At 35.7% G+C, this 576716-nt stretch overlaps 1 protein-coding gene across 1 annotated transcript; it reads left to right on the top strand.

The window, feature by feature from the left end:
- Positions 1 to 216382: 216382 nt before the first annotated feature.
- Positions 216383 to 565124, top strand: CDH8 (cadherin 8; the record flags this gene model as incomplete). The annotated part of the gene is made up of 12 exons (XM_081274667.1): positions 216383 to 216842; positions 231723 to 232173; positions 338800 to 339094; positions 382891 to 383010; positions 410139 to 410306; positions 413458 to 413645; positions 417408 to 417661; positions 444185 to 444321; positions 494315 to 494436; positions 508118 to 508235; positions 563141 to 563392; positions 564631 to 565124. Exons 2-12 carry the CDS (start codon positions 231922 to 231924, stop codon positions 565122 to 565124), a joined length of 2400 nt encoding a protein of 799 aa, XP_081130793.1. The 5' UTR covers positions 216383 to 216842; positions 231723 to 231921.
- Between the last annotated feature and the right edge of the window lie 11592 nt (positions 565125 to 576716).

Genomic DNA, 576716 nt, shown 5'->3' with positions numbered 1-576716 from the left:
GTAATGGCCAAAGAAGAGTTGAGATTTATAGAGATAAACAGTATTGGCAATGTAGAAGGGGAAGAAATAAGAAAAGAGGTGCGTATTTAGGAATTCATTATAAGTATCCCAGCAGATATAGTAAGGCCTGGAATTACTGGCAAGTGGATGGAGAGGAAAAAGTGGTATTGGAGGTACTTCAGATAGAATGCTTTTGATTTCATGTGAAGATCACCACTGCTTTAAACCCGGGGGAGCAAGCTGTAAGACTTTACTAAATTTGTTTTCTTTTCTTCTTTGGGGGATGGATTTACTAAATTTGAATCAATTATCCTAGACCAATTAATTCTCAAAATAATGAAGATACATCTGGAAAATCTGTGTTCAGTAGGATGTCCTTTTTAAAAAATAACATAATACATGTGGAAAGTAAAATATTTCTTGTATTAGGCCATGAAAACAACAGACTGCCACCATATTCAAGGTACAATATGGTGCATGACATTACCCTCATCCCAAACTCTTTTATTTGCTTCATGCCCTAAAAAAGGTCACTATTTCGTCCATGGCTGATGCTGGATTTATACAATGGTCATTGAAGTTGGTTTCTCATAATATGCCAGGATAAGATGACCAGTTCTGTGTGCAATTCTAAAAAAGCACATATTTTATGAATTGAACTTAGAAGCCAAATCAAAAATTTAACTTTTGGTCTTGAAAACTCTTAAAAGAAAAAAAATGCCCAATACCCCTCTTTATAACCAGAATTTCTCATTTTAGGGTGACTTTCTATGTGCTATATTTGTTTTTAATTCTTTAATTTAAAAAATTCTTGGTGAAATTGGTATGATGGTAGATGCAATAAATACAGGAAAACAATGATTGCAAATATACTAAATGTCCAAATATCCATGTTTATGTTATGTTTGATAGCAATTGCAGAATTCTCTTAGCACATAATGATGTCCAATAGTGAATATCCTATATGGGGTAATGTTCTGGGCATGAGCTCACATAAAGGAAAAGAGTTGACTTAAAAAGCAATAGCCAAGCCGACTGCACCCTTCTGTGCTTGAAAGCAAAATTCTTGCCCTGCCAATAGAGCTGACTGGTCTCTGATAATTTATTTTGCCTCTTGGGTGCCCAGGACACATAATATTTCCAATAACAGTTTGCAAATTTTGAGTAATTGACTAGAAGTTAACAAGCACCGTATTACTATTTATGCAACGTTATTAGATTCTTTGGGTTCCTATCATTAAATGAAACTATAACTATATTTCTTAGATACAGTTCACCTTCCATGTCTATTCATGGAAGAAAATCAAATAAAAAGGGTAACCATAAGAATTTTAGGGGAAAATCCATTCCACAAAATATAAATAGCTCTCTTTGAGGTTATTAGTTGTGTATTTTATCCAACCCTGAAGGTCCAAAGATTAGCTCAACTTTTGTAAACAAACAAACAAACAAAAAGTCTCCCTTTAAGAGGGAAACCAGACCCACAAGTACATGCACTGACCATCTGAAAATTATGTGCATTGGAAAGATGAGGATTAATTCCATGACATTGTATTTGTAATTCTTAAAGGAACCAATCCGTTCCTTCTAAGAATCCAATCCCTCCATCATTTCAACACAGTGCTTCCCAATATGCTTGCCACAGAGTATGCACCTATTGTTTATAAAATCCTTAACTATTCATTAATCCATTCAGTGAACAAATGGAGGAATTAGATGGCCTTGAATATTAAGTTGAATTCTTTTGATCATAGAATGCTAAGAACTTAACCAAATAAATGCTGCAGGAAAATATAAATACCTGAAAAGACACAGGCTATGACAAGTCTCTTTGGTTCACTTTCACTATCTCATGCAGTGTGTGATAGGTGATGGTGCCCCAAATGATTGCTGAAATGAATCATGTAGAGATGAATCAAATAGTATAGTTAGTACATTGTAGGAACAATCTGAGCTTCTGATAGCAGTCTTGCTGATGTGTATTACTGATGTTGCTGGGTGTATAAAATTTAGATAGCAATAAAAATAGTTTTAAGAGGCCCTAAAGAGAAGTGTGCTTTGGTTTAAAGCCCTCTGGGTTTCTAAGTGAATAGATTTGTTTGGGTAATTGTGAGTGAGGATTTTCTTGTAAACACGAGGGACTGTTCAGTTTAATTGTGTTGCATCTGGTGCTGACTCTGTTTTTTTACAAAATATTTTCCTCTTTTGTATTGTGTGCCTTGGGTAAGACCAAAGGATTCATTGCTTCTCATCTTTTGCTATGTAGTCTGTATTCTCTTTAATTCTATCATTATGTATTTATTTTCAACTATAATGACTGTTGCTCAGGTTTATTAGACTCTGGTTTTATTTAAGCCTCACATTAAACTTATGCAGGAAGAATCATTATAATTTCTATAACACAGAAGTGGAAACTGAGACTCAGAACAGGTAAGATACTTGCTAGGATTACACAATAAGGGATGAGATTAATTTTAAAACTCCAAAGGGCATATTTTTACCCATTAAAACCAAATATTCTCAACCTTTTTCATGCCTATACTTGATAATTATATTTGTTTCATCTACTGGTCATATGTAAGAGTATTTTTTATATTATTTAGTAAATTGATCTTGCTTTAAGTTCAATTAATTTTGAATACTATGTTACTACCATAAAAATAAAAATAAACATTGTAAGTCAGAAATTAAGACACTATAAGCATTAAAACCCTGAAGGAAAACAATATGATTATATTCTGATGGGATATTGTTGCCTGAAGGAAGTCTCTTCACCTGACACTTGTTATCAAGATACGGTTGTAAATAAAGGGGGGTTAGAAAATATTAGGTGTTAGAGACATGTTACCATCATCGGAAAGAGTATTATATCATTGAAATATGAGAAGTTTAACATTCTTAATGTTGTATCTGTGAACCAAAATACTTTTCCATTTAAATCATGACTTAACACAATATAAAACTTTTAGAAAAACTCATCAGGGGAGCCAGTGATGGGTTGGTTCAAATGATTCCATCTCTACTGAGAAAACTAGTTCCTTATTCTGCCATCCCAGATGATGATAGATTAATTTCTGACTCTGTGGTACACATGCATATTTTTATACACCCAGCTAGCTTCTAGTCACAGCATGTACATAAACCAAGGGCTAATTAAATATACAAGTTGACGTAGGAACACTGACAGAGTTCAACCAATTCATGAAGAAGTTGCATGTACCATGAATTTTTTTCAACACACAATTCTTATGTTCCATGAATTATATCTTCCTATATAAAACCTTGTTTTGTTTCTATAATGTCTTTGATCCCCTAGAGTATTGCTTTAAAGTCTACAGTTCAACTTGAAAAATAGTCTGATAAATATGGAAATATTTCCTTAAGTAATGACCTGCAGTGTAACATTTTATAAAAAATCCAAAGCTCATTCATTTACTGTGAACATTAAGTTTATACCAGCAAGTCAGTAGGTCCTTATACAAATTAATAAGCCTCTACCCTCTCTGTATGTCCCTCAAACTCAAACACATACACACACACACACACACACACACACACACACGGAATAGTAAGGGGTTACCTTCTCTAATATACACATGCTTATATTGTTCAAAACATTGTCAATTTAAGTTTGCTTGACTTTCCTTCTATCTCTTACGTGTAATGTGCTAATACATTTCCATGAGCAAATTCTCACTGTGTGCTAAGAACTGTATTTTGGTTCACACCACTAATGATGCCTAGAGCAAAAATGCACATTCTGTGATGAATTCAAATCCTGCAGAAAAAATTTCCCTGACTCTACAAATCTTTAAATACTCAAATCCTGATAGAGTCTTTGGGTCAACCACTCTGAATTATTTTTCTATAACAAATGATAAGAATCCTCTCTTGTCTATTCAGGAGTCTTCTCTGAATCTGAAAATAATCTTGCTTAAAACACCTTATGATATTTGGAAATAATTCAAATGTCAGCTCTTTAATAGGAATTTTAGCACCCCTTCATTTCCCAATCTCATAAAAGCATTATCCTCCACTACTCAGAGTTCAAGTCACATAAGCCTTTCTGATTTTGTTTTTGTTTTTCATTTTTTATCTTTCAATGGAACATTTCTTTCTTCTATCTGGAATCTGTGCTATTTCCCTTTCCCAATTTTTGTACGGAGGCCATCTCAGCTATTACTAACTTAGGAAAGCAATTTGTGATGGCATGAAGTAGATCAATCTCTGTGCTTATGTATTTTTATATGATCTTAACATTTCTTTCCTTGGAGACATTAAAACTATAATCACCTTATAAGGTGAGTATATCAATTATAATTTAATTGATGCATTTCTCTTCTAATAGACTGTAAACACACAAAAGCAGGATATATATATATATATATATATATATATATATATATATATATATATATATATATATACTTTTTGTTCTACTACTGTATCCCTAGACCCAGGTACACAATCTGGTGTATGGTGCATCAGATAGCTAGCATATAAAAGTGGATGTTCATATGAATGTAAAAGAGAATGGATAGATTGATGGACAATTATTCAGATCTTTATATTTAGAGAGGAATGTTTTCCAGGTAACCACAATGATTTTTATAACTAGTCCATTAGACTTTAAATAAAGATCAAAGAAAATTGACATATTGGGTAACTATGAGGTGAAATGCAGGCAGCTATGTGGAAGCTGCATTTTCTATCTATCTATCTATCTATCTATCTATCTATCTATCTATCTATCTATCTAATTCATTTCCCTTCCAGGGTAACACCTGTGAACTATCCAGGCTAATTAGCATCACCTGGTGGTGATTGCTTAAGGAGAGCCTATGAATTAAGTTCTTGATTGGATGACTGTTCAAGACCTTTTTTTTCAAACATTTTCTTTTTCCTTTGTAAATAATCTGTGATTTTTTAAATTTCCTTTACGTGTTCTCATTCTCTTATTTATGGAATTTGACAATCTGCTTTATGTTTATTTCTTTGTATCAGCACTAAGTAAGTTCTCCATCATAATCATTTGGCAAAGCACAGTATTCGCCATGGAACTGCAAGAAAGGTTTCAAGGTGAAGGAAGGCAGTGGTGGGGTGTTTAGGCCTGGGTGCATGTCATTTCTGTGCCCTTCACCCTCTCTTCTGACCCTGCACTGCTCCTTCCTGCTTAACCAATTTGCAACTTGCTTCTCTCACATACCCATGTCTTTTGGACATGAGGTGAGGAGGTGGAGGAGGGGGAATGGGAATGTAATAGTAGGTTTGGGATTGCAGGGGAATTGCAGAGCAAGAAAATAGATGATAGCAGCAGGAGGCAGTGGGAAGGCCTGCTGAGAGCAGAGACAGGCAGCATTTATATCCCAACCTTATGTCTCCCAGACCAGTTTTGGCTCTGTGTTTTTCCTTACCATGCTGGTATTCCCTCTGTCTGGAACGTCCTTGTCACTTGGAATGTTCATATTGTCCTCTAGGACTCACTTTAAAAATCACCCCGCATTCCCATGTGAATCAGTCCTACCTCTATGTACCATCTTATTTTTACATCAATTTAAAAAATGTGCTTTCTTCCGGCCTCATTCCAAGTATATTGGGAATGCTAAAGAAGAAAAGGTTTAGGTTTATTTATACACAGATTCTAGGAAGATGACTGGCTATGGTAGTTGCTGCGTAAATATTTGTGGAATGAATGAATATCATTTACATCATTTTTTTTTAAATTAGCCTTTTACAAACAGGGAGAGTAGAAAGTACATCGGTTTTGGAGTCAAACTCAATTCTTCCCTCATTACTAGTTTTTATGAAAATTCTATAAATATGTGAGTCTTAGTTTCCTCATCTAGAGAAATCAAATAGTTACATATATATGTATATATGTACATACATGTGCATACAACTGCAAATATGTATATATAATAGCACACACATATATATTAACACAGAGAATACACAGGGTATATTTAGGATACATCACCTCTTATTTCTGTTCTTTCTTCCATAAATATATAAACCTGGAATTATATATTTTGTTATAGTGATGACTCAGATGACATACATCTGTTTAATGCTTGTATGGGTTTTTTGTTTTGTTTTGGTGTTTTTTTTTTTTTTTGCATGTAATAATCTCTACCAAATAGTTGCATGAATTACTACTGAAAGAAAAGCAATCTGTGCACCTAGGCATTCCAATGGGTAGTCTGCGTTGAGGGTGTGGATGTCCTTCCATACACCCTCCTGTTTATAGAGGGTATCAGAAGTCTCCACAACACTTGAATAAGTTTTGCATGAGGTTCTTCACCCACTCATCAATGTGTTCTGTATTCTTCACCAAGTACATTCTGGTTTTTCCACTGATCAAGTCCTACTAACAGTCCTCTGCTTCCTCAATGACCTTGATGCTCAAAGATGGGAATGAGAAAACTGGTCATTGTGCCAGTATGAAGACGAAGCTCTCGCTATATAGTCTCTTACTTCACCCTCTTTATTTTATGCCTTTGATTATTACCTACTTCCTGAGACTCACTTTCCTTGTCACTTGCAATGGAGCAATGATAATTGCTTGACTACTTAATGAAGAAAATGGATACTCACAACATAAGCACTCACTAGCATTAGTGAGTGCTCAGTAATTGTGAAATTTTTTTTTCTGACTTAGCATCTGATAACTCCTTCTCTGAGACTCGACACTATAATTTGATCATAACTGTGCCTTCTTATTCTTTAATCCTTTAAAATTCATTTCCCCCTATACCTGTAAAGAGCCTGGTTGATTTTTTAAGCATTAGACAGATATGCTTATTAAGGGTAAAAAGAACCCAAGAATGATAATAGTTAAGCAATGTATTCACATATTTCATAAAGGGCCCAAAATGATTTGTTCCCTGAAGGCTACCAGTGGAAGAGCTATAAGGGAATGCTCATTTTATTTTTCTACAAAAGAGTCATTACAAACCAAGAGAACAAAAGAAAACAGCATCACTCCTCAAAGATGGCAAGGATGATTTTTCCTATGCTCAAACAAGTGTCACTTGTTGAATAATGGTAGTGAAATTGAATACTTCAGTCTCAAATGGGAATGTCCTCTCCAGGTATTGTGAAACAGAGGAATTACAATTTATTCATGTCATATTCCAGGCATTCAATTGTTTAAGATATATAAACTCACTTAGTCCTTCAAAAATCCTAAAGGACAGATATGATTTTCCAGTGTTGCTTGGCTACTAAACAGACTTAAATAAGTGAAATATATGCCCAATTATGGAACAAGGGACACAACATCACCAGAATGCAAACTCATTTTTGATATTATTTTATAATATGCAGAAAAATAAAATATTCAAATATCAGGCTCCAAAAGAGCTCCAAGTATATACATCTACATAAGATAGAGGTGATTTTTATGTTTTAAAGAGTACATTTTTATTAACTGGGGAAACAGCTTAATGCACTCTCAGGTAAATGAGTCCCAGACAATTGTCCCTTTTGACAATTTCTTACATCACACTCTCTTTCTCCTTCCCTCCCTCCTTCACTCTCTTTTTCTCTTTTCCCCCACCACCTGAGGAACATTATGCAAAGATGAAAACCCTTTCATATCACATTTTCCAAATCGAAACTCTTCCCAAATAGATATAATTTATTCCATTTCTATATTCCCATCACACACTTTACTCTATAAAATTATTAATTAGCATATGGATAGTAATAAATGCTAACATTCCATCTCATTAGATTTTGAACTCTATGAGGGTACATTTCGGGTTGAACTATATAAATCTTATTTTCTAGGTCAAAATTATGAAATATTGACAATTTTAATATTTTATCTCCTTTTTTTTTGGTATTAAGATTTGGACCCATGGTCACTCAACCCACTGAGCCACATCCCCAGCCTGTTTATTTTTTATTTTTTATTTTGATATAAGTTCTCACTAAGTTGCTGAAGCTGACTTTGAATTTGTAATCTTTCTGCCTTAGCCTCCATGAGCTGCTGGGATTACAGACATGCACCACTGCACTCAGCAGGACCTCACAGGCTTCTTAACACATGCCTTTTTGATTAAATTACAACCTGAATGAGTCATGTAACTCTACCTTCTAGTGCCATAATAAAAACTGTGCTTGTTATGCAAGGGATGTGGCCATGACCCTCACCCATCTATTGAAACTCTCTAAACTTGGATCTTAGAAGGCTGTTTCAGGGGTTAAAGGTTTTGAGTGAATGGATAATCTCCATAAAAATATATATCCTACTCTTCTTCCCCAACACTGCAGCTCACACAAAGTGTGACCTACTCAGCAGATCTCACCAAACTGAGATCCTTCGCTTTTCTCATTTCTTCTGAAAAATGTATGTGCTGAATAGAGACAATTCTGGGGAAGGGAGAAGGAAGGGAGAGGTAGAAGCTGAGAGTGAGAGAGAGGTATTTTGACTGGTTTTTAAGGATGAGGGATCCAGCATTCATGAACCAGCCAATTGCATCTAGATTCCTCATCCAAACCCAGTGTTCAGTTCCAAGTACAAGATAGTAACCAGCAATGTAAAATCATATGTGACAAAAGAACTATCAAAATATATGGATACTAAAAAAATGTGTAGTTTGAACAGCTTTAGCTGTAATTATGCAGGTATACAAATCAGCAAATGCAGCTGTTTGGGGGACTGCATTTCATTGATTTCAGATTAGCCAAGATTTGAAAAGGTATTCATTGACTGTGACATTGCGCCTGTCTTTTTTATCCCTGATAGACTGTTCCGTGAGACACTGTTATGATTCAAATGTCATTCACACTGGAGTAGCAGGAACAAAGCGGGATTTCCAGAAGAAGAAGATCTAATTAAGAGAATAATATTTGCTTATTGTCAGCGCCTAATTAGTTTCCCCTGTATTCATGTTTATAAAGGTAGCTCTGTTATAATTACAGTTCAACAAGAAGAAGTTATGTAATATGTCCCATTGCAGAAAATATAGCAAAGATACTTGAAGATCTTCTCCTTTCTTTATACACACCAACACACACACAATAGAGATATCAAATAGTTACATTTTATTCTCTTCTCTTCACAATGTGAGAAACACACTAATAAGTTCAGAGAAGGGAGAAAAAAAAAGTACTATTATTTTACCACTCAATGAATCTGACTTCTATGGCATATAAGCCTATGAATACAGAGATTATTAGAAGTTCACTGTATGTTTTATTGCATTTTAAAAATAATAATTCTCTATCTTGCTCATCTTCTCTTGCACACATGCTCACAGCAAAGGAATGATAGAAATAGAGTAAGATAAAATTGACATAGACATGGATTGCAAATGTATGCCAAAAGATTCAAATTATAATGACATTCTGTGCCAATGGGGCAGGTTAGCTGGGATCAAAGACAATCAAATGATTTTCTGTGCTTGTATCTCAAAAGAGAATTTTGATCATGCCAATTCACTAGCATCTCTTTAAGAAATTATGTTAATTTAAATCAGGACCAGATAGGACCCTTTATATTGCATATCTCCAAATTCCCAATCCTTCAATCCCACATTTTTTTAATATCCTAATTTAAAACATTTTAGTACAGTAGCAGAACATGGTAATACTAGGTGCTCTTTCAAAGAAGTCTTAACATTTCAGTGTCTTAACCAAATAGAATTTTACTTTTTATTCATGTGTTTGTAAAATGAGGGCGTTCCTGGTTAGCTCATGACTTGTCTCCATATTGTAATTTAAGGCCCAGGCCAATCTCAAACCCCATGTTTTCAGAGTTTGCTTCTAAACAAAATAGAGACAATGGACAAGAAAATACATTTCTTAAAATTCTGGCCCGGAAGAGATACACATCTTTTAAATATGCTTTCCATTGATAAGAACTAAATCATAAGACCCATGTCTGGGAATCATAGTTTGTTGCTCTGCAACCTTCTCCCAGTGGCAATTCCAAAATAAGAAAGAGAAAACCGCAGCAACTCCAACCACCCTTTCCTCATCGTTCCTGCGGAGCATACTGGTGCATTACTTTATTTCACTTCATTTGGCGAATTCTCGCTCAACCTTCAAATTATGTTCAAGCATTACTTCTCTCTACAGTCATCTGTGATCTTCCACAACAAGACAAGAATTTGCCTCTTCCTTACAGCTATAACATCTCTAAATCATTCTAACAGAGCAGCAAAATATTTACATCTTGTTTCTCAAGGTCATGTCTAGTTTTATTCCTACTGCTTTTTCAATTCATCCCTCACCATGAGATGCTGCATCTGCCTCCACTGCTTTAATTATTATTTAAGACATGTTGACTTCCACATGGGGCCTCTAACATGATGCTTTCTTTAGATCTTTAGGCTCATACAGCAACATCCTGTTATTGCATTTTAACCACCCCCAGAACTTAGGACAAACAAAAAGTAACCATTTTCATGTCCTCAGGACTTTGTGGGTTGGAATCTCAGCAACTGTCAGGAAAGGGATCTCATCTGTGGGCCAGGATGAAGTGGCCCTCAACAAGGTTAAGTAGGGTTTTTTAATTAACTGGGCTCATCTGTTTGTGTTCTCAATCCTGGATATCAGTTGGATTACTGTACTTTTCTTTTTACTGTTTTTACTGAGCTTGTTTGTACTTTTATCCAGCACATTCACAGAGAGACATCTGAAATGATGTTTCTGAGTGTGCGTGTTTCTGTTTGTCTCTCTCTCTGACTCTCTGTGGGACATGACTACAACCATCTTGGTTGTAACTACCATCTTACCTGCACTTAACCCTAGCATACATTCCACACCCTTAAGATAAGCAAAATCATCAAGAAGGAGCAAAGTTTGGTGCCAAAAATTAACAAATGGACTATCTCTTAACTAATGTTAATAGATTTTAAGAAATCTCAGGTACATTCTCCTTTACCAGAGGCCATCTTTGTCTAGATTAGCATATAAACTTCTTCCTCCTGCCTTGGGACACGGAGATCATCCTGTTTTGCAGCCAACAAAGATATGATTCTGTAAATGAATCCTTAATAAATTATATTTTGTGCAATCCTGGATTTTTCTTCTTCATTCTTTGGTTGCTCCCTACATCCCACCTTTGGCAGCAAGTCCTCATACACCTGGTTTTCCTTCCTCTCTAATGCAGCAAGAGATTCTCAGGATACATGAATTTCCTACTAGGCTGCTTGGGTTCCTCATGGTGATTTTCTAAATGTCCCAAAATATCACTTCTGCTACATTCTATGGGAAAAAAAAACCAATAAGCCAGCACAAATTCAAAGGAAAGGAAATCAGATTCCTCCTTTCACTGGGAGGATTCCTGAAGAATTTAGAGCCATATTTTGTCAGTATAGTCCTCTGGTGGTAAATTATTTATTTTTAAGGCAAAGTAGAATTACACCTTCCAAATACTTCACAAATTTCATCATCTTATGACATTGGTCAAAGTCCGAGGTATTATGGTGGGAATCAAGTTCAGGTATAGAAAAATGTTTCCATACATGATTCATCAAGATAATTCCTCTTAGTATGGAGGTCTGTGAGCTAAAGAACGTTTAATATCCCCGATATGATGAACAAAAAATGATTATTCAGTAGAAATGATTTTCCACTCTCTCCTGTGTGCTCTTGATTTATAAGCAAGAAATATCTCAAATTTACATTTTCAGCTTACTTCCTAACCTCAGAAAGTTTGAGGATCCAAAAATCTGTATACATAAATATATATATATATATAAAATATATGTTAATACTGTTTCTTGTTCCTTTCTTCAAAAATGACAATACTTCCACTAAGTTTATTCTCTTCTTTCTCTTAACTGTGTTAACATTACTGTGGCTTGCTTTCTCAGATAACAGGTCCATTCACACTCTCATGGTCTCTATTTTGATGTTCTCTATTTTGAGCCTATGTAAAACAGTTGTGGGGCAGTGAGATTAAGATTCTTAGAAAGCATCTAAATGAATAATCTCCATAAAATGCTTACATAGAAAAATTTTTGAAGACTGTAGAGTTTCTGAGATATACTACCTTGCTTGAAGTCTTAACAAAGTTTAAACCCTACACTTGATGTCATTTTGCTTGAAAACCATGTTTTGCTTAACAACTATTTTGATAGAAATTAGGGATAAAAAGCTGTTTTATTTTAGAATCAAATGAGTTCTTTCTCATTTGTGTTTCTACTAAATTATTCTCAAAAACTTAATAGTTCCTTCTAATTCAATGTTTTGGTTGTTCATATATATATATATATATATATATATATATATATATATATATATAATTTATTGGAGTAAGTTTGAAGAAGATAATTGCCATTTTGTAATACTTTGCCTACAAATCTCCCAGTCAGATCCAGGAGACAGTCAATTTTCCACATTCTTCTCATGCAATAGTATAATCAAACATTTTGCCACTACCTGACAACGGTCTCTATCTCCAATGTCCATTAACACTTTTTCATTGTTCCTCAGTCTCTCCTTGCTAGTCTTGTTAAGGAATTTCTGGCTTCCATACACCAAATTCAATGTCATTATGCTTGACATTTTTATTGTGTTGGCATAGCATTTCCAGATAACAAATATTGTAATAGCCAACTATTGCTATGTTTCAAATACCCTCCAATTAATGTCTAGTGCAACAACTCATTTTCTATGTTTGTGAACAGGTTTTGATCAGGAGTGTGATTGTGCACAATAGGAATGGCTGTTTTTTTCTTTGTTGTTACTTAGACTTTTATCTGGGTTGGCCCATTTAGCTGGGGTAGGGAGAGACTATTGTATCTCCACCAATAATACATTGCCTGTTATATAGCAGGTAGTACCTGAATGTTTAATGAATTTTGAAGCCATCAATTACCTTTGAATTCCCATTTTCACACAGAGTAATACAGTTAATCTCAGTATGGTAGATGTATATTTGTCCAGATCTAAATATACATAAAATTTATTAAAGATATATTAAGACAGACTAGCCAAAGAAAAACCTGAGTCATGATAGACAGTGAGAAGATAAAGCCTTTATCCAGAAAACAGTACTTGGAATATAATCTGAAAGGCCTTTCAAAGCCACAGGGAAGGGAATCACAATATCAAAAGAGGGGATGAAAATGATATTTTAAAAAATTCAAAGATACAAAAAAAGAAACACCACTGAAGCATATAATTTAGTACTAAGGCCATGAACAGGTAGATACATCTGTTTTTGCTTGGCAAGAGGAAATTCATAGATTTGAAATCATTAAGGAGTTTTAGACTGTGGTAAGCAACCTAGCATTTCTAATGCTAACATCTCTGAAAATAAGTATCCAGGAAGTCATTTGCTTCTCCATGGTGAGTTCACTAGAACTCCACTGGGCTTTAGGCTGGCCATGGGATGTGGTTGAAAATGTGCAAGACATAAATCTGTAAACTTTTTTTGTTTTTAAGTTTGGAGGTTGGTAGGTTGCAGAGAATTGAAAAGAAGCCAAAGAAGGCTGTCAGGAAGGAAAAATAACTGATAATAGCATGAGAAGCCTACACCTTTGCTGTTACTTTTTCTAAGCCTATTGAAAGATATTTACAAGTAATAAATTGAAGAAAAGGATATCTGGTAATTACAGAAATGGGCATATTTCTATTGGACATGGAGAACTTTCCCTCATCAACTTAAATAAAAAGTGATCTGAAAGTCATACTGCAAATAGTCCCACAGTTTCTGATTCTGTGTTTCTTGAACATGAACATAACTGTTAATACATTCAATTAAGTAAGCCTGAGTCCTTATGTATAAATACTTCACTAATTCACCTACAGCTTGTCTGCTCATTGAAGCACTGTTAATGGGCTCTTAGTTCTAAATACACATTTATTATTCCATTATCCTATGCTGATGTTCACACTCGTGTGCACACCTACACACACACACACACACACACACACACACAAATTCTTGCTTCATTGGGGGATTCTCTGTGGTAAAAATGAAAAGAAAAAGAGATTTCTTAGAAACTGCAGGATAACAGAGCTTTCCTAAATCAGAATATGTCTATCTTTCCTCCAAAATGCCTAGCAATCAATAGGAAGAGTAACATAAAATAACCCATCACCCACAGTTTCCATATAACTGTGGGGCAGAGAATTCTATAACCTTTAAGTAACTGGAAGCAGAGAAATGTGTCTAGAAACTTGGAGACCCTCCTTCAGAGTTCAAGCTATAACAGTACACACATGGAAGAAGGCAGCTGATACTCATCACTCTAGTACACAGATGAAAATCATCTTAACAGAAAAGCTTCCATACTAATTTGGGTAAGAACGTGGGCATATTTCAGATCTACCAGATCATGGCACTTAATATTGGGAAATGAAGAGAAAGTGGTTAGAAAATGCATGATGTCAGAAAAAAACAGGATGACAGAGCTTTTAAATAAGGAGTGGACTTGGAAGGCACAGCATATTCACAGACTTTGTGGTGGGAAGAGTGAGAGAGACTGAGCCCTGTCATTTCATATGGGGTCTGCACCTCACTGTGCCAGCAGAAAGAGGTGCTCTTAAGCTAAGAAACCTAATGAGCCACGCAAATTCCTTACCCGGTCAATACACAATCATTTGATGTTACCTATCCCAGATAAATAAAAAATTTAAAATGTAGAAAAAGATACCTAATCAGAATTATCATTTAAGAAGAATATTAAGTATGAAAAAATATTTTAGTTGAAATTTTTCTCTTCCAAAAGACACAACCTCAAAGCTGGAGTGACCTATATAAAAATATCTCAAATGGAACAAAATACTTCCAATAAAACTTTTAAAAACACTTTTATTCATGCACTATTAGTTATTCATAATAGTAGGGTTCATTTTGACAACACAGATATATGGAACATAATTTTTTCCATTTGAGTCCCCAGTTGTTCTTCTTTCCCTCCCCCTACCTACCCCTCCTACCTCCTTGTATTCCCCTTCCTCAGCTCTACTGATCGTCCTTCTATTTATTTATGGTTTTAATTGGTGCTTTATAGATACCAATAGGTGGATGGAATTTAGATATTCAGACATGTACATAGTGTAATTTTGTCAAATTCTTCACACATTCCCTCTCTTTTCCTGTCTCTTCTCCTTCCTAAGACCTCATTCTGTTCTTCTCCTCTATTGATTTTACCCTTATTTTCCTGTACACCCACTTCCTCTTATTTTGCTCAAGCTTCCACATATGCAAAAAAAACAATCCATCCTCAACCTTCTGATTCTGGCTTATTTCAGTTAGCATCATATTCTTTAGATCCATTTATTCATCAGCAAATGCCATAAGCTCATCTTCTTTATAGTTGAGTTAAACTCCATTTTGTATATATCCTACATTTTCTTAATCCAGTCATCTGTTGAAGGGCACCTGGGTTGGTTGCATAACTTGGTAATTTTGATTGCACTGCTATAAACATGGATGATATATCACTATCATTATAATATGCTGATTTTCTTTCTTTTGGATAAGTACTAAGTAATGGGATATCCGGGTCATGTGATGGTTCCATTCCTAGTTTTATAAGGCATTTTCATAATGAAAAGTGGCTGTATTAATTTGCAGTCCCACCAACAATGCCCTTTTTCCTCACATCCTTGGTAGACATTATTATTTACATTATTGATGATTACTGTTCTAACTGGAGTGAGATGAAATTTCAATGTGGTTTTGATTTTCATTTCCTTGACTGACAGTGAGGTTAAACATGTTTTCATATATTTGTTAGCTATTCGTATTTATTCTTTAGAGAAATGTCTATTTGGTTCTTTCAGCATTTGGTGACTGGGTTATTTGTTTTGGGTGTTACATTTTTTAGTTCTTTTTATATTCTGGCTAGAAATCATCTGTCAGAGGAGGAACTGACAAAGATGTTCTCCCATTCCATAGGTTCTCTCTTCACGCTGTTGATCATTTCCTTTGTTGTGCAGAAACTTTTTAATTTGATGTCCCACTTATTGATTCTCAATTTTATTTCTTAAGCATTAGGGATCCTTAAAGCAGATAGTGCCTATGCTATTATGTTGAATTTTTGATCCTGGCGGTTGCAAAACTTCTGATCTAATTCCTTAGTCTTTGATTGACTTTGAGTTGGATTTTGTGCAGGACAAGAGATAAGGATCTAGGTCCATTCTTCTACTTGTGGATATTCATGTTTTTCCTATACCATTTTTCAAAAGATTATCTTGTTTCCAACATATATTTTTGGGACCTTTGTAAAGTATCACATGGCTGTAATTATGTGGGTTTATCTCTATGTCTTCTGTTCTACTTCATCGTCCACATGTCTGTTTTGATGCCAGGGCCATGCTGCTTTTGTTACCATAGCTCTGTAGCATGACTTCAGATCACTGCTGTGATGCCTCCAGCATGGCTTTTCTTGCTCCCGATTGCTTTTGCTATTTGGGGTATTTTATTCTCCCAACTGAATTTTTGGACTTATTTTCCCCCCTAGTTGTAAGAAAAATGTCACACTTTCTCCCCTTCTAATAACTGAATTTTCTTTTTTGCTCTTCCTTTTTTTTGTCTTTGTTTAATTTGTTAGATTTGGTTATTTTTTACTATTGCTCCTTTCCAGCCATCACCCACTGTCTTTCTCCTGCTTCCCTTCTGTTCACGTTTTTAATTGTTTCAAACTTTCCTTTGCCTTTCTGCCGCATTTTTGCTTCACTTAAGGAATTGGGCTTTCACTTTCTGGTAGAAATCTTTGGTTTATGTAATTTCTATCCCATTCATGTTGTTGAAGTTATTAATACTGTGGGTGACGTCATTGATGCCTGCTGTTTAATGTCTGATCTAGTTCATGGCTATTTATTAATGGTGCTGATGGTAAAGGCTGACCCCGCCATCCTTCTTTAGATGGCAATTAGTGCTAAATATGTTGGAGTAGGCCCTAGACATTTATTTTAAAGCTTTAAAACAAATTCCTTTCACCCCATTCTCTAAGCGACATTGAGAAGTCATTGGGATACTACATGCTGTAAGGGTAGAGGTCCTGCTGAACTCCACTCACAACTTGGCAAGTGACTGTGAACTTCACTTCACTCACAAACTCGCCCCACTAGAATCCAATAATACTTTAACACATAGAATAGGGGAGACAGAATCCTCAAACCAACAACCTGGCCCCAAGGAGGAACAGCTGGAGGGCGACCTCAGGTCCCATTCCTGGACATGTAGTCACACAGCAAAGAGAGAGAGAGAAGCCCATATAATAATTCTTTAAAATAGAAAAGAAAAGCCTGGAGACAGAGAACTGTCAACGCAGATAAGAAATGGCCAAAAAGGAGAAAGATTCACAGTAAAATTTAGACAAACATAAGAAAGAAATCAAAAACAATGAAAAAAAATCTAAAAATTTGAAATAAACTTTGCAAACATATGCATCATTGGATGAAATCAACTGAAAAAATCATAAAGGGAATGGAAGGGAGGAAGGAAATTGTCAAACAACAGGGAGCCACTATTGGGCATAGAAGATAACCAAAGATTATTATTCATCATTGAAGAGAAAAACTATGGATAACTGATTCTTAAAACTATAACCCAAGAATATTTGAGGGCTACGTAAACATCTAAAACATTCATCTTTAAAAGTATGCTATGTACATGAAAAAAAAAAATGATCTGGAATTGCCGACTTTTAGTATCTGGCAAAAATATCAAACTTGAGGAATTCTGAAAAACTGAAGTAATAGGACTTGGAATTGTAAAACTTGTACCCTCAAAAAGGCAAAAAAAAAATGGAATATCCACATGCTCTCCATTTATACCCTTACATTAAATCCTTAGTTGCAAACTTCTCAGAATAATTAGAATTTAAAAAGAAAACACAGTATAACAATTACATGGAAAAAAAACAATAAAATAAAATCACAGGATGGAAAGATCTGTTACACATCACCTTAACGTGAACATGCAATATCTCTGTGTCATATGCAGTTAAAGCTCTTGGCAAACTTTTGAGCTCTGCTATTAAAACATTCTTTATCAATGAGAAAAACCCAGCTTAGAAATTTCAAGAAATAAAAAGAAATCAAAAGTCTCAGATGAGATGTGGGAAATAAACTTAAGCCTGTCTACTTCCGAAAGTAGCCTGCGTAGGTTAGACCAATCTAAAGACTTTGTCAAGTCCTCTAGTAGGTGAGCTGTCGGTTAGGGATCCTCAAGTGATCTCTCAGGGGTCATAACTCACAAACTTGAAAATCTTGGAGAACATTTTTCCCAATTAGCCTAAGTAGCACAAACTTCTATACAGGCTAGAGCTTGCAGGAATATATTGCTCAACTCATAATTACCCCTCGTGGATTTGCCTTGTTTCCTTTCTTAGACTCTGAGCTCCAATAGCACAGTGGTTGTGGTTTTATCTACATATTGTCATCACTGAGTAGAGTTCCATTCCTCATATATTTGCTATATCACAGGTGGTTATCAATTGTACTATACTAATAGTTCCCCACCCCAAAGATACTAAGTATAATCACTCAATATTCCACAGCCTTTCTTTTTGCACTTTATTTTCTCTAGACTACTTCAAAATTAGTTTTCAGGGTTCTGGTTCAAAACACAACTGACTTATGGAGCCCACTTAGATTCCGACAACTTTTATTGTAACTGAGGAATTTTTCCCCTATATTAGCAACAGACTAATTACAATTTAAGAGTTTCTTTTTTATCCTTAACAAAATGTGTCTGGGTGTCTAGCAATAATACGCACATGTGAAATCTTGAGATCCTTTTGTTTAACCCAGACTTAAAACTGTAAATCTTAATGATCAATCTATGAAAGTACTTAGCTTCTGATTGTAGTAGCCAGGGAAGAAATTCAGGGGAGAAAAAGATGGCACACTTGAAACCTAGGTTTTGCAAATGATTTTCATAATCACAATACCTCAATGAATAGGTATCATGAGTCTAATTTTCTAGATGAATAAATAGTGATTGTAAACATTTTAGTAATTCACTCTTGATTGTATGAGAGTAACTGAAAAAATTTAAGTTCAAATTTTAGCCAGGAACATGCCTATAATCCCAGCAAGTTGGGAGACTGAGACAGGAGGATTGCAAATTCAAGGCCAGCCTCAGCAAATTACTGAGGCCCCAACTAACTTATTGAGACTCTGTCTCAAAAAATAAAAAAAGGGCTGGGAGTGTGTTGCTCAGTGGTTAAGCATCCCTGAGCTCAATCCCAGGTACCACAAATAAATAAATAACTACTGGCATATTCACTGATCTTTTTTCCTGTGTAATTAAATTTCTGAATGTGTTGAGGAAGTCATGATTGTGATTTGGGATTGTACTCTAGTTCTGGCAAGATGGTCTTATCTTACATGTGCACTTACACAATCACAAACGCACCTCAAGGTACTTGAGTTCCTGAGATGTTTGTGTACAGAAATGTTGCTATTTGTTGTATAAATGAATTGCCTCTATCTACTGTTCTCGGACTTGAAGATAGTGTATTGTATTAGAGGATAGTTTAGGTATCTTTGTTCTACTTAAACTATAGAAAGTTCTAGGCCACAATCTGCAGCAAATGTCTTCCTCATCCTCAGCTCAGAGGACAACTATGTTCCTTTGTTAATCACTCTCCTCCAAATTGTTGTAATCACACATTTGCAACTGCATCTCTAAATGTCTGGGTCACAGTGAGAAGCAGCTGATACAGATAAATTACCAAGATAACCTTTTGCAGAGATTGTTAATATGATTGATAGAAGTCATTACATAAGTTAGAGATCATTATTTTTTATTGTTAAAATGGGATTTTCCCAGCAAGCCACATCAAGCAGGCTCTGACTAAGATGAAAAGAAGTCTCCTTAGAGATAGTTATTAGTCTCATGTCTGGACATTGGACAGCTTCAGGATCTAATCCTAATGCACTAAAATCACGGGCAAGAGCCAAGCGATAGATAGTGCTGTATAACTTTGGTTTTTAGACTTGAACATGCCTTAGAATGTTACAGGAAGGCTTCTTAAACCAGATTGCTGGTCCTTACCTCTCAATTGACAGGTGGCTTAAGAATTTGCATTTCTAGGAAATTCCCAGATAATGATGATGTTGCTGGTGCTGGGTCTGTGCTCTAAGAAGCACTTCTTTAAAACCACTTTTGGTTTAGAGTACAAGCTCTACAGCCATAGCACTGTGGCTGAAAACCCTCCCTTCCACTGAGGGCTTCAGGAAAGATTATGAAACACTTTGAGACATCATTTCTTCATTTACTAAATAGAAAAAAAATAGGAATAATGATGGCAGCACAATGGCAAGGCCATATTAAGAATTTAATAAATAATAACTATGGCTTTTACCTCCTCTGGGAACCCTCACTGTCTCATGTCTTTCCCTCTCAGGAATGCATTAAGATCACCCCAAAAATATATAAGCTCTATCCTAGTGACCTTGGCCACAAAATATACTTGCAGGAAATACCTACCAATGAAATCACCAAACACTAAGACTCATAGTTTTAGTCAGCTTTTTTGCTGCTGTGATCAAAAGACCTGCCAAGAACAATTTTAACAGAGGAAAGGTCTATTTGGGGGCTCATGGTTTCAGAGGTCTCAGTCCATAGATGGCTGGCTCCATTCCTTGGGCTCAAGTTGAGGCTGAATATCATGACAGAAGTGTGTGATGGGGAAAGTAGCTCAGGACACGACCAGAAAGCAGAAAGAGGCTCCATTCACCATATACAAAATGCCCCTAAAGTCATACCCCCAATATTCCCTAGTCTATCCACACCCTACCTGCCTTCAGTTACCACTCAGTTAATTCCCATCAAAGGATTCATTTACTAATTGGGGTAAGGCTGTAATAAACCAATCATTTCACTGTTGACTCTTTGCATTGTCTCACACAATGAGCTTTTGGGGGACACCTCACATCCAAACTGTAACACTCATATATGCTTTATTTGCTAGTCTAATTTCAGCAATGGGGAAATGAAACCCAGAAAATTGAGTCTCCCTCATACCGTGAGTTAGTGGATGCACAGACATGTCCCTTATGCAAAGGCTAGTTGCTGGCTTTAGTCATTCAGTAGGACATGAATGGATATAATAGATTAGTTATGGGTCAAGAAAAATGATGTTGTCTTTCTGGATAATTAAATTTCTGAAGCATTCTCCCACCCCACCCCATTAACCTGGCTATAGTGGAGATGAGCATTTAAACTCGCATATCTTTGTGGCCACACAAATTAGCTCTGGTGCAATATACACTTCATCCCTAGGGAAGAGTAAGTACTAAAACACCATAAATGCAAGGATGGATGAAGGGTTTAAAACATTCCTAGCATCTTCAAAATTATTATTATTATTTTAGGCTTTTTAAATGACTTTATGTAAACCCTGATGCTTGCTTTTGAGGTCTCTTTTTGTCCAGTGTGTGAGGTCTTCTTTCCCTGTGAAAGATATCTATTCTTCCAAGTGCCTTTGTAAAATGCCATATAAGAAATTCAAGAAGACAGGCATGAATTCCAGTAGTTCCGGAGGCTAAAGCAAGAGGATCATAAATTAAAGGCCAGCCTCAGCAACTTAGCAATACCCTAGGCAACTTAGTGAGACAGTGTATCAAAAGAAAAAAGAAAAAAAAAAGACAGGGTAGGAGGCTCAGTGGTCAAATAACTCTAGGTTCAATTGTCAGTATAGAAAGCAAGAAAGAAAGGAAAAATTTAAGAAATAGATATTGGGAAATGCCTTACTCCTGGTAGGATTTAAAGGTGGTTCTCAAGGTAGTGGTGAAGGGGCATCATTTTGAGGACTTTATCTAGAGGAATGAAGGGTAACAAATGGGACAGAAAGAGACAGATACATAAAGAGACAGATGAGAGGTTTGACATGGTGAATGATCTGATCGCATTTCAAATTTAATAATTTTTAAAATGAAGAAAAAAATGCCCAAGGCTAGCAGGAGAAACCAGGAGCCTAGAGGCAAGGCCCTCGCGACTGGGCAGCTGTAAACTGCAGGCCCACCGGCGACAGTTCACCCACTGCCCGCGTAACTGGGCGGTAGGAGAACGCCCTCCCTTTGGTGACGGATCACCTGCCCGCGGCCTGTGATACTGGGCGGCTGGAGTCTACCCGCCTGCCACGACTGGGAGCTGAAACCACACAGAGACAGTCCAGTCACACCCCCCCATTAGGGCACCCCGGCAAGGAGACTGGGGCCCGTCATAGCAGAGTAGTGTCGTCACTGGAGCTCGAACGTCGGAATTCCTTCCCAGCGGAATCCACGTTAGCAGTCATACTTCAACAACACAAAGGAGAGACATCAGAGTAATACAGAAACAAAACAAATCTATAGAGGAGAGCAGAAACACGACAATCAAAAAGAGCTGGAAAGTAACGTGGACAACATGAGAAAACAAGGGAAAAAAGGATTACAAACAATGCAAGACTACTCAATTCTACAGGAGGACATAGAAACTTCAGAAACAGGTATAGGGAAAGAACTCAAGGCATACCTAACTCGAATGGAAAGGAATATTAGAGAAGACATGAGACAGCAAGTCCAAGAAATAAAAATATATTTTGAAAATGAATTAAACAAACAAATTCAAATGGCAAAGAACGAGCTCTACCAGGAGATAGAGATATTAAAAAAAAATCAAACAATAATCCTAGAATTACAGGAAACTATAAACCAAATTAAAAACTCAAACGAGAATATTACAAATAGACTTGATCAAGTAGAAGTCAGAACATCAGATAATGAAGACAAGGTTTATCAACTTGAAAAGAATATAGTCAACACAGAAAAGATGCTTAAATCCCACGAGCAATCTATTCAAGAGATATGGGATGTCATAAAAAAAACAAATCTGAGAGTCATAGGGATAGAAGAAGGCACAGAGATTCAAACCAAAGGAATGGACAGCATATTAAATGAAATAATTCTAGAAAACTTCCCAGAGATGAAAGATGGAATGGATTGCCAAATCCTGGAAGCCTACAGGACCCCAAACATTCAAAACCATAATAGACCAACCCCAAGACATATAATTATGAAGATAGCCAACGTACAGAACAAGGAGAGAATATTAAAAGCTACGAGAGAAAAGAGGCAGATTACTTTCAGGGGTAAACCAATTAGGTTAACGACAGATTTCTCATCACAAACTTTGAAAGCGAGAAGATCCTGGAATAACATATTTCAAACGCTGAAAAATAATGGATTCCAACCAAGAATACTATATCCAGCAAAATTGAGCTTCAAATTTGACAATGAAATTAAAATCTTTCACGATAAACAAAAGCTAAAAGAATTTGCAGCAAGAAAACCAGCTCTGCAAAGCATTTTGAACAAAACACTACAAGAAGAGGATGTGAAAAATAGTGCCCAAAACTAATAGCAGGAAGTATCTCAGTAAAGGGGGAGGAAAATAACCAAAAAGCAAAACTAACCAAACTAAAATAAATAAATAAAGAAGCATGACTGGAAATACAAATCATATCTCAATTGTAACCTTAAATGTTAATGGCCTAAACTCACCAATCAAGAGACATAGGCTAGTAAACTGGATCAAAAAAACAAATCCAACAATATGCTGCCTTCAAGAGACTCATATGATAGGAAAAGACATACACAGGCTGAAGGTAAAAGGTTGGGAAAAATCATACCACTCACATGGCCCTCGGAAGCAAGCAGGAGTGGCCATACTCATATCGAATAAAATCAACTTCAAACCTAAGTTAATCAAGAAGGACAAAGAAGGTCACTATATACTGTTAAAAGGAACCATCCACCAACAAGACATAACAATCATCAATTTGTATGCACCCAACAATGGAGCTGCAACGTTCATAAAACAAACTCTCCTCAAGTTCAAGAGTCAAATAGACCACAACACAATAATTATGGGTGACTTCAACACACCGCTCTCGCCATTAGACAGATCCTCTAGACAAAAACTGAATAAAGAAACTATAAAACTCAACAGCACAATCAATAATCTAGACTTAACCGACATATATAGAATATATCAACCATCATCAAGTGGATACACGTTCTTCTCAGCAGCACATGGATCCTACTCAAAGATAGACCATATATTATGCCATAAGACAACTCTTAGTAAATATAAAGGCGTGGAGATAATACCATGCACCATATCTGACCATAATGGAATGAAATTGGAAATCAATGATAAAAGAAGGAAGGAAAAATCCTACATCACATGGAAAATGAACAATATGTTATTGAATGATCAATGGGTTATAGAAGACATAAAGGAGGAGATGAAAAAATTCTTAGAGTCAAATGATAACACAGACACAACATACCGGAATTTATGGGACACAATGAAAGCAGTTTTAAGAGGGAAATTTATTTCTTGGAGTTCTTACCTCAAAAAAAGAAAAAAACCAACAAATAAATGAACTCACACAACACCTCAAAAATCTAGAAAAGGAAGAGCAAAACAACAGCAAATGTAGTAGAAGACAAGAAATAATTAAAATTAGAGCAGAAATCAATGAAATTGAAACAAAAGAAACCATTGAAAAAATAGATAAAACTAAAAGTTGGTTCTTTGAAAAAATAAATAAGATAGACAAGCCCTTAGCCACGCTAACGAAAAGAAGAAGAGAGAGAACTCAAATTACTAACATACGGGATGAAAAAGGCAATATCACAACAGACACTACAGAAATACAGAAGATAATTAGAAAGTATTTTGAAACCCTATATTCTAATAAAATAGAAGATAACGAAAATATCGATAAATTTCTTAAGGCATATGAATTGCCCAGATTGAGACAGGAAGACACACACAATTTAAACAGACCAATAACAAAAGAAGAAATAGAAGAAGCCATCAAAAGACTACCAACTAAGAAAAGCCCTGGACCAGATGGGTATACAGCGGAGTTCTACAAAACCTTCAAAGAAGAATTAATACCAATACTTTTCAAGCTATTTCAAGAAATAGAAAAAGAAGGAGCTCTTCCAAATTCATTCTATGAGGCCAACATCACTTTGATCCCAAAACCAGACAAAGATACTTCAAAGAAAGAAAACTACAGACCAATATCTCTAATGAACTTGGATGCAAAAATTCTCAATAAAATTCTGGCGAATCGAATACAAAAACATATCAGAAAACTTGTGCACCATGATCAAGTAGGATTCATTCCTGGGATGCAAGGATGGTTCAATATACGGAAATCAATAAATGCTATCCACCACATCAATAGACTTAAAGACAAGAACCACATGATCATCTCGATGGATGCAGAAAAAGCATTTGACAAAGTACAGCATCCCTTTATGTTCAAAACACTAGAAAAACTAGGGATAACAGGAACTTACCTCAACATTGTAAAAGCTATCTATGCTAAGCCTCAGGCTAGCATCATTCTGAATGGAGAAAAATTGAAGGCATTCCCTCTAAAATCTGGAACAAGACAGGGATGCCCTCTATCACCACTTCTATTCAATTTAGTTCTCGAAGTACTAGCCAGAGCAATTAGACAGACAAAAGAAATTAAAGGCATAAAAATAGGAAAAGAAGAATTAAACTATCGCTATTTGCGGATGACATGATAATATACTTAACAGACCCAAAAGAGTCTACAAAGAAGCTACTAGAGTTAATAAATGAATTCAGCAAAGTGGCAGGTTATAAAATCAACACGCATAAATCAAAGGCATTCCTATATATCAGCAACAAAACTTCTGAAATGGAAATAAGGAAAACCACTCCATTCACAATATCCTCAAAGAAAATAAGATACTTGGGTATCAACCTAACAAAAGAGGTGAAAGATTTATACAATGAAAACTACAGAACCCTAAAGAGAGAGATAGAAGAAGATCTCAGAAGATGGAAAAATGTACCCTGTTCATGGATAGGCAGAACTAACATCATCAAAATGGCGATATTACCCAAAGTTCTCTATAGGTTTAATGCGATGCCAATCAAAATACCAACGGCATTTCTTGTAGAAATAGACAAAGCAATCATGAAATTCATATGGAAAAACAAAAGACCCAGAATAGCAAAAGCAATTCTAAGCAGGAAGTGTGAATCTGGAGGTATAGCGATACCAGAGGTCAAACTGTACTACAAAGCAATAGTAACAAAAACAGCATGGTACTGGTACCAAAACAGGCAGGTGGACCAATGGTACAGAATAGAAGACACAGAGACTAATCCACAAAGTTACAACTATCTTATATTTGATAAAGGGGCTAAAAGCATGCAATGGAGGAAGGATAGCATCTTCAACAAATGGTGCTGGGAAAATTGGAAATCCATATGCAACAAAATGAAATTGAATCCCTTTCTCTCGCCATCCACAAAAATTAACTCAAAATGGATCAGGGAGCTAGATATCAAATCAGAGACACTGCATCTGATAGAAGAAAAAGTTGGCTACGATCTACAAATTGTGGGGTCGGGCTCCAAATTCCTTAATAGGACACCCATAGCCCAAGAGTTAACAACCAGAATAAACAAATGGGACTTACTTAAACTAAAAAGTTTTTTCTCAGCAAGAGAAACAATAAAAGAGATAAATAGAGAGCCTACATCCTGGGAACAAATCTTTACCCCCCACACCTCCGATAGAGCCCTAATATCCAGAATGTACAAAGAACTCAAAAAATTAAATAATAAGATATCAATTAACCCAATTAACAAATGGGCCAAGGACCTCAACAGACACTTCTCAGAGGAGGACATACAATCAATCAACAAGTTCATGAAAAAATGCTCACCATCTCTAGCAATCAGAGAAATGCAAATCAAAACCACCCTAAGATACCATCTCACTCCAGTAAGATTGGCAGCCATTATGAAGTCAAACAACAACAAGTGTTGGCGGGGATGTGGGGAAAAAGGTACACTTGTACACTGCTGGTGGGGCTGCAAAATGGTGAGGCCAATTTGGAAAGCAGTATGGAGATTCCTGGGAAAGCTGGGAATGGAACCACCATTTGACCCAGCTATTGCACTTCTTGGACTATTCCCTGAGGACCTTAAAAGAGCGCACTATAGGGATACGGCTGCATCAATGATTATAGCGGCACAATTCACAATAGCTAGACTGTGGAACCAACCTAGATGCCCTTCAATAGATGAATGGATAAAGAAAATGTGGCATTTATACACAATGGAATATTATGCAGCACTAAGAAATGACAAAATCATAGAATTTGCAGGGAAATGGATGGCATTAGAGCAGATTATGCTAAGTGAAGCTAGCCAAGCCCTAAAAAACAAATGCCAAATGTCAGCTTTGATATAAAGAGAACAACTAAGAACAGAACAGGAAGGAAGAGCATGTGGAAGAGACTACAGTAAACAAAGACGAATGGGGGGAGAGAAACGGAGAGAGAAGGGAAAGCATATGGAAATGGTAGGAGACCTTCAAGGATACATAAAATTATAAGAGGCTATGAGGGGCAAGGGGGAGGGAAAAAAAAGGGAGAGAATTGAACAACAGCAGGGGAGATAGAGAGGGAAGATGGGAGGGGAGGGGAGGGGAGGGGGGATAGTAGGGGTTAGGAAAGGTAGCAGAATACAACAGACACTAATATGGCATTATGTAAAAATGTGAATATGTAAAAGATGTGATTCTGCAATCTATATTTGGGGTGAAAATGGGAGTTCAAAACACAATTTGAGTCTAATGTATGAAAGATGATATATCATGAGCTATGTAATGCTTTAAATAATCAATAAAAAAAAAAAAGAAAAAAATGCTTGAAATTGAAAAGTATAACATTGTCTTTTCTGAATTTATAATGAACAAAATACTGACTAGTGTATTTGTTACATCCTTAAACAAGTTAATCACAAATTTTTTCAATGTTTCTCTTGCTTGGCCTGACATGGATTCTGAAATCAGTGTCCCATTACAGTAAAAGTTATTTCAAAAAATACTATTTATTTGCCAGTTAGTTCATTTTAGAAGATATAATTGTATGATTTTCCTGCTTTTACAGTTTCTTCATTGTTAGTGCAACATTTTTTGTCAATTAATCAAACTGCAACATTATCAAAATTTTCACATACAGAATGGGAAATTTCTACACATCTCAGTAACTATTTTGGACACTTGCATTTAAGCACATTAAGATGCTTATTAGTGGAGAGTTGTGGAATGAGCCTCAATTAGTGAATTAGACGGTATTCATTACACTTCTCCAAATGCTCATTAACAGATTGTTTGATACTTTTTTCTGCCCATGCTAGGGGCGAAGAAAAAAAAAAACATACTGGGGAGCTAGCCTGCCTTTGCAGCAATATGGAAATGAAGTCACATGATGGTCTTTTTGCTTACAGCTGCCTGCAGTAAGATTGCTTATAGTTTTCATCAGTAAAACTTTGGAACTAGGTATTGGAAGTATGTACTAATTCTTCCCTGCCACTGGGGCCCATTTGGATTTTTTTTTTTTAAGTAAAGGCCTTCTTTTTAAAAAGAAAAGAAAGACAAAATCTAAAAGAAATCAAGTCCATTTCTGTGAAAAACAGAACTCATTTAATGCTCATTTTGCCTTAAGGCCACCCAGGTAGCCTTGACAAATCTTTACTTGAGCATGCACAGTTATCTAGTATACTTCCATAGAAACTTCCCTAGCTTTCTCCTTCACTCAGGGTCAGAATTCTGATAGGTCTCTGAGCCTTTCCCTACTCTCTCCTCATCTTGTCTGCTACAGGTATTTCCTCCAGTAAAATCTTTGCATATGTAATTTCATCTTGGTGACTGCTTCTTGGCAAATCCAGAATACAAAGAAGCTTGTAACCAAAGAACCCTCCACAGTCTCTGGAATTAAAAATATGCATTACCTCTGAAGATGAAAGTGAAAGGCGGAGCTGAAACAGGTAGAAGTCTTTCAAGTCAATGATGGAACCATTAGATCTTGAGGGTCCCGCTGCTTGCTCATACAGCCAGGCCATCACATCTCCCAAGTCACAGCAGAAACTTGAAAGATACCAGGGCATCAGAACATAGCTAAGGATAGGAGTCTACTAAATGGTAAAGTAAAGAGATCCAATAAAAGACTATCTGATAATTGTAAGATTCACAACTCTCTTCTAGTCCCCATTAGAACGTCCTTCTCTGGACTGAATAACTCATAGAGAGAAGTAGTCTTAGATACTGAGAGTTACAATTTCTGCCTTTAAAAGTCCAATTGAATTTTTAAACACTGTAATATGAGACCTACCAGCTATAAAATTTTATGTTCCTACCAACTTCCCTGGTGCCTCTAATAAGAACTGAATTGTAAATTGCTCTAAGATGTGTAAAGAAGCCCTTCAAGTCACCCATTGTAAACCATCAACTACAACAAGATACAAAACAGATGAGATTTCTGGCATTTTTTAAAAAATAAAATTATACAAAAGGATTTTATATTCTATAAAATAATATAATAAATACTTGATAGGACTCTATGGAGACTTTGTGAATTGAGTTGAACATGTAAAATAGAATTTTCCAGGGTCTGGATTATGCACATTCTCTAATTTGGCAATGATAAGGATGAAGGTGGTGATAAGAATCAGGCAACCTGCATCTTACCTTCCAGGGATCCTTGGATGGTGAACTTCTACTTACAGGGAAGAAGGTCAGAGAATATCCAAGGAAAAGGTGGGACAGGTCTGTCAGCTATTCCTGACACCTTGGTACTCCCATTTCTTTCTTTCCAAGAGCAAACAACAAACTCACTGACTGATTTAATCATATTGACTAAACATGTATATTTTTACTAAATGTAAATATTGGAAAGTTATGGCTTACTTAATTTTTACTAGTTTTAAAATTGCAAATCACCTCTAATATTTGACATTAAATACATGCTTGATCATATTTTCTATTACATATTGCATATATAGTAACTTGTTTATGAATATCATTTAATATCATAGAATGAAGAACAAAAGGGATTGTGGGAAATAAATTATGTGACAATAAAAAATAAAGTAAAATGAATAATACTATAGAAAACATACATAATTATAATTATCCAATATGATTATTATCATTAAACCTTTTAAAACTATTTTTAACCAAAATAAAAAATCAGTTGACCTCTAGAGATCCATGTAGAGATAGTGATTTTAACCTTATGATTTATATGAACTTCCATATTTACCGTTTTAAACACAATGTACATAAAATTTGATGCCCTGCTTCTATCATTCAATAAATAATATTAAAGGTACCTTATTAGAAATAATTTTAAACCACTATACCTTCCATTAACATACAAGTATCAGCTACTATTCAACAAAAACATGTGGTGGGGTTTCTGGTCAATAATCACCCACATTTTCTTTGGTGTCTCAGGACCCTCACCGGAGGACTCAACTAAGCTGACTTTGCGGGAGGTGGGGAAGCACCTTTATGGTTCCTAAGGTATACTCAGTTGTTAAACACTTGAACCTGAGATAAACCCATCTGACCAAATTGCTTTTCCCTGAAACTTGAAGTAAGAGACACATAAAGAAGTCAACAGCTTTAGAACGTGCATGTGAAGAATCATGTTGACATAGGCAGAGTGGGCATGGCGGTCTATTGCTAGCTGAATTTATGGAAATATAAACAAACAAGCAACACCAGCAAAAGTATTGGTAGCAGCAGTAATGGCAACAATAACAATCATGGTGGCAGAGAACAATAGACCTGACCAAATGCTATCTTCCAAACAGGAGTGTCCAAACTTCAGCAAAATTCCAATTTCAGGTTTCTTAGACACCCTGGATTCCAGACCTCCATTCTGCAGCACTCTTCCAGTGGTACATCTCCAAGGCCATACACAGCAGCCCGGTCAGTAAGAAAAAACTCCTATATGAAAACCTTACATCCCTTGAATATGATTATGGGCCAGGAAACAAGAAATTCCTGAATGGAATACTAGTGATCCAACTTAATCAAGTTGTTTATCCTGCTTGATCATTTGTAAAATGATAGTGAAAACCAGCTCACATACTTGTGGTCTGATATTTCATGTGGTAAAAGATGAAATTATCTCAGTACTAAAGTAACACTGATTGGCTTCCCCTCTCTGTACCACAGAAGTCCTGTAGGAAAACCTTTCTAATTCTAGTATCAGCAATCCCTTACCTTTCTGAAAGTGTTCTAAAAACTAAAGTTGAGGGGCTGGGTCTGTGGCTCAGCAGTAGAGCGCTTGCCTAGCATGTGTGAGTCCCTGGGTTCAATCCTCAGCACCACATAAAAATAAATAAGATAAAGATACTGTGCCTAACTACAACTAAAAAATAAATATTAAAAAAAGTAAAGTTGAAATTTTGGTTTCTATTCTCTCTCTCTCTCTCTCTCTCTCTCTCTCTCTCTGAAAGAAAGAAAGAAAGAAAGAAAGAAAGAAAGAAAGAAAGAAAGAAAGAAAGAAAGAAATGTTGGAATCACCTGTCCTAAGTAAAACCTGGAACTAGGAAGACATCAATTCACCAAATTTCTACTGTTAACTTTTTCACCTCTGTAACCAAAGTACCCAGTTAGAATAAAAGAGAGGAGGAAAAATTTATTTGGAACTCGTGATTTCAGAGCTATTAGTCCATAGATGACCAGCTCCATTTTTCTGGGATCAAGATGAAACAGATCATCATGGCAGAGGAAAGATACTCAGCTCACAGGGGATCAGGAAGTCTACAGACAGAGGGGAAGGACCCACTTCCAGGGCATACCCCCCAGTGACTCACCTTCTCTGGCTTTGCCCCACCTGACTACAGTTACCACTGATTTAGTCCAGTCAAACTAGGATGGATTGATTAGGTTACAGCTCTCACAATCACTTCTTTTCAGTCAGAATGTTTCTGTATTAACAAGAGCACAACATAACCATAACACCTACTCCAGTAGTGTACCTACTAATGTATGGAACATGTCAGGAATTGTACAGTTGGGATATTTCTCCCTTTTTCTTTCCCAAGATGCAAAGTTTTTAGAACATTCAACACCAGTCTCACCATGTCCTTCATAAGAACAAGAGAAAAAAATGTTATTAATGTTATCACTCTGTTATTAATGATTGTTGCTTCTTCCAAAGAGCTTGTGATTTTCATCAAACTACTCCTTGAATGCAGTCATAATTTCAATATAGTTTTTCCCATTTTCTCTGACTTAGGTATCAAAATTATATGCTTGTTCTTTCACATAGATGATGATGATTTAATGATATATTTTGTTTTCTATATACTAAGACCAGTTATAGGATCCTTACTTATCTCTAACACATATAACCATTATACAAGAATAAAATAAAAATCAATCCCCATTACAAAGATCAAAAGATTAAGACATAGATTGATTAGGGAAGGTTTTGAAGCTTTTTTATACTTTTTTCACAATATTTTTATTTTGTTTATTCATTTTTATGTGGTGCTGAGGATCAAACCCAGTGCCTCACATGTGTAAGGCAAGCATTCTGCCCCTGAGCCACAACCTCAACCCAATCAGATAATTTTTAATGGAACTAAAATTTGAAAATTCAGTGCAGTTCCTTAAATTCAATAAATACTTATGTAAAATCTTCTGTATTATAGACATTCTAGAGAATTAAAGAAACATTAGAATGTTTTCCTGGTATTCACATTTTTATCATTTTTATCGTTCTTATCATTCAATTTGTCCCCAGCAAATTGAACACTGAGCAGTGCAAGGCATGTAAGAGGAATTCACTGAATGAAAGGAGGGGTTTTTCTTATTGCAGTGGTATCTGGAGAGTGCTTTAAAGATGGAAAAGACTTTCACTGGACCATATTTGATGTCAGGATTAGAACGCAACATGAGCAAAGAGCCATCGTTTTGAAACTTTTGATGTCTAAAAAATAAAATTGAAGACAAAAAAGGAAAAAGCAAATGAAGCAGCACCACATAAATTTAGAGTCTGATCAAGAAGATATAGCACCTAAAAAATATGCATGCACCCAACACAGAGCCTACAAAGACATTCAGCAAATACAACAAAGGAACAGAACTCTGACAGAGGAGAAATGGACAAATCCGTAATCATAATGGGGCATCTCTATACACCTAGGAATTATACAACTGTATATTGAAAAGAAATATTAATAAGCTTGTTTGTGAGTGGTTGTATTGTACAGGACATAAAGGGCTAAAACAAAAATAAACATAAACAAAGTTCAATGCTAACTTCTTAGACTTACTTCTCATAGAAGCAAGAGGGATGATCTGATCAGATCTTTTTTCAAAAGATTCCAGAGACAACAATGGGGGGAAAGAAACTTTCAGGTATTGTAAAACTAGGGGAATATGAGAAAGAAAGCAAATAAGTGAATCCAGATAAAAGATGATGGGAAACTTAAACAGATAAATAGAGACGGAGGAAAGGAAAAATGTATGATATATGAGTTTTCCCATCTACTAAGAGAGAGGGAAGAAAAAAGTTAAATATGACTCTGAAATTTCTAGACTTGATGGCATAGAACTGTGTTTTACAAAATTCATTAATGCTAAGAATCTCCTAGGTTAACTACCAAAATCTCGGTTTCCTGGGCTTCTAAACATAGATCTTAGGGATCTGAATGTCTGAGAAATTTCAAGTAATTTATTAAGTAAGCATTCCAGTTGATTCTTCTCAATAGATACCTTTGAGAAAAAAAATGCATAAAGAGTGGTGATATCATAACCAATGACAAATCAGTAAGATGAACACTCTTGATACCATTTTAGACAGATTCAGATAAGATGACTTCAAGACATCCATGGAGAAATATTTGAGGTATAGATGAGAAGGCATGTTTGGGATCTGAGACAGTGTTTAGAGGGAGAAATACATACATATATAAGGAAGTTATCTGCACAAAGCTAAATGTTATGTTGCATAACTAGAGGTTTTTAAGGGAAAGAATGTACGGTTTCTACAATTAAATCTCAGAATAAAAAGCAGAAATCAGGAAGAAAGAATTAAAATAACATTGTACATGTAGAAGAAGCTCAACCAGGAAGTATTATAGAAGAGAGAGAGAGAGAGAGAAAGAGAGAGAGAGAGATATTTCAACTAAATACAACACAATGTTAACAATACAAATGATATATTAAAAAATAACAAGTGAGTACTGGATGATTGAGATGACTGAAATATATAGTCAGGATGCCTTTGGGATCTTGGAGAGGGCAGATGGTGGTATAACTTAAATCATTCTGAGTTCAGGGGACTATGGTTCTATACGCAAAGAGAAAAAAATGAGACAAATTTAGAACAAAGTTTCTCTGTGAAGAGAGAGTTTGGGAGGCATCATGAGGGGAATATATGTTCCAGTGACATTGTTTTATTAAAATTTTCATTTATTGTTCAATGAAGGAGATGCTGCAATACTAGAACCGTGCTCCCTTCTGAACTGATTAACTTATGCCCTGTTATGGTTTGGATGTGAGATATCCCCCAAAAGCTCACTTTTGAGACAATGCAAGAAGGTTCACAGGAGAAATGAGTGGGTTGTGAAAGTCTTATCCCAATCAGTGAATTAATCCCCTGATAGGTATTAACTGACTGGTAACTGAAGCCTGGTAGGGTATGACTGGAGGAAGTAGGTATTAGGAGTGTGGGTAAGCACCAATAAAACAAATAACCCAATCAATCAATGGGCCAAGGACCTGAACAGAAGAGGACATACAATCAATCAACATATATATGAAAAAAAAATGTTCATCATCACTGGCAGTTAGAGAAAAGCAAATCAAAACTACTCTAAGATTCCATCTCACTCCAGTCAGAATGGCAGGTATTATGCATACAAACAACAATAAGTGTTGGCAAGGATGTGGGGGAAAAGGTACATTCATACTTTGCTGGTGGGGCTGCAAATTGGTGCAGCCAATATGGAAAGCAGTATAGAGACTCCTTGTAAAATTGGGAATGGAATCACCATTTGACCCAGCTGTCCCTCTCCTTGGTCTATATCCAAAGGACCTTAAAACAGCATACTACATGGACACAACCACATCAATGTTTATAGCAGCACAATTCACAATAGCTAATCAGTGGAAGCAAACTTGATGTCCTTCAATCCATGAATGGATAAAAAAATGTGGCATTTATACACAATGGAATATTACTCACCAATAAAAGAGAATGAAATCATGGCATTTGCAGGTAAGTGGATGGAGTTAGAGAAAATAATTCTAAGTGAAGTTAGCCAATCCCCCCAAAACAAATGCTGAATGTTTTCTCTGATATAAGGAAGTTGACACATAGTGGGGTAGGGAGGGGTAGTGTGGGAGGAATAGACAAACTCTAGATAGGGCAGAGGGGTGGGTGGGTAAGGGAGGGGTTATGGGGTTTAAAGGATGGTAGAATGTGATGGCCATTATTATCCAAATTACAAGTATAAAGACATGAATTGGTGTGAATATACTTTGTATACAACCAGATATATGAAAATGGTGCTCTATATGTGGAATAAGAATTGTAATGCATTCCATTGGCATATATAAATTTTTACAAAAAGTTCAGCTGAAGTTTGAACAATGCAAGATGAATACAGGATTAATGCCAGGGGTAAAGTGGAAAATACCCTATGGGTAGAATTTTATTTTTGTTTTTTTCTCTCCTAGACGTATGAGAGATACTAACAGAATCATCTCTTTATTCCAACCCTTGAACATAGAAAAAAAGAAGCCATACTGGTGCATGGGTTAAGCGTTAGATGGTAATTTTCTTCCCATATTTTATTCCACTTCTATATAATTTTTGCAGATTTTTAATACTCAAAAAAATACCTCCAGATGCATCCCATAACTTCCGTCTTCTCAAAGTACAATTCTAAGGCAGGAAACTTATCTGTTTTGGTGCTGATCCCACTCTTTGTAATCAACATTATATATGACACCAAAAATGGGGTTCAGTGGCTAGAGAACATAAGAATAAATACATAACATAAACAGATGTACCACAAAAACCTCAAATATACTTTGTTTCGGATGTCCACATTTTTAACACAAACCATCATGCCTTCCTTATATTCTCTACTTCATGGAGAATACCCCTATATATCAAGAATTCAGCTTCTGATGACCCCTTTTATTTAAATGGTTTGTTCACAGATTTGAAGATAAAACACAGTTAAGTCTACTTTTAAATATTTCCATAGATTTTTTTTCTAAATTTTAGGAGAAAAAACAGGATTCCATATAAAATTGCTCTCTGCCTACTCTTTGTCCACCTACTAGCATAAGATGGTCTTTCATACATCACATACTGATAATATTAAAATAAACATATACCATTAAAATCCATATTTGAGAAAAACATTATTACCATAGAGATTTATCACATTTACCAATATTAGCCAATATTTTTATACATATTCTTATATCATTTCCACAATTCTGCTAAATATTCCTAATTTTATAAACAAGGCAAATAGGAGAAGAGAATATAAATAATTTGTCAAGCCAACTCTGGAGCTCAACATCTGGTCAAATTTATCTCAATAATGGTCTGACCCATATTTTTCTACTAAAAATAATAATAATTAATCATTTTTTTTAAATCAAAACTCATGTCAACTGAGAACATCTCCAGTAAATAGTCCCTATGTTTCCAAGGAAAACTTTAATTCTCTTTTTCCCATGTTCCATTTCTGTCTGTACTACTTAAGTTATATTTTCACTTCCTGTGTGCTTGTTGGTCAACAAGCTTTATCCAACCTAGGCTTCATAGTTGACTGGATGCAAAGAATCTGTAAACATAAATATATAAAATAAAACAATTACCTGAATCTCCAATAGGATTATACTCTTCACTAACTTAATCACAACCATGAGCATTTAGAGTGTCCACTTTCAATGAACTAATTGTCTGTACACATTTTCCCAAATGCTTGTTTCCTTCCCCATCACTTAACTTTATACTTGTCATGTCAAAGATGTTCTATTAATCATTCAACATTCAAAAACACTCTGCAATAAACTTGTGTTGATTGGAACTGATTTCCAGAGATTTGCAATCTTTAAGAATGTCTTGAAGAACTCTCCTGTCTTCTCATCATTTCACCTGTGAATAAACTAGATATTTGAAGGGAGGATTTCATTAAGGAAAGTCACATGGGTCTGAAAATTCTGTTTCAAACTACTACTAATTAAACTGCTTTAATCCTACTGAAACTCTCAGCTGTGCAGTGCAGCTATAGCATATGAAATTAATAAGCCTGCTATTTAAATGCCATGTTACTTTATTATTATTTATTTATATCTAATTTATTAACTGAATGCATCTCTATGGCCTCAGAGCATGACTATCTTTAAGTTTAATTAAGAAACCCATTCTGAGTATTATCACTCTCAATCAAACACCAAAGACAAGAACATAAACATCAAAGATACATACACACACAAACATGGACCCCCTCAAATGATCCAGCCCACCCACCAGTTAGCAAACTCACAGGAACTAGGAAAGGCACATGACAGAAACCATCTAATTAGAAGACTGAAATTTTAATCTTTTAATTTATTTCAAATTATAAAGCAGAACCATATGGAAGAAAAACTTCACTGTATAATGTGATGCATGCCTGTTCACACAGTTTTCTTCTGCTGGCCATATTGGTATCTCCACAGCAACAAAAGCATCATTCTGATGCCCCCTGAGATTTATTTCCTTATATAGTAATCAGTGCTGGTGTTAAGCCAACTGCCCTCCTTCAAGTGTTGAAAAGAGAAAAGTAATGCTGAGATTGAAAAAGACAAGCTCCTCTTTCATATATGTATGAAATAAAGTTTAAATTAATACTTGTAAAGGGTCACCATTGAAGAAAGTAAAAATACAGGCTGTTTTCTTAAAAACCTGTCTAATTTGAACTTTTTGAAAACAGCAATAATCATCCCAAGTCTTCATCATCATCATCACCATTTTCACCATGGACTCCATTGATTTATATCACATATTAGAACTGAAAGAACTTGACTGTCTGTTATGTCACTAGGTAATAATAGAAATTTTATATATTTCAATGCATTTTTAAAAGTGAAACGCAGGAAAATATGGGTAAGTTTGAGATTACAGACAGATTTAATGCATAACATAATGTTAAGAACACTTCTATTTTTTAAAAATTGTCTTTAACTTCTGTTTCACAGTCCTTTTAATGTCATAATTCTGCACTGGCAGTATGCAGAGTTTTATTTAAATAGCTTTAATAAAGTAGACCTGAGATGAGAGGACAGTGCTGATATGATAGTTGGTGATTGTTTTATGACATCATCAGTCCATGTTTGGTACTTTTAAACAGTTTCTATATTTATTTACTGCTAAATTTCTGACCCACTGTAATTTTCCGCTGCTTTCTCTTTCTCTCTCTCTATCTCTCTCTTTTTTTTTTAATACTGGTGTTTGAACTCAGGGGCACTCAACCACTGAGCCACATCCCCAGCCCTATTTTGTATGGTCTCACGCAGTGGCTTACTGCCTTTCTTTTGTTGAGGCTGGCTTTGAACTGGCAATCTACTGCCTTACTTTTGCTGAGGCTGGCTTTGAACTCACAATCTTCCTGCCTCAGCTTCCTGAGCGGATGGGATTATAGGCGTGCACCAATGTGACCAGCTGCTTTCATTTTTGAAGAAGTGGAGGAGAGATGGAATATATGTTGAAACATGTCGTTTTACATTCTATTCACTGTCCATCTCTGGTTCTCTTTTCATAAGGAATGATAACAACAAAGTACCAATAGACTAAAAAAAAATCTGTTTCATGTGTTTTCCATCATGAGGCCATTTGAAGTGTGAGATTTTTTTTTTTTTTTGAAAGATCAACACTTTAGAAAACCTTCAGATGACAAACTGTGCCTACTTCCAGATCAAGTGGAAGTAAAACACCATTACATAGCTCATCACACCCAGGATGAAGTGTTGACTGCGAAACATGATGATTTATGTGTATTCAACATTTGTTTTTGGAGCCAAACTGGCTTATTTCTTAATTTGTTGCCACTTAAAAGATCTCTACTTAATTCTCTATGATTATCAACTCTTAATTCCATCTCATAATGCAGTTTTACACAAAGCATTTGCTGCATCTTGTTTTTCTGCAAAAATTTCCATCAGTGTCCTTAATTACCTACTGACATGGCTCTGTTGAGGATGTGGACTCTCACACGTTCCTATGTACAGCATGGCTCATAAAGCCTAATGAGAATAAGTTCATTAAATTAATCCCAATAATTAACAAACTCACTGCCTGCTTCTCAGATGTCTAATTTGTGATACAAAGTGGACAAATTTTTTCAACTGTGGTAACAGAATTGAATGCAAAAAACAAAAGGCATTTTGAGAAATGAAAACTTGTCTTTCTAGAAGTTCTTCATCTAATATACAATTTATTAATAATATATCTTAAGAAAGAGGAAACATGAACAGTGAAAAAGCATGCAATGATATAAAATGTAGACAAAATAAGAGAGGGTTCCTGATGGTTATTTCCTCCATATGAACAATAGCAACAACAACAACAAAAAAGAAAAACTAATGAAAAGAAAAGAAATGATCTTGCTTTCATGTATTATTAATTTTATTTTTATGTAGGAATTAACCCTGTTAATTCTAAATGACTACCTTCACTAGCTCTGGTTCAAATATTTTTCCTAAGATGGTCCATTAACTCAAGGTCCTTATGTTATTAGCAAAAGTTATGCTAAATAGGCATTTACTATTCCATATACTCATTAGCTGAGTGTAAAATTTACCCCCACATCACTATAAAATCTTGTGATGTGTTATGTCTGAAATCTAAAGCACAGGTTAAAATGAAGAATAAAATGTATTTCTTTGCATTCCTATCACTTGAAACTAATTTTCATTCCTGTGACATAGAAAAGATTTGACATATAGTTGTGCCCAGCCAAATTGTTCTTGGTCGAATAAATTAGAAGGTAAATAAGAAAAAAACTTGGAGTAGAACTAGCATTTGATCCAGCTATTCCACTCCTCAGTCTATCCCCAAAGGACTTAAAATAGCATACTATGGTGATGCAGCCACAGCAATGTTTATAGCTCAATTCACAGTAGCTGAAACCAAACTAGATGCCCTTCAATAGATGAATAGATAAAGAAATTGTGATATATACACACAATGTAATATTACTTAGCATTAAAAGAATAAAATTATGACATTTGCAGGAAAATGGATGGAGTTGGAGAATATCATGCTAAGCAAAGTAAGCCAATCCCCAAAAAAATGAGACCAAATTTTTTCTCTGATAAGTGGACGCTGATCCACTTATCAGAGGAGAAAGGAGAGGAGCATGGGAAGAATGGAGAAACTTTGGATTGGGCAAAGGGGGAGAGTGGAGAGATGGGTGCATGGAGATACAAAAGATGGTGGAATGAAATGGACATTCTTTCCGTAGGTAACATGTATGATTGCATGAATGGGTGACTCTACACTGTGTATAACCAGAGAAATGAAAAGTTGTGCTCCATTTGTGTGCAATGAATTGAAATGCATTCTTCTCTCATGTATAACTAATTAGAACAAATTTAAAAAATACTGTTTGTAAAGTTAAACTGATGCTGCTACTGTATTCACTTTTTAATGGGTGATTTTTTTATGTTCTATATATTGCTTAAATAGTGTACCATTTGCTTGGTGATATGTTATCTAAATGCCTTTTAAACTGAAAGGAAAAATGTGGGAATTATTTCTATTTGATTTCCTCTCCAAAGTTCTCTAACTCACTACTCTTGTGGATCATAATTGTAATTATGTTTGTTGGCAATTTTCTCCAGAGTCTCTTTCTTGCCATTTTGTTATTGTTGTTGTTATTTCCCCTTTTTACCCAGCAGGGATGTATACCAGAGTTGCTTACATCAGGGAATACTCAATAGGACTTTGACTCAAGGAAGAGCTCTCTAATACAAATAAGGAATAACATCAGATGATGGAGCAAAATTAAGATGTTGATGAAAATGTCATATTTATTTTAACCCCCATGTAAAGATATAATTATTATCTTTGTATATTTGCATTTTGAAGTCTGATTTTGCATGACTAATGGATTTGAAATTTCCCCTGAGAACTTTATTGGTATCTTTGCTGGCTAACTTTATATAAAACTTAATATAGGATGGTATTTAAAAAGATACGGTTTATTATAAAAGAGATCTGTGTTTGAATCCTGGCTCGGAGGTGCAAGCCATACTCAACTCTCAGCATCTCAGATTTTTCAAAACTAAAATGAAGAGTACAATGGGCTGGTTTGGAAGTTATATCAACAATATTTACATGAAAACTTTCCAATAAATTGCAACCATTTTTAATGTGAAAGTGATTGCTTAATGAATCGTGGTCTGTCTTAAATGAATGAAGATGACATACAAGAGTGCAGAGGGACTTAATCCCATGATTTACCCATATTTAAAGGTCGAGAGGCAAGGGATATGTAGGAAAACACACACACACACACACACTCACACACACACATACACAAGTAATGATGCCTAACTCTTGGAGATCCTAAATGATTTCCTCAATGCCCCAGCAATTTATTAGACACGGTGTAGACAAAATGTAGAAACTTGTTGAACCATAAGATTTAAGAAGGCTGATGTAAAATATATATGTATATAAATTTATGGACTACACATAAAACCCAAGAATATAGTGTAGTTGTATTAGGCATGGTCTTTGAGATCCCTTTACCTGATTATTCTTCTAGATCCTCCTTTAACAGTCCATAAGCTTGAGCAAGTTATCTGACATCTCAAATCTCCAGATGTCACTTCTAGGACACTGTAGTAGAATATACCTATTTTCACTGAAATATTTGAAAGCAGCCAAACTGTCCTTAAAGAGAAGGAAAACACTTATTTGGTAAACCAGATTTATAGCTTATTTCTATTTGAAAATGAAATCACAACTAATCCTCAAAGTTCTGAAACCAAAGTGAGCAAAGTATTTCCAAGTACCTTATCTGATTTTATCATCAAAACATTCCTTAAACTAGTATAGCAGTTCTCAACTGAGGAAAAACTTTGTCCTGCCAAGGACATTTGAACAATGTCACATTAAGTGTGCTACTGATATCTAGTGAGTAGAAGCCAGAGATGCCTCTAAATACGCTACAATAAACAGGACTCACTCAAAAAATTTATCCTGTGTATCTTAATATTGCTAAGATTGAAAACCCCTGATCAACAAGAACAAGAATTTTCTGAAAAATGAATTATTTTCAACAAAATTATGTTGTCATGTCTCTTATTTTCATCTTATGTCTTTGCTCTAGTGTTAACCTTCTAGTGAAATAGAAGCAGTACTCATTTAAATATTTTTTCCATATTTTAATTGGTGCATTATAGTTGTACATAAAGGCACATATTCATAAATGCACACAATATAACAATATAATTTGGGCCACCTGTCCAAAATGATTTCTTCTTTATGTGGGAATATTCTGCTGATAGACTAGTATATATCTGTGCTTTCTAAATTTATGTGTCAGAACGACCGAATCAGGGGTTCTAAAGTTAAGCAGCATTTCTAGGTATGTCTATGAGAGTGTTGCTGAATAAGATTAGCCTTTGAATCAGTGTGCTTAGAAAGTGCATTGCTATCCCTGATGAGGATGGGTACCATCCAACCCATTTTCATGGCCTGAGAGGAAATAAAGGCAGTGGAAGGAGGAACACACCTCTTTTACTTACTATGCCCTCTGAATGGGTTCCCCTGTCCTTACACTGGGATTTACACCATCAGGTCTCTTGGTTCTCAGGACTTTAGACTCAGCCTCAAGCTGTGCTGCCTGCTTTCCTGGTGTTTCAGTTTATAGAGAGCAGATTGTTCCGATTTGCTCTTATTCTGTGAGCCAATTTAATACACACACACACACACACACACACACACGGATTTGTTTCTCTGAAGAACGCTGACAAATACAATATCCATAAATAAATAAAATAGTAGCACTCATCTACATTGTAATTTCCATCATTATAGAATGTTCTTAATAAAGACCCTGTTTTTATATCTTTCAGAATGTTAATTAATATGTTAATTAAAACAAAATGTGTGATGTACCTACTAAGTTCCTTCTTCATAAATTTCTGTCCCAGCACCTATGTTGAAGTAATTCACAGACAAATAATGGGGTACAAAGAAGATATGAATTTCAAAGCCTGTAATATTGAAAAGTCTGTTATGTGAATATCCTGGGCAGGCCAGGGTCCTACCACCTGGGACACTGCTTTATAAAGGGCAATTCTCTCCCTTAGAATATCTGAGAGGTATTTATGTTTGTTTGTTTGTTTTCTATCTATTTGACTGTACCATTTGCTACCTTGACCCAAGGTATCTTTCTCAGCTCTCTGTGTCCATCAGAAAGTATCTTCTAACTTTGACTAAAGCTGGGGTTCATACTTCACTCCTACATTGCAATGACTTACAGCAAGTCAGGATGTGACTTGGAATCTGCTGGGCTCAAGGCTGCCACTCCTAAAGCCGGATTGTGACCGCCTTTTAATATGCGCTACTTCATGCCATGCTTCTCCCCTCTCTGCAGACTGAATCTGTAAGCCAAATGGTGACACACAGGATTATCATAAGATTGACATACTTTCTCTCTCTCCCTGAAGTTTATTCAGTGGAGAAATGTTGAAATGTTATAGAAACATGGCATACAATGTTTGTGATTTGTGAGCATAATTGTATCCAATGAGTGAATGAGAGTATGAAAACTGCCACTCATTTTTAAGTCCATTTTTTTTTGAGGCTATAAAGAAAAGCATGATAAACTCTTTCCTGGAAGGCCTAGAAAGGCAACAAGTACTTGGAAGCTGGGATGAGAAGGCAATAAATCCATCTCCAGGTAAGATGAGAGGAAGAGCCTTCTGGGTAGAGGCAGTAGCATGTATTCAAATGCACATTGTTGAACAAGAATAAAAAGCAAAAACACATTGGCAAGAGATTCAGTACTGTTAGAGGACAAAAGCAAATCAATCAGTAAAAAAAAACAATATCAGAAATAGAGGGAGGAGAACATATTTTGAATAATTTCAGAAATCTGATTTTATTCTGCTGGGATAATCATGGCAGAAAGTTTAGAGCAGAGTTTATTGCATAATATTGCATTGGAAAAAAAATGATATTTCCATGAAAGATGGACCAAAGGACGATTAAGCTTAAAGCCAGAGCAGTGGAGAGGAAGGGAATTAAAACAAACAAAACCCCAATAAAGTTTTAACCCAGGATTCTTAGCAGGAAAAAAGAGAAATGTAAAGTAAATATGAGACAAGTTTAAATTGTTGGATATTTTATTTTCTTAGTGGACATGAGGAATTGAATTTGAACAGGACTGAAATTTTTTTTTTTAGTAATATTCATTGATACTAGTGTCAAGTCTCTAATACTGTGACACTTCCTCCATACCCTATCTTTGTTTTAAAACTATTAACAGACCTTTCTCACAAATATAGTTGTGTCTCATCAGGCCTTTTCTTGACAGGTGATCAATGATACCAGGAGTGACCACAGAAAGGAAAAACTAGGATGATATATCTGTATTTTGGAAAAAGAAACATAACATTGATTAAATTCTTGCCATTGAACATAATATTCACAAAGACTCTCTGGCTCATTTGGAGAGGATAGAATTAATTGATGTAGGAGAGGGTAGCTATCGGCAGAATTCCATGGACAGAGAGAAAGACAAAATGCAGATTATTGTTTTTTTTTTTTTTAAAGTAACTAGTGAATGAGATGTTAACCTCCAACTGGGGAAGTAATTGTATTATAATGGTGATGGAAAAAACTATCAACCAAAGAAATGAACCTGAACTGAAATGTTTCTAAATGGCAATAACTTTGGTTACCTTTTCGGTTCCTATGTGCTTCATTTTATAAGCCACTATTCTGTGCCCTGTGATCTTAGCAGAGAGTAGAAATTCTGCAAGATTTGGTCTTACTACCTCATAATGCTTTGTCCACAAACAACATCCTTAAAGATGCTCAAGTAAGGGTTCCCCCACAGCAAAATTCCATGGTGGTTTCTAGTCTAACCCCCTTGGCAACCACTGATTTATATATCACAATAGTTCTGCTTTCCCAAGAATGTCACATAAATGGATTCATAAAAAACACTACCTCTTGAGTCTAGTTTCTTACACTCATCTAATGACTTTGAGATTCATACAAGTTTTGTGTGTATTCATAGATTGTTCCTTATTATTGCTAAGTAACATTCTATTTTATGGATGAAGAGTTTGTTTATCTACCAATTGTAAACCATTTGATTATTTCTATATTGGGGCAATGATGAATAGAGCTGCTATTGTACAATTTTCTGTATGAACTGGTTTTCATTTCTCTATGGTAAATGCTTAGAAGCATGACTGCTAAATCTTATGGTAAAGGTGAATAGAAATTTATGGGAAAGGGAAAACCTATTTCCAACAGGAGCTATTCTTTGCCTTCATAAGAGCTGTTAAGGGTACAAATAGACAAGAGTGGTGGGAACATGAGGTTAAGAGAATAATTCTATACAATGGGCTCACTGTGCTAATCACCCCCACAACACACATGCTTTATTTGACAGAAAGCAATCTGCCTGCAGCCCCATCAGGATTAGGCAGGGGTGAAGGTTAGGGAAGTCAGTATAGGTGATGAATGATGGGATTCCAGAGAGGGTGAAGACTGGTTATAAAACAGAATGCAATCTGCTCCTGGATGCTCTGAGTTGCTAACAATCAATCCCTTGTGTCCCCAATCCCAGGTACATACACAGAGAAGAAAGAGAAGGGAATAATTAAAAGAGGGGTCCTGGGGTCTATAAAAGAGCAAGACAGACTCCTTCCCATGGGCTCTCAGCTCTAAGGCTCCACGTCTCTTTAGAGAAGTCTGTTGCTATCACTTTCTTAAATAAAACTTGGTTTCTACACTTCGTTGGCAGATCTTGGGTGTTTACTCTTCAACACTGAAGAACAAGGACACATCCCTAATCTCCAAGACAGGTATTAGAACCACGTGTGAGAATTCCAGTTCTCTCCATCCTGATCAGTACTTGGCCTATTCCGATTTTAGTTGGTTTTCTTGTTTGTTTATTTTTCGTCATTGAGACAGAGGTGAGGTGGTACCCATCGTGTTTTTAATTTATCTGAGGACTCACCTATCACCTCTGGAAAGGTAATAACTTTAGAGAGGAATCCCTTTGGGTTCATAATTAGAGGTTAACTTTTGGGTCATTGGTCTCTCAGAATTTGTGATTTCTATTCTTTTTTTTTAATACATCATAATTTTTTAATTGGATTTTCACAACATTACAGAGCTCTTGACAAATCATATTTCATACATTAGAATCAAGTGGGTTATGAACTCCCATTTTTACCCCAAATACAGATTGCAGAATCACATTGGTTACACATCACATTTTTACATACTGCCATATTAGTGACTGTTGTATTCTGCTACCTTTCCTATCCTCTACTATCCCCCCTCCCCTCCCCTCCCATCTTCTCTCTCTACCCCATCTACTGTAATTCATTTCCCTCCATGTTTGTTATCCCATTCCCCTCATAAACTCTTATATGTATCTTTAAAATAGAAAAATCTAAAGAGAATTCCCTATTCTAAGGAATCAGAAAAAAATATGTTATTTTAAATTATGAGCATGTATCAGTGGCAGGGACTGAATACTTGAGATAGTCCCTGAGTCTTGTTTATAAGGTCTACTAGCCCTTCAGATGACCCTAGAAGGAGAGACAAAAATGATTAGGGCTCAAATTCCTGTCAATCTGATACATTTCTTATACAATTGGGATAGATTAAAATATATACCCACCATCCTTGACAAACATAAACAGACTACTGACCAACGTGTTCAAAGAGAATGTTATTCTTTTGCCTCTATTCATCTGGAACTGATGGTTTGGGAAATTCACCCTATTCTTGGGATGTTACCATTTGTTGTGGAAAATTATTACACTGTACTTTAAATACAGTAGGCAAGTTCTTCACATAGTTTTTTTTGTCTTGTTTGTTTTTACGTGCTCTTAAATTTAATGGTTTAGTTCAATTAATAAAACATTTATCAACTCTGCTGTATAACAAGGGTTTTGTGAAGCCCTAGAAGATAGACAAGAATATGATATTTCCATGGTTTTATAATACTTATACAGAAATATATATATATATATATATATATATATATATATATATATATATATATCCACACACTGTATTGCTTTACTATCTTTTGCAATAAAAAGTGATGATCTTCTCAAATGAATTTAGTCATGAATAAAATCCATGGCTCATACTCAAAGAGACATTTCAGATTATAGCTTGCTCAAAGCGTGAGTAATTTGGAAAAGTGATCATGGCTCTTTGTGTCACAATTTCTTGATGCTCCTTTGCTCCATAGTGCCTCCTTCTCAAGCACATTTCTTTCTTTGGGAAAGGAATTATAGTCAATGGAGCTTTAGTATCACATGATAGTTAAAATGGCACCTGAATTAAAAAGAGGCACTGAGAAGACACAAAGGAACCTAAATAAAGTCAGATAGCTCTCACTGAACCTACAGGAATAAGAATAAAGAAGGCATGCTTAGCCAGGTGCAGTGGCGCACGACTGTGATCCCACTGCTTGAGAGGCTAAGGCAGGAGGATCCCAGGTACAAGACCAATGAGGGCAACTTAGTGAGACTCCATCTCAAAATGAAAAGTAAAGACTCCATCTCAACCCTCAGTGGTATTGTGTCCAACTCCAACTACAAAATATATATTTATGTTTTTAAAAAAAGGAAAAGTTAATGTCAGACTCAGTGGTAAACACCTGTAATTCAGCAGGGCCTCAGTTTGGGAGGCTGAGGCAGGATGATCACAAGCTCAAAACCAGCTTCAGCATCCTAGCAAGGCCCCAAGGAATGCAGCTAGACCCTATTTCTAAATAAAATATAAAAAACAGCTGGGGATGTGGCTCAGTAGTTAAGTGCCTCTGGGTTCAACCCCCTGTACCAAAATAAATACATAAAATGAAAATATAAAAGGGCTGAAGATATAGCTTAGTGGTAGCATGTATGAGAAATCCCTAATATTACTTTAAAAAAAAAAAAAAAGAATGGGGCTGGGGATGTGGCTCAAGCGGTAGCGAGCTCGCCTGGCATGCGAGCGGCCCGGGTTCGATCCTCAGCACCACATACCAACAAAGATGTTGTGTCCGCCGAGAACTAAAAAATAAATATTAAAAATTCTCTCTCTCTCTCTCTCTCTCTCTCTCCCCTTCTCTCTCCTCTCTCACTCTCTTTAAAAAAAAATAAAAATATAAAAATATAAAAAAAGAAGGTATGCTTCCCCAGTAAAAGAAGTTTGTCACATACCACTAAAAACAAAATGAGGTACAGATTTACTTTAAAGATTTCAGTGAATTATGGTCATGACCTTGAATAATACTACACAAAAATTTCAAGAAATGTTCCCACCTACATATAGTTATATCTCCAGAGAAAAGAGCCTGATCATTAATTTTTCAGTAAGGAGTCCAAATAGGTGTGACTTCAAAGAATTGCAATTTTATTATTTTCTACCTTTTCATAATAGGACTAAATGTATCCTGAAAGACGTAGGCTTCATAGATTCTATTCCAGCACACTAAGCTCTCAGATATAACTGCTTAAGGATAAATACCAGTACTCGCTTTCATGTTTTGGACAGTTATATTTTGCCTTGCTAATCTGACTTTAAAAATAATAATAATAAATCAGAGAATTTTATTTAGGAACATGGATTTATTGAGTCACCATGGAAGTATAAATCAGTATTGTGAGGAACAATAGTGAATTGTTTGACTGTCAAAGGGGAAATGATTCTTCAGTGTTAAGAGGGGAATTAGATGAACGCAGTGTGTGTTATGCACAGGCACATGGGAAACTGTTTATCAGACTAATGGTGTCATATTGTGAGGATGCTTATTTAACATAGTTAATAGCTGAATTTAAAATGAAATATACAAGACTTTCAGAGGCTCTGAGCTTTTCATATGACATGAATGGCATAAATGAAAAAAAATCTACTTAACTCCTTCATACAAATGTCTATGGAACATAAGAAACACACACACACACACATATTCTAAACAGAAAAGAAAGAACACAGGAACAACCCTTACGGTACTTTAATAAACAGTACTTTAAAATCTATAAAACATAAAGAGGAAAGTAGAAGACAAATTATATTTTCCACCCTGAAACATAAGCATAAAGGTGATTAATCATTATTTATCAGTTATTATCTATCAACACATTTTGGGATAAATAGGTTTATGGATTAAAAACAAACCTGTTGTTTCCCAAAAGAATATCACAAAGGTTGGTTTTTCCTTGGGATTATTTTATACCTTCAAAGCTTTTTTTTTTTAGAGTATTTAACTCACATACATCCAAAGCCAAGCATTGTTTCTGTTGCTCGCAAATATTTAAGCACCTGCCACATGCTGTGCTGATTATTGAAGATTAATGGAAACAAAAGATTTGCCCTCCTAGGACTTACCACAAATTTATCTTTGCAAAGATTAAAGAACACTTGGGGTTTTTTTTTCTAGCAAAAGGATGTGAAGGATTCTGAATGACCTATCTTTATCTTTAATATTTTTTTTTCATTCAACACCTGAAGTGAGTTAAAAAAATGATCTCTCCTCATTAGTCACTATTAATTACCTGATGAAAATTAATGAGTTTTGACATACTATTCTAGGGGAACATATAAAAATATCTCCCAAGAGCACCTCATAAAACTTAAACCTCTTGTGAAGAGACAGCTCCTCTGTATTCTCATGTGGTGCTGAAAAATTCCAAGTCTTCTCTAATCTAAACTTCTGCCTACACAATTATAAGAATTTTTGTTGTTGTTGTTGCTTGAATGTTTCAGTGTGTTTATTGACATCATGTGCTTTGTTAGATTCCAAGACAATGAAACAAGTTCACCCTAAGTATTAGAATGTTGTGATGTCTTTAAAATATTGATATCATGGTCAATAGTGGTAGACTCATCTTTTGTCTCTTTTCCTGTTTATATATGTATACACAGAAGAGGAATAGAGTCTGCTTTATTTTTGCCAGGTGTGTGCATTACTTAATTTTCATCTACTTCAACCCATGATTTCAGTAAGTTCCATTAATTATGCAATGCCATTTAAATAGTTAACCAGAGAGGGTAGAGCAGGGCTTGGACTCCATCTCTGACGAGTCAGACTGCACTGCTCCCTTGTTCTAAGACATGCTGAATAAAGCAATTGGAAGAGCATATTGCTCTTCTTTTTTTTTTCCCTTCTAACCTTAGACTTGACTGTTATTTAACACTATGCCAAATTTTAATATGTATATAAAAATTGTGTCAGTCATGTATCTACAGATGGATGAATCTTCAAAAACTTAGCACACTTGTGTAGTTGACAACCAGATCAAGGGACAAAACATTAATAGCTCTCCACAAGACTTCTTCATGTTCTTTTCCATTATTTTCCATATTGTTAGCACAGGCATTATCTGATTTCTAACAGCATAAGTTAATTTTTCCAGCCTTTGTACTTCATATAGTCAAAATCATATTGTACTTGACTTCTTTTTCTGAGCATTAGGTTTCCAAGAATTATCTATATGGTGTAACCACAGTATACATACTTATTACTATGTCACATTCAAATGGAGAAGTACATATGTTTAACATGCACATAAGTATATTCAGTCTATGGGTGATGGGCCTTTTGGTAATATTCAACTTTTACATTCTATGAAGTATTGATATGAACATTCCAATATATATTTTTAATAAACAAATTTACACATTTTCATTGAACATATACCAGGGAGTAAAATTTCTATGACTGAGCATATGTTGAGTTTTAGTCAATATGGTAAAAGACTTCCTTTGAAATTGTTTTTTGTTGTATAAAAACTGGACATGTCTTCTTGCCCATCTTTCCTGTCTTGAGTGTAATGCCTTTTTCTAACATCCTGCTTCTTAACTGTGTGCAATTAATTACCTGCCTGGCCACATTCGTAATTCTAGACTATCAACAGTTTTTGGTCTCCTTTTCCCACTGAATGTTTTGCTAATATCACTTTGATTTCATGTATACAAAAATATATATACACTCTTTCCAAATAATGGTATGTGTATGTGCTTTAGTCAGTTTTTTCACTGTTGTGACTAAAAACCCTGATAAGAACAATTAGATAGGACAAGTTTATTTGGGTACTCGTGATTTCAGAGGTCTCAGTCCACAGATACCCAGCTCCATTCCTCAGGGATGGAGGCAGAACATCATGGTAGAAGTGTGTGGTAGAGGAGAATGGCTCAAGACATCACCACCAGGAACAGAGAGGGAAACCCCACTGTATGTTGAATGTATACTTGTTTTGTTTTAAAATAATATCCATTTATTTCCCAGAATCCTTTGCACTGTTTTTCTTTGCTGGTAGGCAGGAACTAAGATGCAGAGGAAGTACAGCTTGCTGGGAAAACCACAAAATTGCGTGCTGGGTTGTGTCCCTACAGACTAGGAAAAACTCTGTAAATATCAGCTACTTGAGTCTCCCTGCAATTGAACTTGGAAAAAAAAAATACGCTTGAAAACCTACATTGAGGGGCAGCTGGCTAGAAGTCACTTTTCATCACGTTCCAAGAAAGGCTATATCCCGTCCGTCAGGTAAGAGCATGGCCAAGTAAATTTTAAACCATCAAACTGAAAATATAACAAGACTGATTCACATCCTTTTTTATTCTATTGCCTCCCACTGTATTTTGAAAAGCAAAAACGAATACAATTACATAATAACAGCAATTACAAATTACATAAAACTGTGCAACTTGACTTAGCTTTATCCTAGAAAGACACAAGACACTATATGTTCGCTATATATTTTTTGAGGAAGATGGGAATTAGTGAAATTCATTCTGTTCCCTCAGATAACTTAAAATTTAGCTTTGATAAGTGAAAATTCTGGTGTCTATGTAGTAAGGATTGTTTGAATTAAAGAAGGGGTTTAGACAGAGGTCAGAAAATAGGTAAAAAATGAGACACTGTTTCCACATAATTTCCAAACCCCTATATATGAAAGGGCTAAAAATGTTTGTATTTACTTAATGTGGCCATTTAAGTCAGATGGCAATATATTTATACCAGGGTTCTGATGTCAATTACCTGGGTTCATTTCCATTAATCCTTTAACCTCTCTGATCTTGGGTTCCTCATCTATAAATTTTAATAGATTGCCTTAGGTATTAAATAGGATAATATATGGGAGAAGTTTAGCATAATTCCTAGCACATAACTACCAACAGCAGCTATAATGATAACAGTTACCATCAAAATATGGAGATGTTCAAATGAGGGACTTAAAAAAAAAACAGCTGTGCTCAGCACCAAGTAAGTGCTATGTGAGTGTGCTGTATAGTTTGTATTATTCATGTTGATTTTTTTTCCATTATTATTGTTATAATTTTTGAAGTACAGCAGCCATAGCTGGTAAGAGGAGACTGACTTAGGACATGGAGACACTCTTCTCTCCACAGGAATGAAGTCAGAGAAATAGCATTCACAACCTGAAATCTTACAGGATCTTTTCTCTCCAGAACCATGATTTTGGCAATTATACTATAGAAATGATTTTATTGTAGTTATATAAATGTTTCTACCACTGTGGTCTGGTGTACTGCATTAGAAAAAGAACTCTCTAGTCAAATTATCATAGTCATGCTAAACATTTTTTGTGTAGGTTCTACAAACCCAAAACAATGCAAAGTGTTTTATATTAAAAAGGTCAGCTCTCATCATAGGCTTCAATATTGGTACTTATTGCTCAGATGAAAATATTGAATATAGTAGACTTTAAAACTTGTCAAATTGTTTGAGATTTATCTACATGATTGCAGGTTCTGATGGCTTCTCCATAGCATATATTCCATTGGAAATATAACAATTATGTTATAGCAAGTCATGCTGGCGCACACCTGTAATCCCAGCATTTTAGGATGCTGAGATAGGAAGATTGCAAGTTCAAAGCCAGCTTTAGCAAGTTAGTGAGACCATGTTTCAAAATAAAATAAAATATGTTTTAAAAAGGCTGGGGATATGGCTTAGGGGTTTAAGTACACCTGGGTTCAATAGCTGGTAACAAACCAATAAATAAATAAATAAATAAACAAGAAGAGAATTATGTTATATATTTGCCAGTTGACATTGAGTTGTTTCCAGTTTGGGCCAATTATGAATAATAGTATTCTAAAAAATTCAAATATGGGTTTTTGTATGAACATGAATTCTCATTTTTCTTCAGTATACATTTTACAGAAATAAAAGAAGCCAAAGTCAAAAGACTCCATATGATTTAACTTTAATGACATTTGGAAAAGTAAAACTAGCGAAGGAAAACAGATCAGTGGTTACCAGGGCATGGCAGAGGCACTGACTACGAAGGGACAACCCAAAGAGACTGGGGTGATGGAGCTGTTAGGAATCTTGATTGGATTTTGGTGGTCAAACCACACCATGTATGCACTTATTAAAACCCATAGAACTGAACACTATTTTTTTTTCAATTTTACTGTATCAAAATTTTAAAATCAATGAATAAAAATACAAACCTTTCCCAAGGACACACCAGTAGGAAATGGCAAGGTCAGCAAGCAAACTCAGAAAGATCTGTCTCTGTAGTCCTCATTCATTCCCTTGGAAATGTAGTGTTGTCAAATTTTATTGCCTTATCAAGAATTACTGTCAAATGTATATCATCAATAAAAGTTTCTTCTATTTGTATTATAATGTACAAAAGAAAAACTTTATCTTATACATCTTCAGATAGAACTTGTATCCATAAAGACACCGTATCTCTATTTCCATTGTATGAATCCCACTTAAGGGGCATCTGGAGGGCTGCTTCTTTTGAACAGGGAATTGAATAAATTGATGCTTTAGGTTTGTTAAATTGTTTTTAGAATCCAAACTTTTTTAACATTTAAAAATATTAATCAAATCTATTCTCGTATTCCCATCTGTTCTTCAAGTCAGAGTCTCTTTAAGATAGCAATTATGGTTCTAATCCTATAATCTTTTTTCTCTCCAAGAATACAGGTTGATGCATGTAACATCTCTTCTTCTAGTCAATTAATCAATAAACATGCATAGGCAGTATAGTAGTAGTGATGGGGAGTCCCGCTAATACTAAAAAAGTTAATGGTCCTTTTCATCAAACGCTGGTTAATCAGGAAATTATTCCTCCCCATAATTGATACCTATTATCATAATTCCTCAGAGACTTACTGAAATTAGCAGGTTGAAATTCCTCTTTTATGTTGAACAGCAATTTAGAAACCTAAATGATAAAGTAAGAACATGGGATCAGAATGTAGCAATGTTTTCTATCATAAATTGTTTAGCAAATGAACATGCAGATTATTCCAAGCTTACATTGCTTACTTGGATATTTAGAACCACTTAAAAATTCAGTACTTACAAATTATCTATAAATACATTAAACTTTCAAAGAACCTGCAATATTAATTGTTGACTGAGGATTTCATTGGGCAAACAAATTATTCAGACAGAATAATGTGTGTCCTTGTTTGTTGCATTTCCCCAGGAGGCAAAACAATAAATTACAAAACTTAAAGTCACCAAATTTATTTATCTCTGCAATAAGATCCCCCACCTTTATTTTTTCTGTCCAACACTGAAGCCAAATGAACTATGCAAAAATAAAATGCTTTTGAAATACATTGTTTTAAACAAGAGACAAGTCTATCCTAAGTAGAAATTGAACATTATGGCACAAGGATATTATAGGGATCTTTTTTCAATAATTTATGTTTGGAAGCCAAAGTATTTGATCATATATATAACAGAATGGAAAAATAAATGTTGTGATATTTTGAAGGTGTATTGTGGAAAATATCACAGGTTTATTACAATCAAATCTATACTTCATCCTTTCTAGAGAGATTAGTTGAGCACACAACTGTATACAGGGTACATTCAAGAGCATCAAGCTTCACTGAAACAAACAGGAAGTAAGATGTCAGAAAAGACAGAGAACTTCAGCAGGTTGTCTCCGAATGTCTGTGACTCTGCTTACTAATGTCCAATCCAAGACTAGAACCCATAATGTTAGCACTTTTTCCGCAATTTCCACTGTACGTTGGGGCCTTAAAGTGGTCAAACTACTTCATTCAATAAATGAAAGATTTTACTACACTTAATATATTTTCCCATATTCATTAACCACTGCATTTTTCAAAGGGTTTGAACAAACAATAAGTGTTGGCCAGTCTTGACCAGTCTAAAGGGACTTTATTGAAAGAATGAGACATTGAGATTAGAAAGAAATAATACTTACACATAATGTGGGTAAGGTTACTAGCATGCAGTTTAGCAGTTTAGATAGCGTTGTGTTAAGCAAAGTGATGAGTGCTTTGAATCAATTAGTCCTGTATTCCAATCCAAACTAATGTATTTTATCTTGGGGAAAGTTACTTAACACATATGCACTGCTATTCCTTCATCTGTAAAGTGGGATTAAACTAATATAAGGAGTTCATTAAATGTTAGTTGTTTTTATATATTATCCATGATAATGACTACCTTATATGCAATTTACACATCCATCTGTGAGGTAGATTCTATTATTATCCCTTTCCTCATTGTTATTGTTGTTAAATCTGGGACTCACTAGCATGCTCAAGATTATGTTGCTGTAAAGAAGTGGAAATAAGATTGGAATCTATGCACCCTGAGGCTGCAGCCTATGCTATCAGGTCTGATATGCAGTACCCTGCAGGGCAGGTACTGAAATGAGATAATAGAAAATAACACCTAGTAACTCCTGGCATGGAGTAGACATCCTGTCAATTGCATAATATAATTAACAATGAGGGTAATAATCTGCATGCATGATGTACAAGGAAGTATAAAATTGGTTTGAGGAAGAATCGTTATGCTATAAATCTGACCTTCAATGCTTGGGGCTGCATGGATCCCCTCCATCTTTTTTTTAAATCTATGTTAGTAGTGATTTTGTCCTCCCCCACAGGGGACATTTGGCAATGGCCAGAGATATTCTGATTGTCATGACTAGAGAGATGCTATTAACCTCTAATGTTCAGAGGCCAGGAATACTGCAAATTATTCAACAATGCACATCAGAGTCATTACCCCTTGTGGCAAAAGTTGTACAGCCCAAAATATCAGTAGTGTTGCTCTTGAGAAACTCTAATCTGTATCATGCCACAGTTTTAATCCATCGTACTGAGTTAAAAGTAGGTCCAGTTTAAAGAAAATCCTACCAATACTTACAGGTATCACAATTATCTCAAAATTTTATTGACACTAATTCTATCAGGGATTCTCATTTTCAAGAGATGAGTTCACCCCAGAAATGTAAATTTTCAACAATTCTTACCCACAGCTAATTCTGATGCGGTGGTGATGAGATCATCTTATATACATGTTCTCGCTAGAAAATCTCCAGCTATAACTCTGCTTTAGTTGATACTGTGGGTTGGGGAGCAAGGAGGTTCAAGAAGCCAGCTTAATAATAGCTAGTGCCTTAAACACTTACCACGCTTATGTTTTGCGACTCTTCTTGTTCTTCTCAGCCAGCTTCCGCATTAGACTAGCACCCTGTGGTCGAGGAGCAGAGATATATTATAGTCAAGGAAGTGTGAGATATGGTCTGACAAGGAGGTGCTAATAACTCTGCTGAAACAGAATTATTCCCTTCTCCCTGTGCCCAAAGGGGAGGGGAGGGAGTGGAAACAGGTGTTAAAAGAATTCAGTGTGAAGACAAAGTCTGTAGTAAAGCCAAGACAATATGTGCTTGGGAAAGAAGGGACAGCAACTGGCACAGTGAAAGGAATATGGAGTTACAATTTTATAGAGTCTAAGAGTAAGAAATTTCAAGTGGCAAGTTTGGAGAAGGATCACAGCTCCGTGAATATGAGTAATTTCAGCATGTGACTTACACTCTAGGGTGGTAGTCTTCTACTTGGTTGTAAGTTAGAATTGCCTGGTAGTTTTATAATAGGAATATCTGAGCCCTGCAATAGCTAATTAGACCAAAGTGCTGGGATGGGTGCAGAGTATCTGTGTTTTTGAAACGTGCTGGTGGTAATTCTAATGTATAGTCAGGATTGAGAAACACTACCTTAAATATTAATTCTCTTCTTATAGGCTCATAACCAAACAATCAGACAGTATGGATAAGAGCTTCAGCAAGAGATCTGAGCCTTAGTAAGCTTGCCCAAAATGTTAATTATTGTTGTTACTACTATGATTACCATTATGATCACAGACCTTGTTATTGCTATCTTAGTTCTGTCTCTTGTCTTATGACCTTGAGTACCTTCCTCATGTCCATTTCCTCATCTGTAAAATGGAAATAGTAAGATTATGACTCAAAGTTTCTGTAATAGACAATAGGTGATATTTATTTATTTACTAATTTTTTTACTACAAAGGAGCTCAGAATAATTTCTTTGCTTTTCCCTAGAAATTTCTGCATTTGTTTTCATTAAAAGGGAATTTGAAAGTATCCCTAAGGAGGATGACATTCTAATGTGCCAACAACCAAATAATCTTTTTAAAGCATTATAAAATATTTTATAAAATAAACTTATTATTAATATTGGTATTATTTTCTCTACAAAGAATTGTATTTGTTTTTATCCCATTTAATCTTCCAATCAACCTTAGATTGTTTCCATTTTATAGGTGTAGATAATTCCTATCAGAGGCAGAACAGAGATTTGTTGATTCATTTCTCATTGCCACTATCATTGTATTGCAGATATTGATGACGTTATAGATAGTTTTGAATGGGAGTCGGGCACTAAGTGTTTTCTCTCTTTGGATAGCTTCATCAGGAGGGCATATGATCCCCCATTGCTGGGATGAAGGTGTGGAGAATGTTGAGCGAAGCATCCCTTCTCTGGTTTTGTGTATGGTTATCATAAAATGGCTAGAAACAATGCACGGAGTGAACAAAAATCTGAAATTGGAACCAAAATACTTAAAGAAATCCCCAAAGGTCATGTGCAGGTGCACTGCACTTGTCAATCTTATTTTGCTGACTGGGTTAGAGAGAAAAAAAAAATTAATTGATGGAGTACCCCACCCCTACTCCACCAATGATAGAATTTAACTCTGTTTCTTCTTCTCAAACAGGGCATCTCTGGTTTTCACATGCCATCCTCATTATCATGACTCTTGGTTAATAGATTACATCAGGAATCTCTGGTTCAATGAAATTTGGGATCTTGCCATCTTCTTCAAGAGCAGCCATTGATCTGGCAATTTTGTAGCCTAGTATGGCTGTTCTTCACTATACCTTGAGTAAGTCTCTGTTCTTCTATGCTCAACCTTGCCCTTAACTTTAAAATGTTGTTTATGACAGCAGGACCATATGCTATGAATTGTAAGCACTTCTAATATGAACTCAACCTTCACTTGATTAAGGTGGGAGAGGATATGCTTATAGCTCTTTCAAAAGAAATCCAAGTCTCAAAGTCAAGTATTCAAATGATGGTCACCCAGATCCTCCAAGATTGAGAGAATTGGAAAATAGATATTACACTTTGACACTTTCATATTTCTGAAGCCTAGAATATTACAATCCATATATGTAATACATCTTTCATCAAAAAGTTCCTTGATCCTTGAAATTACTCTAGGAGAAAGGACAGGACCATAATCTTCATTGTGCAGATAAAGGAAATTGAGGTTCTAAGAGGGTAAGTGATTGGTTGAGGTTATTGAACTTAATTAGAAGCAAAGGGTCCATGAAAATATAACAGTGTTTACTCCATGCACCAAAACCTCATTTTTTAAAAAACAAAAGTGATGTAGCAATGATTTTTTAGTCGCATGTCAAATATTATAATGTTACTCTGATTAAATGGGATGTACTGGTAACCTGCCCACCCCATTTATGGGGAAAATTCAGGAGGTTGCTTTGTTGTATGCACATCAATTTCCATCTGCTTTTTCTTCATAGAGAAGGCTGGCATAGTAGCCCAAATAAATAATAGCTTGGAACCCAGAGGTGAAGAAAAGATATTAAGCTATGATTCCTGCTGTTTTGAAGTTTTCCTGTCTGGTTTCATGTTTTACCTGCCCTCCATTGGCACTCAGACTCGGCATCTTTAATCCTTCATCTTTTGTAAATGTTAGAATGTAACAGCAATTTTAAACTGTCATAAGAAGCTTTTTAAAATTGTCTACCCAAACTGACTCTTGCAACCCTCACACTCGACTGGAGGAACAGTGATGCCCTGATGGTGCCGATTTGCAAGGATGATAAATGGGCCCATTTGCTAAACCAATTGACTCACAAAATTAAAGTGGGGAGTGGGAGAAAAATACCAAGTAAATTCAGGAGGCAATTGCATCTTACTCTTTGAACTTGGCAGACATTTTCAAGAGATTTCCACACTGTATGATAAAGATCATTTACTTTGTGTGTGTTTTATAGTCCTCGTCCTAGAATCTCCATGAGTTTTCTAAGTACTTTGAATGTGTTATCTCTTTTTACTAAATGGCAATGATCTGAGGCTTTTTTGTGTTTGCAATGGTTAATCAGGATTGTCAATTTGATTGGACTGAAAAACGCCTATGGAACTACTGGATTTGTCCAGAAAAGCATTTCCAGAGATAGTTAGCATATGGGACAGCAAACTGGTGAGGGAGACCTGTGCTGAACTTGGGCAGCACTGGCCATATCCCTCCCAACAAGGTTTGATTTTAGATTTTGTTGATCGTATAGTTCATCAAATGATGAGGACAATGATAATTATGAAGACTATTCTCAAAATGATGGTGTGTCTATTACCATTACATTACACTAAGCCCCAACATATTAAAGACATATTTTATTTGAGTATTCAAAACTTATTATGAAAATAAGAAAAGTGTCTGTTTGTGTCTTTTCTAAACAAGCAAATGTCCAATTTTTTTCCTAGAGAATTATATTTCAATAATAGTTGTCTTTCCTTTACTCTATTGATCTTCTTTCTCTCGTTTATTCATTTATTTTTGTATGAGACTTTCTATATATACATAAAGGTGAAATTTCCTCTGGTATATTCCTATGTGCATATTATGTGATTTTGGTAAACTCATTCCATATTTCCTCTTTCCTATCTCTCCTTCTTTCTCATCCTTCATCCCCTTCTACTCCACTAATCTTTCCTACGTATTTTTGATAGCTGACCCTTTCACACATTGCCTTCTTTTTCTTATTTTGCTCTTTCTTCCACATGAGAGAAAATATTTGACCCTTGATTTTTAGAGTCTGTCTTATTTGCTTAGCATGATGTTCTCCAGTTCCATCCATCTACCAGCAAATGTCATTCTTCTTTATAGCTGAGTAGAATTTTGTTATGTGTGTATACCAGTTTTTTGATTCATTCATCTATGGATGGGTATTTGGGATGATTCCATAATTTGGTTTTTGTTAATGGTACTGCTATAGTCAATGAAATGGTTTTACCATTTGAGCGTGCAGATTTTAGTTCTTTTGGGTAAATAAAAAGGAATGCTATAGCCGGGTCATGTGGTGGTTCCATTCCTAATGTTTTGAGGAATCTCCATACTGCTTTCCAGAATGGATGTACTAATTCGCAGTTCCACCAGTAATGTATGCATGTACCTTTTCCGCTATATCCTCATCACATTTATTATTATTTGTGTTATTGGGTCATTTCCATTCTGAATGAAGTGAGAGGACATCTTAGTGTACTTTAGATTTGCATTGCAATGCCCTAATTGCTAAAAATGTTTAAACTTTTTTTAAAAAAATATTTTCTAGGCATTTGTTCTTCTTTTGAGAAGTGTCTGATTAGTTCTTTTGGTCATTTTTCGATATGGTTATTGGTTTTATTTGCTTCATTTTTGGTGTTGAGTTTTTTTGAATTGTTTATATATTTTGGATATTAATTCTCTATTAGAGGAGCAGCTAGAAAAGGTATTTTTCCCATTTTGTAGGCTCCCTCTTTACATGATTAATCATTTTCTTTGATGTGTAGAGTGTTTTAATTTGATGGCATCCCACTTATAGATTCTTGGTTTATTTCCTGAGTTTTAGGGATCCTGTTGAAGAAGTTGTTGCTTTCTGACAGTTGCAAAATATCTTCTCTAATTCCTAAGTCTGAACCACTTTGATTTGACTTTTGTACTGAGCAAGAGGTAGAGACCTAGCTTCATTTTCTATATATGGATACCTAGTTTTCCAGCACCATTTGATAAAATACTACCTTTTTGCCAACATATATTTTTGGCACCTTTGTCAAGTATCAGATGGCTGTACTATGGGTTGTCTCTCTTTTATTCCATTTGTCTTCATGTCAATTTTTATGCCAATGTCTTGCTGTTTTCGTTACTACTGCCATGCAGAATAATTTGAGATTGTATATTGTGATGCCTCCTGGATTACTATTTTTGTTCAGAAGTGCTTTGGCTATTCTGGGTCTTTTATTCTTCCAAGTGAATTTTAGAACTTTTTTTTCTGGTTCTGTAAAGAATTTCATTGGTATGTTGATGGGGATTATATTAAATTTATATGTTGCTTTTGGTTATATGACCATTTTGCAATATTAATGCTGCCCATCCAAGAACACGGTAAGTCTGTCCAGTTTCTAAGCTCTTTTTCAAGTTCTTTCTTCAATGCTTTATAATTTTCACTACAAAGACTGTTCACCTCCTTGGTTAGATTAATTCCCAATTTTTTGATGTTATTATGAGAGGGACTCCAGCTTCTTAGAATGAGCAACTACCAATTCCTCTGGCTCTCTAGCACACAGTTGCCCACTGTGGGACATTCAAATTTCTGATGATCTCGGAAGACAATCTAATTAATACCCATTTATAATCATAAATATAATATGTTGTTAGTTTTGTTCCTCTGGAGAACTTTAATAGAGTATTATTGTCCCAATTTTCTACTGAAGGTGACAATGGCAATAGTTGTTAAATCACTGTTTGTAGTTTCTTCCCAGCTTTATCCTTTCTAACACAGACTGATCCTCAGTGAAAATCAGCATCTTCTATGGTTCATGCTGTTAATATTTTCCACATAGTTCATTTTTTCGTCTAATTTAAACATTTTCTTTCTTCCACCCTTCCTGAGATATGCATTGGAGGTGTGATACCAGATTTCAAAGAACAGGAAGTAATTGAAGATTAGCCCTTACAGCCTCTCTTTTGTCTCTTTACTATAAAATATCCACTGAATGTTCTTTGTATGACAGTTACTATACTGAGTCATGGTAAAAACTCTCTAGATATAATTTTAATTCCCCTATAAGTGTGTATATATATATATATATATATATATATATATATATATATATGAAAATTTAAGACATTTTTAAAGAAATTATTTGTTTAACCCCTGAACTTTATGGATGAAAGTTCTGTGGATAGGCTCATTTGTCACACCAGATCATTAAGATTCATGCATGTTTCCATCCCTGTGGAGAGTTAGAATTATATTTTGCAATGTTGGAGAGTGAGGAAGATTGAGATGATCATTGCTAAATATATTGTATTATAACATTCTGTTTCTTAAAAGGTAATGTAAAAGGTAATGCAAAAACGTAAGAAGGACATTTCAAATCAATCAAACAGCAAAGAGGTGGGAAAAAAGATGCAGAAATATCCATCCATAGACACAGAAGGCCTTAGAGAAGTGGAATACCTTCTGATCAAAGTATTGAAGTTCAGGTGATGTGTTTCTCAAAGTGTGTCTGCTGACCCAGTAGTGTCAGCATTAACTCAGAATTCAGTGGGAAAAAAAAAAAAAACAAGTCTGACATTCTACCCCAAATCTATTGATTCAGAAAGTTCTGGAAGTAGAGATCTGTGATTTTCACTTTAACCTCCTGTGATAATCAATGTTATGCATTGACTTGACCAGATCAGGGATACCTGGATTTTTGGCTGAACATTATTTCTGATTGTATCTGTTAGGGAATGTCTAGGTGCAATTATAATTATGACCAGTGAATTCTGAAATCAATCACTCTCCCCAATGCAGGTGTTCATTATACAATGCATTGAATTGCCGAAGAGAAAATAGATAGATTGATACATAGATAGATAGATAGATAGATAGATAGATAGATAGATAGATAAAGGGAAGAGCAATGCACCCCTTTTCCTGACTGAATTTCTTCTACCTTTTAGAGGAGTATGCATATGCATTGGGTCTCCTAGTCCTTTGGCCTTTGGACTCAAACTGAATTCCACCACTGGCCTTTCTGAAACTGCAGCTTTCAGAAGGCAGAATGTGGGATTTCTCAGTCTCCATAATCATTTGAGTCAACTCCTTATACTCTCTTTCTGAGGAGAGCTCAGACTTAGCACATTCTCTACAGTTGATGTTGAAATGACTATAAATTGTGTGATTTCTCAGTTTCCTCATCTAAAAAATAATACCATCTGGTTTGACTCTTGTCAGAATTAAAGCCAATACCTAAATCAGAATTCCCTTGCTCAGTTCTCTCTAAATGAGGATTCTATAGGGGCTATGTTAATTAATTTATTTCTATATATCATAATATATAATATTATGTATGGAACATAATATTATATAACAAAATTATAATTGTTTAATTTGTTGTCTGTGTGTTATAATTATTTATTTATTGTTTTTCATTATTTCTGTTTGTTGGATGATTTTCATGATGCAGTTTTTTTCTTTTTTTTTATTGGATGTTCACAACATTACAAAGCTCTTGACATATCATATTTCATACATTAGAATCAAATGGGTTATGAACTCCCATTTTTACCCCAAAAACAGATTGCAGAATCACGTCGGTTACACATCCACATTTTTACATACTGCCATATTAGTGACTGTTGTATTCTGCTACCTTTCCTATCCTCTACTATTCCCCCTCCCCTCCCCTCCCATCTTCTCTCTCTACCCCATCTACTGTAATTCATTTCTCTCCTTGTTTATTTTCCCATTCCCCTCACAACCTCTTATATGTAATTTTGTATAACAATGAGGGTCTCCCTCCATTTCCATGCAATTTCCCTTTTTTCTCCCTTTCCTTCCCACCTCATGTCTCTGTTTAATGTTAATCTTTTCTTCCTGCTCTTCCTCCCTGCTCTGTTCTTAGTTGCTCCCATTATATCAAAGAAGACATTTGGTATTTGTTTTTTAGGGATTGGCTAGCTTCACTAAGCATAATCTGCTCTAGTGCCATCCATTTCCCTGCAAATTCCAAGATGTTGTCATTTTTTAGTGCTGCATAATACTCCATGGTGTATAAATGCCACATTTTTTTATCCATTCATCTATTGAAGGGCATCTGGGTTGGTTCCACAGTTTAGCAATTGTGAATTGTGCTGCTATGAACATCGATGTGGCAGTATCCCTGTAGTGCGCTCTTTTAAGGTATTCAGGGAATAGTCCAAGAAGGGCAATAGCTGGGTCAAATGGTGGTTCCATTCCCAGCTTTCCCAGGAATCTCCATACTGCTTTCCAAATTGGCCGCACCCATTTGCAGTCCCACCAGCAATGTACAAGAGTACCCTTTTCCCCACATCCTCGCCAGCACTCGTTGTTGTTTGACTTCATAATGGCTGCCAATCTTACTGGGGTGAGATGGTATCTTAGGGTGGTTTTGATTTTCATTTCCTTGACTCCTAGAGAGGGTGAGCATTTTTTCATGTACTTGTTGATTGATTGTATGTCCTCCTCTGTGAAGTGTCTGTTCAGGTCCTTGGCCCATTTGTTGATTGGGTTATTTGTTTTCTTATTGTCTAATTATTTGAGTTCTTTGTATACTCTGGATATTAGGGCTCTATCTGAAGTGTGAGTAAAAATTTGTTCCCATGATGTAGGCTCCCTATTTACCTCTCTTATTGTTTCTCTTGCTGAGAAAAAACTTTTCAGTTTAAGAAAATCCCATTTGTTGATTCTTGTTATTAACTCTTGTGCTATGGGTGTCCTATTAAGGAATTTGGAGCCCGACCCCACAATATGTAGATCGGAGCCAACTTTTTCTTCTATCAGAAGCAGAGTCTCTGATTTGATATCTAGCTCCTTGATCCACTTTGAGTTGACTTTTGTGCATGGCGAGAGGAGGGGATTCAGTTTCATTTTGTTGCATATGGATTTCCAGTTTTCCCAACACCATTTGTTGAAGATGCTATCCTTCCTCCATTGCATGCTTTTAGCTCCTTTATCAAATATAAGATAGTTGTAACTTTGTGGATTAGTCTCTGTGTCCTCTATTCTGTACCATTGGTCCACCGCCTGTTTTGGTACCAGTACCATGCTGTTTTTGTTACTATTGCTCTGTAATATAGTTTGAAATCTGGTATTGCTATACCACCTGATTCACACTTCCTGCTTAGAATTGTTTTTGCTATTCTGGGTCTTTTATTTTTCCATATGAATTTCATGATTTCTTTATCTATTTCTACAAGAAATGCAATTGGGATTTTGATTGGCATTGCATTAAACCTATAGAGAACTTTTGGTAATATCGCCATTTTGATAATGTTAGTTCTGCCTATCCATGAACAGGGTATATTTTTCAATCTTCTAAGATCCTCTTCTATTTCTCTCTTTAGGGTTCTGTAGTTTTCATTGTGTAAGTCTTTCACCTCTTTTGTTAGGTTGGTTCCCAAGTATGTTATTTTTTTTGAGGATATTGTGAATGGAGTGTTTTTCCTCATTTCCGTTTCAGAAGTTTTGTCGCTGATATACAGAAATGCCTTTGATTTATGTGTGTTGATTTTATATCCTGCCACAATGCTGAATTCATTTATTAGTTCTAGTAGTTTTTTTGTAGACCCTTTTGGGTCTTCTAGGTATAGAATCATGTCATTGGCAAATAGTGATAATTTAAGTTCTTCTTTTCCTATTTTTATGCCTTTAATTTCTTTCATCTGTCTAATTGCTCTGGCCAGTGTTTCAAGAACTATATTGAATAGAAAGTGGTGATAGGGGGCATCCCTGTCTTGTTCCAGATTTTAGAGGGAATGCCTTCAATTTATCTCCATTCAGAATGATGCTAGCCTGAGGCTTAGCATAGATAGCTTTTACAATGTCAAGGTAAGTTCCTGTTATCCCAAGTTTTTCTAATGTTTTGAACATAAAGGGATGCTGTACTTTGTCAAATGCTTTTTCTGCATCTATCGAGATGATCATATGGTTCTTATCTTTAAGTCTATTGATGTGGTGAATAACATTTATTGATTTCCATATATTGAACCATCCTTGCATCCCGGGGATGAATCCTACTTGATCATGGTGCACAATTTTTTTGATGTGCCTTTGTATCCGATTCGCCAGAATTTTATTGAGGATTTTTGCGTCTAGGTTCATCAGAGATATTGGTCTGTAGTTTTCTTTCTTTGAGGTGTCTTGGTCTTGTTTCAGAATCAGGGTGATGTTGGCCTCATAGAATGAATTTGGTAGAGCTCCCTCTTTTTCTATTTCCTGAAATAACTTGAAAAGTATTGGTATTAGTTCTTCTTTAAAGGTTTTGTAAAACTCCGCTGTGTACCTATCCGGTCCTGGGCTTTTCTTGGTTAGTAGTCTTTCGATTGCTTCTTCTATTTCAATCAAAAGAAGACCATTGATATTGGTCTGTTTAAATTGTGTGTATCCTCCTGACTCAGTCTGGGCAAATCATATGACCTAAGAAATTTATCAATGTCTTCACTATCTTCTATTTTATTGGAATATAGGTTTTCAAAATAATTTCTAATTGTCTTCTGTATTTCTGTAGCATCTGTTGTGATATTGCCTTTTTCATCTCGTATGTTAGTAATTTGGGTTCTCTCTCTTCTTCTCTTTGTTAGCATGGCTAAGGGTCTGTCGATCTTATTTATTTTTTCAAAGAACCAACTTTTTGTTTTGTTAATTTTTTCAATAGTTTCTTTTGTTTCAATTTCGTTGATTTCTGCTCTGATTTTAATTATTTCTTGCCTTCTGCTACATTTGCTGTTGTTTTGCTCTTCCTTTTCTAGGGATTTGAGATGAAGTGTGAGCTCATTTATTTGTTGGTTTTTCCTTTTTTTGAGGAATGACCTCCAGGCGATGAGTTTCCCTCTTAAAACTGCTTTCATTGTGTCCCATGGATTCCGATATGTTGTGTCTGTATTTTCATTTATCTCTAAGAATTTTTTAATTTCCTCCTTTATGTCTTCTGTAACCCATTGATCATTCAGTAACATATTGTTCATTTTCCATGTGATGTAGGATTTTTTCTTCCTTCTTTTATCATTGATTTCCAGTTTCATTGCATTATGATCTGATAAAATGTATGGTATTGTCTCCACCCCTTTATATTTACTGAGGGTTGCCCTATGGCATATTATATGGTCTATTTTTGAGAAGGGTCCATGTGCTGCTGAGAAAAAAGTATATCCACTTGATGATGGTTGATATATTCTATATATATCAGTTAAGTCTAGGTGATTGATTGTGATATTGAGTTTTATAGTTTCTTTATTCAGCTTTTGTTTGGAGGATCTGTCCAATGGTGAGAGAGGTGTGTTGAAGTCACCCATAATTATTGTGTTGTGGTCTATTTGATTCTTGAACTTGAGGAGAGTTTGTTTTATGAACGTCGCAGAGCCGTTATTTGGTGCATAAATATTGATAATTGTTATGTCTTGTTGGTGAATGGTTCCCTTTAACAGTATATAATGTCCTTCCTTATCCCTTCTGATTAACTTAGTCTTGAAGTCAATTTTATTCCATATGAGAATGGCCACCCCTGCTTGCTTATGAGGACCGTGTACGTGGTATATTTTTTCCCAACCTTTCACCTTGAGCCTGTGTATGTCTTTTCCAATCAGATGTGTCTCCTCGAGGCAGCATATTGTTGGATTTTTTTTTTAAATCAATGTTACCTGCCTATGTTCCTTTATTGGAGAGTTTAAGCCATTAACGTTTAGAGTTACTATTGATATATGGTTTGTACTTCCTGCCATGTTTGATTATTTATCTCTTTTTTTTTCTAATTTAGTTTGTTTCTCCATGATTAGCTTTCCCCCCATCCTCTGTCTTTACTGAGGCACTTCCCACTGATGGTTTTGGTTATTGTTTTTCATTTCTTCCTTGTGTATTGTTTTGCTCAAAACGCTTTGTAATGCTGGTTTTTTGGCTACAAATTCTTTTAGTTTTTGTTTATCATGAAAGATTTTTATTTCGTTGTCATACCTGAAGCTTAATTTTGCTGGATACAGAATTCTTGGTTGGCATCCATTGTCTTTCAGTGTTTGAAATACGTTGTTCCAGGATCTTCTCACTTTCAGCGTCTGTGATTAAAAATCCGTTGTTAACCTTATTGGTTTACCCCTAAATGTGATCTGCCTCCTTTCTCTTGTAGCTTTTAATATTTTCTCTTTGTTCTGTATATTGGATATCTTCATAACAATGTGTCTTGGCGTTGGTCTACTGTGATTTTGTGTGCTCGGTGTCCTGTATGCATTTACAATTTGTATATCTGTTTCCTTTTTTATTTCTGCAAAGTTTTCTGTAATTATTTAATTCAGCAGGTTACTCATTCCCTTGGTATGAATCTCTGTACCTTCCTCTATCCCAATGACTCGTAAGTTTGGTTTTTTATGTTATCCCAAATCTCTTGGATGTTTTTCTCGTGATTTTTTACCAGTCTATCTGAGTTCGCTAGACTCTTTTCAAGATGATATATTTTGTCTTCATTATCTGACGTTCTGGCTTCTACTTGTTCCACTCTGTCAGTGTTACTCTTGATTGAATTTTTAATTTGGTTTATCGTTTCCTTCATTTCTAGAATTATTGTTTGATTTTTTTATAATCTCTATCTCCTGATAAAGATGCTTAACTTCTTCTTTTATCTGTTTATGTAATTCTTTTTCAATGTGATCTTTAAGGTTCCTTTCCATCTGTCTAAGGTATTCCTTGAATTCTTTATATGGCCATTTTTCTGATGACTCTAGGTCCTCCTGAATATTTAGGCTGTCCTTCATTGTTTGTACTCCTTTTCTTCCTTGCTTTTTAATGCTCATGTTACTTCTTGTTCTGTTTGCTGAGTTACTGTTTACTCTTGTAAATTGATTTGATGCTTGGGAGGAGAGATATTAGAAGGGAAGGGAAGAAGTCACTAAAGAGAATGAGTGTAGGCAGGTAGAATTCTAGGATGGGGAATAAGAAAATTGAAAAGAAATGAAAAGACAAAAGAAAAAAGTGAAAAGAAAGAAAGAAAAAAACAACAAACCAAAAATTTAAAACCAAAAGAATTTATAATGATAGTAAAAAAATGGAAATTAAAGTTTAAAAAATAGTAGTAATAATAATAAAATAAAAAGAATTAAAAAAAAATTGAAACCATTAATAAAAAAGTTAAAGAACAACAACAACATCAACAACAAAAAATGAAAATAAAATAAAATAAATACTAATAATAATCATAAAAAATTAATAATAATAAATGCAGTAATAGAGCTTGATTAACTTCTCTTCCAGTAGGTGGAGCTATGCCCATTGGGCCAAGCTTCTCTTCTTGATAGGTGGGATCCAATCACTGTGCATCAGCTCTTCTTCCCAGACTGTGCGTGTCTCCAATCCTGAGTGCCTAGGGCCTTCTCTTGTGTTTCTTCAAGCCAGGCCCCGCTCACCTGTGACACTCACCACAATACTGGCTACACACCAGGTCTGCTGCTCCTGGGAGCCTTGTTTTCATGGATGCCTGGGCACACCCTTTCTGTTTGCCTCCCTCAGACCCTAAGTTTATAGATCTTGGGGCTGAGGACCCCCAGCGAATTTGTTTGCCCTCAGGTAGCAACTCCCCTGGTAGCTGGTGCAAGGGACCTCTGTTGTCAGCACTGGTGGGAGCGGTAGCCGGGAGTTCTGCTCCGCTAGTTCTGCTCCGCTAGTCCCGCGTCACTCCAGATTCCCTCGGTCTGGCTATCGTGCTCAGTTGGCCTATACCTCTGTGAGTTCAGGTGGGCCGACTAGTTATTTCAGCAGGATCATTAGTGCTGAGTCCCGAGAAGCAGGAGAACTGGAGCTAGAATGCAGCCGATCTGGGCTCTGTGTGTTCTGAGAAGGCCAGACTATTCGCCCCGGATCTACTTCAGCTCAACATTGCCTAGTGGTCCTGAGCAAACAGCATTTTGATAGTTTACTTCTCCCTATGCCCGCACAGCTGAAGGGGTTAGAGACTTGATCTCTCCAGGTCCGTCACCATTTTGGATCACTTAGATTTTAAATTGTCACTCATCAGCTGTTCCATTTTACTCAGCGGGTCAGCGGCTTACTCGCGCGGTGAAGAGTCTGCTCTAAGGTGCTCCTCAGGAAGTGGCGGTGGCGGCCGCGGCCCAGGTGTGGCCGTCGGAAGCCCGGGAGGGGGTGCATGCTGGGGGAGGGGAGGCAGCCCCGTGGGGCCCACGCGGGGTGTCTGAGCACGCGAGAGAGCGGGCGGGGCGGGGGAAAGAAATTGAGATCTAGATTTAGGGAGTGAGCGTGGGAGGAGAGATGGCGGGGGAGAAGCAAAGCGGGAAGGCGGAGTGGAGAAGGAAAAGGGGCAGAGAGAGCCGGGCAGCTCGGGGGCTGCAGCCTTACTGCTCGTGCTGGAATCATGACGGACTCACTCCACCTTGGCTGGAGTCGTGACGGATTCACTCCACCTAGGCCCCTTTCTTGACATGGTGCTTAGTCTTTGTTGACAGATCTCCTTTAATGATCTTTACTTTTTCTTTTAAGATGCGGCAACACACACTGCGGGCGTGGCGGCACGGAGCACGGAGCGGCTCACTCACTTCCCGCCGCCATCTTCATGATGCAGTTTAAGAGTGCAAAAAGTCTATTGGTTTATTCTTTTGAAGGTAATTCCAGAGCACTTTTGAATGATATCAAAATCAAAGTCAGCACCACATTTTTATACTTTTCTTCTTCCTCATTATTAGTTCTGAAATGTTTTAATTTTCTTCAAATAGGAAAACATCCACAGAATTCTAACATCCCAAGTACTTGAGAAATTCAAGGGATATATTAATTGCTAATAACACAGTGATTCCCAGGCTTGATTTGACATTATTTGATCATTGGTATCAGAAGTTGCCAATGCCCAAATCTCACACAGAGGGAATCTAACATATTCTGCATGGTGTAAGACCCTAACCCTGCTTCATTTAACTTTCCTCAGATAATTCCAAACTATACTAGTGTTGTGTGTCATGGATCTAAACACTGAATCCAGTAGCTTATAAATAGAGTTCATCAGTGAAATAGTGTCTTGAGATAAATACCTCAAAGCGAGAGTATAGATTTTGCTTAAGAATAGGTGACATTGGCCAAGTGGAAAATAAAGAAAAGACCATTCACTCATTAAATATATTTTGAATTTAAAACAATGGCCACCTCTTGTTATAATTCATACCTTTTTATTTGAAACATTTAGGAGTATATGAATTTGTTGGGAAGAACCCAACTACTCTGCATAATTACAAAGCTCTAATTAAAAAAAAGTCTCCAAAAGAAGTTGTTATATGATAAGTATAAGAAGCTTAATCGGGTTTTCTTTATTTAGTTGTCAGTGAGAGTTCCTAGATAGGGTGACCTTGAATCAGGACAGGTGAGGTCCTTTATATGCATTATGGAAAAAGAGTTTCAGTTCATTCCATTCAGAAACCCAGACTTATGTATTTAGGAAAGCAGATACACATTCAAGGGAGAATGTTGGGGCTGGAGGTGTAGCTCAGAGGCAGAACCCTAGTTTAATATTCATGAGGCCCTGAATTTGATCTCGCCACTGCAGAAAAAGAAGGGAGGAGGAGACAGTAGGTTATCTCAAGAAATAGGTGTCTTTTGGGGTAAAGTAAGAAATACACACATGCAAAGGAGAATCCCCGTCATCTCCAGAGGGAGAGAAAGTAGACCCTTGATATGGGTTATTAGTATTTATAAAGAAACAGTAGGTAGGGGCTAGACTAGTGGAGGAGTCAGGGTGGAGTTACATAAATTGCACAAGTTTTTCTAGCCCTTGTGCAGTATCCTTATATAAGTTTTTGTAGATGAATTATTGGGTTTTCCCACAATGTCAGAATTTATCGAATCACAATAAATTCACAGGCCACCTCACTTTCAGTTCCTTGAATAGTTGTGGGTCACCTGATAGTCATAAGACAGGCAATCACAGATTCTTTTATTCCAATCTTAACAACTAACATCTGTAGCTGTTAAGTCACACAACACCCTTTACACAATTATATGTATAGAATACGAAAGACTAAGGGTTAAGGTAGGCACAGGGGTTCAGAAGGCTAACTGAGAGCAAAGGCAGAGAGCAGATAAGAAAGCATGTGTTCTAGGTCACGGTCTGGATCCAAGGCAGTTTCAGTTTCAGAGCATCAGCTTGGAGTGTTAGCTTTGAGTGGGGCACGTGTGGTCCTCAAGGACAGGATAAACCACACTACATTGAAGCCTGAGAATAGAGATTTGGAGGTTTATTGCTGTGGCATTTTTCCTGGGCAAGGCTTGTAAAGAGTGACCAGTTAACAGTGTGCCAGGGTGATCACTCTTGGGTTTTCCTTCTTTTACAGGTTTTGAACAAGAGGTTTGCTGCATTTGATGGTCTTATGTGTTTGTTAAGTCCATGGGCCTGGGTTTTTTGATATTAATTTAATACAGCATACATCTGTGTGCTTCTGATTTAATTTGATATGTTCACATATGTGGTCACTTTTATTAGCACCATTATTTTATTTATCAGTTTGTGCCTTATGGTTTTGCTGGGTAGATGGTGGTTGTTTACTTGTACATATTTAAAAAATAATCATTTTACTTCAGGACTTATGCTCTAAATGGAGTAACTCATGTGTTATGGTTTAGATAGGAGGTGTCCTCCAGAATTTCTTGTGCAAGAAAATTTAGAGGTGAAATGATTAGGTTATAAGAGTCTTAATCCATGCATTAATCCATTGAATGGATTGTCTGGGTGGTAACTGTAGGTAGGTTAGAAGTTACTAGAGGATGTAAGTCACTGGGGCAGGGGCATGCCTTTTGGGCATATACTTTGTCTAAGCTGAGCACAGTGCTCTCTCTGCTTCTCATTTGCTATGTCCTGAGCTACTTTCCACCATTATGTTCTGCCTCACCTCATGCCCAGAGCAATGAAGTCAGCTAAATGTGGACTGAGAGCTCTGAAACCCTAAACCCCAAGTAAACTTTTCCTAATCTACAATTGTTCTTTTAAAATCTTTGGATCACAGCAGGGAAAAAAGAGCTGTGTAAAACATAATGGCAACTACCACTTCATAAAATGGAATAACACAGGGTTAGGAACAGCCTGAAAACTACTGTTCTATTCATCATGGAGTAACTCAGAACAGGGCATAAAGAGAAATGAAATTATGGCATTTGCAGGTAAATGGATAGAACTGGAGACTATCATGCTAAGTGAAATAAGCCAATAATGATGGCTGCCAATCTAACTGCCAGGGTTTTCAAAAGGGGAGTACCAGGGCTGTTGTGCAAGTATCACTATCAAAAGAGCTAATTATGTTTAACTTATATTCTAGTTTCCAAGTCTAGAGTTTCTTTACTCTTGTCAAAAGTAAGCTGAAGGATGGAAAACTTGGTTTAGTGAAGAATGTTCTTCTTGCTTCCCTGTGATTAGGGAGGGGAAGAAGGAGAAGAGGAAGAAAGAAAACAACAACAACAACAACAAATGACAGTTTTAAAGTTAATTGCCAGTGGTGAAGAAGCAGCAAATTTTATATTCAAATTATGAAACAGACCCTGTTAAAATATTAGCAGTGCTCTGTGCAGACAAATGTCTGATTTTAGTTAATCATTTAGTGAATAACTTGCTGTTAGCCATATACAGGACTTTAGCCCTCTATCCTTTTTTTTCTTTTTCTTCTTTTTTATTTTATTTTTCTTTTTTAAAAAATTTTATTTCTTTATTTCCTTCAAATCTTAAGATTCTAGACAATGTGTAGCTGGAACATATTTTAGTACATGCAGTGACCTATTTTGCAAAATTATTAATACTTCACTAAAGATTAATAGAAAGACATTTGTTATATCAGATGTTCATACGTTCTGCTTTACTATTACTTTCTTAGAAGTTCGGATAACACTCAAGACACCAGGCATGTTCAATTACTTCCTGTATCATGAAAAAAAAAAAACCATAAATTTTTAAAAGACCAGAAAAGTAAGTTCTGAAAATATGACTATAGGGAGCATTTCTGAGCAATGCTTTCAGCTATTTTGGGGAGACACATAATTTGGAAAATTAGTAGAGGGGAGGGGAGAGTAGATTTAGATAAAAAGAGGATGTTGTTATTTTAAGAGGTGATAGAAAAATATTATTTTTTCATTAATTTGTTCAAACACCTTTTTTTTGCCACACACTAAAATAAGTGATCTTTAAAAGTTTGCCAAAGCCAGGATTTTGAAGTCAGCCACAGGACACATTCTTTTCATAATATTTCCTGAGTACCCATTACATATTGGACTTGAGAATGTAGAAAGTATCAAATCCACACATCATGTGTTAGAAACTTCTATAAGGTAGGTCCTGAATGACCTGCAATTAAAAGGACCATAGAACAATAGAACACACCGTTTTGAAATTTGACATTTTTCTAAACAATTAAGGAAGGACTCGAAGTGTCAAAATAACTACAGAAAAGTATTGATTAGTTCTGCCACAAAGTATTCCTAGGAAAGATATCTTAAGTAATTCAGTTATTGCAGGAATAGTTCATTTACTTTGCACCCATTCCAGTATCTTTAAATTGTTTTGTCTATAAAGCATATATTTTTATCTCAGCATTTAGAAGATTAAGTGATGAAAAGTAAGATGAGACTATATCTAGACTGATTTTGCTTGTTGGAAGAATTTTAACACTAAATGTTCAATCTTAATTCACTGAACAAATATTTAATTATAATAATAGTTAACATTTAATATGTAGCTACTAAGTGTCATCCAATTTACATGCTATATTAGCTTTCTATTTCTGTGTAAAATATCACCATATATTTAGCGGCTTAAAAGACACCCATGAATCAATCAGTTCAGAGTTCTACAGGTTACAAGTCCAGACAAGCCTAGCTGGATTCTCAGCTCTAAATTCTCACAAGTCAAGGTGGCAGATAGACATGAGTGAATGGAATGTGAGATTTGGGTCATGGTTCTGTGTATTGGACATGCTGTGCCAAACCCAACATGTTTTCTTTTGAAAGGCAATTTGCCTGGGGCAACTCTGGCCCTGATTGACTTAAAATAACAGAACATTCGTCAGCAAACAGCCTGTTATTTTCAGGAGAAATTCAGACCCAAAAGGCTGTAAAGAGGGTAATTTTGTGATCTTTACATAGATCAAATTCCAGGACTCAGGGAGGTAAGATAATTAGAATCAAATTCCCCCACTCAAAAACTATAAGAAGTAAAAACTAAAGAACTATAAGTTTGTGGTCAGCATGAGCCATGGTAAGCCAGAACAGACTTGGATCTTTAGATGTCATTATAATAGTAACATCTCCCCTCCACGGAGTTAATCCATGGGTAGTGGGACTTGAAAGCTTTTCTCTGCTCACAGGGAAATTCTGAATTTCTTCCCATAGAACCTCCTTCATTTGAAGGTCAACTGTAGGGCTTCAAGTCTTTCTCATGCTTTAAGTCTCTCTAACCTCTGCCTCCAGAAAAACTCATACCTTTAAAGAGCTTATATGAATCAATTAGTCAACCCCAAGCCTCTTAATTTTTCTACTTTAAAATCAACCTAATTACACATGCAAAATCTATTTGCCATGAAAGGTAACATAATCAAAGGAATAATACCAGAGGACCAAGGCCATAAGAGCCATATGTTCTACTGATTTTTATACACATTTTAACTTTGATTTTCATTAGCACTCTACTACATTAGGGATTACTATTTCTGATTTTAGAAAATCTGGTATCCAAGGTCAAACACATATTAAGTACTGTAATGACAGCATGAATTCGAGTCTTTCCAGTTTTGAGTTGTGGCTTTCCCCACAATTCTACCGTTACACAAGTTTTCTGAGCATCTGTTCTATGCTATAATCCAGAGATAAAGAGATGAGTATCATTTCTCATATCTTAGGAGCAAAAATGTTGGTAGCTCCTTTCCATCCATTCCATTCTAATCACCTAACTTTGTGACACTTTATATGGGCTTTATTAAGGGCTATCCATGTGTTAAGGTTGTCCCCAAGGTTAAACCACTTGCACCTGGAAAAGTTCAAATTCCATCCAGCCACTTGGACTACAGATTTCGCACTTTACACCATGACATATATTGTCCCTGAATAATTCATATTTAAATTCCATATTCAAGTGTCAGATCAGAGAAGGTAAATAGATGTTCCACATCCCATGCTATGTTATGTTTTATGCTATAAAAATCCACTCTTATGTTACCTTTCAGTGCTAAACTTCTTTCTTCTCAATGTTGACAGAGGATTTCTTGAAATATCTGGAGTTCTGGCAGTGTTGAGCTTATGGATTTTTGATAGCAACAGTTTACTTTAACTGAGAAGGAATCCCTCCCTCTACCTTCCCTTACCTAGAAATCTTCTCTAAGTTGCCATACCCTCACCACTTCTTATTGTCTTCATATATTAAAACAGACAGTTACTGACCATTAAATACTCCATAAACAATATCATTTTTTTAGCACTAATCAGAAGTGGGACATTGGAAGATAAACTAGGAATTGAGGACAGCATTAAGTCCTCTTGCTTTGGCTTTGTATCTTGCCTGAACATCCTAGGCATTTACATTGATTGGCAACCATCGTTTCACCTAGATTCTACTCTCTAGTTGAATTGAGGAATCAGTTCCAACTAAAAGAATATAGGTATCAGCTCTAAAATTGGAGGATTTAAATAGGACAACAGAAAATTTTTTTTTACTATCATATCTAACCACTAGGAGGAGGAAACGTGCTTTCCAAATGTCATTATGTCTTATCCTAATTTTAAACATAACTTCACATTTTTAATGTTAAATTTGAATCCATGAGTGCTTACCTCATCTGATTCTATGGTGATATTTATCATTTGTCTCTGTAATGATTTGTGGATGTGTGTGAATTAGTCAAATCTCCCAAGTTTTGCCTTTATTTCTAACACTTACATTTTATAATCTTTGCTTTGCTTTCTAGAAAGCATTTTGCTCATGAAATTTGAGCCATATTCAGGGAAAACAGAACTAGTAACCCAGTGGAAAATCAGTAGGCATTATGCCTGAGGAGCCCACGCATTTGTGTTAGATAAATGTCTCCCTACCTGGTTTTTGTTCAGTTCGTCCGCCCATATAAAACCTCACAGCAGCCACATCTGTATTCAGCCACAACTCTTTGTGAAAGGGACAGCTTGAGAACCTATTAAAAATACATTGTTACTATGAGTATTTTGTTCCTCTTTGCTATATAATAAGCTGAAAACTACAGTAGGTGAGCATTCTATGGGGAAGACTGCTGTTCCTTTTATTGACTTTATGGCCACACAAACTAATAGAAATGCATTTTATATCACACAGGTGAACTCAATCACACCAAACCCAACAGGATGGAATATTTTCCCTACATTTAAGTTGTAAATGGTAGATTGGTTTACAATAAATATCTACGACAATAAAATGTCACTTCTTTATAAAGCTTTTTTTTAATAAAAAATACCCCTGTTATAAATAATATTTTAAATTTCTGACTATGAAGCTTATGTTCATTATAGGAATTTTCAAAGTTCATAAGATGTATGTGAAAAAAAATAATACCCACAATTTTACAATCAAAGGTGAGTGTCAGTATGTGAAAAATGTAATATTTTTTCATGGCAAATTTGGAGAAGCAAAGATGTTTTGCTTATCATTATTTTTCTATAAAAATCCATTATTCATAAACATGAAATTTAATGGAATACTATAATTGTATTTAGTATTTATATTTTGAGACATTTAAAGTTTTTTTTCCTCTTCATCTTAAAGACTCTGTTCTCTCTGTGTCTGTCTCTGTATCTCTTCTTTCTTTTCCTTTCCATTTCCATCTTTCACTTGCTCCTTTAAGAAAATATTTACTGTGGTTTACATTAGTATCCCAGAAAACTCTTAGTGCAATAATTTATTTATTACTTTTCTTTATATGAAATCCTGCATAGTTACTAATCACAGATTGTAATTGTTACTGATGTGAACAATGTTCCAAAATGGAAAATTTGGGTCTAGAAAGATTTACAACTATGCTGTTTCATTACAAGTTAAGTAATACCTCTAGCAAGCAATGTAAAATTCAGTTTCCTACTATGACATCATGAGAATCTTCCTAGTCCAGCCCAGATATTTCTAATAGTCCAGTAAGAAAGAAGTGGCAGAATTATACCTGTACTTTTCCAGGATGAATTTTCCTTGGATTTTAGCCCCCTGGGTCCTGAATATGAAAGCCACATAGAAACCTGATTCAGTTCCAGGATTGAATCCAGTTGTTTTGGTACACTCCCTGCTTATCTTTGCTACTTGTTTAAACTCCTAGCTAGAATATGCTGCACTGTGACATGGCTGAATGATGCAGGGAATGGTGCCTTATAATAATTATGAGAAGGATGTGCAAGTTGAATCATATGTCAAATAATTATCCCAAAGACAAGTAGTAACTTGAGAATGACTTCAAAACAAAAATTCTTTCTGAATTAGATTTCTATGCATACTTTCATATATTTAATACTCTTATTTGGGACTTTAACGCTTATTTATATATTCACATACATGAAATTTTTGCATGATATTACAGTCTATATCAAAAAATTCTGAAAATATATTAAAATAGGTTTTGCTAAATTGACAACTATAATATCTATATCTATAATCTGAAACATTTTTAGAGTAAAAAGAGCCATGCTTGTTAATAACACCAGGAATACAGACATAAAACAGAACTACCCTAGGAGATCTTAGTAGATGCTCCTAATTTCTTTCCTAAAAATCCATAGCATGGTCTTGCTTTCCATAGTTTCTATTTTTCAATGTGAGAAAACAAGCATTTGAAGTCATAAAGTCACTTAATTATTTATTTCAAAAACACAGGTAGCAATTTTTTTTCCTGAAAAGGATTATTTTTAAGAAGATGATTTTCAATGATTTTACATTGATCACACCAGCAATTATATTTATTATTACCTATGTTAGTTCATTGTATTTATCACTGTGACCCAATTACTTGACAAAAACAGCTGAGAGAAATAATATTTATTTTGTCTCAGATTTTTGGTCCACGGTCAGCCTGTTCTGTGGCTGTAGGCCTCAGGTGAGACAGAATATCATGGTAGAAGGGTATGGTAAAGGAAAGCCCTTCAGCTAATGGCAGCCAGGAAGCAAAGAGAGAGAGAGAGCTGGAGGGTGGGGGAGGTGAGCAGGAGAGAAGATAAATCCTCTTAGGACATGCCCCCAGTGACCCATGTCCTCTGCTAGGTTTTATTTCTGGAATGTCCCCCACAGTTTCAAGTGTTGAAGACTTTGTCCCCAATGCTTCAATGTGCAAAGGTGGGCTTTGGGAAGTGTTAGATTATGAAGGTTCTGGGCTGGGGATACAGCTCAGTTGGTGGAGTGCTTGCTTCACGTGTATAAGGCCATGAGTTCAATCCCCAGCACCACAGATTATGAAGGTTCTAATTTCATTGGTGAATATAACCAATTCAAAAATTTGAATAGACTACTGGGAGGTGGTGAAACTACTTCGGGACCTAGTAGGTCAGTGGGGGTCATGCTCTTGAGGACTGTACCTTGTCCCTGGTCCTTTCATTGTTCTCTTTCTTTCCTGGATGACAGGAGCTGGGCAGCTTTCTCTGCTACGCCCTTCCACAATGATGTTCTAACTCATGCAGGCCCAGACCCCTGATTCTGGTTCACCTTGGACACAAACCTCTGAAACTATGGAACAAAATAAACCTTTACTCCTCCAAGTAGTTATTTTTGGCTCTATTGGTCACAGTAATGAAAAGCTGATTAACACACTATCTAATAGGTCACAATGAGTTGAAGAGGGGGAAGAGAGTTCAGGATAAAAAACAATAAAGTAAATAATATATTTTAATATTTGTGTCATTTAAAAATATGAAATGAATGTCCATAGAAAGAAGTTGAACATAGAACATTGTATAGCAGGGTTGGAGAACAAGATGTTGCTAGAAACATTAGCATAAAATTGATAACCCAAGGGCTTACATCTAAAGCCCTTAAAATTCCAGCCCTGTCTATCTTTCCAAATTTGCCTCTCATTTCCACAAGCATAAGCCTTAAACTCTGGCCACAACTATGTATAAATTTGCCTGCTTTTCTTCCTTCCCCTTTTTATTTTTTACTTGGCAAATTCAAGTTTTGGATGAAGATCACTTTCTCAGTGTAATTTTACCCAGTGTGTTCTATTTCCTTTTACAGCACTTCTAGACACACAAGCAAGGTAATATAAAGTATCCAAAATCCATTGTTCAGACCCAGCTGTAATTTCTAGGAGACATAGGTAGTGTCTTAGGCATGTAATAAATTCACGTAAAACTATTTAGCTTGCTGATAGAAGTTGGTTATTACATTGTGTTCCTATCATGAAGTGGATCAATGAATAGAATGGCGATAACTGGGTAACAAAAATTGAAAAAATAAATAAATTTCTCTCTTCTGTACAAACTGAAATATTAGGCACTATATTCTATTAGAAATGCTTAAAATTCCTGACATCTGGCTTAAGTTCATGTCTTCCATTTACTTAAAGTAATCTTTTATGTCTTGTCTGCTTTTAGCTATGAACATACTCTGATAAGGACATAGTATCAGATACAAAATTCCTAACATTTTAGACTCCATGTAAATGTCTTGATTTCTAAGATGAAAATTTGCCTGAAGTGGTGTTTACAGCCTCCATTTTCATGTTGCATAGTTAAGAAGATGCGACCCTGGAAAGGTGAACTTTTATAGTTCATCTCTTGCTTTTATAGTTCATTTTTTGCTTTCTACATACCCCTCCATTCTCACTGTGTCAATTTTTTATTCTGATAAAGATGAATTAAAAATATGTAACAACTATTATGTATCTTATTATTATTTTGAACCATGTATTTCAAAACCTGACATTTTTACCATTTTTATAATAATATTTAAGGGGGCAACTAAATGCCCATTGTTACAACCTCATTCTGGAAGGTCACGTTTTATATATAAGTTCCCTACCACCTGTTCTTGGAGTCTTGAACTTGATTCATGAATCAACTAATTGAATTACATATTTTTAAATTATCATCATCATCATCATCATTATTATTTTGGAACTGAGGTTTCCACCCAGGGGTGCTTTACCACTGAGCTATATTCTAGCCCTTTTTATTTATTTATTTATTTATTTATTTATTTATTTATTTATTTTTATTTTGAGACATGGTCTCACTTAGTTTCTAAGGCAAGCTTTGAACTTTTGATCTTCCTGCCTCAGTGCCCTCAGCTACTGGAATTACAGGTGTGAGCAACTGTGCCTAAGTACAAATGCTTTATTAAAATGTCACCATGATTGGTAATTTTTCTAATTGCTGTTGAATTGTCAGTTTTTGTTTTCTGTAAAGAGTATATTGATCAGGTTTTCCAATAGATTAAAGAGCTTAGACATATATTCTCATTGCCATTATATATAAATAAAACATTGATTTTGAAGAGAAACTGGGACCCATAATTTTTACACAAAAATAATCAAAAAATATCACTTCTTCATTTTCTGGCTTATAAACCTACAGATGAAAATTTTGAAAGGGGATTCTTTTCATCTACCTTAAATTGACATTTTCATTAAGAGATATGCACTGGGCTGTCTTGTTTCAATAATGTTGCCAGATGTCCTGTGTGGTCTTTCAATCTGTATAAATAAGCTTTCCTGTAGCCAAAGAACCATACCCTATGTAGATGCTAAGAGGCCAGTAACTTCTTTTCCAATTCCTTTCCATTTAATTTTCCTGAATAAGTGAAATAAAATAATGATAGTATTAAAATTTTTGTTTCTGATTACCCTAACTCTGTGCTATTTTCTTAAAAGTCTGATCTAAATTGCTAAGCCAATTATGCACAAAACTCTGCTATCTGTAAACACAGACTTAGCAAATATAATATGCACTTTCTCAATGTCTTTTTGTTTCTGCAAACCTCTCATCTAACTTTTCTTTCATCTCTAATATACTGTACATTGTCTCTGAATTCATTGAAACCATGTTTTCTTTATGTTTTGTGGAGAAAACAAAACGGATGTGGCTGAATTGTATTTCTTTTAGCCATTTTTTTTTTGTTTGTTTGTTCTCTTTGTTTTGTTTTGCAGTGCTGAGGCTTGAACCTGGGGACTCATACATGCTAGGCAAACACTTTACCACCTATGATGATTGTATTCTTTCTTCAGTTATTGAGTTCCACGTTCATTTTATGCTAGTTTCCTCCTTCTACCCAGGCCCTTGTTTTTATTCCTTAGTGATTTAGAAAAATTATAGAAATAAAGACATTTGACCTAATTTTAATCATTTAAACCCCTCTCCCCCATTCTGTTGGGATGTGATGAAAAAATACTTATATAACCAACCCAGGCTTTGTGCACAAAATTCAGCATGCCTTATTTGTTTTGTGGTTTTGTTTGTTGTTTATCTGTTAATCATCATCATTATTATTATTATATCTGTGAATGGCTGAACCAAAGTCATAAGTACCTGTCTAGCTTGCAAATACGATAAAATCATGCTCATGATATTCCATCAAAGCAATATCTTTGTTTCCCTTAGCCTTGACTGTTTTTTTAAACCACTTTCTGTGAATTCCATCATAAGCCAACTATAACCAATATGGAAAGTCATCTTTGCTATTCAATTATTTTTATAAAATTTGAATTTTTAAAAGCAGTTACATAATTTTCAAATTGTCTCACCTAAAACAAGAAGTCACCACTCAGCCTCAATGCCCATCATATCACTCTGAGAAATCATGTTGCAGGATTTCTTACCACCAATGGCTGCCTGATTTAACTGGCAACACACACCTCAGCATTTCCTGGCTCAGTTTCTTCAGGCAGCCACTGTCCAAATGAATGAATGACATGTTTCCACAAGCCACCCAGAACACATGGTGCAATGTTCCAAATTATTATGGTTATCAGAGAGTCCAAATATCCACAAAGACCAAAGGAAATTTAAATATGAAGCGTTAATTTTAAGTATTACCCCCACTCTAGTCCTCATTTTCCCATGGCTGTTTGCAGGAATCCTTTCATTCTTTAACCTGTGCATGACTCTCCTTTGAAGAGAGTCACTTCTGAGTTAGTCTTTTTGGGAGTCATTTAATCTTAATGCAACTGAACGTTTTACAGTCAGAACAATAAACCACATGCATTAGAACTCATAACTAGGTGAGATAGGGCTGGGAATGTGGCTCAGGCGGTAGCGCGCTCGCCTGTAATGCGTGCAGCCCGGGTTCGATCCTCAGCACCACATACCAACAAAGATGTGTCCGCCGAGAACTAAAAAATAAAAATATTAAAAATTCTCTCTCTCTCTCCTCTCTCTTTAAAAAAAAAATAGGTGAGATAGCATACTGAATCTTTCATTGTGTAAATAATTTTTTTAGATGCTTGCACTGTTTGTCTGTGTTCAGCTGTGATTGTTTGCATTTTCCTTCTGTTTGTTTGGAAATTTCTTAAAATGCTATAATTTTATGGAAGTATTCTTGTGCTGATAGTGATTTTTTGATGCACAGATTTCCAATAAACTAAACATCAAATTCATGTCTCAGGGCTCTATATACTGTGACATGCATTCTTAAAATCTGATTTTCCGGGGTTGGGGTTGTAGTTCAGTAGTAGAGTGCTTGTCTAGCATTTGTAAGGCACTGGGTTCAGTCCTCAGCACTATATTAAAAAAATAAATAAAGTTAAAAAAATTTTAAATATCTGATTTTCCTTAGGCTTTGTTTTGCATACTAAGTCATATATTCTATATTTATAGCTTTTTAATCTACCCTGTATATTTAACTTGGTATATATATTTTATATGTCCTCAAATCACTTGTATAAAAAGGTGGATAATTAATAAGTGAATATGAAGGAAAATATGAAACATATCTTTATTAGAAAAATGTTGTGAACCTTAAATATGTAGATTGTCTCAATTAGAGGACCCTTAAATTATATATTTCCAATTCCAACCTAATATAACTATTAAATAAATCAGAATCCTAAAGCTCAAATAAGAGAAATATTTTCTCCATGTTTCCTAACTTATAAAGTAAAACCCATTAATCTTTGCCACTGATTTATTATTAATTTTCATACCAGCCATTAAAATGACTATAGAAATCTCTGCAGGCAAATAAACATGGAGTATAAATTACTGAAATGTATATGGTCATCAATAGGAGATTCAATAATCATACACATCAATCAAATAAAATGCTATGTAGATAAAAACAGTGCTATTGATATCTCCTTTCTTATAATTCAACTTTAATCTCTATCATATAATCTACATATGGAGTATAAAACAGTGTATTAACGTGACTACCACTTGTGAGAATAATATATATTTTGCACCTAAATCACACATAAATCCAGATATAAATTGTGAGTTTTGTTGTTGTTTGTTTGTTTTTTTAACATTAGCACTGGCTACTCTTTCGTGGTGCCATTAAAAACAAAATAACTTAAAATATGTGATTTGATAGGATTTTACTTTGTAACAATATCAGTCATAACATTGCTAACAAAATCCCTTCTATTCAATTTATAGAGGAAAAAGCAACATGGCTTTTTATGACCCTGATTTTTAAAACATGTTAAATTTTTTTGGAACTCTTTTGGCTTTTATACTAATTTATATATAAACAATTTAAATTTGAATCCTACCGAGGTTTTTATGGACATCTTCATCTCATTTGTCATTAGGAAGCCAAGCTACACTGAGAGATCTCTCCTTTGTATAATAAGGAATCTTATATTGAGTTGCTTTATTATTGGTTTTTATAGTTTTCTACCTTTCTAGAACATCCCAATGATTCTGTCTTAGTTATCTATCAAGCATCAGTATTTGGATATAATATTATTTCAATATTTCCGCATTGAATTGATGTGGAACAAGTGAAAAATAGCATGCATATTGTGTACATTCTATCAAGCTATCTCTCAGTTGCAGGTAGGAGTTTATAATGAACTCATTTTGAGAGCAAGAATTGGGTTTTGAATTTTAAAAAAAAGTAATGTGTCATGTTTTGGTGGAGATGATTTATATGGCAGTTGTGCATATCTCCATACCTTTGTAGTGCTTCAAAAAAGAAGAAGAAAAAAGCAGGTGATCTGAATTAGTTAAGTTTTATTTCATAAGCCAGGCATTGGGTATACCCTGGATATTAGCATTTGCCAAATAGCCATCAGTTAAAATAAATGAGCCCATAGAATGACTGGCTTTGTGTACATCAGGAGAAAACTCAATTCCCCCTCAACTGTGGCATCTTGCACTGTCACTGACAATTGAAAATCATGGAAAGGACCAATTCTGCTTCCTCAGTTAGCATGTGCATGCACACATCCATCTTATTCTTACATTCAGTTGTGTTTTGATACCTGAACTGAGATCATCGAAATAGAAAATGAAAGAGAAATTTTTATCAGTTATAACACTGAAACCAAATTTCTTGTTTTTCATGGGTCTCACATCAAGTGATCGCTAAATATAAGCAATGAATTCTACTATCTTGTTATTTTATGATGATCTTTTTGCATAATTTCCATATCCATGCAAGTTTCCTCCATATTTTATGCCAATTTTTTTTATCTTTCAGATATCACTGACCTCTTCAGAAAACATTGACAATGATATACAATGTTTATTGAAATATCAGGTGATGAATTCACTATTTCTTCTTTTTTTATATGCTTGTGTTAGATATTTATTAATCTTTGCACTAAATATATCTCAGTGTAATATCTTCACTTTTTAATAGAGTTTTACAGATTAAAAAGTGTTTTCTTATACAGTAACAACTTTACTCCTCAAAAATTCTGTAAACTTAATAAATTACTATTGAATTTAAAAGGTTATAAGATGAAGGGCATTCAGTTTATTCACTGGCAAAACTGGGGCCGGACTCTGTGTTTTCTAGTAATTAATAACAATCAATGTTTATGGAGTATTTATACGGCATGAAGCCCTTGGCAAGGTTAATTCATTTAGTTCAAAACTGCCCTAAGAAGAAGGCTTTATTAATGCTCAAATTTTACAGTAACTGAGGCTGAGGAGGGTTAAGTACTTCACCTGCGGTCACAAATATAATAATAGAAGGCATTAGTGTTCAAACCCAGGCAACCCACTTTCCAAGCCCAGCTCTCATAAGGGTTCATCTATAAGTTTAATCTTATGCAGATTCACAATGACTATTAAGTTAAGAAAATGAAGTGGGTCACTATTCTGCTTATAACTTAAAAGCTAATCCAGTTACTTAAGTAAAGTATAAATAAGAAAAGTGAAAAAACGTCACAGGTGCACACCATGGGGAATTTTCACCTGTGTAGGTTTCTTCCCAGCCCCTAATCAGCACATTACCAGCGCTCTTCTTGCTCTTCAATTCCACCTCAACGTCATTTCACCACTCTTCAAAGATAACTATCTTTCTTCTTGTTGTTCATCTTCTTTTTCAGTAGTGGAGATTGAACCCAGAGGGGTTTTACCACAGAGTCATATCCTCAGCCCTATTTATTTATTTAATCTCGAAACAGGACCTCACTAAGTTGCTGAGGCTGGCCTCAAACTTGCAATCCTACTGCCTCAGCCTCCAGACTCTCTGGGTTTACAAACTTGTGCCACCAAGCCCAGCAGGATAATTATCTTTCTGACTCCTTACACCATGGATTATTTTGGCTTGACTTTGAACTTTTTAATCTAAGAATGTGTATAGTTTATAGTTTATAATCACTTTTCCTTCTTTTTGCTGAGATTCATCCATATTTTTCCAAACAAGAATCTTGCTTATTGCCTTTTTTTGTATAGTATTCTTCTATGTAAATATCCCTCAATTTGTATATCCATCCTATTGCTGGTGGGCTTTCTTAGAGGTTTCAAATATGGGGGTATCAAGTACTGTCATATCAACTTCAGTCAATATTATAGAAGAGTTTTCTATAGAGGTTGCACCAACTTGCATTTCTACCTGCGTCATGCAAGAATTCTGCTTTTGCACATCTTCACCAACATTTGGTAGCTTCCTGTTTATTTATTTTTTAAATAACTTATCCCTTCTTGTTGACAGGTACTGCTATGTCATTGATATTAATGAGTCCTTTTCAATATTTTTTTGTTTATTCAGATAGTCTTTTTAGGAAACTGTCTACTGATGTCATATTAACTTTTTAATATAATTTTATCTTCTTTTTTATTGGTTGTTCAAAACATTACAAAGCTCTTGACATATCATGTTTCATACATTAGATTCAAGTTGGTTATGAACTCCCAATTTTACCCCATATACAGATTGCAGAATCACATTGGTTACACATCCACAGTTTTACATAATGCCCTATTAGTAACTGTTGTATTCTGCTACCTTTCCTATCCTCTACTATCCCCCTTTTATTGAAATGTAGGTCTGTACTATAAATGCAAGTGGTGTGTGTGTGTGTGTGTGTGTGTGTGTGTGTGTGTGTGTGTTTGCTATCCTCATCTTTGGGTTCAGCTTGTTAATATTTTGTTAAAATTACTTCTGTTCCCATATGCTTTTGATTTCTATTTGTTATAATGTTTTTCCTTTGATAACAAATATACATTGACTTCATATGTATATCAAAAGTCTTACTTGAATTATTTCCTTTAGAAAATTTTGTGTAAGTTTGCTGTTAATTTTTTCCAAATATTGAGTAAATCAGTAAAGTCATTGGACTGAAGTTTTAATTGTTGGAAGATATTTATTTAACTACCATAGGATTATACTTTTAAATTACTACTATATAATATATAATTTATAAATTTAATAGATATCTATTTCTTCTCTTCATAGTTTTGCTCAATTATGTTTTTCAGAAAATGTATCAATTGTATCTAAATTAGTATGATATTGTAAAATTTCTTAAATGTTAAGAGTGTAATATACTTTTTTTGTCAATATCTGTAGAGTTTTTAGTGTTTTCTTTTTCTTTCCTTTTTTTTTTTTTTTGCCTGCAATTGCCTTTTTTGGTGTTCTTTATTATACAAATATTTCTCATTCCACAGACTTCTGTAATCCTTCTTCTTCTTCTTGTAAGTTAAATTCTATGTTTTTCTTAGTTTAAATGGAGGCTTATATCACGGAAAGTTAGCCCTTCTAATTTTTACGTATATAAACTTAGGCTACTTATCTTAAAAGTTCTTTTCATTTGTATCACATCACTTTTGATGTGCCCCCTTACATTATTGTTATATTTCAGCGTATTTTCCAATTTCTACTTTGAATTCTCCCTGGACCCATTAGTGTCTCATGTGCTCTTTGTTCTTTATTCTCTCCTTTCTTGCTCTCTGTTCAATAAATCAATTTTTTTAAATTATACACTGTATTCAGCTTTTGCACTATCATGATCAGAAGACCTGACAAGAACAATTAGAGGAAGGAAAGTTTATTTGAGGGTTCATGGCTTCAGAGGTCTTAGTCCATAGATGGCTAACTCCACTGCTCTGGCTCAAGGTGAGACAGAAGAACAAGGTGGAAGGATATGGTGGAGGATAGCGGCTCAGGGTATCACACCAGGAAAGAGAGAGAGAGAGAGAGAGAGAGAGAGAGAGGGAGGGAGGGAGGGAGGGAGGGAGGGGGAGGGGGAGAGAGGAAGGGAGAGAGGGAGGGAGGGAGGGAAGGGGGGAGGGAGGAGATACACCTCTGCTCAGCAAGGATAAAATATAGACCCCTCAAAAGTGTGTCCCTGGGACCTACCTCCTCTACCTACCACTGAGTAGGTTAAAAGTTTTATGACCCAATTATTTTATCTCTTAACCTCACACATGAGCTTTTGAGAGAATGCTAAATATCCAAACCAAAACACCATGTCTCTCTTTTTAATTTTGTAGTTATATAATTTTTTAAAAAATGTACTGGTTTTATCATATGTACCTGGACTTATTGAGAGTTAATATAAATGCTTTTATCATTTCCAATGTAATGATAGGTTCTTCCTATTTTTTTTCTGTATAAGTCACTTCTTAGCTTTGTTATTGTTATCATGCAATTAATTTCTAAACTTCCCAAATTATCACTTTATAGTTCATATTCATATATATAGTTTTCTATATTTTTACCTTTTCTGTTTTTATTCTCTCTTTCCTGCATTTCCCCCTTCTAACTGAAAAACTGTTCTTTGTAATTCATTGGGTGTTCACTTTCTGAGAAAAGAAAAAATTATATGTTTGTGAATGTTGGGAAATGTTTATATTTTTCCTTTATGTCTGAAAGACATTTCCTCTCAGTATACTATTCCCGTTTGTCGGTAATTTTCCTTCTTCACTTAAAATGTGGCATGCCTTTGTACTGTGGCTTTCATCTTTGGTAGTTAAGGTCAGATGCTAGTTTTACTGTAGCTGTATAGATCTCTCTTGTCCCCTACCTTGATTGCCTTGAAGACTTCCTTTCTGTCTTTGGTGCTCAGCAATTTACCTACAATGTGACAAGGAGTGGTTCTCCTCCTGGTTATTCCACTTAGATTCCTCAAATTTCTTACCTCTGTAAGGTGATGCTATTAATCAGTTGTTGATAGTATCTTGCACCTTATTTCTCTGAAAAAAGTTATGTCCTTTTTTTTTTTCATTCTCCCCAGAAGAACCTCAAATGACAAATATATTAATCTTCTTACCATGTGCCCTGCCTTAATGGATTCCTAGATGATTGTTGTCCCAGCTGTTTTCCATTTTTAAATTTTCTTTGTGACCTTTGTCTATATAAATTCTACAGGTTTTCTTCTAGTTCACTTTCCCTCATTTCATTTGAGTACATTCATTGAGCTGTTGAATTTATGTTTTGTCTGTGGTAGTGATGGCAATTCTTAATTTCAGTGATTGTTTTTGGTCTAGAATTTTAAGTTGAGTCTTCATTATTTAAAGACTCCAATTTTTCTGTAAAATTTTTCCAACTTTTCTTCTCTTTATTAACTAATATTAATTAATCTGATTGCATGATTCATGTGACAAATTGATAACCTGGATCGCATAAGGATCCTTCTGGTACCCCCCTCCCACCCCTTTATGGTGGTCCTGTTTTTGTTAAGCCTCATACATTTTGATTGAGTACGAGATATTGCAGAGGCTTTGAATGATGCTGTCTTTCTCCAAGAGGATTCGATTAGCCTCTGACTATCCTCTGGCAAGTAGGGGCAAATCAATACTGTCTAATGAGGGACTGAGCTGACTTGAGGCACAATTTCAGACTTAAAAAGAAAACATGTTTGTTAACCACCAAGCTGTTCCAACTCTTAGGGTATTTATCTAGACTCCTTCACTGACAGATACTAAACTTCAATGATTGCCTTTCCAGTACCCCGAGATCACCACAAGCGCCACTATAATTTCAGCTACTATTGGCTTGGTTTCTTATCCTCTTGCCCCCTGCAGATAATGAAAAAGCAAATATGTCCAGGTAACACCTGGGTAAGAGTGATAGCTTAAATGCAAATATGATCTTTGTCAATCTTCCTTTGCTCCTAGATCTTTCCCTCCCCAATCCAATGTCTTTTGCTTTTGGTTTAAATCTGGACTATTTTTCTCTGATATAAATGTTGATCCACTACTAGATGTTTTTCCATAGCCAAAAAAAAAGTCTATGGTAAAGTTTTTGTGGCAAATACCATGCAATTAATGCATTTCAGTCCTTAAAATAAATGAGATCAATTCAAATGCAACAAAGACTTGCATTACCTACCTGTTTGTGTTTAGGATTTTTCATACAAAAGTAAATTTTATGAAAATGTGCTTTCTATGCAAGAGCCTATATCTGTGATTTTTTTTTCTTAATGGCCTATCAAGTTCTTAAAAATTTAAGGGCTAAATTGGGCACTTTGGAATGCAACTGCTAACTTTAGTTATGTTCTAAAACACTGCCACTCCGTGGTAACTCTGAGACACAGCAGCTTTTTCCGTATTTCTAGAGATGCCCCAGACAATTGCTGACATATTCAGAAAATTGAAATATGTCTGCTCAGGGTGGGAGTCCAGCCAGTTAATACTCAGGTCTCCACACCTTTCTTCTTACCCAGTTGTCCGGATTCTGACGTCTATTTCTGGAGTTTTCCTCCTTGAGAGAACTTGTACCAATAGGAATGTGCTAAGATTCCCAAGCTACATGAACTTTTGGGCACTGGCCTTTGTGAGTGGTGAGATCCTATGCTCATTATTCATTCACTGTGACTTTGTACCACTTTAACCATCATCTAAAAACACAAGGAATTTTAGCAGGTCTATACAGTTTGAAAATGCATTAAACTACATATATTTTATGTCTAATAGAATTATTTAAAATATCCTTAAAGGGAAGGGAAGGCATGATAGCTAATGCCTGTCATCCCAGCCACTCTGGAAGCTGAGGCAAAATGATCCCAAGTTCAAGACCATCCTCAGCCATTTAGTGAGGCCCTAAGCAATTTAATGAGACCCTGTATCAAAACATAAATTTAAATTAGGGCTGAAACTCCACAGTACAGTAACCCTGGGGTCAATCCCCAGTACAAAAAAAAAAAAAATCTTTAAAGTATTATCTAAATATTTAAGTAACCAATGCCACATTCTCAACTTTAAACTTCTCTTCTGATCTTCTTCCATGCATATCCACATGTCCCCTCTCCTTTACTCTGATTTTTTTCCCTAAAGCATTGAGCATTTTCTAAAATGTTGTATAATTGACATATTGCGTATTTTCCTCCATTCCTTTTGTGGAATACAGATTTGCAAAGACAAGGATCTAAACTAGGCTCACTAGTTTACAAAAGGTGCCTTGAATAGTGCCTGGCATATAGCAGAGCTCAAAAGTATTTTCTGAATGCATGAACAGGAACTAACTTAGCATTGTTATTGGCGCACAGCAATAGCTCACATAAAAAGAATATCACTGCTCTTTCCCATCTGGTGAGATGGAATGTGAGAAAGCTGAAGAGCCAGGCACTCAGTTTAAGAATCCTGAAGCCAAGAGGGTTGATGTCAGTGTCAAGGTGAAAAGCAGGTAAAGCTGTGAGGCTACAAAGCCCAAGAACTGAAAGCCACTGGCCTAACCCTGTCCTCTTCAGAGGAGCTAGGAGACACTCACTCCTGATCTGTTAAGTAGTGCAGAAAGTCCAATAGAGGAGAAAGCACTTAGCTGCTAATACAAGATTGAAAATAAAAGAGAGAAGGTCTTTGCTCCTGTCACAAAACCAACTGGTGGCAATAAGAATGGAGGTACCTGGGCAGATAAGCTTCTCAAAAAGATATGATCTAACTGATAGTGTGTCCTGAAAGCTGTTGAGCCCTAGCAAAAACCCTCAGTCAGCAAGTGAGAAAACTAGCACTAGTGCCACTCCCAGACCATCCAGGTCTTCCTCACTGGGCACCACAGAGGAAAGAGAGTTTCCTTAAAGCCACTGAGTAGTAGCTTGCTACTCATCTCTGGACCACCTTTCTTCAATGGGGTTCCTTGGTGTAGAACACACCAGAACTTTACCATCAGCACTTCCACAAGAACTAATATCAATGTGCAAATCCCCCAAATATCCTGCTGATACTTACTGCTGGTGAGTGGGTGCACAGTCTTGGATGCGCAGACACTAGGAAGGTGAGATCTCAGACAATGTGGAGAAAGAGAATGCACACCAGACTGTGAAGCAACCCAGGATTGATCAGAAAGCTCCAGGCTTGACCAAAAATCAAAGCTATTTCTCAGCAGCACAGTGATGTGTGATCCATTTTTGCTTTAACAAAATTGAATTCATCCTCAAAAATTTATTATCTAAATTTCCTACCAAGAACCTAATTAAATAACTGATACATTTAGATAAAATAAAGGACACCATCATCTTATTAGCATCAGAGTTTATTCTTAGCTTTTCAATATGACCAGTGGAAGAGAGGAGTGCTGGTGAGTGGGCGCACAGTCTTTGATGTTGGTAGAAAGGTACAGTGAAAATTACTTAACTGGACACTACTCTTCACCACTGAACTATCCACTTTAAAAGGCTGAAGTTAGGGTATGTCAATTATATCTCAACAATGTGTTTTTTTGGGGGGGTTGTTGTTGTTGTTGTTGTTGTTGTTGTTAGAAAACACACATTAGATGATTAGTTCTCTAGGGGAAGAAAGAAGCTAAATTTCTATCCTGACATGAGCTCACTTTTGTTCCTCAATAGACCATTTTCCTCTTGTTCTTAGTCTTCCCATATACAAATTGAAATGTGTTGTTTAGCTGAGTTCTTTTTATTTCCTTTTTCTTTTTTTTTTCTTGTTTGTACTGAAGACAGAACCTAGGGGTTAGGGTACTTTATTACCCACTGAGCCACATCCCCAGCCCTTTTTATGTTTTATTTGGAGACAGGGTCTCACTAAGTTGCTTAGGGCCTGGCTAAATTGCTGATGCTGGCTTCCAACTTGCAATCCTTCCATGTCAGGCTCACAAATTGCTGGGATTACAGGCATGCATCACCATACTTGACTTCAGCCAGAGGGATTTGAAGTCCATTCCAACTCTAACATTTACCACTTAAAAAAAAATGACTTCTATAAAGGTGGAGAAAGAGAAGGTAAATAGCATTATTGCACCACACTGTTTGACAGTGTACTGAGTTTGAATGCTGAGCCTTTATCACACATATAAATGTACATTCAGGCCTATAAACCATGTGGATCCACATGTGTGTACAAGTGTCTAAATATCTAACTGTTTTAAAGAGGAGAGAGAAAATGAATATGGGTTCCTTGCTTTCCATTTTCCACAAATTGTTTTCTAGCCCCCCAAAGTAGATCACAGATCAGAAAGGTACTCAATTCCTCTGCCTGCAAGCCAGAGTATACCTTAGGGGCCATCTGGAGTCTTAATGCTTAGCAAAATTAGCTTGTTTTAATTTGAGTGAGTTAGGAAACTCTGTTGTCACAATGAGAGACTGTTCCTATTACCTAATTAACAGGGCTTATTAGGAGAGCAGGGACTACTGAAGTCCATTGAACACCCAGCCATATGTGCATATGAAGCATAGATCAAACAGGTCTCTTTGTAATTATGTTAATAGTTACTCTTTTTGCTTTCATTTTCATCTAAGCCCTAATGTAAAGCATTTTCCCTGGACTTTGAACAAATATCACATATTAGACGCTGTAAATGGACATGAGGAACCAGGGACACTGTCAGCAGGACACATGTTTGCTGCCCAGTGACTCACCCTTTTTGTGACTTGCCCAAGTGCCTTTCTGTGTGGCTTGTCTGAGGCACCGTGGGTCGTCTTCTTGACGGCTATGGCATTTTCTCTGCCATATGGCTGTGCTGCACCCAACTCCTCATGGCAATGTGCTCCTTTGATACACTTTCAGTGCAAAACCTTTGCTAAATAGGAAAGTACAGCATGTATAATTTCCTCATTAAATCAATAGACAAGGTCACTCAGTGTTAAATAGAATAAGAAACCCATTCCCACATGCTACATACCGGCATGAAATATCATGCACTGACATTTCAAAATCATCCAAAAGGCACTTCTTTAACCATTCTGATTGAAGGAGTAAATAGATAAATTTTGAGTTCTCTTCTGAAATTTATTAAGGCATCTCTTACCCACCTACTCCCACAGTTGGAGGACTAAGTGGGTCTTGAGAAGGCAAAGGCTCTTGATTTTACAGACAAAAAGATAATCCCATCATAACTCCAAGCTCCTAAACACCCATATTGTAATTACTTAGTGCAAACAATCACATTTTTACTTTTTGCTAGACAGTATACAAAATGATATGGATGTACGCGAAAGCATGGGTAGGAAGTGGAACTCTCATTTTTTTTTCACATTTTCAAAGAGAAAATGGAGTCTTAGAACAGAGCATCACATAAGTCATACTTACTTACTTCAGTGTCTTTTGAAGCTGGTCAGCATCCTGCAATCCAAGGTTCAGCAGTGTAGCTGGTACACAGTGGAGATTCTATGAATGTTTTTTATCAATGATTGTCTGTGTAACACTTTGACATAGATTAGTAATTTATTCTGAGTATTGATTTAAATAAATGCCTGATGATGTCTAAGAAGGGAAATAGCTGAAGAGAAGATGTGTTCACAATGTGGATCATAATTAGAAAACAAATCTTACTGCCCAACAAATACATGTAGTCAGGAGGCTGAAAGGAAGAATGTAAGGTAAAATTTTCATAGTCCCCTGGGGACATGGATGGAAACAAATGAAGGGAGAGAGACACACACACATAGAGAGAGACAGAGAGAGACATCAAGAGACTAATTGATTGATTCTTATCTCTTTAATTAAGGTGTGAATTCTTTATCTCCAGAAAGATCCAAAAATTGAAGAGAGAGGGAGGAGAAAAGGAGAAAAGTTCTAATTTTACTTGCACTATAAATACATGTTCAAATCCTCAGAAAACAGAATCCAAAAGGAGGTTCAAAAAATTAAAGTTGGTATGTTCAATTTTAAAATCATAGTGTTAAATACCAAATCTATATGTATGAGTCTATCTTGATCTGGGAAATCCACTCATATCTTCCTCCATCTCAATTCCCCACTGGGGTTAAAAAAAAATCCCATAACTATTCGAATATGAGGCTGCTTAGGTTTGGGTAAATGTAAGCAGAACCTCTTATGAGACAGTTAATTCACTGTTAGTCCCAGTCTTCACTTGATTCAAGTGTTGCAGGTAACCAAAGTTTTCTATTCCCATTTGTCGTCAGCACATGTTCGATATAGGAGGGACTTCGTATAAGAAAATATTTTGTACTACATTTATAATTTAAGTCATTTAATACCATGTTTTAGTTCAATAGCATCACTTATTATTCTACTTGTGTAGAAAAAAGTCTACATTTTTGCAAATGAAATAGCCTGACTTATCTATTAATACTTTTGTCTATTTTGTTCTTAATGTGTTTAGGAAGATTCTGATAATGAGAGATGAGGCCTGTTGATTATTAAATTAAGACAGATCCTAGAGGACAGATGTTACTGCCTCTCGCAACCCCCAGTGCCTTGTGTGCTCTTCATTAATCCAGGGGTCACTGCTCCCTTGTAGTTATTAGAGAATTGTATATTTATTAGAACATGAATGTAAAGAATCTTGAAGAAGAATCTCTGTTTATTTGTAACTAATTGCATAGGAAAAGTCTTGATTACCAGCAGAAATACTCAAAGCTATCATGCCTTTCTGCCACCCTGGTGATTCTGGATACTTCCTCTACAATTTCATATTACTCCTCTACGGTATTTTTCATACTTTGCTGCAGTTATTTCCTTAGGAATGTGCATCTTGAGGACTTCCTGGATTTGAAATTTGATATCAGATTCATCTCTGAATTCCCAGTTCCTTACACTGATGAACTTTGATAAATGATGAATTGTTAGATAAATGATATCGAATTAACTCACCTTGACATTTACTTAAGATAAATAGAAAAATCACCTAAATTTGCTGTGGAAAAAGAAATAATTCATAATGAAATATAAATAGAAATACCAAAGTAACCCTTGTTGACCCATAACCCATAACTGAGCAAAACTCCCAGCCTCTGATTGGCCAGAAATATGTTATGTGTCCCACAAAAATGTTACAAAGTAAAAATAGGATGACTTGTCATATACATTTGATGTGAGTCATACTCTCCATAATAGAGAAAGGAAAGACAATGTTATTTCATTTATTTCAGATTATTGATGCTTATCTTTGGAATAGATCAGTTCAGATATTTTAAATCTGAAAGGTTCAAAAATATATACTGTAAAATCACTTACCACATATGCTTCTTGCTATTCAATACATGTTTCATAGAAATAAATGTTTCCCGTATATTTTTTATAGGTAAAGAGGTAGTCGGTGGAAACAAAAGCAAATACATGTGTATGTATATTTATACAATTTATTCATTTTCTAATGTTTCTATAACAAATAACCCCCCAAAGTAAATAGCACATGTGAAGTATATTAGAGTTCTTTAAGTCAAAATCTGACATGAAGGCTGGGGTTGTGGCTCACAAGTAGAGCGCTCGCCTACCAAATGTGAGGCATTGAGTTTGATCCTCAGCATCACATAAAACTAAAATAAAGGTATTGTATCCACCTATAACTAAAAAATAAGTATTAAAAAAATCTGACATGGGTCTCATTGGGCTAAAATAAAGGAAAGAGCATGGCTGTGTTCCTTTCTGGAATGTCAGAGACAGAGTCCATTTCCTTGCTGTTTTCATCTTTTGGAGAATGCACATGACCCTGGGTTTGTGTCCTCCTTCCATCTTCAAAGCCATCAATGAGGATGAGTTTTTCTCCAGCTGCTATGTCTCTGAATCTGTGACTATATATATCTAGGAGATGTCCCCCTTTTTAGTATTTATATAATTTTATTTGAAACATTGAGATAATACAAGATAATATTCCCATCTCAAACTCCTTAACCTTTATCACATCTGAAAAGTTCTCTTTACTCTGTAAAATATTCACAAGTTTCAAGAAAGAATAGGACGTTGGTACTTTGGGAACCAGTTGTTTTGCTCAATGCAGTGTTTCACAAACATGCACACTCACACACATACACACACAAATATGCACATGCAAACACACACACAGGTGTCACCCAGTATCCCAAGAGGATTCATTCTAGAAACCTCTGCTGATAAAATCTGAATGTTCCTATCCCTTATATAAAATGGAGTAACATTTGCATATAACCTTTGAACATCCTCCTATATGCTTCAAATCATCTCTCAATGACTTACAATACCTAATACATTATAAATGCTAGGTAAATAGTTGTTTAACTATACTGTTTAGGAATAATGACAAGACAAAAAATCCCCTACATCTTCAGTACAGACACATTTTTTTTTCCATGAGTATTTTCAGTCCATAGTTGCTTGATTTGCAGGTGTGGAATACATGGATATGGAAGGCTGACTGTTTTTTTCTTGGATGCCCAAAAGTTTTCAGACATTTTCATACATGATTATACACAGAAGTTAAAAATCATACTCAAAGCTGTATTCTTTATTTGAAATTGCATTTCAGAAACATGCTGTATGTTGAACAGATACCACAAATCAAAAAAGACACATATCAGCTCTGGAAACAAAAAAAAAATGGAATTCAGCTCAAATATTAACTGCTTCTTAGGACACTGAGATAAAAGTGGAATAACGGAATTTTGTTTAAAACCCAGCAACTCAATAAATAACTACAGTAACTCTCCATCATAGATACAGAGCTCATATTGCTTTCTTTTAACAGTGTTTGTTTTTAAACGGCATGAGGTCTGAATAGACCCAATCTTCGAATCCAAAACACATATTTCTTTAAACATTGCTTCAGGTTGATCGTATTTTGTTACCAGCAGGAAAAAAGCTTCCATTTCCATGTGCAACAAAATTGTGCCACAGGGGATGGCAGAATACAATTAAGGAAGCTGGTGTCAGTGGTAACCCAAAGATGAATGTCTGAATGGCACAATAGCTGGACAGGGATAAACATAGTATGCAGGAAGTCGCAGGACCAAGGCTTAGCTGATAGCACTGTTCACAATTCTGTGTCCACACATTTTCATAAACTTACCACGGCAGGGGATGCAAGAAGGTTTTTTTTTTTTTGGAATGAGAAGATAACATCTTTCTGTCCTCAAAACAATCAGCCCTGTTTGCAAATATTCTTAGAGTTTGGTTCAACTAAGTAGAAAACAGCCCAAATTAAAGAGATTGTCTGTGGGTTGTGCGCACTTGCTGTTTTCAGCATTTGAAAGCCGTTTTCAACTAAAAGTCTGACTACTTAGAATGCAAGCCCTATGCAACTAAAGAACTCCAAAAGAGGTAATGAACCATAAATTATTGCCGTTAGATATTTAATACTCAATCAGTATGTGCTCTCTCAAGCATATCCCACTGGCATTGCATTCATTCTGACAGTGTGGTACTGCTTCAATTACTTTGCTCATTTACAATAAAAGATTAATGAAAAGAGGTATATTTTAGTTCACAGAGATTAATTGCATCCCTTACTTTCCCTACACTAGAAATATTCAACCCATAATCCTGATAGCTTTTGCATCAACAAGTACATAGAAAATTAATAGACTTTCGTCTGCTGGAACTCTCAGAGGATTTTCAGATAGAAATATCCAGAGAAAACAAGATTGAAAGTTGGCTTTGGGCTGGAAATGAATTAATTTACCTGCTTCTTTAAATTTACTCTTATGACATTTTGAATTAGCCAGTATAAAGATGTGTGTACTATAAGTTTTTTTTTTAATCTGCACATTTCTATTGAGTATTTACAAAGCAAATTCCCTTTAGAGATCTAGTTGTACTAGATAGACCTAGGTATGTCTATGCTTGGTAGCTGTTTGAGGAGATGTTGACTGCTAACATTTCACAGTTTTTTCTTCAGAGAATATGGATGCCAAGTGCACTAGCACATTTATTTTGAACTTTTTTTTTTGGCATAAATTTATTTACTTCTGGGAAATCTAGGCTTAAAATTTCAAAGTGCCTTCCTGGTAAATAATTCTTCAGTTTCCACAATCCTTGTGAGTGTGGTACTTTGTTCTCCAGTTCATTGAAGGAAACACAAGCAAACATCTCTCACTGGTATAGAGTTAGAATGAATAGGAGATTTAAATACATTGAGACTTGTCTGTTTCATATATAGCTTTTGTCAGACCTTAGTTTACAGAATTCTTAGAGCAATTTGGTTATATGATTTCCACATGTTTTGAAAGAGAAAGTGTGGCTCAGTAAAGTGCCCTGGCTTGTCCCTGACCACACAATTTGTAGGTATCTAAACCTGGAGTTAAACCATTGTGTTTTCATCCAAAAGTCCTTTATATGTTGTACAAACTAGATTTAAGAAAGGAAATCTCTTTGGATAGGCATAGATTCTTCTCGAAGTTTCCCTTTGTCATTCAAATGGTGATCACAATTTGACTTGATGATAATAGAGTCGATTAATAATGAATGAAAATTAGGGAAGCAGAACTGTTCTATGTGCAGATGGAAATAAAAATATGAGTAAATTGGGGCCCAATGGAGCAAACTGTATCCTTAAGTCCTATTGGAATCCGTTCCTTGGGCATTTCCAAATGGACCCTGCCTGAGAAGCTTTCCTGAGTCCAATTAGACAGTTTAATAGCTCCTCTCTTCCTCTTTTCAATAAAGCCTATTATTCTATTTCTAAATCAGAGCTATTTTCAAATATGTCCATAGCAAAAATGGCTAGTATGTACTTTCTATACATTGTTATCCTATGGCTATAAGACAGATGAGTTTCCCTCCTTAGGTACTTAGGTAACAACAGAGTGAAGGAAGCAGCCTAATTTCCATTTTCTGTTTCTTATGTATTATCTACGAACCTAGTACCCAACAATATCAGCCCCCAGATACAAAAAATTGTTTAGTAGGCATAGCAATTTCTTGGTGTTCTCCAAAGAAGGAACCCAGTGGATTAGAGACAAAGCCACAAATTGTGAAAATATATATCCATCATAAAAATCAAAGATGAGTAGAGATGAATCAACTCAGACCTAAATCCAAGGGTTTTTTAATCATAAAGAGAATATTGCCTTCCTAGCACCAACCAACCCATTTTTGTGATTTATTTTATGAAGTTGATTGTATTGGGGGACATGGATTGTATTGAGCCAAAAAGAATAGAGCTCCTCATTGTATTTTGATGAAGTAGCATATTTTGCAGCAATTTCAAACTGGATTTGTTTTGTGATTACCTAGTGAGCTCATTGGAAAAGATATATTTTATTTTAAGAAACCAATCTCGAAACAGTGACCACAGACCAGATGTTTTTATGTTTGTTTTTATACTTATGCCCAGTGATTTTGTTTCTTCCTTTACAAATTTTGTTTATACTTGAATTTCACATAGAAGCCATGTGGCATTTCTTCCATGTTTTGTACCTACACACATAATCTGTCTTAATAGAGACCTTATAAAACTTCTGTCTTTCAGAAAATTTTTAGCCATTTTAGCCCTCGTAGACTTTTATGTCTTCATTTATGAAACAATGGAATTTGGACAAAAAAGGAGCCAACAAACATTATATATCTACTAGGAGGTATTCCCAAGGGTATGGGCCTTGGTAATTCATAAAATATAGAATGTATCTTCAATAAAGCCACCATGAAATGGGAGATGGAAAGCAAATGTAAAGGAGGATCACACTACAGTGGAGAGATCCATAAGATCCTACTGAAATAGGATAGACAATGTAGCCAACATTAAGCATGGAGTAGATGTGACAATAGAGAAATGTGTCCCCAAAAGACATAATCCTTGATCTGTGTCCTAAACATGAGTAGTAGCTGAGGGTAGATGTGAGGAAATGGATAGTTTAGAAAATAAAGGAAGCAATGATGGACAAAAATCAGAAACACAAAAGTTGCCTTTAAAAAAAAATGGCCAGGTATGATGGCATAGGCCTGTAATCCCAGTGGCTTGGAAGGCTGAGACAGGAGGATTTCCAGTTCAATGTTAGCCTCAGTAAAAGTGAGGCACTAAGCAACTCAGTGAGACCCTGTCTCTAAATAAAATACAAAATAGTGCTGGGGATGTGGATTAGTGGCCAAGTAAGTGCTCCTGAGTTCCACCCTACTACCCGCCCCCCTCCCTAAAAAAAAACTATTGGGACTTCCTGGTCAGCAGGAGGATCCATAGGAGAAGTTAGAGATTCCAGCATGAGCTGGGAAGTCTCAATATGTGTCATCTGTAAACTTGGAACCCAGGAAAGTCCTTCTGTGTACGAAGGCCTTAGACCCAGAGCAGCCAATGGTATAAATCCCAGCCCAAGAGCAAGAAAAAGCTGAGTCCTACCTACACACAGACAGCAGGAAAGAGAAAGTGAGTGGAGGGTTTCTCTTTCCTCTGCCTTTTCATTCTATTCCAACCTCCCATGCATTAGAAAGGGCCCACTCACACTGGGGAGGGCAATCTACAGAGTCTGCAGATTCGAATGTTAACCTTACCCAGAAACACCTTCACAGACACATCCAGAAATAAATTTTAATCTGTGCATCCCATAGTGCAATCAGATTAACATATAAATTTGATGATTACCCCCATGTCTTCAATTTACCTTCCATCTATGGTGACTATAAACTTCCTGAAATCTGCATTAGATAATTTTGTAACCTAATACAAATTAGGTAAAATTTTGAATAATCTGTTTTGTCTTCTGAAAAACATAATGTAGCTATTCTTCAGACTCAGGTTGGCCCAATATCCAGCAAACATGAAAGGCTTCCCAACCCTGGTAGGAATATATACCTGGGATTCATATGTCATCATGGATGCCTTATGTTTGCTGTCTTGGTCATATTCTTGATATTCAAACTCGCTTTTATGGCTTAAAATCCAGCATGTCTTTCCGTTTAGTGGACATCATTGTTGTATTTCTGTGATCCTTCCAGGCCTAGCAATGCTTTTTATTTACCCGATCTGATACCTAAAAGGTTCTGCTAAACACAGACTTACACACTGTAGACCTATTCTTCTTTTTCCCTTTATTTTGCAAGAAGAGTAATCTACCATGAATATGGGCTCTCCAGCCTCAATTCAGGAAGCCCATTATGAATGTTTATTAAAAGGAAACCCAGGACTCTCTGCTTGTTGTAACTACATTAGGAAAATTAATTTTTAAGTCAATAGAATTCCAATAGTAACCTAAATGGTATATCCCTTAAATTAATATTAATATCAAGAATTAGAATTTTTATTAGAGGAAATCTATGAAAAAGCTTGTTTATCTTTCATTTCTACTGACTCTGTGACCTTAGGAAATTCACATATGCTTCTAAGTTAAGCATAACTAAGTTTATTTTACAGAGATATAATGAAAATTTTGAGTGAAGTTCAATGCAATAACATTTAAAAAAAAAAACAACTTGTACTATGTGCCTCACATGTACTAGGAGTTTGAGAATTTCCAGCTATTATTTGTTATGTTTTCACTTATCACTTGAATACTCTCTCTATAAAAGGGATAATCTTACCTGTTCACATCTTCAAGTGGGAAAATAAAAAGGAGGCATAGAATTGAGGATTAGAATCAAAGAAATACTATTTTTAAAAAAGTTTTAATGGTTCTGTGTCTCATAAAAGAAGAACAGTTCATGCAGACTTCAATTGGCTAAGCTCTTTTAAATACTCTACTGAACTTTGCTAACATCAATGGGAAGAAAGAAAACTCAAAAGTTTGATAACTTGAAAAGATTAATGCCTGTCCACCCCAATGTTACTCCCATGACAATTTCAAATACCCCTCTTGGTGCTCATTAAGCTTAGCTCTGACATTTGTCCTCCAATTCTCCTCTGATTGTCCATACATATTATAAGAGTGAATCCAAGTCTGAGTTATGGTCAATAACAGTATTTTAATGTCACCCAATATTTTAGTATGCTGTGGTCTCTAGAAGAAAATGAACCTTCATTATAATATAAATGCTTTTTATATACAGCCTCAACCAGATTCTTGACTACTATTTCAATACATTTATTTCAAGCATAATCAAATTCTGAGAAAATTGGTTGGTATAGTGAACAATGGCTGAGTTATCCATCCTGTTGAATTTTAATTCATTGTCCTAAGTAAACCTGAAATTGGCAATATGATTAGAGTGCAAAGTCGACCACTGAAATGAACATGTATAACTTGGAATTATTTCTATCATAGTGTCTCCCTAAGAACATTGACAGAGCAGTTACCAAGAGATTTTCATTTTTGAAACTCAGCACTTTTAATATGACTATTACATGTAGTTAGTCTGTGTTCCTATGTCAGGAGATTGATCTGTTTATTCATTTTTGCCACACAAGGAAATCAATAAATATTGAAAAATAATTATTATTGTATTACTAATATCAGTAGGACCATAAATTTTTGTGCCTAACTATTCACAATATGCCTGCGCATACATTTTACTAATACAAAAATCAGTAAGGTGAGCTAAGCAAGCTCGCTTATCTCCATTTCACAGACCAGGAAACAGAGGTGATGACTTACTTAGCTTCTCTAAACAAATTATTAAACTGAGTGAAGCAGGAATTCAGAAGGGTGGCAAATCCTAGCATTCGTGTAGGGAACACCTGGGTCAAATTATTCTGATTGGACTGACACACTACTTGCAAATAATTACACTTGACTTAGAGTCATGACTATAAATAAAATAAAGTCAACATATCAATGACTGAGATTTTAATTTAAATTGCACAGTACTCTATCTCCAGAAAATTAAAGTCAGAGTAATAAAAGTGAATTGGTAATATTTCTAGGGGAAAAAAAAACATGTACAGGTTGAATATCCCTTATCTAAAATACTGAGTACTAGAAGTGTTTTGGATTTCAGATTTAAAAAAAAAAATTAGAATATTTGCATATGTATAATGAGATATTTTGGGAATGGAACCCAAATCTAGAAATGAAATGCATTTATGTTTCATATATCCCTAATACACTTATTCCAATGGTAATTTTATACAAAAATTTGAATAATTTTGTGCATAAAATAATGTGGTTTTTTTGCCCTGAATCATCAGAAAGCCCTCTCTCAGTTATCCCTATAAACAATTTGTGGTAGTAATCATTATTTTTCCTGACTAAATTTATATGCTATTGCTAAGTGATCATTTTCTTATTCTTATTCTCACATGAATACTTGACACTAAAAAATAATGACTATAGTTTAGATAGGTAATGTCCCCTAAAGGCTCATGTGCTAAAAGCTGGTCTCTAGTCTAATGCTCCTGGGAGGTGACAGAATCTTTAAGAGAGGGAGCCTATCGGGTTGTCTTTGGATCACTGGGAGAACTACCTTAAAATTGACCCTGGAGGCTGGGGTTGTAGCTCAGTGGTAGAGCACTTTCCTAGCACATGTGAAGCACTGGGTTTGATCCTCAGCACCACATAAAAATAAATAAATAAAATAAAAGTTTAAAAAAAAACTGATCCTGGAAGATTAGCTCCTTTCTCTTTCTCTCTTTTACTTTATAGCTTTGAGCCAAGTGTGTGTTTTTTTGTTCTGATTCACACCTCCAGCACGATGTGCTCATCACAAGCCCAAAGCAAAGGGAGTCAATTAATCATGAAATAAAACCTCTAAAACTGTGAGCCAAAACATACCTTTTCTCTTCATAAATTGATTATCATTAGTATTTATTATAGTAACAGAAGACTGACTAACACATATACAGCTAATATTGTGAACAAAAAGAATGTGTTCAAAGTAATCAAGTAGCATCACCAGATCATTGTGTTTGTGGCTGAACAAGAATAACAGAACAATACCAAGCATTTGTTCTCCACCTGTGATGCCTTGTTTTGTGCACTGCCTTCTTCTTTCTCAAGTAAGAAGAAATATCAGAAAGAGTTGAGAGACCAGGAAGCAGGTCCTATAGGGATGAGGAGGCTTTATCCTGCTGGATGCATTTTTCAAATGTTACTTCTCCATGCATCTGCTTCAGGAGTGGATGTCATCATGGCAGTCTCCATTTGATTTCATAAACTGATATGATTTTTTGTTTGGATAAAAATGCAAGATGCTCAAGTCCTTCAATAAGCCCATCACACATTCCTAGGGGGTGTCTGTACACACTTTTCCTGCAGTGTTGTAAATGTCCTCTTCATCATCACTGTTCTTACTATCGCATTGATTCAGAACCACCTCAGTTCTTTCACCTTCAGTCAATGAGTGAACAACGGAGCCTTGTTATTGATGTTAAAATTTTTACTCCTTGAATGGATTTCTCTGCTGCTTCATGATCAGCATAGGCTTTATCACCACCAATATTTAAAACTTTAATGCTGTATCTTTTCTTATATTTCTGCAGCAAGCCTGTTGAATATTCACAGTTTCCTTCAATTTTCAGCTCATCATGATAGATCTTTGCTTATTTCATGCTCAGCATACCATTAACCGGCATGTGTTCCTGCAGTGCTGACAGATCCAGTCTTTCAATACATGACTGATATCTTCATTTATGTAATGTATTTTTACTTTTTTTGTGAACTTCTGTTAATCATTTTCAGCACAGAACTTCACTAGTTTATCTTTCTGTCTCTTCGGATCATATGTGGTGGCCTTTCCAATACCATACTCTTCTCTAAGGTGTTTCACACTTATACCATTGTCTTGATTCTCCAGTAGCTTGGCTTTCTATGCTACAGATAAATAAATGTTTCCTTGTTTTCCGATAGCTATGTCCCATAGCGTTATCTGCAGACCTTTTTGACATTTTCACCAATATCTTTATACTACCGACCAGAGTATAAACAAGCAGAGGAAAAACTATAGGTAAAGAATGCATGAAAGTCTTGACCCCATTTAGGAAAATATGGGGAACTGGTGGTTGGAGCATCTTAATTGAATGCGTGGCATTAATTATCATTTGGGGGTACGCTTGCATGAAGGAATCTAGATATGCCTAGAAAAAATGAAGCTAAAGGGGGCTGGGAGGTTTTTTTTTTTTATTTTTGTTTTTTCCATTAGGGATACCAAATATATTGTGTTCTATATTCCTGCATATTTGGCGGGGGTACTAGGTATTAAACTCAGGGGCACTCAACCACTGAGCCCCATCCCCAGTCCTATTTTGTACTTTATTTAGAGACAGAGTCTCGCTGAGTTTTTCAGCACCTCGCTGTTGCTGAGGCTGGCTTTGAACCCCCGATCCCCCTGCCTCAGCCTCCCGAGTTGCTGAGATTATAGGTGTGCGCCACCGCCTGGCTATTCTTGCATTTTGACTCAAACATTTCGAGGAGGTGAGATATGGAATTTTCCATTTGCAACATCATGATGGTACTCAAAAACCTATGGAGTTTGGAACATTTTAGATTTTGGATTTTCGGATTAAGGATTTTCAAGCTGTAATGACTAATTATAGCTATCACAGTAACAAGAATAATATAGATTAGAAAACACAAAGTGGCCTATTACATACGTTTCAAGTCTTCTGCTATAGACTTAGACACTGTTTCAGGTAAAGAGAAGCCATATTCATATTTGATGAATACTTCTCAATTTTTCATAAACCGCTGGCCCTATAACAATAGAATGGCAGGCCTGTCAATTCCTTGGTATTGATGAGCTGGGCTAAATGATTCAGTTGAAAACACTGAGAAAAATGAACCTAATTCCTCTCCGGGAGGGTGAGAGTTGTGGGAAAGTCAGAGCAACCTTGTGTATCTCTGGGTTCTGAGGAAAAGGAGAAATTGTGACATGAGATCAGAAGATTGAATCAAATTATTTTGAAAATTGTTTTCAGAGATATTTAAAGGTTGTACATTCTCGTGGTCTTTGCTGTTTCATTTAATTTAGAACAATGGAGGAAAAGATATTAAGAATTCTGCATTGATATTTGCTGAAAAAAAAAGAATTCTGAAACTATAGGAAATTATAAAGCAGAAGAGTCACCTCTCCCTCATTCCTATTATAATACACTGCCTCTCAGGTTACCTCTGTGTGGAAATTGGAACCTGAAGCTGAAATGACTTTGCTGGGAAGTTCAGCCACTTGCAAACTTACTGACTTTGGGTAACTTTGTGTAAACTCACTCTGTCACAATTTTTCTCTGGGGATGATGATAGTACCTATGTTAGAGTACTGGTATAAAGGCCAAATAAGTGCATTTCTGAAGGTGCTTTAGAATAGTCTCAAACATTTTGTAAGAATAATGACAGTGATAAGTATGTTAACAATAATGACAATAATACTAAACATGGTAGATGAGAGTATCACTTCCAACTAATTGTTCAGTTCTGGTTTCCATAATTGAATGAAGAACCCTCTCTTGTTGCAATGGGTTTTCAGTATCTGCTGTGTGAAGATGGTGCTACTCTGCCCATCTGAACATTCCTTGGCCAATAAAAGGTGGCGTGATAAACACCATACTTGAACTGTATTTTTTTTTAAAAATATATTTTTAGATGTTGATGAACCTTTATTTTATTCATTTATTTATATGCGGTGCTGAGAATTGAACCCAGTGCCTCACACAAGCTAGGCCAGCACTCGACCACTGAGCCACAACTCTAGCCCCTTGAACTGTATTTTAAAAGCTGGTGAATATGTATTACAGACCTTTTGTACTTTCCCTCTGCCATGATAATGACATTTCTAAAACAGAGACTGCTTCTTGGGCTTGTATTCTCTGAAAGCAAATAGCATGGATATAAAATAAATATATAATTTTTTCAATAAGCCACTAGGATTTTGACGTCTTCCTTACTCCAATAAATTTGACTAATATAATGGCTAAGCAGATAAACAAATGAATGAATAAATAAAATCAATTTGCATTTAGGTAATTTTAGAAAAGTAAATCACCCTTGATTATTTACAAATTTAATTTCTCTAATACTTATAAATTTCACAGATGTGTACAGCTTTAATTTATCTAATAATCTCAAATTTCATAGCTGTGTCATTTTCTAACACAACTTCTTTTCACTTAGCTTATGAGCACAATTTCTCTATATTGTTAGATTGCTTTGAAAATCTTAGAACCTATAGATAAATTGAAATAGCCACTAGGAGTCCATAAATAACAATAATAATTAAAATTTTTTTCTTGTAAGCCTCCTGGACACTAATAATGAAACTGTAAAACATACACTTGATGTCTTGATAACCATGTAATTGTGTTTCTGAGGGATTAGTAATTATCAGTTCAACACGATTTAACTATAGTAAAATCAAATGCATTAAATAAAGTATGTCTATTAAGGAAGTTTCCAGTGATTATCCAGTAGATGTTGTAAAATAATTCTCTTAGCAACATCATCCACACCAAAACTCACTGAAGTATATTATATCAAGTAGCCATATATTTATGATATCATTGAACATGAGTGTCAAAAAAGTAATTTGATCCTTTAAACAATAAAATGTTCAGAAATTCATCAGGCTTCTTATTTTCATCTTACTTATGTGAAATTGGAACACGCCATCATCATAGAATGTATCTGCATTCTACACGTCACACACTGACAGTAAATGAAGCATCCTGGACAATTACTGTAACAGAGCTAATGTTTTGAAGTCCTTGATCAATATCATGCCAATAAGAATAACAACAAAAAAATTCAGTAAATTTCTTAGTACATGAATTTTAAAATATCTTTAGTTGAAAAGAGTTCTTTACTTCAGAACTTTAAGATGCTTTGAGAAGTCAATGTGTTCCATGAATTGGTAAGAAGATGTGTTCAATAGTAAAGATTTTTTAGTGTTTTTTTTCTTTTTATCACCAAAGCATCCTTTATTGCAAGGAGCATTTTGTAATCCTGTACTTTTTAATTAATACAGATAAGAAATTGTCTATTATCCATTTAACGTGTCAAATAATCTTTTTATTTTTATTCTCATCAAACAGACTTCATATCACTGAGTCCTAGGTCCCAATCTATAAAAGTGATAATAATATATAACTACTTCAAAAACTAATTATGAAGACTAACTGTGGCTATTTGAACACAATTCTTACCATAGAAATTGAAAGGTGTTATAGTTTGGATATGAGGTGTCTCCAAGAACTCCTGTTAATGCAGCAATATTCAGAGGCAAAATGATTAGATTATGAAAGTTGCAACTTGATTGGTCCATCCTAGTTTGAATGGACTGACTTGAGTAGAAGCTATAGGCAAGTGGGGCATAGCTGAAGGATGGTGGATCACTGGGGGCGTACCCTGGAAGGGTACATTTTCCTTGCATCCCCTTCAGCTTCTCTTTCTCTGCTCCCTGACCCTGCCATGAGCTGAGCAGCTTTCCTTTGCTGTGCCCTTCTCTGCAGGCATGCTGCCTAATCCTGAGCCCAGAGCAATGGAGTTGGCCCTCTACAAATAGACTGAGACCTCTGAAACCATGAGCCCAAAATAAACTTTTCCTCCTCTAAATTATTTTTGTGAAATATTTTGGTCACAGCAACACAAAAACTATTTGAAACAGAAGATAATAATAAATATCTTAGACTAATTCCACTTATGACTCAGAAGTTCCTTGAACAACAAAATTGACGCAGGATCACCATAATTTAACCATTTCAGAATGTCTGTGTTCATTGCTAAGATATGCCTCTTATTATTTAAAGAACACTGGCCAAATTTATACACAATGGAGTATTACTCTGCACTAAAGGATGGATGACAAAACCGTGGAATTTGCAGGGAAATGGATGGCATTAGAGCAGATTATTCTAAGTGAAGCTAGCCAATCCCTAAAAAACAAATGCCAAATGACTTCTTTGATATAAGGAGAGCAACTAAGAACAGAGTAGGGAGGAAGAGCATGAGAAGAAGATTAACATTAAACAGGGACGTGAGGGGGGAGGGAAAGGGAGAGAGAAGGGTAATTGCATGGAAATGGAAGGAGACCCTCAGGGTTATACAAAATTACATACAAGAGGAAGTGAGGGGAAAGGGTAAAAAAAAAACAAGGGAGAGAAATTAATTACAGTAGATGGGGTAGAAAGAGAAGATAGAAGGGGAGGGGAGGGGAGGGGGGATAGTAGAGGATAGGAAAGGCAGCAGAATACAACATACACTAGTATGGCAATATGTAAAACAGTGGATGTGTAACCGATGTGATTCTGCAATCTGTATATGGGGTAAAAATGGGAGTTCATAACCCACTTGAATCAAATGTATGAAATATGATATGTCAAGAACTATGTAATGTTTTGAACAACCGATAATAAAAATTACAAAAAAAGAACACTGGCCAAGTTGTTTAGCCACTTAATGTGTTCTTTTTCTAAACTATAAAGTGTAGATCGTACTAATATCCACATCTGTACCTAAACACTGCTTGTATTTAGAAGAATTTCCAGAACAGACAAAGGACCCAATGAAAGTTATCTTTTATTTCTATTAACTACATAACCATGTTTAGAAATGCATTTCCCTCAAATAATTATTACATTATTTTTTCACAGCACTGCTAATTTAACACGTACTGATCACAATAATTATATGATGTGTATGTTATAGGATCATATATCATACAAAATATTGGCCGAAAAATGTATCCCTATAGTATGATAGGCACTGGACACATATTAAATTATTGGATTTTCTAAAACAGTTCTGAGAGTCAGCATTATCATATCCACTGACGGCATCAATTGAGGCTCAGGAAAATTAGAAATCTTTTTTTTTTTTTTTTTTTTTTGGAGGAGGATATACTGGGGATTGAGCTCAGGGGCATTCAACCATTGAGCCACATCCCCAGCCCTATTTTGTATTTTATTTAGAGACAGGGTCTCATTGAGTTGCTTAGCACCTTGCTTTGGCTGTGGCTTCCTTTGAACTTGTGATCCTCCTGACTCAGACTCCCAAGCCACTGGAATTACAAACAAGAACCACTATGCCCAGCTAAAATAGAAATTTTCACCAAAACTCATGTAATTATTGTGGTACTACCCAGATTTGGAATTTTTATGTCAGACTATCCATAGTTTCTCCAATACTCTTATAAATATGAGATTCACTCATAATGGCAACTTGACAGACCTGTCTTTTCAAATTAGCGAGTGTAGTAATTTAGTGTAGAACCACTTTCTTATAAAATAGAAGGTGTCATGCCATGATCAGAGAGTGTACAAATCCATCACAATGTCACTGTCACATGTTTTTTTTAGGTTAACCACTCTGTTACAGTAAGCTCCAATTCTAAGAACATCTCTTTCCATCACTGAAGGTGGTTAAAGAAATAATAAGTTGTGATAACCTAAAAATAGATTATAAATAAAAAAGCAAACTGATAAAAAGAGGGGGACCATGAATCGTGTTTCTCTTTTAATAGAATTCACTGGTTTTTCTAAGAAATATTCCAATTAATAGATTTCACAAAAGTAATGCTTTTTCCTCATACAGGAAATGTTTGTATGTGTGTTTTTAATCACAATATATATAGTTCAGGGAAATATTTCTAGCTCTCTTCTGAGACAGAGAAGGAAAGAAGGAAATGTGATGGGGATAGACTAAAAGAGGGTAAAAAAGAGTTAAAAAGAAACATAATTTCTGATACAAAAGAATCAAAATTTTTTTTGAAACTTCTCAAATTCCTAGACCTCAGGAGATGCAAATATTTTTTTTTCTCTCTTTGATGTCTCTTGAAAATTTGCTTATGGGGCTGGGGTTGTGGCTCAGTGGTAGAGTGTTTGCCTAGCGCATGAGAGGTCCTGGGTTCAATCCTCAGCACCACATATAAATAAATAAAATAAAGATTAAAAAAAAAGAAAATTTGCTTAAGATTTCTACATGTTTTGCATCTTGAAAATTACAAGCCCCTTGTTTCTCATGTAATGTACTATCATTGGGCTTGTGTTTCCTTAGTCAATCTGAGTGCTTAACCTTGAATATTTTATATAAAACACAGCTTTATAGAACAAGATGAAGATTCAGAGAAATTCTAGTCTTCTTGGAACTGTTAAAGAACCTCCTACAAGTACCACTAATCTTTTTGTGAATAATTCCAAGTCATAAGGTTACTGACCTCATTTTCCTGTTATAATATTTTAGGAAGTTATCAAACATACGTGAAAGTAGAGAGAATAGTGTAATTTGCTTCCAGTCCTCATCACTTAGATTTATCAATTATCAGCATAATGCAGTAACTTTTCATCTATATTTTTAACCCCAGACCTTGCAAATTGTCTTTACCCACTATATAAATGTATAATTTAAATACCCTAAAATTAATTGTGAATGCAATTTATTAAAATTTAGCACATTTATATAGCTCAGTGATTCTAATGATGCAGTTTTAGAATATTTCTGCTACCTATAAGTTTTTTGTGCCCTTTGAAGTCTTTCCATTCTCTGCCCCAGGCTTAGACAAATACCTCTGTGCTTTCTGGACATTTCTCATAATTAAGTCATGAAATATGTAATCTTTTGTGCCTGGCATTTTCACTTAGCATATTTAAATTTATCCATGTGGTAGCAGGTTAGCATTCATTTCTATAGCTAGATAATACTGCACTGCAGGAATAAACCACATTTTGTCCATCTGGTCCTCAGCTGATGGATGTTTGAATCGTCTCTTCTTTGCGTATTACATGACTCTTGCTGCTATGCATGCTTGAACACAGACTTCATGTGAACATATCTTTCATATCTTTTTTTTTCTCTTAGTTGTATCTGGACAGTTTCATTGTAAAATCAAATGATAAATCCATGTTTAACTGTCGAGAACACTGTGAGCTATGTTTCAAAGTTACCTTCATCATTTAACATCTCCAACAACAACAAATGAAAGTTTGTTTCTTCCCCTCCACATCAACAGAAGTGGTTGTTTGTTTGTATGTAAAGGATTGTTGTTATTTATTATTTAGAAGTTCTGAAGAATTCACCAGTGAAGCTATCTGACCTGGGGCTTTTCTCTGTGGGAAGATATTTAATTACCAATTCAGTTTCTTTACTAGTTATAGATCTACTTAGAAGTTGGAGAGCAGACATTTTTAATGGGGGAATGAGGAGAAGAGGAGCTTTCAAAATAGATGAAAAAGAATGCTCATGTGTATAGAGAAAATAGCTTGACTTGGATTTAGAACTCTAAGTGTATTGTTGGCCCAAAAAAGGGAGACAAGTCAAGAGCTATGAAAGTCAGACTAAAGTAAACTCATTTTTTTTGCATCCGAACTAAATTAAATGCATCAAAAATGTATATAATTATCTTCAAAAAGTAAAATATGTTACTTAGTTGTAAAAAATTTATAAGCAAATAATGGTATCTGGAAGATTCAAGCAAGTAATAAGATTATAAATTAATAACTAACCATGTTTTTGATTATTTTTTAATAATGAGAATATCTAAATATGAAAATCCAAATGGTAGAATGGTAGAGCAGTGGGGATAAATAGACTGTCCAAGTCTTTATCTTTCCACATGACCCCCTGGTTAATAATGGTATACAGACCAAAATACCTTAAGAATCCAGACAGAGGATGCAATACCCCCAGCAAGCACAAAAACCCAAGAGCAAAGTGTAACAGGTAAGAATTCCTTTGTGGGAATCAGGTCCTTCCAAGCCAGCACAGCTCACTGCTGAGAAGAATGTTTTTAATCTCTGATTTCTCCCTTTCTCCCTTTGTGGGGGTTGGGGGTGGCAGGTACAGTCTGTGTCCACCATCTGTTGGTCCTCTATTTTACTGCCAGAGAGACCAGTTTCTGTGCTCCCTCACCTGAAGTGCTGAAGGAATTGGAGACTAGGAGAAACACCTCAAAACTGTAATGCTTGGTGCAATTGATTGGTGCCATTTATATAGATTAAAAGGCAAAAGTCTTAAAAATAACGATTGCTACAATAGCCTGTTGATCTGTGTGCAATATGAAAAGATGTAGCTTTGGGCATTAAAATATTAAAATGTAGAAGGAAAGTGAAAGTGGATAGCTTTTGTATGCCATGGGAGGTTATCAAATCAAAATAGATAGTTATAAAAATTAGTTGTCTTATGTAAACCTCATTGGAACCACAAAGGAAACAACTAAAAAGATACCCAAAGGACAACAAATAATAATGAGATGAAAGTCAACATACATGGGAAGAAAGCAAGAGAATAAAATAGGGGAACAGGGTTAAAATGAGAGGTAGAAAAGAAGTAACCAAGTGGGAATAATGTCTTTCTCTTTAATGATTACTTTAAACATAAAATAGATAATAAAGATATAATGTGGCCAAACAGGTAAAAAGACAGGTTCCAACTAGTGGTGGTCTAGAAGAGAATTACTTTAGAATTAAGGACCATTACATAAGCTGAAAGTGAAGGGAAAAATATATTTTGTGCAAACGTTAACCAAAAGGGATCAGGGTCAGCTATACATATATTTTAAGTCAACAAAAGGAGATTATGTAATAATAAACATGTCAATCCACAAGGAAAATGTAGCAATTATAAATAATAAAATAAGCTATAAAAGTCATCCATCTGCATCTGGTGGGGGGAGTGGTTTCAGGACCCCCATAGTCACCCAAATTCAAGGATGCGAAATTCTCTTATATAAAACATTATAGTATTTGCATATAACCTACATACATACTCCCGTATATTTTGTATTATCTCCAGATTACTTATAATATTAAGTACAATAGAAATGTCATGTAAGTAAATAATTGTTATACTAAATTATTTAGGGCATAATGGCAAGTTTTAAAACAAGTCTCTAAGTGTTCAGTATAGCCACAATGCTGTTTTTTTATTTTTTATTTTTCAAATATTTTTTATTCAACATTAGTTGAATCTGCAGATTCAGAACCTGTGGATATGAAGGACCAACTATATGCATTCACCATCAGCACACATGAATATATAAAGCAAACATTGATAGAAGATGCAAGAAACTGAGGGAAGAACAATAGCAGTACAAGACATCAATACCCCATCTTCAGTAATGAGTAAGGGATAGAACAACCAGACAGAAAATCAATAAGATAATGGCAAACTTGAATGGTATTATAGACCAAGTGGGCTTAACAGACATATATCAGCCGTCTCACTAAACAGCAGCAGAAAATGCCTCTTCTCAAGTGCACACCAATGTTCTTCAGGCTATAGCACATTAGGCCACAAGATACATCTTAATCTTAAGAAGACTGAAATCATATCGTAATTGTTTTCACAATGAAATGAAACTGTCAACTAAGAGCAGAAGAAAAAGTGAAAAATTCACAAATATGAGAAAAATAGAAATAGAAAAGAAGTTAATAAATATCTTTAGATAAATGACAATGAAAATAGAACACACCAAAGCTTACAATATTCAAGAAAAATGGTACTAATAGGAAAGTTATAGCAATAATTCAAAAGGAACAATCTCAAAGAAGCAACCTAACTTTACACATCAAGAATTAGAATATAAGGCTTGGGTTGTGGCTCAGTGGGTTGGTGCTCAGTTCGATCCCCAGCACCATATAAAAAATAAAGGTATTGTGTCCACCTACCACTAAAAAAATATATTTCAAAAAAATTAGAAAACAATAACAAACTAAATCCAAAGTTATCGGAAGGAAAGAAATAATAAAGACTAGAAAAGTAAGTGAAATTAATGATAAAACAAAAAAAGTCAATGAAATTAAAAGTAAGATTTTAAATTCTACTTTAAATTAACCAAACTGGCAAAGCTTTAACTGGATTAATAAAAAGAGAGAAAACTCAAATAAATAAAACCAGAAGTCAATGAGTAGGAATTACACTGGTGCTACTGAATAGAAAGAATTCTAAGAAGTTAGTGTGAACAAGTACATCCTATGAATTGGACTACCTAAAAGAAATGTATAAATCCCTGAAAACATACTACCTACCAAGATTGAATCATGAAGAACTAGAAAATCTGTAAATCTATAATTGGTAAGGAGATTAAATCCGGAATCAAAAATCTCACAACAAAGGAAGCCTAGGATCAGATGGATCTACCAAATAATGAGCCGGAGATATTAAGGAGTAGGGAATAATCGTGAAATCATTTAATGAGGCTTACATTACCCTGATGCCAAAAGTAGACAAAGTCACAGCCGAAGGCAGGGGGTGAGGCTGACATCCTGAATGAACACAGGACACAGAGGTATAAAAGTCACATGATCACTTTATAAGAGACAGAAAAATGTATTTGACAACACCATTTGTTGAAGATGCTATCCTTCCTCCATTGCATGCTTTTAGCCCCTTTATCAAATATAAGATAGTTGTAACTTTGTGGATTAGTCTCTGTGTCCTCTATTCTACACCATTGGTCCACCCGCCTGTTTTGGTACCTGTACCATGCTGTTTTTGTCACTATTGCTCTGTAATATAGTTTGTAATCTGGTATCGCTATACCGCCTGATTCACACTTCCTGCTTCGAATTGCTTTTGCTATTCTGGGTCTTTTATTTTTCCATATGAATTTCATGATTGCTTTATCTATTTCTACAAGAAATGCCGTTGGGATTTTGATTGGCATTGCATTAAACCTATAGAGAACTTTTGGTAATATCGCCATTTTGATAATGTTAGTTCTGCCTATCCATGAACAGGGTATATTTTTCCATCTTCTAAGATCTTCTTCTACTTCTCTCTTTAGGGTTATGTAGTTTTCATTGTATAAATCTTTCACCTCTTTTGTTAGGTTGATTCCCACGTATTTTATTTTTTTTCAGGATATTGTGAATGGTGTTGGGAAAACTGGAAATCCATATGCAACAAAATGAAACTGAATCCCTTTCTCTCGCCATGCACAAAAGTTAACTCAAAATGGATCAAGGAGCTTGATATCAAATCAGAGACACGGCGTCTGATAGAAGAAAAAGTTGGCTCCGATCTACATATTGTGGGGTCGGGCTCCAAATTCCTTAATAGGACACCCATAGCACAAGAGTTAATAACAAGAATCAACAAATGGGACTTACTTAAACTAAAAAGTTTTTTCTCAGCAAGAGAAACAATAAGAGAGGTAAACAGGGAGCCTACATCCTGGGAACAAATTTTTACTCCTCACACTTCAGATAGAGCCCTAATATCCAGAGTATACAAAGAACTCAAAAAAATTAGACAATAAGATAACAAATAACCCAATCAACAAATGGGCCAAGGACCTGAACAGACACTTCTCAGAGGAGGATATATAATCAATCAACAAGTACATGAAAAAATGCTCACCATCTCTAGCAGTCAGAGTAATGCAAATCAAAACCACCCTAAGATACCATCTCACTCCAGTAAGATTGGCAGCCACTATGAAGTCAAACAACTACAAGTGCTGGCGAGGATGTGGAGAAAAGGGTACACTTGTACATTGCTGGTGGGACTGCAAATTGGTGCAACCAATTTGGAAAGCAGTTTGGAGATTTCTTGGAAAGCTGGGAATGGAACCACCATTTGACCCTGCAATTGCCCTTCTCGGACTATTCCCTGAAGACCTGAAAAGAGCATGCTACAGGGATACTGCCACATCAATGTTCATAGCAGCACAATTCACAATAGCTAGACTGTGGAACCAACCCAGATGCCCTTCAATAGATGAATGGATAAAAAAAAATGTGGCATCTATACACAATGGAGTACTATGCAGCAATAAAAAAATGACAAAATCATAGAATTTGCAGGGAAATGGATGGCACTAGAGCAGATTATGCTTAGTGAAGCTAGCCAATCCCTAAAAAACAAATACCAAATGTCTTCTTTGATATAATGAGAGCAACTATGAACAGAGCAGGGAGGAAGAGCAGGAAGAAAAGATTAACATTAAACAGAGACATGAGATGGGAGGGAAAGGGAGAGAAAAGGGAAATTGCATGGAAATGAAGGGAGACCCTCATTGCTATACAAAATTACATATAAGAGGTTGTGAGGGGAATGGGAAAATAAACAAGGAGAGAAATGAATTACAGTAGATGGGGTAGAGAGAGAAGATGGGAGGGGAGGGGAGGGGGGATAGTAGGGGATAGGAAAGGTAGCAGAATACAACAATTACTAATAGGGCATTATGTAAAATTGTGGATGTGTAACCGACATGATTCTGCAATCTGCATTTGGGGTAAAATTGGGGGTTCATAACCCACTCAATCTAATGTATGAAATATGATATGTCAAGAGCTTTGTAATGTTGTGAACAACCAATAAAAAAAAGAAGAATTTTGACTGCAAATAAAAAAAATGTATTTGACAAAACTCAAAATGTTTTCATTGTAAAAGCCCTCAACAAACAAAATATAGAAGGAATTTGTTTTGATATAATAAAGATCACATGGGAAGAGGGCACAGTTAACCCACAATCTTTTCCCTCTAAGATCAGGAACATGGCAAGGATGCTCATTATTGCCACTTCTACTCAACAGAGCACTGGATGGAAATCCTATCCAGAAACAAGTGGCATGGAATGGAAAGAAATGGTATCCGTGTCAGAAATGAAGAAGTAAAATCACCTGTTTGCAGATGGCACAATCTTACATAGAGAAAATGTAAAAGAACAACACCAAAACCATAAAACTCAAAAAACTAATTTAGCAAAGTCTCAGTGTATATATTCAACATAAAAATCAGTTGTACCTTTATGCACTAACAATATAGTATCCAAAATATTAGATAAATGAAGAAAATAATCCACTTATAATACCATCTCAGCAAATAAAATGAGATGGAAAACATGTGACTGAATGGATACTATAAAACGTGCATGAAATAATCTAAGGCAAACACAAATAAATAAAAACATATTCCATGTTTATAGGCTGAAAGACTTATTATTGTTAAAATGTCCACAAATCCAAGGTTATCTACAAATTCAATGTAATCTCCAGAACACTGGTCTATAAAAAGATGTTCATAACCTAATCATTGGAAACCGTATGTATGTTTTGTTGCAAAAGAGACTTTATAGATATGATTAAATTAAGGATACTGAGATGGGAAATTTATTATAGATTATCCAATTGAGAATTAGACATAATTAAAAGATTTGTTAAAATCTGTCTGCAAACTTGTCCTAATACTAATGAGAGGACAACTTGACTGTAGAGAGAAGCAATTGTTCTGGCTTTGAAGATGGAGAAAGTGGTTTGGCAGCTAGGAATGGAAGCAATTCCATTGGCTCCCAATAGGAAGGAAGCACATTTTTCTCTAAAGGTTTCCAGGAAAAAAAAAATATATGGCCTTGTAGACACCTTCATTTCAAATACAGTAACTGTGTTAAACTGCTGAATTCCCCAAACCTCAGATTTGAAGTCATGAAGTGTGTGATAATTCGTTGCAGTGGAAACAGAAAAATTAATAGAGCAACTATTTTAAAAGTATGTAAAAATCAGTGGAGATGCTTCTAGGCTTATTGTTGAAAGTGGCATGAAATAAAAGGAAAAATTGTGTTTATTCAAGATATTAAATGTTATGAGCACAATTTGCATGACTGAGTCATACAAAGTAATGTCTTAGTCTGCCAGTCTCTGCCCAGAAGATCCAGAAATAAAATTATGAGCACAAACATTTCTATGTATATATTCATTCTCTGCTCTTTGGAAAACATTTTAAATCATTAATTTCAAAGATGCCTCTTTTCAATATTTTGTTTTTCAACAAAGAGCCAGTATATTCTCTAGTCCTAGACTGGGTCCCAGAATAAATTGTGTGACCTGACTCCGGAAATGTCTTTCAAAGGGTTGCTCACGCTGATGTGTTTTTACTTTTAAGATAAAGTTTCGTTAGCCAAATTGTGAGCTATTGCCAAATCTTTTAAGTTATTTTTGTGCCAAAGTCAGCACTGATTTCCGTGGCTCCCTACCATTTCCTTCATCTGGTATCTCTTTTTTTTTTCCTTGTTTCATCTTGATCCTACTATGTTTTTTCCCCCGTGATTATTTATCTCTGTAACCTAATGATATATAACCCAAAATAAAGTTTTTATTTCATAATATATTTTTTGTTTTTAGGATGAGAGTTGGGATATACCCCTCCAGTAGCTCAACCAACTTATTGCTTATAATTCACATGTTGAATGAGAATCTGAAAACCATCCAAATACTTTTTGAACCCCTGTCCAATAGCAAATGCAGGGCATGGTTGAGGCCACCACATCCCTACACCTACCTGGCCATGTTGATATTATTATCAAATCGCTGCTATCACAGATTACCACATATTATTCTGCAAACAACAAAAATGTATTCCATTGCAGGTCTGGAGGCCAAAAGTCCTAAAGTGAAATACCAGCAGGGCATGTTCCCTCTAGTAACTTTGAGCTTTAGCTTTTGGTGTTTGCCAACTATTCTTGACATTCTGTGGCATGCTGTTCCTCAGCTTAGTCTCTGTGATCACATGGCCTTCTTCCCAGCACTTCCTTAGTGTCTTTAATTCTATTTCTTCTTACAAGGGCATCAGTCTTTGGATTTATCACCCACCGTCAATCCACTGTGACTTTATCTTAAATTAATTGCATCTGCAAAGACCCTGTTTCCAAATAAGATCTCATTTGCAGGTACCCAGGATCAGGTTTTCAATACATCATTTGGAGGGACATGGTTCAAACTACAACATCCCTGTAAAGAGCTTCAGAAAGCTCAATAAAGTATTCTCAAAAACAGCTTGCAATCAATAATGAATGTAATGTAGAGGAAAATGAACTAGGAAGGCAATAATTAAGAGCTGTTTAAAGCATGCGTTCTAGAGCAAGACTGTGTTGGTATGAAGGCTGGCAGGACTTAATAGCTGTGTGACTTTGTTCACATTGCTTGGCTTTTCTGTTTTGTGGGTGTCTTGTATGCAAAATGGGAATCACGTAGAACCAACCTCAGAAGGCTATAGGAATTGAATTAGATAATGCATATGAAATGACCAAGAAATCTTAGATAATAAAGTATCCATTTTTCTTAAAACATTTAATTTTTTAGTATTATAAATAGTGTGCATTGAGTTTGCATTTGTATAAAATATCAGGTTAGTAAAAGCAGTTTTGCCTTTACTCCTAAGAACATATTTAGTACACACCACCTACAAGCTTAAGGACTACAAACTATGAATTTTAGTGATTTTTGTTAAAGTAATAATTACTCCCTAATGTCAAGCACAAGAAAAGGTTTAATGAATTTCTATTTGGTTTAATTTTTTCACTATGCTATTTTTTTTTCTCTCTCCCTCCACCCCTTAATATAAATTCATATACTAAACATTTTGCATATTGGCACGGCTACATTTTGGAAAGCAGTTTGGAGATTCCTGGGAAAGCTGGGAATGGAACCACCATTTGACATTTTTTTTTTTAAAAGAGAGAGTGAGAGAGGGGGAGAGAGAGAGAGAGAGAGAGAGAGAGAGAGAGAGAGAGACAGACAGATTTATTTTTTAGTTCTCGGCGGACACAACATCTTTGTTGGTATGTGGTGCTGAGGATCGAACCCGGGCCGCACGCATGCCAGGCGAGCGCGCTACCGCTTGAGCCACATCCCCAGCCCATCTACATTATTTTTTATTATCCTGAGATATGTAGTACATATAACATTCTACATTGCACTTCTCAGTTTTCACCAAACTGTGGAAATATAATGATTAGGTTTTTATAATATTATATTAAGTGTACTTATTAAACTTATTTGACCTTTATGATATTTAGCATTTTATTTTGTTCCAAATTCTTATTTGAACGTGAAAATGTCTGACATTGTAAGGAGAAGGAAAACAGTATGTTTTTTAAATTAAGTTAAAAGTCTGATGTAAAATTAAGTGCATACTCAGGGGGGAAAGTATTACTTCAGTAAAGTACAAGAAACAGAAGCAGTGGCCAATTCCAGAAGCTCTGCACAGCAGATAAAGTTCACCTTTCATATGTAATAAGCAGTTAGGCTAAAGTCAAACTCATAAGAATTTCTTTACATAGGTTTTTACAACTGTGGATCCACATTTTTTTTTCTATGTGGAAGTGGTTATGGTAAAAAAAAGAACAATATCCATTTTATTTGCTGTTACATTTAATCAACTTGCCTCCGGCTTCCGTATTATTTCATTAGGTTCTGATTGCATAGAAGAGAAGCTGGATAATTTTGGGGTAGCACAACAGGCAAGAAACAGAAAAGTCTGCAAATTACCTGTTTTATCCTCGTTATAAATCACTTAATTTTTTTTTCAAAAGTAAGGGGAAAGCATTAACATTTATTAATTATTACTAAATCACTTGTGATGACAAAATGAAAATGATGAATAGACAGGATCCTGCTTCCCTCATCTCTCTTGCGTTAGATAATATTCTCCCCCCCCCCCCGCTCCCCTCCAGAGAGCCAGATTTGGACCTTAAAGGACAGCAATATGGGAAAGTGCTATGTTATATTTAGATGCAAATTATTAATCATGCAGGAGAAAAATCCAAACTGTTGTATTATGACAGACACATGTCATGAGATACATGACGAATTCCGTAGTTTCTTGAGCTGTCAATGCGACCTGACTTGCTAAAATTTTACATTTTCCTCCCTGAACAGAAACTCATTGTTCAGACTATTCTAAAAGAACGCTGTAGCAACTCTCATTCTTGTATATATTTAGGTAATACTTTATGTACCATTTTTCTAGCATAATAGCAACTGGTAAGAAAGAAATACCTTCATCTACTGTCTTGAACCTCTTTTGAGATAGTCTCTGTTTTAAAGATTCAGTGGCATTTTTTTTCCCCAGGGGTGGGGGTAGGGAGTTATTTTTATGTTTCTCCCTAACAGAAGCATAATATTTGAAAGCAGCTGAAAATTTTTGTCACCTGTTCCAGGTATTTAAATTTATGTTTCTCATTTTTCCCCATGCATAATATATATTTATCTACCTTGGGTGAAAACAACATCAGAAGAAGGAGTAAAAAAAACCCACAAACCAAATTAAACCAGCAAGATTAAGCCAAAATTTAGTTGCAGCCAGCTTGATCAGTGATGTTTTATTCATCAATCACCTGCTCTTACATTGAATTGTTTACGCACAGATTTCTAGCATAAATAGCAAATGTGCCTCTTCATCTTACTTGGGTAATACCACAGGATAATGTGGTACCCATTAGTATATTAGATCCCTTTGGTGTTTAGGGGCTTTGTAAAACGACTCCTTATTAGTTATATTACAGGTTTTTTCTCATCAAATGAAATTAAAACAATTTTCGAGTGTTTTAAGACATAATGAGGCAATCTTTGAGTACCTTAGATACTTTATATAAGTGAAGCATAACTGGAAAAAGTATTAATGCATTTGTGACAGAGCACATCATGGATGAAATTTATATATTTATCCAAAGCTTATGGGTTATACCGCTGGAAATATTCGTCAGATTTTTCTTTCATTTTCTGTTATGAAAGTGATGAGAATTTACAAGGTATACTCGTTTAAAATATGTGAGATGTGTAATTCTCAAAAAGGTGGTTCAATAAGATCTCCATGCAGAGGGACTATTTAAACAGAAATCTACAGAGGAAGAAGTCCAGATGGCAAAAATCACAGGGGAACATTCCAAAGAGAGCCACTATCAAGTGCAAAGGTCCTAAGGCAGAAAAAAAACTCGATAGATTCCTGGAAGAGCTAGAATGCAGAAATGTCACATAACATCCTCAATTTTACCTAATTCTAAATGCACACTTCTTTTGTTTTTTTCTCCTTTTTTCAGTGAAGAAGACTTATCTTTTTCCAGACTAGGAGAATTGAGAGATAATCTGGCAAATCAACTTTCTGCCCACTTAATTTTATATATAAGGGTAAAGGAAATGAGAGGGAGGGATAGACTAAGGAATGTTTATTTCTTTTTTATTTCTCCTAAGTAGTTATACATGATTGTAGAATATATTGTGACCTATTAGACATATGTGGAGCATAAATTCTCATTCTTCTTATATATGTACATAGGATAGTAATGTCTGATTCATTTTACTGTCTTTTCTCTTTTCATCCCCCACCTTCCCTTCATTCCCTGTGGTCTAATCCAAGTACTTCTGTTCTTCTCTAAGTACTCCCCCTTATTGTGAATTAGCATCTGCACATTAGAGAAAACATTCAGCCTTTGGGGGATTGGCTCATTTCAATTAGCATGATATTCTCCAGTTCTATCCATTTACTGGCAAATGCCATAATTTCTTTCTTCTTTATGGCTGAGTAATATTCCATCGTGTGTATATACCGCATTTTATTTATCCATTCATCAGTTTAAGGGTACCTAGGTTGATTACATAATTTAGCTGTTGAGAATTGAGCTGCCATAAACATTGATGTGGCTATGTCACTGTAATATGCTGATTTTACGTCCTTTTGGTATAAACCAAGGAGTGAGATAACTGGGTCAAATGGTGGTTACATTCCAAGTTTTTTGAGGAATATTCATAATGCATTCCATAGTGGTTGCACCAATTTGCAGTCTCACCAGCAATGTATGAATGTGCCTTTCCCTCCACCTCATTGCCAATATTTATTGTTGCTTGTATTCTTTTTTTATTTATTTATTTTTTTATTGTTGGTCGTTCAAAACATTACATAGTTCTTAATATATCATATTTCACATTTTGATTCAAGTGGGTTATGAACTCCCATTTTTACCCCGTATACAGATTGCTGTATCACATCAGTTACACTTCAATTGATTTACATATTGCCATTCTACTGTCTGATGTATTCTTCTGTCTATCCTATTCTCTACTATCCCCCCTCCCCTCCCCTCCCCTCCCCTCCTCTCTTCTCTCTCTACCCCCTCTACTGTAAATCATTTCTTCCACTTGTATTATTCTTCTCTTACCCCTCATTTCCTCTTATATGTAATTTTGTATAACCCTGAGGATCACCTTCCATTTCCATGCAATTTCCCTTCTCTCTCCCTTTCCCTCCCACCTCTCATCCCTGTTTAATGTTGATCTTCTTCTCAAGCTCTTCATCCCTACCCTGTCCTTGGTTACTCCCCTTATATCAAAGAAGTCATTTGGCATTTGTTTTTTAAGGATTGGCTAGCTTCACTTAGCATAATCTGCTCTAATGCCATCCATTTCCCTCCAAATTCTATGATTTTGTCATTTTTTAATACAGAGTAATACTCCATTGTGTATAAATGCCACATTTTTTTATCCATTCATCTATTGAAGGGCATCTAGGTTGGTTCCACAATCTTGCTATCATGAATTGTGCTGCTATGAACATTGATGTAGCAGTGTCCCTGTAGCATGCTCTTATTAGGTCTTTAGGGAATAGACCGAGAAGGGGAATAACTGGGTCAAATGGTGGTTCCATTCCCAGCTTTCCAAGAAATCTCCATACTGCTTTCCAAATTGGCTGCACCAATTTGCAGTCCCACCAACAATGAACAAGGGTACCCTTTTCCCCACATCCTCGCCAGCACTAGTTGTTTGACTTCATAATGGCTGCCAATCTTACTGGAGTGAGATGGTATCTTAGGGTGGTTTTGATTTGCATTTCTCTGACTGCTAGCGATGGTGAGCATTTTTTCATGTACTTATTGATTGATCGTATGTCCTCCTCTGAGAAGTGTCTGTTCAGGTCCTTGGCCCATTTGTTGATTGGGTTATTTGTTATCTTATTGTCTAATTTTTTGAGTTCTTTGTATACTCTGGATGTTAGGGCTCTATCTGAAGTGTGTGGAGTAAAGATTTGTTCCCAGGATGTAGGCTCCCTGTTTACCTCTCTTATTGTTTCTCTTGCTGAGAAAAAACTTTTTAGTTTGAGTAAGTCCCAGTTGTTGATTCTAGTTGTTAACTCTTGCGCTATGGGTGTTCTATTGAGGAATTTGGAGCCCTACCCCACAGTATGTAGATCATAGCCAACTTTTTCTTCTATCAGACGCGGTGTCTCTGATTTAATATCAAGCTCCTTGATCCATTTTGAGTTAACTTTTGTGCATGGCGAGAGAAAGGGATTCAGTTTCATTTTGATGCAAATGGATTTCCAATTTTCCCAGCACCATTTGTTGAAGATGCTATCCTTCCTCCATTGCATGCTTTTAGCCCCTTTATCAAATATAAGATAGTTGTAGTTTTGTGGATTGGTTACTGTGTCCTCTATTCTGTACCATTGGTCCACCCGCCTGTTTTGGTACCAGTACCATGCTGTTTTTGTTACTATTGCTCTGTAGTATAGTTTGAAGTCTGGTATCGCTATACCGCCTGATTCACACTTCCTGCTTAGCATTGTTTTTGCTTGTATTCTTGATAATTGCTATTCTGACTAGAATGAGGTGAAACCTGGTGTTGTTTTAATTTGCATTTCTCTAATTGCTAGAGATTTGGAACATTGTTTTCAGATATTTGTTGAAAAATCCTATTTCTTCTTCCGTGAAAAGTCTGTTCAGTTCCTTAATCCATTTATTGATTGGTTTTTTTGGTGTGTGTGTGTGTGTGTGTGTGTGTGTGTGTGAAGTTTTTCGAGTTCTTTATATATTGGAGATTAATGCTCTGTCTGAGGTGCAGGTGGCAAAGATTTTCTCCCATTCTGTAAGCTCTCTTTTCATGTTCCTGGTGGTTTCCTTTGCTGTGAAGAAGCTTTTTAGTTTGATTCCACCCCATTTATTGATTCTTGATTTTACTTCTTGCTTTTTAGAAGCCCTGTTAAGGAAAACCATTCCTAAGCCCACATGATGTAGCTTTCTGGGGCCTACTGTTTCTTCTATTAGGCACAGGGTCTCTGTTCTAATCTACTTTGAGGTCAGTTTTATGCAGGGTGTTAGATGGGGGGTTAATTTCATTTGCTACATATGGATTTTCAGTTTTCCAAGCACCATTTGTTGAAGAGGATATCTTTCTCCAATGTGTGCTGTAAAACATATGAATAGTAACATAATGAGTGAACTCTATTGTTATAAAAAGGTGATATTTTAGCAAATAAATGATGGACATATTGGTTGACATACAGTATCAATACATTGGAATAGCAGTGGATACATAAATATATCAGGTATACATAATACAGTAGAATCTTTATATTAAAATTATGACTTAAATATAAAAGGCTTAATAGGGAAAATACAATAATCAGAAGAGGGATTTTATAAACATCATTGAGTTCCCTTTATGCCTGGTATTTCTTATTCTAGATACTTCAAACTACCTTTATAAAATGTATGAATGTGTATTAATAAGCTGTCAAACTATACTTTTTTGTTTAAAAAGAGTAAGCTAACTTAGAACTGCATTATACTTTGTACAATAATAAGTCTGTAGGTAAATTCTAGCATTTAAAAAACAGTGAAAGAGCAAATGCTTTTTCAATGCAACTACAGGAATGTACAGTGTGACAGGAGAGAACAAGAAGTCTCAGATAAAAAGATGTACAACTTATTTACAGACAGATTCCATTGTTGGCTATCTTATAGATTTTCTTTCTGCTCATAGTATATATTTTTTTTCTGTAGTTAAAAAAAAACTACACTCATCAAGTAATGTAAAGTTATAAAAAGTGTATTCATGGGGTATTTTACTACTTTTCCCCACTCCTGGCCAATAGAATTAGGCGAATCTCTATTTTTTTTTCCATTTTAACATCCCCAGATTCTATATGAAGTTGGACACTCAAAGAAATCTCCACGAAGAATGATAACATACTTTTTTTTTAAACAGCCTATGGTTCTTCATTCTTACAATATGATCTTCAAAGTGTGGTGTAGTACAAACCCTTGGGTTAGGTGTTAGGGGAGGTGCTTCTCATCCCACCTCTGCCACTGGAAAGCTTATGACAGTGGACAGCTCACTTCATCCCACTAATCCTTATTTATAAACCAGGATAACTTCAAATATCCCTTCTCATCACGAATTATAAATTTCATTGAGAGACAAGCAAGTTGCTCATAAAAATGAATCTTCACCATAATTATAGCCAACACACAATGAAAACCTTCTCGGTAAACAAAAGTCTCTGCAAAGTCTTCAAGTCTTGATTTGTTTTTTCCCTTTTGAAATGTGGAGTGAGTTATGATGGCCACTTGGCATACTTGAAAACCCTTCAAATTGTCAATTTCTTGCTCTTTCTAAAGCTCTGGAGGTCTGTTTTCTCTGAAATGTTTGTTTCTCTCAATTTGTAGCTCTCTGTAGGTTCCCGCACTCAAAGCATAAAATGAAAAAATACAAAGAAAAGTGAATAATCTTACCCAAAATTTATTACAAATAGCAATTTACAAGACTCATTATCACAGTATGAAACATAAAAAAAGAAGGATCATAATCAAAGAATGTGATAAAAATGTAGAAAATGTGTGGGTGCATATCTAACTATCTCAACATCTGAATGCATGGTGCTGTGCTGTTCATGCATGAATCAATAAATACATTTCTGCACTCATTTAATAGTGTGTCATTGGAATTAAACCATACTTATAAATACTAATTAGAATTAAATCATTATAAAATGTAATGTGCCCAGCATCTTCTACTAGCCTGCTATAAATGAAGAAGCTCAAATTCATTGGAATTCATCAGTTTTTGTTTTATACATTTATCGTGGTTTTATAATAACAAAATTTATGGGAGGGGGACATCCCCAGGCTTCCAAAGACTATAAAATCTTATTAAAGTTGTTTTCCTGCAAGTCAAAGGAAAAGAAAAAGAAATCCCCTTGTTGCACTGCTGAGTTGGTCAAATTGAGCCAATTGTAATTTTTCAGGTTGTTGAACTCACCAGGGAGGACATGAGCAGAGAGAGAGGAAGTACAGAGGACACTCTATGCACCAGTTTCAGCAGAGCCCAAGTGATTTCTCAGCCTGCACTTCTGAACCCCTACATCCTGGATATGAGAGCTCTTTAACACTCTTTAGTTAGAACCTAGGGTGACTTACTCAGGCCATTGGCTTTCTTGATAATACAATTTGCAGCCTAAACCCTCTCTGACTCTTAGCTACTGTCTCCTCCAGAACATACCTGACCTCAGCTTCTCCAAAGAAGATGGGAAGCTTTGGAATTCAAAAATGTCATGGAAGATATCAATGGGTCCCAAGGTAGATGTGATCACATAGGTACACTAGAGAGAGCTGGGTACAACCAGGGAAAAAAGACTAAGAAATATTTGTTGAAGGCTGGGGTTGGGGAGCATAGAGCATCGCTGAGGAATGTTCACCATCTATACTAGGGTTTCTCAACCTTGGCATTATTGGGCTCTTAATTCTTTGATGTGGTGGTTCTTCTGAATCTTGTAGACTATTTAGCAGCATGTGTGGCTTGTATCTATAGACGCCAGTAAAACTTTTCCCAAGTTGTGAAAATCCAAAATGTCCCTTAATTTTGCAACTGTTGTGTGGTGTGGAGTAGGGGAAGGCAGCAACATCCCCCATGGTTCAGAAGCAGTGGTAGGTGTAGTCTTGCCTGCATGGTTTGGATTCCAACGCACTAGGCATCATAATGTCAATGGGTAATAAACTTAAAATGTTGAAAACACTGTGAACATATGCCAAACCTTTCAATAAAAATGCTCTACTATGGACTGAATTTTGTCTCCCCCCCAAAAAAAAAATTCATACATGGAAGCCTAAACCTCCAATATGAAACCAATGAGAGATGGGGATGTTGGGGAATATTAGGTTTAGATAAGACTGTGAAACTAGCATTCCCTTAGTGGGATGAGTGCCATTCTGAGAAGGGACACCAGAGGGATGACTGCTTCTCTCTCTTCCCATCAAGTGAGGACACAGTGAAGAGGCCATCTGGAAGAGAGGACGGGGGTCCTTTTCCAAATCTGCGGACACCAGCGCCCTGATCTCAGACTCCAGACTTCAGAATGGTGAGAAAGTAAATTCCTCTTCTTAAGCTACCCAGTTCATATTATTTTGTTATAATATTCTATTAGGGTTGGGCTAAATTGTCACACACACACACACACACACACACACACACACAGAAGCTCATGTATTGAAAACATGATATCAAATGTCACAACATACACAATTGAAATTATTACGTTATGAGAGCTCTAACCCAATCAGTAGATTAAGCCATTTGATGAATTAATGATTTGAATGGATTACTGGGAGGTAAATGTAGGCTGCATTGTAGCTGGAGGAAATAAATAAGTTGGGGTGTGCCCTTGGGAATTAAATTTTGTGTGTCTATCTCTATCTCTATCTCTATCTCTATCTCTATCTCTCTTTCTCTCCTTCCCAACTGCCATGAGCTGAGCATCTTTCCTCTGTCCCAACCTTCCACCATAATGTTCTGTCTCATCTTGGGCCCAGAGCAATGGAGCCAATGTTCATGGACTAAATCTCTAAAACCATGGACCCAATATAAACTTTCACCTGTCTAAGTTGTTCTCTTTGGGTATTTTGGTCACAGGAATCAAAGGCCCAGAGAGTTTTCCTTCACTCCTTGTAAGATTTGTATGACATTCCCATGTTCTTTAATACCTCCCTTTGTTCATTGAATGAAAATGCATTAGACATCCGCTACTTACTATTTATTGTCCCAGAGACATGGTAATAAATAAAACTGACAAGGTTCCTGCCCTGAAAGAACTTTCGTGCTTCAAGAGGAAACAGATCATAAAGTGCATATCCATAAATGAATGAGATATTTGTGGTTGAGGTGAAGGAAATTAAATAGAATGATGTGATGGAAACACTACTTTGGAATTAAGGAAATAATTTAACTTGAGTGGTCATGGAAAATGACAATTGAGAAGACACAAAAGAAAGTAAAGGGCTGTCACAACAGGCTGAGGAAGCATCAAGGGCAGGACCCTGATAGAGGGAGGCCAGTGGGTATTTTGCTGTAAACTAGAGGGAAAAAAAAAAAAACAGATCTGAGAAGAACTAAGAGAGGTGAACCAGGTGACAAGGTGACATGGAGCCTGTTATCAATCATGGTAAGGTTTGGATTTTATTTCAGTGGTCCATCATGCCTCTCAGTTATACTATCTCTAATACTCAAGGACGTTGGACTCTCTCTCCCTTATTACCATGTAGCTTTTGTCCTTGATCAATAATTCAATGCCTTTTTTTATTTGAAAAAAAAAGTATAAAAATCTATAAAGCGGATAAAAACTTATGGCTCAAATAATGTCACAAAATTAAATGTGTTGATGTTAATAGTAAGCATTACTTAAGGGTAGTGTTGTCAGAACATTATATGAATTGTATCTCTTAATCTTCACAACAGGTTTTATTTCTCCTATGAGGATCAAGAAGATTCTTGAACACAGCCTTGAAGGCAGAAAGAGAGATAGGGAAGGCAAAGGGAGAGTACTGGGGATTGAAATGGAGAAAAGCATGTTAACTGAATTTATTCATATGTAAAAATGAACTGCATCGTAAGTATAATAACTATTTTATGCATTAAAAATAAAATGAAAGAAAAGAAAAACTCATAATAAAGGGGACAAGGGACCTGAGGAAACGGAAATAGTGTGTGCAAAAAAGAGCTATTCAAAAATCCCAGAGTGGAGGTAATAACAGTAACTACCTGTTATTAGAGTGCAGGGTGCAAGGAACAGGAGGAGAAGAAACCTGGGGACATAGATTCAACATTTATTTAGTGGAGGTGATCTTGAATCTCAGATTCCTCATCACTAAAAAGAGACAACACCATTTTCATAGAACTATCATGATGGCAACAGGAATTAATTTATCAAAGAGGTCTGTACAAAGTAAGCATTAAAAATACTATAAGGTACTATGTGCGGTGGCACACTTCTGTGATCCCAGCTGCTTGGGAGGAAGATCCCAAGTTCAAAGCCAGCCTCAGCGACTCAGTGAGGCACTTAGTGACTCAGCAAGACCCTGTCTCTAAGTAAAATGTAAAAAGTGCTGGGGATGTGGCTCAGTGGTTGTGCACACTGAGTTCATTCCTTAGTACCAAACCAACAAACAACAAACAAACAAAAACAACAAAAACCACTGTATATAATGTATACAGCCAAATATCAAAAGAATGCTCATTAGTGCACCAAGCTCCCTTTTAGCATATTTCTAGTAATAAAGGCACCACCGTTCTCAGAAAGTATCCCATTCTACATTTTGATGAATTACTTAAATAGGAAGACAGATCTGATTGTTTGGATTAGCAAAGTTGGAGGGGATAGTTAATATACCAAGTGAGAGAAATAAGCTCTTGACAGGCCAAAGTAATTAATCTTAATGTATACTCCTAAACTTACATTCAGGAACAAAAAATTAAGTGTATCTGTTTGAGATGAGCCAGATGTGGGTGAACAGCCAGCCATTCACATGAAATATCAAAGGGCATTTCTGGGTAAATGCAAGCTCAATATCAGATCAGAATTGGACAGAGTGCCAAAAATGCAGATGCCGTGGTATTTCAATAGCATTCAATGAGGTATGTGTCCAATATAAGAAAGTAATTACTTCATTTCAATACAAACAAAGAAATTTGCAGTAACAGAAAATGGGTGATATTTATAGATTTTTTTTTTCCAAAGGATTGCATCTTTGAAATCAAGGACTGAAGTGGTCAATCTTTTAATACTGGAAACCCGTCTCTACTTAGTGTCTATTTAGTATGGAAGGTGCGAAAGAAAAATTCTCTGAAAGATGTGAAGAGCAATATTCTGAAAGGAAATGGGGCTCAGGACATTGACCTCCGTCCCCTCTTTTGATTCCTATAATTCCACTTGTGCTAAGGAGGCCAGTAGACCAGTTGGCAGATCTTTTCAAGGAAGTTGACCCTGAGTAGTTTGCTTTTGACATATGGCCAATGGAAAGTCAGACTGCAATTCATCTGGGGAGTCTGGTTGAAATGTGTAATGATGGGCATGACATGTACTCAGCAAGAGTGGCACTAACCCATCCAAGGGAATTGGAATGCTTATGAAGAGGATGCTCCAAAAAGAGGGTGCGGAGAAAAGCGCAGCCTTCATTTGAAATATACCCTTGGTGAATTTCAAGAGACTGGAACATGTTTTAAGGAAATCTGGGCTGGCTTTCAAAAACAGGATCCATTTATAGTCTATGGGGGAAAGTCACAGGAGGCAAAGGAATGCTGGCTGAGATTCACTCTGAATTCCTTGATTTTCCAAATCTGAAGCTCAAAGTCAAATGCAAGCCCTGCCAACTACTTGAACCATGACAGGAGTTAAAAGGTTTTTATAAGTCCTTGAAAAATTATACTGCTGGTGGTAAGTACTGCTTGACGACTTTAATTCTGCAACATCAATAATGGTGTCTGGGGTTGGATAATCCGTAGGGTACTCCCCAATTTTACTCCCTCAATTTCTGCATGAATTCCTTGTTTTGGAAAGGTATGATTCATTCAGGAATAACTGTTAAGTGTTTTATGTACTCTGGTTTTCTTGAAGCCATGACGATTATCACTTGCTTTGCATTTTTAGAGCTGGATTTGGCCCTCGGCAGCCATGAAATCTTGTAAGAGCGTTATCAAACCTCTTTTCAGAAACAGACACAGAGACTTAGACAGGAAGATGGTGAGCACAGAATAAGGACAGAGACACCATTAGCTGTATTATTTCTGAGTTCAACTGATGGATAATAGATGACAATAAATCAACAAATAGAATCATCCATCCAAGTGATTTTTATCTAGCAGGACTTTTTTTTTTTCCTATAGATGTCTTTCTTCTGTCACCCATTCTCTGTTGTTGTTTTTTATTTCTAGCAAATATGTCTCTTGCTCACAATTTCAGAAAGCCTGCTTCAAGCTAAGCCAGTCTTGCCAAAATATTACTTTTTTTAGCCTTTTCCACATGCTAATGCTCCTTGTCCGTGCTCATCTTTAACCTATTTCATAACACTCCTTATAATAAACTGGGTAAGCTGGCTATGCTCCTAACGACTCCCAAATTTCATTTACACAGCACAATAGAATCTATTTCTCACTCACTCTAAATGTTTCATGCATGCCAGCATGGGGCTCTGCTCAACATTGTCACCCAGGGACCCGGGCTGTCAGAGGCTATGCCATGTTATAAGCTGCACCATCTGTGAATCTACCCCTCTGCAGGAACTAAAGTAGGAGAAGAGAAAGTATAGAGACTTGTGCAAAGATTGATCAAAACCTCTCTTGAAAACTGATATAAAGTGGTCGAATGGAAGATGGTCAAAGCAGAAGAGAAAGACAAGAGTTTTCTAAAGGAGGGGAAAGAGGCAAAAGCCCAGGTGAGAAAGAGAAAGTTATCACCAGGATACATAAGATACCCAGGCCCTTGCTGCACATAGGAGGCAGGGGTTTAAACCTCACATGAGCATAACATGACCAACACTCTACTTTAGAAAGAACTCACTGGAAGAAACATAGGGATCACAATGGAGAACTGAAGGACAATGACAAGGCCTAAAATGAGATGAAAAGAATCATCCCCTGATTCGAGTTTCAAATCAGGAAGGTGGCAGTACACTGGGGAATTTATAATGAAAGAAGATAGTGAAATCTGGTCACCGGAAGTGGAGAAAGAGAACACAAAAAGAGTTTCTATAGATCAACCAGAAGGTAAAAACTTCAATGCGCAGAGCAAGAGAATATCCATGATATCCTTTGAACATGTGGCATGGGGATTTCAATAAAAAAAAATCAATGGTTTAAATGTGATTCTTCCATTTTGTGCACGGAGTGTCCTATATCTCAGGAAAACGATCAATCCCATGCAAATGGTCACACTAAGGAGTGGGTTTCACCATGGACAAGTCACTGAGATCAGGTTGCATATGGAACACAGTCTGAGAAAGAGATTTTCATGCAGGAAATGTATTGATGAATTGTTTTGGGAAAGAACAACAGTGATACAGTGAAAGCAGCAAAATCAAGCGGGGGGGTGGGTTGAACTCTAATATAGAGTCACAAGAGAGACTGCAGCTGGTATAAACAGGGTTAGGGAATTGGGATGGCCCTTCAGAGTGGTCCCAAATTGAGGCATGGAGGCTGGGTATCAGGACTTGAGCACAGAGCACTATCTGGATTCCAGTTTATCCCCAGACCTGGTGCATCCACTTGTGTGTAGTCAAGGTGAATTCCTGGTAAGGACTCAGCTCTGAGGCAGCAGTGGTAAAGAGGGCCTTGACTGTCAATCAGGAACTGAAACATGTACTGCAGCTTCTACTAGAGAAAATAATTCTACAAATAATCTCTGGGAAACTCCCTGTGCTCTGCATGAGTTCTTGTTGCAACTTGGCACTTGGTGAGGGCTTATAAACCTTTCAGTGGGTAAGCTTCCTCTCCTGTAGCCTTTCTTGTTTACTTTGGAGCCTGAAACTCAGTTGCTGATGTGCACTATAATAAACACATTCCCAGCTCCTCGGAGGAGAAGCTTGTATTAAATATTAGATGGATGTGCTGTTCACTTCTTTACTTACTCTTGGTAGCTAAAGCCATCCTTTTATTCCCCTGCCCTTTTCCCTTGGCCTCTCCCACTAGGGAAACTTTGGCCAGCATCAAAGAATAACCTAACTGTGGAGAGCTAACTTGGCCACAATGATTTCTCATTCCTGTGATCTATGTGATCTTTTCCTGTCGCTGTCACTTAATTCTGGCCCCTGAACGTGTCTCAAAGGTGCCAAGAAAAAACCACCTCTCTGCACTTCAAGGAGAATGTCTTATCTTCTCAGATTATCATTTAACAGACAAGATGATCTGTTTTAGACCCCTTCGAGTTACCCAGAGGACTTTCAAATATAGGAGCAGGCACCGGGCTGTCTTCCTAAGCTGCTGGTACCCACATACACCAATGATCAGATGGAGAATGTAAATAATTACTGCGAATTAAAGATATTTAAGAAGTGAGTAGAAGTGAATTATTGATACTGGCATAGGCCCGAAAAGAATTATTTCTTTTTATTTAAAAATAAAATTTGGGGGCCTGGGGTTGTAGCTCAGCTGTAGAGTGCTCGCCTAGCACGGGCGAGGCCCTGGGTTCGATCCTCAGCACCACATAAAAATAAGTAAATAAAATAAAGGCATTGTGTCCATCTACATCTAAAAAATAAATATTTAAAATAAAATAAGATAAAACAAATTTTTTGGTACTGGAGATTGAGCCTAGTGGTCTTTGCCACTGAATGGCATCTCCAACACTTTATAATTTTTATTTTGAATCAGGGTCTCCCTAAGTTGCTTAGGGCTTCTCTAAATTGCAGAAGATACCATCACACTTGTGATCCTCCTGACCCAGCCTCCCAAGTCACTGGTATTATAGACATGCACTACGATACCCTAGTAGGTTTATAAATAATTTAAAAATAAGACTTTAAATTGATTAAAAGCTTCAAATTAGCTGGGTGCTGTGGTACATGCCTGTAATCACAGAGGCTTGGGAGGCTGAGGCAGGAGGATCACACATTCAAGGCCAGCTTCAGCAAAAGTGAGGCACTAAGCAACTCAGTGAGACCCTGTTTCTAAATGAAAGACAAAATAGGGCTGGGGATGTGGCTCAGAGGTCAAGTGCCCCTGAGTTCAATCTCTAGTAACAACAACAACAAAAAAAACATAGCAAACAAACAAAAAGCTTCATCTTTGGAGTCAAACAGTTGTGGCTTCCAGTGTGACCTAATTCAGTCTCTACTTGCATTATTTTTAGTAGGTTGAAAACAATGAGCCTCAAATATACTCTCTATGAAAGGGGCATTTATAAATGTAGTCGTGTTGTTGGCGTTCTGCCGGTCCCCTCTCCTAAGACATCACTGCCCTTCCCTGGTGCAGGGCTTGATGTGTCCTGGCCCTCATCTGCACATTTCACCAAGGGACTTACAGTGGCTGATGAGGGCCACCTGAGGCGCCTGGGAGGTTATTCCTTCTCAACTCAGAACTTCCATTGACTCTAAGATGACCGTATGCTTCAATTTTGACCAAAGAATCATAAAAAAACAAAGAGACAAGGTTTCCACCCTCTGTCACTATGTTCCTGTGACCTTCATGTAACCTGCAGTAATCAGCGAGTCACATTGAATATGAAACAACATGAAGTTTTTATTGACTACCTAAAGCAAAATAAAACACAAAGGATTCTTAATGAAATGTGCAATTGCACATGTAAAGCATTTCTGGAGTCCAGTTCCACTGGACTTCCTGATATGTTAGTTAACACATTTCATTTTATTTAGTGATTTGATTCAAGATCTTTCTTACTTGCAGCTGAAAGCAGGCTTACAGGTACACTCAGTGGTTTTTTTTTTTTGTGTGTGTGTGTGTGTGTGTATGTATGGGTGTGTGTGTGTGTGTGTGTGTGTGTGTGAGAGAGAGAGAGAGAGAGAGAGAGAGAGAGAGACAGACTTGGGGATAGAGAAGAACAATGAGGGACAGGAAGGGGAGAGGAGAAGTGGAGGTAGAAGCAGAGGTGGGGAGAGGGTGGAAAAAGAGACTATGCGTCCTGGCACCTACCTTAATTCCCCAATTACAGTCTCTGAAATAGCCATACATTATTTCCCCAGTACCCTGCTTAGCTTTCTCTTTTACTTGAACTACACTAAATTAAGTTCCACTGAAGGGGACCAGAAAGACTAATATTGATTAATTCATCTTTTAGAGTTCTTTGAACGGTTGCAGTACAATGAACACTCAATGGCTATTAGCTATTTATAGCATTCTTAATTATCACGATAATCATTGTTTTCTTTCATCCTATCATTTCTTGTGAAATCAAAGTAGTGGTTCTTAAATTTAGCTTCACATGAGTGTCACCTATAAAGCTTTTAAAAACTCACACAGCTCAAATTTTCCACTTATACCATAATGAAGTAACTGATTCAGGTCTTTAATGTCAACAACTAGGAAACTAGACAAAAACATACAAGCCAAGTTATGTCAAATATTGTACAAAAGGCAGCACTGAACTATGATACCTGAAAGACGGGATTTAAGTGAACCGTACAATATTTCCAGCTTTCTGCCTAGAAAGTTTTTCCAGACCTGATACGGGAGGAAGAACCCTAACAGGGCTAGGCTGTATTGTCAAAATTAAGCAGTGGATATCAGAGCTAAAGGAGGTTAAGGTAGAGTCTAAGTAGATGATACTGGAAAAGATGATGATACAAGAAAAAAACAATACAAAGGTACACATGTCTGGGGAATAAGTCCATGAATCCAGGAAAAGGTACCCTACCAAGAAGCTTCAAAATCAACATTTTTTCAGAGTTCATGTAAGACCTAAGTTGTGTCCCAGCTGAGCAGAGACTGATTGCTGAACCCGTAGAGTGTCCTGGAGGCACCTACCAAGTCAAACCTTGGAAGCTGGTCAGGATTGTTTCTAGACTAATAAATACTATAGACCAATACTAACTGCATTTGAAAGTAAGCAAGTCTGAGAAGTCTAAAACTGATGCACAAGCAACTTAAATGTCAAACAAAACAAAATTTGCCATTTTTCAAAGAAGGCATCAAAATCCAGACACTCGTATGTGTGATATTCACAATGTGCAATGCTCACTAAAAATGCATTAGGCAGATATGGGTAGCAGTTATAAACTGACTGTTTATGGCCATTCCCCAAAATGTATATGTTGAAATCTAGCCCTGATATGATAGATTGATATCAATAATCTTCATGATGAAGATTAGTGCCCTCATAAGACACCAAAGAGCTAGCCTGCTCTTTCTGCTGTGTGTGGGTACAAGAAGTCAGCTGTCTGCCACCTGGAAGGGGCCCTCACCAGAGTCAGATAAGCTGGCATCTTTATCTCAAACTCCGTCCTCCACAACTGTGAGAGAGAAATGTTTGTTGTTTAAGTCACCCAGTCTATGGTCGCTTGCTTTAGCAGCCCCAAAGAAGACAGTATCCAATGCAATATTAAGCTTATAAATCTAATATTCCCACAATCCCAACAAAATAAACCATAAAGAACAAAGATAACTATAAGTAAAACCAGAAATTCAAGTTGTCCACAGAACATGAGGACAAGTGGGATGCGAGATTTTTTTCTACGCTAAAGCCACATTCTTTTTTAAAAAATTTTTTTGGGTACTGGGGACTTAACTCATGGGCACTTGACCACTAAGCCACATCCCCAGCCTTGTTTTGTATTTTATTTAGAGACAAGGTCTCACTGAATTGCTTAGTACCTTGCCAGTGCTGAGGCTGGCTTTGAACTCGAGATCCTCCTGGCCTCAGCCTCGCCAGCTGGCTAAAACCACTTTCTGTGTAAAAATGATGGAAAAGTCTATAGATAGATCAGAGCACTAAAAATGGGAAAAATACTAAAACATATGTGGGCAAAAGTTAAAGAGAAGAAAAGGAGATGTTTCCTTTAAAAACTACATGGGATGCAGGGAAGGGGGAGGAAGAGAAAGCTCAGCATCTTGCAAGAAAAAAAATAGGGGAAAAGATACCAAAGAACACAGGATGCCTTTCCCAGTTTTCCCCTCAGCTCCCTCCAAGAGAAAAAAAATGAAAACATACTTTGCTCCTCTCACAGATGCTGCAAAGTGGTTTCTTGTGAACTAGAAATCTTATAAATCATTCCAAGTCATTAGTCTGACCATTGAAATGCAAAAGTGAATAGTCTTTATCTCTAAAAAAGAATATATACATATTATATACATAATTTTACAGAATGTATAAATATATATACTAAAACCTATAATAAATCATTCAAAACTGAATTAAATATACTCAACCCAGCATTTGAAGATACAAGAAAACAATTTAGATTTGAAATTTAAGATATAACAATAGGAATGTACAAAAAATAGATGAAGTAAAGTATGAATTGATTGATGTCTAGAAAGAAATAGAAGAAAAAGACAAAGTCATATTAGAAATTAAGAATTGTGTAGTGCTTAATGTAAAAGATATTTGAACAAAAACACAAAAAGGCATTGAAGTAAACAGGAAAAATCAATGCAATAAAAATAATTTAAATAAATAAAAATGGTGTAAGAAAATGATTGAAATGGAAGACAAAACAGTCAGTAGTTTCCATAGAGTGGATCAAAATTTAATAAAACTGGAAATTATTGAGGCCAAAAAAAACTACAAAATCAAAAAAAGCTTTAGATATTTCATAAGATCTTACTCACTGCATAACATATTGTCTCCAACATTTTATAGTTACTCTTTGAATCCAGTGTACCATGGACCAAATTCAGCCTTAAAGTTTTGGTCAAGTAGTAGATTAAGAGAAAGACTCACATCTATTTACTTTCTTAGACAATTCTGTTGTCCAAATTCAGATGATTCCAGTTGGTTCCCTTATACTCATAATGTGCATAGCAAAAAGCAGCCCAGTCTTGGTTTGTCCAACCTTTCATCGAGAGCCAAACTCTAATTCTAAAAATGCAAAATGAATGAAATCTCAAGAGTATGTAATTTGCAAAGGAAAGGTCTTCAGTTCCACTATGTTTGGGAAAAAATAGATTTCTTTAGGAATGTGAGATGATACTTTAAAGGATACTTCCATTGACAGATTACTACCCAGTTAGATGCTTTCAACTTCTTTTTGTCTAGGCACCTTGCCAGAACAGTACACAGCAGATTGAATACCCAGATGCCATGTGACATCAAAGGAATGGAAAGGACATTGCTCTGTCTAGTTTCCATTATTCAGAAAGATATGTTTAACCTCTAGCAACATGATACATCTGATAGCTAGTAACTCTAAATATTTAGCATATAGTTTAGAGTTACTAGCTATCAGATGTATCATATTTATCATATAGTTAGACCTGGTGGTACACACCTGTAATCCCAGCAACTTGTGAGGCTGAGGCAGGAGGACTGCAGGTTCAAAGCCACGTCAGCAACTTTGCAAGGCTTTTAGCAACTTATTGAGATCCTTTATAAAAATGGCTAGGGATGAGGTTCAGTGGTTAAGAGCCCATGGGGTTCAATCCCTGGTACTGCCCCCAACCCACCCCTAACCCCACACCCCAAAACGTTTATTACTTGTACAAATGAGAAAGAGTATCTATAGCTTTAGCTCTTTCTGCAAGATTGCTACATTAAAAAAAAATATTTAAAAAACAAGATCTCAATGGCACCTAACACTAAGCCTTTATTATTTCACATGTTTCTGCATAGGCTGAGCCAACTCTGACGTTTCCAGCAGGTCTCATCTGTACCTCTTCGGGTTGTTGGTGGTGGGGTGTTCTGATGCTGGTCATGCCTGCATGGATGGCTTTTCTTTGAGCAGCAGAACAAACTGGGCTTGGTTCATCACTGTTTGCTGTGTTTAAATGTAATTCATGCACTCATTCTGGAACTCATGCTGAGGGGAAGCAGCTACATAGAGGAAGTGTTTCTCTTAATAGGAGCAGAAGGGCAAGAAAATGAACAGAATCCCATGGTGTTTCTTGGATCCTGAATCCAGAATGGGCACAGTGCCACTTCCTTCTACATTTCATGGTCAACAGAAAGTAACATGGACCATTCAATATCAATAGGTGGTAAAACAAATTCCTCCTATTGTGCTGGATGATATTGAAAAATCCATGAAAATAGATAAAATATATAATTTAAACACAGGGAAGAAATAAAGAGTTGATTCAGCCTATACAATGTGTTTGTACTCAAAGTAATAACATTATCTAGAATTATTAAAATGTATATAATATGTAGCATTTAAAATATATTATGTGAAAATACATTAAATATACAAAATTTTATATGAAAATAAAATTACATACATATACAAAAATTTAGAGATTAGTTCTTTTAGGTTGGTTAGGAACTGGGGACCTTTATAAAAGATAAGGATAGAGTCTGAGCTCTTTTTTCCCTAAGACAACATTTAACTGCCTTTTGAATTAATGTTTATTTAATGATAAAATACTTTTTCTTTTTCTTTATTGTCTGTCCTCTTTTACTCACAATTACAAACTGATCTTATTCATCAATTTAGCAGGCAGGAAGCAGAGACTATTGTGACTTTTCAGTTGAGGGTAAGTCTTTGCCACATTCAAGTTAGCGTCAAAATTATTATTAATAAAAAATGCTGCATATCAATTTGTGCCTTGTGAGATGCCATGGGGAAGGCATGGACATAAATTGGAAATGGAATGAAGCAGATTATTTATACTTTAAAAAACTAACAATTTCCAGTGTAGCAAACAGTGCATGCTGTTTTGTGAAATGAAAAATTCTGACATCTTTACCTTTCATCATTTCGTTAAAAAATGACACAGGATGAATGTTGGAATGTTTAAAACCAGTATAAATATCTTGTTTCATTCCATTTCCAATTTACACGAATAGCTCTCCCTCGGTATCTCTCAGAATGCAAATTCTAGTGTATCAACCCATGGAGAAAATTTTATTAATAGTACTGTTAACCTAAAAGAGAAAAAAAATCAGTAACTGTTCAGGTTTGTGCTTTGGGGAATAAACAGGATCCTGAAGGGTTTAATTTTAATTGTTTTTATATCAAAATATTTGTTTACAAATGGAGTTATTGTTCAAAATATGATCATGCATTGCTGTTGTTGAAAGGCTCTTTATTCCTAAAAGTGTAAAAATCTTTTTATGTAGAAAGCTTGAAATATGGAATTTGGGAAAACTACTAACACATGTTTTAGTCACATGATTAACATTCAAGTCTTCAGAAGAGTAAGCTAGTGGCGACAGGCCACTGTAATGATTAGAGCTTGGCTTCTGTTCTTGGTCTTCAGAAACCAGCCACAGCAGGCCAGCGTTGCTCGTACTTAAAACTCTCCCATCTCCCCTTTTGCTTCATGTTTTCTACCTTCCTATTTTGCTTTTAAGTGTTTATGTGATTGCAATGACTCAACCCAAGTAACCCAAAATAATCTATTTTTTAAAGTCAGCCAATAATTAAACTTAATTATATCTACAATGAGTAATTTTAATTTTATGCCTAAATCCCTTCACAGTAGTAGCTGGTTTACTATATATAATAATGCATTTTTTAGGGGGAACAAACTGATTTCACCACATTGATGCACAGGGTACTTTTGGAAATAAATTGAGAAAATACATATAAAACCCTTAGTATAGTAGCAGATGTAAGGAAGACCTCCCAAAGTGACAGCTGATAACATTCTGATTAATCCATGAAATGTCTGGTTGGGGACATGTTTGCCTCATTTTATAAAGACTAAAATTAGGAAAATTCAATATTTGAAAGCAAGTGTGAGGCTCAAAACCATTGATTTTGATTACAATTGTCAATGCAAATCAAAAATGTGTATACAATTCCTATCTTAGACATATAAGTTCAGATGTTACACTTCTAAAGAAAGATTCCTTAATAATTAAGGAAAGCTGCAAACTTAGGCTCCACCTCCTGTTAACCACGTTATCCTGGGTGATTTCAGCTATGAAACAGTATAGTAATATCTACCACCATTTAAATAGAAGGACAGGAAAAGTACTATGAATATTTCTAAATAATAAATTATAAGTAAATATAAGTTTCCATCTCCTTTCAAGTACAGGCTTTGGAATCAAGATAAAGACAGTATGATTTTTTTTCAATTATGAGCCTTCAGTTGCTTTATCTAAAAAATGATGATGTTATTCTGACTTGACAGTGATATTGGTAAAGTAAATTTAAATGGCCATGATTAGGGCTCACAAACTTTCAAAACAATGAGGAATTTTGAAGCATTTTAAAATCGTATGATGGACACATTGCTATATCTCAGATCACTTGTTAGAAATATTACTGACTAACCCTTGCAATAAGAATGATTGTAAAATATGATTCTGTCTGCAAAATGTGCAGCTACATGGATGCCCAGTGTCATTGCCACTGGGGATTCACCTCCAGTGGTTTTTTGAGAACACAATTACCCTTAAGCTTTTTGCTGGAAACATCTGAAAAGGCTGTGCTTTGCTCCATGTTTATTAATATGTTATCTATATTTTAAAATGAATGTTGCATATCCGTGTACTCTGTGCTCACTAACAATGTGGTAGACAAGGTCATAGGAGATTAGCTGGATTTAAAATAATTTGATATTTGACAATGATCATAAAATGTGTACTGTATCAAAACTTTGCTTGTTAAGTAGAGATAGTTTTTATTCTGTAAAGTTTCATTGAAAAGTAATTATAATGCTGAACCCTAAAACTAGTACACTGAAAGTTGTAAAAACCAACTTGGTTATGTGGTTAAATCTGTTGAAAAACTTTACAAAGCTGGATATGTTTTATTCTAATATATCAGTGGATTTAACAGTGGGGTTCTGTGTTTGCTATTTGTGTATGAGTAATGATTTATATATTAATTATTATTAAAGGTAAAACATATGTTTCTATGTATAGAGAACCTTATACACACTTATGCACAAAATCAGTGATAATATATATGTGTGTATTTATATATACATGACAGTATATATGAGTCATAATATATAATCTATATAATATAATATATATAATTATTATACAATATATATATATTATTTATGTTATAATTAATAAATACATCATATAAATATATGTGTATGTATACATATATAAATATATATACATATATAAATAGTACAATATTTGCTTTCATATGGAATTACATGTCTCTTCTAACTTAATGATCTTGCCCAAACTATGAGATGAATGCCATACTCATTTGTACAATTATACTGATTTTTTTTTTTGTACTAGAGTTAAGGGGCAAAGCATTCAAGACTTCTGTAGTTCCCATGTATATTGATCTTATTTTAGTATCTTCTACAAAGAAAAACACAGTTGTGTTGTTTTGTTTCGTTTATGATGCCAGAGAGGAAAACAGGGCCTTGCAAGAGCTGGATCAGCTTTGTACCACTGAACTACACCCTCGGTGCCCAAGAGAAATATTTCTAATGTGAATTAGATTATCTAATGCTGTTCATGTCAAATTTTTATTTCTGGTAAAAATCCTGTTTGGGTAATATCAATTCAATTCACTTCTAGATGACAAGGAGTCTTCTCCAAAGCATTTGATTAAAAAAAAAAACAAAAAACCTTACTGGTCATTCTCCTTTCACTAGGAGAGAGATATTGTCAAGGAAATTGTCTTTTTTTAAAAAATTTGTTCTAATTAGTTATGCATGATAGCCGAATACGTTTAGATTCATTGTACACAAATGGAGCACAACTTTTCATTTCTCTGGTTGTACACAATGTAGAGTCACACCACATGTGCAGTCATACATGTACCTAAGGTAATGAAGGTAATTGTCTTTTATTGTATGTGGAGATACCTGTGGATGATGATTAGAATGATATGCTTCATCAAGATTACCAGTCACTAAACTGGCTTCTTCCTGGGCCTTCCAACCAAGGATATACCCTTTTTAGTCTAATGACCTGCAGTGGAGGAACTGTTCCTGGAGGAGTTTGCATATGAAGGTGACATCCAAGAGATGTGGTTTGGAAGTAAACTTTATTGTGATTTCCTACCAACACCTTCTGAAATTCCTTATCACATTGCATATGTAATTAATAAATGAGAACAATATAAAGAAAAATAATCTTAGAGAAATTTACTCAGGCATTCAAAAGGTATTCTTCTACAATAGCTAAACTGTGGAACCAACCTAAATGCTGCTCAGTAGATGAACAGATAAAGAAACTGTGGTATATATACACAATGGAATATTACTCAGCATTAAAAGAAAATAAAATTATGGCATTTTCAGGTAAATGGATGGACTTGGAGAATATCATGCTAAGTAAAATAAGCTAATGCCCCCCCAAAAAGAAAGAATGTTCTCTCTGATAAGTGGATACTGATCCATACTAGGGAGGGGGCATGGGAAAAATGGAGGAACTGTGATTGGGTTAAGGGTGGGGAGGGGAGGGAGGGTGCAGGGGGACAGGAAAGATGGTGTAATGAGATGAATATCATTACCCTAGGTACAGGTATGATGGAACCTATGGTGTGACACTACATCGTGTACAACCATAGAAATGTACGTTGTGCTGCAATTGTGTACAATGAATCAAAATGCATTCTGCTGCTATATATACTTAATAAGAATAAATAGATAGATAAATAGATAGATAGATAGATAGATAGATAGATAGATAGATAGATAAAGAAAAAAGGCATTGTGTTAGACTGGTGCTGAGACCAGGGGAGGAATAAAATGTGGTTCTTTCCCTTAAGGAACTTGCAGTCTTAGAATTAGCATGTCAACAAGTTATTATACTATTCACCAATGCCCACCAGAGTAAATTATCAAGTTTTACATAATAACAAAAGAGGCATCTTTATTAAGTATATTATCTGCACCACACTCTTTGAATTTAATATTTATAAACAATCTCATAGGCTACTCATGACAATATAGCATAGTTGGTGTACTTCCTTTTCCTGGGGATTACTGGGATTAATGAGGTAGACTATCTTGCCTGAAATCACTTGTGGAAGAAGTGGAACCATCAGAAACTGAGCCTGGCTAATTATAGTCAAGGTGTGTCATCATTTTGCACATGACTCAGAGGAAGATGGGAATATCTCTTGTGTTGTGGGGAACAGTGTCAGGTGCCATGTCAGAGGTGACATTCAAGGACTCACAGAAGAGTCAGATATTAAAATAAGCAGTGTTTTTTTTTTTCCTGAATACATATATGCTTCCTAGGCAGACAAGGCAAACAAGGGAAACCTCAGTAAGAAGTTAAAGCATATGCTCAGCTGGAGAAATCTCAGAAATCATAGCCTGAAGTGATGCAGAGAAGCTTATATGACTGGAAATAGATTGCAAAAGGAGCAAGTAGCCTTCTATGACTCTGAAAAGAGAATGACACACCTAAGCCCTTTAGATTATAAATTGTCATTGGATACTATTGGAAGAGGCTCAAGCAATAGAATAGCCAGCCCAATTTAGATTCAGAAAGATCACTCTTCACTCAGAGTGATGGAGAGATCAGAGGGACAGAACCTGAAAAGGCCCATCCCAAGAAACAGGGTATTGAAAACAGGAAAGAATGATGAACTAAGGCAGAGAGGATGGAATGGAAGGCCCAGATAAGATTAAAGAACACCTGATTGGGTGTGGGCTGATGAAGGATAGGAGGAGACCTCATCCATGCTTCTAATCGGGGTGATTGGGAGCATAGGAGGTGCCTGTGTTGGTACAGCTTATTAGAAAAGCAGGACAAAGAAAAACAGTAAGTTCATTTTTATAATGTCTGACAATTATTTCAAATTATGGTACTGCTTCACTAAAATGAAAATTAGGGTGTTTAATCAATTTCACTTTCAAATTAACAATGAATTTCTTTGTCCACATTATTGTTGATGCATTGTGAATTTTTGAAATATACCTGTTAAGGGAAAGTTGATGTCTAAGTCCTGCCTTCTACTCTATAGGTTGGGGAGTCACATGCAAAGCCACACAGTTGTCTGTTGGAATGGATGCTCAGAGGAAAAAAAAGACAAACAACAGGCACATTTTGGCCTTCTCTTAGCACCTAACTGGACCTTCTAGGTAAAGGGCTTACTTTTCTCCTGTGATCTCCTTTATTGAGGGAACTCATTTCTTGTAAGTGGTGTTCTTCTGTTAACTCCTGTATTTCTATGCGGGGCTTCTGTGCGTGTTTAGTTTCCTGATGGCATTCTCCCTGCTATGAAAGGCTTCATACACAACAATTTACTATAGCTTTATTAGGCAGTACTTTCTACACTGACAGGCATTATGTTTCTTGGTAGACATGCCAGTTATCTGAAATGAATTTTTATGTTTAACCAAAAGAAACTTGGTTGAGAGTCTTTGAAAGAAAACAAGAGATTCATCTGAGTTTGATGAGGAAAGCCAAGGATTATGAGTTATGGAGAATCAACTCTATGCTAGGTACTATTTCCATAACAGCAGTTATCTTCCTCACAACCTGAGGTTGCTATTACCAACCATATTTTGCCAAGAATGTGCCATGTTTGAGGAGGTTAAACACCTGCTCAACATGACAGGACTAGCTGGTTCAGTTTTGTCAGGAGATAAGATCCTGTTGCCTGCAATTGCTTGACTCTGGGAAGACAATGAAATCTCACTGAAAGTCTCTACTTTGTGCTTTTAGTTATTTCATAACTTCATACATGTGTTAGATCTCAATGAAATAGAGAACTGCCCTGATGAAACGGTCACTTTGGGACAAACATTCCGTGTCCTGAACTGTTTGACTATCTGAATTGAACATTTACCTTTCTGTAAAAAATAGGATGGATATATTCGCCCTATTCTCATGACTCCTCAGTGAAAGTCCAAATATTTCCAGAACATATTTAAAGAAGTCTATGTATACAATCTCTCTCTCTCTCTGTATGCCTAAGGAAGAATGATCCCTCCATCAATAATCAACCGTCTTTTTGATTGTAAAGAATTCATATATTAATGTACACATGGGAGCAAGAAAGTCCAAGTAAGCATGGTCATTAATGTAATCCACATTTTAAAAATGCTGAGTCAGAGATTTTTAAAAAGTGTCAAAAATGTTAGGCTGGATTTTACAAAGTTTTAGATGTTTTGAGTAAGGGAAGGAAAAAGTTTCAGTGTGGAGAAAATATTATGAGAAAGGAAAAACAAAGTCTCAGTGTCTTTATAAAAATCAGATATCACTGTATATTATTTAATCTTATCTTAAATATTTTATGGCAAATTAATATTACTTTCACCAACACCTAATGAAAATGGACCCACATATTTAGTAGATTTTATTAATTGTGAAAAATAATCCTATGTTTCACAAGAAGTAACTGAGTTCTTAGACCTAAAGGCAAAAACTTGAATTTTAATTTAAGTCTCCCATTTCTTATAATTTCCTTAATTGTGTCCCTTATTTTCACATGAAACATGTTTATGATGGGCTTAGGTTAGCCACATACTATTGATGATATGTATTTTATTTTTTTTTTTGAGAGAGAGAGAATTTTTAATATTTATTTTTTAGTTTTCGGCAGACACAACATCTTTATTTGTATGTGGTGCTGAGGATCGAACCCAGGCCGCATGCATGCCAGGCGAGAGCATTACCGCTTGAGCCAATCCCCAGCCCTGATGATATGCATTTTAATGATCCCTATCATAGTTTTAATTTCATTGCACTTTAATAACACTCTGTGTACCCTTGCTTGCTGTAAGCACTTCTCCCTTTTGTCTACTGCCTTTATAAAGCAATGCAGGCAAATTCAATAAGAAAATTCCAGTACATACACAAACTGGCATGCTATGGCTATAGATGGTGCCTACAGGTAGCAAAACCATGTGAGGAAGTGAAACACCAGTTAATCAGCTGATAAGCAACAGCCAAAATGGCACCAGAAAGGAAGTTCCGAGTTCTTACACACTACAATAACCATGTTCCAAAACCAAAACCTATTAACATTAAAGATTAGGCTATACATGTTTAGGCAGATGAAGCAATCAGGAGAAGAAACAAGAATTAGTGATGACAAGCTTTCCAGGAGAAGATGCAAGTAGGGTCCAGGGAACTTTCCAGAACAAAGAGATTCAACAAAAGAATTACAGAGTTTTAGAAGCTTCCAGGAGGAGCAATTTCATTGTGAGGGAAATTATTAAGAGAGATGCAGGAGAAAATTTTGATATATATTTCAAGAACTTTTGATATGCAGCTGGATAAAATTTCATTTGAGAGAAATAAAGTTATCAATGAGGATAGTAAAATGGAAGTGGGGCAAGATAGAAAGAAAGCTTGGGTCCAGACAAGAAGAATTTCTGCTCCTTTAGACTGTCTTGTTTCCCTTTTTTTATTTAATTCTTTATAATCCATAAGTTTCTTAAAGTGGAAACTTTGAATTACTTTTCACTATATGAATACTCTGGTATCTCTGGAATCAAAAAGCAATATGAGTTGATTCTATGGTAAAACCAGGAAGAAAAAGTACCATTTTTTCAAGCAGATTTCAGATAGTAGCCTCATATATTTTCATAACACCTGTAGGTTTTCACTCTTGAATTTCACTCTCTCTCCCACACCACATCCTGTCATTTCTGGCTAACGTTTATACTTTGTTTATTTGTTTTGTTTTTGCAGAGCTGACTGAACTCAGGGCCTCACTCATGACAGGCAAGTACTCTACTACTGAGCTATACCACCAGCCCTGGTGGTGGTATTAGGGATTAAATCCAGGGGTGCTTTATTACTAAGTTATATCCTCAGTCTTTTTAATTTTGAGGTTGGGGAAAGGGTCTCACTAAATTGCCCAGGCTAGCTACCACAGCTTAGCAAGACCTAAACTTGTTTCAAAATAAAATAAGAAGGCCCAAGGAGGTAGCTCAGTGGTAAATAATGCCTGGGCTCAATCTCCAGCACCAAAATTTTGACGATTGACTTAGTCTTCATTGAAGTTCCCTTTTCTCCTCTCCCAAAGTACTTATGTGGTATTGAAATAGCAAGTCTCATGTTACCTTCATAGACAAGAATGATATAGCCTGTTCCAAACATTAAAACCATGAAAACATCAAAGTATTATGGCCACAGAGGGAATAAAAAAATAGAGACACAAAATTGAAAATTATTTATGTGTTCAATTTTGAAACATCAGAATGTGGACACAGTGGGAAATGTAATGAAAAGATATATAAACTGTTTTGAGTCTTGATAGATTACATTTTTCAATAGACCAGCAATTGGACATGTTTAGATTATTGTCTATAAACTCTCTGTTGTATTTTTTCCACATTGGTAGTTTGATGTCTCTTTGCTTGAATTTTCTTTTTAATTTTTAGATGGTGTACCTAATGGAAAAAGCACTGGAAAGAAAAAATCAATAAAATTTAGTTTTAGAATTGAACTATCCAAACTAATTCTAGGATTTTAGAAAAAACACCCAACCTCTAAGGATGAGCTTTCTCACCTGTAATAAAATGAATGAAACAAAAAAATCGTGTATAATTTTACAGTGGGAACATATCTTCTCTACATATATTTTGTTAAACATCAGAACTCCCATAGGTAGAACTAGCTGATATACTGAGGAATCTCAACCTCTCCAAAACAAAAATTATTCTGCATTTGTTATGGAATTTTCCATGTTGGCTTTCTGATTCAATGCAGGAAATGGCTACTGAATATCCTCACCTGATTTCAGGAGTCCTCTGTACTTGCCTTTCTTTCTAGTGTGCAATCATGATGCCCTCTTTTTTTTTCTTTCTCCCTGCCTCAACCCAGAAGCTTAGGCCTCTGTTCAATTATCTTGAGTCAACATTGCCAATGTGCATCTCTTACCTGTACTCATTTCTATCCATTGGCATTATTTCCTCTTCACTCTGCCATTCAAGGACAGCAACACTCTCTCCTGCCAGGAAATTAGCCTTTTTAAAAAAATTGCATTTAATTGACCCCTAATAATTGCATCTATTTATGGATTAGAATGTGATAATTAAATACATGTATACAATGAATAACGATCAAATCAGGGTGATTAACATTTCCATCTTCTTAAATATTTCTCTGTGTTGGAAATTTTCAAACTCCTGTCTTCTAGTCCTTTATAAAATATATAATAAGTCATTGTGAGTTGTTATAACCTCCTGCATATAGAACTCGTTACTCCTAACTATCTGTATTTTTGTACTTGTTTTCCAGCCTCCATCTGCCCCCATTCCATCCTACCCTTCTTAGCCTCTAATAACCACTGTTCTATTATCTGTTTCTGTGAGTTTCTTTTTAACCTTCCACCTTTAAGTGAGAACATATAGCATTTTTTTCTTTCTGTGCCCACTATATTTCACTTAACTTAATGTCCTCTGGGTCGGGTATGGACCTCCTGATTGAGTGCTCCTGTACTTTGAAAAGGTGAAAAACTACAAGGTTGAATAAAACTTTAATAATAATGCAAATGCTTTCTGGAGGTAAATGTGAGTGATAAGACCGGGAGTTGAGGAATTCCATCACAACCAGAAGTCTAGCAGTTATTTAGTCTGTTTAATCAGGTATTGCTGAGTAGTAAGTACATGAGAGGAAATCATCTGGCTATTTACAGTCTAAAATGGTGTCCCCACAGGTCATTATTAATTGTTCATGACTTGCTAAAGCTTGTTTTCACTGATAAGCTGAATGGTATTTGATCAACACTTCCCACTTAAAATGGTTAAGAAAGTCACTTTTATAGAACATTTTGAAATGGCAAGATTGACTCTATGAACAGCAGATGCAAGAAATTTTTTTAGAACTTTATGACTCCTTAAAATGTTCTAATAGGCTATGATCTTCAAAAGTGGAGTTCAAGTTCTCTAAAACACATAATATCATAAAAGACAACCATCCCATTTGCTGTTTTGGAAAATTAACACGTCTGAGACTCTAACTCCTTTGCTCTATGATTTCTTGGAACCTAATAAACTAGGAAAGCTTGCAAATATGTGTTTATTGGTAGGGTAAGGCTGGCCCCTTTTCATCCTGCTTTGAAATGGTCAGCAATATACAGTATCTACTATAGCACAGTGGTCCTGAGATGTCCCAAAGACCACCTGGGCCTCTTGGTACTCCTTCTGTTTATATTAATCATAGGTGACAGGACCAAGGAGACTACTGTGTAGACAAATATAAGAAAAAAATTATTTTTCTTAGTAAGCTTTTTTTTCCTGATGAAGTGAGATTTATTCCAGGAATAAAAGATAATCCTTGGGAAACATATTTCATACTTTTAAATAAAAGCATTACTGATGAAGTAAATTGAAGAAGTTCTAAATACATGAAGTGACATACTATGTTCTTCAGCAGAAAGAAACAACGTAGTAAAACTGTTGATTCTCTCCAAATAGAGAGGCAGATTTTATAAAATTCACATAAAAATTTCAGTTTTTTTATAGAAACAGAAAGATTATATTATAAAATTTATATGGAAAGGTAAAGGACCCTGAATACCTATAACAATTTTGAAAAGGAAGACTAAAATGACAGGAAATCAGTCTGTTCAATTTCAAGAATTATTACGTATACATATTAGTGAACACTAGGGAATTGATGGAGCAAAAGACACAAAAATCAGTGTAATAGAAGAGAGGACCCAGAAATAGATACTCTGCCTTAGTAATTTCAATTAAAAAAGAGAGCTCCTGGGTCAATCAAAACAGTGGTTACTTGAGGAGAAAATTTAGAAATTTAGAATTCTGAGATGACACTTATTGGGTAATAGACTCCGTTGCACTGTGAGATCGCATAAACTCTAACTCTAGATTATCTTGGGCAAGTCACTTACTCTTCCAACCCTTCATCAGTTCAATAGAGATAACAGAAACAACTATAGGACAGTGAAGCAAATAACAATAAAATAGCACTTTGAATCAAAGAGGTTCAGTGATATTACCATTGCTATATTTTAATTTTTCATCTATCATTTATTTAGAGAAGTCCTATAGATGTAAATATTAACGTGTCACTTATTAAAGCTTCACAAATGTATGTAAAAATATAGCAGAGTTGTTTTGTCAATCAAAGTCATGGAAACTTGGCAAAATAAGTCCAAGTTCAAATTTCACTCATTCACATAGAAAATGTTCAAAGGACTTGCTAAATGCCAACTTTTCTGGATTTCAAGTTGTTAATCTGTGAAAGGAAAGTAATGATGTGCTCTCAGAGATGGTTTATTGGGATGTGCACAGAAAATGTACATTCAATGATTTGCAAGGTTTGGAATGCTATCTAAACATGTATGATTATTATTTATAGTTTTTGGCTCTCTGTGATAATGGGATCAAATTGAAAGAAGTTCTGTTTGACAAGAAATTCTTCCACATTTATTTGTGAAATAAAGCTTCTCAGCAAATGCTTCATCTATGACAGATAATATGCATCAGCAGAAGTCAGAACATAAATTAGGTATATTCATTAATAAATGTTTTGCTAATTGACCTAAGAAAACCTGTAGAATTTAAATGACTGAGATAAGGAATCAAAATGAATTGACACAATTTAAAGTATATAATTGTTTTAAATGTGTGATATAACTGGGAGATATTCTGTTAAATGTTGTTAGGTAGTCAGATAAATGCAATAGGTTGTAAAATAGTTAATTAACTTAAACATAGACATTTAACTCTCCTACCATGGATCCCAAGAATGTGATGTAATTGAAATCAAAGTTTGCATTCGTTACAGTTCATTGCTGTGAGCTTTCTTGCATTCTCTCTGAAGCAAAATGAAATGAATAAGGTTACATATTCAAGGATTCTTTTAGTCCTTAAAACTCATCAATATGTAAACCCCTGGGGAGTGAGCTTTCTCAGTTTGTATACCAGACCTTCACTCATATGAGGGTCACAGTTCAGTGAGTTATGTATAAGATCCCTGCCATCACTCTCTATCTCCCTACTGAAAAGAAGACAAACAACAAAATTCTTAGGATACAAAAGGGGTGGGGAGACAAGAGCAAACACAGGGAAAAAAGCTAAATACACACACACAAACACACACATACACGCATATGCATGCATACACTTAGATATACAAATTTGTGTGTGTGTATATATATATACAGATATATATGAAGATGTTAGGACAAGGTAATAAAAAGAAAATCTCCCAAATATTTTATTGTGTAGATAAAGTGCATTGTCTTGGAAAATATACTATCCTGGGCTAAAAATGACTTGAGGAAAGAAAGTTGAAAAAGATATTGTACATAAAATTCTAAACCTCAAGAACCTTCTAGTCTCTTCACCCTGACTCACTCATGTCTTCAGCATTTATGATGTTAGCTCATCCAAGTCCACATCTTGGATCCTGCCTCTGCTCCTCCAGCTAGCCCACTTCATCTGAATGCTCCTCACATCTGTTGCCATTGCTAGTCTTGCTTCTGTTCCAGGGTTCAAAGCCTATAAAGAGGGTCACAACCTGAATGACTAACTCTTCCATGTAATATGGAAATAAATTTTTGTTGCTCAGTAATATATTTGCAATAAATGAATGGCTGAATGCATTATCTAATACATGATAGCTAATTATCTGACTGGATAAATGGATAGATGGATGGATAAATGGATGGATGGACAGATAAGCAGATGGCTATGTTGTTTCTGGTCAACTAAGTAGTTATGTTTTCATAAAATAAAAAGCATTAAAATAACCAAGAAGTAAATATTCATCACCTTAATTTTATTAAATTCTTCCTCATTATCCCCTTTATTTTTCCTCTATCAGTATATCTTCTTTCTCTTTAAAACATATAAAAAAAGGAATTTGGGAGAAAACAATTTTTTTTTAATTCAAGAAATATTGAGCAGCCTACAGTAGGGCCCCTACACAAAGAAAGAAGAGATCAATTGATGCTATTATCGGTGCACTTAAACATAGCCTCTAAAAATGAGACACTGATGAAAAGGAGTTTAAAAGCTGTTCCCTTAACACCATTCTAAAATAGTTGATGTTATTTCATTTTTTTCTTCTCTGAGCTTCCAAAATACTCATGCTGAGATACTGAGATTGTATTCAGTTTGTGAAATTAGTGACATAAAGCTTCTCCAGCCACCCCTATTATCTAGCACAAAGACGCAAAACCAGAATTGAAATCCTATTATATATATTGCATTAAATTGGTTCCCAGCAGGGCATCTTAATTAAGATGTGCTTATTACCTGGGTCCAGATTAAGTGGCATGGACTGTATCATAGTCTTTATAATCAGACAGAAAGCAGGGTTAGCCCAGGCCCTGATTAGCTAATGAAGGCTAATGGCCCGTCGCCTTCATGGTACAATGGTGGTGGGGGACTTTTTAATACCATACCAGACGCTGTTTTAATTTAACGCTAAGAATGCACATAACCCTATTGCCCTTTCTTAAGTAAATACTTGTAGGACTTTAAACATTACTCTCCTAAAGAGAAATTTGCATCCGGCCCTCACTTTACGCTATGTGCCATTAATGTGGTTCTTCCTTTGGACCTAGCAAAATTGGAATAGTTTCCCAGTGTGACTCTTATCTTTTCTAATGTAGCCTTTTTCAAAAAGCCATAATAGCATACTCCTCCACCCACATATATTCTTCTCTGCCAAGTCTTCACCTCCCCTCCAAACCTATCCAGAAGTCCCATAGCTATTTATAATGTCATAGCATGAGTCAGAGTTTAATCCCCATGGTCCAAGATGGCTGAGAGATTGAACACCAGAGTTCCAAGAGTATTTTTTAATGTCCCATTTGATAACAGAGGGAGAGAAAAAATATTTCTATTTGAGCTAATCATACAACCATGTGGTTTTGTGATGTTTCCTCCTTTACAATCCCTTTCATTTTGTGAGAAAATACTGTCTTCCTTATCTGATATTTACCTGCATGTAAAGCAGGGTAGGAGCTATCTGATTTGTATAGAGAAAGAAGGAAAAGCAGACAAGTCGCAAAATGGTTTCTCATCCAGGTATATACCCTCTGGTTTGTCTTCATTGGCCTATGAATACAATTTTATAGAATATCTTAGTTTCTTTTTTCACTCTTGTGTGCTTAGAAAACTTCCATCTGAATTAAATATTCAGCTGGATAGCAAAGATCCTATGAAACAGTTCATCAAACACCTTGAAAATAAGCATTGCTGAAAGAGCCAGCATAGTTACATAAATATTTGATGAAGGGGACTCAGTTATTGGTGCTGCAATAATTATACAAATTATAATGGTAATCCTCACTATCAATAATACCTTTAGAGGAAATGGCATTATATACTTCACTCACAGAGAATAATAACAATATTAATGCAGTACTGACACTTGGCAAGCCAGTATCTCCCAAGCTGGGCTCACTTGGCAATCAGGACAGCAAGAAACCTTAGCAAACATATTTTTTTGGCTGTCGCTCACTTACTGGATTGTCAGAGGATATTTGGCATTTAATGCTATTCGAAGTGTTGTTCCCGTTTGATTGTTGTATACTATATAAGCCTTGGAGCATGACGTGAAGTAATTTAACAACTGGAATAACAGGCATTTGGGACAAAACTAATTTCATAGGAAGGCTGATCACAGACACTCAAGTTGTTCATAAAAATGTTACCTTTTCATATGATACAAAGTTGAAGATCAAGTAATGGGTGGGGGAAAGAAGCTTTGGGGAAATATCCCTCAGTTCTGATGACACTCAATTTTTCAGGATGATGCTAAAATGATGGTATTTAGTTCTAAATACCAAGATGTTGTGTGATCTGTATTTCTGCATCTCTCCCTACTTTCCAAGAAGTGGACAATCAAGTTAGTATAGCTGTCTGTGTTTGAATGAGTTCTGTTTCACACTGTATGTCACAGGACAGCCCTCCTCTCTGCCAGGTCTCCAAAGAATGAGACTGAAATTTTCTCAGCAGTGCATCAGATATGAATCAAAGACACTGATCAGCCCAGATGAACAAGGCAGAGCATGAGTCACAAGCCACTCCTCAATATGGGAATCTGTTTTCCTTTCCTAGAAAATGTATGCAAATATATTCTCAAGAATCCATCTCTCTGCTGTTCCTGTTCCCAAACTCACCTCCCTGTGGTGCCTGGTGAGGATGAGGAGGTTTTATCTTGGGTCCTCCATATTCTCCCACTCTGCAGCTGCTCCTCAGCACCAACCCTCTTTCCTCCTGTGATGCTTGTCACTGTCAGCATGGGCAGAACTGTGACAATGACAGAATCCTGAGTCTTCTGCCCGGAGTCGAGCAGAGGATTGAGTGTTGGAAAGGCCACACTTCTCTTTAGTATATAATTTTTTTTCTTCAAAACATACTAATATTTTAGAATTCAGTGAATCTTGAGGGTGTAGGACCAACAAGATGTAACTTCCAAAAAGGCTCTCTAGACACCTGCTGTTCAGCAAACCCATTCAGAACAACATAGTTCATGTCAGTACCGTCTTTGACCTGGGTTATTGTAGAAGTCTTTCTCTTGATCTTCCTGATTTTCCTACAGCATCCTTATTTTCAGTGATCCATTGAGCAGCCAAACATGATCTTTAAAAAGTATCAAATATGTTCCACTCACCATAGAATAACTTAAATGCACATGAACTTGTGGCTCATACTCTTTTTAAATTTTAAAAATTAAAAGCTATGATACATAATGTAGATCGTAAAAACTATGATATATATGATATATAATGTATCTTTTTGGATGCATTATGTACATATACATGCATTATTTTGCAATGAACACCTGAAGAGACAAGGTCCAGGGATTTGGTCTTATTTATTCATTAGAATAAACCCCAGTAAATAGATAGTTCCTGCAATGATGTAAAACTCAATACATATTTGTTGAATTAGTGAATTGTGGGGTGTTTAATATCCCTGTATTCTCTGACTTAAGAGAATTGAACATAGTATCTTCAGGATTTGGTCTTACTCCATGTGTCTCTTCCCATAAGTACTTCTCTCCAATGTGAGTTGATTTAATTCCAAAACCAAAGCAAAAGCATAAACAAACAAGAAACACCAAAAGTGTCCCTCTGCAGGATAATTACCAATGCATGATCCTTACATATAAGCAGTATGGATATAGATACTCTACGTGTCCATCTTCCCAAAGAGCAGCTGAATCACACACAAACCCACACAATTGCAAGTGAAAACACACACCTGAAAAAGACTAATTTTATTTTTTTTTAACATTCATTATTTTTTTATTTTCTTTCCCTTTGTATTGCACTACTTTTTTAATTTTATTTATTTTTTTTATTGGTTGTTCAAAACATTACAAAGCTCATGACATATCATCTTCCATACATTTGATTCAAGTGGGTTATGAATTCCCCTTTTTTACCCCAAATACAAGTTGCAGAATCACATCAGTTACACATCCACATTTTTGCATAATACCATATTAATGACTGTTGTATTCTGCTACCTTTCCTATCCCCTACTATCCCCCCTCCCCTTCCCTCTCATTTTCCCTCTCTATCCCATCTGCTGTTGTTTAATTCTCTCCCTTGTTTTTTATCCCCTTTCCCCTCACAAACTCTTATACGTAATTTTGTGTAACCCTGAGGGTCTCCTTCCATTTCCATGCAATTTCCCTTCTCTCTCCCTTTCCATCCCACCTCTCATCCCTGTTTAATGTTGATCTTCTTCTCAAGCTCTTCATCCCTACCCTGTCCTTGGTTACTCCCCTTATATCAAAGAAGTCATTTGGCATTTGTTTTTTAAGGATTGGCTAGCTTCACTTAGCATAATCTGCTCTAATGCCATCCATTTCCCTCCAAATTCTATGATTTTGTCATTTTTTAATGCAGAGTAATACTCCATTGTGTATAAATGCCACATTTTATTTATCCATTCATCTATTGAAGGGCATCTAGGTTGGTTCCACAGTCTTGCTATTGTGAATTGTGCTGCTATGAACATCGATGTAGCAGTGTCCCTGTAGCATGCTCTTTTTAGGTCTTTAGGGAATAGACCAAGAAGGGGAATAGCTGGGTCAAATGGTGGTTCCATTCCCAGCTTTCCAAGAAATCTCCATACTGCTTTCCAAATTGGTTGCACCAATTTGCAGTCCCACCAACAATGAAAAAGTGTACCCTTTTCCCCACATCCTCGCCAGCACTTGTTGTTGTTTGACTTCCTAATGGCTGCCAATCTTACAGGAGTGAGATGGTATCTTAGGGTGGTTTTGATTTGCATTTCTCTGACTGCATCATTCTAAATGGAGAAAAACTGAAGGCATTTCCACTAAAATATAGAACAAGACAGGGATGCCCTCTCTCACCACTTCTATTTAATTTAGTCCTTGAAATACTAGCCAGAGCAATTAGACAGACAAAAGAAATTAAAGGAATAAAAATAGGAAAAGAAGAACTTAAAATATCACTATTTGCAGATGATATGATCCTATACCTAGAAGACCCAAAAGGGTCTACAAAGAAACTACTAGAACTAATAAATGAATTCAGCAAAGTGGCAGGATATAAAATCAACACGCATAAATCAAAGGCATTCCTGTATATCAGCAACACAACTTCTGAAATGGAAATGAGGAAAACCACCCCATTCACAATATCCTCAAAAAAAAAAATAAAATACTTGGGAATCAACCTAACAAAAGAGGTGAAAGATTTATACAATGAAAACTACAGAACCCTAAAGAGAGAGATAGAAGAACATCTTAGAAGATGGAAAAATGTACCCTGTTCATGGATAGGCAGAACCAACATCATCAAAATGGCAATATTACCCAAAGTTATCTACAGGTTCAATGCAATGCCAATCAAAATCCCAATGGCATTTCTTATAGAAATAGATAAAGCTATCATGAAATTCATATGGAAAAACAAAAGACCCAGAATAGCAAAAGCAATTCTAAGCAGGAAGTGTGAATCAGGCGGTATAGCGATACCAGATTTCAAACTATATTACAGAGCAACAGCAACAAAAACAGCATGGTACTGGTACCAAAACAGGCAGGTGGACCAATGGTACAGAATAGAGGACACAGAGACCAATCCACAAAATTACAACTTTCTTATATTTGATAAAGGCGCTAAAAGCATGCAATGGAGAAAGGATAGCATCTTCAACAAATGGTGCTGGGAAAACTGGAAATCCATATGCAATAAAATGAAGCTGAACCCCTTTCTCTCGCCATGCACAAAAGTCAATTCAAAATGGATCAAGGAGCTAGATATCAAATCAGAGACTCTGCACCTGATAGAAGAAAAGGTTGGCTCCGATCTACATATTGTGGGGTCGGGCTGCAAATTCCTTAGTAGGACGCCCATAGCCCAAGAGTTATATACAAGAATAAACAAATGGGACTTACTTAAACTAAAAAGTTTTTTTCTCAGCAAGAGAAACAATAAGAGAGTTAAACAGGGAACCTAAATCCTGGGAACAAATTTTTACTCCTCACACTTCAGATAGAGCCCTAATACCCAGAATATACAAAGAACTCAAAAAATTAAATAATAAGATAACAAACAACCCTATCAACAAATGGGCCAAGGACCTGAGCAGACACTTCTCAGAGGAGGACATACAATCAATCAACAAGTACATGAAAAAATGCTCACCATCTCTAGCAGTCAGAGAAAAAGACTAATTTTAAACAACAAACTAAACCTATAGATGGAGAAAAAAAAATTGACTGCCACACCATTTGCAAAACCATCACTCTCTGATGTAGTTACTATTTAATGTTAACTTTATCATGCATACCTTGGGTATGCAGAGAACAAACACACATCCAGGGCAGAATCATGTGCAAGTCCTTTCCCCCCGCAACTAAAAACCTACAGGTGTGTAACTGTCACTAGTAAGTGAGTTCTTTCATATTTAACACAGAGCCACCTTCTTTCTCAAATTCAGAGGAGGGGACGCTCCTCTCAATGCCAAGTAGAATATTAATGTCCTACTGTTCAAACCTGTCATATCACTGGAAAGAAATGATTCTTTGGGCACCAATCTGGATAGGCTTACCAAATTTAAGTGAGGACATTTGAAGTATTCTTTTTATAAATTAGATCATATACGTACCAAGACTTGCCCATGACTTGACCAGAATATTAAAATATAAGTTATGTAAATGATATTTTTGTGTAATTCATAATGTTGGTGTTAAGAAGTCTCTTTTCTCTCTGTATTCAGGTCATTTTAGTCAATATATCTTTACCTGATGCATCAAGAGAAAATGTCTGATCTCTGGATCATGAACTTCATTTCCTGTATCTAGTTTATTTTTTAATAGCACCTTTCTGTGGATCATTAATTCCACTTTTGACACCTTAAAATAAGATAGAAAAAATCAAGAACATAGTTGTTCCTGCCTAGTTATCAAGTCTTTCCAGTGATTGATGGAAGGACAGAGCTGTTCATATGTGCCTGACAGAAATCAGGTCTGTGCTCCACGAATCAGAAGATTGAAAGTCAGGAAGGGTTCTGTGATTCATAGGACAGGGTGGTAGGTTCTTGGATGAGTATTAAAAAAGTGGGAAATGTGGAATCAAGCAGAACAGGGAGAGACTATAAGACATCACAAACAAACCATCGCCAAGACTGTTAAACATTTTAAGTCATTGTGAATAAAACTCACTGCTAATATTATAGAACTTCTGTCAATCAAAATGTTGTTCATTGTTAATTCGTAGCTTAGGGGAGAAAAACAGAATTTGATTAAATAGGAGGAGCCATGTCTGGATAGCACTGAGCATTTTGTTATATTGCTGATGTTTCCTAATAGCTCTAAAACAAAAATGCATGGCAATCTTGTTTGACAGATGTGCTAACAGAGATGGATGTGACATTACATTTGAGGTTTTGTCATAGTTGCTGTTTTGGATGAATATAAATGTAGTCTGATGTGACTGATACCCTAAACCTTTACTATTCAGTGATTTCATAGATTTCATGGTAAGATAGATCTAATTTTATGTAAGACTTTCAGGCTGTCTGCCTTGTTATTTTTATTAAGAATACATTGTACAGAGTTGCTCCTGGTAATATACTCTTCTTGACAGTAGGGCAAGATTACATAACAGTAAGACACAGCTGAAAGAGGTCTGAAAATTTTTGAGAATCTAGAGCTGCCTTGCTGAGCACTGCAGAACTGGTCCCCTGGAAGGAGGTTCTGTGATGATTTTTTGGGAGGATGCTTTTAGGAATCACACCTATAAGAAGGTGACAAAGGTAAAACTGGGGACAAAGAAAGATATCCATTGAGGTTGCTCCTAAGGACTCAAAAAACCCTAAAGGCATCCCTGAAGCTGTATTAGTGCTTTAGAGTTGAACAACTTTAAGTCAAAGCAGCTGGGCCTTTGCACCTACACATTGGCCAAGCATCACCTGGAGCTGATGGACACAGTAATGAGCTATTGGCCACCCATATTGCCAGGAGATGGGGAATGGAGGCTTCAGTCCAGACAAAGAATCTGGAAGAGCACCAAATATTTACCATACTTTACCTGTATTTAGAAAATTAGAGGTAAAGGAGTGAATGAATTCACAAAGCATGTCAAATTATGAGTTTCACATGTGAAGATATATACTTTTGTGAAGTGACTTGTTACATATACACTCATCATTCTGACTATAATAAAAGTTTTCAATATTTTCTGATACATAAACATTACACAGGTTTATGAAATACCATGGGATAGTTCAAGACCCATGTACATTGTGTGATGTTCAAATCAGGAGAAGCCTATATATCTCCTCAAACACTTTTTATTTATTTTTGGTGAAGAAAACCACTCTAAATCCTTTCTTCTAACATTTTTTGAAATGTTCAATGCATAACCATTACTTCTAGTTACCATACCTTGCAATAAGGCATCAGAATTGTTCCTTCTCACTACAACTTAGTTCCTATTAACCAACGTTTCCCCATTTCAAATTTCTGATGAATCAGACAAACCTCCAGCATAGAAAATAAATAGCCAAGATTTGGAATAAGAAAGACAGAGCTGATAGATTCTTTTGTAGGATGAAGGGAGATGATTTACAGAGGGTGATGTCTTGACTGCAAGAGTTCATGATATTAATTTCCCATAACACTAAATAGAGACAATAGAGGAACTGATTTGATAGGAAAAATGGGAGGTTACAAAACAGATATATCACTCTTGAAAGAATGTATGCTTCACACATGTACTTTGGATAATGATGTCCATCACATTCCACTGCCCTTCTAATCCCCTGCCCCCTCCCTTTCCCTCCCATTCCTCTTCTCTATCTAGAATTCATCTAATCTTCCATGCTCCCCCTCCCTACCCAACTATGAGTCAGCCTCCATATATCAGAGAAAACATTCATTAGGCATTTGTTTTGTGGGCATTGTCTAACTTTACTTAGCATTATCTTCTCCAACGCCATCCATTTACCTGCAAATGCCATGATTTTATTTTGCTTTACTGCTGAGTAAAACTCCATCGTGTATATATGCCACATTTTTTTTTATCCATTCATCCACTGAAGGGCTCTAGGTTGGCTCCAGAGTTTACTTATTGTGAATTGTGCTGCTATAAACATTGATGTGGCTGTATCCCTGTAGTATGCTATTTTAAAATCCTTTGGGTATAGTCTGAGGAGAGGGATAGCTGGGTCAAATGGTGGTTCAATTCCCAGATTTCCAAGGAATTTCCATACTGCTTTCCATATTGGCTGTACCAATTTGCAGTCCCACCAGCAATATATGAAGACTCAAACTGGGTGTCAACATACTTTATATATAAACAGAGATATGAAAAATTGTGGCATATATGTATAATAAGAATTGTAATGCAAAAAAATACACGTATAAAGGCATGAATTGGCGTAAACATACTCTATATACAAAAATATGAAAAATTGTATTCTATATGTGTAATAAGAATTGTAATGCATTCTGATGTTGTGTATTTAAAAAATAAAATAAAATAAATAAAACTGAAAAAAAAAGAGTTCATCCAAATCTTGGCGGGGGGGGGAGAAGGAATGCTGGTTTTATTTTCAGTGATACCAAAAAATTGGTTTTCTCTTACCTCCTTAGAGAGTGGCTAAGAAATAAGCATCCCCATCTTGAAACTTCAAATATTTACAGAGGTAAGAATGGGTAAGGTTGAACTTTGATCAATGAAGCACAGATCCTTCTATAGCTTCAAAGAGATAGTTGAAGTGTAAAAGTAGCACTTTGACATTTTGGACCAGACAATTCTTTATTGTGAAAACTGTTCTATGCAAAGTAGGATTTTGGCAACATCCCTGGCCTCTACCTCAGAGATGCCACTAGCAACCAGCCCAAAACCACGGAAACCAAAAATGTCTCTAGGAATTGCAAAGTGATCAGTGAAGAACACATATCTCCAGTCAAACGCCATTATCTAAATTCTCCAATTTCCTTTCACTATAGTTAACATTACCAACTACTCTGCTTAGACCAAAATGGAGGTGTTTCTGTGACTGTAAGAATTTCATTGCTAAATTCAGAAAAAGTCTCAGGCAGACAGCTCAAGTTAGTCATATTAATCAGGCTGTGCTGTGTGTTATTAGTTCATCTTAAATAAAATGCAACAAAATTGCCTAGCAATAGCTTTCTCTAGTACCTAAAATGAGCTTCTAATTTCTTCAAGACAGTGTTGCGATGATAAGCTGGGGGAAAAAAAAGTGAATTTAGTGTAATTTTAGCAAATTTGGTTAAAAGGTATTTTTCACTAAGACTTGACCATATGTGAAATAGATTACATTATTTTTCACTTGCAATGAAACCATGAAATTCATCTAAGCAAAATGGAATTATATTTTAAGTCTTTAAGAGAGAATGATTTTCACAAATAAGTTTAACTTTCAAAATCCAAACACTTAAATAAAATTAAAAGCCCAGTGATTTATAATTGCATTTTCGGCCAAGATTTTTTTTTTAATTGCATATTTATCCAATCCACTCATTTGTTTCAGCAAATTAAAAAGGTTGAAGAGAAAATGATTTACTCAAGGGCACAAAGCTAGTATTATGCTCTCAATATGTAGGCATTCTAAATATAGCAATGCAAACTAATTGAAAATTTACTGGTGAAAGCAAAACTAGGTTAAACAGTGTTCCTCTTGCTGAAAACTCATTGCTTAATCACTAAACAAATACTTATTGAGTCCTTACTTTAAGTGCTGAAGGGAGGGAGTTCAATATTACTTTCCCTACAAAATGCTAGACTTGATGGGCACCAGGAAATCACTGATCTCTATCCACTGGGATATGAGCAAATATTGGTAATATTAAGTGTAACAGTAACTTTTTTTTTGGTACTAGGAATTGAACCCAGGGGTCCTTAAACACTGAGTCACATCCCCAAGTATTTAAAATATTTTTTTTTTTAAATTTTGAGACAGGGTCTCGCTAAGTCACGTAGGATGCCTTGCTAATTTGCTAAGGTTGGCTTTGATCTTGTGATCCTCCTGCCTCAGTTTCCCAAGCCCCTGGGATTACAGATGTGTGGCACAGCTCCTGGCTATAACAGTAACTCTTATTGATCATTATGTGCAAGGTCTTATGTTCAACAATTTGTATTATTTTTTCTTTACCATTTTCATTAATTTTATAGAGTATTTATGAACAATATGTATATTTCCTATATTAAATTATATAAATGTGTATACATATATGTTACACACACACACACACACACACACACACACACACACTTCTATAGTTTAAACACACACATCAAGCACCTAAGATTTGGTATGTGACTTATTTAGCTAGTTGAATGTGTCAGTGTTTACAATGTGAGAAGCCAGAGTTTGAGTCTAACTCTGGAAATTCTGCTTTGTACTCTGCTCGCTAGCAAAATCATTTACCTCTATGATTCCTATTTCTTTGCTAATCACAATCTGTTCATATTCCTTGAATAACATGATAGCAGTGTATAGTATGTGTATAATAATTTCTTTAAATTTTCTAAAATGGTCTTAACATCTTTATTTTGCTTTTTTCCTCAGGCTGCATTTTTTTATTTATTTTTGAGTCCAAAAGATGCATGCATCCTAAGAAGCATTGTTTATACTATTCTCCCAGGAATGAAAGAAATCCCTTGCCCAGGGTCACTGAGCTGGTAACTAGGAAACCTGGTTGGGATGCTGACATCTGACTTCCAAATCCGACTTCCTCAGAAGATTGTGAGGAATGTAGGCAAAAAACAGCTCATATTGGCATGCTGGTTTTGTGGGGATTTTTTGTTTGGTATTGCTTCATTAACATCTTCTTCCTTCCACTATCAATGGAAATGGGAATGGTATTGAGTAGTAAGCAACAGACAATCTTCCATGGGTACCAACATTCCTCCACCCCCTTGTTCCTTACTCATCAAAGAAAGGCATGTCCAAGATGGAAGAATCTGAAAACTTGCCCAGGGATCTTCTCCTTTCTTCCCTTGTATTCTCATTATGAAATCTCAAGACCCTATGTTTAGAAAATCTATTTGTTTCATCATTCTTATGGTACCCTCATGTACAGATTGAAAAGTATAAATATATCTTTGAAAAATGAGAAAGATTCTCTTCCAAATTCTCAATTAGTTCGTCACAAAAGAGGGAGGGGAATGGTTTCTCCTTTGAGCCTCACCAGTTCATGTTTCACATCACATCTCTTTGGAAGAGGTTGCTGGATGGACAGGTGAAGAAGACACTGTGTATCTTGTTTGTCCACATCTCCACATAGCACCTGACTCCCATTTAAAGCAGAAATCTTATCGTGGAATATTTACTGGTTTTGGAATTTTTTTTTAATGTGTTTCATGGTACATTTTTTAAAGTGAACCACAAGAAACAAAGTTCTAAAATGTGTAGTTAGAAAGGAAGAGCATGTACCTTTTAGATAAGGATCTCTGATAAAGGCAGGAGTTTGACTCATTTTTTTTCTGGTGTCCTGGGTCCCAGCATAGTCATGGACACATTCTGAGTGCTCTGCTAATGTCACCTGTATGAAAATGAAGTGATCTTCCTGTATTGTAGCAGAATCAGTTGGATTTTACATATTTTCTAATTTAAACTACTGCTCTTGCCCCTCAGTGGAGCTCAGACACTGATTAGAGAAACTTGGCCTGTATCTATTGCATGTCTATTCTCTATCACAAGAAGTGATGGAGCTGTGTAGGCAGGGGCTTGAATTCCAGTTCCAATTCTGACACTTACTAGTTAAATGAAGTTGTTAACCCTCTTTGCCCCTCTGTGCTCTAGATACCATGCTTGTAAAATCCACCTGTGAATTTTCTTTTCATATCTATCGTTCAAATAGTATCTGGTTACCACCTGATAGACACCCTCATTTGGTAATAAGATGAAAAGCCAGTGGGAAATTTTCCAATTTCAGAGCTTTCGAGAAAAAAAAATTCTCAGCTCCTTATTTTGAGCAGGTTGTAGATGCAAAAAATGCATTCATCTCCACACTTTCCCCAAATTCTCAGCACCATTCTGCAGATGGCACCATATGTTCTATTTTATAAACTCTTTTATTCAGTTAAGGTGTTATGGCTTCAATGCAAACATAGTAATTGCTATTTGAGGTCTTAAGAGATAAATATGGATGTGGGTTTTCGTATTTTTAAAAAATCAGAAAAAGGAGAATTGACATCTATATTTAAAAATAGAGAAAGGAAAAGGATGGAAAGAAAACAATCACTCATTATGCATGTCTCTCAGTGGATTTTTTTTTCTCCTCTTGAAGCATCCCGGTCTCTTTGTCAACCTCCGTTGAAGTGTCTGTCCCCGTCAATTGTCTGTCACTGCTTAATGTCATTCTTAAAAAGACGAGCAAACTTTCTGAGTGACATTGTTACTTCCATCAATTTGCATTTCTGCCACAGTGGAAATTATTTTTGAAAACTTCTGCATCCTTCCTGGCTCTTTGAGGCCTTAATTGCCTAGAATGTCACTTGATCTATAAACTTTCTGCACGTGGCTTCATTGGAAAGAAGCCTGAGTGAGCAGGAGGAGCATTTCTTTCATAAGACACATTTATATAAGCTCTACAATTGGGCCTTGAATTCATTATTATGGAGTATTGAGACAAGTTATTGACATGGTCTGTTGAATTATTTTTCAATTATCCAGATTTGGGGGGAAGACATGGCACAGAATCCTATGATAGTTATTGAGAAGATTTTGAAGCCCAGTTGGTTTACAATCATGGATTTTTTTTCTTCTACCAATGCTGAAACCCCAGATATTTCACATCAACGCTGTTCATCTTGAGTTCCACTTTGCAACACTGGAGATTGAAACGTCTAACTCCTAGAACTACTGTGATGATTAAGTATAACTGTATTTCAGGCTTCAAACTTTGCAGGCCCTCAATCAATGCCTGCTTTCCTTCTTTTGATGCCTGTCTCTGGGAAGACTTTAAAATGATCCTCTTCTACTGAGCCCAAAAATGTGAAACCTGAGTACAAGTCACAACTGTGGTGATGAAGAGCCTTGGCTATTGCTCTCAATTTCTGATCTAAAATAGTCTGCTCATTGTCTCAACATAATCTGCGTCCCTGTCGTACTACATGCACCATTCTTCATTCTGTCTGTGTTAGTCTTTTCTTTCACTCTTCTCCACCTTCCTTCCCTACTGTCCTTCCTTGCATATGTGTGGCTCAGAAAATCAGTGTAGGAGACTGACATAAAACAAAATGTGGATTGATAATTAATGTGGAAGACAAAAAAAAAACTGAGATGCAGAAAGGTTAAGAGACTTATCCAAATCCACCCAGATAGAAAACATCAGAGCTGAACATGCCAGTACTGTCTGGGCTTTCTCTGCACCAGGCTGCTCTGTAGCAGCATTTCATAGCCATCCTATTAATTTCTCTGATCGAATGAAACTAAACCTGCACTTTTGTTTCCCTCTTAGGCAAGGGCTGATTCCAAGCCTAATAGCAGCTATTAACATTCTCATACAAGGTCCTTTTAAAATGTAGGAATAGCTTTGAGATTAATTTCTTTTAAAGCAAACTTGAACCAGCTTTTCTATTGATGCTATGAAGAGGAAAATAGTCTTGCCCAAGGTCGATAAAGAATTGAAAAGTGAGGTTAATAATAAAAGTAGAATTAGAAGCAGTTTCAGTGGTGATATGTCATGTGCAAGCCTATAAAATAAATAGCAATTATCACATTAGAAAAATGAGTCTCTTAGAATGCGAGCTGTTTCTGACAACTCCATCTCATGTTCCCCTCTCCTCTGGCTTGCTCACTTTGCGTCTCTTGTTGAATAAATCAATGTATGATACTCCCCACCTTTGTGCTTAAGATGAAAGCTATTTCGTTCCATGAAAACTCAATAGCCAGAGATAAAGCCATGCCATTATAAAAGCACCCCCTACATGCTGGCTCAATGCGTTCACAAATATTTTCTGAATTATATTTTGTGCATGAAACAAAGATGATTTGTTTGAGTATATGATAATCCTAACAAAATAATAAATTCTCAATAAGTGATGTTAGAAATTACATATCAATTTCTACATAGTGTGTGCTTGTTTATGTTATCTCTCTGGATCATTTCAACTATCCTATAAATTAATTACCACTATTGCCAGTTTATAGAATAGAAATTGAAGTTTGACAGAGTCCATGAAGTGTCCAGTTTCAGGGTGTTGTAGAGTAGCAGAGAAGGAATTTTAACTTGATTTTGCAGGTATGACTGGTCTTAATCCTAATCACCTCCCTATATTTGCCATACAACATATCCACATATAAATGATTTGATGGCCTCTACCAATGGAAAAAAGTCACAATTAGTCTTTCCAAAGCCTTTCTGAAGTCACTATTTCAGAATTTTTTTTTCATTGTCAGATGAGAATGTATTTCAATATAGCAATCGTCTCCATTTCTAAGTCATTTCAGTCAAGCACAGAGGTCTGATATTTCTTGAGCTCATTCTAATGGACTTCTTTATTTGTTCCTGGAGATCACATTCTGTGATAGCTTCATTTCTGAGGCAGAATTATCATCCTCCAAGTATCACAATTCTCCATCCATGCACTTTTTCCACTGGGGGCCTTAGTGTCATAATAGCCACCAACAGTCAAACCCCTGCAAGCATTGTTGTGAATAATGTGATTTTACCCATGTCTCAAGGACAATGTAATGTCACCTCATCAACCAACATGAAATGGTTGGCCAATGCTTAGAAACTTGTTTGCCTCAAATGCATTTGGATAAACTTCCTTCTTTCTATACAGCAACTTGTTTTGGAAATTCGGTAGATAAGAAATGATGAAAAGAAGGTCTAGCTGCTGGCACTATGCTGAGGTTCAGGTTCATTCCCACCTGTCATTACCATAAGCTCACACCAACCTGAGGATATCTGCAGGTCAGTGGAGCCTAACTGTTATGATGAGATCTGTTTCTGGAAAATCACTCATCTTAGCAAGAGCTGCAACCAACAGGGCAGCCACTTTCAAAGTGAAGTTCTCAGACCACAGCAGCATTCCTGGCTCACAATTCCATGCAAGGCTTCCTGAACCAGGGAGTTGAGTCTGAAGACTGGTCATTAGACTCCCAGTGGGCCTAATAATTACTAAGATCTACAAACTGGATTTTAGTGCAATGCTTGTCAAGAATAGCTGCATTTAAAGTCACTAGAGGAAGTTTGGAAGTAATAACAGTTAAAGGAATATATCAGGAGATAGATCCCAAGCAGTGTCTTATTTGTTTCTTTGTTGTTCATTAGATGAGTTTGATGAGCAGAGTCAAGAGTTAAAGGTTAAGGTTGATGGCTCTGGGATTCTATGGACTTGTATTCAAGTTCATATCATGTCTTCTTTCTGAGACTTTAACCTGGAATTTCTCTCAGCCAACACTCTCTTTTTTTAAATGAGATTTCAACATCTACTATATTTTTCCCAGGTTATTGATCAGACTTGGGTGACTTTTTTGCATGCCTGCTAGGTCGGTATTAACCCAAGTTTGCAGATGAGGAAACTGAGGCACAGATACGTTAAATAACTTTCTCAAAGTGGTTCAGGGAGTAAGCAATGGACATAAGATTGAACAATGGCTCCTCAACCTCAGATTTTGGGCTCTGAGCTATCACTTGGCAATAACCCAGACACTCAGCAGACATCCAACATGCACTGGTGTTTTACTTCCCTCCTGACACTTCATCTTTCTTCCTACTTTCTTTCACGTTCTGTGGCAGAATAATATGGAACGCAATTGTTTTCTTGATAAACCTGCTTTATAGAAGCTTATCAATTCTTTCTTTCTCCAGAAGAAAAGAAGAAAGGTGAAAGAGAGAGAGAGAGAGAGAGAGAGAGAGAGAGGAAAGAAGGAAGGAAGAGAAGTTTTTAATGAGGGAAGGAAGGAAACTCAAAAGAAAATGTGATTTCATGAAAAACTTCAGAGTTTCTGAAGTTCAAATGTAGGAGAAATGAAAAGCTCTGATAGTATTCTATTCGTTGTATACAACCCTTTAATCTTCTCCTGGTTCTTTGACCTTCCTCACCAAGCTCTCTTTGTGATTTGTTTTGGAAGTCTTTATGTGATACAATCACCACAATTTCCATCTAGGAAAGAGCTTTCCTGTAAGCAGCAAAATATCACCCCATTTGAAAATGATGTTTTCTTTTGGCAAAATTTTTGACTGAGCAATTGGTAGCAGTGACATCGGCATAGAGAGCAGTGTAGTATTTCTATCTTTGCCCTGTGGTGCATGTATTTTCCAATAGGCCATGGATGGCTATTGGTACTCTGTCACCAAAGAGTTTGAACTGGGCTCAAAAGAATTAGCCTTGGTCCAATCTTAAAGTGAAGTATAAAAACAAGAAGAAAACATACCCTTTCCCAAGAAAGATGAAATGCTTTGAGTGCGTATAACGTACCAGACACTCTTCTATGCACCTGCCACATTTAATCTAATTTGATCCTCTTGAAGCACTACAAGGAATAGCTATTATTATCCCTATTCTAAAGAAAGTCAAATAATTTCCCCAAGGCCACTTAGTAAATGACAGAGGTAGAAGTTAACCCTGAGAACTTTGCCTTCATACACTAGACTTTTGTTTTCTACATTATATAGAATGAATATTATTTTCTGCAGAATATTTTCTTGAATATTATTTTCTGCAGAACTCGATGTTGCTTCTACTCTTTTCCCTCATTTAATTAATGACTTTTTAAAAAATGCTGATCCTATGCTGTGGACTGCTGAAGGTGCTGGGACACTCTTCAGGGGAAATTATGATTGATTATGCATATCTTTGAGGAACTCATAGTTTTTAATATACCTACAATTTCCTTCCCACCACATTACAATAAGACTGATAAGTATTTGATGCTGAATACATGTTAGTTCAATGAATAAATATGTTAAGTAAATACATGAAATAAACAAGTCGACCTGGGAGCATTGGATAGATAAACCTATGCTGTTGACATATACACCAATAAGTGTCCTCATCATAGACTTTGTACCTCCATATCTGTTCCTTTCCTCTTCCTTAATAAAAGAAATCCTAGTTTTATATTTTATATAAACTAGTGGATACCAGCCATTGAAATTGTATTTCCTGCTCTTCAATGCAGTGATTCCATATGGGTTAGGTGTTTCTGCAAAATTCATGTCCGAGGTACTCCTCAAGATAATTGCATTAAGAGGTGGGTTCCTAGAGAGACAATTAGGCTTGAAGGCTCCACCTTTGTGTATGGGGCTAATGTCCTTACATATAATGTCCATACACTAAAAGAAATATCCTAGTCCCTCTTTTCTTTTTATCACTGTTCATGTCTTTTGCTATCTGTGGACACATTCTTCCCATCCACCCTTCACTTCCTTACTAGTCAGGACACAGCAACCAAGCACCCCTTCACCAGACATCGATGTGCCAATGAATGACTTCACCCTTGACATGCCAGCCTCTGGAGTGTAAGAAATAAATTCCTTTTGGTTATAAACTATCCAGCCAAAGATATTCTCTTACAGGAACAGGAACAAGAGTAAGACAAGAGGTTTGGCCCTGTAACCGTTTGCAGTTAAATTAATTGGGAATGTGGTTTTATGGTAGCACACACTTGTAATCCCAGTTACTCAGAAAGTTGAGATAGGAGGATTACAAGTTCAAGGCCAGCCTTAGCAACTGAGACACTGTCTCAAAATAAAATTTTTAAAAGGAATATGGATTTAGCTCAGTAATAGAGCACTTTAGCATGTGTGAGACTCTGGGTTTAATCTGTAGCACTGCCAAAGAAAAATAATAAAGATATGTTGTTTTATGTACAGTCTCAAAGAATTGTCCTTGTAGAAAGGAAGGCCATTATTTGTACTGATTTGTGGGTTGTACAGAAGGTAGCTGGAGCACAAGGGGTCATATTAGCCTATAAGGTGACACATGAAGATTTGTAGATAGCAACCTGGAAGGACAGATTCTGAAGGTTGAGAAGCTTTGTAACTTTATATAAAAAAAACAACTTTCTATCTTCTTCAAAACAGATTATTTGTTTATTTTATTTATTTTATTGAAAAATCAATAGTAGTTGTCTGTCACAAACCATTAATTCTAAACTTAATAATTCAGTGTTTAGATACACATGTGTATAAAGGTCTATAGGAAAAAATACCAGGGACCATGAAACTTAAAAGATGGCTAGAGGAGAAAAGATTCCTAAGAGGCAGGGTCAGAAACTTGAAGAATCAGTAAATTTTCAGTTTCAAAAGTGTGAAAATTCACTCAGGAATCAAATCTTATTTTAGTGGCTACATTAGTCTCTAAGCCATTCTCACTGATGACTTTAGATACTTAATAATAGTCATTTAAATTTTATTTGATAAATGTTTCTTGGATACCAAATGTGCAGATACAAATTCTGTGCTCAGTAACAACTCAATGTCCTTCAATAAAGTAGGAAATAACAAATGCATACTTGAATTTGAATACTAGATTGCAAATTTTATGAGAAAAGGACTATGTGCTACATTTCCATAACTCTATAAAATACTAATTGTAAGAGGAAGACTAAGTATATTTCCACGGAGAAATCGACTAGACATTGTCTTTACCTAGTAATTCAAGTAAACATCAACTAGCAATGGGAACACCAAAACTGAGCACTATGTGATAAGAATCAATGAGAATACAGCTCCAATTTTATGGTTCTCTTGCTATGTATGCATAGTCTGAATCAAATCATAGGAAATTATCTGGTAGATCCAAGCCAAGGGACATTCTCCAAAGTAACTGGCATGTAATCTTTAAAACCACTTAGGCTGTGTAATGGCACAGTAAGACCGAAGAACAGTTTTAGGTTAAAGGAAAGTAAGGAGTCATGAAAAGTAAACTCGGGGCTGATTGGCTCCCTTTGCTATAAAGGGCACCTTTGAAACTATTAGCAAATTTTTCATTTGAAAAATCAATAGTAGTTGTCTGTCTTTATCACTAGGCTCTGTATTCAGGGTTTCAACCAACTTCAATAAAAATATTCTGGATTAGTTTCTGCATATCAGAGAAAACATTCTTTGACTTTTGGAGACTGGATTTTTTACATTTTTTATTGTAGTTGGACACAATACCTTTCTCTTATTTATTTATTTTGATGTGGTGCTGAGGATCGAACCCAGCGCCACCCGCATGCTAGGTGAGCACTCTACCACTGAGCCACAACCCCAGCCTGGGTTTGGCTTATTTTACATAGCATAATAATTTCCAGTTCCATCCATTTACTGGTAAATACCTTAAAGTCATTCTTCTTTATAGTGGAGTAATACTCCACTATTGTATATATGGCACATTTTCTTTATCCATTCATCTGTTGAAGGGCATCATAGCTTGTCTATTGTGAATTGTGCTGCTACAAAACATTGATGTGGCTGAGTCATTATAGTATGTACATCTATGAGTATACCACGAATATACCACAGTGACTCTCACCATCATGTGCATCCATAATACACTAATAAAAAAAAAAAACTATAAGTAAGTAGCAGAAAGTTCAGGAGAGTAGAGGGAAGGGACCAAGGTGACAAAAAAGAAGGGAATGGGAAGAAGAAGTACTGGGGACTAAATTAGAACAAATTATAGTCCATGCTTTTATAATTATGTCAAAATAAACCTTATTTTCTTGTTTATAATTAAAGAGAACCAATTTGAAAAAGAAAAAGATCAAAAATATTCTGAGAAATAAAATTGCATATACACTAACTATGCTGATTGTTTGTCTTGTTATTTCCTAAACAACGGAGTATAACACCTATGTATATAGCATTTATATTAGGTTAGTTTATTGTAAGTAATCTAGAGATGATGTAAAGGATTTGGGTAGATTATATGCAAATTCTACACCATAGTTTAAAAGAAACTCAGGCATCCATGGATTTTGCTATCTATGGTGGCACTGGAACTAGTCCCCTCTACACACTGAGGGATGATGTGTCTGTTAACATGCGGTTGTTAACTTTCTGATTTAGATGTTTGTGCTGTGGTTATGGAGGAAAAGGTACTATTGCAGGACATATACACAGAGGTGTTGGAGAATAATGAGCATCACATATGCAACTTATTCACACATATCTTTAGGTAAAATTTTAAAACCCAATGTCCCTACAACTTTTCTGTAAGTTTTATATGGTTTTAAATTAAGCTAAGGCAAGCTGGGTACAGTGGCCCACCCTAATCACTCAGCAGACTGAGGTGGGAGGATCGAAAATTTGAAGCCAACCACAGCCACATAGGGAGACCCTAAACAACTTAGTGAGACCCTGTCTCAAGAATAAAAATAAGTAAATGAAAAAGGCTGAGGATGCAGCTTGGTGGTAAAAGTGCCTCTGCATCAATAAATAAATAAGTGACTAAATAACAAGCTAAGTAAGTAAAAGGAAAAGGAAGATCATTACAGATTTTTGCTTTTCTATTTGCATCCTTTTCACCCACTGTTAAAGCTGACCCTCTACCTGCCTCAGTTCTGTGACTTAGACACTAGCACAATGATTAAGAGCCCTCGATCTAAATTTGGCTCCTAAGGATTTTGATCTAAGATCCATGGCACATTTTATTTCTATGTGACTCTTGGCCAATTATTTAGCTACTTATTCTCAAGTCCTCTGTAAGAGATGATAATAATAATAATGATAATAATAATAATAATAATAATAATAATAATAATAATAATGTTTTAATTTTAGGCTTCTGATGAGAATTCGACTAACACATGCATGTCAGAGGACCCACACAGAGAATGTAACAGTGAGCAATAAATATGCTCTGACCCTTCTAGCTGACTTCTTGTGTTCCCATATGTTCTTCAGTTCCTCCAGCCACCTCACTGACCAGCAACGGGCCCTCAGACATGCAATAAATTTCAGCCTCCTCAGTTGTGACTCCTTTCATCTACCTCCAGCTTTGGCATTGCAGAATCCCTGGGAGGACGAAAGGCAGAAACTCCCAGCCAGTATCCAGAGAGCTCTTGTCTTTCTTCACTCACTGGACGCTTGCATGCACCCAGTGAAGTGCGGTTCTGTCCATTTTACAGGACAGAAAACAGAAGGCAGAAAGTGAAAAGCTTTGTTCAATTCAATCAGCAAATAAATAGCATGATCTTGGGACCATTCTTGTTCAAGTCATATATTCTTTCTACCATATTATGCACCCCTGTTTAATTGTGATTTCTAATTACTGTCAATGTGACATGAATGTTACTGCATGCATTAAAGAGTGAGAACAGGAGACATGAAGAGAGAATGAGAGAAAGAAATGAAAGCTTAAAAAGCTCTCTGAGGGAACACATCTGTCTATTCAACCCATTTTAACAATGATGAAGTTCAGAATTTGAGTGCTGTGGATAATGGGAGTCCAACTACAATTGGGAACTAAATATGAAGTCTGTGATTGACACCCTGTATCCATTTCCCTCAGAAAGCCCCAGGTGATGGAGAACACAGAAAAGCTTGGCGACTGTGTGGAGGGAGAGCTTTGGTGACTCATCAGGCATGGTACTATGGTAACAGAGAACACAAGGACCTGAGCAATTACTTCCCTAGAACTATCTAATAAGAGGCATGCTTAACTGAATCTTCTTTATAGATTACACGTTAGGCAAATATCTGGTGTCTGCAGGAGGAATCATTGCCTTACAGTCATTGTGATCTAAATCAGCCAATGATTTTCAAACAGCGTTGTTTATCCTACGTAAATCAGACACATATTCCTAGGAAGTGGGAGACAGGCACCTTTTGAAAAATAAATAAATACATCTCAATCCTGGATAATAATAGAGTATCTTTTAAATTTCTTGAAAAGAAGCACCAATTTATACTATCATTTGGAAATACACAAGTAAAATATGTGTGTTTTTCATTGCAAGCATGTCTTAATTACATCTGTGGGCACTTTTCAAAATAGTAATGTATAGGGACAATATTTACTTTTACTCAATTTTTTGTGCATATTTAAAGTCAAAATATTTTCTATCCCGTTTAAGGGCAATAAGAAAATAAATGTTTTACAAGCCTTCCTCTAATTCTCTGGCCCTGTAGAGTCTTTGAAATTCACACTTTGCAATGTCCTATGAAAGAAGAAAGATGGATCCACTCTTGGAGATTTAGAACTCAATAAGTTCTTCAACCTTGCATTCATAGCCAGTATAGCACAATGCTAATAGAGATTTCCTGCTGGCTGAGAGTATCAGGTCTAAATCTGAAAGAACTGTAAAACAGTCCTCAAAATTATGAAAAGCTATTATACCATTAATGTAGGAACTCTACATGAACATCATGGGTTAATTGGTCTGGATTTGGTGCCAGACCAATGCCAGACTCCAAGTTACAGTTGCAGAACAGTGCCAATCTCAACATTGTAGGTGAGCAGATCCCAGAGAAAAAGAGCACATCAGAGATATCTTTGCAAAGTTTTAGAACTTGGAGGGTATTCTCTGTTCTGTGTTTCTATACGTATCCAATCCATACAAAAGGGTGGGCTGAAAGAGAACAACTTTGCTTGAAGAATGTCGTTTTCCAGGACTGGAAATAGAGACCCATAAGGGAATGAGAGCTGAACTTGAGAAACTCATGAGATTGACCTTCACAGCTAGGGTAGTAGAGGCAGCTGATGTGCTCCCAGTGATTGGCATGTCAAGAATGAAGCAGATGGATACCACTGAAAGCTGCCCCCAGCTTGGATAATTCTACCCAATAGGATCATTGCAACAGGAATTTACTTCTGGGGTCTTTGTGTGGTCTTTCCTCTGTGTGCTCCTTGTGTGTATAGGTTTCCTATTATAAGGACATCGGTCAGATTGGATTAGGAGTCTCATTTTAACTTAATAACCTTTTTGTAGACCTCCATCCTAACTACAGTCACTTTCTGATGTAATAAGGCTTAGAACTTCTACATATGAATTTGGGAGAGGCACGATTCAGCTGTAACATGCTATTTGTTATTTTCTCTATACCGTGGAATAGGCTAAGTGCCTTTCTAATATAGCAGAATATCAAACACCTATGAGGTTTCCAGTAAACATTAGCCAAGAGCTTTATATGTGTTATGTTATTTAAATCTCACAACATGTTTATGTAGATCAATCAATATACTCTGTCTATAGAAAAGAAAGCAATGACAGAGAAATTAGGTAAATTTTCCATGTTTTCTTACTTATGAGTGATTCAGCTGGAATTCTAACACAGACAGTAACATCTGAGCCAGTTCTCCTACATTTATAATCTCATTTGTCACTGCATGTATAGAACTACATGATCATCTATCTCTGTATCTAGGCTTTTCAAATATTCCAGTGATGGGAGACTTCCAACTAAGGTCCATGTGTTTCTTACTCTACTTTTCTTAGAGTTCATGAGGATATGTATAAAATCAATAAAGAATAACCTACGTATAGCAATATATGTGTGTATATATATATAATTATACATGCATCCATCTTTAAACATATGGTGAGATGCATATATGTATATATTTATACATAAGATTTAGCTGTTTTGTAAAGTGACTAAGTTATTTTCACAGTGTGGAACTTGTTCTTTTTGGTAAATTTTATTGTTGCTTTTCAATTAAAGGAATTAAAAGAAAAATGAAGTCACTATAAAATGAGACTGTTGCTAGCATGCATTGAGGATTTTCTGTATGGCAGGACCCTTAAACACTGATTTGTCTCCATTCTCCCTGCAAATTTCAGAGGCTTAGCATTTTACTGATAATAAAACTGATTCCTGGAGACGTTAAGTCACAAATATCTGCATTAGGGATCTTGAGTGATATTTGTAGAGATTATTAGCCAATTTTCAGTTACTATAAAACAGTATCTGAGTAAGGCAACTTTATAAAGAAAATATGTTTATTTAGTTCACAGTTATGGAGGCTTTAGCGCATAATACCAGCATCAGATGGGCCTTAGTGAAGGCTTTATGCTAGTTAGGATCACATGTGGGGGCACAAGAGCAAGGTAGAGATGACATCAACAGATAGAAAGACAGAGAGTGATTTAGGGATTGGGTTTGTTCTGGTAACAAGAGCAGAACCCTAATGACCTAAAAGTCTTTCCAGAGGTGCCACCTCTTAAATCCCATCACCTGCCTTGGTGCCACACTGAGGATCATATCTCCAACACATGAACATTTGGGGAATAAACTACATCCCAACCATAACACCCAGGTAATTCTATTTAATATATATCTTTTAACTTACTGGAGTCAAATGAGAAGACACTTAAAAAATCTTTGCTATGGCTCAAATATCCAGAGATTTCAATATAATTGGTATGGGATGGAACTTATGAATCAGACTCTTTTTGCATCTCTCCAGATGTTTCCAAAGGGTAGCCAAGGAGTATGAACTGACATTGGTCTTTTAGATATAGTAAAATGACATCAGGTGGATCTCAAAGACTAAAATAATTCTCCCAGAGAAGCCCTCCCAGTTAGACTTGAAGATGCTTTCCTCCAAATTAAAAACTGTTTTCTCACTAATGATGCAGCACCTCCAAAATATGCTACCGTACTACTGAATGATATTAATTTTAAACTTGTTCTATGGAACAAACTACAGAGTTATATGTAGTTTTTGATAAATGGGAACTGAGAGAAAAGTTTAAGGAATGTTCAGACAAAGTGATATTCCCTAGAGGAGATTAAAAAAAAAAACAAAGAAAAAGAGACAAAGAAGAAACAGTATTTGTTCCAATGGAGTGTTCCTCCATGGTGTTAAGTTCTGAGATAAACCACTCCTATGTATCTTATTATTTAATGTTTTTTAATAATACTATGATAAACACATTCTTGCATACATTTTAAAAGTGAAAACTGGACCAATTTCACAGAGAACATAAAGTGACCCACTGGGACTAGAATCCAAAGCTCATGGCATTGGGTCAATGGTCTTCTTATAATAAGACATTAGGTTGAATAGTATTTTCAGATGAACTAGTATTGTACTGTCTTCCCATGAGACTTTTTCATGGAAGAAAGAGAGTTGGGCTGTAAGATTCCAGATATGAAGAAGAAATTCTCAGACATCAAAATGGAAGAGAAGAACTGCCCATGGAGATGTGAAGGCCCTGAAGTAGGATGATGGTTACACAGATGGGAAGGCCACATCTCCCCCCTTCCCTCCACTTCACTCCAGGGAAGAACCTTTCATCTTGAGATCCAGATTGCAGCAGGGCATGTAACACGCAGGAGAGTTGCAGACTCTTGCTTTGTTTTTGTTTTGCAACCTGCTTAACGGTTGCTATCTGTAGCAGCAGGGCTCTCCCGAGTCGAGACCACACCACATAATCGCTCTCCTTACAGCGTTACCTACATAATCAAGAGAACAGAGGAACACATAGTAATGGGGTTTTTGATGACAATGACTAAAGTCATTTATCTGAGGGGAGGAGTGACAAGACCAAATGAAAGGAGGAGGAAAAAAACAAATGAAGAAAAGAAAGGAAGAAGTTGATTTCATAAACACAAAATAGCTATATTGAGGCAAAACCCTGATACTACAAATCCGTGCCTGATAGATTGTTCTCTCCACAGAGAACCCACCTTTTCCAATTCCTCTTGACTTTTTGTCTTGTAAAGATGAAGAGCCAATAGCTTGTTAAGCCTTATTGATGACAACAGAGTGAACCTTCACCTCTCCTCACTTCCACTTAATCCCTCAAAAAATTCCCAATGGATGAGAAGTGCTTTATAAACCATCTATTTTCCTCTGAGTGCTATCATTATGGGCCAATTTATTGGAAAGTGTTTCCTAAAAAACATAACCTACTGACTAATAGGGATCTTCCCATCAATATCAGAAATCCTAGAGTAACTATTTAGCAGTGCTGAAAATAATACAGGATGTGCATACACTCTTTTTTTCTCTTCTAGTCTGAATGTTATTTTTCTGAAAATAATAAAATACAGATAAATTCTGTTTTTTATTTTTTTAAGGTTAATTGAGTAGCTCTATTTTTTTTTATTCCAGGAATTATTTTTTGCTATTTATTCCTGTTAGCGGGGGCTATTGAAGGAGATAGGGAAAATAGCAATTTTATCCCATTTAGTTTATCCTGAGGCTTCAGCCATGGTGCACAAAACCCTCAAATGTTTGTTGTTCACCTGTGCATGGCTCAGGGAATCAATTCAAAACATATGTAGCTGTTTATACATTTTTATTTCACTGTATTTTCACTTTGATTGATTTTCATATTTTTCTTCTGAACTTTATGACTTGGAAGTAAAATGAGCTTGGCACTGACCACTTGATATTAAAGAATGTACTGAACACTCGCTCTTAAGAGAAAATTGGATCCGTGATGTGACTATTTTTACTTAATGTCAGGTATTCACAACTGTTAAAACCTGCTTTTCTTAAGACGCTGCAATTGTACTTATAATGAAAATCCCTTCTTGGTGTTTGGTGTATTATTATACAGAAATTCATCAGCAAATCATCTGCAATTTTCCTTTTGTGGTAGGCTGATTTCCCAGGTAGATTTCTAATATCATGATATGGTTTATGTATAATTATGTATATCAATTAATAAGAAATGATTAGCAAATGATTGATGTCCATATTTTAGTTAACAACATCATACCAATGTCAATTTAATAGTCTGGATATTGTATTAAACCTATATGAGACATTACCACGGGAACATTTTAGGGAAGAATACAAGGATTTTGTATTAGTCTGCTTTGAGTAACTACAACAAAAACACTTGAGGAAACTGACTCACAAGAGAAAAGGTTTATTTAACTCACAGCTTTGGAGGTTCAAAGGCATGAGGCCTGCTTTGATTCAGTTCTGGTGAGGGCATCAGGTTTTGGCTGGAGTACATGTAGGATAAGTGTTCCCACATCTTGAGGCAGGAAGCAGAGAGACCTCAGTCTCTTTTCGTGTCTCTCACAGCATCATTTTATTTGTCACCAAAATGTCAGTAATAGAATGAGCTTTGAAATTAAATGAGAAAGTATATCTGATGAACTTTGCCTAGAAAAGCTGCTAAAATATAATGAGCCATTAATTACACAAGAGAAAAACCAACATCAGCAAGAAGATCCGTGTTGAAATGTTTACATGTTTCTCTACCACACATGCTGAGCCTTGGGCAAAAACTGTGCTTTAAGGTGTGATTTTTTTTCCAGGCTTCCTAATTACCTACATGTTTATGTTCTTGTTCTGTAGTTTGGAGATGGTTGGAAGTAAACTTACTGATACCAGGAGAAGGAAATGAATCTCTCTTTCCTCTCTCCTGCCTATTGAAATTCCTCCCTAGTGGGATGCTCAGTCCCACTGACCACAGGATCAAGACCCAGACATGTTAGCTCAATAGATTATCAGCTCTAGGCCCTTTGATATTACAAGAGGATAGTCCTTTGTGTATCCTCCTTCACAATTAAAACAGAAAATCCATTGTAATTAAACAGTCCATTGGATGTCATCTTTTAAATTGAAATCAAGCTCTATAACTTTATAATCCAAAGAGCTAAGGAGTAACATTATTCCCCCTGTGATAATGTAACAACCCAGTAAAGTATCATTTGGAAAAAAGACAATGAACTTCTTCATGTTTTGTGGGTTTTTTTTTTGTTTGTTTGTTTTGGTTTGGTTTGGTTTTATTTGTTTCTTATCCAATCTTGAGAAAGCCAGAGCATTCCTAATGTCGATCATCATTATGGACAGATTTATCTGAAAAGAGCATCTGAAACTGTATCTCAGGCAAACCAGGATTCCTAATTGCAGCAATCTGACATCGACCATATAAATCATATTGTTAAAAGGTTGATGTATTAATGTAAATACGTGCAGACTACTCAATTTATTTTTAAAATAAACCACCCCTCTCCCAAGAATAGCCTCATTCATTCTCTTCTCAGTCAACATGGAATCTCATCCCTCTATTTAGAAGTTCCACGGTCTTGTTTTATATCATCAAATCTTCTGTGTTCACCATAAGCCACGTAGCGGTGGTTGTAGGTTGAAACTGATGTGGTACTGAGATGCATATGTTCTTTTCAGATATATGGAGAGCAATTCTAAATGCTCTAAATGCATATTTTGGCCTTGATTTACATAACTGTTCCACGTACTTTGACAACCATCTTCACAGGTTTTAACTGCATGGGCTGCTGATGAATAAAATGAGAGAGAGAGAGAGAGAGCTTCTCCATGAACAAAGGGATGCTGATGATACATAATATACAACCTGATGAACATTCACGATTTTATCAGGGAATAGTAAAAAAGCAGAGACATCTGGAAGTAAAATGATCAGGTACAAAAGACTCGTACAAAAGCCTTTATATGGTAACAATGGAAAAAAGTGTTTTTTTTTTCCTGATGGTGATCCCTTTGACAATAACAAAATCATATTTTCAAAATTATTCATAACTCTGGCTTATTTTCAGTGAAGCAGATCAAGTCACTAACACGTTGAAACCTATGTAGACAATCTCTACTTTTCTACTTATTTCCTGAGAGATCTAAATAAATCATTTAGCATCCAGTTTACAATTTCATCTGGAAAATAAAGGAAATTATAAAAGTTTGCCAATTATTATGTTAATGAAATGATGCCGTGTATCAAAACTACTTTGTAGCTACACTGATGCATGTGAAGCTAAGGCCATGTATTCCCCTCGAATGATATTAGAATTGGATGCCTGCCAAAGTGTTTGGATGGTTTCAGTGTCTCATCTCTAGCATATTCCTTTATGTCCAAAGAGCTTCAAGATCCAAACATCGGAGAAGCTCCTACTATGCAGGTGGAGGGAGGAAGGGGTTTTACGTATCAGCAATGTCTCATGCTATCTCTTCTCCTCCCTGCCATCTGGTGAGTTCTAGCATATGGTCTCCACTAGGCTAGTAAGTTGGCTTCTCTAGGCTGCACTGAACCCTCTATAACCCAGACACTGGAGAAATGTCAGGTGGGAATTAGGGGAAGGGGGTAGGTCATATCCTTTCATCAGTATATTATTTAACCTAGGATGCCCTTTCCATGATTCCGTCAGATACTTGTTGTCTCCTGCAAGTTCCTCTTCCCTGGTACAATAGTTTTATTTGCTTTACTCCATAAGCTATATCCATATTTCTAGACCCAGGATGACTCTCTCCAGTGATTAGTTTCTGTTTTCCTTCTTCTTTTTCTCTCTGGAAACACAAATGCTTCTCTCACTAGCACAAGTTTCTAAGCTAATTTGGGGCTTAGAAAAAAAAGTATAATATTAATATTATAATAGTCATATTGTGATATTAATATTATAATATTAATATTGTAATGGTCACAACCGAAACTTAATTAAAGACGTTGAGATTAAACATTTATTTTATTCTGGAAAACAACCGAATGGTTTCTAAAGTGACCCCATTTTAATTTAGAAGGAAAGACATTTTATAAGGTGACCAACTATCTTTACCTTCCTGTATCATAGGAATCATCCTAATTTCATAGGAAAAGATATAGGTGCAATGGTTAATTTTATGCATTTATTTGACTAGGTCATATTGTTTATAAATTTGATCAAACATTACCCTGGAGGTTTCTGAAAGAACAATTTTGGATTAGAATAACTTTTAAATCAATGGACTTTGCTTAAAGCACATTGCTTTCCATAATGTGGGTGGGCCTCATTCAATCAGTTGATATCCTTACCTTCACCATACAGCAAGGAATTCTGCCAGCTGACTGTCTTTGGATGCAAATCCTAACTGTTGTCTCAGTCTACAGCTTGCTGGTCTACATAATTTGATTTTGGAACTCCTGAATCTCCTCAAGTCTTTAACTTCTTAAAACAAATCGAGATATGTATGGAGAAAGAAGTAGAAACACAGAAAGAGAAAGAGAGATTCTGTTTCTTTGGAGAACCCAGATAATACTGAAGAGTTCACAGTTCTTTACCCTACCAACAGATATCAGATTAAGATTTACCTGGACTCTCTGCTATAGACGAACACACATTTTATATCCAATATACCTGGCCTACTATTCATCAAAGGTGGGAATTTTCCACCGTCCGCGTATTATATGTAGGTGCTGTCAAACCCTGCCTTCTCACCCCTGAATATTCCCCCTGGTGCTCTAGGATTTGTTTTGAAGTTCTACTGATGAAGATGGGAAAATGAGGGGAAAGGGCTCTAACAGAGATGCTCTGCTTTCAAATGTCTTAACTTTTAGCTGTAATTCTTTTTCTTCTTTTTTAAATTTGTACTTTTTAGATATACACATGACAGTAGGATGCATTTGGGCATATTGCATGTATATTAATTATTCCAGTAATGTACAGTAATATACGTGAAGTATAACTTATTCTAATTAGGATCCTTGTGGTTGTATGTGATGCAGAGTTACCCTGGTCATGTGTTCAAATACAAGGACAGGAAAGTTATGTCTGATTAATTCTACTGTCCTTCCTATTCCCCTCCCCTCTCCCTTCTCTCCATTAACTTTAATTTAAAGTTACATGTAATAAAGGGATTCCACTTTCCATGTGGAGGTAATTAGGAACCTACTCAAACAGCCCTTAAGTTCACAGAATTAAGCACATCTCTAGGACTTTCTTTATTCTTTTACAAATCCAAATTTCTATTTGCTCATGTCATAATTCAACCTAATTTGGGGGGTCTGAAGTAATGTATTTGTTAAGTAAATGATGTCTCATTGCCCTGAAGGATTAAAGTGGATTTGTTTGTTCTAATGTTCACAGATTTAATCTTATCAAGAGAAGGGTTTTTTGCCCTCACTAAATTGACTAGAGACATAGGTAATACAAGTTAATAGCTTCCTATACGAGGAAAAGTGGGTTAAAGTTACTGATTATAGTTATAGTAAATACAACACATACAAATTGGGTGGGTAATGCTAAACTTGTATGTTGTTTAGATGATTCACTTATTTCTTCACTTTTTAAAATTATTTTAACAACAAACTATTTAAGCATATTATTCTTTTTTAAGAGAGAGAGAGAGAGCATTTTAATATTATTATTTTTTTTTTAGTTTTCGACAGACATAACATCTTTGTTTGTATGTGGTGCTGAGAATCGAACCCAGGCCGCACGCATGCCAGGCAAGCGCGCTACTGCTTGAGCCACATCCACAGCCCAAAGCATATTATTCTTAATCATTATTGAACCAAAGGATAATATAAAATATTTTACTATTTTCAAAGCTCCTTTTCCATAATAGGTGACCATATCTTTGCTCTTGGTTTTCACCAATTCAATAGTTGTGTTAGTGATAATTTTGCTTGAATTTTTCGTGTAGAAAACAAAATATATTTGAGTGCTTCACAAGACCAGTAAAATAAAGATTATCTGCATGTATTTTGTTTTCCTAAAATGATTTTTGTGTATTGTGGAAATAACTCTTTTTTTGTTGTTGGTTGGATTTTTGCAGGGTACTGGAGATTGAGCCCAGGGCCTTTACCACTGAACAACATCTTTAGTCCTTTCTCTTTTTTATTTTGTACAGGGTCTCACTAAGTGGCTAAGGCTGGCCTTGAACTTGAAATCCTACTGCCTTAGCCTCTTTAGTGCTGGGATTACAGGCATGTACCACCATGCCAAGCAGAAATAACCCATTATTGGTTTTTATTTATATAACAGGAAATGTTATTATCAAAAGAGGATTCAAAATTAGAAAGCATGGTTTCTTAAGGCCTAATGGAGTAAGAGATCAGACCATATATTTATTTTATTAAAAATACAAGTTAGTAGCTTGATTTTCACAATGAAAAATAGATATGTGAACTAAAATTCTTCCAGTAATGTACAGTTAAAATTGATAATGAAACCCTCTTTTGTAAATTGGTCTGGTGTATGCATTTACAGATAGGAAAAGCTGGAAAATATATGTAAGACTTTTGACATTAGAACCTGTAAAAGGGAGCATGAATCTTTTCCCAGTTAGTTATTGCAAGTTGGGAAAATCCTTGCCTAAATTTATTTTACTTCATTTATTTAGGAAAAAGTAATAAATAAATAGTATATTGCATCATTGTCCCCACTGTATTCATTATTTATAAAAAAAAATTTAAAAGGTAGGTAACGAAGACACGTATTTTAAGCCACAAACATTACAGTGCAATGTTTAGTACTAACTGTGCATTTGTTGTCTGTGTTCTCTAGTGATACTTGGTCTTTATCTCCACAGTAATTCTGCAATTATTTTTTTATTGGTTATTCAAAATATTACAAAACTCTTGACATATCATTTTTCATACATTCGATTCAAGTGGGTTATGAACTCCCATTTTTACCCCAAATACAGATTGCAGAATCACATCAATTACACATCCACATTTTTACATAATGCCATATTAGTAACTGTTGTATTCTGCTACCTTTCCTATCCTCTACTATCCCCCCTCCCCTCCCCTCCCATCTTCTCTCTCTACCCCATCTACTGTAATTTAATTCTTTCTCTTGTTAATTCTGCAATTATTAAAAGAGAAAATTTTCATAGAGATATTCTAGTGGACATACACTGAGGTATTGTAAGACCTACACTGAGTATCCACTGCTCTATGATTTATTAAAAATACTGGCTGGTACACAACGATAAGCATTTTATAACTGGGCAAATCAAAGCTCAAAGAAGTTTTAAAAATACATTGTTAATTCACACTTTTACTTAATACATATTACTGAGAAACTTGTTTTCAGTTGGTAGTACTTACAGAGACAAATTTCTAGATTTCATGACGTTTAAAGTCAAGTGAGGGAAGCAAGTATTGATCACGTAATCCCCAAATAAGTGAGTAATGAATAGATGATAAAAAGTTCTGTGAAGGCAAAGAATGCCATTCTGAGAGCATATAATAATGAAACTTGACTGAGTCTAATGGACCATGGAAAAGCTTTCGCCAAGAAAATTATCATTAAGATGAGGTGTGAAAAAAAAAATGTGGATTCTAGGATGGAAGCCAGGAATACTTGCACTGGTTCAAGCCGTGCCAAAAGTTTGCTATGTCATTAGAGAGTTATTTTATGATTTTAGAAAACAAAATAAATGAAACCAAACCAAACAAGGCCTTAGCAGGATTCTTAAGGTCTGCCTCAATTCTAATAGAGAGCCAAACATACTTTTTTAGAGTGACTGACACCCTACAAAGTTCAAGTACTGACATAAAACAATTACAAGTCCATGGCACTTTTCTCCTCATCATATGAAGGAGCAGAAATAGGGATCCTACCACCTCTTCTAGTTAAGATCTCTGGGCAGAGACAAATCTCCTGGGCTTCACTATGGCCATTTAAAAATTTTACTCACGTGTTCTTCACTTCACTTTAAGAGGAGTTATAGACCATCTCATTCTTGGTGAGTATGCATCTGGCACTCCAGGCCCAAGTCCGAAACAAGAGATGCTAGTTGATGTTTTGATGCTGGTCAATACTTTTATAATACCAAAGTATCTCTTCAAAACACCGTATGCCCTTCTCACCTTTTAGATGAAAGTACTGGTTGAACTGTTTCATTCTAAGTTAAATTATTCAAAAGTACAGGGCATCGGAACACACTACCTGGAACTAGGTGCGAAAAGATAGCAGGAACTACAGGAGGTCAGAAAGAGTAAAAGTCAGTTATTCCTTCCCCACTGCCATAACCAACATGGCCCCCTGAGCCAGGCTGTCTTCAGGTTCTGACTCTACTCCACCTGGAGAAATCTCTTCTGAAAATGAAAGATACTTCTGAGCCTGCCGTAGCACTAAAGATATGACTTTGGGTAAGATCCAGGAGGTAGTGAAATCAAGAATCATAAATTCCGTGGGTGCTTATGCCTCCTAACAGAGAAAAATACGGGAGCCTCTGAGTGTTGCAACTGTTTCCATCTGTTCTCTTTATGTGTAACTGATGTAAGAAATTAGTGACTGCCAGAAGTCACTTGGTTTGCAATTACAGTGTTTAATGATATTAGTATAAACTAGGAAAATTTGCTAGTCTATTCTAGAAAGTGAGGCACAAATGAAGGTGAAGTCAACTTTTGAGATGCTATATCACTTATGACATCTTTTCTCATTACCTAAAGCAAAGGAAATGTTCACACTTTACTTATAGAGCAGATGGAAAATCCCTAAGACCTGCTGATAGGAGACGAAGGGGTCTTTCAGAAAATGTTCTGAATCCTGTTGAAGGGCTTTAGGAATGACTTTGGCTCATAAGGGTCAAAGGAGTAGGTGAAACAGAGATAAAAATTAAAAAGCAGATCCTATTGTAAATTAAACTTTCACCCTCAGTGCTTGTTCGTGTGTCAAAATGAGGTGCTATGATACCTATCCTTGTTTTTAGTCTGAATCCAGAGGTCACACATCCTGCAGGTCTAACTTTCACTAAGCTTCCCAATCGATAGTAGAGTCTTCACGTTCATCAAATACTACCCTCAATGCACCATTCCTGACAAAATGAAAGGCAGAAAAATCATTCGTGGAATGGATTTATTAATATGTTCCCTGAATTATACACAGAATGATAATATGTTGAAAAGTCACAGAAGCTGGGAATGGTCTGGGTGAACCAAACCCAATGCAAATAGAGATAGTCTAAACTTGTAGATTTTCTTAAATCATAAATACAGAGTTTCTTTTGCAGAATTCTTTTAGTCGGCAATAAAAGAAAAACAAAAATCCACAAGACAAGCAACTGTTTAAATATTTTGTCTGTGGGAGGTAGATGGATTTTAACAGAAATGTATGCATTTTGGAGAAAACTGGATATAAGTTTGAATGCCCAATCTGTCACTTAGTAGTTGTTTGACTTACGTAAATTCCTTTGAGAAGCCATTTATACTTTTCAAAGTCAAAAATTCCAGACTGAGTATGTAGCTAAGTGGTAGAGTGCTTGCCTAGCATGCCAAGGCCCTGGGTTCAATCTCCAGCACTACAAAAGCAAGCAAGCAAACAAAAAAGTTTCTATTGGTGAAATAGAAATAATTTCACCTGTCTCATTATTACACAGCATATATGTTCATATGAATGTGAAGACCCTGACATGCCATGGGTGATTAAAAGCCCGGTCTTTCTCTTTATTCAAGTTCTATATTTTTAGAAAGATTTGCTATTTTAAGGTTCACTGAAAATCTAATGAAAGTGTTCTTATATAAATTATAGATCAATAAGGTCTTACCACACATTTCTGAAAGCTCCTAGCAGGTGTGTTACCCATAATGAACCCAGGAATTGTCCATGGGTCCCTGGCTTGGAGCCTATTGACATACACAAAGAAAGTGAAGGGCAGAGGTATTGTTTAGAGTGTTCCAAAAATTCTTCAGACAAATCAAGCATAAACACATGGACTATCTCCTATTAAAACATTCAATAAAGCGTATTTCTTGGAGTCTGATTGTGCAGCAACTAATACATTCCTTATGAAATGAACTCCTAAAATGTACAATCATAATAGACAAACCAGATGTGCATATTTGCAACAAAACATTTGATTCTGCTGCACTTAATGTTAGTGTTATCAAAGCTATGGGTTATTGCCTTGCGTTCTCAAATTTAACAACTCCCTGGATTCTAAATGCACAGAGCTTCTGCATGTGGTAGAGAACTTTGGGACCACAAAATCAAGCACTTGGGAAATTCCTATCTCTGAACTCCTAAACTAATATGTGGAGTTTTGTTGATTTCTTTAGGCACATCATCCTCTGAAGCCTCTAGATATTAAAAATATATTTTATTGTATATCTCCCCAACCTAGTCAACTTAATACAAAAATCCCTTTGATCACCATTTTGAGGTTTTATGTGAACAAAATATTAGAAGAAATTATCTTTGTATACAACCTAGTTTCACATATGTTACAATTAATGATTATATTAGTAACCATTGCTTTTGCAGTTTTGCTAAACATATTAATGCAGAAAATTATACATGATTATTTTTAGCTATCTTTTTGATAAAAATATTTCCAAGAAAATTTTTATTTTTGAGTATTAAAATTATTTTTAGAATAAACATTTCTAACAAAGCCTCAATATTCCTGACAATCTTCTTACCTTAAGGGTAGAGTTTTACATATATCTTTAGCTAATGATGGAAGGAAAGTAATTACAGAAAAGTTTTTGAGAAAGAAAGGCATGAAGTTTAGGTTAAACTGGAATCCAATCATGTATATTTAAATCTGATAAAAATTAATGATATATAATAAACTATCTTTTTTACTCATAAGCAAAATATAAACATTAAAATAATTTCACCATCAAAGATACCATTTTTGGGTCAAATTGAGTTATGGAAGCTAAGATATGCAATGAGTCACTGTATCATTAAGGGTTAGTGGTATGTGGAGGTTAGGTGGCATATAAAATTGCATTTGGAGCCCACAGACTCTTTAATAAATAGGTATATTTTGAACACAATCATTAGTAATGTTTACTTCACATTAAGGGTATCAAGCTCTAAAAGACCTCTGAATGGAAAAAAGGAGTCCTCATTGGAACGCTCTCTTTTCCATTGAGAAATAAAATCTCCCATTACATCTTTCATCTCCCACATTGCGTAGGGAAGATTTTGTTCTGCATTAATCTTTTAAATTACCAGTGGGACCTATCTGTATGAGGGTGGAGAACCATTTATAGATGAGAGCTGAATATTCCTTCTGAGGGCATACATATGCTTTCCGGGACTCAGAGTCAGAAACAGTGGGTGTTAAAAGCATTAAAAAAAAATTGAACCCAAGTGTTTTACCTCCATCCTTGCTAGGGGTCAGATGAAGATGGTGTCTCAGAATATTTCAGATATGTGGTCATGGAGGAATGGAATTTCCAGTGGACTGTGCCCACCAGTTCTCTTTTTGTTTAAGTTTCTTATAGTTTAGCTTCCCTACTTTTTTGATTCTCTCATATTTATTTCTGTAACATATATTAATTATATATCAGGCCTTTTGCTAAGAGCCATGGATTTAAAGATGATTGAGATAAAACTACTCCCAAAAGAGTTGTGTTGGGGGAACTTGCAAGTAGATCATTAGAGACCAGGATGGTAATAGCTCTGATGGAGACAGGAAAATTTCAATCTGAGCCCAAAAGGGGGGCTTGCTAAGTCATGTAGAGAGAGAATAAGGTTTTGGAAGACTTGTCAGTGAACATAAAATTTTAAATATGAAGCATTCTCTGGAGATTTCCCTGGGAGAGCCATAAGGATTTTCTACTCTGGAGAGAGAGATTTTCTCAACTACTCTTCTGCCATCATTCTATAAGTAACTATAATGGCAAAGGAAGAATAAACACATATGCACAAGTTGATGATACCTTGTCCAATGTGTGTGTACCAAATCATATAGGACTTACCCTTGTGGGAGAGGGTTAGAGAATGTTAAGGACGCATCCTGAAAGAGATTATATCTGAGTTAAATACTGAAGTACAGGAGCTGCTCTGTAAATGAGAAAGACAAGTTATTTCAGAAAGCGGTTTGAGAGAGCTGGGTATGTTTATGTCTCTTCCTTCCCAAAAGTGTATCCAAAGTTCTGTTTCTGTTAGGGAATATTAAAATCAATTATTAGATTTTGCTGAGGCTCAACACTGGGAAGTGTCTTAGGGAACATGGTTAAATTTAATGAGATATGGATGATACCTTCTTGGCTAGTCCACTTTTCACCACTGTTACCAAGATATCTGGACAAGAACAACTCAGAAGAGGAAAATTTTTATTTTAGGCTCACAGATTCAGGGATCTCAATTAATGAAGAGCCACCTTCATTGCTCTGGGCACCACTTGAGAACATCCTGATAGAAGGGTTTGGAGGAGAAAAACAAAGCTTCTCAGCTTATCATAGGCTGAAAAAAAGAGAAAGAGAAAGAGAGAGAGAGAGAACAGAGACAAAAACCTTAAATGTATACCTCCAAGGACCTTCTGTAAGCACCCTAACTGCTTACAGTTACCACTTGGTAATCCATTTTAGTTATTAGATTATTACTCTCATAATCTGATGATTTCACCTCTGAACATTTCTACATTAACTCCTGAGTTTTGGTGGGAATACTTCATATGCAAATCATAACTACCTTAGGGAAAAGTAAAAGATATTAAGATATAATGCCCATCTGTACAACAACAAATAACTCACAGGGTTTTCAGAATAAACAAATGCAGTACACTTCTTGTCTGAATGTCTGAGAACATTCCGAAATTAATAAAAATATTTTTCTCTCCTTTTTGTCTACTAAGCACCCTTTCTTTTTAGTGTATATAGTCTTAAAACTTCATTTATATGTCTGTGAACATCTGAAGAAAACATACATTTTTTTTTTTTAGAAAACAGATATTGAACAAAAAAGATGTTCCTTGGTGTCATACATTAGTTTCATTCTACTTGTGGCCCTAAAATCTTATGCATAACAGGCGAGTTAAACAAATAGATTTCTCTACTCTTGCCTAACTTTCATGTACATGATACATAAATAATGTAAAAGGATGACTTCTGGACTGGCTTGCTTTCTCTTTCACTCATTTACGGGTGCCTTACAGAAATCTGAGTGCCCTGCTATTGTTTTATGAAAACAGAACCATATTGAGTTTTCAAGAGGTAAAGCTTCTCTGTCTGTATAACTGAGTTTTCAAGAAAAGTTCCCAAGCTGAGAATCCTATGGTGCTTAGTATATCTGAAGATTATTCAAAGGTGTAGACTTCATCATTATCACAAACCCATGATCTCAGTTCTATTATCTATTTTATTTTTTTTAGGAGTCATAACAAACAAGCAATGTGCAATCCCACAATAATGCAGCCTGGGCTTGAACTCGTGCAACGATGCATCTATGCTTCTAATCACTATTTTAAAGGAAGAAGTATAGGTAAAAGAATCAAGAGTGTACACTTTAAAATATGTCTTTTTGTCCCTCCAAATTCAAGTGATCCAGGTTGGGTTTGGAAAAAAAAAAAAACTGTTCCTAATGGTGTCTGATCTTCCTTGGCTACCTGAGTATCAGCCACTGCTATGTTATAGATGTGAGGTGTCCTCCAAAAGTTCAGGTGTGAGACAATGCAAGAACATTCAATGGTGAAATGACTGACTTAAGATAGCTGTAAACCCATCAGTGAATTAATCCCCTGATGGCGATTAACTGAATGGTAACTGGTGTGGCTGGAGGAAGTGTTTCCCTGGGGGTGTGCCTTTTGGGTATATATTTTGTATTTGGTAACTGGAGTCTCTTTCTCTGCTTCCTGATGTGATGTCCTGATTGGTTTTTCTCCACCACACTCTTCTGCCATGATGTTCAGCCTGACCATGAGTCCCAAGGAATCAAGATGGCTGTCTATGGACTGAGACCTCTGAAACCGAGAGGCCCCAATAAACATTTCTTCTTCTAAAATAGTTCTTGTGGGATCTATTAGTCACAGCAGCGAAAAAGCTCACAAAAACAACCACCATCATGAACAACACTGTAACTACCTGGACCAGGAAGTTCTCAACCAACTGAGAACTCCAGTGGGGGGGGGGGGAAATGGCCACCGATGTCCTTCACCCTGGCAAAGCAACAGAACCCTAAGACAGAAATTCAAGAAAAGTTAACCAAAATGTTTAAGACATCACCAGATATCATTTTTGTATTTGAATTCAGAACCTATTATGGTGGTGGCAAAACAATTAGCTGTGGCATAATTTAGATGCCTTGGGTTACGTAAATGGAAAAAGAATCTGAAGATGGATTTGTAAAACATGGCTTGAATGAGAAGAAAGAGACCTCAAGGAAATAGCGAAAAGAACACAAGGACGAGTGCAGAAAGTCTGGGCAACTTCAAAGGCCCATGTTGGTGATACCAAAACGTGACCTGGAGATTAGATTCAGGAGTAAAGGTTCTGTAATGATGTTAGCTGCAGTCACACTGTGAATTTTTTTGTGAGGATTAATAAAGTGTAAAAGTATTTTTAAGAAGTCATGTATCTAGCACCTAGTACCCTCTCTGTCCTCTCTCTCTCTCTCTCTCTCTCTCTCTCTCTCTCTCTCTCTGTGTATGTGTGTGTGTGTGTGTGTGTGTGTGTGTGTGTTTGAAGCCATGTGTCTATGAAATAGAGATACAAATCTATTGAAGGTGAGAATGAACCAGACATTTCCTCTGTTGCCACCCTCTATTCTTGTGACATCTCTGTGACATGGTTGGGTTACTATGTGGCACAGTAAAGAGCTGAACACAGGTACCTATGTACAAAGAAGGAGATGTTACTATGAGAGCATTTAACAGAAAGCAACACATTTGCTGGGAATGAAGAGAGATTCAGAATGGTTTTCATGAAGAACAAGTGCTTACACTGAGAGTTGAAGAATGGGTAAAATTAATTCAGGACGGAGGGCTCCATGCTCAGGCAGAGAGAAGAATGTCTGAAGAACAACAGCAAAGAACATGAGCAAAGAATCTGGATTGTTGGAGGAACAGAGAAGGCCACTGAGGACCCTCAAGAAAAGAAGCACCAGAGGCTTGGTAGAGGATGAGGTGAGGTACTCCAAACATTGAGAATCTTTGGAGGATATGACAAAGGTGCTATTCTGCATCTTAAGGGGAAACAGAGCAGAGGTCTAGCAAGTGTCTGCAGCATGTAGCCTCAGGTCTGAGAGGTAACACAATGCAGTTCCAGGAGATTTGCATTCCTGGAAGCTGACTTTGTTAGCAGAATATCTGACACAGAGGATTCCTGGTAGACCAGCAAGGGAGCTCATGTAATAATAAAGCAAATAGATAGTGAAACAATTAGAGGAGCGAGGTTAGTAGTGATGCCAACAGATACATTTGAGAAACACAAAGATGCTAAAAATAAGCTGCATGTATAGATGGGTGAGAGTAGATGTGTGGTTTCAGAGATTGAGGGAACTAGTCTAGACTTTTGACTGGGTGAACAACAACGTTGCTTACTACAAAGAGGAGAATAAATTAGAAAAACCCACATGGCAGCAAACTAAGAAATGGAAGCATGCTAAAATGTCCTGAAGGACACACATTGGCTTAGATCCCAATGTTCTCACATACCCACTTAAGGCACTGAAGAAAAGGGACAGTAGGTGATCTCAGGGTCACACACCTATAATCTCAGTGAGTTGGAAGACATGGAGGATTACAAGTTTGTGGCAAGACTCAGCAAATTTTGGGGACCCTATCTCAAAATAAAAAAAATAAAAAGGACTGGGAATATGGATCAAAAGCAGAGCATCCCTAGTTCTGTCCCCAAAACCCCCTCCCACCCATGACACACACTCACAAACTTACCCCCGAGACAAAGAAACAAGTTATAGAGGTTAAAAAGTGAAGATACCATCTAAAATGAGGAAACTTAGGCCTAGGGAGCAGATAACACATGACCAAAGCCATGAAGCATCATTCTATGTTCTAATTTTACTGAACTACCAGGAGTCATGAAACTCAAAAAAATGGGAGGAAAATGTACTTTATTCTTTCTTTTGCCTTTAATCTCAGGGCCAAGGCACTCTTGTGGACCAAATATAGTACACTCACACTGATGATCCTGAATTGCTTTCTTTGTTTCCTTTTATTTGGTAGCTGTAGTATTTTATTTGGTAGATGTACCATTGTCACGGATATAAACCAACGTCAGGATTAGTATCTTATAATTTAACTTACCCAAAACTATTATTTTCTGATCTTTAAACTATAATTTCTTTAAATATTTCTCCTATTTTTTTTTAAATTTATGTTGTCAATAACTGAAAAATATTTTGATTAAGATCAAGATTCATATCAAGAGGAAGTTTGGTTTGTTTATTCATCTGTGTGTGTATATGTGTGTTTGTGTGTAAATTTCACTTTGGGAAATTTAAACATTCATTCATGACTTAAAATAGAAATTGACATAAGATCTGGATGTTGGATGCTCTAGTATTTGATTCATATAAATAACTTGATACGATTTTGTTTGTATAACAATCTCAAAAGAGTCTGTGAAATTAAAAACTGAAAACTAGGCATCAGAAAAAAATGGCACAGTAATAGGCCATATAACCTTAGGGCTTCTCCCAAAAAGTGGGAAGAACAAAACCTAGATATTGGGATGGCAAGTCCTTGTGTATATGGGATTTGGTCTAGACAGGCCTTGGCCTGGGTTCCATGTGGCAATCAGGTTTTCAGGATTCTCACCCTCATTATTTATACACAGTATACATGGTGTAGGGCCGAATGCTTCCTAGGTCTCTGATCATGAGTTTCCTCATGGACAAGAAAAGAATAATAACTGGCTATACTGTGGTGGTCTTATGACAATTAAATGATGAAATGTAGGAAAGATTTTAATATCGTCCCCAGCATAGACAAGAACGGGCATGAATATTTGCTGTGATGAAGATGAGGATGAATATGTGCAATAAAGTGTTGGGAGTGAATACAACTTTCATGTATATCCATAAAGCACCAATTAAAAAAATAATATATAAGTAGAAAGAAGACTAGTAGAGGAAGGGGAATTGGGGCGGGAGGGGAGGGAAAGAGGAAGCACCTGGATTTGAAATTGAGCAAAATATATTCCATGCATGTATGAAGATATAAAAATGAATTCCATTATTGTGTGTAACCATAATCCACTAATAAAAATGTGTGAAAGTCAGGAAAGATTGGAAGACCTGGTTAATGTTGAAAACATAGATAAAATTTGAAAATAATTTTTTTTTCATATATCTGAGCCAAGGAGACAGGTTTATAATGGTATTCTGAGACACAGGTTTATAATGGTATTCTGAATACTACTTGGTATTCTAATACTACTCTGAATACTACTTCTGTGAAAGTATACAATTTCTGCTGTGGCAGACAATGTCTCCTGTATCTTCCTCTCTTTATTTCTAGCTTACCATTCAATTGATTAGATTCAGAAAATTAGACTATGAAATATGTGTAATTAATCATTTGAATGTATATTATAAATATTCATTTGTGCTTCAGATATATATGTATATATATTTAAACTTTTTCACAAACATTCTGAGATGTTCTTTAACATTATAAAAATTGGCAAGAAATGACTCATCTTATATTGGGTACAGTATAATGACACTACCTAAAAAATTTAGGCAACAGTGGTTTGGTGGAAAGTATTATGTGGGTTCTTTCACTAAAACTAGGTCAAGCCAAATTCGACAATTTATGTTTTCTTGGGACTGTAAATAGTTGTCTAATCATCTGCTCCTTCTCCTCCAGGAGGCTCATCTAGCTCAGGTTTCAAAATAGATGATAATATAGACAATATATATTAAATACCAAGTACCCAGGAGGAACTCAAAAAGTATTCATGTCAAACTTACTGGAGTCAATACAACCCTAGGTGATGCAGAACAACTTTTCTTTTCAACAAGATGAATAAAAGGGCAATTTTGGAGACAAGCATAAAATGGAAAAAGTGTGAACTGGAAGTCAGGAGCCTTGGATTTTAATTTTGGCTCTGAGGTATGATGATTCTTCATTGAATAGAAACCTTGACACACAAGATTTTTGTGCAAAAGCCTGGCTAGAACTGTTATTTGTGAACTCCCTGTGTGATCCTATGCAAGTTGCTTGAACAACAGATCTCACATAGTAAACCCTTAAAGGAAGTCAGTGACCTAAATTAACTCTAAGTGTTCCTGAAGCTCTGAAATGGTATGATTACTAACTCCTAATATTAAAAAATGTTTTAAAAAATGGTATCACCTCTTTTTCCATAAAATTTACTTTAAAATGCTAAATAATACAGGTAGTTGGAAGGAAGTATGAGGGAAGACAAGTGATATTTGAATTCTAATTCAGAGATAGAATACACATTAGAAACAATTATGTTGGAAGAATTTGTGGTATGCATGTAACTCTAAAACAAAACAAAACAGATCTTTTTGGTCCTAAACGAAAAAAGTATATGTTCATTCGATGGCTGTCAGCTACCAGCAATTTTTTTCATGGTTCACTGTCCCTTTTTCATTTTGTCACATCATACATTTTAATTAGGAGTGTTTACAATCCTGGTGCCCTCGCTACCTGCTAAATCGAAATGTATGCTAGTCTGTTGCAGAAGACAGTTGTCCTAGATGAAAGGAACTTGGCATCTCAGAAAATGGGCAGATATTCATGAAATGAGCTAAAAACTCAGGGGGATTACAATGAAAGCTTCAATTTGCATTGAGCTGATATAGACATCCCAATGTCAGTGGCTCAATTTCCATATGCAATATTGATGAAAGTGATCATAGTTACCATTTAACAGTCTTCCTATTTGACAGTTACACTGTAAAAAAAAAATGTTATTTTACAGATATGGAAATCTGTATTTGAGAGGTAAAGATATCACACCTAAGAAAATGGGGATTAAAGTCCAATTCCCATTGGAACTTTATACATTGAAGTTTACTCTCCAACAAATTATGCAGTCTGCGTTTCTCAGTGATCATGCCATTGAGAAGGAACATCTCTCTGAAGAAAATGGAAACATATAAATTAAGGGAGAGAGGGAGAACAAAAGAATGATATGCAAAAGACAGAATTCATGTGGAAAATAGTCTTAAAATAGATGAAAAAGAAAAGAGAAAGAAAGAAGGAAAGCAGATAAAACTGAAGACAAAGAAAATATGTGAAGGACAAGAGCTCTGAGTCCAAAGGAAAGCTTCAGAGATGGGATTTTCATGTGACACCACAGAAGGAAAAAGAAGGAGCAAGGGGATTTGATGCATGCATGTTAAAATCCAACTGTTTCCCTTAAGGAGTGCGTATTAGTGTCTCTTTTGATCAGTAAGTCAATGTTTCAACTGTGTTATCACTGCCTTCCTTGTGGCTTTTAATAATCATTCTTGAAATAGAAGTGTTTTTACAGACCTATTGGGACATGCTCATCTCACTTGACTGATTATTTAATCCACCCTGAAGCTGTCTGTCTGTCTGCAGGACAAAGTGTTCATGCAGATAGAAAGCCAGGAAAAGTCAAGAATGAGGCTGACATCTTACAGCAAATTAACTCACATAATGGCCCTGTGAATCCTCCCTCCCCTCTAATACCATTGTCTTGTTTTATACTGAACTCTATCAGTTTCTCCTTGGGTTTGCTTTCTTTCTCACCATCAGTCAGTTATCTCAGTAATCACAGCTTCTTTGAATGTCTATTAAGTGCTTGGCATAAATAAGTGTCATAAGGAATATAATGAATATTTCCACCACCTGGAAGAATACTAGTAATGTTAGGTATAAAGACAGCCGTGAGTACAACAGCCATCGAGCCAGACTACGTGGGGGATGGCGAAGGTCTCTGAAATGTTGCACACTTGTGCTGTATTGGGTCATAGAAGGCAGGTTCCCTTGAGTTGAGGAAATCAAGACACTTCACAGAGAACATGAACTGGCAGAATTCCTAAAGATGAGACTGATGGAGTATGTCATTTCAAGATGGAGGAAGCATATAAGCTTATTTAGCAGGGGGACTTAATCTAATTGTCCAATTCCAAATGATTTTTAGTGGTTGTTGTAAGTGCTTCCCTGAGATAAATCTTAAGAATGCAGCCATGCTCAGTTTTGATCAATTAGATGTGTCTGCCATGGCCATGGCTCTGCAGAGGTATCTGTGTTAACTGCCATATTCAAAGAATTCAAAGAATCCGGTGAGCCAAATCACCAAGTGAGGAGCATGTGAAGAGGAAGTTTCACACAGGAGGTTAAGAGGTTGGTTAGCTAAGGGAATTGGGGAGCAAATGTTAAAGGCTGTAAATGTCAGGCTGAAGAAAGTATACACTGTGAGAAAATTATACACTCATATATATATATATATATATATATATATATATATATATAGTCCAAATATATATATTTGGACGTCACTATATGTGAAAATCTAGTAGGAAAAAACTTGGTTTTACTTAAATCCTTATATATTCCATCCACACAGTTTAGACACTGTCGATAACTTATTTCCCAAATGCTAACAATCCTTCAGTTTTATTACCTTACTGCATATTGCTCCATGTACAGTCCATACTTTTTTAAAAATCATGGGTGTCCCCTGTTTTCCTGAGTGTATTAGTAGCAATGATTGGACAGATACCAGATATTTTGAAAACATTGCACTGTCCACTCTAAATAAAATAATCTTGGTAAACAATGTGAAGGGGGCAGAGGTAGCAAAGATTTCTTAATGGAGCCTCACCGTCAACAGGTGGAACTTGGAGATGAAGCAAGATGTTCCTATGCAGAAACTGCAAGGGATAGTGAAGAAGAAATAAATAACTCAAGAAGTAAACAGATGTCATGAAGAAAGGAAAGAGCAATGGATGATGTTGCATGCATGCTTGACAATAACCAAGGTTGCATGTTACAGGAGAATTGCCTACACAATTTACTAATGTTTTGGACCCCATCACCATGGTGCATTTAATAAACAGGTATGAGTTATCTTCTGAGCATGGAAGTAGGCATTGTGAAAACATAATAAATATAGAATAATTCATTGACTTGAGAATCCCCTCTCCTGAATCTACTAGAAGTGTGCTATCCTAATGTTTTAGCTTGGTTCAGGCCCTCCTGTGATTTTTCCTAGTATTGTAGTACTATGTAATGGTTAAAGGAAGAATCTCTGGAGCCATCCTAGCTGTGCAATCATGGGCAAGTTACTTAAGCTCTCCATACTTCACACTTCTGACCTGTATATGGGACAATAAGAAAACCTGTGTCTTAGGGTGTTCACAACCAGTCAAAGAGTTAAAGCATTTAAATATTGCTATTTCATTTGTGTTGTTCCTTTGTTAGTTGCAATTATTTATCAAAATGGTATTGCTGCTTCCCATTGCACCTTATCAGATATATAGTTTGCCCAACTTCCAGGGCTATATTTTAAACAGCTATCATGAAGCTGATATATGTACACCTACTAGATATTTTTTGGCATGAGAGAGGTTCAGTAGATTAATGTCCAAGTTTCTTAGGCAGCAAGATAAGGTTGCCATGAGCTGGCTTATTTAATTTCCTTGGCACATGGTTTACCACTTTTCTTGAACTCTGCCATGTAGCTTTCACTCTAGCCACCTTGGACTACTTGTCAGAAGTGACCCCCAAGGTTAGAAGGTCACAGAGACATTCAGAGAGGCTAAGGACATTTGCCAGGATATTCTCTGACTCTGAAACCTTCCCAGTTTCCATCAATCCATTCTCTGCAGCAATCCTTGAGAGCTGTCTTGTATGAAGATCATGTACTCTCATTGTCTGTATCTGCCACTTGACTGAGCTTTTGAGGGCATCTTGTCTCACTCGTCTCTCAATTATATGCACCTGGTACTAAGTAGGGACCAACACAAGATTTAATGAATGCTTGATGAACAGGATAGTCATGTAGATGTATTTGTATATACTTATTTATACATGAATAAGACACTGACTCCTCAAATTTGGATTAATCAAACCAAACACTATTACTGCTAAGCACTCACATATGGCCTTAGATCTTAATGAGAAATGCTCCTGTTGAAATTTTCAAAGATATTGGTGAGCTAAGCAAGGCTGTCTGTGGATGAGGGACACTGTCCCCCACATGTAGAATGTGCCCCCACCTTTTTATGGAAAGTGGCAGGTAAAATGTTAGACTCAACATTTTATTAAAAATGGGAAAAAAACTTTTTCCTTGCCTTCAGTCTCACCCATTACCGTAAATGATCATAATGCAGTTGTATGTGTTAACACAGTTTTGTCACATACGTTTTATGTTATTAGAATTCTAATTCAACCCAGGAAGATGGTGGTACAAAGAGTTATTTCTTCAAAATTATTCATGAAGAACCCAAGGTTCAGAGAAGTTAAACTGTTTTACTGAGGGGTAGCTATCTGGTGACTGTGGAAGAAGTAAAAGTTCTGAATAGATGTCAAAGTGACATTGACAAAACACTGCTATAATAAATTAGCATTCCCATTCTGACTGACTCAATCAGCAGGAACAAATTCACAGGGTAGGTAGAAAAGGGAATGGGGAGGACCCTGTTATAGTTTGTTAAATAATGACTACTAGAAACTAAAGAAAAAAAAAGGAAAGAAAGAAAGAACTAAAACAAAACAACAAAGCAACAATAGCTATAGTAATTTTTAAAGGCTGGATACCTAATAAGTGATAGGACCCAAAATGTATCCCAGGGGCTAGGGCTGTAGCTCAGTGGCAGAGCGCTTGCCTAGCATGTGTGAGGCACTAGGTTCAATCCTCAGCACCACATAAAAATAGACAAATAAAGGTGTTCTGTCCATCTCTAATTATTAAAAACAATTAAAAATGTATCCCAGAATTTTTGTGTCCAACTGATAGATTTCCACAATGCCTTCCAGAATCCCATATGTCACATCTGGAATAGACAGGAAGTGTGCACAGCTTACAATTAAGATTATCACTACATAACTTCCCCGAACTCCAAGACCCTGGGCACACAGTGGCAAGTCAAGGATCTCCAAGGGTCCAGATTGTGCACAGGGTTTAACAGTTCTCTGTCTGTCCCTTTGTCTCTCCACCCTTTTTTGTAAAATGTTTCTTTTCCTTATTCAGTAGAGTGTTAGTAATTCAAACAAAAGGAAAACATAAGTGGTACTTCAGTATTAAGTCTGCAGGGACTTCAGTGATTTATATTCTCTTTCCTCAGCAATATTTGCTATAAAACTACTGAAGGTAATATTTAGAGGAAGTGGATATTTTGCCACAATATCCCTTCCTAATCCTCAGAGCATTTCCTTGATATCTATCAGCAGTTCATAAAGACTTTAACACTTTATGAGCGATATGTTGACTTCCTTTTGCAATGGCAAGGAAAAAAATAATAAAAATAAACTTTCATCAAAGAGGACCACAATGCCTCCCCAAATGAAATTGGGTAATAAACCAAATAAAATAGGCACAAAAAAATGGAAGCAGGTTTTAGTTTGTTTTCCCATACTCCAGCTCCAAACCTGTACACTGGGAAGATTTATTTGATTTATTTAGTTCAGTCTTCTCTGAATAAAAGAAACTATAGTGGGATTTTCATCAACTTATGACTAGGATGTTAAATGAAGGTGATGATTATTGTTTTGAAATATTAGTGGGAGGAAGCGGGGAGAGATACAACAATATAAAATATAATGTTTCAGGTTTGTACCTGAAGACAAAAAGCATTTCTGCAATGTCCACTGGAGTAGGTGATACTGTTCCAATTCTTTATAACTCCCAGACCTGACACTTATATTTTTAAGAGTTGATTTTATAGGAAATCAAAGTAGAGATATTTGGAACATTTGAAATTGAATAAAAACTTCAAGCTCAGGAATACTACTTTAAATGTGTATGCCTCCAAGTTTAAGAGGACAATTTACTTGTAATGGTACTTTGAAAAGATGTTGATTTAATAGAGTTTTTTTTCCCCTCCTCAAACTGTAGTCATTTATATAGTTATGTTGCTTTTCTTTTTGTCTGCACACCATCTGTGTGGTATAATATTTTAATCAACTCACTTCTTTAAAAATGTAAAATAAACATGTGTTTTAAAAGGGAACCTTATATCCATACCTAAAAATAAGAATGTTATTTTTACTTGCCATAAATGCAAGGTAAACTTGGAAATAAATTGAATGAACGCAAAACTATGTTCTGATCAGCCTAACAAGGCACTGGGAGTCTGCTTAAGGCTCTGAGTCTGAGGCCAGAATTCAGCTTGTTAGAGAGACCAGCACTGGCAGGGAACTAAAATGTTCTCTCTTGACAAAATCAGGTTGAAAGAGAATTGGAAAGTGAGCAACTTCCCCACCTATTCATTTTCCATGTCTGTGACCCATGTCTCATCAGAAATCATCATAGTGTGGGCCACCATTCATAGCATAACAAACACTGGGGCCCCCTAACTAGTGTGAGCTAGAACCAAACCGTAGGTAGAAATCTTAATACTTGGTGCTTACCAACCTGGGACTTGGGGTAGCCAATCTCTCTTTTTTTTGTGTCTCACATTCTTCATCCAAAAAAGAGAAGTAATAACATCTCCATCATCACATGGTTCTGTGGGTTAAATAGAGTAATCAATTCAAATTACTATTAACTTTCCATGCTTTTTTCCCCCTATTCTATTTACAAACATGAAGACTCCATCCATTCTACCCCGTGTCTTTACCCTTCACATCTCCCTCCTTTACGAAGAAAACTTATTTTGTGTAGCTCACCACCCCTCAGTTTTTCTAGACTCCTGTGAGGCTTTTGTTCTTCTGACTAAGTCACATCCAATAATCCAATAAACTTCTTAACTCTATCTGCCATTGTTTTGAGAGCTTCACTAGCAAATAGATGAATAAGATGATAGGTAGATAGATAAATAGATAGATAGATAGATAGATAGATAGATAGATAGATAGATAGAGAAAAGAAGGGAAGGAAAAATGGCAACAATGTAATAAAATATACTATAAATACTTCTGGGTAGGGGTAAGTGGAAAGATTGTGAAAGTAATAGATTCTGCTCAAAAATGAGACTTTGAAATCACATCATTTAAGTAAAAGATAATGGGAAAAAAATAAGTTTCTTTTCTTAAGACAAAAACAGCTTTAAAGTCCCATCAGGCTCTTTCAGAAAGGCTTCTCAAACATCAAATACCTTTTGCAAAACACTTCATTGATTTAAGTGTAAATTAATCAGGAATGCATGGATTCCATCTCCCTTAGAATACACATGGATTTTTTTTTTCATCCAAATGCAAACTGCCTTTCCTGTTCTCCATCACTTCACAGTCTGAAAGGGTTTCTTTAGGTGCTCAAGGCTGACTCAAAAGCAGCGCTCAGCCTTGCCCTTGATCCTTCCAAAGTGGGAACTTTGCCATGAGACTTCTGTGGTCTTCTGTGTGCATACTAAAGGAATGTGCTTTCTTATAATTCTTTACAGAAAAGAAGTAATTAATAAGCAATGTGACCTTGGTAATCTTTCCAGGCTCTAGTGCCATATTGTGCGAAAAGCCACTGTATTCATGTACTTCTGATTTGTTTTCCATCTTCAGCGTTTGACTAGATGTCTCTGGATTCCTCATCTTAAGAAAAAAAATGGGTGTACAGGACAAGATCTCTTTATCTTATAGCTTGCTGAGGGATAGATATAATAAATCGATAAAAACATATTGAGCATCTCTTTCATGCTACCAGGGATTCAAAAACAAATAAAAAAAATACTTTTCTTTATTCTTAAAGGAAACTCCGAGCTCCGGAGAAGGACAGCACTCTGGGAATCTATTTTAGAGCTCCTTCAGATAAGGTGACATGTGTGTCTAATGGTAATGGAGACAGTACACTCTGCTGGAGGGATCACTTACTTCCTGGATGGAAATTGCTTTGTCAACGCTCAGGTACTAAATTATGAGGCTCTAAGGAGCAGATGGATTCTCATTAATCCTGGGTGTCACTATAATTATTATTCTTACTACTATTACTATAAAACAAATCACCATGAGATCCGAATTGTTTCCCTGTGTTCACACTTAATTGTGTCAGTTGGATACAGTTTTGATATTTTTCAATTGTTCAGTGTTTTTGTCTGTTATCTTCACTGTTCTATTTCTGTTCCAGGGGATTGAGTTTCCTGGTTTTGTTGCTTTTCATTTTGTTTTGCCATCCTCTCTTCTCCCCTCTTCCTTTTCCAGTGAAATCTGTTATCCTCACTGAGCTCCCCACACCAATCTGCTGGGCCATCTGATTTTTTTTCTAACTCCAAATCTGGGTCTATTTCTAGCTAACTGTTGACAATAATGCCATAGTTATCTTTGCACTCATATTCATTTGTTCGTTATCTTAAATAATACAACTTTTGAACACTGACAACATATCAGTCTTTCAGCTAGGTTTGGGGAACACAGATAAGGATCAGAGAGTCCCTGGTTTCCAGGAGCTGAGAACTGGGACAGACAATACGCTAGAATGGTAGTATAGCGTATGCAACCTCTGTCTATAGTCCATGAGACAAAATTCTACAACTTACAGGGGTGACCAAGCTGTAGGGATCATATAAGGATGTCTTCTCTGGCCATCTGCTCTTCTTCTGTAGGAGCTATCAATGGGCACACGTGAGAGGAAATTAACATGTACATCCAAAGTTAGTCATAGTCTTTTCATTTCCTTTAGTGCGACATCCTGTGAGTTAAGTTTCCCTATCCACACAGGCAAATGAGACTCAGAAAAGTTATCTAACCAGTTAACCAGCTAGTTCAATTTACAGAGCCAGGACTTGAAATCAGATCCAAATCACTTCAAATATCTTGCTACGCCCTGTATGTTTTTCAGTTATCGTTTTCAAAAAATACTAAGGAAAGGGCTGGTGGAGCACTTGCCTAGCATGCATGAGGCACTGAGTTCGATTCTTAGCACCATATATAAATAAATAAAAGGTCCACCAATAATTGAAAAAAAAAAATTTAAAACGAAATACTAAGGAAAGTTTAGTTCGGCTTTACCCAGAGGATAAATAGACTGTGTTACAAAAGTGATATTAGAAAAATATTAAACACCCTAATTAGAATTTGGAGAAGTAAAATACATTGATTTCCCTTTGCAATTTCTTAATCTAAAAATTTAGGATTTACAGTAGATAGTAAATGAGATAACATATGTAAATCCATCCCTAAGTGTCTGGCAAGGCTTAAATGCTCAACACCACAGATACCGACTATAATTGCTAATGCTATTTATCATCACTTCCTATTCCAGAAAAGTGATTATGTGCCTTATGGCATTTGGAAGGAGAAAGAAACCCAGTGAAAAATAAAGTCTTATTCCTGCTCAGGAACAATGACATAATCTGAGGTAAAAAAGCCAGAATACCTTTATACGGAGAAGAAATCAAGAAAAATTCATGAGGCTCTATGATTCTGTCACAGATAGTGGTTTCTCACTTTGGGAGAAGAGAGGAGTCAGTCTTACATACCTCTATTTGAAACGAGTTGTTTAGATTTCCTACCAGGAAATACCAGAGAAAAGTTCAGGATACATTAGAACATATGAGAGCACAATATATTTTTTTCCTTACATTATTGTCTTCCTCTGATTCTCCAATACTCTTCGCTCCCCAAATCTGCAGCATACAAGATTTGCTTTGAAGAAGACTTCAGGGCTGCATTAATGAGCCAGACTCCAGGGTACTGAAATCATTCAGTCAAGACAAGACATTATTAGGCTGAACAGAGACTAGGTGAAGGGAGTAAAAGTAATCTCACCAGAAAATGAAGGTAGATCTTTTCTAGATTGTGTTAATTTGAATCAGATTACCTGAACTGTTTTGTTTTGGACTGCTTTGTCCAGTGTTCTGGCTTCATATTTTGAAGATTATTCTGATTGTTAGTTTAATGATTTTTTTTCCCTGAACCACATTTGCAAAGACAAACACTGTACTAACATCCCTTAAAGACTAATGACATAGAATCTGTTCTTGGTTTTTTCCAAGAGCTACCTGTGTAATCTTAGACTCAAAAGTCAAAAGACTTGCCCAATTATTTTCCTCTGAAATGAAGAAATTGAACAAGAAAATCAGTAAGGGTCCTTTTGGCTCTAAAAGCCTGTAACACAACAAAACTGAGGTAATAATAGTTATTCTTTCCATCTCACAAGATTATTGCAAGAGCCACAGTGTAAGAGTCAATGTGCTAGGATGTATATAAAGGGCTATACAAATCTAACTTGCAATAGCAGAAGTATGACAACCTTAGATTTTAGTACTAAGAACTTGAAAAAGACTTTGTACACCATTTGGTTTCATTATCCCCAAATGGTCTCCAGAATGGTGCTTATTATGCTGAATCAGAATTAACTTGACTGATTTTTTTTTCTTTTTAATACAGATCCTATTTAGAGTGTTTGATTTAATTCTGTTAGCCATGGATTCTGAAATCTATATTTACAAAGTCACATCCTATTGAGGATTATGATTATGTCTCCAAACATGTGGTGTTTTGTTCTTCTTTTATTGTAATTTATGCATCATTTCTAAGCGAGGTAATGCATTCATTAAATATAGGTTACAAGAGGCTTAGTGGGTACTTCATTGGTAGAGTGCATGAGGCCTGAGCTTCAAATCCCATCACCACACAAAAAATAATTTATGATAATCCCTTATTATTAATATTTTAAAGTTAAGAGATGTGTTAGATAATATGTGATGTTGCAATATTTTCATATAAATTTTACTCTTAGTTTATTAACTGTGTAACTTTGAGCAAGTTACTTAAATTCTCTGTTTCAGTTTTATCATATTTTAAAGAAGATCAACAACAGTAGCTATCATCCATGGGATGCTGAATGTACAGAAACCAATGGGGTATATTATAATTTGTTACATTGTTCTGGTTGTCTTTAAAATATTGGAGGCTTTATGATATTTGAGGGTATTGACAAAACACGGAGTACTGCTTAATAACCACAGTATTAGTAAAGCAAACTCAAAGTTGTATAGCAGCTGTCTATGTAACTTACCATCTGAATGGATGCTAATTCGTAAGTTTGTTTACAGGTATCTCTCTCTCTTTGGAGACCAAGTGTTTAATGGTTTATGTTTGGGAGAGTAAAATTACCTTCTGTTATTTTAGTTTGTTACAAAATTTATAGAGATAGGCCCAAATGTGTGTCTTGCAGGAATTTAATCTTACTATTTAACTGTATTTATTCATACACAGACATGTTTGCAAAAACAACTAGATTTTTCTTCTCCAAAATATTCTTTCTCAGATCCTACCATTTCAAGTCTCTTAAGCAAATCCACTATTTACAGTAGAGTTGTTTTAATGACATTTATGAAAATACAGATTCGGATCACAGTTTCCCTATGGACCACCAAAGAGAATTTGAAACCCTGTTAGTAGATGTGAGATGAAAGGCGAGTTCAACTGTATATCAAATTGTATCTGAGGAACTGAAATTGTTTTATATGCCTCAATTAGGCCTCATACCACCCCCCTGAGGCAAGAAAGAAGTATTATGCACTTTTATGGAGACACAAACTTAAAACCCATGGAGAGGTTAATCAATTTGCATCAAAAGCCATATAGTTGGTCTGTAGTGGAGTTAGGAACAAAACAGAATTTCCTCCTAGGGAGCAACCTACCTTCTTTTATTTGCCTGATTACCAGAGTGTATGAAACTTCTGGAAAAAAATTGTGATGAATGTTCAAAACAAGCCCCTGAGAAAGGATTAGCATTTGTTTCCCAGTTTAGTAAATGAGCGATTTGTTTTTCATGCAAAAGCAACAGCACTTTTTTTGTTTTGTTTTGTTTTGTTTTGCCAAATACTTATGAGGAAATGACCCCTTTGAGGAAGGAGAAAAGAAGAGCAGAGCAATTCAGAAATTAGGATAGCAATTGATGGCATATTTCTTTTTCTTACTTCTTTTCACCTCCTTCTACATAGCAACCTGCACAGATATTGCACGCTAGAGGGCACTTGAGGTAGAAGAAAAAAAGCCTCCATATCCATCTAACAAGACCAGTAGTAGCCTATGCAGGCAGGAGACTGCAACAGAAAAGCGGTAGCCGGTTTTCCACATGGCAGCACCTGTAAAAAACGAATGGGCAAAAAAATCCTTAGACAGCATTATGCAGTCTTGACAGATAAAGAAATCCTGTTCCTATTCTCTGTAATGTAATTTCCTTTCAACCCTTTTGGAGCATTTGTCAAATGCATATATATGTGGTTTGCTCTGTAATAACAACTTGATAACTAATCAGAACTATAAACTCCCTTTTACACCTAAGAGACTTGTGCACTGCCCATACATCTGTATTCACCTACATGTCTGTTTTGATACTTTAGCATGAGTCTATAATTTCAAATAATGACAATCTTCTATGGGACCTTCTATACTGAGACCTATAATCAATTAAATTTAATTATCATATTTTAATATTCAATGCATTCTGTTATATCAAAACAGTAGTATTTGGGGGGGGGTGGGTCTCTCTCCTTTAGTCTTTTTTTTCTCATATTCTTTTTTTCCCCTTTTTTCCCCTGTTTTTAGAAAACAAAGTGAGATTTTAAAAAAGAAAAAAAAAATTCCACTTCTTGCCTCCTAAGTTAAACAAGAAGGGTACAGAATCTTAATCCAGTTACTGTTTGCTTTCAAGGGGAAGAAAAAAATAGAAAACAGAAAACTAAAATGCTCAGTGTGAGGTCTGCAAAACCTAGACTAGCTTAGTTGATGGCTTTGTACCAGTCCCCTTAAATCTATCTGTCCTCCCCTCCTGCCCTCAGTTTATGTTAGAAGATGAATTGGAGCTTATCTCTTTTCTAGCACCTGGGAAGATGGGAGATAATGCCATTTTGAAGACCTTCTCCAAAATGCTCTCAGTACAGCTGTGGTTTTCAGAAAGTGTTTACACCTCCATTTACAGAAAATATAATGGAAAGCTCAAGATTAGTAATTATAGTCAATATTCAGAGATACAGGCCTAATTTCAGGGACAGCTTCAACCAGCATCCAAGAATATAGAGGCTCACAGTTCTGAAAAGCAAGCTCAGAGATGACTTTACCCCCAAGAATTCATAATCACCTCTACAAAAGTCAGTTTATTTATTTTTAATCCCATAACAAACACTAGTGAAGTAACCACATGATAAATTTAGTGTACTTACAATTTGCTGTTTATTTTATTAAGACAACATTTTGTCTTAGAATATTTCAGAGCAAAAAAAATATTAATATCATATATCACTTTATTTTTTCTTCCTCCTCGTTTTTACATGTATCACATGAGTAGGAGATTGCCTAAGGCAGTGGTTCTCAAACTTTAGCAAGCAACACAATTCCCTGGAGCATTTGTTAAAACCCAGATTTCTGAACAACACCAAGATGCAAGGCCTAAAATTTGCATTTCTAACAAATCTTCAGAAGATGCTGAGACAGAAACTGGTGCAGGGATCACAGATTGAGAACCACAGACTTTAAAAAAAAAATCCCCCTAACTATTCACATTAACTCAATTTGAGTACTGTATCTTTTAGTGATTTTAGTACGAGGCTGGTTTAAAACACACTCCTAAACTTAACAAAAGAAAGAGCTATCTTCAACTTATTCAAACATTTGCAAACTTCTCGAAACTGCATTCTTATTTTTTCATTCATCTGTTCTCCAATATTGAAATTCAAAATGAAATATGAATTTTCTTATGCCCAATGTCACAGTTATTATTTACTTCTCACCCTCCCACTCCAAATAAAGAACATAGTTTCAGATTTCTTCAACCTAATGAAATGTGGGGAAAGGTCTCTGCATTTCTGTAAAATATTACATATTCATTGGTGTTGTATTTATGTTTTGACATTTTTCATACCTCAGATTCTTGAAATTTCTATTGTAAATAATACCCTAGGCAGGTCTCAAATTGTAAATTGCCTTCCTTCATGAATTCACAATCCTGGCCCCACCTGATATAGTCAGGAAGGTGTTCCATGAATTCACTAGTTCATCTTAAGTTTAAAAGTAATTCATTAAACCTAAAATTTCTCAGTATTCATACCATAGTAGATAAAATTCTTGTTTTATATTATCTTTAGACTTCCATAGTTTTAAAATATGTGTTAAAGGATAAAAATTACAAAAAAAAATCCAGTTTAAGGCATCACATAATAAATAATGTTCCAATCTACCATTTCCTCCTGCAACTAGTGAAGTTGGAGTCTTCTAGCTCTGCCACAGTCTTACAGAAGTACAAGATAGCTGACTCCCCCATCTCTAATTCACCCTCCAACTTAATGAACAATTGGTACACTGTCTCCCTTAGTGAAAATTGTGGGGGGGAAAAAAGCCTCTAGCCATGGTGGGAAAGAAAATGCTTTTATTACATGGAGTGTCTCTCCATCTCATCCACTCTCAACCACAGTAGACCCCTGCAAAACTATCTGTCTGGCAGAGATCCATCCAGACTGGAGACATCCTGTCTCATCCCACTTTTTGCATCAGGTCTAAGATTATTCTGAATGCAATTATCCCTCTTCCCTCACCTCTCCTTCTAATGATATACCTGCCCTAGAAGATTAGTCCTCACCCTTCCTCCTCTGCAATGCTAAATGCTCCACAACACATGAAAGTTCTGTAGCCATTCTAAAAAACCTATGTAGCACAATCCTCTTCCAGCTGGAAGGCTGTAACCCTAGGAGGATGTTGAAAAGAAAACACTTTCTAAAGGGGGTAGGCTCTCACCATTGTGGCATTACACTGCATCCTATTAAGAGTGGGTGGAATTGTTAAAGAAACAAATGCCTTGTCTTTCAGCATCCCAGATTATTTTAGAAAGATCCTTGTAGGACTTTTTAACATTATTCTAATCCTCTTTCACACTTCTTAATCACCCAGACCTCTCTGAAGAATTCTTCAGGAAATTCCTACTGCAATGCTTCAATCAGAGATTAGCAAATGTAGAAAGGGTTACCTTAAATTTGAGAGGGCCAAAAGCCTAGGAAGATATGTACTTAGCTGCTCCAACAGTAAATACAGATAGGAAGAGTCAAAACAAACTCATTATAACCAAGATACCCACAGTCATTGGATTCTGACACTCTTTGTCAGCATCATTTTTTTTTTCCTTTAAGAAAATGAGATTAGAGGATATTTCTCTAACACTCTGGCTTTCTTTTGAAATGAGTTTGTTACCTGTGACAATCCCCAGCCTTCAGTAACATATGACCTTTTCTTTATTTCTCATAGATGTAAGAAAGTACCCCAAGGAAAGGTTCAGACCATTTGTTCCAAGTGAAAATGAATGTCTAAAAATTAAGTGCAACCTAAGATGTGATCTATTTCTTTGTCCACTTGGGACTGTCTGGTCTAACATCAGTTATAATTTGATTGAGTCTTGGCTGCTGTTTTCTACCCCCCCCCCCAAGACAGAATTAGCCAATTTCAGAATACCCTATAAGCAGACACAGTCTAAGAAAAGAACAGTTACTTAATATCTGCTTTGGGGGAAAATACCTCCTGGTTCCCCCCCACCACCACCACACACACCCACACAATAAGTCACTGTTTCTTATCCATGAGAGCTAAAATGAGAAACAAATAGGTATCAGACCTACAGTCAATATTCTTTTCGACATTAACAATGAGAAGTGAGATGCAGCACAGAAAGTCAAATTTGCATAAATATTATCAGGGTATTGTGCTTATTTTCCCATTCTGTTCACTCTTTCTCAATAATTTGAGTCAGATGGGACAAACTCCACTTATGTATATCTGATCCTCTGCACTCTTTTCCCCTTCTACTTCACTCCCTCCCCAGGTGAAAAAAAAAATCATCCTCAGAGCTCACCTCTAGTGCGCAGGGAATGGACTAATACAGATTCTCATGAGAAAGAGTTTTTTTTGTTTGTTTGTTTGTTTTTGTTTTTGGGGTTTTATTTTAGACATAAGGACAAATTTGTAGTACATTTAGATAATCTTGTTATTGAACTACTGAATATTTCTATGTATTAACCTCAGTAATGAAAAGAAATCTGGACCACCTGATTCACGACCCCTTCTTCTTACCCTGTCTCAACACTTGGGTGGCCATTTCTCAAGACATGGTGGAGTCTATAAGAGCACTTGAAGGGGCCACCAACAGTGCATCTCTTGGTGGGGGCAGTGGAGTTGCAAGAATGATACCTCAGAGGAGATCAGGTTAGTGTGCACTGAGGAGACTTGGCAATCCCTCCCTTATTTCCTGAGCAAGTCCTGGTCTTAGCATTCACTGCGCACCCCTCCTGGCTGCCCCTCTGCTGTCCCTCATCCCAAGACATCAGAAATGCGCCCCACCCCAAGACCATGATACATAACCATTAATCCAGTAGCATCTGAATGGTAGGCAGTGTTCTTAGAAATACGCTATTCTGTAAGCAAGAGACCCTCAGAATAAAGAGAAGGTAAACTGCCCACAGGCATCCTTTTTCCTTGACGCATCCTCTTCCTCCCTGGGAACACTGCTGTGGGTCCCTGAGATTCTTCTCAAGATAACACTAGCTTCAGAGCTCAGGTGAGACCTAGGGAGAGCAAAGCTCCCGGGTACCTCCTCCGCTTTCTTTTCTTATCTGCCAGCCCTCTCATCCAACAGCTTGGCCCTTGGCAGGCTGTGCGCACAGCATGGAAGGGCGCACCTTCACCCCGTGGTTCGGGCGGCGGAGACACGCTGGGCGTGCTCGCCATCCAGGAGCGAAAAGTTGTGCGTCCACTTGGTAGGTAGAAAGAGAGCGGAGAGCTAACGCGCGACAGCGCTGGGGAAAGCAGGGAGGGGGCGGGGTGGGGGGCCGCTTACACGAATTTCCAAGTGGTAGACCTGCCTCTGCGCTCTGCCCAATGAGATCCGTCAGGGGAGGCACCCGGCTCACTTTTCCACATCACTTCACAGTTACATTTGGCAGGCAGGCGGGCTCGCACGCCGAAGCGCTCAGCCCAGAATTAGTGGATTTTATTTGGAATCTCCCTGCCTCCTCGAAGCTTCTCCGCCACCACCGGTTTGTGCATAGACGGTAGCGTCCATCCGCCAGCTGCACTTTGGGCTGCGGACACCCGGAGCCCAGCGCGCCTGCCCCGCGTCTCCGCACCAAGCTCCGCAGCTCCGAGAGGCATGAACGGAATCTGGAGGCGCCTGCCCAGTGCACCGGGACCGGTCAGCACTGGCCGCCCTGGAGAGCGGACCCCGATCCCCTCCAGCCATTTGTGAATCAGGAGGCTTGAAATTCACCAGCTCAGAGCCCCATAAGAGTAAGTAATCCCCCCACTACGTATTCCTTCATACCCTAAGAACCAGAAGGGATTGCTTCTTTTAGGAATTCCCGTGTCCCTTCGGACACCTTGCGCACCTCCTTTCCCCCAGATGGTGGATGCGGGTTGCTAGCTCCCAACACCTACAGAGCTGCGTCTCCTTTCGCCTTTCCCGTGGCTGACAGGGACGCCTAAGGGTTTTGCCTGATGGTTTTTGCAAACTGCTCTGACAGCAGATTCTGAATATCAAGCTACAGGCTGTGCCCCTCCAGTTTTCCGGGCGGTCTCCCTCCTTGCGGTCTCCTGGCGACTTCGCCGCCTCCTGACACAGGCAGGCGCTGCTGCAGCCGCGCGCCTTCACTGCGGGGTCCGTGCGGTGAACGGGAAGCACCCGCCGCCTGGCGTTGAGAGGTGCGAACCCGAGGGAAAGGAGGCTGAGGGGCTCCAGGGGCCCTCTCTCTGGTTTCCTGCAGTTCCTCCTCTCCAAGGCGAGGGAGGGCGAACCCCCGCAATGGGGCTAAGGGGAATGGCTCAGCTGTGAAAGCCCCAGCGCGAGAGGCTTTCCCACAAGTGGCTGCTCTAGCCTGGGGGGCGCGGTGCCGCCTGCAAACTTACCCGGCTTCCGGGCTCCGAAGCCGTTTTGTAGTTGTGTCCTAGACAAGACGCTGCCCCGCAACCAGGCAGGACCCCAGGAATCCCCCACTCGCCTCCCAGCCGGCGATCTTGCGCTCACAGAGGCCCCTGAACAGGGGACTCCTGCATAGCTCCTCTCCTCTGTCTCGCAGAGCCAGGAGCTGCGTTTTCTGTCATCTAGCGGCTCTTCCTCCGAGAACCCTTGGGGGGCGGGCCGCGCCCCTCGCAGGACTGGAGAAAGAGAGGGTTTTTTCCTGGTTCTGCCAGCGCGTAACAGGTTCATAAGGGATCTACTCCCGTTCTGCGTGTTCCAGCCAAGGCTGGGAAACAGTGAAAACGTGCCGCCGCCAACGCGGATGCCAACAGGTATCCACAATTTCCTCCGCATCTTCCCTCCCCAAGACCAAAGCCTTCCCCAATTCAAATTGGCAGAAGCCTCAAAGTTTCCTGGTCATTGACCCTCCCCGCAGGCACTGAGCCGCGGCACATCAAGGACCAGTCGTTGGCCTCCGCGAGCGGAGATGGCAGCTGTTTGCTTGGGTTGCTAAATGTAAGAAATCAAACAACATTAATTGTTTATTGTTGCAAACGCACAACATTTGTCCGTAATGGAAAATCAGGCTGGCAGCTGCTCACTTCAGCTCCAATTAAAGGATAGAGCTTATAACGAGAGGAGCAGGAGAGAGAAAAGGCCCTTTCAACTTTACCACCGTTTCCTGAAGATTCCACAAGAGTTTCCTCTTCAGGGGGCGAGATCCAACAATCCCTTAGCGCGCCAGAGCTGCTAATCAGATCCGCCGGCTGTTTTCTGTCTCTGGGCTTCATGGTATTTGTGGGCTGGCAATGGGAAGGAGGGGACTCCGGAGAAGGTATGTGAGAGCTGTGCCCTCTCGCATCGGGCACCGTCGCCAAGCAGATAGAAAGGGGACTGGGGTTGGTTGGGGCCGTATTGAAGCGCCTGTCCTCCTTATAACAGAGCTGACAGCCATCTCAATGGTTAAAAATTCGCCTTGGGTTGTCACCTCTGATTTCATTATAGGAGCTTTTGAACTGGAAAACTATATGTGGGAAAGAGATATTTATGTAAGATTTGAGAGTGGGATTTTCCATCCATTCAGCCTCGCTGCTGTACTTCACTGCATGCAAAATGAGCCCTGTCGTTCATGCTAAATACCACTGAAATCTCTTCCTGGCTAGCGCCTTTCATCAGTTGTGTCCAGTTTTACAGAGATTTCTTCTGGAGTGTGTGTGTGTGTGTGTGTGTGTGTGTGTGTGTGTGTGTGTAAGAGAGACAGAGACAGAGAAAGAGAGATATTCTTCTAGTGAAAGTACTGAAACCTCTGAAGGATGTTTTGTGAATGTTACATTTTTTTTTCCTTAAAAAGAGCTCTCCGTAATCATCATGTCCAGACATATTTTCTACTTCTCTGAGCTCTGAAAGAAATTCTAGGGCTCTCCCCCTTATTAAATAATAATACCAATAATAATATTCTGTAATTCTGCTTTAGCACGTTTGAATCCCCTTGTCATAGAGTCATTTCATGCTAGAGCAGTTGCAGGATTTTAAATCATATTTGATATATATATATGTATATGTGTGTGTATTTATATTATATTATATTATATTATATTATATTATATTATATTATATTATATTATATTATATTCCCCCCCTGGACTATGAAGAGGGTGAGGAGTTGAGGATAATTCCTCCTGAAAACAGTGTAGTCTTTCCAGTAACCCTGGGTACTGCTTCATTCTGGACTGTTCAATGGCAGTTTGTCCTCCTCACTCTGTTCAGTATGCCACCCAAATGAGTGCCAGGGTATCTGCTGACTCTCATAAATAGGCCAGATATTTTAGAGACACTGGCTAATGATCTCTGAAATTTGTGCTGTAATGCTGTCATTCAAACTTTTTAATCTTTCCTCCCTGCAAATTGGATCTTAGGTTTCTAATTATTATTACAATTAAAATCAATGCTTCTGCTTTGTAATTTGTAGTCTCCCCCAGCCCTCAAGACTCCAGATGGGTAAATCTCTGCATCCAGGACTCTGTAACATTTCTTGGTTGCATTTCGGTGTCCAGATTCTTATCTTGAGTTCTTGTAGCTGTGTGAATGTGGCTGAAGAACAAACAGATCGTTTTGGAGAAGCCCTCACTAGGAACAGCTCCACTTACTTAGTAACTATACACATATAAACTATGAAGGCAAGGAAGTCTTTCACTTGGAAAATTACTCTTGAGTATTTTATAAAATTAGGCTCAAGACAGCATTCATCTAATACAACTTCTCAATTTAGTAGCGAAAGTGAGCACAATTTAAGGTGTCACTGGTAGCCTGACCCATGTCAATAAACAAACAGGACAAACAAATACCACATAAAATCTGCTCACCAGGAGTAGACCACTTGAGGGCATTTGTAAAGACTGATCTGTGAATATTCTCATCAGGTAACATTTCCTGAAAACTATGCAGAGATGTAAGGTCTGATACTCCTTGTTAGCCTGGAGGATCAGATTGTTGGAGCAAAGCAAGGCAACTTCAAAGACTAAGAATATAATGATTGTACTCAAGAAATTGTACCTCTGGGCTTTGCTTTCCAGGTTCTTTTCCTTGTTTATTGGTGGGGAAAAGGAGCATGCACACACTAAAAGGTTAGAGTTCACACTTCAATAACTGTTCAGAAAACCTTATCAATATAAATAAATTAATGTTTTAAAGGAAAACAATCTTCATTTTTTCTACTCAAGTTTCAGCACTTCACGGCTTTATCAACATTCTAATTTGAACAAGTTTTCCATGCAAAACCAAAAGCTTTCAATGGATAAATTGACACTCAATTTATATTTCCGTCAGAAAAGTTTTGTGTTTGACAAATCAATGAACAAGTAGAATCAGAGTACCCTTTCAATTATAGGTGCAATTTAAAGGTCCCAAGACTTTCTTATAAAGATATTGTGTTCAGCGTTGCTGCTAATATTAGTTTCAATGATTTTATTATTTGTTTCAAAGTCATTCAGTGAATCAGAATAAAAATACAGTTTGCTTTTTGCAGTTTGCATTCAGTATTGTCGGCATTCAATAATGAGGCTAAATTTGCTTTTTAATTCAGAAGAAACTCCTAACTTGAGTATATTATACATCTCTTAGAGGATTTAGGCATTAACCAAAGCAGATTATTGTTGATATCTGTTATGTGTCACACACACACACACACACACCACACATACACACAAACACACACCCAGCTTCTTGAAAATATGCCCAGGTAACTAACTCTTCATTGGTTCAAATATGAGAATTTTGTGGTATTTCCTTTGCCATTTCATCTGCCTTTGATAACTTGACTTGCCCTCCTGCCTACTCAGATTTGTGTATTGATTAGTCTTTAAAGATATGTTATCTGTGGTGCTAGGAATTGCTCCCCAGAATCCCATAAGTGTACTGTTATGAAACTGAACAATTTTTGATGGTAAAAGGCCAGCATCTGATTTTCTGAGGCTTAATTAACCAAAGGGCTATTAGTCGTTCTCCTCTCATTCTCACAGAAAGTTGGGATGCTCAATCTATTTCTGCTGAATTGTTGGTTCCTGCCTCTGGAACCTGCTTCAGATGTAACCATGAGAAGAAAATTAGTTGAACCTGGCAACTTCAAAAGGTCAGAAAAGAAATAAGTTCAAGGGCTGCCATTTAGCTGCTTCTCCCATATGTTGCTGCTAACTAAATCTCCATTGCCACTTCATGGTGCAGCAGTGAGGCCACATCCCAAGCTTTTATTTCCTGAGTTTTAAATGTCATGTGCTATTCCCTATCATAACATCACTCACCTTCTTTAAACATCTCTTTTAAAAAAAAAAAAAAGTTCTATTGGTAAATAGAAATATATAGGAAATGATTTTCTATCTCTTTGGAAAGTATCACAAAACAATAATACCTGTATTGATAACCTTCAAGCCCTTTCCTTTCCTGTTACCCCACCCCCACACCGCACTGTGCAAGACAACTGCAAATTGCAGGAGGATTTGGTCTAAGGCCAAGTACAGAGTTAGTGCCTGGTAAATATTTATTTGATGAATTAAGAAATTAGGAAAGATGAGGCTACCCCTACCTTTGCTAGGCTATTTTCCATAAAGGGGAGGGAGGGAATGCAATCTTATCCAAAGTCCAATATTGGGATTAGGTACTACAATTTTCTCTACAGAAATTTCATAAATCCTCCTAAGTTTATTTTTAGACAGAGCTTTTCTCATATTTTAAAATCAATTTTACCCATGTTCCACAAAGCATATATTTTTTTCTCCCTTCACAATCGTTTTTTTAAACGATTGGGGAGTATAAAAAAAAATGACATAATTCAGCTTTGTAAAAATGAGATTGCCTCCAAGACTAGACTGGCATCACAGAATGCTATTAAACTGTATGTGATGCAGAGTTATATTTTATTGGGTGAAATGGTCTAATTGTGGAAGCAGTATATGGGCAACTCCATGTCTATACTTTTTCCTTGGTTAGCATGTGTGAAAAATTGACCAACGAGGAAATTCCTTCCTCTGTATTTCCTTGGTTTCATCCTGCTTTCTCTTTCTCTCTTTAACATATTTTTGTGTGTTTAATAGAACAGTTCATGATAAACTCATATGAATTACAGTCTGGGTGTCTTTGAAAGCACACTCCTCTTTATTGATTCCATACTCCATACTCCTCTGTGTTGATTTTAATCAGCAGGATACCTGGCCCTTACATTCACCCACTGGGAAAAAAATATGTCAGTAGAAGATGCTTCTGTGGATGTGTTTATTGGTATTTTAGGCATGTTGAAAAATTTAAACATGTTGAATATGTTTAAAAAGAATGTTAAATAAAATATCCTTAATCTTTTTATTTTAAAAATTATTTACTTAATTTTTGTGGTGCTGAGAATCAAACCCAGGGCCTCATGCATGCTAGGCAGGCACTCTAGGATGGCACCACATCTCCAAACTTCCTTAATCTTTTTACGTACATCATTAAGTGAAAATGTTGTAGTATATTTATGTTCTGTTAGCATCGAGGACAATATTTTTGTGTCTTATTTCTGTCTAGATAGAATATGCATAGAATATGATTATTCAATCCCTGATGTGACACAAATGACACAGAGTAAAGTAGACGGGAGAGATGAGATAAGTACCATAAGGGAATGATATCCCTTTTTTATATGGACAATCTTATTTCCAAAATTTGATATAAAATTTACAAAGGCACATTCCACTCTTTATTTGTCTATTTGTCAAGCTGTTTGAGTTTGACAAATAGGATTTAACATTATGTGTAACTCTTGCCATCTTCAGAATAGCAATGCTAACAAAAATGAAACACAAATCATACTTATTTGATTAAAGCAGTAAAACTTACTTGCCTTTGTTATGCCTTTCAGTTTCACTCAACCATAGTAGCTTATAGTAGTATATTTATCTTAGAATCTGTATAACCAAGTTACTTAATTTTGGTGCACTGTATATTCTGGAAATTAACCCAATGTTATTTTTGTCAAATGATTGCTTCCAAATGCATGTCTGTTGACCTATCCACCATCTGAGTCCACAATTCATGTTAACAGTATCAGTGGGTGGTTTTAAGCTATATAGACTTTGAAACATGAAAGAACAACAGTAAGGTGCACTTGGAAGTGTGATTGCTATCCAGCGTAATCTAATTGACAGAATCTTGACTTCTTATACCGGGATACTTGGCTGCATTTCAATTTCAGTACAACTGGCTCTGTACCTCTGGTTATGTGATATGATTGCTTTTAACCATTTCCACACATTCTAAGTGAGAAAGGAAAGCCTCTAATTATTTTTAACTATCATCGGTGATGCTAAAGTTTCTTAAAACAAATAGAGTGTACGGAATGTTTTTGGAAGAAGACACCATCTGAACCCAATCTCTGTTAGCATCAATAAGAAAGGTCTGCTTCTACTAGTACATAGATATCACTTGTCTCATACTGGCCTTAGTTGGGTCTCTCCATTTGAACCATTCTCACAAGAAGGTAGATGATTGTGAAATGCAATGAAATTTTTCTTGTAGAAAAGTAGCAGGCCATGTTTTTAAATGACACATGGCATTCAATTAAATGACAAATCAATTAAATTTGATTGAAAGTGAGTAGCTTGGGCATGTACAGGCAGTGCTTGCACTTTGCTCTCTCAGCAGAAAACAGTGATGGAAAGAAGAAAAATACCATTTCTTCTAAGGAAAAAGAAAAATGACTGGCTTTAGGGGCCTAATAAAACTATTTAAAGTCATTACATTAATTGTGTGTTAGCCTTGGATATGGAGAGCTATTTATAAAATGCCATTTCATTTGTACCCATTTTTGTTGATGCCTTTTAAAAAAAATCAAAAGCTGGAAAATGTTATTTTATTTATTACATAGAAGAGTGGAATTTTCACCTTGATGTACACAGCAAGAGATTGAAATAAAACATTTTTTAAAAATTAGCCACTATTTTTTTCTAAGCACTTGCAATACTCAGTAAAATACCCATGATTGCAATATTGATGACAGTTTTGCATACCTGATTTAATTTCTTCCTCAAATTTCAAGGTATGTAGTATGAAATACAGAGCATCAGTTTCCTTATCTAGTATCATTATCATTGTTTGATGAATTCACCCAGGCCATTTATTTGATGCACGATGGTGCTGTGATTCAAATTACTTCTATTTGATTTTAAAATCAGTGCCCTGAACAAGTGTCTCATGGAACTTCCTACAGTATTATGAGGCTGAAAAGTAAGATCAGTTCTGATGGGTTACTGTGATTTAAAAGGCCAGCATAAAATGCTTTTGCACATTAAGTCTTTGGATATTAAATGGCGAATATATGATTTAAAGGCAACCAAGGAAGGAAGATTCAACTTAGACATAAACGAATTTCTGGTACCACTGTGTAATTAGCAACAGAAGTTAACACATACACTTGGCTTTTTCAGGACAATCTCAATAAAGTTATGTCTTTTTTTTTTTAAAGAGAGAGTGAGAGAGGAGAGAGAGAGAGAGAGAGAATTTTTAATATTTATTTATTTTTTTTCTAGTTATACCATACTTTATTTATTTTTTATTGATTATTTAAAACATTACATAGCTCATGATATATCATCTTTCATACATTTGACTCAAATTGGGTTTTGAACTCCCATTTTCACCCCAAATACAGATTGCAGAATCACATCTGTTACATATTCACATTTTTACATAATGCCATATTAGTGACTGTTGTATTCTGCTACCTTTCCTATCCCCTACTATCCCCCCTCCCCTTCCCTCCCCTCCCATCTTCCCTCTCTACCTCCTCTGCTGTTGTTCAATTCTCTCCCTTTTTTTCCCTCCCCCTTGCCCCTCATAACCTCTTATAATTTTATGTATCATTGAAGGTCTCCTACCATTTCCATATGCTTTCCCTTCTCTCTCCCTTTCTTAATATTTATTTTTTAGTTCTCGGCGGACACAACATCTTTGTTGGTATGTGGTGCTGAGGATCGAACCCAGGCCGCACGCATGCCAGGCGAGCGCGCTACCGCTTGAGCCACATCCCCAGCCCTAAAGTTATGTCTTAAGAGAGTTCAGAAGAATAGATTAATCCTCAATATCATAACTAAACTTATGAATCTAACAAAGTTTTAGAAGTAAAGTTCTGGTCCAGTAACAGTAGAGAATGACTCTTGTTTTCACTTTCTTGTTTTTGTTTCAAGTTTAGTTCCCCCATTCTGGTATATCTGTAACAGATACAAAAGTTCCTAAATGAAGAATCAATTTCTGACTCCATCTTGAGGAAGGAAGAGGAGGAGAAAACATTTCCCTCCCCCCCTCCCTCCCTCCGTCCCTTCCTTCCTTCCTTCCTTCCTTCCTTCCTTCCTTCCTTCCTTCTAAGGTAACCAGCAATTATAAAACTTAAGAAAGACAAATTTTCAAGTAAAAAAGAATAGCATGTCAATAACAGGAAAAAGTCTACTTAACAAGTATTATTCTGGATGGTAAGATAAGTAAATGATATGCTTTTGGACATCTGGATACACACACACACACACACACACACACACACACACACACACACATATGGTCTGATGCCAAAGAAAGATGACCAGGGAGCTTGTAGCTGAGGGTAGGGGGGAAAAAAGCAAAAATATTTGTTTGTATACATAAAATACTTAAGAATTTTCTCCTCTATCTACCAAGAGTACCTTGTTAGGAATTTTTTCCCCCCAGCCCTGGGGATTGTACCAGGGACCAGTGCACGTTTGACAAGTGTCTTTGGTTGAGTTGCATCCCTAGCCCCCTGGCCAGGGATTTCTGAAGGCTCTGGGAAAGATGATCCTTTATGTTATTTATATTTGGACACGTGCAAATGTCATTTCTCTCTGATATCCAAAGCCTCCTTACCTGTTCAGCTTCAGTCACCCAGGGCTTGAGGTGAATAGCACTGGGCCACACATTGAATCCCTTCCCCCTGTGTTCCTGAAATAACACCACTTCAAATTCAATGTGCATTTACCTGTTTGAAGCAGCCTGCTAATTCAAGGTCAGAAACATTTTTTAATAGAAATTCTCTGGTCTTGTGTGTCATTTGTGCTTCTATGAAATATTGTGGCCACTAAATCCAGTGATAATGAAAGCATAATTTTCTGTCAACCACAATAATCTTCTGGATTGAATCCCAAAGTACCTTTAAGAGCCTCTTTTTATTTTAAAGTTCACTCGTCAGTGTGGTGAGTGTGTAACTTATCATTTGGAACTTCAATCCATGTTGTTTACAGAATTCATGGTGTAATATGCCTTTACATAATTATTTAACATATCTGAGAATTGACTAAGTTCACCTTAAAAAAGGGTTGGGGTTAACAGAGTGACAACCAGGCTGTAATTAGAACTATATCTAACATATGAATATGAATGAAAAATCAGGTTACCAGTATTTTATCCAAGGGATTCGATCTTTTTTTGGAGGAATTCTAAAAACTCTTTTACGTGTAAGAATTCCAGAGGGTATAAAAATCTCCTCGCATCACTATGTGGGTGTAAATCAATGCTTTAGCATTATAATAAAGTGGGTTGCTTGGCCAGACATAGATATTGTGGTTGGAAAATGTAAAAATAAATTGATTTTTTTTTAACTCAGGCTTTACAACCTTGCTTAATTTCTTCTTCCTTGCAGAGAGTTAAGCAGTTGGTATATGCAGCTACTATTCGCAGTGGTTATTAATTCTGATAACAGTGACATAATGTTTGGTTGCATCTCCAGAATTCCTATAGAGCTATTCTCTGATCTTCTAAAAGGACAATATTAATTCTGCTGGTGACAGAAGTTCAAGCATATAAATAGTATGCCTCTCGGTGTGACAGTAGAATCCTGCTTCTCTCCAAGTGGAAGATCCTTTGAAGGCTGAATCTCACCGCTTCATGATTGCATGCATGTGCACGAGGACACACCAGTTAGCTGGGTCGTTTTCCCAGTGTCACACATAAAATAAAAGGAGAGGGAATGGATAAAGCATCATACTACCATACAAAATTCTATTCAACTTACTCCAGACTGGGAAGGTCAGGTGTGTGTGTTTAGTCCTGCATGCAAAAGGATGGTTAAGTAGTGCCCAAGTGTGGCATTAAATGACACTGAAGAGGAAGTGGTTATCTTTTTATTCCATTGAATATTTCAGATAATATTAAGGAAGTGTGAGCTGGAAGATTGTCTTCTTTCAGATTCTTTGCTTCTTAAAGGGTGGTCCTCAAATCAGTACTGCAGGAGGGATTATTAGAAATACAGTCCAGATGTGGCCTGAGATAGACTGGATCAGAATCTGTTTTTTACCAAGAAATCCATGTGATTTGTGTGCATAGTAATATTTTAGATGGCCCTACTAGGGGTGTGCTAGAATTACTTCTTTACTGGGTTTCTCGAAGTTGAAGGTCAAATTTTCATTAACAGCCAAAACAGGTTAGTGGTCACACTGGAAGTTTGAAATCGGCCTGAGTGGAAATCAGAAAACACTCCAAATCAGAGATTTGTTTTTTTTCTTTTAGATAGTCCCTTGTTAAATGTTTACTAGTTTGCTCTAACTATTGCTGATCTTTTTAACAAATAGAGAGATGACCTCAGGCTTTGATGGTACCCACATTAGTCAAAGTAAAACCTTATATAAAATGTGATCCTTCTTTTCTTCTGCTTGCTTATCTTCACAATGAAAATGACTAATAATAATACATGTATCAGGATTATTTTGAAGATTAGATGCTTGTGTGTATGTGTTCCTTCTTCATAATTTAATATTATCAAGGCTCTTTCTAAATGTTCATTATTAATCTTATAATTTTACAGTTACATTCTATTATGACAAGTTACATTGACTTTCCAGTTTTAAATGAATATTTCAAAAACTAAGCCTGTTTCAATAAAGGGTAATATAAAAATACAGGTAGGTAATTTAAGAATTTGGCAACATTTAATGAGGCAGCATATGAGTGTTTCAGTGCTTAGAAGCTATATACAGGGATGAGTTTTTAAAAAAAATGACTGATGTGGATGAAAAAGAACTTCCACTGAACGGAGCTAATTTTTCTCCAGATTTCTGTCAGTGACTGCAGGGCATTGGCAAAGTGACACCCACCATTCCTCTGAAAAAATGGAAAGTTGCACACCCTTTCTGTGGGTTGACATATACAATTATTCCCCAAACACTTGGAGAAGTCAGACATGTCCTTTTCACAAAGAATTGTGAAAGAAGAGTGTGCCTTTTTTTGGCATGGACTCTTGGGAGACCATGGTCATTATGAATTTGGTGGATTAGGGGGAAAAGAGGCGTGTGTGATCTCTGGGTGAACTTGCAAGTAATGATTTAAAAACTGCCTCAGATACTTATCCATTCAGAGATCCTGGATTGGTTTTGATGGACCTGTTCCTGTCCGAGGGTTGACTGAAATGTTCTTTCACATTGAGCCCCTCCTCAGTTGGCTAATTCCTTCTCAACATGGAGGAGACACCTCCTCCTGGAAGCCTTCTTTTCTACTGCCAAGATGAGTGCTATATCCGCACTCTGTATTCCTCTATTCCTCCCAAGACCACTTTTTTATTAATATGGCAATTATATGTTTTTTTTTTATCTTTCCCAATTACATTGTTTGCTCCTTGAGTATAGGAGCTCTGACCTGTTTGCTTTTCTATCCCCAGTGACTGACACATACTAAAATATGCATCATTAATTAAAATAATAAAAGAATGGGTTGTATTAAGAGAGAATTTTGAAGTGACTTTCCCTGCGTTCAAATAATGGTTCTGTCCTTACGGAGATGTTCCTTAGGCAAGTCATTTAACGAATTCTCTGCCTTGGTTTTGAACACAACAACTCAAGGCATTGAAAGCTTTATTTTAGTGTAAGATATGTTGGCAATGGACACTTTCTGTAGCTACACACATATCCCATTAGTCATATATTCATTCTAGCTCGTGAATCTCTGTCATTATATAAAATTGTTCCCAGGTTTCTAATGACTTTTGCCTGATTCTGGCGAGTTTAGATAGGCCCTCTATCATGTATGTTGTCTTCTACCTGAATCTCACTTGGTGGTTTCCATAATGGAAGTATCTATTATGATTTGATGTTGGAATTAAGCTTTATCATAGCAGAATCATTAACAACAAGGTTCCCAAAGGTATTTGGCACAATTCAAAGGGTATATTCCTGCCAATCTATCCTAACTGTTTTATCATGATTACCTCCTTTGGTTCTCAAAATAAACTGTTAGGTCCATATCATCAACAATGTTATCATTCGGGCAGTTGTCATTAATTAAGCCCTGGTTGTACCCAGGTAAATGTAAAGACTAGAATATAAACCCCAAACAGGCCTGTACTAGAGGTCACTTGTAGGACCCTCTGCTGCATCTATATAACTTGGGTCACTGGAGAACAACACAGGTGGCTTTTGAGCCCTGAAGTAGGTCTGCCACAGAAAGGGTATATTTGAAAAGAGAATAAGTCTCTTTCCTGGGAACCAGGGAGGCAGAAACATGGACCAGAATACATCTAACTATCTGCATAAAACGGTCAAGCACTTCCCTTTCCTACATCCTCCTGGCACTTTGGGGAAGATTTTTGTGTAACTTTTTGCTACTCCTGAGCCTTGCTTACTTTTATTGTATAAGTCACATAGCTCTATTCTTTGCTTCTCTCTCTCTCTCTCTCTCTCTCTCTCTTTTTTTTTTTTTTTTTTTTTTTTTACCAAAGCCTCTGCAGGTCAGGGACCCTGTCCCCATGACTCTCATATTCTGACTGAGGATAATCACATGAATTACAGTTTGGTACAGTTTAGCTTCCCACCTTTTTGTTGTTTTTGTGTGTCTTAGTTCTGAACCACATACACTGCTGCCCTGTACAATCGGGATTATTTTTATGGCCATTTTGCATTTGAGAAAACTGAAGCTCAGGCAACTTAAGCATCTTGTCCGTTACTGCAGAGGTAGCAAGTTGGGTGAGCAGGGATTCAATTATGGGGCTCGCTCTCTGCTTCCAGAACAGACACTCTCTGCCATACCCCAATACTCCTTCAGCATGGCTCCCTACCGTCTTGCTGGGAGAGAGCTTGGCACCCCAAGGATATCCTGCAGATGCCTCTTCAGTAAATAAATGGTTTGGCAATTCAGAAAGGGACAGATATTTTGGGACTACTTCATTGGGACCAGTTCTGAAGCCTGCTGATCTGTGTTTTTACCCTGGGATCAAAGTGGGTCTTAAGGGAAGACTTGATTTCCCTGGGTGTGCTGCAGTATTAGGGAAAGAAGAAGACGTTGTTCTGGAGTGTTCTCTGAGTTCATGCCCAAGGGAAAGCCACTGTCTTCCACTTCCAAAACAACTGTTGCTCGCAGGGGCGCCCTGCACATTCATCAGGGTGGGGCCCTTATAAGTCCTAGAAATTAAACTGAGGCCAGGCAGAGTGACAAGCAGGGGGGCCCATCTGGCCATCTTGTTAGAGGGGACACTGCCTGTATTTACAGCAGCATCAGTGTCTGCTCCTTTCATCTGGCTCCACTAAGCCACTCACCGGCCTACCCAGTGTTAAAGAGTTTTTTGCTTTCTCATTTGGAGCCAGAATAGAACCAGGGACGCAGAGGTGAAAGGTTCCCTACCCTATTATGAATTCCCTGAGCCAAACCATTCCCACAGGTGTCCTGAGGAATTATTTTCCCATTTAATCTAATTCTGTGAGGCTTCTCTCTGGAATCTGTAGTGAGCATTTATTTTTTCTTTAAACATAATCTTTGTGAGAAGGAAGAAACAAATTTTGCTACACCAAAGGTAAGCCAAAAAAATGTATTTGACACCTCAGGTGATGGGGATTTCTTTATTTATTTTGCTCATCCCTTTCTGAATTTCTTCAACTGAAAATTTTATTTTTACTGTATTTCATTCCCAAAGGAGTTTTTTTCATAATTCAAACCCCCCGTTCAACTGTACATTTACAACAGGAGCCCTGACACTGTCATGATGATGGCATACAGGCTGGACATTACAGAAACCCTCTCTGGGAATATTCTAATTTTATTCCTTCATTATTAGCATCCTGTTAGAGAATTGTATTCTGTACCCTGAAATGGATAGGCCTGTCTGATGGGAATTGGTAGGGGAGACCATAAAAATTAGATAAATTCCTCTTCCCACTCCTATTCCTATTATTATTATTATTATTATTATTATTATTATTATTTAAATTTACTCATTAGATTTCGAGTTTCTTCACAGAGTTCAGCATACCCTGTCTTTGAACAAGGTTTTTCATGTTTTTTTTTTTTTTTTAAAGAAAACAGTCAGAGGTGATCTATTCTGCAAACACCTCTAACTTCATTACAAAGAAGAACCTAAGAAGAGAGAGGGGGGACCAGACAGAGGGAAGGAAGGACAAAAGTTAAGAAGAAAGGGAGGGAGGGAAGGAGTGCAATAGGAAAGAAAGGAGGGAAAAGAGAATTAGGGCTTGAAGCAGTTTTTGATAAGTGATACACCTATGGAATGAATACTAAAATCTAAATGAAGCTTAAAAAATCAAAGCACTTATTAGTCTACTCATTCTAATTCTTCAGAACCTCTTCCTTCACTTCAAGAGTTTGGGAAGTGCCTATTATCACTCACTTAGGTGCTTCTGAAAAGCAGTGATTTGGTTTTAAAACCTGTTACAGGGGACCCTTATCTGTCTTCCTCCTTGTTTTTGCAGGAAATTTCAACGGAAAGGAAAGCCAATGGATTGTGGTCTTAGAAAAGCTGCTTAGATGATGTCTGTTTCCAGAGCTTTCAGCACATGGCAGAGCTGTAAGTAAGTGCTCGGCACTGCATGATGAATTGGATGGCTGCAGACCGGAGGCAAACAAAATAATTGTCTCATTTTCGTGGTGATTTGCTTAACTGGTGGGACCATGCCAGAACGGCTAGCGGAAATGCTCTTGGATCTCTGGACTCCATTAATAATATTATGGATTGCTCTCCCCCCTTGCATTTACATGGCTCCTATGAATCAGTCTCACGTTTTAATGAGTGGATCCCCTTTGGAACTAAACAGGCTGAGTGAAGAACAGCGGATTTTGAACCGCTCCAAAAGAGGCTGGGTTTGGAATCAAATGTTTGTCCTGGAAGAATTTTCTGGACCTGAACCGATTCTTGTTGGCCGGGTAAGCTTCGTTTTTTTTTTAAGATCCCGATTTCAGGGTCTGTTTGTGGTCTTTAGATGTTTAACATCAGACTCCCCACAGTTGCTGCCACACTTAGCTCTTAAATCCTTTAAGCCAGATGGTTGGTTAGTTAACCTGTTGGTTTCCTTAGGAATATGAATAATCCCACAGTAACCATATGAAAATGGTCTTCTAGGGACTCCCCATCCCTGCACACACACACTTCTTCCCCACCCTCAGAGAGAAAAAAAACCAACACTTATGTAATGCGTAAACAAATATGCATCCTTCCTCATGTATGTGAGAGTTGCCCATTCCAAACCTTGTCTTGACTCTGTGCTTGGAAAAGATATACATCTTTTGCTCAGTTTGAAATTCTACCACCTCAGTGGTTAAGATATTATTTCATTTTATTTTTAGACCATGTATCTCCAATTGCAGATATATGTTTCTCCTTTTGTTTCATTGTATTTTTTTTCAATCTTTAGAATGGCTAAAGATTTTAATCTAAATGGTTCTGTAATTGATGAAATTTGTAATAGGAAAATAGCTCATTCATTATAAAGTGGGATAAAAAGTGTATAATCAAAATTTTAGTTTAAAAGTGTGCATGTGAGTGTATGTGTATAAGAGAGAGAGAGAGAGAGAGAGAGAGAGAGAGAGAGAGAGAGAGAGAGAGAGAGAGAGAGAAAGAGAGAATTTTGTTAGTTTACATATGTTTTGTTATTTTTGGCAAATTCTTTGTGTAGTCACAGTTTTCCAAAATCACGGTGGGTTATTGAGGACACTACAGGTTTAGCCTCAGAACCATCCCTAAGCTTCCATTAATTTTGATGCAACATTATCACCTTAGGTAGAATTCCAATTATGAGCCTGCTGCTGGCAGATTACTTAATAAGTTAGATTCAGAAGTGAATCATGCCAGTATTATTCATTTATCAAATGCAATGATCTAAAAGAAAAATAGGAGAGGTATTAAATATTGATCTTCAAGACTTAATTCTTTGTGTTTCACTAGGAGCTTCTGATTGTATTACTGCTTCTACCTGTTGTCTTGAAAAGGCAGTCGGGCCTCTTTGAACATTGTGTTTTCTTATTTCATGTGGTTCTAGTTAGAAGAAGAAAGCTTGGAAGAGGAGATAACATAAATCACTCCACTGATCTTTATTAAGCTCTTCCTGTGTGCCAGTCACCCCATTAGGTGCATGGGGCATATCCATAAAGCAATGATCTTTGTCTTCAAGGAACTTATATTCTGGCCATCATTGAGTGGTTTTTGCATGTCAAATAGTACTATAAAACTACTTTTTTGGCATAAATCTATTGGATCCTAACAAGAGTTCCCCAGATATGTATATGTATGTATAGGTTTATCAGTGTGCATGTGTGTATATACACGCACCTACGAACATATGAAAATATGCATATAAAACGGTTTTGTACTCCCATTCATATAAATCCAAAATATAAAATTCTGTGAAGGATTTTTTTTTGTATTCTTGATACAAACTCAGGTAGTTGAACTGACGTGAAGCTATTTATAGTCATAATGTATCCCGGTACTGTGACTGTTCATACATTTCACTGCAGAAATATTAATGTAGTTGATTACAGGGTGCTGCCCCAGACCTGCTGAGACTGTTACTTACTATATAGTTTATATACCTTGATATGTTTCTAAAGTGTGAAAAGTTCTGAATTCCAAAACACAGATAGCCTCATAGATTTTAGATATGGGCTTCTTGACCAGTGTTATCTTTTTTTGTAGATGCAGAAGCTGAGCCTTAGCTGAATTAATAAATCAAATCATGATCACAGAGTTAGCAAATGATCTACCTGGGTTTAAATCCAGTTGGAGACTCTCAAGGCCATAATTTCACCCACCATATCCTATTCATAATCAGGTATCTGGAGTCTAACCTATAATTTCTACTCAATAGTTACTGAATACAGATTGCAAAGTCCTGAAATTCTTATTTCTGGATGTGCACATTTCTTTAAACAGTTTTAATTCAAGTCATTTCCAAATCTTATGGAATTTTAGAAATATGTGCATATAAATATAATAGATCAATATTTCTTCTGTGCATTTCTTCTCTTAGTTATCTCATTATGCAGGTGTATCACTCTGGTCCTGTATTGCATAGTGTACATAACTGAACATACTGTGCTCAAGAGAGCATTCCATTTTTATCTGAATAGAAAAAGTAATTAAAGCAAGGTTTGTTTTGGGCTCAGAATCTGATGGCTGATTTCACCTCTGTTCCTTAAATTAAGTCATAGAGATAGAGCAAACGGCCAGGATTTTAGCATTTCTGTGTGACTTAGTAATTCTTGAGCTGTTCATGTTTCTCTGAATGACAGAAATGTTTTTAGTGAACCATAGGGTTTCAAAATAGTCAAAAAATTTCTGAGTCCTAATTCCAGACATTTTTATAAATTGGCCCTTCTGCCTGCACCCTACCATGGCCTATTCCCAAACCGTTGTTTAAGTAGAATTAAACTATTTTCTGAAAAGCTTTTCAGCAAACATATTTGCCCAAAAAAGAAAATTTCACCTGAATTAGGACAACTTTGCCTTTGAGGATCTTGGGTTGTAACAAAGCCAAAAATACATTTTAGGTGACTGCTTCAGATTATGTCAGGCTGAATGCGGGGATGATCCGTATCGGGGTGCCCACTGGTGCTTTTCAGTGTTTTATCTCTGTGCACACTCTTCCACATCTGACTGTTTAAACCACTTCACCGCAGAGCTCCCCAGGAACGGGCTGAGAAGCATTAGTTACTTATGAGCATACCTGCTCTTTAAAAGGCCCTCCTGCATGTCACCATAGTGGGAGCCTCAGACCTGGCAGGCTGAGTTCAAGCTCAAGGGCAAAACCAGCTTTTGAGTAATTGGCTCTTCTGAGCTACACATACACCCTTACAGCAACCATCTTCCTTTTTACATACCCGTTAGATGCTGGATGCTGGGAAAGACTCTCAGCATTAGAGAGAGACGAGTCTCCAGAGGTTTGCATATTCATTTTATTGCTTTATGGGTGCTAACCCTGGGAAAGTTACTGAAGTAGTTCAAGGCTTATGCAAGTAAGATAAATACGAATATTTCGGAGTCAATAAAATACACGGTGACTGGCACACAGAAATTGTAGTCATAATATTATTCTTACTTTGTGTAAAAATGTGTGTGTGTGTGTGTGTGTGTGTGTATGTGTGTGTATGGTTGCAGTAGGAATGGTGGACAAACACACCGACTATTTCCTTATTGCCTCCTGTCAGCATAAGCCTCTGGGAGCCTAAAAATGGGCCCTTTCATTAGTCTGGGTGGAAGCAATGTTTCAGTAGATCTTGAAAAATGCCTGGCATTCAGCCTAGTGGGGTGTGGTAGAACTGAAACTGAGGTGCCCCAGTTGGAGGGAAGGTTTACGCAGAATCACAGGTATAGTAAAGTGACTGAACATTCCCTTGGTCAGAGCAACATAAGCCTCCATATATCATGTTTAATTAGAATTAATTTGAAAGTCATCTTTTTAGTCTTTTCCTGTCCATTCTGCATAAAATACAATTGTCCTTCTTGCCATATTTCACAGCTTTTTTTTCTATGTTGTATATTTTTCTACTTTCTAGTGATCATTATCTAACCTACTCTATGTTTATGATTGGTCTCCTGTTAGAATTGCAAGTTCCACAAAGAAATTATATATTTACATCTGTTGTTCTACACTAAAAATTCCCAGAATCCCAGCATGCTAGTTGGATATCAGAAGTTGCTCAGTAAATAGTTTGCACAAAGTCATGAAGAGTTATCCAACTCAATATTGGAGGAATTTGGAAAAGTCATATAAACCCAATCAGATTTGATATAAATAACATTTTTCAATAAAGAGATTAATACTTGGCTTTTATATTGCCTTTTTTTTTTTTTTTTTTTGCTAGAGCAGCTGTGTACTTTAAACAACCGTTTCCATATATGGACTTTTAACATCTTAGAGATAGTGAAGGTAGCAGAGTTCACTTGCTAAAGTAGCCCTCTCTCCAAGAGGCTGCAGGAGCAACTCTGTGGAGAACCTGTCCCTTACCAGTGGCAAGCAGTAGCACGTTTGCTTCCAGCTCATCTTTAAACTTCTGCTTGTACTTATGGTACAACCTGGATCAGAAATCCTTCTGAAAGATAAATACCAGCCAAGCAGACTCTGCTTCTGCCTCCAGTTCTCTGTGAAACAAGGTGGTGCACAGCCTGTTCACAAACACATAAATACTGAGTGTTCCAGGTTGCCACACACTCTGCTATTAACTTTCTCAGGAAATTCTGGTGGAGAAAGAAGTGGCTCAAGGGACACTTAACCCAAATAGGCTTATTTGTTCTGGTCTTAGAAAAGAGAAGGAGAATACCCACTGTGGTTTTTGATAAATCTTGCAACCAAGACAAAAAAAAAAAAAAAGAAAAGAAAGAAAGAAAAATATAAAGTATATCATCCTTATAGTAAAATGTGCATTTGCTTTTTCTGGTAGACAACTGGATGTCATCATGAGCCCTCCACTGTGGGTAAGGAGGGTAATTAATAGGGACATTACATAACTATTTATTGAGCATCTGCTATCTGCTAAGCCCAGTGAATATTTCACTGACAGTGGAGTCTGAGCACTAAGCAAACACAGATCTATGTCCTTTGTCATGAAAAATGGGCTGCTTGCAGGAGACATAATCACATGAACAAACATCACATTAAAAGTTCTCTGAAGTGAAGGAATAGGGTTCTTTTGAAGCTAATACAGAGGAAGTTGACCAATTCTGTGGGGAGATGGAATCTTCCCTAAGGAAATGACCTGTGAGTTGAGACACATTAACCAGGTAAACCATGATGCAGGGATGAAAAGAGATAGCATTCCTGACATAGCATGCACAAGGCTATTTATAGATTTGGGAGAAGGTCAGGGTGACTGGATGTCTTAGTTCAAGCTGCTATAACAAGTTAATACAGACCGCTTAGCTTATAAGAAACAGACATTTATTTTTCTCACAGAGTTGGAGACTAGAAATCTGAGCTCAGGGAGTAGTGTGGTTTGGAAATCGAGTATCCCCCCAAAGATTCTGTGTTCGTGCAAGAATTTTCAGAGGTGCAATATATTAGATTATGAGAGCTGTAATCTAATCAGCCCATCCTAGTTTGGTCAACTAGGTGGTAACTATAGACAGGTGGGATGTGGCTGGAGGAGGTGGGTCATTGGGGGGTGTGCTCTGGAAGAGTTCCTCTTTCCTGTGCCCACTTCCCCTTCCTCTCTCTGCTTCCGGGCTGCCAAGAAGTAAGCAATACCCCTTCTCCAGGCCCTTTCTCCATAATGTGGTGCCTCATCTTGGGCCCAGAGGAATGAAGTTGTCTAATCATAGACTCTGAAATCATGAACTAAAACAAACTTTCCCTCCTCTAAGTTGTTCTTGTTGGATATTTTGATCGCAGAGATGCAAGGACAGGTTCTGCTGTGGGCCTTCTTCTGGGTTGCAGATTGCCATCTTCATGGTGCATATTGTCATGGCAGAAAGAGGACAAAGAGGTTCTCTGGGACCTTTTGCATAAATGCATTGATTTCATTCATAAGGGCTTTACCTTCATGACCCAATCATTTCTAAAAGGCTCCAAGTAGTCATGCCATCACATTGGAGGTGAATATTTCAACATATGAATGTTTGGGAGAGGAGGGATGAGCATAAACTTTCAGTCCATTACACTAAAATACAGTGAACTGGGATCGGAGTCTTTGAGACAAGGTGGAAAATATAGGCATGGATCTCTGAGAGATGTGGCTCCTTTCTAATTCAACTGTACTTCAAAGTAGCTGGGAAAGGCCATCATTTATCGTCTCCAGCGTGCACTTTCCTTTCTTGTAATTGCATGGTAGATCAGGGTGTTATATATTTTAGATTCAAATATCTATGGAACCGGGATATAAATATTCGCAACATCTATCAATTTTTTAGTTGCATTGCGTTAGCTCTCATTCTGTGATCCCTGTGATCCTCTCTTCCTCATATTGCTTTATTTTGGGAAAAAAATGGTTTGCTCTCCAGGTGGTCAGAGTTATTCTCTCCTAAATCCTCTCTCTTACATAAACTCCTCTGCTCTCTTTCCTCCCTATTTCCCTCCTACCTGGGCTTTGGAGCTGTTCCTTATTTGGATGTAACTCTTTTGCTGGTGATGCCACATCTATTTATAATCCTCTTCCTCCAAGGCACTGACTCATTTTCTCTCTTTAAATTTGACCTTCTAACCTTCCCTCTTCTGTGTAACTTGGAAATTGTTTGGGTGGTGCTTAGTATGAAGGACACAGGATGCCAAATAATTACACCGTATTATAGTTTACGGTGTCAGCGACCAGTGACAAAATTGTACTTGACATGCCATTATTTTTGCTGGCCGTTTGCATGTTAAGAGCACTAGCCTAACACAGCCACAGCCAAATTGTATCTTCAGGCTTGCAAGAACAATTCACTGTCAGTTCCATCAAGCTTCTGCCTACTCAGACAGAGCCTGGTGTACCAATAATTTGGCCAAAATGCAAGTCAGCATTGCGTGTTTCAATCTGGCCAAACAAATGTTGTCTGCCTTTTGTTCAATGTCCTGACTTGGAAAAAAACAATAGTTGAAAAATTGTTTTATAATAATATAAGTAAGGAGAATAATAGACATTGAAATCAGCAGCAACAATACCCCCTCCCCCAAGACATGGACATGCCTGTCTACCTGCAAACATGTGCATGCAGACCCATTAGCTTAGTTTGTACAAGAGTAAACAACTCATCTTCTGGTCCTTATTCAACACCTTTCTCTCACCCTGTGCACTTCATTCCCTGTAAGGGAACAGGTGAAAGAGTACATCATTCATGTTCATCACTGTAGATATCATGAAAAGCAGATTCAATCAGACATGTTGAAGAAAGTGTCTAGCATGTTCTATTAGTCTGTTGAGGGTCATCTCATTGAGCCAGGTACTTTTTGCACTAGTAGCAAAAAGATAGCAATCATATGCTTATGGTGAAAAGAGACAGATTAAATAATACAATTTTATGAGTATAGAGTAACAAGGTAGTCAGTATGAGGAAAAAAGCAGAAAATTGATTCTCATCATAAGTGTAAAGCTAAAATTCATAAGGAAAGTTTGGGTAAACAAATACGAAGCACCTAAAAGTGATCCGTGGCATGTTCCCATGAAGTAATAAATTGAATTCTCATTAAAAGAATTTTTCATCAAAAAATGAGAATTATAACATGGTGCAAAATAAAAAATACCAGACAAGACATAAATGCACTTAGAATATAATTATAATAATGTATATACTGGCACATATCTATTATGATACATGTGTGCACATGAAAAATATACATGTTCAAATGTTGATTATTATGTACTCAAACATTTATAAAAACCATAAAACTCATCACCTGGCTCACTGATATTTAATAGTTTTCACCATTCTCCTGTTACTTTTTCAATTGCTTCCTTCCACCCCCAAAATATACATACATACCCAAAACACACATATGTTGCTAATGCTCTTAAGTTAAAAAAAATAATGTTAGAAAATCTGTGAGTGGTGATATGTGCTTATAATCCCAGTGTCCCAGTAGATTGGGAAGCTGAGGCAGGAAGATCTCAAGTTCAAAGCCTCAGCAACTTAATGAGATCCTGAGCAACTTAGCAAGACCCTCTCTCAAAAAAAAAAAAAAAAAAAAAAAAAAGCATAAAAAGGTCTGGAAATGTGGCTTGGTGGTTAGGCATGCCTGGTTTCAATCCCTGGTATCAAAATAAATGTAAAAACAGAGGTATTTACATCTATAACTCTATCCATCATATTTGATATAAATATTTCCCCTGTTGAGTATATAAGATCATAAAAACCCAAATATGTAAGAATATCTAATGCATAAATGACATCCTAGTACCCTGTTTTGAAAACAAAATGAAGAATTAATTTCTTACATTTGTTCAGATTAATGACCACTACAAAACAATAAAGGGACACTTGCAATGAAATATATATGTGGTGAAATTTTCAATTTTTTGCGAAATAATTTTCTGCATTTTGTTTTCTGTGATATGCTTTTATTATAGAACATAATAAAATGAGGGGAAATAAATGATAATGTTATATTGCTCAATTTTCCTAAAAATCAATGCCATCCATTCATAGGAGCTTCTTGGAAACCATTATATCCTGTGAAGCTCATTTGGTAAATAGAATCTCATTTTAAGTAAAGCTATACCTGTATGAAACTGTTGGTGGGCCAATCTCATCAATTAATGGATTAAAGTGCTAAGCATATTTATTCATTTTTATGCAACTTCGAAAACAGAACAGTCAGTCTTGGCTGCACTGCTAAATGCATGCTAAATAACTCCCATTACATGGAACAGACCAACTATTAGCCAGACAGGAACATTTTATATGTGGTCTCGAAGTGGGAAACTACTCTATAAGTCTTCAGATAATATAGTCAGTTTTCATGCTGTTTGTAATCTTGCAAAACAAAAGCATAACCTAGAAAAGTTATTTAGGGAATTAGGCAGTTTTAAAAAGGTAAAAGGTGATCACATTTACAGTGTTTCACTTTGCATGGCTACCCCTGTTTATGTATTTTGGTAAAGTATATCTGCACGTATTTCTATTATATTTAACATATATTCACCCCCCCCAACATACAGATTGGCATAATTTGTTCATGCATGTTTCTGTGCATAAATATTTAAATATTTTTCAATATAAGTGCCAGCCTTATCAAAGATCTGAATATTCATTTAGGATGTGGGCACGTTCGCTGATAAGCACTGGCTCTCTCTCTCCCCTCAGATTTAAGAATCCTTTTAGATCTTATAACCTGGAACAGAAATATGATATATGACATTCTTACTACTTAAAAAATGTCTGTAGGCCAACAGCAGTGGCAATAATGGGAGCTAGTTAGAAATGGAGAATCTCATTCAACATTGGTATATCCTGACTTATTTAGAAGCTGCCTTTCAACAATAGCCCCAGGTAATTTTTGTACACCTAAAAATATTAAAATTATGTATTTAAATATGTTAATATATATGACACACACCAGTATAGTTTTTAGGAAATTAATTGATAAATAATCAACCCCAGAATGGATTGAATATGCCCCCACCCCCACCCCTGCCCCATCCCTGGTTTATATCCGGCCTGAATAAACTCAATTTAAAAAAAGGGTCATGGAGCTGGTGTTCGAAAGAGCCCCAGGAAAAGTTTGGGGAGCAAGCATTTGCTTATCTCACTTGCACTCCATATGCTAAGTGGCAGACATGGTGGGCTGGGCTATCAGTTTGCAGATGATTCCTTCCTTCTGCAGAGGCCCTGCAGGTCTAACCAAGGGACAAGCATGTGCTCTCCACCACCCCCCCAACCCCAGCCCCATTAGTTAGTGCTAACTGTTCCCTGCTCAGTTCAACAGACTTCTTTCTTTAGTCCATATGTATTTACCACAATGCTGCAGATGTGCTCTGAAGTCTGCAGAGTATCAAATGTCACTGGGCTTCAGTGGGAGACAATAGCAGAATCTAAATGAGCCTGATCAGAAGGGCTGGGAATATTGGGGAACAGCAGGGAATAAAACATTGGATGCATATTTCTATTTCTCCCTAATCCTGAAAACTGCCCAGCTGTGTTACACAGATTTTTTTTTTTTTTTGCTGCGAATATTATAGTAGAGATGATGAAATTAATGATACTGTCCAGGGACATTAAAGTAAGGAAGAAAATCAGGTTTGAGTAACCAAAATAAACTGGTGGTATCTATTGACTGTTTACTATATGGCATTTTATAAAGATTGTCTGTTGAATCCTTATAGCATACCCCTGGACAAGATACTGTTAACTCCATTACCAGATTGAGACTCAATGAAGGGAAGAGTTATTTTCATTAGAAGGTGATAGTTAGACAAATAGTGGTAAATTGGGAGTCAAATCTGGGTAAGGTGATAGCAGAGCTCATTCTTTCAACCATGGCAACAGTATCTCATTTGAGTCCTAAGTGAGAGGTGCTTCATAGGCTATGATGCGTTCTCCATTTGCAGATGAGAAAAATGAGACCACTGAGAGAAACCAAAGGGTGATTTTTTTGAGTTATACATGAGAAGTTTAGTAAATGAGCAATTACAGATGCTTATCCCATAGCAAATTCTTTATGCATATTTCTTTGCACGTACCACTATATGCTTTGCTAGTAAGAGACAAAGGTGTATATATATCCCTTAAGAAAGAAAGTATGTATTTGGACCTCATGCATGGAGTGGCTGTTTTATTTTCTTTATGGGGAGATGATACTGCAATACTCTGGGTCTGGGAAGGACTATTTTCATGTGTATAGTGACTTGTGAGCTGTTCTCCAATTAAGGGGACTGACACAATATCTGTCTTTTTGCTCTTTTATTTTACCATATGCATTAAAAATGATCATGAAGCAAAAGGAAATGATAAAGAAGAGAGATTAGCAGGAGGAGAATATTTTTATTGAACACATCAGGCATCTTGCCAGTTACTTTAAATATATTTAGCTATGCTCTTATTCCCCAGTTTACAGATAAGAAAATTAAAGCTTTTGACCTGACTCCACTTTTCACTGATTAGATGAGAGTGAAATGATTTGCTGGAGTCTGGTGGAATTCCTAGCTCCTCTGGAGCTGTAATGTTAAGTTAGCTCATTGAAATCTTTGAGCAGAATGGGGCAATTTTCTGGATTTCTCTTGTCGTGAGTCACCAGAACAGCAGAAAGAGAAGTGGGATGCTTGAATGGAATGAAAAATAAAATCCCATACACATCGACAGGAACTAAAAGAAGACAAAATGCTTGTACCCTCCAGTTGCTTGAAGTAATTGTGCTAATGCTGAATAATTTAGTAACGATTCCCTGTACTCTTGAAACTGAGCTGGTGGACAATATTGCAGAGGCTCTAGAGGTGGGATCTATAATTTACTTAGCTCTCTGCAGTGACTTCCTGGTGGACCCTTACAACTGCACACATCTTTTTTTTTTTCCAGAGGGATCTGTGCTTCTCTGTTTCCTCTCTCCTGTCTCTCTCCCTACTTTTCAGCCCTCATAATGGTGACTTTGCCCTGGGCAGTGGCTGGTCATGTCTTTTGCTATGGTTGAACCTTCACCACTGAGAATAAGCCCCTCATGCCTTCAGCAAATTCTCCAAAGAAGAGTAATTTGGTGAAAGAGCAAATGTGGCTATTAAAAATGACCAAATCCTGCAACTTCTCGAAGCAAGTCCAACTCCCCAGCCACCCGAAGGCTGCTTTATTTAGAATGTGGCAGGGTTATTTATAGTGAAGTTTTTCTGATGTGCTTGTGCAAGCCCAAAAGTACAGATGAATTTCTCATTGCAGTTTGCTTTTTGCTGTACTTATATATGTGTGTAGTGTGTGTGCTGTTATTTTTTTTTTCCCCACAGAATAGCATTGCTGTAGCAGAGCTCATCCCCTGATTGCATCCCTGCCTTTGCAGGAACATTTATAATCAGTCTTGTGAGGCGTTTTCAGAAATCATTAGGTGCTTGCAATGACTGGTCCTATTGATCAAGGCCACTGCTTCTCCCATCTTCCCTGTGCTTTCCCTGTCATTAGACTCCTACTATAAAGATCTGGATTTTGATGGCTGAACCCCAATTTTATACCCCAACTTGACTACCAGGAATGTGTTTGAATATTCTCATCTTTTCTTTCATCCCAACAGTTAGAGGAAAGACCCAAGCAGAAAAAAAAGCTGAAAGACCAAATAGTAAACATAGAAATGCACATACTCTAGCATCCCCTTTCAGTACCTACCCATAAATGAAGGACAGTGGTGAGACAGAGTCATTGAAATACAAACCACAGAATCAAACAGCAAAAAGATAGACAGAAATCCTGAAGCAGACAGAAAAAAGTCACATTGCAAACGAGATAGCATGAAAAAGGAGCCTAGACCCAGAAAACACAGAAAGCCAGAGAATATCACAAGAATACAACATTCAAGAACCACAGAGGACCAGAAACAGAGTGAAGAACAAGGTTGAGAGAGGACGGGAATGGAGAAGGGAGAGAGAGAGAAGCAAGCAAAGAAAGACCATATGAGGTAGACTGTCGAACCTCAGAGTGAGTCTTACCAGGCCCAATCTGATCTGTTAGTCCCTGGATGGGTGCACTTATGCATATATTTTTGGAATTTCTGATCATGCAGGTTTGCTTCTTTTGAAAAGGAATGCAGTTTCATTGTGACACATGGCATTTGCTGAGTAACTGTGGCTGGCAGGACTTGGTCAGAACAATTTGAGTGAACCAACATACATTGTGATCTTTCTTCTCAAACTTTTGGAGACACAAATTTTGGAGACAACATTATATATTTCCTAGCAATTGTTGCTAGAACCAAAATTATGCTCACTTTACCTCAAATCATATAAGGAACATCATAATTTAATAATTAATTTAATAATTTTAATTTTAATAATTTAATAATTTAATAATGAGTCTTTAAATAAAATTATAGTTCATACAGACTATGACACTGGATTACAAGAGAAGTGGGAAGAAGTGGGAAGTAGAAAGAGATTATGGGTTAAACCCTTAGAAAATTAACATCCACTGAAACTCTCTAAAACTATAAACTAGGCTTTTGAGATATTTGGAAAAAAAATTTTAAAACATTTAATTAGAATTAATCTTTTAATTATATTTATGCATAGATAAAGGGAAAGTCATGAAATTAATTTTAAATAATTTAAAGTAGCCTAAGTTAAAGCTGAAGCTAGCTTTCTGTTTCCATGAATTTGCAAATATATTTGAGCAAATATATATTTTAATGATCTAATAAACAATGGGTTATGTGAAAGTTGAAGGCTATATATAGATAGGACTCGGGAGATTTACTCCTGTATCTTCCAGGATACATGAAATCTTACTTAGTGCTCACTTGTACTCTATGAGGTGGTGCTGTTAACATTACCCTCTACTAACAAGTAAAGAAACAGCTTCAGAGAGTTGTGGTCTATGTCTCAGGTTAGGTAATTCAGTAGGGAGCTTGGATTCGAAAACAGAATTGGCTACTTTAAAAACCTGTACATTCCTTCTGCCAAATCTGTGCCACCTCCTCCCTTACTTTATTTGTCTTTCCCCTTATGTTTCTCTGATCTTGGAAATGCTCTCTTGGAATATGGGGGAAAAATTTTTACTTTTTTAAAATACAGTTTGCTCTTCCAAATATTTATTTTGGTCACTGGCACAACCCGGAGGACCAAGTGGGGAAACTGAGTTGTGTTAGACTCACAGTAGAAACCACGCCTCTGATACCTGGTATTCTCCAGTAGCAACACTGCCTACTCTTACCTTTTATGAATCACTCAGCATTACTGAGGGCGTTTCCCCTGTGATAACTCTTTTCCATTAGGAAGTGCATTGAGATCCTTACTGCAGTTCTAGGCTGCACTACAGAGCAGGCTTTTAGAACTTCCAGCCCTAAATCTTACAGCATACCAGCGCTGGAGGTAAGAAAGCCTTGCATAAGTGCACCATCTAATCGCATGGTTTATGTGGTCTCTAAAATCCATGCACTGTGCTACTTCCCTATTTATACTGGCAGATGCAGACTGAGATCTTGGATTAATAATAGCCATCCTGCAGGGATATTATTGAATGAGGTTTTTCAAAAGTCTGCACTGTTTTGTGACCTTTTAGCTTCCCATTATCCAAGATAGTGTTCCTTAAAATAACCTAGCACCCCATATGTGCCTGTGATGCATAATGCAGGCCAGGAAACCAGAAATGCAAGGATTCTTTTGCTAAGATTTGAGGGAAGCCTTTGCAATGAAATCTTTCTATAGGGATATTCACCAGGCTTGGATTTGGGTGGCAAGAAGTAGCACAGTTCTGGGTCACTTGGCCGCACAAGTATTGGTATATTATCCTGCTACGACAGAGCAGACAAACTTTGTCATATTTACAATGGAAAGCAACATGCCAGGGAATTGCTCCTTGAGATATGAGAGGGAGTTAAAAGTCTGTATATGAATGCTCCTCTCCCCTGAGAGAACTTTTGAGGTAGCTGAAGAAAGGATTCCTACTTTGGAATCAGAGACTTCCAAGAGTCTTTGCAAATGCAAAATCTTCTCTTATCACTCTTCTGAGCTTCAACAAAGTTCTGACTTTCTCTTTTAAATTTTTTGAAAGTGTCAGCACAAGTAAAACTTCTCTAGCCCATCTAGTAAGGGTTAAATTTCCATTCTCCCTCTCCTGGAAACTGCAAACATTAGGACTGAGCAACCGAATGAATGCCCATATTCAATTTGAAACTCCTTTCTCTTAAAGAAATAGCATTTTCTATTTTACAATTTACTATTTAAGATCAGTGTTTCACCCAAGCCAAACTCTGTAGGATCCATGGACTTGGGTTTGAAGCATCAGGGGATACAGATACTAAGGCACAGACACACAGCAGAAGATTAGCCAATGATACACACTATACATTTCTGAAATTGTTGTGAGTTTTCAGCACAACTTCTGTATTTTTTGTTGTTATAGCCACTGTGGTGTGTCTATTTTTCTCCAGTGTTTATCCTTGGAGATGAATGGTTTGTACAGAACACTGCACATATAGTGCTTCCATTGACTTCTGCTCGGTAAGAACACAGGTCAGTTTCTTTTCCATTGAGAATTTATGGAGGTCTGGAGGATGGTGGCATGGAGCTCCTGCTATTGAGTGAGATGGAGCTGAGCTTCAAGTTCTGTCACAACAACCATACACTATAGCCTGAGACCATGCATGTCATTTAACCTTGTTAAACCTCAGTTTCCTCATCTCGTAAATTAGCTTATAATGTTTGTCTTTTAGGTATTCCTCCAAGCAACAGTTGTGATATCTTTGTTTATTCAGTGGGGACTAAATATAATGGTGGTTATTAATATTCTAAGCATTCCATTCCCTGGACTTTTTCTGTTATTAATTAAAACTTTTTCTAATTGCCATTACCTAGACACTTTTTAGTCCTGCTACTCCTTGGGCAAATATTGCTCATCTGTGAAATAACATGAGTGGCTTCAGTACTCTCTAGCAGCCTTGGAAAGGCAACATTCTGTTTTTCTATAATCCTAAGTCATGCTGACCTGTATAGCATTGAGCCTGGGGAAGAAATGAGTAGCTTTGAGTAGAAAGAGCCATGCTTCTTTAACAGTGCATTGCCTTCTGAAAGCTGAGCTGAAAGTATGTGCTTAACTGTAACTCTTTAACACTTAGGGAGACATAGAAATTTCTGAATTAAATAATGGATACCCATATTCCATATTAACAAGCAAACATTTGCTGTATTTCAGAATGCCCCAGTGCAGATAAAATAATTATTTGGAAGATCAAAGTAGGGGCATTGAATATGTTCACCACCTTTCAACCTCTACCACTCATTAACTCATCTAATTAGAAGGTGAGATGGGACACAGTGACTTTGAATTCTACAAGCTGCAGAACCCCCTTAGAGAAACATGATTCATAAAGGCCATCTTTATTTTGAGCAATGCCAAAGTAAGCATGATTCCTTGAAAGATATTAGACATCATGAAGTATTCTTGCACCCAAATATAGAGTCATCACCATCTTAATAATATGATATACAAGGAAATATTAAATTGGTAACATTTTATAAAGATATTGCAGTATTGCTAAAATATTGTTGATAAAAATTATTATGTTGGAGTAACAGTGCTATACATCTACTATTTTTCTTTTGTGCATAATTTAAAAATGGTGTGATCTTCAAATTCTTGAGTCACTGAAAAAGTTCTATGATTTGAAGTATCTGTGATTTGTTGAAATTAAAGCTAGACTTAATGGCTCACTTTGTAAATATTGAAGGGAAAGAATCTTAGATTCATAATTATGTAACAATGACATATCCCCCCACGTATGCATGCACACCACCAAAACTCCATACCTACTCAGATAAATGAATATTAACTTTCCTACTAATGGGAAATTATTGTGCTAAACATTTCTGGTAAATATTCTTTTAAATACAGTGACATTCAAATCCATTATCTAAAATGTTTTAATACTTATAAATTCATTTCAGATTTTTATTGACTTTTGTCTTCATAAAAGTGTGATGTTTTACAAAAAAAAGGTCAGCTCTAGATCATCTGTATCACAACTTGCATTCTGAGTCTTCTATGGAAAACAGGAAATCTGATTACTACTAATATTATACTAATTATGAATGTTACCAGCACAAGATCTGCTTTCACTAGATTGAACACTTTAGCACATTTCACTTCAACTTCAACAAACTCATGTGAGATACACACTGTAGTGCGTTTCAATTGGTGGACAGATTTAATCAGGTTCTATAATCATCTAAGGTCAACCGAATGAACATTGCTGAATCAAATTTCAAACATAAATGTATTTATCATCAGTTTTGCACCTAAACTTTCTTGACATAGAGTTTTTCATTAAAAAAAGCAAACAAAACAAACAAACAAACAAAAAACACCAAAACAACAACAACAACAAAATTCCAGCATCTCTGGAATCTGAGGCAGGAGGACTGGAAGTTTGAGGCTAGTCTGGACAATTTAGGAAGACTCACCCTATCATAAAATAAAATAAAAGAGGTTAGGGATGTAACTCAGAGTGCCCCTAGAATTTCTGGATGACATAAACATTCATTTGAAAGATACAAGGCAGCAATAACATGCTATTCCCTGCTTAAATGAGTTTACCTATTTCAAAACTAATTTCTACTTGTCTTTTTAGCTTCCTTCCTACTACCAGTTCACCTGTTATCCAGATCGCACATAACCCCTGGAAAAGAATTAACAATAAAAAAAAATCAGCTTGAAATAGGAAGGATTTTTCTCCCCATGACTCTTTAGCAGAGCACATAGCTTGAAGCTAATGCAACTTTCTAGGCAGAAAGGAGAAGATCACTATGTAAATCATTATCCCTGACAAGTTGAGCCTTCAGTCAAAAGCAGAATGTATAGTTTGTTTATTTACCTCAGGCTATTTGTCTCCATGGGGTATCTTTTTGAAAAGAAATGTGTGAATCAGGTTGATACACATACACACACACACACACACACACACACACACACACACTGTTGTACTAAACAGCAGGTCTCATCTCTCATTGGATTATCTGAAATCCGAGGTTGCAATTATATACAGCACTTCTAATATCCATCTCTCCATTCCAACCCAGAAATCCCAAGTGAATGAGATGAAGTGACAGTTTCATCTTGAAGAGCTGCTATTGGAGGAACTGTACCTATTAAACAGAGGGGTGAGGGGTAAGGGTAGGGAATTATGAGAATCAATTTTCACAAATGTAAGTAGTCCAATCCATCCTTCCAGTCCACCATTCTCTATTGCATCAAAATCATTTCTTTTCCTGAATTTAAGTTGTACATATGTGTAACATATCTGTTTTTTTTTTAAATCTATGCAAATGAGTCTAAGATCCTTTCCTAGATTCAGTGAATACTAGTTACCATTTATGTGACTCAGAGAAGTCACTTTAACTTTCAGGGTTTCTGAAATGAGTTGATAGAAAGATAGATGCCACATAGACTGATGCATAATATTGCCATTCATTGCTTAATTGACTCAGTAGTAGCTGTTATAGTAGTTCCTGCTTAGTACAACAACTGTGGCTACTGCTTCTAGTAGTCCTACTAAAATCACCAAATTTGTGTCTACAGACCCTCCTTAGGAAAATAATATGCAATAATTTATCTGCGTCTATATTAAAAGACTGAGCTTGGAGAAGTGATGAAGTTCAACTAAAATTTCAGCCAAAGGTTTTATCTTTTCTTTATACCATGATGCCTTCATAATTGCTTCTATTCAGTTTTTTGGCAGATTGTGGGCACACAGTGATTATTAGTTGGCATATCTGTGCAACATTTTTGTCCAAACTTATAAAACTACCTCCTACTACTAGGTGCTAAGTGGATGTATGTTCTCTTTTCTTCTAGCTAACTCCACAGAATTTTGAAAAACAGTTTACTCAGAAAAGTTATAGCATAAGCTATCTTAAGCCATGTTTCCAAGATACGAAGGGGATTCATATGACTTTTTTTTTTTTAATCTGAAAGAATGTTTAACTTATGTCCTTACGTGACCTGGTGAACACAGTATGAATAACAAATGCTGAGAAAGCTGTATGCATGTGAATGGTCTTTCCCAGGGTCCTTTAAAATCAGAAACATTACCCAGAACATTATATCCATTCTATCATTTAATTTTCATAATAAACCAAAGAGTTAGGCATTATTGTCTCATATGCATAATGAGAAGCCAATACATTTCAAGGAGCTAGGTAAACATTCCATGTAGCAGAGACAGACCCATAACTGAGGATCACCATTCATTTACTTGGCTCCAAATCCTTGCTTTATTCATGATGTGGTCTCTGTAGAAGTTGTCTGTAACTTCTATGATGATTTTTTATGGGACTTTTACTCTAAGAATTTCTTTTTCAAGATTTCCATCTTCCTTTTTAGTAGCTCTAGACCCCCAAACTGTGATACTATATCAAAATTAGTGGTGCAGTGTGCTTCATGCCTAGATTTCATGTAACCCTTATCAAGTTAGCTCAATGTGCCTACGGCTAATGTTGTCATTGCTAAGATTTTGTTCATTTTAAATTTGGGGTTAAATGAGAGATTATTTATAGATGACAAGTACTTAGCAGCATCATTCATACATTAAACACTCAGTAAATGACAGCTACTCTTTTTATTGCCCTTATACTTCTGACTATTGTTGATAATCAGATAATGTAGAAGTACCACTAATCATTGAAATTTTTGTCCTTCCATGGCTGGTCCCATTTGCTAATGAAATTCTTGGACTTAACTAAAGTTGTCTGTACTGGCATCTTAGTTTACACTTCCATATAATTTTTATCCTCCAGATTTTTTTTAGCAGTGAATACTACTCCCCCACCCCATCCCCACATACCTTATTGATTTTATTATCTATTGTTCAAGGGTCAGAATCAGTCTTAGGGAAAATTGTCTTTGAATCTGCAACTCAATTTCATTCCTAAGCTCAAGTAGAGACTTTGAGAACAATAGTCTCCTCTTATCCATTGTTTCAATTTCTGCAGTTATAGTTACCTATCAGAAATTCTAGAAATGAGCAATTCGTGAATTTAAAATTATGTACCATTCTGGCTAGTGAAATAAAAATCTCAGGCATCCTGCTTTGCCTAGCCAGGTTTGTCTATATAAGAAATCCTTGGGCTGGGGCTGTAGCTCAATGCTAAGAATTCTTGCCTAGCATGCATGAGGCACTGAGTTCAATCCTAAGCACCACCACATACAAATAAATGCAAATTAAAAATAAAATAAGAAAAAAAAATACTAGTATGCATATGGTTTAGTAGTATCTGTGGTTTCAAGCATTCATTGGAATATATTTCCTTAAGCTAAGAAGGGGACTACTGTATCTTTTCCAAAGGATGGGTAGTTTCTTTGTAGGTGCCAATGCTACTACCCATTGTAGAGATTCTTTGGTCCATGAGCTAAGACTGAGTCGCCAAGCTTTCTCACTCACACCAAACAGATGATGGCCAAGAGTAATTTAATTACAAGGTTAAGAGTTTAGGTATATTTTACAGAAAGAAGCAAGAAAGGGCTACATTGAAGTCCATGCCACATTCCTTTGTATTTAGGAACAAAACAACCTAGTTGAAGAGAGATGGTAGATTAGGAAGTCTCAGATGCAAGTATATTTGGTTTAAAATTCTGGTTGTGACACCAACTAGCCAAGTGCCCTTATGCAAGTATTACAATCTCTTTAAATCTCAGTTTATGTATCTGTCAAATGGAAAATTAGGATTTTTACCTAATCTGTGAAAATCTGATAAACAGCTTTAGTTGGTTATTCACCACAGATGGATACTTGCAACATAACTTCAAATTTTCAGAAAACTTGCAAAAATAATATAACAATCTATTGAAATACTATATATTTTTATATATTTCAATTTCCTTTATCATTACCTGTCTACTTATGAATATTACATTTTTCTTTTCAATCATTTGTAAGCCAGTTGAGAACATTTTGTTCACTACCACAAAATACTACAATATATTTTCTAACTGCAGGATAATTACCATTATCAGAAAATTTAACAGTAGTATAATACTATTATTCTGTCCATAATCCATATGAAATTTTGTCAACTGTCCTAACATTGCTGTTTACAGAAAATAATTTCTTGGGAGACAGGTCAAGATGGCATATTGTATTTTTAATGAATCTTTTTAATTTTACTTTGGTTAGAATAATTTCTCAGTTTTTCTTGAAATTGATATTTTTAAAGTTTTCAGGCCAGTTATTTTATAGAATATACTTCAATTTTTGCACCTGTTTTTCTCTTGTGGATACGTATATATTCAGTTTTGGCAGAAAAGCCTTTGGAAATGAGGCTGTGTTCTCTCTGTGAATGAAGTAATTTTGTTCTAATATTGATGATACTAACATGCTCACCTAGTGAAGATGTTGTCTGTCAAATATTTCCCCTATAAAATGATTATTTTTGATTTAGTAGTTAATAGGCAATTTGTGAGGAGTTACTATATGACAATTTTATTCCTTGTCAGATTTCCATGCAATAGCTTCAGCATCAATTGGTGATTTTTTTTAAAAGGTCACATTATTTACTTATTATTTATTTGTTTGTTTGTTTGTCTTATGGGTACTGGGGATTTAACCCAGGGGAACTTTACCACTGAACCACAACTTCAGGCTTTTTTAATTAATTAATTTGCTTAGGGCTTTACTAAGTTGCTCAGGCTGACCTTGAACTTGTGGTCCTCCTGGCTCAACCTCTTGAGTTACTGGGATTACAGGGGTGTGCCACCACAACCGGCTCTTTTATATTTCTTAATTGACATTCTGCTCTAAGAAAGTCAATGATCACGTCACACTTGTTTTCTGGAAGGAGAAAATTACAGTAGGACCAACAGAAACTGTGGGTTTGTAAAGGTCAGTGCATAGACTTTAAGTGCTTAGATAAGTAGGTGGCTCAAGGGGCACCTAATCAATGATTTTGATAGCATGCACGGCATGATACAGGAAGGGCCTCAAAGAAATATGCATTATACTTTCTTTTCAATGGGATGCCTAAATTTCACTCAAGATATTTTATCACAAGTCAGGAGTATGATACAATGTAAAAATGACCTATCAAAAAAGTAGTCTCCAGGAGACTGTGGGTTTTTATGAGTGGGAATAAACATGCAGATGTGATTCTGCAATCTATATTTGGGGTGAAAATGGGAGTTCAAAACACAATTTGAGTCTAATGTATGAAAGATGATATATCATGAGCTATGTAATGCTTTAAATAATCAATAAAAAAAAATGGCAAAGGGAAATCCTATAAGATAACAGAAAAAGAAAAAAAAAAAAAAAGAATTGTGGCCTTTTTTAAGAAAGTCTAAACTTTAAGAACAAAGACCCTAGAAAAGGAGATTATTTTTTAAAAAATACCCAAAGCTGTACTCATGAAATATTTGTTTAAAAAGTCTTAACCTTAAATGTGAAAGAGATCAAAGTAAAAGTTAAACAACATGATATTTTAAGATATTAAAATTTGTAGACCTTATTAGGAAATATAGTAAACTACCCTCATTACTAAGATTCAATTCAATTTTCTTTTTGAAGTTATTTCGCCAATTAAATTGCCATGAAGTCATGGGAGAGCATAAAAACTTTCCTGCTTCTTGATGACTTCTTATTGAGGGCTGTGTTTGTGGAACACCTTCAGACTTCAGAATGAAAGTTGCTACAGCTTCAGGACATAGTAATACTCTATGACTTTGTATATTCTCATGGAAAATGATTGTAGGTGTGCATTCTTAAATGTGCTCTTAAATCCCCTAGGGATGTACTAGTGCCTTTTGTTATTGTTGTTTTGGGTATGGTACTGAGGATTGAAGCCAAGGGTGCTTAAACATTGAGCCATATCTCCAGCCCTTTTTATTTTTTAGTTTGAGTCAAGGTCTCTGTAAATTGCTTAAGGTCTTGCTAAGTTGCTTAGGCTGGCTCTGAACTTGGGATCCTCCTGCCTCAGCTTCCTGAGCTGCTGAGATTACAGGTGTGTGCATCTTTGCCTGTCACTAATGCTCTTTTAAAATGGCAGCGTATGTGTTTGCTATGGAGCTTGAAAAGCTCCTCAAATGCATTCTTTCTTTGGGGAAGGCAGGATTTTCCCCTGTATGCAGTGCTTGCTTCTGCCTACAGCGGCCAAGACAGGACTGTGCTGTTCATTTAAAAGACTCACTTAGACTTGGGTTGTGACTCAGTGGCAGAGTTCTTGCACACGTGAGGCACTGGATTGGATCCTCAGCACCACATAAAATAAATAAGCAAAATAAAGACTTTGTGTTCATATAATATTATATATATATATATATATATATATATATATATATATATATATATAAAAGACTCACATACTCACATGATTCTTCTATCTCAGGTTCAGCCCCAGCCCCTATGCTGTTATTTTTATTTCTGCTTCCGGGGATTGGGTTGGATGATCTGTCAGGTCCCTTCTAGCTCAGATATTCTAAGCAAAGAAATAGAAAAGGCACGAGTAAACATTTCCACAGGCCTTGAGTTTTGATGAATTTATCTGCAAGGATGGATTAGGTTTATTCTTCTTTGTCTTGAGGCGGAGGAGACATATGTCTTTAAAGCTGCCTAGCTGGACTGTCTTTTCAGCATGATTTAAAAACACAGGAAACTTTCACATAGCATTAGGATCACTATGAGCCATCTGAAGATTTCATAAATTCTTGTTGGAGGCTAAGTGGGTAAGGAGACCAAGGGTAGATGGATGATATCTACTGAGTTGGGCAGGTGAGATGAGAGCTGGTAAGGTTGAAAGCAAGTTTCCTTCCAGTTTTTAAAAGATACTTATTAATTTGGCTGAACAATAATAAGTAAATGTATTATCATATATGACTACAGGCACGCAATCTGCCTAAAAAATAAATCTGTTCCATTCCCATTCATCGGAGTAAAGAATGACACATGTTAAAAGATAAACACCTGTTCCCAGAGCAAGCCTTTCTATGCCCTTGGAATTTGAGGATTAGATGATCTTTTGTGGAAAACAGGTATTACTTTTCAATAGCATCTAAGCAATTTGTTTTGTGTTGTTTGCTTTTCTTCTTTATTACTGCTTTAGGTAGGTTCAGTGTTGAGACATTTTTCATAATCTGCTGTCACAAGAAATGCTTTCTATGTCTCACAGGACAGAATGGGGTTTTTATATGTATGCAAGGCCTGTTCCTTCGTTAATAAAACTTTACCCTGACTCCCTTGGCCAGGAATGAGAGAGCTAGCAGGATTTCACATAGATAATCATCTTGTTTGAAACTTGGTTCATTTTTCTTAACCTCTTTGAGAGCTCAAGTTAACATTCATATAGATATGTTTGCCAAAATTATTGTCGGAGACAGCTTCAGTATGATTGTAGAAGGAAATAGAAGTAGGGTGGGTTATGTTGCTGCTTTTCTCCCCAGATAGTTCTAATGCAAGGAGCAAAACTGTTGATGGAGAAATAGGCCTTTGCAGTGATTCTGAAAGTTCAGTTGGCGAAAGAGTCACACGGAAGGCTGGTTAAAGTGGGGAACTCCTGATCTCAGTGCTTCTGATTCCTTACCTCTGTTTCTGGCAGGTGTTTACATGATGCTGATGGTGTGTGTATCTGGGGGCCACACTGTTACCATCAATGCTCTAACATAATCCCCAAAATAGATTCATGTCAGTGTCTTGTCTACAGAGGAGAGACTATTGGGGTCATAAAGCTTTTTACCTTCCATAAGTCATTCAACAAACTTTCCTTGGCCTATAAGGATAGCAGATGATCTGCTATCCATTTTGATACAGAGATTAATAAGGTATAGTCCTAGTAATCAAGAAAACTGGATTATTAGTCAATCGGAGAGACAGTTGAGGGAATCCTTAATCTCAGTGTGGTGCACTCGACAGTAGGATAGTGGTACTGGTCACTGTGGACACACTTGGGAGAAGTATATGACACCATTTGCACCTGGGACCTGCAGGCAAGGTAAGCTGCTTGGGAGAACAAGCTGAGTTCTGAGCACCATATCCATATAGGATTTATTGCACTGGGAAAAATAAAATAAATGGAAAGGATAAGTGTTCCAAGGCACATTTGAGTGAAATGAGAGTGCAAATTAAAAATAGGAGTTTATAAAAAGTAGACACTGAATACCATGGAGGCACCTGCTTCCCTCACAGCTTAATTCCTACCTACTCCCAGCCAAGAGATGTTTGGTCTGGTATTTTTAGGGGGGTTAATTTTACTATGCAAGTGATGGGAGTGGAGAGTCTAACTTTGAAGGTTTTAAACTAAGGAGTAACAAATTTGAACTCTTTTATGAATGCCTAAATAAATTATGATACATTTATTTTGTGGAACACTATGCAGTTGTGAAAAAGCAGAGTCAGTGGTACATTTGTTATGGAATGGTCTCTAAAACAAAATATAGGAGAGTGTTAATAGCATTATTTTATTTGTGGCTAGGTGTGGTGGTGCATGCCTGTAATCCCAGCACCTCAGAGGCTGAGGCAGGAGGATGGCAACTTCAAAGCCAGCCTCAGCAAAAGTGAGGCCCTAAGCAGCTCAGTGAGACCCTGTCTCTAAATAAAATATAAAATAGGGTTGGGAATTTAGCTCCATGGTCAAGTGCCCCTGAGTTCAATCTCTGATACCCCCCCCCCAAAAAAAAAAGAATCATTTTATTTGTTTAAGAGTACTAAGCTTGTGCATGCTTGTGTGTACATAGAATATTTCTTTGAGACACATACACATGGACCCATACACATGCACAAACACACATAAAATGGAACTGGATGACAATAGTTTCCCAGTATAGAAAAACTGGAGGATCCTGATCTGTTTTGGGAAGGACATTTTCTTACTTTGCATGGTTTTTGTTTTTCTTAAAATTTGACATGCATATATTTTATTTTTTATCTTGCATATATTTACTGCTCCTATTACTCCTCCTCCTATGGCTAATATAAATAATTTAAGAATAAAAAGACTCATATTATAAATTTAAGAAATAAGTTTTAGCAGGAAAGGCTAAAAGGAGGAAGAGCAGGCGTCTCTTAGCTAGCTGCCTCCTTGAGTAATGACTAAAGGTAGAAATATGGTGGAGAGGATACACAGAAAGAAGGAAGGTGGTCTGAAAGAATTACACAGCTGTGATGTTTTTTGGAGTTTGTGGGTCCATAGAAAAATGTCTCTTCTAATATAGTGTATGCACACTTAAAAAGTCGGATATTTGACACCAGAAATAAACTTAGGAAAGACAGAGAATTATTTTTCATCCTAGATAGGTATTTAGTATATATTGTTCAATGATTAAATCCTAGAACTTTGATTCTTTGCTGCTATTGAATTTTTATTCTCTGATATACATATGAGAGGGATTTCTTCCTAGTCTTTGTATATATTGCAAAATGGGGTCTACTCCCTCTCATTTCATTTTCTGCAAAGAACAAATACACACACACACACACACACACATAGGCTTAGTACATACTTGACTGAAAGCAAGCAGTTGTAGGGATAAGTTCAATGCATTGCTTGGCCCACAAATAAAAACACTCAAACCCTCAGGAACCCCACTGTCCCCGAGGACAGCGTGCTTCATCCAAAGCAGTATATAAGTTTTGGGATGGATGGTTTTAGGAATCAAATTATACCAATTGCCAACTGTCCTCCAAATCTCTCTGCATGTTTTGGAGAGTGGTGGCATTTCATAGCCCCAATTTCATCTACAAAAGAGAGCTCCTAACCTCAGTACGTATAGATGTGAATAATGGGAGAGAGAGGTAAAGGAGAGATTGGCTCTCCAGTTTTCAGACTCATGTGGATGAATGGACTCCAGCTCGACCTGTGTCTCTAACTTGTGTTGTTTTGGATAATGTTCGAATTCTCTCAGAAACCTTGTTTTCTTCACCTGTAGAACAGATGACGATATAACCTCCATCAGCCTCCAAATGTGGTTTTAAGTACCATGTAAAGTGAAATACGTGCACGCCTTTTGCAAGCTTCTCCAGTGCTTCAGAATTTAAGTCAAGTGATTGCTCGCCTACACTGAGTCTTTTATGCGTTTGCATGAAGTATAAAGAGCAATGAGAAGGTTATGATCACTTACCTTCCTGCTACCTTTGGATTCTGTGGGGAAATGAGAGCAGAAGTTTACAGAAAGAAAAATCTGTAGTACAGACGGAGCACGCCAAAGTGCCTCGAGCTCTGCTTGGCAGATGGTAGCACCTTAATAGATGTGAGTTTCCTTCCCTTCCGCCCCTGCTTACCCAAAATGACTTTGAGATGCTAACTCTGGCAGTTTGGAGAAAATTGGATTCCTAAACTTATCAAGATGGTTTAGGGTACGCATATAGGATTCATTTCTGAATATTGTGAGTGAGGATACTGGAGTCACAGAGGTGAGAGGTCACATCCTAACTCTAAGATTCTTCAAATAATGTTCATGCTTTGACTGTTGCTCTCAGATTTTCTTACGTATAAAATGGGAAGACCTTCTGTCTTTTAAGGAGGTTAACAGAATTTGAGGTAACAAACATTAGAACCCACTAAAGAGTGTTAAAGGTTGCAATTTCCCAGTAAGTAAATTGGTAAAAAGCATAATTGTTAGTAACTAATATAACCTGGTTTATTGGCCTTTTTCCTAATCTGATAGAATTAGCTAATGATGATATCAATTTGGTAAGAACCTAACAATTACCATTGCACTATGCCAGACAGTATAATAGCCATCAAATCTTTGTTTCCTTATCTATAAAATCAGAGAAATAATAGTACCTTTTAATTAATCTTTTAATTTCAAAAGTTTGTATGTGCTGCTCATAGTTAAAAATTCAGTAAATGGAGATACAGTGAGAGGATCTAATCTTGTCCATCACTGGAGACATAGCTAGGTACTAAATTGCATACAATACTTATTTCTTGAAGAATGTTAGAGGAAAAGGTAGAAGCCTGCATTTGAATTTCTCCCAAAGATAAAATTCATTGCTTTGGACAGATCCTATATTATCATAGGATCCTAACTTTTAACACAGGCAGCAAATAAAATTGTACCCTTAGCACAATCTCAATGGATTATGGGAAGGGCTTAATTAATGTTTATAGAGTGATTATTTGTTGGAACAGAATACAAAAGGAAGAATAGAAACAAGCACATGTTTTTCATTCCCTGGGCTCTAATGCAATTCAGTACAGTTAATTTATTTCATCGCCTCCCTGATCAATCATAGGAGCTAAGGATGGCAGTCTGAGCACACTACTGATTTGCAGCTACAGAAACTGTGGCTCTGGCTACATAAGCAAATATCTGAAAAAAAAAATTGCTCCATGAGATTTGCGATGGAGCTGCACACTGGTTTTATCTCTGAACATGTATATTGCTCTCCCAGGGCCTACATGCTCTGCTTTCTCTAGGGCACCAAGTTGTAGTTAGAGTGAATCTCAGTTCAACCCCACACCTGGCGAGTCCATAATTCCATCAAAGCTAGCTGCCCAAACTTGAACATCAGCAGTTGCCACTAATAAACCTCCATGTGTGGGGAAACTCATTTCAATCAATCATGATATTGATTTTTCTCGAATATTTTGAATCATCCTTTTTGTCTAAAAATAAATGCATCAAGAGCATGTAACCATGCTTGCCAAAGAATATAGATGTATGAAATTATAGTTTCTACATCCCTTTATTTTTCTGATACCTTTTTTTTTTATCTTTCTCCATCTGACTTTAGATGTTAGAATGAGTCTCTAAGCCAGTTCATTCCCAAGGGTGGCAGAAATCTCCAGTTACTTGCAGGTCTCACATAATCAAAGGAACTTTCTGTCTCTGAGCCCAAATACAGAACAACAACAACAACAACAAAATTGCTAGCTCTATCCAACTCTTATCTGTGCCTTGACCCTTTCATTCTATTTCCTGCCAAAAAAGCCAATTTGCTTTAGAGTGAAATTATATTGAGGCAATGATCTCTTGTGTGTAAATATTACTGACCTCAGCAGCTTTCTTTATGTCCCGACTTAGCCTAAGATTGGGATTTCCTGGACATCATTTCACAGTTTTGAGGGAGTTTGAGCCACAGAGTTAAAAATTACCAGCAAATAGTTGGCTGGCAACCTTTAGAATTTACTTGGATTAATAACAAAAAAAAATATTTTAAAAACTTGCCATCCAACTGTGTTATAACAGAGTACACTTCTTTTTACCTGTAATTCTTTTTCATGAGTATTTAGCAGAGGATGCTTGATCCTCAACATGCCCAGTTCTATTTGTTTTGGTTTGTTGTTGTTTTGGTATTTGTAACACAGGAAAACTTCCGCTGGGAAAAGGCTGGCATTGGGATTAATTGCTACATGCTACATCGATGGTTTTTATACTGTTACTACAAAAAAAATACTTACAATTAAAATGCAGGGCTTGGTTTAAAGAGCACCTGTTTAATCAAGGATAGAAAGTCATATTTTGTATATGCCACTAGGTGAATAGCTGACTTGCATACCAATTCTGCCCCTGACTATGGCTAAGTTCTTTCTTAACTTAGATAATAATTTTTTTTTTTGTAAAAACACTGGGGTTTTAAAAGTTTTAAAAGTTTAGGACAGAGCTGTGCATATGGAGGGTACTTTGGATTTCTTGAGTACTAATTTATTTTTTTAAACATGACTAATCTTTAAGTTTACCTTTGCCTTTAAAAATAATTTTCTGCAGTCCACAATGTAGATCAACCAAGGGCAGATAATAGCTATGCCCTGCCTATTCTGAGTGTTGTAATAACAGGACCATTTTGCTAAATGAACAGTCTTGTTCTCTCAGAATAAATGTAAATTGATCACAGCCTGGATTCTTAATTCTATGAAGCCATAGAGGCTTGGGTCATTTACTGACAATGTAAACTTAGGAAATTTACTAACCCAGACTTTTCCTATTTGGAAAATTATGAAAATGATATTTCATACCTCATAGGGTTATTGAGAGAATTAAATGAAGCAATTCATGTCAAGTGCCTGAAACACAGTCAACACTTAGCAAATGTTGGCTATTACTATTAGTGTTAACATCCAAGCAAAACTGTGTAAGGATGAGTAACTTTCAGAGACTGTTTTTACTATAATTTGAGTTCTGGGAGACTCATGTTTTGGGCATCATATTATAATGAGAAAAGTAAGAGACTGGAAACAAACAGATCTACATTTCAACTCTTTAAGTGTTCTCTTTTAAACTTACTCTGACAAATTAGTACAGAAAGTGGATTAATACGATGGAAACACCTTCTTCCTCTTTCATAACATATTTGTATTTAACTTCCTAGGAGTTGGGAGAGGCAGTTGTTTGAAAGTCCAAACTTAGGTCATTATTTCTCATTTTCAAATTATTGTGGTGAATGATATAGTTTGGCCAGCCCACCTGAGATTTATACCTGAAGAGTCAGTCTCAGAAAGAGGAGTTAGAAGTCCATGTGAAAATGCTGAAGACAAGTTTCCAGTATTAAATATCTGTTTATTATTATTATTATTATTATTATTATTATTATTATTATCATCATCATCATCATTATTATTATCATCATTTGTTACCAGGGATTGAATCCAGAGCTGCTTAACCACTGAGTGACATCCCCACCCTTTTTTTACTTTTTATTTTGAGACAGAGTCTCACTGATTTGCTTAGAGCCCTGCTAAATTGCTGAGGGTGGTCTTGAATTCCGGAGCCTTCTGAGCTGACTCAGTCTCTCAGAGAGAGCATCACTCTGCCAAGCCAGTATTCCATATCTTAATGCTTCCTCTTGATAATTTAAAACATATATGGCCTTCCCAGGCAAAAGCACTCAAAATGTGCTGGAAAACACTTTCACAACCTCTAGCTCAGAGAATCCTTGATTAAGCTAGAATATTCACCTCATTACTGGTTCTGGCCCTCTAATCTGCCTGCACACATATAATACACCACCTCTGCTCCACAAAATCACCTCCAAACTCTGTTGCTCTGATGACTCAGTTTGGACACATACCTAGTTCTTACTCAGATTCTGTTCTCATAATTTCAGAGATGGCTCTGTGCACACTTTCGTCAAACTCCTAAGGCACATTTTCATTGTTTTACCTACTGTATGCACATAATGGACAATTACAACTATTTCAAGGTAAATAGAGAGCCTAAGCAGTTAAGGAGTTGGTTTCCAAACACCAGTCATGTACAGTCAGAGATCACTTACCTGAAAGTTGCTCTGAGGATTCAAATATCAAAAGAGCAAATAAGGATGAGATAATTGAATAGTTTTAATGTACTGTGTTAGTCTACTTTTTCATCTCTGAGACCAAAAAAATCTGACAAGAACAATTTAAAGGGGAAGAGTTTATTTGGGGTTCATGGTTTCAGTGGTCTCAGTTCATAGATGTCTGACTCAATTCCTTAGGGCCTGAGGCAAGGCAGAACATCATGGTGGAAGAGTGTGTTGGAGGATAGTGGCTCAGGACATTGCACCTGAGCAGAGAAAGACAGACTCTACTCTCCAGGGATAAAGTATGTAACCAAAAGAGACATCCCCAGTAACCTACCTCCTCCATCCCTACCATACATGCCTACAGTACAATTTGGTTAATCCTTACCAGAGGATTAACACACTGACTGTGCTAAGGCTTTTATAACCCAACCATCTCACCTCTGAACCTTCTTGCCTTGTCTCACATATGAGCTTTTGGGGGGACACCTCACATTTAAATCGTAACATCTACTCCTGATGTTGCTATGATTTTTCTGTACAATACAATTATCCCTTAGTATCCTGAAGATTTGGTTCAGAAAATCCTGAAGATACCAAAATCTGTAAATGAACTCAAGTCCCTCATATAATATAGTGCAGTGTTTGCATCTAATATATGTACATCTTTCTGTTTACCTTAAACAATCTCTAAATTGTTTTTAATTAATATGTATTATAATATAAATTCTAAGTAAGTAGTTATTGTCCTGTTATGTTTAGCAAATGATGGCAAGAGAACACTCTACACATGTTCTGTACAACTGCAATTTTTTAAATGAATATTTCCTATCTGTGGTTGGTTTAGTGTATGGATGTGGAACTTACAGATATAAAAGTTCTATTACACTTCTTTATCATTTAGCTCTTCATGTATTTGGATGAGGAAATAATTGCTACATATTAAATAATACAGATATTGTATATGGAGACTTTTAAGAAATTCAAATATCACATAATACAAAGGACGGGAAAACTCAGTGGAAGTCAGAAAATCTTTCTTGGTTTTATTGCTTTCATGTTTCTTCTAATGCAAATAAACTTCCTTTGAGGTTCTACATCAAGGTTCTAAATCAGCACCGTCCAATAGAACATTCTGTGATGCTGTTCTATACACATGCTGTTCAAAATGGTAGCAAATGGTCACTTTTTTTCTACTAAATATTTGAAATGCAGATCAGATCTCTGAGTAACTGAATCTTTAATTGTATTTTAATTTACATAAATTTGGAAATATATGGCTTTTGGTCATAGAATAGGTCAATATAAGTCTAGAATGTCTCCTGGCTTTGTTAGAGAGAGCTATTTCACTCCCAAGTAGTATTTCAGATTATTCTTGCAAAGGAACTGTAGTCTTGCCTTTCACAGGGAATACAGCAGAGATTTCACATATGAAAAAAGACTCTCATCTTGAAGATGAAACAAGATGTGAGGACTTATACTAACAAGTTTCAAGATTTATTGTAAAGGGAATGTACACAGTAGTGCTGGCACAGTGGTAACCAAGTAAACAGTAAACATGGATAAAGAGCCCAGAAAGAGACCATGTGTACCCAGAAACTTTACATAGCAACCAAAGGACTACAAGTCAGTAAGGAAAGACTAATCAATAAATAGCTCATGGACTTTTCATCATCCGTATGGAAAAAAATTCCTATTCCATACCATAACACACACAAAAAATCAACTTCAGAGAGATACAGGCCTGAAGCACAAAAGGTATTCATTTTAAAAGGCATTTGAGAAAAAATCTTTTTATGTACTTTTGGTAAGGAAGCAATTGTTAAGCAACAAACAATGCAAACCTTACAGGGAAAAATGAATGATTTTTACTTCATTAAATTTCAGAAGTTTGATTTTTCAAAAGTCAGGATAAAATAAAGAACATGAATGGAAAAAAAGGATAGATCTGTGCTACATAGACCTGACCAAGAATTTTCACTAAAATATATAAAAACAATTGAAATTAATAAGTACAAGGAAGAAATAAGCAAGAGATGAGGAAAATGAATCATTGTATTACTCTTACACAAATGAAAAAATACCTGCTAATTATTTTGGGTTATGTAATAGATGTTTGTACCCTTACAAAGTCATATGTTGAAGTCCCAACCCTCAATATGAATGTGTGGGACCTTTGGCAAATGATCTCATTTGGATGAGATCATGATGATGGAGCATGTATGATGGGATGATTGACCTTATAAAAAGAAGAGGAGACCCAAGAGTTTCCTCTCTGTCGTGTGGAGACATGGCAAGGAGACTATGGTCTACAAGCCAGGAAGAGAACCCTCACCATGTAGGCTGATCTGGACTTCCCAGCCTCCAGAACTGTATGAAATAAATATCTGTTGCTGAACCTAACCCGCCTATGGTGTTCTGTTTTAGCAGCCTGATCAGACTAAGATACAATACAAATTAAAAGTTAATGTTGAGCTGTATTTTGTATTCAACAAATTGCAAAAATTAAAAGTTGAACAACATACAATGATGAGAATCTTTGGGATCTTATACTTTTGATCAGTGTTTGTAAACTCAAAAGAAAAATTGTAAGAAAACTTCCATTATCTTGGAAGAAAGTAAAATGTAAACACTGAGTTTATCATCCAGCAATTTCCTTTTGAACTAAGTGCTCTAGAAACTTTGATGTAGGCCTTAGAGTTCCAGTAAAAGCTACTAGTCAAAATCGCTCATGATGGGTTTCAAAAACCAAAAGCCTATAAATAATCCAAATTTCTGTCTAAGGTAGAATGGATATATTTGGTATTATCTTACCACAATTTGGATAAAATGATAAACTATAACTTTAAGCATGAGTAAGAGTGAATCTCAAATATAGAGATGGACAGAAAGCAGTTCACTAAAGTATATATGAAGTTGAACTTTAAAGAAAGCACAGGCATTTTTTAAATGCAGAATTTAGGGTGTGGTGAGAAACAAGGATGCCATAGTATAGAATCATAGTTGAGACTTCAAATAATAGATTTGTTTAATTTTCTGACTGATTAATCCATGAATGCTCCTTGTAATATTTTTAATCTTATATTTATGTTTTATGTATATTTACATATATAAAATTTATTTCACAATGAAAATTAACATACAAAAACAAAGAAAACATAATTATGAGAGCAAAAGATTGCTTTATAAACATGATTAAAATATTTAAAAATATGCAATATATTATTCTTAACTATAGTCACTTTGTAGTGCAATAGAAGACCAAAATTTATTCTTCTTATTTAACTGACCTCTGGTACTGATTGACCAATATCTGTTTTTTTCCCCTTTAAAAGAGAGGATTTTAAAATTTTTTTGTCACTGGATATGGGTAAAAAGACACACTCATACATTGCTGGTGTGACTGCAAATTGGTGCAGCCAATCTGGAAAGCAGTATGGAGATTCCTTGGAAAACTTGGAATGGAACCACCATTGGATCCAGCTGTCCTTTGACTTATACCCAAAGAACTTAAAAACAGCATACTACAGGGACAGAGCCATATTAATGTTTATAGCAGCACAATTCACATTAGCTGAATTGTGGAACCAACCCAGATGCCCTTCAATAGATGAATGGATAGGAAACTTTGGTATATATATACAATGGAACATTACTCAGCATAAAAAGAGAATAAAATCATGGCATTTTCAGGTAAATGGATGGAGTTGGAGAATATAATGCTAAGTAAAGTAAGCCAATCCCCCCCACCCAAAACAAAGGTGGATGCTTTCTTTGTTATGAGGATGCTGACTCATAAATGGCAATGGAGGGGGGGCATGGGGGAAATGGAAGAACTTTAGATTGGGAAAGGGGGAGGGAAGGGATGGGAGGAGGCAAAGGAGTAGGAATAATGGTGGAATGAGTTAGACATCATTACCCTATGTACATGTATGAAGACACAAATGGTGTGAAAATATGTTGTGTACAATCAGTGACTTGAAAAATTGTGCTCTATATGTGTAATATGAAATGAACTGCATTCTGCCATCATGTATAACAAATTAGAATAAATAAATAATAAAAAAAATGTTAAAAACATGTTCTCACCACAAAAAATGATAAGTATTGAAGTGCTGGATATGTTAATTAGGGATTAACTATCAATTAGTGATTGAGTGAGGGAGGGCAGGAGAAAAAGAAAGAGAGGGAAGAAGAATAAGAAAAGGAGAAATTTACAAAGGATTTTTATGTTCTTGTTTACTAAAAAACACCCTAAATAACAAGAACAAAAAAAACACCTTTTAATAATAAGGCCATTTATTTTCTCATTCCAAAGTATAACCTGTGCTTCTTAATTTAAAATGTTACTTCCCAATTCCTGGATGCACAGGGATTACTATTTCTCTGACATTCTTCATGTTGTCACTTGTGCCTATAAATGTTTTTCTCATTTCTCTTTTTGCCCCAACACATAAATACATATGCACACACACATAGTTTTCAAGGTTCAGCTCAAAAAACATGAATTTCTGAATACCATCTTGCTTTTCCTTACTTGTCATGAAGAGTGAATGAATTATTCTGTTTCTATTACATTTAGAGATAGTGAGATTAACTCTCTGCAGCATTTTAGAGGCCCTTTCTCTAGACTAACTCATAGATAGTGAATGAAGAAATATATGTTCAACTTTAGATTCCTACCAACAGCCAAAATAGTAGCCTGGAACTAAGAAATACATACCTTCTTGAGAAATATAGATTGAACATAGGAAGATAATACATTTGTTATGATTGCAAGAAAATGATAAGACCAACATCATTAATAAAGAGAATATCACTGATAATTGTCATATATTAAAATAACCATAAAGGATGCAACAATATTGGCTACCATTTGTATTCATTATTAGAGAAATTTTGGGATATACTGACTTCACTGTGAGGTTTTACAGTGCTTTTAGATGATTGCAGATCTGATGAGTTCCATTGCCAAAAGTACAAGATATTATCAACTAAGCTGACACCTCCTTAACCCTCTATGTAGACCTGGAAGTGTTCTAACTATTTTGAAAATATCATTTTGCTTAGTTTTTGTAATAGTTAATACAGTTAGCCCTACTTAATATATAGTTGAGGAACAGAGTAACAGAGAAATAAGGTAATTTGTTCAAGGTTGCATAGTGTATAAATTGTAGAACCTGGCTTCAAATCCAGATCTTCCCAAATCTGGTCTTTTGTTGTTGTTCTTAGATATTTGACACCTGAATAAAAAATAGGTCTGCATTGTATAATAAATACTGTATATTCTATTTTAACAAAAACTTTCATAATGTTTACTCTGCACCAGGCAATGTTCTAAACCAGGATTCTAGGAGTTGCCAATATCTAGGATCATTTAAATGGTAAATATAATTTTATCTGTGGGTACTGTACACAGTGTCGCTGCTGTTCAAGACAGAAGTAAACAAAATGAATGAAAGGGTGTAGATGGGTTCCAATAAATTTTTATTCACAAAATAGGATTGACCATTACTGGCTTGGCTTGTAAATTAAGAACCCCAGTTTTAAGGGTTTATGAATCCTCTCATCATCCTTAAAGAAACTCACACCAACTAAATAAGAGCATTATTACGGTATCCAGATGATATATCATTTTTTACACAGGAAGACAATCAGGTAAACAGAGTGGATTGGTCCAAAATTACTCAGTTGGTAAACAGCAGAACAAGGTGCAAAGGCAGAATGACTGTTCTTCATTGTTTGTGTGGTACTGCATTTTGACACAGAGTTGTTGAGTTTTAGTTTCAAGTCCCATATTCTGAATCTCTGAATTTGTGATAGTGAAATTGACTCACTGCTTCACCAGTCCCAGGGGCACCTCCCTGGTTCCCTGCATTAAATGGTCATACCAGAGTACATGTGGGCCCCTCTAAACATATATTACTGCCATTCGAGATAGAGCCATAAGTGTGCTTTCCTCAGCTTCCATAATGATGCAATGCCTCCTTACAGAACCCTGATTGCCTTCTGCTGTCTCCTAAGCCTCCCCTTTCTCCTACTTTGCAGTTCCTGTTTTCTGATGGTCTCTGATTGGAATAGATCCAATCTGGTAAAAATCTAAGTAAAATTCATGTAGAAGAAATCACATGTCTATATACTAGAATTTCAACAAGGTGGATTACCAATAGGGTCAATTAGTCTACCTTAAAATTAGAATAGACAAAATTTATCTCAGATTGTCCAGAAGATATCACAGTATGTCAGAAATTGGATATTGAGTAAATGTTTGGTGCATAACATTCATGTTTGTGTGTCATTTCTTTCGTGATGGTTGTAAAGCATTTCTGAAGTCATGGAGTATTCATTGATTAGAAGAGTGGCAAATATTATACAAAACCCTGAAGATACAATAAAAACAAAAGAAGAAACAAAATCATAGTCATCCATGGCACTATCTTCTATGTTTGGGATTTGGGTTGATACAAAGGGGAAATCCCCTTGTTCTTATTTCAAATGTTCGATAGAAGCTCTTTGAGATGTTTGGTTTATAAGGATGCTTAGGTTAATCCTGACCCAGTGAGATCAAGTGCCTTGGTCAAATAGTGGTGTGTGTGTTAGAGTGGAGACACCCATGCAAAGTATCTGTTGATCTTCATCTAGAATTTATGTTTATCTGAAAATAAAGGCTTTTATTTTAGTAATCAATGGAGGAAGCTTAATTCAATGACAAATTCTATCTGTAACTGGGCCTTACAAATGTTTCTCCAGTACACTTTCACTTTGTTCATGCCACTTTATCCAAAAGGGATAAGGAGAGCCTATTAAACCAATTCCAGATGTCCTGTATGATGCCTTTTCTTTAATAACTGAAATGTGTGTTGTCAGTATCTGAGATTTATTGCAGTGTCTAACTTCCTGAAGACACTTTTACTCCTGGTCCATTGTTTCTGACTCTGGCTTTGAGCTGAGACTCTTTATTTCTCTCTGTTTTTTTTTTCCCCCAGTCTAGAAGCAAATAGCTTTTCAAAAGTTTAAAGAGAAACTAGAGCAGCTTTGGATGATTTAGAAATGGGAAAAATGGCTCATTTCATGAATAAATATTTGCCTGCGGTTCTCTACTTTGCAGACTCAAACAGGGATTAAAAGGTAAAGATTGGCAGGAGGGAGTGAGGAGGCTTTTAGGCAAAAGCAGCGTGTGTGTTACAGCTCCATACACTGAGAATGCAATTTCTGCTTTGTTACAAGTAAAATCGGTTATGAGTAGCCCTTTATAGGTGCTGCTAAAGAGGGGCAATCTAGTAGAAAGACCTCAGGCTTTGAACTAAAAATATCTAAACTTGGATCACTTATTTAAAAGAGTGGGTAGCTTTTGTATGGGGCTTGACATGTTTCAGCATGTCAGGTTCCCCATCTGTGAAATGGGGACCAGTGCATGCAAAGTACCATGTCTAGAACCTGGCCTGCAATAGATGATCAGCACTAGGGTTTGTTTCTCTCCAGTTTATCTGAAGGCGTGGGGAGAGGAATTTGATAGGACATGACTAATTTCAAGCAAATCAGAACTGTTCCATGTCAGAAGACTAGTTTGAAGCAGGCAACTCGGAGCATTTTATTTGGTTAAACATGCTTGCCACCCCAAAACATGATACTACCACCATCTCCACCACCACTGCCACCAATAGCAATGGCAGAAGTAGCAACAGCACAACCATCAATAGGCGGCTTCCCTTAGTACATGTAGTCAGGGAGGAAAGGTTTAGCCTTTTTACTAAAGGGCCCAGGAAAGCATGGTTTCTGCAGAAAGATGTTCATAAGTGCACACAGATACCCATGCATATGTGTATACACTATGAGAACACTGTGTCTCAGCCTTGTTAGACCAACATGTTCACTTAAGTGCTGGTATCTCTCTCTAAGTTGCATAAATATTTTAATTGCAGAAAAAAGTGTTGATATATGCAGATGGTATGGTTTCTTCACCAAAAGAGATATTAGCTTATACATTCTGGACTTCAACTTTCATGGACTTATAGAGGAAAAGCTGTTTTATACTGAATTATGTAGGATGATAACTCTGTCCTACCAATGAAAGTAATAGTTGATTTAACAATAATGAAAACAACAAAAACCAACACTAAAGCTAATGTATACTGAATGCTAACTTTTGCCAGGCAGGTGGGCAATTCTTTAAATTTAAAGAACCTATATTTTGTGGTTGTCAGGGGGAAAAGAAAAAGATTCCATGAACGTAACTTGTCCACGAATGTAGTTCAAACATGGTAGTGGTATTGGAAACTGAGAAATCGTATGTCCTTTGGGATTGTTATGGCCAGCACGAGTTTAAGATTGTTTTCTATTTCTACCCCCTTGACTTACATATGAGGAAACTTATCCTGATTGGTTCACCTCCCTTCTCAGATGTCTCATGCGGATTCATGGGAACTTTTCTCCTAAGATGTAGTACTCAATTTTTAACATGGAAGATGCTTTGCTACAAGTATAATTATTTAACTGACTTCAAAGGTCCTTTATCTGGAAGAATTTATCATATTGACAGTTTAGCCATCATAATCTTTGAAGACACAGTAGTCTTGGGAGGAAGCATCTTAAAATATTGGAAAGCAGTTTTAGGTAAAGGACTTGGAAAAAGAATGCATCTCTTTGTCACGCCACCTTTTCCCCTATGATTTTCAAGATTTGTTCACCTAGACTTCCTGCCTCCAGTGCTTGAAGTGGAGGATCAAAGATAATTAATTAATGTGTTCTCTCTACCTTAAGGAACTTGTATCCCAGCATCTTTCAGAAATTAACTGCCACATGAGTGAGAAAAGAGCAAAGATCCAGAAAAGACTTTAAGTGACTTTTATTAACCCTTCATAAATAAAATTTCATTTTTATTAGACAGATGTGGCGTAAGTCCCATGGCTGTATGCTCTTTATTGCAATTCTGGCTTCTTATGTGACGTTATCCAAAAGCCCATTGATTGCAGGTACCACTAGATATCCTGGAAACTGATATTGGTTCTTGATATCTGCATCCCAGCCTGTTTTCTCAAATGGATTAATGTGCATTTTTCAGATATATTTGAATTGTGTGCTGAGCGAATTCCCCAATGAAAATAACACATTATCACCAGTACAGACAACAAGGCATTATACTTAAGAACCATTCAGTCACTTATATTCTTCTAGCTTTAAGTTGTAATTCGGGTTATCTACCCAAGTTCATCATGCCATGGTTATACACTGATTCATCCTTGGTGTAATTATCACCGACTTATAAGCTTTTATTCCGAATACTGTTTCTCTCTGGAATTTTTGGTGATAATAAAAATAAAATATGTTCAGAACTTTTAGGCTTAAGCAGAAATTGTGGCAAAATACCAGAAGCTTTACCAAATCAATAAGGTTTGTTGACCCTAGCTCAAGAGAGCACATTTGGATCCTGAAATGGGGCCAGCTTGATAATAGCTCAGTTTCTGGCTCTTGCAGCCCTTACTCCTGAAGGTATAGAATCTCCACACGAGTTCATCAGTGGTGGTGGTTCGACCGGATCCCAGGAGGAGGCTAAGAACATGAGGGGAGGAAGAAAGAAAGAGAGAGACCCCCATGTCAAACTAGGCTATTCTTAAAATGAGTTATGTACCGTCCCCTCCCCTACCCCGACACAGAGCAGTAAGCTATAAGGCCCTGCAGATCTATTATGCATGTATTACCACAGAAACATTTACAGAATGTTTTTTTTTTTATCCCTGTTTTGCAAATGAAGAATCAGAGAGTTTAAGCAACCTTCCCAAGTTTGTGTTCTCTAATAAAAGCCAGAGCTAGGTTTTCAATGCAACACATTTCACTGTAAGTCTTCCCTGTAGTTCTCCCTGGGGAACTTTCCATCAGGTTCTGTGCATAGGATTAGCAGTGTAGCCTTAGGAAGACAATGTAGAAAAGGGGGTCCTTTTGTTCAGGCCCTGCAGTAGACCAACTCTTCAGTCCCTAGATGTTTACCTAAGTTCTGATCTGCATTTATTAAAGGAAACCTACAGCTCTTTCATCTCACATTTCAAGTTTCCTTTTGTCCTTTCTTTTTATAGCCCAGACACCTGCAGAAGTCCCTTCTGTTCCCTGCAATGCACTTGGTGGGGCTAAATATGCACATGTACTTTGTGGGAATCAGATGGCACTGACGGGGGTTCTTATCCTTCCACTTACTGGCCCTGTGACTTTGAGGATGTATCAGTCATCCAGAAGAAGTGGCACTCTTCTACCAAGAGCTTCATAAATGCAGGATCGATCAGTTCTTTTTAATCATTGTGAACACCATATGCATGAATAAGTGATTTATTTATTAATTCATTTATTTATGGTACCAGTATTTACTTCATGGAAAGTGTTTTTAAAATGCACAAGTATCACACAGATGAGAGAAATTGTTTCTATGCTATTTATTCATACTATGCAATTATTTTTTATTTTTAATTTTAAAGTTTTCAACTTTATTGTCCCTTATAAACCACCTACTATATGACAGGCCCTATACTTAGCCTGTTGCATACATTAGACCACCTAAGGGAGAGGATCTGTACTGGTAACTGACAGAGACATGAAGAATAGAGTTCACTTACCTAGGTATTAGGTGAGGCTTGAATTTAACCCTGCTATTCGATTCCGTGCCCAACAATAAATGTTGCCATAGTGTAGATTTTCTATTTTGGATTTCTGATGTCAAAATGCTAGCAGATTTTTTTTTTCTTGGCAGGAAGATACTTTATTACCTCTCTTCCTTCTTTCCTTTCTTCCTTGCTTTCTCCATAGAACATTACAAACCCTTGATGACCTAAAGGAAGACAAAAAGATTTATGGTTTCTGGAAATTGTCTCCTGCTTCTCTGAGAATAAAATGAAATTTCTGTGTACCACACTTCAACATGCTTGACATCTTTTATTATTTTCAGGTAATACACATCGTTCTTCCTATAAGGAAAGTCATCCTACAAACACTCATTCATTACTCTTAAGGTCATGTCAGGAAGAATCCTAGACATATTGTCAACATACTCAGTATAAAAATACAAAATCTTTTTTTTTCCCCCTGAAACCTTTAAGTTCTTATCAGGAAATCAATGTGCTGATGGGGCACTGAGGAATGGGAGATTTGGAGAAATTCAGTGCACTTTGCCATCTGCCCAAGCAGATGGAATTGGGATTGAGAGCTCTCACTCCCATCTCAGTTCTACTGGGTATTATCATCTTGGTTGTCATTCCTCCTGGAATTACTGCTCACAAAAGGGTACTTTTGAAGATGCTATCCAGATAATACTGAACAAACTATCCAGACAATACTTTGTTGTAAAATCGTTTCTGTATTTTATACATGATCCAATATACTGTGCGTTTGGAAGTTTTTAAAAAATACCTGCTATTTTCTTTTTTTTTTTTTTTGAGACTCTTTTCAGACCTCCCAAAGCCTGCATTACTAGCAATAATATTGCCTAATAAGGTTCCAAATTTTTTAAACTTTTCCAAACTGGGTGTCTTGGATTTCATGGTATTTATTGCACCTCTGTCCACAATAGTGCCTCAGTTTGTAAGCCAGGTGTCCCGTGCATTGCCAGGCTCACTAGAATAAAGCAAAGTTGGAAGCCAGATCCACCTTTCTTGTCCAGGGCTCATACAACCTCAAATGAACTGCATCTTTTTGTCTTGGTTTTGCTATTCTCTCTGAGAAAAGATTCTGACAGAGATTATGATGCAAATAGCTTCTTCTAGGAACCAGTGTACAATGGTTGTTGATTCTGTGGGTTTAACTACTCCTTCAAACTTAGAAGACAGTAGGAGCCCTGGGATCTGCCATCAACACAATGTTAGGGCCATTTACATCGTTCCATGGAAAGATTCTGGTTAGCCTTAATTCAGTAGTACTCTTGCTCATAGTCTAATCATTTTGCTGTTGATCCTGAACACTCCATTAACCCGGTCCAATTAAAATGCAAATAATGAAGCACACACGCGCATACATGCACTCTCACACACACAGATTGCATGCCCCACCCCAAGAAAAGGACAATTGTCTTGCCAACCCAGAAGGCTACACACATGCATTGATTGTCCTTCCACAGTTGATCATATCACTCTGTTCAGCTTTTCAGTGTCCCTATCATTGCCTTTGGGAATAACATGGTGCTTACATAATCTCACTCAAAACCAACCAAACAATAATAATTAGTTTTCAACATGATGATGCTCCTCAGGTAGGCAAATAAGTTTCATTCATTTTCCTCTTAATTCAATGCACTCCATTCTTCTTGTTTCTTTCTTAGTTTTTTTTTTTAGATTCTACATTTTTCCACTTCTTATTTCTTTATTTTTCCATCTTTACTGGTGTATAATTGAAAATAAAAATGATATGTATGTGAGTGTGCAATGTGGTGTTTTGATGCACATATACATTGTGAAATGATTACCACTACCATGTTTCTTATTTTTCTGGGCCTTTGATAACATGCCTTCAACTTTGACTTGTGAACACAAGACATTCTCCAATGTTCTGGCTTGGCTTCATTTTCTTATTTTTCCTGGAATTTGAATTTTACTTCGATTATGATTACACACAACTGTGCATCTCTAAACTAGGCCTTTTTTTAAAAAAAATTCAATTCCTAAATTACATGGCTAATGTCTCCACCTAGACATCCACATCAGCACATGAAGCTCAGATTATCTTGCTATAATTAAAAGCACTTGAATTATGGCATCTTACAGACTTGGGCAAAACTTCAGCATCCTAAATTTAATAAGGGGTGACCTTGTAAGAAAGAAATGTAGATGGTGAAGCATCCTTAATATTGGAATGCATGCCTTGGTGAAATATTTTGAAAATGAAAGATATTATGTGTAAATTCATAAGTAGATGGCCTGTCACATAGCATTGAAGAGGGTTATCATTATTATTATTGATATACATATCAATCCTAGGGAATCACCTAAAGGGGTGGCTTTGAATCACACACCTATTGTGAAAGGATGTTGTTGGGAAGGATGGCCTCTGCTTGATTTATATTCTCATATCAGTGCCCAGGGAGGGGAACTACTTCCATATACTAAATGTATATTCAGGTCATTGCATTTAAAGAGAATGCAGTATATAGTAATGGATTAGGAATGTGATTATATACATGTTAACATATCAGCACATCAATGGTTCAGTACACAGTGAATCAACTAGATTCTCTGATAGTCTATCTACATCTCTATACATGGTTAAATGATCATAATTGTGCCATTGTCTGACACTCATGGAATCAGTCTCTTAATGAGGGAATGGCTTCAGAGGTTACTTGGTTATTTAGCCCATGTTGGATTTCTCTGTGCTCTGGACATTCATTCATGATTTCAAAACAAATCCAGGCAATGTTAAAGGCCCCTGCTATATGGCAAGAAAGACAACAGTTTCACTACCAAAAATAGTCTAGGGCTACATGTCTCATTTTTACTAATGACTCAGAGCACAAGGTAGCTTGAACAAAAACACATAGCAAATGTCAGACCCAGGATTCATAGCAATGCCTCTACCGTTTTAATAAGGGAACACCCTGTGTTATGAAATCCATTCTCCTGATGCACAATCTATGCTTTATCCTGACATGTCACTCAGATGGAAATCCATTTTAACATTGCAAAGCCTCCAGGGAAGATTTATTCTCCCCAGGAATTCATTCAGTGATGGGTTTGCCATTGGAGTTGGCTTTTTGAAATGATTTTTTTTTATGTTTGTGTCTGGTTACTGTTCAGAAAGTTCTAAGAACCCTCACTGTCAGATGTCAATCTTTGCCTCATAATACTCACTCTGCTAGCAGGAAGTTCTATTTATTTTGAGTTACATGTATCATTATTGAACATGTGGGGGCAAGGAGATAAGACTTTCTAAAACATAACCTTCATTTCTCTTTTTCCTTCAATATGCAACTCTGCCAGAAAGGATTTTTTTTTCTGCTGTGTGTGTTTGTATGTGTGTGTGTGTGTGTGTGTGTGTGTGTGTGTGTGTGTAAATCCAATGCTAGATGAAGGTGTCTCAAGTATCTTGGACTCTGAACATCATAGCATGGTATTTTGCCAGAAAGAAATAATTAATTTGTGGCAAAGGGATATGAAGAAATGTACTTACCCTTTTTGGAGCAGTGGAGAACTGGTTTTAGATGAGCAGCTTACACCATGTTGGGCTCCATGCTGCTTTCTCTAGCGGCACTAACGGAAATGAACTAATGATGGTGGATGCTTGTGGTGGGCAAACTCCCTCCTGCAGTTCAGATGAGGAAAGTGAGTGAGAGCTGTAGGGACCTGAGCCAGCCTTAAGAGAAACAGGTTTTTAACAGCATGAATTTATGAATCCAGTCAATGCAAATGAGAATTTTATCATGCTTGGAGTCTAAAAACAATTCTTTCTTTATTAAATTAAATCTGCAGAAATCAGAAATGCTATTCAGAAAGTGTTAAATGATAGTTTTTTTTTATGCTAAAGACTAGGCTTTTCTTTCATTGACCCTGCTTGTTTGATGCTGTTGTTTTATACTATGCTTACAAGAAAAGGGTGGGTGAAAATAGAAGGATGGAGATGTATTGTGATTTCAACCAGGTAAAATGAGTCAGCTCAATGTTTTGCCCTTTCCTCACTCTGGGCCTCACACATTTTGTGATAACCATTACCAATTTGAGAATGAGCATATAATTGCCTAAGCTGTAAGATGATGGTGTATGACAGTAGCAACAGAAAACGTGTGTAACTCAATAAAGAAGAGCAAACCAAAGTAGGAGGGAAAACTTTCAGATATACCACCTGCTTCTCATTCTCAGAGTGGTTTCTGGGTCATGTGGAAGAATTCTTATTCACTGGCAATATTTTTTTTTCCTTGGGAGGTGGACTGATCACAGAATTTGCATATATCTATTCTTGAAGTACTCTTTACTCTAGTTAAGGAACTACTGGCCTTAAAGTCATGGTCTTTATTTAAATCCAACTGTGATACAAGTAATATGAATATTTTAACCGCAGCATGAAATTTCTCACTTGGTTACTAATTATCAGTATTAACATATTGGGAAGAAATGTGGTATTGGAAAGAGAAAGAAATCTATGCACTATTTGAAGTTAACCATATGTGGGATAGTGTGACATGTCTACCTTTTACAAGCTGTGTGATCTAAGCTACAATTTTATCCCTTCTTAGACTCAGATTCTTTCTCTCTAAAATGAAAGTATCCTTACATGTTTTCAGGATGTGATTAATCACTGAGCTTGTGCATGTAAAGATTCCAGTGAAGGGCTGTGAATATGGAGCTGTTTTAGAATGCTGTTCTTCTCTCTACCTTTGTCCTAAAAGTTAATAATCGCTCATTATTTATTTCTACATTTTTGGAACATAATTGATCTGATTGACTTAATTTTAATGGTTGGACTCAAGGTACTATTTAGTCTCTTTATTAGGACACAGATTCTATAATGATTAATTATACAGTTGAATATTTAGGTAAACAGAAAAAGTGTATGTGTGCTCCTGAATAGGCACACAATCCTCTTTTTTTCAATTGCCAAATTATATCATCAGTATAGGAGTGGTTTTCGATCAGCTTACTATTGCCTTGTATCTTTATAAAAGGAGTATAAAAATTATGTGGACTAACACACTGGTATACCTACATCTTTTCAAAGTAACATCTTTGACAAAGAAGTTTGAACTAATAAATGGTTTTGTGGTAGAAATCAATGAATTGATCATTCTTCCTAAATCTTGCAAGCATGTTTTTTTTTCACCCCAGGAAGCCAGTTTTGCTAACCCTTTAATAGTGTTCTATTTTTGATCAAGCCCATAAGGTGTTACTAGAACAATTAGCTGTCTGGATTCAGGTGTAAACAGAAGGATAATTCAGAAATATGTATTCTCCATACATGTTATGCTAAAGAGCCAGAGCAAATGAAAAGAATTAGCATATGTTATGGGCCATTTTCATGAAAGTGCCCGCTTGCAAATGAGTCCACCTAGCTGGAAATGTGCAGTCACACTGTTCCCCCAAGTACACTAACACCACCCTTGTCCTTGTCAGCATGTTTTACCAGAAAGGCAATTAGGTGTTGGATGGTTTTGTGTATCTGTTTGCTTTAGACCTTGCTTTTGTTCTTTGCCTTTTCTTTATATAGATTTAAATTTTTTGCTAGCATAAGACAGGGGTTCCTTTATGAGACAAGCACCTTATGTGAGCTCATTTTATATATATATTTTTTTTTTAGGCTTAGAAGAGTCATGCCTTATAGAAAATTGGGTAGGTAAATGCTTGTGTTAGAAGATGTTGCCCTCATGAATTTTCTGAGTCTTAAAGCAATCTTTTGTTGGGAACAATTCGTAGACATGTCCTACTCTAGCCCTTCTGCTGGACACTGGAGATTCAATAGATTACATGGTCTTGTCCCTTAGGAAAAAGTGACTTGCCTTTGGTCCTATATCCCATATAGGAATGTAAACATATTAGTAAATTAAACATCAGAATGCAGAGCTGGATGAGAATGAAGCAAACAGGAGGCTGATAGAAAATAGAAAATATTTAGAGGAAGTCTACTTACATAAAATTAAGTGGCCATACATAGCCTACTTTAAAAAAAACATTTAATTAGACATAAACAATGATCATTTGAAGGAATATTCATGTGCTTTTTTGTGTGTTTGAAACACTCCTGTCACCAAATTCAACCCCCCAAAGCCACAAGGAGGACAGCAGATATAGCAGAAGAATAACATCCAGTCATAAAAAACAAAAAAACAACAACAACAAAAAAAAACAAACAGCTGGCAGTTGAGCCATTGAGGTAGACAAAGAATGGAAAGCACTAGAAGAACAGGAGGAAGCAGGGGACTTTTGTGGTAGAGGGTAGAAGATGCAGTACTGAGTGGGCCACTATAAAGAATTTAGATTTTATTTTATTATTTTTGCAAAGGAAAGCAAATCAAAATATTTTTTTAAATAAGAGGGATTATCATTTAATTCATTTATATTTAAAAAATCCATTCTTGATAGAGCAGTGAGGTAATGTGGAAGGAGAAAAGTAGCCAGTAGTTCATCTGAAAGGCCGGTACTTACCCTGGGAGTGTGCATTGATTGACAGTGAACTATAGAACCGCAGAGAGGCAGATGATGGATTCATCACTATTTAAGGACAGATGGAGGCCCAAGGCCATACATCCAGTGAAGAACTGAGCTAGGACTACAGCAAAATATCTTTGCCCCATAAGCCTGTACTCATGTTAATAGGTAAGGTTTGAAGGACTTTCTAGAGAGAAATGCCCCGGGGTTTAATTGTGCCACCATTGGCTGCCTTGTGCTCTGTAGAGATAAGCTTGACAGAAAAGCTTTAAACAAGCTTAAAAGTGGGTTTCTAAGCATTCATTTACATCTGATTTGTTAGAAGATTCTCAATTAAAGGAAACAACAACAAAAAAATCAATTAACATTACAGGTATATTTGGTTCTTGGGATATTGAGGAACTGTGCAGTTTGAGGAAGTCTGTACAAAAAGAGTGGTTTGTGATTTCCCAAGGCTGTCCCCAAGGCTGTCCCTCTTCCTTTCTCTTTCAGTCCTTATCACAATGGAGAACAAAGTCTCAGTCTATTGTTTAGTCTTTAGTGAGGGCTCAGAAGGGAGATTAACACATCCCTGGGCCCAAGGCCCCTTCTCTTTTTCTTAGAGCTTTGGCTGGCAACAGCATCTCCATAGAATTTAATAACTTTGTTTTCATTGAATTTATGGCATGGGATACAGGTTTTCTGTTCTTAGTGGTGATGTCAGTTTTTTTGGGTTTTTTTTTTTTTTTTTTAGAATAAATTTGAGCAAAGTAGATTTAAAAGTAGAAGTAAGAATGCTAGAGATAATATAGGGACATAAAAACAGTAAGGCAGTGACATTTTAGATCCATTCCTTCTCTGGCAGTCATAGTGACAAAGAGGAGGCAAAGAGAAGGAGGTTCTGGAGGCTAGACTGTTATGTCTGCCCCTCATTCTTTCTGCTCCTCCTCTGCTTTTCACTGTAGGGGAAGCTTCCGCTTTGCAAAGAAAGAGAGTAGATGGAAGATACAAGGCAGCCTTGATCTTCAAAATCCAAGTGTATAATGAGGGTAGGAATGGGGAGGGGAGGGCAGAATTGATCCACACATTGATCAAATTGAAGTTCTTTAAAGAAATCTTTAATTATTTATTTATTTTTTTACGTGGTGGTGCTTGCTGAGGATTGAACCCAGTGCCACCCCCATGCTAGGTGAGCGCTGAAGGGAGGGGGCAGGGGATTAGCAAGGACAGTGGAATGTGATGGACATCATTATCCAAACAAAGTACATGTATGAAGACACGAATCAGTGTGAACATACTTTATATACAACCAGCGTTATGGAAAATTGTGCTGTGTATGTTTAGTAAGAATTGTAATGAATTCTGCTGTCATTTATTTTTTTAAAAAATCAATTAAAAATTAAAAATAAATAAACAAAATAAAATACATAAAACAGAAAAAAGAAAAAAAATTATCTGTACTATGCAAGAAATAATAACATGCTAGAAATGCAGGGGTGTGGCTCGTTTTCAAAATATCATCATTGAAAAATGATTGAAGTTTGCTGCATAATTGTGCTTTATTTCTCTCATTTCTGCAAAGAAAAGAAATGCTGCAGGCCCACTAACATGGATGTGTGTAGAAAATATCTGGGGAAATGCACATGAGCACATTATTAATTATTGCTTCAGGCAGGGTAACGGAGTTTGGATGTGGAGACAGACTTATTTTTTTATTTCACATAATTTTAAGCCATTTTCTATTTTGCCAAGTCCTGCCATACTTTTGTCACAAAGATAAAAGAAACAGCACACATTCTAGTTTGGAAGGAAAGAAGAGAAGACCAATGTTAAGTCAAGGCCTGTTAAATCATTGCTTCAGACCAGCAGCCCAAGACTACCTGGGTTTCAGGAAGGTAGTAAGCTCAGCACTTTCCTCAAAGGGCAGATCCTGGGCATCACCCAATGTAACATGAAATGCTGGTGGTCTAGTCATGGTAACATCCCCCTTTGTCTTCCCCAGCAACCAAGACCCCATGCACACCACTCATTGATCCTGAAACAGAGACATGTTTAACCGGTATTTGCATTTTTTCTCATGTTTAACAAATTTAACACATATTTATTTTCCACCATATTCTAGACATTGTTCTAGCTACAGAGATATGCATCTGGATAAGACAGGTCTTACCTAACATTAGTTATTCTTTGAGGCAAATGGTTAATTTAATTCTAATGGAATATAACTTGTGAAGGTGTTACCCTGGAAGGCAAGAGTGGGAGATGAAGAGTAGTAAACAGGAATTCTTCTGTGAAGACTGGACAGAAGAGCAGGGAATAGAAAATGAATAAGCTTGAATAGGCTTTCTCCAAGCTGGGGAGGAGCTGGGAAGACCTGAGCAAAAGGAAAGAATTCTAATTAATCAACAGCAGAGTATTTCCCAGCACCAGGTTCTCAGCTTAATAGTGTAGTTCTAGACTGCACTATTCAATATATATATGAATTTTGATTGAGTGCCTACCATATGAACAAGTTCTTGGTTGTAGACAGAAAACAAAACACACAACAACATATGGTCATTAAATCCTAAGAACTCAGATTTTAGAGAGTCAGGCCAGCACCTTGTTTGTGATATGATCTTTAGTAAGGGTATTTCTGGAGAGAATGGCTTTACCACTCCTCTTAAGAACATCGGTTTATTCAAAGCCAGCTTTGAGAAACAAAGAGAGGAATTTCCTTTCTCAAATCTCCATCTTGAGACTCAGGGACACAGAAAGCTTTCATAAGAGAAAGGAAGGCAGAGAGGGACAAAAGGCAGGAAATACCCATATGTAGATGGTAGGAGCTGTGTTAGTCAGAAGCATAAAGGTACATGTTTCTCAGCCACCTCTAGATGGGGTGGTCTATCACCCTTCAGCCTCTACTCTCAGTATGAGGAAATACAGATGCAGAAAAAGAGTTATCAGGAAGTTGCCCTTAATCTCCAAGGGAGTCTATGTCATAGGGACAGAAAGCAACAGGGATAGAATATCATATGCCCTGAAAAGGAATCTATCCAGGAAGGACTTGATGGCGAGTCCCTGCCACTGGAGAGTTTTACTGGGAGAATGATGGGGTTCAGTTCATGTTTTTTAAAAAGAGCATTTTATCTTCTTTAAGGGGATGAACTGCAAGGAGTCACGGGGGTGGGGGGGGGAAGCAGGGAGCCTTGCTCCTCTGATTTCCTTTGAACTTTCATCTTACTACATTAAGGAATGCAGATCCTCAGAGGATGAGGATAAAGAAAGTTGTTGAAGAAGGGTGAAGAATCTTGAAGGTGATAGGTAGAATAGTGCTCAGCTTGACCGCAAAGATCCAGCCAGTCAGGTAAGGAAAACTCCCTCCATTCCTTCCTTAATGCTGAGGGAAGGAAGGGAAGGAGGGAGGGAGGGAAAGAGACAAAACCACTGGATGAGAAAGGGGAAGCTCTTAGAGTTCAAAGCCATTCCCCCATTTGTTCATTTATGTACCCTGTATGTGCTTCAACATAGAGTATTTCTGAGCACTGGGTTATGGGCTCAATATTCATGAAGCTTATTCAGAAAAACACTTCAGTACATTTTTACTGAACACCTACAATGTAACAGGTATTTTGCCGATGCAGAAGACAAAGGATAAGAGGGTCTGATTAATATACTGTGATAACTCAGATTCTTGAGGCAAAGACTGACTTCTTAGGCATGTTTGGAGCATGTTTGCGCATCACAAGGCTCTGTTGCCCAGAAAGTCCCTCTGCTTAGATTAATGTTCTGCCATCATTGTCTCAAAGTTCCCAGTAACTTTTTAAGTGAAGTTTATTAGGACAACAGAACATCCATGTAAACAAAAGAGGTGAAAGAAAGAACAACCTTTTATATTTTAATGCCTTAAGTGATACATTCATCATGAATTCCCCCACCCCCAACATTTTCATTTTGCTGCGGGTACCACAAGGTATATAGCATGTCTTGTAGCCAGGCAGAAGAACTAGTAATTATGCCAGGCTCTGGTGTTTCCTTTGTGAGTAATTTCCACAAAGAATATAGCATGGGGGCACTTCATTCAGAGGTGAAAGATACAAGGGGTGGTATAAGAAGATTTGGGGAACAAAGGAGAATAGAGTTAGTATTGGAAGGAAAATCTAGAGTTGGCCAAATGAAAGAAAGGAATCCAGGCAGAAAGAATGAGCAGGCGTGTGTGTGTGTGTGTGTGTGTGTGTGTGTGTGTAACAGTTGCAAGTTTTGTAAAGGCTATGTTTGCCTGGGGATCTCCATGATCTTAAGGCTATTGTCCAGGAAGACAAGGGTTAGGGTCAGATGAGATAGAATCTGCATCGTCACACTTTTGAGTAGAAAGGTATATTATCTCTGAAATTGTATTCTAAATAGATAATCTTAGTATGAAAATTCTCCATGGCAGTGATCACATAATTATTGAATACGACTCCTCTTGTGCAAATATTTTCATGTGCATTTTTTTTGTTTCTTAATATATTGGGGGGATTATTTTAAATCTCTATCACAGATGAAGGAATTGAAGATCTAGCCTATTTCTTTCCAGACAGAGAGCTGTAGGGATATGAAGTGGGAAACAGAGATTCGGGGTTAAGAATCTCCCTCCCAGGGGTTATGTTTCACTTTTGTTTTTCTTCCCTGTAGAATGTTAGGAAAATAACAATGGTACTAAAAAGTCCATGACTTATTGACAAGGGTTAACCTAAATTTGATCATGTTGTTGTTACAGATGAATGTGACACTATTGCTTTTTTTTTTTTTTTTAACATTTTGTCTTTTTTTGTTCTGAGGCAGACAAGGGAAGGGAAGAATGGAGGAACACTGTTGCCCTTTTATATTGATAGAACTCTGCTGGTTTAGCGGCTTTTTTGCATATCTCAGCAGTCTTATAGATGATTTCAACTTGCAGATAGATCACCGAACTCTCATGACTTGCAGTCTGCATACATGCTTTTCTTTTGACTGGAGATCACTCCCAAGCATTGTTTTATTTAGTTCAATCCCTGAAGATGCATCTAAGCTATCATCATCCTCCAGATTTCCCCTGCCTCTTGTGGACTGGATTGGCTTCCCCTTTGCAGGTATTTTTTTTTTTTTTTTTGAAGCTCTGCACTGAGCAACCTCTAATCATCCACATGGTTGGATCAGTATACTTTTCCTTGTCTCCCCTAATACATGAGTTTCTTGAAGGCAAAAGATGTTTTATTTCTGCATAGTATCCTCAGTTCCTAGAACAACCCATAATTGAGTCAACCTGTGTTTACGTTGCAGCGTTTGTTACTATCAATTTCTCAAGTAGAATTTCCCTTCTAACAGAGAACCTGATATTAATTGAACATTGAATGCTCTTTTAAGGCAGACACCGTGTTAGGTTCTTGAGCTATAAAGGTGAAGGGAAAGATGTGATGAAGATGAGTGGACTAGGGAGTGGAAATGACTTTCAGTGCCATGGTCAGTGGAAGGGATATCATTCAAGCTGAAACCTGGAGAGTGAAAAACTAGTCACATAAAGATTCTGGAAGTATCTCATGCATGGAGAGTAGAGCAAATCCAAAGGATCTGTGTTTCAAGAAAATTCACCATATTCAGGAAACCTCTGTAGCCTGAACAGAGCACGTGAATGTCTGTTCCTGAATGAATGTGTGTGCCTCTGTGTTCTGAAGCCTGCATAGAGTTCTTCGCACGTATTTAGGTTGGCCCCTTTATTTCCATCCTTAAATCATGCCCTCTCCTCTTTGTACCTGAGCTGAAGGGCTACTTAAATAGTTTGTAGCCTCTTGAAGTCACATTAACTGGTGTTCTTTTTCACAGAAACGGTGAAGCTGACAGAGAAGGAGGGTTTGCAATGTGTTCCTTTTAAACTACACTTAGCTACAGCTTGGGGCTTTTAAATCGACATTCTTTCTGGCTTTCTTGAAGGGAACAATCAGATAGACTGTAGGTGGTCTTGCTTAGACATTTGAAGCTTTATTCTTAGACAAATACTGCCAGGATATGCTTTGATTCCTGAGAGAGAGCACTAGAATCTTTCAAGGTGTGTGTGTGTGTGTGTGTGTGTGTGTGTGTGTGTGTGTGTGTGTGTGTCTGAGGGGAGGAGAAAGGACTATTAACTCTGATCTCTTGAGTCTCTGATTATATAATTAAGAATCAATTGGCCAAAACCTAATTTTGAATATATAACCGCTTCCACTAACCTGCTTCTGATGGAATGATTTGCCAAGCAGTGTTACATTAACACCCTAATCTACTCTGAAAATCAGTTAGAAATACTAAATTACTCAGGTACACCTAATGTTCTCAACAGAGCATCCACTTGGTATTAAATCTGTGCACTGACCACTTCGCATTTATTTGCGCAAGGACTGACCTAGGAACACGGACTATTTGGACCACAAGGAGGATGAAAGTGGATTGGAGAGAATGCAACTAATCATGTAATGTCAGCTTTAAGGACCCTCCAAACCCCCAGCAGGCTGGACCTCCTGCCTGAAGTACTTCATGTCCATCTCTGTGGGCGCAGAGTGAAGAAAATCAATACCAATAAAAACGCTATTGCAATTGGAATGCATTGCAGAAAATTGAGCATTTTACTTAGTTGTTTTTTTTTTAATTTTCATTTTTTTTTTATTTTTTTCCTTTCTGTTTTATACTTGAGAAGTAAAATAACATCTTCTTGCCAAGGAAGTACAAACTTGTTAAGCAGCATCATAAAAATACTATTCAGGGACTTGGTATTTTTACTGTAAAAATAGATACAGCTTTATGCTTATGCAAACGAGGCTTAATTTGCCCTCATAAAAGAGGATTTGCATTACCTTAGTTCTGCTGTTTGGAAATTAGATAACATTAAAGAATATAATAAAACATGATATAAATTTACCCCTTCTTCCCTTTTCCAAGATGAATTTTATTGGAGCCTAGTGGTTATTTGGAGACAATTACAGACATTTTCTTTAAGTTTACCTTAAGATTTTGCCGTATAAGCTTCTGCTTTTTCAGACAGCCTTGTCTACCTAAAAAAAGAAAATAATAATAATAATAAGCAAATCATCTGTTTTGAAATGCACATTTTCAGGGAATGTGATCAAAACAAAATCTATTGTTTTTAACATTGCTGTATGTTTATTTATAGTTAAAATGAGTGTGAGGGGGCACTTGGTTTTCAGGGTCGATGATTTTATTCTGTTAAATTATACATGGATATTTATATTAGAGAAAGCTAAACATTTACATTTTTCTCTCTTATTTGAACACTTACACAGTTAAGTGTTTGGGCACAATTATTCTTAAGCTAAATGATTTTAATGTAAATAAAGCACTTTGAATTCCCTTAATAAAGGACTCAATTATACCAATTGCTTTAAAAGTGAGATAGCCTCTTTCTATATTTCTTTACTCTTTCTCAAATGGCAATTGTGATAACAGGACTATGAATATTGAACATTTACAGGCAATGTGGCTTTTCTAGTATTTAAGCATCTACCATAAAGAGAGACCAATAAATTCGAATCCCCCAGAGACTTATAAGACCTCTTTTATAGGATACTGGGCATCAAATGGAGATGGGGTTTGGTTTCTTACAGAATATCAGAAACATCCTTGCTGCTAGTACTTCCCTACTCAAAATTATTCACTATTTTTTGTAACTACCTTAAACATGATGGCAAAATCTTCCCTATGAATTGGAAACGAAAGAAAAAAAAAGAAAGAATGATAGAATCAATGAAATCTGTTTCTATCTGTTATTAGAACATCTAAATAAAAAAGTGAGAGGCCATTTGGTCACATGAATATCATTTTCTACAGTCGAAGACAGCATGGTCTTTATGAAATGAAGTCCACTTTATGTTTACTTACTAGGTCTATGACCTTGGTCATTAGTTTCCTGTTTCATTTTTTTTCCTCTGAGAAAGGAAGCCAATATCTACTTTTGAGGGATATTGTTGAAATACAATGAGCTAGCTAGTGGTAGATTATTATGTATTATCTTTTAATACATAGCAAAGCGTTTATACAAGCAGGGTTTATATTTATTGATGTATACGTTATTATTTATTTATATGTTTAACTTTTTATACAGTTAATGATTTGGGATGAGTTTTCAGCCATCAAATAACTAATATGTATTTGAATAGATTTTCAAAAGTAGTTTTTCTGCTAATTACTTATTATGAAAATTTATCATCAGCCAAGTCTAGTCCTAAGTGCTAGGGATGCAAAGATGTTTCAAGTCCAGTCCTAGTCCTCATAGAAAATGTTCTATTAAAATTACTGTTTAACGCTCAGTCTAGAGATATTGCCATGTAACTGAAAAAGACAAACACCATAACTAGTCTTTTGTTACTGATTTCTCTATGATGCAGAGAGGAGAAGGGAGCAACCAACTTTGAAAAATTTCGTGGTGAGATTTCAGCCCTGGTGGGAGACTCCACTCATTGATCTCTACACTTTTCAATTACACATTCCAAAAGAAGCACACTAATTGAAATGATTTTATGAGGTTGGTCTGCATAACATTAAACAAAATTTAATCTCTGGGTCACAGTTATTCTATATTTAGTTCTAAATCCTTTGACACTTGAGGGAGAAAATCTTTATATAGAACACAGCATGTTCTTAAGACATAGTATCTACCAGCATCCTTTCTTTTTAAGCAAAATAGAATTGGTCTTGTAGCTCAAAGGTTTAAGGATATTTAAGAGCGAGTATTTGTATATTATTTTCGCTTCCAATGTACTTTTAATGTTTTCTACATTATATGTTACCGATTTCTCCATTAATGACAACATGATAAATTTAAAAATATACATGAAGAGAAACAAGTAAAATTAACAATGCTTTGTTTAGAAAGGTATCATGTAGGTGGAGGTGAAAGTAGAATCAGGAGTAGATCTGTTCTGCTCTGTGGAGACTATATATTCTAAGTATGTCTTATATTCATTCGCTTATTTCTTTCTTACTCTACCCTTGAGGTCTTAGTCTGTCTAACTGCTATAGCAAATAAAATAAAATATCATAACCTGGACCTGTTGTAAAAATGAGAGATTTGTTTTCAACCATTCTGGAGGCTAGAAAGTCCAAGATAATGAAACCCAAAGATTTAGAAATGGCTCCGTTCTTGGTTCTTAGATGATGTGTTCTTGAACCTTCTGGCTATGTCCTCATAGGTTAGAAAGGGTAGGGATCTCTGTCAGTCTTCTTTTAAAAGGTTACTTTTAGAAGGGTTCTGCCTTCATAACCTAATCACTTCCTTGAGTCTACCTTCTAACACTCTAACCCTTAGGATTAGAATTTTAGCAGCAGTTTTAGGGAGACATAAATATTCAGACCATAGGAGGATCCAAGTAATTATCTCATTAGTTGTTGCAAATATATTCTAAATGATCTGCTTGATATACTTGCTCCTCTACCCAATTTGTGAGCTGAATCAGGAAAGTGATATGATTTAATTTGTGTTTTGGGAAGAACATTCAGGACATTAGAAGTGAACGTTTTTCATTGTTTAAAAGAGATAAAATCCTGAAGATCCTTAATAGACATTGTGTGATGTTGCCCCTGCCTGTCTGTTCAGCCCTCTGTAGAACATGAACCCTTTTCAACAATATTTGCAAGCCTAGATTTGGTCTTGTTTGATTTCTTGCCTTTACACGTGGGTTGTTCCCCAGGGCTTATGCATAAGCTCTTTTCTCTATCTTGCATTCACCTCCTTTGAGATCCCAGCAACCAACTGTTAACTCCCTGCTTTCCTGTAAATCTGTTTAATATTTACTTCATTTGAGATTCCTTTCCTGACATCTCTTCAAGAAGCAAAATTTCTTCATTCATTCTAATACCTATCTTTTATGACACTTAGCAGCATATATACCTTAAATAAAACCATAAGTCTGTTTCCCACATCAAATAATATATTTATAATTGTTTTCTTGATGTTCAGCATTATACCCGTAGCCCCTAACACCGTGAAGGAACTCAAAATGTATTTATTTTCAAATTAATTGATGAATGAAATTCACTTGTAGAATTCTTCAATTGGTATTTTATTATTATATAATAAACTCTTGGAAGAAATTAGTTTATTTTGCTTATTATTTTAACTCCTATTAGTAAAGAGTAGTAGATTTTTTTAAAATCTCAAGGAAAAGTCATTCTATTTTCACAGAAAATTATTGAATATCAGCTCCTAAGAAATATGCTTTGGGAGCTACACAGATTAGCAGGAAGACACGGAAACTGTCTTCAAGGTGTCTAATAATATTCAGTAATTGATTTGGGGTTTATTCTATTTCTTTCCACATCAAAGGTTTCTACTAGCTTATACAATGAGTGAATTCCAGCAAAGTTGGCAAATATCTGTGAAGCAAATCCCATTTTCCCATCGACTTTCATTATTAAATTGAAAATGCATTTCTTTCTGGTGAGGATCTGCAGTATTCTGTTGCTTAGTACAGTAAGTTATTGGGACATTATATCCCTTTAAATGAGTAAAGAGAAAAGGAGGAAAGATAGGCATGATAGGAATTGTTAACACCTTATAAAAGTGCTGCCATTAAAGGAAGGATAACTGTGGTTCATAAGTGCTCTTAGAATTTTAGCTTCAGTGCAGTAAAATGTGAGGCTTCAAGGAAAAGGTAAGCAAGACCTTTGATTTGAAGTCCTGAGGTTTTCACAGGAGATAAATGATGTAGAGCAGTTTATGGAACTCTGAGTTCCACAATTCCCATGTATAGAAAGAACAAAATATGGGCTCTTTTAGGTGTATTGGGAGGATTAAATGAAGTCTATATATGTTGTTCAGTATGGGGTCTGGCAACATAGAAGCACCCATTCCAATAAATTTGCTATTATTATCATTACTATTATTATTATTATCTGAAGACTGAAATATGAAGTTGTAATGAACAAGAAGAAATGATGAGACTTTAGCTGATTGTGGGGAGGAAAATGAGAAATGGAGTAGATGTTTTGTTATTCAGTCTTTTTAAAAGACAGGTGAAGCAAACCACACTCAGACCTTGACACTGTGTTTCTGAATGTCTTTTTCTTTTTCTTTTTTTTTTTTTTTTTTTGCAACTTTGGTGATTGAACCCAGGGTCTTGTGCATGATAGGTGAGTGCTCTGCCACTGAGCTGCTTTGCCAGGTCTGTCTTAAATATTATTTTATTTTATTTTATTTTTTTGGTGAGGGTGTCTCTCTGAGTTGTCCATGCTGGCCTTGAATTTGTGATTCCCTTGCCTCAGCCTCCCAGGCAGCTGAGATTACAAGCATGGGTCAGCCTGCCAGACTGACATTGTATTTCTTGATACTGTCATTTTTGTCATTAAGCCATTGTAATAAGAGGAAATAGGTGGGATAGATGGTCAGTCACATCTCCCAAGTTACTCTGCACTCACATCATTTAATCTTTTCAACACTGATTCACTCAAAAATCAAGTATTGAACTCATACGTATATTTACTACATAGAGTAAAATCAGGCAATATTTCCCTAGAGGTGTCTTTCTTAAGAAGAGCTGTTTCTCAGCTAAAAATATCCTGTTCCCTGTCTTATCTCTAGCACCATCACTAACAGAGAAGTCAGAGAGGGGGAAAAATCCATTTGAGATCAAAAGGTCTTGCCTTCTGTATTACAACCTGTATCACTTACCAGGGAGTGTATTGCATTCACCCTTTACAGGCAGCAAGTGCTTTATCAATAATTTTGCTGTACCATCTCATATACAGGTGTCTATCTTGATTTCAGGATTATTCAGGGGTACACATACTGCATGAAGACAGGGAAAGAGCAAATATAAGAGTGATGCTGTGGTTCTTGGAACTTAAGATGTCTTAACTGTTGCATTTACCCAAATGCACTGGGGAAGGTTTTAAAAGATGTCATATGAGATAGAGTTTTCCAGTGTTGACCACAATACTCAAGAATTAATTACATTTTAACATTTTTAAAAAAATATTTATTTTTTAGTTGTAATTGAACACAATCTTTATTTATTTATTTTTATGTGGTGCTGAGGATTGAATCCAGGGCCTCACACGTGCTAGGTGAGCACTCTACCCCTGAGCCACCATCCCAGCCCCCAATTTTTTTTTTAAATTGCAGGCATAATCAGAACTTTTATCATACTGACCTGCAACCTAGGGATATGGCATAGGATTGACATAGTAGGTAATAATTCTGAAAGCCATTTGATCACTTTTGGTACCTGAAATGACTTTAGAAAATATTCCTGTGTTTCCTTCCCCCCTCCTCAGTGACACCAATGATACTTCTTCCCCTTTGATACCAATGTTGGCCATGTAATTTTAATGGAAGAACTTTTCAGCCAGTTTCTGTTTTGGCCAAGTATATTGAGAGTAAAAATAGGGGAAAAGAAGATTTTTCAAAAAATATCTTGTACTGAACAATTTGAATATCATTAGCATACTCTCAAGAGGAGTTAAATGTAAGCATTTAGTATTTATTATTGGGTCAGTCCTGGGCGCCCTATGCACCACTTGGAACTTTAGTTTAATTTGGTTACCCATTGAAACGTATTCCAGGAGTAATGAATGGACATTGATTCTACTATTACATAGACACTTGCTCACTGAGTTTTAATTGTGTTTTAGACTCTTTTTTGTGCATTCTTTCCAAATTCATGATATTTTTAAACCTTCATAACAATCAGAAAAGCCAGGGATCAGAAATCCTCAGAATCTATTTTTTACAGGCAGGCCTTAGTCAATCCTTTTATACATATCTTAATACAGATGGTCTATCACTTAAGATGGTTCCATTTGTGATTTTTTTCCACTTTAGGAAGGTGTGAAAGTGATATGCATTCTGTAAAAATGGTACTTCCAATTTTGAATTTTGATCTTTTTCTGGGCTAGTGAAATGTGGAATGATGTTCTCTTGCAATACTGGGCCTTAGGTAGTGGGCTACGGCTCTCTGGCATGTGATGACGTGGGTAAATAACCTAGATAATAACATACTGTGCTGCTAAGCCAACATGTTTGCTAGATGAGGTGCTTTAAATGAATGCATTATCAATTTAACAGTGTTTTCAGCTTACAATGGGTTTATTAGGAGATAGCCACGGGGCTCATCAAAACATGGGAGCATTTGAATCTCCCTCTTCTATATTATGCTTTTCTTTACAGTAGCTGTTCCACAAAAACATCTCCTCAGGGTCATCAAGTCTAGCCTAGTGCGTAATTACTGATTAATTGATTGATTGATTGATTTCCGTTTGGTTTTCTCATTATGATGTCATTATCAACATGGGATACTTAATGACTTGATAATCAGGTAGAGGTAGGGCTGGAGATGTTTAATGGAGTCAGTTAACTGCATGTGATCAGGTACTCTGTGCTCTTGACCACAAACTTTTCTGGCTGTCTCACTGTATAAACATAAATTCCATCAGAGGAGCATGTCCTTAGATTATTTTCATCTCCTTGAGGCATTCGCTCACTATGCATGCTTGGAGCCCCAACAGCTCTGTAAATTGACCAACATTTCTATGTTGAAATTTAAATGCATTTTAACACTGTTTAAGATTTATTTTATTCATAGGCATAGCTTACAATATTCTGGAATAATGAATGGAGCTCCTTGAAGAATGAATTGAAACAAACATGTCGAATGAGGGAAAAAAAAAATCACATTCATATATTAAATCTGAAAAGGAGTGTGTTACTTCATTGAGAGAAAAAAATGTGTTACACTTTCCTGTAGATTTACAGTGTGTGAAACTTGAATTCTATCCCATTTTTATTCTCCACTGTCATTCCAGGAAGAGAGAAATTCAGCCTAGAATGAGACCTCCTTGAAGGCAGGGATCCTGCATTATTCATTGTCCCTGTGGGTAATTCCTCTGGCAAATGATAGGAACTTGATGTGTATTTGAGGAATCTGCATGAATGGAGAGAAACTGACACTATCTCTGAATGGTACAAAAATATGTGCTTGGAGAATGTTCAGCATTTTTCTTGAGACATTTAATTCAATTTTTATTCAAACTATTTTCATGCAAGAAATATTGCATTATAGAAAAATCCTGTTTGCCTTATTTCCTCATAATGATTGTATTAATAATCATACCCAATCTTAAGTCAAACATACTTCAATTTAGAAATAGTATGTACAATAATATTCACTTATGGGGAATAATAATGATACTTTTTTTAGAGGAGTCTTGAAATTTTGGGCATTAGAAAAACAAAGAACTGTTTTAAACCCCTTATCAAGATAACATTTGGTAAATTAGTGGAAATGTACTGCTTCATATTATTGTGAAATCTTTCAACAACTAAATAGAAGGATTGAGAACTTACAAAAGGAATATATAACATATACCTAGTCATTCCTAGTTACCATACAGTCTGATTCTAGATTGTACCTGGATATTTTATCATTTTTGTCTTCTGCTCTGTAAATTCTGTGCATAAGATTGTTCTGTTTCAGCCCAGAAAAAAAAGCGTTGTCTTTCAATCCAGCAAACATTATGAAGAGTTCCAACTGTGGAAACCTAGAGTCTGCAGACAACTGTATATAGTCTGTACCTACCTAGGCAAGTTACTTTGTGCAGTTGGACTTCAGAGTAACCCTTTCTCTCTAAATTGTATCTTATTTTCAAATCATGAGGACTAATATATGTGAGCAAAGAGGTGGAATAAAACTGTTACGTGTTGAACACTTACTGTGTACTGAAGACTCTGTAGCTATCAAACCTGAGTTTCCTAACCTTAAATAAGAATGACAATACCTCCCTATCTTTAAAGAGAAAGTAGAAGTGTGTGCAAGCATTAACTTTTAGAGCTTCTGTCTCAAGTCTTGGCATGCCTGATTCTGAAACTCATGTCTTTTATTTTTCCCTAAATTGTCTCTCTAGGAATCCTGTACCTACAGGTGTAAAAAGTAATGCTTCTTTTAGAATTCTGCTAGGCACCATGAAGGGCATATAATCTTCAATTTATGTAGTGTCTACAATTACTTTTAGACATAACTTTCACTTAACATAAATAGAAAATCAATCCTCTGTGTTGTTTATATTTGGGGGAGTCTTCAATTGTATAGTTTTCTGAGAAATCTTAGGCAACAAGCAAAGTCATCACTAGAGAGAATCCCTGGTAGTTTTCTCCAAAACAGTTCAGTGCATTTCAGATTTCCTGTGTGTGTATGTGTGTGAAAATGCACACGTGTATAGGTGTTCATGTATACAAGTGGGATATTAGGGTGGGCAGGAGGGAGTAGAAGTTTCCAAGTAGAAAAATGGACTTCAGTCTTTTGACAGGCAGCGATTTTAAATATGCTAAAACCCATCTGCCTGTTACTTATTAAAATGATGGGAAATCACAAAGCTTCCTTTGATTCCGCCACGTTTTCTTTTCACATTTTACAGCCATTCATTCTATAGCTTTCCAAAGGATTTAGAAGGAAAAATAGGAGGAAATAATGAAACAAAACAAAACCAAAAAAAAAAAAAAATCCCTTGCCTGAGAAAGCTGTTAGAAAGCCTAGCTCTCTGTAAACAGCTTGCACCACCACCTTTTAGCAACATATTTCTCTTGATTCACACCAGCTGGTCGTTTCTAATTTCTCCTCTGTGTCTTGGAATAGCTATTTTCCTTGAAGCTAATCTCTCAGCCTTTACAGATGACTCCCTAGGTTTGGATTTCTTAAAGAAGGTGTGAGTCCCCCTCAACTGTCTGCTCTTCTCTGTCCTTCCCTGTCAAGTTCTTAACTCCAAAACAAACTTAGAATTTGCAGCTAACCTTTGAGTAGGGATGCTCCCAGAGATGGACTTTGCCTATGATTTTAGGTAACATTTGGGGGTGAGAAGGATGACATATTGGGGTGCATAAACTTGAATCCTTTATCATGCATGTAGGCACAAAAGAAAATTGGCTCTTAAGTAGCACTGATCTGATGTTCCTAAAGATTGTCTCTATCTGAGCAGTGACAACCATTTTTAAAGACTTGACTTTGCATCCATCCATGCATCCATTTAGATGCAAACTCTATAGACAAAGAGCACATTTATCACCTATAATTTCATTTAATCTTTACTAGGACCCTGCCTGAAAGGTAATCTCATTTCCTCTTTAAAAACAATTTAAAAGAGGCTCTGAAAATTGAAAAAAATTGCTAATAGCACACCATTTTTATTTGCACTGCAATTCAAATGTGGTAGTGTCAGGCTCAAAAGCCAAATGTTCTCCACACTTTAAAGCTCTTAATGACAGGGTTCCACCTACAGTGAAGACTAGTGCCTGATTTGCTATGGCATTAAGTTTGCTTGTTCAAAAGATATGCTCTGTCTTTGAACCTGTTGTCTTAGATTGAGATTTAGGGCCATGTTTTCTTTTGTCTTCCCTTTATTAGTAGTAGGAATTTATGGTGAAAGAAAGACACACACACACACACACACACACACACATAGTGCGTTTGTGTATGGTCATGTGTCACATGATGTCATTTCAGACAATAGTCTATGATGTATGTCAATGTATGTCAGTAGTCCCTGATGTAGTCCTTTCTAGAAATGAATATAGAAGTGCAACTGAAAGATTCTTCTTGGCTAATGACATAGTAGCCATGGTGATGTCCTAGTGAACTTTTGTATTGATGTTGATGTAATGGAACATAGGGTGCTGCCAGTAGTATACAAGTATAACACAGGCAATTAATGACAGTGTATGATATTGACAATGATCAAAATGACATTGCTAATGTTTTATGTATTTACTACACTACACTTTTTATCATTATTTCAGAATATAGTTCTTCTACTTATTATAAAAAAAGCTTACTGTAAAATAGTATGTCCTGTTACATGGGCAGCAACCCCATACATGTAATGCTTATCTCTTGATGCAGCCAAGAGACCACTTCAAGCAATTGATCTACGACATCTATGCTTGTGTGGGTACACTATATGAAGTTTGCAAGACAGAATTGCCTAAGGACACATTGGTCAGGTTGTCTTCATTGTAAAGTGATGAATGACTTAAATAAATAAATACTATTCCATGTAAACATATTTAGTGTTTACTTTAATTTCTGTGTACACATTATTTACAGATATCCTTGGACTTGTGAAACCATGTTTAGTAAATGAGCAAACCAGTACTGTGCCTGGCACCTTGCTCCTATTTCTTTTGAATTTCTTGATAACAATATCTTTTCTAATATAAATGATTTGCAACCATTGAATTTAATTCTTAGAAATATCTGTCAGCCTCCAATATTACCCCAACTTTTAAAAGGAAAATAAGTGAAAGATTAAAAAATTGGGGTAAGGTGATATAGCTAAAAAATTAATAAAGTTAGTATGTAAAATCATTGTGCTGTGTGTCCAAAGAACAATGTTACCTCCCTAGTGTTTAGAAAGGAACAACTGAGCACCTTTAGAGTAGAGATTTATTTTTCTGTTTAAAGTATCTCAATCCAAAGCCAGGAAGAAGTACAGTTTCTTTGACAATCAACATTCAAACACTATAATTTGGCTCCTGTCTATCCCTTTAATTCATTCTTGTCACTTCACGCTTCTCAACTGAGTGTGACAAAATTTATGGGGCATTCAGTAATGCCCTGGGAAGAGAAGAGCAATGCCCTTCAAGCCTCCATTATTTTCTTCTGTAGGAGGAAATATTTGGTAATTGCCCAAAAGACACACAACTCATACATAGTGAAGCTGGATGTAGTATAGTTCTGCCCCATCTCAAAGCATGTTCCCTCTTCCATTAAGCTATTCCGTTTATATCTACTGTGCGATTCTGTCTACTTACAGCTTTCTTTCGCAGGCTTTGGTAAATTAACTTCCTACTTTGATTGACACTGTCCTTGATTCTTTTCCTCTTAGTTCTCACCTCATTCTTAACATTGCTTCAAGGGAAGTCTTTTCTGATATTCAGCCTCTGGACTCTACAATATCATCCCATAATACAATTTCACTTAACAGCACAGAACGAGTTTTCTACGTTTTGTTCTACCATGCTCATTAGATTTAAGAGGTATGAGAACAGGTGTTATGTCTCAGTGATATTTATATCTTCCAAGCCATCCTAGTATATGAAAAATAGAATAAATTCATTAAAAAAAACCTTCTGCTTAATGTCTTATATGTTAAAAAAAAAACCCTCAGGTTTCAGGCAAATGTACCAAGGGGTTATTTGGTTGTCATGCGAGCACCTAAGCAGAGAATGATGAGAATGATTATTGAATGAAATCTCCACTTCCTTTTGACATGAAATTGACCAGCACACACCTATTCAGAATTCCAAACCCATCCAAAGAAGGACAAAATATATCCATGGATTTTTAGCTTCTCAAATATTTAGAATCTAAATGAATGGAGTCCCATTTTTGGCACTACAATGTTTGTTTTCATTCATTTGTTTTCTCCTTCTGCAATCCACTAAGACACTGAATGTTAGCAAGCCACACTTTGTACAGAAGCACAGTACAAAGGCTTCTATTATTTGGAATTTAATGTTCTAGGCTTCTGCTCTTCTATTCCTTTGAATTTCATGTTTTAGTTATTTGAGGCTATAAAGTAAGAAAATTTTTTTAAAAAAGGTGAGACAGTAATATGATCTAGAATGATGATTAGTTTGGAATGTGTGAAAAATCTTGTCTGAAATTGGTGATTTATTCAGCTAAGTTGTAGATGACTACCAACCATGGAAAGGGGAATTAATGCACATGTCTTCAACAGGCAAGTAGAGGAACAGAAAAAGCCCAGGATAGCTGGATATCTGTGAGCTAGGGGATGAGTAGTACACGATGAAGTGGAGGGCTGGGGTGGTAGCTCAGTGGCAGAGCACTTGCATGATGAAGTGGAGTGTAAGATTAGCATCAGTCCTCCTGGGTCAGAATATGGAGCTTAGTTAATTTTCTAAATGTGATGGTTGGGTAGCAAATAGTTTTTAGCTTGGGGCAATATATGGTTCTTTCTTTAAAATTTCAAAAATGATCACTCAGGCTGCAATATGTAGAATGGATATGAGGGAGATAAACATAGAGGAAAAATTATTTAGGTGACTCTTATGAGACCAGGAAAGAGAAGATATTGTGTTGGTCTGAGGGTATAGGTAGCAATGGAGATGAGAAAACAGGATAATTCAGGGATATTTTTAGAGGTTAAGTCGATACTACTACAACTTGAACATGTATGTGTGAGAAGGAGTCAGGGAGGAATTCTAGGTTTTTGCTTCATATTATTGGGTAGATAGTATTACCATTTAAAGAAGGAGCAGATTTTATGTAAGGAAGTGATCAGGGATTCAGAGTTCCACAGGTCATGCTAACATTGAGGCTCCTTTTGAATGTTCATGTGACTGTCAAGCAAAATACTGGATATAAGAGTTTGAGGATCTAGGAAAAGGTCATGCATTGAACATATGGACCTTTGAATGAAAGATTCTGAGATAAGATAGAATAAGGTCTTTTTAGGAGGTGTGTAAATAGAGAAATTAAAGGACACTGTTGGAGTGGACTCCAACCTTTTGTGTTCTGCAAAAGGAAATGGGGGTCATCAGAGGAGACAAGAGTATGAAAGATAATTGAAACAGGAAAAAAAAAAGGAAAGTAAAATCTTCTGGAAATGAAAAAAAAGCATTTCTAGGATAATATGACTGTTTCACTTGTTTTTCATTATTTTAATTTAGATCATTTTGGGTCAAAGAAAGAGCTGTTTGAAGACACTCTTTGAAGAAATCTTAACTTCCAAAAAAAGGGAGGAAAAAAGACTATTAGTTACATTTCTAGGTCACCTCTCTGGAAATTTCACCATATAGCAGAAACTGTCTTTTAAGTTTGCACATGAAGAAAATGAAGACCAAAGATGAATGCAGTTTGTTTAATTGTTTATTTTTCTTGTGGATTATGAAATACTTACTTGAAAACAGTATTACATTATGAAATTACAGATTTTTTTCTGTAATTCAGTGTCAACTTATTTGATTTCTCTGTTCATTTAAAATGATACAAATTTATTGACTTCACTTTTGAGTTCCATATCCTCCCACTTTTTCTTATTATTAGTGTTTTTGCTATCAATATTTTTATGATTATCCTTTTGAATGTATTTCTCTTGTCACTACACTCTGAGTCCTTAAAATCTGGGTCTGTAATTATTCAAGGATGGAAAAAGACAGGGAAGAGAACATCTCTTGGCATGTCCCATACGGCGTCTTCTGGCTAAGAAGTTGCTGTTGAGTCAGCATTAGTTACTAGTTATATCAGATCCAGGGAGATGTTAAGGATTTTAGGAGTTTCCATTTCATGCCTTTCACTAAGATAAAACAGTCCCTTAGACATTTCTCCCCAGCAAGGCTATAAACTCTGGCCCTGGCAAGTAATACACATATTCAGAAGTCAATTCAGGCCAGTTATGAGACCTTTATTGTGCAAATAGGTATTAGATAGGACTAGGAACACAGTATGGTTCAATCTGTGATAAATTCTCTGTGTATCATTTGAGAAATGTAGTCCAAAGACTGACTTTTATTTTTCTCTTTGATCTTTATTATTTGTGATGTGTTAAAATGGATGGAGAGGAGGTAGGCTCAGAAGGGAATGCACCTCTCTTTCATTGGGGTTTTTGGTAGGAGGGTGATCTTTTGTGAGCCAAACATTTCTAGATTGAATCCTAATCTCATTACTTTCACCAGATGGGCTTTTGGACAAGTTTATTAAACTCTTTGAGTGTTGGTTTTCTTATCTATGCAATGTGAAAAATAATGCTTGTGTCCCTGGAAATGACACATATTCAGTTAGTGACAGCTATTTATGATATTGTTTCACGTCTTTCCAGAAATTGCTAGACCTTTACCCTTTTCTGTAACTTTATGTGTGTCAGGAGAGTCAGATCTATTTGCATAGCACATCATTTTCAGATTATAGTAAGGCTTGATATTTAGCTTTTGGGTATTATAGTCAATTACAAATGATTTATTAGCTACTAGGAAAGTGCAATATAAATAATAAACTTGAAGGTTATGGATAAATTGTGTTTTTAATTGGAAGGCTAATAAATTATAATGTCATGTTATGAAATAAGTAGCTGGGTTCTTCAAATATCAGAGTGAAAGTCACCTGATGAAAATTTACCCAATGATGACATAAATAAAATTTAGCTATCAATAAAATCTGCAAAGAAGGAGAAATCTAATTTATTTTGAATTTTGATTATATCTACAGATAAGCACATAAGTCTGGAAGATCCAGATATCTTTTTTTTAATTATTTTAATTAGGTAACAATAAATTCCCCCCCTCCTTTTTTTCCATAGCTTTTTGCAAATATTTCCTAAATAGAAAGGTGAGATTTAATTCTAATTAGTAATGAGTTTAACTGTTATAACAAACTGAATTTTTTAATATAGCCTCATATTTCTGTATTCAATACCAGTCTCTGTGTTGATACACACTTTTAAATAGCATTCAATATTTGAGAAATAGCATCACCTCTAGGAATTGGGAAACTTGGAACCAGAAGAACAGAAAATTGCCTCACCCCCATGAGCCTTTGTTGATTTCTTCATCTTTCTTGGCTTTATTTTTTCCTAAAGGACATGTTCATACAGGAAAACTACATGTAATAGTATATGACTAAATTTACTTAATGCTTACTAAATAGCTGGAATGATGATGAACATTTTTCATTGATGAACTCATTTGTTCCTCACAACTAGCCCCATGAGATCTGAATGAACACCCTTCCATTGTCAGATGAGCCTGCCAAATAACAAAGAGGTTGATAATGTTGCACAGCATACAAACGTGAAAACCAGGTCAGTGGCACAGTCTACTGTGGTGGTACCTCAGTTCAGTTCTTTCTCTTTTCCATGAAAACCTCTTGGAGATTATGATCTTGGACATTTGAGTGATTTTTCTGGGATATGATTGGCAAAAAAAAAAAATTCACCCGGTGGATGCCCTTTATTTTTTAATTCCAGCTTAATTATCTGCTATTATTATTATTAAATTTTAATTTTGTACCTTATATTTTAACATTATTCATATGTATAATTTACCAACACTTACACTTAGGAGATAATTTGCAATTTTTAGAGATGTGAAAATATAGAACCTCCATTTCTATATAATGTTTTGAAAATCAAAACAAGAAGATAGTGTATCTCAGGCATTGAGGGATTCCAACAGGAGTGGAAAGTAGGGGATCCTCATTAATATTTAACTGTAAAGAGTGAATGCTTGTGATTTTACAGTATTCTACCTCAAGAATTAACTACTTTAGTTCTGAAATTACTGGCAACATCATAGAAATCATGTGTACTGTAAAATGGGTCCCATTTGGGATAACTGAGTAATTAATTCATTTCTCGTCAACTTCTCCAGTTACTGAGGCATTAGATACATTAGGAATCTGCAGGATATACACTCAATGAAATAATTTTACATATAATTTGGGGATTTGAAAAAAATTCCATTACTTTTGCTTGATCACTCAACATGAGGTGTTGTGGTTTTTCAGGGCATCAATGAAATACTGAATAGTACCATTTATCTCTCTTAAAGCAATTTAATTCCATTAAATTTAATAATATTTAGTACTTATAGGGTATCATCTCCTTTCAAATGGAAGCATTAACTGCTGTAATTAATCTTCCCAGTGCTTCTCTAGGCTAAAAATATAAATAGAAATAAAGAAAGCAATTAAGAACAGGTGTGCCCTTGATGGAAGCATGAAACACAATTAGATATTTAGCCCCTGACTGAGGATTCCTGGGTTCAGTTGCTATCTGTAAAAAGTCTTTTTTTCTTGTTCCTTTAGGGAGGTCAACAGTTCACTTCATGAACATTGTAGTTTATTTCTAAAGCCTGATTACTTTGGAAAATATATCTATGTCTCTTTATAGATATTCTGAATGACTCTCTTTCATTGCTATGGTTGGAAATGCATGATATTTGGAGCAAATTTACACATTGAGCTGCTTTATCTTTTTGTTCTTTAAAAATGTTAACTATAAATTGCTGGAACCCCTTTTGTTCTTGCAGATTTTCCAGGGTCTTAGGAAAGTGAGGAAAAAGAAACAGTACACAGATAGGGTCTCTGGTCACCAAAGTTCCACATTAGGACTCACCATCTCTCGAGTGAACTGTGTATCATATTGGTCAATCTGATTTTTTTTTTTTCTAAAAAACAAACCTGAGTATTTTCTAGCAATTTTCCTTCAGTGGTTTATTTGTCCTTAGGAACAAATTCATGCTCCTTCTGGTGGCACAACACATGCTGCACTCCTTTCTTGTTCTCTATCCCCAATTTTTTTTTGTTAACTACAGGTCTAGAGCCACATATGAATAAGAATTCCAGTTTAAAGTTCACTTGAGGAGGCTGAGCCAGGAGGATAGTGAGTTCAAAGCCAGCCTCAGAAATGGCAAGGCATTAAGCCTTGAGACCCTGTCTCTAAATAAAATACAAAATAGGACTGGGAGGTGGCTCAGTGGTTGAGTGCCCTTGAGTTCACACCCCAGTACCCCTCCCTTCCCCCCAAAAAAAAAGTTCACTTAGAATACACTGTTGTATAGAATGGCAGCTAAACAATTATTTTCAACAATGAGTACACATTAAAATCACCTGGAAGTCTTGAAAAATTCTAATTTTGCGGTTACAAAGTGATGTAAAAATTCAGGATCTGGGGAAGCAGTGTCTGGGTATCAGTATTTTACATAATCTCTTGAAGATCTGTATCAAAATTATAGAAACCTTTCAGTAAAATATAATAATGTAATCAAACGTGAGATTTCCTAGCAGGTAAGAATAATCTATGAAATTAAAGAATTGTGAGATTCTTAATGCATTCTCAATTTTTTTTTGGGGGGATGATTTTTTTTAGAGTCATAGCCGGGCAATGAAAATGATCAGGAAATCAGGGACCTTGGTGCTAGCTCTTTTCTCTCTTTTGTCCCGAGCTCTGGACACTCTCCTCCATTAGCATATTCCATTCAACAAGACAACAACTTCAGATGAACTTGAACTACCTTCATTAAGTACCAGTATGGTGATGATCTATTAATACTTGAACATGGCTCTTTAGGAGAGAAGTCACTTATTATCACTCTATGTGACATCTCATATTATTCATTCTAGCAACACACATCCTCTCCATGTTCGGGCTATGATGAATTCTGACAGTGGATTAATGTCCAGAATATATAAAGAACTCAAAAAACTCAATAATCAAGAAGTCAAGAAAACCTAATCCATAAATGGGCAAATATACTGAAAATACACTTCTGAAAAGAAGAATTCATATGGCCAAGAAAGTATATGAAAAAAATGTTCATCATCTTTAGTCTTCAGGGAAATACAAATCAAGCTACATTGAGATTCTTTCTCACTCCAGTTAGAATGACTTTTATACACTGCTGGTGGGAATGTAAATTAAAACAGCCACCATGGAAATCAAAAACTAGAAATGTAAGTATCACATGATCCAGCAATACCACTCATAGGTATTTATCCAAAAGAATTGAAGTCAGTATACTTTATGTATTTATTTTTATTTGAGACAGGGTCTCACAAAGTTACTACGTTTCAAACTTGGGATCCTCCTGCCTCACTCTCCCAAGTCTCTGAGATTAAAGGCATGCCCCACCATACCTGTCTTAGAGTTAAAGACACTGAGTGACTAAGAGGTGATTTAGCTTTCTGGCATTTACAGGTAATATGTGGACTTGGTAAATCTGATTCTTCAGCTTGTGCTATGACATTTCCCAAGATCTGCTCTTTTACCCTGTCTTTTCCCCCGCTTTTCTTTTCTGTCCCCTGCCTGCCCCATGGTGCTGGGGATTGAACTCAGGGTCTCTTGCATGCTAGAGAAGTGCTTTACTACTGAGCTATACCCACACCCCTTATCTTGCTATTCTAAGATCTACTCTAAAATCTTGTAACTATGCAAATTCATCATAGACACTCACTCTTCCAGGAAAAGCAAAATGAGCAACTTTCTACACTGTATTCTATACAGAGAAAAATATGTATATACCTATGATGTTATAAAGCATGCATTGTTTATTGTCTCTTAAGAAGCAAACTAAAGTCCAGAAGCAGATATATATATATATATATATATATATATATATATATATATATATATAATTAGTTATGTGCTATTGCTATCCATCATTTCTGAATTCTTCTACTCAGAGCTTGCCTACATAAAGCCACATTTGGACCTAATGGAAATTTAATGAAAATATATTGGTTAATTTATTTCATATTAAATAATATGATGGCTTTATTTTTCTAGTTATGAATCATGTGAAAATATTTTAAAGTCTATTGATGCATTCAAAATAGCATAACTATATACAACTTTTAAATTTATCATGCTAGTTTGAAGCAGATAGACTGTACTGCTCAACTTTTGATTCTTGCAAAGTTCACTTGCAGCATGTTGGAGCATTCTCATTCATACTGTTGTCCAATGTCCTTATGTAATCCTCTCTCCCCCTCTGATCAAAGCAGCCTTCACTATGGTTTTGCAAAAGATGACCACATAGTGGTATAGTAGTTTTAAATTTATTCAAAATATTTGCAAAAGATGACCCTCTCAACAGTCCCCTGTCTGTTCTGTTGGCTTTGGATTTGGCATGGAATCTATCTTTGGAGTCATGCCCTGCAGTTGTAATTATTGCACTAGAAGCCGAAGCTTACATTTTTATCCCAGAAAAGCTTCCAGTGACAATCAGACCTAAATTCTCTGGTGATTTTAGAGCTTGTGGTCATCAGATAATTCTGCAAACGTGTCTTGAATACCAACAATACGCTAAGTCTTGGGCTCAGTGTGAGGATTACAAAAACGAGGGAGACAAGGTAGGGTGTTCAAATTCACTTTCGTTGTGGGAAAAAGTTGTAGTATTCATAAAGAACTGATAACTTCATCTTCCATCAATTAATTGCTATATACCACACACCTACATTTTAGAGTTCTGTAATCTGACTTTATATTATCCCATCTGAAAAATCATAATAGAAAAAAGTAAATTACTTAATGTCTATGTTTCAAATCAGATGTGGTTGATGTACAACCTATGTTCTTAAATATGTAGTAGGGCACAATAAAGTATGGTTTCCTTCATCAATTCTAACATTAAGCTTTTTTGTATGTTTGTTTCTGTCTTTCAGTGTACACAACCATTGTAGAATCTGGGAAGTTCTTTGTAATAAGCTGAATTCATTATCAGAGAAAAGTACTAGTTATTTAAATTCCCAGATACATCTCATATTTTTCCTCAAAACCTTTAAAAACAGGATTGTCCCCACATGCCATGTGTGGGCTGGTGGTTTTCGTTCTCAGCATCAAGGTTTTAGAGATGTGGGTGGGCTGTGTGGCTTTGGCTTACCAGGGACCACTCATTGCTTTTGCAAGGGGTGGGGCAAAGCAGTTTCCTTCATTCAGAAGTTGTCTTATTAGTCTATGACCTTTGCTGGCACCATGCAAACACATCCCTGTTTGTTATTCAGTTCACTAGATAATCTGCTGTGAAGCAACTCCACTAAGATACTGTATCACTTAACGCTATACTAACAATGTTTGAGATGCTAATTCCTCTCCCAATTCAGAGAACAACAAATCCATGTAAGTTTAAATCCTTCTCTCTATGCCATTTTAAATTAATGCAAATATCTCTCTTTTGGAAACATGTACAAGATCTCATGAGATCTTAAAGTAGAAGAACATTTCCTTTGGACTATGTGAAAAACTGGCAAATGGGAAACAAAATACCACCACCAACAACAAAATACTGGCATGTGGAAATAACTAGTTTATCCCAATAAATATTTCTGAAAGCTCTCTATGCCTGTCTATGTGTGCTGCTGCCACACTATGTAAGCTACATTTCTATCCTTGCTTGTCTGTTTTATTTCACCATATAAAAAGTTATTTAATTTTTTAAAATGTCTTTACTGAGTTCAAGATCACATCACATCAATCAGTTTCCCACACTGCAGTCTGAATGATGTTCCAAAAGCATGCATCTGGACATGGTGCACTCCTGATCTTGATCGATTCTTTATTAATTTTTCCCAATCCCTGTGGGTAAAAGTCTAGTATCCTTAATATATCTAAATAATGCCTTCAGGCATACCACTGCGGGCACATGTGGCCTCTCCTCTTGTCACTGCATCTTCTATCTCCTGACCTTGTTGGACTCCTTTTGATTTCTTGAAGCTATTCAGCTAGTATTGGTTGCCTTCGTTCCAATCAATGGAGTTGATTGAAAAGAGAAAGAGCTTTGAACTGAATCTAAATTTAAATTTGGCTGTATAATTTCCTTTACACTTTCTTTCCATACATTTAAAATAGATATGAGGAGGTGTCTCTCTAGGGGTTATTATGAGTAAGAGGGAAGACAACAGATTATTTAGCAAATGGATCACAAACTCAGTTACCACTTGGGAGCTTCTCAGAAATGCAGAACCTCAGCTCCTGTCCTGGATTTGCTGAATCAAAATGGTATTTTAACAAGAGTCCTGAGGAGATACAGATATACATCAAAATGTGGAAGGACAAGGCTAAAAATTGTGATCTGCTTTCACTAAGGCTGGTTATGTTAACTGTTGTGTTTTCTCTTGTGGAATTCAAATCATGTCATCCAGGGCAATCTAATGTATATATACTGAGAGCGAGGACGAGACAACTCTGATTTATATATTTTACCCACAGGGTTTAGAATAGTGCTTTTAATAACTGCTTTACTAAAATAATAAATGAGTCATGATGCAATTTCCACCCTCCTTAAAGTACTATCATAACCTATGTCTAATAGCACAAGGTCATTACTTAGGTGTGGAACAATATGCTAATACACTATATAGATCCTAAAACTCAGGGTTGAGGTATAGCTAAGTGAGGGAGCACTGGCTTAGCAGGTAAGAGGACATGGGTTCCATCCCTTGCATCACAGTCAAACAAGATAACTCATAGAACTTCAAATTAGTTTTTCTGCAGGGCTTAAATATGCTCTATTTTGGAGCATCTATTTGAAGAAGCAAATACACACACCCCAAACACATTTTTAGAGCACACTAACCCCTTTGAAATGCATTTTTAATAATGCTTAATTTTTTAAAGCATGATCCTTAATAGGTCCCTGAGTGCTCTCTTCTAAATTAATAATGTGTCATGGAGATGTTTTATACTTTTTCTTTTTATTATACCTTAATTCTTATCTAGCTCTTGATTAGATACATATGCATGTATGTATGTTCATGCAAACATGTGTATATGTTTTCAGAAGAAATTCCAGAAACTACACCATACATTATATATTTTCCACAAATACATCCTATAAAGGTAGGTAACATTTTTTTTAATATTTACCACCATGATTGTAGGCAAAATACCTTAAGAATTTTATAATGGAATCAAGTGGCATTGTGACACTTTTCCTAATAGGAGAAAATGGGTATATCTAATGGACAGATAAAGTGGTTCCAGAGTGTGAAGACTACCCAATAGAGTGCACATTTCACCTGAAGCTAGGGCATTCCTAATGCATGTTTAAAAACTGTCCTCATTATTTTAACTTTTCATTTTAAGGGAGATTTTATGAATGTGTTTATATCTCACAATTTCAGATTGGTATAATCAAATTCCCAGAAAATGCTAAAGTGTGTGCTATTTTTGATGTGACCATCATTCAGCTTGTTTAATTTGATGATATGACTAGACGTGCAAGTAGCTAGCTAGTCTGGCCATGATGGGGGCATGGTAGGCTCTTCTGAAAGCTTGTATTTCCTCTCTTGGGCGACTCAAGCTATGTAATAAAGAATAACATCAGGAATTTCATTGGGATGACATTTAGGGCCTTTTGTTTTGTTACAGACAAATACTTAGAGACCACTTTCCTTAACAAGACAAAATCATAGCTGGAATCCTTAACGGTCCATGGAGAAAGGTATGATACAGTACAAACTCTTACTTTAGCTGTTATTTTAAACCTGAACATCATTTTACTGAGATTGAAAAAAAGGGTTTATGGTGTATTTTTATGGAATAAAAAGTCCACACAGTCATTAACAGACATTCTAAGCCCAAAGCAAGTGTCTCCTAAGGTTTGTGAATGATGAATTCAGAATTCCAGAGGTCAAGACAGGGTTGTAAACTTACAGTCTTTTTGGCATAAAAGAAATAAGCTAGTTTCAAATGCTTTTCAAGGATGCATTGAGAATTAGGACATTTAGTTATAGTGAAGCAAAGGTCAGTGGCTTAATGTGCTAATTACAAATCATTCTTATCCTGTACTGAAATTGGGATGCATCTTTTAGAATAACTTGCGTCAAAGAGTATATAGATTCGAGTGTAATAAAACTTTATTTCTCATTTTAATGTATATATGTGTGTGTGTGTGTGTGTGTGTGTGTGTGTGTTCTACTTTTAGCTAATTTAAACAGGAAATTCCTGGGCAATCACTCCAAATTAATTTGACTTTTAACTTTATTTTTCACACTATTTTTTTAAGTTTTATTTTACACATTTCTCTTGTTCTTGGCATGCATAATACAAATTTAAATAAGCTGTTTTTTTTAAGCAGTCCTTTATAATCACCACTGTATTTACAAATTGATTCACGATCAACCTTCTGTTTAAATGCTCTCCTTGGCATATTCTGTTGAAGAACCGAGTCACAGAAGAAAAGGCTTGGCGTATATTAAACTGACCTACGACTACTAAATGTTGGCTTTTGACTGAGCCATGTAATTCATATAGATTTTTGTGTATCAATCTGTTGGTTGATGAATCGATTTCTCTCTCATTAAAAATAGGGCATGTTTTTATCCCCATTTGTGGATTTGTTGGAAATCCCTACTGATAAACTCAGCACGATAGGTTTCTTTCCAAGAATCTGTGAACCATGCAGGAGAACAATTCCTTCTGAGGTAGTTAAGAATGAAAATATATAAACAGACACTTCTCAGAGGAGGACATACAATCAATCAACAAGTACATGAAAAAATGCTCACCATCTCTAGCAGTCAGAGAAATGCAAATCAAAACCACCCTAAGATACCATCTCACTCCAGTAAGATTGGCAGCCACTATGAAGTCAAACAACAAGTGCTGGCGAGGATGTGGGGAAAAGGGTACACTTGTACATTGTTGGTGGGACTGCAAATTGGTGCAACCAATTTGGAAAGCAGTATGGAGATTTCTTGGAAAGCTGGGAATGGAACCACCATTTGATCCAGCTATTCCCCTTCTGGGTCTATTCCCTAAAGACCTAAAAACAGCATGCTACAGGGACACTGCAGGGACATCGATGTTCATAGCAGTACAATTCACAATAGCAAGACTGTGGAAGCAACCTAGATGCCCTTCAATAGACGAATGGATAAAAAAAATGTGGCATTTATACACAATGGAGTATTACTCTGCATTAAAAAATGACAAAATTATAGAATTTGGAGGGAAATGGATGGCATTAGAGCAGATTATGCTAAGTGAAGCTAGCCAATCCCTAAAAAACAAATGCCAAATGTCTTCTTTGATATAAGGAGAGTAACTAAGAACAGAGTAGGGAAGAAGAGCATGAGAAGATGACTAACATTAAACAGGGATGAGAGGTGGGAGGGACAGGGAGAGAGAAGGGAAATTGCTTGGAAATGGAAGGAGACCCTTAGGGTTATACAAAATTACATACAAGAGGAAGTGAGGGGAAAGGGAAAAATAATACAAGGGGGAGAAATGAATTACAGTAGAGGGGGTAGAGAGAGAAGAGGGGAGGGGAGGGGAGGGGAGGGGAGGGGGGATAGTAGAGGATAGGAAAGGCAGCAGAATAGAACAGACATGAGTATGTCAATATGTAAATCAGTGGAAGTGTAACTGATGTGACTCTGCAATCTGTATACGGGGTAAAAATGGGAGTTCATAACCCACTTGAATCAAAGTGTGAAATATGATATATCAAGAACTATGTAATGTTTTGAACAACCAATAAAAAAATAAAAAATAAAAAAATAAAAATAAAACATAAAAAAAAGAATGAAAATAGTCTAAGCACTTTGCTTCCAATTTTTTGTTTGTTTGTTTTTAGTCACATGGTTAAAAGCATGAGCTGTGAATTCAGAATGGCTGGGTTGATGTTAAAAACTAGATATGTAACCTTAGCCCCTCTGTACACATTAGGGAGCCAAGATTCAAGAAGCTTACATGAGTTTATACTGTGAAAGTACATAGTACAGAGCTTGACAATATTTACAAGTTTAAGAAAACAAAAAAAAATCCTGTAAGCTTTTATTTTAGTGTGCTTCCTATTATTACAGCAAAATGCTCAAGGCTAGGTAACTTACAAGTAAAATCAGTTCATTTAGCTTATACTTCCAGAGGATTAAGGTCATGGCTCTGGCAAGTGTTTGGCTCTGGCAAGGGCTCCCTTGGCTATGTCATATCATGGTGGATGGTATCATAGCAGGAATGTGTGTGAGAGGGAGAGACTCTACGGCAAGACAGGAAGCCGAAGTAACACTGGGGAGAGATCAGGCTTACTTTTATGACAGGTCACTCTCCTAATTCAATTCTTTCTAAGAGCAACAATCCCAGTGACCTAAAATCTTCCACTTGTCTTCACCACATAAAGGTCCTAACACCTCTACCTCTGTATCTCTACACTGAGGGCCAGGCTCTCGGGAGACAATCCATTTCCACACTATTGTTGCTGTATTAAATAAGTGTTTTGAATACCTAGTCAACATATTTATTTTTCTAAATATGTCCGCTAATATCTTAGGCCCAAATATGTAGGCCTCTTAGAATACCGACAGGGAAAGGGTAATTTGAACACCTCCAGAAGATTTTTGAATCACTTCCATATTGTCTCTAAAATATACTGCTATTTCTATTGGCACATTAAAAAGGTTGGTAATCCCCTAACCTTGATTGTGATGAGGTATATTGGTTTAGGGGCCAATAATAGAATCTATATATTAGATTTAGATTCTAATATTGAATCAATATTAGAATCTAAAGGTGAGACCACTCCTACAGAATTTGTAGGTTTTGCTTTGTTTGAGATGCAAGAGAATGAACTCTCCCACTAATTTATATCCAGTCCTTTTTTATTGTATTTGGAGACAGGATCTCACTAAGTTCTCCAGTCTGGCCTTGAACTTGTGTGTGATCCTCCTGCCTCAGTCTCTGGAGTTACAAGATGGAATTACAGTCATAGGCTAACACACACAGCTTGACTTTGCAGTTTTTTCCTCCATTAGAGGTGGGCAAGAGATAGGAAGGAATAGAAGGGAGGAAGAACACAGGACCAAAACAGATGCAGTCATCCAGCATAGTCTAGGACCACAGAAGGCACAAGCATTCTCACCTCTTGTCTTAGAGCCGACCAGCTTCTTCACAAAAGAGGAAGAAATACAAATAGGACATATGTAATTTGGCCTTACCATATGCATATGGTGGCCATGAAATTGATTATCTCAAAAGCAAGGGCCCCTTATTTACATAAGTATATGAAAGCTCACCACAGGGCGATATATACACATTTAAAAAATACAACTGGAACCAAACATAAAAATCAATGACAGGGCTTTATAAATTAATCATAGTTCAGAACAAACTGATGAAAATGGAAAACAATCATGGGAGCAAAAATGGCATGGTAAATTTCACCAATGCACAAAGCTGCATAAAAGATTCCTTTAAATGTTTTATTAAGGTGGTCAAAAATCTGACTCTTAGTTTACTGTATCCATCGTGAAGTGGAAAAGGTGATTAATCGTGCACATCAGAGTACCTGTATAGTACCCATTTGATAACTAGTTCCTTTAGAGAAATTTGGTTATGGTGTTAGTGTTGGGGATACTTATTGTCACCTAAGCATTTTCCCTCTGCAGTGTACCAGGCAGTGTAATGAGGAACACCTCCCCTCCACCCACGTAATATCACTGTGAGGTGTTTCATAGGACTTTTAATTTCTAACATTCTTTAATGTAGGTCACAAAAGTGCAGCTATTATGTGCAAAGTGCAGTTCAGCAGAACTAACTATACTGAAGGGAAGTACTGGTCACATAAATGATATTGCAGTGGGGCTCTCATGTGTGCTCCTATATAGTTTAGGAACAGGTATTGGAGAATTCAGAACAGTGATTTTTAATTATTTCTAAGTAGCCTTTTTTTTTATGCACGAGAGTAGAGTTTATTTAAGTTGGAATTAAAAAAAAAAAAAAAGAACTCCTGGAGGGTTGCCACTTAAAATGTGCTAGTCTAAGAGCTTATATATCTACTGGGAAGGGGTATGGATCAATATGGGCGCTAATCAGGTCTTGGAAAAGTACCAACACTATTGGTCAAAATCTATGCTAATCAGGTATTAGAAAAGTATCAGTGTTATTGGTCAAAATCTATGCAAAACAAGTACTGGAAAAGTATCCAGGTTTTTGGTTTGGCCCAGGACCCTCTAATTGTCTGTGCCCTTATAGCCCTTAAGTTTGAACTTTCCTTTAATTTCCATTCTGTCTAACCTGCATTTTCATTTTCCTGCCATCTGTGGACATAGCTGGAATGTTTCTGATGTTCATGGGGTGGCCCTTATATTAAAAAAAATAAATAAAATAAAAAGAAAAGAAAAGCTTTAATTGGGGCTCATTAGCCATACTATCTAATTCATCCCCCTCTCTGAAGGAGTGATCTAACTGTCCTTAAAGGAAAGTGATGACTACTCTGGCTATTAAGTAGCCTAACTTTCTTATCAAACAATATTTTCAATCAACACAACTTAAAATTGGCTAAAAAATATTGAAGTTTCAGCTTTATACTGAAGACTGTTGGCCACAGGACGCCACCTGCTCCATCTTCCTAGGCCTCACAACAAACCATGCCCTTTCATGGAGTTGTACAGTACCTGGACAGAAGAACTGGTGATCTGGTGCCACTTGACTCTGAGATTAGTCATGATTTGAATAACACCGAAAGTCTAGCTTTGAGTAGCAGAGTTGGTGCTTTTTATATGAAAGACATGAGTGTATATGGAATTATGAAATACATTTTGGAAATTTGATTGATTAGAAAGTATACATCAGCTGGGTGCAGTGGCATACGCTTGTAATTCCAGCAGCTCAGAAGGGAGGCTGAGGCAGGAGGATCACAAGTTCAAAGGCAGCAGGAGGATCACGAGTTCAAAGGTAGCCTCACCACAAGAGAAGTTCTAAGCAACTCAGTGAGACCCTGTCTTTAAATAAAATACAAAAGAGAGCTGGGGTGTGGCTCAGCAGTCAAGTGCCCCTGAGTTCAATCCCCTGTAATCCACTACCCCCAAAAAAACAACAACAACAAAAAAAGAAAGTATATATCTACTTAAAATTATAATCACCATTTTTGCAGTAATTCAAATAGAATGTTAAAATGAATTAATATAAATATATATATATATATATATATATATATATATATAATATGCATATTGGGGCATTAAATATATATGCAAATATGCATATTATATATATATATATAAACAAAGTATGTGTATGTTTAGCAACTGCAGTGAAGAGAAGGAAAGAGATTTGTCTAAAGTTATGAGATGTTTGAATCACAAAGCTAGAGGTGAATGGAGGACTGAGTGACTTCGAAACAGTAATGTAATGTTGAATAGTAGAGTAATGTTGAATTACAGAAAAAGTGAATCAAAACAAACATTTAAAAAGGGGAGAAGTGAGTGCAAATGATCTCCAAGTCTAACTGGTAGAGCACTCAGAGCCCAGGTTCATGACATGCTTTCAACTGTGCCTGTTGATTTGTCCTTGAAATTGTCATGAAAGGTGTTAATGGTTGAGTTCAACAGTAGCAATTAGCCACTTCAAAGAAAGTGACACCTTTTGTTGCCAACTTTTCCTCCTAAACCTTACCATGAACAGCACATTCTAGATGCCAGTCTTAAGTATGTGTCTCCATATAATTGCCATTACTATTGAGGAGACTTATGTCGACTCACAAAAAAAAAAAAAATGGAAGCTATTGAATCAAAATTATGAACTCTTTAATAGTTCTTCCTTGTGAATGAGCTCACTGCACCTTGGCTCTCCATGTTGCTCAGACAATTGTTCAAACACTGGGTTATTTGTGGGCATATGTTCCATCTGTCAGGTGTCACAGAAACCTGAGGACATAAAAAAGTCCTTCTACCACCTAACGGTTTTCATCTGTTTGGTGAATTCAAGAGTTGACCCTTCAAAAGCAATAGCTAACAAGGACACAGATCAGGGTGTTAATTTGGAAGATGTTGCAAAGACAGGAAGCAAAACTGTCTATAAATAAATCAGAAGACTTTGGAAAGGAATATGAGCTACTAGAGATTAATGGGCTGCTGTCAGACACACTTGGGTTCAAATATTCGTTCTTCTGTTTGTTGTTTTGTGATTTAGGTAAACTGCCAAAGGATCAAACCTCAATCAATGTTCATTTTATTTCCTTCTTCCTGTATTTATAGCACAGATTTTTTTGTACTCCTACAGTAAATGTATACACACACACACACACACACACACACACACACTTTTAGAATCCAAGACCAAAACTCCAATTGCTTATTAACTGTGTGCTTATTAGTTGTGTGCAGGTTACTTAACTATACATATACTATAATTATGTCTTCAAATTCTTATCTATGGCCTTAGAGTAATAGAAATTGCCTCATGGTGATATTGTGGAGGTGAAGCAATGATATAAACCAACTTTAACAGTAGTACAATGTACATGGTAGATTCTAACATAAGTTCACATCTTTGTCCTCCTCCATATTTTGCTTTTTCATTTAACCTATCCTGTCTCCTCCTGACTTCATCCTGGAAGGAGTGATCTTTGAAATTATGTTAGTAATTTTTCGTATTGCTTTCTTTTCCCTCACCAACTAAATATAGTACTTCAGTAGTCAAATCATTTATGGGATAAATAGTTATTTACTACAAGTATTGATATTAACCTTTCATGGTACACATTTCCTCAAAGGAACAGTATGTTATGCTTTTGCAGAAGAATGATCCTGGTTTAAATGTCTCTTGAAATACATGTTACATGATGCTTTGAAATATGTGTGGGGTAATCCCTCTTTAATTACACAGGATTCATTACTTCTTTTCTAGTGAGTTCAAATAGAGAAAAATAAAAGTAATATAACGGCACACTTTGCAGTTTCTCTATCTCACATCATGGTAAGCACATCTCTAACAAGTAGAAATTATCATTTTCCTCCAAGTAGTGACTCTGTTTTGGTGAAAGGTAAGCCTTGTGGTTCTGAGTTACTCGATATTGTCTATTGTAATATATTATTCCATTGAGATCAATCCTTGACTGGGTTAGGGAGAAACAGCAAGTGCCCTGATATCCATTAGCTTCTCAGTGCTCTATTAAAACAACCACAACAAGAACAGCAAAAACTTCTTGCTCTTTTTATTGCATTTTGTCTTGTAATTTAATCAGCCTGGCCATGTCTGATAGGCATTTGACAGTGAGGCCACCCCATGGTCTCACCTGCTCTAATTGGACAATGGCAGTTTTCAATTAGCACAACCATGGCTTCTAGGATGGCCTCTGCAATTTCTCTCACACATATACTGTAATTATGTGTGCACCTCAATGTTTGAGACTATAAACATATGCTATATATTTGAATAAGAGTGCTGTCAACACTTTATTTTAGAAGTGTATTAATTATGACTGAATCATAACTTGGATGCTAATGTGGAGCATTATCCTCTGCCTGGTTGATATTTACAGTACTCACTGCATCTCATTCTCAGAACAATGAATTTCAAAATAAGGAACAATTAGCAGCTCTATGGAAATTGTATATTAAGAGTGTCTTATAAATAATCCTCTTCAGGACAACTAACAGCTCTTTATTTAAATTGTTCTTTTGTCAAAACAGGCAGTGATGTTAAAAATAGATGGTTGAAGTTAGAACCGCAGCAACTAAAGCTGATGATATGTCTAGATAAAAAGGTTTTTAGTTTAAGTCTTTTTTTAAAGAAACTAATATTCATTTATCCTGATTATATTGCTCCATCAATCACCAGGATCCTGTATATTTATGAGTGCAATTTTTGAATGTGATGCTCTTTAACCTTCACAAGAGCACACACTAATGGTGTCTGGGAAGCTTATTATTTTCAGTAACTTTCAGAAGTGAATGTAGAGATCAGGGGTGTGGAAAGGACTTTGCTATTAAATGTTACAGGCTTCTGTGAATCTGGGAGACAGGTAGGTAATTTTGGTCTAATACCTAACCCTGCCAAAAGAGTGTGAATCTACTATATCCTATAAGATGATAGGATCAGAACCCATGTGTTAGGCACACAGTGGAAATATTACACATAATTTTTGAATGAATGATTGCATTTATGTATAACAAAGTATCTTAGTATTCAAGGCAGGAATACTGGAAAACCCTGAAAAAAGGTTTGGAACTTAAAATTATTTCCTCCCAGACATATTTTGAATAATTTCTTTAAAATGACATTTGCCATTATAATACAACACAATTCTATATAGAATATTTCAAGATTAAAAAAAAATCACAGAAGGAATTTACATTTTGAGCTTTAAGATGGTGGCCCTCAAAGCATTGGTGCCTTGAACAAAATCCTTAGCAGCATCTGGGAACTTTGTTAGAAATGCAACTTTTTTGGTCCGACCCTAAAATTGTTGAACAGCACCATGTTTGCTAAAGTCTGCCCCATTCTGACCATATGTGTGTTTGCATGTGTGTTGGTGCACACATGTATGAAAATGTGTACACAACTATTGCCACTACCATTCAGATTGCCTGGACTTCCCAGTAACTTGGATAATATTAACTTGTGATTTGAGATGAGTGTCTAGGTTGGTGGTAGAATTGATTAAATGTGCAAATTATTGTTAAGTTTGATTTGAGAAGTGCATTTTTTGGGTAGGGAATTTGGATATGTTAACTTTATGCTATGTATTTTTTTTTAACATTTGTGGAGATTTTTATTGTTCATAATGACTTCTTGCATTAATGACGTATCATATTGCCTCTTGTATTTATTTTCTTTTTTTTTAATTTTATTTTTTTATTGGTTGTTCGCAACATTACAAAGCTCTTGACATATCATATTTCATACATTAGATTGAAGTGGGTTATGAACTCCCAATTTTACCCCAAATGCAGATTGCAGAATCACGTCGGTTACACATCCACAATTTTACATAATGCCCTATTAGTAATTGTTGTATTCTGCTACCTTTCCTATCCCCTACTATCTCCCCTCCCCTCCCCTCCCATCTTCTCTCTCTACCCCATCTACTGTAATTCATTTCTCTCCTTGTTTATTTTCCCATTCCCCTCACAACCTCTTATATGTAATTTTGTATAGCAATGAGGGTCTCCCTTCATTTCCATGCAATTTCCCTTTTCTCTCCCTTTCCCTCCCATCTCATGTCTCTGTTTAATGTTAATCTTTTCTTCCTGCTCTTCCTCCCTGCTCTGTTCATAGATGCTCTCATTATATCAAAGAAGACATCTGGTATTTGTTTTTTAGGGATTGGCTAGCTTCACTAAGCATAATCTGCTCTAGTGCCATCCATTTCCCTGCAAATTCTATGATTTTGTCATTTTTTATTGCTGCATAGTACTCCATTGTGTATAGATGCCACGTTTTTTTTTTATCCATTCATCTATTGAAGGGTATCTGGGTTGGTTCCACAGTCTAGCTATTGTGAATTGTGCTGCTATGAACATTGATGTGGCAGTATCCCTGTAGCATGCTCTTTTAAGGTCTTCAGGGAATAGTCCGAGAAGGGCAATAGCAGGGTCAAATGGTGGTTCCATTCCCAGCTTTCCCAGGAATCTCCAAACTGCTTTCCAAATTGGCCGCACCAATTTGCAGTCCCACCAGCAATGTACAAGTGTACCCTTTTCTCCACATCCTCGCCAGCATTTGTTGTTGTTTGACTTCATAGTGGCTGCCAATCTTACTGGAGTGAGATGGTATCTTAGGGTGGTTTTGATTTGCATTTCTCTGACTGCTAGAGATGGTGAGCATGTTTTCACGTACTTGTTGATTGATTGTATATCCTCCTCTGAGAAGTGTCTGTTCAGGTCCTTGGCCCATTTGTTGATTGGGTTATTTGTTATCTTATTGTCTAATTTTTTGAGTTCTTTGTATACTCTGGATATTAGGGCTCTATCTGAAGTGTGAGGAGTGAAAATATGTTCCCAGGATGTAGGCTCCCTATTTACCTCTCTTATTGTTTCTCTTGCTGAGAAAAAACTTTTTAGTTTAAGTAAGTCCCATTTGTTGATTCTTGTTATTAACTCTTGTGCTATGGGTGCCCTATTAAGGAATTTGGAGCCCGACCCCACAATATGTAGATTGGAGCCAACTTTTTCTTCTATCAGACGCAGAGTCTCTGATTTGATATCAAGCTCCTTGATCCATTTTGAGTTAACTTTTGTGTTATGCTATGTATTTGACATGTAGCATTTTACTTAATATTCACAATGGCTTAGAGAAAGATCAATTTATTTCCTCATTTGTCAAACTTGCATAAGAGTGGAATGAGGCAAGTTTTACTTTCCTGTGGTCAGACACTGAAACTTTCAGGCTTTGTGATACCAAAACTATCATTTTTTTCCCCAAAGGGTGTGCTGTCAATACTATTGATTATTAGGAGCAAAAATGATCACTAATGACCTCAAGAGGCCTAAGGATTGAATGAGAGTCTGCATTATCAATTAATTTCAATGCAGATAATGCTCTTTATATAGCAAACACTTTTGAGTGTTTGACAGTTGGATAGAATAGAAAAGCTGAGTTTGGAATGAAAAGATCTGGGTTCAAATTTGCAAGACATTTCTTGTTTCTCATTATTAGTAGCTAACAACAGGAGTTTCTATAATAACTAATCCCAAGAGTTATAGAAAAATGTCAAAGCAAGCAATCATAAGACATCATTTATAAAATTTAATATATGTGTATGATTATGGGTAGAAACTTGACACTATTAATATATCCCATTACCTGTCAATAGCTTTATCATTTATTTCCCAACTGCTAGAATGTAAGTATATTTTGTCACATTATATGAAATTATACATGATTTATAAATCATAGAGTTTAAAAAGACACTTATCCCATTGCCTTGATTCTGGTTATTTTTCTTGAGAGTGAATCGACAATTTACAGCTTCTGAGGTCAAAGAAGCTAGTGACAGAATGAGTCATAAGCATGAAAAAAATGAATATTTCCTTATTATTGGATGAAAGTGGGAAAGGTCAAAAAAATCCTAGTCTCTTTGATCATTCTATAAATTTTGCATTTATCAAAATGATTTTTAACATGGACATTACTTGTATAAAAATTATGCAAAAATGTGGCATATCATTATTATCTGACAACAAGTAAGAAAACAGAATGCAGAATTGTATATAAAATGCCATCTCAAGTGCAGCAAAATTGTTTTTATATAATGAGATGTCTGCGTGTGGGTTGGGCATGTTTTATTTTTTTCATGAATGCTGGTTTACTTAGCCAAATTTTCTACAGCAAATATGAACATATATATTTAGTTGCAGAAAGACATAATACCTTTATTTTATTTATTTATCTTCATGTGGTGCTGAGGATTGAACCCAGGGCCTCACATGTGCTAAGCAAGCGCTCTATCACTGAGCTACAACCCCAGCCCCAAAAAAATATCATTTAAAAAGATAATTTTTACACTAATTTTGCATGGAAAATTATACAGGCATATATGTTACTTATTAGAGTTCTTTACAGTACTGATCTGATAGACATCTGTATTTGTTACCGAAGTTCTGAATCCTTTGTCCTGTGATTATGAAAATCTGACTTAAATTATTTGGACTGTATGAACACACAAACAGGGAAAATGAGACTGCTTTCTGTTTTGTGGATCTCTGAAGACCTGGGTCAGAATTGGTATCAAGAGCTATAGTTTAAAACAACCAAGTGGTTTCTCCCAAATTTTGACTTAGAAATATTTTTGGAATCAGAGTGGTGTGGTAGGGGAGACATAAATGAACTTTGTTCCCTATCTAAACATAATCCATGGAGAAATCATTTAACCAATGGGATTTTCACCTATTCCTCTGTAAAATGAAGTGGCAGCTCACTCAACAAGGCTGTTCAGTAGAGTGGACATAGGGAATAACTTTAGACTAAGGGATTGTGTTATGATGATGCTACTTTTTTTCCATGTATTTTTTAAGCAAAAGGTTTTATGTTCTGATCCCTTAGGAAATTAAAGATATTTGATATGTTATTCTTCATCGTCATAAACCCTACAGTGTATGTGATGTGGACAGGTGGCCCATCTGCCTCCCCACCTGTCACCAAGTGCACAGAAAACACCCTATTAACCCTCATGGTAATCACTGCTATTTCCTTCTCCATCCTATGGGAAATGGGATGTCTTATGGTAAAGTTCAAAGCATAGCATATCAAAGTTTAAAGTTTTAATGATAATTGTTTTCTATATTTGTTTATTCCTTTCTCTTTTCATCCTCTTTGCTCTCAATCATACCACTCTATTCTCCTTATATTTAGTGAAATGAAGACATCCCACACCAGCAGCCTATGTCTACACTATAAAAATTGCATTAAACTCAACTACTCTGTATAACTATAATGCACTAATAAAAGTGTTTTCGAAAAATTGCATTTAATTTTCTGAAAATAATCTTTATTAAGATATTATTATATAAATTTTACTACTTATATTTTAGCTAAGTAGTTAAGAAATATTTTAGTCACAAGACTGCTCAAGTCTCTAAAACTTATTGAGGGAGGCCAGGCATGGTGGTGCCCACCTGTAATTCCAGTGACTCAGGAGTCTGAGGCAGGAGGATCGCAGATTTGAGACCAGCCTTAGAAACTTAGCAAGGTCCTAAGAAACTTAGAAAGACTTTGTCTCTAATTAAAAAAATAAAAATATATAAAAAGTGTTGAGGATGTAGCTCAGTTGTAAAGTGCCTCCAGTACCTCCCCCCCTTAAAAAAAAAAAAAGAAAAGAACACTTATTGAGCACTCCACAGAGTTCCAGTTTATGGGAAAAACATTAATGTTTGCTATATTATACATTAAGTCTGAGAAAATAAATCATTTAAATATAAAAGCAAAGGCTAAGACTGGAGGATCACAACATCAAGGTCAGCCTCAGCAATTTAGGCCCTAAGCAACTTAGCAAAACCCTGTCTCAAAATAAAAATAAAAATGGCTGGGGATATAGCTAAGTGGTGAAGCATCCCTGGGTTCAATCACCAGTACCAAAAAAAAAAAATAATAAACAAATACTAAAAATAATAAGCCTATAAAATGTTATATAAATGGTATATATTAGTGAAAATATATTTTTCAAAAATATGCAAAAGAGTGATATTGTTTTACAGTTATAAAAGTCTCTTTAATTTCTGGCTTAATAGAATGCAGCTAGATTCTCATATCTGCTTCCGCATCCAATCTGTTGCAATATGTTGTTTTCAATGAATTAGATGAAGAAAATCCAGCCCCACACAAATATGTAGTTGGAAAATGAATGGAGATTTTAATAACCTTTTCAGATAACTGTAGATATTTTTCTTTGATATCACACTGAAATCTCTACAAGTGGTAGTTTCTTAAAACTAGATGCAGTGTGGAACCTGAAATTGTATCAATAAATTTTTGTACTCTGCTCCATTAACAATTCCATTGGTCTCTGTTGCACTTTGAATGAATCTTTTGCCAATTTGTAATTATCTTAAACATGCGTTTGGACATGCGTTTGGAAAATATTGGTTTAATGATCTATAAAGATATTCTAAATTTCATTATACAATATAAAAAATACCTAGTAATACCAGCAATCTCAGAGAAAACTCTTTACATATCTAGAAGCTTCAATCTCACAGGGGCAGATACACATTTTTAAAGTTCCTATCTTTTGTAAAACATTCAAATTTTGATATGGGCAACAACAAATAATATTGATTATCTTTGAAATGGTAAACTAGTTTTATGAATTTCTTATAAAACCTATGCTAAGTATAAAGTCAGGATGGCTATAATTTGTTTATCTATTTTTTTCAAGGAAATGATACTAAATAAAAAAACATGATTAGTTCAGCTCTAAACTGAGACATTTGCCAGTTATATCCTCGAGACCATGCTCATACAGGTGCAGAAGAAGTGCTTTGTCTGTGGCACCCATTTCATTACACAGAATATTAAAATATGAATATAAAAAATTGGGATTCCATAAAATTATTTTTATCATCTCATCAAGGTCATTATTAAATAAGTGAACCTTTCTTTTTTTTTTTTTTTTTAAGATCCCAAGACTATGTTGTAGTGAAGAATGCTGTGAGTTTGGTACCAGCTTGGTGCCATTGTCTAGATTGCTACTGAAGAGCCAGCAGTTTTACCCACCATAATGCAGTGGAAAGGACAAACAACTTCCTGCTAGATTCTCAGAAAGGCCCCTATACTAGCCCATAGGTCTGTGGACCATTCGTTGAGAACTGCTGCCCTGGACATTCCTGTGTCTTCCATTGCCCAGGTGCAAAGTGCTGACAGAGGTGATTCCTACAGAGAAAGGAAGGACTTCTTCACTAACCTTGCAGCTCTACCTCTTGCCGGAACATTTTAGTTCTCTGTTCAAAGTAATATCGCTGTGTGCTGATTAGTGACTTCAGTCCACTCTTACCTCGGGCTGTTCTTTTACCACTTTCCCGAGTCTTGTAAAGACAGAACTTACATGTGTGACAAATTACATGAAGAGGGTTTACTATGTACAGATAGTCAACAACAAACAAAAGGAGTCTGGGCTTCATGATGAACTGTCCCCTCAAGACTTAGGAAAGCAGATCAGGGTGGATAAGTCTCTTCTGAGCATGCTCCATTTGCACTTCTAAAAGAACTCCAGAAGGAAGCTTACTCTAGGATTTATACCCTTGGGAGCAGAACTTACTGGGTTGAAGCATTGAAAAAAAAAATCCTATTTCTAGGTCCTCAGGCTTCTGTGGCTAGGCCCTCTTTATCTCAGGATGTTGCCTTCCCAGTGCATCCTCATTTTTCTTGAGAACTACAAGTAAAAATGAAGTAGAAATGGATTTGTAATAGCCCTCTGTGAGAACTTCCTGCACACTGAGGACAAACACTACCCGTTTTTTAAGTTAACTATACTTATTAACCTCATCTACTATGATTAGAGCAGCATTTCATTCTTCCATTCTCTTGTCTCAATTCTCCCTTCTTCCTCCCAGCTTGTAAGATCACACACAGACACACACAAAAACACAGGTACATAATTTATGCAAGGCTGAACTTCAGTAAGTCTAAGCCCAAGATCACTTTCAAAGAATCCTTAGTCTCACACACAAAAATAATTGAATGTCAATTTACTTCTTTAATTATATCGTTCTATAGTATACCAAAGTGAAGTTTATAATTTTATAGTTCAATAAAATTTTTAACACATTCAGTTCCCATCTTGTACCTATGATAATGTTTTATTTTGGTGATAAATGTCCCCAAATTTCTTTACTCTGACCAAATATACAAAAACTAAAAGTAAATAAAAATATACAAAAAAAAATGAAATCTTCTTACCTAATTCCTATTCCTGTAAACACTTGGTCACCTTTATACCCTCTCCTTTCCATGTCTATTACCTTCTGCTTTAGTAATACTGTGAACTTTTTATTCCAGGAAAAAAAAAAAAAAAACTAGCTCATCCAACTGATAGAAAGAAGATTAAAAGGACCACCAGGCCAGACATTTTTTTAATGATCAGAGTGGGCAAGAAGTTGTGAATGTACATATCAACCAATAATAGTAAGAGGAAATGAATTATGGTAGAGCTTTTTCCTATATTTAACATTACTAACTGAACATCCATTATTTACCTTAACAGTGTTACTGTGTTAGTCATTTTTCCATTGCTGTGACAAAATATCTGAGATAATCAACTAAAAAGAAAAGAAAAGAAAACAGACTATTTTGGCTCATGGTTTCAGAATTGCAAGTCCTGAGTTACTTGACCAATTTTTTTTTTTTTTTTTTTTTTTTTTGTTCATTGCTTTGTACTTTTGCACAGGACATCATGGTGGTAGAAACGCAGGGCAGAGAAGACATGTCCACCTCATGGTAGCCAGGAAGTACCAAGTGAGGGAAGAAGGGCTGAGATCCCAATATTCCTCTCATAGGCCTTCCCCCAGTGACTTAACTTCCTTCCATTTAGCCCCACCTCCCAAGAATTCACCAATTCCCAATAGTGCCACAGGCTAGAGTCAAGTCCTTGATGTATAAGACTCTGGGGCACCACAGTAGTTACATTGTTGATGTTGCTGAATGTGTGATATGGTATGGATGTGGTGTCCCCAGAAGCTCAGAAGTGAGATAATGCAAGAGGGTTTTGAGGAGAAATGATTCAGTTGGGTTATAACCTTGGCCTAATCAGTGAATAATCCCTAATGGGATTAACTGAATTAGTAGGGTATGGCTGGAGGAAGTGGGAATTGGAGCATGGCTTTGGTGTGTATCTATGTATCTGGGAAGCGAACACTCTGTCTGCTTCTTGATCACCATAATGTGGGCTGCTTCCCTCTGCCACACACTCCACCATAATATTCAGCCTCATCTTGAGCCCTGAGAAATGGAGCCAGCCTTTTATGGACTAAGACCTCTGAAACTCTGAGCCCTCAAGTAAATTTTTCCTCTTCTACAGTTGCTCTGGTCAGGTCTTTTAGTCCCCGCAGTGAAAAAACTGACTAAAACAATGTGAAAAGTAAGGTGATATTTATTTTCTAAGGGAAGGTATTGATGTACCATCATTTGGGTAGGTATTTCTCATTGGTAGAGTCTGATTTGCAAGATAAATGTAATAGCTATCCATATGGCTATAATTTTCTATAAATCCCCCACCTCACCTTCCTACTGCCACCCCTTAGGTTTACTAGATTTCCCCAAAGCTTTTTCTGTTGACAAGAGAAAATTCTCTTCTCCTCGCTCACATTCCTCACTTCCCAGCCTTGGGAGATTTATACCATTAGGCTCCTTTCCGCAGGGGAGTTTGAGGACCTTGAACTCTGATGTGTCAATTGATATAAAAGTTCCCAGAAACTATTAGACCTAGGACTCTGTTTCCCACTCTGCCACTGATAAGATGACTTTTATCTTTTTGTAATTCCCACAAGACTCCTACTGAGTACCTAGGTGATATGTAAATTTTATATTTAAGTACATTCACTAGACACCAGGTATTTGTGAACAGTGAATTCTTTGGTTTCAAGTACTATCACATTTTTCCAGCCCCATGCTTGGTTCTGGCACACAATATTGAAACAGCAAAACAAGCCTGCGCTTGAGTGGCAGATAGACTTGGATTTGTATCATTTTTCCTTTGATTGCTTCCTATGATATTGAACAACTGCCTAAATCTCCTATTCCCACTTTCTGTAATGTGTAAGCTAAGGACTTCAGTATGCCCTCTCATTGGGTTGATTGTGATAATTAAATGAAATAAAAGAATATAAAATATGTGGGTAGGGAAACTTTCTATTAACGTCTTTGAAGGAATGACTGAATAATCAAATGAACAGGTTATCTCCTTTGCCGGGGTTACTGTGCTAGCGTCTATTTTCTGTAGGAGCCTCTATGGTCATACATTGAAAATGTCAAATAGCTATGCAAACAGGAAGGATGTGTCTAAATAGTCACAGGCTGTTTGAGCTAGAAAATATCTGAAAAGTAATCCCATACTTCTTTATTTTTTTGTCAAAAAAAAAAAAAAAGAAAAAGGATACGGTTTCACTCAAAGTCACTAGCTGCCTGATGCATCAACATGTTAACATTTCAAAAATTTTACTAAAACTAGCTTATTAATCCTTTATTGTTTCTTGGACTAATTTTCACAAACTTAGTGGCTTAAAATCACACAATTTTATTATCCTATAGTCATATAGGTCTGAAACAACACAGGTTTCACAGACTAAGATAAATGAGTGTCACTGAGCTGTATTCCTTTCTGGTGACTCTGGGAGGACACATCTGTTTCTTAGTCCTTTTAATCTTTTTGAACACCCCCACACTGCTTAGCTAGTGGATCCACTTCTGTATCTTCTGAGTTAGCAAGGTTGCATCTCTCTGACCATTCTTCCACAGTCATATCTTCCTCTGACCAAAGGAAAACTTTTTTTTTTCAAAGACCTATGTGATTAATTATATTGAGATCCGCTGGATACTCCAGAATAATCGCCCAACTTCCAGGTCCTTCATTTAGTCACATCTCAAAGTTCTTTTTGCAAGTAAGGCAGCATGTTTACAGAGTCTGGAAATTTAGGGCATGGCTATTTTTGAAAGATTGTTATTCCTCCTCCGACAGCTAGCACCAAATCTTAGGGAGGCATCTTTGCAAGTTGCAGCCGCCATTTGCTTCTGTGAGGCATTTGTTGATAAATAGCTGGAATGCCTTAGGAAGATGTATTAGTTCGATAGGGCTGCCATAACAAATTATCATGGAGTGGGTAGCCTACACATAAGAAATTTGTCATTCTATGATTTTGGAGTCTAGTAGTCCAAAATCATGATTTCAGAAGCTTTGATTTTTCTGAAGCCCCAATCTTTGCTTTGCAGTTGGCCAACTGGGTACTGGGTCCTCGTGTGTTCCTTTCTCTCTGCAGACCCATCCCTGGTGTCTCGTGCCAAAATTTCCTCTTCTTATGAGGACACCAGTCAAATTGGATTAGATCCAATGAAATAGCCTCATTTTAACTTTATCACTTCTTAAAGTTTCTGTCTCTAAACAAAGTCATGTTCTGGGGTTAGGGCTTCAACTTGTGTATTTTGAAGGAAAACATTTAAGCTCCAACAGTGGGTTTGAAAGGATTATTTTTTGTTATTTATGACCACAAATATTTAATTTTATAAAACACTAATAGTATTATTAATACAGAAGATATATATCTTCTGTATTAATATATATATATATACACACACACACACACACACACACACACACACACACACACACATATATATATGTTTCCAAAAGATCTATTTGTTCTGTGAAACAGTAAAAGCATCCTCAGTTTTCAGGATTTCTTTGCACTTCTGTTGTTGGTGTTGTTTGATATTTATTCAGCCAGATTCCAGGTGTCATTGTGGAATGGAGGTAGAGGGGAGAAACCTGCATATTCACAAGTACACACACATACGTGCACCCATTTTGTGCACGCACACGCGCACACACACGTATATATTAACAGCATTGTAGGCTGTACCATCAGCATTATCTCTGATAATTTGACAGTATGTTAGTTTCCATTTCCAAGTTTGCATGATAGTTATAATGATACTGTGAGTGCAGAAATAGGAAAAAAACCCAAACAAAAAAGTTTTCATTGCTATGTTATTCTTGCATCAGTCTGAGAAGATTTTTGATGACAGTGGAGTTGCCCTTGTCAATATAATTTTTACAAACGGAAACCAATATAGGGAAAATTAAAGTATTTGTGGAAGATTATATCTGGTAGTTGTGATTCAAACCAGTTCCTTTGATTCTCATTGATCCAAAGGAGGGCTATTTGAGAGGCTCTTTAGTAAGCCATTCCCTCATCTGCTCTTTCACACGCTATGCATTCTTCAATAAAACCATTAATTTCCCTTTCTTCTCATCTTAATTCTCTTATCAGCCTGTTTACCCACTGATGCATCCAGCTATCTATAAACCCACTCATCCACCCATTGAGTAGTCATGGCTGAAACTTGAAAATGTGATTGCTTCCATTAGATATGAATTTTGGTTCTGAGCTTCTGCATTCTTAAAAGGCTTTCAATGAGACAGATTCTCTTGATTAAGGGGTGGGTGTAGGTAACACAGCCAAGCTATTATCAGGCTTTTTAGCCATACAAAAAACATGATTTACCATATCACACCCCTGTTCCAGAGCCCAAACAAAACTTTAGTTTTATGTATTTCTTTTTCTTTCTTTCTTTCTTTTTTTTTTTTTTTTTTTTTTTTTTTTTTTTTTTTTGGATACCAGGGATTAAACTCGGGTCACTAAACCACTGAGCTAATCCCCACCCCAATTTTATATTTTACTAGAGACAGGATCTCACTGAGTTGCTTAGCACATCACCATTACTGAGGCTGGCTTTGATCTCAGGATCCTTCTGCCTCAGCCTTCAGAGCCGCTGGAATTACAGGTGTGTGCTACCACACCCAGCTGTATTTCTTTTTAAATCTCAATTGTAATTTTCTTCTGAGTTTATGGCATTTTGATTACCCCCCACTCCCTTACTACCAATATAGAATTTCAGAACCAGTTGATGACTGTTATTTATCCACTATGTTCTTTCCCACTGTGATCTACTTATTTATTTGAATAATAAGATGCATACTATTTATCAAGTGACTATAATTTCTATATCAGAAATCTATCTCATATTTTCAACTCCTATTAGAACTCTGGTTAGTCAAGTTCTTTGAAAATAAAGAACATTGATGAAAACTTCTCTCAGCATTTCCCACTCTTCAACAGTAAAACTGGATGTTCCTCTGTGACTTGCTTTGTTATATCTGTTTATATATCCAAATACCTTCTTAAATCATCTTCTTTTGTTTGGCTGATAATTCTGAGTGTCTTCATTCTTGTTATTTACCTCGTGTGTTACTATATTGGGTATTTATTTGACATATAACTCTCCCCTCCCCTGAGGGGATGGGTAGATATGTTAATCTCTATCATCTACCTTTTTATCTCCCCCTCTCTCCATATACACATAGGAGATGTTCACAAAATTTTAAAAAGATATTTGTTGAAAACTGAATATGCATGAAGACCTTCATGTAAGGATCTCCTAAAATTTATAATTGAATTTACAATGATTAAGTTTGCTTTAGTGTAAGATGGGGAATAGTGCTCTGAGATAGAATGATTTGCCATGTTTTCCCCAGATTTACTTTTTTTTTTTTTTAATTTTTTTCTTTTTTTTTTGAATTTTTTTTTAATCTTTATTTTTTAGTTTTCGGCGGGCACAACATCTTTGTTTGTATGTGGTGCTGAGAATCGAACCCGGGCCGCACGCATGCCAGGCGAGCGCGCTACCACTTGAGCCACATCCCCAGCCCAAGATTTACTTTTTAGTGAGAAACTTTGTGGTCCTTCCAGCCTAGCCACTCACCATTCTATTAATTCACCTGTTGATTCATCCATCAACTCAAAATATTTAAAGTATTTGAGAATATAAATTGAAGAGTAGCTGAGAATTATATTATCAAACATCCCTTTTTTGACTATTGCCTTTATCCATGCATTCTTTTTTCAATAAATTCATTCATCTAGTTATTTTTTTCTCTTAATTATTTTGTCAACCAATTTATCCACACATTCATTCACCCATCAATACATACAAACATACATCTATTCATACATACATACCATTCATCTACTACATAATCCATTCTCACAAATCTCTTTTCAGTAATTGGTCCATTATTATTCTTTGTCCCCTCTTACCCACTAAAGCATTTATTCACTGACTGAATGCATATGGACCACTCACTCTCACATCAATGCTTATAAAAATGGAGAAACAATAAATAAACACTTCCAAATGTATCTACTATTATTGCTTATTGCAAGTATGAATGTTTGTCAAGTATTCAATTATTATGTCATTTGTCCATTGGGAGCAAAATGTTGAACTCAGAACATTTAACTCAAAATGTTGCATTCTTATCTTTACTCTGAATATATACTATCTATTGAATTTTGTCTCAGAATTTGTGGTTCAATATATTTTTCTTGGCAAACAGTTCCAGGGAGGGAAAAACACATCATTATACTTCCTAAACTTAATCCACAAGAGAGTATCTTATAGAGAATTTTATTTGAGTATCTTAGTTACTAGAATATATCATACCTTTAACAGCATTATCTTACAAAACTTTAAGGCTACGTATTATTATTAAAACATTTCTAACTAGAGAAACTGAATCTTGAATAGGTTAAGTGAATTCCTCAACAACTTGTAGCTTGTTTCAATTTAATTCTATCTCTTTTCAGGCTCTCATTGTAGATCTCTTAATATGAGCTATAAATCTTTAAATCTTTGGTTGCCATAGAGAAACACACTGACTTTCAAGTCTATAAGATTTAGTATCTTAACTAAAATGTTATCAGCATATATATGTAGATAGATAGATAAATGGATAGATGGATAGATGGATATTAATAAAGATGTTTCTGACACAGGAGAGTTTGCTCCTTTTTTCCCCCTATAGTTCTTTGGTTAAATATTGTAAACCATCCCTGCATGGGAATGGAAAGAGAAAGTTTGAATATATATAATTTGAGACTTCCTGGAGTATGTTAAGACAGTTTAAATCAAATGGAGCACATTAAATAATATTATTATCTGACATCATTACAAAATTGATTCTTCTGAATCCCCTTTTTCTGAATTCCATCATTATTAATGATTTGCCTTCACTGTACGTGGGCCTTTAATTATTATTATTATTATTATTATTATTATTATTATTATTATTATTTGCTCATCATCACAAGTATTTTTGATTACTAGAAATGCTCTTTAAAGTTGATACATTGCTTTTCAGTTCTTTTTAAAACAAATCTGTGACTTGTGACTCATTGGAGTCTACATGAGAGCAATGGATTTGCTATAGGGCTTACCCATCCTGTTTGCAAACCTGTAAAACTGATCCAGAAGGAAGCTGGTAACAAATTTACCAAGGTCATAAATGTCAACTTGGGAAGTCTTTTGAGAAGGCCTGCCTGTCTCTCTTGCCAGAGTATCCATTTACATTTCTATTAGTAGGACAAACTGTCTTTCTGTTGCTGTGTATACTCTATTTCAAACTTTTATAGAAATAATTGGTTCGGAGATTTGTAGCTAAGGTGTGTGGTTTTATATACATAGCTTCTAAATGTATATACTAAATCTACTGCTATTTAGAGACCAATCAGGGAGACTTCTTTCTTCTTTCTACTTCTCATTTAGGAATTCAGAAGGTCTCCAGACCAACTAGTTAAATTTTGCTGACAGTCACTATAGAATCATGCTAAAATGAATGACCAGGCATCTACTTAAAGAGGTTATAACTGATTCAGCCACTTATTAATTGTTGGGCTTGAGAAAATCAGTATATTAAAGGAAACTGAGCATTTCATCATATGTAATCACTTTCAAAGTGTAGAATGTTGAGGTAATTTCCATGCAGATAGAAGTAGACTTTAATGAGCATTTCACATGTGCTGAGAGTACAATGCTTATTGTTAAGTAGAGTGCGAATAACACACATAGAAGGCCTGCTTTTGTAGAAATTAGCCATTTAAAAAATGGCAAGCAATGCCTTCCTCTTTCTGACCATATTTTCAAGAGTCAGCAGTCAAAAACAACAGCTCATTTAGACTCACTCCCAATTTTCTATTTCTCTGGTCACCTGTCCCCATGACCAAGTCCCAGTTTTTCTATACTCACATCAGTAACTGACACAGACTACAAAGCACACACATCTGAATTGTAACAATACTACAAATTTGCTTGTTATGGACACTGGAAAAATACATACATGGGTTCCTCTGTGTGTGTGTGTGTGTGTGTGTGTGTGTGTGTGTGTGTGTGTGTAATTTTTTCTGAAGCAGAAAATTTCCACTGCAGCGTACTGTGTTATTTTCATTTAATAAGAGATTGTTCCTTCTTTAACATTTCACCTCTTAAATCAGGGGTAAGTTGTTTACATGAGAATTACTTTGAAAACTGCTATTATTTCACTGAACAAATATTTCCCTGAAGTATATGGCCATAAGCATAATTACATATTTCCAACTCCATCTTAGCTAAATTTTGGGGTCTTTTCTTGCTGTTTATTTTTATGATGGAATTTGTTTCTGCAACTTGTTAAGAATGGAGTGAATAAATGAAACATAATTTGGATCATTCATTTTTACTGTACTAGTAAAACATTTCAGCATATAGACATTTGATGAAGTGTATAGTCCAACGTGACATCTGTCTGCCTCCCATCCTGTCTCCCACCATCACATGAGGCTTTGTTTAATGCTAAAGCATTAAGAATAAGTGGTTGGGGCTGGGGTTGTAGCTCAGTGGTAGAGCACTTGCCTAGCACAGGTGAGGCACTAGGTTCTATCCTTATCACCACATTTAAAAGAAATAAAGGTTGAATTATTTTTAAAAAATACCAAGTAGTTGTTTGGTTCTCTTTAAATTAAATGGTGGGATCTTTTCTTTCTTGGCTGTTGTATCTCATATGGGGTCAACATTCTTTTAAACATGTTATACTGGGCACCACATGTTGGCTGATCTGGAAGTTCAGATGAGTAGATTTGAAGACATTCCTGGTTCTTTTCGGGAAGAGTTCAGAAACATGCAAAGAACTCTTCTGTCCCTTCTTACCTTTTTCCTTAACTTCTCTTTTTAATTCTCCAGAAGCCTAATCATTTAAAAAATCAGGCACAAACACATTGTGTCAAAGCACCTGATCCCATGTCTGATGGTGAATGGTTCTGATTTAAGAATTGTAATTCATTCACCAATAGATTGACACCTTAGTGTTGTTTCTCCCCAACAGGCACTGTAGCAGATACTAAGAAAAAGTGCTAAGATGTAATTTGATTTAATAGTACTAAGCTTACTATCTTCTCCAAAAGAGGTCAGATTTATGAAAAAAAATGGGATCAGTAAATGACTTATATTGCCATAATCCCTGTTAACCCGTTGAGTTCTAAAAATTCTGATTTTCTCTTGGTAACTTAGAAACTGCTTGAGAAGAAGACAGGAATTTGGAGAGACTCCTTGACGATGTCCTTCTGGATGGGTGAAACTTTATGATAAGCTCTGAAGCCAGCGTTATATCATTTCTAGATAATTGACTCAATCCTGGTCCTTACCTCCTTGTAGTGAAAAGGGTGATCAGAATGGTCCACAGTCTGATCTACTCTGATAACTGGATCATAATTCGATATCAAAATAATTTCAGTGTGTAACCTCTTCTTCTCTAGAATGTGTGGCGTGATGACTTTAGTATCCCGGGGAATCCTGTGTTAGAGGAGGAAAGGCTTTTGTTTGTTTGATTGCTTTTGTGATGACAAATAGAGCGTGACCATGAGAAGGATGTATGTTCTTACTTGGATTGAGAATGGTGATATATGATTGTAAGTTGTACCTCTCTTTTGTCTACTATCTATCCATCATCCCTCCATCTATTCATCTGTCCATCCTTCCCCTAATAATCAACCCTCTACTATTTTTTAGTTCCCTATGTTATCATTTTCTAAATTTGAATACATAATTTGAAGAAATTGAGATCTTTGTGTTTACCACATATAAGATTTTAGATCCTTGGGTCTAACTTTTGTAAAAATCTTTGACTCCTTCTTCAAATCTTTGTTTTGAAAACAAAATGAGAAGTGTGTCTTCCTTCTTTTCCTTTACAGGCACTTTACCGCACAAATATTTATTGAGCTTCCAACAATATGACAAACATGATACTAGGCAGTGGGAATACAAAGGAGAATGAAATGCTAATGCATCTTCCTACGACTTTTCTAGTATAAACTTGTCTTTTAATTGGGAGGTGTTATGCAAATATGCGGAAGATGATGAGAGTGTAATGATGCTCACACTTGCAATTCAGCTCAATTCTTGTGCAGCCCGGCTATGATTTCTGAAACTGAAGACTTGGTGTGAAAGGCTTTGATCACCATTGCACATCTGGTACTTTGTGCCCCTCCAGGCTACAATGAGTGGGAAGAGGGGCTGGGAATTCATCTGATCATACAGGTCTTGGATGCTGGCCTGAACTTAAGAATCAGAATTGAGCTGGGTGCACTAGTGCACCCCTGTAATCCCAGACATTCAGGAGGCTGAGACAGGAGGTTCGCAAGTTCAAACCAGCCTTAGCAACTTGGCAAGGTCCTAAACAACTCAGTAAGACCATGTCTCTAAATAAAATACAAAAAAAAGGGGCTGGTGATGTGGCTCAGTGGTAATGCCCCTGAGTACCACACATACGAACACACACACACACACACACACACACACACACAATCAGAATTGAGGCTGCTTTGTAAGTTAGTGTCTTAGTTTTCTCTCTGAATTCCTCTTCCTTTTGCTTCCATGATGTTTGTTAGTAAGTACTTACCAACCATTTTGATGTTACTAAAAAAAAAAAAAAAGAACAAACAAAAAGTATTATTATGTCATTAGCAAGCTCTTTTCTGAAATATCTCTCTTTATGGTCTTGTGTCTCGTTTATAGGAAAATACAAATTCTATATCTTGGTCTCATGATTGCATAGTCTGGTGCCATCTTACCTCATTTATAGTTTCTCTAGAATGAGATCTTTATTAACCATTTTCTAAGTAAAATTTCTATGTGTTGTCAGAGCCCCTGTTTTTTCTATATTGTAGCTCCTAGGACATGCACTTAAATGTTGAACTCTAAAACGTGCTGATAAGATTGCTTCTTGTTAGAATTGTAATGTGCTCATTAATAATGATAACAATTATTATTATTATTATTGTTATTATTATTATTGAAGAGAGATCAGAAGAATAAAGCAAGCAGATTAGGAAAAGAGAGGAAGTAAGGGGAAAGGAAGGTACTAGGGAATAATATTGATCAAATCATGTTTTATGTATATATATATATATATATATATATATATATAAAATATATATGGCATAATAAAGCACACCATTGTATAATTATAATGCACTGATTTAAGAAAAATGCTACTTGTTGATAGAGCATTCTTTTGTGAAAACCTCTGAATCTCAATCATTTCATGGGTATAATGGGGAAATGTTCTCAGTATTATTATGAGAATACATATATGTATATACAAAATGTTTACCAGACATTAGTCAATACATAATCACCAGCAGCATAACTATACATCCCCTAAAATTTCTATTTGTATTTCTTTCTCATAAAACTGTGTGCCTTTTAGAGCAGAGACCATGTCAAGTTGCTTGATACTGAACCTAAACCCCTAAGATTATAGAAGGACAATGAGTGCTCTCTACTTGCTTACTAAGGAATGGATGAGGTCTTCTGGTACCACAGCCAGCCCAAGGGTTCTCCCCTATCCAGGATGACGTGCTCATGGTCTTAGGCTGCTCTAATTAGCAGAGCAGAGGCATCCTTTGGGAGAGATGGAGCTCACTCTCCAGATGATATGCAGTGTGTGAACATTCCAAGCCTTGGGGTGTATTTGGCTTCACACTGAGAGAGAGAGAGAGAGAGAGAGAGAGAGAGAGAGAGAGAGAGAGAGAGTCCTTGCATGGCGTAAACTGACAGTGACAGTGTTGCTTCATTGAATTGAGCAAGTCTGTCAAAAATGTGAAGACCAAAAACAGCAAAAGCAACAGCCCATAAGTAGGCACCTCAAATACTTTGGAGGGCCAGACTTATGGGCCTTTGCTGTCTCTGTGTATGGCTATTTTTTTTAACACCCACAATCTTTTCTTAGTAATTTCAAATCTGTTACCTGAACAACAATTTGTGTTTGTGTGTGTGTGTGTGTGTGTGTGAGAGAGAGAGAGACAGAGAGAGAGAGAGAGAGAGAGAGAATGAAAGAATGAATACAGAAATGCAATATTCTCTACCAAAGCTATTATTAGCCTAGAGATCTAGATTTTATCATGATGAGTTAAAAATGAGTTTCTGGTGAGGGGGGGAAGAGGATGCATACAATATTTACCAAGTAAAAAATTTGTTTGGATTACTGTATGTATAATAGCTGTTTTTGAATAGAGTCTTTTTTTACTTCATTACAAGTATTTTTAAATGGTTATGTGGAATTGAACATGTTTTTGGAACATGTTTTGAAATCAAGATGGTTTTAGTTACTAAACTCTCAATATGGCCCACTTCCTTGTTTTAATACATTTCAAGTAGATGGATAGTATCAGAGTCTAAGATCAATTGTGCAGGCTAAATGTCTTATCCTTATATTGTAGCCAAAAAATAAACTGAAATTCTAATAAATATGTATTTATTCATAAATGTATAAATAAGTTCATGTAGTTAGAACTGAATCTCACTTTTGTCTTTTATTCTTCCCAAAATCTGTGCTTTTCTTCTTTCTCTTTAGTTATTTTTAAACACAAAGAAACATCAAAATCTTAGATTATAATACAATTTACTAATCAGAGGTTATTGGTAGTTAGAAAGAAAACATGGTACAAACAAGTAACAATAAAACAAATTTGAATGGCTTATTTGTTAATTAGCAAAAATTTGTGGACAAGAATGACACATTCCAATATCTCTTGTGTTCCAAAAATGGCTTGTATGTGAGTGGAAGCTTCCATGAATGATATATTATTCAAATTTCCTTTTTTTAATAAAAATGCTAATGGAAATGTTAAAATGCACATAAATTAAAATGATCATAAATTAGGATTAATATCACATTAATGAATTATAATCCCACATTCATTAAGATAAAGTGGCATTTCAATATTTGTTCTTGTTCATAAATTTAATACAATAAATGAAAGGGATACACTTTGAGATTCAATAAATATTTGATGTAATCTTATGCTTTAACTTTTTAAAATATTCAAAAGTAAAGTAGGAAATCGAGATGCATTTGGATTCTTTGTTGCTCTTTTATGTCTTTTTTATAACCCTTTCTTTTTACTTATTGAAGCACTAAATGCAATTCAAATTGGTGAAGAAAGTGATAGAAGCAGTTATGAATAAAAGGGATTCCTGGGAAAGCTCAATGTCTTTTGAATTTCTAGGAGTTTATTTTTTCCCACAAGACAGTATTTTTTAAGCTAATATTTGAAATTTCAAAAAAAGAAAGAAAGAAAATAGAAATCTCAAGGTACAATATTGAAACCGTATTTGCAGTTAAATAACTGAGTTAAATGAGAAATATGTGTGCTTAAGCAACATTTTGAAGCTCTGATTCAATGAAATTAATTTTTTTAAAAAATGCAACCCAAAAGTCATATATTTTCTTGTTTTATTTTAGTGTTTTTTAATTTTTTTTAAGCAGGAGTCAAATGATATAAGAGAGAAACTACATATTATAATTTTCCTGTCTCTCTCTTGAGAGCAAACTGTAAGGATTTTAAAACCAGAGATTCTGTTTTTCCCCCGTACTTACCTGCATCTATCTTAGGAAGAGCACTTGCCTGCTAACATAAACTCAACAAATATTTATCTAGTAAAAAAATTATGACATGAGGCTGGGGATGTGGCTCAAGCAGTAGCGCGCTCGCTTGGTATGCGTGCGGCCCGGGTTCGATCCTCAGCACCACATACAAACAAAGATGTTGTGTCTGCCGAAAACTAACTAAATAAATAAATATTAAAAATTCTCTCTCTCTTAAAAAAAATTATGACATGACCTGAGATGTATTTGGATTCCTGTTAAGTCTTTTCCCAAAGAATTCCAGTTTGGAAAATATACTCCCTTATTTGGGCCTCAGTGCTCTTCTCTATAAAACAGAAATGATTTTCCTATAAGAAAATCCTGTAAATTGTAAGAATTATTAAAGAAAACAAAGTCTAACAAAATCCATTCGTTTTTAATATAATTCAAGTTCTTAGAATTATTTGTGTTTATATAAATAGAGCAGACAAACGTGTGTCAAACTGGCACTACCATGTTCGAATACATCAGTGTGAAACTTGGATAGCTGATGACTTGCCCTGTTGTATGTCAGTGTTCTCTTATTTTATATGAAATATTAACTCAATTTTTGTAAAATTTAGGAAATGATATTATGAAAAGTAATCCACATAGTTCTCATCACTCAGTGATTCATAAAAAGTAGATAATAAAAATAACATTCAATGACTGTTCAAAAATAAAAAAAGAATACATACATTTTTGTACTTTCATCTGGACCTTTTTATCCCTCTGCATATATTTGAATGTATATTAAACAGGTCAGATCACCTTAGAAAACCTTTTCTAACCTATTTAGATGGAGTTTCTTATGTTTTATTTCTGTATGATACTTTACAAGTGTATTGACTATTTGTACTGCCACCCTTAGCAAAAATTGATGAGGTTGCTTTTCAAAAGAACCAATTTGATAAACGAGCAGGAATTAACTAAAAAGTGACTTGTATATGGCTCCATTACTAACTTCACTTTTCATTTTTAGCTACACACAGACCTGGATCCTGGAAGCAAAAAAATCAAGTATATCCTCTCAGGTGATGGAGCTGGGACAATCTTTCAAATAAATGATGTTACTGGAGATATCCATGCCATAAAGAGACTTGACCGAGAGGAAAAGGCTGAGTACACCCTAACAGCTCAGGCAGTGGACTGGGAGACAAACAAACCTCTTGAGCCTCCTTCTGAATTTATTATTAAAGTTCAAGACATCAATGACAATGCACCTGAGTTTCTTAATGGACCCTATCATGCTACAGTGCCAGAGATGTCCATTCTGGGTATGTATGCATCCAATTTCACAGAACTATTAAGAGTCATCTTTAAAATAGCTCCTGGCATCAGGAATGGTGTGATGCTGAATAAAAGACATTTATTACCTTCTTATCTCTAATTTGCATTTCCAAATCCCCTTTTTTCGGCCTAAGTTCCGTAGCTCAATAGCTTTAGTCCCTTAGTAATAGGAACTGACCGAGGAGGAGTTTTATTAAAATATCTCTCCTTACACGACAATATTTCAATAGGCTGAATTTGTATTCCTCTCATAGACTTGTAGTTGGAGTATTGTTACTGAGGCGGATTTATCAAGATTTGTTCCAACATGCCAAGCTAATCCTATTGATATTTGCTTCATGTTTAATTATTTGTTTGTGTTTATTCACATGCAGATGCAGTGCATAGAGAAATAGGAAACCTTCTAGGTCTGTAGTCAGCCAGATATTGACTTGAGCTGGTGGGTCGAGTCTACAGTGAATTAGGCAGTCACTGTTGCCAGTGAGACTTATTTTTTGTGGCCAGCTCTTAACAGAATGATTTTAGGAGCCATGACTACCACCAATGAAAAATCTCACATTTTCTGAGCCATGGATGCATTTATTACCTTTTGTACAGATCAGCATATATTTCAAAAGATAATTTTAAGCTTTTACATCATAATTTGTATATGATTATTTATTCCCAAACTTCAGCCTTGATGCAGTAACCCTCAAAGCTCAGACTTGTACAATGAAAGGAGGGATATTTTTTAAATTATTTTTTTATTTATATGTGACAGCAGAATGTATTAAAATTCTTATTACACATATAGAGCACAATTTTTCACATCTCTGGTTGTATACAAAGTATATTCATACCAATTTGTGTCTTCATACATGTACTTTGAAGGGAGGGAGTTTTGAGCCTTCTTTGTCTAACAAAAATAGTAGACAGGAGGCAAAATCACCAAAGTCATTTTTTGTAATGCAATCTGTATCCAAGTTTGTTTCAAATTGTGTTTAAAGATGTATTATGGATTAGGTGGTAGGTGATCATGATTAGACAAATAAAAATCCCAAGTAGAGAATAACTAAAGGCCAGAACTAGGTGCATGCAGACATGTACGGTCATTATTTCAAATCCCTAATTTGGTATCAAATAAATCCTCAGAGAAAAACCTGATCAAGAACCATGTGCCCAGGTTCTATATAGTGAGGGAAAACTACCCAGGAAAACTATACACTTGCAGATATTAACACCTGGAAGAAATATATGATGAAGTATTCTCAACAGCATCTCTATTTTTATTATTATTTTTCTTGGTACCAGGAATGGAACCTCATGAATGTTTAACTACTGAGCCACATCTCCAACCCTTTTTTATATTTGATTTAGAGATAAGATCTCACTGAGTTGTGTACAGGGGCTTGTTGCTGAGGCTGGCTTTGAACTTTGCAGTCCTCCTGCCTTAGCCTCCTGAGCCACTGAGATTACAGGTGTGCACCACCATGCCTGGCCCTCAACAGCACCTTTACTATAGATACAAATAAAGACAAAGTATTGATTGTGATATTCAAGAATAGATTTTGGTGCCCATTATCATGTATAAAAAAGAATTTATTTGCCTTCTCAATGTAGTCTCAACATGTTAAGATATTTTAGCAATTCAGTGTGATGCTACCACGCCTTTATCTGCTCTATACATCATTTCCGTATTTTGTCACTTAATGCTTAGGATTACTTTGTTCCTCTACTTCCTTCTTCTTTTTTTTTCTTTTTTATGTAATTTTTTATTTATATATGACAGCAGAATGCATTACAATTCTTATTATACATATAGAGCACAATTTTTCATCTCTGGTTGTTTACATAGTATATTCACACCAATTCGTGTCTTCAAACATGTACTTTGGATAGTAATGATCATCACATTCCACCATCATTAATTACCCCATGCTCCCTCCCTTTCCCTCCCACCCCTTTGCCCTATCTAGAGTTTATCTGTTCCTCCCATGCTCCTGCTCCTTATCCCAGTATGAATCAGCCTCCTTATATTAAAGAAAACATTCGGCATTTTTTTGGGGGGGGATTGTCTAACTTCATTTAACATTATTTTCTCCAACACCACCCATTTACCTGCAAATGCCATGATTTTATTCTCTTTTATTGCTGAGTAATATTACATTGTATATAAATGCCACTTTTTTAATCCATTCATCTCTTGAAGGGCATCTAGGTTGGTTCCACAATTTAGCTATTGTGCTGCTATAAATATTGATGCGGCTGTGTCCCTGTAGTATGCTGTTTTTAAGTCCTTTGGGTATAGACTGAGGAGAGGGACAGCTGAGTCAAATGGTAGTTCCAGTTCCTTCTTTTTATTCCTTTCTCTCTCCTTTTTCCTCTTCTCTTTCTCTCTGTCTGCCTCCAGTTTCTTTTCCTTTTCCCTCCCTTCCTCTCTCCTTTCCTCCATTATTTCCCTTGTTTAGTTCATGTCTTTGGCTATTTGTTCCATCTGAATGGTTTTAAAATCATATTCCCTGCCCCGTCTGCCTTCTTAGGCCAGGAACCCTGTTATCAGTTGCTTCCTGAACATTTTCACCTGAAGGTCCCAAGGACAGCTTGAACTCCATATTAAAAATCAAACCCTATTACTTCTTTGTATGAAATTATTTTTTGTGCTTCCTAATTCCTCTGACTTTATCACTGATTCCAATATACTCCAAAATCCCCTGTACAAAAGGTACAATGTGCTGAACCTTCTCTCCCCCTTTGAGCCTCAGCCTCACCTCACCTATTGAATCACTAATCTACTCCTTCCTGACTGCTGTGCAATCTGAGCACATCATCTCATTTCACTCTTATGATCGTCTTTCTAGATCAGACTGCAATGCCTTCCTCTGGATCATCTCAGTAACCTACCAAAGAGTATGCTTGATTCTGAATTGGTTCCTTCTTCAGTAATGTATGTATTTATGCTGGAAAATAAACAAAAACTCCCTTACATTCTGTTGTGTTTGTTTTCATAGAAAAATAATTCTCAGGCTCCTTAGCCAGAAGGACTTTGGATGGCTTTGTTTCATTTAATCTCTTTCTTCTTACCTATCAACAATATAATGTTGGTAGATATATAACCATTGCAGCAGCAAATAAGAAGTGATTTCAGGTCTTCATATTTTACCCATATATTTCTCCTTCCAAGACTCTACTTTATCTATCTCTTGTGCAAGGAATTCTATTTTTATTTATTTTTCATCTTCTCAAAATGGAGTTGTTTCTCTATGGCTAGCTGAATTGACACATTTTTAGGGAAACTTTATAACTTCCTAGCAAGACTTTATCTCTCCACAATCAGCATCACCACAAAAAAGACAGACACACACACACACACACACACACACACACACACACACACACACCAGAACAAAAATTTCCATCTTCACAACTCCTTTTGTATTCTGACATGGCAAAAAAGGAGCTGAGAAACATTATGTAACATTTCTTTTTGTCTTTTTGTTTTGGTCTATTCATTTAGGTCAGAGAACTTGCCTAAGTCCTCTTCTTATTGAGATTTCAATAAAAGTGTTTTAAAAAATTACTGGCACCTCCAATGCATACAGCACACATTACCTTTTTAAAAATTCTTTTTTTTTTTTTTTGGGTGCTGGGGATTTAACTCACAACCTCATGCAACCTAGGCAAGTACTCTACCTACTGAACTACAGCCTCTAGCCCCAACACACTTTATGTTAATTACTGGTAAATGGTGAACATGGAAGCTGTTATTTTTACTTCATTATTATGATTTCTCCATCTTAATGCCAACTCTGTTGGCTATGAATGTGCCAGAGCCTGTCTTTTCTGTGCATCTAAGTCATGTTCCTGATAGATTTGTTGAGACAGAAAATCTCAGAAACTTCCACAAACATTAAGACTATTTTTAGCTAAGAAAAGGTCTTTAAAGATATTATTAGCTACAGAATGCAATGTGTATACACACACACACACACACACACACACACACACACACACTTTAAATGCTTTGTCTTCAACATGTCTTCCAAAACCTATATAGAATCCGTTTAAGTTGCAAAAAAAGAATTTGAATCCTGACTCCTTCCCTGATTATCCAGTTGACTTTGAGATCAGGAAGGTGAAATTACTGCCTATTTTCCTTAGCTGTAATGCAAGGACAATAATTTCTATCCCGCTTTCACTGTGTAAGGATTGCATGATAAAACACAAGGTGAAGGAATGCCATAAAGTAAATAAGTGTTCCATAATTGGTTGTTGTTATGGCTTTTAAAATTATTTTTATTAATCTGTTCCCCATCTTACCTTCGTACCTTCCCTTGTGTATTGATTTTAAGCCCTGGGTGTCTGGTTTCTCTTTGACTCCAGCCTCTCTGGTTAAAGGGAGCAGAGGCAGCTGCACTATTTTATTGTCAAGTGTGAATTACTCCCTTCATTTCTCATCAAGGTGAATATCATGATGAAGGTCAACTACTATCTCCTTCCTCTCCCCATCACCACTGTTCTCTCTCAGCCTGTTTCTTCCCTCCCCTCTTTCCTTCTTTCATTTGTCTTCCTTTGCTACTGCAGAAATGCCAGCACCTGCACCTGTATGCCCTGAGGAATGCCAGCCAGGACTGAGGGAATTCATTGTGCAGAAAGTGAAAAATAAAATTCTAATTGAGAAATTTACCAGTATTAAATTGAAATGAATATGACGTTCAAGAACTGTCTTCTAGTTGACAAGCTGTCAAGACAAAACACACATATACATTTGCCCAAATGGCAGCCAAATTAATTTAGAAATATCTTATTTGGAAGCAGGAGACATGGTTCTTTTATATTCTACTGTGAATTTCAGAAGTTGATGAGAATTCACTTTTACAGCAATACTGCATAAAGAAAGACATGTGAGCTTGTCTGATTGTAACTGTGGATACCAAACTAGCAATGTTAAAGTTGGTTTTTCAGTGGAAATTCGCCCACACTTATTGTTTCAAACAGTTTATGTATTTTTAATGTTATTGTGTGATTGTGAGGGATCTTTTAACCCCAACTGCATTGTTTAACTGAACCTAGTTTGGGATACAATGAACTTTCTATTTGACTTTGAAATTGGTTCTCAAATTATTTAACTCCAAATATGGCTTCCACTTTTGTAAGCAACAAACTCCATCTCAGCGTCACATTACCTGTGTAGTATATGCAATAATCCCTACATGGAAGTATGTTTGGAAAAATTTAATCATCTATTTCAAAAGTGCTAACCACTTGGCCTAAAATAGAATTGATGCCCAATAAACATTAGTTTCTTTTGTGATTTGGTTCCACTAATGTTTTGTATGATATGAATGTTTTGGTCAGTGAAAAAAAAGTGATTTAATAAGACTTACCTTTTCATTTCACAAATCTACATAATGGAATTGATATTATTTTATTCAAAATGGCACATTAATTAATGTGGGGTCAAGAGATGTGACAGTAGGTGGTGCTTAAGTTGCTAAGCATTGTGCATCATTGTGTTCATGTCACATAGAACATGACACAAAAGAATTTCCTAGTTTTCTTGGCAATTCGGACTCCTCTAATGATGATCAATATGTATGCAAAGTTACTGTTAGAGAGAAGCTCTGTTAAATAATTCTAATATCCTTACAATGTTTTGACTTTAAGAGAAATGTTAGTTTCCCTATTCCTCATGATTTTTAATCACAAAATGGGGGAAATAATAGCTAATATAAAGCCAGACATGAAGTAGAAAAACTGGTTCTACCTCCCATGGGTTTAACCAGTATGCTCTACTGATCTTTGATAATACCTCTAGAGAATTTTGTTTATATGAACACAATGATTCTGCTGCATATTTATAACAGTTAATATTTTTTCAAGGTGGGAGAGCTTTTGAGGTCAGCCTACTTTGCAAATTAAATTGAAGAACTGAGAGTAGAGTTGCAGAAGAAGTTTGAGTGAGATATTTTGCAATTTTCAAGATAAAAATACAAGAACTTTAAACATGTAAGAACAATACATCAAATGGAAATTCAAGTAATAATAAAAATTAATTAAGAGCTATGTGGTGAATAGCTGGGGCAAAGTGCTGCTAATGTATTTAAGATAAAGGCAAAAGACAGTAAGTTGAATTGACTCTGGGCTTTCTGGTGGTGAATGTGGAAAGAGGATGCACTCTCCACCCCCAAATATTAATTGAAATATCAGAAGAAGGTTAGGGAATGACTTAGTAAGTATGCATTTTATAGAGGCAAATCTCACTGCTTTCCAAAATCTATCACCAAAAAGGTAATGGAAGTCAGTACACAATACACAAGCTCACTCACTCTCCTTGAACAATGACTCAGCCCAAAGAAAAAAAATGTTACCATTATTAAATCTTTTAGACATTTTCCTCTTGAGAAATGGTGGCTATGTGTTATTCATATTCTTGTCTTCTCTCAGCATTAACATTATTCCTTTTCTTTGTAAATGTGCCCTTTTAGGGTGCTCATTCTCAAATCCTTTTTTTGGAGGGAGATCCATATAAAATACATACTATTTCTTTTGTGTTTTCTGTTATCTTTGATTTGGAATAAATTATTTCTTAGTGAAATGTGACCAATATAGGTCATATATCTTTTCTGACTTGTTGGAAAGTAAGTTTCAGACATTTTGCCCCAAAATTTTCAATAATTTCTCCCCATATGGATATTTTCCTACACAAGCACAGTATAACCATTCAAATCAGGATATTTACATGGACACATCATTGCTATTAAGTATTACCAATCTCATCAAAATGACTCCAGTGGTCCTAACAATATCCTTTTATGGTAAAAATCCATCCTATTCAGGATCCCATATGCATTAGACTCTTATAGCCTGGAAAGTTCTTTAGTCTTTTCTTCCTTGTCATGACTTTATGCTCAACAATTACAGAAACATTGTTTTATAGAATTCCTTAGACGTATAGATTGGGATTAAATTCAGAATGCACATTTTGGACATTACTAAAGGATTTGTATTAAATGCATGAGATTTTGATATATTCCATGATTGATGACAAGAACTTTGATCACTTCATTAAGGAGGTGTCTGCCATTTGTCTCCCTTGTAAAATTATTCTTTTATTCTCTTTGTACTTAATACTTTATGGGAAGACACTTTGAGCCTTCATAAATATTTAATTCAGCATCAAAATATGAACCCTAAATTTTAACATCCATTGAATTTTCTTGGCAGAATTAATTATTAATATGAGAACTGGAAATGGTAGTTTTCTCAATTCTACAATTCTACACACATTTATTGATTTTCATTCTCCTATAGAGAAAAAGTTCTTATATTCCTATTTATTTGCTTGTGTACTTATTCATATTAATTTGGAATTTTAGATTTCTGTTTCATGCAATCAGTTATAATTAGAAATATTATCCTGCTATTCAGATTATCTCCAATTTGGCCATGATATGGCCGTGAAGCTAATTCTGTGTCTTAATGACATGCCTCTATTATTCTTAGGTGGAATTTTTATCTTCTGGTCTAACAAAGTGTTTAAAGTATCATTTTGTATCATTTTATTCTTTGTACTTATACAAAGAAACCTAGTTCCACTTAAAAAGAATTGAGTATACACACCAAAGACCAGTATTAGTTTTAGTCATTGCTATTAGGGGGCCATTGTTCCCCAAATCTCTCAGTGGCTCAGTGGATAGGGCAAAGGTAAAGAATGGATGGAAGTATGTGCATATACACATGCACACACATATTTATCTGTCCATAAAAGACTGAATAGTGTTGCTCAGAATTTCTTGTTCATTCAGGACCTTGGAGAGTGGTCTTATTTGGAATGAGGGTTTTAAAGGTATATTTAATCCAGTCCACGTCCTACTGGGTTATATTGAATCCTAAATCCAATGACTGGAGTCTTTAAAGGAAGGCCATGTAAAGACACAGACACACTCAGAGAAGCCCATGTGATGAAAAACGCATAGAGTGGAGTTATGGCACCATAAACCAAGGGGGACCAGAGTTCCACCAACAGCTAGAAATAGCCTGAAAGTTCCCTTCAGAGGAAACATGGGCTTGTCCACCAATGATTTTGGAGTGCAAAGAGTGAAAAAATAAATTCCTGTTGTTTTAAGCAACACAGTTTGTGGTAAATTGTCATGGCAGCCCTAGAAACATAATATATTCTCTAGTAATAATCATGAGCTTGCCACTATGTTACCATAGGGTCCATTCTTTTCTTCTTTCTCTACCAGTAAGAAACCTGAATCTTTTTATGCTTTGTATATTTATTAATTGGATAATTCCTCAGACCTGTCATAATTTATCTCCGCTTGTTCCCTCTGCCCCACACCTGACTTCCCCATACTGGTGTTTATCAGCTGTCCCATTCTTCCTCCACAACCTTGCCCTTGGAGGTAGAGATGGACCCTTATCTTGCCAACCATACCTAATGTCTTTTGGATTTAACTGCTTAGGCAGAAGGCAGTCAGAATTGGGGACAGGAAACTACAGAACACTTTCTGCATTTATTTGACTCTTAGTATACCACAGATGTACAGCTACATTTCCTATTCTGCATTCAAAATAGGCATAATGCAAAGAGAGGTTAAATATGTTTGAATCAAAGCCAAACTGTTTCTCCTATTGAAGTCTTTAAAGTACTAATATATCATAATTTGAAAAATTCATATCATATGCCCTTGTGAAAATTTAGACATGTATATGATCACAGAAACACTTTTTAGAATCCTGAAGCATTACAGGGATTTTATTCTACAAAAGCTTTAAAAACACATATCTAATGAGAATAGATTTTTGTTTTTATGCAAGACCACATGTTAATTTAGCATGCAGCTAGTGAAATTTGCAATTTCTAAAAAAGTGAATTGCAAATTGTGATGACTACAACTTACATGGATTAGCTTGTTATTCTTGTTATTTTCCCAGTATAGTTTAGTTTCAAATATAGAATATATCTAAGGTAATAATTAAAGAGATTCATTTTTATACTCTTTTTTATTAAAGAAACAATTTTTATTACATAAGCTTATAGATAAAAGGATGTTACAAACTGACAAACTGTCTTAAGCCTAACATACTTCTTTTTCATTATTTAGAAGTGGTAGCTTTTTTTTATTTTTTTATTTTTTGCTCTCTCGAGGCTAGATTTTAGAAGAATTCAGTAGCATTTCTCTATTTTTAAAGGAGAGATGCAGAGTAAAAAAGGGGAAACATATCTTGATGGATTTGATTATATTTTTTGTCTGGTTTGATTCAGAGTGACGAACAAAATTGAAATTCTTTAGGAAAACATGGGCGGGAAATCATGAAGATTGAAATAAACACTTTCAAAAGAAATCCAGCTGCTGTACCTGATATGAATGCCAATAACAGCTGTGGACCCAAAACTTTAAGATGGGGTGAGGAGTCTGTCATTTCTTTTCTGCATAAAGAAACTAAACCTCCATTAAATGAAGACAGTATAATAGTCGACAAATGTATATATATATATATATATATATATATATATATATATATATATTCATATTTAATTCATTATATATATGTGTATATCCATACATATGTATATGTGTGTATATATAATGAATATATATATATATATTGTATATAACATACACATATATAATATGTATGCCTATATACATAGACATACATATCTTATGATAAATGTGAGCCAATAGCTTCCAATATGTGGATTTTGTTTCAAAAGGTCTTTCTAAGTAGTTAATGGCTTAGAAATTACCAGAGTATCTAAATGGGAAAATAGCTGGTGACAGTTAACTGTGAGAGGTGACTGAAAGCATGTTTAGTGAACAATGATGGAAATATAAGCCAGGTTTATTTGCATAGTTTTTGTGATGGGGAAGTTCCTCTCATCAAGTTTTTGCTATAACACTAGTTTTTAAGTAGTCCATAGGTCAATTCATTGATACTAGAAAAATGTAGTTCATCCATTGTATTGTCCATAATATATCATCGGCTATTTTAGGATATTTCATTGATCAACTCATATTTCAGTCTCTCCAGTTTGTAAGGTTCTTGGATCCAAATCTCAACCCTAATATACATATTTATATATATGTATATAAATTATATAATTTATATAGATATAACATAGATATAATGGCTTAGAGAACTTTATTATAAATTTTAGAGAAACACTGCTTTCACTCACTTTGAAAGTAGTGAACATTTCAGAATTCTTCAGTCTGCTTCAACACGCTCTGCCCTACTGCCACTTGGGATTCCATGACCAACACAAGCTAGAGGTTTTCAACAGTTTCTTCTGTAGTTGGTCTTTGCAATTCTTTCTAGAAGATGATTCTCAGTAACCAACCAATGTAACCTAATCTGAATAATATAAATCAGAGGAAAATATGATGAAATACCTCATTCGATTTTACAAGTTGTAATACTACTTCTACTTTTGTTTAATATAAAAAATTATATAGACGTATGTTTTGAAAATTTATATGAATGCCTAAAATTTGAACATACTGAAAGAGTGGACTCAGAATTAACAATATCTAAGTGAAGAAGTGACATTGATGATATATCTGAACCTATGCTTTGAAACCTAGTCAATCCTGTATGTACCAATTAAACTTTAGTTTCCAAGCTATTTACACATGGCAGTAGCTAACAAGTTGTATTTATTTACTGTTTATTTATTTTTTTCTTCTTTATATCCTGTGCTTACTTTTAGGAGCAATATTTAACTCCATTTGATTATCATAATGTTGACTCTTTTTGTTCCTTGGAAATAGTTCTTCCTTTCAGTCAGATTTTGGTTCTTGCTATGTATAGATACATTGGTTTGTCTCTCTGAAAATTGCACCTACTTCCCTTTTCTTGGAGAATTTTTCTATGGCTAATATTTTATCCAGTCCCACTCTGAGCCCCTCAGAGGAAAATAACACATCTACTGCTTTCTATTCAAGTAATGTTCTGGTACTTGAAATACTGAAAAGTATTTTCAAATCAGTAAACCTGCACTTATCACAAGGAAAATCAAAACACTCAAGAAGAAAAAAAAAACTTTATTACAGATGTAAGGTTGAGAAATCAGGTGGGATTTTATCCAGACATTCTCAGGATCCTGTACTCTTTTTTAACTCATTTCCCTTAGATGCAAATTAATATTTTAAGATCAACATACTTATTGACCCTAGAGACAAAAGGGCAAATATTTCATAAGTTATTGAAGCCATATGTGTGTCTAGATCTCTGTAAAACACCATCAGCACCCATGCTGTTATGAGAATGCTTTTTCTTCATTTGTTTGTTATAAAACCATTATAAAATTCTTAACTTAAGAGGGGCTAGAGCAAAAGCTCATAGAGTTCAAATTTTTCTCACATTTTCCTGGCAGAGAAATGATATAACTGCATGCCAGGGCAGCTCTGAAACACACGTCTGAAATTCTCAAGCATTGATCAAATATGAATATGGGGTACCTTTCTCAATATGTTTTTAGGGTATGGCATGCTTTCCTCAGAACCTTGCCTCTCCCAACCCGTAGATGTTTTGCAGACCCTGTCTGGGTGCATGAACAACATACTTCTGTAAATTTGGGCTTAATTGTAGTCATGGATTCATGAGACATTGCTTTTCAATTATTAGACCCAAATGCTTTTATTCTTTGATTGATTAGAATTAACAGTTTTATAGTTTTCTGCCATAGTTTTATCTATTCTTCCAATAACTTAATGTAGAGAAGAACATGAAATAATTTATATGGCAAGATAGCTGCTTGCATAGGTAAGTGCATGGGTCAATACATAAATGTGGTAGAAAAAATGCACAAGAGTCCACACTGAAAATTATTTGGATTTCCTCTGCATGAAGAATGTGTTCTTATTTTCTTCTTTCTTTCCCTTCTTCCTTCCTTTCCTCTTTTCTTTCTTCCTCCCTCCCTCCCTTCCTTCATCAGTATGGACTCAGTGATTGTTTTTAAATATATATTTGGGCTATAATCCAATAAAACTTTAACTTTGTTTTTCATTTTCAACTATCAGAAGTCCTTTCAGTTGGCTCCTATATTCCTTTGGAATATCTCTATAGCTATATCTCTATATCTATCTCTGTATATTTATATATGCATTTCCATACATTATTGTGCAACATGATCTAGGCTTATCTTAAACAATGATTATGCCAATTCTAGAAAAGCCATTTCTCTAAGAAGCTCTGGTTTCTTTCATTGGAAAACAATGTTAGAAAGAAACCAAGATCTGAGTGCTAGGTATAGATTTTGTTTTTGTTCCTGGTTTATGTTTGCCTAGTCAGGCTCTCAGTTAAAAAAGGATAAATAAAGATTTGTGTGCCAACTCACCTGACATCTATTTTCCTAATTGTTTTATCACAATTGGGCTGTAGCCCCCTGTTAGAACCAGCTCTATCAACTAGAGTACTAAGCTATGTGTGTTTAAATATGACTTTAATTTCACATACTCCATTCACTCTCAAAATTACTTAGATCAGGGGCTGGGAATGTGGCTCAAGCGGTGGTGTGCTCGCCTGGCATGCGTGCGGCCCGGGTTCGATCCTCAGCACCACATACAAACAAAGATGTTGTGTCTGCTGATAACTAAAAATAAATATTAAAAATTAAAAAAAACTTAGATCTGACTGCCATATGACCCAGCTATCCCACTCCTTGGTATTCATACAAAAGATCTAAAATCAGCACACTATAGTGATACATGCCTACCAATGTTTATAGAAGTACAATTTTTAATAGCCAAGTTATGGACCTGGCATGGGTGTCTGTGAGCAGTTGAATGGATCAAGAAAATGTGTATATATACACAAAGGAGTTTTATCCAGGAAGAATGGAATTGCATCCTTTGCAGGTAAATGGATAGAACTGGAGAATATCATGCTAATTAAAATGAACTAGATTCAGAAGGACAAGGGTCAAATATTTTTCTCAGATGCAGAAACTGTATAGAAAAAAAGTAAGGAAGACCAATAGAGTAGAAAAGGATCAACAGGATGAGGAGGGGAAGGCATGGGAAATACCAGGAAAGAAAATGTACTGAGTTATGTTACATCTAGTTACAAATATACCACAATGAATCCTACCTACAGATATAATTATAATGTACTAGTTGAAATAATAATAAAAGGGAGGTCAGTAAAGTAAAGCAGTTGGATGGGGAGGGTGGAGTGGAGGGAAAGGGGAAATAATGGAGAATGAGATTGATCACATTTTGTTATGTGCATGTACAAATATGGCATAATGAATTTCACTATTATGTATAATTATTAGGCACCAATAAAATAAATACTTAGGTCTTTTTCCCCTCCCCATCCTCTTCAGTAAGTTGTAATGATGTACATGTCATAAATTATTTTATGTTGTCACAGTTGGCCATCTATTCAGAAAACTCTTAATTTCCTAAATTATTTTATTTTACATTTGCATGTGTTGTTCCACTCTTTGTGTTGTAAAAGTCTATGAGTTTGGACAAGTACACAGAGGCATGTATCCATCATCACAATGTTCTACAAAATAGTGTTACTACTTTAAAAAAATTCTGTGAGCTTTAACTATTGAGCTTCCTTATTTCCAGCACTCCTGGCAAACACTCATCTTTTTACTACCTATTATTTTATCTTTACTGGAATGCCATATAAATGAAATCATAGACTATATGGACATTTTACTTAGTAATCATCACTTAAAATTCATCCATGGTTGAATAGCTGGATAGTTCTTTCCTTTTTTGCACTAAATAGTGTTCCATGATAATAGCACTATAATTATTTTTCCATTTGCTATTGAATGGATACGTTCATTTTGATTGGTTATAATTTTTGTATGTGATTATGAACAAAACGGTTTTAAACTTCTACATACAGGCTTTTGTTTAGAAATATGTTTCCATTCATTTTTGTTTAGACATAAATTTTTACATCTGGTACTATGACACCTGGATCATATGATAAAAGAATGTTTCACTTCATAAAAAATTACAAACTGTCTTCCAAAGTGGCTACAACCTTTTGCATTTGTACAAACAATGAGTGAAAATTCCTGTTGCTCTAAATACTCACCAACAATTCACATTTTCACATGTAGAGACTTTAACTGTTTTAACAGTTGTGTACTGTTATCTCATTTTTGTTTTAATTTCCAGTTTCCTAAATACAGATGGTATTGAGAATTTTTTCCATACTTATTATCCAGTGCATATTGTCTTTGACTATATATGTTTGGATATTTTGCCCATTTTTAATGGGGTTGTATGTTTTCTTATTTTTAAATTTCAAGATTTCTTTATATATTTTGTGTACAAGTTGTTAACCAGATATACATTTGCAATATGTTTTCCTTGTCCAGTTTATCTTCTGTTCAACTTCACAATACCTATAAATCCTATATTTCTAAGTACTACTCATATAACTTCAAATGTTAAAGAAATTCCTTTAAGTTAGTTTAACCAAAATATTCACCTGGAACTACCAGCAAAGATCTCTGAAACACTATAGATTTACCCCTCACTGGTTAACAGGCCAAACAAAGGCAGGAAACCTAGACTGTACAGCAATTGGCCAATTTAGAAATTAGCAGAAATTCTTGAATGAGTTCCAAAGATCACATTATGAAAGTGGAAATAATCTTAATATACTGCCAGAGTTGAGGACCTTTGGGATATGCTTCCCAAGAGGATTTCTACCTTTCCTTTCTTCAGGTCAAAATGAATCCTTCTGAAAATGTGTTTATGGGTAGGTAATCTGTTCACCAGATTGTCCCTACCAAAACTGCCCTGATTATTCCTGCCCTTTCACAGTTCATGGAAAAGGCAATGAATACAGCACTGAATATCTTGTTGTTAACAGCCCCCTATACAGACCCTATGCAGATTCTAGCTGTCTCAAGGCTGCCATGAACATCCACTGGGCGTCTGCCTACGTCATGCCATTTCTCTTCTCCAAGGGACTCCCATTCCCCATCTTCCAATGGACAGTGTAAGATTCCAGCAACGGCTTTTGTCAGGGTTGCTTCTGGTCTAGGACATAAGTAGACATTTGACGATATCTACTTCAAATTTCTCTCAACCATGGGTGTTTGCCAGAAAGATAGTACAGACATCGAAGTATCATCTTTCCAAGTAGCTCAACACAAAAATATGTGAATTGGGAACCATCAAGAAAGTCTCATCTTTTCCTGGTATATTTTATATAAACAGAGTAAAGCTAGGCCTCCTGGAAGTGAGAAGGGATAGAACGAGCAAAAGAGACAGGACAGCACAGGGCACTAGAAGCCTTCTTGTTGGATCTCTTAACTGCTGATTGTAGGAGCATAGAGTTAGGAGCCTCAGGCAATCCCCATCTCTGACTTCCAGGATATTTCCAGCTATCTGCAGATGACAACTTAAGAGAGGGAAGGATATATTAGGTTCCTTAAAAATAAAACTTCCCTAAAAAGTATAAAGCTGTTTGATGGGTCCTGTGAGTGGCAATGACAATGAATTATTCAAAGGGAGGTCTATTAGAGAGGAAAGATATGGACATATCTTCCTGACCATGTCAACAGAGTATACAGAAAACATAACATTCATGTCCACAGAAATTATCTACAGTTTCCTCATAACATGGGACTTCAGAAGAGACTCATATTTGAGGCTTCCTTGTGAAAGATCTTGACTTCTTAGGATAGGCATGTTGTGGACATTAACAGTATGTACTATATTATCTTTAAACTATACTAAGAACAAAAGAGGAATTTTTATCTTTATCTACCAGTGTCTGTTGCACAGATAAAAGTAGTGGGCTGCTAAGTCATATCCTTAGGATAGTTAAAAACAACCTAGGGGTGAGATATTCTTTCTACCAACTTTATGAAAGGTGCATGCATGTCCTTGAACTGAAAAGAGAATCAGAAGGTATATCCCCAGTTCTTCATGCTGCCTGCCATGTCAGTCTTCCATCCATTTGTATTTACAGATCCTATTAATGGATGTAAAATAACCTACAGTCTTCTCTTCTTTTAAAAATTGCTACTTAAAGGAAAAAATGGATGATCAAGACTGAAAACAAAAGGCAAAATTCATTCCTGAATATGTCTTTATTGTCCTTTTTCTGACCTTGACAGAATAATCTGAGTAATTATCATCATAATCATCACTGCAGGATTTCTTCCTCATCTTGTTGTTGTTGTTGTTGTTGTTGTTGTTTTGGATTGCTATTCCAGTGTAATCACTAGAGCTGCTGATACCATCAGGTGACAATAAATTAATATCAAACAATTCCCACACATTTATGTCTAAGTAACAAGTTACAGTGTCAACACTAAATGGAGAGAGATGCAGTATCCACCTTTAGACGGCTGTACAGCTGCAAACACTGCACAGGCATCCTGTGAGTGACTTTGAAAATAGATCTTGCAGCATGTGATACGATAGGAATTCAGCATTGTTTTCACTCCTGAATTTAGCACTCAGGGCATTGGTGCCTTAGATTTGTCATTAGTAGAGATGGCAGTTCTTGGTCCTCTTCAGGCTTTTCTGCATCTCCCTTTTCTTTTCCTCCATGCTACTTTTAAATTTTGCATTGATGTATAATAACCATACAGTAAAAATCATCTATTCAGCACCAGCTGAATGGGTTTATTGAATTAGCACCCAAATAAAAAATCAGAAGAGCACCAAACACCCTAATTGATTCTTGTTCTTCCTCCTAGTCACTATTCCCATAGAATAACTGATATCCTCACTTCTAATGGCATAGATAAGTTCTGTTTGCTTTCTTATCCAAATAGACTCCTAGTCTATGTATGCTTTGGTGTCTCCATTGGTCCTTTTGCTCATTTATTTTGTTAATCCTCACCACTCCTTTGTCCTCTGGTTCTGGAAGGTGTCTTCAATCATATTTTATTTTGCCTTTCATTATATAGCCAAAGGCAACTAAGTAGGAGATTCCACATTAAAGCCAGGGTTGTTTTTCAAGTTAGCTATTTACACCTTCTCTTTGTTAATCCAATGGTAAATCTACCCCAGTGGGACATTGTAGAGGTCTCTAGCCTGCTTCAATCACGTTACTTTTTTCCTAACAGAAAGTCACTTATTAAAACTACTATTTATTGAAACCACAATAAAAACTTCTATAGATCTAATTCTTATTTTGTCTATTTCTTTTTTGGTTTCAAACTGAATATATCTTATTTTCTCCAACTGTTATCATCAAATACATTTTATAAATATTTATTGAGTACTTGCAATTACAGACAGTAAAATCACAAAGATAAAAGTTGTGTTTGTAGAGGTTTCTTTGTTAAGAGTTCATTCTCTGGAGTCAGCAGGCCTTGTTGAAAATCCCTGATAGTTTTCTTGAACAGAGCACTGAATCCACCCTGAGTCCTTGGAGATCCACCTCCAGGATTCTTGTTCAATATCAAATATGCTATTAACTTACAAGGGATATGTCATGTTAGAGAAAACTATTACATATTTCAAAAATCTATATGTGTTATGATTTTAAAAAGAAACTCTGTCCCATTACTGCTAACACTTGCCATAAGTAGAAGCCAAATGTCAGATAAACAAAATATTAGATAAGCATAATGTAAAATATATGCAAATGGACAAATGTCATTATCTTATACATAGACACTGTTGCCTGCTTATGCTTATTTCCAAGATAGCTACATAAGGAAATATTGGAAAATATCAGAAATGTGTTAAAAATATACTCAAAGTTGAAATTTTGTTTTCATTGGAATCAGAAAGGTTTAAAGGAGAGTGAAACCAGATATAAATGTCTTAGAATATATTTCAAATTAATTAATATTGAATTATTAAATACCATGTGTGCCCTGTTTGTATGTAATCATGTGTTGGAAACAAACATGTTATGCAAAATGCATTTGCATGGTTTTGTACATGCCACAGAAAGATTGTACTTGCCTTCAGGAAGTACACATGCTGGCAGGGAAGGTCGCCTACATCCTTGAATCTTGATAAAGATTTGAAGGACCTGGGCTGGGGTTATGGCTAAACGGTAGAGTGCTCGCTTCTCATGTGCAAGGCCCTGGGTTCGATCCTCAGCACCACATATAAATCAATCAATCAATCAATAAAATTAAGTTGAAAATTTTAAAATAAAAAAGGATTTGAAGGACCATGATTACTTACATCAGACCAGCAGAAACTATCATTACTTATGTCACCCAGGGATGACATGGGAAATCACCTGGGACCCTGATTGCTTAAAATTTACATGGCAGGGTGTCAATTAAAGTTTCATATTTTCACAGGACTCAAAGGACCTGCAGCCATTTCGTAAAATTTTTAAAACTGATGGAAGACAGACCTGCAATGTCTCCTTCTCAGAGTCAAACCATATAAGTAGAGCAAAGACTGTTAGCATGACTGTGTGGGCTCTGCTTAATAGCTAAAAGATTGATTTTTGTAAAATAAAAAGCATGTCAGCATCATCTTTCTATTCCCAGGCCTACAAAATCCAGCACACATAAGCAATTAGTACCATATTCAAATGAGCAAGCAGGTGGATGAATTTAAACATGTGTGATTATTTTCAATATCGGATGAAAACTTTTACGTAACATCCATCAAATAAACACTTTGGATCTGAAGATATTTCAAGACATCATGATTGAAGTTATTGTTGTGGTATCAGCAATAGTGCGAAAGACAATTTGAAGCTCTTCTACTTCCTCTGGTAATTGAAATAAGAATGTGTTGTTTTTTTAAAGGAGAGTACCACCTTAGATATGGTGTTTGATTTGAAACTTAGAGGATATTCCTTATTAATTCTAAGATTTTGCCTGACTTTTAACTTATATAGATAGCTCTTTACATTCTACGGAGCTTCTATTACTACAGAAACCAATTTAAGGAGGCAACGCTTAGATATGTGATCCAAGGTTAGGCTTAGGACAGCTTAAAGAATATAAAAATGTGCTTTCCAGTGTCTGATTTAATGCTTTCTTAAAGTGATCAAAGTTAAAAGCTCAGACTTTGAAGCCAGATTGGTGTTGGAGTCATGGCTACTGGGCAATCAAAGGAAGAGAATTTACCTCTCTGAATCCAAGTTTTTCTTTAAAATGGGATTAAAAAGAAAAAAAATATGAAAGGATAAATGACTTTCCATGGCATGCAATATTTCAATAAATGTCAGTTTCGCCTGGTTCTGAGATATTAACTATGGTCATGAAACTTACCCCTATGTCAGCATGCTGCTTCCAAATTCTTTGAACATCAATCCATGTGCATACATTTGTATTCTCCTCTTTGATATTTTTGTTTAGGACAAATTTTTAGAATAAAGCTACTTAGTCTATTTAAAACAAATGATTGATTATTTATTTGTCCCTAATCTTCATTTCTGTGATTTTACCCTCTTATGTATTATTATTTTTAAATTTGCTTTCCAAAACTGAGTGTCATTTTGGACCTTTCCCCTGGGTTCCAGAACTACATCTCAAAGTGTTTATGTGATATCTCTAGGTGAGAATAATTCAACTTTGTAACCAGCAGTCCATTCAATACAAAATTTATCAGTTAATTATTTAATACATAATAGCAGTACCACAAACTTTTATGGTAATGAACAGCACACATTTGTTATTTCATAATTGATGTGGGTGAGGGATCCTTTCAGAGGGTCAATGTTTTTTTTGCTTCAAGATATTCTAGGACTGGAAGCAAGATTTCATTCACCACTGGGGTCTCATCTGAAGATTGGATGGCCAAGAATCTAGCTCCTAGGTCTCATGGTTGTTGGTAGAGAAGTAAGTAAGATCCTTTAAGCTTTCCTGCAGAGGGTCTTTGTTTCCTTGCTGATTTGGTCAGGTGGCCTTCTTCCAATCTTTTTGCCTTTCCATATGGTAGGTCTCACGTCCTACAATCACACTTTGCTGAATTTTATTGATTCAAAGCAAGTCATGGTCCTAGACATCCTGGATCCTCTCCTGTCATTCTGGAGCAGCAAGAGTAAAGTTTCTGAAACACAATTTTTGTGCATGACATCCCCTTGAGTGCCTTCCCACTGCTTTTAGAAATGAATGTCGGCAGATTTGAATTGTGTTATAACCAACCTAGGTGACCTTCTACTTTTCAACCATTTTCCAATCTCTTACCATATTCATGCAAGAAACTATTTTATTTTATGGACTCCCCTCTACCCTACATCCAGGTTTTCCACATTTACCATTGTCCACTTTTAATGCTTTATCTTATCTGACATATTTCTACTTAATGAACTTCTATGTTTCTTTATTGCATTTTGGGTATAGCTTAAATTCATAACACTATTGGTAATACTGAACATGCTTTAACCATGCCAACACCCTCTAACTGCACACTCTGCCTTACAGATCTGCTTTGTTCTTTACTTGTGAGGTCCTCCAAGTCTTCACACATGCCGCTGATTGATCCTGGGAAACTGTAACTCCTATTAAGCCCTAGCTTCAGATTATCATCATTTCCTTTAGGTCTGTTAAAGACTTCATGCCATTCTTTTCCTGCATAGAAGTTATAATTGATTAACTAATTACTTCTGTTGTTATCTGTGCTTGACCAAAAGCTCCCTGAAGGTTCAGTCTGTGCTTGTATTGTTCATGGTTGTCTTTAGGGACCTATCACAGGGCCCCATGCAGAGAAGATATCTCAGAAACTGTGTTCCATGAAAGAAAGGTAAAACTAAGATAATAAGTGCTGTTCTCACTAAGGATTTCAGTTAGGAAATAAGCAAAAGAAGACTGTGCAATAAGGTTGGGTGGATAGGAGAGTTGCTTTCTCTTGATCATGTTTCTAAGGGGTGTAGAGGAACCAGTTAGGAAAGGCTCAGTTATGGCCAGGGCACAGAGCAGGTTCTGATAATACAGACAGTTAATTAACAAAACAGATAGCCACCAAGGACTCCAGTGGTGAAGGGAACTTGGGTGCCTTGGAGGCATCTTAATGCCAGAATGTTATCTAGCCCCAAATTGCCATTCAGAATGACCAGGCAGCTGACCCTGAAATGTGACAAACAGGGAATTTATCTTCAATCTTCCTATGTAAATCAAAGTGTTTCAGAATGAGGAAGGTGATGTTTCTTTAAGTGAGAAACACTTCTGGCTTCCTTCAGTTATTTTTCTTTTGAGACTCAATATTTTTCCCTGTTATTTAAAGAGAATTCTACCTTAAACAAGAACAGTCTTTCCCTGGATGGTTCAATATAGATAGAGGTAATTTATTTACTGTGATCTTTTAATTTTTGTCATCAGAAGTAGGAGTATAATGGAAAATATGAGAATGAATTAGATGTCTACTTTCCAGGAAACTCATTTGTGTGGGATTTAGGCAATGGGATATGAAATGCACTATATTGTCTTTTATTTTTTGGTGGCTTTAGGAACTTAGGCAAGACATGAAGGTGAATACATTAATCTTATTCAGATCCAAGAGATCAAATCTTCAGGCAGTGACTTAGATAGCCTTTTATAAAATAGGATTTAATGCATAGTCTGAAGTGTTAAAAGAGGGCTTACAGAATGCAGCAGAGAACATGTAGACTTGGAGAGTGAATTGCGGATCAAGGAACCACTCATTAAACATGTAAATTTGGATATGTTGTTTCTTTTTTCTGCACCTTCAATTTATTATCTTTAAAACAATATTCCTTTACTTTTATTTAGAAAATTAAGTTATATGCAGCAAATGACCCTCAGTTGGGTCATTAGTAGTTATTAGTTCAGAAATAAGAGTTTTAGTTGAGAAATCATAACATCAAATACTTGGGATGGTGTCTTGCACATAGTAGTTCCTTAGTAAATTGATATCATCATTAGCATCATAGGAATTATTGTTACTGCTAATAAGGATCAGAACTACACTGGATATTTTTATTTGATTTAATTTCTACAAAAAAAAACAATAAGCTTCTTCTTTTTCTTCTTCTTCTTCTTTTTTTTTTTTTTTAATTAGCTGCTTTTTACCAAGAAAATGCAGTTAGGAATGTGTTGGATCTTAAAGAAAATACTTACTCAAGCTAAGTATTTTTTGACTCTCCAGTCTTGCCACAAACCTTTTACTACCCCCAAAGCATGGCGATATCCTTCCAAGTGCAAGATACCTGTGTATATTAATAAAACATTCAACAGTTTCTTAAGATAGACATAATATTCCTCATGTCCCATTCATTTGCATTAGGCCAAGGTCTATGAAATTATATTTGAATACCTTCAAATTGGTAAAGCCCAAATATTTCTTTCATTTGGACTGTAGTATTCATGATGCTTCAGGGGCACTTGACTACTGAGCCACATCCCCAGCCCCATTTTATATTTTATTTAGAGACAGGGTCTCACTGAGTTGCTTAGGGCCTCTCTTTTGCTGAGGCTGGTTTTGAACTTGGAATCTTCCTGCCTCAGCCTCTGTCTGAACCCTCTGGGATTATAGGCATGTGCTTATAGATTCTTCTTAACACGTTTTTTTTTTTTTTTTTTTTCAGGACAGGAAGTAGAATTTATTCCCCAGTTTTCTATCAATCATTAGCACTTTTCAACTTAACACAAAATAAATATTCACAGATCCTAGGATCTGGCTAGAGGGGTGGCTCTTCGAAGGAAGGACTGTGACTCACATGTTCTTGGCATAGTGTTTGCATGAGTGATTTGCACACAGAAAACATTACTAGGTGTTTCTGTTTACATTCGATTTTTTTGAACTATGACCAAGAAAATCTTGTGAGATATTTATTCTAGCTCCCATTCTTTTTAGTTTTTAACTTACTGGTTATGAATTGTAGGTTACTTCAGTCTCCAAAAATATTTATCTTTAATCTTTGAAAGTAGCAAAAAAAATTCCAATATTTCTTGCCTTTGTCAGGCATTCTGTCTGTGTGTCTCTCTCTGGTCTCTTTCTCTCTGTCCCTCTTTGTCTCTAGCTTTCTCACACAAACACATCCTCTGTCTCCATTATCTCTTATTTCTATATGTTGCAGTGTACGAGGGCTTGTGTGTGGATTTGTGTGATATATACTGCCTAAGTTGGAGAGAAAATGTTGCTTTCTTTCCAAATCAAAGAGAAAAATGTGGAGAGTCTGGAACAACAACAAAAATAGCTGCTTTGACTCACAGTCTCACTGCTCTGAAATATAAATTCTATCCTGAAGGGAATTCTCTTTTCTGTCTAGAGTAGGCATCCCTCCATATATACACACATAGTGAAATATGTGCAAATTCTTAAGTCTTCATGAGAACATGAGAGATCATTAATCTTGTATTATCTCAGCAAAAATGGCACTGAGGAATTATTTATATTGTAGGCTCCAATTCAAGGCAATTCAAGTTCCAAAGGATTGAATTTCAACAAATGCCTAGGAAGACTATCTTTTTAAAGGATTCCACATTACTATGTTCATTTCAGAATAAATTTGTCAGTTTAAACCACAATGTACAGCATTGATTATCTTATTCAAAAAACGTGAAAAAACTATTTATTTCTGGTACTGCTTTATTTCTGATAATTATGTTTGATTTCCATGGGTTTTACAAATGTAGTGGTCTCTCTTAAAAGGAACAGGGGCTGGTGATGGAGACCAGGTTCAGATGTAAGAGAACTGATAACTCAAGTGCAATCATGGCTATCACAATTATCTTTGAGGATTTCTTAATGTTTGCATGAGATTTGTTTACATGTTATGGAATAATGTTGTGTATCTATGTTATCTCATTAGTTCTCCCTGATAGAGCATGAATGTGAGGAAAGCAGAGAAATATTAGACTCAGAGATTTAGTGACTTGGTCTAAGTCTGTCATTTCTACCTCTTATTGGCTTTAAGTCTCACATTTGATGATGATCCCTATACCAAATGTGCTTTCTGCTAAACCCAGGATAATGCCTGGATCAGAAATAAGGGCATCAGTGGGTGGCGGGGGGCAGACCCAAATGTGAAGTTCAGATTAAGGAGTTCTTGGCAGTTGCTTGGTATTCATTTGATAAGGAGTATATCATTACTGTGAGGATGCGCATATGAAAGGATCCCTTTGAGAGTCAACACATTATAGTACTTACTTCTTTTGTCCCCTGAACAAGAATGTAGAGAGAAATGAGCCAAGCTCAAATAAGCAGAGGCTATTTTTCTGACAATGAATTAGAACATGTTTAGACGTAGCTTTCAAGGTTAATTGAAAACTGTCAAGAAGCAAAATGTCCAGGGTTCTTGGCATTTGTCATTCCAAGTATGGGTGAGGTATAAGTGCCTTGCATTAAAAAAAAAAAAAAAATGGGCAACAGGAAGTTGACATCAAGTCTGAAGTCCTTGAATCTTTAGTAGGGGCTAGGGAAGTAGCAATTATCACTGTTAGAAGATTTGTGAAATGGTGTGCCTGGAAATTTATGCTGATTTAATTCTTGTTCAGACTTTCACAAAGTATGCTATTTTAATGACTATGCTTAGATGTATTACCAGGTATTAATTTTGGAGGAAAAAGTATAATTAGTATCTAGACTGTACCACACTCTATATTTTTTTAATTTACCATCCTGAAAAGGAAAAAAAAAAGTCACTCTGGTCATAGCACCTTATCATTTGGTGGTAAGATACCATGATTACTGGTAAAACATTAGACAAAACCAGGAAGGTTTATGAATTATAAACTTACTGACAAATCTAAAAATGGAACACACGTTCAGAGGTTTTAAAACATACTGAGATGTATCCCCCTACACCATATTGGTATATTCCCCTAAGAGAATAGGGAAATTTTTCAGTCTACTTTTCTATAAAATTAAAACTTCATAATCATCTTACCTCACTCAGAAGGTTGTAAAGTTATAAAAAGAAGCTAGAGCATTACATAACACATATCAGTAGCTTTTTTTTAGGTCATAGATACCTATGTTGATTTGGGATAATACTGTTACTATTCCCATAAGCTGTTGGTTTTCTAATTTGAATGTGCATCAGAATTACCTGGTGGGACAAATAAAATAGAGCTTGTGGGCCTCCCTCAGAGTGGGGGTAGGGTGGACCTAAGAGTCTACATGTCTAGCATATTCCTGGGTGATGTTGTTCCTCTGAAGGCCACATTAGAACTACTTGTTCAACAGATGACTGATTCACTTCTCCACTTGGAGTCCATGGGAGTGTGCCAGGAGGGTCTAAAAACAAACAAGAGTCATGATCCATTTTTCTAAGGTGTTACTAAAGTGTCTGAAAGCCAGTTTATAATAATAATAAAAAAATGAGGATATATTAGGGAATGAAATGGAGAAACCGCATGACATATTCTGAGAAAAACACAAACAACTCAGAGTTGTTCCAAATTTATAATTGTCTTCTTTTACCTGTGAAAGCTGTCACCTCATGAGTACCTAACTTACTGGAGTTATTCAAACATTTACAGCAAAACATTCTAAAATTAGGGGACCCATCAATACAAGTTCTATGCGTACTTTTCTGATCTCGAATCTCCAGGATTTAGCATCATGTACCACAAGAGCAGAGCTTCAAAAATCTATGTGTTTGAAGGAATGATTTTCTTTTGTTTGATCTGTCTGTGTCTTATAAGTAAAATAGGAACAATAGAATGAGTTCATTGGGCTGGGCGAGATTTTAGTCCAAGTTGGGACTGTCCTATTGATTCCTTTAGCAACAATGTTTGAAAATATTTACAAAATATAATAAATGCATTATGAGCTTAGTCTGTGCCACATGGCTATGTAATTACTAACTAATTACTCACATTAATTACAAATTAATTAGTAAAAAGATCAATTTGATGTGTATCATTGTCACAGTCTTTGTGTGGGGGACCTAGAGATCTTCTGATGGAAGCTTACAGTGTTTTTCATTAAGCAGCATGTGGGGTTCACAATTTAGGAAACAATGCTGTAGAGTTTATTCATTCCAGGCACAATGCCAACCTGGGGTCGGGGAACCAAATAAATGTGGAACAAGAAATTTCAACCTACCTTAGGTTGATTTGTATAAATTATGTACCTAAGGACACTTTTGCTTACCAAAATACAGCTAACCTACTTATTATTTATGCAATAGTGACTGTATTCTTTATTTCCATTAATGAAAACACATTCACACTATACACACCCTAATTAGAAGAGCACTACAGAAAAATTACAAAATATAGATTTAAGTGCGTACAGAAGAGAGGTTTAAGCTGTTATCTTTTACAATCTTCCAGACTCTTCTGGATGTTTCTCAGAGGCTTACTCTCCCATATGTCCTAAATTATACTTGACTGCTCTTTGGGTGTAGGTGCTAATTAGCTCCTTGACACTTCTTTGCACACTCTTAAAAGCCCAGCCTTCTCACCTTTGTGCCTTCTAAGGTGTCTCTTTGAGTTGCCTACAAAAAGAGGTGTGTTTCCCACCATGAGTATGTATTACTTTTGTAATTAGAAACTTGAAATAACATATAACTTTCAAAAGGGTGTAGTAAGCATGCTTCTCTTTCCCTGGCTCACAAATGACACATTTCTGTGAGCCAGAGTGCGAAGTAGATTCCCTGACCTCTCCTATGAGATTTTGAATTGGTTTCTATTAGGTAGGACCCCAAAATTAATATTTAAAAAATTTTTTAAACATTTATTTTTTAGTGGTAGATGGACACAATACCTTTATTTTATTTTATTTCTTATGTGGTGCTGAGGATTAAACCCAGGGCCTCGCAGGTGCTAGGCGAGCTCTCTACCGCTGAGCCACAACCCCAGCCCAATTTTTTGAATTTTTTAAAAAAAAAAAATTTGAGAGAGGTTCTCACTACATTGCTTAAGGCCCATCTAAGTTGCTGAGATGACCTTGAACTTGCAATGTCTCTGTCTCAATCTCCTGAGTCACTGGAATTACAGGCATGCACCACCATGTCCTGGTTCCAGGGATTTGTATTTTAAACACAGCTACTCAAAGGATTCCAATTGTGGCGGGGAATCACTCACCAAGCGCAGAGCTTTCCTCTAAGTGGACACATTGCTCTGCTTTCTGACATATTGATATACTAGTAGGTTTGAAGGTTTCAAAATATGCCTAGCAAGTGTCTACATACTTTAATTCATAAATAATGAATAGTTTGTCCCTTTTCTTCTATAGGAGCAATATAGCATATCAGTTGAGTGGAGGCCACTTATCTTTAGTCGGAACCAGCTTCTGATCCCACATGTGTTGGACCCTGAAAATTTTAGTATTTGTTGTTGTTATTATGAACAGTCAGTATTTTCTCTTATTTTCTTTTGGTGGTTTTCATTTTATGCATCCTATTTTTTAAAAAAATATTTTATTGTTTACTATTACAAACATTCCTAATGGTATTCTAACTGTGTCTTAAATAAATATTTGTTTCATCGGAATCTAGCACAAAAATGTTTGCTCATAACTTGAATTTTTTCTTTAGGACAGTTTCATACACAAACACATGTATGAAGTCATCTTTTGGTATCCACAGATAACTGGTTTTAGTACTTTCCATTCCTACCCAAATATGTGGATGCTCAAATCTTTAATACTGGATAGCTTGATATCTCTGCATCAACCCACACATTTGCTCCCATATATTTTAAATAATCTCTAAATTACTTATAGTAGTAATAAATGTAACCCATTTGTAAATAATTGTTATATTATTTAGTGAGTAATGAAAATAAGAAAGAAGGCAAATGCTCAGCACAGATGTAATTTTTAAATTTCATTTGAGCTTGGTTGAATACACAGGTACTGAGCCCCGTACTGTGGAACATTTGGCCCTCCTTATCCATGGGTTCCTCACCCATGAATTTTAGTGCCCACCAGGGATCCTGGAATCAATCTCTAGAAGATAAAGAAAGTGTGATGTGTGTGTGTGTGTTTGTGTGTGTGCGCACGTACCCCCATGTGCATGTGTTTTCCTTGTTGTACTATCTTTTGGGGTGTTTTTAATGTAATAATGTCACAAATATCCCTATGGAAAACATACCTTCAAATATATGACACATATTTATTGATTACCTGTTTCAGTCTTTTGTTAAAATTCAATTTTTAGGGTATAATTTTAAATAAGATAATATTATCAAGTGATAAAATACTTGGGTCAGGAAACAATGTAGTTCCTCTGTCTTTGGTGGTGATCACCAGTGTGTAATTAAAGGAAAAGATTCACATTTAACAGTCACACAATAGAGAGAAAAAGGAGGTTAAAGTGATGTGGCACTCTCTAGAAATCGAATGGATTTCCCCATAAGCTTTGTCTTTGGATGGGGGCCATTCATGATGTTTGTATCTAATGATCATTCTGATTCCTAATTATTTCCTGGGGAAATCTGGGAGAGCTACCGAAGGCAATTTCTTGTCCGGTACGAAATACTGTCTTGAAATTAATTCTCTGGGGAATATAAAAACAAGAAAAGCCCAGATTCCTCTGTTTTTAGACACATCCCAATGCTCCTTACTTCACACATTTACACTCAAACATGTACAAAATCTCTGCTGCCACATTTTTCTTTCTGCCTGGAGAACAGCTGTAAAGATATTAATTGTGCTTCTGTTATAAATGGATTGCCAAAAGGGACAGAACGGGTTGTGTATCTCATCATCGTGCCCTGTCTGGTATAAATAATGAGACAGGAACTTGGTAAATTGGAAATTTGTGATAAAAACGAGATGTGATATTATGAAGTCCCACCAGTTCCTTCTTCTGGATCCATCGATTTTTAAGGCACTCTGAAAAACTGCTAGATCAATGAATGTCTGTCACAAAAATGTTGGCTAAAAGGGCTATATTACTGGGGTCAACTACAAATTAGCCCAAAGGGTAAACACAAAGTAGTACAAATGTTAAAGAAAAAAAAAAAGGTTACAGATATTGTAAAATGTAGTTGGAAATGTGCAGCTTTTGAAAAAAATATATATAGTCTTCTTCTTCTTTTCTTTTTCTACCTAGCATTCTTAAATATACTAAGTAGGGAAAATTGAAAAGAATGGGCATAGATTGAATTAAGTCAGGTCTTTTTTTTGACATTACAATTATTCTTAATGCAAAATTAGTTTTTTAAAATGTTTTTTTCAAATTCTCTCGTGTATGTGTTCAACTTGCTAATTTTTCTTTCCCTTTTCATAGGCACCTAGAAAATTTCCTACAAGTTAAGTATCACTTATTCTAAATGATTGGGACCAAATCACTCTGGTCATGTTTTGGAGGGATTTCAAAGTATTTTCATATACATAATGAGATATTTTGGGAATGGAATTCAATTGTCAAACAAAATTCACTTTTGCTTCTTGTATACCTTATGCACATAGGCTAAAGACAGTTCTATACAGTATTTTTCAAGCACCAACATTTTGTCTGCAACACATCACATTGATGGCATGTGTGAAAATATTTATTTGTGTAATTATGTCTGCACTGAAAAAGGTTTGGATTTTGGAGCATTGTTGATTTCAGATTTTCAGATTAGGTTTGCTCAACCTGTATAATTTTTAAAACCTAAAAAAGGATTGTTATTTCCAAATGTGTGGTCTAATCACATTGGTGCATTTTGAGTAAAGCTTCAAATAGAACCTAATTTTTAAAAAGTCTTGTTTCACTAGGATTAGATTTTAGGGTTGCATTTAAAAAATCAAATGCCCTTACATGGGCATATATACTTTTCAGTTAAAAAATCAATATTCTGAAATCAGAGATGGACTTTGAAGTTGGGCTGTGCATGTTACTTTATCAGGAGACATTTTGGACACACTTCTAAACTGTTCTTCACCTTTTCTTGATCGCATGTGTCAAAGTCTATCATCTTTGTACACTGGTCATTCATTAAGCATGCCTAGGTTAAAGCCCATATAGTGTGATGCTCCTTCTGAGCTTCTTTGCTTGTAGGCTGTGAGTTCCCCGAGGAACAAGACTCATATTCATCTTTGATACTCTAAGACCAATAACAGTCAGATTTCATAAAACAACCAGTGCATATAGATTGAGAACTGAGTGGGGAAGAGAGACTAAGGAGAAAGGGAGATACAAATAAGGAGGAATGGAATGTTAATTCAATTTTACTGTTTACATGTTTTTACACTATTTAAATGTGTGGTTCATTCAACCTTCAGAGCTAGAAGTGTAATCAACAAGTCCATTTCTCTCTCCCATTTCACCTTCTCTTCCCTCCTCTCTTCAAATTCTCAAAAACCCTCAAGATGTTGGCAGGATGTCAATCATTTTTTTGTAAACCCATTCCTTAGCCTGTCACGTATTCTTTTATTCTTTCCAGAATTTTAATTAGGGCACATAGAGTTTTCAAAACATTCTTTTTTCCCAAGTATCTCCAGGCATTCATACCAAAGTCTTAGTATATTTTTCTAGTATGGTTATTTACCTGTTACAATCTTCTTGTTTAATATAGTGAAATTTAACTTTTTCACATATATCTGTAAAAGTTCCTGTTTTCTCATACATCTTTTAAGATGACCTAGTGGAAAGAAAACAAAATCTTACCTGGCTATTTCTATGGCCAGAAAAGAACAGATACCAGCAGAAGAGCAAAGAACAGGTATATAAGCTTTGATTAAAATAAAATGATTCACTTACAATTTAACTGGGTTAAAATTGTATCTATCCATCTTGCCCTTCAATAGATGAATGGAAAAAGAATGTGGCATCTATACACAATGGAGTACTATGCAGCAATAAAAAATGACAAAATCATAGAATTTGCAGGGAAATGGATGGCACTAGAGCAGATTATGCTTAGTGAAGCTAGCCAATCCCTAAAAAACAAATACCAAATGTCTTCTTTGATATAATGAGAGCAACTATGAACAGAGCAGGGAGGAAGAGCAGGAAGAAAAGATTAACATTAAACAGAGACATGAGATGGGAGGGAAAGGGAGAGAAAAGGGAAATTGCATGGAAATGAAGGGAGACCCTCATTGCTATACAAAATTGCATATAAGAGGTTGTGAGGGGAATGGGAAAATAAACAAGGAGAGAAATGAATTACAGTAGATGGGGTAGAGAGAGAAGATGGGAGGGGAGGGGAGGGGGGATAGTAGGGGATAGAAAAGGTAGCAGAATACAACAATTACTAATAGGGCATTATGTAAAATTGTGGATGTGTAACCGACGTGATTCTGCAATCTGCATTTGGGGTAAAATTGGTGGTTCATAACCCATTTCAATCTAATGTATGAAATATGATATGTCAAAAGCTTTGTAATGTTGTGAACAACCAATAAAAAAATGTTAAAAAATTGTATCTATCCATCTAAATGGTTATATACCTTAATATAATATAGTTGAGCCTGATTTCCTGTCTGAAAATGAAAACAACAGGATCTGTTTAATACATGTTTAGTGGTATAAAAATGTGTAAAGAAAGAGTAAGGAATCCATGCAGCTTGTAGCTTCTATTGTATACCTCCAGTTTTTTTTTTTTTTAATTTAATTATTTGAGTAGTAATATTGGGTTTGAATCACATGTAACTAGATTTCAATGCCAGCTTCCCAGATTTTCACCTAGGCACTGGTAATAAGAGATGCTGATACTCTCTCTTAGTCTCCTGGGGCTTCTATACTGAATTGCCAAAGACTGGCTCACTTAAGCAAAGTACATTTATTTTTTATGTTTCTGAAGGATGGAAAGTCCAATGTCAAAGTGCCATCAGGTCCACTGTTTGCTGGGAGCTGGCTTGGTTGTCTTCTTTTTTCCTCACATGACAGGGAGAAGAGAAAAGTGAGGAAGTATCTTTTCTGATAAGGAGTTCACCATAAGGTGTAGTTTCCTCACAAAGGGCTTTACCTTCTTTATGCTTTTCCATTGGGTATTAGTGTTTGGAGATCAAAATATGCAATCCATGAAGCAGTTTGTAATCTTCCTGCTACTGGGATTAAAGAGATTCCTTATGAATGTCTGGGCAGCATCTAACAAGAAGTGATTCAGATTCATGGAAGGTAACCCTCAGTTTAAGAGAACTTCCTCAGTCTCATACTAGCGCGGCAGCAGAAGTTCTTATCCAGAGGATTTTCCCATACAATTTTCACAACAGGAAAGAAGGTCCAACCACCACCTCACTACCACCCATGTCACCACTGGTTATTGCCACTGTCCTTTACTATCAAATGATCTTGTTGATGCATGTTCTTGGGGAGCATCCCAGTTCAATTTCCTGCCAAGCCCATGTTGACCCTATGTGTCGGTTTGCTTTGTGACTACTTCATTCACTGCAGGGTAAACTTGTCCTTGATGCTCAATATACAAACCTGGGTATTTCCTCATTACCCTTGGTTATAATCAGCTTTTTTGGTTGCTGTGATCAAAAGACTTGACAAGAGCTATGTGCAGGAGGAAAACTTTATATGGGCTCATGGTTTCAGAGGTTAAGTCCATGTTCAACTGACTCCATAGCTCTGAGCCCAGGTTGAGGCAAAACATCATGGCAGAAGCACATGGCAAAAGAAAGCAACTCAGGACTCAATGACCAGGAATCAGAGAGAGAGGGGCGGGGGAGAGAACTATACTCACCAGGGACAAGTTAAGTACCCCATAAGCACACCCACTGTGACCTACTTCCTTCTACCATACCCTACATACCTATAGCTACCACCCAGTTAATCCATATCAATTAATTTATCCACTAATCAGATTACAGTTCTCAAAATCTAATCATTTCACCTCTGAATATTTTTGTATTGTCTCTTACATACACTTTTGTGGGACACCTCATATCTAAGCCATAACACTCTTCTCCGACATGACTACAAACATGTTGATGCAGAATCTTGAAGCCTGGTAACCCATGGCAATGCCTGTCACCTCCTTTGACATTCTTCCAAGTCTTAGGAGTGTGTTTAATTTCTACCTTTTAAGTCCCTCTCAATAAAATCAGCATCATTTCTTCTACAGGAAGTTCCCATGAGCTTGAGGAAGGGTTTGCTATCATACTAGCTTGTGTTTAAACGAAAAATGAACACAACTGGGACTGTGTTCAAGAAAAAAAATAAAAAAAGATGAGGTCAAGACTACCTTCCTCAGGGTATATAAAATGCTTATTTTCAAGTATCTAAAATGAAAATAGGGGGCTGGGATTATAGCTCAGTGGAAGAGTGCTTGCCTAGCATGTGTGAGGCACTGGGTTCAATACTCAGCACCACCACATATAAATAAATAAAATAAAGTTCCATTGACAACAAAAAAATATTAAAAATAAAATGAAAGTAAGACAAAACAAAAGGAGCCACACATACTTCTAAACATCAGTACATTAACCTGCTACATTGATTTCTGAGTAAGCCTTCCAAAAGACAATAACCAATCCATCCACTTTTTATGCACATATTTATTGAACAATTATACTTATGCAAGCTACTTTCTGAGATGCAGAGGAAAAATAAAAATATGAGGTCATTCTCTCCACTTGAGGGATTAAAATTCAGAAACGAGTTAATGTCTGTGCCATGGTTATGAGGGATGGCTATGGAGAGTCTTTGTCTGGTTTCACTATAGGCTTTATCCCTTTCTATGTGAATCAAGATCATCCCACCAGATTCTTGTCACAAAAAATTAATGAATAAATGTTTTATGCCAGACATTATTCTGAGCACTTGTACAACTAGGACAGTACAGAGTCATGATAATGATGTGGATGAGGTAACAAGGCCACTTTGTAGGGGAACAGTTTAATCCAGAGGGGGGAGATGCAAGACGGAAAAGTCAAGAGAATAAGAGAGAAATTGTTCTTAAGAAGCTTTTTAGTCTAAAAAGGGAAACCCTGTATTCACTGTAATTTATATGTAAAAGTGAAAGGGACCCCCCAGAGACAGTCAAATAAAGCATTTTGATAGTTCAGAAGAGGGAAGGATTCAGCTTAGGAATCAACTTGAATATGTGTCAGACTGAGTTGGGGAAAATGTTGGGGAATCATAGGAATGGACTTAACCTGGGCGAGTCTGTGGGTAAAGAAAAGAGTTGAGAAAATTTGAGTTGTGGGTCATTTTTGTAAAATAACTGTTTGAAATTATTTTTTTTTAAATTTTTCATTTCCCTAAAATAAGTTTCAAATAGATTAACCTGAAGCATGGGGGTTCTTCCCAGTTTGTAATCACACCTGTGAACATTACCCAGGATCATCCTTTCTCTTTAATGTAATACTCTTGTCCCGTTTACTGTACCAATGTCTCCTTACATCTCTAATCTTGTTTTTGCTGTTTGTCTGCCTCTCCTGGGTTCTTCAGTATTTCTATTTCACCTACAGCATTTTAAAACGTCATTCAATAGTTGCCCGTTTAATTTTCTGTCTTCCTACAAGTCTGCCTTTCCAGAAAACAAGAATCTTCTAGCTAGTTTCCCTGGTGTCAAAAAGAAGGCATGATATGTAGCAGGGTCTTCATAAAAAGATTCGGAAATATTGAAGGTTCCAAGTAGGAGAGAGGCCCAATTTACCTCCATTTTAGCTATATCATGGATGTCAACAGCTATAAGGTCATATATGTTGTGTACACTAGTAAACTCTAGTATTTTTTTTTTAATCTCTTTGGAAATGTAGATCTTGTAATGACTGCCAAATCAAATCTATTTCATTTAGTCTTTCATTTCTCAATAGCTCCATTGACTCAGTGACCTTTCCTTTAGCCATGTTTGAAATGGGATAGAGTTTTGTCTTTTCCTTTAGAAAAGGATACCAACTGCATCTGCTTTCATAATGTCTAAAAGTCCTGGCTTTTAATTGGAAAAGAAGCTTATTCTAAAATAGCTAAAAGTAATCAATCATTATAGTGGATATATTCTTATGCTCATGCACCTTGGCCTTAAATCCATACTTTATCAAACATAAATAAAGAAGCCTGCTCTAGAGAGCCCTGGAGTGTGACTCCACCATTGTCCCTCACCCAGGGAAGATTGATTGTCTGTTATCTTTACAGAGCCTCACAATAAGAACATGAAGCAAATAGTACTATTCTCATATTTTTGGTTTAGGAAACTGAGTCATTTATTTAAGAAAATGCTTAGTAAGGGTGTCAAGTCATGAATGTAGAATATGAGCTCAGTCTATTAATAAGGTGACATTACAGAAACTCCCAACATTATCTTTGTAGAATGTGTGTGTGTGTGTATGTGTTTCTTCTAAACTATATTTTGCTACCTTCTTGAAAATAAATGCCACAAAGGTTTGCAGATTTCTATAAGAAAGAGATACCAGGTGAATGGATTGCCTACAGAAACTCTGACTTTCCTGCACATTCTTGTGTATTTTACATTTAACTCAATACCTGGCACACTGTCCATGGTATGCATATAGCCATTCTGGGAGTGTGAGTGAAGGAATGAGTTCATGAAAATTCAGTGAGTGAAATTACCACCTATTTCAGGCCTTACACATTACAGAAGTCACCTACAATGCCACTGGTAGCATAATTTTGCAAGTTCAGGATTGATAAAGCTGCCAGTCTAAAGCAGAGATGATGCCAGTTTAGTTCTCAAGTATTTATAGGATTTCATTCCATGGATAACAGATGCACAAGATAGCTGGGAGCAGGTAGCCTAGGCAAAGAAAATACCTTTTTTTTTTTCGCCCCTTGGAGTGTTAGAAGAGGGTCCTCTCAATTCTGAAAGGGTTTATTTATGCACACAGAACTGTAAAACAGGAAGCTTATTAGTTTTCACAACCAGGCCTCCAATCGTCCTCATTATCTGTTTGCAGGCCACCATCCTATCATTGTTTTTGAGGGATGCAGAAGGTACTTTTCTCCTGTGCATAGTAAACATGGGTGATATTTTACAGTCACACATTTTCATACAATATTTTCCATTTCTCTCACCCAATGCACAATACAGATGTTTACTGGGATGATGCATGGGTGGATAGAAGACATCTGTGTGCTCAACTGCATTTTCTGAAGTATTCTAATTGTTTCTGAAAGTTTTAGGCTCATTCTGAAAACACAATGTTAAGTGTGCATGGGTGTTTCATTAAGTTACACAACTGTTTAGATCTCTAAAAGCTCCAGAAGAAAATACCGAAACTGAATTTTATTTCCCCAGTTTATGTCCCAAATCATGCAGCCAGAAAAATGACAGGATGCATTTCGGTGTTGTCCCTCCACAGTTAAGAATCTGTCCCTGTTCCCATAATAAATTCAATTTGGAGCATGTGGAATTTGGCAGCAAGGTTTCACTACCAGCTGAGAGTTGGCTTGGGAAGAGAACACCCAGTGAGCCACGGTTAGGTCTTTGCAAAAACCAAAGATAAAAGGGGGAACTGATGATTGAGGATCCCATTGTGTGGTATATGTCTTAAAAGAAAGGGTTTTGAAGTGAAACGATGAGTCCACACTACTTCGGCTTCTTATTCTGTCGGCTATTATTAACAGCAAGATTGATCACCAACAAAACAGAAGGGTCTATTCTACTATCATTTTGTATCTTTAAGCAACAGTAATTCATACTAGAAGTTCCTGGAAGGAAGCAGAAGTCCTGTCCTCTGGCTTGCAGTTCTATGGTCCGATGGTGTGGCTCACTATTTCCCCCACAAATTGACTGGGGAAGAAATCTTCATGTGTAGGGTTAAATTTTTAAAAGGTCCTAATTTTTACTGATCCATGTATAATCCTCATCATTCAGTAAAGACCCCCTAAGGCGTCCCTTGGAGGTTTAGATATTTGGCATGTGTCTTCTATAATTAGGAAGCAAAACTGAAAAATACTGGTAGGATTTAGGCCATGTTTCCCACTGGGAAAATTTGTTTGATGCCCTATCTGAAGAAATGAAAGTTGAAGACTCCGGTTTTAGCTAGAGAGAGGGAAGGGAAAATGCATGGGTTGCCTGCATCTATTTCTCAGATTTTTCCTTAATCACAGGATTGTGCTGTATTGGAACTGGAGAAATAAGAAACAAACCGACAAAAAGCCTACAGAAATATATGCCAGTCATGTAAGAAAATATCCCAAAGCATTGTTTGTAAAACTAAAAAGTAATGAATTTGGTACAACAAATTGGAAACATCCAGTTTCAGCTTCTAGTAAGTGTTAATTTAAATGTCAACAAGTTATACAGGTCATGTGAAATTATTGTTCAGCTATACAACAGCAACGAAAAACAGGTTGTCATGGCAATACCTATGCCCCAGTACCTATTGTATTGCACTGTAGTACTTGAAGGAATTAATAAGGGGGATGAGAAAAGTTGAGGTGAAGATTGAGTTTTATTAAAATAATGAGAACAGTTGCATCATGGCCAAGACCTGGTATAGGCATTTGAGATGCTCGAATGTTTAGGTAAAGCATTTTCAGGTGATAATATCAGGCATTCTGCCCATAGATTATACACACTGAACTTGGAACCAGGTGAGCTAGAAGTTCAAATCCAAGGTTTGAAGTTAACAAGTGGAGGCTGAGATTGCAGGCCTTTCTGAATTTCAGCTATCTCCAAGGTTGAGCTTCTTTATTTCCCCACCTGCTCTTAGAATGCTTATTCTCTAAAAATGTATTGCAAGGGACTCCTTGCAAATGGGGTTTGTGTTCTTTTCATCATAATCGTTTTAGCTTTTCCAGTGTGCACATTTTCACGCTGCACCAAACTTTTGTTTTCCTGCTTGGGGTGTCAGCTCTAGCATTTTTCTTTCTGAATAATGTGCACAATCGGTGTGCTGACTGGCTCATAAAAAAAAGTATAGCCTAGCTAACAGAGTTGCACTACCCAAACCCCAACATCTTATTTTCCCGAAGGCCTTTCATCTTAGTTTGTCAGCAAACTGGAACCTCTAATCTGAAGAATAACATCTTTGATGGTTAATTTTGCTTGCAGTGTTTGCTGTCATGATTGGAGGAAAGTATGAGTCTTACAGTTAATGTGAGGAAACTTTCATGTGTGGCAAGAGGCAAATGATATTGTAGATCCTCTGTTGTTAATTAACATCCAAGCAGCATATTGGCAGATTCCACTTAAGCAAGAACTGAAATCCAGAAAAAAAAATGGGTTTGTTTAAAGGAGAATTCACCTTGGAATTGACGTATTCGCACTTGACTTGATACTAGCCGACTGCATTGTGGTGACAGGGATCATTTTTGTTGACAACAGCTGGAAATACAACAGCTATATTATTATAATTAGGATCAGCATCAAGTTGGATTATAATAGGGGCTTTCTCGGAGAAATGGCACAGTGTCAAATTTATAGTCACTAGCTAAATGAGTCTCTTGTATCCTCGACAAAGGGACAAAAACAGTTCCAAATGAAAACACAAACAAAGAATCCTGGTGGTTATATTTCCTGGGTATGGCTCAGGGTCCTATTTATCACACACCAACAGTTGCTGCTCTGAAGAAACATTATCCTTCAAGGTATACACTTTTCAATTTACCTCCGTGGTCTGCATTCTGCATGCATTTCCATGGAGGAGCCTACATTGCAGCTAGAAATGTTTTCTGCTGCAAGATTAACCTCAAAGCATCCATTTCCCCCTTATGGGTAATCACTTGACAAATGCATCCACAAAACCACCACACACATCTATTGCAGTGTACAGGAGCATCAACCGTCTTGGGTCACAGTTAGGAGGAGTATCATCCTTGACAGGAAGGAGTGCTGCCTTTTCATTTCCAGAGAGAGAGAGAGAGAGAGAGAGAGAGAGAGAGAGAGAGAGACCCACAGTGACCTATATTCTCCAGACACAACCTACCTGCCTAAAGTTACCACCCATATAATCCATATTGATGGATTAATCCACCCATTAGGTTACACCTCTCAAACTCTATTCATTTCACCTGTGAAAATTCTTACATTCTCTCATGCATGAGCATTTGGGTAATACCTCATATTTAAACCATACATTGCTGTTGTGGTACCCAGCCCTATAGATCATCTTGGCAACTGTGTGAGATTTGGGTGGATGGGAGAGATGACATTCTTCTGAATGCCATCCATCCAAATAACATTAAACAACTTTGTACTGAGGGTACAGTGTGCCTGATGCATACTTTGTTAAACACTTTTAATTCTTCAGCCGGGACTAATTTTTATTTGAAAGAAGAAAATGATGTGAGATAGGTTGTATAGAAGAATGTAAGGCTGTGTGTCTAGCTCTGGTTGGGCAATTTTACTAAGGAAATCACTTTCTTAGAAAGTACTTTTCATTGACATATAATATTTGTACATATTTATATGGTGGATTGTAAGATTGTGACTTTTGATTCATGTTTCTCTTTGGAAAGAATCAACTCAGGATGATTAACATATCTATCACCTTATGTTTTTTATCATTATTAATGATAATAATGCATTATTATAATTACCCTGCTGTACTACAGAGCACCAAAACTTATTTCTTGTATCTAACCTTCTTATTGTTATGGTTACAAGGTTCCTTTTCGTATGCTTTCCTCTCAAATTTATGGAAATATATTACTATTATGCAAAATGACAATTATACATTAAAACATCTACCACCACTTAGAATTTAAAAGACCAGTTTATTATTCAGTTTTACATATATTTGCATATAATGTATTTATCAAAAGAATGACAGTGAGCTCTTAATAACATCATATCAATAATTCTTTACCTAAATAATTGCATCTAATTATCTCAAAAAGTCTATGATGTGACAAAACTATCATCTTCCTTTTCACAGATTAGGGAACCAAGGATTAGAAAGTTTTGCTATTTGTTCAAGTACAAAGAATTAGTAAAATTTGGAGATGGAGTTTGAAACAAATATTCAAGATAGTTTGACTCCAAATTTACTCTCAGCCACTCCCATAAACTCATATAACCACATTTGATCCTCACAAAAAAGTTCGAGGTTTGCAGAATAATAATGAGCATCTTTGCATATGAAAAAAACTAAATTACAGAGCATTTAAATGATAGAAACCTGGCCCTTTTCTCCTGAGCCAGTGATGTAATGGGATGCCTCTCATGATAAGATATGATCACATTACAATAAGCAAAGAAATGGAAATGATTAAATGATTATCATTAGCCTTGCGATAGTAAACTCCCTAGAAAGTATTCTCATCTTCCATTTAACCAGAAAAGATCTTCATGTCTTTTCTGCATTGTGAATGATTTAAAAACACTTCATTTTACAAACAAGTCTGAATAAAAGAATTTTTTTCCAAAGTATTCATGCTAGAAATTAATGTCTCTAGGGCAAAGAGGTGAAAACAAAATTTAAAGTTGGATGCCTACTACATGTGTGTTGAATGGTGACTTTACAGTGGAATTGCCTGAGAGGATTTTAAAAATACTCTCCTAGTGTCTCCATCTTATTGTGAAAAAGGGCCCTAGGGATCTATTTTCCAAAGCCAGAGTCTCATCCAGAGGCAAAGTTGTTGCTCATAGGCTTAGCATGTGATAATTTTTGTACTACACTAACATATATTATTTTGTATACTTCTCATAATAACACAAATATATATTGTAGAATTTATTCTGAGACTGCCTCAAGTAAAAAGATAAATATTAGTGTTTCAGAACAAGTTTGAGCCATTTTTTTTATATAAAACTCTTAACTCTATACTGTTCTGCCAAAACACACCTGTCTGCAGATTTATACCATGGTGATATCCTTCAGAAAATATTTGGATTATTTACTTATTTATTTGTCAAAGAAGATACTTCCTCATTTAACAGTCATCACTAAAAAGCAATTTGGGTCATGATAGAAATTTTTGACCGTTCATTTCTCTTTTCAGGGCTTAGGCAATGACTAGAACTGAATTCCTAGACTCATTAACCTCATATTAAGTATTAAACTTATTTTATTAATGGAAGAATGAAATATCTTCTTTAAGAAATCAAAGTACCACATCCCACCAACTTGGGAAGTTAAGGTCGGAGAATCACAAGTTAGATGTCAGCTTCAACAACTTAGCAAGACAGTGTCTCAAAATAAATTAAAAAGCGCTGGGATGTAGCTTAGTGACAGATTTCTTGTCTAGCATGTATGAAGTCCTGGGTACAATTTCCAGTACTGCCATAAAAAAAATTAAATTGAACACATTAGACAGCAAAGAAAAATGAACTCACCCCAGGGTCTTCTGCACAGAAGAGTTTCCCCTTTCTCATGAATCTTTTTCTCGCTATTTGTTCTTTTTCTTTAATATTTTTAAATTAATTTTAGACCTATAGAAAAGTTGCAAAAATAGTTGCTGTATACCCCTTCTTAGTCTAGTTGTTGGTGCTATAACAGAATACCTGGGACTGGGTAAGCTTATGAAGGACAGAAATTTATTTTATCATACTTCTACCCATTGGCACCTCCTGAATTTTGGGTGCAACACATTCAAACCCAGGCACCTCTCACTTTACGTTCAGTGTAACATATTAGTACAAGGATCAAATCATAGGAATTAGCACAGATATCTGTTGTTATCATAATTTCCCTGGGTTAATGTTTGACCACTGCTTAAAGTAGACTTCTTCTGTAAAATTGTAATTAGTTGTTCTCCTAGTTTAAAAAAAATAAACTGGCGGCAGGGATTATACCTAGGGGTGCTTTACCACTGAGTATATCACCAGACCTTCTTTCTTTTTATTCTTATTTACTTAGTCATGGTAATGGGAATTGAATTCATGGGTTCTTTATGACTGAGCTATGTCCCCATCCCTTTTTATTTTTTATTTTGAGATAGGGTCTCACTAAGTTGCTGAAGCCGGCCTCAAACTTTCGATCCTCCTGCCTCAGTCTTCCAAATTGTGAGGATCACAGGTGCCTCCCAGCAGTGCTCCTAATATTCTCTGATTTCCAATTAAATATTGGAGCACTAACAGCAGCGGTGACCCCCAACACAGGACTGATCTTTACCTGAAATATCTTCTCTACTTCATAATGGTGAAGCCGGTGCTCTCCATTCTGACATTCAAATATTCCCTTAGCTCAAATCTTAACCCTTAACTTTGATAACTGATTGTTCCTATTATCACTTGTTCCTTGTTATCTTTCTTCACCTGGAAGGTTTTGCCTCCAATTGTTCCACAACCAGTGTAATTTTCAAATAACCGCAAATATTGTACTTTTAAATGTTCAGTTCACTAGCAAGATCGATGAGTCTTGATTTAAACACATGTGTGTTCATGTGTGTGTGCACACATGTGTGGTGTGGATATATATTATTCCCAGTGTAAGGTGGAGCATGCTGCACAAGAGGTATTCAATGCATTTTTTTATTGTGTTAACTGCAGATTTTTTAGAATCTCAAAATCATCATTCCAAGTAGAAATTTCAATTTTATAGGATAAATGAATTCTCAACAAATATTATTGTTACATTACCTTGAAGAGTGAATGCAATTCAAACATTTCAAAAAGATTTAGATTGGCAAGATATTGCAAGACCTTACCCCTTTTCAGACATCACTGAGGTATTCTGCTCATATACATACTGTATCTCCTTCAGGATTAAAACACTTCCCCAGGTGCATGGGAGTTTGGAATATTCACAGCCCTAGCTGACGATCAGATCCTTACAACCACTTCACTGTTGTCCTCTTCCAAAATGACAGCCTGGATCATGCCAGCTCTGCATGCTCAGGGGGCAGCTCATACCTCAGGGCTCCTCAGTGCTACAGCTTGAAGGCTGGATCTTATCTCCTTGATGGACAGCCCCATTCTAGAGCCAACATGGAGTCCACTGAGACCTGTGTTGTCATTGCCTCACAACCCTTGTGCTCTTGCCCAGTCTCCATATAGATAGATGCAGAGCACCCTCCAGTAAAAATTCTACAAGAAACCTGAGCATCAGTTTTCCAAGAAACTGCTCTGTGACATCTACCATTCTTTAAATCATCAGATACCTTATTCACTCACACTTTTGTTCAGTTACTAAATATGTATTCAGTAATTATTGTGTGTGTGTGTGACACAAGTGAGGAAGGCTTTGGCCCTGTGCATATAGGCTATGATTCCTGTTATCAATCCAGATTTCTCCAAGTTATCCCAAGGTTCAGAAATTCCCCAAATGGTCCAGGGTTGCTACTTTGCCTTTACTGTGCTTGACACATTGTTGGGAGCTCCTTCCCTACCATTCTCCTGGTTAAAGTTGACATGCCTTTAATAATTTAACTTAAATGCATTCTCTCTCAGCAACCTGTCTTTGACCACCCTGTCTATGCTGGACCAAGTGAGGTTTCCCTCCTTGACACTATGACATTCAGCTCGATTTCTCCTTAAATTCATCTGTTTCCTTCTTTTCCTTCCCACCACCAAACTGTAAGCTTCCTGAGTATAGAGGTTTTCTTAAAATATACACTCCAGTTCATGCAAGACATGTGTTGAATTGTTGAAGATTAATCTGGAAAAGAAAAAGATTTTGATTCTATTATCCATAGGCCTAATTATCTAAGCATGCTGATTAATTGGTAGTTCCGATCTAATTTTATAGTCTGAGGAATTAAATACGATAGGATAAAATATTCCTTTAATATTTTTGTACAGCTTTTTCAGCAGCCAATTTTTCCAGGTACGTTCAGTTGTGTTTTTGCAAAACCTAAATGCTACATGGCTATATTATATTATTAACCTTATGTTTCAAATTCCTTTGATATGATTCCTTTGCATATTCTCCAAGCCAACTTGAATCTAATAGGTAGTTTTAAAATGAAAACTACAAAGAAATCTGAAATAATACAGATACTGAAAGGGCCCTCTTTATGTAGTACTGCAGCCTAGCAGTACCATTTCTTTTAAAAGACTTGGATGTTGTTGAAGTTAGGACACAGCAGTTTATCTCCATTTTTTTTAAAGAGATTTCTTTCTTCTTTATTCCCAACATGGATTTCTGTATGATATGCTTGGCAAAATTTAGGCCTTGGTGAAGAATTAAAGTGCTAATTATTACTTTTTTCTTCTCCTTTTTATTAGGTACGTCTGTCACTAATGTAACAGCTACGGATGCTGATGACCCAGTTTATGGAAACAGTGCAAAGCTGGTTTATAGTATCTTGGAAGGGCAGCCTTATTTCTCCATTGAGCCTGAAACAGGTTTGTGGCCTACATTTTTAATTCTATTTACCATGTTTGTGCTTCAGGGAAACATTTTTTCCTTGGGGATTGGATTATGAAATGTTCTGGCTAAGTATTTCATCACCTATATTCATACTATTTGGATGTGCACTGTGAGGACCAGAGTATACTTTACAACCATTTTGATACTGATAAAAACAAATGGCAGAGCCTATGCAGACTATCACCTGTTTCTAAGATGTTCTGATAATGATTTTTCTTGCTGGAATAAGAGGGTAAATATAAATTTGGTCATTCATAGGCTGTATTGTGCTTGCTAAGTAAATTCCTAAGTTTTAATTCACAAATCTATAAAATGGGCATGGAGCCTACCTCCTAGTGTTAGAATGAATATCAGATAAAGCAATAAATATACAACATGCTGCATATGGTATATGGAAATCATTCAGTGCATGTTAGATAGTATTACATTTGCCTTAGAGTCCTCATTGGTAAAACAGAATACCGATGTCTATCCTTTAGAGTTCTTATGAAGATATTTTCTGTTCAGTATTAAACCCAGCCAGTACTCTGAGAACTGGTGGTACAACTTTTAAAAATCATGAATTAAATTATTCTAAAAACAATCAAATGCAAATAAAAGTAAAAACAACAATTCTCATTTAAAAAACTGTTTTGGAAAATAACATCATAAAAACAGTAGATTTTGTACTCAAAGAGGTATTTTTCTAATTGCTTTAATTTAATAATATATCAAGAGAATAACTTTTAAATCCTGTGGGATATTTTTGTATCACATTTTAAAATTATTAAGTACAACATTATTCTTAAAAGTTCTTTTAAAAATAAGTATTAAAACAGCATCTTTTTGTGTTTTTCTTCTGTATCTGGTGGTTTTGCCAGCAAATTTCCAAATAGAAAAAAAATTAATATACCATATGTGTATACACACCTGCACATATATTATTTATTTATTTTTAGCATTATTGAGATAAATTTCCATGACTTGCTATTAAGGCAATTTTTAATTAAATTAAAAATTCAAAGTTTCTGTGTGCTTCTTATTTTCTTAAGTCAAGGAGTAAAATCCTCATGCATTTAAAAGTAAAACAAAAAAAAGTACATTTATTCATAAGTAGGTCATGGCTTAAAATTGAACTTAGATTTGGAAGCAGGAAGGCACTCTTGTAAAGTGCATTAATTGCAGGTATGATTATATATTCATCCTCAGCCAGGAAGGAAGCATGTCATAAATTCTATTTCATTGGGTCTCTGGATCACCCTGGAGAAGTGGCAGAGCAGGCAGTCAGCTCTGAGTCTTAAGGGAAAAGGAAGTCTAGGTATGTCCTATTACTTGGCCAAAGTTAGAGTGGCAGAGTTAGGAGCAGACTTAGGAATTGCCTCCAGGTCCCTAATTTCAAAGCTACTGTCAGATGTCTTTGAACTTCACTTCACCTTTCATAGTCAATAATTATGGTATGGGGCTTCTTAAGAAAGCACTGTGCTAATTACCTAAGTGGAATAGAATAGTGTTCTTCTTCCATTCTTGGCCGTTGTTCACTTGAGTCTTTTTGTTCACTGTTTTGAGTATAATATAGATGTTAATCCAGCAGATATCTTTTGAGCATTCACTATGTGTCGGGCACTGAATTAAACATAGGAAGAAAAAAGAAACATAGAGGCTGGTCTCAGCTTGCAAATATCTCATGATCCATTTTGAAAGACAGATTTTTCTTTCAACATAAATAAAAGAAGCATGGTAATGCCATTTAAATAATTTATACCTTAAGAATAAATTACACTGAGATGTAGATAATTAAAGCCCCCTCCCTATAAGTTAAAAGATTTGGGCAATTTTAGGCTTCATTGACGTATATCTTTATGTGTATGTGTGTGTATGTGTGTGTGTGTGTGTGTGTGTGTCCATTTGTTTAATTAAATGTTGTTGGTTTCATCTAATATTTAAATTTCTACTCATCATTATGTGTATCTAAACACACAACAATTTTAGCTTTACGATTTCCAATATGAGAGCCATAAACTATCTGGTTTATATTTTAGAAGATTTATTCTGACACTGTCATATATAATGTCATGGAGAGAAATGATACTTGAACAATTCACATAGTAGTTGCTTTGTATATCTTGGGTGAATGAGGTTGAAGTTTTTAACTAAAGCAGTCTCAATGCAGTTGACAATCAGCAAAGAGTAAGTCTTTATTCTATAGCTGAAACAGACAGATATATGGTTGAAATGTAAAGAGTTTGTGTAAATGCCTGAATAATTATATTTGAGTGTGTGAAAATGAAAGTGGAAAATGTTTAGTTCTATGAGTCTCCTCCTTTCTTTGTCTTTTTTTGAGAATGGTATGAATGTGTGTGTGTGTGTGTGTGTGTATTGGTATGTGTCTTTAGAGAGAGAGGATAGAGCCATACAGAAACAGATGGAGAACACTGTTTAATTTTTTTCTATTAGAAAAATATAGAAAAAATGGACAGAGAGCATTGAACACTTGGACTTTTAATTTTGTGAACATATGGAATTTAATACACTTTCTGGTGACCAAAAGATGTGTATCGCTTAAGTACAATGGAAAATAGATGCTGAGACAGGGTTAGCAGTACAAGTGGCTTATTCTTATTGGGGATTTGTGTCTAAGAAAGATAAAGGAGGCAGGAAAAAAAGCCTGTGTAGAGAAGTCCGTCATATCAGATGCAGAACTGCTGCACAAGCAAGGAAAGACGAAGAAGAAGCAGGATAAGGTAATGTGGACCAAACAACATCTTGGCCAAACCTTTGGGGATCCTTAGAGCAAAGATGACCCTTAGGAGTCCCACGTTGCAGAAAAGGGGCCAGGCTTTATCACACCCACCATGCTCAGTCATTGCCTGGCAAGAGAAGGGGCTTGGCTTGAATTCCTCAGCTAACTGCACTCCTTGGCAAGTTCTTGAAATCCAAACCGTGGGCCTCTGGCTGACCCAACATGCACATTGAAAGAAAAGAGATAACAACTTCTTACTGTACCAAATAAATGAATATAATATTAAAAAAATAATAACAATATGCAGGGTTAACAGATGTTTGGTGAACAAACCGATAGCAGGGGGTTTAGCAGGTGCTTTTATTTTTAAGAAATATATGCTGTGCCTCAAAATTATTAAGAATGTTCACTAATTTTGACCAGAGACTTAAAATTCTAGTACCATAAATAATAAAAAAAAAACTTTCGCAGATGAGCAGAGACTCTTTCTATAAGACCAATATGGTTCTGAAAGAGTGCCTGAAACATTGACTCTGTACTTGGTCGGTCAGTCCGCAAGTTCAGAAAGTGACACAGTATAATTGGATCATAAAATGCTGGCTCCATACTAGTGAACAACACCACTTGTGTGGGCTCATCCTCCTCCATTCCATTTACTCCAGGATTCTGGCTATTCCAGCAAGCATCTCACCTGGAGCCGGAGTAGCTAGAGTGGTCAATACGATGGCAGTGAATTATCCCTCCCAGGCTGTGCAATGCCACCACCTTCATGATCTTCAGAGAAGAAGGTAGTTCATAGACCACTGTCTTCAAATCCTTGAGGCTAGAATATTTTCAATAAACAAAAACGGAAAAAAAATCTTTTATTTATCTTATTTATTCCTCAGAAGAATGCTATGAGCGGCACTCCTGACTTGGAAACAAATAAATTCTGCTCCTCCTTGCTTATTACATTCCCACTTTATGGAATTATGTACTGTGGTCGTAACCATCTCTCTGATCTTATTTCAGGTATCAGCTTCAGACCACAGAGAGATTTGCCATTTGTTCTGTTTAATTTTCTTGTTTGAGCTCAACTAAATCAGTAATTGTCTTGTCTATTGACTCTTTATATTTTTAAGTCAGTTTCCATACCAGAATATATAGTTGGAGAAAGAATGGGGCTTGTCTGATTTGTCGGTTTTCTTTCTACTCCTATTCCTAAGAGGTTGTCTGACACCTAAACATACATGAATAAGTAAAAAAAAAGAAAACAAAGGATGGGGGAGAGTGAGGAAGGGACTAGAAGCTGTGGAAGGAGAGAGGGATAAAGTAAGAGCAAATTATTAGAGAAAATCTTGCTCATAATCCATAGAAACAGTGTTAAAGGATCCCTCTGGGAAATTCTGGTGTATACTCTTTCTGTTTTTCTGATAAAAATAATATATTTTAACTCCAAGTATTACTGCTTATAGTTTGAAATTTATATAGGATGAACACCTGTGCTATTTTCATATCTAATATTATACTTTAAGTATCCAAGGCAGCATGACACTGTTCTTGTGTTGCAAAATCAAGCTGTGAGACCATGATAATCTCTGGCTCAGATTTCCTTCTAGGTCATGTAGGAAGAAAGATTCAGAGTCCAGTAAATGAGAAAGAAATAGACATTAATGTATTTTCCTATTTGAGAGGTCATTGTGATAACACTGCTACTGCTAATAATAATGACATTAACAATAAAAAGAAAGATCATTGTGTTTGTATAGTCTTCTCTGTTTGACAGAGTACTAAACCAACTTGCAGAGAGAAGAATTTCTGTCTCCATTTGCAAATGACAGAATCCTGTTTCAGAAAAAATAAGGTAAAATGCCATCCCCGTCTTTAGATAAAATTGTCTGTCAAATTATAAAAAACCAGGGGCTGGGGTTGTGGTTCAGTGGTAGAGTGCTCATCTAGTACGTGTGAGGCACTGGGTTCAATCCTCAGCACCACATAAAAAATAAATAAAGAAAATAAAGGTATTGTGTGCAAACTAAAACTAAAAAAATATTAAAAAATTATAACTCTCTCTTTAAAAAAAAAATAAATAAAAAAATAAAAAAATTATAACAACTGGAGAATGAAAACAAGAACATAAACAACCACCTCATTCATTGAACATTTATTATGTTCTTGGCACTGTGCTAATCGCGTTTGCATCCATTATCAAAAATTTGTATTAACTTATTCCACACAGTATTTTGAAGTAGGTAGTAATGTCATCTCAGTTTTACTGATTAGAGAATGGAGTCAGACTTGATCCATTTCTTGCTGAAGGTGTTTGAAGCATGATTCAAAGTGAAACTGACTGATTTCACATCCTAAAGTTTTTGACATTCTCTTGTACTCCCATTTGACTTCCAGGCAATGTGGCTCACTCCAGGGAATGTTACTAGTTTGGAAAGGAAACTATATAACTTGGAAGCAGACCTTTATACATAGGCATAGGAAACAGAGTGTTGCCAGGGAAGATGTGAGGCAGTAGTAATTGTAAAATGAATCGTCTTTTTTTATGAATAGCTTTTATTATTTCAGGTCAAAGACTGAAAATAGTTTAATTGAATTCTAAAAATGCTTTTTTAAAAAAATGCCTTTCCCTCCCTGCCACCCCCCAAACCATATGTTTTCTCGTAACATTTTGGGCACAGACAGGGAGAGATGTGGCATTTGTTTAAAAAGCACTAATTTGAGGCCAGTATTGAGAAAAACACTTGTGGTCCATTCTAAGTCATTGAAGATGGAAAGTAAATAAAATGTAAGACAAGTGAATAATAAATGCTTAATTATCTAAGGAAATCAGGGTAAAATTTCAGGACGGTCCAAACTTTGCTCTAGGCAACCCAGAGTATGAAAAATCACCTGCTTAAAAATAAACTAACTTAATTCATTGACCTTTTTTTGAAACTCAGACTATCTTTCTTCATTGGCTACAAATAACATTTGTCTCAGTGTAACCTGTATAAAAGAGCCAAGGAAAAAAAATACTGCTTGGGAAAAAAAAATCCATGTAATGAATGGCTCTCTTTTAGAAAAATCAAGATAATACATGGAGTCTTCATGGAATGCCTTCACGGAATTGAGTCATTTTTAAACCTTCTGAGTCAAAGTGATAAATTGCAAACACACTGGGTGTCTTTTTAATCAGGATTGCATAGATTACCATTTCTCCTGCCAAGGGGACCAGCTAAAGAATTTGCTTAGTGCAGTTCTTTGAGAAGCAGTATTCAGATAAATTCAAGCAGACCCACAATGCTGAGCTATATATTGATAGTTGGGAATGTCTTCATATTTCATATTAATTGGCATTTGGTCACCGTTTATATTCTAAGTCATGTTTCAGGCACTAGGGGTGAAGAGTGCTGTGAATGATAAATACTGAACATATATTAAAATTATGAGATATAACTATAAAACATTATATGTTGTGTATCATATACAACATACACACAAATATATGATCTTGGGGTCATGATATAGGGATGAAAGGGGTACCAACTAAGCAAAGTTGAATGGAGAGAGGAGACAGATACTTTCTAGAAGCTATACCTCTTGCCTTATTTAACAGATACCAGCATCTAATTATTTAGAAATAATAACTATGGAATTGTTGATGGTAATCAGGGATGAAGAGCATGCCCAGAAGTTCTACATAGGAATAGTTCACAAGCTCAGCCTGTCCTCTGAAGGTGGCTTGTGTGTCTCCTTCCTTCTTGCATCAGTGACATTGCATTCATAGGAGTGGCACATAATTCTAAGAACCACCAAACCACCATCGAACATGCCCTGTTCAGAACATCCAAGGGAAGCAAGTTGCTCTTTATTGGTTTACCTACTCTGTGCTGTTTATGTAACTTTCTCAGTAACTATGTAAAATGGGTGTTACAATCCTGCATCTTCACTTTGCATGAAAAGAAATAAAAGCACTAGGCTGATTAACTTCTAGAAAGTAAGTACAAGTTGGAGTTGGGCTTTCTGATCACATCTTTTTACTTTTAAACTCAGCTGTATTAAACTTCCTATGTGCATATGCAGACAATTGTGAAGAAAGTAAGGGAAAAAAATAAATGGGTTTAGAATAAAAAAGAAAAAGGAAAGGAACAGAACAGGTGTTATAAACATTTTGATGCTCTCATTTAAAATTAATGTTTATTTCCAGTTAAGCAAATAGTTACTTATTAATTTCCTCCTCTCTCAGAGACAAAAAGATGTTTGAAATAGATATAGACCTGAAACTGTGCAGTTCATAGAATTAGAGTGATCATAAATAATTAGGATCATAAATATTTATGCTATAAGTGGATGTTTTCTTGTTTATTGCCCAAAGTGCTATGAGGAAAACATGTAAGGTAATGAAATAGATGGTTTATTTTTATTGTTATTCAAATAATAGAGTTGGGTTTCATGAAAAGAGAGTGGAAACATTAGTAGAATATTCTTTAAAAGTCAGAGTAATTGATTTAGATTAATTTGATGTGGAGGATTCAAGAGTTTGGTGTAGAGGAGCCCAAGATAGGTCTATTTGCAAACAAAAGTCAGTATCAGGACAATCAGTCGTCATCCTTCAAAATCTTTCCACTTACTACAGAACTCTGACTTTAAAGAAATCCTCAGCATAATACTGAAAATATATTGGAAATAATTTTCCCTTACGGTTAGAAAATTATGTGATTGTATCATGACAGAAAAGAAATATTTCTGCTTGTGCCTTTTAAATAAATCATTTATAAAATAAACAGGTTTTTCAAACTCCTATTTACCTCCTGTTTTGTTAAGAACAAGCATAAAAGACTCAATTTTTTGAGTGGTCATGGCAGGGCCTAAGAACTCTGTGGCTATATAAATAAAACAAAGAAAAAACTAGAAAATATGATTTAAGCATTATGCTAGAGTCTCTGTACACTTTGTGATTATATGTAATTTATCATTCAAAGTCTTATGTCTGATTATTTTATTATAAGCTAGGCCCTTTTTTTCTTTTTTTTTTTTTACTTTTATTTTATTCTATTTTATTTTTGTGTACTAGGGATTGAGCCCAGGGACACTTATCCACTTAGCCACATTCCCAACCTTTTTCTTATGTTGATTCAGATAATCATTAAGTTGCTTAGGCCCTCACTAAGTTGCTGAGGTTGGCTTTGAACTTTTGTGATCCTCCTGCCTTTGCCTCCTGAATTGCTGGAATTGCAGGGGTGCACCTCTGCACCCAGCTTAGGCAATTTTATGTGACCATGAAAACCATAAATTTGGAATTTAGTTTGCAATTTTAGCATTCACAGGTTTACAGAGTTGAAGTAGTTGGTATATGAAAGCACAGTTAAAATTGTGTGTGTGTGTGTTTGCGTACGTATGTATCTATACACATATATACATAGAGGGTTTCTTTACAGGTATTTCCCTTGTATGGTAAACTTCTATTGTGAGTGACAGAACACTACTGGAACCTTCCTTTCCATGCCATTAAGTACAATGTTGTTGCTATGGTATTATCTATCTTAGAAGCCACCTTTACACTCTGACACCTGGGATCTCTTAAAAATGGGAATAGAAATTGCCTAATTGTAATGAAACTGACTTTTAAAAGCATTATATTTGCACGATGGAACAACAAAAATTTCAGTTCTTTTTTTCTTTTAATTTTTTTCCTCACTCATTGGAGTACAAATTAGCGACCCTGCACAAAGACAGGAATAATAGAAGACACTGTGTTCCAGGCCTTGGACAGCAAAGTTCTAAAACATTTAGTAACTGAAAGGGCTGGGAAGGATTCTTGCTGGTCCTCAGTTCCTTCTTTGCAAATGAGGTCAAGGAAAGAAGCAGTCCCATAAAGTTCTCACAGGATTAACTTTGTCCTCTCTCTAAGATATCAATCCAAACATTAGAGTTAAGTTCTGATGCACTATCAAGGTAGCACTCTTAACAACATATTTTACTAACTTTAGAAAGTCATACATTTAAAAATCTTTCCCTTGTGGAGTTACTGCACAAAATGGTAAATAGGTATAGAGGAAATGTTTATAAATGTAGTATTGATTTTATGCCCTTTTCCACTATGTATTTCTAGAGTTGTCTTTCAATAGTTAGAAGGAAACGATCTACCCCCTACCAGATTCTATTGTCCATCCACCAATTATATAAAATTGCAATAATTAAATATTAGTATCACCATAGAAAATCTATTCCAGTATTACATCACCTTCTACAGTGCTTAAAAGTAGACTTGGGGGAAAAATACATTTTAAAAAAATGGGACACTGTGTGTGTGTGTGTGTGTGTGTGTGTGCCCTCATGCACTGGGGATCAAACCAGGGCCTCATGCATGTTAGGCAATTGCTATACCACTGAGCCATATCCCCAACCGTGGGCCACATTGGAACTGAAAATTATTCATAACATAGACCACTGGTTTAAAAATAATTTGGATGGAAAGCGAGTTTGGATCCTGTTTTAATACACAAAATAAAACCACCCTTATTTTGTTGATGGAGCATCCCTTGAGTACAGGACCAGAGGGCTTGTATCTGGTGTTCGGACACAGGAGAAGCAGAGCAGGAAGTGGCATTTCTGAGCCATGCCTCACCCTGCCCACCCCCAGTAGATCCTGTTTCTGCATATTTGCTGCACCAGTGTGGTTGTTGCGTTGACAAAGAGCTGTCTTTCCCACACTGACTGCCAACACCTATCTCTGAGTCAATTTGCCTCATTTTTCAATGCAACCATTTCAATAAATGTCAAGGTGCTGAATTTTCACATGTGCAAATATTTATATAAGAGTAAGAATAAGCACAACAGTAATTTGATCCTAAGGTATTCAGAATGTTTCACAGGCTTAAATTAATGACACCACATAGCTCCCTGTTAAGTAGGGCAGTGCCGGGTTGGACTCTTGAGCATTCTGGGGCCAGAGTTTTCCATCTCAAAGGTGAAGAGGTACAAAAAGTCAGCTCTAATCCTTCATGCATCTTTGGAAGACGTCTGCAGATAGCATTACTTGTGAGTGTTTATATGGAGTTTCTGCCTGAATTCATTTTGTGCTGCTGTAACAGAATACTGCAGACTAGCTAATTTATAATGAGCAGAAATTTATTTGCTCTCAGTTCAAGAGGCTGGGAAGTCCAAGATCAAGGCACTGGCATCAGTCAAGGGTCTTAACATTGCACATTAAGGCACCATTACCAGAAGGGCAAAGACGGACAAAAGCAAGAGACAAATGAGGGGTTGAATTTGTCACTTTAAAAGAAAACTACTCCTGCATTAACAGCATTAATCCATTCATGGGACAAAGTTCTTATAGCCAAATCATCTCTTAAAAGTTGCCCTCTTAATAATGTTGCAGTGGCAATTAAATTTCAACACAAGTTTTGGAAGGGACAAACAGCCAAACCATACTAATTTCTTATAAGTTCATAGAGGAAAAATATATTTATTAAAGCTTAGAGTCACTGAACATATTAAAATTCACTGAGAGACTATTCCTTACAAAGTACTGTTCTAGGGGCTGAGTCAACTTCAATGCAGAAGAAAAGTCAATTTGTTTTTTTTGTGTGTCTTTGCTCCTAGTGGAATGCATATAGGCAGAGGCTTTTATGGTTGGGTGAGAGAGAATAGAAGTGTCAACAGAGAGTGGTTGTTATTTTGCAAAGGCTGTTCAGGGAAGCTTCACTAGTAATTTGACATTGGAGGAAAAATATTATAGTGCTGGTTGTACAAATGAAGAGAGGATTAGAGAGATAAAGTAACTTGCTCATGGTCACACTGTCTATGATGTGCATCTGGGGTACTTTAGGTGCTGAGATTCTTACTTTAGGACTACCCTTTTATGATATGGAATGATGGAAATACCTTATATTTGGTAGGGTGGTATTTATCAAAATGCTCAGGATAGCAAGGTGTTAGTCATATATTTTGGAGTGGGAAGGTTTTGAGCAAGGTAGTTTTATAGTAAAAAGGATGCTTAAAGCCTCAGAGACCAAATTTCAACAGAGTGGAGAAGTCAAAGTAGATTCAAACATACACCCAAAAGAACCTGAAGAAAGAAAATTTGGCCTGATGGATGTTATAAGAGAATGATGCACAACATGATAGCTATGTTCCAAATAGGAAAGCATTAATTAGCAGCTGTGGAATTTGTATTGGTGTGTTTTTTTCATTGTTTGGACCAGAGACCTGTGCCCTATTTATCTTTGCACCTTGAACCCTTAGTGCAGAACTTACCTCCTTGGAGATACACTCTCAAAGACCATCATTTTGAATGACATTATCCAACCTTATACAATGATGAAGAACTAAGGGGGCGGAAGGTAACTTCACTTCTCTTGCCCTGCTGTGGGTGTCTAAAAAATTAGAGCTAAGTTTGGAGTCTTCTGACAAGGTTAGCACAGTATGAAAAAATCACAAAGGAAAAAACAAAGGTTGATTTATTTATCAGTTTCCTGATTCTCTTCCATAGTTTTTCTTTGGATATTAAAGCTCACCTGTACTAGAAATGAACCCCTAGAATGTCTTTGTCATATCATTTGCATACATAAAGACCAGGAGGCTTATGGAATTTTATTTTCCTCTAAATATATAAAACAATAACAAAACTAATTTCACACTCTGAGAACATCAAATGATCAAACAAGCAGCTATGGGAAGAATGATTGATAGGTTCAGAAACAATCAATGTCTTCCCCTTGTTTTTTATCCCTTTGGGGCAACATTTGACAATAATTTCTAGCAAAAGAGAAAGAACAATAAAACCAGTTAAAGATCTTGGTAATCATCAGTGCAATTGGCCTCTATCTATGGCACAATGTATTTTGATGTGCTCTGTGAGCTCTCAGGAAATGCACATTTTAAGTAAGGATGGATAAGGAAGCACTATTGCTCAGTGAGAATGCTCTTGGATTTGGAGTTGGAAAACTCTGGATTCCAATATCACTTACCAGCAGTGTGATTGAGTAATTTGTTATGTTGTACCTCAAAGACGTAGGAAATATATCTATTTCATGCACCCTCATACCCATTTCCCTGATTCAATCCCTTAATGATCTTAAAGACAAAAATGTTAGTGTTCTTCATGTAACAAGTTAGTGAAATCCTGATAGCAGGTTAAGTGATTTATGTAACATCACCCAAAGCAGAAATGTCATTTGGAGATGCATTTATGCCTTGATCTCAATCCATGCTTGCTTTCCCTGTATCACATGACTTTCCTCATATGTTTTACACTCATATGCACATATGGATGTTAAGTCTTTGATGGTATTTTATTTGGCATTACATTATATAAACGTTCATGAGCCAAGTGGTGACTGAAAATTTCTCAGAAGTCATTAGTAGTTTGCATTCTTTATCTTCTTTGTTTTTTTTTTTTTGTGGGGGGGCGGTATGAGGGATTGAACCAAGGGGTGCTTAAACACTGAGCCACATCTCCAACCCATTTTGTATTTTATTTAGAGACAGGGTCTTGATGACTTGCTTAGGGCCTTGCTAAGTTATTGAGGCTGGCTTTGAATTCACAATCCTCTTATCTCAGCCTCCCAAGCCTCTAGGAATACAGGTATCCACCACTGCACCCGGCACAGTCTTTATATTCTGAGGACAAAACCAAAAAGCCTAAATATAAAAACCTGAGACTTTGTCATTATGGTACACAGCTCAGAGTGGGAAGGAACCTGTCTCCCACCTACTGTGGATATCAGTGCTGTGGGTATCAGAGCCCCTAGCCATGCCCTATACAAGACAAGTAGGAGGTAGTTAGTGAATATCAGCTGAATTGAGTTGAAGGACACAGACATTTAGAGACTGACTGAACTCCATTCGCTCGTATGTTCACATACCAAATATGTATTCCCAAAACACGTGTCTTCATTTAGATTTGTTGTGACAAAGGCATTCAAAGGAGTGTAAGCACAATAGCAAAAGAAGGAGGGAATGGAGAGTGAGAAAAGGCTGATAAAAATCAGGATGCCAAAAGCAAGGGAAAAATCATATATATTTTAAAAATCCAGAGACAACGTTAAAATGTACATATTTATTATAGTATTTAAAATTTAATACAAAGAACAAAAAGCATAAGACATCCAATGCATTTGAAGAAGCCATGCTCTGAGGAAGTTTCATAACTGTCATAAAGGGAACAAGGTATCTATAAAAACCTGCTCTTCCTAAGGCTCTGTATGGCAACTCTATTAACTAGAACATCTCCTTCACTTTCCATTCTAACTGGTTTTGCCTCTGGCTTGCCTTCTAGGGAGGTCAGACTGGGCCTCTCTTGTTTATACTGGCCTAATTATTTCAGTCTTGAAGGAACGCAGGGATCCATCCCCCTAAGCTTGCCTCTCTGTCACAGGGCATAATCATAACTTGGATCACAACATCCACAAAAGGTCTGGGCTAATCATAATAAAAATGTGCTTTATGGACACAAGCATCACTGATAATTACTGACTCTTGTAGACTCCATGTATCATCTCAAAGTTTTAATACTGGGTAACTCGCACTTTGTTCTATAAATGTCAAGGTTGCAGTCCAGATAATCCATAAGGATGGAGCCTGGCTTCATAGGTGCTTGATAAACACTTGTGCAATCACAGACTCAGACCTTGTCCATGATTTACATACAGATTCTTCCCTTTTTTTTTTAATGTATAAAACAGATTTCAGATGTTTTCTTTTATTTAAGTTTTTGTGCCATGGACCCTCTTAGTTCTAGAGGGTTATCGAGACATAAAGGTATGGAGAACACGAGTGCAAATAATTTTTCAGAAAATAAACAAAAAGAAAAAGAAAAAAAAAGTACAATTACTGGGAATGTTGATTATAAACAAGAGAGTTGTGCCATAAGCTGGTGACATGTCTTGCAGACACCAGTCTGACAAATTGGGACTCAAGTAGCAGCACTGTCTGAGAGGAGATTTGATGAGAGGAGGAGGAGGAGGAGGAGGAGGAGGGGGGGGGGAGGAGGAGGGGGAGGAGGAGGCAATTTCTATTTTGAGAGATAATGTGAAGGAAAGGAGGGAAGTCACAGTGCTGGAAAGAAAGAGATCCTGCACCCCAAAGAAGACTGTAGGAGGATTTTAAAAACAGAATTTGTAGAATGGAACAAAAGGGTGGAGGAGGAAATTGGACCATAGGGAACAAAAGGAGTGTGAGGAGATTATCCTGGGTTAGTCATGAATATACAGATTCCTTGAATTACTGTAAAAGAATCAAGTTGTTAGAATTTGAAGTGGCTCTTGCATGAGACTCCTCTCAGTACCTGAACACCTTTCACTTTTGTGTGTATCAATGTTTTATAAACCTCTTTGGCTGACAAGGGAAAAGCCAGTAGAAACAGCAGAGTAATAGGTAGCTGCAGATCATTTCTCGTTATCTCAGTCTGGTTCCTGATTCTTACCAAAGAGCTTGGTGAGTCATCTGCATACCTGGTGTCCATTGTGGCAGCTGCCACAATGAAAGGAAGACTCTGCCTTCTAGTAAGTAGTTGAAGTAACTGTGCCCTCTGCCCTGTTTTAAGGCAGTGGAAGCAATTGTTAGCCGTTATTGCTACAGCCTTATCTACTACATGTGGCCTTGGGAGTCTTGTCATCGTCACAGTACTGATAGGCTAATTACTGTTATTTAAATTATTAGACATTTCACCCTCATAACCTCTGTTAATGATCATCTTAAAAAATCTATAGGGCAAAAACTATCTTCATGTAACAGAAGAGAAATCAGGCCCTCAGAGATGTTAAGAAAATTTTCCATATGACTTAATAGCACCTGGAAGTGAAAAAGCAAGAAATCAAATCCAATGTGTGGTATGAAATCTGGGCTCTTAAAAACCATGTCCTACTTATGTGTATTAGCAGGCTATGATCAATATAACATGGCATGTCTGATTGATATCTAGGGCCAGCAAGTTCCTCTGAAGCATGAGAAATATGAGGACCATTTTAATGACTGGAGACAAAACCGATTTGAAAATTTGTTTTGAGGATGTTTTATAGTCTGTTAGTATAAATAGTACTATGTTAGGGACTATTTCATGTAATCTCAGGTGGGTGTTTCTATTTACAATTTATAGATGAAACAAAATTTTAAGAGTTGAAATAACCACTGAACTTTATTTAGACTCAGTTTTCAATTCTGGCTCCATTTCTTAGCAGGCAAATCCAGAGCACAGGCTTTATCTCATCGACAACCCTCCTGTTCTTATCTGCTTACGCTGTGAATTGCTAAGAGAAAGCATCCAATTTCATAGCAACTTTCACTCTGCTTTTTTGAACCATCCATTCTTACACGTATAATTAGTTATTGGAATTATGGCTTCAGGAAAGAATAGTGCCATCATGTTCTTCGCAAAAATAATTCTACTTGATTGAGGAGTCCCTGGGAGTGTTTTCATTTAGGGGAAAAGAAATTTCACCTTAATTATAAATAGGAATAATTACAAGTATTTCAATGTAACTCAAAATTGGCAATTTAAGTTGCATCAGTTATGGCTAGCCATGTGTTGATACTGGAAACACTGGCTACTGTGCAGAATTATCAAACAGGGGAATCCAAGAGCGACGATAGGAAAAAAGCCATATGCTAAAGCCATCATGTACTTTGTATGTAAAAGTAAAGAGATGGAGAATGATTGTTAATTCATTTGCAAGATTTCATATGTTATTCCATATGGATTTGGATACAGACATGTCTGTGATCTATACCGTGTGATAATTAAGAACATTTTTTTTCTTTTAGTATAAGGACATACCTCTTTATGAAGTAGAAAAATCTATGTGTAAGGAAGCAATTTTTACACTTTGAATGATCCTCAGTGGTCTGATTTAAACCTTTCAAGTTTGCTATCCTCTAGCAGAAAAATGTTCAAATATCAATGATGCAGGCCACATAGAGGTTAATGGACAAAACCTATATGAAAAAAGTTATCCATCAGACTCATCAAGAAGCTGTCATAGCACAGAAGGAGATTGTTGGACAAGCAACTTACTAAGCATTCTGTGGAGATTTTTTTTTTTAGCAAAAGTGTATATTATTTTGTTAATATTTCATAAGCACAATTTTAGAGACAGATTTGAATCCTCCTTCTGCCACAGTCTATGGCACTTTCTCCAAGACCCTTTTCACTGCGAGACCATGTTCCAAACCCTAATCTCCAATGTGATGATACATTCTCAAACTCTGGAAAAGGACTTAAGCTTTCCTATCACCCAGTGTAGAGGGATTTGGATGTCATAACTATACATTTAGCTAGAGAAATAAATAACCATGGGACTTCAAAAATAACAAGAATAGAGCATCATTCATCGGTGAAGCATATATATCAAGGTAATTGATTTTTCAAGAATTCATCCACAAGTAATGAAGTACATGAAATATTGCTCGGATGCATAGCCCATCAGTGTTACCCCTTTTTCAAGGACTCCTGAGGATATGTGAAATATTAGAGCCCTGCACCTTGAATTTATACTGACATATTTAATTAATAACTCACCTGTAAATTATGAAATGGGTAAAATATCTAGAGAAACAATGGAACCCGTGGGTTAGTCTACAAAACACACTCTCCTCCCTGGCATTCACTGGAGTGTTGCAGTGAGTTTTCTCTAGCCAACTTATAACCTTAGGATGTGAGTCTCAGGTTGTTATGGAATGGAACAACCCTACATCCTTGAGGGCAGTAGACTTGGGGGTCAAATCATGATATTCCCTCTTCCATTGTGTGACTCTGTGACCTTGTAATACTATCTAAGTATCTCTGGCTCTCAGAGACAAAAAAATATATATTAATATTTATCAAGTTCTTTCATACTTAAAAATTGAGTCCTCAATGCAGCTCAAAAGGCTTCAAACACCATTTTTTACCTGCTTTGTCTTCTTTCTTTTTTATTCCCTCCTACTTTCTCTCTTCTGTTTGCATTATTTTCATTCTTCCTACATACTGTAGGATAATTGCTGTGATGATTTAGATATGAGGTATCCCCATAAAACTCATGTGTAAGACAATGTAAAAATGTTCAGAGGTGACATGATTAGATCATTAAAAATTAACCTAATCTTTGAGTTGGTCCAGTAAAATGGAATAACTGGGTGGCAACTGTAGACAGTTAGGAAGTGCCTAGAGGCAGTCAGTCACTGAAGGTGTGCCTTTGAGGCTCATACTTTGTCCCTCTGAGCACAGCTTTCTCTGCTTCCTGTTGCCATATTTTGAGCTCAGTTCCTCTCCCACACTTCTGCCATGTTGTTCTGCCTCACTTTGGGCCCAGAGCAATGGAGCGGGGCTGACCACGGACTGACCAGGAGCCAAATAAACTTTTTCTTGTCTACATTGTTCTTGTCAGGTCTTTTGGTTGCAGTGATTAAAAAAAAAAGAAAAAAAAAAGAAAAACCCAGCTAAAACATGTAGTGTGTGTCAGAGATTTTGTTAGAGTCTGAGCATACAAGGGTGAATAAGATGTTATTTCTGTAAACAACAATTTACTATCAGCTGTGGTTGAAATAGTAGGAGAGTTTTTGAAAAGGAGAAGAAACATAAAATGAAATGCTTTAAGGAGGTTTTTAGAAAAGATGTGTAGATCAAAATGAAGAGGGTAACTTGTTCTCTGTGGCAAGACTTGCTGGCTGAATATCAGAGCTGGTCATATAGGAAAAATGAAGTTTTAGGAGGAAAATACAGGTACACAGAAAGAGTGATGTAGGCTGCATTACCACATAAAATTGCAGAGGCACCAAAGAATGTGAAAAATTGAAAGAAAGGACAGTTCTTGGAGAACTGAAGGCATGTGCTGTGCAGAGAGAGGCAGTAAAAGGTGTTTGGAATAAATCATATAGATATTTTGATGCAGAAGACATACCTATTTGTTCCCTGATAACTACTAGAGGTATTACATTTTTGGAGTTGGCAAGGGTTATTCATCTCTTATAATGTATTTGATTTCAATTTTTAAAAGAGCATACACTTATGCTAATATTAACATTAAAAAATACCTAAATTTTACTTTTCATAGGTATGTGTGTATATTTACAAAATGCAGTACAAACGCATGTGAATTTGTACATATGTGTACTGTATGCACATATGTATCTATGCATAATTCTAAGTAAAGAGTATTAATAGTGTCAAAGTGGCCATATTACCAAAAACAATAAACATATTCACTGGGATCCCCATAAAAATATCAATGACATTCTTCATAGAGCTAGAAAAAAAATTTTTAACATTTATATGGAAAAATAAATGACCCAGAATAGTCAAAGCAATGCTGAGCAATGAGAATGATGCTACTGGTATCACAATATTCAATCTCAAATGATATGACAGAGCAATAGTAACAAAACAGCATGGTAATAGCATCAAAACAGACATAAAAATCAATGTAATAGAATAGAAGAAATAGAGATGAATCCACACAGAGACAATCATCTGATCTTTGGCAAAGCTACCAGAAACATACATTGGAGAAAAGATGGTATTTTTAACAATTGCGAAAACTGGACATCCCTATGTATAAAAATTAAACTAGATCCCTATCTCTCACCTGGCACAAATCAACTCAGAGAGGATCAAAGACCTGGGAATTAGATCAGAAATACTGCAACTGCTAGAAGAAACCACAGGGTCAACACTTTAACATATTGGCTCAGGAACTGACTTCCTTAATGAGACACCTAAAGCTCAAGAAATAAAACCAAGAATCAATAAGTGGGATGTCATCAAATTAAAAAGCTTCTGCACAGCAAAGGAAATAATTACAAACATGATGAGAGCCTAAGAATGGGAGAAAATCCTTGTCAGCTCTTCTTCCAACAGATTAATATCCAGAACATATAAAACTCAAAAAACTTAACACCATAAAAATGTATATATAAAACCAATGAATAGATGGACAAATGAACTAAACAGAAAAATGCAAATGACCAACAAATGCATGAAAAAAAATATCCAGCATCCTTAGCAATCAGGGAAATGTAAATCAAACTAGACTGAGATTTCATCTTGCTTCAGTTAGAATGACAAACATCAAGAATAAATAATAATAAATGCTGGCTTGGACATGTAGCAAAGGTATACTCATCTGTTGTTGGCAGAACTTCAAATTAGCGTATCCTCTTTGGAAAGCAGTATGGAGATTCCTTAAAATAGTAGACTGGAACTACTATATGACCTAGTTATCCCACTCTAGGTATTTATCTACAAGAACTGAGGTCAGCATACTCTATTTATAAATACATATCAGTGTTTCTAGCAGCACAATTCAAATACCCAAGTTGTGGAATCAGTCTTGTTGTCCCTCTATAAACAACTGGATAAAGAAAATATGATACACACACACACACACACTCACACACATACACACACAATGGGGTTTTACTTGGTCAAAAAGAATGAAATTATGTCATTTTTCAGTTAAATTGACGAAACAAGAAAATATCATGCTGAGTAAAACAAACCAACCATAGAACCCATCAAATATTAAATATTCTCTCTTATATTCAGAAGCTCCAGGGAAACAAGACATTTTAAAAGGTGGTTGAAGGAATCCCATAGAAAAAGAAGGGAGAACAATGTAGTAGAGGAGATAAGGGAAATAGAGGGAGGGAGGAGAGATGAGAAATGGAAATGAAGTTAACCAAACTTTGTCATGTGCATGTATGAACACATCACAATGAATCCCACTTTAACATGAACTATAATGCACCAATTAAGAAATGAAAGAACAAAACTATGTGTGAATTCACACCTATGTGTATGCTTATGCATATAATTATAAGCACAAATTAAAGTATATATATATATATATATATATATATATATTTACATATATTTATATGTATGCATAGTAGGTACATAACGTATAAAGTAAAACATTTTGCTTTGTATCATTTTATAACACCTACCTTAGACTCTTTTTGGCAATTTATAAAATTTTATATTTGAGATTGGTGAGCCTATAGAGTTTTGGTGACATGCCCATGATCACATGATTGATAATACTCATACTAAAATAACTTCTCCTCTAATTCCAGCATCTCTTCTCTAACACAAACAGATTTGTGCTTCCCCTAAGACAGCACTAGGAAATGTGGGGGTAGGGGAACTTCAGTGCCTCCTCAAAAATATATCAAGCTACATTTGTGTTAATTTCCTTTCAAAATTTACATGCACACAACAGAATCAACATGACATAGATTATCTCTAAAGATAATTCAAAAACTATTATAATGTGAACATTTTGATGTAGCTAAAGAATCTTTATAACATAGTTTTTAATGCTTGCTTAATACTGCATACCTTTGATCTCTCTAGACTTAACCACTAATATCATACTTCTTTATTAATATTTAAATTATATTTTTAACATAATAACTTAAAAAATAATAACAGATGAAAAAATAAACATCGGAATCTAAAAATTCAGCTGGGCATGGTGGCACAGGCCTAGGATCCCTGTGACTCAGAACGGTGAGGTAGGAGGATTGCAAGTTCAAGGCCAGCCTCAGCAAATGAGCAAGACCTTGTCAAAATTAAAAAAAAAAAAAAAAAAAAAAAGGGCTGGAAATGTGACTCCATGGTAGAGTGCTTACCTATGATATCCAATGTCCTGGGTTCAATCTCTAGCACAGAAAAAGGTAGTAATAATTAAATCTAAAATTTGAAGACTCAGGAGAAAGAAAAATATATAGTTCCCTTAGAGTAAGTCCTTCCTTTTAAAAATATTGAGTCAAAATATATAAATGAGCTTTTGGCTCCTGATTCATTTTAGCAATTGTATTCCTAATAATGTTATAATTTACATAGACACCAGGTGTTTAAAGTATTTCTCAGTATCCCATAGGAGATTGGTTCTCAAACTCCTCACAGATCCCAAAATCTACACATGCTCAAGTCCCTTATATAGAATGGCATGGCCTTTGCATATAACCTATGCACATGTTCTCATATACATTAAATCAACTCTAGATTATTTATAAATCCCAACATAATGCAAATGGTATGCAAATATTTCTCATACTCTATTGTTTAGGGAACATTGACAAGAAAAAAAATATCTACATGTTCATTAGAGACTCAATTATTTCTTAAAATATTTTTGATACAGAGTTGGTTGCATCCACAGAGGCAAAACAAGGGAACACACAGGGACATCTAAATAAGACATAGTTTCTCCAAAAATAGGGCATTTTATCTTTATGTAATTATCTATCTTTCTTTCTATCTATCTATCTATCTATCTATCTATCTATCTATCTATCTATCTATTGTTTATCTCCCTGGTCTACCTGTCTAATTTATAAGCTAGTAGTCACAAAGAAGGGTGGATGGAGTTTTTAGCAATGTGGAGGTTGATTCATTTTCTGATGTGTTTGTCTAAGCATGCACTTTCTTCCTGCATGACACACCTGTGCAGGTTGCCATTTTTGTGAAGCTGTTTAGTGGGATGGTGGGCATGTGCTGATGAATCTCTGGTTGAGTGTCTTTTACACTTCCTAACTGGTAGCATGTGGAACACATCACATAGCCAGCAGAAAGTATGGGTGCGGTATAGGAACTCCCAAAGAACTCATCTTTTGTGAATTCCTAATCACAACCTCATAAGTGAAAGACCCTTTTATCACGGATAGTAAGATAACAATTGCACACTGAATTAGCAAGGGTTTCTGGGGATAACAAAGCTAGTGGTTTCATAACTGGGATAATGTGCTCAACAAGACTTATTCAAAAGAGGAGTCTAGCACAGCATTTTATATCAACTGCAATTTTGAACAGCACAATCTGGGAGACCCGTGACGAGTGAATTACAGTAATCAGCCTTCAAAATGACAAAAGAGTTAATCAGCATCTCCTTGCCTTTCTCGTGAAGCCTCTCAATCTGGTGATATCACAGAAATTATAAAAAGAAGTCTTCGTGACGGATACAAAATGCTTCTCAAATGATAGCAGCAAAGACAATGGGAAGGGGGGGGAAACATAAAAGTTTTAAATTTTCGAGATGACTGAAACTGTATTCTAATCAAAAGTGTTCCCTGGATGATGAGAACAAGGAAGAGCTGTTCAGCATCAGGAAGAACTTAGGCCAGTCTAGGGTTTATATTCTTAAACTTTTGCACCAGGGAATTCTCCAATGGTCTGAATAAAGGGAAGATAAACTTCTGTCTTTTAAATACTGGGGAATCGAGCACACTGATCTATTCACAGCAAGGAAGTAAATGAAGGCTTCAGAGCAAGATCTTTTACTTTGTAATCCTCTTACCTCCAAGTCCTTACCTTTCTACCTCTACTCCCCAGAGCCAGGATCAAATCTTTGTTGAATTATATTTATGTGAAAATGAAGAATTCTCATTAGTTGTTAGATTAGATTAGATTTTTCCAGATGGCATCCCAGGGAAACTCTCTGAAATATAGATATTTTGCTCCCTCTTTCAAATTTACTATGCAGTTAATACTGCAAAGAATCTAGCAAGGCTAACTTGGATCCTTCCTAATACCCTTTTCTAAATTGCAAAATGTTTGGGTCCTTCATTTTCAAGAAAAAAGCATGTCCCGGGGATGTTCTGTGACTTGGCCCCAATGCCGAATGGTTATGAGAAAGTCTAAATTTCAACCCTAGAACCAATGCTGAATTGGAAATATATAAAAATTTTAAAAGGAAGGTATAATAAGATGAAATTAATTGTATCAACTCAAAGTTGTACTTGAATTTCCATGGCTTAAAAGAAGATCTAAGTTGATTTTGTATATTATGATATGAGGTTATTGTGACATTGTGACATCAAAGTATTTTGTACTGAGGGCTGCCATGTTATTTATCATGTTATTTAGGTTATTTATCAAATATGTACATCAGAGAATTTCGATGATTGTCCCAGGGGAGGAGGAACAGTCATCGTAAGCTGGTTAAAAAGCTGAAAGCCCTACTTTATTGTCACGTTCATGTAATGGACATACCACATGTGAGCTCATGAACATGTTGCCTGGCATTGAAAGTGTGTGACTGTCAGCATGCAGAGGGCCACTAACTCTGCTGCTGCTAGCCTACCACTATGAAAAAGAGAAATGTTTTCCAGGTCTTTGGCAATGGAAATTTATTAAAACTAGAATGTTCAAAAGGTGTTTTTAAATTGTTTATCTGGCAAAGAAGCAATAGGAATCTCCTATCTGCCTGCTTAAAATCAAAGTCAGAAATGGATAAGAAATGCCATTTAATTGAAGATTTAAGTCAATTTTTAGTATTCATAGGTCAAAATTTTGGACTTCTCAAATCCAAGAGGAAACACAGTCTGTCCTAATTACCATATTTTCTGCTCTGTATTAGGCAGTTTAAATATCAACAATGATTTTAACAACAGGGAAGTTCTCCCTCTTGTCCATAAACAGCTTAAAGCTACTAACATGGGAACCAAAGCAGAGGAGAAGAAATAGAGTTTTAATGCAAATTTAATCTTCTGTTTTATGAGGTTATCAATGTTTTGTAATATCTAGAAGGTGAAACGATCTGCCTTTTGAATAGGACTAAAAATGTCAATGAATGTGTGTAGTTAAAACCCAACACACACACACACACACACACACACACACACACACACATAAAGATCAAGTGTACTTGTGTTTTTTCCTATCCTGCCTTCATAGTCAAGGTAGCTGAAAAACAAAGAAAAGTTCCAGAAATTCTGTCATAGATTTTGTAATGAGTTACTGCTAGTTGTAGGGTTGAGGCCAGTGGGCTCATGCTGTTCATTACACAGTTTGAACTGAGGCCAATTAAGTGTGCTGCATGTGCTAAAGAATGCCCACCCACAGAAGCTTCCTGCTTACCTTTGCTATCAGGAAACCTACTCCAATGTTGTAGCAAGGAAGAGCTATGCAGAATCCTAGAGGTATAGCATCCTAGCTGGGTCATCATGAACAACTCATTTAACTTAGTAAGCATTATTCCCATTGTACCAGTAAGGAAACACATACCAGCCCTGCTCCTCAAGAGCTAGCCTCTGCACCACAAGACATTGTGACATCAAAGGATTTTGTACTGAGGGCCGCCATGTTGTCAATATGCTTGATATTTGAATAAAGCACCAGTGTCCTAAACATGTCTTTTAAGGCCCTTCTTGAAATGGCTGGATTAAAGAGAATTTAACAAAGGACTGATGACAAAGGCATGACCTGGCTAGTAAAGACTGTCAAAGAGGCATCCCAAGCCTACAACAGAGGCAACATCATCACTCTTAGGAAGTAAGGAGCAAGAAAATGAGAAACCTATAACAATATAGTCAAATAACGTCGAGAGTGGCCAAGCATGGGAGAAATGTTTTAGAAGGGTCTGGAACTTTTCCCTCCTTAAGTCTTAGTCTCCTAGGATATTCTAGGACTGTTGTAACCCCAAAGAGATTTAGAAAGTAGGAGATTTCCTTGAAGCAATTTTTTAAGCTTACCCTTTCATGATGAGTAAGTAGAGAGGAAAGATGGTGGATATGGAAGAAAAACTGGAGTATACAGCAAACATCGTCTAGATAAATATTAATAATTCTGATAGGAACAGGAAAAGGGGGAAGGAAATACCATGTTTGGGTTACTACTGTCTGTCAAGAACTTTGATGGAATTTACTCACAGAATTTTAGAATGCCTACCATGAAAATCTGGCTATTATCATCATTAGATGGGCTGCAATAGTGAGTCCCGATGGGTCTCCTAAATCTTTTTCATGGTCACAAAGCTACTAAGTGTGAGAATAAGAAACCATATTTGCTTAACTTCAGTTATATAGGAACCTTCATAAGGGATTCAAATTTGTTAACACAGATGAAACTTGGGTGGCATGCAACTGTGCATCTCAAGGATGGAGAGCACAAAGGAATTCTATACCTGGCAGAGACTCATGAAGCATTTCTTCTCCTATTTGATAAGCAGAACCCTCCACTGAAATACCTCACTCCCATTTTGATAGAACTCATTAACACTAACTGAGGTGTGCTCTTTTGAACTGAGCCACAAAACTATTTCAACCCCAGGTTTCTGAAAAACATCACCAATGAACATGTGTTTTTAGCCTTTGTATCTATCTATCTGTCTATCTATTTATATATCTATATCTATATACACAAATGATGAGAAAAATATATCTTAATCTTCTCTGACTCTGAGAAGTTGCAGGAATTCTTCTACTCAAATAACCTGAGAGGCCTTATGGATGCAACTGAACCTCTTAATTTTATTGAAAAATATTGCTACCTTCCTTGGACAATTATATGATTTTCCTATAATTTTTAGAAGTCCCATGTCCAGTTCCAATGTCCAAAGTATGGCTTCAATTTGTGATGACCTTAGAATAGAGTACTATGTAAACTTTATCATCATTCATGAAAAGTATGTTAAGGAGTAAAACTAAAATTGGGTCAATAATCAGTATATCCTGGGTTAAGAAAATACATACCCACAGCAGAATAGTTACCTTGGTGTCTCAGCATATTAATCATGAGTTTCTGTTGTCATTGTGGGGTTTTTTTCTTGTTTATTTTCCATTCAAAAAAGCCTTACCGTCCCTTAAGTCTGAAATGTTGGCTATATTTCTACTTTCACTATTTTTGTTTTGTTTTTAACCATATAGGTACTATCTCTTAATTATATTATGATATGATCAAATCCTGAAACAAATAATTACATTAAAAGATATTATTATATAACTTTAAATGTTTCCAAATAAACAGGGATATCAAACTGAGTGCTGTCTGAAAGGTGAACCCCCATAGGAAATTGGCACCAGGGTCTAATAAAGCAATAAGAACTCACAGCTCTTCCTAGAGCCTGCTCAGGAATTGGAGGGATTAGATTTCCCTGACCATTCTTGCACCTCGCTTGCTGCTCAGATGATTCAGGGACTTGATCTCCATGAAAACCTCTTACAAACTAATAATTTAATTATAGCATACATGTCCAAAGCACGTGGGGCAGGCACACACACACACACACACACACACACACACACAGATAGTAATTGCAACTTCAGAATTTGCCAAGAAAGTGCCTTATCTTCAATTTGAATTGAACATTTATGGTGTCCTGGGACTAGTGTAAGTGGAAGGGACTATCTTTAATTTTGATAGCTTTCTTTCACTTGAGCCAGAGATGTAATATACATTTATTTGATAGAAATATTCTGGGCTAGTCATAATATTTTTTGTCATGGACACTTAATAACAGGGATTGGCACCTTATGACCCAAAGTTAAGTTAGAATGTAGAAAATAGAAAACTATAGTAGCATGATAATATATCTTATAGGTTTCCAAAATGGGAAAAATGAAATATCCATCAATGTGGGAATGGGGAAATGCTTAAGTCAGTTGTAGCATATTCATATAATGAAAAATTGTGCAGCTGTTAAGAAGTACTGATGTGCACTACTATATACTGGCAAGCAAGTTTCTCAAAAACATCCATCGTTAGGAATAAACAGCTTCAGGAAGATATCTGATCATGCTCACATTTGAGGTTAAATGTTTCTATGCACATATGCACATTTGTGTTGTGTATGTACTTAATGGCTTTGTGATTATGCATAACAGAATGTCAGCAATATTTTCAATGAAAAAAGGTGTAGTGGTTGGGAGAGAGCTAAATAAAGGTATTCAAAATAACTTCAGGATTATATAAGCAAATTTAAAATCTTTAACCTGAATATTAAATAACTAGTGAAACAGACCCACGGGAAGCCTGAAAAAAAAAACTCTTTAAGATTTTAGCATGGACAATTTTATCATATCTTGGTGATTTTGTTTTACTTGCGTTTCTGTTTTCTACAACTTCCTATGTTTTGCAATATTTTAACTTTATAGTAGAAGAGCCAATTAAGCCATTAAAACATAAATGTAATTCAACAGTACCTTAACATTTAGAAACTTGAGTAGATTAGTTCTGATTGGTGTTTTATGCATCTGAGTTGATTCTAGTAATGCTTTTATTTCTTTCATCTTTCTAATGTATTTGTAGCTTCAGAATAATTTATCTTTGACCATAGAACCTTTAAGCTATTTGTCTATTCACTCATCTTGTAGGGGAATTGGGGGTCTATGATAAATTATAGGATTCTTTCACTTCCAGGGTTTTCCTGGGTGGAAAGAGGCTCCGTTATGATTTATAATTTCATTTGGCAGTTTCCTTTCTAATGTATATTTTCACAAGTTCTTTGTATGTGCTTTCTCAAGTTATCTAGAGATATTTCTGACTGCAATCTTTCTCAGTGTTGCTATCACAGATAGAGACCAGTTAAATGTCAACAGAAATGGAAAATATCTGAGTGGGTGCATGATATAAGCACAAGTGTGTTTGTGTTTGTTGCATACATTGTTGAATGAACTCTGCCTGAAAGTCATTCTCCCACTTTTCTCCCCCAGCTATTATAAAAACTGCTCTTCCCAACATGGACAGAGAAGCCAAGGAGGAGTACCTGGTTGTTATTCAAGCCAAAGATATGGGTGGACACTCTGGTGGCCTGTCCGGGACCACTACGCTCACAGTAACCCTTACTGATGTTAATGACAATCCTCCAAAATTTGCACAGAGTAAGTGGATTTCCTGCACTAGATGAGAATATAAGTATGGTATTTTCACTTGAATTTACATTATAATTTTCAGTGACATTCCAAAAACTCATAGCAAATATTGAGTACTTAATTTAGAGAGTATGAAAAAAATAACCCCTTCACACTTAACAACTATCCCATGAACCATCTTTATCCCCATTTCACAGAATTCAAAAACATTGGGAAAATTTCCAAATATCAAGTATGCAGTATGTAACTGAGAAGTAGAATGAGATTGAGATAAGGATGAAAATACCACTAAGATATTGATCAATTATTATTTCTGGTACTGAATAAAAGAAACCAAATGCCCAGTGTCTGTACTGGGGGAGGCCAACACACTGTAAACTTGCTGCCACACTTGCATGTGTGGCATCTGGGAGGGACAATGCCCATGACTCTCTCCACTCTTCGAGTTAAGGCTGTGCTTTGCCTGTACAACCCCAATAACACCATAGGCAGTCACCTCAGTGAATTGGGGAGATAATCATTACTTTCTAAGTATCTTGTACTCTGCTGAAACACTTTTTTTTTTTTGAGCATTTATCCAAGTAATGTGACATAGAGGAATGAGTCAGCAAAGCCTTTCTGACAAAAGGACTCCCAAATTGAAATATGAAGAATGGATAGGTTTAGTTGGAACAAGATGAAACCAGCTAGAACGTAAGAAATCAGGGGAGAGATCAGGGACATTGTAGTTAAAAGATTTTTTTTTTTTTTTAAGATTCCACATATAAGTGAGATTGGAGAGTATATCTCCCTTTCTGCCTGGCCTATTGGACTTAATGTTCCCTAGGCTCAACCATGTTGTCATAAATGTCCACCAATGGACAAGCAAGGGTCATAGCAGTGGAAGTAAAGTATAGGTGTGGTTAATACTTCAGAGTTAATAATGGGAATAGTCTAAGGATTGATCGCCTTTTTCAGATAAAAAAAATGGTTATCATATTTGTGATATTAGAGATATCCACTGGTGCTTTTTACTGGGATAGGAAACATCACAGGACAATTGTTCTTTGAAAAGAAAAGAGAGAAGAGACAGGACAGAGGGATCGAGCTTGAAAATGACATATTCAACGTACCTTTGAGAATTTACCTGAAGGAATTCCAAGGCAGAGAGAATAGAGATGCATTTTCATTAAGAATGTTAGAACTTTTACATCTTGCCATTCATAAATTAGACAATAATGCAACCCTTTTAAACAAAATTATTGAAGTGGAGAGCACCATTTCTCCTTGCCTTTCCCCAGTCTTTTATTCCTTATTCAGTTACCATTACAGTTAATGCTATAATGTGCAATTCTTCTTTCTCAGAAAATGATTATCTCAATTCAACAGTGGCAGATGAGTTTCAAAAGCAGTCCCTTTCTTAGCAGCAATAACTATTAACTAGGATCACACTGATAGAGATGATAAGAATGAGCAGAATAGCAATGGATAAAGGAATGCTCCATTTGCTTGGTTTCACAAGGCTCCCTGGTGTAGGTCTGGCAGCAAGGTGAGGCCCCTGGCTGGCTTATTAATAAGCATACCTAAAGGGATCATCTGCAAGCTTACCTGGAATATAAAGTTTGAAAGCAATAGGATCATTACACCAATTATGACCAAATTGGGAGATTCATGTTCCACATGATGATTTTCAGTGCCTACCTATGGTAAAACCATTTGGAAAATGTTTTTTATTTTTTTCTTCCTCAGCCCCATAACTTCATGATTCTAAGAGATATTTTTATTTCATCATTAACAGAAAGGGTATTAGTGCTTGATGAAACTTCACTCAGCAACTAAACCAATCTTGTTATGTTGGGCAAAATGAGCCTTGGTTTATCCAAGGGATTCCATGATGGAATTCAAACTAGAACTATGTGATGTTCTCCAGATTTAATTTTTCCTATTGGGTTTATAGTTCATTGAATGTCTATTTCTCCCTTGGTGTGATTGTCTAAAACGTCCTGGTTGTCTGAGTTTTACTTCTCCAGAAACATTCACCAAGACAACCATTTGGTTAAAAGTAACTGAACTTATAGATGGTTCCATTAAACTCCAGTGAGGGAAAGTGAGAGAGAGAAGGATAAAGAGCCAAAGTAGGTGCACAATCTAACCAGCTACCACTGTGGGTGAGTGGAACTTCATCTCATGCAGAAAAATCTGGCCTATTAGAAAGAAATAAAAGAAAAGGGAAAATAGAATGTCCTAGGATTTTATATACTACCTCCTGTGAGTCCTGGAGGGCTGCTTCTGCAGGGGAATTAGTGCTCTGGAAGTTCCAGTCTGACATGCAATGGGCCAAATGGAATATGAAAGCCAGAGGAATCCCTCAGGCAAAGAAATGCAGGAGCTGGCAGTTAGATGTAGGGCAGGTGTGATCTAAAGTGGTAATGGCCAGGGATTGTGTTTGGAGCACCACCAGTTTACAGGATACCAAGGAAAGTGAGTGACAACAACATCACAATGAAAGCCATTTGAATAAAAATAGGACAAATGCCACTAATTAGACATGTTTTACTGTCCCCATAGGAGAATGAAAATACACTGTAATTGTATTTTGCCTAGGGAGTTTTGAAGGTAGCATTTTTGTCTTCAGAGCAATGAGGACATTAGTAACAGGAGGAGTGTTTCTTGTGTCTGAACAGCTTGCTGCAGGGCACAGCAGAAGTTTAGTAATTGGATTTTATCAAAAAACGGTCTACAAGTCTGTAAATATAAAAGTAAGTTCAAAAGTGACTTTCAGTATGTTACATATCGCATCTTTCTGAGCTGAAATTAGCTTAATATGTTATGTTGGGCAACAATGAATATGTCCACAGGCAGTCAGTGTGATTATACAGCAAACTGGAAGGTACATTCACATAGACTCACTAATTTTCTGATATAGTTGTTCCAAATATATACCTGATAAACATGGTTGAACAAATCCCAAATCTCAGAAGAATCTTGAAAAAAAGAGTTCACTGCTCTGGGAAATATTTGTCTCTCTTTATTTAAAAGACTGCATGTTTCACAAGGCAATGGGGATATTCTCATCTTTTCCATTGTTCAGAACAAAGGAAGCACTTAACATCTATCTGCTGAATGAATACGTATATAGCTAGCATTGGTGCAGCACTCAGTGTTTCTACTCTTTTCTAAGGTCTGTATCACTTCTCAGTACCAGAAGATGTGGTTCTTGGCACGGCAATAGGAAGGGTCAAGGCCAATGACCAGGATGTTGGTGAAAATGCACAGTCCTCTTATGACATCATTGACGGAGATGGAACAGCACTCTTTGAAATCACCTCTGACGCCCAGGCCCAGGATGGCATTATACGACTAAGAAAGGTAAGCTAAGGAAGGTTTTGCTCATCTTTAAAATACCATCCACAAACACTTGAGCTTGGACTGACAGAATCTTAGAGCTGGTAGGCATTTGGCTTTTCCTTGTAAAACATGATGACTATTAGGATCCTTTTAGCACCTCTAATCCATTGGGCCCACTTCACATTTCAGCTGAAGCTCAGGTAAACAGCTACCATGATGGTGCTGGCCTCTCATCTTACCTGATATTTCTCTCCTTGTCTATTCCTCAGTGACTTTCCCTAAGCCCCGAGAGCTTAGGGAAAGCTAACTCTGTCTTTGTACAGGGCACTGCAGCTATTAAAGAAAGTCAATGCCCAGAAGGGAACTCTCAACCAATTGGGAACCAAAGTTGATGGACAGTTAGTATTCTGAGGCATATTGCTTAATGTCTGCTAAGAGTATTCTCAGTAGAAGTCAGTCTCAGTTGCCCCACAATGGTGACAAGTTCAATAGCTTTTAGTCTTTCCCTGTATAACTCTTCTATTTCTGTACTGCTGCTTTCTCAAAGATCTTCCAAGATATATTGACATTTCCCCCAAGTCTTTATTGAAAGCTGAACTTTCAGGAAAAACTCAAAGACAGGCTGAGCATTCAGGTTCAGATATCCTAGCCAGCTCTGGAGCTCTGATTAGAAGACCAACCCTGCTACCACTAGCTGCTCTAAACTATGGGTTAACAGCCCAGTCATTATGGGAAATGAAATAGAACTCAGTTTAGCCTTACTTCTGGGTGTAGGGCTACTATTAGGAACAAAATTTTAAAAGTATCTCTGAATGTAGACTTTGACAATGTGAGACTGCTTTTGCCATCAACCCATGGCTCACGGTAGATATGAAAAATTCTGTTCATTTTTCCATTTTTATTTCTTATAATAAAAAAGTTCATAAGGAATGTGTAAAACATAGCTTATTATTTTATGCACACAAAGCCTTGCAAAGGAAAAAATACTCTTGTCTTCATCATAACTTTGTTGGAAATCATTCTATATAACCTTTGTCATGAAGTAGGTCATGCTATTTTTGAATAGATAAATAAGAAGTACATGGGAGATTACACTCTTAGGAGCCAATAATTTCTTCCTCTGTCTTGATCAGCATGTCATTGATACAATTCACTATGTGATTTTCTGATGTTACATAAAGATCCATTATTCCCAGAGATCCTGCTCTTAAAATTTCCCATTGAAGAGTTATTAACCATAGAAATATGAAATCTTCTGTTTACATTTTTGTATAAATATAATGTTAAAAATCAATTTGGGAAAAAAATGGATGCATTTTTTTTCACTTTCTTTTGAGCAACACTGTCTTCAGATCAGGATCCTAGCTTGGGTTTAGAACTCAAGAGTTGCAAAATGTTTAAAAACTCATATTTGAAATGGAGTGCAGTACAATGACACTTGAGTCAATTACTAAATGACCCAGAGCCACATTGTCTTTGGCTAGCAATTCTTAATGTAATGTTTATTGTTATTCTTAACTGCTATCCTTTGTTGCCATAAGGTGCTTTTTATAAATTGAAACATTAGCTGTTTTATGTTTTTGTCCACTGTTATTCATAAACTTGGAAGCATGTACTTTGACACATGTATTTTACTTTAGAGAATAATTCATAGGCCTTCAATTCATGGGCCATCTTATTTGTCTGATGACAGTAGAATATATTTGGTACATTGTTGTTATATGAGCTAAAGGCGAGACACAACTAGGTTTTGAATCTGCCTACATATTTCTTTATATGCTCACCTGCTTCGTAGCACAGCACTTAACAGTAGAATATATTGAGGTACATTGTTGTTATATGAGCTACAGGTGAGTCCCTCCTTGCATGGAAGCCTTCTGATCTGTACTTATTACTGAAGTGTATCAGGCAACAAGCAAGGTACAGGGGTTCCAACTTTTTTTTTTCCTTTAAGGCAACAACAGTTATTAATCCCCCTCTATAAGTGATTGCAAAAATTCTCTGGAAAATCCTGAGGAGAAGGCCTAGAGACTTACCATTGGCTGAGATTTGTGAGAATAGGAGGGATGGAAAAGTGGAAGATGCTAAACAAAGAGTCCAATCTCTCATCTAAGACTGGATAAATAATTTTTTGAATGACCTGTAGTACAGCATGTGGCCACAGTTAATGATAATGTATTGTGTATTTCAAAATTGCCAGAACAAATTTTTATTATTCTCCTCATCCCCCAAAAAATCTGAAACAATTAGTGATGTGATAGATATGTTAATTAGCTTGATTGAACTTTTCCATAACATAAACATAGATGAAACATCAAACAGTATCCCATAAACATATAGAATTATTATTTGTCAATTAAAAAATAAAATTAAGAAATTAACAATAGAATCCATTATATTGAACATTGTTTGCAAAGACCTTGAAATTGTAAAATTTTTACAGTAGGGGTGATTGACAAATTGTGATTATGCCCATAGTGAATCATTTATTCATAGGTTATATACTTGTGCCTACTAATTTCAAAATCAACAAGGAAGTGAGTGTTTGCATAGTTTACTGGAAAATATTGGTGGGGGGAAGCTGAGTCTCATTAGATCTGAATTCAAATATAAAAATCAACACAAAAATTTTAAGTAAGAATATATATTTAAGCTTGCATAAGAGTTCTGAAAGACTTCACTGATGGTAGTTTGTGTTCCAGCTTCTTATTTTTAAAAATCTGCATTGCAGATTTAAAGTTCTGTTTCTTATGAGAAATTGTAATGCAGACGTAACTATCTCCTTGAATCTTGACAGTCTTGCATTCTTGAAATCTGGAGTATTATAAGTTGCCAAGAATTGGGCTATAAGGGTTCTGATGCAGATGGGTCTCTGGTGTATTTAAAGGGACTATCTTCTCTTACCTCACTCTATTAACCTAGGCCAATGACAAGAGTCTCTTGCCCTGATAAGGAATGAAGTGTTAATATGTCAGAAATATTTTCAGTAATGGTACAATGAAGCAACTGCAAGTTGTTTTTAAGTGGTTGGTGAGTGCACACTCAGACCAAGTTCTATTTATACTGCACTCACTTTCCTTCTTCTAAATATAAACACAGCTAGGTTTTGAATCTGCCTACATATTTCTTTATAAGCTCACCTGCTCGGTAGCACAGCACTTAACAGTAAAGACCTTTGCCAAGGCCCTAAAAAATAATAAACCTCATTTTAATTATATAATCAGTAAAGTAGCAATGCTTTGGAAATAAAATAAGAAAACACTCTTTGTTGGGATCCGTGCTAAATTATGCTTTAAAACATCTCCTTGGACTAAACAATGATTATTTCTAGTTCTTTACATTTCACACACTGTTGCAGAAATGATAAAATATTCTTCCCAGATAGAGATTGTATTCGATGCTGCCTTATCTCCTACCAGCAGAGGCCTGATTAACTGGCTGATTAGTATGCAGGTCATGCTATCACTAGTAAAATTTTATTATGACTCTGAAGTGAAATTTTGATGGCAGAATTCATGACTGTGAATATTTTGTGAATTCCAAGTGAAATGAGCAAAACAAAACAAAACAATGGGAGATTAGATTCACTGAGCTTGTATAATAAACAGATATCAATAAATGCCTGTAAAATTTACAGGTTGAATCTAGGGGAATGGAGAGTGATCCCATTAAGACTCACAAATGGGCTTAAATGCACATAACTTTCATCCATCAGCATTATACTCATTTGTTCTTGCTGCTGTGGTCATTAGTGAAGTATTCATCTTTGTCATTTCTTAACAGCCTCTGGACTTTGAGACCAAGAAATCCTATACTCTGAAGGTGGAGGCAGCCAATGTCCATATTGACCCACGTTTCAGCAGCAGGGGACCCTTTAAAGATACAGCTACGGTTAAAATTGTCGTGGAGGATGCTGATGAGCCTCCTGTCTTCTCTTCGCCAACGTACCTCCTGGAAGTTCATGAAAATGCTGCTCTGAACTCCGTGATTGGGCAAGTGACTGCTCGTGACCCTGATATCACATCCAGTCCTATAAGGTATTTCTCTTTTAAATGACATACTGGCTACTTGAAATGACAAACTCATCATTACTAAATGCTATGATTGGGTCCACATTCTGCGTGGCTGCCTTTGAGTCTAGGATCACATGACAAAGGAATTTTGGCCCAAACGTGCTCTGTCTGTGTGTCTGTGTATATGTGAATATATGAACATAGAGATATGTGCGTACTAAGAGCTTCACACAATGTCTGACACCAGAAACCTCAAGATTAATCAGCCTATTTAGCTTTTATAAAACCCAACGATGATGCAAAATCCCAAATATTTTGCAGCACATTTTGGGTGAATCTTTTATATTTTTTCTTTTATTGCTTTTTAGCATTGCAAAAGCTAGTTTGTCTTCTTCAACAGTTACAGTGATACATTATAACTGATACATTAGAATTTAAAGACATAAGACTGCTGTGTCAATGTACTAAGAGGATCCCATCTTATTTCCGTTTGATGTTTGGCTTTAAAATTAGCTTATTCTCAGTTCATGGGCATTTCTCTTTGGTCAGCATATCTGGTTCAGTGTCTTTTAGACAAAAATCTTTTCCCTCACTTTGAAATTGTCTTTTGTTTACATTTTTTCTGCTCAGAAATTTTTAGCAGGATGAGAAATAGTCGTTTATGAAAGGCTTTCTTTTTCTTTTTTCTTTTCTTTTCTTTCTTTTTTTTTTTTTTTTAAGAAATGAGGCTCAATCCTATTTTCTTTTTTCTGTTGAACTGTAAATACCTTTTCTCTTTTGCCAATCACCCAAATGGCAGTACAGGTACTCAAGCTAAATAGCTTCCTTTGAAAAGCATGCTGAAAATCTATACTTTGAAGGCTGGTCTCTAAGGGTGAAGTGTTGGCTAATGATGTGTTTGAGTGTGGATTTCAAATATTTTCTTTGAAAATTTTGTTGGGGGAAGGAGAAGAGAGAGAGAAGAGAGAGAGAGAGAGAGAGAGAGAGAGAGAGAGAGAGAGAGAGAGACAGAGAATTTTTTTTTAATATTTATTTTTTAGTTCTCGGCGGACACAACATCTTTGTTTGTATGTGGTGCTGAGGATCGAACCCGGGCCGCACGCGCATGCATGCCAGGCAAGCGCGCTACCGCTTGAGCCACATCCCCAGCCCAGTAAGATTTTATTTTAAGGAATTATATAGTAAATCTATATGTTAGATATCAACACACACACCCAGCACCTAACTTTGAATTTCTAAGTCAGAGATATCTAGAACAGACCACCCTTCTTACTAATTTATTTAGGGAAATTCTAGGCAAAAGAGTTTTCTAGAAGTTTTATTTATTTACTTTTTAAAAAGTGTATTAAACCCTCATTGCCCACAAGGGTGCTCAGTCTAAGAAGCTGAGAGAAACCCTGCAGAATAGTCCTCAATAACTTGAATTTGAACATAGGGGAAATGTTTTCATATCCAGAATACCCTCTTAACACAATATAGTTACAAATTTAGGATGATAAGTAATAGTACATCCCATAAGGAATCAGATAAAGCTTTCTACGGATGAATGCAGTCTCAAAGAAGATGAAACTGAGGAGGTAAGGACTGGTCCATGGTCAGGTTCAGAGGAATTCAACACACTGTAGATTTATACAGTACCCCTTATTTGGCTAAGGGAAAAATATCTTTGAAAGGTCAAATATTAAATGGAAGGGCAAGAATTATCCAGAAAGACAAGTTTACATGAACATCCCTTTTCTGAATCTCTAGTAAAGTTATGCAATGGCTTTATGGTGGAATTCTTTTGTAGAGAGGGACAGTGATATTTTTATATATAGGGATAGTGATATTTTAAGTGAATGAATGTGCCTCATTTTTATATTTCTTCATTTTCTCTGAAAGAAATACATACAGAGGAAAAATTGTCACTTTCTTTACATCTCCAAGCATGAGATCGACTCTAAAGGAAGTAAACAAGATTGGTTCAACTGAGGAATCAGTCTGAGAATAGTTTGAGCCTTTCGATTTGACAAGGTTTCTACGCTTAGCAGTGAGGAGCATATAAGGACTCAGGGAGATACCAAGCCATCAGTCCTGTGGAGTAATAGGGGTTAAGATATTGGGGCGATTACAGGAATACTCCAAAATTGTGTCCATGGTACCAGTTATACAGGACCTGCTGTGTGTAGACATGTTCTTCTTCAGTTAGAGCTAAGGTCTGAGAAATTTTTTGTGCCATGGTGAATTGGCAGAGCTGGGTTTAAATCCTGGCTCATAAAACTCCACACACTTTTGCTTCTTGAATGATCTATGCATTCTACTGACAAAAAAAAAAAAAAAAAAAAAAAAAAAAAAACAGAGACTTACTGATCATAATTTCAGTACATAGGAAATCAAGCCGTTACTCTCACTGTACTTACTTGTTACTACTATTTTTATTGTTGCACTGTCTGGAGAGTTGTGTGTAAAGGAAGCTAGAGCCTGGTCAGCAACAACCACCTTGGCTTAGAAGTATTTCATTTTCAGACAAGCTAAGTAGGATTTGAGGCTGTGTTACCAGGAAGAGATGGACAGATAAAGTATAAATTGATGACACAGACATATCTGTGTTTTTGACAGATGTCAGGCAAGTACCAGCTCCTATACATCTACGGTCCCATACAAAGAAGTGAGGTTGCTGTTTCAAAGCATTTACAGTAGGCTTTGAAGTGACAGTCAGAAGGTGCTCCCCACACAGCCCTGATAGGAGGTGGACAGCTCTGTGACATGAGAATGCAGCCATCTCCAGCTGTGCTTTTCAGCATCTGTTCTGTGTCGCCGAAGCTCCTTCCCTACCAGTTGGGTTACAGAGAGCAGCTTTCCCCTATCTATGCACAACTGGTTAATTTCTGTAGAAAATTAAATTTCCTGACTAGTCAGAGCCATGCCTAGTTCTTTATGAGCCTAGCAGATGGATTTATAGCTATTTATCCTTTTAAAACACAACTCGAAGACATGGATACTCAGGGAATTGTAGAGTAACAGATATCCATTATTTTCTCTTTAAGATTATTGTATTTCATAGGCTGACAAGAACATACCTATTTTTTAGGTTAATATTTGCTTTGCCATGCAGCAAGATAGAGGTATTTATTGTGGTCACCGCCCTGCTAAAATGTATAGCCATTCACTAGTTGGTCAACTTCTGTAAGACTTCTTCTGAGTACACATCATCTAGTTAGAAATATCCTGCATTTTAGAATTCATACACCTTTTGCTGTATCTGTATCTGTATCTAGATGTCTGTATATTTTCTTCTAGGAAAAGAATGGATAGTGCATTAAGCAAAATCCACAGTCACATCTTTACCCTCAACAAAACATTAATTAAGCATTTATATTATTTAAAAGATGATATATTTTGAACTTAGTCAAATAAAGTTTCAAACTGTATCATGACTGCTCTCCTGTCAAACTTTTCATCTCTGGAATTCTATGAGGTTCCGTTTCCTCACTGGTATGGGATTATAATATCTTCCTCATGATTAAATGAAGCTATTAAATAATCTGTTGTAGCTATTAGAATTACCAGCTAATAAAAGGTAAACCACCAACAACTAACTTTACATTGTAAATGTAAATTAAAAACCTACTTCTTATTTTAGCCAAGATTGTTCTAAGATGCCGCAGTCTTGGCGGGGCACAAAATCACAAGCCACTCACAGCTTTGTAGATTCAAACAGCAATTCTTTATTCCCGAACTCACACCGGCCTCTACACAAACGTTCTGGGGAAATCCAAGTTCTGCCGCACAATTCACATCCCAAATACCTTCTCGATTCCACGAGAACTCAACGGGAACTCAGGCAGCAGGATACGCCCTATTCCCAGCAGCAATAATCTTAAACCTGGAACTGCCTTAAATCCAGATTGTCTTAAACTGGGAATGCCCTAAACCCAAATTGTCTTAAACCGGGATACTTCCTAAAACCTGCAGGATACACCCTAAACCTGGATCCACCCTCGTCCTTGAGCAGGGTCACCTTTCTCAAACACACATGCAATGTCACAGCGAATTTCCAAGGCAAGTCCATTTAACATGGGGTACGCTGGCAAGGAAATTTCGATGCGTCATTTCTATTTGGCAATGGCCCTCAGCACTAAGAAAAGTGGCTTTATATGGAGAATGATCTATTTTTGGTTTTGCTATCTGCTAACTAGTATAGTAATCAAACTCATTTAATCTAATTTGTCCCTGCTACTTACATAAATATTGTTACAATAAGTGCTTAATGTGTGTCAGGGACTGTGCTCCTAACTCCTCTCTAAGATAATATGTAGTCATTACTCCCACTTATCAGATGAGAAAACTGAGGATAGAAACACTATCTTGTTCAATGTTGCACGAATGCTGAAGAGTGGGTCTGGATGTGTTAGTCAGATTTCCATCACTGTGACAAAATACCTGATAAAATCAACTTTAAAGAGGAAAGTTTTGTTTGGGATCCTGGTCTCAGATGTTTCAGTCCATGATTCCTTGGCTGCATTGTTTTGTGCCTGTTATGGCGAAGGGCATGGCTGAAGAAGCTGAGCACATCATGACATCCAAGAAGGAAAGAGAGAGATACTGGAAGTGATGAGAAACTCAATATCCTCTTGAAGGACGTGTCCCAATGACCTAACTTCCTTCCATGAGTTCCTACCTTCTAATGGCCCTACTACTTTCCAATAGTGACTTAGGCTGATTACCAAATCTTTAACACAAGAACTTTGGGGGATACTCCAAACCAAATTCAAGAATTGCTTTTCCTTAAATTTATTTTTTTATAATGCAATGCTGTTCTCTACCAGAACGCAACAGTTCCTCTGATTTTGGTAATTCCAACCATGTCTATATACTTTAGTGTGGTTTAACGGGAATAATTTATTTGAAATATTAAACTTCATTCTCTAAATAATCTTATCAAATCCAGCATGCAAAACAGGGAAGAAGAACAAATAAGTAAATTCTATGGAGTTTACTAATTATGGCTGGGTGTTCCTTGCTCATCTGTCTAGCCATTTTGGACAGGTTTGTTACTGTTGGCTGTGAATCATATTCTGATCTGGGAGGTCAATGTGGAAACCATGATATTTTCATTTGATGAATCAGATGTTGTGCTATTTATTATGTATTATTTCCTTCAGACACTGGGGAATGGTTAGGATGATTTCAGTTTTTTTTTTTTTTTTTTTTTGGAAAAGAAACCTGAATATCCAAATGGACAATTTGCCTATGCATGGAGATAAAGCAGATGGGTATGGGGGCAAGGTTTAAGCCTAAGCTTCGTATTACCATTGACCACTACTATATTGCCTTCTCCACTAGGACATAAAATATTGAATGGGAATAGGATAATGATAGCTGATAGTTAATGAGCTCATACTTTGGGACAGACACGTGAAAACAATGTTATATGCAACAAATTATTTATACTTCAGTTAAAATTTTCTACCACAGAGTAGGTTTTTAAAATTTTATATATATATATATATATATATATATATATATATATATATATATATATATATATAGTTTTCGGTGGACACAACATCTTTATTTTATTTGTATGTGGTGCTGAGGATCGAACTCAGTGCCCCACGTATACCAGGCGAGCACGCTACTGCCTGAGCCACATCCCCAGGTTTTAAAAATAAATTGAGGCTTTCATGCAAACTGCGATGGCCCTTTTGCCCCCTTTTAGTATCTTTATTTCAAGCGTGTTTTAGGTGTCACCATGGTTGAGATGGCACCTGGCTGTTTTTAAGGTGGTCACTTCCTATTTCTTTCAGACCATTCACCTTAAATGAGATTAAATGAGTTGCTTAAATGAAAAGTAGGAATGACAGCCATTTAGAAACCAGAACAGGAGGTTGACATATGATTGTGGTGGTCACAGTGTTCTCTTGTTCTGGTCCCTCTTGAGTGTTAAGTGTCCACTCTACACAAGAGCCTTGCATTGTTTTTCTCTGCCTGGTATTCTGGCATTTTTTATAATTCATCTCAGTTACCAGGCTGGCTGTTAATGAGCTATTTTCATGAAAACACTCCTTAGAGTCATGATTTCCAATGAAGCTACGGTGGAAATTTTTCATACTATATACAACTTAATGTTAATTTGGGCTGAGGACTTTGCATTGATTAATTTATTCTGCAGTCTTAAAGCAATTTATGTTTTTGGCAAGGACCTAAGTGTCTCTCTCTCTCTCTCTCTCTCTCTCTCTCTCTCTCTCTCTGTGTGTGTGTGTGTGTGTGTGTGTGTGTGTGTATGTGTAAGACTTAGAATCTGAGATTTACCCTCTTAAAGGATTTTCAAGTGCCAAATAAAGTTTTATTACCTTATAAGTACAATGTTGTCAGCAGATCTGTAGAATTTATTCATTTTGTATAACTAAAACTCTACTTGTTAACTGGTAATCCCCCATACCCCTGTCACACCCCTTACAAATAGAGTTCTTCTCTCTGATTTTCTGTTTCTGGTACATCGTATAGGTGGAATTATGCAGTATTTGTCCTTTTGCTACTGGCTGATTTCATTTCACATAATGTACCAAATACTTAGCCATATTGTTGAATATTACAGGATTTCCTTGTTTTGTTCAGGCTGAAAAATACTCCACTACATCTATAGATCACATTTTACTTATCCGTTCATCAGTTAATGGACATTTAGTTTGATTCTGTACTCCAGCTGTGGTAAACAGTGTTTCCATGAACATGGGAGTGCTAACATCTCTTAGAGATTCTGATTTCAATCCATTTGAATAAGAACTCAATAATGGTATTGCTGGACCCCAATTTCAATTTTTTGAGGAGCCTCCATATTGTTTTCAAAGCATCATTTTTTAAAAAATTACAAATAGCACTATACAAGGAATTTAGTACACTGGTATTTTTACATAATTAAAACTCCAAGTTCAAAAATATCAACTTTTCCAACATTATTTGAAAAACCTCACTAAATTGAACTAGCTAAAATTAATTCATAAACAATGCCATATATTAGCATAGTCAGTCATCGTTCACATGGATTCATTTATTCATTCATTTCTAATTTATTTATTCAGTTGGACAAATTGAGCCACAATTATGTAGGAAATCGTTACATTCACACAGGCTCTGCTTTCCTGGTCTTAGTCCATAATAAGAAGGACATGCACATGGGAAACCCACGTCCTTCACAATTCCTTCTAACTAACTTTAATATATGAAAATTATATGAATATACAAAGTTACATATATATGTAAATATACCTTCAATATATGAAAATGATAAATAATATAACATTTTGGAGCTTATGGGTTACATGGAGGGAAGGATTTCCTAATTAAATTTTAATAAAAATAGCCATCAATTTCCAATGATATTAAAATAGAAATATCTCACACTAATAAGAAACTGGTACACATATAGTACACATACTGGTACACATAGTGTTTCTGTCTTCTCTGATTTTGTATTCTCCCTCACCTCATTTCTTTTACTCTCTCTCAATACTATCCTTTGGGTAGTCAGAGATTCCATTTTCTATTTGGAGGAATAATACAATTCTGGGGCCTTAGAATCCCGGAACAAGTGGGACACGGGTAATATTATTTATTAAAGGTGTTAGAGCAACCACTGGAGCAATTAGAGGCAAAAAGCTGAAAACTTGTAGATGGAATTTTTGATTGTCAAAGTGCATGCGAGAAGATGTTAAAATGGTTTCTTTAGGCATAATAACAAAAGCTAGAATAAAATTAAGCAGTGAGAAAGAAACAGTTGGAGTTCAGTGAAATATAATAACTGATTCATAACTATGGGGTTTATTTCATTATGTGTGGCTCTAAATAGCATCTTCACTTGCAGTTGGCTCAAAATTGTTATCTTCCTATAAATTTTCCATATAGAGGCTGCAAACCAGTGTTTAGCAAAACATTTTTTATAATACAGAAGTGCATTTATGTCTGCTAAATTTGAAAAATAGATATACACTGTCTCTCTCTGAGGGCAGAATTTTCCTAACATTGCTATAAGAAACATTGTTGGGACTAACGAAGGATGTCCAGACTTGTTTGCACTCTTTTCTCTGCTCTAGGACCTCCCCAGTAAGTTAATTTGCTAAGGTGCAATGCACTAAGAAGAAGAGAATGTAAGCAGTGCATTTAGTCTTTGAACTTTATTTTGTTTGCAGAACATCTGGAGCACAGAGATGTTGTGCTTATGTCAGGGTGACACTCAGGCTCCTGTGCTCATCTGTGATGTAGATTCTGATGCATCTGACATCACAAATAACATCATGCTTGATCTTAACAGACTGGGTATCTTTTCTTTAGAAAAAACACTTTTTTAACATATTGATGGGATTTGTTGTTACATATTCATACATGCACACAAAATAACATTTCCCCTATCCTTCCGGGCTCTCCACTGCTTGGTCCCTTTCCTCTACTGATATCCCTTTGATTTTTAGGAGATTCACTCCCACCTTTGCTTTCCATATTCTTCTCTAGCTTCTACATATGAGAGAAAACATACAACTCTTAAGTTTCTGTATTTGACTTATTTTACTGAAGAAGATGATGTCTAGTTTCATTTTCCTGCAAATGCCATAATTTAATTTTTCTGTATGCTTGAATAAAATTTCATTGCATATATATACCACATTTTCTTTATCCATTCATCCTTTGATAAACTCAAAAGCTGGTTCCATAGTTTGGCTATTGTGAATTGTGCTGCTGTAAACATGGGTTGTCATGTATCACTGTAGTATGATAACTGTAATTCTTCAGGATAAATACCAAGAAGTGGTATAGCTGGGTCATGTGATAATTCCATGCCTACGATTTTGAGGAGCCTCCATTCTGATTTCCATAGCAGTTATACTAATTTACAGTCTCATCAACTGTGTAAAAGTGTTCCTTTTTCTTCAAATCCTCTCCAGCATTTATTATTGTTGGTGTTCTTGATGGCTGTCATTGTGAATGGAGGGAAATGCATCTTTTTTTAAATGTATCTTTTTTTAAATTGGTTCTTTTTAGGTATGCATGATAGAAGAACCCATTTTGATCTAACTATACTACCATAGAATATATTTTATTCTAATCAGGATCCCATTTTTTTGGATGTACATGATGGTGGGATTCACTGTGTTGTTTTTATATATGTACATGGGAAAATTGTGTCAGTTTCATTCCACCATCTTTCCTTTGCCTGTCCCCCATCCCTTACCTCCAATCCCCAGTATGTAATCCCATGAACTTCTGTTCTTCCCCTCTCCACCCCTTATTGTGGATTATCTTCTACTTCTCAGAAAAAAAAATTGACTTTTGACTTTTGGGTACTGGCTTATTTTACTTAGCATGATAGTCAAGAGATCCATAAAGAAGAATTACTTTATAAAATTTGCCAGCAAATGAATGAATTTGAAGACTATCAATGTACTTTTGATTTGCATTTCCCAGATTGCTAAAGATGTTCAATATTTTTTTCATGTATTTGTTGGCCATTTGTATTTCTTCTTTTGAGACGTTTCTGTTTAGTTTATTTCTGTTTAGTTTATTTTCCCATTTATTAATTGGGTTATTTGATTTACTTTATTAATTGGGTTATTTGATTTTTTAAAGTAAATCAAATAACCCAATTAATAAATGGGCAAAAGAACTGTGTATATTTTAATTACTATATAAATCGCCCTTCTCTCTTGTCTTTCCAAAGAGCCCACTAGTGCTATTAGTTAATAATCTGACTATATGTATACATACTCTGGGATCTGTGGACCAAATCTTGACTTTTTACTATTTTTTAAAAGAAATAAAGTTTTACTAAAACACAGATATCCTCATTCTTTTATGACTTATAGGTCTACAGTTGAGTAGGTGTGACAGAGACAGTATGATGGGTAAAACCTAAAATACTTAATTACAAAAAATTTGTCAACTTCTACAGGAGACTGATAGAAATGTGGATTACACCAGTAATTTTGACAACTTGCCTCCCATATCTAATATTTTATTTCTCTTAAGATCCCTAAAATAATTTCTAGAGCTTTAGCAGTCAAATAAATTCTTTGTATTAACATACAGCTCCATGGGATGGGGATTGGTATTCTTCACAGCTACCTGAGAACCTTAGCACCCATGTGGCCCATGAAGGCACACACTTAATGTTAAGTATGGAACAAAAGCTGGCTTCTTTATTCTACCTTTGGGGAAAATCCCCATAAATACCATACAGACCACAAAGGGGTATCCTGATAAATACTGTGATATTTACTTGCTTTGAGAAAGGAATTTGCTCATTTTTTTTCATGGATTTATGATAAAACCGTGTTTTCTGACTGTGTCTTTCTCTCTATAGAACTCAGTGATAGCTGGTATATGGAGTTTGGGGGATTGAGACTAGAGATAGTCTTAGCCAAATCCTAGTCTCTAAATTTTCAAGCCTTGACAAATTCTCTGATTTCAGTAACATTTCTCTATCTAAAAGCATGAGGTGGCATGAAACCAAATTTCACTAAAAATATGCTTACTGTAGAATATGCATTAAACTCTCACAATGTCCAGTAGAGAGTAGGTGTTCAACAAGGGATACTGAAAATATTTTGTAGATCTTGGTTAATGCATATTTAGTATTTTAGGTCTGAGACCTTAATATACAACCCATTTACACTTTGTTATATTAACTGAATTACACATATTTGTATTCCCATTAAACACAATTATTATAGGTTGTTCTCTCTAGAAGCAGGTGTTCATTAGGGATCAGCACCTAGTCAAACAAGGAGACAGAAGCAGGATAGGCAGAGGGAAAAACCAAGCTACGATGCAGTTACAGCAGAACTTGACTCAACCTAGTGGGTATCTGTGGAATGAGTGTTGCCCATCAGTACAATCCTGAATCATGCAAAAATGAGGAGAGCCTTCATACTTCTGTTTGCTTAATTTCCAGGTCTGGAAATGTGTTTCCCTGCAAATGAGGCAGACACTAAGCAGTGGATTGCTGCAGGCTGCCTTAAGACCACAACCCTCACAGGTCCAGCATCTTTCCTTAAAGGGGACTACAAAGCCCATGCCTATCTCCATCATGGATGGGCACACAGAACTCATGCAGTGAAGTCACTTGATTAAATTCACTTTGCTAGCTGTCAAGCTGTCTTAGGTTGCCACCTCACTGGTCAGCATATTATGTCTTTCCTGAGGGAAATATATTTTTGTTATACACTTTCATAATCAAACACCAAAGTGTTAAATCAAATTGTCTGAAGTGTTTTCAGTGCAGCGTGAAATGGCAAACCTGACTATTAATTATCAATAACTATAATGATTCATTAAGTATTAATAAAAGACTTAAGATATAAGATGGTTAAAATAACATTATTTTTTGAGAGAGATGAAAACAAAGGAAAGTTATGAAATGGAATGTTAATAGCTTTTTTCTTTTTCTCCTTGTGATTGGTACATCCTATGTCCCTTCCAGAGGAAAAAATAATGATGCTTATATTCTGAGAGAAACAAAGATGACAGTGTAGGCAAAGCCATGATATCTAACAATATTATACTCATAGGGCAAAATAAATCCCTATTTTACATCATGACAAAGGGAGATTGGCATTCTTATCTGATGTTCAAATATTTATGGAAGTCCTTTCAACCAAGCCTTTATTTTTCCTTATATTTCTATGTTCTTGTTTGACACAATGTACTGTACAACCTTGCTTTTGATAAAGGACTATCAGATTTGACTTAATGTTGCAGAGGAAAACATAATATTGCATGTTTAAGAAGATGGCATATTAAAAATGGACAAATTCCATTTTCATCCATCCATCAAAAGCTTATTAGCTCTACCATGTGCCTGATGCCTGCTTGCTGGAGAATGGACTGGCCCTAGTTGAAGTGCCTTTCAAATGGGTCTCCAGGTACAAATTAAGTTTGAGATTATCTATTTAATTATGTAGCTTTGTAGTAAATGAGAATAAGATTTATATAAAGCCTTAGGAAGAATTAAAGGCATAGAGAGTATATGGAATGATACAAAGAACAGGAAAATACCTAAAAGCCCCAAAGCCAAGGGTCTCCAACAAGTGCAGAAGGAGCACAGTGTTTACAGTGTGGAGAGAAAGAGAGCACTTCTGGATAACCTCTGGTTAACAGCAAGAATATGATCTTGGGCTTTGCACAGTTTAAATGTACATGGCCAGATGAGATCATGTGGGGTAGGCATTTTGTTTAGGGATAGGAATTTGGGGCATAAAATAGGTTTTTTTTAACCTAGAAACAATCATATCTAACAGAACTATGGAATGGTGTATTTTTCCTATTACTATTGTATATTAAGCAAGAAAACAAGCCATTTCAATTAAAATGTGTCTCTAGTTTTTAACAATTACAGACCATATCTTGCCCACCAGTTAATTCCTGGTATTTACCATAGCTTTAGGATTTGATAGATGAATACCACTGTCCAGTTAAAATTTCAAAGCACATGTAAGTTTATGCCATTAAAGGAAAAAAAATACTGCTTCGATATAGTTTTGCACTACCCTTTTGTTATTTTGGGCTGTGTGTGCATATTTTCCATAAATATTTTCCTGTGTTGTAGATGATTCAGATCAAAATCAGAAAAACATCTCATCAAATATCACCATCATCATAAGTACCCAACATTTAGTAAGAGTTTATTATAGGTTGGACACTATAGTCAGGGTATGATACATATCATCTCACTAACTACAAGATTTGGGAAAATGCATATTATTCTCTTTTTATAAACATAGACATTGAAACTCACAAAAAATTCATATGGACAACTCCAATAATTTACTGGAAGGATTAAATGAGAAATTAATATTCAGGGCTTAGCTAAGAGACTGAAAATTAGGAAGAATAAAATAAAAAACATTAAATATATTACTATAGCAATAAAGGATACTAGATTAATTATTAGAGATTGACAAGGAATATGGTCTATGCAGCCTGCTGTCTAGTATTGTTCTTTTCTTCAGTTCACTTCATCTCTATTTTTTGTTCTGCACAGCACTTCCCAACTTTGCCTCTTTTTCACATAGAGGGAAGTCATCATTGGCACAATGAATAGCTCCAAATACATAGCATTTAAAAGAGATGAAGGGGCTGGGGACGTGGCTCAAGCGGTAGCGCGCTCGCCTGGCATGCGTGCGGCCCGGGTTCGATCCTCAGCACCACATACCAACAAAGATGTTGTGTCCGCCGAGAACTAAAAAATAAATATTAAAAAAAAATGCTTTAAAAAAAAAGAGATGAAGGCTACTTTTCAATCCCATATTGCCCTGGTCTCCTTAGGTCAGTGTGAACCTTTGGACCTTCTTGGAAATTGGTTGAGATTTCTATGTACTCAGGGTGAATTGTAAGGATCAATGTTATCGAAGTTGTCAAGATGGCTTCAGGAGAGAGCATTTTGTCCTCAAAACTCCTAATCTCCCACCAATGAAGAGCACACACCAGTGATAAATTTCACATTGCCACCTGAATTTCCTGACTTTAAGTATTTCTAAAATGGTGTAATTATCTTTTGCTAACAGTTAGGTGAACATTTTTGACCTATTTAGTGTATTTGAATAATCATAAAGAAATGCCTAAAAGGAAACAAAAGATAGAGAATATTTGTCTAATTTGAAAAGCAATGTGCTAGGCACAGTGGCTCACATCTGCAATCCCTGCAGCTCAGGAGGCTGAGGCAGGAAAACCATTAGTTCATTAGCAAGTTAGCAAGACCCATTAGCCTCAGGAAGTTAGCAAGACCCTGTCTCAAAATAAAATATAAAAAGGGAATAAGGATGTGGTCCAGTGGTTAAGTGCCTCTGGGTTTAATCCCTGATACCAAAAAAAAAAAAAAAAAAAAAGGAACAAGAGAATATTCTAAGAGCAAGAGTGTTCTGTTTCATCTAGACTCCCCAATTTCCTTTATTTCTCACATTCAAATGATCACTGCCACGGGGTCCTGAAAGATGAGTGATGTCCGCACAAAGGATGAGACAAGGAGTCATTCCATTGGAGCAATCTCCAGAGAAAGAGCTCTAATGCAGCTTTCTCTGGGTCATCTTTTATTGCAATTTTTCTCATCATTATGGATTCAGAATACGTCATTGAATTCACAATTTCCAAATTTTGCCAAGATGTGACATTTCCTTAACAGTCATTAGGGGCATAGAAAAATGAGACGTCAATTTACATTTTTCCAGGATGTGACATTTCCTTATCAATTATTATGGGTACAAAATCACTAATAAAATGCATCACTAATTTGCATTTTTCAGATTTTCCCAAGATGTACAATTTTTCCCAAAACGTACTATTTTCTTTTTAACAGATGCCAAACTGTGTAACCAGACTCTAAATCTCCTAACCTATCATTAACCTTTAAGTTTAAAGTACACCTGTACTTTATTTCTAATCTAAGATTCCCATCTAAAGAATTCCCCTTAAATCTTATACTTAAAATATCCTAAAGTCTATAAACTATTCTTAAGGCATCTTAAGGACCCATACAGCTAAAATCTTAAGAATTCTAAACTTAAAATCTAAATAAAATAACATTTCTTATAAAGCTACTTTAATTAATTCCTACATTTATTCTCATAAAACTAGTTGAGCTGCTTTCTCAAAGAGTTTCTTTGTTTCTTAGTCAAGGTACACTAGTTCTTATATCCTTGTAATCTCTCTCACTGAAAGGCAAGTTCTGAACATCGGTCCACTTACTGCCAATATTAACTATGCTCATCATAGGTCCCTACATGAGGTAAAAGAGGATTTATAGAACAGGGGGGTAATGTATCTTTATTTGCATTAACTTTCCTAAGTGTATAATGTAACTTTCCCTTAATCAAATAAAACTACATTGCTTATTGTGCAATAAGCACAATAATTAGGCTTTCTAAGAGGCCGGAGATATGGGCTTGGGTTCTTAGTTGATATAATCAATGTGGTGCCTAAAATTCTCATGACCTTTCAGAGAATGATTGTTGTTCATTATCACTTTTGTCCTCAATGTGCTGAGATAGTAGAGCATCCTTCTATCTCGTCCTCCATATGCTGAGAGGAAGTAGAACAGCCTTCAAGGCATATACTACCTGTTATGTTCTAGCCATCTGAAATCTAATTTGGTTTGGCATTAAGCATACTCACGCTTCCTGTCAGGAATATGAGCCTGAAAATGAAAAGTCCCAATTACATAAAAAAAGTTATCATGGTTTTGGTTTCCCACCAGTGCAGCTCTGCCAGCACGCATCCTCACTGTGACCTTGTCAAGACAGTGGCAGGGGGAGCGTCTTCACCAGATCACTGCCCTGCTTATTTTGCTTTCTAAGCTCACACATCATCATCATCTCTGTGTGGATCAGTCCTAACAGCCTCCTGCACAGTTGGCCTGCCAGCTGATTTCTAACAGTTTAGATCAACCTTGTCCATTATGGCAGCCTAAACTACATGTGGCTCTTGAGCATATATAAAATTTATTTGATTTAAATTAAATAACAATTTCAGTTCCTCAGTTACACTAGCTGTTAGCAAGAGCTAAATAGCCATAGGTAGCGCAGTGTCATCATATTGAATTTGAATTTGTGCTCTGTGATCACATTTCTACCACCCCAAATGTGATTTGGACCATGTCACTCTCCTGCTGTATGTTTTTTTGTGACCACCTCATCTATTTTCCCAAAGCAAACAAATAAATCTTGACATGGTCTATAAAATACATCCTGATTCCCTCCCTCATACATATCCTCCATTGATTCCTAAACTTAAACTGTACTCTTCTGTCTGAAAGTGTTCAAACATGCTGAACCTCTCCCTTGCTTAGGCTTGTCAATTTTTTGCTTTCTTTCAATAGGATTTTCTTTTTTTCTTTTTTTTTTTAGTGTTTTAATTATACACCAGTCCTTTTCTTGTCTTTTTCATGGCTCTATCACTGTTAGCTCTGAAATTGCTTATTTACTTTGTATTTTTCCAAGAGTAAGCTACCTAATTGTAAGGCTACCTAATGCAATGTGTTAATCATAGGAGATGTTCAATAGAGTTGCAGGAAAGAAGGGATAAAGGGATGAGATGGAAAGGAAGGAGGGACAGGAAATGACAGAATAGCTCTCTCTCAGTGCTTAACTTCCATCATGCCTAATCTGGCCCTTTAATTTTATTGATGTGATTTGCATAAACATCCCTCAAAGGCCTGTGTGTCAAAGGCTTGTTCTCTTTCCCCTTGGAGCTTTTGAGAGATCAGGGAACCTTTAGGATCTTTTGTTAGGTTTTAGGACACTGGATGCATTCTCTCAGAGAGGATAGTAGGACCCAGGTCTCTTCCTCTTTGGCTCTGCACCCTGGTGGTGAGATGAGCTGCTTTGCTTTGCTGTGTACTCCTGTCATGAGATACTGCTTTGCTACTGACCCAAAAGCAATGGGGCCAACCATTCATAGACAAAAACCTCCAAAACTTCAGGTCAAAATACTTTTTTTTCTCTATAAGCTGATTATTTCAGATATTTATTACAGTAATGGAACGCTAATGCATTTGTACTTCTTAAATCAAAATTTCTAGCTTTATATGTGTATTTCTCTCTATGGAGGCTTCAATGCTTGTATATTCTTTCTGAGAAAACCCTACTCTTAAACAGATGCTTAAACAGATTCTCATGCTATCTCTGATCAACCCCCTTCCCTGACACATGCATACACGTGCACACACGCACACACACACACACACACACACACAGCACAGCACGTATATAACCGTTCCCTTTGCTTTATTACAGAATTTGCCATTTTTCATTCCAAGCAATGAGAAAGTCACATATCATGAGTTAGAAATGATAACTTCCCTCCAAAACATCTAGCATCATATTTGACAGTAAAAGGCAATCACCAAAACTTTATTAAAATTAAACAAAAATGAAATTTTTAATTTAATCTATTCACAGGCTATAATGCTACATTCTATTTTTCTGTTTTCAATCGCATCATTATACATCAAATTCTTTGATATATATGCCATTTCTTTTTTAGTCTGGGGAAAAGACCTTTGTTTTACTATTTCCAAAGGTATTATATAAATATTGAAGACTTGATTGTGAGTCAAAAGTATCAAAGATTCACTCCAGAGCATTTTTTTGTTTTGTTTCAATGTTACATAAAATGGTGTAAAAATAATAAAATATGAAAATAATGTTATTTTCCCAAAATATATGTGGAATAAATAGTAAAACAAAGCTGGGCATGGTGGCATACACCTGTAATTACAGCAGCTTGGAGGGCTGAGGCTGGAGGATCAAAAGTTCAAAGCCAGCCTCAGCAACTTGGTGAGGCCCTAAACAACTCAGTGAGACCCTGTCTCAAAAAACAAAACCATAAAAACAAAAAAATCAGGCTGGGGATGTGACAGAGTGGTTAAATATCCCTGGATACAATCCCCAATACCAAACAAGAATAAAAAAGTAAACAATACACCAACCCACCCACTGAGAGGACAAAACCACCAACATAGATCAGGAAAGTTCGATTTCCATATTTAACCTGAGGTTGAAAAAATATGCCTGAGAATCATTGTGTTGAGTGACTGTCTTTTATTCTTTGTGCAAAAATAGCAAGAAGGGTCTGGGTGCAATGGCGTATGCCAGAATTGCGAGTTTGAACCCAGCCTCAGCAAAAGTGAGGCACTAAGCAACTAAGTGAGATATCCTGTCTCTCAATAAAATAAAAAATAGGGCTGGGGATATGACTCAGTCAATCCCCAGTACCCTAATAAAAAAAAAAAATGGCAAGAAGGATTGTTTGAAATTATTTTTTTTGTCCACATGGACTGCAGATGCCAGAACATTTCAGATACATTTGTTGTTATTTAATACATAAATACTTGGTTGAATTCTTTCTACAAATAAAGATAATCACTTCCTATATTGGCACTTAATAAAGTATTTTAAAACATCTACCATGCATTATCTCATTTAGACTGCACATTACCATTTCAGGTAAGCTATCTCCATGTTCTCATTATTCAGATGAGGTAATTGGGGGTCAGACCTACAAATTGGACTTAGCAGAGAAGTTGTCCTCTGGAGAAGTCATCACATGTTTCACAAATATTGTAGTTGGAGTAATGTAGTTCAAAAAACACTTTTTCTATCTGTTATTTATTTGACTATTATGATGATGGCTACAGTTGCTTGTGTGAACTACAGACTTAGTTCTATTAATTCCGTTTGTGTTGCTCTAGAGTCATGGGAAATAAGAAGAGAGCATGTTTTGACATTGGAAATTTGCTTCTATAATTCTGAAAATGTTCTTGAAATTGTCACAAACACATGTTATTTAAGGTAGACAAAGATAGTAATTTAGCAGGGGATGGGTCCTTAGTGTGGCTTTGTGGCATTGGGGATGGTTTGAGGAAAAAGAAGTAGAAAGTTCTTTAAATGCACACACAAGTCTTTTACACATTAGCATGTCAATACAAGAGCTTGGAGTTTTATCCCAAATATTGGTATGAAATGTATATAGCTGCACTGTGCTAATTGAGGAAATATATTTCTCAGGTAAAAGTTGTATTTGGTATTAGCAACAGCACAGATATAGAAGTGTGCTATTTCCTAACAATACTATTCAGTTGTCCCTTTGACCTATTCTCAAGGACGGCCTAAGTGTTATTTTCTTTAATTTACTTCTGATCTCTATAATCTTCTCTGAATTGGATAAAACTGGTGGCATAAACTTGTATCTGGTCAAAGTGCTGTGTTTTAAATTGCCGTCTTTGAACCAGATCCTAAGCAACTAGCTTAGAAATTTTCCTGCATTTGTATCCTTAATTCCACAAAGTAAAATATGAAGTCTTTAGCATTTGCTTTTAAGGAATACTACTTTAGACTTGAAACAGTAGTACTGAAGCCAAGCAGGATATTTGTTGGATTAAAAATGAGGAAGTTTAAACAGGATTTCTGTGAATCATGCTTATCAAGGATAATGTACTTTCTAAAACCTATCTATGGCACTTGAAAGGGACTGTCAGTTTCCAAAACTTCCATCTTTAGAACTGATATCAACATGACCTATGGATCCCAATTTCTCACATGCCACTTTCCTACTGTGTTAATGAGAAGTTTCTCTTATTGAAGGATGATGATTCTCCCATGTGAATACTATTCTTCTAAAGCGAGATGAGATCTTTTGTCTAACACATTTTGAGTAATCCTGCAAAGGAATAGCTCATTTAATGTGTGCCTATACTCAAGAAATAAGAATGGAGTTTTCAATACTGGAGATGCTAGGTCTCTGAGAATATAAATTAGAAGGCAGCTCCCTTTTGAATATGAAGAATAGGACCCAAATTGATTCTTTCCTCTTCTTTCCCTCTCCCTTACATCTTTTTTTTTTCTGTTTGTTCAGTACTGGGAATGAGTCCAGGGGCAATTTACCACTGAGCTATAGGCCCCAGGCCTTTATGCTTTCTATTTTGAGATTGAATCTCTCTAAATTGCTTGGGGCCTCACTAAGTTGCTGAGACTGGCCTTGAACTTGTGATCCTCATGCCTCAGTCTCCATAGCTGCTGAAATCACTGGTATTCACTGCTACACTCATCTCCCACTCGGTTCTTTAGCACACTGCTTCACCGATACTAGTAATCATAATAAATACTCAAAAATTGCTTGAGCATCCATCCAGGAAGCAGTTTTTGACTAAGTGAAATGCAAAATTCCAACTTTTTTGATATTATGATATGTGAATCCATCATTTTCTTTTTGTGTATAAAGATAAAAGAAATTCCTCACAACTCCGAATTTCCCACTGAAGAAAAATTCACACCAAAGACAAATTTTACACCGCCAGGAACATGTTTGAAGAATAATAGGATAGAATTCTTAAGAAAGAGAGGTAAACAAAGCCTGGGGCCACATGTTGAAGGTTCCATGAGCTAGAATACACAACATAGTGCTCTTCCTTCAGCTTGGAGGCCTTGCTCATTGGAGATACCCATTGTGGGAGACATTTCCAAAGTGAAGAACAGTGATATAGACAAATAACACAAATGGTATATTAGAGTCATTCTTCCCTTCTCAAAACTAACACAGGATGTCAATAGTAAGCTTTACTCGGACCATTACATTTCTGGGTTTTCATCTCCATAATCAATCCATGCTTTTACAGGTGTCTTACAGACTGAAGAAGTGGCTCATCACTTTATTTACTTATTTTGGCATCTGACATGAGTTGTCTGTCAACTCGTTTAATGCAAAGATCCACTCTATGAGTCACATACTTTTTACTGTTTATAAAGGAGAGGGATAGTTTCTACGGGATACCCTAGATGAGTCAACTGAGGGTTCTCTTGATCCTCAGGTTGTGTTTATTTCATTTCACCTGCTGTTACTCAGAACACTAGGATTACCCCCCAAATGAAAGTGACTTTAGGGTGTCCTTCTGAGATATTTACCTCAAATCATGACATCCTGAGAACTTACAGGGCATATAGAACTCTAAAATTGAAGCCATGGCTCCAAATTTGTTATTTTCAACCCACTCTGCTTTTCTTTGAAAGCATTTTTTTTTCCTGTGAATTTTCAGTAATGAAGCCAAGTTGTGAACTTGTGCAGCTAGATCAGAGATCTAGCCCTGTTCATTAGAAGAAGATGAGGAGTATTCGAGGGGCCAGTGACCAAGGGCTCGCCTGGGAGCCTAAAAGAAGCAGCCAGAAACCCAAGGCATGCCCTCAAACCACAGAGCAGAGTCTGTGAGAATACAAAGGTGGATTTGGATTAACGGTTTATCCAGAGGTCTATAAAAATAATCAGAGGTGGAGGCTCTTAATCCTGATCCTCAGGAGCAGTTCAAACCTAAGTATCTTATTTAGCAAATCATCTTGATTTAGATGTTATATTTGAACACTTAGGCAACCATATATGTTCATATTAGTGCATATCAAAGTGAGAAAAATAGTTGTTAGACTGTATGTCTAGTTTTCTCGGGCTGTTTTAACAAAGCCCCATAGATGAGGCAGATTCTCCACTACAGAATTTAATTTCTGACATTGCTGTGGTCGGGAGTTCTGAGATCAGCAAGCCAGCATGGTCAGGTTCTGCTGAGGCCTTTCTTCGATTGCAGACTCATGGCTTCTGGTTATATTCTCACATCGTAGAAGGGGGCTTGCTAGTTCTCTGGAATTTCTTTTATAAGAATTTAATGATAATTTCTTATAAATTATAAGAATTAACTATTCAGAAGGCAGAGCCCTCATGTCCATTTTCTTATACAATGACCTTGGAGGGTAGGATTTCAACATACGAGTTTTGGGATGCTGGCACTCTTGTGTCTATGTTTTCCATTTAGAATATTGAATACACATATAGGTATTCAAGGATGTCTCACTGTCCTATAAGTGATGTGAAAGCCCTTGGCACAGTGCTCCCTGCAGTGGTCAGCACATGTGTTGTGAAGTGTCATAGGTGTCATCTCATCTGATCACCCAGACAATCCTAAATAGTCAGGTGTGATTACAATATCCCCATTTTATGCATGAATAAGGTAAGCCCCTTCCAAGATTGTTTTTATGCCTGGGTTGCAGAATGAATTATACATATAGGTATTCAATCTATCTTAGCTCTTTACCACTTGTGTTATATAAATGTCCTGGTGTTTGGAAGCTAGTCAGCCGTGAACAGGTGAGCAGGGAAGGATCGGGAAGGGCAACTGAAAATCACAGGAGCCATAACTGACAGATGAGCACCCTGAAGAGAGGGCTCAGTATATATAAAACCTCCCTCAGCCTTAATTAAGAAAAAACTTAACCATGTTCATTATCTCTTGTAACCAAGTCTCTGGGACCCTTTGTTTTCAATGAAACTGTGTCACAATCCCCAATCACCCTGATAGCCCAAACATCTAAACCCTCACAAAATTTGATGGGTGTAATTCAAAGAGTAATAAACTGATTAAAGTGACTGGAAATTGGGACAAAAACAGAGTCTCAATTTCCTTAAAATCTCCAACTCTGAGCACCACACCACCTTCTTCGAGGCAGTCCCTGTATTTCCTATGATGTTACTCAAAAGTAAAAAGGTGAACATGGGAGGGATTCTTATGAAAAACTAGAAGTAAAACTTCCCTGGGACTTTCAATAAAACTGGAAAGCAGGAGAGGCAGGAGTGTTTCTCTGAGAGGACCCACTCTATCCCTTAGTAGTGTTCCCTTTCCCCCTATTCCTTCTATTCTAATAAACTCATGCCTATTACTCTGATTAACGTGTCTGAAGTCTTTCTGGCTTGATTACAGGAACTGGGATGTAGAGGGGACCTTGCACTGCCTCAGTTTTTCAGAAGTCCCTATAACACTCATCTCTGAGAATTTTATTTTTCTTCCACTCATTATACAATTAGCCCATTGTATCTGTGGGATTCTGCATTTGCAGTTTCAAACAACTGCTATTTCAAAAATCATGGATTGGAAATATTCGGATAAAAAATACAGAAAATTCCTAAAAGCAAAACTTGAATTTCTCACTTGCCAAGCACCATGCAACTTTTATTCTTATCATATTATTCAAACAGTACAGGATAATGTCTAGGTACCTAGCACCTGCATTGTATTAGATACTATAAATAATCTAGAAATTATTTAAAGAATATGGAAGAATGTGTGAAAATTAGATGCAAATACCACGCCAATTTATATAAGGGACTCAAGCACCCCTAAGACTTATAAAGGTTGGTATCTATGAAGGGAACATGGAACCAATCTACAGTGGTTGCCAGGAGATCGCAGTATAATAAATCAGGAGAGACAGAAGAAGAACAAGCACTGTGCTTGGTACACATTTGGGGCTTAATGCATGCTTGTTGACTGTGATGTCAGAATTTTCTTGTTTCGTAGTTCTTTGAGTTCTCATTATAGAGTTTACTAGGCAATACAATGTATGAAATTTTCTAAAGAGGCAGCCAGGTGATATAGTTGAAGTGGACTCTAGACTGAATTTTAATCCAAGTCACTTCCCTCCCATCAAGTTCCTTCAGAATATATGATATTCTTACCTTTGATCTTACTCCAGGGCTGTATTTATAGTCTGTTTTACAAATTCTTGTGACTCACTCATAAAGTCTGTCATGAACTGAAACTTTTAAAAATGAGAAAAAATACCCCTGTGTTTGTTAAAGTCATGGAAGTTAAAGAACACCTAAATATTTTCCTGGTTTTCTGTCATTTATAAATTGTTAAGGAAGAGGTCTTCCCTACAACTTTCCAAATGGCAAAGTTTATTAAGATTTCATTAATAAGAGACATTAACAACAATGGTAATGATGATGATCCTATCTTTAGTACTTACCAAGTGCCAGAGATTGATTCATGCTTTATTTTTATTTTTTTATAACCACTCCTTGAATATAGATCCTTCATTTTTTTTTTGTCAGCAAAGAAATTGAGGCTAAGTGAATTTACTAATTATCTCAGAAACAGCAATACATAAATAATAGAGATACAATTTGCTCCAAGTTTGTGATCTGTATGACACATATTTGCATAAGAAATTAAACAAACAGCATTGTTTTTAAATGCCAACTTCTAAATATCCTGTCACTGTTCCCAGTACTTCTTCTAGGCTAGAAGTTCAAGGCAGTTACTGGATATGTACCAAATAACCAGGGAGTGTGTTTTCGATTTGGGATTCATAGAATATCAGTTATTAGATTGATTCTTGTTTACTGCAGCCTCTGGGAAATTGGTTGTTGCATGAATGTGTGAGGTTCCACAATGAGACAATAAAATTACTAGCACACAGAAATGCCTGTAAAATTTATTTACAAATAGGATGCAGGAAGTGATAATTAAACCTCTGGATATTTCTTAGCCTTTTAAGAGTCAGACTATATGTGATATCTGGAACAAATCACATGTCTGTTCAGTAATTTTATAGTTCAACTCAAACTCTAATCAACTGTTATTTGTTCCCGTGGAAAATGGCCTTTAGTTTTCTTTCCATAATGCAGGAGATTCAAATAATTTTCTGCAATAAATACCTTCTCATGCTCAGGATTTTATTGAGAACTTTATTATTTTTCATATCTGCCTCTGGATTCTTAAATCCTTTCTGAATTCTCCAGTCATCTTTGTGAGTGGGGATGGAGGGTGTATGGTCTAGTATGTGTATACAAGTGACTTTCTTAGTTTTATATGTAGCTGAGTCATTATTAAATCAAGAGTTATAACTTCATCTTTCATGTTTTTGTCCAAAGAATTTATCAATAAACAATTGTCAATAAAATAAGTATTTTAAGATATTTTTCTAAGTACTTCAATGATACTCGTCATGGGTGGGGAGGATTTAATAAAGATACTCCCCTATTTCTTACATTTTTTTTATTGGTGCATTATAGTTGTATATAATGGTGGGATTTGTTGTTACATATTCATACATGCACACAATAGAATAATATAAATTGGCCAGTACACTCCCTAGTACTTCCCCCATCACTCCCTTTCTCCCATCCCTGGAAAGATGCCTTTTTCTATGGCCTTTAGATTTAATATAAAGCATATGCCTACTACTTCTAATAAAAACAAATAACTAAAAGAGGAAGGAATAATTCATAAGTACTCCTATCTATACCTCTCTACCAACCTATCTAATCAGCTAGCTAGCTATCCCCATAAGTAGATATTCAGATAGGCAGATATATATTCATTTACAGGCATATTTGAAATCTGCAACAAAATCTAAAATGTTAACTGTACAAAGGTACAATAGAATACTACAGGAACTCAGCCATGTCAATGTTTATAGCAGTCCAATTCACAATAGGTAAATTGTGGAACCAACCCAGATGCCCTTCAGTAGATGAATGGATAGGGGAACTTTGGTATATATACACAATGGAACATTACTCAGCATTAAAAGAGAATAAAATCATGGCATTTGCAGGTAAATAGATGGAGTTGGAAAATATAATGCTAAATGAAGTAAGTCAATCCCCCCAAAACAAAGGCAGAATATTTTCTTTCAAATGAGTATGCTGACTCATAATGGCGATGGGGGAGCATGGGAGGAATGAAGGAACTTTAGATAAGGCAAAGGGGGAGGGAGGAGAAGGGAGGTGCTAGAGGATAGGAATGAAGGAGGAATAAGTTAGACATTGTTACTCAAAGTACGTGTATGAAGACACGAATGGTGTGAAAATACTTTGTGTACAATCAGTAACTTGAAAAATTGTGCTCTATATTTTTAATATGAAATGAATTGCCATCATGTAAAACAAATTAGAATAAATAATTTAATTTAAAAAAGAAAAAAAAAAACAAAATAAAACTAAACTAAACTAGACCAAAAGAAAAGAATTTTAGGGGAATATACTTGTCTAATCTATTAGAACAACATGCACTTATTTTTGAATATATCATAAATGTTTATGAAGACTCTGCGTATAATTACAACTAGCAAGGGGCCATTTTTCAGATTTGAAGTTGATGAGTATTGGTGAATACAGAGATTTTATGTGCACTATCTATGATATCACCTCAACTATGAAGGGCTTATTTAGCCTTCCTGCCTGAAATGGGGTTGTCTACATCTTTCTTGGGGCTTCCCTCCTATCCTGTTTAAGTTGCTCTCACTGCTTATTTATGCACTAATTTTTCTAAGAAAGTTTTTTACTTGGTAAAGCTTTACTGGATACAGTTTTGCATATTGAGAATATAAATCTTGGTATGTAAAAAAGATACCAATAAAGGATGTGGAGAATGATTTCTATATTACCTTGTTTCTTAGTGCTCTTGATAAGCAGATTGCTCTAGACACTGAACATTTTCTCATTGTCTTATCCAAAAGTTTTCTTTTTTTCAATAGAGGCATAATTACAAGTTTATTTGAAGTTCTTAATTTATCAAGTTAGTGTTATAGATACATTAAAATATCTATTTTACTTTTTATAAAACATTTATTAAAGGACCAATGATGATCTGATTTCTACATACTGAGACTGAAAGAAACTCTGAACACATACTTAAAATGAAAACAAAGAAAAACAAATCTGTGTGTGTGTGTGTGTGTGTGTGAGAGAGAGAGAGAGAGAGAGAGAGAGAGAGAGAGAGAGAGAGAGAGATGGAAGGAAGACCCGAGAAATGTGGTGGAGTGAAAAGTTTAACAAAGAATATATTTACCTTAATCTGCTATGGATAACCTGCTGCCTGGCACCATCTTACTTTGGGCTTGAGTTCATTGTTAAATATGATATTTTGTGGCAACTACTAATTATCATAAGCTGTCCTATAAATGTGATTGATTGTCCAATTAGCCCTTCATCAGTATCCGTTTTTGAAGATGCTACCTATTGAAACCAATGGCAGTTTGTGACCTCCATGTTGTATATGTAGCTAATTGCTCCTTAGACAATAATTATTAAGTTCCTTGTGCCTCATTCAGTCATTTTGTTTAACAAATGGTGATGCCACAGAGTTTCCCAATTCATTAGACTTCACAACTATGGCTCTCTGAGGATTACTAAAGGTCTGCGTGGAATGTATGGATCACATAAATGTTGAAGTAGATTACAGTTATATCTGTTTTGTAGGTTTTCCATCGACCGTCACACTGACCTGGAGAGACAGTTCAACATTAATGCAGATGATGGGAAGATCACTCTGGCAACACCACTTGACAGAGAATTAAGTGTGTGGCATAACATAACAATCATTGCAACTGAAATTAGTAAGTGCCTGGGTTTATTCCTGTTTTTCCTTATTTGACTGGATTCAATTTATTCCTATTGATCATGTGATGAATGGTCCCTGTTTCTGTTAGATATTTTGGCATTGGCACTTATTTTATTGCTCCCAAGGAGCATTTCAGTGTATCACCTCAACACAAAATTTCCTTACACAATCCCAAATTACCAATGTTTTCAAGATATGTGGGAAGCAAATATTCTTATTTCCAAATATTTTGATATCTTGTATCTGTTATTCAGCCATTAAAATAATGTTTTATATTTTAAAACATGGAAAAAGATTTAGTTGAAAGGGTAAGTGAAAAAAATTAAGAACTGTACACTATGAAGAAGTAAACACAGATACATATTGTATTGTATATACAATATAGAAATAACTGTTGACATATTCAGACTGTAAATATACATATTCATATGCAGAAAGTAGGGAAGAAAACGTTGCTCTTTTGCTCTTTCAATATATATCATTTGGGGCTGGGTGAGGTGGCGCATGTCTGTAATCCTAGAGGCTTGGGAGACTGAGGCAGGGGGATTGCAAGTTCAAAGCCAGCCTCAGCAATGGTATAGCGTTAAACAACTCAGTGAGACTCTGTCTCTAAATAAAATGCAAAACAGGGCTGGGGATGTGACTCAGTGGTCAAGTACCCCTGAGTTCAATCCCTGGTACCAAAAATAATATAATATATATATATATATATATATATATATATATATATATATATATAGATAGATAGATAGATATAGATATAGATATATAGATAGATAGATATAGATATAGATATAGATATGTAATTTTGAAGATATGAGACCACAAATATTTTTTATTGTACTTATTAGATTTGAAGATATTTTATATAGTAGTCAGACTATTTAAGCATATCTTTGGTATAAGTTCAATGCAATATTTCATATTTTTAAAAATTTAAGCTGTTCTGTAGGGGAGGAGGTTTGGTTTTTTATTAAATAACACTTTAGTCTTTCTATTAATTTTTAATGAGCATAAATGTTTTGCACTTAATGGATCCACCATTGAGTCTCTAAGCTATTGCAAAATGGTGAGATTTAGTAAGACATGATCTTTTACAGCTTTTACTTAGTATAACTTTTTAATACTGTACAAAAACTTGAAAAAGTGGCATGACATTCATTTTATTTTTGAGCAAAATAAATTTTGCACATTATCTAAATATCTTCTTTCCAGGAAGGACCTGATTAGGTCTTCAAAGTTATACACAAAGGGAGAGAATACATTCCTGAAGGAGTTTGGTAAAGGGAATCTTCAGAAGCAAATAAAAAATCAACTTTAGGGGTCTGGGCGTGTAGTAGTAGAATGCTTATCTAGCATGCAACAAGCCCTAAGTTGCATCTCCAGCGGAGGGGGGTTAAAAATCATCCTAAAGAAAGACTTATTACCCTCCACCTCACCAAGCGCGAATGTGCACACACAAGCACACACACACACACACAGCATAGAGAGGACTCAGAGAATAATTAAAGGTGCATACCTCAAAATTCACTCTGTGTTTTCTTGTACCTAATGTGAAAACTGGAACATATCTCTGAGATCCATGACTTATTTGTAGGAAGAGTTATCCAGGTATTCAGAAGAGGCACAATGTTCTCTTATTCTTAGATGTGTCCTCCATGGAGCCTTATAAGCAGAACCTTTGGGTGAAAGAGAGCAGATGTGAGCAATGTCTATTTGTTGTAGCAACTTGAGTTCAGGCAGAGAACATACAATTTGATACATAGTTTCTCAATCCTGCCAGGCTCTTGTTCTGGATAAAGATAGAGCCTTGAGAACTTGGATGTATTTCTTAGATTAGAAAGACTATTTTCTTCCCTGTTGTGTCATTCTGGTAGTGATTTCCCCCTTGTAGAATTAAGAGAACAGGGAAAGCAAACCATTTGGTGGTTTTGGTTTATTAGAGGTGTTAAGCCCATTTAGAAGGGTATAGACATGAAATTTTAATAATTTATGATGTTGAAGCCCCATTATCACTTTAAGCCTCTAAGAGAAACTGCATCTATTTAGATTGGAATGAGACTTTATAATAAGCTAGAAAGAGCTACAGTTTTCTTTAAAGTATATAAGCATTAATTACTTTGCAAAGAATTTTCTCCCGTGTTGAATATAACCTAGTCAAGCTAACCTTAATCCATGATATTTATTTATTTATTTATTTTTACAAGATAATGCCTTTACTTAAATATTTATCAAGGTTGTCCCAATTATAAGCAATCATGTATTCCACTCTAAGGAATAAAAATAAATGAATACACAGGCCAGGTGCTTAAGAAATACTTCAGGGCAATCCAGAAACAAAAGGCCCATTTCCAAGGCATCACAGGAAAGTAAGAAAGACCAGTACAAAAGCCATGTTCTCAGGCAGTGAGTTGTTAACTCAAGGGTGACAAGGGTCCCAAACACAGCAGGGGAAGAAAGTTGTTTACTGTTTCATTCACAAATTATTTACTGTGTCTTTGTTTACCAGCCACTTATCTAGTGACTGGGGATAGAGCAGGGAGCAAGATGTTCAAAACTCTTGCTCCTCTTGGAGGTTTCCTAGCAGTGGTTCCTGAAAACATCTCCATATAAGAGAGGGTACTGAACTTTGCTGACACAGAGGTAAGGAGAAAGTCCCAGTGCTGGGAACTAAAGAAGTTCCCTTGTGATGGGTAGAAAGAAATGCAAAAAGGGACATTCTCTGATGAAACATATATTTAAAAAAAATGCTTTTTAATAAATATGAAACACGAGTTTTTATATGTATCAGTAAAGCAACTAGTTAAATTTTAAAGTATTATTATTATTATTATATGAATTATTCATACAAGATAACAAAATTCCAAGAAATATCAAAAGTAGACAAGATAGTTTCCAATTTTCAGAGAAATGACTCATGTCAATCTTGGATACAGTTTTATAGTTGGTTTCATGCTGAGAATGAATATAGTGTGCCTTTGCCCATATGATGAATCTCAGCTTGATCACGAGACTTATAGACTTCAAAATATAAAACAACAACATGTTACCCTGTTGAAATGAATGGGAGTCGCCTTACATTTTTTTACCTCAGAGACTAAAAGCTTAACAAACTTTATATGCATATTTTAGCCAGGAAAGAAGATCAGGTTAAACATCTTAAGAAATATTGAACTAAACTCATTGCCATTTTTTTTTAAATTTTGCCTAAAACTTTTTAGTACTAATAAGAATGAGATCATAAAAGGACATTTTTAGTTTTAGCTGTAAAATAAAAGCGAGGGCTGTCATAGATCTAGAAAATTAAAAATATAATTGAGCCATCTTGATTCTAAATCATGAAAGGAAGTAGAAATAATAGGATCACAGAGAACTTAAGAAATTTTGGAACTACTGTGAAAAAGGCTTGGAAACTTATTTTGACTTGGTTTGATTATTTTGTCCTTCATGCAGTATTTGTCTTCCAAAGCCCCAGACCATGTCTTAGGGAAAAAGACATATTAAAGGAAGATTTATTGTACTTGTCCAAGATGAATATTAAAACCACCGAGAATAACAAAACCTCATAGGAGGAGTTCTAATAATGATAAAGGAATATTCATTCCAGGGAGACCAATTTAAAAGTACTCTCAGAATGCCATCTCATCAGACAAAAAGATTCAAACAAATGAAATTAAGCTAAAAAGTGGATTTTAAGGAAGTTCATCTGTTATCTTTTAATGAGATTGCAGATGTCATCCTTTATCCACTTATGTCAGATTCAGGAAACCAAGACTGTGTTTATCACCCAAGTATTCTAGTGGTAAAGGATCTAGCCTGCTTTCCTGACCAACCAGTACATCTCACCCCATGAAACTGCAATTGGATGTTCATGTGCTAATAAGATATTAGGCTGGTATAGCATATCTCATTTGGCAATAAGCCCAACCCCTAAAACTTCAGTGTATTTTTTTTTTTATCATGAGGGTAAAGATTTCAGGTAAATTTTCTTAGCCAATTAACTGCTGAAAAATTATTACGTGAGTCCTTTAATGCATTTAATTCTCACATCACTCCCTGAAAGTAAATACTATCATTAAACGCATGTGTGAAAAAGGGAAACTCAGGTCAAGTGACTTGTGTAAAAGTTCAATGCAAAGAAAGAGTTGGGGAGTATAGCAGCAGAATTGGACCCACATTTAACTGAAGAAAATATGTTTTTAGGGCTGGGGATATAGCTCAGTTGGTAGAGTACTTGCCTTGCATGCACAAGGCCCTGGGTTCTAATCCCCAGTACCACACACACAGAAGAATGTTTTTAAACACTTTCTGGGGAATCCTCACTTCAATCTTCTTTCCTCTTTATCTTCCTGCTCAGTTTGAGCTTCTGGCATGACTATTTCATTTTTGAATCAAGTCAATGAAGTAGGTTTTCTGTGCAAAGCAGAAGGTTGGGGTAGACAAGAGTGTGGTTGAGGAAAGAACAAACACACATTATTAGATCAGACTCTCCTTTTGTTTTTAAAAAAAAATTATTTATTTATTTATTTCATTACAATCCTTATTACACATATAGAGCACTGTTTTTCATACAGACTCTCATTTTCTAACATTTAGAAGCAAGAGAAGGAATTTTGACTAAAGGACAAAGCAGAGCTTTAGAATTTTTCAAACTGGAATTCTGTTTCCATTTTAGAAATTAGGATACTGAACAACAGAGCGGGAGTTTTCACTGGGGTGTCCAGTTGTGGCCTAGATCCTTGGTGTCCCGAACAAAGAATTGAGTAAGACACACAGGAGTAAGAGACAATGTACAGATTTATTGTAAGTGAAGGTGAGAGTAGTTCTCCCCAAGGTAGAGTAAAGTGGTCCAAGCCAGAAAGAAAGGCTGAAGGCTCCAATGTCTGGAAATTAGTATCTTATAAACCAAACTGTAAGGTGTTCTCTTTCCTTAGAACAAGACTGAAGACTTTAGGCCATTTGTTCCCATTGATTACCTTAAGATACCTAATTAGAATATTGTCTAATTTTCCCCAATTAGTTACCTTAGAAAACCTAATTAGAATATGGACATTTTACCCCCATTTGTCATTTTAAAATATGGCAGTGGTGGCAGCAGTTGTCAGGCTGATAAGTCCTCTGTGGCTGGAGTTGTCATGGTAATGGGACTTATTATAAACAGGAACAGGATGACTGATCTCCCTGTCTTGACCTCCAGCAATATCTTTCTTATGCCCTGACTCTGCCATCTTGGCATGCCTGAACTCCTACCTAATATTACACAACATGCTCATTGAGCGGACTGTGCTGTTCAATAAATACTACAGTTGAAATCACATAGATAATTGCTTAAAGCAAACAAAAAAAATAAACAAAAGAGTGCTATTCTTCATTCAAGACCTACTGAATCAGAATCTCAAGGGAAAAATTTAGGAATCCAATTTTCACACACACACACACAGTCAGATGTACATTAAACTTTAAAAGCAGAGAAGGCAAAGGAAGACAGAGAATGGAGGAGAGGCTGTTTGTGGTTCATTTTTCCTGCACGGATTTTGTGAGATTTCACTCAGCATTATGGTGCAATTTGAAGTTAGGTTTCTCAGATGACAGATCATGAGCAATCAGCATATCTCTAAGACAGATACAAGGTATTACAGGACAGTGAAAGAACCGATTTGTTTAGGATAGAGTGTGTGCAGGGGCCTTCTATAGGCATTGAGTGCCAATTTTAAAGTGTCCTTCACAGAGAACTTGAACAGAATAGAAAGTGACAAAAGTCTCTGAGGCTTTATATCTGGAAGCTGGCAATTCGCAGTTCCAAAAAACACACGACCCTTGGTTACCTGAAAGTATTCAAAGCAAGAAGCATATAATTGCCCATTAAATTAATCTCTTTGAGTTAGTGATAATGCATTGCTCTGGCCCACTACAGTGGGCTGCACACAATATTGCAAATGAAGCTTTTCACTAATGATGTTTAAATCTCCCAGGGAAAGCACTAGTTTGATAGCACTTAAGGAATGTTTCTTCCTGGCATGAGGCCCAGTGGCCAGAATAATTGCTTTGTCCAACCAAGACCACTTAGAAAAAAATATTTCTTTATAGGTGGCTCATTGTTTATGATTATGTGAGGAATCTTGGGATGTGGAGGTAGATGGAGGTAGAATGTTGACCATGCTTTGACCATTAAACCTCAGGCACAGTAGTTCCCCACTTTTAATCTCAGTTGTCTCATCTGTGAAATGGAACTAATAATTTCTCTTTAAACTCTGCAGTGTACTGAGAATTGAGTTAAGCATAATAGTACTATGATTTTTACTATAGGAAGTAATGAATAAATTCTTCATATTCATGTAGTTAATCCAACCCTTACATGGGGCTTTCAATAACTGCTTAAGTTAAGGTTATATTTGTTATTACCCCTTTCCCTCCCCATAGCCACAACAAAAGTAAAAACCAAACCAAAACAAACAGAAAAGAAATTGGGTAATCGAAGCCTATGAATCACAGCTAGGTGCATTTCTTTTTGTGCTTTGTAGAAGGAATGGTTTTTAACTGACCTTCCTCTTGCTCCTGGTCCAGGCATAACAGATTGACCAATGACTATGAAACAACCCTCAAAATGCAGCAGGCCCATGCCTACATGTTTGAATTGCCTGATCAGATAGAAGACTTCAGATTTTATATCAAGAATTTGTTCAAAGTGTATCAATGTTTATTGCTTCCAGGCATCCTTAGGACTAGAGTTTCATTAAGATCCATGCCATTCCCTTGCATAGGGTGGGAGTGAAGTAGATGGAGACAGGCGCTGGTCCAATTAGATAACTTTCACAGAAAGGAAAAGCCTAATGTGGGCCATGAATTCAGGTGTAGGAGTGGTTAAAGGACTACAGATATGGAAGAAGCTGTAGTTGTATGTGTGTGACTGGTAGAACTAGGAATATGTACTCAAGCCTAATAATTCCTGCCAAGATCCCCCCAACTCAGGTAGGTGTTGTGAGGTGGAGATCGATGCTCTAAACAAAGAGGGCTAGGTGGAGATCAGTGTTCTAAACGAAGAGGAGTGCAATGAAAAAAAGGGGGAAATAAAATATGGAAACAAGAAGGGGAAGCTCTATGTTTCTGGAGAAGGAAATAATATCCAAACGTAATTCCCCAAATGGAAGAATTAGAGTCTGTGCCATTCCAGGACAAAGGAGATAGGTGACGTAGCTCAATTCTGTTCTCAGCTCATCTCCTCTAATTTTCATCCCTGTGAATCTCCCACCACCTTCAACAATGCCCACCTCATTTATTGCATATTGACTTTGGCATTTCCAATTTTCTCTTTGTTTTGAAACCATTCTACCCATTTCTTCCCACAGCCTCTTCATCTTGTCCATTCTTTTGCATCTGTCTCATGTAGTTTGCCTGGATAGTGCACACAGTTTGAAGAGGATGATATAGATTTTAACCAGGCACTCGTTTAGTGTGTCAGTATGACTTATAGCTCCTTATTTATAATCGTAAAAAAAGGAGAGTTGGAAAATGGCTCCTATTCTGACATCTTTCCCTGGTCTTTTTGGTAAACCACAGTCCTCAAAGACTCAACAGTAACTCTGACCACTTGTGGAGCATGGTAATCTCCTGGTCTGAAGTACCAGACTAGGAGAGGTAAGAAAGACCCTAGACATTGAACAGGTTATAAAAATAGGGAAACATCTGGTTAATTGCCCTCAGGCTTTGGTTTGTCTTTAGTTGGAGAAGTCATAAGGACAGCGAGAGAAAGTGCAGATGTCTGTTCGAATATGGAAGGGAATAAGAGATCAAGAGAATTATGGTATGGAGGGAGGGCAGGCGTCCAAGTCCATGTGCTGTGAATGGTCAATTACTTTTCATGTATCCACACTCACTTGGTTGGTGAATTACTTAACTTCCAGAATCTTCTTCTCAAGATAGTGCACACATTCAGAACTCTTCTCTAAAATCTTGCACATTTGGGTGGAAAGATAGAACATGTCATTTCTAACAGCATCCACTGATTAACTATGGATTTCTTAGAATCTCAGCTTAAGTTATAAATATATCAACTCACTGAATCTGATAATTCACTTATAATGTTTAGAACAACTTCTGCTCCACAAATGCTAATTCGCACGTTAGCTATTGTTTTTATAATGATTTCCTTATATCTCTGGCTGGATAGGTTTCCTTTGTTATATAAGTTCTCATTTGTTCTAAGTGAACTTCTTTCTCCAAATCACTTGTCAAAGCGTATTATAAACTTATTTGCTGAGACTGTGAAAATGGATCTCTATGAGAAGAAACCGTTAAGTATCCCCTGCTCTCATGAAGCATTTTATTATCTTTTATTATTGATTATTGTTTTATCCTGGGGGCCTAGTGCAATTCTTGGGGCTTCAAATAAATATTTACTAGATGAACGAATGAATAAAGGAAATAAGGAATTAACAACCATGAGGGAGTACTATTGATGCCTTCTGAGTCCAAACAGACACTATTAATTGATTGGTGGAAAAGATCTTTGCTTTACTATACCCCACTCAGTTTTTAGTGAAAAATCTCTGACAGACAGAAACGTGTGTATCAACCATGGTTGTGTGCATTTTTAAAGTCTTTCTATCCTGATTGACTGGATATGGGTCTTAAAGAGTAAGAATAACTATGTTTTCCCTGTATGAATATTGTGAGGCATGGTCTGTGCTCACAGAGAAGGCTAGCATGTGATATTAACCGATCTTGGGAATCAGAGACCAAGTGAAAGGTGCTAGTAGATAGGACCCCCTCCCCCGCACCTGGCCTCCCCAGCCCTCTGTCTCCTTCAACAAGAAGCCAGGCTTCTAATCTGGGAATTTGTATTTCTCCTCCCTTCTGAGAACCTTGAGGCAAGCCCTGAATAATGCCAACCCTCACTTCATTACCCAACAAGCCCATTTATCATTTAATCTGATCTATATTGAACAAGTAGAAGCAGGCTACAAAGCAGCAAAACCAAAAGAATGAAAACACAGGACATTTTGTGATTACAGGAATCCCTAATCCAAAGCTTAGAGTCTGGAGTTAAAAATAGGCCCCAAGTTCATCCTTATCCACCCCCACACACCTGCACTTTTTTTTTTTTTTAAGTACAGGTGGCCCCTTAGTCAAATGGTGGATGTTTAAACTACAACAAATTAACTTCCATCTAATTTGGGGTGGTAAGCATCAGTTACTCTGCACCCTTATTTATATTTTGCTGATACTTTCAGCCCCTGGAGTCTCCCTATGGCATGGACTCACTTAAGGTCCATATACTCTGTCACAAAGAAGTGTCATTCCTGCTCCCATTATGGCTGCCAATTCCTTCTATCCAGGAATTCAAGTCAGCTAAGAAAATAGAAATGAACATCTTTTGAGCAGCAACTTTAGAAAAGAAGCTCTGTTGAACTCTTGATAAGTACTGTTTCATTTTAGTCTCTAAAAATCTTTTGAGCATTGATGAGGATGTATACTCATGCGGATTTATCTCCCCAGTCCTGAAGTTTACAGAGCAAGTCTCTCCAGAGCATGATACTTCCATCTACATACATCAGTATTATTTCTCTAAAGTACAGCATATAGAAGTCAGCTCATGTGAGCAGATATCCCATGTCTTCTAACTCTGTGTCCAGAGTTACAGATTTAGAAAACCAAAAGACATGGCCTTTTCCTATTTGATCTTTTTTTCTATTAGAGTTATTGCCTATATTTATAGCATACAATATAATGTTTTGAAATATATGTATATTATAGCGTGGCCACATAGAGCTAATAAACATGATTTCCCTCACAGTTTAGATGTTTTTGTGGTGAGAACTCTTCTTCAATTTCTAAGAATGTAGCAAAGAAGTAGAAGCAGACATCTGAAACTCTAATATATCATTCACTAAAACAACATGTAATAGGAAATAGGCGTAGATTCTTCCTTTGTTGGAAAAGAGTATTCTCTGGAATATTTTTTATTTTTAATTCAGAATCATGAACTAGCTGTTAGCTTTTGTCAGAGATGCATTTCAAAAGTAGGAAATGTTTTGATCAAGAGGAGAAGACCTTAGAATAAGTTTTGAAGAAGAGGGGAGTCAAGAGGTAGAAATAGAGTTGAATAACAGATATACTTCCTACATATACCTATTTGTCTATCTATCTTATCTATCTATGCAGTCCATGATGGTTGCCTTCAAATGACAGATCATGGAAATTATGGTATTCTCTGTATCAGAGGGGCCCATCCAGTGCATTGAAATAAAGGAAATACAAGGCCCAGAATATTAGCATTGAATATTGAAGTTTGGGAGCAGGATAGGTTAGGAATGCAATGAAAAGGCAAAAAACATAGATAATGGCGAGGAGAGAATTATGGCTATGAGCCAACATTTCTGAAGCTATAGGATACACCAGAATTCCCTGGACGGCTTGTTAAACCACACAGCAGGGCCACAAATTTGTATTTCTAACAGGTTCCCATGAGAGACTGAGGTTGCTCTTCCAGGGACCATATTTTAAGAATCATTGCTGTCTCCCAGCCATCTTAATCCAGAACAAAACTAAAGCTGCCTTAGAGGTACAGTTTGAACAGACAGAAACTGGCATCTGATTAAAACTAATGAGGGAAGAGGAGGAACAAATGCTGTTGGAGATGGTGAGCCTTGGTGACCAGGATAAAAATAATTATGCAATTAAAAGTGTGGCTGCTTACTCTGCACTTGACAGTGTTCTAGCCCTTTCTGTGCTCCATGTTGGGCTTAATTCTCACTATAAGTCAATACCGTGAGTCAGTACCATCAACTCTTTTATCTAATAAAGCAAAGACAACAAAGCTCAGCCCACCTGATTCAGTTGGCTGGCTGAGTTGCATTGGATCCTAGGTTTGTGTGAATCACCAGCCCAGTATTTGAACATTTAGCGTCTGTCTTCTCCAACTGAGAGCCCAGTTGCTATTCAGACATGTCATGACTCATGTTAACAAGTCAGATTACAGAAAAGATGGCCGGTGTAAGTGTTTGCACTGTCCTTCAGCCAGTTCTTCATGAAAGAGTTTGGAACACAATGGAACATTATCGGTAGACTTTCATCCCACTGAAGCAACTGAAAGGGGTGGGGAAGGATGGCAGGAGGTCTGGGTAAGAACAAGAAATTTAACGTTTGCATCTGTGAACTCTATTCCACAAGAGTTTGGATTTTTAGGAACCTCTGGTTCCTAAATATTAAACTACATTAAAGTCTAAATGAGGAGCTAATATTGAAGTGTGAATGTTTTTGTTACCTACTGAGATAAGCCTGGAATGATGGTGAAGTCAGCTCCACACCCCTGCTGTTATAATTTAACAATGAGTGCTTAACAATAGGCTGGAAGAGGGAGACAAGGAATAAAACTGTGGATAACAAGTGTGAAGGGAAAAGGCTTAGACATTGCAGTCAAACAAATATGAATTTCAATCTACGTTTCATTAACAATTACCCACCCAGACATAAACTATTTCTTTGACCTATCTGATTTATTTCTTCATCAGTGAAAAGAAAACTAATACTTAATAGGAAGCCTAAATATACTTGGCTGATAGAATATATTTGTAGATTTTATAAAATATATACACGTTTTGTAGAATATGTCTTGTCACCTTACATATAATAATGTTTTCAATTAGCAGGCGTTGTTTTTAACAATGCAAACGATAAATCCTCAGGAGTTTGGATTTTTCTGAGTTAGATGTTTAATGGGAAATGGCCTTCTTACAAAAATGAAAAACCCTTTTGCCTTGTCTTTATTTAAATATAGTTTTGTCTAGCAAAACAATTAAAAATGAAAATAAATAATAAATAAACAACTAATGCACTATAGAGAAAATATGTGTTTTTGAAAACTTCTTTTCTTTTTTGCTGGCTTTTAAATATGATTTGTCATTAGATGGTGTGTTAGACATGGTATCTAAATATCTTTGCTGGTTAATATTTAAGTGTCTGTGGATATAAAAATACCCATACTGAGCCAGCATTTGATTTCCTGCTGAACTGTTTTTCACATTTCCAATATAATTATGTAGCAGTTACAAAGAAACAAAGACTGAATGCCACAAAATACCATAGAAACCCCTTTGTTTATTATAGAAAAGATATAAAAAGCAACTAAGACAGAAACTGATGGGTTGGTGAAATCTCAGGGTAACTGATACCTAAATAAACATGAAAATATCTGTGCATCTATTAGAAGTGATTCGTTAGACATGGATCTTAGAAAGCAGCTATATTATATAAATGGCTCCTGGAATATAAATAGGAGACCTCAATGAAAATAAGAGATGCTGATTTTTTTTCTTTATTTGAACTTTGTCCTCTGAATGATTGCTTTTGTCTGAAGTCTTGTCTGTCTTTAAGTATTTTAAGATCAAATAAAACAGTGCTAAATGTGCCAAAGGATTATAAAATGAATACACAAGATTTAGGTTGTTGAAAAACTACTTTCTGACCTGGTGGAGACTCTGTGGTGCAGAGGCAACTTTGGGGCTACAGTGATGTTGTCAACCAAAATAAAACCAAACAATTAATAGTAGGAAGAAATTATTTCTATATGATGCTTTCACCAAGACTCTGAGAGTCCAGACCAATGCATTTTTATAAATGAAAAAGAAAAGCAAGAATGTTATAGGCAAACAACCACATGAGACTTTTTGGGAGGCTTGGGAAATTCTGTGATGAAAATCAGGACCTTGTTCATCTTGGTCTGTATCACTCAGGCTTGGATAGGGCAGCCTCTGTTGTACATACCTTTATTTACACACACACCTTTTGACTTTGCCTTAAGAATGCATAGTATAAATGGAGCACCTTTAATCCCCAAACCCAAAATTTGAAATTTGAAGTTCTAAAAATTTAAAGTTTCAAGATCTGGAACTTTTCATGTGCCATTGTGATGCTACAAGTAGAAAATTCCATAGCATGAAGTTTGTTTCATGCACAATATTATTTGAAATATTTGATCAAATTTCCTTCAAGCTATGTGATAAGGTATGAAATATAAATGACTAGTATTTAGATTTGGGTTGTCCTCAAAATATCTCATTATGTATATGTAAATATTCTAAAATCTGAAAAAAAAATAAAAATAGAACTGCAAAACTCTTTTGTTCCCTTGGAAAAGTGATAGTCAACCTGTTGAATAACAGGAAGATTGTATATAGATATGGTGGTTGTGAATGGCCAGAGAAGATGACTGGTCTTTGGGCATCCTAAGAAGCATGACCTTGGAAGTGGTGTGGGCACAAAAGGAACAATCACTATTTCTACTTGATTTCTTGCAATATTTTCGGGCTCAGTATCTAGATCTGCAATATTTTTCAATAACTAGGTGTGACAATAAAGGGCAGAAAATAAACTAGCATCTAAGATAAAGAATGTTAGTCACTGTATACAAACCTCTTGTTTCATTCAATCCTCATGGCAACTTTAAAATGGGTGATGTTTACTGAGTACTGTTTTAGACAAGGGTGACATGAGACTCAGGGCAGTCAGAGGACATGGAAAAGGCCACGGATCTAACACTGTGTGGTTGAATCCACCAGATTGGATGTCAAAACCAAAACTCTCTCACTGTTTGGCATGGCTAAGTGCGATAGAGGGGCACATATCCTTGAAAAGAATCCTTTTAATAATTTTCAAGTGTTCTAATAGCTTCCCTGTCTTGTGTTAGATAATATATATATGGGGGCAGTTATCTGGGAATAACCTTGCTTGCTTGCAGTCTACTTGGGAAGAATTCCATTTAAAAAAGCAATAATGTAACTATTTTATTAAGTGTGGTTTTCCATGAATTTTTGCTCACTGTTATCTTCTTGTGAATATTTTGGTTTCTCTTCTTATATGCATATGCTATAATAATTTTATTTGCAATAGGAACGCCTAATTTTAAAATCAAGGAGTTGGGTATGATAAATCCATTTGAGAAATTTAGGTTTATTTCTTAGGCCTATCCTATTTGTGACTCTGGACTTCAGAGTTTTCTCCAGTACTTCAGTGAAATGAGAGTTACTATTCCTTTTGGTCACTAGCTGATGACTCTTTAGTGGCTATGACTTTGCATGAAAATGACCAGGCACATTTCAGGCACAAAAAAAAAAAAAATGGAGGGAGTGGTAAACTGATTACAATATCTATAAATCATATGTTGTTGGGCACAATTATAATTCATTTTAAGCCTCAATTTCATCATTTGTAAGGGTTAGAAAATAATGTCTTTCTATACTGTTGTGAGATCTAATGTAGTGGCCAGTCTTAAAAATTAAGAGTGGTTGAAACATGGAAGAGGACTGGGACATTGAGAGTCTTTTATCCTTTAAGACAGCAGTATTCTAAGGGTGGTCCAGAAACACTTGGGATGCTTTCAGTGGCTCTGCAAGGTGAAAATAAACATTTTTATGATAGTACTGAAATATTTGCATTTCCCCTCTCATGCTGTCACAAGCAAAAGTGGAGTTGTCCTGAGGCTTCATGACATGGGTTGATGTTGTTTAATGAGTGGTTGATGCAGAGTGTGTTTGCATAGTCTTGTATTCTTTGAAAAAAAAACCAGTTTAATTTCTAATATGGTAGATACTTGGAGGTATAATCCAATAGAAATGCTTTAATTAATAAAAGTGGATTTTTGGATTTCTTAATAATTTTTAAGCATCTGAGGGAGGCCTGGGACTAAACCATTTGAGAACTCCTGCCTTAGAAAACCATTTATTTTCCCTATTAGTTTGAGGTAATTAGTCTAGTGCACTGATAAGAAGAGTTATCACCTGTGAAGTATAGAGTGGATGATGAAAGAAGAAATGCATGTGATGTTTTCAGTAGGTAGAAAATCTTAAAATAGAGTGTACAGTAAAAACTCAGTACATTTTGGCCAGTGTTGACAGCAGAGTGAAATAAAGGTAGCCCCAAGGAAAAGAGGTTGGCATTGTAATTTATGTTTCTGGGATCTTACCAAATAAGGTTGCCTTCTTAGGAGACAAAATTGTTCCTGGGCCAGATGGAGACATGCCTACTGCAGAATCCTTTGCTACATTCTTTCAGAAAGGCAAAAGGAATCAAGAATCAAGCCTGACACATAGAGCCAGGGGATGCCCTCCAGACATTACGAGGGGGGGGGAGGGAGAGAGAGAGAGAGAGAGAGAGAGAGAGAGGTGCCCTGAGTACCTTTAGAACCAATCCATACAAGGACCAGCCCTTCCCCTGGGACCAAGAAGATATATAAGGCCACCAAGATTTAAATCACACATCGAAGCCCTATTCTCTTCCACTTCATGTTTTTCAAGCCACTTTCTTCGTGATTATTTTATTCAATTTTAGAAATAGCTGTGAAAAAATAAGCTGACACAAACAATAGTCACAATGACAATGATAGCTCCTATTCCCTCATTTCTTGAGCCTGCTTTTTTCTCAGTATTTGACACAATACATTTTGAAAAGAGCTACCCATGAACTTTACCAAACTGCCCTTTGCTGTGAGGAATCATATTATCATCATGGTAGGAGTGAGAAAATCAGGCAGCTATTGTAGATCTCGAAGCTCTGAAGACTTTACAACTGATGCTTAATGGAAACAGGCTTTCACACCAGAGCTCTGCCTTACAATATGCCACACTACTACAGTTTTTGGCAAACATGTTATTGTTATTGTGAATTAACAAATTAGCTTTATTGTTAAGTAATCACCCTGTGAGTGCTTGGTTAATACATGTCTGTGCCGAAGCAACATTCACTTTAGTAATGTGCTATTATTTTTGCATTTCTCTTACTGCCAAGTTGAGATACAACCATAAAGATAAGTGACATTTTGAACAATTTAGACATAGAATTGAGATATTTACCTGATAAGAATAGCTTTGGCCTCCAGAATTCCTTTCTACTAGGAAGAGAAATTTCTTACATTTCAATTGCTATATTGTATACTTTGTAAACTTATTTTTTATTCCTTACCACAGTAAAACTTCAAAACAACTATACAAAGTAGGTGAGGACTGAGATCATCCTGTGTTGAGGTGATGGAAACAAAAGTCAGAAATACCTATTTTTTTCCCCCAGGATCATTCATCTGCATTCTGCAAACCTAAAGCTTTTTCATGAGTTCATAATTAGAACGTGCTTACCTACAACACATTTTGCAAGAACAGATACACAGAAGATCAATTCTTGTGATGCTGCAATGCAATAGCATCTTAATGGTGGGTCATGCCACAGATCACTGTCAGTTTTGAAGAGTAATTATTTTACCCAGCAACTGTATGAAGAGTGTCACACACACTCTCGCAAATCATGCAGAAATCATTTTGGCAAAACCTGTGGTGACTGTCAGCACAGAGGAAGTGAAACTGAGTGAGTATGTTTCCACAATATACTAGGAAGTGAGGTGCCTGCCACTTTGTTCCATAGTCTCCATCCTTCCATCTAGTTGCAGATCCACTCCTCCAAAGTACATAAGCAGATTCCAAGAGGAAGAGTGTGCTTGCTGCTCTAAGATTTGGTCCTGCATTTAAAGATAGTAGGATAATCTTGACCCAGAGCTCCTCTTTGTAAGAAAAGTTACTTGCACTAGGCAAGTAATTTTTTTCAGCACAATTTCCTTACTTGTAATGTTAGGATAGGAACTATGGAATACATAAATGTTATTAGTCCCATTTCATAAAATGGACATGTACAAAAGTAAATGATTTCCTCAAGGTCAATGAACTAGTACCTTGTGAGGTTAAAATGGTCAGTAAGTTTGTCTCTATTATCAAGAAAATATGTCTATTTCAATATTACATGGACTCCTAGCAGGTATATAGGTTTACTCTGTAATTGTGTTTACAGAATTTCTTGTCTGTTGAAACATTTTCTTCTTAAATACAATCAGCTTTCCTGGGCTGTTCAAAGAAATGTCGCTAATTTTAAAAATTAAATCAGGTCTGTTGTTGTTACTTGGTTAAGATACCTACAAATTTCAGATTCTATTGCATGTTTTAAACTAAGGAACTTAATTCTTTCTTATTTTAGTTAAAGCTTAAAAGGAGAAAATACTAGAACTTACTTGCATTAGTCTGAGAACATTATTATATACATTTATACATCTGTAATTATGTAATGCCAAAACATCTGGAAACAAAAAGAGAAATTAAATTAACTGTCATTTACACATACAAAGCCAAACAAGAGATGTGATGAAAGACCGAATGAGCTTCTCGACTAAGTTTGATGAATTCCAGGAAAAAAACAAATCCTAACTCTCTCTTTATGAAGTCTTCAGGTTTATGGATCTAATAGCACCACAGGTAGCATGTGGACATTATGTCTCCTTGGTTTGTTGATCTTCCAATGTATTCAGTGTTGTTTTATTTTTAATTTATTTAGTTTCTCAAATTTAGTTGAGGTTCCATTATTTGATTTACGCCCTGGATTTAAACAACCAACACCTCTTTGAAAAATACATGATTACTATCTTCTTGCATCTGCTTTATTCCCAAATGTTGCAAGGGGCAGAGTTCTACAGGAAATTTTATTTGAAGAACTCAACAGAATAATAGTGACTATGTCTTAATTTATCCAGTTTATGATTCTTTACACATATTTCATTAATCCTTGCTGCATCTCTCTGAGGTATGTAAAGGGCAGGTATTATTAGTCCCATTTTTCAAGTGTAGAAAATAAGATAAAATGAGAAAGAAAATCATTTCCTAAGACAGCAATGAGAAGCTTGGTCAAACCCTCGGCAAACCACAATTGCAGTTGCAATGTTGCTTCAAACACTTTACAAATATTAGATCATTAATTCTCAAACACCACAAGAAAATTATTTTTAAAGTATTTTACTATGATGGGCTATTTCTGTATCTGTACATCTATAGATCTATATCTGTATGTACATCCTGAGGGGAATGAATAATAAAATTGGAGAATTGTTTTATGTTCATTTCTTTGTCTATATCTTGCCACCCTTTATATCACTTTATTAATGTCCATTTCTTCTACCTTTTCTTCAATAGTTCATGGTTTACATGAATATTGTGAATATAGTTCACAATATAGTTCACAATATACAGAGTATCTCTAGCTTGCTTCAGCACTGAAACAAAAAAAATGTACAGTAACCTTTCCTGGCATATTTATGGGCATGCATATTAGTTATTACACTGCATCTCTAATTGGATGCGAATGGTCAGCAGCTCATATGGATAGTAGTAATTAGCTTACTTTTGCAAAGATAAACTGGGCACATTTGAAGCCATCTGTGGGAGAAAGAGAAGAATTGTGTCAAAATTAAGAAGCACTCTGTGATTTGCATCTAAAATTTATTCTTTGCTCAGTTAACTTCCCCTGGCTTCCTCCCACCTGCCTCCTATGGCTCTCCTCACTTCTTTAATTAAGAAATGGAGTTGGGGGCAGGTAGCCCCATGTTGGAGTCTATCTGGGCTACCTACTAACTGTGTGACTAGGAGAAAGTTGCTTCAAGTTTCTGAGCTCTTGTTTTCTTGTCTGTGCAACATGATCGAGAAAATTGATATCATAACAATGTTACGTGATCTGAAGTTGGGAAGCCACATTTAACACCTAATATCATTTCTGATGCATTGAAGTCACTGGCTAATTATAGTAGCCATTTAAATTTAGCTCATCCTTATATATTGATCCTTATGAATTCTCCATCTTTGAATATCGAGGACTTGCCAGAGAAACTCCAGCATCAGGTTCAATAACAGTTTCCATTGTTAACTATTATTAATGAAGGTCTTCCTTGATCCATTAGTCATCTGTTTTGTTGTTACAGATATAGCCTTATTTATCTATCGTTTCACTTATGAGGAACTATGAGATATACACACTTCTTTATCTATTCACTACAGCATCAAAGCATTTTCTAGTTTTTCCTCCCTACATATTCAGCAAAAGGATTAAAATCAAGTATCCTTCCCCATGAAATCTCTGAACTATCAACTCAATGTGAATTTTGCTGTATTCTTGAAGTTAAATATAAAAATGGTAAGTGATTTTTTACACTGTCAGTCGCGCATTCCAATAACACTTGGTTCTGCCTGCACACTTCCACAGAAAGGAAGTTTGGAAGATAAATATGCAGAAAATCCAGTCAGGGACTATCATAGATTTCCTTTTCAACTCTGGCTCCCAACAGTATTGTTTTACAGCTAATGTGCTCTCGGTAGACTTGGAGTCTGTGTTCTGTAATTCACATGGAAGGATCGATGGGGTGCCTTGGGAAGGAAGGAGAGAACATGCAGACACTCTGCTGTCCTGAAGCCAAAAAGTCCTTGGGTGGTAGATCTGAGGTTCCTGTAATGAGCTCATTGTTCAGATAGTAATACCATCAGAACTCTGAGTAAATGATGAATCTATTCTGACCCTGACATGAGTATATGCAATTCATGACATTCTCTGTTGTAAATGGTTGGAGACCAGAACTAGCCCACAGGAGCTGGCTTAATAGACGAAGAAAGCCTGGGCAGTTTTGCACAGTGCTGATGAACATAGGCTCTGAAGGAATTCAGACAGGATAAATCTTTCCTCTTGTCCTTTTATGTCCTGTGCATGCTTCAATCCTATGTGAGCTCCTCATGAGATATGAGATTGAGGACAACTTGCTTAGCATCGCTGCCCTAATAGAAAAATCTGATGTCCAAATGCTCTCGCTCTCACCAAAAGGACAACTGCATTTGGGTGGAATGCATGTAATAGTTAATTAGCAAATACTGTAAATTAAATACTGCTTTTCAAACTTAATGTGCCTAAGAATTACCTTGGGGTCTCGTTAAAACAACAGATTTGGATTCCCTAAGTCTGGGGTACAGACTCTGCCTTCCTAATAAGCTTCCAGGAGATGTCAATGTTACTGGTCAACTTTGAGTAGCAAGGATTTCTTCATATTTAATACATATTTAATATTATTTATACATATTTAATAGTTATCACAACACAAAACCTGAGGCTAGTGTTTCTCAGCATGCAACTCCCTAACCTGGAGAGATTATTAAAGTACAGATTACTTGACCTCACCTTCCAAGTTTCTGATCCTGTGTGTCTGGGCTGTGGCCTGAGAATTTGCATTTTGTAAGACGTTTTTTCTGAGATGCTCATGTTGCAGTGTATATTGTTAATTGAAAACCGCTGACTGGAGCCAGTTTCTCTATTATCTGAAAACTTCTATTAGTAGTTTTGAAAAAAAAAAAATATATATATATATACACACACATATATATAATTTTAGGAAGATTACAAAGAGGAATAATTTTTAATTAGACTTTTTATTTTAGATTATTATCTACTTGCATCGTAATTATAAGAAAAAACATGTAGCATTCCCATGCACCCTTTTTACAGTTTGTTCCAATGGGAACATCCCGCAAAACTACAGCATAATATTATAACCAGGGTATTCGCATAATATAATCTAACCATTCCTTTAATTTTTCCCAGTTTTATTGTGTACATGTTTGTGGTTATTTCTATGTAGCTTCAACACATGATTAATTCATGTACACCACTACAAGCAAGACACACACATTTACAAAACCACAATGATCCCTCTACTCCTGACTCCTGCCAACCATGCCCACTATCCTGATCCTTGGCAACTGCTAAATCTATTCTTAATTTCTATACTTCTGTAATTCTAAAAATGTTATAAAAATGGTATAATAACATGTAAAAGCAACAAGAAAGCTTGCCAGTGCTTGGGCCTCAATCACTTATGTATTCATATTTATTATAGTGTGGAACCCACACATCTACATTTTGAAGATATTGTGGGACAATCTTTATATTGAGATATTGTTTATGATCTTTGCCTACCAATAAGGCAGGTTCTTTGGTTTTGTGATTATTTACAATCAAGGGGATCATATGGATAAATTCCCCCTTCCACTGGCCCCAAACTAAGGCACATATAGAAGAATTATATATTTAACATGAATGACTTTCAAAATGTTTTGGAAGTATATTTTGAATGCATCTTTAAATCTTCAACTCACTGACAAGTCAAATAATAGAGCAATTCATACTATCAGGATGATTTACATTTGTAAGTTGGAAAAAAGTTTTTTTTTTTAAATAATCATGAAACATTAGTGTTTGGAACACTGCTATTAGCAATTATTCCTTCCATGGACACTCAGGCTTTCCTTTCTCTATTCAAAATGTGATCTAAGCCAGATCAAAAAGATTGATAGTCACCTTTCTTTCAAAAAAAAGAAATTAATTTTAAATCATACTAACATACACATGTATATATACATGCACATACATACCTGTCAAATGCATGTATGAAAATCATTGTCATGGGAAGATTTTTTGAGCTTGGTTTTCATAACATAGAGAAAAGAAATTCTGGGGAATTTACAAATTTGCAAGGTGAATTTTTCTTGAAATCACAGTAACCATGGGTTTAATTCTTTATATCTTCAATCTTCTTCATGAAAAATCTTCTGAGTAAAATAATGTTGGAAATATTCCTTCATATTCAAAAATTAATATTAGCCCACACTTTGGGAGGTTTTTTTTAATACAAAAATTTAGGTGATTTGCTAGATACTCCCTCACATAATTTTGTTTATACTACCTATGACCAATGTGGCTAATAGTCTAAGTTGTCTACTAAAACTAAAATATGGAGAGGTCCTTCTTAAATAATTTTTAAAGTTTCAGATTCAGAAGGGATACTGTTAAAATTCTCTTTCAAATATCTGTTACTACAAAACAAATCAACACCAAAACTTAGTGGCTTAAAACAAAACAACCAATCCATCTGCTCAAAAATCTATAATTTGAGCAGTACAAACAGGATCAGTTTACTTCTGATTCATACTGTCAACTAGGATAGTTTGACTGGGGCTAGAAGATTCACAGGGCTCATTCAAATAGCTAAGAAACTAATATTGCTTTGGTTTATCTCCAGAAGAGCTTCCACAAGGGGTGGCTTGTTGTGTACAATCCATGGTGTCTAAGTTCCAAGAGCAAATATCCAAGAATGACAGAGTAAAACCTATCAGTTTTCATGGCCAGAGCAGCTCTGATATTGATGCAACCATTGCTTCTGCCATCTTCCATTGGCTTAACAAGTAACAGGCACCAGATTCAATGGAAAGACTTCAATGAAAGAGTATTAAAGAATTTTATCTGAATGGAATCTGTCTTTGATCACAAATTCTTTGTATTTGTATTAAGAAGATTTTGAAATCTTAATGCACTACAGAATTCCTTTATCTAAATCAAACAATAATCCTTTTGTGGGGAGGCAGGGGTGGTGGACAAACTCCTAGAGGATTGCTCTTCTCCATGGAAGACCTATGAACTAAATATGTATGTTTCCTGTCTGCTATATGCCAAACATGCAGTGATGAGATGGGATGAAGGTAATTTCTGTGGACACCATTATTCAAGAAGAGAGAAACTGGAAGTCTCATTGTGGTCACTGGTGAAGGGCTCTTGAATTTAATGCAGTTTTCTTGATTTATATCCAGAACTGGTCCAGGAAACTGATAAACTGATTCTCCTAGGCACATGGCTCTACCCTCATGCTCCTATTTCTGGATCCTCCTCCTCCTTCTTCTTCTTCTTCTTCTTCTTCTTCTTCTTCTTCTTCTTCTTCTTCTTCTTCTTCTTTGCTTTGTTTTGTTTTTTCCTTTCATAATAAAACTATCTTTGTTTAGAGCTGAGGTATATTCTCAATCTGTGTGAGTCCAGAGGCCTATTTTCACTGTTAACTGTTTCTTTGAAGCCAATATATGTTATTTAAAGATGTGGTAAGTTTTATATAAACAAATTTAAAACTCACTTCATTAAACCAAAGTCACACACACAGATCTTTTCAGAATGAGCCCTTCTTGGCACTGGACACCTAGTGAATCGTCTTTGGTCAATGCTCTTAAGAATTTCAGCAGAGGTTCTGTGAGAGACACTCTGCCCAGGAGACTCTCAGGGGGCCTTTTATCTCTGAAAAAGTTCCCAGGAGGAACCTCAGATCTTGCTGAGGTATTAACATCAAAGGATAGCATTCTCCCATTCTGTATTCAATCTATGAACTAGTGCTTTTAATTTGAGAACTGTTTTTTTCTCAGGAGAATCTGCAAATGGGAAAAAGAAAGAAAGAAAGAAAGAAAGAAAAACAACTTTGAAACTCAACTGGTCCTTGTTGTTGGAAGATTTCCAACTTGGTCTCAATTCTCCCCATGCACATTTTATTTGGACAATGAGAATAAACAATCTGACACTTTTAATATTCTGTTTCTGCCTAGAATTACTTTAATTAAGTTACCAAGTACATTTTTTTTCCTCTACATAACCCACAGATTGCATTCGTAAAATCTCACCACTATATGTGTGTTATGATTTAGACATGAGGTATACCCCAAAACTCATATATAAGACAATGTAAGAAGGTTTCGAGGTGGAATGATTAGGTTATGAAAGTCATAACACAAGCAGTGAATTTGTCCCCTAATAAGGATGAACAGAGTGGCAACTGAAGGCAGGTAGGGTGTGGCTCAAGGAGGTGGGTCATTGAGGGTGGCCTATAGGGTATATATTTTGTGAGTGGAGTTTATTCTCTCTTGATGCTTCCTGGTGCCATATTCCAAAGCTGATGTTATTCACCAAACTGTTCTGCTCTGATGTGATGCTTCATCTCAGGCCCCGAGGAATGGAGGCAGCCATCTATGGGCTGAGGCCTCTGAAACTATGTGCTCTCGAATAAATTTTTCTTTTTCTAATTGTTCTTGTCACTTCTTTTGGTTGCAGCAATGAAAAGCTGTCTAGAACAATATGCAGGGGTCTCTTTTCTTCTAATTTTCAAAATATGATACTTGTCTTAATTATTTTGTAATAAGACCCCCCCAACAGCTCATCATAATCTGTAAGTCCTTCACTGATGCTCTTTGTAAGACCCTTTTGGTCTTCACTGTCTTCTCAATTTTTTCCAGCTTTTGTCTGCCATCTGGTTCCAAAGCCAATGCTTACATTTTAAATTTTCATTATAGCAGCAGTGCTTTCTTTACAGGTCCACAACTGAGTGATATAAAAAAAAAATGTAGCACCATTTATTTTTCTTATAAATCTGAAATTTGGACAAGGCTTGTTAGGGTCAAGTTGATTCTAAAGAAAGTTGTACCAGCTGGACAGTCTGAAAAGAGGTGTCTAGGAGCTTCAGGGTGGCTCCCTCACATAGCTTTGCACTTTGATGATGGCTGTCAGCTGCCTTTGTGACAGATCAGTTTGTCCTGGAAGAAACTCAAGTAAAGCATAAATCCAGATTGTGGAGTATCTGGGTTCTAAGAGCTTCATCTTAAAGGAGCTAAGCAGGGGAGGCTGGTAACTTCACTAGTCTTGAGCCTAGAGGTTAACACAACTTCACTTTAGTCATATGCCATCTGTCACAGAAACTGCATCTTCAATGGGAGATAGGTCAAAAAATTTGAGGGCCATGTTCTAAAACTGTCATATTAAATTGAATCAGACAAAAACATTGTTATAAAAGACAGTTTATGATCTAAAAATCCTTGAAAGGTATTAATAATAATATTTAAATACATATCTAAATTTTAATAGGTACTAAATTTATGAAATGTTTCTCAAATATTTTTATAGTTATAATTCCTAAAACTCAGAGGCATTCTAAAAGCAGAGGACATTCATACACTTTGCCTACTCCCTCAGAAACGCCTTTATTTTCTTTGTGCTTTATCTTTGGGTAAAACAAGTTCTTAATTTAAGGCCTGTCTTTGAAGTCTAACCAGTTCTGTGACCTGGGAGTGTTTCTTATCTTCGCTAAGCTTCTTTTATTTCTCTTCTGTAACTCAAGAATATTAATAATATTTGTCCTACTTAAATCAGAAGAATCTGTGATATTCAATAGAGACAAGGTATTGCAAATGGAAAAACAAAAACAAAAACAAAAACAGAATGTACACAGGAATGCAGTGCCTACATTTTCTTATTGCAAAGATATTTAACCAGGAACTCTGGGGATCTAAAAATAGAGGCTCACATAGGAAACTGCAAGGATCGGTGGAGGCCACCATATTGGAAACATAATTGGATGAAGGCACACTTGGGAACCTGAACCTATGTTGCTCAAACTTCTAAGAGACTGAAAATCACATTGCCTAAGTCTTGAGATCCTTATTCACCGGAATTTAAGCTGGATTGAGTAAAATATGCTTTTTTTCAAAAACCTTAGTTAATTAAAATAGGGGTGAGTGGTGGAACACACTCTGGGAAACAGTGTGGAGGGTTAATGAAGAGAAACTAAAGATTTAGTCAAAAAGTGTTTTCCATTTTATTGTTCATACAGCACACTGTGCTAAATATGACACTGCCACATAATTGCTCTCTGCTGATGAGAATTTTGATGTTGATGTTACATATGCAATAAAAATGTCAGTTATTTAGCAATGAAAAATTATGCATTACGATTGTGTGTGTGTGTGTGTGTGTGTGTGTGTGTGTGTGTGCGATGCTTGCTTCCTCCTAAAATCTTAAAGGAAACAGTCCTCTCCCAGTGATCCTTTAGGATTTCCTTTACTTTCTTGTAATTTCCCATATAATGTTTTCCTCTTGGGAATTTCTTGAAAGTGTTTTCAAGCATTTTGAAAAATGAGTTTGCAAATGAGGTGGATATGACAGATGAATTCAGATTTACCTTAAACTTTTGACAATAGAAACTTCTTGCTGGTTATTGGGAAAGTGAAGGAGGGGACTGTGACAGAAAATGTACAAGAAAGTCTTGCCTATATCACATGCGTTAGGGACATGTAAATGTGCAGAACCTTAGTGCTTTGTGAGACTGGAAAAAAACAACTTGGGTGAAAATAATTTCTACCAATACAAATTTTAAGATTTCAGTATTGTATTAAAAATATGATGCATGGATGATACAGATGATATAAATGAAAGAGACATTCATTAAAGAAAAATTTACTTTTACTCATGATCTTGAGACAACCACTATCAACATTTAATAGAGTTCTCTTCAGTTTTTTTTCCTATATTTTAACTTATATGTAATTTAAATGGTCATTTTCTTCCTGCTCTTCAATAAAGAAATCTTCACATTCAATTGTATAACTGCATGATAAACGTGTTTTCCATCTGTTGTACAACTGGATAATAATTTATGTAAATTTCTCTTTGAGAATTTAAATTGTTTAAATTGGTACATTATCTCTACTAATTTGAGATTTTTAACATCAAGAAATAATATGAAACTTTGTCATTGCCATAAATACATTTATACATACATATAGATATATATGCATACAAACATGTACCACTTACTTGGTACATATATAAATGTATGGACTAAATCTACACTGAATACATATGCACAAGAAATACTATAGTATCAAAATTACACTGTTCAGTTGATGGTTTTCTGATTATTTCAAGTAACTTAATTGTGACTCCTCATGAAAATCGTTAGTTCCTTAAGATTAAAACTTATCCACTGACCAATAAATACTTGGCATTTGCCCAATATTTTGTACTCTTTGCTGGGCCTGAATTTATCTGCGACACATATCCTAAGTCTTGTGCACAGAATCAGCCATGAATCTTTTCTTCTGATGAGAGTGGTTGTTTATCATATATCTCTCATCTTGACACGGGTTTCTGAATTATTATATTTTACAATAAACAAAATGTACTGCTCCTAGTAATAGTCTTCTTTTCACTCATCAACACATCCATCCACCTTTCCATCCAACCATTTACCTTCCCAGTAGTTACATGTCCATTCATCTACTGATTTAATTAGCATTTCTCAATGAACACTTATGCAGAAATATTTGGCCAAGGTTTTTTGTTGTTGTTGTTGTTGTTTTTTCTGGAAAAGAGGAGGGATTTTATATTCAGACAAAACACAGTTTGAGACCTGTTAGGCATCCTGCTTTTATGTCTTATAAGTAGTACATGCAGTTTAATCATCTTGAATACAGACACACTGATTTAATATTCATTAAATAAATATAAACTAAAAGGTAGTATACAATGATATCAGTGTGATATCTGGTAGGTGATTAAGACATCTAGTATCCTTTTCATTGTTATTTATCATTATTGCATTTCCCACCTCACTCAGATAAGTACCTTGTAAATTTTCTAACATCTTACATGTAATAATATAAATGTAAAATATCAAAACATTTAACATTTAAAATGTAAAATAGTAAACTTTTGACTCCACTACCTGAATCTGAATTATTAAGTGTAGTATGTGCTAATTTTATGATGCTAATTTAAAGATCCTAAAGATCCAAACTAGTTTTATTTCTGAAATCTGAACTTCAATGTTTTCATTATATATGTGAACAAAACTTCTAAAGGCACTTTTATGAATAAATAGTTTAATGAGGAGTTATTATTACTTAAGAATACTTTACATGTATAAGAGATACCAGCTATTAATGATAATGTATCGCTTTGATTTCAAACTTGAAGAAATTGTCCTAAAATAGAATACTAAGAGTTTTTCCCATCAAACTAAAACTGTCTAGCATCTATGTTATTTTATCAAACCCTCATTACTTGTCACATCTACCCTAGTTGTGGTGTGCACTTCCCGCTTCCATGTCCCTGCTTATGACATTTAAATAAATTGTTTCCTTAAATATCTTGTCAACTCTCTGCATTCCCAAATATGATTTTTCCTTCAAAGTCCAGATCAAATATCACATCTTTTTGGAAACTATGTATGCTGATACCCCTACCTGGGAGATCAGAGGAGGAAGCGTGATCTAATTTATAATTATGTTCATTTGTGTATGTGCCTTCTCTTCCTCACTCCAGATTAATGCCAACAAGGGCAAAACAACATCTTATATTTGCCTAAAATCTCCTAACTCCTAACATGCACAGAATCATGTTATAAATGATTAGGGAATATTCAGTAATTGAGTAATCATCTTACTGGCTAGTTTTGCATGTCATTATATGTTTTTAATATCCTGAATACTATTCAGAAAAGGGAAAATATGTCAGACTGTCAAAACCTGGGAAGAGAAAATAGCACAGAATACCTGCACATATGCTGAGGCAGGGATGTATCCAGAGAGATTTCCTAAGGAAATAAAATATCGTACAAGAACACAGCACTTGGTTGTGTCCTTTAAAGTTAATAGTGCAATCCTAATTCTTTGTTAAAACCTAAATAGATTTGTCTTAAATTACCTCAATTCAGAAATCAAGAAAAGCACGTTGTTTAACAAAACTTGAAGTCTATCAGTATCATGTACAAGTCTATTACCATCCTTAGAAAAATGATTCTGATCGTGGCACACTCCTATTATCCCAGGAGCTTGGAAGGCTGAGGTAGGAAGATCACATGTTTAAAGCCAGCCTCAGCAAAAATGAGGTGTAAAGTAACTCAGTGAGACCCTGTCTCTAAAAATAAAACAGGAAACAGGGTTGGGATGCATGTGGCTTAGTGGCCGGGTGCCTCTGAGTTCAATCCCCAGTATCCACCCGCCCCGCACAAAAGAAATACAATGAAAAATAACATAAAAAGGGATAGGGATGTGTTTCTATGATACATGCCTGCCTCTGGGTTCAATCCCCCAGACCAAAAAAAAAAAAAAAAAAAAAAAAAAGAGAGAGAGAGAGAGAGAGAGAGAGAGAGACAGATTTTGTTTGTTGATCATCCAAAACTACATCTGTGCTTGACAACTTCTTCTTCAACTAGTTTGCTCTTCTTTCAGGGTCTCTGCATTAACCATTTCCTCTGCCAGCCATAAACATCACCTTGCTATATTCATGGCCGGTTCCTTCACCTATAAGTCTTTGCTCAAATAGGCTGCCTTGATCTCCACCAGTTCCAGGTGTTCCTTACCCTCCTGTGTCTTTATTAGCATTTAATCTTCCTGAAATGTTAAGTAATTTACTGATCAGGTTTGTAGTTCATGAACTTTTCCCTTGAGTAGAATGTCTCATGCTGTAAATAAATATCTTCCCAACATCTTCTGAGTATCTACTAGTAGTAAGCTTTCAATATTCACTGAATCCAGGAATAGTTGATTGAATAAATAAATGAAGAGAAAACAGATAAACGAAGAGTAGGTTCTTAATAGTTATCTAAGTTACCTAATAGTTACCTAAGCCAAATGGCTTAGGCAGTACCTGCTAATACCTAATTGCATAGGGTAATTAACTAGAAGTACATAAACTTTCTTAGTTGTCATAGACATCTTCAGATATTTGAGCTAGAAAGTTCACCTACACTGAATGTAATATTATTATCTTTCAGTTTTCAAGAAGTCAAGTGCAAAGCACAGGGAGAGGAAATATATTTCCTGTTACCTAAAAAACCATTAAAAATCTTGCTATGGATCCCATGCTGACCCTGCACTCTTGTTCAGAGTCCTTGGCACTACACTGTTTTTGTGGAGCCACTCTAAAAACCAACATTGTACTCTCCCTTTTTTTCTGCCATATTAATGCATTCTTCCTGTTTGACCCTTTTAGCCTGACAAGATGGCTCAAAATTGTGACTGGCCAGTCTTTTATCTTAGAGATATTTTGAGTCTTGTTGCCTATAAGCCAACATTTTAAAAAATAATAATTTAAAGCATCCTTTAAGCTACTTTTTAAATATCTGAAACTTTTCCTTTAACAGAGAAATGACAAAGTGTGCCCAGTTATCTTACTTTCTGTGGGAAATTGCTAGAGGAAAAATCCCCTCTGCTAGTATATGACTGTGCAACACTATTTTCCTGGTGTCTGTATCAACCTAAAATTTAAGGTGAATGCTGTGAAACTGAGGCTTGAATGTGCCTTGGAATTGGGCACATGTGAATTTGAAACCTTGTGTTGCAACTGTATTTATTAATTGCCTGACTTTAGGGAAGTGAGGTGTTTTCTCTTGACCTTTGATCTGCCACCTATATATCAAATGTCACTGTATAAGAAACACAATCCGAGCCTCTGTCACGATCAGCTTCCATTTTTCCTTCCTTTCCTTTTCCTTCACATTCTGTGTAACCCTGAGATGATACTCATTGTTATTCATATGATGAAATGATTTGTTTAATTGCCTTAATACATTAGACAATTAATTCTTTTTAGTGTTGAACAAATTCCAACAATTTCCTGAGAAGAAATTATAATGAAGATTTATGTGCAAGAAATTAAAAACTATGGAATCTTTTTTTTTTTAATTTTCATATAGTTCTAAACAAAATCGCCTGGGTAAAGAGTATTTGAAATTATAAAATTCTGAATTGCTCTCATGCAGTTAATTAGGAATAAATATGGATATTGAGATGAGAAACTACACAGTGGAACTCACTTGGCAGCATTTTTACTTGAGAGTTTTTCTTTGTGGTACAGATTTCTGGGGGGCAACATCTCTACCATTCAAAGATAAAAAGCTTTGTGGGGGAAAATTTTAGAGGATGTACAATGAACCAGAGAGACAATCTGCTTTCAGAAAAAGCAGTGATTTTCAGTGCCTTGAATACATGACCTGTAATTTTAGTATAGGGAACAAAGGAGATAAAAATTATAACAATTTCTAATTTAGTTTCACTGAGTCAACTTGATATACAACTTTCCTAATATAAACTTGGTAGTTAAAACATGAGTCAGAATAAAAAGCACTGTTTGTTTTAATTTAACGATTAGAGGAGATATTTAAACCTACCCCACATCTCCATCTGGTACTCTCTTGCTCTTCTGTGGTCTCACCATTTGGCTATATACTTGACTGTGGCCAGAAGTTTGCTATGTTTGGGGAATTATTAGTTTTTCCTCTTGAGAAATTGTTAGAAGGCACTTGCTTAGAGTAAACCAAAAACTTGACTTTCTCTTTTTTTGTCCAGCAAAGCAACAAGATTTTTAAGAAAATTGTTTATATAACATTGTTCATGTGTACTGGAATAATGGTTAAAGAGAAAAGTATGTCTGTAGAATTACACACAGAGTTGTCAGTAGGTCGAGGGAAGTTGACACTATCTATAATAGGGAAACTTTGAAGTTTGGCATTAAATACAAGGGCTGGAAAAAAGTTTGAATGCTTAAATTCTGCAATTTCCTTGGTGTTTTAATGTGCTTTAAATCTTTCTGTAACCCTGAAAGTTGTATCATATTGACTTTAGGGTGTACATGATGAGGTACTGATGCATTCAACAGTCAGAACACAACAGTGAGCAAAAGAGATTCACGATTTCTCTCCAGCTGGAATTTGCATTCTGTTACTCAAAACTGGGATTTGACAACCATAGTACCTGCTTACTAGTCAGTTAAGAGACTAGGTTTCTGTTGCTGGTGAGAATGCCAAGGTCGTTTTTTTTTTTTTTTCTTTCTAGAAACCAAAGCTTCATAAAGCATATGTACAAATCTAGCCAGAATTAATGCAGTGTTCCAAACCCTCACAAGATTCACAATATAGACGGGAAGATTCTAAAATGAAGGCGGTTTTCTCACTGTCATTCCTATCATCTTATATTGAGACTGTTCAAAATGCTGGGCTATTTTTTTCCCCTAGTAAAATTTCTGAGCTCCAAGAACTGGATCTATTGAATCAAATTTTACCAAACACAGGGATACCCTCAAGAACTTAAGAAAAAAGAATTTTCACTGTAGCTATTCCAATGAAGTGATTTTGTTACTCTGCCCTACCTATATACTGAAAGTTCTGGCATAAATAGCCAGTATTTAATAAGCTCATTAGTTTTTTTCTCTAAAAGAGGATTAGAAAGAGAACAGTGTTTTCTCCTAAAATAGATTATGCCCTCCTAAGAGCATGGGTTGGTATAAATATTTAAAGGTATACTTGACTTTGCAAGCCATTATTCTGTGATCATCAGGATTGCCAACATGTCTGATACTGGGGGTAAAATTGCCCAGCAATGACTAAGAAAAAGATGTAGGTCTTATTTCATTTCCATATTAGGAAAGTATCAGGGTCAAATTGTCAGAACAAAGTAGAGAAAGGAGAAATTTGGTTTTGGGAAGCAAAAACAACTGAGAAAGTAATTAACACACTTATAATCTGATACTGTATCCTTATATATACTGTTTGTAAGTTTGAAAGAGAAAAAGAAAAAGAAAAAAGTGAGTTTAGAAAAGAAATTTGCTTAGAAGGGCTAACGCCTACCATGATTTCTCTCTTACTTCACCTATTTTTATTTTTATTTGTACTTTTATCTATAACTCAGAGACATTTCCTCGTTTATGTAGAAATGCTATATATATATATATATATATATATATATATATATATATACACACACACACACACACACACACACACACTCTATTTGTGTCTGTATTTGTTATCTCTAGTGCCTATGAGTATATGCTACCCAGTGGGTATGAAGTCAATATTTGTTGAATGAATGGAGGTGGGAAAAAGTACTTTACATTAATGGCGTTGAAAAAGGTACTTTGCAATTTTATCGTATTTGTAAAAGAATAGTCATGTCACTTCTGCATAGGATTACTGTGAAAGTGAAAGCATGATGCTTGAGATGAAATGTCCAGTGTATAGCCCATAGTCTGAAGCCCAAGTGAGGATGCTGATGATGTTGTGATGATGTTCTCACATGGCATGCATCCATGGAGGATTAATGGAGAACGGTTTCAGCTGTTAGTTTCACCATACTGAGTAGCACTTATGTAAGGAATAAAGATAACTTCAACCTCAAACATACAATTACTTTATCACCTAGTGGAGCAAAGGTAGCTGTCAATCAAAGTGGCTCATTCTCTGCTGATTGGTTCCAAAACTTTGATGGAGAAAGTCTACATCCATAAATTCTGTTCATCACTGATTGTAGTGTCCCTTCAACTCAAAGAAGATTAGAGTCATTTTATGAATCTACATCGAACTAATTGTTTTAAGAGGAATTTATGGGGTTAAATTATATTATTTTTACCCAAATAATTTTGTCCAAACATCTGCCCCAATCTTGCCAGGCTATGTCAAGAAAGAGACCACTACAAACAACTAGATAATTTGCAAACAGTAAAATTGCAGATGTCAAAATAACTTAGCATTTCTGCATGCAGAGCATTTCTCTTAATTTATTTTTTTTAATCTTTTTATTTTTTTTCTTTTGCTGGTGTGTTAAGGAAAGATTACTTTTCATTTTTGTCTTTGACCTGATTTTTTTTTGAAATTAAAGTATTTGAGGTAGCATATAGGAATTGTCCCATCCTCCCTACATTCAGAAAAAAAAAAAATAAAGATCTAGCAGTTTTTCATTTTTTTGCCATTATTTGACACTATTTTCTAATAATATTAGGGACTCCACCAGTGGCCTATGTTCTCTCACTTTCTCATAATGTTTGTAAAATAAGCTGGGTGTATTGTATGCCTGTCAGCATCTCTGTGGCTCTGCCTTGCAATCTTACATGATAGATTTACTAGGCCCAAGGTTAGTTTAGTAACCTTTCTTTAATAAAGTAAATATTTTAGAAGTGAGTTTTGAGCAGCTAGCTCCTCCTTTTAGCTAAAACTAAAAATAAATAAATAATAAAAATGAATGGTTATAAGCATTCTGAGAACCACAATGCCATCACATATAGGCCCTCTGCAAAAATAGTAATAAAGGATAACAGTGTTTCCTATTATGTATTGATATACATATTTTACTCAATATATCATTTTAAATTTTATTATAAGAATACAGAATATTCTATATTCATCCACTCTTCCAATTATACATAAAAAGATTTTGTTTGGATAAAAATGGAGTTGGTATAAAGTAGTGATATCTCGATGTGTCCGTGTGCATCTGTGTTTCCATCCACATATATTCAAGCCATTTCATATGAACATCTAGGAATAAATTAACAGTGTCCCTTTTGCTGTCACTGAGGTAACAGGGTGCACTGCAGTAATTTCAGTCAGCTCTGCTAATCATTTATCTTGAATAATCTTGTTGTTTATTTAATTCAGTGCTATCCATATATCTTGACCCACTGTCATACCAAATGAAGAATTCACTCTGGCTGAACCAGAAACTGAGGAAACACAGTCTCAGGAGCACTAACTAAAGGAGACTTTATCTTAATTACCATCCATGAATTGCTCAGTACTGACCACAGTGTTTCTTCAATTCACAGAGAATCAGAGTCAGTTTGTATTAATATATTGTCCCTATTTAACATGTACAGGGTGATTTACAGTCTAATTTTCTCAGGGAAGTAATCAACTTATTACATCATAATGTGGAGGGGGAAAATTATGTGTATTCCTTATGTCAATAAGGGTAGCTGGTAAAACAGAAACTCTCCCATTGTGAACATCCACAAAGTCAGAGGAGCAAAACACTATTGGAAGGCAGCTTGTACTTAAGAATCCAAGATACCAGAAAGAAAGGAAACAAATTGAATCAACTCCTAAATTTAGCACTGTTTATTCCCTTCAGAATGTTTTGCATTAGATGTAAATTAGATGTAGAATTAAAATACATAACAACAGTGACATGATAAAAGGAAGGGTGTAACAACTGTCATAAACAATTAATGCATTGGAAACATTTTCATCTCACACATAAAATGTTTGACTTTAGCACTTGAAAACATACTCTAAGAAGTGAAGGACACATATAAATATTACATTTAGTATTATTACTAAAATAATATTAATGGATGACCATGAGGGAATTAGAGAAGAAGATAAAAGAGGAAAAATTGATAAATTTTTTTAAAAAATGAAACAATAAGAAATTTAAACCCAAATATGTATGTAGTCAGATAAACAATAAGCAGGCTACATACTTAAATTAATGTACATAAATTGTCAGACTAGATTATAAAAATCAACCCATATGAAAATTCCATTTTTATAAAGGATAAAACTTAAACCTGAGAATACATAAACATTAAGAAAGTTAAAAAAATATTTACTTGCAAATTTAAATAATTCACCTGTAAATGAAGAAAGATTACCAAAAACAAGAAAAATTTCATATTGATAAGTGAGCAACATTTAAAAATCCTACTCAATTATTGCACTTACTAATATATTTGTCAAACATAGTTAAAAAAATGACAGAATCAAAGAGTGATATAGACAAATCAAGCTGCAGATGAACATGTTAGCTCATAATTCTCTATTAATAGAAAAAGACCAAAAAAAATTCTAAAGATAGAGAACATGTGAATGTTATGATTAATATAAATATTTAATTGAAATATATAAATTAAATGCACCAAAATTCTACCAAAAATATTCTTATCAAGTACATCTAAAATATGTAGTCAAGTGACCAAAACGTGGGCTGTGAGACAAGTCTCAACACAGTGGAAACATCTTATAAACATGAATAACAAAAATGGATTATCCCTGAGTATTGGAAATGAAGCTTATGCTTCTACATAACCCATGGAAAACAGAGTGAAGTAAAAAAGGAAATTAGCACATTTTAAAAATGAATGACAGTGAAAGGCTGACATGACAGCACACCGGGAAGCAGTTAAGGCACTGCCTGGGGAGAAATGAGCCCGTGGTGTTGCTGTTAGAGAGGAACAATGGCAAAAATCCATTATCTAAGCATTGACTTCAAAATGGCCCATCTCAAACAGAAAATTATGATTAAAAATGTAGTAGAAATGTGAAAATCATATAAGGTACATAATGATGAAATTGTGTACAGCACTGAAATTCAATGAAGTAAACTTCTATTTACCCACAAAAATGAATAAAGCAAATAAAATCTTGCAAGAAATACATGAAAAGTATGTTACCAGTATCAGAAATGAAGAAGGAGCATCCTTATTATGTCTATAGATATTAAAAAGATAATAATTGGAATAATTATTTCATTAACTTTATTCTTGCCATATCTTTTAAGACAATTAAACTAAGAAGTTCAAAAACAGCCTTTTTGAGATGTTGTAAATATGGAAAAGATTAAGCTAAGTATATAACTTTCTCTGTTGAATAAAATAAATTCATAATTAGCAACTCTTAATACATAATTCCTGATGCTTAAATGGACTAGCTGACATAAACTTTATCAGTGAAAAAACAAGAGAGGGAATATTTTCCCTCCTTACATCTTGAAAGCAGTGTAATCTTGATAGTAAAACCTGATAATAAATATTACAACCTAGTGAAATAACAGCCTGTGTTTTGTTTACAAATTTTTAGGTAATATATTAGCAAAATACAATCACTAATATATAAAAATAATATTGCACTCAAGGACTACAGGTACAAATTGTAACATTTGAAAAATCTAATAATATAAATTAAAAATTTGTGGAAAAAATATATGTAAAATCAATTTTAATAAACACACAGTTATATATTTATCTTGGGCTCAAGATAAAAACTCTTTGCACAGTACAAGGGAACTTAATCTGATAAAGGGTAGCTACAAAAAATATATCAAATATAAGAGGTAACTGTGAAATATTGAAATCTTTCTCCATGAGATTAGAAGTGAGCTAAGGTTTGCCATTGCTATTTTTATCTCATTATATTGAAAGTTTTAGCCAGAATGATAAGATACAAGGAAGAAATAAAGGTATAAATATTATAAAGAGAGAAATAAAGTTGTCACTAGTCACAAACAATATGATTGAGTACATAAATAATGAAAAGCATCTACAGTTACAAATAATAAGTAAAGTTTGCATGATTGTTTAAGTTATTTTAAAATAATGACATTTTTATTTTCTAGCAATACCCAGAAAATAAAATAAAAAAACACTACTTATATACCCCACCAGTATATAATTTCAATTATATTGTAACAAAATATAAAAACAGAAAGCTCCAAGAATATTACTGAGAGAAAAGTGAAGACAAAATAAATGAAAGGTTATATAAAGTTTATGATTTGGAAAATTCACATGCAAAAGAGTCAAATCTCTTTAAGTTGATCTGTAGTTTCAAAGCAGTATCAATCAATTGTGAGTGTACAAATGATACTAAATTCCACATGAAAATTTAAAGGCCCAAATAATGAGGAAAAAATTAGTTGTTGTACATGCTTCCCTGAATTCCTATTTCAGTTTTATCACTTTCTAACTTTGAGTAAATACAAGAAAAATGGTAAAGTCCATATAATACCCTTGTTTGACCTCAATGGATACTTAAGAAATCATACTTCTTTGAATCTACTATATAATTGGTATACATTGAATTTAATTCTTACTATACCCTAAAATCATGTTTGTGTGTATATCAATCTTCATGATAATCCAGCAAATCTGAGAAAGTGTATAACCAATCACACAGTAACTGTTGGGTTATTTCCAATATTAGCTTTTTTTTAAAAATAAAGTATGTACATTTGCTTGTATGTGCATGTATTGTAGGCCTGATATTGCAAACCAATATTGATTGAGCATTTAAACCGAACCTTAGATAAGTGTATACTTTAAGCACTCTTTAGTAAGTGTATAGTTCAATCACTCTGAAGTTCTTGACTTTTCCTAATTAAGATCCTAATATCTAAGAAATTTAAAGAGAATCACATGGTAAAGCACCTTTGAGAAACTGTTTCCCAATAATCTTGAATCAATCCTATCTCAAATAATTAGGGGGGAAAAAGATTTAGTAATAGAAGCTCAATGAATTTAATTGGCACACTAGAATTAAGACGTTTGCAGGGAAGACCTGGATTGCTAAGGGGACATAGAGAATAATAAAAAACTTACACAATTTTATTTCCTTGACCATTGCACTATACCAGAAGGAGAGATGTGTAAGTCAAATAGAAGTCAGTACTTCTATTTAAATAAATACATGCATACATTTGTGATTGTGAAAGAAAGGAGTCAGCATTTCCAAGTCACAGATTCTGCAAAAGCAATACATATTACGATGGAACAGGAGACTAAGCTGAAACCATGCCAGCCAAAGACACAGATGCACACATATACACACCAAAACAAAACAGAAAGACAATATGTGCATGCACAGTATAGACAATGGAGGAAAATAAATTCGTAAGCATACATAAAGAATTAAAAGCAGGGAGCTGGGGTTGTAGCTCAGTGGTAGAGTGCCTGCCTTGCACGTGTGAGGCCCTGGGTTCAATCCTGAGCACCACATAAAAATAAATAAATAAAAAATAAAGATATTGTGTCTATCTACAACTAAAAAAAATAAAGAATTAAAAGTAGGTAATATTATACAACATGTTAAAGGAAAAATGGAAAGTGTGATCATTCATGCTTATTAATATTGATTTTTCATTTATGAGCGTCCTTTCTTGTTACCTTTATTTAGAATGTGATTGTTAAAGTTGTGCATTTAGGAAGTATCAAATATCTCAAAAGTGTTTGTAAAAGCAGGCTTCAGCACAATGATTTTGAATCTTTTTTTCCTGTAAGATCCTGAGTTTGTGACCATGATTGTGCCTACCTGGCTTTTCAAGATCTCACCTTTTGAGAACTGGAGGGAGGATACTGAGGGATCATTGATTATAGGTAGGAAAAAGGTGCAGGGGACACACCCAGTGGCAATACAGAACACCAATATATTCCCCGATTAGAGTTTATTTACAACAGTGGAGCCATTGATTTTCAGTAGTCAGAAAAAAATGAAGGGGGTGAGTAAGCACTTGAACCAAATTCACCATTTAAGTGATTTTCTCCAGAGTTCATGGCATTTTCAAATATGCCTAAGTCCTCAGTTTCCTAGTGGGAGAAAGTATTTTTCCCCTTCCTTAACACAGCTGCTTCTTAGTTCATGAAAAAAACAAAACAAAACAAAAAACTATTCCTAATATATTTTGTTCATCACATGCTAAAACCCTCAGTTGATTAAAGTTCTAATTTAATTCAAAACTACTCTAGATATAGTTGAGATTTCACAGAGTACAGTAGAATGACTCCTCTGCCTTCTCTCTGGCTTTGCTAGAGATTTTACAATCATATAATCAAGAATTATTAAAATTCTGGTGGTCACCTACACTCTCTGTGTACACTAGAGGGCAGAAATTTCTTGATAGCTATTTGAGGGGATCAAAAGGCTGTTTGAATCAGTGTATCTGGTGCAGTTGCCATGGTAGACAGAGTTATGCATAACAATAATACTGCACAGAGAAAAACATATCAAAAATATCCCCAGTAGCATTTCTACCCTGCTAGGATCTGCAAGTTAATTGCATTCTAACCTATTCCCGAGCTAACTAATAATCTATGGGTTGGTAAACTATCACTAGTGACTTAGAAATTATTGCAGCAAGTCTGGGCAAAATGTACCTCAAAAAATCTTATCTTCAGTCCCCGGAGACCTTAAACCTACTTCTTAAATTATTTTCTAAGACCTTCTTTTAAATTCCAGTCAGTTTTATTTTAAACTTCCTAAGTTGTTATCTCTCCCATCACATATTCAGTTCACATCCTCCTATTTTATAAACTTCCACCGCTTCTCTCATCCCCTATTCAATTATAAATTCTCTTATTTTGCATTCCCCCATTGACTGTAATTTACTGCTCCTGGCTTCCACCCTTCTACTTGTACAAGGCTCAAGAATTATTTATTAAGCCCCACCAGTATATCTAAATTTGTCAAATCATTTTCTCTCTCTCTCTCTCTCTCTCTCTCTCTCTCTCTCTGAAAAGGCGAGGCTGTTTATTTCGGTCGATGCCTGTGAAACGGCAGCTCATGGAAACGAGTTAGAAGCAAATTCCCAAGTAACTTACACTTGGCAGTATTCCATTACCTTTGATTATAAAAGGGCAAAATTAATGGGCGATTCATGAGGCTATGTGACAGAGAGGTGACAGGAAGTCACTAAGCCTCAAATGGTAGAGCCTGAGAAGTTGTTTACACAAGGTGCCACTTTGGCCTTTTTCTGTCATATATGAAAACAGCCTGATTTCTGTGGCCAGTTGAGATGGGCTTTTCCTTCCAGACCACTTTGTCACATCTCTTGTGTTTAGAAAATTAATCTTTAATGAATGCTAATCAAGTTTCTAATTATAATATCTTTATATTTAATGTTTGTGTATCAGATGAAAGGCAAACATTTTGGGGCCGGTCACAAAGGACATGAATAATTTCCTTAGAAGCTTATCTAATTAATTTTATTACTCTATAATATCTTTAAAATTTGAACTGCTATCATTTCATTAGTTCAGATAAAAGTAAATCTTCACTTTTTAAATATAATCCTGTGCTGAAAAATATGATATGTTGTAATTTCAATCATGGTGTATTCTTCTGATAGTGATAAAGACTACATGATGGGGGGATGTTTTGAGGATATGGTATGATAGTTTCTTGTTTGTGTGCTTTATTTTGCTTTATTGTTTGTTGTTTTTTTCCCCTGCTTTGGCAGTTTCGAGGAATACTCACAGTAAATTTCTGAGATATTTATGTGCCTATAATAAACAGTCATATAATGAGGGAAACAAACCCAAGTAAAACATGACTTCTCTTCCAATCTGCCTTATGCTAATATTTATAGTCATAAATCTGATCAGGAAATGCTTCAATGGCTGACTAGTGATCACAGGACATATACCATATAGAAAATAGAGTAAGGCTTCCTGATTTGGCTTCAACTTTTTCTGTTCACATCACTACAATCCTTGTTCCTAGACATTGCCATCATGGGACCTACTAAGTTTGGGTGATGGTATGAAATATGGTCTCTGGGCTTCTAGGCCTTGGCATATGCCTCTGCCTCTCACCTAGGAGTATTAACTACCTTTCTTTACCTCTACTACTCTTAGTCATTATTGAAAGCAAATTTAAAGGTCATTCCCTAAATGAATACATGGCAAACAGATGAGGGTCTAAACCATTACAACATGATTCTCTCCTACAGTAATGTGGACTATTTGATTATTGGAGATTTGTCTCAATAACTTGGAACATGGATATAATTATTTGTTGAGTAACCAAATAGCAGATTGAGGAAAGAATAAATGAATGACAAAAGTGTTTTCATCAGAATTCTCAGGAGAGAAAATATGATTACTTGACCTCCTTGAGCTTAGTCATATGATCTATTGAAGAATAAATTTAAAGTCTACAATTTCACTTATCTGTTTTTTTTAGGACAGGACTGTTTCTGATGGTACCATTGAAATTGACCACAAACACCCTACTTTTCAAGAAGACAGGATTTAGTGGGTTGAATGGAAGACTCCTGATAGACATGTCTAGGTCCTCACCCCAGAAAGATGCCCCTATTTTACTGGCCAAAAAGTCTTTCCAGGGGTAATTAAGTTAAGGATCTGCAGATGGTATCTTCCTAGACTACTTGGGTATTTTCTAAATCTAATAGCAAATGTGTACTGTATAGTTTACCAACTCTTGTGAATTTTGATAGAAAGGAGAGAGGGAGAAAGTGATTAGTATTGATGCTAACTTTAAAATAAAATTTTCTAGAGAGAGTAGTTTTTTTTTGTTTTACTATAATTATACATAATAGTGCAAACCATTATGTCATATTCATACATAAACATTATTGTATCAATCTCATTCCCTGTACCTTCTCCTCTCCTTCCTCTTTCCTCATAATCTGCTTGTTCTATTCTATTGATCTCCCTTTCATTATCATCATCATTACTATTATTGCTGTTATTATTATTTTAATTAGTACATTATAATTATACATATAGGCAGGGTTCATTGGGGCATTTTCATACATGGACATAGGATAATTTGGCAGATTTCATTCCTCATTACTTCCTGTGCCTTCTCCTCCTTTCTCCCTCTTAATCCCTTTCTTCTGCTCTATTGGTCTCCCAGGAAGGTAAGTTTTCAATGGGCCTCAACGAAAGGGTGACCCTAGAGAAGCAGAAGGATGTGCCTCTCACAGGTAGGCATAGGCATGGTCCAGTCAGAACAGAAATAGTGAGAATATAAACACTGCAAGATGGCCCTACAAGGAAAGTAGGAGGTGAACACAGAAGACAAAATCTCATCCTGTCACTGGAGTTAAACTCAAGCTCAGCCTAGCATGCTTGTAAATACAAAAACTAAAAAATAAAATATACTCCCTGCTGCCAAAAGTTAACAACTCAGTGCCACTAAGGTTCTAATATTCTGTATAAAAAGAAAAATTCCCAGCCCATCGACTTCATTTGTAGTTGTGACTTATTTTGAACCATATCCTTAGTGTTCATTTTAGGGCTTACCATGTGCATTTAATTTATCATAATTGGGTTCTGATTTATAATATCTGAATTCAAGTATTTCATAAAATATGCCCCTCCTATACAGCTCTACTGACTTTCCTCCCCCTTTTTTGTGGTATCAATGTACATGTGTGTTATGAATCCAAATTATATTGCTATAATTATTGCTTTATAAAACTATATTTCTTTTATATAATATGGAAGAATTAAGAAAAAAATATATATACATTCTTTTTTCTCCTGTTTTTTTATTATTTCTGGTTTCTTCATTTTACTCCTATGGTTTTGAATTACCACCTGTCATTATTTCCTAAGCCCAATAGACTCTTTTACCTATCCATCACATTTTCTCTGCTATTGATAAATATGTCTGTATATTGTAAGCTCACAATACTATTTACAGTTATCACTTAGTATCCACGAGGGATTGGTTCCAGGACTCCCCTTTAACACCAAAATCCACAGATGCTCACGACCCTTATATAAAATGGTGTAATGTTATTTATAACCTATGCACACTCTCTTTAAACCATCTCTAGATTATTTTATTTTAAACCATCTCTAGACTGTGTGTGTATGTGTGTGTGTGTGTGTGTGTGTGGTGTTCGCACACGTGTGTGTATAGTTTAACATAATTGCTTTTAAAACAATTAAGCAAAGGAAAGAAGTATGTATTTACACAATATTTTATAATTGCATAATTATCCTTAAAGTTTCTTTTTAATTTTGTTCCATCTGGATTTGAATTACTATATGAAGTCTATTTTCAACTGAAGAATAATAAAAAAAATTTCTTTACCATTTTTTTATAAGGAGTATTTTAGTAACAGATTTTCTAAAATTGTGGTCATCTGGGAATTATTCTATCTTTCCTTCATTTTTGAAAGCTAGTTTTAATGGATGTAGACAGAATTTTTCTTTGAATATTTCCAATGTGTCATCTCTGTGTCTTCTAACCTCCATCACTTCTGATGAGAGACCAACTTCTGGTTTTGCTGGGGTTTTCTTATGATGAGTTTTTGCTTGTTTGTTTTATTTTACGTGTTTATTGCTTTCTTTCATTTCTTTCTTCAAAATGTTCTCCTGGTATTTTAGCGTTTTACCATGATATGTCTGTGAATCTGTTTGTGTTTATTCTACTTTTAATTTGTTGGAAGAATTCAGGGCACATTGACTGGAATTGTCCCATAAATTTGGGGAGGTTTTAGCCATTGTTTGTTGGAATATGTTTTCCTTTCAATTCTTTCCTTTTGTTGTTCCTATTGTGCACATATAAAGGCATTTAATATTGTTACACATTTCTCTGAGGTTATTTTTATTTTTCTTTATTCTTTATTTACCCTCTTTTCATGCCTGGGTTCACTAATTAATTCTCTATTGTGCCAGTTCTAACATACCTTTTAGTCCCTCTAGTAATTTTTCATTTCAGTAATGATATATTTCAAATACAGAATTTTTATTTGCTTTTCTAAAATTTTCATCATGATATTTTATATTTGACGTGAATTATCATCATACCTTCCTTTACTTCTTTAACTATGCCTTCCTTAAATTCTTTGAACATATTTAAAATGGCTACTTAGAACTTTCTGTTAGATTAGACACATGATCCATTTCGCATGTGATTTGTTTTGCCTTTGTTTTTCTTGTATGGATCATACTTTTCTATTTGAATATTTGTTCTCTTACTTGGAAGCCACAACCTAGACATTCCGGAAATATAGGTACAAAAGTGTATTGGGCTTAGGAAATGATGACAGGTGGTATTTCAAATGGACATTCTAGAGAATAAAATACGTTGACTTCCCCCTCTTTCTGGGTGTGGTATTATTGTTTGCTTATTCGCTTAGTGACTTTCCAGGTTATTTTAATGAAATATATTTCCTCCAGCACTGTGAGCCCTCTATCTTTCTCCTCTGGAGGTACAGTCCTGAGTAGTTCCACAAACATCTGGGAAAACAATAGCATTGGCTTGCTTTTACTTTCTCTATCCCAGACCACATCTTGCTATTAACCTTCACTCGTTACCAGCTGATTGTACTATTGTTTTCAACAATGCCCTGAGGCATAATTTGTTCCACAGAATGATCCATTCATATCTAGGCTCTTTTGAAGGGACAGTCCCTAGGAAGTGTTGAAGATTTGTTATTGTTCCTAGAGAGATCCTGTAGCTGAATCTATCCCAGATTTGTCTTCAGCAACTAGGGAGCCAGTAGTCTATATCGCCAATGAATTTACCAAATTTACAAATATTTCCCCATTGCTTTGCATGCCCAAATTCACTGTTTTGTGCTCACCCTTAGGCTTGAACTTTAGGTTCATTTGCACATGAAGTTGGTACCTTCCCAAGAGATTCAGAGTTCTCTGCTTTATAGCCTGCTTCTCTTTTTCACTCCCAGGAAAACTCTCCATACTGTGGCTCTAGAACATTTTTCTAAGCAATACCCTACAGTAGTCAATTTGTCATGACTATAATGAAATAGCTAAATCAGGCTAACTTTATACAGAAAAGAAGTTTATTTTGGCTCATAGTTCGTGGTTCTGGAGGAGTAAAGTTGAGGCTCCACATCTGCTGATGTCTTGTTGACAGAGTTTTGAGCCAATACAGAGCCTCTAAAGGAAACATACAAGAAGTGTGTATATATGTGCATGCTTATCTCTCCCTCTTTTAAAGCCAACAGAAATCAGTCATGAGAACTCCATCTTAATGCCATTATCTAATTCTAAGTACGCTTCTGAAGACCCAAGTTATAAACATTATAGATTAATTTTCCATCCACTTATTATCTTACCATGGGGATTAAATTTCAACCCTTGAGAGACATTGGAACCATATCCAAATCATAGCACCCTGCTTTAAGAGCTTATTTTGGAGGGGAATAGAAGTAGGTAGTAGCCTCGGTCTTCTTGACTCACCTCTATCAGCATAAAAATTTCCTCTTGTAAGCCATGACCAGGGTTATAAGGACCCCAATATTCTTCATGATACCTTGGCCAAGATAGGGTCTCTAACCCAGGAATGGGCACTTGGTAGAAGAAGGCAAGTCCACACATCTCCACTACAATTGCCCACAACTTAGAAATGATAACATCCTACACCTATGGGTAGATAGCACTGCAGCTAAAGCCTGGGGGAGGAGGTGCAGTTTGTGCTTGGTGTACTGGTCTGCAGTGATTTTCCCATCTTGGTTAACAGTGACTGTGGAAGTACTAAACATCTGGTTCATATACCACAGACTCTCTTACATTTAGTGTATTTTTTAAAATAAACTTTGTTTTATTTGCACTTAAGACATTTTCAAGAGACTCTACATTTCTTAAAATGTTTTTTACCAGTTCTTTTAGAGACTGGGTTTGTGGAGTTTCTCCTATTGTCATGTCCTAAGTCTAAACAAACAAAACCAAAACAAAGCCAGTTGCGGTGGTATACTCCTGTAATCCCAGAGGCTTGGGAGGCTGAGGCAGGAGGACAGTGAGTTCAAAGCCTGCCTCAGAAACTCATCAAGGTCCTAAGCAACTCAGTGAGAGCCTGTCTCTAAATAAAATACAAAATAGGGCTGGGAATATGGCTCAGTGGTAGAGCACCCCTGAATTCAATCCCCAGTCCAAAACCAAAACAAATAAAAAAAGAAAGAAAGAAAGAAAGAAAGAAAGAAAGAAAGAAAGAAAGAAAGAAAGAAAGGAGGGAGGGAGGGAGGGAGGGAGGGAGGGAGGGAGGGAGGGAAGGAAGGAAGGAAGGAAGGAAGGAAGGAAGGAAGGAAGGAAGGAAGGAAGAAAGAAAAGTGATTCAAACAAAGACAAATGAAAGTGAACTATGTGTTAAAAAGCCTTCTTGGAAGAAATGTAGTATCAGCTAAATCTTGAGGGGTAGCAATTGTTGCTGGGAATCAAAGGTTCTACTACTCTTGATTCACCAAAGATCTGGAGACAGGTTGGTGAAGGAAAACTTGTCTTATTCAAAGCATACCCTGAGGAAGATAGAGCATAACTTTTCTGTCTCAAATATTCATCTTTGCAAGGGCTCAGAGGATGCAAACAGCTTATATAAGAGAAGGTGGGGTGCAGAGGGATGAAGGCAGGATATATACCTATGTAGATTTAGCCAGACTGTGCTCTTCTGAATAAGTTCCATTTCATTTCCTTGATGTTGGACCTGGCCAGAAGGTAGTGGCCATTTTCAGCAGGAGGAAGCTCTGTATGCAGAAGAGAAGTTACTAGAAAGTTGTCTTTAATTTTAAAGGGTCTCCCTTACACAAGGAATTAAATAATTAGAATAGGAAATTATTAAATTATTTTTAATTGTTGAACTTCCAGATTTCTTTTACATGACAACCAAGGATACAAAAATTCCAAATATCTGGGCATACTTTATTACTATGTGACTTCATAGGGCAGTGAAAACAGTTCAGGGTTTCTTTTCTAAAATTTTAAGGAAAATAGTCTAAAATACTGAATGGAAAAGAAACACTACTGGGGATGTATCTCAGTGCTAGAGCACCTACCTACTAGCATGTTGTGATCCTGTGTGCTATCCTCAGGATGGCAAAAAAAACAAAAAGACAAAAAAAGGAGAAATACATACAATGCAACTAAATAAGAAGACACTAATTCAGTATTAATTCATTAACTTAGTATATTTGAGCAATTATTAACTGCACCAAATTAACAAATTTAAGTTAAATGTAGCATATTAATTGCGTATCATTGAATTCTTTACAGCTATGAAAGGTGTATTTAAATTTAATTCTGAGCTTTCCAAACTAAAGAAAAAAATTAAATAATTTTCAAAATGCCTATTGCTATTTATATTAAAAGTAATTATTTGTAGATGTGATAAGAACAATGGAATATATTACTCATTGACAAAACATTCTTGGCCATCTATGATCATCCAAAGTGTTAGAAGATAACACCCAATCCTACCATTCTTTTACCAAAAAAGAAAATTGGTGATATTTTACTATGAGGTCCTGGAATAGATAAATAACACTGTATCCCCAATAGCACTATGAGAAAAGATGCATATTTTATCATTAAAATTATCCCAAAATTAGCTCATGGAACTTTTCTCTTTTTTAATATATTTATTTTTTAGTTGTCAATGGACCTTTGTTTTATCTATTTTTACATGGTGCTGAAAATCAACCCAGTGCCTCACACAAGCTAGGCCACTTTTCTATATTTTATACTTGAAATTCAGACCCTGTTGGTCATCTAGGCCTGAGATCCTAAAATGTATTGCAACTGTGAAAGACAAAAAAAAAGAGAAGGGAGAATTAGAACGTGCTCCTTGATATAATTGTCTTTTTTACTGAAATTTTATGTGTGTGCGCGCACGTGTGTGTGTGCACACGTGTGTGTGTGCAACATGACAGAGAGGGAGAACAAAGAGTAATATCTTAATGTCCTATCAACCATGATCACTGACTTTAACTCAATGAGATTAATAACATTTTCTTCACTTCAGAAGAAATAAAATAATGTTTAAGATCAGGCTAGCTTTTCCTTGAACTTTATATTTTCGAAGAGTATATGCCGATTATTTGCTCTCTATTCTGGGCTGAAATAGTTGCATAAGAAGAATTATGGAAGTTTAACTGCAGTTCTTCAGGGAGGTTGCAAATTATGAATGCAATACTGAGAATATTAGTGGTGATTCAATTCATCAGATACACTCATCCTGGTATTTGTATTCAAACTTCAAATTCTTGTCAAACTTGAGACAAGTATTTCTAACAAAGCTAAAAATATTTGATGAGATGATAGTAATTAGTTACCTGAATGTATTCATGTATATGTGTATGTATGTATGTGTGTGTGTGTGTGTGTGTGTGTGTGTGTTTTATAAGACTTGTCATTCATATTGTCCTATGAAATTGGCTCATGTTTAGACGGCCAAAATTGCATTTGAGTTAGGATTTAACTGAGCAGTTTTGATGAAGTTATAGAATATTGGAAAGTGTTGATTTCTGCATCTAAAATATGGGGATTCCATTACTTACTTCATGTCTATTTTGTGAGGAAAGAATGAGATAGGATTATGTGAATTCTTTTGCCTCACATACACACTTGAAGTTAATGGTGCTCTTGATGTTGACAACGACAGTAGGAGAGGCCTAGAATGCCTTGGATTTGTCCAATACTATGTGAGCACTTTTATTTTCTTCCCACACAGTATTTGCAATCTATAATTAAAGACTTAAGTGGTTGGGCTTCAGTTTCCTTAGGAATAAATTTGGTGACATAATTTTCACAGGATCCTGGAGATAGTAGGAAGCAATGATAGAATGCCAAACTTCTTTTATTTTTTGCAAACATTACTTGTTTTCTTCCAAGGAGCTTCTGTTAAGCTCATGGTCACAGTAGAAAGGGGATATAAATCTTTAAATACAAAATCATGTTGTATTTAAAATGTAAACTTGGCAAGGTTTTGTTGAGTAAATAAAGAATAAAATGTTAGTTACTTGTCTTAGACATACATTATATTTTTATCAGACTTTTTATTATATCAAAATTAAGGAGGTGTGTGCTTCCTCCCTGAGTAAAGAATGAAATTAATTCATCGAGACATAAAACATCAAAAGAAATGGGTAGTAACACTTGAGACATTTGATGCCATCACCTTGGTTTTTCAGGAACTGATGATATGAGCCATTACTAAAGTGGCAGGATTCCATGGACTACAATATTCAGTGCAAATTAGAACCTTTGAGAGCAGCCATGGGAATTAACTGAATCAGATCTTGAGTTATAACTAGTGGGGTTAATAAACTGTAAAATTGTGGCATGGATATGATGACTTGATGTGTACTTTAGAAACTACTATTATATTTAACAAAAAAAATTATCTAAAGGTTGTAGTGATCTGAACCTAGTCAATTGTCAAAAGAAGTTTGATGCATCAAATGCAAGCCTGTTGGTTAATATTCAAAAGCCAAACATTTTTCCCTCTTGACTTGCTTATAAATATTCAATGCCACAGAAACACAAATAAATAATTGGCCATCTCCAATGCATTCTGTATAATTTACAACAGATCAAAAGATTATTACATGGTACAGTCAGAGTCAAACTATGTTGCATTTATTATAAGTGAAAAATCATAAGTTGGTCCAAGTCAGCAATTTATTAATGGACCAGATCTGAGTGTGTATAAATTTATGTGTGTATGCATGTATATGTGTGCATGTTTGTATACGCATGATTTTTTAAATCAAAAGACTTAAGGATTAAGGAATTGAGTATTCATCTGGGAAAATCAGAAGAACAATATTATCTCTTTATGCTGATTAGATTCTTTATAAAAAATGACAATATTAAAATAACTTGGGCTGGTCCTACCTCAAAATATCCCAATGTCATTCTAATGAAGTAAAAAAAAATCAACAAAGTATGTAATTCCCCATCTTTAATTTTATCCATTTTATAGTTGTTGAGGACCTCTTCTCAACAAGTGATTTTATTCTGGCCTTATGCGAGGTTTTCAGGGTTCATCTCTAATATATGTACAGCCAAAAAAAAAAAAAGTAGTCGCTCATAATGGGTTGTGTTCTACCCAAGACAAAGATAAATCTTTGTGGCATACAACATTTTTCTATTAAATAATGGGCTTTATCAATAAAATAAAGCTTGTTTTATGAAGGAAACCTCTTTTAAATTCATTCAGATGTTCTTTTTTTTTTTCAAGTTATGTTCCATCAAATGGTGTTGAAATAAAAATTTATGTTGTTTTTTTTTTTTTTTTTCTAAGTAGTCAAGCACTTACTATGTTTCTTTATTGAGTGGTCAGACTCCATAATCATCATGTTGCAAAAAAAGCCTAATTAAGGGAAGTGGAAATAGACGTAGAACAGGGAAAGTTGAGTTGCACGTTCAAATGAAATACCATCCATGCTGATGTTATCTTTTCCTTCCCATAGGGAACCACAGTCAGATATCACGAGTACCCGTTGCTATTAAAGTGCTGGATGTCAATGACAACGCCCCTGAATTCGCATCCGAATATGAGGCATTTTTATGTGAAAATGGAAAACCCGGCCAAGTAAATATCTCCATGTTGTTAATGCTGAATATGTTTGTATACAACTGTCTCATATTTAATTAACCTGCATTATAGTGTGCATTTGCATCATTTATGATCTATGAAGTCACAGGCAAGAAATACATTCAATGGGAACAGAAAGGGGATATTTTTCTTCTGGAGATGTTAATTCTCTTCCTACTTAGACCAAATTGGCTCCTAAAAGTGGAACAACCTGCTGTGCCATGAACCTAGAGCCAAATCACTGTCTTAAAATACACGGGGATATGTTCTTTTTTTTTTTTTTTTTTTCTTGGAGTGATGAAGTCATCTTAACCTTCAAATGACAGGAAGCCAGTGAGGAGCTCATGGGCAGGCCATTTTTGTTTTATCAAACATGAATAGCTCATGATAGTGGACCCCGAGAAGAACAGTGGAAGTTGTAGGAAGTGAACATTGAAATCTGTACAAATGTAGTTATGTCTGCCTAAGATGCGCAATAGTTTTTAGACATGCATGTGAAGCACTTAAGAATTGTGTATTGAGGGAACTTTTATTTATTTATTTTTAACCTGCCTCTGTAGCATAGATAGGGACCATGAAGATAGAAAAAAAAGAAAAACAGGTGAAAAATTGGAAAGACAGGAAGGAAAGGACAAAGGAAGGAAGGAAGGAGGGAGGAGGAGGGAGAAAAGGAGGAAGAGGGAAAGGGAGGGAGGGGGAAAAGGGGAAGAGTTTAATCAAGAAAGAAGAAAAATAAAAGCCTGCTATACTCTGAATGTCAAAATGGAAAGAACCTATGTAAAGTTCTATGTAATAGATTTATTTTAACAAGGTGCCAAAGTACTGTATGTTTAAGAAATTTATCATTTTTCAACTTCCTAATTTATTTCTGGATGGTGACATTTTAATTTAAATAAACAGCAGCTGACAGCATGACACTGGAGTTGTTAATCCAACTATTCTTGTGCCTCATGTGGGTGTTAGGAATTAAACTTACTATTTGCCAAGCAGCTTACCTGACAAAAGTCAGATTTTTTTTTTTCCTAAAGAAAGGAGTAGCACTGTAGCTCTGTTTTTTTAAGAAAAAAAAATATTGCAAAGGATGAATGTGTTACCTTCCCATAAAGCTGTGGGCATTTCCCCCCTAGACTTGTCTCATGTATCTGAAGGACTAGAATTGTGTCCATCTACCAAAATCTGACACTCCCCACACACAATAAAGCTAAAATCCTAATAATAAAACTGATTAATTTTTAAACATGTAGACATCGTGTCCTTGTCAAAATATTCAGTTTAGAAATCATACACTTCTCTTCATAATATTCTAACGATAATATACATGTTTCTTAATTTTACCATGTGGACTTGGCCTTTATCAATCATATTTTTGAGCATATTCATTTGTGATTCTTTGAGGATGGTGTGAGGTGTTTATGGTGTGAGGTGTTTATGGTGTGAGGTGTTTATGGTGTGTGTGTGTGTGTGTGTGTGTGTATGTGTGTGTGTGTTTGTACACATATACCAGTAAATCTCATTTAGATATGTTGGTGGAATGAATTGGCACAGAGAGTTTGATCAAAATATGACAGGTTAGTTTCAAGTGTATCAAGGGTATGGTTGTTGTGTGGACCAGAAAATTGCTGAGCTAATGTAGTCAATCACAGATATTAGCTAGATCTTTGTGATTACACAAAATCTTTACAGTACTTTAGAATTTAAATAAAACTTCATTGCTCATGCAGAACTCATCACACAAGTTCACAGAGTCAATGACATTGACATTTTAAAAACTCAACATTGGCTTCACTTGTAATATTGACAAGCATGCTTTTTTGAATCTCTAGGAATCTGGAGGTTTGCCCTGTGGATTTTGAATGTTTCCAAGGTTTTAATGATTTCTCAGCAGTTCTTCTTATCTTCAGAGAAAAAAAGATACATTGTTTCCTTACCATTTCTATGCAAGATCAAAATAAAAAAAAATGTTTCTTTCTTTTATGAACTTCACAAATTGAAATGAATGGCTCATTCTGTAAAGAAATGCTTGTGTTGTATGTATGTGTCCACTGCACCATGATATCCCCTGATGAATCTATTTAAGCATGTTTGGTAGAGGTTGTTTGTTACATGAAAATATCAGATTTTGGACTGTTTATCATCATCTATGGACCTATGGCTGACTAGTTGAGGCATTTAAAATTGTTTATGTAACTATCTTCAATTACTTGAACTCTTTGTGTCAGCCAGAACTCATTTTTGATTCTTTAAATCATTATTAGGTCACTTCTGATGCTCACATACATTGCTTTTATATTGAATACTTTTCAAAATTCCTATTTGCTATTTACACAAAGCAGTTTTCATTTTTAAAAGTTAGACATAGATACACTTTAATTCCTCTCATAATGACACCACACAAATGGGTGAATCACTTTGGAATTAGAATATTTCTTTTTAAAAGATAACAGTCATGAAAAATAATGTCCACACTGACTTAGCCTTAAACACATAGTTTTTTCAAGAATTAACGTCTGCTTTAAAATAACCTCAGAAAAGGAGTGAAGGTGACATTCAGATGTCTTGTTTGTCTGTAAGGTATGGATTTAAGGCTAAGCCCAAAAGAAATTAGCTTCCTGGGAAAAGATACAGATGGAGATCTTTAGCAATAATCTAGTTATTAAAACAAAATTCCAGTCTATATCAACTTTTGGGGCTGTGAGGACCTATGTAAAACATCTTAGAAAATGAAAACTAGTATCAATAAAAACACAGAATCTATTGCAATTTTTTCTTCTCCACAGAATTGGACTCATTTAAACACTCTCAGAATTTAAAAGAAGGAAAAAAAGCAAGACCTTGTTGGTCCCATGTGGTCATTTATCTCCTGTTCATGATGTAACTGTGTTAAAAGAAGTATAGGTATACTTTGAAAGTGGAAATGGAAATCATACCTGCCCTACCACTTTCTCATTATTCTGGAGCAAAAGGTGACATCCTTTGAACTTTCTCCCTCAAGAGAGTAATAATCATGGTCAGAGGGAGAAAGAGGTCACAGTCCACTATATAACATCTATCTGAATCCCTCTTAAGTTAAATCTTTTAAAATAACCCTTCTGTGAGATCATTAAACGTTACTATAGCATTTTATGATTGCTAGATTCTTCTATTTGAAACAAATATCTAGTAATTTTAGATGATTTACTTTAAGTCAAAAGATAGGACAGGGTGTATATCTACTGTAGAGTCTCATTCAACAATTGGCCCCAGTATGTCTTCTATGAATTGCCTGGTTCTAGTTTAGTAACGTAGATTAAAATAAAACATATTAAACTTATGCTTCTGTGTATCCATGACAAAAACTGGAGTGTTTATTGGAGATTCCAAATTTAGAAAGCAAAATATATGTCTGCCACATCCTGTGTCCGATAGTGTGATAGGTCATTGAGTACCAAGTATGTGCTTGGGTAGACACTGGAAGTTTAGTTTCATGTGACATGAAAAAAAAAATCTCTTTTCATCATAGAATGTTCTACGTGGATAAATTAGAAATGATAGATTTTCAAGAAAATGCCTCAAGTCCTCCAGCCAGAAAGGAAACTGAGGGGTTATGGGGAAGTGGAGCTATCTCAAGAAAAGATCTCTCAATCCAGGACATGTTCCACCAGGGAAAGAATGTTTTTTATTAAAATAATAGTCTGAAGAGACTGACAATCTGGCTGGACAAACAGGTAACAAATGTGGAGAAATGGGTATCTTTCCTCGGGATGCTTAGCAACACCACTCTCAGAACCAAACATGAATGGAGGGCCTTTCAAAGTTCTGTTCTACATCTCATCTCCTGAACAGGATTTGCTAGGGTTTTATTTCAGATACTCACATCTTGCTTACCATATATAGAATTAGGTTGACTTGCGTCAAGTTACTCATCAGTAGGGGCTAAACCGAAGACTGTCTTTCTATGTGTGAGTCAAGGGCTCTTGTTTAGTCTCAGAGAATATTCAATGTTTGAAAGTTAATTAGGTGACAGACATCTTGAGGTCTATTTTTCCTCCAAGAAAAAGCTTCCCCTTTTACCATAAATAAATCTAATGAAGTATAATTTGCGCTTCATCAACATCCAATACTTAGCTGAGATCAGTTGTTTAGTGTCAAGTAATTATATCTGGGTTTTATAAAAAGAAACCAAACCAACAAAAAAATCCTTTGGTTTACCTTCTCAAATATCATCTTTTTTTTTTTTTTATCTCTGGACAGCACTGTACAATATAAAGTGTGCTTATTGTTGGGATATAACAGTACAATCCATGTATATGTACATATTTTTTCATCCATGTGATACATATCTGGACAATATTTGGCACATAAAAGATATTCATGAAATTTTAAAATTGTTTCTAATTCATTTCAATCAGTAATGACAAATATTTTAAGACTTAATTTCTTAGCTATTACCATGGAAACAGTTGTTTTACTCATGCACGGCATACATGCTCACTTCTTAGGATAAAAAATCGTCCACTTATATGTTGAACAATATTATGCATCTACAAGATGCTAATCATTGTAATATGATCTGGGGAAAATATGAAAGGATAAAAAAGTGCTCTTATGAAGCTTAATGAGGAAGATAGATTATAAAAAGTGTAGAATGAATAAATAATATAATTTAAAAATTTGAAAACTGGGTTGAAATAAATATTAAAGCAACTAGGTAGAGGAGATCCAAGAAGTTACAGGGAGATAAAATTACTTTTTAAGTGGGCATCATTTAAACTGAAATTGGAAAAATGGGAAAGGACAAGGCATGAAAGGACCCTTCTAGCCAGAAGTATCAGCACATGTAAAGACCCTGAAGCAAGAAAGACCTCGGTTTGTTTGAAGAACTGAAGACATCTCTGGCTAGATTGCAATAAGCGAGAATGAAATTGGACAGAATGAATTTCATGTCCAAATCAAATATGTACACACACACACACACACACACACAGAGAGAGAGAGAGAGAGAGAGAGAGAGAGAGAGAGAGAGAGAGAGACGTTGTAAAGGAAGAAACTTTAGGAGACTGTAACTGTGAAAGATAATGGTAGTTTGGTCTGAGGTGATAGTTATAGAGAAAAAAAAAGATGTAATTGAGGAAGCTGCTTGCCTACATTAAAAAATAATAATGCATATAAGCATCTAACCCATAATCCACATTTACTGCCCTGGGAGTTTGGTGTTGGCAACCACATTTCACAGATATGAAATCTGAGACTGTGAAAAAGAGCACAGGTTTCACCTAAGGTTATGAAAAATGGCAGAGTTGTGTTTCAAAGTCAACTCTTGAAGGCATCAAAGTTCTTGCACTTTCTAGGTTCTCATAATGCTTTTCCCAAGGAAGCAGAACTTTGAAATTCCTCTGTCTGAGTAACACACCTCTTAGAAAAAGAATCATGGGAATAAGATTCTGATCCAGAGCAAGAATTTGTTCAAAAGACATCAACTTCTGTGACCAATAACACACTTTATTCAAAAGAAATACATGAGATCTTAAATGAAAAGAAATAAAGTTTCAAAAGAAAAGCAAAGATAATTATCCCTTGATAAACACCAGCAGCAAATGAGTTTGTGACTTTATTTATTTATTTTCATTTTCTGTGGGTCTTTTTCTATAAATGTGAAGCAATAAAATGAAATTACAGCATTTTATAACACTCATGGAACAGTAAATATAGGAGATTTAATTTTAACTTTCCTGCCAGCAGGAATCTTTCATGATCTATCTGCATACACAAGAGGGAGACAGGATTGATTTTAAAACAGATAAAATTGATGGTCTCAATGAAATGCATAGAATACAATTTTCACTTTATTTTGGGTGGAGTAAGGAGATGGTGAATTAATGGAATGCATAAAACAATAAAACCATATGTAGCAAAACACGTCAGGAGAATCATTAACAGAAGAATGGCTTTTTGACAGAAGGACAAAGCATAAGTGAAAAAAATATAATCAAATGGTGTTTAATTAGAATGATCTAAACATGAATCACATGATATTCATAGATATACATAGATTTATAAGCCCACCACAAACTAGTAATTATCAGCAATTACAGGTTGAGAATTCCTAATTCAAAAATCTGAGATCCAAAATGTTTCAACATGCAAAACTTTTTGAGCACTAGCATGATGCTACAACTGGAAAATCTTATACCTGACTTCAGGTGACAGGTCATTGTTGAAACAGGCACACTGAAACATTCTATAAAATTAACTTTGGGCTGCATGTGTAAGATGCATATGAAACATAAATGAATTTCATGTTTAGTCTTGGGTCTCCTTCACTGGATATTTTAATATATGTATGCAAATATTCCAAAATGTGTGGGTAAAAATTCTGAAACTTCAAAATACTTGTTGTCCAAGCATTTTGGATAAGGGACACTTGACCTATATTATTTTAATCAGTCTTGTGGTCTAAAAGAAAAATATTCTTTATTTCAGTATTTGTGTTTGTTTGGCTTTATTGTTATTGTTATATCTTTATGACTTGGTTTGGAGAAACACACTATAAATGATTCCTAAATGGATCAATATAATAAAGGACAAGAGTATTGGAATAACTGTACCTCTGATTGTTTACAAGTGTTTTATTGGCCAAGGACAGAAAAGACTAATACTTAATTCTTTTTTCCCCATATGAATTTGTGTGTTTTTTCAAACCCACTTTATTGAAATATAGGAATACACATTATCTAAATCTTTTTAGAATTCTTTGCCTATAACCTTTGTTAGCTTGACTGACCCCCTACTGTGGTCCTAATTTAATTGAGATTGATGATCCACAGATCAAATGGTTCAAAATAGATTTTAAAAATTTTAAGGGAGTACAGACAGATGTATTTCTGTTTTACTTTAAAACTACAAATTACTGAAAAAGAATTTAGGATGGGAGAATATTAGACACTGGGTATGTTTGTTTCATTTGTTCATAGAAGCAATGATGAGTATAAATTGGAAAACTCTAGACAGCAAGATGTTTTAGGACTTTGCTTTGTGCAAAGCACATAAACTAGATATAATCTGCTACTAAAGGAGCTAACATATATTGGGAAGGCAGAGTAGTTAAATTAATTATAACAATGCTATTATGACCAAGCTATGTAGACACAACACCTTTACATCATGTTCAAAATGCTTTCAAGATATTTGGGTCTCAGGTAGAAGGTTGGAGAATAGCATTTCTAAATATGAGTTTTTGAGAAAAACTTGGACTGAAGCATATCAATCTGTGATGTGTTTTGGAATGTGGTGTGTGTGTGTGTGTATGTGTGTGTGTGTATGCATGTGTTTTACACAATAAGCTTGGGAAACACTGAATTAAATAGCATTATCTTCTGTTTGTTTTGTTGAACTCTAAGTTTCCCTCACATTTATAAATATGTGTGAATCTCCAACAGGATAATGTGGTATTTGGCTCTTGCCAAACACAATTGATTATAAAATCTTTCAAATTTCCCTCAAAGGAAAAATAGAGTCACTGGTCAAGTGGACCCAACTGGAAAAAATTTGCTCTGGGAGAATAAACAATAGGGCCCATTTTCAGCTTAGGAAGTAAAATTTATAAATATTGAAAGAAGTCATCAGAATATATTCCCATTAAGCCATAAAGTGGGAGGTGGAAAGAGGTAAGACAGAAAACGGAATTGATATTTCTATGTTATGCTGAAAAGTATGGATTTTATTTTAATGAAAGCTAGCTATTGATGGATCCATAAAACAGGGCAGGGTAAGGGATGAGGTAGTGTTTTTTGTTGTTGTTGTTTTGTTTTGTTTTTATTTCTTTATTTTTTACTAATGGAGATTAAGCTCAAAGACATTTTTTTCACTGAGCTATATTCTTAACCCTTTTTATTATTTTTTTTTTATTTTGAGACAGGGTTTCAGTAAGTTTCTTAAGGCCTCTCAAAATTGCTGAGGCTGGACATTAACTTTCAATCCGCCTGTCTCAGATCCTGAAGCAATTGGGATTACAGGCGTAGACCGCTGCACCCATCTGTTTTTAATACTTGTAATTTCATTAGGTTACAAAACACATGCGATATGCAGGATCCAGCAAAAGAACATAGAAAGCAGAATAAACAGCACGTTCCTCGCTTTGTGTGGACATATTCTTGAGCAACCCTTGTTCTGTGTAGTTGAACTGAGTATTAATAAAGGGGAATTTAAAAACTGACACAGAAGTGCCATAGTGGGTTAAAAAGGCACAATTCCCAGGTGGTCACCTAGAGGACTGAGGACTTCGCATAGTGCTTAAACTTATGAGAATTGATGAGAACTCATCTTTCTCATCTTTCTGTTGCTCAGAAGGTCAAACCTCCAACCTACATGCTCTAAATGGTCATATGTGACATTTAGGAAAAGGGTGTTCCATGCAAGAAAAACAAAGTGGAAAGATACTTCAAATGGGTAGGAAAAGAAAAATCTGGCTAGACACTGGATTACTGCGCAAATTATCCAAAACATTCTGGCAATGCCCTCTAAATGAAGAGGAACTGGGACTGTGTTCAAACTACTTTGTCCAGTTTTGAAATAATTGTGGATAAATCGGCCATTGTGTAGATTTCGATATAATCTCTGAAATGCTTCTATTTCCTCTTTCTCAATTAACCTTCATCGTTAAAACTTGATTTTCTATTTCCAAGGACACCATTTTTTTTAGGAATTAGCTCTCATCCTACTTTATTTTACTTCATTTAGTTATGGGCACCACAGACAACCTGATAAAAGCCACTAATTTCCCCCTTATATGTAAATATGTAAATATCTTTACGCAATTTCACTTTCATGTTGGCAACTGTAAGACACATGAAGCTCATCTGTGGAGCTGTCCTTCTTTCCCACGATGGAAAATATTGATCTAGGAAATAGACATTACCATTTCAGGAAAATTTATATGGATAATCAGACATTAACTGGAAAAAATAAGAGAGTTAATAGAAAAGTTTAAATTATGCTATCCCTTCTGCACCAACTTTGACATCCCCTTCTTTTTTATTGACCCATTTATATCACTTTCCAATTCACAACACTGCAGGATTTTCAGAAAAGTAAAATTAGGTTTTACCTGAGAAGGAAACAGGGTGCTTCAATTGCATGTTCAATTGTATGGCTATCATTTTGGAGTCTTCCAGAACAATAGATATATGTTTCCAAAGCCTTGAAAAATATTCCAAAAGTTGTGACAGATGAGTGCTCACTTAGGGAAACTTATGAGTTCTAAATATTCACTTGTTGTGAATTTTGCCAATCAGAATTAATAGGGAACATGAGCCACAAAGATATATTAGTCATTTTTACACATTCTCCAAAATATTAAAAGCTCAACTCCCATTTAATAGAAAGGTATGAACAGCATGTAAGAAAATCAGCAAGATTTTGAATTAATATTGGAAAGGAGGAATGTAAGAAATTTGTAATCAGGCATATCTGGGATGAGAAATTATATATAATGTTTTTGATGCATTAGGATGCTGATATGTCTCTGAATGCCTACTTCTCAAGGCATTGAGAGGAATGGTAAGAATGTGAAATATGTGTACCATAATTTATTTATTGATCCATCATTAACTCATTTAACCAATACTTATTAAGTAGTTGCCATGTGCCAGACTTTGTTCTAGGAGTAGCTCTAAGAGATCCCATAATGTCATCATGCTTGTTAACAGATCAGATCACCAGAAATGGATTGTTGCCTGCTTGTCTTTTCACAAGTTATTAATGGCAGGGATACTCTACTACTACTAAGTGTTTCTGAGATCATGTAAAATAGTCCAGAAAGGTTTAGCAACACTGTTAATAAAAACAACCTGATGTAGATTGGAATTAAAAATTACAAGAATATTTTTAGATTGTCAGATTTATGTTCTGATATACAACTTTTAACTTTTCTTCAGTTTCTTGCCTTTGTGAGGTGTTTTATTTCAAATCAATAGTCTCAAGAAATAAAACAGAGTCAGCCAGTCATGATGGTGCACACCTATTATTCCAGTGGCTCAGGAGGCTGAGGCAGGATAATAGCAAGGTTGAGGCCAACCTAGTGAGACTCAGCCTCAGCAACTTAGTGAGACCCTGCCTCAAAAATAATAATAATAATAATAATAATAATAATAATAATAATAATAATAATAAAGAAGGACTGGAACTGTGTCACTCAGTGTTTAACCATTCCTGGGATTCAATCCCTGGTACCCCCCCACCAAATAAGAAAAAGAAAGAAAGAAAACTAAAAGTCAGATCCCATTGAAATTTAAGCACAACCTGGAATTCATTTCCTCATACTGACATCCCAGATATGCTTTTTTCCCCTCCTGATACAGTTATATATTTTACTTTTAGCTTCCCCTGAAATTCAATAGATTTCACAATAAATTATTAAACATCAGATTCGTCAGTTGCATCCTAACTTTTATGAATAAAAGGGAAACATTTAAATGGAAAGTTAAATGCATATTCCTAAAAATCTATAACCTCCACAGAAATTCTGACATTATTCCCATGAGTTAGCTCTTTAATTATTTTAAAAATCAACTGAGGTCATAGTAGCTCAGGGGTGGAACCATGCACTTTTCATTTGCCATCTACTCAGTGCGCCTATGCAATATGCCTCTCTGGAGGAGCACAACTTTGAATAAATCTGTTTTTCCTTTTCTTCTACTGTTTAAGGTTAAGTGTATTCAAATGTTATTACATCAATGAAAACTTCAGCCTTATTAATATGGGTCTCTTAATGCATTTTAATGGCACAAAGTCCTTCAAATGATCTACTGGACATCTAATATTAGATAAAATGCCCAGGCAGGGGCTATCTGCATTAAAATAAAATGAAGTGTCAAACATGGTTTAACCCAAAATCTTAACCACAGCCAGTTTAAGGGATATTTGAAATAGGATTTAAAGATTTACCATTTTACCATTTTAACCACTTTCTTATCAACACATCATGCACTAAGTTTAATATATGTTTAATGATACAAACTTACTCAATAATTATGTGGGTTGTGTGAACACCATTCGTTTTCCTTGACTCAAAACTGGTTCTTGGATGTAAATGTGTACTTGATTCACAGAAAAGGTTGTTGACCCTTCAGATTCCCAAGCCATACTCTGAAACTTTCTGGTTCAGTAATTCTAGAATGAGGAAGAAGAAATTGCATACTTAACAAATTCCTGATTTACATAAATGATGGGGAGAAGCCATATTCCATATTCTGGTGGGAGTTCAGTTCAAATTTTCTAAGCTGTGTGGTTTGCAGGCAATTGTACTTTTTTGCTGCAGGTAAGCTAAATTACTGCATGCTTTGGGGGGTCATGTTGGCTCTGCTTATCAAATAACTTTCATGTTGATGCATTCCAGCATGCATGAGCTTCATGCAGATTACTTACAAATATATTAATGGTATTTACTTTTCCCACTAATTATAAACAGGAATGCATTTAATTATGAGTGAAGTCCATCCGAGAATTCCTAGAAACCTTTTCTTCTTTGTGTTTATTCTTCTCGTGAACCATATGCTTCAGAAGTTAACTTCTGCAACACCTGGGAATAAAATTTTGTGCAGAGAAGATTGAGTAAATGGGAGAGGGGCTGCTGAAACTACTGTGGTCAGAGGAAGACTCTTGCCATTTTCTTCACTCTGGAATATGAAAATCCTCACCGCTGATCTTAAATGAAGGGACCAATACATATTTTTCTGTTCAATATTTGTATATTCATGTTGTCTAAAAGAGTTACCTGTATTCCACATCATCTTCTCCTTTCACATCCATTCATGCTTATTTTTAACAAAACAAAAACCCCAGGGCCTCTCTTTGCCCTTAAATGTCAAGGCAAATGTGCTATGTGTTTAGCTACAGCAAATACAATTTTGTTCTCCTCTAAAATGATTGAATGGGATCTCTAAATATCATCAGTTATTTCACTTATCACAGTGCCATGTCATCAATAAATACTAATGACCATAATAAAAATAATAATGATGATGACCAGCACTTCATTAAATATCCCATAGGAATGAGGCAGTGTGTCAAGAGAGTAATGTGAATTTACGTCAGTAATTTAAAGAACCCTTTGAGAAAATGTATTTTTTCTATTTTAGGCCTACAAACCGTATTGAATTTCAGAAAGAGTTAACTCCTTCAATGATACACAAAGAGTCAAACGTAAAACTCGGACTTCTATCTAGGAAGTTTACCAAAGTCCTTTCTCTGAATCGCTACATCACCGACTTAACCACTAAATATATTTTGGGGTATTTTACGTTATAGTATCACTTAAACTATATTTAAACATAAAGAAAGAATATATTTCCATTAAAAAGTGCAAAAAAATGAATTAAGAGAAGTTATTTTATTTTTATATTTAGGGTATTTCCAATCATATAGTATGTGCTTGATATAATGCAAAATGGCATGACTATTGAAAGTTCTGAAATTGAGGTTCTCACCTTTGTTCAGGTTGTAAGTTACAAGGCAGTAACTACCATTTTACAAAATGAAATGTTCCATTTTTTCACTTTAACTTGCAAAATTCAATAGAAAATAAATGTCCAAACAGGCATAATATATTTGGCATGATTTTTACATACTCAAAATGTCATAAAATTGAGCAAATTTCACTGTTAACTATTTTTTTTAATTCTAAATCTATGATCACCTTGGCTGCTAGGCTTCATCAGCATTTTTTACAGACTTTATAATTATAGTTGTTTACTGTAAACATTGGCCTTTTGTGGAATTCATTTCATAGCTTTTTACAACCGACCACAATGGAAATTCTACACGAGATGCTGATGACAATAGAAGCATAAATGTCAGAGGTAATAGAAATATAAGCTATACTTTTATTATATTAGCTATTGCCCAGTTTCCCATTAAAGTAATAAATATCATAAAATCATACATATAAAGACACATCTCTGACATCCAAAGAAATAACTTAGCATAAAGTTAATGTAGCTTTGCAAATGAAACAAGTACATTCTGTAGGCACCAATTCCAAGTATCCGTATCTATCCAAACAGTTCTCTGCACAGTGGTAATTCTTCTAATCCCTATAATTTATTCATCTCAGGATACCCTCCAAAGCATTGTTTGCATATGTTATCCACTAGCTTTAAAAGCAGTATTCATTATTGGGAGGGAACAGATGCAACTCATCAGAAAGTTTTGTTGCAGTGATGTTTGTGTGGCAGAACTCTCTATTTGGCAAACACTTGTAACCTGATGAGCAAAATGAAAGAAGAGTCATCGTAAGAACTCAGAATTTAAGTCCTTTACCTCTAAGATCCTCCCAAGAGCCACACTGCAATCACTGTAACAATTCCAAGTCTCATTCTAGATGCCCGTAAATACTCAAATTGGAAAGAAACCTGTAATTGCCCAGTGGAATTTTCAAATACACTTAAGTTTGCTATTTCAAGCCACAGACTCCAAAGGACATGACAGTAATGCTCTTAATTTTCATCAACTTATCAAAGCTGAGGTTTTAAAGTGATGAATTTTTCTCCTTATTCTTGGCACCAACCATCCATGACAATTTAGAAAGCTGAAAAGAAGTGTTTGGGCCAAAACATCAGACCACAAAAGGGATATCACTAGGGGTTTAACGACAGTAGGAGTCCTGTGATGTGATAGAAATACTGATGTGAATTTTATGTTACAGGTCATTCAAACAGTGAGTGCCATGGACAAAGATGATCCCAAAAATGGACATTATTTCTTATACAGTCTCCTGCCAGAGATGGTCAACAATCCAAATTTTACCATCAAGAAAAATGAAGGTAAATGTATAAGCTTTGTGAAACATGGTAGAGCATAAATTGTAAGATAGGATGTGCTTTCCTAATAGAACTGAAGAATATCATTAAAATAATTGTTTTCATTCCAAGAGCTTTTGAAATCCAGTTTGTTAGGCTAATACCATGGTAATTACATCACTTCCCCTTTTCAATGTCGAAACGATAGATAAGAAAATTGTTAATGTGGAAATTAATTTTATCCCAGGGAATACTTCAATCACCTTACTTTAAAAATGAGGAGTCAAATTTAACCCCTGTGAAAGCTTCTGGGAACTTTGAGATACTGAGATATCTGCCAGAGGAGGAACTGGCTTGCACTTTGCAGTTGTTAAGTTTTAATTGAATGTTTACCAAGTCTTTAGGGAAAGTCTATTCTAATTTTGCCTGGTTTGTGAGTACACATTAGAGGTATTTGTTTTAAGCCTGTTCTGACTTTTAATAATAGCAATTAGATCAGAAAATCCTTCTTGAAGGACACTTTTGTCAGTATAATTTTTTGAACTAATATAAACTGATTTTATTGTTAAATCTCTCAGTCACAGAGAATATTTAACCTATTTCATTATGTTTTGAGGACACAAGGTGGATTACCATTTCCTTTAGTATCGTTTATTACATATGAAGACCTTAAATCTTTTTTTAGAAATGTGTATTTCATCTGTATATTATCATTTCCGAATCTCTTATACATTTAACAAGGATTTTTAACTCAGGTTTGATGAAAATGTATTTATCTTAGATTTAGTTGTTTTAAAACTATTAGCAAAATACAAGTATTCTCACAGACTTTTTATAGGTATTTTTGAATTTCTGAATGAGTCTTAATTTGGTTCACAGTATCTGATGGCATTATTTGCTATATTCTATTTAAAGGAGGTAAGGAATTTTGAAAGAATTAGTTTATGAAATAAAATAAGATTTTAGAGCTTGGGTTAAATATATTATAGCCTGGACTTTTAACAGAATGTTCCTTACTTCTTTGAGAATACTTTGATAAATGTAGATGCAGCACAGAAAAGTAATTGAGAAGTGGTAATATGGATGTTACTCACTTAACAGGCTTCCACGATTATGAACACTAAAGTGAGGAAATCATATTTTCTCTCCTCACAAATAGACTGCTCATTTGTTAGGAACTATAACCTAAGACCAAGTTTTTGCTCCTTATTAATAATGCCTTGATTTCTCTTTTATGAATGTTATATGAACATGTTGGAGACAACAGCCCGATCAGAATCCCCAAACTGAGCTGAAACCATGCTTGTTTTGAGTATGAACTACTTAGTATCTGGAATTAATTTTTAGTATTAAATTCCTTACATTTTTAGGTAAGAGATGTTTTCCCATTCCAAATAGTAAAGAGTTTCTTGGTGTTTTCTGTCCATCTCATGATTCCAAATATGCTTGTTGTAGGTTTGGCTCTGGAAAGCACTGCAAACACAGTATTGGGTGAATGGGAAAATATTATTGGGTATCATGAGGAGTGTAACTTTGACTTGCACATAACATGGCTTAGTACTTTTGAATAGGAAAAGATGCAGTCCCCAGTGAATGAATTCCATGTGTGTTCTCTAATTTAAACAAAGGGGAATGAAGGGAAGGGAAGGATGATAGGAATAGGAAAGACAATAGAATGAATCTGACGTAACTTTCCTATGCTCATCTATGAATATGAACACACAGTGTAAATCCACATCATGTACAACTACAAGAAAAGAAAGTTATATACAAGTATATATAATATGTCAAAATATACTCTACTATCATGATATCTAAAAAGAACAAATAAAAATTTAAAAAAGAAATTGTAGAAAATAAAATGCTATAACATAGAAAATTTTCTTTGACCATATCATGCATTTTAATAAATCACACAGTAGAGTATTTAAAGCTATGTAGATTATATGTTATTTTGAAACTAGAAACTAGAAGCTATAATTTTAGCCTACCTAATAAGTTTTCCTTTTATCTTTGTAAATTTTCAAAATAAAAGAAGTCAGGTATTGCAAACTGAATCAAGATTGAAAGGACACTCTGCTCTATGTGCATAATTATTTGTTTTAAATTATGTGTTCATTTGTTTTGCAAAGAGTGACCATATAATTTATAATTCCAACTGTGACTTTTTTTCAAGCAAAAGGGGTTGCCATTTATATTTATGTCTAGAAAACACCATAAACCAAAACTGTCTTGTAAAGACATATGTTCACCGTGATTTTGGATTTAGGATCCAAATATTCAACATCTCCTCATAGAATAAATCATGAGCCCACAGGTCTTTGGAATAGATATGTAAAGTTTACCTAGATCAGAAATTTATGACTTTTGCTCCATAGACCATGCTTCTTCACTATGTGCATAGTTACTATGAGAATGAGAGAAAATTATGTTTCTTAATACATAGAAACTAAGTAATAGAGTTTGTCTAACTTAAAACATTGCTATAGGTAAACAGATAGCCAGATAGTCCCTGGGCTTGTTGCCAATCCATTGTTAATGATGCGAAAAAATAAAAACAACTTTAAAAAGAATCAAAATAATAGACTTACTTCTGAAGTATATTTTATATTGGAAACATTAAGAGATGAATAAAATGGTATAATCCTATTAGAAATTGATTATTATTAAGATGAATTTTAAAAAGGTCTATATGGACATTTAAATGAGCAATGTCTCTCACTGAGACCATTATGAGTTCTAAGTTTCAGCCCACTAGGACAATATTAAGATCCAGAGATATCCAGTATATTCAGATTCATAATTAATGGGTGGATTATTCACCTATTTAATTTGATCTTCAAGGGAAATAGTTTCAGCACTTGGTATTTTCTAAGTAACTTGCAGTCACGACTTTCAACTCAAAATTCTTTTGAAATTTCTTCTCTTTCATATAGATTGATGATAATGAATTTTCAGGTAACTAATTTATAATCAAAGACAAAACAGAGACATGAGGTGGGAGGGAAAGGGAGAGAAAAAGGGAAATTGCATGGAAACGGAGGGAGACCCTCATTGTTATACAAAATTACATATAAGAGGTTGTGAGGGGAATGGGAAAATAAACAAGGAGAGAAATGAATTACAGTAGATGGGGTAGAGAGAGAAGATGGGAGGGGAGGGGAGGGGGATAGTAGAGGATAGGAAAGGTAGCAGAATACAACAGACACTAATAGGGCATTATGTAAAAATGTGGATGTGTAACCGATGTGATTCTGCAATCTGTATTTGGGGTAAAAATGGGAGTTCATAACCCACTTGAATCTAATGTATGAAATATGATATGTCAAGAGCTTTGTAATGTTTTGAACAACCAATAATAAAAAAAAAAGCCCATAAGAAGGATTTTACAGAAGCAAAGTCAGTCAGGCTCTTTGATAGACCAACCAGACAATCAAAATATTCAAACTCTGTTGGCTAGTAATAAATTTACATTAAAAAAAATGAGACAGAAATGAACTGTCTCTTGTATCTGAAACAATTAAGTGATTTCACAGACAATTCTCTGCAATAGTAGGAAAGCAACCTTCAATATGGTTAAAGGTAAAAGTAAAGGTCAAAAATATGGTGAATCATTTTCACCCCATGTACACACTAAAAAAAAAAAAAATCAGAGCACCTTGAATTTTCTAATTACATATCTTGGACATTGGTCTCTTCATCTTCTAGTTGGGTGAATTTATAAACAAAGGCCTTTGCTGACCATATTTCAGTATTGGCTTCCATTCTAACTGTGTAAATGGAAAATACCCAACAATTCAATATAATAAGACAGGGAAGATAAATGGTCCTTTTCTTGCTTGCAGGAAATTTGAGGTTTGCAGAAAACTCCTCTTATCTAGCCTGGACATTGTAGGTAAATTTTTTTGATGGGAATTGCCAGAATACATCTGGTAAAATGAGAGTGTGCATGGTTCATACTAAAATGTTGGAATCGTGTGTAAGAAAATGAGTAGGAACATAAAGCTGTGCCTCCAAGGAGTGCCGGTGGGAAGGAGAGATAGTGACAATAAAGTGACACTCAGTTATATCTTTTTATGCTTAAAGGAAAAAAAAAGCAAGGGAACCATAGTACCTTATGATACTGATTTTTCTCCTTGATAAAGAATTGCCTGAAATCTTTTTGATAAGAAAATGTGGATGTGTAACCGATGTGATTCTGCAATCTGTATTTGGGGTAAAAATGGGAGTTCATAATCCACTGGATTCTAATGTATGAAATATGATATGTCAAGAGCTTTGTAATGTTGTGAACAACCAATAAAAAAAATAAAAAAATAAAATGAAATGCCATTTATCTGGAAAAAAAAAGAAACTCATTCTAAAGACAGAATTTTGATAATCTGAATACTCTAGATGCTGACTAGAACTTCACAATGAATGTGCTGTGTGTTATCTCAATGTCTATAATGTGGCTCCCTCTTCAGAGTATAATTCATGCTTTATCCTAAGAATTTCCATCTCAACTAAATATCCCACTTCGAATGGTATATGGTTGTTTTTTTTTTTTTTTTGTATCCTGTAGAAGCATTCCTTGTAAGAACACTCTGACTATAAGCAAAGTATTATCATCCTCAGTTTTCTCATCTATAGCACCAGGTTAACAATATACCTACTTTCCTCTTAGGAGTACTCTGATGAATATGTATAAATCAGGACTTAGACATCTCTTAGCATAGAGAAATCCACTTATCAATAAATGGGAGAAGATTATCTTTACATGAGTCCATTAATTCATAACTTCTCATGTTATGCCGTATCTCCTCTGGCAAATCATTCTCAACCAGTTCTATTTGAAGCTTTTATTCTATAGATTTTTTTAAATGTGCAATGACTTCGAAAGGGGTCTCATCAATACTTCAGAAGACATTGACCTCAAGTAGAAGGCATTGCAAGAAATCTTCCTATGCAGTACTGTAATGCATTACAGTGCAAAGAGTATTATAATAGACAAAAAGTAAAAACAGAGGAGGAAATGAAGGAGGAGGAATAGAAACAGTGAAAATACCCACCAACCACAGAAATAGCTGTGGGGTTTCTGGATCTGGTTTTGAATTGAAGACAATCTTTCAATATTTTTCCCCACTTCTCCTTGCTAAAATGAGACTCTGGCTTTCTCCACACTGTGGTTAACCCCAGCTTCCAACTTGTTAGGATCAGTTTCAATTCTAACACATGAAGTTGTGGGCATCAGATCATTACTGTGTGGGAACCATTTTGCATAGGCTTGACTATTACAGACAGATTTTCCTTGTACTTTTGACTACTGTTAGCTTATCTCAGACTTCTATAGTAAAAGAAAAATAAAAATAAATCCGTTGCCTGAAAATGGAATGGATCTACCTTGCCCAACACAAGGAGAGCTGACCCTCTTTCTCCTTCTAAGTCCTTAGGACTCCTCATATTCAGGCCGAAGGTGTCAAGGTGGACAAATACTTCTTGCCTCTTCTCTCTGCCTTAATCTTGCTCTATCCTTCCAGGCTGAATTGTACCTGAAAGTCCTTGTTGCTGATCCACAGGGCAAAGAGGTCACCTTGGTAAGCCAGCTGTGCTTCTTTCTGGCTACCTCAGCCCTGCTTGAGTTCTCCCCTTACTATAGGATGCTTTGAAGCAAAGACGGGACTTTCCTAAATAAATTTTTTTTTCCTTAGTAGCCTTAATAAAAGTCCCAGTCACTCAGCTCCCGCAGATCTGTTGTTATTGGGTTTCCCAGGCAACCGCAGTCGAAATATGCTTAACTGAGTATGATAAAGAATACTTATGTTCTTTCTTTGCATGATGAAAAAAAAAAAAAGTGGACTTTCTCACAGCAAAACAACACGGCACCAAACACCAACTGTAAGAGTTTTCCAACTAAATTTCAGCTCTTGCCTATATGAAGCATGGCACTTTTCCTCAAAGTTGAATAATTAAAGGTAGCACCCAATTTATATCAGACAGGAAGTCCAATGGATCCCAGATATGTGGAATGACATAATACATACATGATCCAAAATATTTCTGCCTTAGTAATTCATTGTATGTGCTTGCAGCAATGTGCTGTGGATAAAAACCCATTTATGTTTCATTTTGTTGCATAAGCCATAATTAAGGGCAAGCTATGAAAAATAGATCTGTACTTATACTTTCTAAGTTTTTTATGACTACATCAATAGGTTCAAAACCAAGGAATTTTCTTTGCCTAGCCTCTTATTTCTTTTTAGTTTCTGTGGTTTTCTTTTCTTTTTTTCTTTTTCAAATCATAGAGCAAAGGTACTTGTAGAAATGAAAAATTTCCTTTGCAAATATTGAGAATCCTAAAATTATTACTCTGGCCAGAAATAGTACTGCCCTTCGTATCTGTTTTTCCATGTGTTATGAGAGACAATTTAGTTCTGAGATTACTGACTACTGGGATATAATTTAGATACATATCATGGATTTATATGTTTGGTTGTCAAAATGCTATTCAGAGTTGTGAATTGGATCAGATCTTCTCTGTCAATTTGCTAGCAATCATTTCTGATCCTTACAGGGCATTCTAATTCTGAAGAGTTTTGAAAGAGAAAAAAAAAAACAAATAAGTTGGTACATGTTTGGTTATCTTAAAATTATCTTTGTTATTTTAAAGATATCTTAGTGCATAGGACCCTTCATTTGAGAAATTTGTTTACTGAGAATTTTGTTTCAAATCCTTGTAAAGAAAAATAGCAACATGGGGACCAAAGAAAAGTACTTAGAAAAATATTTTTCATTTAGCCAGACTTGTTTGCATCATTTTGTTATTTATGTCATTAAAAAATGATGCTATTTACTGATTTATCATCTATTTCCAAGCATGAAAATAAGTCTTGGGATTTTGTGGGTGTCAAACAAACACGACTGTCCTTTGGAGAGCATAACCAAGGATTAAAATGGAATATGGAAACAAAATGAGCTGTCAGTCTATGCAAATTTTCCTTTTCTAAAAAAGTATTAAATGTAGTTGACAATCATTTCATCTGCTTTCACACAGAAGTTTGCATTTTGAATTAATGTGAGCACTTTATAGACACAACATTAGGCATACGTGACATTCTGTCTGGGGATGTGACCTGAATAACATTCAACAACTGCTTAGGATCAGTCAGTTTATTAAAGAAGTGGATAGAGAAGGCAGAGATATAATTTGGCAACCCTAAAGGGGGCACTACACATAGATAAACATTAAAAATGTGGATCTGGTGTGAATTAGAATGAAGGATAAAGGAGACTCTGTGGATTACATGCTTCTTAGGAATATTTAGGGTTGAGTCTCAGTTCATCTGATTAGGATCTTGCAAGAATGAGAACATTCACATGCGTGCGCATGCAAACACACACACACACACACACACACACACACACACCAAAAAAATAAATTAAATAATCTTGAACCTCTATCTATAATGTAAAAACATTATTTACTTCCATATTATTTTCAATAATAAAATATTGATGTAAGTGCAATAAAATGGTACAGGGCTAAGTTCATTATCGAGTAGAGATACTCAACAAATACTAATTTTCTTCTCCTCTTTCTCTTTCTTCTACAGTTTTGTGAATGTCCTGAATCTTTTTCATATCACCAATATAAAATATAAAAACTATTTATAAAGAAGTTGAAACAAGTTATTTGGGACATTAATAGCCATATGTTATTCTATGGTCCCTTATCTCCTGGGCCAGTGATTGATCATGTCTGCAAACACAGTCCATGTGAAAGGCACAGGGAAAGTGAAATGGGAAAAAGGAATATTTGTATTAGGCCATTCTTTGAGTATAACTCTCATTAAAGTGAAATAATAAAAAATAAAGATGAAAAGTATCTAAAATTTGTGGTTTCCACAGGACTAGAGACAACGTACATATTTTACACATTGACAAATGGGCTATTTTAAAAGAGACTTGATAATAACAGAAGTTTCAAATGAGGAGTACCTTAGTAAACAGCTAGCTTATGAGGGTCTTGCATGCTAAGTACAGAACTTAAAACATGCAAAAATTTAAAAAAAATAGGGCAACAGAGATGGATGTCTGCTTCCCAAACTTCTCTTTTCGTCACTCTCTCTGATTTTGTAAACTTATTCTACCTACACCTAGACCTTGCCTTCAATATGCCAAACTAGTTGTACTTTTTAATTTCATCACCCTTCTCTTCCTCTGGAAGGCACATCCTCCATTTTCTCCCTTCTTTGCCTAGCTAATTTCCAACCATTTATAAAAACTCAAATAAAAGTTCCATTCACCTTGAAGCAGAACAAATGGGGGTGGTTAACTATTGCTGTGAAGTTTGTGTTCTACTTTTCTCTGCAGTGCAGTGAGGTCCAGGTCTGCCAAAGCAGACATGAATCAAGGAATGTCTCCTCCACTGTCCTCAGAGTTATTAATAATAGATTGAATCTTTATTCACTTATTCATTCATTCAATACCAATTTATTTATTGTCTACCATGTGCCAGATACTACCCTGGGAATTGGGACTAAAGCAGCAAATAAAATAGACACAGCCTTCTCCCTCCGGTACTGTGTATTTTTATTCTCCTCAGGACTCCGTTTTGAATACCAATTTGAATTCTCAGAGAGGAAACTATAATTTAACATGGATTTTCGTCAGATAGTGGAGGGATTTGTAGGCTGTCCTGCAAAAATACTACAATTTAGGGTTGAATGATCACAGATTCTAAGTCTTGTGCTGCCCTAAACAAGGTTCACTCTTAGACCTTACCTGATTTGCAAACATGGACTTATATAAGGATGAGTGAAGCTGGCATTGATCACTCCCATCTTTAGGAAGTTTTGGCCAGATAGAATGGCGCTATGCTATACATCTACATGGACAGCCAACACTCTGTCTCTCTGAATTTCATATTAGTGCCTCGTTATTAGTGAGCTCAGATGAGGTATGTTGACCCAGCCTATTCAATGCATTGATAGTTGCAAGGTCAAAGGATGTTGGTGAGCCCTGTCCAAATGCACAGTGATCCACAGGTGTGTAAAGGCTGATCATTCAATTTTGTAGGCTCATCACAATCTATCATAGTTTTAATTCAAGTGACATTACATATAGTGTGTGCTTTTTGTGGCTCCTATGCATGATTATTTCAGAAACCTGTCATTAAATGAAGACTTAGCAGACTTTTAGTGTATTATACTCACTGAGACCACCTGGCCACTGGAGGCTGATATTGTGTACCTTTCTGGGCATAATAGAGGGCTCACATTCTATCTGTTGTCTATCCTGTCTGTTCTCTAAGATGCTTCCAAAGTGAGTTTGCTCATGGTCTTTATAGAGGAGGATAATGGTCATCCTTGGACCTTTCTGGGTTACTCGTTGCCTTTGCTTTCATCCTCGTAGATTGCCTACTAGAATTTCCTTCCTGTATTGCTTGAGTAAATTATTCTTAGCCCTTTGAGGCTGTTTATCTTAGGGTGGTCTGAAAAAAAATGTGATACTGTACCTGGCAGGATGAATACAACCATCCTTCTCTGACTTCATTCTTTCATTTGGCTTGTCAATGCTAGTTCCATCAATGGCACATGGACTTACTCCTGCCCCACCTTAACCCCTGGACTTCAGATCCCTCTCATCCTAATGGAATGGATTACTGCTGGAAAGCGAAGGGCTCATGTAGTATAACAGTGAATGTGCAAACTTGTGGTATTAGAATAAATATTACAGACTGAAATCAGAGAATTCCCGGGTCCACCAATTAATAGATAAGAAGGACTTGCATAAGGATTGGATAAGATTTTCTTGAATAGACTGTAAAGATTTGAGAATGTTAATACAAAATTGCTGCTCGAACAAATGAAAGACTGCATTAGTGGCAAGGGGAGTACCTATAATTTATGTGGTAATTGATGGATTTTCTGTTATCAGCCTTCAAAAGAATGCATATGGAAATAATCTTCACACTGGAAGTCATGGTATAATATCTCCACGTTAATAGGTTACATAGTATTCTCAAAAGAGGTACTGCTACAATATTGTCATTTCTTTTTCTCAGTATGTTTTGGCAGAGTACTAGACATTAAAGAATAAAATTATTCTCATATACTGAAAGAACTTACTAAACATACAGCAGTTGATTCTATTACTTTAGAATTTGGTAGTATTATATGTTTGCTAGAAGGCTGGAGGCAAGGAAATATAAGAATTCTGTGAAGATATTTAATAATTTGATTCATTTGATTTAACAGGAAGATAGCTCAGAGAAACAAGGCTCAATGAACTTCTGTATGAATAAGAAGAGGCTCTATGTCCAGCACAGTTAAGGGAGAATAGTCATTTTTTTTAGGTAGTTCACTTAAAAGGAAAAAAAATATAGAATGGTAAAAATATTTTTTTAAAAAAATGTTCTATGAAACATTTCATGAAGAGCCATAAACTCTGTGAGCATAAAACTTCATTTGGTTCCCAAAAGGAAATTAATGAGGTACTTCTTAGTATTTTGACTATATTGCTCCTTCTCTTGATGTTTTCAGCATAAGAAATGTGTCCTACACATTTAAGAGGCTTTTACATACACATACAGTTTAATACAGAGACTGAGAAGTTTGTGGATATAAACACGTATTATGTACATCATTAGTACATGTGAAAAAGTTTTGTCAGTGCATAGCTTCAAATGTTAAAAAGTTAAAAATAGCTTTGGCTGTGCTCTGAGACATAGTATGAGTCAACATGAAACTTGATTTTGTTATAAATGTTCATAGGCTGAAGTTCAACAAAGAAATTTCAGAGTGGTTAAGAAACAATTATCTAAAATTCATTATCTTTTTTCCCTCAATGTGAAAAATCCCTAAAATATAAACTGGTAATTACATAGAGGTCACTTTATGTTTGGGTAGGGCAGAAATGGGAAAAACTACCCCTCTATATTAATTCTAGTGTAACATTTTTCTCTTCTTAAAATAAGTATGAATTCTAAAATGGATGTTTACTTTTGCAAAAACTTTTTGTTCAAGGAATGACCTAGTTAACATTATATGCTGTAAAATGAAATTGCTTATAAAAGAACTATTTTTGAAAATGTAAAATATTATTACAGAGATTAGGAAACAAGTTTCCATTTGTGATTTCACATATCCACTTATGATTTTATATAAGGATCCCATGGTTATTCTAAGACAAATATGCTATATTTTACTCTGAATGGATTATTTGTCAAGATGGAAGAAAAAACAATGGAAAAATGCATGGGGCATCTATTTATTTCAGATGTTTTTACATTGTCTATCTCTATTTTACATATGAAGAAATTGAAGCTCAGATAGGTGAAATGACTTGCCAGGCAGGTGGCTAGTAAGCTTCTAAAACTGCCTCTTCATAGTGTCTTAAAAACCTTCTAATTTATTCCTAGAAGACTGCTTGGCAAAGCAGTTCATATTTTATTTTATGGTTTAAGCACAAACCATGCTTCCTTTTGGCATAGAAACATATAGAAGGTAGAAGCCATTTGCTAAGAATTGAAGAAGAGATTGTCTCAATATTAGTTGAGGAAAAAATCCTGATAACTTTAAAAAAAAAGAAAGCAAAACAATCAAAATGATCTATTGCAAGTATTCTAATCTACAGCAAATAATAATTATCATAAGTAGTACTTGGCAAAACCTTATTATATGCCAAGCATTTTTTTCAATGTATCTAACTCTCACAATGGTCTTTGCAATCCATTACAATGATACCAAATAATTTACAATCAAATTATTTCTTCATTGCCCATACTTAGCAAAATAATAATAAATTTGTTCTTGGACTAATCAGTCTATTCAGCCTAACTCAACTTTCCACTCTAAATTTAAGGAACATATAGAAATATCTGGTTACAAAAATTATATTAAAAAAGAAATGGGAAAAAAATAAAAGCCATCAAAATTAAGACAAGAAATCAAAGTAGTGCCAACATGTGGAAGTACTGCATAAACATCAATGATGTGTACACACACACACACACACACACACACACACACATGTCTCTTTAAGTGGAGGAAATCTATTTATAAGAATTTTGGTTGGAAGTCCTATGGTAATCCTTTGTTTTAAAACCAAAGTGCCCATTGCTCTTTAAAATTTAGTAATCAACCCTGCATGGGCATTTTTTTCTCTTTCCATATCTTCCAAAGGATTAAAACTCACAGAAATAAATTAATGGAAGTTGCACAGGGAACAGTACTAAAAATTTTACAGGAGAAAACACTGCTTAATCCTTCTGATATTTTATTTATTCTACATTATCCTATTTTAATGTTCACATATACACATATACACATGAATCAGGACAAAAAGAACACAGATCTTTAGTGTTTTAAAATGAAAGTAAAGTGCACTAAATGGAAAGAAAAGCATTTAGAAATATTTACTATTTTCTGGAAATAGGACTTTTGTACCACTATGATTCTGTATAAATAGTGTTTATATCTTCTAAATAATACAATCTTAAATTTAAGTGATTTATATTTAAGGACACAGAGATATGTGAGTCTTGACCTAGACCAAGATTATAATTGTCTAGATATATTAGGAATATCATATTCAATTAGGAAAAAATTAAAAATAGAGACTTCTGCTGATATATGATATATGGCTCTGTATTCATATATCATTGTAGTATAGTGGGGTCATTTGTGATTGGGAAAGGTCAAACATTGTGGTCTGAAACTAAATTGGGCGAATATTTTTGCATTGTCCTGATCCAAAGCCCAAACTGTAATATCACCCTTTAAGACTAATGCCATCAATAAGATATTGTTAATGAACTACACAATTAATTTATATCCACCTGAGAATGAATAATGAGCCACTAAAATGTTGACAATTAAATACAATATTTTGATCAACTTAATATATATATAATATGTGCATATATATAAATATATGTGTGTGTGTGTGTGTGTGTGTGTGTGTGTGTGTAAATACATCTTCAGTATCCCAGTAAAGTTAGCTCATTTGCTTCTGAGCAAAACTGAAGGAAAAAATAAGAATATAAGTGCTGGGTCTTGTTTTTTCCATATAGAACATAGTTTTAGCATCAGAAAACTTCACTGTCCAGGATTCTTCTTTCTCAGGAGTGTTGTGGCAATGTGCAAATGGAAGAGTAAAAGTGGAAAGTGGCAGAGACTTTTAGAATCATAATTCAAGGTAGACCTCATAAGAAGGGGAAAAGGAAGTTGTCTTCAGGTAGGAATACACTTAAGGCATTAAACTAGCTAAAGTATATATTAAATTGAAGTATATATTATATTATTATATATTATATTATTATTACTTATATTATATTATATTATATTATATTATATTGAAGTATATATTAAATTTCACATGCTGATTCCAAGAGGTCAGAATTCAAATCTGCAAGGGTAATATGGCAGTAGGAATTTCCAAAAAATAAAAAAACAAGCAAACAAATAAAATCTCATGTTTTGGGATTGAAGTTATATTACCCATGATTCTTTCTCCAGAGAGTCACCCAGCTAAGGTGCATTGTTACATGGACTACATGTGGCTCCTTACAATAGCAAAATATGAAAGGGAAAAGGTGAGGTATTAGGAAAGCCATAAATTCTAGTAAGAGGCACAGTGTAACTCAGAAAATCAATACCAAAACCTGGTCCTAGAGATTAAACAGAGATAGTACACAAATTATTGATTAATTCCTGAATCTTTGCTAACCCCACTATTTTGGGTCCATTAGATGTTGGGTTTACAGACGAAGACTATTCACATTATTTTGCATCTGAGCCTGTTTACATATGGAATAAATTCGTGTTTTTCTGTTAGAGGACAAAGAGGTTTTTAAAAAAAATATTAGGAGAAAATTGGAGAAACATGGAAAAGCAAAAGCTGTCATAGGTATGATCCTATTAGTCATGATCCCATGCGGATGTTGTCTTTTTTCAGGCTTCTGATATACAGAAAAAATATTGGAGATCAAAATGATGAAAGAAAACAGTGACAGACGTGATGACATAGGGCAAATAAGCCATTTTCCACAGATTGGGTCCTGTCTTGGGCTCCACTGCTTGCAATTGGTCTATGATAAACTATTGGTTCTCTTCTCGTTAGTCTTTCTTAAGAGCGATACATACAGGAATAACTGACAGCATTGCAAAGGGTACAAGAAAACAAACATACAAATAATTATATATGAGCTTCATAAATGGTCACTGTGATTAAAGAATGTGAGAGGCTGTTTAATGAGTAAATGCATTTAGTGTAACTTCACACAAAAGTGCTTTCTCTTAGAGACAATTAGATGGAGAGAGTTAATGTATTTACTAAAACTTATTGCTTGCATGTAGTAGAAACCCTGCTCAAATTATCTGCTCTATAAAGAGAAATGGACCCAAATAACAAAATGTCCAGAGTTTAAATGGCTTGTCTAATTACCACATCCAAGAACTCTTAAGTCTGCTGTATGGCACATCTTTTCCTATTCTACTTTCTGTTACCATGTGGGCTCTCTACATAGTCTCTCCACAGGCTGGGAAAGAAAGCTCCCAGAGGGAAAAGTTCTGCATGAATCCCAAAGCTTGGAGTTTTGGAATGAAAAACCTTCTCTTTCTCAGATTCCATATCATTTCTTGGAAAATGGCCCATGTTTGGCATGTGACCCCACTGTGTCATTCTCTGTATATAGAGGAGTGAAAATGTTCTCAGGGCTGCTGTGCACCACTGTGTAATTTGTTCTCTATTCAAGGCCCCTGGTCCTGGAAAGAATGGACACTGAGAACCTGCCCACACTTCCTCTGAAAAGCTGGGATCTCTGCAAAGTCTCCCTTGTCTCCTTTTCAGTAAGACATAACATCATTTCTAATCCCTGTAGCTGTAGCTGCCCAAGAGTGAGTCAATCTTTTAATCACACAAAAGCATCCCTTAGGCTAACATCATCCATGAGACCAATGATGGGCTGCTCTGGTAAATCTTTCCTTTTTCCTGAGCCTCTTGATTGATAGTCCCACCACAATCAGGAGAAAAGGAAGAAGGTCAGTTTTAAAAGGGAGTCAAGCTATGTAAATAAAGAATAAGATAAGAGTCATAGATAGGTCAGTAGCAACAGTTCTGTGACCTCAGAGGGATTCCTTTACCTCCTCTGGGAAGATTCTCAGTATAGAATGACTCTCCGGATCAGAAAGTTATGAATTGCAGTTGTCTAATATGTGACTTACATTGCATTACATTGCAATATGTCATTGTGAGATGTGACATAATATAATGTAAGTGACAGGCAGCTAAAATTTTACAGCAAGAAAACTTTTTTTATATCCAGAATCTGCTATCAAATTTGATAGCAGCTATCAATCCATTTTCTTTTTCTGCAGATAGATCAAAACTTTGATGCTCATGAAAAGCAGGTGATTTTGAAACGTCCACAAACACTTCACTGCCCACATGACTCAGTTCTCGTAAATCAGTTTACAAAAACACTCTTAAAGCTGCTTCATTTTTTATTCAAATTGTTTTTGATTTTTTTATACTATAGAAATGATGCTTTAATCTGTGAGTTTAGTTTTCTTTTAGATATTGCCCAAAGGTGATAAATATTTTATCCATCATTATTATTTTAGTGCCTAAACTGGAGCAGTGTTTCTCAACTAGGGGACATTTTATAATCCAGGGGACAATGATATTTTCTGAAGATGTCATACTTGGAGGAAGGGTAGGATATAACACTAGTAATCACCTTTTGATTCCACAAGTAATTGTTTAAGTGAATTAGTCCAAATATGGTCTTGACCTCATCCAAACTGACCCAAGTCAAGTCTGATGAATCTAGAATGAATTTCTCCTAGTTATCAGAACCTCAATGCAAGTCATGCCAATATATTATTTAAATATTAATCCAAATCTTTGGGGCTTAAAAGGTCACTCTGTTAAGTGAATCTCTTTACTCAGCAAAGATGATTGGGGAAACTCCCTATCTACCAACAACTCCACAGCAGTATCTAAAGAAGAATAAAGCAGTGAACTTGGGTCTAATTCTATTCATCACGAAGTCCATCATTGAGGACCTTTAGAAATGACCTCTCATGCTCCAGTGGTCTCAACAACATTATAGGAATTTGCATGAAATGGTTTCTTTATGAAACAACACTGAATTATTCTTTTATTAAGGTTTTCTTTAAATATCATCTACTACAGCACACATAGACATGAAGCTTTTCTGATTAAAATAGATGGAGATACGAGAGACCCTGTGCTAGTCCCTTCACCCTGTTCATCCTCAATATGTCTGAGCCCCCTCATCCCCAACATAACCCAAGACAATTTGAAAACTGAAGAAACAAAAATTTCATCCAGGTTTAAATATATAATGCCAGGTACAGAAACAAGAGGATCCATATTGCTTCCAATAAAACCTATGGAGTGTGGACAGCTTTTCAAACCTTCTGCTTTGCTTCAAAAAAGGTAGTTCTGAGGACAAAGCAGACAAACTCATTGTTAGTGTTTATGTTATGTGCTTCTGTCAAGAAAGTGTCAAGATCTGGTCCTTTTCTCTGTCAATATGCATGATGGCCCTGGTAAAATAAAAATTAAAAATAAATATCGGTAAACCAAATACCACAGGTTTTAGATTATGATAAACTGGAACAGTAATCTCTCTGGGCCCATTCTTGAAGGAAGCACTGGATGATTTTGTTGTTTTGTTTGTGGAGCTAGGCTATTACTGTCTATAATAAAATGATTTTAAAGTTTAAATATGATAGTGATGTAAAGCATTTACCAGTCTGATGCATAATAATAATTATCATTTATTGACAGTATTATAATAAGAATTAGTTGTAATGTGTTTAAGGTGGCTGACATGTAGAAGGTGCCTATCCCTTGAGCTACTGCTATAATTTAGCTAAAATTCACAAGGAAGAGTGTCAAAATCATTTATAACATGAAGTTGGTTTAATTTTACTTCCTCTCATCATAACTTATGCATATTTTCTCTTCTTTATGGCTTTCCTTAGGACCTCAGGACCCCACTTTGGCACTCCAAGATTACTTTATACAGAGCTCATATCATAATAATAACTGCAATAACAACAAGGTCATACTGTGAGGTACCTCTATGAGTACCGCCTCAAATCTTTTATGCTGTGCTAGATGTTTGGCAAACTTTTCTTACACAGGATGAGAAAAAGCTTTGTGAGCACCTTGTATTATGTCACATCTACTCATATCTACTTTCCTAGTGAGAAAGCACCCAATAAACAACATCTTGACCAATGGACATAGCTGAGTTTTAATAAAATCTTACAAATATATGCGGCAGGCTATATTTCATCCATAGGCCATAGTTTGTGGACTTCTGCCCCAAACACTTTATTCTTTGAGAATATTTTACTATATTGAAGGACTGAACCTAAAGGGGAAATATTTTTGTTTTATAACCCAGGAAGCCCCATATCCTACATTCCATTAAATGATATATACAAAATGAATACTTCTCTTATTTTTTGTTGTCATTATATTTTTGAACTCCACTTTCTTTTTTGTACCTTATTATATGTTGTCATAAGAAGTTAATTAGCACTTCTAACATTTTATCTGGAAAATGTTCTTCCAAGGTCCACAAATTTATTAGATGCTTTCAAAAAAAAAAAAAAAATATATATATATATATATATATATATATATATTATTCACATTGCTATAGACATTTTGGCAAAAATTTTTTGGCTGCTATATAGTGCATCATCTTGCTAGTTTCCTATAGCTTTTTGTCCACCCCTTTAATAGCCTCTACTAAGAAGATAATAACTTCCTTGATGCTCTTCCAGCAATGGCTAAAAGCTTCTCATCTTCCTTTCCAGCATCCACACCTACCTGTTTTTAAAGCTAATGCTACCTATTTTAGGTTTTTCTCATAATGACACAAATTTAAGCTCCAACTTATAATTTGTTAGCATTTTCTATGCAAAAACTAATCCAAAAAATAGTAAAATAAAACAATCTGGATGATTCTTCCTGACTGACTCTACTGGAATGGAAGGTCTATTCAGGTCTTGTAACTTAAGTGATGATGGACTGAATGTTACATAGGCAGGAGGAATGATTTTATCATGTCTATCTCATCATCCAGAAGACCAGCATATACATGCGTGCAATTGACTCTGTAGGATTCCCAAATAGAAGGATCAAGGACAAGTACATGGTGCAATTTCACATTTTCTACTGCCCCTCCAGTAAGATTGGTCAAAGTAGGATTGTGTGCAGGTTAAAGTAAGATTTATGATTAATTCCAGATTCAGGGTAGGAGACTATCCAGTAGAATAGTTTTGGGAAGAACAGTTATTTGAGACTTTTTTTTATGCAATACAAAATTGTATAAGCAACATACATTTTATTCAACATCAGTTTTCTTAAAAGAAAAAATGATAAAATGTTTTACAAAGCAATAGAGGTTCACATTTCTATTTTGGGAGAGGGTGGCTTTAGCCTATGACTATGCCCAAAATCTCTGGGAAAGCAGGACTTATTTTTCCATCAAGAAAGAAAAACGATATCTTTTTTTAACTGTCAAAATCAAGGTGCGCGCACACACACACACACACACACACACACACACACACACCTGTGCTCACACATCTTTGGTGTGTATGTGGTAAAATTCCAGGAACCTCAACAAAGTAGTTACATAGTCCTATCATACATTCTTAAGGGAAAAGTCAGAAAAATAGCAATACAGTAGACATTCTTTTATATAGGAAGTCTGCAGGAACGGATCCATCTAACCACAGTAATGAAGCACAGCAGGAGAAAGTGACTAAGAGAAATATGCTATAGCCAGGTTCATAGACAACAGAAACACTTTAGAGAGAAATCTCTGAGAGGGAAATCTCAGAGAGTCAATGACCACATTTGCCTTGTGATATTGAAATCCATGCCATCAGAAAGTGTGTCATTAAAGCATTACTTTTTTCCATTATGTAGGATACATTTTCGTGAGAATTTGCCTGGTTGAGCCCAGGTTTATGCCACTTGTTCTAACACTGTAGTTGTTAATAATGATGGTACCTTTTATTTTTAAAGTATTTGACTAGCAAATCATGGGGTCACCAAACCATTAGGCTACGTCTGCTTCCCTATGATACAAAACTTATTTCACCACATATTGTAATTCTCAAGTATCTCACAATGTAGCTGTCAATATCTAATAAGGTGATCAAGACATTACTCAAAATGGCAAAGAAATGTTCAATGCATGTATGTTGGCCATTCATACTCTTCAGTATGTTTTCTGAATGTTATAGCCAAGCATTATAGAAACTATCTGTATTTATACATTTCTTCATCTTATTCATCCATTTGTGCCCACCTGAAAGTTGACTGTGGGCCTCCCTGTGGCTTATCAGGAAAGATACTGTAACAAATACAGTGGATACAGATCAATGTTATGCTGTTGGAGATCTTACTCTACCCTCTAATCATTGATTTGCTTGTCAAAATCTTGGGTTTTCAGAAAGCACAATAAGATCATAGATAAACAAACCCCGGATAAAATTGGGATGACAGAGCAGAACAATGAGAATTGGGGTGGCAGAGCAGAACAATGATAATTTCTAAGAGGAGATAGCTGATCTGAGTATTACAGAGATTATCAAATAGAAGAAGTAAAGTTTTAGTGGAAGTCCAATCCAAGAAAAAAGAAAAGGAAAGCAAAGAAGAATATATAGAAATGCATGCATATAGATGCCAAAAACAGTGTTTGATAATCAAAATGAAGAAGTTCAGATCAACAATGGCCCAGACATGCTGAAAATGAATAGGGGGTCCTATTGCTTATTTGAGGCCTTGAAAGTAGAAACCTAGTAACTAAAACAATGATAGGGACATGGACAGGGTGTGCCTATAACACAGAGAAGGAATTCTGATGTTCAAGTCTGAAAGAAATTGTCGAGGGTTGATGATTCAAAGTAAGTGTGCCTAACAAAGTTGCATGATTACCAGTTTAGGGATCAAAGATAAGGGGAATAGCTTGACTACACAGACATATATGTGAAAACGCCTTTGTGCTATTAGATTGTGAAGTGAGGGACAGGCTAGCATTCACAGCTAAAACTGAGGCAAGATACAGACTGGGGGTGGGGAGATTTTGAGTAAATGCAAGGCTGAGGCTGCAAAATAAGAAAAAGAATAGGCAAAACTTCATAATGATTTTGTATATTATAATAATCCTTGAAAGAAAAAAAAACACCCACATGTAATAAATTATCTTTGTTAGAAAAAAATAATCCCAGATATTCCAATTATGAACTATGTAGATATGTTCATTTTATGTCTGCATTCTCTTAGATTGGAAAATAATCTTAGAGTTAAAATGTAGTCTTGTTAATAATCATCTTAGTTGGCACAGACATAAATAAATAAACTAAATGGAAAGACCAGAAAGTTGAGCTTTATTGCAAATGTTTAATCAATAGCAACTGTAGAGGTGTATACGTTTTTCGAAGAAACATAAATATTTCACAAGTCCCATTCCTACAAACACTGACTGAACTCTGAAGATCTTATCATGCATATTGATAAAAATGGTGCTCTTTCAAACCTCATTTTTCTCATGTGAAATAGAAGAGTTTATAGAGATGGAAAAAACCATTTTAGAATCATCTATGTGCAAGAAAATTCATTTAGCATGAGTTTATAACTTGACACCACTGTGCCAAGTTATTCCAAGGTTTCAGAGAGCCATTAGTGACAGAATTGCAACAGGGATCAATAAAAAATCCAACATTCAAGATGAGAGAGAGGCATTATTAACCTTTAGAATTTATCTTTGTACCTCCTTTACAGCCATGCTCCCAAGAGTTAGAAAGCTGCTTCAGAGACCCTCTTGACCTAGGCAACTTGATCATCTTTAAAATATGGATCCTGCATTGCCAAATACCACTATAAATCCCCTAGGATCCACTATTCAATGTATGGCTAGCACATTTCCTTGCCCCTATCCATCTTGAAGTATATAAAGTTTTGTGGAATAGTGCTATGAATAGAGACTTAGACTAACTGGTCAACTCACATAACATGTGAAAGGGGAAGACAGTTAAAAGCAGTGACTTTTAGGATGTGATCATAGTGTTGTCTCCCTATCATAACGCATGTTAGTGATATGACCTTAGGCAAGTTAGTAAAATGCTCTAAAGCTCAATATTCTCCTAAAAAAAGCACATTAATCATCTTCATAGTATTATTTATTTACATTTACAAAAATCTTCAGAAAGATTAAGTAAACATTTTCTTTTACCAAATACCTGGCTATCTTTATCATCATTGAAAGCAAAAAGAAAGCTTCTGTAGTCACAATAAGCATAGTCAACATTGGCAATATTGCATCTCGGCTAGTTGTTCAGTAGGTTGTGCAAATTGGAGACTATAGCAGGGCGTGTTAGACTCACACCATGTACTCATTATTGCATCTTACCTTACAAATGATGGTACCACTCTCCATTCCTTGTTTACCCCAAAGATCCATGAGAAGACATGCTATGTTTATTACAAAGCTATAGAATTTAAGGCTCAGTAAAATTGAGGTTAATTAATTGCCCTAATGTCATAAAGCTGATGAGTGGTAATTAGATGGCAAAGGTAGGATTCACTGTCTGTGGGTGTGTAGGTGGAGGTGAGTGAGTTTGAGGGAAAAGTTGGGAGTCAGGGGCAGAGTTTGGCTATCACTAACTGGATGCCCCCTACAGGTCAGGTGCTTTATATATCTTACCTCCTTTTTAGCCTTATGACAATATTTAAAGGAGATATTATTGTTCCATTGTACATTTGTAGAGACTTGAGTGACATGATGAGATTTTTCCAAGATTGCAGAGGAGGTCAGATTCAAACTCCAGTCATTTAAATTCTTTTTTTTAAATTTTTTTTTATTTTTTAAAATTGCTTTTATTTTTTAAATACACGACAGCAGAATGCATCACAATTCTTATTACACATATAGAACACAATTTTTCATAGCTCTGTTTGTATATAAAATATGCTCACACCAATTCATGTATTCATACATGTAAAGCTGCTTTTTCCTTTTTTTTTTGATAGAATGCTAGAATTCAATCTATATTAAGAAAAATCTGGATTACAGAGGTAACTTTCATCCTCTTAAATCAATAACTTATTATTTTTTTTGTTGGTCGTTCAAAACATTACATAGTTCTTGATATATCATATTCCACAGTTTGATTCAAGTGGGTTATGAACTCCCATTTTTACCCCGTATACAGATTGCTGAATCACATCATTTACACTTCCATTGATCTACACATTGCCATTCTAGTGTCTGTTGTATTCTGCTGCCTTTCCTATCCTCTACTATCCCCCCTCCCCTCCCCTCCCCTCCCCTCTTCTCTCTCTACCCCCTCTACTGTAAATCATTTCTTCCACTTGTATTATTCTTCCCTTACCCCTCACTTCCTCTTTATTTTTTTTATGGCAACTTTAGATTTTTTTTAATTGGTTGTTCACAACATTACAAAGCTCTTGACATATCATATTTCATACATTAGATTGAAGTGGGTTATGAACCCCCAATTTTACCCCAAATGCAGATTGCAGAATCACGTCGGTTACACATCCACAAGGAATTTGGTTTTGTCTCACAGGATGTGAAAGGACACTCTGTAACTATTATCAGTGGAGCTCTTCCTTCCTGCTTCTTTTGTTTCTCTATTTTGCAAATACTTGAAGTATCCATGAAAAAGAGGTCTAATGTGCCTGGATTAAATGTTAACATAGGGCTTGGGGTGTAGCTCACTTATACAGCACATGCTTAGCATGTGTGAGATCATGAGTTCAACATCCATCACTACATGCGCACATGCACACACACAGAGAGACTAAACAAGTACAAGGAAAGTCATCTCCTGCCATCCAACTGTCCCCTTCCCACCTCAGACTTCCTACAGAACTTTGGTTGAATATACTTAGGCCTAGAATGCATGTGGGACTTCTTGCACCTTTGAAAATTCCACTTTGAAGATGATGAAGACCAGTAGAGTGGATGTTGAGGGTGGCCTAACCACTAAAGGCAGAAAGAGAAATCATTTGTTGAATAGATTACATTTTCTTTGTCAATCAACTTGGGGTCCCTCTGTAGAGAATGTGCCCTCGCTGGGGAGAGAGTGGAAAGGAACTCACGCTGTTGAAATCCTCCTATTCCCACTGTCCTCTCAGTGGGATAATTCTGCAGAAACTCAAACCACATGGGGATGCGAATAGTTACCTTGAGACCTCAGGATTGCTGCATTTGGGCTTATTCCAGGCAGTGAGTGAATTCCCTCTCCTACCAACAACAAAAAAGGAAGCACTCAAAAGCAGCAAAACTCTTCCTTCTTGAATTCCTTTGAAAACAAATTGCTTTGTAGGCACGTCTGTAACCGGCAGGAGGTTAGAGCATAGACAGAATTGCTGCTCTACATGTCCTGAGTTCTCATATTCATAGGTTAAAAACAGCCTGGGGTTTCTAAGAGCCATTGCTCAAATGGTAACATTTCTATATTGCATCAGACCTGAACTAACAAAATATAAATTAGCTGCTCTGGTGAAGAGGTTGGAATGATAGAGGTAATACAGTCATGAGATATAATAAAATGAATATGTGAACACAAACTGGTACGTTCCCTTATGTTTTGGCTTCTTCTCTTGCGTCACCAAAAAATCTGCCAAGAACAATTCTGGGGAAGAAAAAGTTTATTTTAGAGCTTATGGTTTCAGAGGTCTCAGTCCATACACAACTGATCATTCCCTGGGGCCTGAGTGAGGCAGAATATGGCAGAAAGATGTGGCAGAGGAAAAGCATTGGGAACATATTACCAGGAAGCAGAGAAAGAAAGGGACAAAAATGAACCCAAAAGCATGCACCCTCCAATGATCCATGTCTTTCAGCCATGCCCCATCTGTCTATAGTCACCTCTCAGTTAATCCCTATCAGCAAATTAATGCACTGTTTAGTTGAAGGCTCTCATAATCCAATCATTAACCTCTAAACCCTCTCACATTGTCTCACACGTGAGTTTTGGGAAGGGACCTCTCATCTCAACCAAAACACCTTGCTTCTCTCTCCATTGGTCCAAGATATACTCTAGAAATTCCTTTTGGGAAGAGAGATTTCGGTGTGCAGAACATACATTCTGGCAATAAACAGACATGGATAACCAGTCCTCTACCCCTGTTTATGGGATAAATTAGTTCAATGTTTTTACTCTCAGTATTTTCATTTTCCAAAGGATGCTGATGATATTTCTGACCAATAACTAATGGGAACGCATAGAAATAGTGCATGATAAAAATGAATATATTAGCTAAATGAGACGAAGCTTAGAACAGACTAAATACAGTTTCTAGCTTACAGATTGCACATATTCATTAAATATCATTAGCATTCACTCGGGTTAGGACTGCTATTTCCCACATGTTACAGACGATAAAACTAAAGTAAATAGGGGTTAAGTGAATTGCCCACTTAGTTGATAAATGGAAAGCCAGGTTCAAACTTAACAAGTCTGATTCCAGAATGTATAATCAAAAACATTGTGTCAACAATTGCTTCTTGTAGTTTAAGATCAATATAACTCCTACCATGAGAGTTTCTGTGAGGACAAATGATGTTATGAGCATGAGGTCACCTTTCAAGGTGTTTAAATGGCCATGATATCTTTATGACAATCATGAAGACCTTTAAATTCTTCAGAGTAGGCCGTGGGACCAGGATTCCTAGACACCCATGCTATTGCTAAAGAACAGAAAGGATTTTAGAAAATTATTCAGACTGTCTGAGTCTCAGGTCATTATGTAGATGGATTATTATACTCCCATCTACAGTAGGGGTTATTGAATAACATCTGTATAAGTGCAAAACCTACTAAGTAAGGGCTTGACCTTAATGATCTCTGTGAAGTTTATGACTCTGGCTTAGGAATGGGATCAAGACAGAACATTAACATTCTCAATTTTCACAATGATGTTTTATCACTTTTTTTAGTGGTTTTAAAGGAAAAGGAAAGACAAGTTAGACTTAAATTAATCCATTATAATTCATGGATACTGTTCAAGGGTCCATTTATTCAATCACAACTCTTGATAAAAGTTCAACATCACTTTATGGAATCGTCATATAACTGTGTGGTTGGGAAGTTGGGGAGCTGGTTTGCAGGACCCTTTATAAAACCCATTCTTGCTCAATGCCCTTGTGAAAAAAAACTGTGGTGACTGTTAACAGTCCCTTCCTATTGTTTCAAATATAATTTGGTTTTGCACAGCTTCTACTCTCAAACTTTAAAAGGATGTATACAATAGGTCCCTCTAATTTCCAAACACACACTGCCAACCTAAAACGCTATTCACCCCAATAAGCATAAAGAAACACAAATGCTTGCTCTGTTGAGGTTTCCAGCTGCAAGCCTTCCAATTAAAAATCTCTCCTTTTCTTTACCCAAGTAGCATTTCCAGCATAGATAACAATTTTACTGTGACATCTTTAATACTGTTAATGATTTGATCTTTCTGCAGAGAGCTTAAAGGCCTATAGAAGATAGTGGCAGACCCGAGGTAGGTAGGTGGAAGGTTACACAGCGGGAATATCTAGTGATCTCAACATATTAAAGAGAGTGCAGCAGAATTAAAAGAGCGAGCTGAGGGGCACTTAAAAGCAACACTTGAACACAAACCAACTGCTGCTTTTTAAAATGAGAACTTTGGAATGAGAAAGTAAATCTGCAATATCCCTTTGGTTTTATTTTCTCAGGCAAAATGAAATAGATAGTTGAGGCAATCAGTATTGGAAACGGTGCCTTAACAGACAGTAGATGACTAAGAAATTCAAAAAAATGACTAATTTGGGCAAACAAGAATTCTATTTTCATGAAAATGAAATGAGGAGAATGAAAGCATTTCTGGAAGCATAATGCTCATTATTTGAGTAATTGTATAAACATCATATTGCTTTGTGTATATCTATATCTATTCATCTATGTGATATATATATGTGTGTGTGTATTCATCTATGTGATATATATATATATATGTGTGTATTCATCTATGTGTGATATATATATATATATATATATATATATATATATATATATATATGTAAATCCGTATGGCTTTCCTTTGGTTTTGAGAAATCATATTCACTGACAGAGATTTTGCAACATGAACAAAAAATTTCTTGCTTCAGTTGCATATAAGTGAAGATTAGAAACTTCACATTTATTCAATTCTCTCAAATTAGATAATATAGGTAGATTGGAACATACATCTTTTGTTTCACAAGCAGTTCAAGCTTTAATATAGCCTCAGTGTTAGTGTCTTTAGCTATTAAGTCATTTAATGCAAAGACCCTTGCAATCAAAGGTATTTTCCATCTAATTCCAGTGCATGCAGTGGTAATTAATCAAGGCGATTTCATTCTCAGGTTAAGAGAGCAAGTTGCGCTTTGAATTAACCCCACTGGTTCTACCATATAGTCCAACCTAAATAAGAAAAGTGTAAGTGGACCAAGGAAAACTCTTCTTTTCTATTGGGGAAGGTAGCCCTGATTTAAGAGAAAGCACAAAGAAGTCCACAGTAATACTAAAATTATGATGATAATAATAAATTGATGTGATCATTATGAGCCTGGTGTGGGTTAAGCACTTTGCACACACTATGCATTGACATCTTCACTATTATTCTGAAAGATAAGTGATACTATTATTCACAATTTATGTAAAAGAAAATAGAAGTTTCAGTGTTCCAGAAGTTCTTATAAGAACTGTTTGAAACTAAACAGAAGGTCCTTTCTGTTTTCTCCTTGTTGAACAAGCATCTCTGTCACAAGCATCACAACCTCAGGGTCAGGGGACGTGCGATTCCTTCTTCAAGGCTGCCTTTCTCTCTACCAGGAATTTGAACAGTTGACTTGCTGGGTCAAATGTGCTCAAATGTCAACTCCAGAGTCAGGCCATGGATGGTTATGCTTTTCTCTACAATTCCTAAATCAACTTTTAATTTTCTCTATAGCACTTTTTACGTTTGTGGAACTCTCATTGGACAATATCTTACAACCTATCTTTTCTCCATCCAAACTAAGAAGCTTAAAGTTGTTGATTTTTGTTGTTGTTGTTAGATATTTTCCTTTAGTGATAAAAAAAAAATTAATGCTTCAAAATTCTCATGAATATTTAAAACAAAAATTTTGATGCGAGACAATGGATTTAAAGGTGATAGGATATGCTGAGAATATAAACAGGGAGTAGAAATGCAACCTAAAGATTGACAATGGTGCTTCTGTGACCAAAAAACCTGATAAGAACAAATAGAGAAGGAAAAGTTTATTTGGAGGCTCGTGGTTTCAAATGTCTCAGTCCACAGATGGCCAACTCCATTGCTTTCGGTCCAGAGTATGGCAGAACATCATGGCAGAGAAGCATGGTGAGTGGTTTTGTCTGGTCACTGGTATGGCTGAATTGGTCACTTGGCTACTTCAGTTGCGGAGGATACAGACACAGAGTCCACACACAGACACCTGGAACTGGTGAGAGAACTGGCAGGTGGCAACCTCAGCCAACGTCCAGTAGCTCACTTAATGCAGAAGTGATTACAATTGATATAGAATGCATCTTCCAATCATACATAAGCAAACAGGTTATACAACATCTAGAAACCAATCATCTTATGTCTAATGTAACCGCACTATGAGGCAGCTCTAAATATTGCTATGCAGTGGATGGCAGATTGGTAGGATCTTGTCCCTATGAAAAGGGGGCCTTATGAGTTGGGGGTTTCATGCCCTGAAGCACCCGACTCTTAGTTTCCTGGCCTTGTAGCCTGGCAACACTAACCTCAATCACTGAGGATGTGGTTTCACAGACGCCTCATTAGAGCAGAGTGCCCCATCCTGCAGGTGTTCCTGTCAGGCCTGTATGAGTATAGATTTTTCAGGCACTCCTAGTTTCTTGTAGATGCTAGCTATAGACTGGAAGTTATTCCAACAATGGTGGAGGAAAGCAACTGGGTATATGGCACCAGGAAACAGAAATCTTTGATCAACAAGGATAAAATATATACCACAAAGGCATGCCCCCAGGAACCCACCTTGTCCAGCCACACACTACCTGCCTACAGTTACCTTCCAGTTAAATTCTATCAGCAGAATAATGCACTGATTAGGTCAGGCTTTCATGACCCAATGACCTCTTCATTTCACTTTTAAACTTTCTTGCATTATCTCTCACGTAAGCTGTTGGGTAATACTTCAAATCTAAACCATAACAGGTGGCTATTGCCATTCCTAAGCCGAGAGATAAAGGGGAAGTATTGTAGCTTAGTGTAGATTGCTTGCCAGCTTAGAAGTGCAGCACAGAGTTTGATTCCCAGCACTGCAAAGGAAAAACAAACAAACAGACAAAACCGAGGAAGGAGTAGAATTGTTGGAGCTTAAGGTCTGAGGTTCAGTGGAAAAGTTAAAATGACAAGAGACCAAATGATAAGAAGGAAAGCCAAAGACCTCAAAGAGATTCAACTACTTCCAAAAATACCACCTTCAGTGGAACATGTGTCCTTTTGCCTCGTCCCATAAGCTCCAATCAATGTTGTCCTTTAGATTGGTCCAGTATGGAAAGATATTGAAAAGATACTCTGTCAGGTCAGCACCTCCTGCAGTACCCAGCAGAGTGATGCAAGGTCACAAAATGAATTTTGATGGAAATTACACATTTCTTAGAAGTGTTATGCTCAGGCTGGATTGAGGGCACCTTGTTAGAGACTCATAATTATAACCTGAAATTCCTACATAGGACATGCAACAATTAAAATTAATGAACACGTGTATGATTGTTGTGGTTGTTATTATTAATATTGTTGTTTAGTTGTGCCCCACACTAGATTTTAAAATCCATGAAAATATCTGGACCTTTTTTTTTTAATTGCTCTATCTGTAATGTGTATCACATAGAAAAACTTTTCAAGTTCTTCCCAATACACAAATTCGGTGAATAAATGATCAAGGATTTAGCAAGGTAGTGATTTACATACACTCTAGCACTACATTGCAAAACCTATATGTTTATAGGTTTTCGTTCTATTCCTAACCTAGTCTTCCAGGCTCCAAATGACAAGAAAACAATTGATCACAAAGTCTTTTTTTTTTTTTGAGGGGGTACTGGGGATTGAACTCAGGGGCACTTGACCACTGAGCCACATCCCCAGCCCTCTTTAGCATTTTATTTAGAGACAGGGTCTCACTGAGTTGCTTAGTACCTTGCTTTTGCCATGGCTGGCTTTGAATTTGTAATCCTCCTGCCTCAGCCTCCCAAACAGCTAGGATTACTGGTGTGCTTCATTACACCAGTCCTGATCACAAAATCTTGAAGAAAATATTATTGCTAGTCTCACAGAACCATTGCCCAGGCCTATTTACAAATTCTCATGCATTTATGTGAGAATAAGAGAAAAGGAAAAAAAAAGATACAATTTCATAATTGTAATTATGCTAAGCACAAAGGGCATGGTGGTGAGCTAATGTTGGAGGGAGCTTATCCTCAATGACTTATCTGTTCTGTGCTCAAGTAACTTTTCTGAAATTAACCAAACACAGGTTCTATTTTTGCACATAGGTAACAAGGTGACTGAAATAATGCCTTTTAGAAAGAAATTATAGCTGAGCAATAAGAAGCTCAAATGGATTTCAGAATATTTCCTTTCATAAAACCCTTCATGGGAAGACATCCAGAAATCTGTGACCATAATCTCTACCTAGGTATTTGTGAATACAATATCTAACAAAATAAATAATACCCAGGGCCAGTTTCTCCATAAAAATATTCAAAGAGCCACAAAGGCTCTTTAATACTTTGAAAGAACCCAAATAATCTATTTTTTAAGGGACTCAGCTTTCTACCATTTTCAATATGCTGTCAGAAGATCCTTGGTTGTTTCTGGTTAAAGCAAAGAGAGATGGAAATTAAAATTTATCCTTCAGTGACTGCTATAAGTATGTCTTTGCGGTAAGGGATCTGCATACAGTATGTCATCGGATTCTCTTTTAAAACTCTAAAGACCTCCTTATGAAGGTCTATTAATTAAACCATGAGCACCATTTGCTGACTCTTGGTTTTATATTAGACTAGATTGCTTACATATACAGCACTGTCCTAATCTTTCTAAAACTGTCACAGCGTGCATTATATTTGGATATGAGGTGTTCCCAAAAAGCTCCTGTGTTAATGCAGGCATGCCCAGAAGTGAAATGATTGGATTGTGAGACCCATAACCTGAGCAGTGCATCCTCGTTTGGACTAACTGGGTGGTAACTGTAGGCAGCTGAGGCAGGTCTGGAAGAGTTTAGTCTCTGTGGTTGTGCACTGGAAGGGTTCATCTTCTCTGTGGTCCCTTCTCCTTTTCTATCTCTTTCTGAGGCCTGGCTGCCAGGAGGTCAGCAGCTTTCCTCCACAGAGCCCTTTGGCCATGATGTTGTGCCTCATCTTGGGCCCAGAGCGATGGAGTCTGTTGGCCTTATTCTAATTCTCTGGATCTACAAGCCAAAAATAAACTTTTCCTCCTCTAAGTTGTTCTTGTTAGGTATTTTTGGTCACAATGGCAAAAAGCTGACTAAGACAGGGTGACAGTTATTATTGCATTATTTAGTTCAGGGAATAGATTACCAAGGAGGTGGGACAACTCGCCCAAGTCCACTAAGCTGTTAAAAAGCAAAGGCACAATTGAAAAATATCCATCCAGGTTATTCATTGTTTTAACTTCTTACTGTGGAAATATCAACAGTATTAAAAAAGTATACAACATGCTTTATTGACCTCACAAACCTAAATCTCCAATATCAGCAATTCTGGACTTGTGCCCAAGATTATTTTGTTTACTTCCTCCACTTAGACTTTTTGAAGCAAGTCTCAAATCGTAATTTATCCATGAATATTTTAGTGTATTCTATTAATGTGGCTATTTTTTGTGCATATAATTGGAATACTTTAATGTAGGGCTAGTTATGGCTGGGTGATATTAAAACTTACCACTTGTTTGCACTTTTAATTGCCACTGGCAATCCACCCATCTTACCTTATACACACATGGGCAATCCTTTCTTCACAAGTTACCAGAGACTCTGCATCTAATAGAAGAAAAAGCAGTCCCTAATCTTCAGCATGTGGGATTAGGTCCCATCTTCCTTAATAAGACTCCTATAGCACAAGAATTAAAACCAAGAATCAATAAATGGGATGGATTGAAACTAAAAAGTTTCTCCTCAGCAAAAGAAACAATCTGAACAGAGAGCCTACATCCGGGGAGCAAATCTTTACCCCTCACACATCAGAAAGAGGACTAATCTCTAGGGTATATAAAGAACTCAAAAAGCTAAACACCAAAAAAACCGAATAACCCAATCAACAAATGGGCCAAGGACCTGAACAGACACTTCTCAGAAGAGGATATACAATCAATCAACAAATAAATGAAGAAATGTTCATCATCTCTAGCAATTAGAGAAATGCAAATCAAAACTACTGTAAGATACCATCCCACTCCAGTCAGAATGGCAGCTATTATGAAGACAAACAACAATAAGTGTTGGCAAGGATGTGGGGAAAAAGGTACACTGATACATTGCTAGTGGGACTGCAAATTGGTGCAGCCATTATGGAAAGCAGTATGGAGATTCCTTGGAAATCTGGGAATGGAACCACCATTTGACCCAGCTTTCCCTTGGTCTATACCCAAAGGACTTAAAAACAGCATACTATAGGGACACAGCCACATCAATATTTATAGCAGCATAATTCTCAATAGCTAAACTGTGGAGCCAACCTATATGCCCTTCAGTGGATGAATGTATAAAAAAATGGTGGCATATATACACAATGGAATTTACTCAGCAATAAAAGAGAATAAAATCATGGCATTTGCAGGTAAATGGATGGCATTAGAGAAGATAAATGCTAAGTGAAGTTAGCAAATCCCCCAAAAAACAAATGCCAAATATTTTCTCTGATATAAGGAGGCTGATTCATAGTGGGATAGGGAGGGAGAGCATGCAAGAAATAGACAAACTCTAGATAGGGTAGAGGAGTGGGAGGGAAAGGGAGGGGGCAGGGGGTTAGCAAGGATGGTGGAATGTGATAGACATCATTATCCAAAGTACATGTATGAAGACATGAATTGGTGTCAACATACTTTCTATACAACCAGAGATATGAAAAATTGTACTGTATATGTATAATAAGAATTATAATGCATTCTGCTGTCATTTATTTTTTTTAAATCAAAATAAACAAAGAAACAAAAGTCAAGTAAGATCATTGCAGGTACTCCTTTGGCTTCCAGGACAAAAACTAGTATTTACAATAAAAGAAATGTGTGTATTTTTCAAGTTCCTTTGTCTTTGTCTAATGGAGGAGGCCAGGAGTAATCAGAAGAAAAACATTATAAGTGTAAATGAACTAGAAGTTTTAATTGCAGATGCTTTAAGAGAAAACAATAATAATTGTAAAATTCAGAGTATTATTTAACTGTAAAAATGTGGTGACAACAACAATAACAATAAGGAAAAAAAAACCCACAAGCATTGAAGCTTCATCTCTATACCCCAAACTGCTGTGGGTATTGAAGTCTTTGCAAATGGGAGTTTAAAATTTAGAATACAGGGTAATTAGCAGAAAATCCACATATGGCATCTCTTGATAGTCTTTTGAAATCTAATTTATTATGGCTTATATTTCTAATATTTTCCATTTCAAATTAAAATATAAAAATAAAATTACTATTTTTTAATAAATAAACTCCCATTGTGTCTGATCACTAAAAATTAATGAGCTATTAAATGCACTCAGAAATTGCTTTCCATCTTAAATGACTTATAAAAGTGAAATGCTGTCACTCTTTTCAGAAGATTGACTTAGGTTTCACTTTTCACAAAGAAGAATAATATCAAACAAGCTGTTTTTTTGTTATAGAAGGATAAGTCAAACAGCAGGATCTACTTATTAAGTTGTGAGAATATCAGATTTTTTAGAAGGGGGGACTATCTCCAGGAATTTATCCATCTTTGCTTAGAGAAATTATTTTCCTGGAGATTCAATGAAGGTATCTACATCTTTTGCAAAGCCTGTGAATCCTGGTAGCATCATTTAGATGACCATGTGAGACTTTCCTTAGATGCCAAATATTGTCAGCGGTCAACTCATGCTCGGTATTGTTCCAAGGGTATTTGATGGATAAGTTTTAGAGCCATGATTTTGCAAATATTCTTTCTATCTTTTAAGGTTTAGAATACTTAGCTTTCTTATGTGAATTTTAATAAAAACAAGGCAACATTTTTCTTATTCTTTGAAATTTTGAAGAGTGTTCAGAGATAATTTTTATTCTTTTGAGTTTGCACATTTATGATAAAATATACGGACAGTAAACTGAGAATTGGGCCAATGATCTGCATAATCTCATTTTAGAACATTTCCATCACCAAATGTAGCTTTGACAGGATATGCATGAAATTAGAGAAGACATGGACTTTCCTTACTCTAATAAAAAAAGAATATTTTTTTATTAGAGTAAGGAAAAAATCATTGAGGGGTTTTGATGATGTTTGGTCATGCTAAAAACAGGTCTCAAATGCAGTGAGGACAACAGATTTGGGTGGAAGAGTGGAAGAGGGAGATAGTTAATAGACTGTTTTTAGAAATTGAACATGAAAAGATCATAATTTGACAGACTTTAATCAATATGAAGGATTGTTTTCACAGAACCTAGAATTAGGAGAAAGAACCAATGATATTGGAAAGGGGATATCAATACAACATAATGAGGAACTTTCTAATCCTTTTTCACAGTTTAATCATGGCATAGTCTATAATGAAGTAAGGTGCTTTTTGTCTTTGGATATAGTGAAGCAGAAGCTAGAGAATCATTTAGGTAGAATTCTAGAAGTTCAGAAATGGAAGGAACTAGAGCCAAGCTGAATTCAAATGTTGCTTTAAATGCTAAATAACTTAAGATTTCTTTAAGATTTTGATCCTGGATTTTACAGTGGTTTCAAAAGTACTTGGATGCCTATGACAAGTAAATTACGATTTTACAAGAAAGTCATGGATTACATCTTATTTTTTATATAAACTCATTATTTAAGATGAACTGTATGCCTCTCAGTTATTTTGTGATATTGAACAAATAATGTAACTCTGCACCTAAGACTTGGTTTTCAGCTTATGATAATGGGCCCGAAAAAAATTTTATTTTTTAGAGCACATTAACTGGCACATGGCAGGCAGATGTCAATTGCATGATCTGTGCAGAAATATTTACAGTAAGATTACTCCATTGGTATAATGATAATTTAATGAAATCTGATAATAACAATAAAATAATAGAGTAGAATAATAACAATATTAAAAATGATTTTCCTGAAAATGTTTTATCTCAGAGATCTGACAGTGGATACAAAGTTGATTTAGTCTCTGAACTAGTTTAGGTTATTATGAATACAGTCACCGAGTCCAATAAATCTCAGTAGAACAGTAGTTGATTCATGTGCATTATTGCATTCTCAAGAGAATTTCAGCAGACGTTTAGGTTTTGGGGACTTTAATTTTTATAGACATTTAGGGACCTAGACTTCATCTCAGTATGTATTTAGAATAACTTTATCAAGAAAAAAGGTAGGTGGAGGTATAAGAAATTGCTTTTGTCATATTTTTAGCCTGGGAGTGACACATATCACTTGTCCTCACATTTCACTGACCAAAGCAAATCAGGCAACCACACTATCCTACCTTAAAAGGGGTCTAGACTACAGACTTACTATTTATTTTGAAGGTGAATAGGCCAAATTCACTTTTTGAACACAATTCATTGTCAGTTTTCATAAATTTAATTCTAAGTCATTATGCTGGACTGTCTATGCAGGAATTTCAAATGTTCAGAATTAAATCCTTTAACATCAGCTTACTAGTAATTTCCAGTTATGAATGTAGGTGGAAGTAAGAAACCAAGAATAAGGACTGCTTTAATGGAAGTTTTTTCAGATTGTCAGGGGAAAACCTGAAAGTATGGGTCTCTGAAATTCATATGAAAGTAGGAGATCCTAAAGGGTTCCATTGGAATGTGTTAACATGTATCTTGGAACTCTAGGGGAAGAAGAACTAATGATACAGGACACACAAATGAAAACTAAAACCTTCATCTTGTGTAGGAGCAAAGTGATAATATGTTGAGAAGTTTCAATTTCTTTAGTAATAAGACAATATTATATGTTTTGGGCATATGCCAAAGTAGATTACTGCTGAGAGACTGGACTGGTATCAGGGCAATATTGGATAGGTGTGCTCATATAAGGGCTAAAATTCCAACCCAAATACATTTCTAAAGCTCACCACATTTTTAATGCTCCAGGATTGGGGTTATCACAATTTGTTATCAGAATTTTTGCTACATTTTAAATATATATATCTTCCCTCTTTGCACATAGATCCTTGCTCTCTGGTGGTAGAGGCAATGAGCAAATATTGTGAGGTGACAGGCTTTGGTATTATATTGTCCATGAATATGAATAATCTGCATCTCTTTTTCCTCTTTGTCTTGTTTTTCTAACTAGAGTTTGTTGCAAAATATTAAAAATAAAGAATGAGAGCACAATTTGATGTTTGGGACAATGTTTAGTTTTCAACATTAAACATGATATAATCTAAAAGATTTTTATGCCTGACTTTCATCTGGTTGAGAGAATTCCCTTCTATTCTTACTTTAGAGAATATCTTTCTTATGAATGAGTGATGAAAGTTATCACATTTTACTGTTGCAATGATTAAGTAATGTTGTTTCTTTTATTCTAGTCTAATGGATCAATTTTTAGTGTTAAAGGAAAAAACAAGGGTTGAAATGTAGCTCAGTGATAAGAGTGTCACATGTATGGGGCCCTGGGTCTAATCCCTGATTCCACAAAAAGAAAAAGAGAGCAAGAAAAACAAACAACAACAAAAAAAAAAAAAAAAAGAAAGAAAGAAAAACAAATCTGTATGCCTGGCAGAAACACCATTAGGTAGTGTTAGTATCATTTTTGCAGTATATTTTCTTGTTGAATTAACATTTTCATTATTAGGAAATATACTTATTATTGATAACATTCATTTTTCTAAAGTCTATCTTGTTTGATAATAATTTTTATGATTAGAATTTTCCTGACATATTTTTTCCTTTCTATTATTTTACTTGTTAGCCTCTCTGTATAACTTTAAAATTAAATGACTAAAGTGACATGGGATTCTTTTTTTTTTTAACAATTAGCACCTTACTGGGTTTTTAAATCATTCATGCCATGTCTGCCTTTTTATTTGAGGATTTAGTCTATGTTTATTTTGACTAATATTTGCCATTGTCAGCTTTAAAAGTCTACCATCTTATAATGTGTTTTTATTAGTTTATTTCATTCTGTTTTATTCTCTTCCTTTTTTTTCCAAACTGCCTTTTTCAGTATTGATTGAATGTTTTGTGTTTCCTTTTATGTTAAGTCATCAGCATTACTATTGTAGTAAGGCTAAGGTTTATAATACTTCTGTTTAACTTAACAAAGATGAACATCATGTAATATTATGCTACTTTACATTTAATGCAGAAAACCTGTAATGGTATATTCCTGTTTCCTCAATAGCCATCCTTTTGGTTATCTATATATTATCATTTCCATATATTCTAAAGCCATGATTCAGTTATTTTAACTTAATCAGCCTACACTTACTTAAAGAATTTTTGTTAATTATGGGAATGCTGTTTTTAACTATCCACATGTAAAGCAATTCTGGAGCTTTAAGTTTCTTTGTCTAGATATATGCTTTCTGTCCAGAATAATTTTCTTTCAAGTTGAATAACTTTCTATCATGCAGTGCAAGCCTGCTGGTGACAAAATATTTAATTTTAGCCATTTATTTTTCATCTATCTCCTCTCTTCTCATTCTAAATCTTTTATTACAATAGTTTATACCACTTGGCATTGTCCCACAGGTCACTGAGGTTTGCTTTGTTAGTTGGCTTTTGATTTTGGAGGTCATTTTATCTTTGTGCTTTAGTTTGAACAGACCCTATGGCAATGTCTTCAAGTTCATAGATCTTTTCTTCTACAGTGCTTAATTTACTGTTAAATCCATCAATTTAAATTTCATTTTGGCTTTATGTTTTAATCTATGGGATATCTGCCTATCGATATGGATATGTATATTTATTTCTCTTTTTAAGCTCTTGGTCCTTTAAATACTTTCTTGTTCCTTAAGTACTTGAATATACTTATAAATTCACATTTTAATTATTTGAATGTCTTCTTATGTTTCATTTCGATGTTGGTCTCTATTGACTGATTTTTCTCTTGATTTCAGGTTACAGGGATGTCTTGTGATTTTGAGTATGAGACACCATAGCTGTTTGTTGTCACATATCTGGATTTTGCTATAGCTCTTTTTGACTCTTTTTAAAATGTTTTTTATTAGTTCATATTGATTGTACAAATTAATTGGTTTTGGTATAACTTTTTCTTACTCTCTCAATAGCTCTTGAGATTTGTTTAGGAACAATGAGTTAATATTAGGCCAGCTTTAATCTGTGTGAGGCTCATTTTTAAAAAACACATTTGAAAAAAGGCTTGTGAAGCAGATCTGGAGCAGCCATCACCCCAATGTTGATTTATTCTTACATTGGATTCTCCTCTTTTTTTTTTTTTTTTTTTTTTAAAGAGAGAGTGAGAGAGGAGAGAGAGAGAGAGAATTTTTAATATTTATTCTTTAGTTCTCGGCGGACACAACATCTTTGTTGGTATGTGGTGCTGAGGATCCAACCCGGGCCGCACGCATGCCAGGTGAGCGCGCTACCGCTTGAGCCACATCCCCAGCCCGGATTCTCCTCTTGACAACTCATGTTTTCAGTGAGGTGCTTCTACTTTAAATGGTCAGAACTCTGGTATTCCAAACCCATTGTAGTCCTAGTAGTTGCTTAGCTCATAGCATCATGGAAAGTGTTTGTATTTGTTCTTTCCAGCCTCTCAGAACCTCACCTTCTGCAAGTACAGCTTGGCATTCAACCAGAGATTCAAGAACTGTAATCATATTTCTCATGCTCTTTGTTCTGCTTGGCTTTCCCCTTCTGGTGCTCACTTTTGCAAATTTCAGTCATTTCACCATAACAATTCCCCAACTAGCATCTCTGTCTCTTCAACTCAGGGAGACTGTCATTTTCTGCTCGGGCTTTGCTTGAGTTGAGAATTTTTAAATTATATTGAACAATATTTTTAAACTATTGAAGTAAGATGTCTCTTGTCATTAAAATTCACTGATAGAATTGAGAATGTGGCCCAATTTTTCCCTATGGATGAGAACAAATAAATCTAGTCAGTGATATTGAATATGTCCTGAAAAGAAAGAATAAATTTGTTGTATGTATGAGTTATTATTCTTGTTGTAGTTCAGTAAAATATTTAGTACAATAAAAAAAAAAAAACAATAGCAATGCAAGACTGGAACCGTGTATCACAGAAAGGTATAAATACATGAAATTTATAAGGGGAAATGTTGCATATTCATGTTGCAATAATTTTGATTCATAGTTGGAGAAAGAAGCATTGATATAAACCAGACCATTTTAAAGGGAGAGGTAATGTCTTTACTGTATAATGAAATGAATTCTTAAATGACTTGGCTAATATTCATTAGGGAACATTCAAATTTTTCTTTAATAATTGAAGCATTTCTGTAACCAGTCAATGCACACACATGCATTTGAAAATTCTGTGAAGAAGGAGAGGCCACAAGACAAAAATAGAAAGACAAAAATAGAGAAAATCTACCAAGTAATATCAAAGATCATGAACTAAAAAAATATTTCAATATTAAGAGGAAATACTATTATTTTTAATAGCAGCTTTTATGCACACGCTAGATGTGAAACACAGAAAAATGGAAAAACTTCATTCCATAGTCTTATTTTTAGGAATCATCAGTTTTGGACAGTTTCTAAAAGTTGGATCAGAACTGTAGCATATATGTAATGTAGAAAAGTGAGTTCATATGGGCTTGGTTTTGATGAAGGGTTTTAAATCAGTGTTTGAATCATCAGAAGTATTGACTGATAGATTTGCACTGTTTAGAATATTTGCTTAGAAACCACATTATATTGCATCCGGAGGCTGTAAAATACTTCTATTGAATACAGGAAACTTTTCCTCAATGTGAATCTTGAAGAGTCTGACTTTATTCCTCAATACCAATATATATGTTTATTTCTTTCAGTTCACTTGATATTTAAATTTTGAGACTTCCAAATTGATATTTGTTCTAAAGAACAGAAATATGAAATCTAAATATTCTTAAAACCTTGAAGCCTTCTGTTTCATTATTAAACCAAGGCAACAGACAATCTTACATCTAGCAATATTAAGTGCTAATATTTTAAGTTTTACCAAATATTTGGCAAGTAAAAGTCTCTGGAAAAGGACAATAAATGAAATAGCACCTTCACTTCTGAAAGAATTTTGACCTTAATTTTATTAATTTGGGCCCAACAAGAATAACTGCTGACTTTAGAAATTATTATTCTAAAAAACAACAAGGTAAGTGTTGATACTGGATAAAAGCACAATTCTGAATGATTCCAGAAACTGGGCAGTACATAGTATTGTATTCAGAAGAATTCTGAAATATACATTCTAAACAAATGATATCTCATAAAAGCTACTCAGGAATCAGAATATTGAAAAGGGAACAAATTTCCTAAAGTTTACTTGCTATTTGTTAAGCATATCTTTTGTAATTCCAAAATGTGAAAATTTTTATGGTAGGATTCTTTGTAGATTTCAGTGCCAGGAAGTAACACATTGCCATTGTCAACTGGGATGGAAAGTCTGGAAAAATCAAATATTATCTTGAGAATATTTTAAAAGACTCATCCAAAAAAAATCCCCCTTTATTTTAAAAGAAAAAGTATTAAAATGAAATCATGCATGACTTCAGAATGTATTCAGATTTCTCTATAGTGTATAACAATAGGGAATTTTATCAGATTACATTTTCAATAAAATGAGTTTGAATGAGTTTGATGTGATTTCTGTTTCAATCATAAGGGTGACCGACACAGGTATTTTTTTCAATCATTTTGTTTCTGCTCTCTCCATCTTTATTTTAACCTGTTAATATGCGGGTGAATTTGAGGAAAAGAAAATCACTTTGACCTTTAATGTAAAGTCATTTTTGTATGATCACAACAGTACAATTTCTAATACTAGAAAGAATGTGTGTTTTAAGATTCAAAAGTATGCGCCATTCTCAGCAACCTGGGAAGAATGATAATGTGACCACTGCTTGAATGATAATTTTATCTGCATAACTGGCTTCCATCCTTTTGCCTTCACTGTGTATTAAGACTTCTGCCCAGAGATATATGTTTAGCCAAGCTATTTTAATATAACATATTAAACTTTAAAATGATTCAAGGACAAATACTGGACTTCAGCTCACTGTAGGATGCCACGTTTTCTTGCATCATTTCTCTCCTTTTTCAGCAGTTATTTTACCACTAAACCAGGAAAGAAGGAATTATGCAGGAAAATTGCTATCAGCTGCTACCCCTGCTGGATTACACAACCCAGAGCATAATAGCTTCCCCAGTGAAGCTTCTGACAGCTTGGGCCAAGCCATTAACCACTGCTAACACCTAAGGGAAGAAATGGAATAGTGCACAGTGGCTCCGAAGCATTCTGGAAGATTCTTAGGTGAATAAAATTTACTTGAAATGCAGATGCTGAGGACCCATTCTCAGAAATTCTTATTCAGTTGAGACAGGGTGAAATCCAAGAATGTGTTTTTTTTAACATATTCAGATTATTCTACCTCAATTCCTAAATAACTTTTTCACTTGGCTTTTCTAAAGGTGAATATCTGCACAGATACACATGTTAATTAAAATGCTTGAAGCTAAGAGTGTCAAGATGGACTTGATCTATCAGTCTCAAATATAATAAGTGTATAGTTTTTAAAAATTTTGATTCATAAATGAAAATTATATATATGGAGTAAAATATTATGTTTTGGTAAATGCTATAGGCACTTCATTTTAAAAATTAATGCAATTAATAAATTCCAATTAAGAGCTGTAAGATTTTCTCATTGTACTCTCTTTGGGTCAGGTAAAATATGTTTTGGATGCTTTCATTTCAGGCATTGCTTGTCATTGTGAAATTCTCATTATACTCTGACTCACTCATATTTGGTGATATCTATTACATATTTATTCAACAAATAGACACCATTATATTTACTTTACATTTACTTTAAAATCAAATCTCCAAAACATTTCTGAATTAGATACCCTCAAATCCTCAGGGTATTTACTCTTATGGCCTCTTTCATAAAGTAATAGTTGAGTTTCCGATGAATACTGAAGGGTTATAGGACTTTCCCCTACTTTGATAAAGTGGTAATGTTATGGAATACAAGGGGAGGCCTGTGTAAAAATCATACAATCATGAAGGTAGTACTAAAGGTATAACCAAGAAAAATATGTTTTTATAGATAGGGAAGAATAGAGATTAAATTATGTTCCATTATTAAAAGAGTGAATTTGTGGTATTGCACATTCATGTGGACATGCTCAATAGGTAAGTGACTGAAAGTTTTAGAAAGAGAGGCTGGTACTTGAAATCAGAGAGTAACTCATGTTCCAAAGATTCATAAAAAAATTAGAGTATAAAGCTGAGGAGAAAAAGCAGAAACATGGGAGGCACAGGGAGATGAAGGGATATTATTCTCTGAATTTTTATCCTTGTAGTAAGTCATTTATTTCCTCCAAGTCTAGCCCACAGCCCACATGTCTCATTTGTATCTGAGGATAGAGACTTAAATCAAGGTACAAATGACACAGTTAACCACACCAATAGAAGAGTAGGGATAACAATGACAGAACAAAATGTCAACTAACAGAATTTTGCTTAATTATTTTCTCTTATCTTATGGGACAGAATTTCACTGAGATCAGTGAATGTATCTTTATTTACCTAGACATCCATTTGTTCATTCAATAAGGATTCATGAAAAATCTTACCATAGTGACGTCTATATAACACATATAACAGAATCTAATATCCTCATAATAAAAAAAAATCTGTGCATCTTCCATTCAGGTTTTACATAAGGATCTTACGTTTGGTGAGGTAGATAAACAACATGCTGGATAGGATGTGTGTTGTAAGACTTTCCTTGTATGTTAGCAAGGAAGAATGAATTTTTACCGCATTTTTGATGGCTTTCCTCATGAAACAGTTTTTGTATCATTTTCATATGTGCAAATAACAAATTCTGGGGGAGATCATAGAACCTAGCAAGATGATGATTTCAGACATGCTTGACCTCTTTCAAATAAAAGTAAGTTATTTAGAGAATAATCTACACTGCATACTTCCTTTTCATAATCTTAACTCTCTCTTAATAATATTTAAAGATTTTAGTCTCTTGTACACAGTGATTAATTTTTAAAGTAAGCTTACACTTTTGCCTAGTTATCCTTTATATCAAGTATATTGATGAACACAAATTTATCAGCTTCAATACACAAGGAATTCATCTATCAATCTAAATATTCTTAAATATTTAGAAGTATCTGTTTAATCAATAGATATGTGGTAGAAAAGTCAATTTCCTAATAATGATAACTTTCTGAAGTGTGGGTATTTAACACTGTTAGGTTATTTTCTGAAGCTTTCATTTAAAATCCCAATAAAGGCCTTAATTTTTCCCTTATGTTGCTTGTATGTTTAAAAATGCATTTTTTTTATATTTCTTTATAAATCCAAATAGTTACATATTATTCCTGATCTATTGATATTTATAAAACCTTAAAAATTTCCATTAGAACAAAATGGAAATTGGGTTTTGGCATAGCTTTACTCTCATGAGTTAGTTAATGCAGGTATTCCTCAATAAAATGAAGGTAATATTAGCCTTCATCTCTCATTCCCTAGTACCTACAGTGAGATAAAAATGTCTTTCTCCTGAGCATTAAGGGATCTGTAAAAGGTGCATGGAGCATTTTGAGTAAGAGGCCTGCTAATTAGGTAGAGGGAAAATCTCCAAAGTCTCAAGACTTGGGAGAGTGATTTAATCTAACATGGAATGTGGATACTGTGATACTTGTATTCCCTTCTGGCACCAAAAATAATCACTTCTTCATAATCAATTTATGGTGGTACTATGTTATATTAAGTTGTGTTAAGCTATGCTGTGCTATGCTGAACTGTGTTCACTCTCAAGTTATGAGAACTTTTGCTGTATATCTTTCTCTTCCTTCTAAAAACGCTATGCTCTTATACACTGGTAACCTTGACCACTTTTTTTTTTCCTAGTCTCTGATAAAGGTGTTAAGGCATAGAAAAACCTCCTTCCGTACACTTTTTTTCCTCTTGTCCTTGAGCTTTAATAAAATTTTCTTAGAGTCCATATTCTCTGGCTCTTTGAGGTAATTTTTGTTAGGGTAGCAGAAAATACTATAGAAAATATTGTGCACTTGGTTATTATTCTTAGCTTCCCACTGAGAAATCCTGAGGAAGTCACTTTATCTTTCAGAAACCCTGCTCATCATGTACAAAACAGAACTAAAAATGCCTTGCTCTTCCTCTGTAACCATGAACAAATTTAATTAGATTTGCTTATGGCATTCATTTCCTAAGGATGGCATAACCTGTATGGATGTAAGGATTGCATAACCTGTAAGGATGGCATAACCACAATCTGAGAGGCATAATACACTAGAAGCCTATTCTTTCAGAATTTGGGAGACCAGAAATCTTAAATCAAAGAGTTGGCAGGGTCGCTTTTCTCCATAGACTTACTATAGGCTAGAATCTGTTCTTTACCCCTAAAGATTATTAACTTTACCTACAAAGACCACTTTCCAAACAAGATCACATTTACAGGTTCCATGGATTAGGAAGTGGATCTGTCCTATTTTGGGGGTAACCATTTACTTCACTACACTAACATTCCACCACCAGCCATTATATATACCTAAACAATAATTAAAAATAAGAAGATAGAGATAGTAAATATCATCTTTCACAAACATAATTCCACTAAATACTACCTTTGAATGGTCTAAAATTATTTTACATGAAAAATTTAAATACAGTAAATCTAATTTCTTATAAAATATTAGAACTTGTTTGAGTTTCACTAGTCTGTCAATGAAAACTAAATTTTATAAATTGAAAGGCAGATCCCACCATTTGTATACTTCCATTTCAAAATGACAAATACACAGATATTTATACAGCTCTAGGACTGGATGGTTATAATGTATAAAGAGCCCTTAGAGTGTTTTTCTATTAAAAACGTTGGTTAATTCTATGAATAATTGTAAATTGCTGACTAAATATTAAGTATGGTATTAATCTAATCCCAAAGAATCCATAAGGTAATTTGGCTTTGTTTTTAAAGCCAAATAGACTTTCATCAATATTTTATGGCTCGGTATATTTTATTATTAAAGGTGATGTTATCTGACAATGAATGAGCACTTAAATAAGCCTTGAGATTGTTACACCAGGTGGCATGATGGACAGTCTAGAGAGGAAAGAAAAGGAAAAACAGTGATATATAAGCCAATAGTCTAATGAGGTAGCCCAGAATATCCAGCTGTTTGTGGCAGTGTTAATGTTGTTGGTACACTCTCAATGAATTATGTAGGAAGTTATAATGGCACTGGAGGAGAATGGCTTCCCAAAGACCTAACTTGTACTAATTTAATACTGAGTGAATGTTTCCAATCAGACTCAGTGTTTGGAGTAAAAGATATGAATAAAGTACAAATTCTATGATATTTGCTTCATATCCCTAAATATTGAACACACTATATAAATGTTTTTAATATGGTGAAAGCTCATGTCTTTGGTTTTTCCTTGCTTTGCTAGGTTTTTATAAATAAACAACAGACAGAACACAATGATGAGAACGTAATTAAACCTCTCGTCCACACCTATGAAACAGGCTGCCATTTTTCCCTGTGTTTTGACCTTCTTACTTTTCTCATTTCATTTGACCTGACCAAGAAAATTTGAATCGAATTTGCAAGTCAAGTATCAGGAGATGTTTTTGCAAAAGGCACAATATCTACTGATCATCTCTTCATCTACTTATTTTATCATAAATATTTGTCAAGGGCCTTCATTAATTCTGGCTCCTTTTTCATTTTGCTTGCATATGAAAGGACAGTGAAAAGTCACAGCTCTGTGATTTTAAATGAATGAGACTTAGACTAAAGCACAATTTCTATACCAGGGCAACAACAGATGGCTTGCACTGAAACAATAAAATATTTAGATTTTCCTCCTTTATTTTTTTCTAAAAATATTTCCAATGTGAAAAGAATATGAAATATTTAAATAACAGCCATAAAAATATTGGATATTGTTTGTGTAAAAAGGCAGAGAACCAGTCATGGTGGTGTACATCTGGTAATCCCAGTGGTCATGAAGCTGAGGCAAGAGGATTGCCAGGTTCAAAGCCAGCCTCAGCAACTTAGAAAGCCCTAAAGAACTTACCAATATCCTTTCTCAAAGTAAAAAATATAAAAGGCTGGTAATGCAACTCAGTGGTAAAGTGCACCTGAGTTCAATCCCTGGTACCAAAATGGTACCAAAAGAAAAAGAAAAAAAATGCAGAGAGAATAACTGAAAGGAAAGAAGGAAGTTAAGACTAAGGGATAAAGTGTGCAAATAAAACTGAAGCATTATCCATAGATCTATAGCCGACCTCTTTAAACAGACTTGGAAATGTTTTAGGACACCAATTAGTGATTACAACATTGTCTTAGTCTTCTTGGGCTGCTGTAACAAAATGTTCAGACTTGCTGGCTAACACAACGTAAATTTATTTCTCACAGACCGGAAGTTCTTTGTCAAGGTGTCCATTAGGTAGGGGCTCTTTGCTTGACTCAAAGGCAGCAGTCATCTTGCTGGGTGTTCACATGATCACTTCTTTGTGTGCCCACAGAAAGAGACAAAAGGAGAGAGCCTACTCTTTACTGTCTCTTCTTATAAGGAAGATAACCCTATAGGTTCAGGTCTTATACCCTTAACCTTCATCACTTCCTCAGTGACCCCATCTCCAAATATAGCCACACTGAGATTTAGAGCTTCAATATAGAGAATATGAGGGAAACAATCTTTGGGGAATCCGTAGCAAATACTGTCTTAATTACTTACAGAAAAAAAATGTATTAATGTTACATGAAAGAATATTCTTTAATTTTCAATTCTAAATGCTTAACTACCAAATATCAATAATCAAAGAAAAAACTTCTCTAAGAATCTATATAAGGGATAATCATTCAGTATGTATTACCTACCCTGAATAAAGAACTAATGCATCCAACTTCAGCCAGTAAAGGAGAAGTTCAGTATATACCTCTTTTACATGTTGGTATTTCCAAAATTTTAGAGCAATTTTCTTCCTCTCTGAGCCTGCTCTACTTGCATTTAAGCATCCTCAGTTTATTGCTCTCAATAATGCCAATATCGTTATGCCTAGAGAAAAGCTTACAAACTGTCAATATTTCTCTTGAATTTCCATATGTGATCCTAGGCTATATATGCCTTCCAGTAGCCAGAAAATGAACTCCCTTTCTGATTTATTTTGAAACATATATAATCTCCTATATTATTAAGTATCATGAGAAGAAATGAACTTGAGCTGCACAAAACATAGCTTAACATTACATAGTCATTTATTTACTTAGCAAATATTTTCTGAATACTTATTATACTTCTTAAAATGGTTATTTGTTTTTTTGGAAGTTTCCTACTTTATTTCTGCATCTCCAGTGTCTACTATATCTCTACTACTGTATGATTTCTGTGTAATAGTGTCTTGATGAAAGTATAAACATTTTTATAAAATCCTGCAACTAATTTATCCAGAGAAATCAGAGACAACTTGTGAGAAATATTATCCACAAAAAAGTTATTTTTAAGCATAGTTTTTAAAAAAATACATGAATATTCACAATTTGAATTATGAACAAGGAAAGGGAGAGGAATTTTTAGGCAAAAGCAAAAGCAAATATAAACGCCTTGAGAAATAAAGATGTTTGACACACCAAAGGCCAAGGTGCCTGGAACAACTAGTAAAAAGAGTGATTCATACATGCAGCTGGAATTAGGCAGGGATTAGAACATGCAGTTGGTATGGGAAGCATCATAAGTCTGTAATCTATAAAAAAATTTGGCATTTATACACCATGGAGTATTACGCAGCACTAAAAAATGACAAAATCATGGAATTTGCAGGGAAATCGATGGCACTAGAGCAGATTATGCTTAGTGAAGCTAGCCAATCCCTAAAAAACAAATACCAAATGTCTTCTTTGATATAATGAGAGCAACTAAGAACAGATTAGGGAGGAAGAGCAGGAAGAAAAGATTAACATTAAGCAGAGACATGAGGTGGGAGGGAAAGGGAGAGAAAAGGGAAATTGCATGGAAATGGAGGGAGACCCTCATTGTTATACAAAATTACATATAAGAGGTTGTGAGGGGAATGGGATAATAAACAAGGAGGGAAATGAATTACAGTAGATGGTGTAGAGAGAGAAGATGGGAAGTGAGGGGAGGGAGATAGTAGAGGATAGGAAAGGCAGCAGAATACAACAGTTACTAATATGGCATTATGTAAAAATGTGGATGTGTAACCGATGTGATTCTGCAATCTGTATTTGGGGTAAAAATGGGAGTTCATAACCCACTTGAATCTAATGTATGAAATATGATATGTCAAGAGCTTTGTAATGTTTTGAACAACCAATTAAAAAAAATAAAAAATAACAAGTCCTGGGGAGGTACTTCAGTGGTAACGAGCCTCTGTTTAATCTCTAGTACCAAGAAGTTTTTTAAAAATTTAAATAAAATAAAAATAAAAAGGACTGGGTATGTAGATCAGTGGTAGAGTAACCCTGAGTTCAATTCCAAGTACTACTGCAAAATAAAAAATAAAATTATAATAAAACATTCAATTTATTTTTCTTCATGAAAAAATTGATCTTAAAATGATGCCACAACTTAACAAGCATCATAATATTATTCAAATTATTCTATTGTATAAAACATGAAAAAGTCAATTATTGTCATTGATGGAAACAGAAGATAGTGTATAGAATTTCTCCCAATTTTCTGGAATAAATTCCATCCTGACATGAGTCAGGAAACTCTCAAAAAAAAAAAAAAAAGAAAGAAATAGAGAAATTCTAATGGTCCTCTTTCTCAGATGTGCATGTGGGCATGTGTGTATGTATGTAGGAAACCTTAGTCCTAAAGAGGTATGCCTCAGTCCTATAAGAGAAATATTAAAATTCTAAATATACACTATATATTTATATACATATATCTGTATTTTATAGATAAAAGGTATTTATTTATCTCAACCTATACAGAGAGTGTTGAACTGGCATTCCATTTCTATTGATAAAATATTATCAGAATGATATGTTTATTGTATTCTGTTTTTATTCTGTAACAGAAATTTTAATAAGATTCGATAGAAGGATGGTTGAATGAATGGATGGGAAGGTAGACAAATACTCCCTGCTCTTTCATTTCTTATTTTTAAACATTTCTTAGTCCTAAAGTATCAGTGGGGTATTCAGTTTCTTGAAACTAAACTCATTCTAAAGAAAAGTGGGTTAAAGGTCTGGGGTTGTAGGTCAGTGGCAGAGCACTTGCCTAGCAAGTGTGAGGCATTGGGTTCGATTCTCAACACCAAATATAGATAAATAAAGGTCCACCTACAACTTAAAAAAATATTAAAAAGAAAAAAAGCGACTGTTTCAAGAATCCATGCTTTGTGCCAGTCCTGTGCTGGAAATAGGGAATAGTTTTGTATTAAATAAGGTTAGTCTCCCTGAAAGGCTTTTATCTTGATGAGATAATATACACATATATGTAATAGTATCGATTTATTTTTATAAATTCAAAGGACCACTGACTAAACATTTCAAGAGATGGATTTTAACATGGCTGTTTTTGATGATGTCTCTCATAACTTCCAGTAAATTTCCAACAAATTGTTCGGACAGGAAAAATTATGAAAATTAAGATTAAAGTGAATATTTTTTATTCATGATCTGGTCTCAGTATCTAAGGTAATGCTCACATATAATAATAACAATGACTGTATTGTTTAAAACTAGGCAAATCTATGTACTTGAAAATGGTTATTTCTTTTCTGATTCATTCTTTACTACTTTTTTCTATATGTCTTGTTTTTCTCAGCCAAAGAGAAAGGAACTCCACCACTATTTTAGTAATATTATCATGTGACATGTGCCAGGTGCAATAGATCTACTTTCAATCTCCATCAAGTTCTTTGATGACTTCTGACTTCCTTCAACAGTCAGTTATAAGTGTATGGAGAATGAAGCATCATTCTAAAAATAATGTCATTCTTCCTTCCTGGTATAATGCTCATAAATAAAACATTCCAAGTATATGAGAGAACGGGAAAACCCCTCACTGGAAGAAATCATGGGGAATATCAGTATTTGAACGTTTCATCCTCCGGAGTATTAGTGAGTCAGGTGATGTGGTTAAGATATGTAGCATGTCCAGTTGGATATGGTCCATCTTACAGAATGCCAATTGCTTTGGTTTGCCCATTTCTTAAATAGAACCTAAGTATACTTCTACCTTTTGGAAAACTCAGTTATTATATTCCAGAAATATAAATTAAAACATCATATGGTATGCGTGTATGAGTTTCAGTGATTGCTTTCTCTCTTTTCTTATATATTTTCTAGTTTTAGAAAACAGCTCTGTGTTTTCTTCAACAAATAGTGATCAGGACCTACTCTTCCATTTTCTGTGCTCAGAAAGACAAAATGAATGCAACACATGCAGTAAGCAAAAGCAACCATAAAGGGAAGAATAGGCTAAGATGCAGGTACAATAAGTTAGCATAGAATGGAAATGCATGAAAGTATGAAGGAATAAAAGATGGTTTTTCAATAATGTAATTGTAAAGTTGAAGCCATGCTTAGAGGCAGTGAAAAGCTGAGCTATTCTCACTTATATGACTTGCTTACCCTTTGTATTATTGGAAAATAAATGAAACAAAATAAAATAGAAACTGAAGAAAAAAAATAAAAGCATATCAACATATTAACAAGCAATTAGAAAGTCTTCCAGTAAACATCATCAATCATCTTACTAAATGCTGAATTCAACAAACTTTATCGTGAATTTATTTTTTTTTCTTTAGTTTCTCTCATATATACATAAAATTTAATTTGAGCTATTTCTTAATATAGACATTTAAAGCTATAAATTTCTCTCTAAGCACAGCTTTAGTTGCATCCCATACATTTTGGTCTGTTGTATTTTTCATTCATATTTGTCTCATCATATTTTCTAATACCATTTTTTTTTGCTTTCTTCTTTGACCCATTGATTATTGAAGACTGCAATTAAGACCATGTATTTGTGAGTGTCTGAGTTTCTTTCATATTATTGATATCTAATTTCATTTAATAGAAAACATACTTTGGAGTTGCTGAGAGAACAATCTTTGTGCCATTTATATAATTTTACATTAATTTGTATTTGATATAGTTTATGCTAAAGAATATTTCAAGTGTATTTAAGAAAATATTTATTTTTCTGTTGTTGACTGGAACATTCTATAGGTATGTGTGAAGTATAGCTGGTTTTATTATTGTTTAAGTGTTCTATCTTTCTGTTGATTTCTCCCTCATCATTTTAAACATTAGTAAAAGTGAAATTTTGGAATATTTAATTATTACCTTTGAATTTCTATATGTAATATGCTCAAGAATACATTAGATACACAATATTTTATATATTGCTTTTTATAAAGAGAAATCTCTTCATTTATACTATTTTTAAAACTATAATATTTTCTTTACTGATACTTTTAGTTTTTAATGTGTGTTAGTATTACCATCTGGAATTATTTGCTCTCAATCTGAAGAAAACATTCTTTAATAAATACTCATGCAAATTCTGTTGGGTTTTTGTTGCCTGGGAATGCCTCTATTGTATATACAGACACATTGAAGGGTAACTTTGTTAGATATATATCTTGGCTGGCAATTATTATTTTGTTTCATTCAGCATTGTAATCATGTTATTTCACTTCCTTCTGGCCTCTACTTATTCTATAAGAATTTAGCTGTTAATCATACTAGTCACTTTGGAAGTGACTAACTTTACTCTTGCTTGCAAGATTTTTTTTTTTATTGTGTTTGACTCTCAGGATTTTTACTATGATGTGTCTATTGTCTTGTATAAACATATCTTCATTTGTTGCTTTTCTCCAGAAACATTTCCAGGAATTTTAAATCTGTTTTCTTTTATAATATTCATCATTTGCCCTGGGAAGCATATCTGTGAGGTCCTCATGCTATCATACTAAAATGGAATTATGTGATGAGATATATTTTATAAGTAAAAAAGAATGTCTTAGAAGATTACTGAAATTAAGAATAGTGTACAAAGGGGTTCAATCTCTATTACTAAGAAGAAAAAAGGAAAAATAAAAGACTGTAGTATGTGTATACCATTTTATAGTCCTACCAATAAAAGCAATTATATTTTGTATATCAGCAGCAATGCACTGAAAATACAATTTTCAAAGGTAGTTAATTTTAGGAAGGTTTACTATAGCAACAGAATACATGCTTCATCCAATAATAAATTGAACAAGAATGTAAGAAATCTCTTTTAGCCAAAATAAAAAGCCTATTGATATATATTTAGGAAAATAGATAAACCTTGATCATATCTTTATACAGAAGACTATGGTCATAAAGTTGTCAATGCTCTCTAAATTTGTTTCTATTTGATTACAATCTTTACCAGAGATCTTATAGGAATTTTCAAGGGGTTTGATAATCAGTCTGACTCTATATTTATAAGAGAACAGCAAATAGACAAAAATAGATCATACACTTTAAAGAAGACATGATTGGGGAAAGTGCCTTGAAAAATATCAAGATTTTTACAAAGTTCTAACTCATAAAAAGGATGCCAAATAATACATAGTTAGAAAACCAGACTATTGGAACTAAATAGATATTCCATGAAAGGATGAGAATGCAAAAAAAAAAAAAAAAACTGATTTGTGAGAGAGAGCATTAAGAATCAGTGGATAAGGGATAAGTTATTCCATAATTAACCTTGGGAAAATAAATTAGAAGTATGGGGAAAAAATCAATTTCATATAATGATCTAAATCAGAAAGGTAGCATTATGAAACCAACTTTTATATAATTAGCAATCTTTAAAATAAGGCTTAAAAACACTTGTGATGAGATTGATAAAATTGACTGTATTGAAATTAAAATTTCAATGAAATGAAAAATCAGCATAAGTTTTAAAGAACAAACTGCAACTTTGTAGAAGTTATTTGCAACATGTAAGATTTTTTAAATGATCATAAATACATTAATGTGAACTATGTGAAACCATTATGTTTTTTAAATTGTTTTTATTTTTTAAATACATGACATGTTATGATTTTTGATATATGCAATATTATAATTTTATTTGTCCTATTTTTTTAAAGTCCTCAAATAAATTAATACTACATATAAGCACCTATGCAAAACTAGTAAACACACGTGGACACACACACACACACACACACACACACACACACAAATTCACAATCCAGTAGACAGGTAAATTGACATTGCCTACAGTTGGTTGGTAAAACTTAACAAAATTAACTCATTGTCTTCTTTTATCTACTCAACAATTTCCTGTGTAAATAGGGAAACAATGTAAGCCAGGTGTGGTGGCTGTAATACCAGCAGCTCCTGAGGCTGAGGCAGGAGGATTGAGAATTCAAAGAAAACCTCAACAAAAGTGAGGTGCTAAGCAACTCAGTGTGACCCTGTCTCCAAAAAAATACAAAAAAAAAAAATAGGGCTGGTGATGTTGTTCAGTGCTTGAATGCGCTCAGTTCAACCCCTGGTATCCCCCACCCCCAAAAGAGTGAAACAATATATGCAAATTCCAGGATTAACACAAAAGTTTGAGCATGTGTTTAGTGTTAGATTCACCAACACTTTTCTAAGCGATAAAAGAGATTTTTTTTTTTCTGCAACAAGCAGCATTCTTGCAGCAAATTCTAAATTCCCATTATAGACTACTTTAAAGAGAGAATATGCAAAGATACTTCTGGTATAAATAATGTCATCCACAAAAGACAAAAGCCCCATTGTAATTTTATTAATTGCATCTTAAGGAACAATTCCCAGCTTCTGTTTTGAACTATGGTGTATGAAATCACCCACAAATGCTCCCTGCACTAATTAACTGTACTCAAACTTGTCATATACTTTCTGAAAATATAACACAACTATATATTCTGTATGTTTTGAGATAATGTTCCCCTGCTTTTAGCTTACTGGTATTTCCTTCTAGGTCATGGAAATAAAGATTACTGGATCATTTGGTGTATCACTGCTTAACTCCATTAGAAACCTCCTTTTGCTCTGCAAATTACTATATAATGAGGCACAACCAGAAGAAATTTAGGAAAAAATATTGTTAAATCAGAGTGCTTTTTCTGTTTGACTCCTTACTAGTAAGGCATTATAGGCCTGTTTTATCATAAAGCAAAAAGACGTCTAATTATACATCTGTTCTTAGGAATGACTCTTATTTTCTGGGAAATTGTAATATAGTACTATATGGCTAAGATTAACATATTTACTTAAATTCATTTAATGAAATATGTATCTACCTATTTGAGTATTTTAGAAACAAGTAGGACACTGATATCTAGAAATTAGACAGCAATGATTTGAAATGTCTGCTTTAATGCACAATGATGAGGTTGCCCAATCTTCTGAGACCTGAAAATTTATTGATATCTGAAAAGAAAAAATCTCAATTGAAATAATAATTACACAAAAAACATTATATATAATAGCTAAAAATTTGTTTATCTGCTTTTGGCCATAATACCAATAAGAGATAATTAGTAGATATTTGTTTTTCATTAATCAGAATTTGAAAATAAATTAATATGTACAAATAAATTAATTGTATAATGCATGAGATGGTGATAAATAATAAACAAAAATAGAATTTCAAAACCATATTGTTCACATGGAACCAATCACTTCTTAGTAACCAGTTTTATGTCAAACTGCAGTTATATACTTAAGTATTGCTCCAGGTAACCAGTTACCTCCCTGTAACTAATTGACACACACACACACAAAAATGGAATACTTTCTCATATGACTTCTCACTTGTTCTTACTTGTATTACTAGTATACACAAAGTTAGTTTACATGATTTTTACATGTGTGGCATATCCTCCAATTGGCAGTAAATGGAGCTTTTGTTATTTCTTAGTATAAACACTCAAAAGCATAATTATCTCTTTTATTAGGTACCTGTGGGAGTCAACAAAGTACTTTGATTTGCATGCTATATTGTCATCTAGTCTATGTTTTAATATAGAGTTTCTTGAACCAATCTTCCAAATATGGTGGAATTCTATCCAGTCAACTTTGTTCAGTGCATTACAAAGCTAAATAAAGAGAATGGAGACTTGAGAAAATGTATGTCTTCCAAAAGAACCCTTAAAACTTGAAGATTATTTTTATAAAATTAATATTTTGTAAGTATATTGTGCTGGTAAAATTCCATTAGTTCATTATTGGGCTCCATGCATTCAACCCATTATTGTTTGGTTATTTTAACTCACGACAAATGAAAAAGTGGGAAGTACAAATATAAAGAGAGCTTGAGAGGTCCACTAGAGTTGGGATTGTCTTAAGGTTTGAAGGGGATTTACGAACTAGGAAAACAAGTGTTGTTTGGATAGCCATTTTGAAATGATTTAAATTATTCTAATTTCCACTCTTTCCAGATAATTCCCTCAGCATTTTGGCAAAGCATAATGGATTCAACCGCCAGAAGCAAGAAGTCTATCTTTTACCAATCATAATCAGTGACAGTGGAAATCCTCCACTGAGCAGCACCAGTACCCTGACGATCCGGGTCTGTGGCTGCAGCAATGATGGTGTTGTCCAGTCTTGTAACGTTGAAGCGTATGTCCTTCCCATTGGACTCAGTATGGGCGCCTTAATTGCCATATTAGCATGCATCATTTTGTTGCTAGGTATGTATTTCCTTCATAGCCTCATGGTCACCATTTTTCTGGTTCATAAATGACTGTAAATGAGGACAGAAAACTCTGTCCTGGCCAGCATCAGCATTCCTTGACGCAAGAAGTATTTCCTTTTCCCACACTGTGAGGTCACTAGGAGGAAGTCAAGAAAATGTTATGATAGTACATGTAGAATTGAAGAGAATGTTCAGTGCCTTTTTCATTCCCATCATCAGTAAATGATGGGCAATGTGTAAAAATAGAATATGGTGGTGAAAATGGGAATGAGCCTTTCTGTGTTTGTAGCCTCTATTATATAAGATCTCCAGATCTTCTGATGCAAACACACCAGTTACTGTAAACAGAGTATGCTATTTGATGCCCATAATACTATTGTACACAAGCAGGGTATAAATTGGGTTACTTAGTCCATCAGATCCTAAAATTTAATGAGATAAAATGAAAAAAAAGAGTAGACACAATATGTTGTCTTCAAAAAGATTGACAAAACACAAAAAGTCGTATCCAATGCTGTTCTTAAAGAATAAAACACCTTAAAGATGGTGTCATTTACTATCTTCTTCACTCAGTACCTTGGATTTAAGCCTAACTTACCTCTCTGACGTATGTTTCTGCAGTAGCCCAAGTTTGATCAGGGTACCTAGTTGTGTGATCTTATCCCTTTCCTCACCGTCAGGTCTATGTTTACAGATTTAGGAGTTCCAGGTTTCATCAAGAAGCTGCCCATGTGTGTTTAACGTTTACTCTGTGAAAACAAATTTTTTTTTAATCTAGAGGACCTTGAATAATAGTTAAAACAGAAAATAAACAAAGTTGGAGCTCACTAGTCTGTTTTCTTAATTTTTATTTTATTTTATTTTTTAACAGAAGAGAGACATGGAGCTAAAGGATTTTCAATAATTTACCCAAGAGATACACCAAGTTAGTCCTGCTGCATTTTGATTTCATACCATTAGAGCTGAAAAAAGTATTAAGTGTATCCTTCACCACAACTATCTAAAAGCCTATTTATTTAACCCAGCATCATCACCCTTTAATAAACAGTAATAATCTGGAATAACACTCAAAATTCAGTGGCCAATCTTCAGAAAGATGTTTAGCTAAATTTCCTAATAAAGGTGATTAAAGCCACACACTCATAAATGCCCCTGTCTCTTAACATATATGATGTACTGATTATAAAATTATATGTTCCTCCGGTTAATTATTATTTGGCATTTTTCCTACAGTCATTGTGGTGCTGTTTGTAACTCTGCGGCGACATAAAAATGAGCCATTGATTATCAAAGATGATGAAGACGTTCGAGAAAACATCATTCGATATGACGACGAAGGAGGAGGGGAGGAGGACACAGAGGCTTTTGACATTGCAACTTTACAAAACCCAGATGGAATTAATGGATTTTTACCCCGTAAGGATATTAAACCAGATTTGCAGTTCATGCCAAGGCAAGGGCTTGCTCCAGTTCCAAATGGTGTTGATGTCGATGAATTTATAAATGTAAGGCTGCATGAGGCAGATAATGACCCTACGGCCCCACCATATGACTCCATTCAGATTTATGGCTATGAAGGCCGAGGGTCTGTGGCTGGCTCCCTCAGCTCCTTGGAGTCCACCACATCAGACTCAGACCAGAATTTTGACTACCTCAGTGACTGGGGTCCCCGCTTTAAGAGACTGGGCGAACTCTACTCTGTTGGTGAAAGTGACAAAGAAACTTGACAGTGGATTATAAAAAAAAAAAAAAAAAAAAAATTCCATGGAACTGAGCATTCTGTAATATTCTAGGGTCACTCCCCTTAGATACAAACCAATGTGGCTATTGTTTTAGACGCAAGTTTAGCACCAATCATCTATAAACTCAACCGCATTTTAATGTTGAACCAAAAAAAATAATAAAAATAAAAAGTATATGTTAGGAGGTTATAAATCTTGTGGAGTGTGAATTAAGTATGTGGAGTGTCTAGAAGTCTTTGGATATTTGATATTTACCTGACTACCACAGACAAAGATTGGGATCCTAGCTAATCTTTAGAGAAATGGTTTAAAAAGAGGAAAAAATCAAAATTAAAAGGTGCTTTCTTAGAAAAAAAAATGGACCTGCAAGGAATCTGCTGCTGATTTGTGTCTTCTTCAAGGATTTTTATGAATGCAAATGGTTTTTTCCCCTTCACCAATAAGGATCCCGCCACAAATGATAAAGCAATACTTGGTCTGCTGTACATTATGACTTTTTGGAGTTTCAGGAGGCCTCCTAGATTATACGGTACGGTGACCACACATTGTACATAATTGTTGGCCCCACTCACCAGAGACTGAATAGCATCTTTAAATATTGTGTCGAGCCTTAAAATATTCACATGTTCGTAATCCATTCCAGGGTGGGGATTGCCAACTCAGTGGTGGGAGGAGAGAAATCCCATTCAAACAGCTTGTTTCTAGAAGCAGGATTCCTCCTTCCCTCCACCTCATCTACTTCCACAAGGACACAAAGATAAACTGTATCCCATAGTGGACTAATTAAGAGACAGATGGTTTTATTGCTAGCGCGTGAATTTATTTGTTTAATCCTCAAAATAAATATTTTATTGATGTCCATTAATGCTTTTATTTATTAAGGTTGGTACTCTATAGATTAAGGGACTATATGGGAAAAGAAACCTAAATTATATCCATTATTAAGACTTTAGATTGTTTTATATAAATATATATACAATGAATGTTTAATACATGTACATTTTGATGAGATAAGTATGGAAGGCAATATTACGAAAAGGAGAGCTAATGGTCTCTTTAGAGTAGGAAGTGTTATTGTGACTGGTGATGGCAGGAACAGCATTTTCCCAGAGAAACTTAACGGACTGTTTTCTATTTTGTTCATAATCCTAGTATTTGGTGTTTTTACTACAAGCACAAACATCTGAAAGTATATTGATTCCTGTGAATATTTAAACTCTAGACTTTTAGATACCTACCTAATGCCCTGTCCAATAAACATGCTTCAAGTTGCCCCCCCCCAACTATTTTAGAAACAGGAACTGATTTGTACATAATTTTACTGTTTCTGTTTTTAGCACTTCTGTCCCTGATCACAGTGATCCACAGAATGTTTTAGGCTACAAACAAAAAAAAAAAATAAAAAAGAGCAGCACTAGAAGATGTGAGCATATTTAATTTGTAATGCAAACCTGCCATTTAGGAGTAGAAAATGTATGATACAACTCAAGTATTACATGCAGATCATTTTAATTTTCTACTTTGCTTTAATGCAATATTGTTTATTTACTCCATGTATTGTATTCAGAGAAACTCCTGTATTGTTTCCTACTTTGTGAAATATATTTTTATAAATACCTTTGTTGTCATCATTTTTTTTCCAGCCAAATGAAGACCTGATATTAACAAAATTATCAACCTCTAACTAACGTCCTAAAGGGTTCCGCCAAATCATCCCAAGGAACACTTTATTTATTTGAGTCTTCATTATAAAGAACTAGAGAAGAGAAATGGCTTGATAGCTTTCATATAGCAAGATATTAGCAGAAACATAAAAGGAATTTAAAATACCTAAAGCTTGCCAATTGTACATTTGGGTACTTCTGGGAAGGAAAGTTGGTACTTGGGCTGGAAGACTTCAGACAAGATGGTAGGTCTACAACTTATAAAAATGAAGGGATCAGAGAACAGGATTTGACAAGAGAGCCTTAGACTGCAACATAAATCTGGCAAAATTTCTGTCAGTGCATTCAGAGGGTTCTGGAATGAGAGACTGTCCACTAGAGCAAGATATCACAGGGCCAATGTAGTGAGGCTCTGGTCACCTGCCATCTCAATCACTGGCTTGGGGCTGCCTAAAGAAAGCATGGATCTGGCTTGCAAATTGAAGGCACCAAGTTCTAGTAACTTCCTCCTTTGTGGACAGCAACAAAACACTTGAATGTTATAACAAGAATTTAGTAGCTATCCAGTGGTTTAATCAAATCCTTTTTGAGACCCCTCTTTCTGTGAATAATTCATCTTATATGCTTATCCCAGAGGCTACTGAATACTCTTCCTGAGGTCAAAGTGATGATCCAAAGTGACTTTTATAATCACCAGGTTAGCACAGTGTCTAAAACAAGTATCTAATGAATATAAGTTATCAACAGCAGTTGTAGTAATAATAATCAATTTTTAACAATATTCTAACTATCTTACACATTCCAAACCAAGGTGAAATTATTTATTTTTATTTATCTCTGATATATCAGATTCATTTCTGACTTGTTTACAGTGAAGTGCCATAGATTAAAAAAATATATCTAACACAAAAATAACACTATTTTTCTTTGGGAAAATTAAACCTATGTACTTCTGTTAGGAATCAGCAGTTTATCTTCACATGGTAGTTTTGTGGGAAGGAGATAATAAATGGTATACCAGTTGTCCCAAACTTGCTTCAAAATTTATTTTACTTAGGAAGAGGGGATGGAAATCTTTAGATTCCTTACTAAATTTTTACCATCACCATCTTAGCATTTTGTGCTTAAAAGCCAATTCCAAATTTTGTAACATGGGGTGAAATGAGTAATGCTGTGTTCATTATAAAGACTACACTATATGAACTATGCTTTTAGAATATCATGAATTTATATGAAGATCCGAGGAACATGCACACAACACACACACACACACACACACACACACACACACACACAAACACACATACATACATACACACACGCACACACAATTTTTTTTTTACATTTTTTTATTGGTTGTTCACAACATTACAAAGCTCTTGACATATCATATTTCATACATTAGGTTGAAGTGGGTTATGAACCCCCAATTTTACCCCAAATGCAGATTGCAGAATCACGTGGGTTACACATCCACAATTTTACATAATGCCCTATTAGTAATTGTTGTATTCTGCTACCTTTCCTATCCCCTACTATCCCTCCTCCCCTCCCCGCCCATCTTCTCTCTCTACCCCATCTACTGTAATTCATTTCTCTCCTTGTTTATTTTCCCATTCCCCTCACAACCTCTTATATGTAATTTTGTATAGCAATGAGGGTCTCCCTTCATTTCCATGCAATTTCCCTTTTCTCTCCCTTTCCCTCCCATCTCATGTCTCTGTTTAATGCTAATCTTTTCTTCCTACTCTTCCTCCCTGCTCTGTTCATAGTTGCTCTCATTATATCAAAGAAGACATTTGGTATTTGTTTTTTAGGGATTGGCTGGCTTCACTAAGCATAATCTGCTCTAGTGCCATCCATTTCCCTGCAAATTCTATGATTTTGTCATTTTTTATTTCTGCATAGTACTCCATTGTGTATAGATGCCACATTTTTTTATCCATTCATCTATTGAAGGGCATCTGGGTTGGTTCCACAGTCTAGCTATTGTGAATTGTGCTGCTATGAACATCGATGTGGCAGTATCCCTGTAGCATGCTCTTTTAAGGTCTTCAGGGAATAGTCCGGGAAGGGCAATAGCAGGGTCAAATGGTGGTTCCATTCCCAGCTTTCCCAGGAATCTCCAAACTGCTTTCCAAATTGGCCGCACCAATTTGCAGTCCCACCAGCAATGTACAAGTGTACCCTTTTCTCCACATCCTCGCCAGCACTTGTTGTTGTTTGACTTCCTAATGGCTGCCAATCTTACTGGAGTGAGATGGTATCTGAGGGTGGTTTTGATTTGCATTTCTCTGACTGCTAGAGATGGTGAGCATTTTTTCATGTACTTGTTGATTGATTGTATATCCTCCTCTGAGAATTGTCTGTTCAGCTCCTTGGGCCATTTGTTGATTGGGTTATTTGTTATCTTATTGTCTAATTTTTTGAGTTCTTTGTATACTCTGGATATTAGGGCTCTATCTGAAGTGTGAGGAGTAAAAATTTGTTCCCAGGATGTAGGCTCCCTATTTACCTCTCTTATTGTTTCTCTTGCTGAGAAAAAACTTTTAAGTTTAACTAAGTCCCATTTGTTGATTCTTGTTATTAACTCTTGTGCTATGGGTGTCCTATTAAGGAATTTGGAGCCCGACCCCACAATATGTAGATCGGACCCAACTTTTTCTTCTATCAGACACAGAGTCTCTGATTTGATATCAAGCTCCTTGATCCATTTTGAGTTAACTTTTGTGCATGGCGAGAGAAAGGGATTCAGTTTCATTTTGTTGCATATGGATTTCCAGTTTTCCCAACACCATTTGTTGAAGATGCTATCCTTCCTTCATTGCATGCTTTTAGCCCCTTTATCAAATATAAGATAGTTGTAACTTTGTGGATTAGTCTGTGTCCTCTATTCTATACCATTGGTCCACCCGCCTGTTTTGGTACCAGTAGCATGCTGTTTTTGTCACTATTGCTCTGTAATATAGTTTGAAATCTGGTATCGCTATACCGCCTGCTTAGAATTGCTTTTGCTATTCTGGGTCTTTTATTTTTCCATATGAATTTCATGATTGCTTTATCTATTTCTACAAGAAATGCCATTGGGATTTTGATTGGCATTGCATTAAACCTATAGAGAACTTTTGGTAATATCGCCATTTTGATAATGTTAGTTCTGCCTATCCATGAACAGGGTATATTTTTCCATCTTCTAAGATCTTCTTCTACTTCTCTCTTTAGGGTTCTGTAGTTTTCATTGTATAAATCTTTCACCTCTTTTGTTAGGTTGATTCCCAAGTATTTTATTTTTTTTGAGGATATTGTGAATGGAGTGTTTTTCCTCATTTCCGTTTCAGAAGTTTTGTCGCTGATATACAGAAATGCCTTTGATTTATGCGTGTTGATTTTATATCCTGCCACTTTGCTGAATTCATTTATTAGTTCTAGTAGTTTCTTTGTAGACCATTTTGGGTCTTCTAGGTATAGAATCATGTCATCTGCAAATAGTGATAATTTAAGTTCTTCTTTTCCAATTTTTATGCCTTTAATTTCTTTCGTCTGTCTAATTGCTCTGGCCAGTGTTTTGAGAACTATATTGAATAGAAGTGGTGATAGAGGACATCCCTGTCTTGTTCCGGATTTTAGAGGGAATGCCTTTAACTTTTGTCCATTCAGAATGATGCTAGCCTGAGGCTTAGCATAGATAGTTTTTACAATGTCAAGTAAGTTCCTGTTATCCCTAGTTTTTCTAATGTTTTGAACATAAAGGGATGCTGTACTTTGTTGAATGCTTTCTCTGCATCTATGGAGATGATCATATGGTTCTTATCTTTAAGTCTATTGATGTGGTGAATAACATTTATTGATTTCCATATATTGAACCATCCTTGCATCCCAGGGCTGAATCCTACTTGATCATGGTGCACAATTTTTTTGATGTGTTTTTGTATTCGATTCGCCAGAATTTTATTGAGGATTTTTGCATCTAGGTTCATTAGAGATATTGGTCTGTAGTTTTCTTTCTTTGAGGTGTCTTTGTCTGGTTTCGGAATCAGGGTGATGTTGGCCTCGTAGAATGAATTTGGAAGAGCTCCCTCTTTTTCTATTTCCTGAAATAACTTGAACAGTATTGGTATTAATTCTTCTTTAAAGGTTTTGTAAAACTCCACTGTATACCCATTCGGTCCTGGGCTTTTCTTGGTTGGTAGTCTTTTGATTGCTTCTTCAATTTCATCCATTGATATTGGTCTGTTCAAATTGTGTGTATCCTCCTGACTCAGTCTTGGCAAATCATATGACTTAAGAAATTTATCGATGTCTTCACTATCTTCTATTTTATTGGAATATAGGTTTTCAAAATAATTTCTGATTGTCTTCTGTATTTCTGTAGCATCTCTTGTGATATTGCCTTTTTCATCCCATATGTTAGTAATTTGAGTTCTCTCTCTTCTTCTCTTCGTTAGCATGGCTAAAGGTCTGTTGATCTTATTTATTTTTTCGAAGAACCAACTTTTAGTTTTGTTCATTTTTTCAATAGTTTCTTTTGTTTCAATTTCATTGATTTCCACTCTGATTCTAATTATTTCTTGCCTTCTGCTACATTTGCTGTTGTTTTGCTCTTCCTTTTCTAGGGCTTTGAGATGAAGTGTGAGCTCATTTATTTGTTGGTTTTTTCTTTTTTTGAGGAATGACCACCAGGCGATGAATTTCCCTCTTAAAACTGCTTTCATTGTGTCCCATAGATTCCGATATGTTGTGTCTGTATTTTCATTGATCTCTAAGAATTTTTTGATTTCCTCCTTTATGTCTTCTGTAACCCATTGATCATTCAGTAACATATTGTTCATTTTCCATGTGATGTAAGATTTTTCCTTCCTTCTTTTATCATTGATTTCCAGTTTCATTCCATTATGATCAGATAAAATGCATGGTATTATCTCCACCCCTTTATATTTACTGAGGGTTGCCCTATGGCATAATATATGGTCTATTTTTGAGAAGGATCCATGTGCTGCTGAGAAAAAAGTATATCCATTTGATGATGGTTGATATATTCTATGTATGTCAGTTAAGTCTAGGTTATTGATTGTGATATTGAGTTCTATAGTTTATTTATTCAACTTTTGTTTGGAGGATCTGTCCAATGGTGAGAGAGGTGTGTTGAAGTCACCCATAATTATTGTGTTGTGGTCTATTTGATTCTTGAACTTGAGGAGAATTTGTTTTATGAATGTCGCAGCACCATTATTTGGTGCATAAACATTGATAATTGTTATGTCTTGTTGGTGAATGGTTCCTTTTAACAGTATATAATGACCTTCCTTATCCCTTTTGATTAACTTAGTCTTGAAGTCGATTTTATTGGATATGAGGATGGCCACCCCTGCTTGCTGACAAGGACCGTGTGCGTGATATATTTTTTCCCATCCTTTCACCTTCAGCCTGTGTATGTCTTTTCCAATCAGATGTGTCTCCTGGAGGCATCATATTGTTGGATTTGTTTTTTTAATCCATGATACCAGCCTATGTCGCTTTATTGGAGAGTTTAAGCCATTAACATTCAGAGTTACTATTGATATATGGTTTGTACTTCCATCCATGTTTGATTATTTATCCTTTTTTAAAAAATTTAGTTTGTTTCTCCATGATTATCTTTCCCCTCACCCTCTGTCTTTACTGAGGCATTTCCCACTTATGGTTTTGGTTATTGTTTTTCATTTCTTCCTCGTGTAGTGTTTTGCTCAAAATGCTTTGCAATGCTGGTTTTCTGGCTGCAAATTCTTTTAACTTTTGTTTATCATGAAAGATTTTTATTTTGTTGTCATACCTGAAGCTTAATTTTGCTGGATACAGAATTCTTGTTTGGCATCCATTGTCTTTCAGTGTTTGAAATACATTGTTCCATGACCTTCTTGCTTTCAGTGTGTGTGATGAAAAATCCGTTGTTAACCTTATTGGTTTACCCCTGAATGTAATCTGTCTCCTTTCTCTTGTAGCTTTTAATATTTTCTCTTTGTTCTGTATATTGGAACACACACACACAATTTAACTGAAGCCTTTACTTTAACAACAGACTTAGCAGGACTTCACCAACCAAAAGAATCGATAGGGTTTTAAGCACTACATGCTCAACTTGCTAAGTAACACATTATACAATTTTATTGAAGTGATTCTTTTTATATTTGTATATAGTCTTCTGTTCCATTAACATTTACATATATTTTACATGTACCTACCCTCTGTGGTTACTTTTCAAATAATTGTCTACAGATATTTTAATGTGTCTGTGGATCTTTGTGTGTCACAAAGTTTAGTCTTTTACTATCCTTTGAAACATATCTCTGCCCAAGGGTTTAATGACTAATGTAAAAGAATTGCTTTCTGGAACCAAGTGAGAAAAAATTGTCTCCCTCTGTCTGCCACACAATTCAAGGTTCCAGATGCATCCTTCGATGTATGGACCCCTCTTGGGATGAAGTCAGCCTCCACTCTGTGTATTATAATTATTATTATTATTATTATTATTATTATTATTTTAATATTTATTTTTTAGTTGTATTTGGGCACAATACTTTATTTCATTTATTTATTTTCACTTTGTCCTGAGGATTGAACCCAGGGCCTCACATGTGCTAGGTATGCACTTTACTACTGAGTCACAACCCAAGCCTCTCTGTGTATTATTTGACCAAACAAACTTATAAAAAATATCTCTTAAAGGTACAGATATATATATTACAGAGTATTAGGAAGCCATTCCCTACCATACTTTTCATGAGTGCAATTATTACAATAGTTTAAAATAGTTCATAATAATAAGATACTATAAATTAAATTCATGTGTGAACCTTGCCTCAGAGAATTGTGATTTCTAGGCTATGAATTTTACAGTAAAAATGTTTTGGAAGAAAAATGTATAGGTAAGTGTATGTGTACATAAAAAAAAAACTTAGATTCACTGGCATCGCTAGCAAAGCAAGAATGGTTAGAAATAGACAAATGCGTCTTTGGAAGAGTTCACTTAATCATATGCTTAAAGTAAGACAAGACTCTGCAGGAGACTTAGAAATCTCCTAGGAGCAGCCGGATTCCACACTGAGACTCAACAGAGTGCTGGGCTATGCTTTATTTTGGAGAAGGAGAAGCGGGTGCTGAGAGCTAAGTAGCCAATTACTCTTTATAGCCACATAAGGACTGGAGGCAAGTAGTCCCTTCCAACGAGTTGTGTTATGCGATCACTAGCTTTGCAGGGAATCTCACGAATGTATAACCTTCTGATTGCCTTTTTGATTGAAAGTTCCATCTGAGATCAAGGCAGTGCAACCAGTAATAAGATTTCAAAAAATCCCATCACTGGCACTGTCGGAAAGGTTGAGCATGACTGAAATCCCATCATTGTCAGTCAAAAAGATAAGGTAACAGCGGGCATCACTATAAAAGCTGTATAAATGCACAATTTAAACATGAATATCAACATTGAAAAGAATATGCATGATATCAACATTGAAAGGAATATGCATGCATGTTCATCTGTATACACACACAAATATATACACACACAATTAAGGGAGTGGTGATAATTTATATTCAGTTCATTTCACATTCTCATACACTACTAATACCTGGAATGGGGGCTCTTTGTTTTCCTCAATCTAAGTCTGAATTTGAAAGCAATTCGACTGAGGATAAAGGGTTTTAAATGTAAGTTTTTTATTTGTGAACAAAATAATTGCTCATAATGCTTGGGATTAGAATTAATGCATTACATCCTGAACTTGGATTTAGATGTTCTGCATCATTGTATTTTTGTGGAGAAAATAATTGTAGAATATATTTTATAGGAAATACTTTCTGGAGTGTTTTTATTTTATTTTATTTATAAATTGCAATAGCTTTGTTGCTCTACAAAATTTCTTTGAAATGTTACTTAGTTGCACAGTGTTGACTATGTTTGACATTGTAGTTACTGCTCTTCATAAAAATTGTAGGAGATGATGTTGTCATTATCACTAAAGTAGATATTTTTTTTTACGATTTTATTCTATAGTCAATACACATGTGTGGATTAAATAATATATTATCTATATTTAAGACATCCAAACCTTACTACTATAGACACAATCCTGGTATTATAGGACCATGCAATTAACCCCTGTCCTTACTCCCTGGATAGACAATCTAAGGGATAAGAAGTTTGTCTAGTACAATTACTCAGCTTCTACCAGTGCAGGGATTAGCTGATATATAGATATGAACAAATAAATGCAATGGTATTTCAAAACGTATTTTTCTAACTTATAAAAGAAGCTAATCAATCACATCTAAACTAATTGTTGAAATATTCCTTGCCTATAATTAAATAGTAGTCACATTTGGAGTTAAACTTAGGTTGATCTGACATGAGAGTCCCTTAACTCTCCACTAAACAATACTATCTGTGATTATAATGTGAGGCTTAAAATGATAAGAAATAGAAAGCACATTATAGTTTGTGCTGTGGAAGTACTGAGCAGTAATTAAGTGACTCCAAATGGCAAGACTTAATGAAGGTTTCACAGAGATATTTTTTTAAAAGATAGCAAATGAACAAGCACAAAGAAACCACAGCTTTTCCAAAAACTAAGGGTAATTGTAAGAAGTGCCACATGTAAGGACTAAAGACAGATGTTTGGACACTTGGAAAGATAGAGAAATTGATGTTCATAGAATGCTCTCTTAAGGCCTAAATCATGGTTTCTTTTATGGGTGAGATATGAGGCTCAGAGACTTCTTAAGGAATGTTCTAGAATTTAGCTACACATCTAATAAGTGAGAGGTGGGAGTTGGAGTATAGCTTCTGAGTCATTTCCAGGATGGTGAAGTTGTGTTTTGATATGCACTGCCTCTCCTTTACTCACGGAAATTTCCTCTAGATCACAGCAGGAGACTTTTGCTGGAGGTATTGGTGCCTGAGGGCACTCTCCTTCCAACTAGTGTTACCTGTCAGCATCTGGTTCACACCTTGAATGCAAGTGTTATCTCTAACAGATATCTCTACTAATAGATAATAGATATCTCTATTATTATCCACAGATTACAGAAGAGGGTTACTAGGAGGAATAACACAGGATGTTGCTGAAGACAAAGACTGCGGAAACAGTGACATCAATGAACTCAGAGGCCAGAACTACAAAAGGAAATGAGAAGTCACAAAAGGCAAATTTTAATCCCTTCAGATTTCTTCTGTATGTGCCAGGGTATGGAGGGCCATTCTGACTCCACATAAACATGAGGAAGATTTTAACAACTATCGTCTAAGATTAAACATGCAATTTACAAATTATTGATTGAGATGACTTCTCCTTTCTAATGAATGCTTTCCTTTGGCTTTGACTTTCTTTGATGGTTTTCTATAATTCAACCTCTAGATTTGGAGAGCTATTACCTATTTGTCAAGTTTGTAGAATATAGAAGTGGATGATGTAGGCTCATTGTTGGGGCTATAAATAACAGTATTGCAAATAAACTTAAAAAAGTACCCCCTACCAAAACATGTATTTTCTGCAACGTATGTTTGAGATACTGTGCTTGTGACAGGTGAAAGGTATACTCACCATTCTTCTCTTGCTTCTCAAAGACATGGGTAATAATTGGATAAATTATAGAGTTAAGTAAAGGACAAACCATTAGACTTGGCTGTATTATAAAAGTGGGGAGCAGACAGTGATTTGAAATCACAGAGAAAAAATGTCAAAGCTTACTAAGGCACAATACTATGCTAAGGCATTGCTGAAAGAGTCTCGGAGAGAGCAGACTGTCAGACCATGAAGACTAGAGGGTAAGGTCAGGCTAGATTCCAGATATCTAAAAATGAATAGAGATGCCAAAGTGGGAAATTTCTCAATGAAATTCAATGTCAATATCTAAAATGTTCCATGTAACAAAACTCCCC

The sequence above is a fragment of the Spermophilus citellus genome, assembly GCF_964194105.1.
Source record: "Spermophilus citellus genome assembly, chromosome: 18".
In the NCBI taxonomy this organism is placed as follows: Eukaryota; Metazoa; Chordata; class Mammalia; order Rodentia; family Sciuridae; genus Spermophilus; species Spermophilus citellus.
This window is presented reverse-complemented; position numbering and strand designations above follow the sequence as displayed.